General features: G+C 36.9%; 2 long non-coding RNA genes, 1 other non-coding gene and 1 pseudogene across 4 annotated transcripts; 2 read left to right on the top strand and 2 right to left on the bottom strand.

Moving 5' to 3' along the window:
* The first annotated feature begins 39,181 nt into the window (after positions 1-39,181).
* Positions 39,182-39,288, top strand: LOC118148115 (U6 spliceosomal RNA). Its single transcript, XR_004734909.2, has one exon. It is a non-coding gene; the product is annotated as a U6 spliceosomal RNA (small nuclear RNA).
* Positions 39,289-195,910: 156,622 nt separating this feature from the next.
* Positions 195,911-495,996, bottom strand: LOC144579603 (uncharacterized). The gene is made up of 2 exons (XR_013527620.1): positions 495,599-495,996; positions 195,911-224,835 (listed from the first exon to the last, which is right to left on the bottom strand). It is a non-coding gene; the product is annotated as an uncharacterized LOC144579603 (long non-coding RNA).
* Positions 219,341-248,697, top strand: LOC118147799 (uncharacterized). The gene is made up of 4 exons (XR_004734391.3): positions 219,341-219,424; positions 224,950-225,129; positions 246,859-246,973; positions 247,869-248,697. It is a non-coding gene; the product is annotated as an uncharacterized LOC118147799 (long non-coding RNA).
* Positions 282,754-289,931, bottom strand: LOC128929776 (actin, cytoplasmic 1 pseudogene; annotated as a pseudogene). Its single transcript, XR_008476890.2, has one exon. The product of XR_008476890.2 is annotated as an actin, cytoplasmic 1 pseudogene (transcript).
* Positions 495,997-553,262: the final 57,266 nt, after the last annotated feature.

Raw genomic sequence — 553,262 nt, 5'->3', positions numbered from 1 at the left:
CTAGAGTATATGATCAGGGTCCAGAGCATTTATTCATCTGCTCCTAGTTCTTGTTAACTCGAATTCAATGTTTCAGTTTCTTTATCTACAAAACGGGGATTTTAAGTATATTTCCAGGAATGAATTCGTGTTTTATAGTGTCTGAAGATTATGTAATTGGGGAAAGGTGTCTCTTTATTAAAAAATAAAAATTAAAAGAAAGCATACATGCAAAATGGCCATAGGCATACAACTCAGAAACAGCTCAGAAACCTCCCTTCCTGGGGTTTGGAAGAAGGCAGTACAAGCAAGGACTTGGCAGCTTAAGCTTCAAAAGCTTCACTTCTGCTTTCTTCTTCATTTTGTTGTTGTTAATGAGAATTCAATAAAATAAACTATGTAGCACATTCTAACACACAGTAAACACTTCTAAGTATCAGTCTTCATCCTCATTATTACTTTTACTATAACATATAAATGCCTAAAGAGTAAATAATTTCTATTTTCAATGCACAAAATTTTAATTTTATTCTTTTGAGGCTATCTGCTACAGAACTAAAGTTATTAGTGAAAGAGTGATGCATGTTAAGGAATTAGCTTCCTTGTTCATTTGTTTACAAAACCAAGTATATCAAGCAGCTACTATGCTCCAGGCAAGGAGTAGGGAGGGGAGGGACATACAAATGAAAAATGCAAAACAGATTTACAAATGCATAATAACAAATGTGTCTGAGTGCGATGAAGTTAATAAGAGGATGCTAGTATAGAGAGTAACGGGGAGAGACACTAATGGGCCCAGATGGGGAGCAACATTAATTGGCTCAGATAGTAAAGGGAGACCTGGCTGGAGAAGATAATCATTAAGTGGGAATTTGAATATTATAAAAGATCTGGTAATATCTGACCACTGCACAGACAAAATCAGTTCACTGAGACTGTGGTACTATGGTAAAGAAAGAATTTCATTAAAGTGAGGCTTGCTATGCATGAGAACTGGAGTCATCACTCAAATCAGTCTCCCCAAAGGCTGATAACTTAGGGTTTCTCAAGGATACTTAGATGAGCAGGGGTCTGGGGAATGGGTACTGCTGATTGGTTGGGGATGCAATCATAGGTGTGTGGAAAATGGCCCTCATACACTGAGTCTTTCTCTGGTTGAGGGGCCCTAGGGCCAGTTGATTCATGAGTCAGGAGTCCTGCTGGCATCAGTGGTTGCCAGAATATAAAAGCCTAAAAAAAAAATTTCAAAAGGCCAATCTTAGGTTCCACAATAGTGATGTTATCTGTGGGAGCAGTTGGGGAAGTCATAAATTTGTGACCTTTGTGGCCACTTGACTCCAAAGCAGCATTATGCCTACATCTTAGCAGAATTCTGGTCTTTCCAATTATTCTAATCTCATGGCCTTTCGGTAGTTTTCAGTCCCTGAGCAAGGAGGGTTTTCGTTTTAGGCAGGAACTATTATTATCTTTGCTTTCAAGTTACACTGTAAATGAAATTCCTCCCATGGTTAGCTTAGCTTATGCCTAGAAAGGAGGAAAGCCAGCCAGCCTGTAAGGATGGAAGCAATATGGAGTCTGTTGTGTTTGATTTATCTCACTTTTGTTATTTTCGCAAATTCAGTTTCAATCCCATGAAGAGAAGCTGGGAATAGCATTTCAGACAGAACAACAGTCCTGTGTGAAGGCTCTACTAAAAAAAAAAAAACCATGACACATTCTAGGAATCTAGGCACCACAAATAGCTGGCATGTTACAAGAATGATGTGAGAGCAAGTGGCTAAATTGATCGTAAATGAATCAGTGAGATAAATTCCTAAAGGAATAAATAACAGATTTTGATAGAGTCGAGCACCTAAAGCTGGGATTTGCTGCCGGAGAAACATCTTCCTCTATATTACTAGGTGCTCTTAGCATAGACCTGTCTTACTTTACCTTTTCTGCTGGTTTATGGAAGGAAGCTTGCAAAAGTTCTGGGCCTACTGTGCTAATCTCTCTCTGTCTTAAACAGGCATATAAAAATCACATATATTAAGTAATGCCTAAATAGCACTACGTAAGTGTAAAATACTGGTTGCTTTAAAAGAATGTTTTAAAAATAAACCATATTTTCAACATTGAGTTAAGGGCAGAAAAATGTATTAAAGTTCCAAAACTATAGAATGAATAAACTGAAATATTCTAACCTAGAAGAATAAAACTTTGGTGAATATCATTAAGAGAAGATGCACTTAGGAAGAGATGTGGGATACAAATTGCTAGTAAGAAAGGGGAGAGGAGGTATAGAATATACGCATGTTTAAAACCTCCAACATCTTTTTCCTAGCCACCGGTCTATGCAAAAGGAAGTCTTACCAAGTCTCAAAGCAGTATTCTTTGCATTTCATGCACTTCCTTTTTCAATCATTGTTTTTGAGAAAATCCTAAACCAAAGTGAAAAAGAGAATCTGCCAGTGAAGCAGCTGACAGAAAATGACCAAACCATCCCATGCTCACTCCTGAAAGTATTCATGTTGCATGTTGACTCTTTTTTTCCCTTTTATTGATTTATTTATTTGAGACAGGGTATTGCTCTATCACCAAGGCTAGAGTTTGTTGGCATGATCATAGTTCAGTGTAACCTAGAACTTCTGCGCCCAAGTGATCCTCCCTGCGTCAGCCTTCTGAGTAACTAGGGCTATAGGCTCATGCCACTGAACAATTTTTGTTGTTGTTGTTTTTTTAATATGGGGTATTCCTAGATTGTTTACGCTGGCCTCAAACTCCTGGCCTCAAGCGATTCTCCCACCTCAGCCTCAGCCTCTCAAAGTGTTGGGATTACAGGTGTGGGCCACCATGCCTGATCCCTAGGAGCTAATTTCACCTGGACGTGAAGAGTAAAGTTGCTATGTGTGTTTGTGGAGGCAGCCAGTTAATGGTAAACAACAATGACAAAAGACAACACATGCAAGGGGCACATCAGAGAATCTCATTTTAGACATCCCAATCCATGTAAACAGGACCACCATGGCAAGCAAGTGCATTATCTGTGTCCCAGTGTTATTTTGATGATCCATTAAATCGTCATGCATATTTTTGTGCCATATGAAAAATATATATCTTTCCTATTAACACTCGCATTTGATCAATCCTAAGATTTACCCAGAAGAGTCTAACTATCCACAAAATGGTCCCTGCCTTTTCCTATCATTTTTGCTTTCTTTCAGGGTTCATTCTTCCAAGTTGTTGAAGGGTCTCAGACTGCCATAGAGATTGCAACTCTCATTAATCCAGGAATCACATAAAAAGGTTCTCAATTTTTACCATTGCCTCCAGTTTGAAGCCCCAGATGCTTGATTAAGGGGAATTGCTAACCTGGCCGTATCTATCAGGCTAACGAGAAAGGGCATTGGAACTACTTCAATAATGGCATGGTCTGGTTTTAAGGATTAAGGTTACTATTTTTCTAGAAAAAAATTCTCCTCTAATTATATAATTCAAAGTGAAATTCTACTTATTTCTTCATTTAAAATGAGATCAGAGTCTATGTCTTTTCTTCATATCCCTTACTTAGATACATATTTTAGTTCTTCAGTAGGTACTGAGTTAAACTACATGCATTCCTATCTATTATCATTCCTAGGATGAGAACACCAGTGAAATGGATACTTATATCTCTGCATGAGCTGTTTTGACCATGAAAACATGGCCACCTACACAAACCATTTGGTTCTTAATGAGCCATAACATCTGTACTGGGTAAATGAACACAAAAGCAGTGGTTCAGGAAAAGCATTTCAAACAGTTGTGTTTGTATTGCCTAAAAGCCTCACAGGGCCTGTAGAGCTTATTATGAATATGTCGTAGGTCTTATCATAGAATGAGGCTTAGTTATTTTACGTATTTTTTTAGTGCAAGTTTGAACAACAAATGGCATCTTCACAAGTCACAAAAGCATTTCAGGTCCTAACATTTTTACATATTTCGGTTTGACGGCTGTACAGTAATGTCTTATGGTAAATTAGTAAGGTACAGATTTTAATAGATATTTCACATTATCTTTTCTGAAAATTTTAAATTCATAAACATTATTTTCTGAACAACTTTTCTTTTTTCTCCCTGTGGTCATCACCTATCATTTATCTGATTATGACTCAAAAGAAAACACGTGTTTTGATTTAGACTGCTTGAGCATTCCAATTCCAATCTGAAGCCATCTATCTTCCCAAATGGAATGTTCTGCAGACCTCTTGTCCTCCCTCCTGCTTGTTGTGGCAGAGATTTATACTTGTAATCTCCCAGAACATTTGAATTAGAGATGCGAGTCCTGATGGCAAATGTCTACAGGTTGAAATTATAAAGGTAAAAACTTAGCCCAGCAAATCTTCCTCTCCTTTCGCTCCAGGATTCACTTTTCTTAGTACCCAAGTAATATTTATGAGGCTCTTGTTATTTAGCTGTTGTATATTTATGTTAAATACATTTCTAACAAATTCTACTGCATTTACATTTATTATTCAGCAAGATACCACAATATGATAGCAGATAATGATGAATCTCTAGATAACTCTTATAGCTAAGTCTTCAGTCATCTAAAGTCATACACACACACACACACACACACACACACACACACACACGTGTCAAGGTTTGGCTTACCAAATGAGAAGTGATTCCTTAGTGTATGCAGTACTTTTTGCTCTCAACTGTTTCTTTTCTTCACACATACTTATTTGATGCATTCAGCTAAAATCAACATGCATCTTCCTAATTCCGCAAATGTGCATACTATAATTCTTACCTCTTTGAAAGATTAATTAATACAGTCATGGCTAATTATCTGTATCTGGTTATATGAGCAAGGCCATTATACACAGTGAACATTATAAAGATAATCATTTTTTTAGCCTCTCATCATAGGTCAGGATAAAACCATAACGTTCTTCATAAATAGGAACACTGACCATCACTGGAGAGTGAAATGACCACTGGTCCAGTCTGGTAAATATTCTTTCATGGTTATGGTCTCAAAAGTGTTTAGCAAATAAGTTGAGAGAGAAAAAAACAGGAAAAACTTTACAAAAAACTCCAAACATATATAGGTTTAGAGAGTTTCTCTCAGATCAAAATATCCTGCAATAATCAGAAGTAGAAAGATATCATAATGACCTAAGAAGATTAATATAAACATTTCTCACATAGTAGCCCAGAAAGACTGATTTAGAATGTTGCCCATGGATTTCTATTTGCTTGCCTTTGTAAATGCATGTGTAGATGGAGAAATTTGGTTTTAACACATAGCCCTAATGTTCAACTTTAAGGTACATAAGATGTGACTTATGTAACTTAAATTATCTTAAATTTGTATTTCTGAAAAATATGTAGGTCTGGCTCTGAAATCTGAGTTTGAATCCGTACTCTAAAAAATTTGCAAACTGAATGAAGCTTCCTTTTTTTTCACGGAGGCTTAGGCACATCACATTGAAGGGAGCAATTAGGGAAGGCACACAAAACTATAATCAATCAACCAAGGCTACTAAAAGCTGGGGTGAATAAATACTCAACAATCTGTCTATCTCGTGTACATCAACTCTAACTTATTATAAAAGATCATTAAACCTTTGAAAGGTCAATGTGTACACTGCTAGCTATCACAGGTGAGCACCATTCATTATGTCCTATCAGTCACTCGTCCCTGGCAAGCCCTTCAAGGTGGGGCCGTGTCATCTTGAGGGTCCACGCTTCCTCCCCAAATATAGCTTTTTTCCATCCCATTCTATTGCTTTGCTTTTTCCTACTTTGGTTCATCTTCCTGCTCCCTTCAAATTGGAAGTCTCTCATTTCCCCATCAACCATAGACATTCTTCATTAACAAAGTTAAGGGTCATGCCATTTTTGGGGCTATTATTTAGCTATTCATGCCTCTGCTTTGTGAATTACATTTCTACCAATTTTTGTTTTCATTTTTATAAATGGCATCGTTGTTTTGTTTCCTTTCCCCTACAACCCTTCAGCCATGAAGGATGCATTTATAGTTTTGTATTCCCCTCAATACCATATACAGCAAATACTTCATAAAAATTATTATAAAGCAGTTTTTTTTTTTTATTTAGACAGAGTCTCACTCTGTTGCCCAGGCTGGAGTACAATGGTGCAATCTTGGTTCACTGCAACCTCTGTCTCCTGGGTTCAAACAATTCTCAGACCTCACCTTCCTGAGTAGCTGATATTATAGGCATGCACACCACGATGGCCAGCTAATTCTTTTGCATTTTTAGTAGAAACGGTTTCCCTCATGTGGACCAGTCTGGTCTTGAACTCCTGACCTCCAGTGATCGGCCTGCCTTGGCCTCCTAAAGCGCTGGAATTACAGGCCTGAGCCACCGCACCCCACCATAGAACAGGTTTCTTAAAAAGCAATAATCTGTGGACCAGCCTTATAGGGATTATCTGAAGTGCATGTGCAGTATGCTCATTTCTGGGCCACACCCTAGACTTGCTGAACAAGAAATTCCTTTTTAAGCTAGGAGACACATATATCCCTTGCAGTTTGAAATCAATTGACCTAGAAACATATTTTCCCTAAGCAGTCCAAGCATAAGAATCATTTGAGGCATTTGTAAAAACTACACATTCCAGATGTCTGTCAGAGCTTCTGAAGGAGAATCCCCAGAGCAGTAACATGGGAATCCGCCTTCTTTTTTTTTTTATTTTTATAAGAGCCTTTTCCACCCCATGCTGGCTCACTAGATCATTCTAACCATTAGGCAAGGTGATGAAGCTTTCTCTCAGCTATTAGTAGTGTTTTTCCAAATGGATAAAAGCACATTTTACAGAATAATGTAATATAATTATTTTCTCAACATTTTGCCTTAATTATAATCAGTTTCATAATTTAAAGCATTCATAGTTTGAGAAATGTTAACCAAATGTAAACCAAAGTGCATTTGTTTTCTAAGTTATTTTCCCCTGATTGAGTTAATAGCCTTGTAGATAAACTGCAATAGTATAAAAGTAACACATTTGTAGCTGCCAAAATTTGTCCTAACTTTGACATTTATAAACTGGTAGGCATGAGAAAGTTACCTAATCCCTAGGAAATTCAGTTTCCTCTTTTAAAAAAATGGGGACCATGATACCTAACTGGCAAGCAAATATATGTAGCCAACTACAGTGTGAGCCACAATGTTTTATTCGTAACTCTAAAATTCCAGCAAAATGAGGGAAAGTGTGAAACGTGCATGAGGTTGGCTGTCAGAGCCTTCGTGTAGCTCATGGTTCCTATGTGCCAGCAAACAGAAGACTTCTCTTCACAAGACCGCCTGATAGCTTGTGTGGATTGACTCTGTGTTACAGATCTGTGACTTCCACACTGGTTTGCGGCTGCAATGGAGGACTCTTCACCTTTTTCTAACTGTCCTCAATTGTAGAAAAAAAATGGAGCAATAACAATCTTTTTTTTTTTTTAAGAGACGGGTTTTCACCATCTTGGTCAGGTTGGTCTTGAACTCCTGACCTTGTGATCCACCTGCCTTGGCCTCCCAAAGTGCTGGAATTACAGGCATGAGCCACTGCACCCAGCTTGGAGCAATAACATTCTTAAATGCTCACGTACCTTTATTAAAGTATCATATTTGTAGTGATCATTCAATCAGTATATATGCTGAATATTTTATAATCTTTTCTGAGTCAGTTGTGTGTGTGTTTTGCTGAAAATTACCTTTTTAAAACATAGCCATAGAGAATGTTTATAGAGCATAAAATAAGAGAGGGAAAATTAAAAACCACCCAATGAAAATCACTATTGCTGTTTTTAAATACATGTTTTCACTTTTTCCTAGAAATACACATTTTTTTCTCTTTTTTTAACTGGCAGGATGTTATATAGTGATCTTTCCTTAATGTTATATCATGTGCATTCTACATTTGTTCAAATGGTCTCTGAAAAATCATGGCTAATAAATACTTAACATTTCATACTGTAACCGTTGCATTATTTGTTTAAGTGCTCTTCTATAATTGGACATTTCATTTTCTTCTGTTTTACTATTATAAGGAGTTTTAAAATGCTCTCCCAACATAAAATCTTGATTGCATCTTTAATTACTTTCTTAGAAATCATTTCTAGAAGTGATATTACTAGATCAAAGGGAGGAATGTTTCTTAAAGCTCATGATGTATATCTCACAATTGCTTCTCAGAAATGTTGCTAATTTAAACTCTATCACTTTCCCTCCTACCCAAGAAGGAATTTCATTACATCCAATATCAAAGCATTAATAAATTTTTAGGTTTAATGTTTAATAACCCTAAAGAAAATTTCATGTTTTAATTTGTGTGTTTTTCATTATTATTAAGTTTGCTCTTTTGTCATTTACTTTGTCTCTGTTTTCCCTTTGTCCCCTTCTTATAATAAAAAGCCAGTGTTTTCTCAGTGATTTGTAATCAACTGTATATTTAGAAAGCAAATCCCTTGCTATATTAGTTGGACATGTTTTCCCTAGGCTGAAATTTGCCTTTAAATTTGTTTAGTCAAAATATTAACATTTTGACAGACATATTTTTTCTTTTTTTGAACATTTTTTAAACATTTTATTATAAACATTTTCAAACATTCATAAAAGTTGCAAGAATTGTACAATGAACATCTGAGATTTAGGACCCACATTCTTTAATAAATATTTTATCATATTCTCTTTATATCTAATCATCTACTGGAAACTGTTTTTTTTACTTGCTTATAGTCAATTATTTTTATTTAATCCCACTTCTCTGAATGTAATCAAAACAATTATTTGCTAAAGTATAAGTTCTATTTCTATTAAAAGTAAGTCCTTCTTCTGCTTTGCTTTTTGATGTATCCCCAGTATCTGGAATAGAACATATCGCATTTTAACACTTACTAAATAATTGTTAATTGAATGACTTTTCTCAATGAGGGGAAATTTTTCCTGCTCTAAGAGAATAAAGATGACTCTAGTATGCTGAGGCCTCAAGACTTTAAAATCTACTTGGGACAAAGAAGCATAGTATACTCTAGAGCCAGTAAGGTATAACTGGCCTTTTTAATCAGTATGCTCAATTTTTGAAAATGTATGCCTTAAAATTTTAGAGACATCAAGTATCTTTTATCTACAAATAAGCAAAGACCTTGTGGACAAACTCATAATTTCTGGGAAATGGTGTGCATCTTTTAATGGCAGCATCCCATTTCTTGGAGAGAATTAGAATTCAAAACATTTTCAATTCCTTCTAGAAAATGATGAGCTAATGCTGAAAATACCTGTGAAGACAGAAGAACAAAAGAAAATGTTGCAGGCTAAAGTATATGACAAGAATGGAGAAAAGTATGTCATAAATTGTAAAACTTCTCACTTTGAGCAGGGAATAGAAAAATGATGCATGATACTTCAAAAGGGGGAAAAAAGTCTGTCATGAATCTTCTGAGTCCAGATTGTCTGGATGAGCAGAAATATTAGAGACAAACTAATTACTGTCTGTCTTTTACTCTGCTGGTTAAAAACAAAAGGGGAAAAGAAGCCACTCAGTATTTCCTATATGCACTAATGAAAAAAGCTTTTGTTGTTCGTGCCTCAGGAGCTGTGGAGCAAAGGTAACTTTACCAGGTGGTTACAGTCATAATCACTTGTGAAACTTAAAAAAAAAAAAAAAAAGTGATGCCTAGACACTACAGTAGACCAATGAAATCAACATTTCTGAAGACTGGGTAGGGTTGGAGGCACTGATATAAAATTTCTGCAAGTCATACTAATGTATAGGCATGGAGTAGTCAACCATGCAGAGTGTTAAGTTCTGTTCCAGAATTCTGTCCGTATATGACCACTATTCAAATGGGAGCAAAGAGAAGAAAACACTTCCCAAATATTTCTGAATTCAGCTAATTCTCACCCACATGTCAGGTTCATGCGTCATTTTTTTGTGGAAAAGAGTAAGGGAGGTGTTCATCATGAGTCAGATTTTTCCTCTGTATGTAAAGTACGGCATAGGTTAAGCTGATACAAGTTTAAGGAATACTTTCTTTACAGGAAACAAAATAAAGAAAAAATAGGAATAAAGTACCTAGACCAGGCTCTAGAAAGTTTTGGTCCCTAACTTTTCTGCTGTTGATGTTCTGTGGTATAAATGAAATCAAGTGTTTGGAGCTGTCCTGAAAGAACAGATTCTAGTTAAGGGGGCAGTGAAGGAGGGAGGGGACATCCTTCTATAATATGACTTTCTAAATACATCATGTTTTTCAGAAGCACTTCATAAATCTTGGCACATTTCCTTGAAGGTATATTATCACCACTTTAAAGGCAAGGAAATTGTTTTGGAAAACAGAGCTGGGATTTGAATTAGCATTGCTTGAACTTAGTGCTTTATGCTCTTATAATTACTGTTTTCTACATTTACTCAACCTTTTATCAATTTTTGACATTTGAGCATTTCTCATTTCCAACCATTATAAAATTGTTGGATGGTTTCATGTCTGTATTTTCTTCTCATATTTGAACTTATTTCTTTGGAACAGAATTTCAGAAGTTATTTGAGACTGTGACCATGTTTGTAGTTATTTTTAAAATATATATTGTCAAATTGCTTGCAAAGACATGTACAAAATTGCAATGCATCAAGAAAGGCATGATAGATAGGTCTCAAGAATATTTATTTCCAATTTAATAGGCAAAAAATTATATTTTATCTCATTTTATAATTTTCATTTGGTTTATTGGTGAATCACAGCATTTCCGTGTGGTAAGTTGGTTTGCTTTTTCCAATTACCTATTGGAATAGTCATTATTCTTTTACAATCTTTGATATGACTTGATTTGTAGAATTCTTGACAGTTGTAATACGTATTTTTTTGTGGCATTACATTCAATGCCTGTGTCTCCCTACAGACAGCAAGGCCCCTGAGGGCTGATGTTGTACCTTTTTGTTTTATTTTTGCTTTCTGGTACCTCATACTCTGCCTGGCACATAATATGTGATAAAGCTATGCATGATCAGAAACACATACTTCTTTCTACATATATGGGAGAACAGTACATTGGATTTTTTTATAGTGTTGATTTTAAGGTTGTTTTGAGTGGTTTAGGGCAGTACCAAGGCTAATCTTCACAAAGCCATTAATTCATAAATGAAATTGTCACTGAAGAGTGATAAAATTTAAAAGACAATTTGAATGGAACGGGAATAATATAGACAATTTTCATGGAATAGGTGAGATCTCTTTACTGATAAAACCTTTTCAAATGAAGGGTTTTGTGCTATCCTCTCTGTTGGGGTTCTGCTGATAACCTTTTATAGGACCCAAGTGGAACAACTTATATTAGGTAGGCTGCAGTGGACTCCTAATTAGTCCAACTAATGTGATGGCTTTAACCTGTAAGACAGTTAATAGTTTAGAATCTGATTTCATTAAAATCACTCCTCTCTAGAATGTAAAACAACAATGAAAGGCAGCTACAGCAGTCCTGGAGTGGCTAAACACTGTATTTAGTCATTGTATTTCCCACCCCTTCCCTCCTTAAAGACAAAATAAAAGGTATTTTTTTCCTCCATGTTACTCTCCCTGGCATGCTGCCTTTGTTAGGACAAAGGCAGCCAAGAGGAGATTTCAAATGACTCCTCAGCATTGTTAAGATGAGTCCAGTGGAGACTATTCAGTTAGTAGTGCTCATGTGAGCCCAGATCAATGTTCCAAAATACTTAAGTTTCTGCTCTTTTCTGCAGAGATAAACATTTATTAGTATTAGTATTATTAAAATCTAAAAGGAAACTACAATGTCTGAGGCAAACTGCTATTGTCACACCCAGCTATTCCCATTACAATTAACTGCCCATTGTCACAACTCATGAAAAGTTTGATTAGCTCTCTAGAAATCTGATCTCTAGAAATTGCCCTTTCCTTACTCTCTTAGCACCCTCTCATGGAAAACGGCATGCTTGCTGCTCTGTTCAGACTCCATTGTGAGTTTTTTGGGTTTTTTTTGAGACGGAGTTTCACTCTTGTTACCCAGGCTGGAGTGCAATGGCGTGATCTCGTCTCACAGGAACCTCCACCTCCTGGGTTCAAGCAATTTGTGAGTTTTTTTTAAAGCCAATTCCCATAGGATTTTAATGGTTGTTGCCTAAGTAAAAGAACCAAAGATTTTCAATGAGAACTATTGAGCCCGACAGGGGTTTATTGATTAATGTAGTTATCACCTGAAGTAAGAAAGCCACTTTGACATTTAAAAACTATTCTAAATTATGTGGCTGGCCTTCCTTCTTTCCTTTCCTCCTTCCATTGTCTTTAGTATATATTTTGGGCAACTTCATGTAAATAAGATGGAAGCACAATTGGGAACCAGCACTAATAACTTCAGTAATCTGGTGGAAAATTTTCTATATTAGTGATTAACAAGCAATATATTTTTAATGCCCAAAGTTGCATTTGGCACCAGTGTTTGCTCAGTGTTTCTAAAATAATTACTAAAACTAATTTTAATCATTTAGAACTTCGCTGTTTAACATAGTAGCTACTAGTCACATGTGACTATGTAGCATTTGCAATACTCTAAACAAAGTTATGCTGTCAGTATAAAATACACACTGGCGCTTGATGACTTGTTATTAAAAACATGTAAAATATCTCATTAATATTCATGTATATTGCATGTTGAAATACTATCAGTTTATATACATAATTTAAAAATCTTATACAATTCTTTTCACCCATTTTTTTCTTCATTTAAAATGTGGCTTCTAGAAAATTTTAAATTACATATGTGAAATTGTATTATGTTTATACTGAATGGCATAAGAAAGATAAATTTAGGCACTTGCCCTGCTGCTGGACTTCCCCCCTAAGAGGTTGATCACAATTATCTATGAGGCAGCACAATGTGAGTGGAATTATGCAGGTAAACGTGTGCTAGTCAGTTACAGAGCTAGACCTCAAGGGCATGAGACCTTAGGCTAAGGAAGTAGACGCCTGAATTCCCATTACCTGTGTGTCCCAGTCTTATAACATTATCATCCCTACTCCAGCAAGCATTTCAGGCTCCAGATGATCTAGTCAAAGTCTAAACCCCAACCCTTCAATCTTTAATCTCCACTCTGTGACTCACAAAAATTTTAGAATTCTCAAGCAAGAACATAAATACTATTTTTAGCATTTTAAAAACAAAAATTTGTAATAGTTATTAATTGATGTAGGTATGGTTGAATGTACACTTAGTTTCCTTTGAAAATCTTTGCCATTGAGCAAATAAATACTTAAACCAAGTTTCATCAAAGTGCTGTCCTGATGTAGCAGAATCAAATGCAATACTTGTTTAAAATGCAGATTTCAGAGCCCTGCCACCAGTAATGATAATTTAGCAGGTCTAGACCAGGGAACAGAATCCGAGTTTAAGCAGCATCTTTCTAGTTATTCCCATGCAGTCTAAAATATGGAACCACCACTTGAAGCTATAGTTGTTTTTAATTGTTCTATTTTAAATAAGTACATTATATAGCAAATATATTGCCATAGCATTATCTATAAATTTAGAGGTAAGGGAGTATCTCCCCAGAAATATTTGGTTTCTCTATTAATTAATTGGGAGAACCTGAACATAATTTATAGTTTCCCAATAAATCTAAAAGTTTACTGGTGATATTATTTATACTTCTAAAATATTTAATAAAAATATGTTATTAACATCTTATTCTATTGTTTATCTGATTATACATCCACAAATGTAAACTTCCATGATAGTTCATGCAGTTATAAATATCAAGCTTGTAAAGAACAAATTAGAAAGACTGATTTTTGTTGACGGGGAGGGAATCCCAAGAATATGTCCATTCCCTGGACATATACTCAACAGGAATTTCCTAAAATTTATTAAATAATTCCACATAAACTTCCACCCATGTCTACCCATAGGTACACTGAGGAGAGAGAGAAAAATCAGTGATTATTTGGAGATTAAAAATGAGATACTTCAGACTGGCAACATGTCATAGCTATCAAAACAAATCAGAGAGTATTAACCTGGAGTCCTGGCATGTGACACAAAGGAAAGAACAGCATCATTTTTCAAAGTCTGGATTCTTGTTTGGGGTCATCCACTAACAGTGATGTGGGCATCTGCTTCCTCATCTGAAATTTAAGACTGTGAGACAAGATAATACAGAGACATCCTCTCAGTTCTGACAGTCTGTGTTTTTTATCCACACTTGCAGGGCTATAGACCTGTCAGGATGGAGGACTGGAATCCTGACCAGATTGAGTTAGATTTAGAGCATCTCAGAGATAAGCCTACGTGTGGTCTCCTTACGGGATAGCAAAAATATATTGCAGGGCACATATACAGGCAGAAGTGTGAGGTTTCTAGAATGCCATGGCTGCTGTAGCATAAGGTTGATTTGTGGATCCTGGAAAGAGGTGACCAGGGAGATCTGCTGTGACTGAGGATGAGGTGATTAGGGAACAGTTTCTGAGTCAGGCTGCCTATGGTAGGGGAGAGGGCCTGAGGACAGGGTCACTTCCTGGAGCATTACCAGCCATGAGCACCACCAGTTAAACATCAGAGAGAAAGGAAGAAAGGAGGTAGTGAAGTGACACTTCCCCATATCCCCTTGGGAGAATGGCTTTTGCTTTCTTTTCTTCTATTATTTTCAAAAGAAAACATCAGGAAAGCTGGTCAAGCCAGCTGCCTTTTGAGTAAACAAAGAAGCAAGTTCAGGGAGCAAGGGTGGCAGTAAAGATGGATAAGTCAGAGGGTAGATGTTTTTCTCTTAACATGAATTGTGCGAATTTTCTCAAAACTTAGGTTATAAATAAATGATAGTACTAACGTTTTTTCTTTTTTCTTTCTTTTCTATTGACTGACCATGAAACTTCTGTCTCACAATTCCTCACCATTTTGCCATGATGTTTTCTCCTTCCAATTCCCTAGGTTCAGAATAAAAGATGCCTATATATTAGGTCCTGCCAGAAGGAAAGGCAAGAACCCATGTGTTAGAAAAACATTTAATAAACCTCAGCACATGCTTGACCAAATTCCTGAAAGATCAAAGTTGCATCCCTGAAATTTCCTTTGATCTTTATGTAGTTAACTACCTGTTTAGACTAAGTGATGTGCTCCCAAGTTCTTTGTACTGTTCTCACCACATACGCATACAAACAGGAAGATTATCCCTGCTCTCGGGAAGCTTATAATTCAGATGTATTATCCCTTTAGGAAATATTCTCTGGAAAGTTGTTTTCACTAATGTTCAATTTCAACAATAGTATTACTATACTAGCTAAGTTTTATTTAGTGCTTAGTGTGTTCTAAGCACTCTCACAAGTGCTTTGCATACATTTAATCATTAATTCTTACCATAACTCTATGCACTAGGTAATATTATTGTCCCATTTACAAATTAGAAATCAAACACCAAGCAATGTTAAGTGAACTTGCCTAGAGTTACACAAAGAATAAATGACTGAGTTACTCTGTGAAATGCTGCTCTTGCAAAAAAACAAAATCATATGGTGGTGCCACATAACATATACTTGACATGGGCTTTGAAGGCAGAGAAGCCTGGGTTCAAATAAAATGCAGCCCTAGGACAAGTTATATAACTTGAGACCATGAGTTATCATCTGTAAAAATGGAGTGAATACTTATAAAGGTTACATGAGGGTCAAAAATAATGTATAAAAGGATCCTGGTACATAATAGTCATTCAAAGAGAGTTGTTAATGTTATTAACATTAGTTAATTATATAACCTTTACTTAAAACTATTGTTTCCTATCGTCTTCCTACTAGAATGGAGTCTCTGTCATTTCTTCTCTCTGCGTGCAGTTTTTCTTCTTCCTTCATCTGGAGCTGGAATGTTCCTTTCTGTACAAGCCCATTGTCTCATGGTGATACAGCCCATGAGGTAGGGGGCAAGCAATAGGAAGGGCCATACCAGGCCATAGCATATGTCTGAGATTCCCAAGACAAGCTTTGTTCACTGCATGGAAGAATGACTGGTTAACTTAATCCCAGGGTTGCATTCTCAGTAATGATACATCTCAGGCCATCGATCCATGGCTTTATTTTCAAGCTTATTTAAGCAGGAGCTATAAAATGCAGAGCATCAAGCACATGCAATATGGAATTAAGCCTCCCACTCTAACCACTCTAATTCTCTCAGATACCTATCTGTTCGTCTTGATTTTGGAAAGCAGAATTCAATAAAGAAACAGATTGTGGAATATTTCTTAGGGTTATAATTTTCCGCTTAATGATATAAATGATTCTGTGTAGAATTGTTATCTTGCTAGTGAGTTGTTTTCTGAAATAATGTGCCCAAAACAGAAATCAACATTGTTCTTTTGAGGCAATTCACTGTGGCATTATAGCTGCTGTGAATGTTCTAGAAATTGTAAAATGTGCTTTTGCCAACGTAGTTTTCTTATATCAATAAGCAGTAGGATTAAATGTAACAGGCCTATGAGAAATGAGGGAATACTCAATGTATTTTGTGATAAAGAGCAAAGGAAACCCAAAGCTACTTCAGCCAGAATGGCACCCTTGTTTCTTCCTCCCTTTCCTTTCCCAGTGGGTGCATGACAGCCAGGAAACAAGGGGGACTCAAGTGCTGGTTTGGGTGAGATTAAGAGAATCAGGTTCTCTTCACATCTACCTTGGACTTTCAGGAACTTTCCTGCAATTCATTTAAGCTTAAGAAGTTCTATTATCTTCTTTGGTGGATTGTGGGGGGACTATAGTTAAGTAATTATGCCCAGAAAATGTTATCTTATTCCTCAAATGACAAAAAAGTGTATTTCTATAAAAACAACAAGGTTCATAACGTAAAATCTAAGTATATTTGAAAGAAAAATCATTTAAAATATTTGAGTCTCGAGTAAATTCCTTGAGATTAAAACGATATGACTTAGTTCTTGGTAAATTAAAAGTAGGGCTTCCAGTGATTTGCATAAAAACTCTCAAGAGGGGGACCTCAGATGCATAGCTTATCAAACTGGCACTTCACAGAGTCTGGGCCATATCAGATCCTTGAACGCTTGCTTCCTAATAGTAATTCCTATATAGTTTCTAAGGGGTTTTGCTTGTCTATATTATGAGGGGTGCATGTTTTTTAGAGCTTTCCAGGAGTCAGGAGAATTGGCTTCTCTCTCTTCATTTGCATTTAACATTCTAAAAGTTCTTAAGCTGGAAATGATCTGAGAACTCTCTCTGGGACTCTACTTCTTAGTTTCTAAATAATCAAACCTATCATCAGTCAGTGTACTGTTTTATCTTTCTTCAGGCAAGTTTAAAATATGTACATATATGTTATAGAAGCTGTTTTCTTTTTCAAACCTCATGTTATGAGCCAATATGTTTGTTTCCCAAAAGAAAAAAGATGTTTATTTTCATGATTTTGGCAGAAATAAATGTTTTCTTTGGGGCTGTTCAAATAGTCATATTTTCAAGTTAGCTTGTTTCTTTCTATTGGGGGGAGCACCCCCTGGTGGAATACCATGAAAATGTTTGCCACGTGTTTTGACTGTAATATTCAATAGACAGATGTGTTTTGAAAATATTATTTTTACACAAAGCACACTCAGAACCATTTTGCCAATGTTAATGTCTTAGAAAATTCCATGCCTTCTTTCTAATTATCACCACAGTATTTAGAATGTGCTCCATGTTTTGAGTGTTACGTAGTTGTGGTCAGAGATGCTATTGCAGTCCCTGTGGGTCAGAACGGAGTGGGGAAGGGCACCTTGGCATTACGTTCCTACTTGTGGGACAGAAGGGACCCTTTTCTCCTTTACCTCAGTTCTTCATTCCTTCCCTCCATTTTTTCCTGCTACTACAAACAAAATTCTATTTGTTGGAGGCTCTGACCTGGTACGATAATAGCCATGACAGTGCCCAGTTATAGGTAAAGACTAAGGTAGATCTCCTTCCAGTGCAAGGTCCTGGTCACAGCAAGCTGGGGGAGAGTAACAGAAAGGGAGTTTGCAGGGAGATATTCTTAATCTCCCATATCCCCCAAATAGAAATTTAAATTAGTACTAAAAACATATCAGATTAGTCAATAGTTCTATAATTTCTGTACCTTATAGAGAATACAGTATCATTCCCAAGGTAACTGGATGGATGGGACACTATTGTTTATCATTGCTGTTGTGAGTTGAATTGTGTCCCCCCACCTCATAATTCACATGTTGCAGCTCTAACCCTCTGCAACTCTGAATGTACCTTTATTTGGAAATGGGGTTTTGCAGCTATAATTAGTTAAGATGAGGTCACAGTGGGGTAGGGTGGCCAATGTGACTGGTGTCCTTATAAAAAAGCGAAATATGGACACAGACACATGCACAGAGAGAACACCATGTGAACGTGAAGACAGAGATTGCAGTAATACGCCTACAAGCCACACCTCTAAGAGACCACTCCTACCAACACCTTGATTGTGAACTTGCAGCCTCTGGAGTTTTGAGACCATATATTTCCGTTATTTAAGGCACTCAGCTTGTGTGGTACTTGGTTATAACAATCCTAACAAATAAATCTTCCTCTGAACTCAAGTGGTGGTCCCTTCCCACACATAACTTTTTTGAGTAGAGACCGGTTTTTTGTAGCTGCTGTTGTTTTAAAGTAAGGACTAAAACAGATTACTGCCTCCATAAACAATTGCATCATCCTATGCAGCCTGTATTTTCTTAAGAATTGTGATAACGTTTTCTTTATCCAAGCATTTCAAAATGGACTATAAATTATATATGTTTCTTGGTTCATAGAAAACTACAATTCATCTGGAACCAAGTAGGAATGGATCTTCATATTTTTAAATTTTTATATTTTAAATTTTTGTGAGTACATAGTAGGTGTACACACATATATATATATATGGGGATATAACATATGATGATACAGACATACAATGTGTACTATTCACATCAGCATAAATGGGGTATCTATGACCTCAAGCATTTATCCTTTCTTTTTTTACAAACCATTCAGTTATACTTTGTTATTTTTCAATGTACAATAAATTCTTGCTGACTGTCTTCCCCCTGTTGTGGTAACGAATACTAGATATTAGCGATTGTGTCTAACTAGACTTTTGTATACATTAACCATCCCTACTCCCCCATACCTTCACTACCCTTCCCAGCCTCCAGTAACCATCCTTCTACTCTTCATCTCCAGGAGTTTAATTGTTTTAACTTTTAGCTCCCACAGATAAATGAGAATATACAAAGTTTGTCTTTCTGTGCCCTGCTCATTTCACTTAACGTAATGAACTCCAGTTCCATCCATGTTTTTACAAATGACAGGATCTCATTCTTTTTATGGCTGAATAATACTCCCTTGTGTATATGTACTACATTTTTAAAAATCCATCCATCTGTTAATGGATACTTAGATGCTTCAAATTCTTGGTTGCTGTGCATAAACATGGGTTTATGTTGGTTGCTGTAATAAACATGGGATTACAAATACCTCTTTGATACACTGATTTTCTTTCTTTTGGGTATATACCTAGCCATGAGATTGCTGGATCCTATGGTAGTTCTATTGTAAGTTTTTCTGAGAAAACTCCAAACTGTTCTCCATAGTGGCTGCACTAATTTACTTTCCCACCAATAGTGCAGAAAGGTTCCCTTTTCTTCACATCATTGACATTTGTTAATGTTTGTCTTTTGAGTAATACAAATTTTAGCTGGGATAAGATTATGTCTTATTGTGGTATTGATTTGCATTTCCCTGATGATCAATGATATCAAGCACCTTTTCATATATCTGTTTGCCATTTGTATGTCTTCTTTTGAGAAAGTCTATTCAGATATTTTGTCTATTTTTAATTGAATTTTTATATTTTTTCCTAGAGAGTTGCTTGAGCCCCTTATTTATTCTATTTATTAATCCCTTGTCAGATGCATAGTTTGCAAATATATTCTCCCATTCTGTGTCTTGTCTCTTCACCCTGTTGTTTTCTTTGCTGTGCAGAAGCTTTTTTACTTCATGTGATCCCATTTGACTATTTTTGTTTTGGTTGCCTGTGTTTTTTGAATATTAAGAAATTTTTCCCTGGCCGAATATCCTGGAGAGTTTTCCTAAAGTTTTCTTTTCATAGTTTCATACTTTGAGGCCTTAGATTTAAGTCACTAATCTACATTGACTTGGTTTTTGTATATGGTGAGATATAGGGTTCGGGTTTTATTTTTCTGCATAGGGCTATCCAGTTTCCTCAGCACCATTATTGAAGAGACTGTCCTTTCCCCAGTGTATGTTCTTGGCACATTTGTCAAAAATGAGTTCACTCTAGATGTATAAATTTGTTTATTGGTTCTCTATTCTGTTCTATTGGTATATGTGTCTGTTTTTATACCAGTATCATGCTGTTTTGGTTACCATACCTGAGTAAAGACCAGTTTGAATGGTCTCTGTTACTACAGCTGAATAGAGAGAAATTTGAATGGTCTCTACTGAGCTATAGTGACTTCCCATGGTCTCCTGGCCACCCACTTTCAAAAGCACTTAAGACAAAGATGAAAGGTTGATAGCAGATTGGATGCTGGGCAATATGGCCAATCTTCCAAGTTCCAAGTGATTCTTCCCTGATACAAAGTACTAACAATAACACTGACACTGCATAGAACCTAAATATAATGGCAAAACTGCTAAAGAACTCAAACTGCTAAATAATACATGTTCTGTGTTCCCAATAAGCTGAGTGTAGTTATTCTAACAGGCAAACCAAAAACAAAACAGAGAGATGTGTCACCTGAAATACCTGTGTTGGCTGGAGTTTTCTTCAAAACTTTCACCTAAATTTGATATAGCAATTAATTACAGTAAGTCTCATCTTCTACTCCACAAGGTCATGATCCTCTTGCTCAAGGGACTGTCTTCCATGCTGTTCCCCAAATACACCAAAGCTTTTTCCCCATTTGATTTGCTCATGTATAGCCTGCACCTCCCAAAGGCATTCTCTGCTGGATATTTATGGAAATCCACTTCATCTTTCAGATTCAGCTTGAGTCCAGCCTTTTACATGAAGCCTTTCCCAATCACATAAAACCACATCTATGTCTGAATTCCTGTGAGACTTGTTGACTATGCTTTAGCCTCTATGAACTTCTCTCCCACTTTAAATAGCAAAGCCCAATAAAAATAATGGTAACTCATTCTATTTCAAAGGTAAAACTTATAGCATATTTCAGGTTGCTGTGCATATAGTGGGTGAGCAATACAGGCCTACTTGCTAAAATAAAATGAATAATACTAATTATTTTGATGGATATCTGTCTCCAAGTGTGTGTGTGTGTGTGTGTGTGTGTGTGTGTGTGTGAGAGAGAGAGAGAGAGAGAAAGAGAGAGAGAGAGAGAGAGAGAGAGAGAGAGAGAGAGAGAGAATAATGATTTTAGAGTCTAAAAGTGTTTTAATTTTCACCATGTCATACAATCCGTACAGCAACCCTGAGAGATAGATATTCTTACAATAGCACTAATTAGTTAAAAGGTAGTCTAAAACAGCTTCAGACTATTGGGATTCAGGCCTATGAACCTCACAAATTGGCATTTTTTAGAAAAACTCTACTCAAGAAAAAAAAAGAAAACTCAGAAACTTTCAGTCTACAAATTTGCTTTTCCTCCTCTCTATTTTTTTCCTCCTTTCATTTATACTCCTGGTTAATGAAACCCCGCCTCACTAACATCCTTTATACAACTATGCAGAGCACTTGTATTTTTCATCACATGGTCTGTTTTAAGCAGCTCTCCAACATGAAGAAAAAATTATGTGCCATTTACTTAAAAAAAAAAAAACCACAATGAAACAAATAACAAGGAGAAAGAGCCATCTAACAAATCTTCAGTTTCCACCCTAGGAAAATGCTGAGCTGCTTGCAGCTCCCAGCCAGCTTGATTAAGGTGTCATCCCTCCTCTTCATTTATATTTATTATTTTTGGAATATTTTTTTTCCTTTAGTGTTTATCTTTTCCAATTTTTTAAAAGTCATGAATCATAGTTTGATTTACAACCTCACTCAGGGGAGATAGGCAACTCTAATGAAGGAGCAGCCTGCAAGTGTAATTAATACCCGCCAGACATTGTACCACGTTAGTGTGCCAGTATCCTGGGCTGGGCAAGAATGAAGTCAGGAGACATATGCACCGAGCAATGCAGCCACTCACCCAGTGTATCAGCAGAGATTAGTGATATGAAGTGGGAGGGAGCAGAGGATCACCACCCCACTGGTCAGGCTCAGAAGACTGGGAGAACAGGGAGGTGAGAGGAGCAGAGCAGCTGAGAGCCTGGCGAGGAAGATGAGCAAGGTGCATGGAGGAGGGATGTGAAGACAGACACTGCCTGTGGCTGATGGATCACTCCCATTTAGAACACAAAAATAAGGCAGCTTGCCAGAGCACTTTGGGCCAGTTTCATTAAAACTCTTCATTCATCATACTGAAATGAGGCAGTATTTGTTATTGTGTGGGTGCTGTTCTAGCATGAAAGCTATTCCAATACTAAGCAGTGATTCAAGAAAGGCAGAGTAGCAGGTGGGAAAGGAGACTGAAGAAGGGGAGACCAGCATGCATTGGTGTTTGTCCCATTCTCTCCCTCAGCCCTGCATCCAGCGGTACATAGGCAGGTGGAAAAGGCCCAGAACCTCCATCATGGCGAAGAGCCACATTCCACTCTCAAGCCACCCCCATGGGACAAAATAATCAGAATGATCATCATCTGGCTTCTCAGTAGGAATGTTATGGAGGAGCAGCTGCATTTTCATATGTTGCCCTAATGTGATCATGGAAGATCAAGTTTCCATAAATGTACAAAAATGGTTATTAATTTGTGTGTGTGTGTGTGTGTGTGTGCGTGCACGCGCAGAGAAGTATGCCTGTCCATCCTTAAGTAAGTTGAAATACGACCATGAAAATAGTTAATAGCACCCTAAAATTTCCCATTATTTTTGTCTTCTTCATCATAAAAGTCTTTTGTTTGCTTTTAAATGCCTTACTGGGGTGGAGGAAAGACAGAATTAGATTACAATGTAAAAGGCCTGCACTAATAATTGGGTCTGACACTAGTACAGATACTTCCTTATACCTGATTACACAGAGGAAGAGAAAAGAAAAAAAAAAAGCTACACAAGGGAGGCCTGACCATTGCTTCTCATGCATCAATTGCCACGTCCCTGGCCATGCTATGCCAATCTTTCCTAGGTACAATACTCACCCTGAGATATTTCTGACAGTCAGATTATGAAAGCTTATGTAGTAATGTTGTAGGTGCTATAAAATGAACAAAATCCCCCACAGCTGTAAGGACATGACTGGCAGTGATGTTCCAAGATGAGGAGTGAGCTGCATATATCAAACTTGTCTCCAGCCTTTTGATGGATTCTTTGTCTGCTGCCTGATGATGCCAAGACTGTGCATCTGGAGCCAGTGCTTTCGTAGTTGCTAACAGATAGCATGCGTTGTTGAAGTATACAGAGCACTGCTATGGAGGATCGCAATATGGGAGTTTATTTTCCAGGATTGAGGTTTGCATCTTAATAACACAGAGTCCATTTTTCAGCTTGGAATACTGACCAGAAATATGGCATCTGATATGTGATGTGAAGAATAATTTAAATTGTGCTCTAATTTTGTTGCTTAAAATTAATTCATCCCTCATTTATTTACTGATTCAGCAGCAATAGTTTGTTTCTAATGACTATAGGGCAAGTTGTAGACAATGGAGATGCAGAGATGAATAAGATACAACTTCCCTGCTAAAGGTCTGCTTTTGAGTTATGTTTACAAATAACATATTCACAATCAGTGACATTAGAATGATGTAACTTCAATGATAAAAGAATTCTATGAAAGAGAGTAAGTGCTGACAAATATATTTTTAGAGACACACAAATATACATAGTCTGTCAGCATCTATGAATTTGGCTTTAAATACTAACAACAAGAATATAATAATAGTCTGACCTTATCCATGAGGGATAAGACCCCCAGTGGATGCTTAAAACCATAGATGACCACAACCTTTACATCCACTGTCTTGTCCTATATATACCTATTTATGATAAAGTTTAATTTATAAATTAGGCACAGTAAGAGATTAACAATAACTAATAATAAAGTAGAACTATTATAACAACATGCTGTAATAAAAGCTATGTGAATGCAGCCTCTCGCTCCAAAATATCTCATCGTACTGTACTGTGGGTAACTGAAACCACAGAAAGCAAAACTGTGGAAAAGGGGATACTACTATACTGTATATTATTTTCAATATTAAATGAAAAAATAACCTCCTCTGAAAACACAATCTTAACTTTAGCCCTGCATTTGGCTTTTTCACTATTTGACATTTTCAAACTCTGAAGTCCAACTATCTTACAGGAAACTCACCTCAGCTTCCCACCTCCTTTTTGTTCTCTGGGTAGAGCTGTTGATGAATGGCCAATAAAGGGCAAGTTAAGGGGAAAAATTGGAACCAAAGAGCCTGGATAATTATTAGACTGAATAATTGGCTTCTGCAAAAAATGAGTGCTGATTGTATGTATAAATTACTAGTTAACAAAAAATATTAATATGTAGATTCAGAATGAAAATTATAACATTCAAAATAGGTAATTTGATGAGATAGAAATATGCCCTATAAGTGAAATGTTAAAAAGCAAGGTTATCATTCATTTTATGTCAACTGATTAATTATAAACTCTCTGTAGCCTAGAATAGCTCACTAACAGGAAAGCAGTGGCTCCATCAGTTTTCCTTATCACTGTAAAAAAATAACTAAATTACCCTAAAAGAGTGGAGCCTCTATGTGAGGTCTTCATGGCCCATTATCAAGCTGTCCTACAAAATATACCTATCTGTCCTGCTAGACATAACCTCAACCATTTTTATTTATTGTGGTTGGGGAAGGTAAAGATGGTACAAATAAATCTATAGAAAAAAATCCAAGCCTTACATTAGCTAATGGTTGTAACCTTAAAATTTCACTTTGGTCTTTAGAGATACGAATTTTCTATATATCTGAAAAAGTCTACCAAAGAAAAACATATTAAGCTTTCTTTCTTCTCTTGATAGTTTTCAAGGAAATAGCTAATACTCAATGAAATGGACAAGAGACACAGTAAGCAAGGTAGGCTAGGGCTTACAGAAATATGCTGAGTCAGTACACTTTAAATTATTAAATCAGATTGCCTTTTGGAGGAATCTATCTGCTACCTTACATTAATTAAAGATTGAGTAGTTATAGGACCTAGAAGATAAAAGAGAACTAACATAGCATGCATTCGGCCTCTGTAATATGCCAGGAACTATGGGCACGCTACCTCATTGATTCTTTTACGACATATTTTAAAAGGTAGCTATATTCCATTTAATAGGCAAGAAAACCAAGGCTTAGACAGTTTTAGTAATTTAATCAAATTTTTACAACTAGTGAATGATAAAGTTCAAATGAAACCTCTGTCTTACCAACTTCACTCCACAATTTTCCTCCCTAAAACACATTGTTTTAACATTTTAACTGTTCACCTATATTGGGGGCTGGGGACAGCAGCTAAAACACCTGCACAGCCCTGAAGAACAACATAGTTGATACACTGGGTACATACACACACATACACAAATTCACATACAAACGCTCTATCAAAATGCAAGCTGCATAATCAAAAGCACAACAGATTGATTTATTATCAATAGAGATGTATCAGACTTGCTTTAGAAAATCCTTGTTAAGGAGGATTTTTAATCTCATTTTGTGCTACTTTTATTTTGATTGGCAATCTTATCTCAGCACTTTGGAGTTATTTCTCAATTCAATATGCTTTACATCATTCTGCAGTCAACAATGAGGACCCATCTTTTAAATAAGATGAAAAGCAGTGTTCCGTGTTACCATAGGTTCAAATCTCAGTGCTGCTACCTTTTATCTCAGTGACCTTGAAAAAGTTACTGAAACTCTATGTCCCAATTTCCTCATTCATAAAATGAGAATAATATTAACATACTTACCATGAATGACTAATACACATAAAGTGCTTAAAAGAGTGTCCGATACGCAATTAGTGCAATATAATATTTTGCCATGATTATACTGATATCACAGATAAAGCATATAGCCCAGGGCCTGAAAAATGAGCACGAGCTTAACAGTTCATATTTCCCTTTCCTCATATGAAAGCACATAGTTGCTTTCCTTCAGCAAAAAACTGTAGCTGAACTAAGTTCATTCACTCTTCAATGTCCTTTTATTTCTTCTACTCCTCTAATTCTCCTATATACCTACCTTAGATTTTCACTACTCTTGGGAGACATGTAGTGTTATTCACACATGCACTCACATACCACAAGAGTCTAACTACTGCCATTCACAGGCTCACCTTGAAGTTCTGATGGGTTCATTTTATGATAAAAATAAGAAAATATCAGATCAAAACCAACCTGGTCAGCCTCTCCCCAGCCCCGGCCGGGGCGCGGGCGCCGGCGGCTTAACCATTCAGGACATAGGAGCAGGCAAGGACTTCATGACCAAAACATCAAAAGCATTGGCAACAAAAGCCAAAATAGACAAATGGGACCTAATCAAACTCCACAGCTTCTGCACGGCAAATGAAACAGTCATTAGAGTGAATCGGCAACCAACAGAATGGGAAAAAATTTTTGCAGTGTACCCATCTGACAAAGGGCTGATATCCAGAATTTACAAAGAACTCAAACAGATTTACAGGAAAAAACCAAACAAGCCCATTCAAAAATGGCAAAGGATATAAACAGATACTTTTCAAAAGAAGACATACATGAGGCCAACAAACATATGAAAAAATGCTCATCATCACTGGTCATTAGAGAGATGCAAATCAAAACCACATTGAGATACCATCTCACGCCAGTTAGAATGGCGATCATTAAAAAATCTGGAGGCAACAGATGCTGGAAAGGATGTGGAGGAATAGGAATACTTTTACACTGTTGGTGGGAGTGTAAATTAGTTCAACCATTGTGGAATACAGTGTGGCGATTCCTCAAGGCCTTAGAAATAGAAATTCCATTTGACCCAGCAATCCCATTACTGGGTATATATCCAAAAAACTATAAATCATTCTACTATAAGGACACATGCACACGAATGTTCATTGCAGCACTGCTTACAATAGCAAAGACCTGGAACCAACCCAAATGTCCATCCATGATAGACTGGATTGGGAAAATGTGGCACATATACACCATGAAATATTATGCAGCAATCAAAAAGGATGAGTTTGTGTCCTTTGTAGGGACATGGATGAATTTGGAGAACATCATTCTCAGCAAACTGACACAAGAACAGAAAATGAAATACCACATATTCTCACTCATAGGCGGGTGATAAAAAAAGAGAACACATGGACACAGGGAAGGGAGTACTACACACTGGGGTCTACTGGGGGGAATAGGGGAGAGACAGTGGTTGGGGGGAAGGGGGAAGGGATAGCCTGGTGAGAAATGCTAAATGTGGGTGAAGGGGAATACGGCAGCAAAACATACTGCCATGTGTGTACCTATGCAACTATCTTGCACGATCTGCACATGTACCCCAAAACCTAAAATGCAATAAAAAAAAATAAGAAAATATATCAGTATAAATCCCTGCTTAAATTTCATTGAGTTTGAATTACAGTAAAAAAAAAAAAAAAGAAGATGACAAAAAATGTAAAATGACAATCACTGAGCTGGGAATTATCTTAAATCCTATCCTGTGTCTTTGGCATCTGATGCTTAATACTTATGTGATGAAACAAAAAAGACTAGGCCCTGTTTAAATATTTATATTCTAATAATTTTTTAAATGATGAAAATTATTTAAATATAATTCTTTATTTTGAGCTGAAAATGTCCTCTCTCCCATTCCCTGGCTCTGGTTTTGCCTTTTATGGAAATGGTGCCCACAGTTGTTTCTGCTATTTGTAGCGGATGCTGTGATAACTCTCTAGACCCTCACCTGTAGAGCCAGCACTCCCCCACTGCTGAGCCTCTCCCTAAGTTATCAATTGAGTCTTCCTCCAAAGTCACAACATTTCTGGGACAGCCTTTGCCCAATGACTGGTCTGTGCAGGGCCATAAAGTCCTGGCCCCTAGCCTCATGAGTCCTCTGTTGTAAATGAATTGTGGATCAACTCCTCCCTCTGCCCAATCATGCTGTCTTCACTTTCCTACAGGTCTTAAACTCAGTATCACTTTGAGTGAACTCTGGTCTTTGCCTCAGAGTTCACTTCCTATGGAACTTAACCAGCAATACTGTATCCATCATTTTAGGTTTAAATTGCACTATTTCCAAGAGCTAATATGTTACTCATTTGGTTTTTCACTTATTTGTCTGTTCATTCATTCATCCATTTAGTCACTAATTTCTTCATTCAACAAAAGGATTTTGAATAAGGTTAGCATATATGTATATGATAACATGCTAAGTACCACAGGGGCAGAGAATGTCCTTTCCCAACCCTTATCCTCACACAGCTTAATGTCTAACAGGTAGGACTGGGTAACTATAACAGTACACCAACCATAATACTTGGAAGAAAATAGTGCCAAGACAGACAGACAGACAAACAGACAGAGAAGCAAGCAAATTAAATTCAATGAATAAATAAAACTAAAATAAATTACCATCAACACCATCATAGGTGATATGGTTTGGTTCTGTCCCTACCAAAATTTCATCTTGAATTGTAGCTCCCATAATCCCTACGTGTTGTGGGAGAGACCCAGTGGGGTGGAATTTTCCCATGCTGTTCTGTGACAGTGAGTAAGTCTTACAAGATCTAATAGTTTTATAAAGGGCGGTTCCCCTGCACGCTTTCTTGCCTGCAGCCGTGTAAGATGTGCCTTTGCTCCTCTTTTGCCTTCCACTGTGATTACGAGGCATCCCCAGCCATGTGGAACTGCAAGTCCATTAATGCTTTTTATCTTTATACATTACCCAGTCTCTGGTATTTCTTTATAGCATCATGAAAATGGACTGCTACAAGAGGGATCTGTGCACTCATACATGTGTGATACTTCTTAAAGACATAATTTTCTACTGCTTTTCTACTAAATCGTATTATTTAGAGTAGTTTTTTCCCTCCACCCATGCCATTATTTTGTCCCTACTTAAAACTTTTTATGGATACCTTTTCCGTATACAACCTTAGACCCTTATCTACCTTTCTATCCTCTTAGGATTTTCAAGTATTTCAAATTTGATTTTATGCCTGAATAATCTTGACACCTTTCTTTCCCTTAAGCATCCTAGCAATCCACTTTCTCCCTTTGGTTCTTTTTTCTCTATCATCTGGAGTTTGAAGAGAAATGATATCTCTAATGAAAATGCCATGAGGGAGAAACTGGTAACAAGTCAAGCCTTAAATCTCTGCTCAAATCTCCCAGAAAGTTTTGGTAAGATATTGTAGTCTTTCATTAACAGAAGAGTTTAAGATTAAAATCCAGTGCTCATAAAAATATCCCAATTTTAGTAAAACCAACTAACATGACACTAAATTATCCCTGTTGAAAAAAATTCACAAATGCAATGAGTTAAAAGTATAAATTTTAAATTAAAAAAATGAATAAAACAAAATCACTAGCTCACTCTAAGCAGATTTAAAAGTAGATGAACAGCTCTACAGTAAAAATATAATGCATTCATGTTTGGGCTATAAGTATAAATCATAGATGTTGATCAGGCAAATGTCATCTATCTCTACTGAGCACAAGATCCCAGGCTTTTCCCTTGATAGCAAGAGAATCTAAAAAAGCAAGGTGTCTAGAAAATGTCCACTGGCAATAATTTCACAAATCTACCCCTAAAAAAAAAATAAATCATGCAACTAACTTCCACTTAACTGGTCATACAAGAAACATAAACATCTGCATAAAACTTCTGAAATTATGGGCTGTATGTTATTCCTTTTGTTAGATTTTTTTGGTAAATGACAAAAGAAGTTGTTAATATTTGACTGAGATGCAGTCATCTTTGTTCTAGTCAATGATGAATCACAGTTATCTGGAACCATGCCAGGTACCAAGTAGGCACTTACATTTTGTGGAATGAGTGAATAAATTCCATGTTGAATCTGTAGGCATATCCTCTGTCACTTTAAATATACTACTCAACAGACTCAAAGTTCAAAATCATTAAACTTTTCTCCTGATTATTCTCAAAATAAAATAAAACCATTTTATTTTTTCCTAATATTCTCTGTGGTTATAATGCTTCCCTGGGATTTTCCTCATGCTTTCCAATTAGGCATCCAATTGGGTGTCTGAAAACAATCTGAAGTAACTAATATGTATTTTACATTACTTTTATTTCAAATGAGATGATATTTTAACATTCCATCTTGATTTTCATTGTGATAGAGTTATCTTATATTTTATTTGACCAAATGCAAATTAAAGAATCACAAAGACATAATATGATAAGATATCATTAAGGGATGGGGGGAGAGATTAAGTGGACAATAAAATACAATAAAGTACATATTCTCAAATTAAGTAAATAATTAAATAATTTTTCTTGCCACACAAAACATTGGAATTAACTGGATAATTGTGAAGATTCCACTGCAAAAATATTTCTACTTAATAATTTTTGGTTCGTAAGACTAGAGGTAGGTTTTCTTCCTAACAGTAATTCTTCTGAAATATCAACAGCATGTGCCATGTAAACCAGTAGACATTTTAATTGTTTTATGAAAAAAACTTTTTTTATTTTCTAATTTGGCCCCTGATTTCATATCTTCACTGTTTTCTTCTTGCTACCTTTCAGTTTCAAATTCTGTTAATGGGTATTATACTTAATTAGGAATACCTTTCTCTCCTTGAGTGAAATCTGAGTTTAACATCCAAGATCAAATATCGTCCTGCATTGTCATGACGACTCAGTAGATATTTGTTAAATGTTGAATAAGTGACTAGGGATTATGTGAATTGAATTCTAACATCAATTATGGGCAGGTGACTACAAAAGAAATAAAAGATATTTTGGTTGATGCAATCAAGATTATAGCACTAAAATAAAAACCATGCATTTGTAACAGTTTGTATGTCTCTCATATTTCATATCATAGTTTAATATTTACACTTTAGTTGTAAATACTAAGCTATTTCTACTCCCACTTACATATAGCTCTGTCTTCTATGTGTTTTTACATGCAGTTTCCTCTGCCTGGAATGTCCTTCCCATTTGGAATGTCCCTCCCATTTGGAATGTCCCCGGCATTTGGCTGCAATTTCTAGTCCTCCTTCAGATCTCAAGTTAGAAGTCACACCTTGAAAATATTTAGTAGACATATCCTCCCTTTTAGGAGGTTTTCCAATAAGACCTCACTCATACTACTCTATTCATATCCCTACAAAAAGACTTAAACAACATAAGGAAATAAACTTTAATTACATTTCTTTCTCTTGCCCTTAATATTGTGAGTTCCTTGAAAGAAGAATCTGTGTCTTGTTCATCATTGTTTTTCTTACCTATAACAGAAAGTCTGGCGCCAGGTGGGCAAGTCTTTGATAAATATGTGTAGATTGATTAAGTTGTATTTATTCATTAAATGTATGCCAATTTCCTCTGTTTTTGCTACTATCCTAGCATTGCATGTTACTCTCACTAAGCTGATCTAAGAAAGCAAAATGTTAACATTTTATGGCAGGCAATTTTTGCCTTGCTAGCCCGTGATGATACTGACTGCTTGTTAGAAATGTCACTGTCCTGTTCTTGTTAGGCTTACAGTTGACATATTGAAAAATGTATTCAATATATACAAAAGCTCCACAAAGATATTCATTGTAGCATTGTTTATAATCGGGAATTGTTTGGATAGTCAAACAAGTTGTGTTACATCCAAACTATGAAACACGATGCAACAATCAAGAACAAAGTAGATCTAAATCTTATAAAATAAATTGATAGTCTACTGTAAAAAAAAAAGCAAATGACTAAAAGATACTTTCAGGACAATACCATATTTTAAAAATTGCAGTGTATTTTCTATGGTTACCATAGAGGTATAGTTATAATAGAGGTATATGGACATATGGAAAATAATCCGGAGAACTCATATAAAACTCATGTATGTGATCAGTGGCTACATATGGAAAGGTGGAGAGGGGGCCAAGAATAAGGCTTGGAGATCAAAAGAGACTTCTTTGAAATTTGTTTTTTTTTTTTAATCAATAATATTTTAGTTTTTTAATAAAGAGTTCCTAGTCATAAAATTCATCTTAAACATGTTGACATTTGAAAGATGACAAACATATAACCTATGAACAATTATGTAAAAATAAACTGTCCATGTATCAATTTATCTAAAGGTAGAATGCTGAAAATAAAAATTTGGCCAATAATAAACCTCTCTAAATCAAAACATTTTCTTTCATAATAAATAAAAGAGAAGGAATTAGCTATGTTCTATTAGCTCATGATTGTGTAGATAGTAAGATGAAATAAAAGTGACTCCACAAGACAGAAATATAAAAACAGCCACTGACTTAGAATCTGTTGACATGAAGGCCACCCCTGGCTCCACCACACTGTGACCATATGAACTAGATGAGTCATAAACTCCTGAGTATCTATTATGCTAATCTATAAAGTGAAGTTGGAAACCAGAGTAGTGATTCTCAAACCTATAAGTCATGATCCTCTTGTGGGAACACACACAAAAATATTACATTGAAGAATATGCTGTTATATGTTGCCTCCTAATAAATTACTGTGCAGACAAGTGGTAATATGTAGTACATTCATTTGTTTATGGACACAGGGAAGGGAGTACTACACACTGGGGTCTATTGGGGGGAATAGGGGAGGGACAGTGGGGCGGGGAGCTGGGAAGGTATAGCCTGGGGAGAAATGCCAAGTGTGCGTGTAGGGGAGGAAGGCAGCAGAACACACTGCCATGTGTGTACCTATGTGTTTTAAAGTTTTCTCTTCCAGCAGACTGATTTGAACAAAGGCAGAGAACGTGTTTTAGTCAATGCTGTATCCCTCACACTTTTCATACTATGTAGCACATGATAGATACTCAGTAAATTGTTTTTAATAAATAAATGGCAAAAAAATCATAAAAGAAAAATTTTAAGGTGATTAATTCTGTTTATTAGACTGTCTCCTCATTCATGTAGATAACACCACCATTATTTTGTTATAGAAAATCTACAGTTGTTCTACCTTCTAGAATGTAATTAAGAACTCTAGTTATGATAATCTTTAAGGATCATCCTCCTCTAAGATCATATGTCTATACAACTTTTACTGTCCTCCTTTCACTGAAAATCCTCTCTGTCATATCTTCTGAAAAAAACAGTTTCTCACCCAGAAGAATTACACTGAAAAAGAAAAATCATTCATCTGAACATTAAAATCCCTTACCATCACAACCCTGAATTCTTTAGAATAATTCTCATTTATTTGGGTAATTTTCTATTATATTAAGCCTGCATACTTGTTAGTCTCATAAAGTGGATGTGCAATTCTACCTACTATAACATGAACTCTGGAACCAGATTGCTAGTGTTTGAATCCTAAAATTACCAGGTATAACCTCAGACAAGCTCTATAACCTCGGACAAGCCACTTAATATTTCTATGTCTCAGGTTCCTGATCTCCAAATAAATACAGTAAAAATATGTATTTCAAATCATTAATTTAAAGTTTAAATCTGTTACTACATGTAAAAAGCTAAGAATATTGTCTGGCTGGTAGTAGCGGAGACATGGACCCATAGTAACTGCTATGCAAATACTCTTTGAAATAAAAACAAAACAAAACAAAACAAATATGCCAATCTTTTTACCAGATTGCCTGACTAGTCAATCTTAACAAAGTTGGCTAAGATTAGGCCAAAATCATCCAGAAAAATGTCCTCAGTTATAAACAGCAGGGAAATCTTTTTTATTTTTCTTTTTACTGAATATGACTTTTGTTTCTGTTTTTCTTTTTTAAATTTTACTTTAAGTTATGGGGTACATGTACGGATCTTGCAGGATTGTTACATATGTATACACATGCCATGACGGTTTGCTGCCTCCATCTTCCCCATCACCTACATTAGGTATTTTTCCTAATGTTATCCCTCCCCAATCTCCCCATACCCTGCTATCCCTCCCTAGCTCCCCATCCCCCAAGAGACTCCAATGTGTAATGTTCCCTCCATGAAGCCATGGGTTCTCATTGTTTAACACCCACTTATGAGTGAGAACATGCAGTGTTTGGTTTTCTGTTCCACAATAATTGAACTAATTTATACTCCCAACAAGAGTGTAAAAGAATTCCTATTTCTCTACATCCTCTCCAGCATCTGTTGTCTCCAGGTTTTTTAATGATTGCCATTCTAACTGGCGTGAGATGTTATCTCAATGTGGTTTTGATTTGCATTTCTCTAATGACCGGCGATGATGAGCATCTTTTCATGTTTGTTGGCTACATAAATGTCTTCTTTTGAAAAGTGTCTGTTCAGATGACATGATAGTATATCTAGAAGACCCCATTGTCTCAGCCCAAAATCTCCTTAAACTGATAAGCAACTTCAACAAAGTCTCAGGATACAAAATCAATGTGCAGAAATCACAAGCATTCCTATACACCAGTAACAGACTTAAAGAGAGCCAAATCAAGAATGAACTGCCATTTACAATTGCTATAAAGAGAATAAAATACCTAGTAATACAACTAACAAAGGATATAAAGGACCTCTTCAAGGAGAACTACAAACCACTGCTCAAGGAAATAAGAGGGGACGCAGACAGATGGAAAAATATTCCATGCTCATAGTTAGGAAGAATCAATATTGTGAAAATGGCCATACTGCCCAAAGTAATTTTTAGATTCAGTGCTATCCCCATCAAGTTACCAAGGACCTTTTTCACAGAACTGGAAAAAAACACTTTAAAACTTCATATGAAACCACAGAGAGCTCACAAAGCCAAGACGATCCTAAGCAAAAACACAAAGCTGGAGGCATCACACTGCCAGACTTCAAACCATACTACAAGGCTACAGTAATCAAAACAGCATGGTACTGGTACCAAAACAGAGACATAGACCAATGGAACAGAACAGAGGCCTCGGAAGCTACACCACACATCTATAACCATCTGATCTTGGAAAAATCTGACAAAAACAAGCAATGAGGAAAGGACTCTATGTTTAATAAATGGTGTTGGGAAAACTGGCTAGCAAAGTGCAGAAAGCAGAAACTGGACCCCTTCTTGTTACCTTACACTAAAATTAACTCCAGATGGATTAAAGATTTAAACATAAAACCTAACACCATAAAAACTCTAGAAGAGCCAGGCGCGGTGGCTCAAGCCTGTAATCCCAGCACTTTGGGAGGCCGAGGCAGGTGGATCACGAGAGATCGAGACCATCCTGGTCAACATGATGAAACCCCGTCTCTACCAAAAATACAAAAAAAATTAGCTGGGCACGGTGGCGTGTGCCTGTAATCCCAGCTACTCAGGAGGCTGAGGCAGGAGAATTGCCTGAACCCAGGAGGTGGAGGTTGTGCTGAGCCGAGATTGCGCCATTGCACTCCAGCCTGGGTAACAAGAGTGAAACTCTGTTTCAAAAAAAAAAAAAAAAAAAACTCTAGAAGAAAACTTAGGCAAAACCATCCAGGACATAGGCACAGGCAAGGACTTCATGACTAAAACACCAAAAGCGATAACAAAAGCCACGATAGACAAACTGAATCAAATCAAACTTCAGAGCTTCTGTACAGCAAAAGAATCAATCATTAAAGATTCATATGTTTGTTGGCCTCACATAGGTCTTCTTTTGAAAAGTGTCTGTTCATATCCTTTGCCCACTTTTTGATGGGAGTTGTTTGTTTTTTTCTTGTATATTTGTTTTAGTTCTTTGTAGATTCTGGATATTAGCCCTTTGTCAGATGGGTAGCTTGCAAAAATTTTTTCTCATTCTGTTTGTTGCCAGTTCACTCTAATTATTGTTTCTTTTGATGTGCAGAAGCTCTGAAATTTAATTAGGTCCCATTTGTCTACTTTGGCTTTTGTGGCCATTGCTTTTGGTGTTTTAGTCATGAAGCCCTTGCCTATTCCTATGTCCTGAATGGTTTTGCCTAGGTTTTCTTCTAGGCTTTTTATGGTGTTAGGTCTTATGTTTAAGTTTAATCCATCTGAAGTTAATTTTAGTGTAAGGTGTCAGGAAGGGGTCCAGTTTCTGCTTTCTGCACATGACTAGCCAGTTTTCCCAACACCATTTATTGAACAGGGAATCCTTTCCCCATTGCTTGTTTATGTCAGGTTTATCAAAGATCAGATGGTTGTAGGTATGTAGTGTTACTTCTGAGGCCTCTCTTCTGTTACATTGGTCTATGTCTCTGTTTTGGTACCAGTATCACACAAAAAGCAGGGAAATCTTAGAACAATTGAAAGACACAAAGCAAACAACACAGAAAAATTAGTGATATATGTATCTGGGGAAAATTAGAACCAAGTGTTCCTGAGAAAGATGATCAGACATTTCATGTGTATAAAAGATTCCATCCAGGCCTGGTGCAGTGGCTCATGCCTGCAATCCAAGCACTTTGAGAGGCTGGGGTAGGTGGATCCTGAGGTCAGGAGCTTGAGACCATCCTGGCCAACACAGTGAAGCCCCATCTCTAGTAACAATACAAAAATTAGCCAGGTGTGGTGGTGCATGTCTGTAGTCCTAGCTACTCGGGAGGCTGAGGCAAGAGAATCACTTGAACCCAGTAGGTGGAGTTTGCAGTGAGCTGAGATTGTGCCACTGTACTCCAGCCTGGCAGCGGTTCGAGACTCTGTCTCAAAACAAAAAAAATTCCAATGACAAATCTGGAAGACAAGTCAAATGGTAGAGTACCTGACCCTGACAAATACTCATTAAAATTTTGTTTAATTTATTATAAACAAATTTAATCAGATTAATTATTCAGTTAACTGGCAAATAAAATAGTTGTTTGACTATAAGCCAGTCACTTGACATCTCTAGGTTTCTGTTTCCTCAACTGTAAAATAAGGGAAATTATCTAGATTAGCATTTCCTTAATTTTGTTTAGCTAAAGACTGGGTTCTTATAGTTGTTAATCAGCCCTTGAAAACAAAACCATGGTTGAATGATTTTAGGAAAACCCACATGCTATCTTTCCCTTGCATTTACAAACTGGTATAGCAGACATTTTAAGATGTTTCATTGTAAGAAAATATTATTAATCCAACAATTTCCCAAACTTAATTGACCATTGACTCTTTTCCTTTGGTTTCTAGCCTGTTGGTATTTTAAAGAATATTCTATTTTAAACAAAAATTGTAAATACTACTACTCAGTTTTTGGTGTGTAAATCAGTGTCAGTCTTCAACGTACTTACCAGTCTATAACAGAATAAGTACAAAAACTAAGAGCAGGCATTTAACAATTTTTATAGCAATTTGACATAGTAATTTTATGTTTATTTAATCTAATAATGAAAATCAGAGATTGCTTTTGTATGTTTCCCTTCATTGATTTTTTCCTTGTATATTAATTTTTGTTAGATTTTACTTAGTCTCTTATATATTAAAAATTTTTTGAATGTTCGCAGCAGCTTTATTCATAACAGCAAACAGCAATTCTTTTTTTTAATGGGTTCTTTTTTTTTTGAGATGGAGTTTCACTCTTGTTACCCAGGCTGGAGTGCAATGGCGCGATCTCGGCTCACCGCAACCTCCGCCTCCTGGGTTCAGACAATTCTCCTGCCTCAGCCTCCTGAGTAGCTGGGATTACAGGCACGCGCCACCATGCCCAGCTAATTTTTTGTATTTTTAGTAGAGACGTGGTTTCACCATGTTGACCAGGATGGTCTCGATCTCTTGACCTCGTGATCTACCCGCCTCGGCCTCCCAAAGTGCTGGGATTACAGGCTTGAGCCACCACGCCTGGCTAAATGGGTTCTTTACCACAGATAGTTTCAGAACACCAATGCCATTACCAAAAATATTCACATTATAAATTCCACTAATTCCATGTGGAAGTTGGTAAAGATGAAGCTTTCGGTATTCTACTGCAAACTTTTATCAGAATCTTTAGAAAATCATGGGGAATCTACATTTCCACAGCTCCTAAGTAATTCTGACCGTATTTTGAGAAGTAATGCCTTACACTATGAGCAACCAGATGGAAGAAGCTGTATTTTTATTTATCTTTGTTCCATCAGTAATGAACCCACAGTAACTGAATACATTCATAGCATATGTAAATGTGAAAACTCAGGTAACAATATGGAGTCTCTGTGTTCTATGTTCATGCATAGTTTAGAGTTAAGCAAAACTGGAAACGAATTACTACACTAAAAAATCATATCCTGGCCGGGTGCGGTGGCTCACGCCTGTAATCCCAGCACTTTGGAAGGCCGAGGCAGGTGGATCACAAGGTGAAGAGATCGAGACCATCCTGGTCAACATGGTGAAACCAGGTCTCTACTAAAAATACAAAAAATTAGCTGGGCATGGTGGCGCATGCCTGTAATCCCAGCTACTCAGGAGGCTGAGGCAGGAGAATTGCCTGATTCCAGGAGGCGGAGGTTGCGGTGAGCCGAGATCGCGCCATTGCACTCCAGCCTGGGTAACAAGAGCGAAACTCCGTCTCAAAAAAAAAAAAAAAAAAAAAAAAAAATCATATTCTATACATCACTTGTCAGGGAAAACAATCTAATTCTCCAGACACTTCCACTTACAGCCTACTTCATGTTTTAGTTATCTTGAAGTAGGTGGGATTTTTCAGCATGATCCTGCAAAACTGTCAATCATGTCTCTTCTTATCCAAGCATAGCACCATCACAGAAGTGGATTTATTAAACAGCTCTTTAATCCTACAATTAGATATGAAAACACACTCTCAGTCCATGTCATAGCCAACATTACATTCACCAGGTGGAAACAGATAATTTGGACACTTTGTTAAAATATCCTTTTACTACTCCTTGTACAGTGAGGCATCAATCGATCTAATATTACTGTGGAATTTTTGTACATGTTTTCATGTTCATGCCTATAGAAAGCTAAATGTGTAAAGTCCAGCTTGACATGTTTTTCACATTTTTACTCTGTTAATAAGTCAAAATATGTGTGTGAGAGATGAATGCCTCAGAATATTGTGTGTCTGTTTGCTGAAATGACCCTAAACTCTGACTCTGAAGAGTGGTCCTCCACTTGGACCACACTTTGGAACTGTCTGAAGTATTGAAAAATATAGTGCTTGCTTCAGCAGCACACATACTAAAATTGGAACTATACAGAGAAAATTAGCATGGCTCCCGTGCAAAGATGACATACAAAGTTGTGAAGCATTCAATGTTTTTGAGAAAAATGAATACTTTTACACTGTTGGTGGAGATGAAAATTAGTTCAACCATTGTGTAAGACGGTGCGGCGATTCCTGAAAAATCTAGCAGCAAAATACAATTTGACCCAGCAATCCCATTACTAGGTATATAGCCAAAGGAACAGAACTCATTCTATTATAAAGATACATGCACATGTAGGCTCATTACAGCACTGTTCACAATAGCCAAGACATGGAGTCAACCCAAATGCCAATCAATGATAGAATGAATAAAGAAAATGTGGTACATACACACCATGGAATACTATGTAGCCATTAAAAGCGACAAGATCATGTTCTTTGCAGGGACATGGGTGAAGCAAGAAACTGTTATCCTCAGCAAACTGACACAGGAATAGAAAACCAAACACTGCATGTTCTCACTTATAAGTGGGAGGTGAACAATGAGAACACACAGAACAACACACACTGGGATATTTGAAGGTAGTTGGGGAAGGGAGAGTATCAGGACGAATAGCTAATGGATGTTGGGCTAGATACATAGGTGCTGGGTTAATTTGTGCAGCAAACCACCATGGCACTCATTTACCTATGTAACCTGCACGTCCTGCACATGTACCCTGAAACTTAAAAGTTGAAAATAAAAGAAAAATACAAATGCCTGGGTCGCACATCTAGAGATTCTGATTTATTCATTATGGGAGTGGTCTGAAAGTCAGAATTTTTAAGGCTCATAAATAATTCTACTATATATCCTGAATTGAGAACCATAAATACAATCAGGTGCAGTTCTTATTGAAAAAAAAAACCCTGAGGTAATTATGAGACATTCTATATCCAAGGCAAATAGGTGGCTTTAGATTTGAATTGAATTAGAAAAGGGACAGCTGTGAACCCACCATGAAAGGATTTTTTCACTTACTGAGAATTAAGAAGACTATGTTCAGTCTTAGGAGAGAAATGTGCGTCCTTCTCTACACTCCTCATCTGTTTCCTCCTGCACACCTTCAGTAATCATTCTTTGCTCCTCAGATTATGGTTGTTTATGGAAAAAAAACAGTTAAGAGACAGATGATAAGGACTGAAAGAGATGAGAGAGACAGAGTAAGACTGACAGAGTGAGAGAGAATGTCTTTATTAAACCACTATAACAAAACAAAACACTTATCACTCTTTCAGCTTCGGGCCCTCATCTTTAATATGCTCCTGAACTACTGGAATCCTCAAGTCATAAAGTTCTTTTCTCAGGGTCAAATCCTTTCACCTCTAGATACAGCAAGAAGTCCTGGAGGGAGGAAGGGAAAGGAGTAAGGAAGAAAGGAAAAGGATTACTCTGCAGAGCAAGAGAGATTTCTCTCTTCCCTTTGCTTCCTGCATGCCTAGAGGGGCAAGGAAAGAATTACCTTCAGTCAAATAATGGCCTATGGCTTTCTCTTACATACCCAAAGGCCACATTCCTTGATCCAATCTCCTTTCAGCTGCACAAGCTCTGTGCCTTCATTTCATTAGAAGGGTAGTTTCTACCACAAACAAGTCTTTGTTCCTGGTACTAGGGTTAGGCCTGGTAATGCTTAAAAGTCTTAAGAAAAAATTTAAAACCCCAATTTAATTTTATGAGAACCATCTGTTTTGATTAAGAATATTTTATATCATAATCAAATGCTGTCAAAGCCGAGGGGCAATCGGTCCTCTGGAGTATCACTTCTCTGAGTTCAAAAAAAAAAATATTCCTGTTTGTTCTAAACCACCTCTAAATTTACTTTGATTTGCAAAGTCAATGTACTTTATATAAACAAACACTGACAATCATTTAGCAATACTATATGACCACTTCTTTCACTGAATGAATATAAATTTTCATGGTCAGAGGACATTTGTGTCCCCATCACATATTTTCTTCAGATCTTAATGAGTGACCTTGAGTCTTAATAACTTTTCCTTTAAGCCAAGCTCTCTTATTTTCCTTTGATATTTTCATCGACTACTCAGCATCCCCCCTAATAAATGAGAAAAGGAGAGGGTGCCCAGTCACAGTGGTATTCTGTCCAGATAAGAGCATGTTTCTATCCTGTCCACTTCCCACTGGTGAAAGCAAGGCATGCTAATTTGCTGCCGGTACTACTCAACCTTACCCTTTAGACAAATTATGTTATCTACGAAATCTACTCTAAGGGAAATTATTGTTCTCTTTCAATTGATTTCCTCATTTTTCACTATCACCAAACCATATTCTGCTTCAATTGATTTGTATTTAGTGTTCACTCAACAATCCTTAATTGAGAACTACCACGTGCTCCTTCTGCATTTAGGAAACAGTTAAGATTCTTGGTATCAACCCTCAAAGAAATGGACAGCTCGCTTTGGTAGAAGAAATAAGAAAACCAAATATGACAAAGAAGGAAATAGACAGGAAGACATATTTGACAAACAGCCATAGTCTTTCCACAGGCCTGCAGAGAAAGGTTGCATTCTAGTATGACTGTCTGTAGCTCAATTTAAACTCGACCCAACATCAAAAGGGAGTGAAACAGTCCGCTGCTAGGTCTCCCCTGACACTCTTAGATTGTCTTCAGGTCTTGAAAAATGTTGAAGGAAACCACATTTTAAAACAAAGTGCATTGTATATCAGTGGACACGCTTCAGTAGATTGGAGAGTTGCTGCAGGCCTCCCTAGAACGCAAGCACTAAAACTCTGTAGGTTGGTGCACAGGAGAAGCTAGTCTTCTTATATTAATCAATCTTTACATTCAAGTAGATATAAAAGTATGAAAAGCTGTGAAGGTGTTAGGAACAAGGGTTAGGGATTATGAACCTCAGTGGACTTAAGGGCCTAATCTGAAATCAAGAGCACTGGGTAAGCTTCCTTACCACCTCGGAGCCCTGAAGGCAGTGATGGTAAAACAGTGAGATAAGATGCCATGGGGTAAAATGCCTGGCTGAACAATACTGCTCTCCTACTTCGGGACGATGAATTGGTTCAGGTCTCACTGTGCCTCTCACTGTCTCCTAAAATTATATTCAAAGTTCGTTTTTTTTGGAAAACATTCCAGACTAATTCTATTAGGTATCTTCCCATAGGTGTATTAAATTCATAAACATGCAAGAAATATAGACATAAGAGTAGACATATAGTTTCTTCTATGTGTGCTGGTTAAGCTATTATCTTCCTAGTGCATGGATAACACAGGCTTTTTTGCATGTTTGTTCTGCCCTCTGCATTAGGTGGCTAACTTTTATAAGGCAAGGATCACAGCTTCACAATCCATTGTCTCTAGACACCTATCTGAGAAAGTCAGATTATTCTCTTGTACAAATGGTGAACTTTATGGTCAGGAACTCATGGAACTACTACACAAATTTAGTCAGATAATAATCGCTATGTGCCTCAGACTTCCCTGCTGAAAATCAGGATCAGAAATAATTTCTTTGTGGGGGTGGTCTGAGAATTCTCATAACGGAAGGCGGCGGAATGTATAAGGCAAAGGTGGTGTGGAATTTCACAGTGCTATTTTTTACCACTTTAGTCTTCCAGTTTGCAAAGAGATATAATTTTAATCCATTGGCTGTTGCATTGAGGACACTTTATTTCTCCATAAGAGCTAACTCTGCCCCCTTGTGCTGGGTAAAATAATTTTTCTATTTTACTAAGTCTATTTTATTTGCATTTAAGTGTTTATATCTATTTGAAAAATCATACCCAGCTACTCTTTTCAGTAAGTCAAGTTATATATTTTCTTTAATAGGGTTCCCTGGAGTCACTTTTTCCATTTTTTTTTTTTCATATTTCTTCCTTTGTTCAATTCATCTGCAACATTTTATGTTTAAAGTGCAATTCTTCACAAGGTCCCTTTGATGCTATTCATTACAGGCCAGTCCTTGTTGAGTACTGTCTCAATTAGTCTTACTGTCCAATCTTTACCATTTCATAAGGAATAACTAAGAATTAAGGGACAAAAGACCAAAATGTGGTAGCAAGAGCTGAGGGCAGTATTGAAACTTCTTGAGGAGTATGACAAAAAGATCCGTCAATTCAAAATGTGTACGTGGGAGTTCACATGGATTGCCTCGTTTCCTGATTGAAGATGTGTTTTCATTGTTCTGATCAGTAAGTTATATAGGTCCTTTTCTAAAGAGTTGAGGCATAAATTAACGAATAAAAATATTCTACTAGATTCCATGGGAAACAACTTGTCCTGCAGACTAAAAGTCTAATTGCTTTGTTAAACAACAACACAAAAGAGCAGGATACAATTAAGAATTAGCAATCTAAGTCACCAACAAAATGAGCATCTTTGAACTTCTGAGAGAATATATATTCAAGTAGTCTGAAAAAAAGTAAGTGATGAAACTTAAAGTAACCCTTGCAGGGTAAATTCTGGTGATGTATTAAAAATGAATTCAGTAGTGCTCAGAATTAGTGACAGAACTGGAGAACAAGGCTCAAGGTTGCTTGGAAAAGAAAATGACCCAAAACACCTTAGAATTGGTTCTGATGAGGAAAAAATAAAAGTCTGCTTCCAGAGAGAAAAAACTTGCACCACTTGCTTCTCGAAGTATCTTAAGCATAGCCAGTGGCCCTGGGATATTTTCTTCCTGAAGTGCAGGTCCCAAAATGTAGCTTATGCCACAGCTGAAGAGGAGGCTGAGAAAGTCAGTTCCTCTCCAGTAACGGAAGTAATCTCTTCACTGAGACATAAAATGTGGTTAGAAGGGGACTGGCAATCTCTAGACTTACACATGGATGGGCAGATATCGGGTGGCCACTATGAATGACAAACACTCACTATCAGCAACCTCTTTTCAGTCAGCATCAGCTTATGAGACTTTAAAAGATTTAACAGGAAGAGTGTATCCATGTTCTCAAACTCTCAACATTTCGGAGCTAGCAGGGACATTAACACTTCTTCAGCCCAGTCTTTTTAAGGAGTAAACCAAGCCTCAGAGACATAAGAAGCTATATCCAGGGCCACACAGCTGATTACTGGTGCAGCCGTGATTAATGCTCTGGTCTTCTAATCCCTACCCAGTGTAGTGCTTGTGAATCTGTTCCATGGGCAATTATAAGAGAAACACTTATTTTTTGGAAGAATGAAAGCAGCATCATATCGTCTCAGTACTTGAGGAAGGCTTCCTTTTCTGCCAGTCAGATGCTAAGTTCTAGCAAAGTCAGGGCTGCAGCCCTTGAAACAAACCCTTATGCGATTATCCTCTTTCACCAGCCCCAGGTCACGCTCCTTGTTCCCCAAACTCCACCACTGGTTTACATTGTGTTTGACGACAATGGCTTTTATTCTCTTTTCCTTCCTTCCTTCCTTCCTTCCTTCCTTCCTTCCTTCCTTCCTTCCTTCCTTCCTTCCTTCCTTCCCTCCCTCCCTCCCTCCCTCCCTCCCTCCCTCCCTCCCTCCCTCCTTCCTTCCTTCCTTCCTTCCTTCCTTCCTTCCTTCCTTTTTTTTTTTTTGAGATGGAGTTTCGCTGTTGTTACCCAGGCTGGAGTGCAATGGCATGATCTCGGCTCACCGCAATCTCCGCCTCCTGGGTTCAAGCAATTCTCCTGCCTCAGCCTCCAGAGTAGCTGGGACTACAGGCATGCACCATCATGCCCAACTAATTTTTTTTTTTTTTTGTATTTTTAGTAGAGACGGGGTTTCACCTTGTTGACCAGGCTGGTCTCGATCTCTTGACCTCATGATCCACCCGCCTTGGCCTTATTCTCTTTTCTAAATGTGAGTACTTCATCTGGGATAGACTCAGTGGCAATGAACTGCTGTATTAAAGAAAGGCTCTGTCCTTCGCTGACATGTGAACTTGTACTTTTCACTTCTCCTTTCTGGGACTTACTTTCATGATCTGTAATATCAAGGTATATACCTGTCAATTTTTTTAGTTTTGTTTTGTTTAATATGTGTTTGTTCCTCTTAGGATCAAAAGAAACCTACAGTACACTAAATAGGTACATAATATATGCTAAATGAATGAATAAAAGAATAGTGAATGTTTTAAAATATGTATTTATTTGTAGATATAAGAAAATCAAGCTTCTCTCTCATATCCTCATTCTTAGTCATATGTTCTCTCTCTGTCTCTTTAGCTCACATTCTCTTTTCTTCTCTCCTTTCCTCACTGTCTTTTTTTGGCCTCCCTTTATATTCTCTCTCTCTCTTTCTCCCCCAATCTCTCCATAATGCATATATAAATAATATACAGACATCTACAATACGTATGTATGTTGATCACAAAGCAGATACTATCCCTCTACCCATAAACATGTTATTAAGGTACATAAAACTTTGCTAGTCTCTACCAACAAGCCACAACTGTTTAGCCTTTTTATCCTCCAGTGTTTGGTCTCTGCTTCCAGTATCGATTTCAATATCAAGTTACTAATCTTGCCATTTCTTTGGTTTAGTAGTCTCCCATCCCGCAATGCCCCAACCATGTTAGTGAATTGGGTACCACCTATGGCCTGTTGAGCACTGGTCTTAGAACACATATACAACAATATTCATTTTGCCTTTATTCTACAGGAGATACTAATCTTCCTTTGAATTCTTATTTCACATACCCTTTTTAAAAATTTGTTTTCCACATACACTGGCTTGAATTTTAATTTTGTATTTTGGGGTCTATGATCCTGAACATTTTATGTCTATGATTCATTCTGCTTTTCTCAAGCTTCAGCGTAATACCCTGAAACACCTTCTTGCTTAGTGTTCTCCAAATAAATGTGCCATCAATGTTATTTATTTAGTTTCCAGATTTCTAATACAGACTTTAATTTGTGTCCACCACTTGTCACTGAAATAACTTCCTAAGTAAATCTGTAGATGGACCAGTTCTTAGCAGAGAAATTTCAGTCCTTGTATAAGTAGTCACATATTTTATGCTGTATTAAGTGTTTTGCAATCCGATTGCAATTCCTAATATTCGAAAAGTGCTAACCTATAAAAATTTCAGTTGTACATAGTTAAATCCACTGTGTGTACTGTGAAAAGAGTACAAGACTTGAAGCCAGGAGCCATGAGCTAATTTCTGCCACTGAGTGATTGTAGGCATTTACTTTTCTTTGCCTCACTAGGCTTTAGTTCCCACAACTTTAGGATGAAGCTTTAAATTAAGTGATTTCTCACTTTCCCTCTAGCCTTTAAAAAATTCATATATACCTGTCTCGAAGCTTGTTTAAAACTATCTTTAAAAAAAACTTTTAAAACATTGTTTAAAGTGTTCAGAGAGAGAACATATGAAATACCTTGGAAAACAGTTCTGGAAATTTTTGCATAAGAAGCTATTTGTAGAAATTTGGAGATGAGCTCTATCTGCCACGGGCTTTACAGACGTTAAGAAAAAAATTGTTTTCACCTCAAGTAACATCTACCAATCAGCCTGTTGGGAATGCCTGCATGTTTATGATGCCCAATATGCAGTATAGGCCAAAGTGAACCAATTATCTCGCACAGCTTTGCTATGAGAAGTTTGTTACAACTAACAACTCATTACTCAGGGTCATAGACTCTGAGTCATCCTTGACTTCTGCGCTTTGCTTTCCCCACTCAATCAGCTACCACATTTCTACCCTCTTGCATTCCCTCACTAATTCTGTACTCTATACCTATCACCCAAATTCAGGCCTCATGAACCATTACCTAGATTATTTTAATAATCCAACAATTATCATTTCTATTTCCAAGATCTCCCGATTTTTTTGATTTTTTAAAAATTTTATTTTTCACTCAAAGCAAAAATAGTCAATATCCTTTTTTTTTAAAAAAATTTAACCTACATAAGGCTATCAGTTAAAATTCCTTAACTGATAACTCTGATCATATTAATCTCAAACACAGTCATTGGCTTACTAATGTCTAACAAAGTTGAAGATCCTTTGGTCTATTAAAAATTATTCTGAGATTTAATCCCAACCATCTCACTTATCTTGTATTCTGCTGGTTCAAATTAATGGTATTCAAGTTCCAGTCAAAGTCAATCTTTTCTTAAAATACCCTTTAGCCATTACAAGAAATCTTCTGATCCCTCAAATTAACTCCCTCAAAAAACTCATGACTTTGTAGCAGAAATCATAATTTCTTGTATATCCATGAGATCAATTTTTATGAAGGAAGATAGGGACTATATTTTCTTTCAATATTATGGCCTCCATTGTCACTTGGAGAGAGATTATTATAAGAATCTAGCATAAATAGATAGCTTTCCTCTTTCCTATGGTAAAGGAGAAATGTACTTTCTTTTAGGTAAAAGTAGGGATGAAATTATTTTTATATCTTATATTTTAAATAAAAAAGTAAAAGGTATATCACATTTATGTACCTTCTTTTGAAACATCATACATGTTTCATCAGCCATTTCTTTAGAAAGATAGTATCTTTATTTGATAAAGACATTTTAGTTTCAGAAAATATGTTCTACTTATTTATTTAACAAATGTGCTTCAGATCTTCACTAAGTGGTGATATTCCTCAAGTTCAAATCTAATCATAACTCATTGGCTTAGTCATCAAAGCTTATTTTTCCTTTTGAACTATGGACAAGATAATGTCTATTCTATCCATCAGAAAAAGTCACAGGGGTTTCTTTACTTTTCAAGTAAGTATACTTTCCCATCCATCAGGTTGAAGAACAGGATTAAATATGTATCAGGAATAAATAACTCCATTAGTCATAAAATAGACTCATCAATCAGCTTCTGAGGTCAAACATCTGACAGGTGCCAATGAGCTTGTTTCAATATCACCTTTCAGAAATAAAGACATTAAAAGAGTTAACCAAGGTGTATTCAAGGAGACTACCAACCTAACTGAGACAAAAGACACCAGTTGGCTCCGCTCAAGGTTCAGAATGAACTCAGAACCAGAATGTACTTTATGATCTTATTAGTTGACCCAAATAAGTAAAATTGATAAAATATTTAATATTATCATAAAAAGTGATATTAAAGGTATTCTAAGATATCAGAACATAGAGCAATATAAATGTTTACTATTATTATCAATCTAGTCAGGATTTCCCTTGCATCTTTAAAAAGAACTACAACACAGATGCATAAAATTGGATCAATTTTTGGTATATTTGAGGAACATGTTGAGTCTCATTTATCAAAAATGCTCATAGAAACAAACAGATTTTTAGCTGACTATCCTTGACAACACCTCTTTTCATGTAATCCATGGTATGATGAAAAAAAGGAAAAGACAATATTTTATTTGCTTTATTTGAATGCGGGTAAATCACATGGTCAAAATGGCATATTATATAACTAAAAACCAAGATATCTCTCTCTCTGCTCTCTGTCTCAGACAGTCCTCACTAGTCACTGTTCTTGCCAATAAACTGGAAGCCAAGGTCAGGAGTTTGACATTACTGTGTTCTGAATACAGGATAGACCCTTAATTCAGGCAACTGAATGACAAAGCCATAAGTAGATACATGCATACATACAGACGTAAATTAAACAAGCAAACCAAGAAACGATCAATGTAACACAAAGAAGTGAAGAGAAACAGTAAGAAATGACAAAGAGACTTGATATAATTTGGATCTGTGTCCCCACCCAAATCTCATGTTGAATTGTAATCCCCATTGTTAGAGATGGGACCTAGTGGAAGGTGACTGGATCATGAGGGCAGTTTATAAAGTATTGGCACCATTTCCCCAGTGCTAAATTTACGATAGAGTTCTCATGAGATCTGGTTGTTTAGAAATGTGTAGCTCCTCCATCTTTTCTCTCTTCCTCTGGTCTGGCCATGTAAGACGTGCCTGCTTCCCCTTCACCTTGTGCCATGATTGAAAGTTTCCTGAGGCCTCCCCAGAAGCCATCATGCTTCCTGTACAGCCTGCAGAACCATGAGCCAATTAAATTTCTTTTTTTATACATTACCCATTCTCAGGTATTTCTTTATAGCAGTGAGAGAATGGACTAATGCAAGACTCAAAAAAACCACAGAGTATCACTGAAACCTTTTCAAACAAGTGAGGGAAAAAAACACTTAAAGTTTATACACAACACAATTCTTTCCCAAAACTGCCAGGGGATGAAAAATAATCAAAGTTCTTATTTGTTTCTTATAGTTGTCGTCTCCTTGAGGATGACACATTCCCCAGATTTTTGCCCCCTCATTAGACATACTTAGCTGAGTTAGCACTCGACTCATACATTAATAGCAAAAACACACGACAGGTTGCACATTTCTTTCTCTCAGGCTCTTCTTTCCTTCCACAGAAACTCTTTCACTGTCCACTACACTAACAGCAAATAATAAGGGGAGACTACCTCCCCACTAGGAACCTCCTTCTAACCTCTACTTCATCAGATAAGGATCTTATTTTCCAACTCAAGGAAGCATATTCCACTGGCCAAATTTCAAACCAGGGTGGTAATATTAGGAAACTGAGCATTTAGAGTACTGCTTGTATTACTTTTATAGGGTCAACCAATATTCTTAACAAGCAATATAATGTCATCTGCCTCAAAAGATAGAGCACTGAAAATAAAAAGCAAGCATCAGTGAATGAACTCAGCAGCCACAAACAAATTACCAGAGACGTGCACCTTCCTGAGATGCAGAGAATTACAGAGGCAATGTTGCATGATGGGATATGTAAGTACAGCCTTGGAAGATCATGTGTGGATGGAAACCAATTAAGTAAAGCACTTAGGAAAATTGCTTTCTACTGTCTGAATAAGAATTTATCATGAGACACAGTTTTTAAGTGAAAAACCTTATATGTAAACCTGGACTAAGTGTTTTGTCCAAGGTGACACAATAAGGCAGGCAATAGAGATAAAAATAGAATGCATGAAACCAGCCCCCTGATCTAATCACCAAACACTTTGCAAATTTATCTCTGAAGAGGACCTACCTAATGTAAAGTAGAACCTTTAGAGTGAGAGGTCAGCATAAGAATTGCAGCAGCTAACTGGCAGCAATAGAAGTGGAATTGACTGATTCCCTAAAAATGGTAACATTTTATCAATAATGCCACAGCAAAAGAAAAAAATACAACCATATGCATCATGAAGAAGCAAGCATTTTCTCCACTAAAATATATTTTGTTAATCATTTCTAGTCATTAAAGGACCCATGATATAAGACCTTCTTTAATCCAGGCATTTTGGCTGAACTTATAAACAACTAATTCCATTATGTCTTTGTCTATTTTTTAAAAATGTATTTGGGTATGATTTCTCTCACTCATTCAAAGTTTTACAGAGCATCTGCTAAATATCAAGTCCTGTGAAGGGGATATAAAAATGGATGAGGCATGTTTCTACCTCTCAAGAAACTCAGGTTGTGTTGTTCATGGATGTTTAGATAATATTTGTGGACACAAGTGGTAAGTGCTCTAAAAAAAATAAGGTTAAACTCCTGTGGGAATATAACAAAGGGAGAAAGAGAGTAAGATAAAGAAAGATACAAAAGTTCTGCTATGGTGGAGTTAAGTCAGGCCATGGTAGCTGATGACTTTGCAGGTGGATACAGGGGTATAGCCTAGAAGATAATAGAATTCTGGGCAAAGGAAATAACCTGAGCAAAAGCTCTTCTACTTTAAGTATTCAGAGGATTTCCCTTTTCAGAGATTTATTTCTCATCTCAACTTAAGCTTCACTCTCCATTGGGTGTTTTAAATTTCTTAATCTTGATCATTTTCAGTTTCCTGGATTATAGGATGGTGATACCTAGAGTGTCTTTCTAATAAGGTTGTCCATATGATTAAATGAGACATTCCTTTCAAGAACCTCAACAGAAATTTGGTAAATTGTGAGGTCTACAATAATTGTTATAATTATTTACTCAGTGAATACAGAATATGAACTCTCTCTTTCTCCATGCTGTATACGAGTTACATGATACCATCATTAGTCTGACTTCTCAAGGAGAACCCAAAGTCATGTCCAATAAATGATACCACCTCAGTGGTTTCTCACATGCTTTGAATACCACAAACATTAGATGGATTAGGTCATGGTTCCCTGTGAAGGATGCATTCAATTAGTTAGTCATTGCAAAATAGGAAATAAATAAACCAGATTTAACTAGCAAGAGCTTCAACGCGGAAGACCTTAAGGAAATGAAAAGCAAGCAGATATATTTTGATAGGAAGAAAAATTTTCAGTTTCACAGTAGCAAACACTTGGGAGGCAACAGAATATCAGATGAGCAGTAAACTCAGACAAAAAAAAATTGCCTACAACATAGTTCTGATTGGTAGAAGCCCCCAAGAGGTTGTAATTAAGGTATCATCTATTGGCTTAGAAGGAATGCTCCTACAGTCCATCATATAATCAATATGGACAGGATGGTTGGGGCCACAGGGATGGTGATAAAGACTTGAACCATTTCACCCTAGGAACATTCCTCCTTATCCCCACTACCCCTCAAGCTACCCAGAAAAACTTATAAACAATTTATGAATAAGATGGTGGGAGGGGGAGTGCAAATTAAAAATGAACACACACTTGGGTGCTATTAAAAATTCATTTTACTAAAAATGGCATTTTGTTGTTGTTGCTTTTAAGACTGAGTCTTGCTCTGTCACCCAGGCTTGGAGTGCAGTGGTATGATCTTGGCTCACTGCAACCTCTGCTTCATGGGTTCAAGCTGTTCTCCTGCCTCAACCTCTTGAATGACTGGGATTACAGGTACACACCACCATACCCAGCTATTTTTTTGTAGGTTTTTTAGTAGAGATGTTGGCCAGGCTGGTCTTGAACTCCTGAACTCAAATGATCCACCCACCTTAGCCTCCCAAAGTGCTGGTATTACAGGAGTGAGCCATCTCTCTTGGCCTGGAAAAGGCGTATTATATTGTAGTGAGCAGGTACTCTAAGAATTATTCTGAGTGTGAGTGTGTTTGTGGTGAGGAGGGGTTGCACAGGATACATATAAAAGTATCTAAATAAAACCTGTATTTGTCACTTGAGAATCCATGATATAGTTTGAAGAATAATTAAGACTGAATCGCCCATTGGAAAGTAACACAGATGCCCATTCTCTCTTGGGAAGGAAGAGAAATTGGGAAAAAAATTGATTTCTTACTATATGAATTGCTTTATAAAGAGGAGCCTAGAGAAAATGTGGGAAAAGGCTTTTTTCCAAACCCAATCTTCTCTGTGTATTTTATCCTAGTAAAAAAAGATTAATTTTAAACATACAAAAAATGATTCTATTTCTGTATGTCTTATTATATCTAAATTATTCTGGAAGGTTCAGTGCTCTGAAGCAGGGAGAGATTTTGTATTTATTTATATGTTGGTTGGTAGCATGGACTAAGCCTCAATCCTCCACAAAGTTGCAATCATATAATACTTCCCACATATTTAACAAAAACAACATCAACCAAAACCTTAAAACGCAAACAAAAATCTACCGTAATACATAATTGCTATGCTTTGGCTGTGTCCCCACCCAAATATCATCTGAAATTGTAGTTCCTATAATCCCCAGGTGTCCACCTGGTAGGAGTTAATTTAATCTTGGGTTTGGTTACCCTCATGCTTTTCTCATGATAGTGAGTGAGTTCTCATGAGATCTGATGGTTTTAGAAGGGGCTTTTCCCCCTTTTGCTTGGCACTTCTCTTGGTTGCCACCATGTGAAGAAGACTGTGTTTGCTTCTCCTTCCACCATGATTTTAAGTTTTCTGAGGCCTCCCCAGCCCTAGAGAACTTTGTCAATTAAACCTCTCTTCTTTATAAATTACCCAGTCTCAGGTATGTCTTTATTAGCAGTATGAGAATGGACTAATACAATTATCTAAACCAAAAACCTAGCATAAAAAAGTATTACTATCCAAATTTTAAAATTGAATAAGATTAAATGGAGAGCTTAGCACATAAAGAAAAACAAACCATTGGAGTGTTAATATAGGAGAGCAGTTAATAGTGAAGTCTCTGACATCATGTAGAGTTGAGCTCTCCTTTACATTCTGACTCTTACTAGCTATGTGAACTTGTCAAGTTGCTTAATCTAAGATTGTTTCCTCATCCGCAAAATAAAGATAATATATAGAACTCAGAGAGTTGATGAAAGGAAATAAGAAAGTACTTGGCATATGATAAAGCCCTGATAAATGCTATTTATTGTTACTGTCATTTATATTAAATGGCATTTTCAAGCCATAAAGCAAGCATGTGACAGAGCTGGAACTTAAACCAGGACTCTCTGCATCTACATCCATGGCTCTTAACATTTTCTATACTAGTACTGATAATTTTCTCCCAAAAATTTTATCAGTGAAAAGAAAATTCTCTTTATTAATTTGTTAAAGTATCATATTAATAGTAAAGGGAGTCTTGAACCCCATGAAACCCTAGAAAAGATGAGAACGGAGTCTTCATAGAATTTGAGACTAGATCCATATGACATAGGAAAGAATGCCCTCTCTCCGTGTGCAATGACAAAAAAGGCAAACTTGGTAGCATGTGGTGAAGCTGCATGGACCACATCAAGTTCATTTCATTTGTGAATCAACTAAAAGTTAAGAGCTGTGTGTTTGTCAGTCCCTTTGCCGATGGCAGTGCAAGGTCAACAGTGGTGCTCTGACAGCGTCAGTGCCCTGTAATATGAGGCATAAGGGACTGGTTGGCTTGGAGCATGTCTGCACTGACACTACAACAGCTATCTGTGTATTTTGCAGATGTTGTCAATGCAGTGCATTTGATAATCAAACCAATGGATTCTTTCAGCTGCATAAATGAATATTGGGCAAGCACTATGTGAGTGGTCTAAGCCCTATAAATACAGAGGTTGCAAAATGTGAGACTCAGTATCTTTATCCATTTTCCTCTCCCCACTTTAGGCCTCTTAAGTCTGATCTATCCACTCTCCCCCAGCCCCCAAAGTGTAGAACCAGTTGTCACCTGACACAGAAGATAATAAGCACCTTTAGCTCCAAATTTTTAAATAACAGCTTTATTGAGAACCATATTCTTGAGCTCTGCAATAGGTCATGCTTACTAAAATCTATTCAATACCTATTCAATATGTTTCAGATTCTAGTGTATGAAAACAAACCAGGAAAATAGGCAAAAATGCAATGCCACTTTTAAGCCTATCATCTGTTGCGTGGAAAGAGACAATAACGTAAGTAAATCTAGAATATCTTAGTAAAGAATTACCATTAAAAAGAAAGGGTAATCAACAGTGGGTGTCTCCTCAAAGAATTGGTTGGCAATTTTAAATAAGGGTGATTAGGAGAGGTTTTTCTGAGAAACGTTTTGAAGAGTGGAAGAAGCAAACCATGCAGCTATCTGGAGAAGAATGTTCCAAGCAGAGCAAACACAGAGTGTGCAGGACTAAGTGGAATTATGACTGACGGGTTTAAAAGAGCAGGGAGACAGTCTGGCTGGCATGCAGTAGGGAAAGGAGAGCAGTAGATGAGGCCAGAGAGGTAACAGGACAGATCACATACATCATCACTATTTTTATCCTTATTTTTTAGTGGAAGCATAATATGAACTTATTAGCTGTTTAACAGGATCACTCTGCCCTGCTGCCTATTTTTGTACAATCTGTGAACTGAGAACGTTTTCGGTATTTTTAGATGGTTGGAAAAAAAATCAAAGAAGAATATTTTATGACATGTGGAAATCATATGAAATTCAAATTTCTGTATTTCTGTAAAGTTCGATTGAAACAAATCCATGTTCATTCATTTTACCTGTCTATTGCTGCTTTCATGATATGATAGCACAGTTGAGTAGTTGTGACAGAGACTGGACAGCTCCCGAAGCCTAAAATTTTTACTCTAGCCCAATACAGATTGCTAACCCCAGAACTAGACTATGAAGGGCAAATGTGGACACGGAGACCAGTTAAAAGGCATTGTAACCATTGAAGCCAGACAGTGATGGTAACTTGGGCCAGCTGGTCAGAGGTAGAGATGGTGAGAAACAGTCAGGCGCTGGTTCTAGTTTTTTGAAGATGAAGCTAAGTCCATTGGCAAATACATCACAAGTAAGATACAGTAAAATAGAGGGTTTAGGAGGACTTCAAGTTGCAGCTTATCAGTCCTACTTCTAGGCCTCCAAACTCCAGGACCACCCATTCCGGTGTATTATAGTTGTTTTATTTTCTAAAATATGCTTTTGCATTGGTCACTGTTCAAGTTCTTATTCTTGAAAATTCTTTTCTATCTCATTCTTCTCCAGGAGAGGGTTCTTGCACTTTCTTCCAATCTTTTCTCCAGATCAAGGTTATGTCTTTATCTCTTTGTTTTTCTGTCTTCATTTACACACCAGAAAGTGGAGCGAAGAGAAAATAGAGTTAAATAAAAAATATTCAGAAAGTGTCCTTTCCCTTTTCCTCCAGGTTAATACTTAGTAAGAAGCAGGGATACATTAGAGACTCTGGTACTGAGCAATGTTTATATTTTGTCTCTGCAAAAGAGATCTCTAGTTTCAGAAACAGATCTCTAAAATGGCGAGCTGCTCTTCTAGAACAAATCATTGAAAATGGTGTTTTTATAAATAAAATAATTAACTTGCTAGTGTTTTCATATAACGTTGTCTTAGAGAATAGTAAATATACACTGATTCTTCATACAGTTGCCGAAGAGCAGAAACACGAGATTTCACAAAACTTGCTATATGAGTTTGCCAGAACAATTATATGACTTAATTTATAATATTTTACTTCTGATCTACTAAGAAGCTAAAATATGTATTTGTTATTAGGGAACTGATTTTTTTTTCTTTTGGCACAGTCTTGTTAGGCATCATCTTTATCAATAAATGGTAAAAGTGCATCTCACGCCAGTTAGAATGGCAATTATTAAAAAGTCAATAAACAACAGATGCTGGTGAGGCTGAGGAGAAACAGAAACACGTTTACACTGTTGGTTGGAGTGTAAATTAATTCAACCATCGTGGAAGACAGTGTTGTGATTTCTCAAGGATCTAGAACCAAAAATATCATTTGACCCATTATACCTATTACTGGGTATATAACCAAAGGATTATAAATCATTCTACTATAAATACACAGGCACATGTATGCTTATCACAGCACTATTTACAATAGAAAAGACTGGGAACCAACCAAATGCCCATCAATGATAGACTGGATAAAGAAAATGTGGTACATATACACCAAGGAATAAAAACGAATGAGTTATGTCCTTTGTAGGGACATGGATGAAGCTGGAAACCATCATTCTCAACAAACTAAATCAGGAACAGAAAAGCAAACACTGCATGTTCTCACTCATAGGTGAGAGGTGAACAATCAGAACACATGGACACAGGGAGGGGAACATCATAAACCAGGGCCTATCAGGGGAGGGGGGTTAATGGGACAGAGAGCATTAGGACAAATACCTAACATATGCAGGCTTAAAACCTAGATGGTGAGATGGTGAGTTGATCAGTGCAGCAAACCACCATGGCACACGCACACCTATGTAGTAACCTGCACATTCTGTACATGTATCCCAGGACTTAAAGTAAATTTAAAAACAAAAAATGGTAGAAGTGGGTTGGGCAGGGTAACTCATATCTGTAATCCCAGCATTGTGGGAGGCCAAGGTGGGAGGATGGCTTGATGCCAGGAATTTGAGGCTATGATCTATTACTGCACCCCATTCTGGGTGACAGAGCAAAACTCAGTCTCAAAAAAAAAAAAAAAGGCATAGGTGAATTAAGCTAGTTTCAAGGGTTTTTATTTTTTATTTTTAATGTTTTGTGTTTGTGAGTACCCCTTGGGTTTTGTTAATATTCAAGAGATTTAGGGAAGAAGACCCTCCATAAAACACTATATCTTTGAGGCAAAATTCAGTTCCTTGCATTTTAGGCTTTCTACTTCCTTCTAACCTTGTCTCCTATTTCTGTCCCTAGAAGGTTAATGTTTTGCATAGAAACAGTCTCTTTGCCAGGTCTTTTGTTCTTCTCTCGAATCAGAGGTCGGGCTCCTCTGCTTATAATGTCACAACTACCCCAACTGGCTAAAGACCGTAGTGAATGCCAATTACTCTACCTGCAGTTAGAAGCCAATTATTTTCTCTTAAAATAATGTGTGCTCTGCAGTCAAAATGAAGAATTCAGCTTAGCAATGGAGGCCAGTCAAAGCCTGAGCAGTAGGTAAAAGAAAAGGGCAGTGAGGTGAGAGAAAGGTTAGGATACAGTATTCATTGAGTGAATGGTCACAGAACTACAGAATGTTAGAGCTAAACAAGATCTTAGAGATCATGATATCAGAAATACATCCCTGGCCCTGACCCAGTCTTTGGAAATAGGATGTACCCTCAGCTGATGATTCAGTAATTCAGATACCTCAGATAATTTCATTTCAATTTTTCATACATTCTGCAATGTAATGAAAAAGTAAAGTTTCATTGAGACAGATCTACAAATGGATATGAGTCTACCATTTCTAAGCTCTGAATCCTTCAGCAATGTTAAGTACCTTCTCAGAATCCCAAATCTCACATAGAAAAAATGAGGATGATCATAGCTACTTCGAGGAAATTATGAGTTTTATCCATGATGTAGGTACTAAATAGTGCTTTTTACCATATTCTGTGTGCAGTTTTGTGTAAAGTGCCACTCTAATCCATTCATACTTCTAAAGTTTTCTATAGCTCTATTCTCCAACCACCTTGCTCTTTCTTGAATGCTTAATATAACTTCCTCAACCTGAGGAGGACCCCAAGATCCTTGGATGTTCTTTATCTTTCTTATGTTGGATTGAGAATTTAAAAGTTCTCAAGTGCCCTTCTTCACCTGCCACTATTATTCCCTGCTGATGTTTCTTAGAACTGATGTTATATGCAGTCAACTCCATCCTGGCAGTTGTCTTTTGGTGCCTCAAGGTAGAATGAGGTACAAGTGTGTGCGTGTGTTTGTATGCACTCTGCAGATACACCACATGCTAACATATCTGGTGGGGGCAGAGACCCTGGAACTGGAGTTGAATCCTGGTAAGGATTCTTAGGAAGAGCTAAGTCTATATTCAGAAAGATACACAGTCCTAAGAATCCATACTTCAAGCCTCAGTAAGAAGAGGCTGAAGCATTTTTCTCTTGGCTGGTAATAATGAAATAATGATTTTTCCCCTTATTTTCTCTTTTCTCTCTGGGGCAAGTGAAGGAATAGAAAGACAATCGAATAGAGAACACATGGTAGGTTTGATTTAATTTTCCTAAGTATAGCACTCAAATCCTTAGGATACTGTTTCTGGGAGAACATCCAAGGTTAGGAATCCTATACATAACATTTATGTTCTAGAGTCAGCTTAGGAGGGTAGAAAAGAAGAAATTTTATAGCTGCTCGAACACCTCTAGAAAAATTTAAGATCTTTCCCAAATAAGGCAGAAGTGGAGTTCACTGCCCTTAGATGCTGCCTTATAAGTCGGTAATTAACCTAAGGGGAAAGGTGGTTTAAAATTTTTTTCTGCATCTATGCAAATGCCATGAAAATCCATGTGTCACATTTGCATTTGTCATGGGCTCTAGCATTAATAGCATATTTAAAAGTCATGATGTCACTGCCATTAATCAGGCCCCGTGGTGCCAGGCTTCAGTGTCTTCCATTAATCACCAGTGTCTGCAGACACGTGTATTTGGAAAGGCTAAGTTTAAATCTATAAAGCATGATTTACTTTTTTAAGTGGCATGATTAAAGATGTATTGCCAACTTTCTTTGCTTTAGAAGATCTGCACGTGTATCCCAGAACTTAAAGTATAAAAAAAGAAGACGAAGAAGGAAAAAAAAAGAATGTCTTACTATTGTGTCCTTAGGAAAGATCTGGCATTTCTAAGCTGGTATTTAAACAGCTATTCTAAAACAGAATGCAGTTTTGGAGGCCCTGAAAGAGCCACTGCTGAATATCTTGCTTCACCTTTAAAAGAGCTTGGCATTCTGTGCAGGGAGTTTTGTCTTGTTCTTTTTGAGCCACAGCTTGAGGAACAGAGGAGACTTCACAGGAAGGTGAAGAAGCCACACTTGCAAAGCATAGCAATCTTGAGATAGGACACGGGATCAAACCCCAACAGACTTCCGTCTACTGGATCCTATTTCTTATCTGATTTCTGAAAAAAGACGTTTCTGGGGATTTATTTGTTCATAGGTTGTTATGCAATCCTAAGGTTGGCTGCAATACAGAAGAGTTGCAAAGGAGAATTACTCCAGGGGTTGAGAAGAGGAAGTCAAATAATAAAGTGGAGGGCAGGAAGATGACAGACAAATGAAACAAAAGAGAAAACCGAAAAAGGAGGTGGTAGAATTAATGAGAAAATAATTGAAAAGTTAATAAAATGAAACTGACTTTATAAAAGAAAAAAATGAGTAGTGGAGGAGGCAACAGGGAAAGATCTAAGGAAATCCAGGCAGAACCATAAGGATACCAGGTAAAGACTAACATGTCGGCATGGAGAACTTATTTATTTAGTTTCTTCATGGCAGCCTTTTTTTAGATTAATGTGGTCAGTTTACATGTTGTTCTGGATTCAACTTCAGACTGTATGCTTTATGCAGACTTTTGCATGTCTTAGCATAAACAAATAATATCACCAGGCAGGGCATGGAGGCTCATGCCTATACTCCTAGCAGTTTGGGAGAATGAGATGGAAGGATTGCTTGAGGTCAGAAGTTTGAGACCAGCCTGGGCTACACAGTGAGACCCTGTTTCAAAAAAAATGAAAAAAAGGTTGCTTTTTTGTTTTTGTTTTTAATTAGTTGGACTTGGTAGTGCACGCCTGTAGTCCTAGTAACTTAGGAGGCTGAGGCAGGAAAATCAGTTGAGCCCAGGAGTTTGAGGCTGCAGTGAGCTATAATTGTACTTGGGTGACAAAGGGAGATCCTGTCTCAATCAATCAATCAATCAATCAATAAAATAATATCAATTTAGTCAGTCTGACAAGATAGTAGAAATGTAATATGTGAATTGCTCTGTAATGCAATTCCCCCATTATGTCAGCATGATTAGAAAGGCTCAGCATTTTAATTACTCCTATTATATATTTAAAGTCTTCTAGAAAAACGAAAGAATAACCTATAAAACAATCCTTTAGGTTTCAAACTTGGGGTTACAATCTCTAGAATAATGATGAAGATTCAGCAGGAATTTAAGCATTATGTTTTATTCGAAGAAATGGAATCAACCACTTTGAGATCATATCCTTTTTCTCTAGTCCTTTTCCTCACACTCTACACATGTGGTCTTTCACATGCACTCTAGGTATTCATACATCCAGGAAAGCCACGAATGGCCTCTCAGTGGAGACTGCTGAGTTGGAAGTTATTATTGCTAAAAGATCAAGGTGGTATGGAAGAGTTATAAGAGTTATTTATTTTTCCTCATGGCAGCCTTTTTAAAGATTAAGGTGATTTGTTTACATGTTCTGGATTCAACATCACACTGTATGCTTTACACAGACTTTTACATGTCTTAGTAAAAATAAAATATCATTTCCATTCATCATTTCTCAGCCTTAAAATGAGGAATAATATAAAATACTGTTGTAAAAATGGTTTATACATTGGCTTTTGGGACCTGGAGGATTTTTTTGTTTGTTTGTTATTACCTTGCCTCTATTTACACAATTTATTTTACTTAAGCAAATCTTTGCTTAAGACAGATTTTGCATGAAGAGAAAGAAGGAAAAGTAGAGATGAATGAGATCCAACTGTGTTTTCCACTGTGTATCTCTATGACCAATGCAACATAGTCCCTGCCTTCAAATAATTCATACCTTTGGGAAAAGGTTGGAAACAGATTCCTAAACAATAAGGGCAATACATTGTTAGGGTTCCACAATAGAAGCCCATCAAATTAGAAAGCATTACTTCTGCTACTGAAATAAAGTACAACTAAAGCGGAGATTCAGAGGGGAGGGAGGGAAAATGTGGTACAGAGAGCTTATATTTGAGATTAAAGTTCTAGAGAAAATAATTTTGAAGGTTTTTGTTTTGCATGTGGTAATAAAAATTGCTACTGTAAGAATCAATTTCTTTCAGAAATATTCTATCTTAAACAGAAATAATTATCAGATACCTCGTACTTGAAATATCAGCCAATATTAGATAACTAGACATTATGAGACATAGAGCAGAGTCCATGGTTCCCTCTGGAGTTCTAAAATATAAGAAGAATTCTATAGGTAAACATTAGGGTCTACCCCAAAATATGCTCAGTTGAAGTAAATAGAAATTAAGCTTGTGACATTTTCCACTATCCTAGGCAAAGGGGACACTTAAAAGGACAGCACACCAGTAGTCTAAATAAATGGGGAACATAAATTATACCAATGTTAAATATTTTTGATTCTAGACCGAAATTATCATTCTGTCTTCCTGGAAGCAAAGTTTTGTGCATCTCTACAAATTTGAGGCTATATGTATTTTATTTTCTTTTTTTTTAGACGGAGTTTCGCTCTTGTTACCCAGGCTGGAGTGCAATGGCACGATCTCAGCTCACCACAACCTCCGCCTCCTGGGTTCAAGCAATTCTCCTGCCTCAGCCTCCTGAGTAGCTGGCACTACAGGCATGCACCACCATGCCCAGCTAATTTTTGTATTTTTAATAGAGATGGGGTTTCACCATGTTGACCAGAATGGTCTTGATCTCTTGACCTCGTGATTCACCCACCTTGGCCTCCCAAAGTGCTGGGATTACAGGCTTGAGCCAACATGCCCGGCCGGCTATATGTAATTTTAAAAATTCTATATTCGCAGCCTAGGCCACAGAGTGAGACCCCATCTCTAACAAAATAAAAAAATTAGCCAGGTGTAGTGGTGATGCATGCCTGTAGTTGCAGCGACTCCAGAGCCTGAGGCAGGAGAATCCCTTGAGCCTAGAAGTTCAAGTCTCCAGTAAGCCTACCATGCTACTGCACGATAGCCTGGGAAAGAGAGCAAGACCCTGTCTCAAAAAAATCAAATAATAAAATAAGAAGCTGAGCATGGTGGCTCAGGCCTATAACCCCAGTACTTTGGGAGGCTGAGGCAGGAGGATCTCTTGAGGCCAGGAATTTGAGACCAGCCTGGCCAACATGGAGAAAAACTGTCTCTACTAAAAGTACTAAAATTAGCCAGGCATGGTGGTGCATACCGGTAATCTCAGCATCTTCAGAGGGTGAGGCAAAAGAGAATCACTTAAACTGGGAGGCGGAAGTTGCAGTGAGCTGTGATTGCACCACTGTAATTTCACCACTGCACTCTAGCCTGGAAAACAGAAGAAGACTGTCTGAAAAATAAAATAAAATAAAATAAAATAATCTAGTATGCATGAAACTTAGATCCCTTTTTAATTGTGATTAAAGTAGAAAAATGTATAAATAGGTGATATTGCTTTCCTTTTTCCCTCTCAATGTTTTCACGCGAAATACAATTTTTCCTGTAATAAAATCAACATTGGGGTCAAATTCAACCGCTGTGTTTCAACATCCAAGCAAATGGTAGTAAGGAAGTGTTAATGATGAGAGCTAACAAGTCTCTGCACAGCAAAGAATTAGACCTAATTTTTATCAATATTTCCCCTACATACATATATTTTTTACTCAAAAATTCTTGTCATTCAACTGTGACCTAGGGGAATGAATATTTCACAAGAGAATTGATCCCATCCTGCAGGCCAGTTAGTTTTACTCTCAGATGTCTCCAAAGAATTATGTAAGGGCAGCCTCCTAAACCATTATTATTATTTGGTCTCTGCTCTTTCTCTTTTGTTAGGATAGAGAGCCTTTGTCCTTTGCTCAGCATTTTCCCACAGAGACCCAGACTCTTAAAGGCAAAGCAAGCACTGAAAACAAAAGCAGAAGTGGTCCCATTTGGTCCCCAAACTAGAAAAACTTTAAATGGTTTCTTTCTGCATTTGTTAAAATTAGATCCTTCCCTTGACTTCCTATCTTTCTTCTTAATCTGTTTCCCTTAAAGCAGGACAATCCCAGTAGAAATATATCCTGCCTTCTTCTTGCAGTCTTATCCAGTTCCCCAGGTAGTTAGGTCTTCGGTCTTCCTTACTCCAAGAGCAGTATCTTTGTTATTGCACTCATTCCACTAGACTAGAAACTATTGAAACACAAGATAGGGTTATTTATTTATTTTGAGATGAAGTCTCTGCCGCTCAGACTGGAGGGCAGTAGTGTGATCTCAGCTAACTGCAACTTCACCCTCCCAAGTTCAAGCAAATTTCCTGCCTCAGACTCCAAAGTAGCTGAGTATCTAGGATTACAGGTATGCACCACCACGCCTGGCTAATTTTTTTATTTTTAGTGGAGAGGGAGTTTCACTATGTTGGCCAAGGTGGTCTCAAACTTCTGACCTCAAGTGATCCTACTACCTTGGCCTCCCAAAGTGCAGGGGTTACAGGCAGAATGACTTAATTTACAAATGTTGAATGGGTGAATAAATAACAACAGCATTTAGTAAAGAATCTGGAGAGAAGTTTATCAACTTAATCCCTTTATTTAATAAAAGTATTACAATAATCTAATTAAACATGCACATAGATAATAGAGGTACTATAAAAGTGCCGAAGTATTGAGTAAGAAAATAAGCTGGACTCCTAACATATTTCATAAGAAACTTCAAATAAGAGAAATCCAGAAAGCTATTTTTAATGCTTTTCATAACAGTACACAAGATCACATTTTATCTGTGGAATTAGGTGCTGCTATAACCAGGTCTCAAAAAGAAGGCAAGAGCATTAAACTTTTATGATTGTCCAGGAAAACATAATACCACCTCTTTCCAAAGAGCTAGTGAGAAACAGTATTAGGAAATGAGATGAAACAGTTTTATAATAGCACCTGTGAGTGACTTGAGAAACAGTTCAATCTTGTATTTTAGCCATTGGGTAAAGATGGGACAAAAAACATCCTAAAATGAACCTTACATTTATGACTGCTGACAGAGAATTAGACCCGAGGCATAAAAGAAAAGAACAAAGCAACTAATAGGTGGTTGAATTAGAAAGGTCTTAGTATAGAAACCAATCCTAAATTATTAGAAAAAAGATGTCACATATAGACATACTATCTCTTAATGTTCCACTTCAGGTAACTTAAGAAAACTTAAGCCTTCCAGGTTTAGTTATGAAAATAGAGCAATTACTCTGACCTGACAGAGAATAGTAGTGCTTCGGATACACAACATGTTTTTAAAGGTGTGTATGAAGCAAACATTTTAACATTAATTCCATTTTATCATTATTTTCATTGGGATAAGGATTCATGAAACATATTCGAGGCTTACTTAAAGAGAAAAAATAAACTTACGAATTGTAATTGGTTATCTCGAAAGTCTAACTTTTTTCATACATCTGCCTAGAGCTCTTCTCAGTCTCCTCAGCCAGAAGCTAATCAAACTTCCAACTAATCCACATCATTGGATTGAGACTTCTGCTTCCAGCCATGACAAAATACCTTGTAACAGACTAACACTCCCACTGTGAACAACCATAAAACTCCACAAAATATAAAACACATATGAATGGATCAGAAAGCAACCACAGCAGCCCGAATATAATGATCCAAGATTGCAAGAAGGAAAACACATTGAAGTAAATCCTCTACTGTTTTATTCCCCTCAAAGCATTTGCCAGTTTGTAAGCTGTGCAGGATTGAAAGCACACGCAGAAAGTAGGAGCTCAAAACTTTTGACAGGTTCATGAGACTGGAGAGACGAAAATTGAAGTTCAGGATTAGCAAGACAGTCAGGATATGAGGGGGCTGAGATGGAAGAAAAAAGGAAATTTCAGACAAGTGAACCCATCTTTATATGACACTTTCTGTATTTGAAGTTTTCTAAGCAGTAGTAGGCAAGAGACCCAGAGACCAAAAGAAAATAATAATAATAAAAGGCAACTAAGAAAGAACAAAATGAAGCAGAGCCTTCAATAGTCTCCCGGGGCTGAGAAGACAAAAACTGGAGTTTAGGGCCAGCTAAGGAAGGATAAACTTCCCAAGCTTTTTGTTGAGAGCTCTGAAAATCTATGAGAGCTCTGAAAATCTATAGCCTAGAAATAAGAGCACTCACAACGATGGAAAATTAGCCTCAAATCATCTCAGTGCCTTACTGGGTCAAGCTGATCAATTCCTAATTCGTGCATTCTCAATAGGAGTGCTATTGCTTACAACGGAGTGAAGATTGGTCCTTGGATAGCAAGAAAGAAAAAAGAATCTTGAATGTTTACTTTCGTAGCCCACCAAAGCTCAACTCTACGCAACAAGATCATATTCCTTGGCACTTATTTTATTTTATTGGACTTGCTTGAGTATCATATGAGCAACATCGATATTAAGTTCACAGAAGATGCACAATATTTATGCAAGATCAGTCCTACAAATCTCAGCCAAATGGTTATCTGTGATGGGGGACCTTCTCTTGATTGATTGTTAAATCTCAATGTCATATTACCAGAGGTGGCTTGCATGAGCCTAAAACATGACTACTTTATGGATGTTATTTATGTTTGATCCACAGTGTTTTTACACGTGATTTGGACGTTGGAATAAAAAGTGTTTATATTTTATAATTTTGTTCTATGAAAATTATTCAACCTATTATATGTCACAAGCTTAAAAGAACAAGTGTTGATAATATCTGAAGGAGTATTTGGTACTACTTAAATTAAAAATTATTTTTTCATATCATATAAAAATTAAGAAAAATTCACTAAAAATAATTTTAAAGAATTATTTATTCAGTTGTTTTACCTTTGACAGAAACATTAGTTTTAAATGATTTTAATGTCTATTGCTATTATTATTTTGCATTTATGTAAATTACTAATTTTGCATATATAATGTATTAAAAGTTGCTCAGAAAACACAGTTGTAACGTTAAATGTTAATAGCTTTTTAGTTGTTAATTTAACATTTAAAAATATTTTATTTTAGGTTCTTGGATACACGTGCAGATCATTTAGGTTTGTTAAGTAGGTAAACGTGTACCACAGTGGCTTGCTGCACCTAACAACCCATCACCAAGTTATTAGGCCCTGCATGCATTAGCTATTTGTACTGATTAACAACATTTGTCTTGTTTAGTTTTGTTTTGTTTGAGATGGAGTCTTGTTCTGTTGCCTAGGCTGGAGTTCAGTGGTGTGAACACAGCTCGTTACTGCCTTGATCTCATGGGGCTCTAGTGATCCTCCTATCTCAGCCTCCCGAGTAGCAGGGACTACAGGTGCACACCACCAGGCCCAACTAATCTAAAAATATTTTTGTAGAGATGAAGTTTCTTTTTGTTACCCAGGCTGGTCTTGAACTTCTGGTGTCAGGCAATCCTCCCACTTCGACCTCCCAAAATGTTGAGGTTACAGGCAAGAGCCACCGTGCCTAGCCTAAATTAACTTTGCAAACTTATTTTGTTTTAGTCAGTCATTCTTATTCACGTATTAAATTTTTTTAAATAAAGCTTTGTGCTTATTCTTTTTATGTATGAAGCACAAACATAGAGACACTCAAAAACAGATATGCTGTCTATCTGAGGCATGGCATTACAATTTCATAGGAGGGAGTGATTAGAAATAAAATGTCTAAAAAGTCTGATTAGTAAGGTAATAATTTAAAAAGCTTAAGAAACAGTGCCCTAATCAGCCTTCCAGAGGAAAGCAAAACTTTCACTAAAGGAAATAAAATTTTAACCACAGCCTCTAAAATTTACCATGGACAATGGACAAATATCTGGCACCCAGTAAAAAAATTACCAGTCGTAAAAAGAATGTAGGATCAAAACCACAAAGAAAATATATATACATATATATTTATATACATGCACAATAGAATCAGGCTCATAGATAAAATAAATATTGGCACTATTAGACATAGGTTAAAAATTGTTATGCCAAATATATTCAGAAAATAGATAACAAGAGAGAAATTTCACCTGTGAATTGGAATCTATAGGAAACAATGAAATAGGAATTTTAGAGCTAAAAAATGTAATGACTGAAATCCTTAACTCAATGCATGGTTTATCAGCAGATACAGCAGAATGAGAGATAACAGAAACAGTAGTAATACTAGAAGGGACACTGACAAAGAATTCTTTATATCAGATCAAATACATCAAGGCACTGATTTAAGAAGCTATACAAACCCCAATTAGGATAAATACAAAGAAAACAATACCTGGGTTTTGTTAATAACACTAACAAAGGGGCGGGGAGGAGGGGGGAAGAATACTTTGCATTTAAAGAAACAACTATAAAAATAAGAGCTGGAGTTTTGCTGTTTGTTGTTTATTTCAATTTTTCATTGACATATTTGTACATATTTATGAGGTTGATGTGATTTTTTTACATGCATAGAATAAACTGATTAAGTCAAAGTGTTTATGGTATCTATCACCTTGAATATTTACAATTTTTATGTGTTGGGAGCACGTTAAGTCCTCTCTTCCAGCTATTTTGAAATATACAAAACGTTGTTATAGTTACCCTACCCTGCTATTAATCATGAGAATATTTTCCTTCTATCTTACTCTATATTTATACCCATTAACCAACATCTCTTCATCCTCTCTACTCACACACGCTTTTCAGACTCTAGTAACCATCACTCTACTCTACCTCCATGAGATCAACTTTTTTTAGCTCCCACATATGAGTGAGAGAATGAAATATTTGTATCTCTGTGCTTGGCTTATTTCATTTATCATAATGACCTCTAGTTCCATCCATGTTGTTGCAAATGACAACAATATACTCTGTTTATGGCAAAGTAGTATTCCATTTTGTGTGTGTCTCTTTATGCATTTATCTATTGACAGACACTGGGGTGTTTCCAAATTATTGAAACAACTAAAATAACGACAGCTGAAGTATTAACAAAAATAGTGGAAGATGGGTTATGAACATCTTCAAGTGCTAAAGAAAAAGTAAATTTCTGGGAATTCTACATTTCTCAGTTAGAAGTGTCAACCATATGTTACAAGAGGTGTAAACCGATACCATAGGAAGGTTACGGTTGTTCTGTAGAAGCTCTCATGCAGACAGGACTGTCGGTCAACTGAAGGTTTCGATGAGCTCAGTTTATGCAAAGACAAATTTCTCTTCTCATCTCTTTCCATACACACCGATCCAAGCCCATCTTTTTCAGTTCAGAATATAACTTATTCTTGACTTGATTCTTGTATGCATCCCAACAGGTAATTCCTCAAACATCTTAGTTACTTAAAAACAAACAGCATATACCTCTCATCCAATTTATGTAAACATATTTGACATGGTCTGGCTCTGCGTCTCCAACCAAATCTCATCTTGAATTGTAATCCCCACGTGTTGTGGGGAGGACTTCATGGGAGGTGATTAGATCATGGGGGCGGTCTCCCCATGCCGTCTTTGTGACAATGAGTTCTCATGAGATCTGATGTTTTTATAAGGGGCTTTTTCCCACTTTCCTCATTCTTCTCTTTCCTTCTGCCATGTAAAGAATGACATGTTTGCTTTCCCTTCAATCATGATTGTAAGTTTTCTGGAGCCTCCCCCACCCTCAAAACTGTGAATCAATTAAACCTCTTTCCTTTATAAAGTATCCAGTCTTAGGTAGTTCTTCATAACAGTGAGGGAACAGACTAATACATTATTTTAAGAACAATTTTTTATATCATGTAATAAGCCATAAAAGTAATAATAGTAGAATAATTGTCCTTTTGGTGGCACAAAATCTATTACTTCTCTTACTCTGACATCTTCTTAAAAAAATAATAACCTCTTCTCCTGGTCCTTATATCTCAACTCCAGATTACTACATTGGACTATTATTCTGTGTTGTTTTCTTCATATATCTACTCCTCAGAGGCACCTGAATGAAGATTTGACATCACATTATTCATATTTAATTCCTTGTCTTGGGATAAATTCCAAATTCATTAATATAATATAGCATAAAAGCCCTTTTATCATCTAAATCTTGATTAATTCTCCTTTTTTTTTTCCTTTTTAGTCTTTGGAGCTACTTTTAGTTACCCTATAATCCACACCCACCCCCACACACACAAACAAAACTCCATACCCTGTTCATAATATTCTCTCTACTTAGAATAGCTCCTCCTGCTTCCTCACATGGCTAAAACATATGCATCCTTAAAACGTCAGTTTAGGCACTATGCTTGAGAGGCCTATTATGACATTTTACATTAGGATTTAGTACTTTTTCTCCATATTCTTTTTATACACTCTATTGAAATTTATGTATAAATTTATGTATGCATAGCAGTATACATCTGTTCACATTCTACTAGAATATAATAATCTTTAATTCAAGGGTACTAGGGCCTAGCTATCTCAGCAATCAGGAGACTGTAGGTCCTCAAAATTTGTTAAAATGAGAATAATGCGCCAGGGGCGGTGGTTCATGCCTATAATCCCAGCACTTTGGAAGGCTGAGGCGGTGGATCATGAGGTCAAGAGATCGAGACCATCCTGGTCAACATGGTGAAACCCCATCTCTACTAAAATATACAAAAATTAGCTGGGCATGGTAACACATGCCTGTAGTACCAACTACTTGGGAGGTTGAGGCAGGAGAATTGCTTGAACCCAGGAGATGGAGGTTGCAGTGAGCTGAGATCGTACCAATGCACTCCAGCCTGGGTAACAAGAGTGAAACTCCATCTCAAAAAAAAAAAAAAAAAAAAAAAAAAAAGAGAGAGAGAACAATGTAGCTCCGAAGGAAACATAAGCTCTGACAGGTAGGATCATTGGTCATTTTAAACTTAGAATACCCAGTGAAACTTGGAAATTACCAAAATCTGCTCTGGACCTAGAAATCAAATGATTTGTTACATGGGTTCTATTCTCTGCTTGGATTCTACAACTGAAAAGATTAGATGGCACATAAGAGCGTATGGCAAACATCATCTGTTGCCAAATCATACCTGATTCAGATGCAACTATAGGCTTCAAAGAGGATGGCAGGTGAAGGCTCTCATTCATTTGAAGGCAAGCTCTTTGTGCGTTTTTCCTCTTAAAAAAAAATCTGTTCCTTACCTGTCGATCCTATTCCCACAGGGGCATTTGCACTGAATTTGGATTTTATGCTGATTATCTAAAGTTGAAGTTAGCCTTGTTTTAGACTCGGGTTTCCACATGACTCGCAATCCTGCCACTCATACTCCCGGCTTCCTTAAGCAGAACAGCTGCCTTGCTATAAAACAAGTCTTGACTCTTCTTTAACACGGCGGTGTCCGATTTGATTGCCTCAGCATCAGTACTGGATCCTGACCTTGAAGTTCAATAAATAGTTCACGGAAGATTAAAGAAAAAGGCGGGGTCTACTTCCTGAATAAATGTGTCTTTTCTAGATTGAAATCACCCTATTGATGAATACTCACTAAAAGCTGCCTAACGAGAGAAAAAATAATAAAAAGTTTTCTATAATAAAATTGTTTAACTTCTTCAGACACAATGAAGGAAGAAAGACAGATGGAAAGGAACTTCCTAGTGTAATTTCATATAACTATGAGGCGACTTTTAAACCTTCAAAAGACCTGGTTACTTTTCCAGATTTGACCTTCCCCAATTTTGAATACATACTGTACAATAATTCCTACGGTTCAATTCAACAACATTGAGTGTCCCCTGAATACCCAATACTTAAATTGACCTAGAGTTCTGAAATATATTAACCCATTGAAGGTGAGAGAATATAGTTTGAAAGAACTTTCTGGTCAGTTTTGTGATGGAATTTTATAACTATTAATTTTCCAAATTCAAAAATATGGTATTTATTAATTTAATAAACATTTATTAAACATATATTTGATCTAGGCTTTGTGCAGGATACCAGGGATATAAAAAGGAACAAGGTATGCACTCCTCCCTCATAGACCTACAGATAAGGATAACTAAATAACCGGCCTGGTGCGGTGACTCATGTCTGTAATCCTAGCACTTTGGGAGAACAAGACAGGTGGATTGTCTGAGCTTGGGAGTTCAAATCCAGCCTGGACAACATGGCAAAACCCCATCTTTACTAAAAATACAAAAATTTAGCCGGGAGTGATGGTGGGTGCCTATAACCCCAGCTATTCAGGAGGAGGAGACAGGAGAATCCCTTGAACCTGGGAGCCAGAGATTGCAGTGAGCCGAGATTGCATCACTGCAATCCAGCCTGGGTGACAGAGTGAGACTCTGTCTTAAAGAAAGAAAGAAAGAAAAGAAAATAAATAAATAACCAAAAATTATATAAGTGATAAAGGAAAAAATAGTAACAGCATATAGCCTGGCCAAGGGGTTATTTGGAAGGATGTCTTTCCTACGAAAGAATGAAGAATAAGGAGACATGAGTCAAGGAGTAAACATCAAAATCATATCTGGCTAAACAGTGGGATCAATTAATAACAGTGATAAAATTAGAGAAATTTATAGGAAACTTCTGAAAAAGAAACTTCTCTGACAGGTGTTAATTTAGAAAATCACTTTTTCTCATCTATGCTCAGTGTTAGCTTGAATTTTTACCCCAAAAGGAAAGACCAAACTTTAATAATATGAAAGTTATGTTTCTCAGCATTGCTGAAGATAGGAGATTATGTGAGGGGAAATTCCATTATCTCAGCCAACACAAATGTTCAACTATTCTAGCTATAAAAGAACGCTAATCATTCTAATTATCCAGATGTTGTTCCTTTGGATTACAAAAAATAGAAGAAAGAGGTCAGGGTGGCTGAGAGCCGTGATGTCACTGTCATACTGTCTCAATGATGGAAAATAACTAGTCCAGGGAAGTATAAAATGGCCTGTCTTACTGCCAAATGTCCATCGAATGAAATGATAGCTAATAGAAGCGGCTGTCATCTGCTGTACAGAGCGGAGAGGGAGATGAGAGGGACATATCTCAACTTACGTGTGAATCGACACCTTCAGACATGTCCATCCTGGCTCTCAACCCTCTTTTCAACTTGAAATGAAAGTTGATGTATATAAATTTTCCCTAATGGATAGGGTTGTCCACAGTTTGCCATGCAATTCCCTGAAAAGAGACTCAACATTCTGTCTGATATGGAAAACAGAATCAGAACTTTCTGCTTATTCAGCCTGACTCCCTGTCTCCTGATAATTTTTGCTTCCTCTGCTCCAATTCCTACCCACAAACCCAATTATGATCAAATCAACCATTCAGTTCGAAAGAAAACATGGTAAAAAATAATAAAATTTTAAAGGTTCATTTGTCCCTTTCTGGATTACCCAGGGACTTGTGTAAATTAAGCTTAATGACCTGTAACAGTACTTTGAGTTTTCTAAAGCCATTTGACACTTCCTTCATACAAAACTTTTTGAGCAAGTCCATATATAAAACAGATGAAGTAAAGCTGCACTGGTTTAGCTCTAGCGCTTTTCTAGGGACTCTAAGGCCTAAGCAGTTTCATCACACCGAGCTAGGGGCCAGGGAACCACAGTCCTATAAATAACTCATCTCAGATGCACGAGGGCGATCTCACCAGTGTCTCTTATTCTTGCTTGCTTCAGTCACCACTGCTAACCCGGACTTCACTGGATATTTGTTTTCACCCAGACTCATCTCCAGATTTTCCAGTTCATCTCCTATACAGACCAAATCTTTATCCTCTCCTCAATTCCTTAAGCTGCTGTCTACTGTTCATTTCTCAGAACATTTCTTTCACTTCCTTATCTTAGCTGAAACCTAATTTTCCTCTGAGAACAAATATTTTCTATAACCTCAAGCAGTGACTGTGTTTTCTCTTCTATACCCCATTATATCAAGGCCAGAAAGTGAGTCTGGTGTCCTCCCTGCTTCCCCCTGTGGCTTCTAAACTATCGCACCCTCGTCCATTATAAAAACCACTGCTCCTTTAAGATGTCCACCATCTTGATAAATCAGTCTTACCTTACTGGCTACAGTTAGCTCCCTATCTCCTTGTCACTTCCTTTATTTCATGAAAAGCGTTACCACATAACTCCTCTCCACCACAAGTGTTGCCATTATTCGCAGTAAATTCAACATCCACATTAATGAATCATTCAACCTGCTTCTCCTTTCCTCCAAAGCTCTGTTTTCTCCACATTCTCTCACCAATTCAAGTTCATTGTCAATGGCACACTCCATACCTTGTACTCATGAGAAACTCAATTTTAAACATTCTAATATTTAATTACTACTTCTAATCTCCCTCCCTCAACCCCATTTGCTCTGATACCCATATTGCTACAATTCTTTCATTTCCTGGATATACCAATTATCCTCCTTTGTCTCCATTTTTTGCTTATCTGTCATTGTTTACACTTTTCTTTGCAAATGTTCTCACTGCCCTGTTAAGAGACATCTAGCAAAACTCCAACTCTGAGTGTATTATACCAGTAACCTTTTCTGTACTTGTGCCTAAACAGCTAAACATCACCGCCAAACATTTCTGCAAAAATTATACCTCTTATCCTCTAACTCATTTTATTTTATTTTATTTTATTTTATTTTTTTTGAGACAGAGTTTCGCTCGTTACCCAGGCTGGAGCACAATGGCGTGATCTCGGCTTACTGCAACCCCCACCTCCTGGGTTCAAGCAATTCTCCTGCCTCAGCCCCCCGAGTAGCTGGGACTACAGGCATGCGCCACCATGCCCAGCTAATTTTTTGTATTTTTAGTAGAGATGGGGTTTCACCATATTGACCAGGATGGTCTCGATCTCTTGACCTCGTGATCCACCCGCCTCGGCCTCCCAAAGTGCTGGGATTACAGGCGTGAGCCACGGCGCCCGGCCTCCTCTAACTCATTTTAATTGCATAATCATAAACTTTAAATAATAACTCAAAAATGTCCAGCAATCCTACCCTAATGTGCTAGAAAATTAAGTTTTATTCATCAAGAAAATTTTCATATTTTTCCCTTTCTCCTCAAAGTCCCTACAATCCCCTTTTCATTTAGAGTCATCTGAAGACTTTCCCTCAGATTCCGTTAGGAAAGACAAGAGCAAGTCACCAACATGGACTCTATTCGTTCTCTTATCACTTGATCTGCTTATAAACACGCCAACTTCCACACCCCTCTACCTCCTGCTACAACGAAAGCAGCCCTCACATCATCAAAGCCCAGTTCGCAGTTTCGGTAGGTTCTATTCATTCTCACCATCTCAAAAACACTGATTATTCAGTTGTTCTTCTTCCTCCAACCTGAATCCCAGAATTTCAGTCACAAACTCTCAAAAGATCTGTATACACATGTTTCCTCCAGTTCCTTCCTGCATTTCTCTGCCTATTATGGTAAAAATAGGTTATAAATCAAAGTACAGGGTATTATATCTTCTTTAAAAAGAGTGTATCCATATGTATGCATAAATTGAAAGGTTAGACATCAGAAAAGATCTAGTTCACTCTAAGGGATGGAATTACACCAACTAATTTTTTTAATGCTTAAAGAAACTTCCTATGTTTGTGCACACACTCTCCCATAGCACACATTTATGATAATATAGATATTATAACGTTATTAGCTAGAATTCTGATTTGCAAAGCAATTTCCTGCATATTTTGTGAAAGCATGTCATGTCACTAACACCCAAGTGACCTCGGAACAGAGGAAACCACCCAAAGATTCAGAACTACCCACCCTCACAATTCTAGCAGGACTTACTGCTAACGTTTTATTTAGTTATTCCATATTTGATTTCAGTGATCTGCAATCCATATGCTTGCTGCCATGACTGCCATCCTTCTTTGGAAGGAATCTCTTAGCCTCTGCCCTCAGGCTAGATTTGTCATGCCCTGATAGGCCGCTTTAAAGAGTGTGTAAATGAATAATCCTCTTTGAGAATAGTGAATAGCACAAGAGAAACAAGCCAATTACATAACTGAAATATTAAAGAGAAGAAAATTTTGTGATGATAGGAACAAAATATGAATTAGAAAGAGAGAGTGAATTCTTTGGCAGTAGTAGGTAGATAGACGCACAAAAGAAATATGAAGGTTTTCTTTTAATTTCTTGGGTCATTGGTGAAGAGAGAGTAGTGGGGACATTTTCTTGCACTAAATTCATGGCTGAAGCTGTTTGTAGCTCACAGATGATGACTGCTTCAAATGTTTCTTTTGCTGTTTCTCATTCTTTAACACTTTCATTTCTACACACAGGAATGGCAAGGTGCTGTCATTCTTTAATTTGGGTGCCTCTCTGGGATGCCTTTGATTCCTTCCTCACTCTGATTTTAATGCTTCCATGATTGGCCATTTCAGGCAGACAACATGTTGCGAGATTTTTCACATCATAGCTCTATTAAATCAATCCTATTTGAACTCTTCCTTCTCATCACTTCACTGAAAATAACCTCCTGAGAATTGGAGGGTTTGAAAAGGGCAAAAAGCTTTAGCTATTGCCTCGAAGAAAACTTTGTGTGCAAAGGAAATATCAGACAGAACTACTTGTATTCACATATCGTGTTTACATGTCCATTTAGGGCTGCTTTCAGAGGTCATCTGTCATAACGGCTAAACAGGGAACTGGCCTCTGTAATGGAAAATGAGCTGAAATACTTTTTAAGAAAAGAAGAAGATACTACCCATAGTTATTAACAGCAATAAAAATACAAAAATATGTCTGAAAGCCACTAAACTGTTTAGGATTCAAAGAAGCAGATATAAGAGTTCTTACAAATATTTTTCACAGGATATCTACTTTTCAACTAAAGGAATTAATTAATTCTTCCTTTTTTCCCTACCCCTACCCTAACCTTAGATATAAAAATAAAAATGATTAATGCTTCTCAGAATGACCTATTACAGGCAGCCCTCCATTTTCATGGACAAGAACCCCTTAACCAATGAATGTAAACTTTGTTCAACAACTGAGTCTCCTACACATATCACCTGACGATAATATCAATAATACTATGCAATTGTAATGCATGTTTATAGCTTACTGTTTTCAATAATAAGAATAAAATTATTGTCATTGTCCCAATCTCTCTATCAAAATCTACTACTGCAGTATCTGAAAAAGGTTTTTAACATTTTTCTCGGCCATACAGGATTTTCTAAAACTCTAAGTTTTTTTTGTTATTTTTATTTTATTTTATTTATTTTTTGAGACAGGGTCTTACTCTGCCACCCAGGCTGGAGTACAGTAACATGATCAAATCATAGCTCAATGCAACTTTGAACTCCTGAGTTCAAGTGATCCTCCCACCTCAGCCTTCTGAGAAACTGGAACTACCGGTGCACACCACCATGCCCAGCTAATTTTTAAATTTTTTTGTAAAGACAGAGTCTTGCTTTGTTGTAAAGGTTGGTCTCAAATTCCTGATCTGTAGTGATCCTTTTACACTGACCACTCAAAGTGCTGGAATTACAGATATGCGCCAAAACTTTAATTTTTTTATGGAAAGTTAATACTCCCACATCGATGCTGTGTCTTTGAGTCTAACTCATTCTGAGTCCATGGTCTTCTCCATCATTTATTTCTTCATTTCATATCATTATATTTCCCATTCTCTTTCCTCTTATTATTATTTTCAACACCCTATCAGAATGGAGTCCCTAACATAACCTAATGCAATTATTCATGCTTCATAGTTAATATGTTTCATAATACACATGAATATACTATCCCATAGTTAATATGTTTCATAATATACATGAATATACTATCCCATGTCATCCCCATAATAATTACATGATGCAGACAGTCCTTAAATGAACATGGTTTTCCAGACTACAAAACCCAGAGAAGAGACTAGACCAAGAAGAGACAAGTGGAGGCCGGGCGCGGTGGCTCAAGCCTGTAATCCCAGCACTTTGGGAGGCCGAGGCAGGTGGATCACTAGGTCAAGAGATCGAGACCATCCTGGTCAACATGGTGAAACCCCGTCTCTACTAAAAATACAAAAAATTAGCTGGGCACGGTGGCGCATGCCTGTAATCCCAGCTACTCAGGAGGCTGAGGCAGGAGAATTGCCTGAACCCAGCAGGTGGAGGTTGCGGTGAGCCGAGATCATGCCATTGCACTCCAGCCTGGGCAACGAGAGCGAAACTCCATTTCAAAAAAAAAAAAAAGAAGAGACGAGTGGATGCAACATGTTGCACAGCAGCATTAGGAGCCATGATGCCCACCTTTGGTGTGCGCTTTTCCTGACTGAGGCACCATGACTAGGCACACACTACCCTATGTCAATTACTAAAACCAGTGTGTTAAGGCCTCCGCGGGACAATCAACAATCTAGTCATAAGAAGAGGAGGACTTAAGGTGCAGAGAAAAGCACATCTTGATTATCATATGTAAGTTTGAAGTTTATAGGCATGGACATTAAAAAGCAAACTTAAATATTAAATAAATGGCACTTAAAAGTGTTCTAAAGGATGAGAACACATGGACACATAGAAGCAAACAACATGCACTGGGGCCTTTCTGAAGGTGGAGGGCAGGAGGGGGAAGAGGATCAGGAGAACTAACACATGTGTACTACACTTAATACCTGGGTGATGAAATAATGTGTACAACAAACCCCCATGACACAAGTTTACCTGTGTAACAAACCTGCACTTGTACTCTTGAAGTTAAAAGTTTAAAAAAATTGTTTAAAGATGTGCCAATACAGACCATAGTATTTTCTTCAAAATGCACTTTAAATATTCCTATTGTCTGAATTCATAAAATGAAATAATCAGTATTTAGCTTTGAAGGTTGAATAATGTATAAAATAATAAATTTAATTTAAAACATTGATATATGCATATTAATCTCCAAGTCCAGAACACTTACATATGTGACTCAGAATTTAATACTCCTCTTGGAAACTTTACATGGAACTTTATATATACCATTGGACACAGTTACAACAACTGTAGGAAACACCCGTGTCTAGGGTGCCTATCTTACAAACATAGCCCTATTTTATTAGCAGACATTCTGGGTAAAGTAGGAGGGGTGAGTGACTGGACAGCACCTTGTGAATTCAGGAGACATCCACAGATGTAATGGTGTCAGAATAACTACTGTCATTCTAATTTTTATATGAACTGGCCTTTCATTTTTTACTCTAAACTTTGGAGTTGGGAGCTCATACAGAAACAAAATATTCAAGGTATTTTCAGGTCATTTTTAGTGGAAACATATGATTTAGCCGAAAGAAAATTAGATTTGATGGCAGAAGATCTTTTGTTCCAGTTTTGGCTTTGACTCTAAACAATTTCTCAACTGTGAAATAAGGAGACTATTAAATTATTTGCAGCTCCTGTAACTTTTGTGATTTAAGTGATATACCTGTCAGTTCTTTTTGTAAGACTCCTTTAAAGCCAGCAGAAACTGGGGTAAGTGTGACAGCAATGTGGGAGGGGCCCGTGGGAGAGCTTGTTTTAATTAAAGAATAGGAGGAGAAAGAGGCAAAACAAAACTGGATCACTTCCAAATACTAAATAAGAGGCGTGTCCACACTCAGGTGTTGTTTATTGTTTACAGCTTTCAGATCCACAATCAATCCAGCATAGACTAGTCGATAAAAAAACTTTTTGCTTATAATCTTTGGTTCTATTGAGTTATTTTTCACTATGGTAAATGCCTAAAACCAGTAATCATACACTATTTTCAACATAATAACAGAGAAATTAAGAATATTATTATATTACTCAAATAAAATATTTTCAATTAATTTAATCAAAATAAAGTTGTTTATCTGCACAAGTATCTAGCATGTTATTTTTAAATTATTTAAAATAACGAGGCACATAAGGCATTTCAAGAGTAAAAATATTGCCATTACACAAAGAAGTCTCAAGAGATAAGAGAAATTGGCCTGGAAAATATTTGCCACAGCTCTTCAAACTTCAAGACAGGGTGTCTAATTTCCAAACACTATAAACATCCTTAAATAACAATCACCTAGAACTTTTCTTCTTTAAAAAGACATGTAACTTTTACCTACATAACAAACCTGCACATCCTGCACGTGTATCTCAGAACTTAAAAGTTGAAGAAAAATAAAAATATAAGCATATTTAAAAAGTAGATATGTAATCTTTGATTATTTTTCTTTCACATGCTATAATGAATGAAGGCAATATTGTTTGTTTTTAAATTCCAGTTCTAAAGGTGATCATTTTTATTCAAAAAGATGAATACCATCCATAAGAGTGAAGATATGGTCCACCGTAAGAGTGAGATACGCTCGTAGTCCTCCAGACAATGGCAAGTTGGGGGAATGTTTTGGTCTATAATGTACAAGAAATCAGACTTTTTGCTAGGAACAGTTTGCTGGGTAACTCTGAAGGGAGATTAGAGAAAAGCACTGTCCAAAATAAATACAATATGAGATACTTTTAAACTTTCTCGAAATTTCATTTAAAAAATTACAAAGAAATATAATTAAAATTAATTATATTAATTAATTAATTATATTATTTTATATTATAATATATTATTATATTTATAATATATTATTATATTAATTAATTATATTAATTTTTTCTTAGATAAAATATGTCAAAATACTACCATTTTAACATGTCATCAATATAAAATTATGAATATAATATTTTACATTATTTTTTCATAAGTCTTTGAAATCTGGTATGTGGTTTACATGTAGAGCACATCTCAGTTTGGCAATGCCAAATTTTCCTTGGAACTATTTGATGTGTATGTATATTTTATAAAATTTAGAGCTGGGAAAGTAAATTCACACACCTAAATTGTTCTGAGCATGCTCTAAAAGTTTCCAATAACTGAATCAAGTATAAATTTTAAAAATTTAAGTTAATTAAAATTGAATAAAATTAAAAATTCAATTCTTCAAGTCCCAGTAGCTACAGTTTAATTATTCAATAGCCACATGTGGTGAGTGGCTACAGTATTGAACAGTACAGCTGTAGGGGAAGGGGAGGGTGGTCATGCCCAAGAGTCGTGCTGATGAAGATCCTAAAGAATTTCCATAGTTTAGTAAGACTAGGAGGAGTCGTATTTATGAAACAACATTCTACGAGTGTTTGTGTATGTTTGTTTTAGTTTTCTGAGGCTGCTGTAACAAATTACTACAAACCTGGTGGTTTAGAACATAAATGTATTACCTCACAGTTTTGGAAGCTATGAGTCCAGATCCAGCAGGGCCACCCTCCCTGGGGACTTCCAGGAGAATGTTTTCCTTTTCATTCTCAGTTCCTGGTGGCTGCCCTGGTATTCCTAGGTTTGTGGCTGCACCACTCCGATCGCTGCCTCTGCCTTCACGTGGCTTTCTCCTCCTGTGTCTATATTACCACTCGTTGCCTCTCTCTTACAAGGGCACTTATAAAATAGACACTGGAACTTGTGATGGCATGTAGGATTCACTGGATTAATCCAAGGTAATCTCCTCATTCCAAGATCTGTAACTTAATTACATCCAAAAAGACTCCTCTTCTGTATAAGGTAACATGAACAAATTCCAGGGATTAGCACTTGATATCTTTGAGTATCCTTTGTTCTACATACCATTCATAAAATCTGTGAAATCCTATTTTTTCTGTCTGTATCATGAAAGTTCAGTTTGGCAAAGGGGTCTTTTCTACCTGAACAACCCATTCATTATAATATAAACAAATCCAGGTTCACTAGAATCTGCATTCCTACTCTGAAGGGCAGTGACAGAGCAGCCAGAGGTGTCCTGAGCCAGCAGAGCACTAATAAGCTGCAAGAGGCCTAATGGGAACAATCAAAGGGATATGAGTTGATTAACACAATCTTGATTAGGACATAAACACTTCCATTAACACACACACACACACACACACACACACACACACACACACACACCCTATGCCTTCCTTGCAACTGATTTGTTGACAAAACCCTCAATTTTAAATGATCATCTTATCTGAGGTGATACAGCTGCCACTGTAGAATGGTCTAGAGCACAAAATTCTCCAAAATGAAAATTATAAACTATAGAAATGATCAGTCATGAAGAAACACAGATGCTCTAAACCACAAGATATAAGCAAATGGTTTATGCACGTTATTGCACAATTTCTAGTACTCCAGAGATAGAGCAATGATGGTCTGCATATATGTTAATATTATAACTTAAATGATACTGAATATACGAAAAAAGAAATATTTTTACAAATTTTAAGAGGTAAAATTTGAATGTAAACAAAGGTCTGGCAGAAAGAATAAATGGAGAAGTCTCTTCACATGGTGCCTTTCTCACTGTTGAAGCTGATGGATAGGACTAAGGGTTCAGAAGAATTCTAAGCAAAGCTGAGAAGTCAGTCATTTCCTATTTCTATGAATGATAGCTCTTGATTTATGACTAGACAGCTAAAGGTAAGTAAAGCACAGACTCCAAATAACAGCATATTAATAACTATTTAAAAGAAAAAAAACTTACGACTTTATTATGGAAATTAAGCATTTACTAGATATCTATATAATCCTTTTTTCGAATTGATAAGGAGAAACATCCTCAGAGGGAAAATAAATTTTGATTTCTTTTTCCTTCCCTGAAGGTGGGAACTTTTAACAATAGCCTGTACCAGTTTAACAAAGGCTTCCTCAGTTTTCAGTTAAATCTGAATTGGGTCATTATTCCTTAATTGCAAAGCAAGAAAAACCCGTTCAAAGTATTAAACTAGGTAACAGATAAGCACATTTGTTTTCAGCTTTTTTTTAAGCTTTCTAGAATGCTTTGGTATTATCTAACTCATGAGGAGAAAACATAGGGTCTATTACAAAAGCAAAAAAATCAACAAAGTTTTCACAAGTCAATATATAATGGGAAACGTATAATGGACACAAGTTTGCTATGAGATTTCATAGTCTGTGGAAAAGCCATTTCCCCACAATGGGAAGGGTTATTAAAGCCCACATCAGGGCCTCTGGTAGTCACCTCATCTGTTGGAGTTGAGTCACTGATGAAAACAATTGCATTCCCAGAACAGTTTTCTTTTTCCTTTCTTGTCTCACCTACCACCCCTATACCTGTGGCAGCGCATCCTTTTCTGGTTTCAGAGAAAGTTCACAATAAGATTGCAAACAAGTGTTGGTAATTGGACTATTACAGGCTTCCACGGATAATCTGGGTAATTCTCAGCATTGTCACCAAATGTCTGTGCAGTCTGTAAGGAAGCTGAAGGGAAGGCAAGCCCTTGGATTTTGAGATTGTTTCTATTTTGAAAGGCAGCCAACCACCACCACAATTGGCCCTAATTGCTGCTCTTGTTGGCAGTCTCAGGAGAGAGGACAGGGATGAATGAGCTAGGGAGGCTTAAACTGATTCTCATTAGGAGCTCCTCCTGTGTGGGTCAAGGCTGAAGCACCCAGGGAATGGTGCATACAGCCAGAGCCCTTACAGCTCTACCTGTCTTAAGGGTAAACGAGATGCCAGTCTAGGACTTTCAATTTAACATCCTCACTGCAATAATCCGAACTGATTAAATGAGAAGAATAACGAAGAGGACAGGATGAGTGGCATTGGAAATGAGGGGAAGCTATTTTCAGTTAGGAAAACTGAGAGAAATAACTGGCCAGTGTAACTCAGGAATTTGGAGTTTTTCCTCTAACTTGAAATGTGGGATCTAAGGTTTCATCATCTCTAAGCTTGTGACTTTCCTCCTTTTTTCACATTATGAAAATGATAATCATGAATGAGGAAGACATGTTCAATTCTATATCCAAATTATACTTGAAGAAAACTACTTAAAACTCATATAAGCCACTTAAACATAAAAGTCACATATTTATTTTCTATTTTAGATTAAAAAATGAAATTTTAATTTTTAGATAGTTTTATATTTACCAAAACATTGCAAAGATAGTAGAGTTCACTTGTGCCCAATTCCTCCCACTGTGGACATTTTGCATGAGTAAGGCACGTTTTGTCACAATTAATCAATATTGGTTGAATCCATATTTTATTTAGATTTCCTAAGATTTATCTCGTGTCATTCTTCGGTTCCAGGATCTTATCTGGAATACCACCTTACGTTTAGTCATGGCCTCTTAGGCTCTTCATGCTGTAACGGCTTTCTGGACTTCCTTCCTTTCTGTCGACAGTTTTAAGAACACAGGCCAGGTGCTTTATGGAATGCCCTTCAACATAAGTTTCTCTGATGTATTTTATTATGGTTAAACAGAGGTGATCTGGGAGATTTTCTAAGTTTGGGGGAGGAAGACCACAGAGGTAAGGTGCCATTATCATCACATCAAGAATACATATTTCAACATGACCCATGAGGTGATGTTGACCTTCATCACGTGGCTGTTGCAGTGTTTGTCAGCTTCCTCCATTGTGAAGTTACTGCTTTTCCCTCTATCTATACTGTAGCTTTGAAAAAATGTCACAATATGCAGCCGTCTTTAAAAGGTAAAAAATTATGCTTTACCTTCTTGAGACGGGAATATTCTTATAAATAATTTGTAATTCTTCTGCATGGGAGATTTGTGAACGGGTTCTTCTCTCCTGTTTAATTATTTATTTATTTAATCATTTATTTATATCAGTCTGAATTCACAGATACTTATTTTATTCTCTGGGTTGTAATCCAATACTACATTATTCATTTTGTGGCTCAAATCCTTCTAGCTTTGAGTATTAGAAGCTCTTCCACTTGGCTCCTGTATTCATTTGGCATTTCTCCATCATTGTAAAGGGTTTTACACTTTTTTAATTGTTTGTTTTGTTTTGTTTTGTTTATGTGTGTGTCTTTAGGTCTATGCTCATCCTATATATTCCCTGACCCAGTCCTAGAATTAGCCGTTTCTCCAAGGGGCCCTGGCCTCTTTTAGTAGAGAATGGTTAGAAACCAACATCTGGATTCTGCACATTACTACTGGCTTGCCTTTCCTCTAGGCCCACTCAGCTGACAGAGCAACATATGTATATATGCTAACTGATGTGCACACAAGTATCCACAAATATCTCTATGTATATTCATCTCTATTAAAGTAAATAGGAGTTCATATTGATGTTTCCAACTGTCAACCTGTACTACACGGGTCCTTCTGACCTCCCTTATATGTTGCTTATCTGTACTCTACAACTCAACAGTGAAAAACCTAGCTGATGCCATATGCTATATTAATTTATTTAACTGTGCAATTCCAGTACATGTGTAAATGGTTTCAGAATTGCTGGCCTGTACCACCACGGAAAAAAACTTTGCTAACGGGGTTATAGTGCTTACAGTTCCTTTTGCAATTAATCTTATATTGTACACTAATTCCTGAAGTTACTTAGATCGGTCCCTTTCTGCCCATCCACTTAAGTTAGATTTTTCATACATTTTCAATACGGTAAACTCTTGGTCACAGTCTGTATTACTACCTGGAATTACCTGACCTCCTAGATTGTTTTACTGTGTTTACTCTTTGGGTAGCAAAATTTTATGGGTTTGGATAAATGCATATTGTGATGTATCTAACACTACACTATCACACAGAATTGTTTCACCATCTTACAAAACTCCGTTTTCCACCTTCACCTATACAACTGTCCCCCTTCAACAAACCTCAGCTACCACTGATCCACTTATCATCTCTAAAGCTCGGTTTTTTCTAGAATATTATATACATGGAATAAACTAGGATACAGCCTTTTCAGATTGACTTCTTTCACCTAGCAATATGCATTTAAGGCTTTGCTCTGTCTTTTCACGGCTTGATCATTTTGAAAAATCACTGAATAACGGGATGGATCTAAGCACAGTTTGTTTATTCATTCAGTTACTGAAGGACATCTTGGTTGCTTACAGTTCTTGGAGATTATAATAAAGCTGATATAAACATTCACATGAAGGTTTTTGTGTGGACATAAGTTTTCAAATCAGTTAGATAAATACCTACAAGCACAAATGCTGAATTGAATGATGAGATTATGTTTAGCTGGCAGACTATTTGGAACGGGAACAAAGTAAGACACCAATAGCTGACTGCACTCTTGTCCTGCTGAAAACCACACATATACACCTTTTACGCTGTCTTAAAAGGCCCTGAGAGTATTGACGTGAGAAAAAAGTGGAAAGGGATCAGCTTCAAAGAGGTGGTGAACAGAAATGGATTCTTGCTACCCTTCTGGTATGAAGACAAAGGCTGACCTTAAAACACACTTCCTGCAGGGCTTCAGGCTACACAGGTCAGTCTCAAGACACTTTTCAGTTTACAGTCATCTTTCTCACGTGATTCTGACGGTCCAAATTCTATGTGATTTTTAATTTGCTACTTAAATTGCATAAAATTAAACAAAGCGAAAGGAATTCATAGAAGTACATTTCGGGTCATTTAGCAGACCGCTTTACACCACCTCAACTTTGCTAATCAACTCCATGCTCACGTTTTTATCTATTACCAGCCATGAGGTCAAATAACCTTGTGGAACACTGAGCCAAACAGATTTCCCGAGGGTTTACCAGAGTAGTCGTATTCATGTCTTGGACTGTCCCAAAGAAAGAATATTTTTTCTTTCTTTTTATTGTTGAGAAGTGCTCTATATATTCATTCATGAGCAATTCTGTGGTGCAGCATAGGCAGTCACAGGATGCCTTTTGAAGAAGTATCAATGAGAAGGAATCCCTTACTTGCTGAGAGGATGGATCAAAAGATAGAAGCATTCATTACAGAGATAGAATTCACATCTAGCACTAGCTATTTTTTTCCCTCAGATTAGACTCATGCACATTTATGTTCTTTACATACCTAAAATAGTTACCTAGAATTTTTTTCCTGGTAAGATTAGATATGCAACCTTTGAGGCTAGAGGTCTTCCAAAAGCAAAAGTCCCTGTCAAGCTCTCCGTATCTGTTTCTATCTCTGTCCCTCTGCCTCTTTCTCTCTCTGTCTCTCTGTGTGTATGTGCATACAAGTTTGCATATACGTACTCAAAGTTATACCTGCACTATAGAAAAGAGAAAGCAAACAACAAAGGTTGGTGCAGATACTATTTGAGGAAATCCTACTATGTGCTAGAAATTGTGCTATTTCCACATATTAATGCATTTTATCTTATCAGCAACACTGTGGGATAATTTTATAATAATCATTTTACAGATGAAGAAATGGACTCTAAAATGAATTAAGGGGACTGGGTACAGTACTCATGCCTGCAATCCCAGCACTTTGAGAGGCCAAGGTGGGCAGATCACCTGAGGTCAGGAGTTTGAGACCAGGCTGGACAACATGGCGAAACCCCATCTCTACTAAAAATACAAAAATTAGCCAGGCATGGTGGCAGGTGCCTATACCCAGCTACTCAGGAGACTGAGACATGAGAATCACTTGAACCCAAGAGGCAGGAGTTGTAGTGAGCCCAGGCACTCTAGCCTGGGGGAGAGAACCAGACTTTGTCTCCAAAAATAAAAATAAAATAAATAAATAAAATAAAATGAATTAAATGATGCACTAAATGACACATAAAACTACTAGAAGAGATGAAATTTAGTACTCAGTTCTTTCAGACTTCAGCATCTGGTATCCTTTTACATCTGGTTAGATACAGTGTCAAGAATCTCCCGTGAAATTTACCTTAAAGAACATTTCATAGCATCATGGCTCATCTTAAACCCCCTTTGCACTGCCTTTTGAAAAAGAGCAAATTAGCTCAAATACCTGCTGATCTACACAACATCTATGTAATAGGAGAAAATGTTGTGATATTTCACAAAGTGTAATCCAGGTACTACCCATGTCAAAATTACCTGGGGTGATCATTAAAACATTGATTCGTGGGTCAAAACCTACTCTGCAGGTATTTTTATATACACTTAATCTTAAAATTTGTCTATGATGCCCTCACAGCTTACTTTTCCAGTTTTCAAATAAACCAGCATGCTTTTCATTTTAATGGGGATACAAGTTGGGTTAGATACTTTTATTAAGTGGAAAATGAATTCTAATTTTTCCTTTTGTCAGGGGCTTCATAAATAAAGGCAGAAATAATATAAAAACCATAAATGTTCTGAGATGTCAAGAATGGAAGACAGTTGTTTTAAAAATTAATGTCATTTAAAACAAAGTCAAAATGTGCCAGGAAATGCAAAATATGTACCTACTAGTGGTGAAAAAGAGTTGGAAGAACAAGGTTTGTCTTAAAGTTGAGGAAGCAGGAGGGAAGTGAGGGGTGTGTTGAAATACAACTGACACAGAAAGGGGTTCAGGACAAAATCATGATAAGGCAGAAAAAGCTCCAAGTACTGAAAGAAGCTGGTGACAAAAGCCCTTCCACCCTTAGGAAGTCAGAGAACTAGACCTCTGGGGCCTCCGATAAGTCCAGTTTTTAGAGTAGTGTCATTTATGATTTTCTTCCTGGGAACCCTGATGAACTATACTATCAGGTATAGTTCTTCGGGAGGGTGGGGTGGTGGCTGTGTGTTCAGTAGGACTAAATAACTTCTCTGAGGGGGCATCCAGGCCTTTAGTATACAGCATACAGAAAAGGCCAGAGCTTGCCAAAAACACAACGTTGCAAAAAGAGCTGCATTAGGAATGCCTGTGACCAGGAAGGGCTAAAGATGAAAGTTCTGCCTTTAATTTTCTAGGAAATCAATAATTTGACTCAATAATTTGATAAAATTGAGTAAAAGAGAACTCCCTTCCTTGTTCAATTAAAAAAAAAAAAAAAGGCGGGCATGGTGGCTGCTGTGTATAATCCCAGTACTTTGGAAGGCCAAGGCAGGCAGATCATGATTTCAGGAGTTCAAAACCATCCTGGCCAATATGGTAAAACTCCATCTTTACTAACAATACACAAATTAGTCAGGTGTGGTGACATGCACCTGTAACCCTAGCTACTCAGGAGGCTGATGCAGAATTCCTTGAACTCGGAAGGCAGAGTTGCAGTGAGTAGAGATCACACCACTGTACTCCAGCTTGAGCAATAGAGCAAGACTCTGTCTTGTAAAAAAGAAAAGAAAACAAAGAAAGAAAGAAACCTTGCCATCATAACTTGCCACATCACAACCAATCTTCCTGCTCTCCAGTCTGACCTTTAAATATTCCAGAGATTTACCCCTTACAGACCTGCTTGATCTCAGTTCTGATTCAATTCTGACCCAAGCTTGGAAGCTTCTAATTTGCATTTTCCATAATCCTATCTTGAAGGCTGTTACTCAGACTGCTTTGACCCTCAGCTTTGTGCAAATGGAGCCTCTGATGCTTTGGAAATAAAACAAGACCTTTCATTTACTTTAATGTTTCTTGCTGACGATTGATCCACTTTATCACTCAAATGAACTCTCCCTCCCATACCAAGGTCATGCTCTGACTCCTGTGTCTCCACCACTACCCTTCTTGCTAATTATTGCTTTTTTCTAGAAATTCTGCTACTACTTCATTATTCTAATATTTTCAGTAGTGCAGAGAGCACAAGTATTTAGTTGAAAAGATTATAGAAAACAGAGAAACATCCATAACCCAAAGCAGCCAGGGAGTTTTTTTTAATATTTAAAAGAAAACTCAAGATGCTGAAGTGAAACTTTACAGCCTTCACCATTTTGCTGAGGGCCAGATCTATATGTGGCCAACTGTGTTAAATTCCAGAAAAGCTGTGGATGGGATATAATTCACATATACCTGACAAAGAGCCCTTTCTACTTTGTACAGATTACAGATATGGTAGAAATCTTTTATAAAAATGTGTTTTACCTTTGTTTATTATTCAAGATCACTATTGTGAAATTTAAGAGAAGGTTTAAGGAAGCTGACAGTTCCTTTTCCAAAAAGCCCAGAGAAGACTAGCTTCAACAGAAGAAAAGAACTTCATGAATACTTTTAAAATTAAAATGATCAAATGGTCTAGGCAAACTAGGATGTGCTATTAGACCCACCACAAAGTCTGGGAGGGCTTGTCTGTGACAGGTGGGGCAGGAAGTCCCATTGGGGGAAAAAAATTAAACTTGTGACCTGCCTCTGTATGGGGGTGATATGGTCCTTTTAATTTATTTTTTGGAGTGTGATAGCATCTCTTCAGATGGGAGATATGATGAAATCACAGGAGAGGCTGTTCCATGTGACTTCAAGGTTAATAAGAGGGAAACTTGGCAATGACAGGGCCAGCAGACAGGGAGAAAAATCTCTCCTTAAAGCTACAGATCGAAGGGTTGGAGTGATATCTATGTGACATTTCACCACTGATGTTCCTGATTAATTATCAACAATTCAAAAGAATATCAGTGTAGAGAATGGGAAGCTCTTGACAGTTAAAAAGGACATAACCTCATTAAATCTTTGGGATACAGCTTCTCTCAAGTCATTTCAGAGATGGGAAAAATGATCTCAAGTGTTTAAATAGGAAGGAAATTACATTAAATCCTTAGCATCGATGTGATTTTAAGAGCATTTATTACAATAATAGCATTTGCCATACCAATTCTAACACATGTTCTAAAAACATGTGTTAAAATTGATGAAATATTTATTGCAGGATTATTTGCAATAACGCAAAATTAAGAGTCTAGATGTCAATCAATGAGGATATTCCTAAATAAAATATGGTATATTCATGTTACCATTTACTGTAGCAGTTAAAGAATGAACTTGATCTATTTGTAACAAACACTTACATAGCTTTTGCAAGATGTCAGACTCTATTTCAAATGGTTCATGCATCTTAACTAATTATCACAACAAACCTGGGAGTATACACAAAGTAGAATACAAACCTATTGTATCCCAGTTTTACAGATGAAGAACTGGAGAACAGAAATACTAATAATTTGTTTAAGGTTTCACAGACAGTAAATCCAGGCTCTTAACAATATGCTTCATTTTCTTTGGTCTACTTTAAACAGTTTATGTCAAAAAATAATTTGATATAAAAAAGACAAATTTAATCATACTAAAAAGCTACAGAGAAAAATAATATCTTAACACATCGTACTCCCCTTTGGATATATACTGGGCATATATGTATATACATACATATATGAATGTGTGTGTATATATGTACACACACACACACACACACACACACACATACACACACAGAGAGAGAGAGAGGAGAGACAGAGACAGAGAGAAAAAGCCAATCTACAATGCTGGTAAAGGAGGCTTGTCTTTTTCTTCAATATTCTAATTCCTACATTAAGAATGTATCTGTTTATCTCTATAGAGATATACTCTATAGCGTATATACTCTATAATTACAGTAAAACAGAGCTATAGTCTTCTTTCCAAAACAGAGGACAGATGACAAAGCAACTTCCACATCTTTCCAAACTAAGTATACACTACTTAAGGGTGCCCCCACCAGCACCTTCCCCTTAGATCTTGTCTGTCACCACTGCCTGCGGCTAATCAAATCAGACACTGTTTTTCAAACACATGCTGCATTTCCCAAATCCAGGCTTCCACTCAGGCAGGCTCTTCTGTTTATCAAAACTGCTTTCTCTTTCCGACACTCTTAAGCCCACTTTCATGAAAACCAGCCTTTGCTGGGCCCATCATGAATGCTAGCTCTTCAGGAAAGCCCCCAGATGGTGCTAAGCATTCTTCTGTCAAGTCCTCAAGGCTTTCCAAAGCTTCCATGTGGAACTCGAGTTCTGCCTTATGTTTTTGCAATGTCTTATAACCCATGTTGAGATGTAGCATCCCTGAGGACCAGCACTGGGTCTGGTTCCTTTTTGTGTAAACTGTTTAGTTAAGGAATCTCAATGAGTTGATATATACATAGGAAATGATTTCACTTTTTTTTTTTTTCCGTTTTGGCCCTCTAAATATGCTTCATCTCCCTGAAATGAAACTTTGGCGTAATAGCGAGTCCCAATTCTAAGCGCTCAGTCACTTGCATTTATTGAAACAGTCTACTTCTGGCAGATAGGTTGCTACTGATTTCCTTTCAAAATGTCAGTCTCAGACTCAACTCAAAATTGTCCTTCCCAGCTCCTAACACAAGTAGTCCCTGTGGCTCTGGTGGGTGTGTAAAGCAGGGGAAAAGAGGAGACCACATAATTTTTTTACTCCTTTTTCTCCCTTTCTTTTCTGACTTATTCAGAGGTATATGAAAGAGTACATAGATTACATATCTCTTGGGGGTGAGGGCGCCATCCTGTTTCTGGTCATTATTTTACTTATTGATTGATTGGCCAGTGCCACTTGTTGTCAAAACTGTACAGTGTAGCAAGTGACCACAAAGCTGATATTCTCATGGAACACTTGTATCTGCACTTTGGGCAATCCAGGGTGTCTCTCTATTATCTGGTTCTCTGAGATGAGAAATAAAGCTCTGATTCAAATACATTCATTGTCTTTATTTCTCACCACCAGGCATTTGGATACGGCCCCTTTGTGTGGAGTCTTCTCACCAGGACTTTAGGTGGAGTGCCAGTAATAAGCCTGCCTTCTCCACAGTGTCCTGAAAACATATGGGAAACTCACGTATGAAAGCCACACTTTGTTCATCTGTTTGTGCTGCTATAACAAAAATGCATCAAACTAGGTGGCTTAAACACCAAGTTTAAACACCAAACATTTCTTTCTCTCAACTTTCAAAGCTGGGAGTCAGCGATCAGGATGTCATTTGGTTCAGTGTCTGATAAGGCCCCACTTCCTGGTTCATAGACTGCAATCTTGCCACTGTGACTTCGCATGGCAAAAGGAAAGAAGAGATCTCTGAGGTTTCTTATATAAAAGCACTAATCCTATGAGGGCAGAGCCCTCGTGACCTAGTCACCTGCCAAAGGCCCTGCTTCCAAATAGCCATCACCTTGGTAGTTAGGATTTCAACAGATGAATTTGGGAAGGGTGGGGGAGAAAACAAACATTCAATCTATAGCAGGTGCCAAATAGTAGGGGAGCAGGAGCCACTCTGAGCTATCTCACAGTCCTGCTGTCTCCTTCCAAATATTTCTACTTCAGGTTGTAAAGAGTCAGATCACTAGGACAGGTGGCCAAATCTCAACCAACTGCAGAATATATGAATCTATGCTTTCTAAATTCTGATCATTTCCCCTCACCTGTGAGTCTCAATCCGTTTCTTATAGTGATGTGCGTGTGTGTGTGTGTGTGTTTGTCTGTGTCTGTGTGTGTAGGCTGGAGGGATCAGAAGCGAAGTGGGCAATGAATTGATTTTGCTTGTCTCAGAGAGCATCCTTTCAGTAAATTTCTTTGGGAGATGTCTGATGATCATCATTGATGGTGGTTCTTGAAATGTGGAATCTGGTTACTTAGTACTTTTTGACCTGAGCTTCGAATGTTCCTGGGTCTGGGACTGAAATGGCTACATAATAGAGGCTGCTGAACACAATCCCTGAGAGGTTCCAAATGAGATGACACCTGGGAGAAGACAGGGTCCGGAAAATGGATACACTATTCTCTGGAGTGGCATTGGGCGAGTTTCAGTAACAGATTCACTACCTCCCCATTCCTTCCTGCTCACCATGCAAAACAGATCTCTCTACCTACAAGTCTGTGTTCCCATTCAAGGAAACAGAATTTGAAAACAGCTGTATGTCCTAAGGCCCAGCAGCAGCCATGGAGCCCATGGGGCTCTGAAGCCGGGCTCCTCCCACTGTCCCACATTGCCTCCCGTTCCTCTCCAGCCAGCTTCACAGAAGCCTGGCACACCTGCATTTGCCTTATTTGCACCCGCCTCTTGAAGGAATCCCTTTCTTGACTGTTCCCTCCCATACATTAGTTTTCTGTTCTCTGTTCATTTCTCTAGATCTGAACTGCAACTTGGTGGGGAATCTTCTGTTTCCTCAACAGCTGCTTGAGTGACGCCCCAGCCCAACAGGTGTTCACGCACATTTTCAGATCCCCACTGGTTTGCTTTTGCCTTTAGTTTCAACTTCACAGAAGTATCAATAAACTAATCTTAAAAGGTAAAGGCCTCAACAGGAGCCAAAAACCTAAAATATTGACAAATGAGCTAAAAACACCATGAATCCAGTAAGTTAAACCTGATAGTTCTGAAACATATGTCTCTTCTTTGACTATTCTACCTGTAACAGGAAGCACAGAAGAGCTGGGGTAGAGAGAAAAAGACAACATAGCTACATTCACACTTTTCTGTAAAACTTCTCTCCCTCTCAGAGACAAACACTTGGATGTACTAAGAACTATCCATGTGCTTATATCCACAGTCTCACGAGCACAGGCTTCTGTGCTCAATGACTCACAAGACCTGGTTGGAGGTTGGAGTGGGATTGTCAACATTTATTCAGCGCCAATATGCCCCAGAAAGTCTACGTACCACCCTGTAAGATGAATTCAGGCTCAGAGAGGGTACGAAACTTGTCCGAGTCACACCCAGACAAGCAGCAGAGGCAGAATTTAAATTCAGTTCTTCCCTATTCCACAAGCCATGATACTTTCCCATTATATTAGTGCTGCCTTCTGGGATAGCAGGGTCAGCCTCTGAACTGTGTTCCCAAATCCTATGCATATGAGAGTCAGCTGGAGAATTTTTAAAATATACATATATATTGAGGTCTTATTCCTAGATATTTTTTAGTCTTAGTTGGAGCTGTGGAAATCTATGTATAGTTTTAGAGTACCTCCAGGTGAGTCTGATCTGCTGATGGATTTGAAGAACATTATTTTAAATTATCAAGAGCAACAGTTAATAAGCACTGGTAACCATCATCTGGCTTATTTTTGATAACTCATCGTATGATTTTCAGTTGTAATGTTAACAAAACCTGTTTAACTTACCTTGGTTTCTACTACTTAACAGTAGAGAAATGCATAAATATAATCTCTGCAATGAAGCAGCTACCATCTACGAACCTCTCTACCTGCTAGCTTCTGTGGCTTTCCCATGGCTATGGCACTGTAGGGTCTATCCATCCACATTGTGTTTACCTTATCTGTGCCCTTTATATTTTTGTAGAGGTCAGCATGTAGGAAGGTAATCATTTTAATCTGCTCTCACATAGCACCCTTTTAAAAAATCCCTCTGATCATCTTATCTGCCCTTGTTCAGACCTTTCCTAGCTCCATTTCCTCTCTTTTAAGGTTCATCAACCAGAACCACATATAGTGCAGATGAACGAAGGTTTTGTACAAGGGCATTGCCCTTGGTGTTCCTGGGGGATGCAGTGTAGTTATCCTAAAAAAGGTAAATCCCAGGGATTGAAACGTGAAATACAACTAGAAATAAAAAGAAAGAGGAGATAAGCACATGAATAAAGATTCTCTTTTTACATTTTTCTGTCTCGGACTATTTATTTCTTCACTTCCTTTTGCTTCTTAAGTGGAAAATGGGTGGGGATTGCATGACAGGACATTAGAGGAGCTGCAGTGGCTTGGGAAAGCAGAATGCTCATTAATTCCAGCTGGTCCTTGGAGCAGTTGACAGGATTCTAGGCAAAATGGTTTTTGTTAGCATCTATTCCCCTTTTTAAGTCCATGACTCCTGGGTTTCTATTCCCTCCTTTGCCTTTCCCTACATTTCTTTACGAGGTCTATTGGCTGTTCAAAACGTACCCCAAATCACCACCTGCTCCCAAATTTTTGCCTTCCCTACCCCCTCCTAATCTCAAAGCAAAAGTGCAAATTTGCAGAAGAAATTTTGCTGAGCTGGCAGCCCTCAGGAGCTGGTGATCTGATTATCTCATTAAAGCAATTTACTCTGAGTGTGAATGAGCCTTAACCCTTCCAGGAATCACATGAATTTTGAAAAGCATTTGTCAAACCTAAATAATCTATGATTGATCACATTTTTGGGAGCACTGGAATATGTATAAGTGCAGGGGTGGGGAGGAGTCTGTTTTGGAGAGATGGCTTCTTGTTTCTCATTTTTGCACACTTCCAGGCATGAGTGTTGTGTGTCAGGGAGTAGGAGTGGTTACAGCAAGAGAGAAATGCATAGACACTGCATTACAGCCACACAAAATGCATACTTGGTTAAGTAAAAACAGAGAGTCCTTTGGGGAAGAGAGTCAGATTAACTCATGACATCCCAGTTTTTTCAAAATTTAAAATCTCATAACTGTGGAGGGGTATTTATGTTTTAAATGGACTCCCTATCAATGCCTTTTCTTACCCACAGTACTACTTTCCTATGTCTTATTGAGTACTGATCATACCTTCCCAGAGTTCATCAACAGTTCCTTCTGTGTTTCCTTTTGTACACTGCTCCCCACAAACCTTAATGCCAACTGCAAAGGTGAATAGCAGTCTCATAGGATCTTGGCATTGGAAGGAACCTAAGAAATCACCCAGTTACTTTTCTCATTTTAGTTTTTGTAGACATCTGTCACTTTTGTAGCCCATTGTCTAGACCTCCTTTTTCCTGATAGAAGACTAGCCCGCATTATCTTTCAGAAACAACCCATCCACACTGTCATCCAGGCAATTTGCCTGAGTTTACCCTATTTTCAACTGGGGAAGGGTAGGCCCTGGCTGACTTTTGTAATGAAACAAAAGTCATTGGTATGGGGTAGTATATCCAGCTGACCATAGTAATTGGCTCAGGAGTGGGAAGGGGGCCAATTATGAGTAAGGCAAATCAGGTTTGGAATTTTCATTCTACTGTGTAGAAGAGAGGTCTTTCCTTGGACAGGAGACACAGGGTGAGAAGTCTAGAGGGCTGTAGCCACTTGGCTATCATGAAACCAAGCTGCTGTCACGATGAAACCACAAGAAAGGAGGGGAAATGAATTTTGCGGGCATCATCAGAGCCCTGCATGCAGCCTCTGCAAAACTAAAGCTTGATTAAACCCATCACTTCTCAGCCAGTACATCTCCTTTTTGATTTACATAGTTTTGAGCAAGATTTTTAATCACTTACATCAGAGAGGAACCAAAATGACAGGCCTAAGTAAGACGGGGAATGAATTTCCTTCTCCTATAGCCCGCCACACAGTTTTCTAAACATTAGGAAACCCTTCTGAATATTTTACTCTCTGAATCTTATTTCCATTTACTCAAGTGTTTTATTTAAGGTTTTGTTTAGAGATAATCAAAATTTCTTTCATTCCGTTACCCTTCAGGTAGTTGAACATAGTTAGCCTGGCTCCTCGTACCTAGGTCTCCAATTTGTCAATTCTGCGGGAAAAACATCTTGAGTTATTACAACTTTTGTTTATATGCCAAGTTGCCACCTCATGAAAGACACATATGTTGCAGTTGTTATTGAACTGTAGCTCCTGCAATGCGGTGTCACAGGACCATGTGGGTTTACAGCTCTGTGGCATCCCTCCATTCCTCACCCCCATTAAAACGCTATTGTTACTTATGCAACCTAAGTTACAGTCCTTTTTATTACCTACTACATCACGATTTTGTCCTCAAAATAACCAGAAAAATGTTTTCCTTTTAAATGGCAGGCCCCTTCATCTTTTATTATCAGGATAACATTTTTCTCATAAAATTAATACATGTATGTTATGGAAAATTAGAAGACATACAAAAACATAAAGAAGGAAATTTTATTCCTAAAATTATCAACCAGAGAAAGCACAGACACACCCCTGGCTAGCCCTTCACATATTTTCTTTTCAGTTATTTGCATATCTATATAAGTATCACATTTATTTTGTAAAAATAAAGTATATGATATTCTTCCACAGTCTTTTTAGCGGCTTTGTCATTGAGGTAGTCTCATGTGAATAGGGAAATACCATGTATTTTTAATGGATTCATAGTATTCCCTTATGGCCAGGGTATAATTTGACCACCTGACTATTCATGTTATTGTTTTTATTTTTCTATCAATAGATATTTTCTGGATTATTTTCTTCGACTAATTCTCTCTGATAGAATAGCAAGTTTAAAGGTTATGAATATTTTAGAGGTTTAGTTGTTTATTTCCTAATTTCCCTCCAGGAGGATTAAACTAATTTATCAGCTCATTAACACCATGAGGTGTCATTTAAGCAACAACAAAAACTATCATCAGGACTTGCAACTTTATCATCTTGATTTTGGCCAAGAGTTTAGCCTGTCAGGATTGTTTTAAGTCTTCATTCTCTTATTAATGCATTATTCATATTCTCCTCTTGTCACATTATTATTTATAATGGACAAGTTACTTCTAGAACATAGCTAACAACAGATACAAATCTTGAGCAGCGTCATGCTTTGTTAAAGTTAAACACTTTGAGATCTCTTTCCAGATTCAAGATAATTTTCAAGTTAGTATCATTTCATTGTTATACCTCTTTTACTATAACCCAACCCATAGTTGCATCTTCTTCACCAGATTTGGTGGCTTGACAGAAACCTAAAACAAGATATATCTTGTGGATTTCCCTACCACATCTCCAGCCAGCTTTCCTTTGAGCTTAGAATTAAGCCCAAAGTTACAATTCCTCCATAACATCTCCTACCTTAGGAAAGATGAAACTGTCAGCAAAGTAAGTCAGGTCAATCATGTATCAAAGTCTGCTTTTAGTGGATATTTTATGTGAATTTCCTCATCTAGACCATTTATAAAAGTGTCAAAACTGGCCCTGGGAGTGATTCTTCTGAGCCTTAATTATTAGCCTTTCCCTACATATAGATATGTATATGTATTCCTATATATTTCCTCCTTCTGACTTCAAATCCAATCTCCTCTTACAAATTGTATCCTCTACCTCCATAGTGATTCATTTTAATAGTGTATATTACAGGAAGATAGTAATAACTTCTGATGTTCTAAAAATTCTCTGAAAATCCTTAAGAATGTGAGTTTATAAGAGCATATGTTAATACATAATGGAGATTTTCAAAAATAAAAAGCATTAAGTGCTACAGATAAGAATTGTTTGGGGATATTCAAACTGGAATAGGAAAAAGCCAGGCCTTACACAAATAATTTAGTGCCGTAGCCTTAGTTTGTTCTTTTATCTACCAAGTAGATGAATACTTGCCATGTGTACCTCACAGAGGTTCCAAGAATATCAAATAAAAGCACACACACAGGGTGTGTATGTGTCATCATGAAGCACCAAATAATGTATAAACATTAGCATATTTAATAAAAATGTATGAGTAAAAAAGACCTCATTTAATCCTCAGTGATGTCGAGGTCTGTATCTCAGTTTTCAGTAGATGCCAATACTGAGTCTCCAAGAGTTTGCCACAACACCAAGGATTATATGGCAGATTTGTATACCCAGTCCCAGCTTGTAAGGTTCCAAATCAATGGTCATTTGACTTAATGGGTTGTGAGGTATCTGGCTGAAAGTCATTCCCTACTTATCATAAACTATTAAAGTCTGGAAATTTAGAAAACATATATAATTTAGAATTATATCCGATTTTGAATTATATAAAATTGTATCTTTAGTTATGTCACTATCACTCATTGGTATCTCATGCTCTTTCCAGAGTGATAGAAAATGGGGGTGGAGGTACAGCTAGCATGAAATTAATTATTTATGCTTAACATCCAGCCTTTCTGAGGTGCCCACAGGGAGCAACAGATACTGATGCCACTTTAATAATTATGTTGACTATGAATTATTGCAGTGCCTGGCTTTACTATAAACATTGTGGTGTATTTTGGAAATCTGGGTATGCCTTTGGGTATGTTGAGCATATGAGTGTCATCTGTCATATGTGTCACAGCAGAAACAGTGGCTGGTGATGCTGGACAACATCAGTCTGCAACTCCAGAAGAGGTATAAAGGAATTTATATACTTCTTAAAAGAATTTCATCTCCTCATTGAGCTATCTGATGTGTGAGATTATCTAATCCTCCAAGGGCAGGAAATTTCATTATTTTAAGATTTGAACCCATATAACTTGACTTATTCTGTTTTCATAAGGGGGATCCTGTAGTAATCCCTCAGCTACTTAGATCTCTTTTAATTAAGGTCCTTAAAACACAGAAAATACTTTTTATAAAGTGGAACCTTGGTAGTAGAAAAGCAAGTTCAGATGCCGGAAATGTCTGAGATTTCATAGTTACGTTGAACAAAAGCAAACAGGCCAGTGAAAATACAGATGCAGGGAGACCTACAGGTAGAGAAGCAGATGTCAATTCCAGCTTTTGGTGACCTGCTGCACTGAAAATAATTAATTTGAAATGCCACATCTTGTCTTGTGAGATCCCCCTTAAACAATGACTGTTTGTTGAAACAGGCCATGGAGTTCCTTAGGGGTATTTCTGGAAAGGCAATTCTGGTTTCTAATATAAATTTTCAACAATGGGTATAGTTTAATGAATCAACTAAAGGTTACTTTTGCTAAACCACACATAATTTAAAAAATACTACTGATTTCAGGTAACACACTTATTTGATATTACCAGAGAAGGTGGTGTTACACACAGATTAAATTTTCTGTATAATTAGAGCCCGACCATGTTTTGTCAAGATCTACAACAATATGTAAGAGTGGCTAACCCTACCTAAATTGGTTGCAACTGCAATAAACCTTAAGCTCTTGTTTCTGCTCTGACAGTAAGCAATCTGACAGCAAAGAATAACGGCATGGGCTGAAAAACCTGATAACCAAGTCTAAACAAATCATCTCATGTAAGAGCAATAGGTTCTGAAAGAGAGTTTGAAGAAAGAAGTCCTAAAACACTGATATGTGTATTGCCTGCAAGACTGTCAGTGTAGAAAGGAAGATCTTAGTAGTCACAAATAAGAAGGCCACTTCATGTTGTGTCTCAGATATTACACAGTCAATGTCTCTGCCCATGAAAAATCCTGTTGATTCTGTCCCCAACTGAGAACTGACTCTTCCTGCCATAGTCAAGGTGGATAAATTTCACCCCATCTCTCTCTCACCCAAACATGGGGGAGAGTTTCCCAGGCAGATCTAAAAAAGCAATGCTCAATAAAATACTCAGGGCAGCAGTTGCATACATAACTTGAGAGTCTGCTCTTAAATTGCCAAAGAATATGTGCTTCACAAAAACAAAGAGAACTCATCTTTGATCTCTAATCAGTGGAAAACATAACGCGACTTTTCTTAATCTACAGGTGATGAGAAATCTTTAAAAGACCTGAAGCCTGATTAACTACTGAAGCCAAGCTGAGATTTCTCTGCAATTAAAAATAGGGACCCTGACCAAGCACAGTGGCTTAAGCCTGTAATCCCAACACTTTGGGAGGTTGAGGCAGGCAGATTACCTAAGGTCAGGAGTTCAAGACTAGCCAACATGGTGAAACCCCATCTCTACAAAAAAAAAAAAATTAGCCAGAAATGATGGTGGGTGCCTGTAATCCTAGCTCCTCAGGAGGCTGAAGCAGGAGAATCACTTGAACCCAGGAGGTGGAGGTTGCAATGAGCTGGGATCCCACCACTGGACTCCAGACTGGGCAACAGAGACTCTGTCTCAAAACAAAACCAAAACCAAAAAACAGGAACCCTTAATCAAAGTAGTAATCATCTTGGGCATATTCTGGAAGACAGGGAGGAGAATTAGTGGAACTAATACAACACTGGGCGTGGTGGCATGTGCCTGTAGTCCCAGCTACTCTGGAGGCTAAGGCAGGAGAATCACTTGAACCCAGGAGTTGGAGGTTGCAGTGAGCTGAGATGGCGCCACTGGTGACAGAGCGAGATGCTGTCTCAAAATAAATAAATAAATAACCAGGAGCACAGCAGACACAGTGTACTATAGCCATTTCAAGAGAGGGAGAAGAAATTAGAATATCAGAAATGCATTGCATATTTCATATTGCCTATTGCATTTCATTATGCTTAAATTAGTGGTATAATAAAGAGTGTTAAAATTCATTCGATAGTATGCATTTAGTCTTTGTAGGATCCCAAATTGAAGTTTTCCAGCAGGTATTATAATACTACTGTCAATGACTGAACCAGGGGGCACCCTAAATGACAATTGTAGTTAACGTTCTGGCGTGCAAAGAAGGTAGGAGTGCAATCACCTCTTACATATATGTCACACACAAGCTAACACAGCTCATTCATGTCAGTCCAATAGGTAAAATAATTCACTGTTTTCTTACAGGAATTTTATTTTTGCTTCCTTCAGAAATAATTGATGTTGTAAAAGAGCAATTATTACTTGACATTAAAAAAAATCTCTGCTCTAAGTATAAGCACTTGAGTTTTTGAAATTGGGAAATCAGAATGGACCAACTTGATAGATAACAAACAATAATATTTGATAACAATAATGTTACAAAGTATCAGGACCTTGCTCCTTCCTCAATGACTTTATTTCATTTGTTTCAAGTTTCTTCCCTTATTTACATGCATCCATGGTTAAGCTGACTTTTGCCCTTTGCAGAATGTCAAGCAAATTTAGGAAAAACATATGCAATTGGTTTATACCTATTTAAATAATCATCTTTGCATTTAAGTAATCGTTTAATCAATTCTTGAAAAAAAGATTCTAGCTTTTAACAGTACTACAAATTACTTAGGACTTGTTCAAAGCTCAGTCAATACTGAGATACTCAGAGTCACAAAGCCCAAATTGGTACCATCTTCATTGTATTTCATTATGCATTTATCACAGGTTATCCCTCTCTTTCTCATAGCACAGTACACTTATTCATCACAACTCTATATCCACCTAAGATAGCCCCCATTTAATATTTCCTACACCTCTGTACAGCCTTGGCTTCTCTGTCCTAGAAATCACTCAAAAAAATAACATACTCTATATCAAATTAAACTTTTTCATGGGCTAGGGGGTAGGAAGAGGAAGATTGATTGTGACAATCTACTAGTGAATAGTTTTATGATATCCAGAAATTGACAAAATAGCCATAAAATGTGTCAAAGTCACCACATAGAATTAACACCAGTATAATTATTTAGTCATAAAATAATTTAGTGCATAGTACATGCTTTCTGTTTCTCTCTCTCTCCCCTCTTTCTCCCTGTTAGTTGACAACAGGATTATGTAGGGTTCTTTTCTTTCTTTTGTATCCATTTGACAGTGAAAGAAATGGAAAACTTTAGTGTAGCCTAAGATTACTAAATAAGGAACACAAACAAACACATACACATATTCTCAAACACAATCACTAACATTATTTTGCAGGAAGATAGGTTTCCAGATGGTTTTGGCTAACCCAGCTCTTCCTACCCTGACTCTTGCAGCTCTTGAAATAACTGTAGGATATGTCAATAATGAAATCTCTTCAGATAATAAGGAAATATCTGGAATATTCCAAGCTATGTCCTTTTTCTTCCTAGAACTAAATGTCCTACATTGCTTGTCCTCAGTGAGCAAGGCTGTGCCAAGGATATAAAACCCAGGGCAGAGTGTCTCTGGTGTCCCTCAGCTACAGTGTAAAGTGGGCATAAGCAGACAAGACACTTCTTACCCTGGGCAGCCTCCCTGAGACCTGGGGGACAAGCTTGCCACGGACTTACGTTTCTATTTACTCTTGCTGTCTATCTGTGAGTAATACATTTGCTGTGCCTGATGTGTTGTTAGTGTTCTGTCTCACCAGACTTGAGAACCTTTGCATATTTATACACAGTTATTTAAATATTGTTGAAGCATTTAAAGAACACTTAGAATAAATCAAAGTATCAATTAACATGCATTTCATTGGGCAAAAGGTATTACTGGTCAATAGCAAGGTTAACTTGTTTATGAAAATCAAATCTTGTTGAATTAATTTAATTACTGCCTAGAAATGAGAAATTAATGTCACAGATTACAGGGGAGTGACAGAGATGATCCTGCTTGACATCATCAAGACCTGGGCCTGCATGAAATTTCTACAAAAGGAGCTAAATTTTAAATCATGTTGCTTTGTTCTTTCAACAGTGTCCACAAGTTGTAAACTTTCATAACTAAAAGCCAAGCCTCTTTACAGGGAGGATTGCAACAGGCTGCAAAATTGAAAACTGCCAGTTTCATCAGAAAGAAGGTGTATCAATGTTAATTAAGCATTCATTAGAAAGAAAGGCTAAGTGAGCCACGGGAAAAAAAAAAAGAGTACAATCTATCTATTGGTAATTTAGAAAGTCAAAATAACTTGCTTTGATTAGAGTTAAGGGTCAGTTTCAGGAGAAGAATACAGAAAAAACAGCAAACAGAGGTTTTATTTTTCTCTTGCTTTTTATATTTTTCATTTGAGACTTCAAGAGCCATTGTGCAAAAGGACTGAATGGGTATTTTTAAAAGGTCAGTGTGTAGTAAGAAAGGAATCATGATGCCAGTTAAGATCTCCTCACAAGAACTGATTAAGGCTATTGTAAGAAAGCTAATTAAGGCAATTAACTCGCATCAGGTGGAGCAGCTGGTGGCGATTTTCCTAGCAAAGCCTGAACTAGCCTAGGTGTCCCACTGCCAATGGCATAGGCCAGGGGCTCCTAGCTTTCACAAAAAGATAAGAGGAAATTGTAATTCAGGTCTGGGAAGGAATCCAAGGGTTTGATCAAGTTAAGTGATAATTGATAATTGCTGAGGAGAAATCAACACTAAGTGTACTTAAAAGTAACAATATATACAGACAGTGCCTTATAAACTGCAAGGAGCAGCCACATTTGGACTTGTTAATTCATGTCATTTTAGCATTATGTCTAAGATTTATCTAAAATAATCTAAAACTTATCTTGATTTGCAAAATATCCTATGTGATTGGAACTGAGCACCACTTATAGGAACCCTATTTTCAAACCACAGGTCAGTGACTACTGCCTCAAACCTGATGGATGCAATTCAAGTGGCTCTTCTGGTCCGTGGCACTTACCTTTCAAATTTGAATTAATTAATTATTTGTTCATAAACACATAAGAAAACAGCAGGTAAAAATGCTTGGCTGAACTTGGAGGTAAGAAGAGAGGAAAATTAAGAAAAAGCAACTAACAGAGCTAGAGTTCATTATCAGGAATTTCCCACTGATGGAAAAAACAGACCTGAACAAAGAAAAGATATGAAGCAGAGAAAATAGTCGGCGGCGGGGGGGAGAGTCTAGTGATAAATGAGTAGAGCAAAAATAAGATGAAATTGTAAGTTGAAATAGTTTTGAATGAGGAAATAGAAGTTTGTTAACTTAGTTGTAATAAATGTGGTACATATATACCATGGAATACTACACAGCCATAAAACATTTTGAAACATCATATCCTTTACAGCAATGTGGATGCAGCTGGAGACCCTTATCCTAAGTGAACTAACACAGAAAGAAAAGATCATATATCACTTATAAGTAGAAGCTAAACGTTGAGTACACATGGACATAAAGATGAAAACGACAGACACTGGAGAATTTAAGAGGGGGAAGAATGGGCAAAACTACCTACTGGGTACTATGCCCACTCCCTGGGTGACAGATTAACTCATACTTCCAACCACAGCATCCCAAAATATACTTCTATAACAAGCTTGCACATGCACCCCAATTCTTTAAGTAAAAGTTGAGGCTGGGGTGTGGTGGCTCACTCCTGTACTCCCAGCACTTTGGGAGGCTGAGGTGGGTAGATCATGAGGTTAGAAGTTCAAGACCAGTCTGGCCAACATGATTAAACCCTCTCTCTACTAAAAATACAAAAAATATTTAGCTGGATATGGTGGTAGGCACCTGTAAGTGTAGCTACTCAGAGGGTTGAGGCAGGAGAATCGCTTGAACCCAGGAAGTGGAGGTTGCAGTGGCCCAAGTTTGCACCACCGCATTCCAGCCTGGGCAACAAACGGAGACTCCATCTCAAAAAATAAAAAAATAAAAATAAAATAAAAGTGGAAAAAAATAATTATCTACACAGGATTTGAGAGAAAGAGAGTCTTAAATGTGTGACCAGTCATGTGACTGAATTGGAAGTCTATGATAATAATAATTTGAGTCTAATCAACATGTACTTGTTTGGTGTATTTTGTGCAAAAGTGTTGATGAAATAGAGGAAATTTGCATTCTATTGAAAAAAAAAGGCTTAAGAGACAATGTATTTTACTTCTTCAATAATAGCTCATACTGAATAAGCACTTACTGCTTTACTTAATTAATACTTTAAAGGTGTTACCTTACATGAGTTTTTTGCCAAATTTTCATGGTAGGTACCATTTCACCTCCATTTCATACCTTGAGGAAATATAGCCTTAAGAAAACAAGCTACTTCAGTATTACCCAGTTAGTAACCACTTCTGCTACAAGTTTACTTGTATTTTTAAAAAGTAAAATTTGCAAAGAAACAAGTGGTTAGTAAGTGGCAAAATTAAATTTTTGTGTTGTTTAAGAACATGATCATTATATTTAATTTTAAAGTCAATTGGTCAAAGTACAAGAAATACTGTGAATGTTTACTGAAATTATATTACATTTAAAATTTAATTCAGAAGTTTTTTATAACTTAAGACATTAAGATTTCTCAACTATACACATATTTTATTGTATCATTTTAATTGTCTATAGTATGTCCTTTTTAATATTTAAAATTTTCTTCATAAAGGATGTGCTTATTTCTAACATTTATTTCTACTCATCTTACAGTTTGTTTTTATCATGAGTTATATAATTTTCACTGGTTACATTTTGAATTAGTTTTTGTTGTTGTAGTGGAACATATTTGATTTTTTGCATGTTGAATTTCTAAGTTAAAAATCATCTGTCCACTGATGTCCACACTGTTAGGCAAGCTCCAGAGTCATTACTCTTTCATTAATCAAGTAATCTTTGAAGCAAGACTGAAAACCCTTGAAGCATAACTATGCTATGCAGAGTAGTCAGTAAAACTAGTGAAGGAAGGCCCAGTCTTCACCCATCCTTAGTAATTAATGCCTGCATAGTAATTTAGGGGGAAAGTGGGCAAGCATCCTAAGGCTCAGAAAGAACAAAATGCAATCAACACACCACCCACCAAACCCCTCCCCCCCAACACACACACCCCTGCATGCAAGCAAGCACCAACACCTCTAACTTCATGAAATCTTTCTGGAACTCCCCTTCACTTTTTTTTTTTTCAAAGTTTTTAACTTAAGTACATATTAATAAACTGTATGAATCAGAAGTGCAGAACTTGAATCTTTAGAGGGTGACAAGGTCCATGTAACCAATACTCAGATTAATAAGTAGAACTTTCAGAAGTTCTGTTTATTATATATTCTTAAATTCATGACAGTCTATCTAACCAAGACATAAAACCTAGAATCTCTCCTGGACTCTGTCCCGTATGTATCTGCATACAACTGACACCAACTCATGTGGATGGTACCACACGTCCCTCATATCCATCACCTTTTTCCTACTTCCAAGCTCACATCTCTCCTTACTGGAGATATCGTAACAGGCACTTGCCTGGCCTTCCCCGTCTCCATTGCTGTTCCAGTGTTGTTTTTCTCAAATCCATCATGTACACTTACTGCTTGTATGCCATCTCCTGCAAGGAGCCTTCCTTGAACCTTCCAACAGAACTCCACTGCCACTCTCCTGTCAGCCATATCCTTACTCTATCATTCATTTGATCACTGTTTGAAAATACTTGTTTATGTCTGTTTCTTCAAGAAAATTTCATTCATAGTTATACACACAATGTTCAGTAGACTGATATCTAGTCATCTGGTGCTGATAGAACTAAAGGCAAAGGGTTACCTGCCTGTCCTTCATTTAACAGTCAATATTAGCTGTTACGCACCTCTAATCCCAGCAGTAATACTTGAGAGGTTGAGATGGGAGGATCAGTTAAGCCCAGGAGTTCAAGTCTAGCCTAGGCAACATAGCAAGGCCCTGCCTCAAAACCAAACCCCCAAAATTACACAGACAATTCTTCATTACTTTTTCCAGGCCAATTAAATAAACATTGTTTTCAGGTTTTTTTCCCCTCTTTCCAGGACACACTTTTATCTCTATTTCCATTTGCTTTTATCTGGAAAAATTCTAGCTGCTGAAAGGGGTGACATAAGGGTTGTATGCTTTGGTTTATGGCCTCAAATAGTGAGTGCAGATTGATCCTCAACTGGATGAAAGTAAATGCTCTAGCGGGGGTATTTGTGGCTATGAGAAGAACAGGGTATTTGTGGCTATGAGGAGAGGGAGGTCCAGGGACATTCTCATAATTACAGTTTTAAGAATACATGCAAGGGAATTTAGGTTTGCAGTCACGTTTTTAGTTCTGCTTTATACAGAGTCACTATAGGTCCTTATTAAATTAAGAACCACAGAAGGGTCATTCCTGACACAGAAGTCTTTTCTATAGTTCACAGCAAGTCTAACACACAGGTTCACATACTTCTCCCTATTACTACTGCACAGTTACACAACATTCTGTGGGTTTTTCTTTTTCTTTTAATAATCTGTGATGAGGGAAAGAAAGAAACACTTCAGAAATGAAAGATTAGTTTCCTAAATCATAAAGATGAGCTTTGTAATCATTTTCCTTTAAGCAAGGAATTAAAGGATAATAAAAGCCCTAATTAAGGACCTTGTTAGCTTAACTAGATTTTCATATGCAAAACACGGTTATGAAGTGCTGCTATACAATGAATGGAGATGCCTTCTGTCCACAGCAAACCCAAAAGGAAGCTTTCCTGCCAGGACTTTTGTCTTGCTTCTGTCTTTCTGTCCATGAGGGATCATTTTGTTTTTCCATGAGCACCAATTCTCTTCACCCTGACCACCATTCCTTCTTCTCCTTTTAGCTGCCCAGTCTTTCTGCTTCCTTTCATTGTCTTTCAAATTTTGCCATGATTTGCTCATTCATTTATTAATTCCACTAGCATTTACTGAGACTTCCACTTGAGCTGGGGGCAAAGCCAGTAGATGGGGAGGCACAGATTAACATAGCGTGTTCTTTTCTGTCTTCCTTACCTTCTGGCCCATTCATTCATCATTACCTTCCTATGTACTTATTTCTCTGAGTCCTTTCTCTGAGAGCAAAATACCTTTTCTAGGGTGGGATTACAACCTCCCACTTTCTTTCTCAGCTCTCTTCCTCTCATGCAATAACCTAATACTGTGTTGGCCACTTCTGGGTTACCCAAGTCCGTAGCTAATATTACCATATGATATTACTGGGTTATTCTATACCTTCTATAATCACCGCATAGTAAAAGAAGTCTTTCATGAAAACAACAATTGTACTGGCTAGGGCTGAGACAACTACAAACAAAATTATTCTCACTGAGAGTCTGGGAAAATGGGGACAACATATTCTCATCCAATAAAATGAGTACTTCTAGAAATAATGTTTAACCCAATGAGCATTATAGAAATCCCTGGGAGAGGGACCAAACATTCTGAAATTATTTTACATAAAATTCTCTAATGTTTAACATCGAACTTAAAAAAGGAAGAGGTGGTTTCACAGAGTAAGTCCTGAGATTTAATCTAGGCTTATTGAATAAGAATCTCCTGCAGGTGGGGCCTGTGAGTCTGAAATATTTTTTTAAATACCTAGGGAAACTCAAACACTAAACTTTCAGAAACTATTGGATTGAGTTTTGAAGCCAGAAAATTTTGGTGAAAATCCCAGCTCTACTTTGACTCCCTTTTTTGAGCTTTATAAAGCAAGATAAATAATATCTGCTTCATGAAGTTGTTAGAATTAAATAATTTACTTTATGTAAAGTATCTAGTTCATAAAGAACTAGATATGCAGCATTTGCAGTGTATAAAATATATAACAAGTAATCAATTAAGAAATATTTTCTATGCATAAAATCTCTATTTTTGTTATTAAATAACAGTTGGTTCTTATTGATACTTTGTCAACTTTGTGAATCAACATAATACCATATTGAAGTAAAACCAGGAAAACCAAATAGAAAATTTCTTTGAAAACAAGTAAAACTGACTAAACAAATCATTTCACCAAATGTAGTAGAAAAGATGAACTACACAAGGAGTACGGAGTTGCAGTTTTGTTTTCCTTGGCCAGTTTTTTTCTTCCTGCTGTTAATAACAGTTGGGTGCCTATAATGCATTGGCCTTGAAAAAGAGCAGAAGTAGAAAGTGCCTTGGCCCACAGGAGGTACATTATTGATCCAGAAAAGGCCTTATTGAAGATATGAGCCTAACAGAAGAAGAGAGTCAGTGGGAGGTAGTTCTAGAATTCTTGGTTAGTAGAAATGGGACAGTGTTGGAAGTGAGAAAAGGGAGAATATGGAAGTCGGAAAGAATATAGATTCATTCCTTCCAGCACTATAAGTGGCAAAACCAGACAGATGCTGCAGGCATGAGGTAGAAAGTGGCAAATTCAAAAAGGGGCAGAAATATGGACTATTCTAGAATATTTTATTTTAAAGAACGAGAAGGGGTTTACTGAATGTACAATGATAAGAAAGTAAGAGAGTTATTAAGTAAACCTAATGAACATATTCATAAATGCAAAAGATTGTACTGATACCCAATTAGCACTTCAATACATAATATTCAGTGCTCTAATGCGTGTATGTGTGTGTGTGTGCGCACATGTATGTGTTTGGTGAGGCATATACAAGGATAAATAAGACCAAATCTGACCTCAAGTGTTTGGACTATCAAGAGTAATAATAATTCAGACATGCAGCATTTGAGAACCCACTATATTAGATATAAAACAAGTCACAGCAATTCAATATTTATCATATTATTAAGTCCAAGAACAACAGGATGTATTGGTTTTCCAAAGCATACATTTAATATTTTTATGTTTTCAAATAATAACTCTAATTAATATTGAGTTTTATTTCATTTTAATCTGTTTGGATATTTAGTAACATAAGAAAGCTAGTGTAAAATGATTGTCTAAGAAAAATGCCATGTGTTGGCTTGAAGGTCAAATGTATCTTCCTTGCATATTCTGAAACAGCAGCTCTGCTTCTGCTCTTTAACCAGTTCTCTTGGTGAGACCTGGTTTTCCTAAGGTGTCAAGGTCTCATTATATGCCAGCCAAATTTGCTGAGCTCTAATTTTCTTTCTAGTCACTTAGATTTTTTTAAATCAAATTTAGCCAAAGAAAACTTTTAAAAGTTTAAGTTTTGTTTTTTTGCAGAAACAGAAAACCAACTACCTCACACTTTCTCTTATAAGTAGGAGCTAAACACCGAGTACATTTGGACATAAAGACAAGAATAATAGATGCTGGGAATACTAGAGAGGAGAGGGTGGGAGGAGAATAAGGGCTGAAAAACTATTATCCTATGCTGTGCTTATTACCTGGACAATGGGATCATTCACACACCAAACCTCACAGACACACAATTTACTTATATAACAAACATGCACATGAACCTCTTAAGCCTAAAATAAAAGTTAAGAAAATAAAAAAGTGAATTAATTTAAAAAATAATTAATGTTCTCTAAAATTGAAGAGGCTGGGAATAATAGTTCACAACTGTAATCCCAGTGCTTCGGGGGGCTTACGTGACAGAATCACTGAGACTAAGAGTTCCAGCCCAGCCTGGGAAACATAGGAAGACCACTCTCTCTACAAAAATAAAAATAAAAATAAATTAGCCAAGCATGGTAGCCTATGCCTGTAGTTCTAGCTACTTGGGAGGCTGAGGCAGAGGAATGGCTTGAGCCCAGGAGTTTGGGGCTGCAGTGAGCCATAACTGTACCACTGCACTCCAATCTGGTACAATTATACTGTAAGCAGACACTCTATTATTAGAGAATAATATTTACTAATACTCTTTAAAATGATAAATAAAATCTACTGGCAACTTGCAATATGATAGAAACTGTGCTAAGCACTTTATTAATTTCATTTACATCTCCCGACAGTCCTAGGAGATAGATATTGATATGGTTTGGAGCTGTGTCCCCACTCAAATCTCACTTGGAATTGTAATAATCCCATGTGTCAAGGGTAGTACCTGGCGGGAGGTAATTGAATCACGGGGATGGTTTCCCCCATGCTATTCTTGTGATAGTGAGTGAATTCTCACAAGATTTGACAGTTTTAGAGGTATCTGGCATTTCCTCTGCTTGAGCTCATTCTCTCTTCTGCCGCCCTGTGAAGATATGCCTTTCACCATGATTGTAAGTTTCCTGAAACCTCCCCAGACATGCAGAACTGTGACTTAATTAAACCTCTTTTCTTTCTGAATTACCCAGTCTCAGGTATTTCTTCATAGCAGCATGAAAATGAACTAATACAGATATTATCTTGATTTTACAGACGAGAAAAACTGAGGCACAGAGTGGTTAAGTCAATGACCAGGCTGCACAGACAATATTGCTTCTTTTTATCTAATTTATCTAATAAAAAAATAAACGCTTTGTTGAAAATGTTATATTCTAGAGCGAAAAGGGCTGTACTAATTTTTATCCTCTGGATATTCTTTTCAAAATATTCAACCAGATAAAAGAGAGGGATATGATAAAAAGTGACATGTAATTCCTTTTGAAACTCTAAGAGAAATGAGTAATATGTACATTGTGTTTAAGAAATCAGAAATACATTTTATTTTTAACTGTAATTTTTCAGCAAAGCTACAGCCATACCTCTCTTAGGATACCTCTCTCTAACAAAAGCAGAGAGAACTCCTGAGTTTGACATTTTAATTGTCTCAGAGCCAATATACCAAGGAAGAACAGGATGACCAGCAGAGAGCTGCCCAATGAGAGTGCTGGGGGTGACAGCAGCAGATGGAAAGTAAACCATTGGCGTAATAGAAATAATCAGACATCATCCTACAGCTGGGAAATCAGCAAGAAACGAAGACAGAGCTTTCTCCTCATTAAATCTGTAATTAAGGCTTCATTCTGCTTTGTTGAGATCCTGCTGTGTTGGTGGGTAATACCCTCTCTCTACTAGGGTAAGGGAACCCCTACAAATGTCAGAGTGATAAGTTAATCAAAGGGTTATGCTGAGCAAGTCTGGTAAGAGATTTAGATGAAACAACATATCCCAATGAAATAATTCAGTTTCCACATGCCTATCCCAATCTGATGTGGAACTTGAAGGGTATGGAAAAACATTCAGGAGTCTGTGTTTGCCAGTCTGAATTTTGATGGCAGGAATGAAAATCAGAATCTATGTTGCAAACTGAATAGATAAAATTATCTGGAATATATAAAAATAATAAATTATTTAATTTGCATTAGATTATTGACTAAGACTGCAAGAAGTACCACAAGTCAGATCCGTGGCATATTCTGCCAAGAATTTAAATTTGACAGAGGCAATCCAGGATGATTTATAGAAGAGAATTCTTGCTGTGTCACATCAGCATTTGAATGTGAGGCATATATCCAAATATTGCCAGACTTACTTAGAAGTCCAATCATGCTCTGTCATCGATAAGTTACATAAACACATTTAATTGTTACTATCATACCAGCCTATGCAATCTCTTGAGGTTGAGGTAAGAGATTGTGCGGGCTGGTAGGATGGTAACAAGTTACATTTCGGCATAGGTGCCTTTTCTATTTGTAGATCCATACATTTCCTCTTTCAGACTTAAGAAACTTGCCTGGCTCTCTTTTTCCTGAAATTTAATGTATCCACACTGACCTTTCATAAACTGATAACTAGAATTATAGCCTTCTGAGTTTTTCTCAATTGGATAATACTCAAAACAACTTGTTGAATAAAATGCAATTGGTTTCTTGAATAAATTTCAACATTGTTTCTAAAATAACAATATATAATCCTTGTCTTCATAAAAGGGAAAAAAGTGACGTGCAATGGGTTACATTTAAATGAGATATGAAACTCAAATGTCTAAAGCAACTATAATACAGAAGACACTATCTTGAGAGAATAAAGAAAATAGGGGCCTATGGCGTTTTGTCTTGTTTTTATGGCTTAGACATAGACTTAGAATTCTCATATAGAACTAGTTTCTGAATTCCATCAACACAAGAGTCTCAAAGAAACATGGGCTTGTCTCATTTTGCTATAGAGTAGAAAGACCCAAGAAGTAGAAGGTCTGGACTTGGACTATGAATCTGGCAGTCAACTATATTCAGTGGTAAATCCTCTGAAACTGTTTCTTCACACAACAAATGGAGATAAATATAAAACTGAAGATATCATTTATGAAAGTGTTTTGTGAATGGCTAGAGACTATACAAATATTAGTTAGCTGGTGCAGTTTTAGGGTCTAACAAATCCCTGATCTTTTCCCTTACAAATTTCCATTGCCAAATACCAGGCCCCAATGACCACCTAAGGTTTTCATGAGCCCAGAAATCAGGAATGACTCCATTGCATTTTAGGAAAAGTAGTTTATCAGGAGGCAGATAACCAAACAGTTCAGCATTATTCTTGTGCCATTTCATGAAAACTTCTCAGTTTAGCTTTCAACACATGCTCCAGAGCAAGGCTTCTCAAAATGTAGTGTGTATCCAAGTCACTAGAGGGAAATATCCTTAAATACAGAAACTACTACAGAAAGTTTGGAGTGGGGACTGAGATTGTGTGTTGCTGAAAGGTGTCATGTGACGTCAGTGCTGCTGCTGGTCTTTGGGCCACGCTTTGAATGACAAAGCTCTAGACTTTCTAGAGGTACATTTCCAATGTGTTAGCCAAAAGTCACATACGGCTATTTACATTTAAATAAAATTAATAACATTAAAATTTATTTCTTTTGGCCAGGCATGGTGGCTCATGCCTATAATCCCAGCACTTTGGGAGGGCATGGTGGGAGGATTGCATGAGGCCAGGAGTTTAAGACCAGCCTTGGCAACCTAGTGAGACCTCCATCTCTGGAAAAACAAAAAATGTCATTTCTTTTTTTGCTCCAGTCACAGTTTGAGTGTTCACGAGCATATGTGGCTAGTGGCTACCACACTGGACAGCAGACTTTCATCACTGCAGAAAGTTCTATTGGAGCACAGTAGCAATATTGAAAGTGGAAAAATTGCCTTGATCTAATTGGTTTCTTCTCATCTCCATGTGTCTTCTTGGCATCAATGGTTTAATCTACTGTACCTTTACATATAATAATGATGTAAATGACCTCACCATGACACACTCTTGGGTCTGTGACGACAGGAGGAATATGAGTTTTCTGTGAGTCAAAGCTTTTAGAAAAACAAGAGACTGAATGTCAATTCCCTACCAGCAGGAAGAAGAGGGTCCAATGATGCCCAATGAGAGAATGACTAAGAGCCAGCCTTGCTCCTCTCCAGGGAAGAATGAAGTGATATTAATCAGCACACTATTGTGTACAAAGAGTGTTCTCTCAGAAGAAAAGCAGCACATCTGTCCCACTCACACATCAAAGAGGCCTAGCAGCTGAAAATGCTTGTGTCAAATCTCCACTCAGCCTCTTTTTCTCCTTGCTTTCCTTTCCTGGTTCATTTGCTATTCTGTGGGCTGTTTAGCAATAAGCCCTTCATCTGATTAACATTTCAAACCCATTGTTGGTCTGTGCTGGCTTAAATGAACTAATCATCATTAGTACTTCAAAACCTGTCTGGCTATGCCTGCAAGGGGGAAAAAAGGAGGAAGAGAAGAAAAGGAAAAGGAAACAAGCCTGACTCATTAAATAAGTCATCTGTAAGTAGCTGGCCAAGATTGAAACCAAAGCAGAATCCCGAGTATTTTAACCACTAATCAAGTCATGGACGCAAATCAGGGCTAGAGGCATAAGTGATGACAGAACAGCGGCACCTTCCTCAGGAAGTCCAGGAAAGAAAGCCTGGGGCCCCTTCCATCTCCTTTGCTCTGATTCCCGTTCCTCTGGAAAATATCACTTTATAAATCAAAACTTGTTGCAGAAGTCGTTTATTTTCTATTCTTTCTGCTTTATCCATTCTGACAGAATTATATTCCTGAAAGTAGTTGAGGTCATCATCTTTCTGATTTTCAGTGATATTGCCTTCCTTTTAACATATGTTCTACACCGTACTATACAGAATGTGTTTAAACCTGTTACCTTATTGGACCAGGTAATCCATCAGCCCTGCTTAACCTAAAATTACAAGAGGAGCTTTTTTTTCCCCTAGATCAGACTCTTCTGGGAAGCATATCCATTATTTATTTTACATTATACTAAAGTTTTCTTCATGATACCTGTAATCCTGATAACAAGAAAACGAGAGAATACATTCAGTCCAGTCCATTTTGTGTGTGTGTCTCTAAGACACAGTGACATTCTTAAACAAAGTTCTAAATGTAGGAAGATCAATTTCAAGCTTAAACAATAACTTTTTTGGCTTTTCTTGTGAAACTGACATTTCCCGCAGATGACTGATTCCCTGTGATCTAGAAGCGACTAGATAATTTCTAACTGAATATGTGTAAGAGAGATGACTAGAGATGGTGCAGTATTGCAGCCTTACATATTATTAAATTATATAGTGTGCACCATTTCTCTTTTAAATTCTCTTCCAATCCTTTGATCAAGTCAAGAAAAAAAGTCTCTTTTGGTACCTTCTGTGTTGAATACTACTCTGTCAATTCACATTATAACAAGTAAAGAAGCCCTTAAACTCAGGATCTTCTGAGGGAAATTGTATCTAGTTAAAAAGAAGTAATATTTTGTTTTCATTTTATCAATGATTTTTAATGTTTTTCATTTATTTATGGCACGTGAAACTGGTTTTTCTATTCATGGTAGTAATAAAGTGTTTCTTAAGAATACATTTAAGAAACAGTCACTAGAGTGGATCGGCAACCAACAGAATGGGAAAAAATTTTCGCAGTCTACCCATCTGACAAAGGGCTGATATCCAGAATTTACAAAGAACTCAAACAGATTTACGGGAAAAAAACAAACAAGCCCATTCAAAAGTGGGCAAAGGATATGAACAGATACTTTACGAAAGAAGACATATATGAGGCCAACAATCATATGAAAAAATGCTCATCGTCACTGGTCATCAGAGAGATGCAAATCAAAACCACATTGAGATACCATCTCACGCCAGTTAGAATGGCGATCATTAAAAAATCTGGAGACAACAGATGCTGGAGAGGATGTGGAGAAAAAGGAACACTTTTACACTGTTGGTGGGAGTGTAAATTAGTTCAACCATTGTGGAAGACAGTGTGGCGATTCCTCAAGGCCTTAGAAATAGAAATTCCATTTGACCCAGCAATCCCATTACTGGGTATATATCCAAAAGACTATAAATCGTTCTACTATAAGGACACATGTACACGAATGTTCATTGCAGCACTGTTTACAATAGCAAAGACCTGGAATCAACCCAAATGCCCATTGATAATAGACTGGATTGGAAAAATGTGGCACATATACACCATGGAATATTACGCAGCAATCAGAAATGATGAGTTCGTGTTGTTTGTAGGGACATGGATGAATCTGGAAAACATCATCCTCAGCAAACTGACACAAGAACAGAAAATGAAACACCGCATATTCTCACTCATAGGTGGGTGATGAAAAATGAGAACACATGGACACAGAAAGGGGAGTACTAAACACTGGGGTCTATTGGGGGGAAAAAGGGAGGGCCAGTGGGAGGGGGAGATGGGGAGGGATAGCCTGGGGAGAAATGCCAAATGTGGGTGAAGGGGAGAAGAAAAGCAAAGCACACTGCCATGTGTGTACCTACGCAACTGTCTTGCATGCTCTGCTCATGTACCCCAAAACCTATAATCCAATAAAAAATTAAAAAATAAATAAATTTAAAAAAAAAAAAGAATACATTTAAGTAAAAAATAATATTTAAAGAAAATATTAGCATTATAATAAAGCAAGTAGATATGGCACAAATCATGGGATTAGCCCTGATTTGGAGCACTATTTTTATTTGAGGGGTGAGAAAGAAAAGCTGTGTTGTTCCTTTGCTGTTAGCCACCTATATACATAGCGGGTTTAATTTCTTCATCCAAAACTGTATTCATGACACAATCTTCGGGACAATGTTTCATAGAAGCTGAAAGTGGGAATATGAGGGAGGAACTGTATAATATTTTTAAATAATGATTATTTGGAGCTGAAAAAAGTCCCAGGGAACACACAGGTGGCTGAGCGGCAGGAAACAATGAAGTGAAAATGCATCCACAGCAGAAGGGTATGCTTAAGGATCAGCAGGGAAAACTCGAGAAAATAGTTCCCTTCCATTCTAGCTTGTTTGGCTTCAGTATGGTAAGTTGCATAGAGTTTGTTATAAGTTTTCTCCAAGGGTGAATTTTTAAATGTCTTCTTGCTATCTTGAGGAAGGAAGTAGAAATACAAGATTTGTTCATTATGTTTCAAATTAGTGTCACATTGTCATTTTTTGACAGATGGGACCAAATTTATTCCAAGCAGCAAATATTCTGGTGCTTTCTATAATTAATTACCCTATTATGATCTCAAAATATTAGTTTGCACATGTTAATATGTTTTAGATAAAATCCTTTCCCAGTGCTTAATGAATAAACAGTTGTTACACCCCTATTATTCATGAGGCAGTTTATGTGTGTCGTGGCAAGGATATGATAGGGTACCTTGACACTCAAAGTGTGATTTGTGGACAAGCAGCCCCGGTATCACCTGGAAACTGGTTAGAAATGTATAATCTTAGGTTCCACCCCAGACCTACTGAATAAGAATCTAAGATGATTTGTATGTGCATCAATGTTTGGTAAGATCTGTTGTGAAATACAGACTGTCCTCAAATAACTTCATAGTCCAGTTTGGAAATAATACTGATACTAATACAATGAAGCAACGAGTGACAGTAATTAGTATTATGTGGTATAATCCAAATTTAGACAAGATAGTGATATCCAAAAATCATGAAAGAAATAAAAAAGGAGCCACATCTAAAAATCTATCCAGAATTTGAGGATAGACGCAAGCCCCCACCTTGGGATGCAGAGGGTTTTTAGAAAAAGGGAAGATAGAACTAAACATACATTATAAATATGCATAGAGAAACCTGCTTGATTACACTGAAGAATACATTCTGGAGACTTGTGGTAAATCAAACTCAATGAAAAGTATAGGTCAGTTTTGGTAAACAGAGAAGTTCACTTTTTAATAGCACGGGAAATGTATGCCATCTTTGAAGACATGCAGACAAGGAAGTCACAAAAGTAGAATAAACGTCAGTGTTTGCAAAATTGAGTTGGTTAAACTGTATGTGTGGAAAGAGTAGCCCTGCAGTGGATAAGATGAATTGCAGGGGGAAAATCCAGGATTCTAGAGGCTATAAATATCTTTGGTGTGGGATCAGATGCCTTAAATAATGTCTGTTTAGCGGAAGACAATCAAAGGCCCTAAAAACAATAATTACATGTAAAAGACGAATATAATCAAACTACTGTATCACAATGACTATGCTGATTTGAATATGCCTCAATTAGGAAGCTCTTTCATTGAACTAAAGTTTCTAAAAATGTTACTTAATGGCACTACTACACTTCTACTCAATTCATTCAGCTGAAACCCATGTGCTTGTTATGTACCCTTTTATTTCCATGTTCTATTATAGAAGAATAACAACAAAAATGAGTATAAACCACTGCATTTTAAGTCAGAAAGTACCTTTTCTTCAAATGAAGCAGTAGGTTGTGTCTGCAAAACCCTAAGCTCTAGAGCTAAACTTGTACTTGAAACCTCGGCTATCCACTTTCTGGGAGGATCCTGGGACCGCACAACACTAATCAGTGGCTTAACTTCTCTGATCCTCACTTTCTTTATCTAAATTGAAGTGAATATGACTCATTTCACAGGGCTGCTGTCACAAGACCTTACACATAATTGAATCTCTAATATATGTGCTGCTATTAACATCTTCATCATCATCATACTCAAAAGCATCATCACCATCAGAACTGACTTGATGAGAGATTCAAATCCAAGACATACATGTTCTCCTTTTAAGTTTGAGAATATGGCCCTAATTTTACACCAGACCAAATTTTGATATAATGATTCCACAGTTAAGCCAGTGACCTTTCCAAGAAGAAGAAAAATAGACCAGTGTTTTACTGAAGCTGCATAGTGGTTCTCTACAACTATAAAACTGCACTTAGTGACCAGCAATGTGTTGATATGGGAATTCAATGTGAGAAAGGCTAGAGCACCTGAAATTCCTGTCCCTGACTCTTTTTATTCCTGTTAGGTCTGATTCTGTTAGTTCCAGTTCACCTTTTCCCAGCCAGTTTTCTGGCTCATCTCAACCTTCCTCTTCTGCTACCTCCTCTCTAATCCTAAGTGTGTGTGGTTAAAGCTACAAGCAAAGCCTTCCCCATCGCTTCACGTTCCTCCCCTAATACTAATCCAAATTGCCCAGAAAAATATTCTTTCCTCTGAAGAAAGGAGAAAGGCAAGAACCAAAGCACCTGAGTCACAACTGCATAAACTTTGCTTACGCCCCAGGAAGTCTAGCACTTTCTAGTTGTTGCAAACTCCGGGGGTTATTGATGGAGCTTCCCTGGAAGAACTAAAAGAGGCTTTGACTAACAGTGATGATTGCTTTTGGATCAAGTTCCTGTCTGATCCTTTCCCAGCACTCCTGGTAGTTAAAAGCATGCTGTTATGTCTTCATTTGTAAATAAAGAGTATATTACTAATTCATTCAGAATTGGGCTGGTTTTTATTTGAGTGTCATCTGGTGTGGTTCTTACAGTTAGTAGGAAGGACTTGAGTCTTCTTTACTGACATATCCAGGATTTAATCCATAGCATAGACTCTTGTAGTGACAAGAACTGCTCCAGAACCTAGAGGAATCTTCTCCACTGCTTGTGAGTTACCCATTCACACACTGTAGAAAACCAGAGAGCCTAAGATGACAACTACTGGAAAATGTCCAAATTTCTCATTTTCCGGTGGGGGAAAGAAACCCTGAAATCATTTAACCAAATTAAGTCAGGTTCAAAACCATATGTGTCTACATCAGTGGTTCTCAAAGGTTGTTATCAGAAACATGGGAAGAGCTTGTTAAAGCAGACTGCGGTGCGCTACCCGAGAATTTCTGATTCAGTAGATAAGGGGTAGGGTGTGAGAATTTGCAAGTTCTAAGTTGCTGATGTTTTTGGCCTGTGAATCATACTTTGAAAATCACTGCTCTATATTATATTGCCTCTCAACCATGCAGAAAGATAATAAAATGTTCCCTAGATAATTTTTAATACTCATATCAAGTATTGTACTTGCTATTTCTTAGGGGGAAACAATTTTAAATAAATGTCTAGTGTGGTGACTCTGATAAAATTTCAAAAAAAAAAGAAAGAAAACTGGATTACATATGAAGTTTTATTATCATCATCTCTCCTCTCCCCATCCCTCTCACTTGTAATTATTTTAAAAATTTACATCTTCTACATACTTACAGGCATGTTTTTAGCTCCATTTGGGGTTGTAAGAAATATATTTAGTGAAAAATGAAACTAAACTAAAAGGCATTGTTGCTTTCTTTAAAAGAAGATGATTTTTATTAAGAAGCCATAGTTTTCTTGAAAATATTAGTGTAAACTTTCCCACAGTATTTTGAATGAAAAGAAATGTTGTTTAAAGCAAATCTTTTTTGAAAAATTCAAAAGCTTTGATGGGGGATGAGGAAAAAAAAAAAGAAAGACAGCTAGTGTTTTTAGCACCTACTGAGTTTGGCACATGACAGGCACCTCCGTATTATTTCAAAGGAATACCCAGTCAATCTGCAATATTCCTGGTGCAGCTTCTTGGACCTTTCTTTTAGTGCTAAATGACAATTTATATACTCTACCATGCTCTCTCCCCATGTGCATTCATAGTTACACCGTTATGAATGATACTGAAAAATATGTACAATCTATACAATGTCAACTCCATTTTATAAAAAGCCTTTGTTTATGTGCTATATACAAGATTTTTAGAAGCTGGAACCCATCATTCTCGGCTAACTAACACAGGATCAGAAAACCAAACACCGCATGTTCTTATTCATAAGTGGAGTTGAGAAATGAGAACACAGGGACACAGGGAGGGGAACATCACATACCAGGGCCTGTTGGGGGTAAGGGGCAAAGGGAGGGAGAGCATTAGGACAAATACCTAATGCATGTGGGGCTTAAAACCTAAATGACAGGTTGATAGGTACAGCAAACCAATAAAGCCTATGTATACCTATGTAACTAACTGGCATGTTCTGCACATGTATCCCAGAACTTTAAAATAAAAAAATTTTTTTTTAAGATTTTTGCAGATAGATGATCAAAAATAGGCAATTTGGTCTAGGTCACATTGCTGTTGAATGGTGAAGGTGGAACTGTAACACAAATTTGTTTGATTTTAAGTTTACTTAGGGAACTAAAGAAGATTTCATTTTCCTTTTACACTGGACACTACACAAGAGACTTTACTTACCAAAAAAAAAAAAAAAAAAACCTACACGTAAATACAGAACATAAATCAAAGAAAAGGTTTGGGGTATGTAGCTCTGAAATATATTTCTTCCCTCTTCTCTCTCTTTCACCACAGTCCTTTACTCTTTCTGTATGGCCCCAAGATTTTACTTGCTAGGACAGAAGCAAGAGAGGGGCAAAATAAAAGTTCAGGAGGGAAGGCGTGTGTGTGTCCTCGCTTGCTGCCCTGCAAATCCCCCATGAGTGGTTTATGGGCACTGCCACAGCCTCTGGAGAGCTGGTTGTAGTCCCAGATGCATTTCTCTGAATATCATGAGTTTCCTTTTCATTCTCTGAATGGGTCAGCACAAAGAAAAGCAAAGAAACCTAAATTACTGTTATTAAATGGCAGGCTGCCAAAAATCTGAGAAAGCACACAGCAACACAATATCTGGAGTCTAAAGGGAGAATTCCAAGCCAAGATTCTGCATCTCACCCAGCTATCCAGCCAATCAGCCTCAGGGTTTCCACTCTCAGACACGTGATCATTTTACTGGGACATTCAGGAGTCATGTTGCAGATGTTCCAGGTGCAGACTGAAAGCAGTTGCTTGGATTTCTATTTTGGGGCTTAAGGGCAATTTACACAGTTTGTACTATTCCCTCTTCCCCACCGCCACCCCCATATAAGTAGATATAGAGACCTGAACCTGTACTACATGCATTATTAATAAAAGAGTATCCTTCTCTTAGGAACTCAGTGCATTTGTTTTCTCCTTGTTTTTGCAAGAAAAACAAATGCAAGAGATTAAAAAAGTCAATATCAGAAATAACATACAGGCACCCAGGGGAAGAAACCTGCTCAGGTGTTTGATATTAGAGCTCTGTAGAGAAGCAGTGTCTGATCCTGGAGTGGCGTTTCCTCTTCATCCTTATGGAATCTGGTATAACTTTGCTGTTGGCTACTGAATTGGATTCTAAATTGAATTAATTTACTTTTGACACTGCCAGCATGGCACAGCATGAGATCAAGCAGATGCTGAGTTAAGTGAAACATTATGAATTCCTGGGTCTAATATCTTCTTTGCAAGGGATGTTACCGTGGATATAAAGAAAATTTTATTTGCATTTGCTCAGAAATTATGCAGGCCAAAACTAGGTTCAGAATTTATTAAGTTAAATGGTGGACTGAAGATAAACCTAGTTAGGGTTATATGAATATTACCCAGAAATTTTATATCTGTAAGTTCAAAGTACTATAGATCTGAAAAGATGAAGATAAGAGGAAGAAGAGCCCAGCGATTCCATCATACTTGTAACTGGCATAAATGACCATAAACCACAAGGAATAGGGTAACAGCTGAGAGCCAATCAGCTTAGCACTGAAGACTGACAGATTGGCCAGATGGCAAATCTCATTCTAATGGGTGTCATATTTTGATTGGGATTATGTCTCAATACCTTCAATAACTCTTTAAGTTCTATAACAGAGACAAATCATTGCAGGATACCTACAGTCTTTCCCCTCCAGAAATTATATAATAAATCTCCCAGGCAGAAGCATTTTTTTATTGTCAGTAGGGGGTTTATAATCTATGGTCAAAGTAGCATAATAATAGTTAAAAACTACCTTCGAGATGAAATTCTAGCATATTCCCTTATGAAATCTTACTACTGGTTATCTACAATTGTCATTCTATAAATTTTTATCACTTTTCTCCTTAGATTGCAATTATAGGTCACGATTCTGTCTTTTTTTTTCTCATGGTCTTTTAGAAACTAAAATTTCACTACATTTTTCTGTGTCAATTCGATTCTGCCTGTAAATTCAACAAACAAGATATGAGTGAATAGCTACCACATACTAGGGGAAGGAAATGTAAGGAAAAAAATAACACATTATTGGCCATTACTCAACTTGAACTCTTAGTTTCAAATGCAAAATCAGTCTTTCTATTCTTAATTCAACTCTAACTATTAAATTTTATTTGCTGTTATTTTTGAATCAATGCTTTCTCTAAAGCTAGACTGGTCTCCTCATCCCCTCAAAGAACACTGTTAATTATTTAATTCTCATCTCCTGCTCTGCTTTGAACATCTGTTCCTACCTGTTTCAGTCACAGTAGACTAGGTTATATTATAGTAATGAATGACCCCCAAATATCAATTTCTTACCACAACAAATGTTTATTTCTACTTTTGCTACAAGCCTATTATGGGTTGGCTCTGGTTCTGTTTCACAGTGAATCATTTATCTGAATCATTGCCAGTTGTATGTAAGAAAAAAAATAACCATAACTAAGCAAACACTGATCCTCGAGTTCCCTCCTGGAAATGACAGACATTCCATTGGCCCAGAGCCAAATACATGGCCAAGTCTCGGGCTAGTGAAATATAATCTTCTCCAGGGAGGGCAGTGAACGTTTGACAGCCACAATACGGTCTACTCCTCCAAACCAATTTTGCCCACTGGCAGCTCTCAGCCCAAGGTCCACCATTACATTGTCCCATTTCAGTTCTTACTAACTTTTCTAATGTTCTTCAGCAAGGTTTAGCTATACTACACATAAAAGCATTTATATGGACTACAGTATCTCGCAATATTCTAAAATATTTCCACTTTTTTGTAGCATTTGTCTTTTCCACTCAATTGGAAGTTATCTGAAAACAGAAACCATGTTTTAATATTTTTTCTTGCAGATACACAGTTTACAGAACTCACAGACAGTTGTATATTTCATGGACTTTAGTAGCCTTAAGTATTCTCTGTGGATAGGCCCCCAAAATAAAATATCCTATGCATGTACTGGTTTTCAATCCAAGCAAGTAAAAACAAGTCCTTATCATCTGCAAGGACTTTAAAACTGGGTGCTTGTAATATAACTTACTTTTAGAACACACATGGAAACCATGTTATATATGGTATTACCACAAAAGATACAAAAATGTATTTGATATTATATAGAAAAGTAAAGGTTGTTGGCTGGGTGCAGTGGCTCATGCCTGTAATCCTGGCACTTTGGGAGGCAGAGGTGGGCAGATCAAGAGGTCAGGAGATTCCAAACCATCCTGGCCAACATGGTGAAACCCCTTCTCCACTAAAAAAATACAAAAAATAAGCCAGTTGGGGTAGAGCGTGCCAGTATTCACAGCTACTCAGGAGACTGAGGCAGGGGAATCACTTGAACCCGGGAGGCAGAGTTAGCAGTGAGCAGAGATCTACATTATAGCCTGGGCAACACAGAAGATTATGTCAAAAAAGGGAGAGAGAGAGAGAGAGAGAGAGAAGTAAAGAAGGAAGGGAGGGAGAAAGGGAGGCAGGCAGGCAGGAAGGAAGGAAGGAAGGAAGGAAGGAAGGAGAGAAAGAAAGGATGAAAAAGAAAGAGAAAAGAGAAAGAAAGAAAAGGAAGGAGGGAGGAAAGAAGGAAGGAGAAAGAAAGAAAAAGAAAGAGAAAAAGAAAAGTAAAAGTTGTCATCATTTTGAGAAACAGGATCTTTAGGTCAGTTTTCAAAACTACATTAGGATAAGCTAGGAAAAATACAACGTAATCCAAACAATGATCTATATAAAGATTAGTCTGAAGATATGTCATTAAAAAGACTAAAGAAATAGATAGATTTAGCCTACATCTAATATTAGCGAAAAATTGCCTCATGAACATGTGTCTTACATTAGATCCAATGTTGTATTTGCTAAAATACTCGGAGTATTTTCTGCAGTCTTCCTGCTTATAATTATAGAGACACCGGATACATAATTTTTGGTTACATGTACTTTATAGTAAGTGCTCAGAGAATTAATAAAATAATTTGTTTGGAAGTAGTGGTATTGAAGGAGGAATACAATGGAATCTAATATAGATGTGTTAACCATGTATAATGCAGAAAGGATGTACAATTTGGAAATGGAAACATCAGCAGGCAGATATATAACAACATCAGGATTTTAAGAAGCCACTTAATAACAACTAACCAAATACATCATATGTATTTAGCTCGTTGAAATTATTTCATTAGTCTGAAAATTAAGCATATGCTGCTTCTGAGTGGAGGAACAAGGGAGACTGGTTTGCTCAGGAGACTGGTAAATGCATGCAAAGCTATTTATCTTGAGATTATAGGTCTGGCTTCAACCAAGAAGCTAAAGACAGTTATTGCTACTTTATGGCCCATATGAAGTGAACCATCATTATCAGTTTAGATGCTCATTTCAGCAGGCTGTCACCACAATATGGGTTTGGATAACCCTAATGGACATGTGGACAAATGTCTGTTTGGAGAGATAGCGTATTGAAAAGAGCCCTTGGCTGAGAATCAGGGGGACTGGAGTCTAGTTCTAATACTGCCTCTAATAATAAGTAACATGAGAATCTCCTCTTTGGGAGGGGAGCAGAGAGATAGAGAAGGGTCAAATGACCTCCAAAATTTCATCTGGACCTAAAGCTAGATAATATCCTATTATGGAAATCGCCTTTTGGCTCTTCACAATAGAAACTTTCTCCTTATCTTCCCCCAGGTTATTACCCAAATAATTGCTAGCCTTGATTTTGAATTTTAGTCTAGATCTTTTTTCCCCTCTGTTAAAGGGATAGGATGCCATCTTCTTCTCCCTTTCTCCAAATTGCAACATCCAAAATATCCCTCAATCTAGGACAGATTCTTAGCCCTAGTTATAAGGCTTGTTTGCCTCTTTAAGCTCTTTTATCTTCATGATGTGCCACCACCTATCCCATAGTGTCAGAAAATTGCCTAAAGAAAATTAGTTTCGGGTCAGGCGAGGTGGCTCATGCCTGTAATCACAACACTTTGGGAGGCTGAGGCAGGCAGATCATGAGGTCAGGAGTTTGAGACCAGTCTAGCTAAGATGGTGAAACCCCATCTCTATCAAAAATACAAAAAAGTAGCTGGGTGTGGTGGTGTATGCCTGTAATCCTAGCTACTCGGGAGGCTGAGGCTGGAGAATTGTGTGAACCCGGGAGGCGGAGGTTGCCCTAAGCTGAGATCACACCATTGCACTCCAGCCCAAGTGACAACTGAGACTCCATCTCAAAAAAGAGAAAAAAAAAGAGAGAGAAAAGAAAATTAGCTTCAAATACATTTTTAAGCAAATACGCTATATTTTTTAATGTGACACTTCTATTTTTTTATAAAGCAAATAGGCTGAGATGAGTTCTGGGTGCCTGTAATGCTGAGATGTCCACAGTTCTTTCAGAGACTCAAAGCTATTAATAAAGAACAGTTGCCAGGCCAGAATTGCGCATCTGTAGTCTCATTAACCACAACCGACCTGTAGTGTTCCTGTTCCTTGGCAATTTCTTCCTGCTTTCAGTGAAAGCCTGAAGCTGCATGTTTCTTTGTGAGAAAGGATGACATGAATTGCAAATGATGGAAAAGAAGATGGTGTTTACATTTGCCTGGATATGTTTTTATGTTCTAACTTGAAACTTGGGTCTAGGGGCCAAAGAAAAGTGAAATTGATACAAAAGACTTAGATCAAAACTGGCATCATGCCACCTAGTTAGAAGTGTTAAGGCAACAACAATAGCACTCACAGGTGCCAAGTGGAGGGGATGGGAACTAACTCTCAGAGCCAGCCATGGGGGTGGTGCTGTGCTCTCTCTACCTACAGTAGGTCTTCTAGTCTTCATGGCTTGGCAGATGACGAAACTGAGGTCCACAAAGTTTAGGTCACTTGTTCAAGTTACACAGCAGGGATGGGGCCAGATTTGTCCTTCAGCATTCGATCTCTGGAACTCTTTCTATTCATCATTAAGCTCTACTCCTTTATAAAGCTGTGTGTAGGGGCTGGTGGGAGGATCAGCCCTCATTTCTATATCTATCTGGCCCAAAACTCACTAGTTCAAGCTTCCTTTCAATAATGAAGAAATGGCAGTGATAGGGTATGGAATAACATTAATTGCCAGCCGTGCTCCTCCTATACCCAGAACTGTTGAGCTGCCTCTCGTGTTTCTTCATATACTCTGAAGGGGAAAACAGTCCGGCTTAGGAAAACTCTCTGAACATGCAAAATTATTTTCCTAGGGAGATTTAGTGGAGGTGGATGTTTGTTTGTTTGTTTGTTTGTTTGTGAGACAGGATCTCTGTCAGGCAGGCTGGAGTGCAGTGGTACCAATTATAGCTCACTGCAGCCTTGATCTTCAGAGCTCAAGCTATCCTCCCACCTCAGCTACTGGAGTAGCTGGAGCTATAGGGGTTTGCCAACATGCTCAGGTTTCTTTTTTTCCCTCCCTCCCTCCCTCCCTCCCTCCCTTCCTTCCTTCCTTTCTCTCCATTTTGTCTCTTAGTAGAGACAAAGTCACTCTATATTGTCCAGGCTAGTCTTGAACTCCTGAGCTCAAGCAAATTTCTGCCTCAACCTCATGACGTGCTGGGATTAGAGGCAGGAGCTGCCACACCTCGCTGGTAGGTAGAAGTTTGAAAGGATGGGTCTCATTCTAGCTTTGCCAGTTACCAGGTGTTTGGCCTTGTCTATCCCACACAATGCAGATGAGTTTGATTCCACAGTTGTAATATGAAAACACCAAGAATAATTTATTGTTTTTCATATTTTTCTCCGAAGCAATAGAATCCATTGTTTCAATGATATTTTAAGCCCAAACTTAACATATGAAACAAATACAGTGGCTTTCTCTGGGTTTCACTCTAATTCCTCGTTCCACCCCAGGTCAACAAAGAAGCTGGAGACTTCTTAGTGCACAGGAACAAGCACCTAGTTTAGTTCCATTAGGGGGTCACATAGCCCCTTCACAACCTTGATAGCCAATGACAGTTTTAAATTTGCTTTGAATTATATCAGGTAATCTACTTTTCTTTCTTTTGGAGGGTCTCACTTTGTCACCCAGGCTGGAGTGCAGTGGTGGGATCTTGGCTCACTGTACCTCCACTTCCCAGGCTCAAGTGATCCTCCACCTCAGCCTCCCAAGTGGCTGGGACCGCAGGCATATGCCATCATGCACAGCTAAATTTTGCTTTTTTTGTAGAGATGGGGTCTCACTGTGTTGCCCAGGCTGGTCTCCAACTGCTGATCTCAAGTGATCTGCCTGTCTTGGCCTCCCTAAGTGCTGGGGTTACAGGCATAAGCCATCCCACCTGGCCTCATCTGTGATTTTAAACACAACATTTACTGTCTTCTTCAAGCAGATCTAGACATAAACCTTAAAATTAGTCTCCTTCAAATTACAGATGTGACTTATTTAGTTTTAAACACACCAAGACATGCAGCACTTTAGATAGATTTACTCTTCAGTTCAAAGGAAAGAAGAACTGGACTTTGATCCATTACCACTGTGCCAGGAATTGATTTTAGGGAAGGATGTGTGATTATGGGATAGAATGTGAATGGGGGCAGTTTGGGCCGACCTAGACTCTGATTCTCCATTTGTGTGTGGTGCGGCATGAGTGACGCGAGGCGTGAGGAGTGCTTCATAAGATGTAAAAAGAACTGATTGATTTATCGATCTAAGGAAGACAGTCTCCTTGACGGAGACATGCTGTCAAACAGTGGCAGGATGCGCTGCTAAAAGCCCTCCAGATTGATTACCCTACCTGGCACCTGATCCCTCGTCACTGTGGCAGGTGAAGAGTTCTGGAAATGTACTCACAGCTGCATTAATAAGATAGAAGGAGAACAAACAAGGAAACGAGGGTCAGGCAGGTTGTGACAGAGGAAAGGGTTTTCCACGACTCTGAATTCCCTCAAAATGGAAAGTCTCTCAAACCGTGTGAAACACACAGGCTGAAAATGAGACAAAATAGCTAATCGAGCTGAAAATGCGTGTGGCAGCAGTGACACCTCTGGGTTCTGCAGTTCTGTGATTTGGTTTTCCCATCTGTTGCTGCTTCTAAAATTGGACAATTCCTGTTTGAATACTTATGTAATTAGAAAATGCTTTGGAAACAGTGTACTAAGTGACACACCTGGTATAATATGCAAAACACTTCTTTTAACCGTGCTAGAGAATCTCCACACGCAAACATCGTGCATCCCACCAGGAGGATCAATAAGAAAACTTAAAAGGCACACATATATGCACCACAGAAGTGATCTTTATACACACACTCTTAGCAGGTCATTGCCAAAACTCAAACGCCAGGTGATAATTAGGGAAGGCATCTAGCTAATGCTAAGACTGGACCAAAACAGTAGCGGTAAATAAGTCAATTATAATGGTGTTGAAGGAAGATATTGATGTTATCATTTTTTCAGAAGATTGGTGTAGTCTGTGACAGGTGGAGTCACACCCTTTTAAAAGGAGACTGTTCAAAGCCTTGAAGTGTTAAACGAGAAATTAGTCTGCTCCAAATCCTGAAAGAAAATGAGTTTTGGCATAATGTTTATGTTTAAAAGGATGAAAGTTGTAGCTACAGATGTGAAGCATTAAAAATGTTATTTCAGTATTTCTAGAGCTAAAATTTAAATTGTAGAATTGTAGGAAATCAGAGCTAGAGAGACTAGAGAATTCTCTATTCCCCTTATGTTACCTCAGAAGGTTTTCTGATGGATAAGTAAGCCCCAGAGATGCTAAAGAATTTGTCCTAGTTCCACCAAGGACGTGAGATTTGAACCCAGTCTAGTGACTTCTGAGTCCGGTGACCTCTCCACTATATTATGAGTGTATATCCAACTTCATAATATATCTTTCACTTAGATATTCCTATCACTTTTTAAATATACTTGTCTTCCTCATTAATTATAACAATTATGACAGCAGCAGCAGCAACAATACCAACAGACAAAAATCCACTCCGTGGTCACCGTATCACTTTCTTCTTTTGCTTTTTAAAATCTATTTCCATAATTAACTAGCTAGTCAGAACTCAGTTGAAATAGGCCTGTGTCCTTGCCTGGGAGAGGATAACAGCATACATGAACACCCACCATCATCACAGAAAATGTACTCTAACTTTCAATGTCGTACCGCAGATTGAAGGGATGACCTTGGGAAGAGAAAGGCCATTAGAGCAAAATGAATTTCCTAGCTTCACGGAAATAAAATCTGGCAAAAAGAAGCAAACAGTTTATCAACCATAATTTTAGAGAGGGATAGGGACAGCTGAAGTAGATCTTTGAAGATAGTGCTTCATGGCTTTTCAGCCTTTTGGCTAAGATCAAGTGAAGATAACGCTTCAGATGGAGCAACTGTTCCATCAGGCAGTTATATAACCTACTGAATTTTCCTTCTGCACGTGGGGTTTTTAACATGGGATCTGTGGACTGGAAAGGAAAAAAATTACATCAGTGTTTTCAGTAAGCACTAAATAAATTTATTCTTTCCCTCAATTATGAATGTATTCAGCAAACTGTGAGAGTATTAAAATTATGCATGATCTTATCCTTAGCAGAATCACAGATATTTTTGTATTGCACTAATTTAGATGTTGCAGATTTTCAAAATGTAATTTACACTCTTCCCTATTTTGAAGTTATAGTATAATCGAACCTACTTCTAGATCTTGTTACTTGGTGTACCTTCCCTATCAATGGTGTGTGTTCCCTGGTTACAGTTAACCATGGGTAACTGCAGTCCAAAAATAGGTGAGTACAATACAATGAGATATTTGAGAGGTGGGGGGAAGGGGGGGGGAGAGAGAGAGAGAGAGAGAGAGAGACAGAGAGAGAGAGAGAGAGAGAGAGAGCGAGCAAGCGCACACAACCACATTCACACAACTTTTATTTCAGTACATCGCTGTAATTCTTCTATTTTATTATTAGTTGTTAATCTCTTACTGTGCTAAAGTTATAAATTAAACTTTATCATGGGTTTTTATGTGTAGGACAAAACAGTATACATAAGGTTCAGTACTATGCATGGTTTCAGGCATCCACTGGAGTTCTTGGAATGTATTCCCTGTGGCTAAGGGAGTTATAATATTAGTATACTTTCTTAATACTAAGTATAATTATATACTTTCTAAATATAGTATGCCCCATGGATATCTGGTTTGCTTCCAGTTTTTGACTATTATGAATAAAGCTGCTATAAGCATTTTTGTACAGGTTTTTGTGTGAACCTAAGTTTTCATTTCTTTGAGAACAAAATGTCTTAGAGTACAATCACTGGGTCATATGGTAGTTTCATGTTTTGTTTTTGTTGTAAACTAGCAAATTGTTTTCCAAACTTTAGGAAGTTTTTCACTCCCTCCATCACTGTGTGAGTAACCAGTTCCTCTGCATCCTCATTACCAAATTGGTGTTCCCATATTTTAAAAAGTAGTAGTTCTCCTGGACATAAACTAATATTTCATTGTGGTTTTAACTGCATTTCCCTAAATATATTAAACATCTTTCCATGTGATTATTTTCCATCTGTATTGTATATCTTCTTCAGTGAAATGTTTATTCCTGCCTTTTAACCATTCTTTAAAAGGATTTTTCTTTTTTTCTTTCTTTTTTTTTTTTTTTCACTTTTGAAATTTGGGAATTCTTTTTGTGTTCTAGAGGGTAGTCCTCTGTAGAATATGAGGATTACTTCTTCTTTCTCTAAGTCGCTTGTCCTTTCGTTTTCTTGCTAGGGCCATTTGCAAAGATTACAAAATTAATTTAATTGAGGCAAAATTTATCAATTTTTCCTCTCATAGATTCTGCTTTTGGTGTCAATTATAAAAATTATTTGCCCAGCCCTAGATTTCAAAGATTTTATAAGTTTTGTTTCTTAAAAGGTTTATAGCTTTATATTTTATAATTAAGTTCATGATTCATTTTGAACTATTTTGTAAATAAGGTATGAGGTTTAGTTTGAGGTTTGTTTCATTTTGTTTTAAATTTTTGTACTATGAATGTCCAATTGCTCCATGATCCATTTGCTGAAATGCTTATTTTTCCTTAATTTGTAAAATTTTGTAAAAGAGAGTTGAGCACATCTGTGTGTTTATCTCTGGGCTACTTTTTTCTGTCTGATTGACCTATGTGTCTGTCCTTCTGCCAATACCACACAGTCTTGACCGTTATAGCTATCTAATAAGCCTAAAAACATACACACTGATTCCTTCTGTTTTTATTTTTCAAAATTGTTTTAACTACTTTTTTTTTGTCTCTCTAGGCAATGTTTAGAATAATGTTGTCTATAGCTACAAAAAATATTTCTGGGATTTTGATAGGAATTGCATTAAGCATGTCTACCAATTTGGGGAAAATAGACATATTCACTATATTAAGTCTTCCAATTCATGAATACCGCCTTTTTATTCAGATATTGTTACGTTCTTTCATCAGAGATTTGTGGTTTTGAGCATACAAATTATGAACATGTTTGGGTTGATTTACAACTCTACATATTTAATTGTTTGACAATTGTAAATGGTACTTTACTTTTGGTTTTGGGGCCCAAGTACACATTACTAATACGTAAACATTTGATTTTTAAAATGCTGCATTGAAAGTATATTTTCATAGACTTGAATATATATTACATATTTTACAATTACAAGGTTGGATTTTTCTGGAGACAAAAAACTGTAATCAAGAAAAAGGAAAGTTAAGCTTTTTTGGAGACAGAGTTTCGTTCTTGTTGCCCAGACTGGAGTGCAATGGCATAATCTTGGCTCACTGCAACCTCCGCCTCCTGGGTTCAAGCTATTCTCCTGCCTCAGCCTCCCGAGTAGCTGGGATTACAGGCATGTGCCACCAGCACCTGGCTAATTTTGTATTTTTTAGTAGAGATGGGGTTTCTCCACGTTGGTCGGGCTGGTCTTGACCTCCTGACCTCAAGGATCTGTCCGCCTGGTCCTCCCAAAGTGCTGGGATTATAGGCATGAGCCACCACACCCAGATGAAAATTAAGTATTTCTTGCATAAAATTTAATAATGTACAACAGAGGTGAGCTGTGTTAAAAATTATCTCTGATGGATGCTATAATGGAATAATTTAAGGACTCAAATTTGCTTTGCTTTCAAATCTAATTACCTGTTGCAAAGTGAACATGGACTGAACGTGACCTTTAAAACAGGTATTTTCAATACTTTTTTTTTTAAAAAAAGAAATAGTTTTCTTATTTTAAAAACAATGTCAAAATCTGGGGAAGCCAAAAGCACAAAGCAGAAAATTTACATCACCCATAATCCTACCACTTAAAAGTAACTATTATTAATTAACATGTAGATATTTAACCTCCTAGTCTTTGTTCTGTATTTACATAATGTTATTATAAAAATGAGATCATTCTGTGTTTATTGTTTGGTAACAATTTATCAATAAACAATATGCAGTCGCTGGGCACGGTGGCTCAAGCCTGTAATCCCAGCACTTTGGGAGGCCGAGGCGGGTGGATCACTAGGTCAAGAGATGGAGACCATCCTGGTCAACAAGGTGAAACCCCGTCTCTACTAAAAAGACAAAAATTAGCTGGGCATGGTGGTGCACGCCTGTAGTCCCAGCTACTTGGGAGGCTGAGGCAGGAGAATTGCTTGAACCCAGAAGGCAGAGGTTGCAGTGAGCCGAGATCGTGCCATTGCACTCCAGTCTGGGTAACAACAGCGAAACTCCGTCTCAAAAAACAACAACAACAACAAAAAAAAACAATATGCAGGCAAGATTTTCACATCATTAAATATTCTTCTAAAACACAGACTATTTGTAAGCACTACAAAATATTTCATTGTTGACCTTAAGGAAAAATACGCTAAATTGAGGACAGATGAAATCAATAAATTGGTTTTATTAATGCGCCTTATTTTTCATGTAACTTGTGACTTTTTTTTTTTTTTCCACTTATTAGTTTTAGGAGTTTTCCTACAGATTCCTTGTAATTTTCTACATGATTTCTACGTGTAATCATACCATCTGCCAAACCCCATCTCTACTAAAAAATACAAAGTTTTATGTATTTTTTAAATTAATATGCCTTTTTCCTTTTTTTTTTTTTGAGATGGTGTCTTGCTCTGTCACCCAGGTTGAAGTGTAGTGGCACTATCTTGGCTCACTGCAACCTCCGCCTCCCGAGTTCAAGCGATTCTCCTGCCTCAGTCTCCCATCCCGTTTCTTGCTATTGTACTGGGTAGAATTTCTAGCAGTATATTGAGTAAGACTGGCAAGAGCAGACATCCTTGTCTTGCTCCCAACATTAGGGGAAAATCATTCAATCTTTCACCACTAAGTACAATGTTAACCGTATAGTTTTTTAGACGCTTTTTAACAAATTGAGGAAATTCACTCAATTCCTCATTATCTAAGAGTTGTCATGATGAATGAGTTTTGAATCTTGTCAAATGCTTTTTGTTACATCAATTAATATGATTATGTGATTTTTTCCCTTAGCTTGTTAATACGGCACATTACATTGATTTATTTTCAAATACAAAGCCGGTCTTGTATTCCCAAACCCCACTTGATCATGTTGTTTAAATCTTTTCATATACTGTGAAATTCTATTCCTAATATTTTTAAAGGAATTTTGCATCTATATTTATAAGAGACATTTTCCTGTAGTTTTCACTTTTACACTGCTTTTGTTTGGCTTTGGTATATGGAAAACACTAACATCATAAAATAAATCGTATAGCCTCTGTTCCCTCTGTTTTCTGGAAGAGATTTTGTAGAATTGATGTTGATTTCCTGTAAATATTTAGAAGTATTGACTCATGAAATCATCTTGTCTTCAAGATTTATTTTGGGGAGTTTGAAAATTACAAATTTAAATTTAATAATTATAGTAGTATCAAAATTTCTACTTTACATTGGGTGACTTGTGGTTTGTGCTATTTGGGGAATTGGTTCATTTTATCTAAGCTGACAAATTTGTTTGAACAAGAACTGCTCATAGTATATGCTTATCATCTTTTTGACTTCTGCAGCATCTGAAATGATATCTCTTGTTTCATTTCCAGTGTTGATAGTCAGTTCCTTCTATTTTGGGTGGGGGGGCGTGTGGTCATCAGCTTTGCTTGATGTTGGTCAAAAGACCAGTTTTTTGTTTCATGTTTCCCCTTATATTTCTTTTTCAATATCAATGATTTCTGCCCTGATTTGCATTATTCCTTCTTCCTGCTTGCCTTACTTTTATTTTGCTCATTTTTTTTCTGTGTTTGTCAGGGAGGAGCTTAGATTATTAAGATTTTCCCTCTTTTCTAATGTAACAATTTAGGGTAATACGCTTCCTTCACAGCTCTACTGTAGACATGTCCCACAAATTTTGGTATGTTGGATTTTCACTTTAGTTCAGTCCAATGCATTTTTTTTCTAATTCTTCTTGAGACTTCCTCTTTGAACCATGGATTGCTGAGAGCAGTGTTGTTTAGTTTCTAAGTGTTGGGATTTTTAAATGTTATCTTTCCGTTATTGATCTCCAGTTTGATGCCACACTAGTCAGAGAAGACACTTTGTATAAGTTTATTTTAATTTATGAGGTTTGTTTTGTGGCCTAGGATATGGTCTATCTTGGTAGGTATTTTATGGGCACTTGAATGTGTATTTTGATGTTATGAAGTGAAATGTTCTACAAATATTGTTAAGATCCTGTTGGTTGATAGTGTTTTAAGTTCTTCAATATTATTTGTGGTTTCTCACTACTTATATGGAACGTTGAAAGGGATATTTCAGCTCCAACTCTAATTGTGGGTTTGCGATTTCTCCTTTTGCATCCATCAAGTTGACTTCATCTGTTTTGCAGTTCTGTTGTTTGCTGCCTACACACACACGTAGACTTGCTATATCTTCTTGGTGAATTAACCTTTTCATCTTTATATAATATCCCTCTCTATCTCTGGTAATTTTCTTTACTCTGAAGTCTACTTTATTTAATTCTAATACAGACATTTCTGCTTTCTTTTGATTTGGGTTTTTGCTTTATACCTTTTCCATTATTTTACTTTCAATTTGCTTATACTATTAGAAGTGAAGTGTATTTCTTTTAGACAGCATACAGATAGTTCATGTTTTTTTAATACACTGCCAATTTTGCCTTTTAATTGATGTATCAAGCCATTTAATTTAATGTATTATTGAAATGTTAGGGATTAGGCATAGCATTTTATTTTTTGTTTTCTGTTTACTCTGTTTTTTATTTCTTTTTATTTCTTCTTTTTTTTATTTTTTATTTATTTTTTTTTTTTTGAGGGGGTGTCTCGCTCTGTTGCCTAGGCTTGAGAGCAGTGGTGGGATCTCAGCTCACTGCAACCTCTGCCTCATGGGTTCAGGTGATCTTCCCACCTCAGCCTCCTGAGTAGCTGGAATTACAGGCATGCATCACCACACTCAGCTAATATTTCTATTCTTAGAAGAGACTAGGTTTCAGTATGTTGGCCAGGTTGGTCTCAAACTCCTGACCTCAAGTAATCTGCCTGCTTCTGCCTCCTGAAGTGCTGGGATTACAGGAGTGAGCCACCATGCCCAAGCTGCTCTGTTTTTTATTTCTGTCTCTCCCAATCTCTTTACTTTCCTATGGGTTACATGGATATTATTGACTTGGATATCATTTTTGTCTATACTATTTTCAAATGCATCTCTTTGTATATAATTTTTATTGGTAGTTCAAGGTATTTACAATATCAACATAACTTGTCACAATCTATCATTATCAATATTTTACTGTGAGTGAAGTGTAGAAACTTTGCCTTCTTATATGCCCTTTTACCATTTATAATTCAGCTGCCTTAAATATTTCTCCTATACATATTTAGAATCACATCAGCAAGTGTCAAAATATCACATCAACCATCAAATATAATTTTAAAAACTCAAGAAGCAAAGGATGATATATCACTTTCACACATATTTTCATGCTTTATTCCCTTTTCCCTCCTAATGTTCAAAAAGTCCTTTTATAATTTCCTTTCTGTTTAGTGAGATTTCTTCAGCCATTATTTTAGGGTAGATATACAGGTCACAAATCCACTTAGCTTTCCCTCCTCTGAGAATGGCATGATTTTTCCTTCATTTCTAAAGGACAGTTTCCCTGTATATTGAATTCTGGTTTGGGAGTTCTTTTAGCATTTGAAAAATGCGTCGCTTTTTTCTGGTGAGAAATCCACTATCATTCAAATGTTTTTTTTCTTTATAGGTAAGGTGCTATTTCTCTCTCACTGCTTTCAAGATATTTTTTTCCCCTTTAGTTTTCTAAAGTTTCACTGTGATAGACCTACGTATAAATTTCTTTGGGTATATCTCTTTGGGGTTTACATTAGCTTCTTTAATTTTTAGGTTTTTTTGCCAAATTTGGAAAATTACAGTCACTATTTCTTTGAAGGCCTTCTCAGCCTTGCCCTGTTATTTTCGAACCCCAATGTCATTAGTATAAGATCTAGCCCCATAGGTTTCCCAGGCTCTGTGTTTTTTTTTTTTTTTAAGTCATTTTCTCTCTTATTCAAACTGGTTAATTTTTTATTGTTATATCATTGAGATCATTGATTACACTGTCTATTCCTTTCCATTCGGATGTTGAGTTTATTTGCTGAGTTGTGTTTATATTTGTCATTGTATCTTTCAGTTCTAAAATTTCTATTTGTGGTTTTTTTCCAAACTTTTATTTTAAGTTCAAGGGTACAAGTACAGGTTTGTTACACAGGTAAACTTATGCCATGGGGGTTTGTTGTACAAATTATTTCATCACCCAGATATTAAGTCTAGTATCTGTTATTGTTTCCTAATCCTCTCCCTCCTCCCAACCTTCATCCTGTGAAAGGTACCAGTGTGTGTTATTCCCTATTCCCTTCTCTGTCCGTGTGTTCTCATCATTTGGCTCCCACTTACAGGTAAAAACATGCAAAGATCTCATTCTCTTTTTTTTTTTTTGAGACGGAGTTTCGCTCTTGTTACATAGGCTGGAGTGCAATGGCGCGATCTCGACTCACCGCAACCTCCGCCTCCTGGGTTCAAGCAATTTTCCCGCCTCAGCCTCCTGAGTAGCTGGGATTACAGGCACGCGCCACCATGCCCAGCTAATTTTTTGTATTTTTAGTAGAGACGGTGTTTCACCATGTTGACCAGGATGGTCTCAATCTCTTGACCTCGTGATCCACCCGCCTCGGCCTCCCAAAGTGCTGGGATTACAGGCATGAGCCACCGCGCCCAGCCTCTCATTCTCTTTTACGGCTGCATAGTATTCCATGGTGTATATGTACCACATTTTCTTTATCCAGTCTATCATTGATGGGCATTTAGGTTGATTCCATGTTTTTGATATTGGGATTTGATAGCATGCTTTTTGTTTGTTTGTCTGTTTGGTTTTGTTTGTTTGTTTTTGCTAAGGGCTTGTAGGTCTTTGCTGAGAGTTTGTATTTTTTCATTTGTTTCGAGTGTGTTAGTAATTGCTTACTGAAGCAATTTTATACTGTCTGTTTAAAAATCACGTCAGCTAAGTTAACATTTTTGTCATCTCACTATTGATGTTTATTGATCTTTTAAAATTCCAGTTGAGATTTTTCTGGTTCTCTGTGTAAAAACTGACTGGAACATATACATTTTAGGGTTTATGTTTGAAGACTTGGAATCTTATTTAAACCTTCCATTTTAGTTGGCTTCTTCTGACACCGCTTCAGCATGGGAGCAAGGAACAGGCCTCTTTACTGCCAGGTAAGCATAAAAATCTAGGTTCTTTGCTTGGTCTCCACTGACACTAAGAAAAGAATGGGCTCTATTAATGCTGGGCAGGGTTGGCTGTTCCAACTGATAATCCTCTGTCTGGTAGGGCTAGGAGTGCCTCATCGCTGTTCCCCTTCTTGTCTCCCCTGATACTACAGTGGGGTGGCCTTGTTACTGCTGGGTATTTTCTGAGAGTATTGGCTTTCCACTAGTGGGGACACAACCCTAGTGAAGTGCAGCAGGGATACCTTGTTACTGTCAGCACAGGTGGAGGTCCAGTCTCCTTACTCCACCTACCCAACAGGGTAGACCTTCCACTCCCTTTAGACTTTTCTGGCCAGGGTGAAGACCAGGCCACAGTATTTTCTGTGGTGTTTGGCTGGAGTAGAATTGTTACTGGCTAAAAGTTTTCTGTCTTATGGTCTGCTCATTTCCTGGTATTTTGGCTGGAGTGAGCAGACTTTTTCAGACTTCTTTTTTGTTGTTGGTGGTGGTGGTGCTGTTGCTGCTTGTTTTGTTTTTCTCTATACCCGTTGGTGTTTGTATGTATGTATTTATTTTATGGAGTCTTGCCCTGTCAACAAGGCTGGAGTGCAGTGGCACAATCTTGGCTCACTGCAACCTCTACCTCCTGGGTTCAAGCAATTCTCCTGCCTCAGCCTCCCGAGTAGCTGGAATCACAGGCACTCACCACCATGCCTGGCTAACTTCTGGATTTTTAGTATAGATGGGTTTCCCATTTTGGCCTGGCTGGTCTCAAACTCCTGACTTCAGGTGATCCACCCGCCTCAGCCTCCCAAAATGCTATTACGGGTATGAGCCACTATGCCTGGCCACCTGTTGTTTTTAACTTGCTGGCTTCTTCACCTACAAGTATGAGGTGAATGGGAGAAAAAACAAACAAACCCCAGAAATTTACCATTATATCAGTCTTAAGGTTACTAACTTGTCTGTCCTCCTCTCTACAACTTTCAGAGTCTTCTGTTTGTTTTACATGTAATGTTCAAGGTTTTTAGTTAAACTTAGTGGAAAAAGGGGAAAAGCACATCTACTTCACCTTCCCAGAAGTGGAAGTCTAAATTCTGGATTTTTTATTGATGCATTAATTAATTATTCCTGGAATAGGTCCAATGACTTCATCAAACTGACAAAGAAGACTGTGGCACACAATGGGTGAAAGACTCCTTAACTAGGCGTTCCCTTAGAATGAGTCGTCCATACCCCTCTGCGTTTCATTCTGTCCTTATAGCTGAGCAAGCTGACCAGTTATTTTTATGTATGAAACCCATCCACTGTACTGTACCTGTGAGCTGGACATCAGACACCCTCACGATCCCTCATCCAGTTCTTCTAACTGTAGGTCAGGCTCCGTCTCAATCTATATTGTGTCTGATTATGAGTACTATCATATATGTAGTTTCCACCTGCATGAATATGGGAATCAATCATGATATAAATCATAAGTTGGACTCAAGGTCAGTGTACCAATCCTATATCTTATGGAGATCACTGTAACATGTTGGAAAATAAAACTTAAGTAAAAACCTTCAGTTGGTCAAATATATATGTATATATTTTAAATCACAAGTCATCATTTTCAAGATGCTAGGGGAAAAACATTCATTCCTTCCTTTGAAATGGTCATTTGCAAACGAAAATAAGCATACACAAGATTCAAGCTTCAATATCCACTATTGAATCAGTGGAGTTACTCTCAACCCAAGGATATGAGTTTCAGTGTGGGGAAAGAAGGGTTAGCCAGCTGTTGCATATACAGGTAATTCATTTGCATCTTTCTGCAGGAATAAAAGTTCATCAAAGCCTCAAAAAGGCCTCTTTCATGCATGAATTCTCTTAGTGTTAATTAGCATAGTTGCACTAGCAGTGCTAAGAAGGAGAAAGAAAAAAAGAGAAATAATAAAAAGTAGGTGGATTAAAGTGGAGGTGAAACCTTTCTTGACCAGGATGAAGCCTGTCATGTTGACTAATGTTCTTTAACCCCTATGAGGTCTTGGCTGTCAGCTGTAATATTCTAAAGTTTTGAAAATGAGGGTATTATCCTTGGAATATATTTATTGATCTCCTCAAAATGTGGTGGGTATGAGATTTATAATTGAGAAATGGTATTAAGTAATTAATTTATTTACTTATATAAGTGCTGATCTTGGATTCCTTGCAAATTAAATTACCTACAAGGACAGAGTCATGAAAAGGACAAGCATGCATCTCTGTGTAGTTAGTAAGAGAAACTAAGTCAGGAAATATTTTGGGTCTAACAACTGGTTCACCTGACTTGGTTGATGGCCACTCCTCAACCATGTATAATTTTTAATAATTCATTAATCTGGTTAAGATGAAGGTTTGTCCAAGCTAAAAATAAAAGAATGTTGAAAATGGAAAAGTACTAGGCAGATGTGTAATTTTTCTCTATCCCACTCTTTCCCTGGGCATTGGAATTATTTACATTGAGCAATTTGAGATACACTTAAGATTCAAGCAGTAACTTTCCCTGAATGCAGGAAAAATATGGCTCCAATGTTTGACTACAGCTGCAATCTATGGATTTAGATAACAAAGAAACTTAAAATTTAAGGGCAGGATTAACCAAAGGAAAACACGACAAATTTCCAGTTACTTATTTTCCAGAGGGGAGATTTTACATATTCTTACAGTGCTTCTGGATACCAGCTGACTACAGGGGTACCTGCCCTGCTTAATCATGCAGTCATCATTGGAGTAATTTCCACAACATCCTCAGGTTCAAGTGTCTGCAGGGTGAAGGTGACTGGGAACAGATGGTTAGAGAAAAATGGAGTTGCTATGCAGATGAGCATATGAAAATATAATGACCTGCCTCCCTGTTGCCTGTGCCCAGCACTGCTCTCCCAGGCCCCCAGACTGGGTGACTGCAGAGGAAAGTCTGTTCTTTCACATCCTTTTCCTCTCTTGGTCAATATTGCACCTCCAAACAGCTAGGGGATAATGAGGTGAGAGCCAGAAGGACCGCTGAAAAGCATTACCAGAGAAAATGTGGGGTTTTTTTTGCAACAAATAGGCACGAAATGGAATTATGGCTTCATGTTCTCCAATCACACAAAAAGGGGACACTTGTGGAATCTTTCCTTTTTTCTCTGTGTTTGACTGACAGAAGATATTGAAGTGGCTTAATGACAACGAGAGTGTTAAGGCTCAAAATCACAAGTTTTAGTTCATTTTCAGTTATATTCAAAACTAGAGCAATGTGATAGGTAATCTCTACAACATACTCCTTCAGCAAAAGAGAACAGAGGTGACAAAACACAGGTGTAGCACATGGATTCCTTGCTCTATGCTTCTCAGGCAGAGAACCAGCCCTCTCTTTGTTCTTTCTGCACATTTTTTAGGTGATTGAGAGGAAGTCTGAGAGGAACAGGGGTCTTCTCTCTGAGTGACTCTTTCCTACAGCCCCTCCTTTTATTAAAAGCTCTGTAAATATCTCTGCAAAGCAATCATCTTTTCTTTTTACTGGCTTCTAGAGCTCACTCCAACAAACCGTGAAGGAGTATGGTAGAGGGGAGAAGAAAACAAAAGGATGACAGAGCTAAGAAGAACAGAAATGAAAAGAGCATTCAGTCAGTCTGTTCTCTCATTAGTATTGTACCTCAGAACCTTGGAAGATTCCTTTTCGGGTATTCTTTTTATTATGATGCTAGGAAAATGATAGACTGGAAAAGCCAGAAATTCTGAAATTCCATAAAACATGATCTCATCAATAATATATATATTCCCTGCAACTTGGAGAAAACAAAATATTAAAATGTCCAATTTTAAAGAGGAAACAAGGCTGTGTGCTGTAATATTTTTCATCCACTATCAATGCTCTTGCTCATACATAATGTGTTCTAATGATTTCCACGGTTTCTTCGCTGACTGCCTCCCTGACTTGGATACCTATTTTTCTGTAAAAAGAGACGAGTCCTGGGCTTTCAATCTAACTCACAACATGCAGGGGTTTTGGGGCGGGTGTAAATGGGATATCAATATTTTTAGTTTGGGCTTCCTCAAATACTTTCTTTAAGCTACTTTGGGGCTTTTCCTCCCCCTTCATTTTTTCATGCTCCATTGTATAGTCAAGGTATGGGCTTCACATTGCTCATCTGCAGCACTAAAACAGACTCTCCACTTGCCCTGAAATATAAGACTGGTTATGGAAAAGAGATTATAAAAAGCTAAAGAATTCAGGTAGGTTTCACACTATTCCAGCTTACGGGAAATGTTCATGTTTCTTGATGGGACATCATTAAGTCTTTATGATAGCATAAAAGCAATAGTAGGACTGGTAAGTGAGACATAATATCCTTCAGATCAAATCTGGAAAGCTGGTCTTCAGGAACTCTAGTATTTCAGCTGGAAAATATGCACATACACGATCATTTATCATTCTTGTGTATTTCACTGTTTCCCCAAAATATTAAGAAAAACCCCTATTGTAAACACTAATAATGTAATGCTTATTTAGCTGTCTGAAAAAATACAATTAATATAATCTTAAACATACTTATTGACATCAAATAATGTCATATAAGAAATCTAAGATACATGCAAATGACTTTCAGACTTACGGAATACTGGCCCAAAAGAACATCAGACACTATCTAACCCAGTGGTTTCAAACAAATTTTTGAAGAACCATGGAACTATATTGAGGGACCTCAGAAGCTCTGAGATAAGGGCAGAAAAGAGCTAGGTACTGAATAAACAGAGTCTGAATGCTTTAGTTTGCTTCGACTGGAGAAGTTTCATTTTTATCTGTTTTATACTGTCTCATAGTTTGACATTTAAAAAAGTTCTACACATATGGATTGAAACCATCTCCTCCTTACTTTTAAAAGTATAATCTTTTTTTGCCTTTTGGAAAAGATGAAGTAAAATATAATAATGTAAAAATCGTATGTAAAGTATGTATTTTAAAATAATAAAAGTAACAAATTATATATCTTTTATAATTGAGAGGTTATTTTTTGGTAACAGTTATATTGCTTATGTGTATCATTAAATACTACAGACTCCCCACACTGCCAGACTTTTATGTCACAATTTTTCTCAACTTAAAATTGCATTATCATATCTACAAAATTAACATCCTAAATTGCTTAAAATAAATATGCATGAATGTGCACCTGTTATTGGCCATGCAAATTGGCCCCTGCAAATATGCCTATAGATTAAAGTGAATCAGAGTATAGAACTAAGTCAAATCAGTTGGTCAATTTAAATTTTAATAAATCCTACTACTCATGTACCTTTAGGTTAAGTATTCATTGTGATTTGTGAGAACTTTGCACCTCATAAGTTGTACCTTCGGACACCCTGAACTGAGGGAGCAGCCTGTGAGGGGCAATACTAAACCCATTGCTGACTGAGTCACTAAAAAAGCTAATGAAGATGATGTTGTAAAAGGAAATAAGAAAACAAATATGTTCATGGAAAAGCACCTTAAAAAGATGCTGTGAAGCAAGCTGTTGAAAACAAATTAAATGTACACTCTCCTTGCAACCCAGAAGTCAGTCAAACTGACCAGTCCAGGCTTCACAGAACAATTATGAATGAAATTACAAGTAATTACATAGGTGGAAGGATATTTCAGAATCAAAGAGTAACAGATGATAGAACTCAAAGTGATCCTGATAATTTTAAGTGATATTTAAAACCCAAATGCCTACAAAGGCATTTATAACCTGATTCCATGAAGTGGCTTGGGTAGAAAGACAACTGAGCAGGATGGTTATGATGAAGGGTCTAAACAGGTTAAAAGGGACAACTTTCATCAGGTTGAGCCCACTGCAGTCATTCAGAAACTATGTTCCTAGTGATCCAATTTGTCAAGAAAATTTAAATACAAATTCTGATATTTTTAGCTGGGTACTTAATAAATAAAACAAAACTCTAAGGACTAAATAAACATGTATATGACTTGTAATCATTGACACATATGTTCTCAGAGTTTATTGTTGAGAGAACTGAGTTCCAGAGAGGCCAGTGGTACCCAGAGTCTCCTGAGTGGTCATTCACAGCTTCAGTTTCCAGATATTCTTATCTCTAAACGACTTGGAAACAATGAAGGGGAGTAAACCTTCCTCTGTCCCACTTCTCATATAATCTCTTCATTGCTGGAGGCTTAAATGATTGTCAGTTGTGAAGGCTGCCTCCTCAGTTTCAGCCTAATGACATTTTGGCCAGCTCAGTGGTGGCCCTGCCACAAATGAGCCACTCTCTTTGCCCTTTCCAACTTTTGCTTATTCCCTTTCTCTTGATGGCTGTAACATCAGCACTCTTCTTAGGCCAAGACTAATCCATCAAGACCTTAGGGGCAAGAGGTTACTTCCCCATGCCAACTCTTTCTCCTATACAAAATTCCAGAAAATCATGTCCACCCTCCTACTAAAAGAGCTGCAAGTTATTTAAAAGTTTTAGGTTAAAACATATTACAATGGCATTCATTTTTTATTTTTCCTTCACGTGCCCAGTTTTGAAATTGTTCCACTTTAAAAATATTTTTATTTTGCTATTTTGGTTTCTACTTTTCGACCGACATTCATTTCTGTCAAGAGGAAAGAAGCAGAGAAGCAGTGTTGTACGTGTCAGATGGAAGGAATCTGCTAAGTGTCATTGAAATAAAAGACAACGACCTATATTCTGCAGCTGTTATGCATGAGCACGCTATCCTCAAGAACAGGGTTAGGGTTAGAGTAAATTATTCCTGAGAAATAGCTTATGCAAACACTACAATCTCCAAATACTGTCTAATAAAAATTAAGCAAGCTTCTTTTTAAAAAATTAATTTCTAAGTAAATGGGTGTCTTGCCACGGAGCATAACCTCAAGAGAAGTAACCTTGTCATGTCTTGCAAACTGAACAGCATCATAGCTTGTCAACATGGACGGTAAAGTTCTGCAGCAAGTTCCTCTTGCAAAAGAAAAACATTCTGGTTGATGAAGAGAATGAAGCATTGTGTATGTCCTTATTAGGAGAACATCAGCTGGGAACTTACACCTAACCTTAGTAGATGAATGAGGACAATCAGTTATTCTAAAGATATCTATAAAGTTATCCCTTTTACTCTTTGTATGATGTGAAGTTAAGAGAATGGATTCAATTGGACTTTAACCCATCCAAAAAATTTATGCTTTTTACTAACTGGGAGTTCTCCAAGCAGACATCAAGAACTAATATATCTTGGTCATGCTAGGTACCAAGAATCAAAAGCAATGTAATATCATCTGCCACTTTCAGGTGTAGAAGTAAATCACAATCAATCAAATGAGAAGACATGCCACAGACTGGGAGAAAATATTTGCAAGAGACACATTTGATAAAGGAATGTGCTATAAAATACACAAAGAGCACTTGGAACTCAACAGTAAAGGGCCGGGTGTGGTGGCTCACACCTGTAATCCCAGCACTGTGGAAGGCCGAGGTAGGTGAATCACGAGGTCAGGAGTTTGAGACCAGCATGGCTAACATGGTGAAACCTTGTCTCTACTAAAAAAAAAAAAAAAAAAAAAAATACAAAAAATTAGCTGGGCATGGTGGTGGGTGTCTGTAATCCCAGCTACTTAGGAGGCTGAGGTAGGAGAATTGCTTGAACCCGAGGGCGGAGGTTGCGGTGAGCTGGGATTGAGCCACTGTACTCCTGCCTGGGCAACAGCGCAAGACTCTATCTTAAAAAAACAAAACAAAACAAAAAACCTCAACAATAAAAATACAAACAATCAAATTAAAAATGAGCCGAAGGCCTTAACAGGCATCTTACCAAAGAAAATATACAGATGGCAAATAAGCATATGAAAAGATGCTCCACATGATATGTAATCAGGGAAATGTAAGTTAAAATAACTATAAGATACTACTATATACATATTAAAATAGCCAAAGTCCTGAACTGACAACATCAACACTGGTAAGGGTGTAGAGTAGCAGAAACTCATTCATCGCTGGTGGACATGCAGAATGGTGCAGACACACCAGAGGGCAGCGTAGCAATTTCTTAGAAAACAACGTATTCTAAAGACTGGTCCAGGAAATGTGTTGCTTGGTATTTACACAAGGGAATTAAAAACTACTGAGGACACTAAAACCTGTTAGTGAATATTTATAGCAGCTTTATTTAAAATTGTCAAAACTTGGAAGAAATCAAGATGTCCTTCAGTAGGTGAATGGATAAGCAAGCTGTGGTACATCCACACAATGGAATATTATTTAACACTAAGAAGAAAGAAGCTATATAAATCTGTGAAAAGGCAGGAAGAAAGTTTAATTGCATATTACTAAGTGAAAGAAGCAACATAGTATATGATTCCAACTACAATATTCTGGAAAAGCCAAAACTGGGGATAATGAAAAGATGAGTGATTGTCAGAAGTTGGGTGATAAATACGTGAAACCACAGAGGATTTTTAGGCAGTGGAAATATTATGTATCATACCATAATGGCAGACACATGTCATTACACATTTGTCCAAACCTGTAGAATGCACAGCACCAAGAGTGAACTGTAATGTAAACTGCGGGCATTGGATGATTATGAGGTGTCAATGTCGGTTCATCAGTGGTAACAAATGTAGCACTTTGATGGTGGATGCTGACAGGGGAGAAGGCCATGCAGGTGTGTGGGCAGGGGGTGTATGGAGAATCTTTCTACCTTCCTCTCAATTTTTCTGTGAACCTAAGCCTTCTCTTAAAAAAAAAGTCTTTAAAAAATTCAGGCACAACATGTAAGGATGTATTTTGACAAGATGAAAATTATCGAATTATCAATACTTGATATTTCAAGTATGATTTCCTTTGATTGATTTTGCTTGGGGAGATGCTCTTCACTCACATGAAGTCATAAGGGCAGAGGGTGGAATTTGGTGCAGAGGAGAGTCTGGATAGGGCCGGAAAGGAGCCCATAGGCACTGAAAGCATAGAGCCCTGAAAATGCAAGGTTACATCACCTGTGATCACATGCATTCACATGAGGCTGAGTGGAGGAGTGAGATAAACCTTCCCCAAGGACAACTAGTGGGCTCTAGAGTCTAGTGCTATTTTTGCTACAAAGTGGTTATTCTTTAAGGATATTTCATATTGGAAGATTGAATCATACAGAAAAGTAAAATGTGATGTTATATAAAAAGTACTCATTTAGGCAACAGATAAGGTTAAAATATAGATCCTTCCCACACAAACACACACTACCCCACAGTCTAGAGGGTGGCCCTTTGAGATGTTTTAATTTGCCTCTCTTTTCCATTTGATTTCTCCAGAGGTGGGCAATGCAAGCATTAGGAATAATTCTCATTGAGGGTTCAGTAAGAGAGCAGCTCCTTAACTCTATGCCATTCCAAGCAAGGACATGCACACGTAGATGCATCCTCTCAAAGTGAAAGCAGTCTGTTCAAATATTGCAAGAGCAACTGAAGGACAATCAATCACAACTGTGAGAGTTCTGCTCTTGCACAGGATCCCAAAGATTATTCACTCTCGCTGAAATGGGCTTGGTTTGCTTGGTTTACATCTGCAAGGCGGTCTCCTGTTGGACAACTATGTTTCTGGCAAGAGGCGATTGATTTCACCCACACACTTAAAAGACTTAGAGCTTTAAGCAAGACAACATAACTGAATCGATATCTCTGAAATTGCTCTTGAACCAAAAGTAATCCCTCATAAGCTTGACTGACATACACTGAGTTGCCACACTAGAATATAAGCCCCCTGAGAGCAGTGGAGGTGTTCACTTGAGCCATTGTTGTAAATTACACCAAACACAGAGTCAGCATATTTTAAGTGTTCATTACATACTTCTTAAATTAATGCCTTAAATATTCATGATATTTATTTAAATTAAATTAATGCATTAAATATTCAGGATATTTATTTAAACTAAAATTCTCATCCTGGGACACTGAATTTTAATTTAAATATATATTTTTTCATAAGTACTCAGGCTTCTCTCTCCCTCTATCTTATGCACACACAAAAGAACACTATTGTAGATAAATACAGTAATCAAACCCTAGTGTCCTATAGAAATTAAAATGTCCTGAGTATTTTTGCCTTCTGAGCTGTCTGGGAAAGTGGGGGTGTTGATATCTTCAGAATGACATAAATGTTAAACCACTGAATAGATCATCCAATGCTTGCTTCTTGTTTACTCAGAATGGAAAACTTCTCTAGGACACATTTGCTGTAAGAGGCTTGTTGGTATTACAAAACACTAATGAGTATCACAAAAATGTCTATATATCTCTCCATAGTATGAAGAAAAGGCTCACTCAAAGAACATTTTTAATAAACTCACTTCAAAGTCAGTAATCAATAGAAAGTCTATACTCAGTCACATACAACTTAAAACATTTTGAATATACTTAGCTATATAGCTTTAGGTCGATCTCTCTAACATTTAGAAATTATAATAAAATAAATTTTATAGATACTAAAAGTATGGAAATTATCAAAGTTTAAGCTTCTATTCAGACTAGCAAATAAAATTTGGCCTCCTGTTGTCACTAGATTGGGAAATCACAAAAATGATTATTTGTCTCTTTTTTTTTTACCTAAAGTATGTGTAATTGACTGGATATAAGTGCATTAAGTATAAAGTGAATTAAATATTATTAGCAAATTTATCAAGTAATTAAAAGAGATCAGGAGAAGAAATACAATGTCTAATTGAACAATATAAATTGAAAATAAATTTATGTATATATATAAATTAATTTAAAAATTTGAGAACTAACTATAAGCTAAGCATTATAGGTATTACATAGCTAGGTATTACACATGAGGTAGATAGTCAGATACACGGTTTCTGCCTTATGCATCTTACAATCCAGTGGTGGAGACTAAAGTTGATAAAATAATGTCATAAATGTAAAATTTCAAAATGTGATAAGTACTCTGAAGGAAAAGTATATGATGTACAGACAACATGTAACAAGTATCCCGATCTGGGCTGGGGAGATGGAAGAGAGACATTCCTGATACAATAATGCTGGAACTGAGATCTCATGGGTGAGCAGGAAGGAAGTGGAGGTAATTGGGTGGATGGGCTGGATAGGAGGGAGAACACAGGACGGGTAAATCCCTGTAGCAGGAGAATGCTTCTGCTTTCTGCAAAGACTTGAAATTGGCCAGTGCTGCCAGAGCAGAGAGGATGAAGTAGATGGGGTTTTTCATGTGGCTAATAGATTGGAAGGTCACACCGGGCTCTGAGGCCCTGGTATAGATATTGGTCTTTTATTCTCAAAACAATGGGAAGACTTGGAACGTTTGTAAGCATAGGTGATTTCCACTGTGAGAAGAGGACTCTGCTGCTTGCAATATGGAGAGCAAACTGGAGCAGAGCAAAAAAAAATTATAATAATTTAAAAAATAATTGAAGAGAGGTTTTTTTTTTTTTTTCTGAAGTCGAGATAAATTGTTACAATAGTTTGGACTGGAGTGGTAGTGGTGATTGCACAGAGAAAGAGAAGTACAATCATTGAGTATTTAATAAGTAACTGATGTAGGGTTTAGTTGTACACTGGAAATGGGGGACAAAAGAGGAAGGAGCCAAAAGTATCTTCAGAATGAAAAAGGTTAAAGAACTCTGAGGTATAGGCCAGGCGAGGTGGCTCAGGCTTGTAATCCCAACACTTTGGGAGGCCGAAGCGGGCGGATCACAAGGTCAGGAGTTCAAGATCAACCTGGCTAACATGGTAAAACTCTGTCCCTACTAAAAAAATACAAAAGTTAGCTGGGCATGGTGGCCCATGCCTATAATCTCAGCTACTCCTCAGGAGGCTGAGGCAGGAGAATTGTTTGAATCTGGACCTGAGAGGTAGAGGTTGTGGTGAGCCGAGATCGCACCACTGCATTCCAACCTAGGCTAACAGAACCATACTCTGTCTCCGAAAAAATAAAAAAGAACTCTGAGGTACTGCCATGGGTTGAATTGTGTCCTTCCACAAAAATATATATTGGAGTTCTAATGCCCAGTACCTCAGAATATGATTCTACTTGAAGATAGGGTCTTTACAAAGGTGCATATGTTAAAATAAGGCCATTAGGGTAGGCCCTAATCCCTGATATCTGATTGGATTCGGTGACAGGCAGGCCTAGAGGCTAGATCATGAAAAGAGACACAGCAAGGAAAGAAGAGAAGCCTGAAAAGAAGCCAAGGAGAGAAGCCTGGAACAGGTTCTTCCCTCACAGTTCTGAGAATGATAACATTAATCTTGATAACCTAGTCCAGATAGTGTTTGCTAGATTTCTCCATTGTAAAGTTGCTAATCGTTTTTCCTCTCCATACACTAATCCTTTGGAAGCAAGTTTCTATGCTCTGCACACATTCAATGTAAGGGGAAATTTAGAGTATGTTTCACAAGGTGAAAAGAAAATAGTCTTCAGGGCACCTCTATTTTTTGAAATTATATTTGTTTACTACTGGCTTAACCCACCCATTCACAGAACACTAAAATAGGAAACAATACAATCTAGCTGGCTGTCAGGGCAGAGCTTCTGAGTCCTTCTGAGTCCTAAGTGTTGGTTTTAGATTGCAAGAAACTTTCTAATGATCAAAAGGCAATGTAGAAATTGCAAGGCAGAGGAGATCAACTGGGGGCACTGGAAAAGTAACTGCATTGAAAATATTTACAAGTATTGCGTATGACTTAGCAGATTAAGGTCAGCATGTTCTTAGATGACAGCCCCTTCAAAACCAGATCGAAAAATTTGCTAATTCTTGACAGACTTGACTAGGCACAGCATTATTACTAAGGGAAATTCATGGAGTGGTGGTGAAAAAAAGACATGATATCCACGAATTTCGCTGGGTAAGGAGGTGTCCCTCACTGTTCACCTGTCACAAAGGTTGGGCAGTACTTTGTATCCTGTCAAGAGTGATTTGCAACAGTCACATTAACTACGAAAACACCTAGCAGTCCAGGACAGGATGGTGGGGCCTTAGACAGCATTATTACAAGCATCTCCTGGTGTTAACAGGGAACTAAGGCCCTGAAAACTTCACTGGCACTCTCAGGTTTACAGAAAAATGTATTGGTCCAGGCGGGACTAGTGTGAAGGTTCCTAACTTTACTCAAGTGTTTTTCTAACTGTCTCCTATTCTCTCTAATTTTAGGCTTCGGCCTGAAGCCAGCAACAAGATTCAGAGCATTGTCAAGCACCTGGTTCAGAAGAGCTATGCAAGCCAGGCGAATAGAACCTTAGATGAAGACAATAATGTGTACATAAACTCACCTCTGCTTTCAGTTTTAGTAAACTGTTTGTATTCATACACATTGCAGAAATCTGTTACAAGATGGCTCAAATTTACAGAATGTAGTGTCTTAGGTCAAAACTTGTTTCTAAAACTTAACTCAAAAAGTAAGAAGCACCAGAAGCTAGACAACATATAATCTATCCAGCATCCAGCATATATTTTATTCTTATTTTGCAATACCCACAATATAAACAAACACTGTCCATATAAATACTTATATGGAATATCAATTATTCTTCTCTTTTATATTTTAACATTAGTTTTCCATAGAGAATCGCTGATGAAAGTCCCTTCCATCTAAGAACTATTGAAATACCTACCTGAGCTTAGATAGTCATATTTACTTTTTAAAAATGAGAATAGGAGCAAACAGAATAACTAGCTCATTTCAGGAACCAAAAAATGTTTGGATTATGTGTTAAATTATCAAACATGATGACATGAATAAATCCTAGTTAAGAGATTTGAGTGCATATCTTTAAAACCAAGTCAATTCATACTGCATATCTTTTACCCAGGTAAGTAAGGCCATATTCTGAGCTCAAGACACTCCTAAATGTCAGATATTTGCATATGCTTGAACTTCTAACAGTTCACTGACTGAGTTAGAGTTCTGTAACTCTAGGTTTGCTTCTATTCATGACCTTGAAGAAGGGAATTTACACAAGTATGATAATAAATAATTCTTTCTTTCTTTTTGCTAGTTAAATTAGCTGTGTGTGGAACTTACTTTCCTTTCCCTCCCCTTTCTCATCTTCTCTGGCATCTTCCCCATCACCACCACCTGCACCAACACTTTCTTCAGCATCTTCCTCTATTTTCATGCCCTGCTATGATTCCTCCCTCTTTCTTCTGATCCACCTATTTATTTAAGACCAATTCCAAGTAATCCAGTATTGGAGTGGGAGGAGAAATGGAATAATTCTTCTGTACCTGAATGGCGTAAGGAGAGTCTAACATCTGGAAGACTCCACCGAAAGCTCTGGAGCTGTTTTTGCAGTATGCTTTAAATAGAAAATGCCAATCCTTCATGTTCTCATTCAGTGTGCTTTGAGATTATCTTTAGGTTTCATATTTTCTTCTTTTCTTAAAGTTTATTCACCTAGAAGAACACTTTTGAAGTAGAGTGTGATTATAATTCTGAAAATGCTTAAAATCATGTAATGTCTGTTGCCAAGGTAACAAGATAAGGGGCAGATGAAAAGAACAGGGACCATTGATTATTTTGAAATTCTTAAGTCATATGAATGGTGTGCAATAATACATCGCTAATTAAAGTATGCAAGGGCCTTGGCCCACATTTTAGGCTACTCAAATGTTTCCTGAGACATGGTAATATTTAACAATCACTAGTAGATCAGTTTTCAGTACCCTGGCTTAAATCAATTTTGCTTCTTTCCTTTACCAATGTACAACTTGTTATATGACCTCTACAAGCTTTACCTAAGACCTTGTCGACTTTTACTGGTTTTCTCCTTTAGCTACGTTGTAATTGAGCCACTCAGTCCTAAGTATATTATCACAGACAATAACATGATACTCATCTCTACTGCAGAGCATACCAAAAGCTGGCATAGGTATCTATAAACCACAGGTTATAAAAAAGCAAGTAAACCTGAATCTGACATTCCTTTATCTCAGTATGAAGAATGTATGTGAGAGTGCCAAAGTGGCAGCTTTTCTTCCAACACAAAGTTCACACTATGACTGAAAACATTAAGTGATATCATTATATTTTATTATATTCCAATAATTAGACTATACAATGAATATGAAATATATACCTTAGATCTCAGCACATTCCATAAGAATCAATTACATTTGCTAATGCCACTAAATGTGATAGGGATGTTTTGATTTTAACTGTAAATTGTACACTTGACCGACCAGGTTCCACCTGTTCTAATGAATTTATAGCAAATAAATAGGATTATAAAGGGATTATTATCATGATTATCACCACTTTACTGAATACATCATTACCACATAACGTCATGGTATACTCATGAAGAATACAAACTCATGCTTCTTCAATCTCAAAGCATATATAATTATAGATGTGGAAATTTAAGAGATTCATTGAATTTAAGAGTCACATTCAAACTAGTGTATAACGTTTGTGTATATTTGTAGCATAGTTTTCCCAGAGAGTCAACAAAATTAAATATACATGTCCATTTAAAAAAATGATTCAAATTCAAATAAGTGACTGAAATACTAGAAAGCCATAAAGAAAGAATGGCAGTCACTTTATCTGATATAAAAACTATGACTTAAAAATGTGTTTCCATATTTACTAATTAAGGTCAAGGGCTCAAGCATCAGGTGCTCCAGAGTAGAAACGGATTACCCTGGGCAGGTATGATCTAGAAATGCTCCTTGAAGGTGGCACTGAAGTAGTGTTCAACAGGTGCATACTGACTCTCATGGGGTTCATTCGGTCAAGGATCCCTCTGGCACAAGCAAGAAAGGGTTTCTTAAAACTCCCATCAAAGAGTAGAACAGCCAGGGTTTCTTAGAGCAGACTCTGCAACTTCAAGATTTGTTTCAAGGAGACACTATAGTGTGAGCGTGGTGAAATTGGTGTGGAGGACAGAGGTCGTGAAAGAAGGGAATGAATAGCAACAAGGTACGGATAGAAAGAAGTTTTCTCATCTTTGCTAGGTTTGTACCTCAAGAGAAGAGACAAAATATTTCTCTTAAGAATTTAGAGCAAAAAACCTACAAAGAGCTCAGACTTGTGAAGGGAGTGGTAGAGCGAAAAAGAGCAAGGTACAGGGAGTTATGAAGACTGTTGGGTTTTAGCCTTGATTTGGCAACTAACAAGTTTGCTTAAAAAAAAAAAAAAAAGGAGGCCGGGCGTGGTGGCTCAAGCCTGTAATCCCAGCACTTTGGGAGGCCGAGGCAGGTGGACCACGAGGTCAAGAGATTGAGACCATCCTGGTCAACATGGTGAAACTGCGTCTCTACTAAAAATACAAAAAATTATCTGGGCACAGTGGTGCGTGCCTGTAATCCCAGCTACTCGGGAGGCTGAGGCAGGAGAATTGCCTGAACCCAGAAGGTGGAGGTTGCAGTGAGCCGAGATCGAGCCATTGCACTCCAGCCTGGGTAACAAGAGCGAAACTCCGTCTCAAAAAAAAAAAAGGAAAGAAAATGTTTAAATCACATCACCTTCTTATGCCTCCGTTGTCTCATCTGAAAAAATGAAGAGGCTTGTGCTTTCTGCCATGGAATATTGTCATTAGGTCTACCATACTTTGATTCTAAAACAAAGTGCCAGGAAGTCTTTGAGGGCTGCTATCATCTTTGTTCCTTTCATTTCCTCACAAGGCCCACAGTTTCTTGCTCATTGAGAGCTGCAAAATGAATGTGCCAGACTCAGACCTCCTACAAAGCCACATCCCATGGCATTTGCAAGTGCATTTGCTCCACTCTCTTTCTTTTTTCTCTACCTAACTTTGAAGGCCATTTAACTTATTCTCTCATCTCCATTTGTTCCATATCCCTCATCTTTTCCTATAGAAACCTGAATGTCTTAAATAGATTGGCTTTCCCCTTATTAAAATAAAAAGGCCAATGCCTAAGTGCAACAGAATCTCTTTCTTAGTTCCCTTTTTTTGTTTTAGATACTGTCAAGCCTCTCCAGGTGGCCCTGAGACAACTTAACTCTATAAGCCAGAAGCTTGTGGCCTAGAAGGGCAGATTCCCAACACTTGACGTAGCTTGGGTACAAAAGAACAAAAACAAAACGTCAGAGTTAATTGATTTCAGTAATCTCTAGGAGCTTGTATCTATCTGGTTGTGCTCACAAAACTTATCATCAGACAGATATGAGGACTTTAAAAGTATCTCATAATTTGGCTTTGATAAGGGAAGGCAAAAAACAAAAAAGTTAAAATTTCTAATGTGTATGCCTCTATGAGTTAATCCTTAAAATATTCAGTGATTCACATAGGTTAGAAGTTTTCGTCTCTGAATGTGCCTCATTGGTTGGACTCAGAAGACACAGTTTATTGCAAAAAGGGCCCATTATAGTGTTTTCTTGAGTAGATCTCAGAGCTGATTCTCAGTGGTGTCTGACTCTGCCAATTATCCTCCTACTACCTTCTATGTAGGTAGCAGAGGAAAGAGCACAGGTGAGGAGTGGGTGTACATTCCGGTTATATCCTAGAACCAGTGGGATGTCATGAATTTGACATTTATTGAAGGCACCAAAGCTCACTGAGTCTTATCCCAGCCACCCTGCCTCTGGAAGAAAAGGCACTTCAGGCTGTAATCATGAAGAAATAGGAAGAAGATTCAAAATCAGACGCTGCTTTCCTTGTCTGCAATTTTCTACCTTTCTTTTTACTGCGAATGCTGGTAATTAATGCAAGTATTTGTATTTGAGTGAGATTTCTGTTTCTCCCTCTACATTGTTGACATTGGCTTCAAAATCTGACAGTCTCTCCTATTTGTGAGGGGCAAGAATAACACCACAAGGTGCCCTGGCTTAAAAGGAAAGAGAAAGACAAATGAAGACAAGGAAAAAGGCAAAGCGAGAATAAAAATTCCAGCCTCAAGACGGAAAGAAGCTTGTTATGACTAAGGATTATTTAATTAATAATACTACTTTTCATGACTTCTCAGAATTTATAATTTCAGCTCCAAAAGATGTATATAAATTACTTGTCTCTGAAAACATATTTTATCTCCCCTAATTGCAAATTTCCCTCACTATAAAAGGACTTTCAAGGACATGCCATGTGAGTTTTACGAGAACACTTGTGACAAATAGGCTATGATCAAATATAATTATTTATCCTAAATAAATAATTTTATTGCTGTTAACCTTCGTTGGGTGATCCTTATGCATTCTGTATAATGCAGTTTTATTTGATTTTTACAAGAACCCTCTGATGGCATGTTATTATTCCCACCATTTTCCAGGTGATGCCTGAGCCTTTGCAAAGCCACACAATGGTTTGGAACTCACCATTCAGTCTGTACAATGCAGTAGCCAGTGGTACCAATGACTACCTCACACTGTGAAAGACAGGCCTGTGGGTTTTCTATGCAACATAATTTGTACAACATATGGTCATGAGACGAGAACTGGTAGTAAGCCAGAAAATAATAAAGTAAGACTGGGTTCCAGTGTGTGTTCATTATACAACCCTCACTAGATCTTCAGTTTCCCTCTCTGAAATGGGCATAATTATTTGGCCTACCTAATTCCTTAACTGCCATGAAGGCCAAATAAGATTCAGACATATTATCACTTAGGAAACTATAAACGCTATACAAATATAGATGTTATTATAATGTTATAAGGAGTGGAGTTAATATATTAGTTTCTTAAATGATGGACAAGGATGCAAGTATGAGCAGAACTATTTCGCAGATTTAAAGAAAAGTAAAGGATATAATGCAATGAGGTAAACAAGAACCACTGGAGGGAAAAAATAAGAGAAGGCTTTGTGGGCTTCCCGCAACAGATGGAGCGCAGGAGACCAAACATAGCCCAGAAGTGGAGGCTATCTCATAAATCTATGGGAGTCAGGCTTCCTTGGGCAAGAAAGAGAAGCAAGTTGATGGGGGCAGAAAATAATTTGAGACTCTCTGGACTCAGTCTGTTTCCTAGGAGACAGAAAAATATAAATCTGTCTGTCAAATCTCACATCATAATAAGCACAGTTTTATCTCAGTGTCTGCAGGAGATTGGATCCAGGATGAATACCAACATCTGTGAATGTTCAAGTCCTTTATAAAAATGGCATAGTATTTGCATATAATCTATGTACATTTTCCTCTATACTTCTTTTTTTAATGAGACAAAGTTTTGCTTTTGTTGCCCAGGCTGGAACACAATGGTATTATCTCAGCTCATCACAACCTCTGCCTCTTAGGTTCAAGCGATTCTCCTGCCTCAGCCTCCTGAGTAGCTGGGAGTATAGGCACGCACCACCACGTCCAACTAATTTTTGTATTTTTTGTAGAGACGGGGTTTCACCATGTTGGTCAGGCTGGTTTCAAATTCCCGACCTTAGGTGATCTGCCCTCCTTGGCTTCCCAAAGTGCTGGGATTACAGGTGTGAGCCACCATTCCTGGTCCCTCCTATATACTTCTAAATCATGTCTAGATTACTTATAATACTTAATGCAACATAATGCTATGTCAATAGTTGTTATACTGTATTTTACAATTTGTAGTATATTATTTTTATTGTTTTTATTTTTCCAAATATTTTCTATCCATGGTTGGCTGAATTCATGAATACAGTACCCATGAAATCAGAGGACTAACTGTATTGTATGCAAATGAAAAAGTGAAAAAAACATGGGATAGGATTGGAAATAAGACCGCAGTCCAAGTCTCCCTCCTGTGCAAGGTTTTATGTGTATCACTGTGAATGTAATTAATTTTTGGCCATTGAACATTTGTTCATAAGTGTCACTTTCATGTTTACACTTACTTTCTTCTTAATCCTTTGAGATTCAGATTCTGTCCCCAGCAGAATGAAATGTTGCTTTTTTCCCATTTCTTTAACTGTGACATCTCTGAAAACTACTTTCTTTCCCTCCTAACCTTTGAGGGAGGGTGTAACATAGGTTCACTTGTCCCCCTGCTCTTTGTCCTGTACACATTCAACTTTCAATATGAGGTCTCTGCTTCAACCTTGTTACCTTTTCTGAGCACCAGTTCTGTCTTTCCCAGAACCTATCAGTGTTCTGTTATTACCTGAAGTTTGTCTTACACAATTTTCTCCCTTGTCCCATAAAATATTTCTGCTTTTTGGCTTCTCTTCATCTTTTTAGTTATGCAACCATTTTTCCAATCAGCTAAGGTCAAACCATATGAGTTCATCATATCAAAAAAAAATTAGCCCCTTTGACACAACTGGGAGAATTACACTGCAGTCGAATCACTCTCATACCTAACCTGTGCACCATGATTAACCCCTTCTCCTTAGTCCCACAAAATGAATTCATTGCCATAGCCGCTCCATTATTTCTGTGCAGAATTTCTTTCATCCACCTGTCTATTCAACCCTATATTCTCTTCTCATTCCCACCACTCTAATTTAGGTCCTATAATTTTTTTATTATTGAATAACTGACAAAATTTTCTCATAAAACTTGATGTCTCTGACCTCTATATTTCCAATGTATCATTTAAATGCTGCCAGATTAATATTTTTATATGTTTTTCAAACCAAATCATTCCTCTAACAAATAATATTTTCATTGCCTTGTCAATCTAAGAAGACAGACCTCACCCAGCTATTTTAATTCTGCATGTGTGGTTTTTTTTTTTACATTTTCTTGGATTATACCCCTACCCAAATTCTTAGGATCACTCAAAAATTGTTTTCCACTGCATTTCCACATGATTTGTGCTTTCCTGCTTTTGGGCCGTCCATTTCATGGAGGGTCCCGCCATTCATTTTGTGTGCCTACAACCTTTTATTAACTTTAAGGCAATATGCCTCTTATAAACTTTAAGCCCTGTGTTCATTACCTTCCATTTGCTCATCTATAGCTATAATCATTATGTATTTGTGTGTCTAAATTAGTGTGTAATGTACAAAAATCAATGCAAATTATTAAGCAAGAATAATTTGCCTCCATGAATCCTATAATGATACAAATTTAGGTCCATGAACCCTCATCTTGTAGTTCACTCTCGCTTTGGGAAAATGCGTAGACATTTCACATGACCTGAAGGTCAACCTACTCAGGTTCATGGACAATAGTCCTATGTAAACAAATTCAAATGTCTCATCTTATCTTCTTGCCCATCCATCAAGCTAAGAATCCTTAAGCTGTCACAGATGCTCCCTATAGCCACCTCCCATGTTTAGTGTTGGTAACCTTGACAGCATTAGTCTCTCTTCCTTTCACCTGGTGAGAGAAACGCTGGTGCTAGATCATAACCTCGAGGCAGCAGGAAGGCAGTGTTGAACCTCAACCTGCCTCCTTTGAGAAGCAACTACAGAGCTGTTTGTGGAGCAAGGCACCTGCTGTTGGACAGGTGCCCAGTGCCAGGGAGTGTTTGTCAGCACATGAGACAGAGCTCTGCCAGAAATCAGTGAGGCTCCATGTTTCCATCCATAAGTTAAGTTGCAAATATAGCAGAAACAGGAACAAATATAGGACTAACCCTGCATGTGGCTGGGGGTGGTTGTAGGATGAGATGGAGAAAGACAAAAAAGGACATAGCAGACTATGAGGAGGATAGCCCTCCACATGGCAGTGGGAATCAGAAAACATGGGTTTAAATGTGGGCTTTGCAATCACTTCACAATAAGTTCCATTTCTCAGGAATCAAGTTTTAATCTGTTCAAAAAGAGATTGCTTTAGATGATCTTCTGGGTTATTTTCAGCTCGTATATTTCTATGGTTCTAGGAAGGAAAGTTTCAGAGAAAAGAGAGAAGGAGAGAGTGAGCTTACCCATCATTCATTATTATATCTTCCTTTCAGTATATTAAGAAATTAATTAAGAACAGTTGCACACTGGCCAACATGGTGAAACCCCATCTCTACTAAAATACAAAAATTAGCTGGGCGTGGTGGCAGGCATCTGTAATTACAGCTACTCAGGAGGTTGAGGCAGGAGAATCACCTTAACCCAGGAGGCAGAGAGCCAAGATTGCACCACTGCACTCCAGTCTCAGTGATAGAGTGAGATTCTTTCTCAAACAAAACAAAACAAAAAGAATAGTTGCATAAATTTTCACTCTTTTTCTCACCACAGCTCTTTTTCAAAGCAGAACGGATATGATATTTACGGGGTAGCCAGGACCCTGGCACTGGCTAGAATGAGGAGTAACAAGAAATGAAAACACTGAGTCAGATCTCACTCCTTAACCTGAACCCAGTTCTCTTCAGATTTCTCACCGTCCCATGTTATTATTCTATCATCACATGACACTGAGTTCTGCCAGCACAAAACTGGCCACAATGACTTCAGTTTATCAGGAAAACAATGTAGCAGTCAGCCAAGGTGCACCACCTGTGTAGTACCTCCTGATCCTCTCTCCTGCGTTAGAAGTATTCAAGCTGAGATGGGTGACCTCACAAACCCCTGCCTCTCAAAGATCCTCTGATCTCCTTCTCTAGATCAGAGGTGCTTAAACCCTAAACATGACACTTGAAAGAAAAGGAAATCCTAACCTTAGCTCATTAGCAAAACACTGCCTTCTGTTTATGTTTTATCCAGGGTCTGTTTATGTTTTATCCAAGGTAGAGAGACTCTGGATAAAAGAGCATTTAAAGTACATGCTCTTTGAACAAGGTCTTTCAAGATGCTGCTAGGCTAAAGTGAAATTCATAGGAGATTTATATTTTAAGTAGGTTTGTGAATGACAGTTGTGTATAACTGAGGGTTAGTGTTTAGGAAATGAGGGTGATAGCTCCAGAGTTAATGATGGTACTAACCCTCATGACCTAGAGACTGCCCATGAATCCTTCCATCTCCTCCCTCCCCTAGCATGCAGTTTTTCTGGATTTCCAGAGAAGAGGAAGAGGGATATATATATATATACATACATACATACACTTCCTTCACACTTAGCTTCAGTTAGACAGAAGACTGATCAATAGGCCATGTAGAGAGAAATATGAATAGACTCAAATTGCAAATCAATTCAAGATATCTGGTCACTTTAGTCAAGGGAAGCCTAGCTCTTTTCCTACAATATTTCTTTCTTATGAATCTTCAAAATTTCCTTCCACTACTCCAAAAGAAGCAGAAAAATTGTACAGATTAAAATAAATTCACTCATACATTAAATATTAGGTTTAGTGGTATTAGGCACCCATGGATGAATTATTTGCCAACTTACCCTTTCTATAAGACCAAGATAGGGACATTTCAGGATGTCTGTAATCAGTAGTTAAAGAATGAGAAGTGGAGATAGAAATGTACAGAAGGAGATAATGAAGATAATAAAATACGAAGACAATATAACTGATACTAAAAGTCATCAAATACCCTATGCCAGGCGTTGTTCTAAAAGCTTTGCGTATACAGATCTAAATAACTTTAACACAAACACATACCCAGAAAGGGGTGACATTCAAAACTATGCTTACTTGACTCCGGGAAGCCATTCCCTACGTTTCATCTTGTTTCCCACATCACCAGTTTTCAATATAGAATAAGCAGTTGAGATACAGTTCTAGAGTTAGACAACCAACTCTAACGAATTATAGCCCTGGTGTTCACTGTTTGAACTTGGACAATTCTCCAACCATTCTAGTACTCCATTTTTATCTTACAAAAAAATTAATATTTAATTTGCAAGGTTATTGTTAAATTTAGATTTATCACCTAATAGGTTTTGACACAAAATGTCAGGGTTGGGTGCTTAAATTTTTAATTTTCACCTAGTACCTACATCTTGATTTCTAACACTATTCTCCAATAACATGAACTAGAGTTCCTTGAAGAAATGGCTCATTCTAGGACTGAGGAAGGAAATATTCCAGGTCAGCTTGGAACAACTTACAGTGCCGGAAAGAAAGACAGACAGAAACGGACCAAAATCCTACAATGACGGGGAAATGCCAAAGAGAAACAGGACACAATTAAAAGAGCTTCCAGGAGCCAAAGCTGTATAATTTAAGCAGCAAAATGAAGTAGTATTGGATTATAACCCAAAACATAAAATAAGAATCCACGAGTCCATATTGCTATGAATAAATTTTAAGTAAATAAATAAAGAGAAAGACACAATTCTTACTCAGAAAACCTAGAGAAAATTTATGTATACACCCCACTTTCAAGGAAGTAGAGCATTAACTTCTCATTCCCTAAGTGGGGATTGCATATAGTGACTTCTTTAGAGTAAAGAATTGAAAGGGGGGAAAACAGTAACTTTACGGTGGAGAAACCAGATAAGTGCTTCCCCAGTCACATGATCTAGCTCAACATCAACAGTGATAAGTCATATTGATAACAGGTACCCTTGACAAAATGTGATAAAATGGCACCTCACCTCTTTGGTGTTCTTCCCATTCCCAAAGCCAATCTATGAGAAAAATAACACACACATTCCAATTGAGAAACATTCAACAAAATAACTGGGCATTATTCCTCAAAACTGTCAAGGTCATCAGAAACAAGGAAAGTCTGAGAAACTGTCACAGTCTAGAGGAACCGAAGGAGACATGATTATATAATTTGGTATCCAGATGGGATCCTAGAACAAAAAGGTATATTTGGGAAAAAGTAAGGAAACATGAATAAAATATGGACTTTAGTTAATAATAATGTATCAACATTGGTTTATTAATTGTAACAAATGTACGATACTAATGTAAGATGGTAATGGAGGAAGACAGGTGAGTAATACGTGAGGAATTCTCTGCACTGATTTTTTTGTTTTATACAGATCTGAAATGATTCAAAAATAATTGTAAAGTTAAAAACTATTTTTAAAAATGTTGAATGCCTTTTATTCTTTTATAACCATTGCTGGATAACTGTGAATGCAAGGGAAGGGCTGCAGAGATTCTGAATTTAGGCAGCAAGGGTTACTGAGTATGGAAAGCAGCCTTCACTATTAACTTACATTTCCTCTTCACTTCCTCAGATCTTTAACAGGATTGTGTAAAGGAACCTCAGTCAAAACGATGGCCTCTCTTTGACACTGAGCCTGCGAGGCCCATGGTGACAGGCTGGGGTTAAGAATGGTTTCCAAGGAGTAGAAATTGAGAAAAAGTGTTTTTGCTAACTACTCTGTGCTCTGGGTTGCTGTAGTTGACTGCAGAGACGTTATTTTAGTTTTCTCAAACAGGGATGATGGAGCCTCACCTCACACTCATTAAGGTCCTGGGCTACCCATGGACAGCTTCTGTACAGAGGGACTGCCTGACAGAATGGGCAAGGTTAAAAGAGAGACTGCAGGAGAGGTGGAGGGAAAAAGGGGAAATGTGACAGCTGAAGAATGGGGAGGAGACTGATTCTCTACGTTAGCAACAACGACAAGAACAAAAATCTGAGTTCAGGGACAGCTCTGAGCTGGGGTCCCCATAACAGCCTTGTGCATTCCCTCATTTCTAGGTCCTTGTATCAGCGAAAGATAGATTATAGTCTGTGACCGCCGGCAATCAGAAAACTGCCAAGTCAAGAAAACTTGGTGGAGTGAAATGATGTGGTAATTCCAGTTAGCTGAAGGAAAAGACTCGCTCACAGAGTGGGGGAGGAGTGAGCCAGACACATGATAGCTCTTTTCAACTGAAAGGTGTATTTACAAGCCTGAAACGAGCACCTTTCAACCCTGGGCCTCCTCCCACTCCCACTTCTGGAGCTATGAGTAAGGGGAAACCCATATATTATATCTCAGGCATGCGAGCTGACTGTGAAAAGGGCAGGGCTGATTTATTTCCATTGTGTGGAACACAAGCTCTGCTGGCATCTGTCGTTCATTGCAAGAGCTGAGCTTTCAGATGTGAAGCCTGCACCTCGTAGAAGTTATGCTTACTGCTGAGAGATGATTATTTTCTTCAAAGATAGACTAGGTTGTGTGTTCCACCTCTCATCCCCACTCCATCAGCTCGGCTATGACAACAGTCTCCTATGACTCCGCTTGTACCCAGTATAGCCCATTTGCTCAGAAATCTACAGCTTTCCTCTGACATCAAGTTTCTTCCACTTACTCAGCCTCAACTGACTGAGCTCTTTGATCTGCCATCAGGCCCTCTATTTTTTTTTTTTTTAATTTATTTTTTTATTATTTTTGAGACGGAGTCTTTCACTGTCGTCCGGGATGGAGTACAGTGGCAGCAACTTGACTCACTGGAACCTCTGCCTTCTGGGTTCAAGAAATTCTTCTGCCTCAGCCTCCTGAGTAGCTGGGACTACAGCCATCTGCCACCATGCCCAGCTAATTTTTGTATTTCTAGTAGAGATGGGTTTTCGCCATATTGGCCAGGCTGGTCTCAAACTCCTGACCTCGTGATTTGCCTGCCTCAGCCTCCCAAAGTGCTAGAATTATAGGCATGAGCCATCCAGGCCCTCCATTTTCATCTCTCCAATCAATTCACTGTCCCTAAGACATACCAAACATATTCTCACCTCAGTGTTCCTGCTATTCCTGCAGCTTGGAACATCATTCACTTCCTCCCTGTACACTTCTTCAGGCTCAGCTCAATTTCAGCCTTCATGGATTCTCAGCCTGATTCTCATTTTGATGTCTATCAAGGATCATTTGGTCACAATCTTATTATTTTTAATTATTTTGTGAGGGATTTTAATTATTTATAAAATCCCTCACAAAAAAAATCCCTCAATCTCCTCCTAAAACATTGAGGGAGTTTCATGTTTTAGGTTTCTTTTTCAGTTCAATATTAAGTTTCTTGAAGGACACAAACTATGTCTGTGTTTCATTATTACCTTCAAAAACTGACCAGTTGACAGCAAAAGGTATAAGGCCACTTGCGGAAACCTGAGAAGGTTCTGGAGTCAACCTATGTAGGTTCTGAAACTGATTTAGACCTTTCTAAGGACCTATCTCATCATGTTGCTGGGAGGGATACATAAAATGTCACATCAGGCACTTACGACGACGGTGCCAGGTATAAAGCAGGAATTCATTAAGTGGCGGCTGTTGTGGTTTGTGTTGTGTTGTTATTGCCTTATCATTCTCAAGTCCAATAACAGATCTGGTCAAGAATGCATTCTACATCTTCCTTCTCTCGTAGCCATGAATCATGGCTTCCCGTGGCTATTTCCTCTGAGAAACATTTCATCATAGTCATCAGACCACCCTACCTTTTCCCATTCTACTGTTTTGAAAAATAGTTTCTTCTAGCAATTTTGTTGGGGTTTTCTATTATGTTCCAAGGCAAAGAAACATTGGCACCAGAAAGGTGCTCTCTGCAATGGGGTGGAACAATCCATCCAGGCTTTCCCAGGGCCTGGCTAGGTGAAGATTCTTCACTCTTTCCATCTGCTGATTGGGCTTTCCAAACAGCCACCTGATGTCTGGAAAGAGGTAAACTCATGCAACTGGATGGTGGAAAAGACTATTGACACTGCCAGTGAGCATCCTGGCATTCTGGGTCACAAAAACATGCCAGAGGGGATCTCAAACTGCCTGTGGTTATCTCAAACACACCTATTTGGCCACCCAGCCCTCGTCTGGATATACAAATTGCAGTTATTGCTCAGAAACCTTTGGTGGGTCCATTGTAAACCAAAGTCTTAAGTGCCCTCCTGTCAGCTATCCTTTTAATATCTGTCATCTGGCAAGGTAGTGTTTATCTGGTTATTGTGTTACTAAACTGGACACTGGCTATTTCTCCCTAGCTGAGCAAGACTAAACTCTAAAATGTTAAATACCCGTCATTCAGTGTCTGACACAGTCACATATGGGGCCTTATATTATCATCAACACTCTACTGCTCTAATCTTTGCTCATTCCCTGGTTTTTCTTCTCTTTCCCTTTTCATTCCAGCTCTCATTCCCCTGTGAGACAGGTCTGAAAACGTCCAGACCGGAGACTAGCCCTCCAGGAGCATGTGAGCAGCAGCAGGCCATCTGGAAAAACCAGCTCACTCCTTTCTCATTCGCTCTCACTCACCCCTCCCTCGGCCCCTGCTTCACCCCCTAGTGGATCCTGTTGGAATCCTGGCAAGGTCACACTGCTTGATTCTGCTGTCAGTTTAAATTATGTCTCAGCTTTTATATCTAAATCAAAATACAAGAGAATAAGAAATGAGGGAGAGAGAGAGAGAGGAAGAGACAGCAAAGAGACATGGCAATATCCTACAGCAAGTGGAGAAATGACATTTCAATTGGCTAATTGATCTTTTCTCTTGACAGCTGCCCCTCCTCACTCACCCCAAGACATTATTTAACAGACTTTGAGCCCACTCCAAGTCATATGTGGATAGAATGTACACCTCCTTCTTGGAGGTAGAGGAATAAAATATTTACTGCAATGACAAAAAAGGACATTATTTTAAGATGATCAATTTTATTTGCTTATTTATATTAAAATTAATTTCCTTATTCTCAGAACTTATGACTTTAGTGAATATCATTTTCCTACGTTCTCATATAGGGTACACTATAGTGTGCCTATACTTGTTTTCAGTTTAACAATTACCAAGTTTTAAAACTATATTTCACTATTGACAGTGTCTAACATTTTTGTGAAGCCAAGGATAATAAAATGCTGATTTAGTGCCTGTAATAGTTCTCTCTTGGCCCTAACATTTTATATACACCCAACCAAAAAAAGAATGATTATTTTGTATTACAGTGAGTTGATTTTGAGCCTTTATCTGAGAGTGACTATCAAGGGTTCTCCGAGACATCTGTCTTTTAAACTTTTATAACTTCAAAATGTAATTATGAGAAAAGCAGAGAGAACTGGGGGTGAAAACTGTAAAGTACTATATGGTGATGAGATATCACTGCATTTAAACATAGCCTCAACTTGTATTTCATTAATAATATCACCATGTTATTAAAGCTTTTCTTATTAATTCTGGCATTGGTCCCCAGTAGAATAGGTTACATGGTTTATAGACTTTCTTGAGTTTACTTTAGATTGAAAACATTTTTTAGTCCTTATTAGTGGGCTATATTTTTTAAGTGTATTTGTGTTTGGTTTATTCTGATCCAGCCACGACACATACCAGCATTTCTAAAAAAGAATTTACTTTGAGATCAGTAAACAAACATTAAATGACTGAATGGCTGAAAATATTTTATCAGTAAAATTTTTTAGTGAGAAGTCCCAATTCCATTACCACTCCACTGTTATGTGATCATTAATTGACAAGTTTCTAAATTTCTCTGAGCTTGCTGTTGTAGACTTTTTTATTCATATGCAAAATGAAGTTAATACTTGACTCAGATACTTCTCAAAGATTTTATGAAGGTGAAAAGTACAGTAATGCGGCATTTCTATTTAATTGTAGAGCATTATATGATTGTAACATAAGACTCAAATGATGAATTTGATTTTATTAGCACCATGCACTGACCATCTACACTAATAGGCACCTTTGTTCTCAAATTCCACAAAGACAACTCCCTTTATTAAGTAGAGAAAAATAACTGAATATTTTAGTTTATTTAATAAACGCTTGAATTATGTTCAATCAAACGGTCAGTGGTTAGAAACAGCCCAGTGGTACTGTAGAAATGGAACAATTTGGTTGTTACTTTGAAAATCCTCTTTGGGATAATAAGGTTACAAGTGGTTGGTTCTGACAATTCCCCACTAGAGCAGTAACCATAGAAGAATGTTGTTAATCTTGCTTCCCCATGTGCCAACAGCAAGAGAAATGCTGACTTCACATCCACACATCTATTACCCCCATTATGGGCTGTAACAATGAAAAAGTCACTTGCCAGATTGTGTACCAAACCTCTCAGGAGCACTATACTTTAGTCCTCTTTGTCTCACTGAGACCGAACTATATTTACTATTTATAATGATTAGGTGGCAAAATACAGAACTCTTTGACTATATACTATAATACTATTTATTCATTCAAACATAATATTCCCTTTTTTTTTTGTTTATTGCAATCAGTCATTATATTTTGCTGATTCAAATGGTTTAGAGTAAAAGATTGTCTCATAAGTTGCCTGTGTTGTCCAACTCTATGTTGAGGTAGGAGAAAAGAGGAAAGAAACTCCAAGAATTGAATATATTTTACATAGAAACTTACTTGGTGATGTACTCATTTAAGTAATAAAACTACTTTTTTGGGCACATAAAAGAGCAGGACTTTCATGCAATTCCACATTGAAGGGTTGGTAAAGGTGAGAAAAATGAAGTTATGAGCCTTGATTTCTTCCTCTAAGTCCTGGACCAGCAGCTGTCAAAGCCAAGACAGAGCTTTGGTCAGGGAACATGGTCACTGCATGAAGGACACTGGCTTTTTATTTTGTTTCTGTTTTTGTTTTCTTTTGTTTGTGAACCTTCAGTAATATTTTTCTCCACTGTGGCCTTCAGTCAGAGGGCACTACTGAAGATGTACAGTTTTGTGGTTGGCCTTTGAGATTGGAATAAGCCTTTACTAATGGCAGATCCTCTCCAATGCATTGCTAAGGAGTAGAGATGCGTCTCTGATGAGTCACCCTATGGATGATGTCTAGCTCCTTTGTGGATTATGCTCAATCTTATTTTGCCTAGAGACAGGAAAATAACACATTTCCTTTGACCACACCAATGAGACCGTTAGCTATTGCACCACTCTGCACAGCCACTCTGGCACTGTGGATCTTGTCTCTCACCAGGAGATTCTTTGCAGTCTCAGCAGCCAGCCTATTCTAAGGTCAGCAGCTGTGAGACCAATAGTTTTCTCAAGCTTCTTTTTAAAGCCCGTGTTGGTGCTTCTGCTATTCAAACAGATGCCAGCAACTTCCAGTTCTTTTTCAACAATATTTTGGGGTTCTAAGAGTTATCTTTCACTCAGAATAATGAGGACGAAGTTTCAGATAAGGGGTCTGCCTTTCCCATTGTTGATATCCTCTATTAGGAGAATCAGATGCTGGAATTGGTGCCTTTGTTTCCGCTGATGCTGACATGGTAGTCAGATCAGTGAACTCACAAGGTGCCTCCTCCAGGTATAACCCAGTCAAACTGCTGAGATCCATTGACTTATCTATAGATAGAAAAGCCAGCAACCCAATATAAGCATCACCAGTCCTGTCAAATGAAAGCCTCTTGGCCAACCAACAGCACCACATATTGAGATGGTAACTCATGGAGGATTAACAAGGTGAATGTAAACTCTAAAGAACTGTGGCCTCTTTTTGCTGTGGTGAAGTCACTTTAACTCAGATCTAGGCAATCCCAGCTAAGAAGCTGCCCATTGTGATGAGCTCCCAGTTGCCTCCATGGGGGAGGTCTTCCCACACACACACACGCACGAGACAGATTCTGTTCTGTTGGGGCCTAGAGCTTGTATGGTTTCTTGCATAATTTTAGGAGCCCTATTTAAGAAATGAATACAAATAGATACAAAAAACACAGAAGTCTTAACCAACTATAGTTTAATTATTGTGCTTTTGTAAATTTTGCAAAATTATGTAAAGATGAAAACCTATACTAGGGCCGTTTCCAGGGCATTGGCATGGGCACCATTTAGAAGAGGGTATGTGAAGTCTAAGCTTCATTAGCCTTAAGGAAAACTAGCTTCTAAGTGCTCTTTTTGAACTTAAATACTTAAAAAAAAGACTTATCCAAACATAAAAATATGTCAGATAATCAAGTGACTATATAAATCATGTCTTGAACGAAGACTTTCAGTATTTGATTAAACAGTTCAATTTTTTTTGTGTACCTGGGGTATGTGCTGGCTGGGCTCTGCTTTAAGGAAGATTCATAGACGAATAAGAATTACCCTTTACCCACGAAGAGTTCAAAGTCTCAGGGTGGATTCAAGCATACTTATAATTCACAGGATGATCAAGTATAAAGTTCTGTTAAATCTATTCCTTTGACAGGGTTATCTATGAAGATTTCTCTTAAGAGGTGGATGCTGAGGTGGACTTTCAAAGGCAAACAGTTCTTGCAAGCACATGTGGGAAGAATAGCTTTTAGGCAAGGTCTTGAAAAAGCAAAGCTTTGAAACAGGAGATGTGGAACATGTTTGGGAAATAATCTGGTATGGGCAGAGCTTAAGATCCAAGGATGCAAAGCAAAGAGAACACGATAAATGTTTGCAATAGGAAATAAGAAAGGAAAGATTAATTAGCTCTGAACTTTGAAGAACTTGGATATGCAAACATAGCAATGTATTATACTTCTTTTTTCTTTCCTGTGTGCAGTGGGAAATCTGCAGAGTTTGCTTGAACAAGGAGTTGGCATGAACACATGTACAACTTGGGCAGCATTTCTGTGTGAGGGTAGTCGTGATAAGGAAGTTGAAAGTCGTTGCAGTGGTTCTGCTGAGAGGTGTGAGGGGTCTCCGAGGATGTGGCTGTTGGAATAGAAAGAAGACATGTGGGATGCAAAGAACCAAGCTAAACGAAGAGGCTTAGCTAAGTGAGGGGATATAAGCAGAGAGGAGAGGAAAATGTAAAAGAAAATTAGTTTAAAGCTAAAGAATATAGTCATACTCTTAACTGAGAGGAAGATTACTAAAGAAGGAAGACACTTGGGAGGGGAAAGCGAAGGAAAATATGTGGGATTTATATTAGGCCCTCACAAGACAGCCATGTGTGACATCCCTCCCAGGAGACATCTGAAGAAACCATTAACTCTACACTCAGCTACAAAACAAACAAAACAAAAAACAAACGCAGCTCATTCTCTTCAGACTGAACTAGGTTGGTTCCTCTTTTGGACTCTTAGGTCCTTCTCCTAGCATGGTTTCTGACATTCCCCAACTAATGAGAGGGCTTCCTCACTCCTTTGAATAATCCTGCTCAGTGAACATCCACCTTATGGACTCCTCGTGGATTATCTCCAAAGGATTCCAATCACAAATATATTACATTACATTACATTGCTTTGATGTTCATGTCAACTTTGTTACTGCTTTCACTTCTTTGCAGATTACTCTAAAACTCTTATTAGATTAAGATATAAGCTTTTTTTAAGAGCAGGGAGCCAAATTCAATTTCGTAGTATATCTCCACAGTAATCAATTTAGAGTTCTTGGCAAAGAGTGGATGCTTAAACATAACAAAAATAATCAGTCACAAAAGGTAATCTTTATTGAGCACTTAGTTTGTGCCAAGTACTGCAACATACACTAAATCTTATCCAATGAAAAACCTACAAAATAAGTAGGCTTTTCTTCTTATTTAGTTGAGAAAAAGTACTTCGCCAAACTACTTAGTAGTGTTAGGATCCAAACCAAATCCATTTTGCTCCGAAGCTCACCAACTTTTCACAAAGACAAGAATATTATACATGTAATGTTTTCCACTTTATTCTGTGCTGAACACAACTTCATATTTTTCTAAAAATAGGAGGACAAAGATTTTATATATACAATAATGATTTTGTTCTTTGGCTGTGCTGAAATATTTTTTGACATCAATTTAGAAATTAAACTCTGTTTAACAATATATTTTCTCTTTATTTTTTTCTTTTATCTTTTTTTTTTTTTGAAGTCTCATTCTTTCACCCAGGTTAGAGTGTAGTGGCATGATCTCAACTCAGTGCAGCCTCCGCCTCTTGGGTTCAAGCCATTCTCCTGCCTTATCTTCCCAAGTAGCTGGGACTACCAATCTACACTACCACACCCAGCTAATTTTTGTAGTTTTAGTATAGATGGGGTTTCGCCATGTTGACCAGGCTGGTCTCTAACTTCTGACAATAGGTAATCCACCTGCCTTGGCCTTCCACAGTTCTGGGATTACAGGCAACAAAATATTTTCTATGCTGGTTTTGAAATGAATGAACATTATAGAAGGGTTATACCTAAAACATAAATGAACATTTTCCAACTTACATTATGTTGCAAAATGCAGTTTGTAAATCAGGTTTTCAAAACTTGTATATTTTCCCATTAAAATTAATCTGTAAATAACTAATATCTTCTCCCTCTGTATTGCTTGATTTCACATGACTTTTTATCACATAACATTTATGCCCTATATTCTAGTTACAATACCTGTTCTCCTTCTTTCATTCCTGGTTCCAGGTAAACTGTGTGCTTCCTGAAGGCAGAAAATGTGTGTTATATTCATCATTTTGATATATATATAACTAGTCCAGCCCTTAATCATAGTAAACACGCACTCCTTTATTTAACAGTTTATTAAATCTGGAATTTGTAGCATGTGCACTATGTACTAGGGACTGGAACGGAGGTTGAGGGTATAAGGCAAGTAACTGAGACATGGACTATGCCCTTGAGGAGCTTACAGTCCAAAGAGGAAGGCAACAGATATTTATAAAATCATGTAATATAAAACTGTTGTATGTGCTCTAAGGGAAAATTATGAGGAATATTAAAAGCGTAAATAAAGGACACTTTCCCAAGTCTCAAGAGTAAGGATACAGTTAAAATAACAATACTTCAACACGAGAGAGAATATAAATTTCATCCATAGATGTGCCTATTACAAATGACTTTTAAAACTATAATTGGGATTTTAAACAATCTGTGAATCAAATCATTTATAACAATATTTCAGTGGGAAAACACATCCTGAGGCCTTTCTTGAATGGCTCAAAATATATAATGGGCCCTTTCCAATTCTCCATTTTTGGCAGCCTATTCCGGCTGAGACTTCTGTACAAACAAGGTCGATTTCCTCCTGTCACTGAAGATTATACTGCAGTTGTGGGGCCCAAGAGGGGAATGACAACTTCCAGAGCAAAGTGTGAGGTCTAATAGTACTCTAGAACTATTCTGGGACATCTTTAATTTAGGGTCTTTGGAACCTGGCAAGAGAAACGGAGGCATATCACCACACCATTATGAAAATGGGTGACTGCTTTGTTAGTCACTCTCCACCCATCTCAGTGTCATGGTAACTACTTCCATGGTTTTCACATAGGACTGCCCAAAGAAAATTGCTAAGTCTCTCTGTTGTGACCATTATCTCTTTATGAGTCTGTGTGAGAGCTGGTATGGGTCTAAGGCCCCATGTTAGTGCCTTTGCTCATACACAGCCACGTGATTAGATAATCCTCGTGCACTCGGGCATATTGAATGTTTAATAGTCACTGATTTAGACATATTTTAAAAAGCAGAGTAGACATGCCCAGTGAAATAATTAGTGAAATTAACTTTGATCGCTGACTTTCGGATCAAATGAACAAGACTATACTCATAATTTAGTAAATAAAAATCAAAAGTAATAAAAACTGAATAAACACTGGATATGTTTCTAATTTGAATAAGTCAAAATTAAAAACTATTATAATTCACCTATCATCTTCACCCAGTGTTGCTGATTTTATTCAAAATGCATTTTTTTCTCTTATAAAATAGTTGATTACATGTTTTCCTCTGCGGCTTACATGTTCCTTTACCTCCTCTCTCCATTCTACTTTTCAGTGTTTTGAGAAATGACTGCAATTTGATATTGATTTTGAAATCATTCATGACAAAACTTTTCTCACCCAAGCAGCCCTGTATCTAAAATCTTTGTTCTTCTTAATAGAGCATGTCCATCTAACATGCGTGCACGCGCGCGCGCGCGCACACACACACACACACACACACACAGATTTTCAACATGACTGCCAATAAATGGCAATGTCTAGCATAATTTGCTATTCAATGGACCCTTGAATAAATGAAATCATAGAAGTGAACTATGTGTCAGTTTAGAAATTCTAGACCCAGAGAAAAATTCGATACAGTCTATATCTGAAAGAAGTTGGAAACAAGGGCCTTTGGGGAGTGAAGATGGATCACTCCTAGTGGCCCCTCAGTGCTTTGAACATGTTTTCGTTCGTACTTGCTTTAAGGTGATGATATTTTTGGTTTACCTCCTTTTCTCTTCACTGACCTATGAGCTCTCTGAGGACAAGAACGGTTTCCAGTCTTTTTGTATCTCCTGTAATTAGCATGGTGGTGGACTACAGGTGCTTAACAGATATTTGTGAAGGAAAGAAGAAAAAGGTAGGAAAGGAAAAGAGAGGAGAAGACAGAAGAGGAAAGGGATAGAATAAAGGAAGAGAAAGAGAAGGAAGCAAGCTCAGTAGTAAGCAAGGGTTATGGTACCTGAGTTAATAATTAGGGAACTTGGACAATATTTATGGATCATAGATGAATCTACTTTGAAATGGCTGGATTCATCTCAAAATTCCTTCTAGCATTGTATGCTGCATCTGTGAGTGAGAGAATACGTATATGTATTTTGCACGGTATGCATGAAAAGTATAGTTACATAAGAAAAAGCAGTAAGTCCAAGAAAATAGTTGGCTACTTTAACAAATAGCTTCTTACATCATCTTAGCAATTAATTAACATTTCAGATTTTTACTTTGAAAACTTGTAAGCATATAAATCCTAAAGACATTTACTTGTCAGAATTCAGATAATTTAAAATGAAACTATTATAGTTCCAAGCAAGAAGATGAAAAGGGAAAGAAACAAATGTTTATTGCAGAATTTTACTATGAAAGGCACTGAGCAAAGTATCTTACCTAAGTTATCTAATTCAATACTCCTGATGACCTTTTTAAGTTATCACTTTTTTCTAAATGAGGAAACTGAGGCTCTGCAAAATGAAGCAACTTGCCCAGTCTATAAATCCAGTAAATGACAGACTTATTAGTCTGATCTGCTTTGGTCTGACACTAAAGAAAATGCTTTTTCATGATGCAAAGCTACATCTGATATTAAGAGAGAAGCTTCAAATTTTATTTATATTGCAAACTATGTGAATAAATATTTTATATATCCACAACCACTGCTACTCAGTTTTCCTTCTTAGTATCCTAGAGGCAAAAGAGAGAAAACTCACCACTGGAGCTGGCTGTAGTCACCTGAAGCATCTGCTGTAGGGATAGTAATCTCTATTAAGATTCATGTGTTTCTTCACCATTAATAGAGGATTTTTCTTCTTACCTAAGTGATTTATGTTTATGTACTTGTTTTAATATAGAAATAAAAATTCATCTCCTCAAAATCAGTAAGTAAAATTGACACCCCAGGAACATGAAGGGTGTTTTTCAGTGGCTCAGAGGAGGTCCTTCACACTCTTGTACATCACTGCAAATATTCATGCCCCCAGTGAACAGCAACAGCCCAGATCTTTCTTGAGACCTAGGGAATTACAGTATTTCTCAAAGGCAAGCTAACGATGCTACCTGTAGGTTCTACCTTGTTACCAAAATTGTTTATGCAAGTTTATAAAAGCAGCGTTAACTGGTTTCTTGAGCTTTAATAAATAAGGACACTTAAACTTTTCCTTCCTTGTCCTGTCTTTATCTTTCTTTCTAGGAGATTCTTTTGTTTTTAAGAAAAAGCTAAAATATATGATGAAAGACAGAACTTAACATTCTAGAAGTCCTATTTTTTTGAAATATTAGAAATTAGGTTATCCCTCTTGTTGTTAGTCATGTAAAAATAAAAGTCTTGGAAAATGATACCACTGCCTTTTTACCATGTACATAATAGGTTCTTTCTTTCATTAATTCAGATGATTATAGAGTCTTGGACTTAAAGAAATCTTATAGATTGTTTATTTCAAACTATCTTTCCATATATGTAGGAGTTGAGACTCAGGAAATGGAAAGTGTTAACCACAGAACGAACTGGGAGAGGATCCAGCCCTAGAATTCAAACCTCATGCTTACCAGCCCAGTCATGTCTCCAAAGAAGACACTTCCAACATTAATCATAACTTGGCTTGAAGAGAATATCTGGCCCTGCATTTGAATTATACTCAGGCAGACAAAAATTCTGAATTATCACCAAGACTTTAGATTGCCAGCTGGGTAAGATTCAGCAAGACACCCAATTGCCATTTAGATGCTAAGAGATGTAAGAGTCCAAGAAGGCTCAGAAATGCCTACTTTCATCATGATCAATGAGTTGGCATAGTTCACAAGTGGCCAATTCTACTTTCCAGCAGAATTAAATTTCGCAGTTTCACTGCGTAATATGATTGTTTTCTAATTTGGTTTGAAAAAAAAAACACAAAGTAAATTATATAGTACCTATTTTAAACAAGTATCCCATGAAATTCAGCATAGCTAATCTAATCCAAGTAGCTGTCTGCCTTCAGTGAGGAGTTTGTAGTTTTCATGATTGGATGAAAACAAACAGGGAGTAGATGATAGTGAGCTCTTCATTCTGCCTATTACTCTCTATTTAACCTTGGGCAGGCTACTTAATACATATTTGCCTCATTGTTGTAAAGACTAAATGAGTTAATCCATGAAAGCTTTGAAGCAATTCCTGGCACACATCAAGATCCCTATAACAGTAAAGGACGCATTTTCGAGTGAAGTGTTTGAATGAGGTAAGGAAGGAATGGTAGCACTTATAACTAGGCTGGAGACAGTCAGAACTGTTTCAAGGGGCCTGGGGATTTCCTGTTCTTTTTCTATGATTCCTCCTAAGTTTAGCTCAGTTCCTCAAGATCCAGAAAGAATTAAATTTACATAAAACACCCAAATAGCCAAAAGGCTTCTTCCAAGACACCAGGAATTTGTAGACATTTCCTACCTGAACTGCAGTTCTGCTCATTTAGCAAGGTATAATTGCAGAAGATTATCAGAGACTTTTCTACCTACAATACCCACTTCAGCAAAACCCTGAGGTTATACAGTAGTTTTTAAGTAAAGAGTTCAGAATCTCTCCTAAGATGATTTTTGCTAGTCTCCTTTTAATTGAATTAGTGAGTTAATAAAATCAAATCACCATTTTCCGCAATGATTGCAGCTCCAGGAATGTATAATGATTTGTTCTTTATTCCAGACCTTTTGGGTTAGCTAATCAAAACTGATAACATCAAACCAAACTTCCTTTCTACTCTCATGAAAATGAAAGGAGAAGGAAAACACATGACCATTGAATTTTCACACCAACATTTAGATATCTATTCACATACACCAATGGAAAATTTTAAGGGTATTAATTTATCATCATCTTTCTCAGTTTCTCATGGCCTTCATGAGACTATATTTTTTAAATTAAGTTTAATGTTATAAAGGTAATACATGCACATTGTTAAATATCAAAGAGCACAGAAAAGTGGATGTTACATTCTATGACGTTTAAAAATTAAACTGTTTTCTAATTATATTTATATTGCCTACAATATAAAATACACTGTTTTTGGCTGAAGCCAAGATCAGGTATAAACATAATATTGTTTATACCATTGCTTCCCTTTACTTGAGATCTAAAATTTTTTAGCCTATCTATCTATCTATCTATCTATCTATCTATCTATCTATCTATCTATCTTGGAATTCTTGAAAATAAGTATTTCTGCACTCATTACATTCCACTAACTTGTAACCTAACATTCTGTTCCTGTCTCTCTCTCTCTCTGTCTCTCCCTTTTTTTTTTTTTTTTTTTTTTTGAGACAGAGTCTTATTCTGTCACCAGGCTGAAGTGCAGTGGTGCAATCTCGGCTCACTGACCTCCGCCTCCTGGGTTCAAGCGATTCTTCAGCGTCAGCCTCCCGAGTAGCTGGAATCACAGGCGCGTGCCATTATGCCCGGCTAATTTTTGTATTTTTAGTAGAAACAGGTTTCACCATGTTGGCCAGGATGGTCTCGATCTCTTGACCTCATGATCTGCCCGCCTCGGCCTCCCAAAGTGCTGGGATTACAGGCGTGAGCCACCGCACCTGGCCTTGTCCCTGTCTCTTTATAGCAAAAGCCTATTAGCCATTATGAGCAGCTACAGGGGTAAGTGATGTTCCTACATTTTTGAGGGGCCATGTTAGTGTTAAGATAATGATTTAACTGAATCTCAAGAAAAGCCAGGGCAAGAGCCCAGTTAAGGACAGGTGTTCTTGGTGGATAGTAAAGGAGCAGGTTGACAATGTAGCAACGGCATCTGCAAGCAGAGAGAATGACCAGGACAGCCTATGCTAAGGATACAAAACCTCAAGAAGCTCTCTCTCTAGCAGGTCTTGGCATGAAATGGGAGGCTGTGGAGGTTGACTATATAGTTTGTTTATTGAGTTATCTTAGTGGGGGATAGGCAAGTAGATTTTTGAAAACTAAAATTTTCGAATGAAAGGAGAAGTAAGTGCATTATGAATCCAAGAAGTCAGGTAAATTGCCTGCCGAAGAAAGTGAACAGAAGTCCAAACAGGTAACAAGCAGTTTCATACAAAAGGAAGAGAACATGATTGTAACCTCTAACCCAGGGAAGGACCCACATTGTATTGTTAGGCCTCTTGCTATGTATGTGTGTTGGCACAGGGAACTAAACTGAAGGAGAGTAGCATAGGGAAGGGGAAGGGAGGTAAATCTGCAGTATGTGTTTTCAGATTAGAAGCAATGCAGCCTTGGGTTTGCGAGAAGACACTGTGGTCATACCTCAGGTAGAGGCTGAGCTTCGGAATAAGAGTATTATAGAAAGTGCTAGAAAGGAAGTTGGTATTATCTGTTTGCAAGGAGCCACTTGCCTTTTAAGAAGAAAGCTAAAATCTAGATTGATGATGAGGTACTGGGTGATATGTTCCATTGGGAAAAGTATTGAACCATAAATCAAAAGAGAATGAATATCTCTTGATCTGCCAATGACTTTACAAAGTATTATTATTGGGAAAATAATATATATAGAAAAAAATGCACCTCCTTTCTAGTTTACAAAAATATTATGAATATCTGCTTGTTAAAACAGTGCTTTGAACTCCTGGTAAATAGAGAGTCTATTAATACAATATGTAATTATTTATTTCCATGGGCCACTACATCAGACAATGACTTTTAGATGGATTTTAAGCTGAATTTAACTATATTTTCTGAAACTTGGAAACAGTCTGTTTCTATTTGGATAGATGCCAGGGCAGCATATCTAGCTGATACACGCTGATTTATTTCAACCAGGTCTCCCAGGTTAGTGTCAGTTAGTTTATAAATACCAGCTAATAGGCTTTTGTAGGTTTCTCAGAAATTAATTACAGTAGATTTAAATTAATTGCTAAGTTGATAAAAGAATTCCCAAAGAATCCTCAATTTTTAAAACTTACAATGTTGCTGCTGGTAAACATCGGAGAGCTATGGCTCTAGAAGGGTCCTCTGTTGTGGTTGTCATCCTGAGCACTTAAACTGTAACTGAGAATGACATTCCTACACTTTTGAGCTATCTTTATCAAATTTGATAAGTAAAACACATCTATTTGATCAACAAACATTTAGGGAGTATCTATAATCTTTGAGGCACTGTGCTAAATACTGTGGATAGAAATATAAGTTTTCTGTGTAACTTAGTTTATTCAAGTATTGTACAATCATGTCTACTTAGCTTACCTTCTAACAAAATCATAGCTCTTGAAAATTTATAAAAAGGGGCGGGTGGTGGCACAAGTTAGGCTATTTATCATCTAAAATGACACATATAGCTCTGTGGTTGATAATTCCTCAGAAGGTTTCTGTGTGGGTGGGCCTGTTATAACAAGCAGTATATATAAAGAATATAATATAAGCCAAGTCACATTATCGATCAAAAGCATTGAAAAAAAAATCTCTATTGCTCTGCTTGCAATAGCTTAAACAAGTTTTTAGAAAAATGACAATTACAACAACAATAGCTATTTTTTTTGTGAGACGGAGTTTTGCTCTTGTTACCTAGGCTGGAGTGCAATGGCTCACCACAACCTCCGCCTCCTGGGTTCAGGCAATTCTCCTGCCTCAGCCTCCTGAGTAGCTGGGATTACAGGCACGCATCACCATGCCCAGCTAATTTTTTGTATTTTTAGTAGAGACGGGGTTTCACCATGTTGACCAGGATGGTCGCGATCTCTTGACCTCGTGATCCACCCGCTTTGTCCTGCCAAAGTGCTGGGATTACAGGCATGAGCCACCGCGCCTGGCCAACAATAGCTATTTAAAAAATAAAATCAGTATAGGGTTTTCCATTATCGATTTAGGAAAGTAGGACAGGTAGTATTTTATAGATTTTATAAGTGTTAGCCTAATTCGGTTCGATTTTTCCATCACAAGCCAAGTAAGTTAAAAAAAAAAAAGGCGGAGCCCCACACTTAGAAATGCCCTGGAATGTGGCTTTGGAGGAGGTTTGAGTCTGGCTCATTCATTTGGCAGCTCTTAATGAGCAAGGAACTGTGGGCCCTGCAAAGAAACGCAAGATAATAGCAGCCCTCAAAGACTTCCTGGTACTTTTGTTTTAGAATCAAAGTATGGTAGAACCAAAGGCAACATTTGATAGCAGAAAGCCAAGTAAGTAATAGAATAGAGATTATGATACTTTAGATGACACCACCCTGAGACAGTCAGATAAGATACAAATTATAGTAAATTAAACAATGCAAGAAAGATGGGATGATTTTCCAGGTACAACATAGCTTAGGTAGACAACTATTTGATAACTCAAAACAACGGAGGACTTAAAGGTAGAATATATAGAGAAGTTAGGGTATATAGACAGGAAAATATTGAAAATGCTTCAAGACTAAGCATATCAAATAAGAAGCATGCAAAAATCAGAATTTTTGTAAAAGCCCACTATTTGGGGATGCCTGCAAAATGACCAAAATTAGTAAAAGTTGTAAAATATATAATATCTTTAAAGAAATGTTGTTTTAAGTCTTTCAAATAAATGAAGTGACTAACTGCTGACGAAGTTTATCCATGCTTTCTGGACTAGTTTTAAGGAATAGATGAGACTGATTGTAATTAGCAGCACTCATCTGTATAAAATGAGTATCTGATAATTTATTTAAATTGGCTACCCCCCTCTTTAAAATGGTCTGTAGAAGTGTTTTCCTTTAGAGTGAATTAAACCTAATTTTGTTTAGAGGCTTTATGTGGATATTGAGAAGTGTTCAAAATGAAATGTAGGCATTTTGAGCTGTTGTAAAGAAGAGGTTGAAAATCGTTTGTTTTTAACCCTATTTACTGACCTACCAAAGATCAAGATTTTACAATAATGAAAGTAATTATAAACTAGATCATCAAATCTTATGAGATATGCTGAGTATATTTGAATTATAGATTAAGCAAAATGCCAAATACACCAAGAATGAATAATCAGTAAATACAGAAAGATAAGGGCAAGGAGCCTTCCCTTCAGGCTACATAATTCCAGATAAAATGTTGCTAGAATAGAAATGCACAGACATTCATCTCATTTTACTCAAGGTAAACAGTACAGTGATTAAAATTTTTAAAAGAAGGCCGGGCGTGGTGGCTCATGCCTGTAATCCCAGCACTTTGGGAGGCCAAAGCGGGTGGATCACGAGGTCAAGAGATTGAGACTATCCTGGTCAACATGGTGAAACCCGTCTTTACTAAAAATACAAAAAAATTAGCTGGGCATGGTGGCACCTGCCTGTAATCCCAGCTAAGCAGGAGGCTGAGGCAGGAGAATTGCCTGAACCCACGAGGCGGAGGTTGCGGTGAGCTGAGATCGCCCCATTGCACTCCAGCCTGGGTAACGAGCGAAACTCCATCTCCAAAAAAAAAAAAAAAAAAAATTAAAAGAAGTCAAAATTAAAATTCACAAAATACTTTTTATCCTTTGAAGATAACTTTTATTCATTTTATAACAATATACTCTAATAGAAAAAGTCACATAATACCCAAAATGTACAAATGTAAAACAATGTATTACCTCAAATGCTACCACCTAGAAATGATCACTATTGATGTTGTTTGGTAACAATCCTTTTAGGTGTTCATGCATATATGCATGTATTAATATAAATGCATAAGGATATTTAACTAGAAAAATACCTTATATTCTGTTCTGCAACTTCATTTTTCCACTCAAAAATATGTTCTGAGCATGATTTCAAATAAATTAATTCTACATCATTATTTCAGTGGAACTATAAAATCCAATTATAATAAGAACCATTATTCAATTAAATAATATCTTGATGAATATTTAAGTTGTTTTCTTTATTATAATTTCTACTATAAAGCATTCTGCTGTGAATATTTTTATAGCTATGATATTAGCTAGAGTAACTTTCCAGAACTGAGACTGCTGGGTCAAATCTATGCACAATTAACATTAAAATATATTGTATATTAGTTCACAAGAGTGGTCAATTCTTCAAATCTTTTTCCAATTTGTTAAGTGAACAATGGTATAATTCTTTTTTCTTTTCCCCTTCGCTTTGATTTTCCTCTCTTTTTCCCTTATTTTCCCTTTCTTTCCCTTTCATTCCCTCCCCAACCCCATGGAGGCACATGCTAACTATTTGTCCATTTATCTATCCTCTGTGTTTACTAGCCACTCACATTTCCTCTTTTGTCTATTTATAGAAAAAAATTTATAAAAAAAAATAATTTTTATAAAATTTGCCAATTTTTTTCTATTAGGACAACCATTTTTTAATCCTTATTGATTATGAAGAGATTTATATATTAAAATATGAATGTTTTGACAATTTTGCTATTGAAAATAATTTTATTAATTTTCATTTTTTTTCAAATTTACCATATGTTGCTTTTTGTCTTTGAAAAGTTTTATGGGTTTATGTAATTATATTGATAAAATATTTTCCTGCACTGTTTCAAATTTTATGGCATTATTGAAATAAGCTTTGTTACTCAAGTTTTTAAATATTTGCTTAAGCTTGCTTCTACATTTTCCTGTGATTCTATTTAATATGTATATTTCAGTCTTTTACCCATCTGTACTTTGGCGTAATATAAGGTATTTCGTTTAATATAAATGAGGTAGGGATGTAGCTTTTATTTTTTCCTAAGAGTTATCCAACTGACTCACACATTTATAGAATAATTCACTTTTTCCACTAATTTGATATGTCCTTTTTATCATACATGACATTCTTATACTCTTAAGTTCGATCTCTCTTCTACTGATTCATTATATCAATTAAACATATTCTTATTTTAACTACTGAAGTTTTATAATAAATTTAATAATTGATAGAAAACATGTTTTAAAATTTTTCATTTTTGAAATCTTCCTTAGGGTATATACGTATTTAATGTAAGCATAAGATAAACAGTATATGCAACACTGTTAGATTATCTGTGAAGCATATGTATTTCAGTTAAAAACTTTCTGTTAAGAAATTGATCCAATGATTTAACATTCTATTTTTTTTTCTTTTGTGATATCTTGACATAAACAGGTTATCTTTTCTTCTTGGCTGGAACAGAACATTGAATATATAAAAACACAGGCAGTCAAAATTAGGTATATGTGCATTTACTTGCTATTCTTTTCTTTAACCCATCCATTAGAGGACTAGTATCTTTTTAAAGTTGCTACAATTAAGTCACTCTTCTTTACTGTACCATTCTCAAGTTTAAAAGTAAGAATCTGACACGAGTTGTCTCACTTCAGACCTCCGCCCTTCTAATGATCTGTGCTTTGCATTTGATTCTTTTTATCTTCCTCTCCCAAGCTCCCTGAACGAAATAGCAAGAGAGATCTTCTGTAGAAGCATCATTCTCTGAAGTGACAAGGAAGCAGCATCTTTCACAGCTGGCAGTGCATGCCTGCATAATACCTGGATGCCAGAAGTGCTCTTGAAGAACAAATGGCAACCTGTTTCCTCCTCAAGCAGCAGCAAAAGCTGTCAAAACCACAGGTGCACCAGGATCCTCCCCTCCATCAAGCTGTTTACATTCTTCTTTCAGTCTAGCATTTGGCAGCTGAGGTTGATTCTGGCCTTGGCAGCAGAAACAATATATCACTTAGGATTTAGGTCATACAGATGGTGTTAGAATTTAATAGTTTAGTGCCTGCTTCCCAAAATGCTATGGAGTCAAAGACCCTGGGCCAGGTAGTAGAGCATTTTTATTTAGAAAAGGGACAGATAGGGACCTAAGAGTAAATTATGCAGTTTTCACTCCTGTTAGAGGTCTTTGAAATCTTGTGTTGAACTACACAGTCTTTCTATAACTAATGCTTGGTGGCTATGGAGTTTAAAAACTAATATGAGATGCACTTATGCTCTCAAATATTTAGAATTATTAAGCTTACATATTCTCTTCACAGATGACTTGCAGAAACACTGTATGTAACTCAGCCTTTCTTCATTAATTCTTGCAAAAATTCCTGTCCTCAAGTTTCCAATGAATGGCCTCACAAAACCATTAAGTTATTTACTTGGAGTGAAGCGTGTATTTTCTCATGGCTGTAATATTGTCTGTATATTCCAAATGCTGTGCCACAACTTACAATGTAAGAGATTTACTTAAAAAAACTGAACATGATTTTGATTCAAAATGAAATCATTCAACATGGTTTTGAGTCAGAATGAAACATAAATGTATAAAGTTAAACCTCCATGTCTTAGGACTCTATCAAATTTTATTAAAAATAATTTTTATAAAATTTGTCATGAGGCAGAAAATAACGTATATGTGTAACATTCAAAACATGGGGAGAAATGCCAGATGTAAGTGACGGGCGGGTGGAGGCAGCAAACCACACTGCCATGTGTATACTTATGCAACAATCCTGCATTATCTGCACATGTACCCCAGAACCTAAAGTACAATAAAAAAATTAAACAAACAAAAAACTTTATGACATTAACAATAACTTATATGGAAGCCTAAAAAAGAATAAATTTCTTGTTCAAGCAATTTCTTCTTTATGAAATGATAAAACTTAATAGAGTAAGACAGATAGATTCTAGTTACTTTGATTGATCAAAATGTAAACTTCATTCTTTAAGTGATATCCCAACTTAAATTTTGCCTATTTTTCTAAAGACTTTTTAAAGTAAGAGTTTCAATAAAAAAAATACTCAAAAAGGAAATCTTATTTTCATTAACATTAATGAAAATTACTTTTGAAGTCCCTGTTAGGGTATCTGAGTATGTTTTCTATGCAAATTACCTTTAAAAAGATAATACTTCTATTCCTACATCATTTAAACAAACACAAAATGCTCCTTCGTCATCATACTTTATCAATGCACAATTTCTTAAGCTGCTTTTTGAAATGGTGAAATTCCTGTATTATCTATCTCTATTTTAAGCTTTGCTATGTTCAGCTATAAGACACCAGGCTTACTGAAGGTTCAAGGCTTTATGCAATCCATAACCCAAACATAGCATTTGATATTGAATTCATAAAATACAATGTATGGCATTAGGGGCTTAGAAATCCACCAACAATCTTTCTGTCAAGCACATACCTTACGTTATAAGGTTTTTTGCCATCAGGGGACCTTGCATCTGTGTGCTGCGTTCTGCCTGTGAAGTTGTGTTCTCAATTTGAGTGTATTAGCCAAAACCCAATAGAAAGATGATGCTATAGTAAGAAGACGAGTATTGTAACTTTAGAGGCAGAGCCCCAGCCCAGCCTTCTATTGAATCATGGTACATAGACAGCTGTCCATAGCCAGCTTGGCTCATAAGTTTTCTCTATTCTGCCAAAATAAGGCAAAATTTTGTTGAGGATTCCAAGACACTAAAGAGAATAGAAATGCTATATTTATCGCCTCTGGTTTGCAATCTTCTTTTTTCCCTAAAAGTATATTATCTTGGAACTGAAATATGTATTAAATGCTCCTTTGAGGCTGCTTGACCTTTCTGGGACTTGGCCAGTCAGAGGGCTATGGGAAGGCTAATCACAGGGCAATTTTAATTGAGTTGATAAGTTCTCTTGGTCTCACATCAAACTCATGAATTTGTTTTGAGATTCCCACATCAACTCAGGGGACTCATTTATCCCTATCTAGCAAGTGGTTACTTGAGCCAATTCTTGGATTCCTAGGGCAGCTGCCAATAAAAGGCCAATGTGGCCTTAATCATAAAGAGTTGAATCAATTTTAAAGCAAATTGTTTAAAAAACAAAAGTTATCAGGAAATGGGAGGTTGTAATACCAAGATGAGATTATTCTGTGAGCCCTCAACAGTGAGACTTATCAACAGATGTCCATGAAACAACTAACACACAAGTCCTCATTCCTGATACCTGGCTGGAAAACAAGATAGAGAAAAAGGGATACTACTGAAACACAGGCCTGCCCCAGGAGGTCTCTCCAGTCCACTTGAGTGCTAGCCAGAATGTGGAGGATTATTGAAGACATCAGCTATTTTACAGACTTGCACATTTCCTGCAGAGTTGAAGGGAACAACAAATTCAGCTGCTACATTACTGGTACATAGCAATTAGTGCTATGATAAGATAGTTAAGTAGGCCTGGAATGCAGTATCTTTAAAAAACTTATCCTTGTTTTGAAGAAAGGATTGCTGAGGGGGAGAAATGTATATATAAAAATTTTAAAGGTCTAAATCAAAGACCAAGTACTTTCTTGTTTAGAACTTGGCTGATTATGATATCCTCAGGCTCATGTACATTGGGCAAGTGGAATCTAATCCCCTCTGGGGTGGCAATGTCCAAACTTTCCCCAGGATTTCAGTGGAATTTGCTGCTTAGTGTTTTCTTGAATTGAATTCATTACTCAATTGTTAACTGAATTCTGTCTATTTAACCTAGAGATTAAATGGTAGACCTGCATCTTTGAGAAGGCTATCTTTGAAACAAGTAATCAGAGAAAGGCTACTTGGACAGGCCTGGATGAGGTGCTGGTAAGGTAACTAACATTTATGAAGAGCAGTTCCTAACATTAACTGCAGGATTAATTAGTCACACTTCCTGAGACCATTCTGGCTATAATAAATCAATGTTGCTCTCTACAGCTGTGAAGGTTAATTTTGTGTCAACATGACTAGACTAAGAGATGCCCAGAAAGCTGGTAAACGATGATTATTTCTGGGTGTGTCTTGAGAGCATTTCCAGAAGAGATTAGCATTTGAATCAGCAGGCTGCATAAACAAGACCTGTCCTCACATGGGTAGGCATCATTCAGATCCACTCCCTTGAGTGCCCAGACAGAATAAAAAGGCCAAGGAAGGGCAAATTTCCTCCCTCTACTAGGGCTGGGACATCTCCTTTCTCCTTTCCTAAGATATCAGAAGTCCAAGTTCCCAGTCCTCTGGACTCTGAGATTTACACTAGAGGCCCTCCTGGTCTTCAGGCCTTGGGCCTCAGAATGAGAGTTACACTGCAGGCTCCTCTGGTTCTCAGGTCTTCCTACTCAGACTGAATCACATCCTGGCTTCCCTGTTTCTCCAGCTTGCAGACGGCATATCGTGGGATTTCTCAGCCTCCAGAATCGTGTGAGCCAATTCCCATAACACATTCCTTGTTATAGACCTATATATTTCCTTTGGTTCTGTTCCTCCAGTGAACACTGACTAATATATCAGCTTTCCTAAGAAATGTCAAAACTAGCTATACTTTGATGGTGTACATTTGCAACTAAAATCTCTACAAGACATAGACATTCCTGCCATCAACAATTTTCATTTTTACTTAAGGCAGAAGTAGAGAAAATTCCTATTCCAATTAGTTTAAAACTCAGTAGCAATAAAACATCGGTCCCTCTGCCAAATATATGTATATATTTCCCTGAGATTGAAGGAATGGTCTCCATTTTCCCTCCCTTCTGCTTTAGATCCTCCCGCTAAGTCATTCTCATCTTTTTCTCTCGCTTTTCCCCTTCTAAGTAAGCATTTACGTATTTTTAAATTTGTATAGAGTGGATAAGTTTATCCCATGTTCAAAATAAAATACAAAAATTTGTTTAATTTTACTAGTAACTATATTTTTCAAAATTGGAGTGAGGGGAAGGTCTGGATCTGAGGCTATGGCAATTGAAATGGGCGGAGACAATACTGCTATGTTGATTGTCGGCAATGATTTGGCCATTGATCTCCCTGGCTGAATTAAGAACACTAGGTCTGACAAAATGTTGAGCATTGAACACTCGAGGCAAAATCAAAGACTAGGAAAGATATGCATATAGCTCTTGTGTCCTCTTTCTCCATTTTCCTTCCATATTACCCCTTTCTTTGTAGGGAACTATGGTCTTCATAGTCTTTCTCCTAGATCAAAAGCTCTTCTGAAAAAAAGAAACAGTAAATTTTATTTCCACCTCTACATTCCTCTTTAATCTACAACAATCTACTTCTCTTTACTGACAAATAAAAAATAAAAACCTGTTTTCTTTTTTTTTTTTGAGACAGAGTTTCGCTCTTGTTACCCAGGCTGGAGTGCAATGGCGCAATCTTGGCTCACCGCAACCTCCACCTCCTGGGTTCAGGCAATTCTCCTGCCTCAGCCTCCCGAGTAGCTGGGATTACAGGCACGCACCACCATGCCCAGCTAATTTTTTGTATTTTTAGTAGAGACGGGGTTTCACCATGTTGACCAGGATGGTCTCAATCTCTTGACTTCGTGATCCACCCGCCTCGGCCTCCCAAAGTGCTGGGATTACAGTCTTGAGCCACCGTGCCCGGCCAAAAACCTGTTTTCTTTTCAGATTTAATGAATACCTTCCCTGAAAATGTTAAATGTAACTCTTTGGTTTCCTAAGGAATCTTGATTCATTAAAATTTCTCTCTCTCTCCCTCTCTCCCCTTCTCTCATTTTCAAAACAGATAAAACAAGCAACCAAAATACACACACAAACACACACACACCCCACACACAGAACTCCTGTTGGCTCAACCTCATGAAATTACTCCTCTCTCAATTCCTTTATCTTGGGGCTCTTAAATCCATATTCTACAAACACTTCCTCTACTTTCTTTCATTGTTTATTCCTTATGTCTTACATGACCAAATTCTCCACTTGTGCTAAAACTGCTGACCTGAAAAATCTCCACAAAGCTCCTTAAAATCCAGTCCAATTACTTGTGGGGGGGAGGGTTCCCAATCTCTCCTTAGTATTTGTTACGTGCTTTACCTTTGAAGTGACTTTTTTCTCTTGATAATTGCCTTCCCTGTGATTGTTTCACCAAAGCCTTATGTTTATTTATGTGCCCCTTTCCAAATATATGTGCCCCTTAATGTATGTCATATACCCCTATTTTTCACTGTATGTAGTCTTTTCCTTAGTGATTACATCAATTTTCCTATTTAAATATTATTTCTCTTAATCTAGGCATGAAGACTGTATCAGCATACCAACACTAGATCACCTCCATCCATAATTCCTTATGCTTTTCGTAAAATTTAGCTGGGTGCAACATTCATTCATCAAACACCACAAGCTATTTACTCTTTCCTCTCTGCGTGTTCTCTAAATGTCTCTTGCTATTCAGGGATTTGCTCTTGTTGTTTCAGTCCTCAATTCTAAACTGTACAACTCCTATTCTTCTTGGATGCTTTCCTTTCCCTACATTGTCACATTTGGTGTGACAGGATCACCCGTGGAACTAATCTGTAAAACAGAATTCTTTCCACACTAGTATCACTATAATTGAGACACATGTTGCCCCTTACCTGAAATACCCAGTCTTCTTACACACTGCTGACAGATTAATCTTCTTAAAATACAGCTATCATCTTATTATTCTATGCTTAAAAACCATCATTAGCCACTCGCTACTTTCAATTATATCCTAATTACTTTACCTGACACTTAAGACCCTACATGACATAGAATTGAAAGCAGCATGATCAAAATTCCAGCTAAATAAAACTAGAGACTCCTTTCAGAAAATGACCCAGAATTTTCTTAATCTAGATTGCTTTTCTATTATTACTGATTTCTATAAAACACAGATTCCAAATCCACCAGAGGAACTGATTTTCATCATCCATTTACTCCAGTTTCTTAAGGGTGGGCCAAGCTTGACTGCCAACGTCTTCATTCCACACTGAATGGGGTTGCTCCCTCTGAGCCACTGAAGTATTTGCGTGGCTCCTTAGCACAGTTATCTTGAACACGGAAGTGAAAGTGTTTCATAAACCATAATCATACCAACCTAAGGAATTACCATAGTTTGTTTCTGTAAAAAAAAGTACCAGCTTACCTAAAATGTTACCCTAGTGTATTTGGTAGCATATCACACAGATCCAAGTACAAAATAAGTTCCCAGTAAAACATAGTAGACACTCAATACATACTTACTGAATTTTATTTAGTTACCCAGGAAACACATTTGAATGATTGGTTTGAGTCAACATATCTTTAAGTCACATTTGTATTAAAGTTTCCTATTGTGCAGAGCACTAATAGTGTATTTTTTATTAAATAAGTGAGTTTTGTTTGATGGGTTGTGCACTGATTTTTTGTTACTGCCTTGTTCTTCAGGTGCAAAGCTGCTGCCAGTGCTGCTTGTATCACTCAAGCTTCTTTCTTCTTCTGGGCTCAAGGCAAGCCCTGTTTCATAAGTGTAAAGTTGTTTAACACTCTTTGGTAAATGCTTCCCAAAGATGTGCATCTCGAACATGTCCAGCTTGCAGCCGCTATCACAAGTGTGTCACATGTGATACCAGCAGGATACCAATAGGTAGATTGTAACCTGTCGGTTCTGAATGAAATATGTGACTGACTCAAGCTGAGCACAAATACATTGTCAATAAGTCAGCAGTTAATGCTAGGAGAAATGAATAGAGATGAGGGAATCAGCTTCCTACTATTTTATATAATCCACTTCTAGTCCACTCTGTACCAACTAGAAGTGTGTGTGTGTGTGTGTGTGTGTGTGTGTGTGTTTTAGGCCGAAAATAGGTTGGCCAGGTGATATGTGAAATGGGATTAGAAGGTACTGCAATTAATTTGCTCATATAGAAATATGCAAAGAAAGTTGACCCCTTGTAAACAATGCAGTATGAGGGACTAAACATAGGGCTCACTTCTTCTTCTCTCATTAGCACCTCATTAAGCTATCTCAATACTAAAAGTTTTGTTAATGCAGAGGCTGCTTATGAAATCAACAGAGAAATGCCCCTAATGACAGCATTTTCAGAATACTTGCCTCTAAATATACACTCCTTCCATCAATCTTAGTTTCAGAACACAGCCAGAAGCATAGGGCATTCTTTTCTTTCCATCTTGCCCTGCACAAAAGTATTGCATATTTAAATCTGAAATGTACCCAAGTATATGTATTAAACGCAGCATGCTGATTTAATGCAGAAAAAAGAAGAGCCGCAATTCCAAATCTAAGTTTCCCTCTATATTGCTAAGAGCATGAGAAGCAGAGAAAGAGAAATGGGAAAATCTCTATGGGAAGATAAGCTCCTGCACCTTTAGTTCAAGCAATGGGCAAAGCTGCTCTCTCAGGATTCAGTTCTGCATTCATGCGTGAGGAAAGCAGGGGGTTTTAGGCTAAGCCACACTTCATTGCAATAGATTAAAATCAGCAACTGCCATTGTCTGTGGAAAGCTAGAGATAAACAGAGCAGATGACTTTATTTTTTTTTTTTTTAAGCAAATGGGCTGTGACATTTTGTACCGACTCAGTACAGGTCTCTTGATTAAATGTTTTACATTAATCCAACTAAAAGCTCCCTGACAGAGAGGAAGCGACTGCACTTCAGGGAAAGTGAGTACATGGGAGCTGGGGTGGGAACTAAACAGTGAAACAAAGGATGAAGACGGGGAAAATGCAGGATGGACTCGAGCTCTTGAGTGGAGCTGGGTGTTTAGGGTGATTGGTGCGGCACCTGATAAAAAGGCATCTAATGCCTTATTAGCATCTTCTGTTTATTACATGGTGGAGAGTGGTAAATGCGTGCACTAAAGGAACTTAGTGAGATTGAGAGCAAAACATCAACTGACCCCAGTATAAACAGTCATGTTTCCTAGCTAATGTAAAAGTGTTGGTTTGGCAGAAGGGAGGGGACATGGAAAAGTTACCATTTATTGGGTATCTATTGCCATTTATCAAGAGAAAATGTGTTTTTGTGCCAAACATTATTTACCATTTTGCATTCATTTTACTTAATCTTCACAATTCTAAAAGGTCATCAATAAAGGAAGAAGCTAAGCTGTCCAGTCCTAAGCAGTCATATGGCTATGGAATCCAGGAGGAAGATCTACGCTACCTGCTATGCCTGGCAATGCAGGGGCATGTGTGTGGGGATCCCCGTGTTCAGGGGATCCTGCTTCCAAGAGGTCAGAACCAAAAAGCTACTTGTGCTTTCCTGTTCCCCGAGGAAGATATAAGCATCATAACAAATTGTTTAAAATTATAATAAACAATTATAATACACAAGAGATGCAGAAACAAGCCTCATAATACATTGTTTAAAATTATAATAAAAGTTGAAAGTACCAGGATGAGATCTTTTCTCCTTAGAAAATATAATCAGAGTAGTATGCTATCCAGGCCTGTTTTGTTATATATGAGAAATATTACAAGGGGAACCCTATGTACCGTTTTTAAAAATAATATCATTCCATCCTCCTAGAAGACTGAGTATAAATTTAGAATCTTCAATTCCTTGAAGTTCGGTTTATGAGGAAGGTAGGAGTGAAAGAGTTGCCTCTGAATGCCCATGGATTTCTCTCCTCAATCTGTCCCAGCCTCAGTTATACACTGCAAACATTTGTGAGGCCCCTTGCTCGCATGTCCATGGTCTGTGACAGCCCCTGCAAGCTTTCCTTGGCCAGTCTTGGTGAGTACACACAAGTAGCCAATGCAGACCTAGGAAAAATGTGTCTGGGACTTTCTACATCAGGGAATTCTGGGATGCACAGGTGATAGTCTAGAAGAAGGATGGTAGGTGCCGGGTGGGCATCCCTTTAAGATGTTGATTTCATCTATGAGTAGTAATAAGTTTATGGAAGGATCAGACAGAGTAGTATTAATATGAGACCTAGCATAGGGCTCCTTTTCCCTTTGTCTGTGGGGAATTCACAATATTGTTAATCAACCTCAGGTAATTAGGTCGGGTCCACAACCCAGAAACTGCTCTCTACTTCTGCAAACAGGGTTTTGGACAAGCAGAATTTTACATTAATTTTCTAGGTTGAGAAAACAAAGGATCACATATATCATTCTTACACACAGATAGTATAAGACAATCGATATAAAAGGCACTTATTTGTAGATAGAAAAAAAGTTTCTTCAAACAATGAGAGAAAATAGAGATATGTTTTAAAAGTCAATTCATCTGAAATCAAATCTGCTCTTCTCATTTACCAGTGAGATGGACCTTTACAGCTTAAAGGACTTAATTTATATGAGTTCCGATTTCAGTAGCTATGAAAGCAGGGCTAGCACCACTTATTTTTAGAGCTATTGAGAGGATGAAATTAACTATTCTATATGAATGCAGCCAGCTCTGTTTGAATTACATAGTAGATGCTTCAAAAATATTAGCTTCCCTTTCCCTCACTCTTATTTTTTTAAGTTGCATTTCCTAAAAAGTGATACAGAAGTGACAAAAGTATGTTTTTCATCTCAATATTTTTGAGGGATATTTGATAGAACAGATTTTGTATTCATGTAATTAAATTATTCCATTAAGAGGAAATGATTCATCAAGAGGTATATTGTACAGAACTGCGATATACTCTTGAAAAAATACTAAAACAGAGGATATTAAGCAGAATTCACAAAAATGATGATGATGTAAGTGAATTAGCTAAATGTAGCCATTTCACAATGTATGGAGACATTTCAAACATATATTTTAAAACATCATGCTGTATACAATAGAAACATAAATTATTTGGGAGGCTGAGGTGGGTGGATCACAAGGTCAAGAGATCGAGACCATCCTGGTCAACATGATTAAACCCCATCTCTACTAAAAATACAAAAAATTAGCTGGGCATGGTGGCGCGTGCCTGTAGTCCCAGCTACTCGGGAGGCTGAGACAGGAGAATTGCCTGATCCCAGGAGGCGGAGGTTGCGGTGAGCCGAGATCGCGCCATTGCACTCCAGCCTGGGTAACAAGAGCGAAACTCCGTCTCAAAAAAATAAAATAAAATAAAAAATAAAAATAAATAAAAATAAACATAAATTATATCTGTCAATTTAAAATAAATGAATAAAGAAGTGATCTGTGTTTATTGTCATATACTTATTCTTATCTATTTGCTTATCCCTAATATATATATATAAAATATACATATGTGATATATAATACATATAAATATACATAAATAAATGCAAGATAAACATATATGCCAACCCAAATTTGTGCAAATAAATAAAACTTACTAACAGAACAGGTGTGACTAGAGCATCCCAGAATACTATGTTTGGAAAAACACATTTTCCCTCTCCCATTTCTCTGTCTTCTCCCTCACCATGTTTTGTTATCGGTTCTATCTACTGAAAGAGAACACATTAATTGAATGTTTAAAAGAGAAAACAGGAAATGATATGCCCAGAGCTGGAGGCTACCCATGAGAGCCAGATCACGAAGTACAGAGCAAAAGGGGGTCAGATGAGTGGCACTGCCCTTGACCCACATGACATTGCCACCACTTTGAGTTTTGTGGCTTATTTTGCTCTTCCCTCACAACATGCATTGAGAATCTTTCGTCTCATTGCTCAATAAAAAGGCGTGAAATGCTACGGCTTCTATTTGATCCTTTAGAATGTAAATCAACAATTCTTTAAGCTCTCACATAAAGGAAAATTATTAAAAATACAAAATCTTAGCCTCTTTAGACCCTTTAACTTCTTCGCCATACAAATCAATGCTGCATATTCATTTGGGAACCAAAACCACTTCTTTTAATGAGTTGTGCATCGTGCAGCTTTAGGCCGGTAAGCTTTAGCTCAGTTTGAGTAATTCTGCTCATGCATAAAGATACGAAACAAGGCAGTGGAGAGATACAGATACATCTTCTAAACTAAAATGCTCATACCATTCAGCAACTGCCACTCCTTATACCTCTTCCAGAGGAAATGGGAATTGACATATACATGCCACACATGAGGTAAGGAAAGCAAAAGGAAACCATGTTCACAAGTTGACTTGGGTATAAATAAGCAATAATCACATATAGAAAACAAATTGAGGAATAAGTGAAAAATTCAAAATGGAATGTGGATAAAAACCAAGCATATACAGACATTAAAAGGCCAGGGGAAAAGGCTTAGGGTAAGATCTCAGTTGAAAAGCACAACAGGGTCACCAAAGCATTCAAGGGAAGATGGTCTATGTTTAGTTCAGGGACAAGTAATTAAAAACACAGAAATAAGTGAACAAAGGAAAAGAGGAAACAAAATTTCATACTAAGTGGTGACTAGTCAGGAAGGAGGATTCGACTACTGGTAGCGCCAGTGGAGAAATAGAATTACATCTCCCATGTATACAAAAAGGGGAAGGAGGAATAAATAGAGGGAGCAAACTAAAGACAGAGAGAGAAGGCAGCTGCTGATGAAAGCAATAGTTTCTCTTTTACTCGCAGGCAGACACACACATACACGTACATATATACACATTACAGCAATATTCATGGACTAGCTGGTGAAAGTTGCAATCAGCAAGGGTATTTCTGCTTGAATGGCTTGTAGGGTATGATTACTGAATTAAATCTAATGAGAAAGAGAAAAGAGGCAGATCATAGGACAGAGAGTGAATTATAGTGTGGGTCTCCGAAAATTATAGGAGGTGTGCACCTTGGCAGTATTAGAAAACAGAAGTACGTGGTTCTTTCTTCTTCCATTTTTAGTGTTACATGGATATTGTTTGTGGACATTTCCTCCTGAATCACAAAGAATTCCAGGAAGAATGTCTTTGAAGTGACTTCTCGGAATCCATATTTGGAATATGCTTACTGCTCTTCATATCAGCTGAACCATAGGGATGGCAAGAAACTGGATTGGTTGAATTTAAATCAGATTATGGCCAAAAATATTTAAAAACCTAGAAAATGCATTTCTCAGCACTGAGCTTGAATTTCTTCATGTCTTGAGCTCGACACTGACTTAGTGTAACATGTGATATGGGGCTGACAATCTTTTGCAAGCTGGGGTATTTTCTAAACTATCTGCAAAAATAGATTAGGCATTTTCTGGGAGTGGGAAGACATGAGTAGATTAGGAATGCATTTTGTTTCTTCTTTTCATCTCTTCTTTCCTTTTATCATCCAATCACTCTCACTGGCATTTAAACACAATTTATTTCTATCCTTGTAAAGCAAGTTGATGTCATCTAGTTTGATTCAGCCTATTTAGTCCAATAAGTTAATTGGTTAATGGACCATCTGTATGCATCAGGTGACAGCAATGCTAAGATGCATACGATCACACACATGTTAAATAAGACAATTTGGGATGGTATAAAATCAGTTTGGTTCACTTCCTAGGACTGCTAAAGTAAGGTTTTCTCATTTCTGATCTGCATTGCAGCACTGCCCTTGATATTCAAAGTTCTGCTTGGTAGAGTTCACAGGCCACAGCAGTTCAGGAATTAATTTCCATAATTATCTCTCTAACTTCCTCATTATAAAAGGCATCATTCCTGGATGGCAAGAAGCCAACCTGCTGACCCCAACAGGACAATGCTCCGTGAGAGACACCCATATTGGCCTGTGATTCCTTTGTCACCTTTCGGATCACATGAGCCACCTACAGGGATGCTACATTTGCTCTAAAATGGGATTATTGGTAATAATGAGTAATAATCCTCTGTCACTGATACAGCTTAGATGTTTGTCCCCTCCAAATCTCATGTTGAAATGTGATTCCCAATATGGGAGGTAGGGCCTGGTGGGCATTGATTGGATTATGGAAACAGGTCCCTTATGAATGGTTTAGCACCATCCCCTTGGAAATAAGTGAATTTTTGCTCCGTTATCACATGAGATTTGGTTGTTTAAAAGTCTGGGTCCTCTCCCCCACTCTCTTGCTCCTGCTCTCACCATGTGACACATGTTCTTCCACTTCACCTCTGCCATGGCTGTAAGCTTCTTGAGGTTCTCACCAGAAGCTAAGCAGATGTTGGTGCCATGCTTGTACAGCTTGAAAAACCTTGAGCCAATTAAACTTCATTATAAGTTACCCAGGCTCAGATATTACAGCAACACAAAAAATAATACAGTCACAGAGGCATCCTGGTACCATCAACAGGGTCTGGACTTCTGCAGGAAATAACCTTGAATTAACTTCCCAACTCGAAACTGATTAGTCCTGTCACCATGTGAAAGTTGGTTGCCTTGTTTAAACCTCGGTTTATTTGTCTGTTAATGGGGGATAATGGTTTTGACTATTTAGGATTGTTGTAAGGCTTAGAGATAATAAAGTGACTCCATAGACAGTATTTTTGTTAATAAACTAAGGGCTATTTGTTGGGAAGCTTAATTTAGTTGAGATATGGAAAAGAAAATATTCAGAGGCATGGAAACTACAGAGTGAATTAATACAATGATGATGTAAGAAACATTTGCTTCTTTGCCTTTTGCTCTTGGGTCTTAAAAGGGCAGTTACAATCATTAAAAGAACATTTATGAAATACTTTATAGCGGACAAAATTATTTTCAAGATATTTGGCTAAAGTATCTTTTACATAGAGAGGTTCCTTATTATCACAGAAAATGCATGAAGTATCTAGTCATTTTAATTTCCATTTATCAAATGAGTATACTGAGACTCACAGCCAGGTCAAATATTAGAGCTGAAACTGCAATCCTGGTCATTGGACATCTGATGCCAAATACGCTAAATGACATCACACCAACACTGGTGGACTCCCTGGCTTCAAAAAACTCTCATGAAAACAATAGATCCTCATAGATCTTCATCAGTGTACTGGAATCACATGTGAAGAAGGGAATGGTCAGAGGCGGAAGTGGAGATAATTGGGGCAGACGTTCTACAGAAAGAAAATGATGATGTATATGAAAGGATGTTCTAAGAGAAGGGAATGCCTTGAACTGTAAATACAGAAAGGAAACAAATTCTTTGTGAGGAAAACCATATTCCTTAGGCAAACCAGGAACAAGCCAACAGGTATTAGAAACAGACTCAATGGAAAAAGAGACAGAACAGCGGGCTTCTGTGACCATGCTGAGAAATTTAAACTTGGTTTAAAGTAGGCAACTGAAAGCCTGCCAAGTTGGCATTTTTTTTGTTTCATTTATTTATTCATCTGTTCATTTGTTTCCGCATTCAATTGTATATCTAATTAATGAAACTGGTTACTATGTCCCAGACAAACTGCTGAATGCTACCTATAGAAAGAAGAGTATCAGTCCAGGCCACAAGAAATTTAAACTGCAGTGAGGTGATAAACATGTGAATAATTCTATTTCACTGGTCCCAAAAAGGGCATCATGAGGGGTAAGAGACTGTGAAATGGCTGGGAAGACTTCAGAGAGGAGTTAGTGTCTGACCTGGATTACAGATGATGATTAAAAGTGCTTTGGGGGCCAGAGCTTATGATCATGGATAACTGGTTTGGAATGGACTGAAAGTGTGTTAGATGCCAACACTACAATCCAGAGGTGAAGTGATTAGAACCTAGGGTAGAGTTATGGCCGAGGAGATGAATTTTAAAGGGGGAGATTAGTAACATTTAGTAACTGATTAGATTTGGAGGTCAAAGAACAGGGAATAATTGAAAAATTTATGGTGATGAGACTGGTGCATTGAGAGGATCATATGAAATTATTAATGATTAGGAGATGGGGCAGGACTGATGGTGCTGCTCCTCAGTGCTTCCATCACAGCTCTTCTCCCCATCCAGAAAAAAGCCCCTAGACCTTAAAAGCCACTGCGTAATTTTTACTTCAATCTGTCTCTTCTGAATACAATTAACGAGCATGGGGACAAGAACAGACCAGGAAGGAGACCGTGTCCTGGCCCCTATCAGGCACTCAATTGAGGTTTGTTCGGTTGAATCTGGTCTGAGAAGTGGGAGGCAAAGACATAACCGATGATATGGGAATTCTGAGCAGCAGCTCAGAGTGCGGCTGGAAGCAGAGACTCATGGACTTCTAAAATCCTCCAGAATGGAGCCTTAGCTCCCCGCAGTAAGTAGGAAGCTTAGGACAAGTGAGTTTATGTCCTCTTGTCTCAATGTCCTTATCCATAAATTGGAGAGCATAGTACTCTTCACCTGATGGGATATTATGAAAAATCAGTGAGGTAGTTAAGTACTTCAATGACTTAAGTACACATTTTAAGTGTTAGAACAGCATCTGATGCATACTAAGTGTTCAAAAAGTTTTGTTATTATTACTAAAGAACATATTGTTAAAGGCAAAGTAAAGAATTTTTTTAAAAATGAGAGCTGAACACAGGTCCTGGATATGATTTCAGAGTGGAAGCCTAGTTTTGAAGTCAAGAAGGAACAGCTGGTGAACTAAATGAGACATCAAATGGAATATACATAAGTCAAGCCTTGAAGTATAGGGCAAGCTTCATAAAAACAAGGAAAATATATTCTGTACATGGCAAGTATAAGCATAAGAGCTCTTCATTAAGTTGCTCCATTTAATTAAAAAATAGTATTAGAGATCTCAAAATGCCAATAAGATCAATGCTATAGAAAACGAACAATAGCACTCACAAGATAAATTGATAATGTCACAATTCTGGAAGCAAGCATAAGTTTCTGCACTTCAGATAATAATGGGAAAATCCACACATGTGTTGGGCATTCATGTAGTTGAGTCCCAGAGGAGTTACAGCTAAACTAATCTTTAGGTCTGTAGCCCCTTTCCAGGTACTCTCTAAAATCATCTCAAATATTTTCCCTCTATACTGCTGACAAAATCTAAACCATCTAAAAGCATCTCCAATGAGTACAAGAGGAAAGAACACAACTGTTAGCAAATGTGCATTTGAGCTCCACACTCCCAGGGTTTTCGAAGTAATAAAAACCAATTAGATAACACTCAGCAGCTATAGCAAGAGAGAGCAGTGCAATCTTACCACTACTAATAGGGTTTTTAATAATAGATAGGTTTCTCTCAGCAGAGCTGGAGTTGGAAGTAGCAGAAGTATCCATTGCACAGCATTCTGCTGACCAATACTCAATGCAAAAATTAATGCAGTGGGTTTGTCAGTTTAAACTGGTCAGTTAGAGCCAGGGACCATCGGAACCCTGCAGAGGTAAGAAATGCAAGAAACAAGAAATTCAGCATTCTCTCCAGATGTTATAGGTTAGGTTACAATCTACTTCAGGAGGAACTCAAGGAGGTCTGGATCGAAAGAACTTAAAGGTACAACTTTAGGTTAAATTCTTCAAGTCAAGAAATGCTGGCAACTTTGATGCTATGCAATTTTTGACTTTCACTCTAAATAGAACAACTTTTATCTGCAGGCGGAGTGCTAATGTACACATCTTCTTTCATATGAGATGGTAACCAAATAACTATAAGCTTTGTGTGTGTGTGTGTGTGTGTGTGTGTGTGTGTGTGTGTGTGTGTTTACCATATTCACTATTCAGAGAAATTATTTGGCTAAGGCTTATTTGCTTAAAATGCAAAATATGCAGAAAGTATTTGTTCTGGTGTCATAGAAACCATCATTAAAATAATTCACCAATGCTACTTAATTCATCATTCCGGCCTCCCTTCAAAATTGTCAAAGAAGACTCTATGAAGAGAGGGAAATGGTGTCTTAGAGGAGGTAAGGGGTTAGGGAGGGGCTCAGAATAGGTTCCTTTGAGAGGTTCCTGCACACTAACTGGCAATAACTCCACCCCTTCTAGCTCATACACTTTTCTTTCTTTTCATCCACACCATTCTTTTAAATATAATCATTTAGCTTTATGAAAGGAATTTCCTCAGGGTGTGTGGTTATAGTGCAAATTTTGTATGATCAGATCAGGCTTGTGAATAATACATTTGTCTGTGAATTAACTCCCCAGGGCATGTCCTCCTGGCTGAGTCTCTGTAATGAAGCATTTGACTGTAATTCACTTTAGAATGTGGAAGATGTAAATATATGTGGGTGGAGAGAGTGTAGAAAAGACTGGAAACCACTGTGCAACTATTTTCTCCTCAGGATTCAGTGTTGCATTCAAATGCTGCTTAGAGAAAGCAGCTGCTGGTTGTTATGAGGTTACTCATAATAGCATTTCAGTGCAAAGGGGAAAGTGAATTGACCCTGACCAAAAATACTGGGTTGGGTGAAATAAGCACATGGAAGAGTGATGGGTTGCAGTCCAGAGAGCTCACTTCCAGTTCTGCCCCTGCCAAATTCATGACCCAAGATAGCACATTTCACGCCTCTGAGCAGTCCCATCTGCAACGTGAAGCACCAGGGCTGGTTATTCTCAAAGGTCCCTCTTAACTTTAACATTTTTGACTACACATTTTTAATGCCATTTATACTAAAGGTTTCTGCAAGTTCTCGAGATATGTTAGACTGCTCACAAGATTTCAGGGTTGTTCCCAGCTCAGTCAAAAACACAGAAAAGTCTGATTATTTCTGACATTGGTTTTACGTTAAAACTGGCAGAGGGCAGAGGAAGTTAAGGAGAGTTAAGAGGCTCACTAGTCTACTGCTTCCTAGAAGTGCTAGATTATACACAGTAATGGAAGCATTTACTAAAAATAAAGATCCTGAAGACTTTCCACTGGGAGCATTTATTCAGTAGCACCCTAGGGATCGGTGTGTCAACAAGAACTCCATGTGAATTTTGTGCCCGTGTCAAAATTCTCATGTGGAATTCTGGCCTTGACTTGAATTCAGAGAAAGCTCTGATTATTTGACGTCTGTCTCTCTTATTAAATAGAAATGAGGTAGTTCTTAAATGAGATGTAAGGGTAGAGGTAGGTGGTGGCCACAGTTCCCCCCCAACCCCGCCTTGGGTCCCCACCCTGATCCCTCAAGCAGGCTATGAAACTCATGCTTTTCAAGTTCTTATGGAGAAGTCTGACCCCTGCAGACCCCATAGAAGGTTAAGCCAGATCCATTTGTGAAATGAATTTTACTTCTTAGGAAGCCCAAACAAAACATGGAAATTCAAGACCAAAAGAGAAGCTGCAGTACTGAAAGGAAGTTGAGTTCTGGGAAAACTTTAGGGAGTAGGATAATTGCCTTGGGAGGGATGGATTTACCAGTGTGTATGCATCCTTTCCTCACCACCTTTTACATCTGCTATATGTTATGTTCGTCCCAGTGAATACTCTCTTCTACTAGTAGATAGATAGACAAGAAGCCATTATTAATATCTTGTCACTGAATTCATGTAAGTACCATTTTATGCCCAACCACTCTCATGATACAGTACCCCAAGAGTGATGTGTGAAGATAATCTAAATATTTTATGCTTTATTACTTGTCGATCCAATTCCTTTGATCAATCTAAAGGAATAACTGATGCAAATACAAGTGATTGGGTGGGTGGTAACTAGATGCATTGACAAAACTCCAATCATTTGTATTTTAACTTGTAATCCTTTTATGTGACTTTCTGATTTAAGCTAACTTCCTAGTGGGAACTATTGACACAAACACTCCCCCAAATTACTGAGTTTACTGTCTCTTCTTGGGAAAGTAAAAAAAAATCAGTAACCTAAATGTGCCTTCTTATTAGGAAGACTTTGGGAAGAGCAACTGTGGCTCTCACTCTTATTATCCTTTAAGAAATAAATACAGAAAGTGTGTTAACTCAGCTAGGTGTTCAGAACCCTCCCTCAAATGAACAGTTGCCACATTTTTAACGTACAAGTACTTTTAAAGGTCATATAACATGCCATAAGTATAACTAGGATTTTCTCCCATCCTTTTCTTTCAGAAATCTGTGGTATGGGCTGTTGTAAACCAAAAGGTTGTTTGTCATCAGTAGACTACAGACGGAAGTATAAAGTCATAGAAATCAACTTGAACTTAATTTAGTAAACCCAGTTACAGATGAGAATTTGGTATGAAAGCTTATACACCTAAATTAATGAAATTTTTACAGAGTACGCGTGTTTATTTTCTGTTGTGCCATCTGAATACTATTTGAATGACTACTAAAAATAAAACAATCATTACCAAGTTACATATGAAATATAATGTGTTAAAAATATCTAAGTTGAAATATCAGCTGTGAGGTATCCCCCAAAAGTCTGGTGCACTGTTGCCCGTTTGGGAAAGATCAGCACAGGACTAAGCTGTTACTGTTTGCAGGTGTTCCTCCCACCCTTATTTCCTACATTATGATGATGAGAAATATAAACCACTGAAGGTTGAACATTTCCTTATTTTAATGGGAATTAAACTTTACTTCCCGCTGAGGACTACAAACAATGTTTAAAAAAAAAAAAATGAGGAGGCGGGGAGCAGTGGCTCAAGCCTGTAATCCCAGCACTTTGGGAGGCCAAGGCGGGTGGATCACGAGGTCAAGAGATCGAGACCATCCTGGTCAACATGGTGAAACCCCGTCTCTACTAAAAATACAGAAAATTAGCTGGGCATAGTGGCGCATGCCTGTAATCCCAGCTACTCAGGAGGCTGAGGCAGGAGAATTGAACCCAGGAGGCGGAGGTTGCGGTGAGCCGAGATTGCACCATTGCACTCCAGCCTGGGTAACAAGCGGAACTCCGTCTCAAAAAAAAAATTGAGGCAAAGTTTTGTTTGGTTTTACATAGGAAATCATTGTGCTTGCTTTCGCTATGAAGTTACCACCCATGTTATTTTCAAGTTGCATCTATGCACGCTTTGCAGGATGCACCTCTTTCCAAACAGCAGCAGCCCAAAAATCGGGAGAGTTAGACACTTTCCCACGTCTGTAAACCTTTGGACAAGAGATGATTACATTTTACCCAGCTAGTAGCTAAGACATTTGATGACACATATTCTCTTAACTATCAGCTGAGTCACCCCTTTCTTCTTTGCTTTGCTATTGAGACTTTTAAGTAAGCCCTGTAGAGGCTAGGGCTGGGGGAGGGAGGAGAGAGGAAATGGATTTTGGTATCAGACATAGCGGATGTAAATCTCTGTCTTGCTAATTAAAAGGCTGAATGAACTAAGGCAAGTTACATGAATTTTTTTGATTCTCAATCTCCTTGTTGTTATAATTTAAAAAAGTAATATTAGAATAATACCTACCCTGAGTCCTTAGATCCAGTAAACTCTCAAAAAATATAGTAGTAGCTACTACCATGACGACTGCTGTACTCCTACCACTATTTTAATATGAATTATTATTATCACTATATGCAACCTTACCTTTCTTCATAATATTTTTCCCATATGATTTATAACCCAGGCAGAAACTATGTTCCCACACCTGCATAATCACAGTGTCACTAGCCCTTGCATGTTCCAGCAAATGCTTAGCAATGCTGAAAGAGCAATTTCTCTATCACTCAATAATTCTTTGCCTGTTAGAATGGACATAGCTGAAGAGAAATCTGTACTACAGCATTGTATGCAGCAGTTGTTTTTTTGTTTTATATTTTTCAGGCATTTACCAAAAAGCTTTAGAAGTAATTCCTTAACCTAACAAGCTCCTGAGCATGGAGCTGTATGAAAAGCTCAGCAGCTCTCACCTCACCGAACGTGCTGCGCGTCAGGACTTGGAATGAGGCGAGACAGAATGGAGCGCCTGCTTTGGGGTCAGTCTCTTTTCCCCAACACCTCATTAAGTCTGTATCAGAGGGGAAAAGGTTTAAAGACGCTTTTAGAATACTAGCCTTTTTATCTGGCTTTGTGACAAAATAGGCCTCCTGTAGGGAAGAAAAAAAAAGCTTCAGCTATGCAAGATGAGTAAGTCTCAGAGATCTACTACCATGCAGCGTAGTGCCTATAGGTAAGAATACTGCACTGTAGACTTAAAAATTGCTAAAAGGGTGGGTCTTATGCTAAATGCTCTTATCTCCATATATTCATAATCAATAAAGTGGAGTGGGAGAAAACTTTTGGAGAGAATGGATATATTTATAGCATGGATTGTGGTGATGGTTATATATATATATATATATATATATATATATATATATATATATATATATATAGAGAGAGAGAGAGAGAGAGAGAGAGAGAGAGAGTATAGCTACCGCCATATTCACTAAGTCATATACATTAAATGTGTTCAGATTTTCATATGTCAGTCATAACTCAATAAAGTAGTTTAAAAAGAGATGAGTTTAAACTTAAGTTCCTTGTGTGAAATCAGGTAAATAAAACACAAATATAAAAAAAATAAAAAATGTATTAGTTCAACAAGCTCGCTTCTTCTCACACTTTTCTTTCCCTATCACTTTCATTTCCTTAATCTTCTTCCTTTAAGAATTAACCAAACTGTATATTTCAGTGTAAAAATTCTGAAACACGTCTCTGGTAGGAGCAGATGTGAAAACACACTCTCCTTCAGCAAGCTTCATCCTCCCTTCCTCCTCTCCTAGAGTCTTTCCTGAGTCCCTTTCCCTTTCCTACTCTTGGTTTGCTTTTCAGCCCTCTCTTTTCTCGTTCACAGCCTGTCTTAAAGACATTTTATGCTGCTATAACAGAATACCAGAGACTGGGTAAATTATAATGAATGGAATTTATTTGGTTCACATTTCTAGAGGCTGACAAGTTTAGGATGAAGGGGCCTATTCTAGTGATGACCTTCTTGCTGCATCATCCCATAGTGGAAAAGCAAAAAGAGGATGAGAAAGAGCAAGCAGCAGAACTCACAGCCTCAAGCTCTTTTATAATAGGCATCGATCCATTCATGGAGGTGGAGTACTCATGACCAAAATGTCTCTCATTAGGTCTCACACCCCAACACTGTTGCATTGGAGATTAAGTTACCAACACACACTTTTGGGGAGACACATTCAAACCATAGCACAGCCCATGCTGATAGCCTCATACAAATAAATTCAACAGCAGACATCCTATGTGCTCTTACAAAATGCTGGCCACAATTAACTGGCTGTGGCACCAGAGAGAGAGAGAGTGAGACAGAGAGAGAGAGAGAGAGAGAGAGAGAGAGAGAGAGAGAGAGAGAGAGAGAGAGAGAGAGAGAAAGGAAAACAGAGAGAAGAGCAGTTTAGATTAAATGAATGAACCTTGGTTATAGTGGCATGGATGGCACACCCTACCTACCTACAGATCGAGGAATAAAGGAGTGTGCAATGCAAAAGTGTAGTAACCACAGTGAACATTTCTTGCAAATTTTTTGAGCACATGATGGGAAATGTTCAGAAAGACTAGGGATGCAACGAGATGATGTCATTAGAAACTTGAAATTCCAGAATGAACGATGGTATCTGTTTTTTAAATTTTTATTATTTTATTTTTTGAGACCGAGTCTCACTCTATAGCCCAGGCTGGAATGGAGTGGTGCGATCTAGGTTCACTGCAACTTCTGCCTCCCAGGTTCAAGCAAGTCTCATGCCTCAGCTTCCTGAATAGCTGGGATTACAGGTGCCTGCCACCGTGCCTGACTAATTTTTGTACTTTTAGTAGACACAGTGTTTCACCATGTTGGCCAGGCTGGTCTTGAACTCCTGACCTCAAGTGATCTGCTTGCCTCAGCCTCCCACAGTGCCGGGATTACAGGCATGACCCACCATGCCCAGCTGATATCTACTTTTCAACTATGGAAAAGGGCATATTCTTTTTTTTTTTTTTTTTTCCTTCCAAATGGGCTGAGTCATTCCAGATAAAGGTTTAGAGAAATCTGAGTAGGATGGCAGCCTAAATGTCACCAGACTGGCCCTTTATACCCAAAGATCTTATTTATTTCCTCAAGAGCAGAGAAACAAGAAGTGTATGGATTAAGAACAGATAGTGTGAGATTAGACTGCTGAGTCCAATTCAGTTTCAATCTTGGATGAGTTACTTAATCACTGTATGCCTCAGTATCTCATCAGTAGAAACAGTACACACTTTATAAGTTTGTTCTAATACATGAGTCAGTTAATATACAAAATTCTCCCCTCAGTACCTGGCATATAGAAAATGCTTAACTAGCATATCTATATAGTATAAGCTATTATTAGATATGTACAATTTATTTGAATTTTTATAAATGGAACAGATAATTTCTTTGACATTTTCTAACTGCTCATTTTTTCCTGAGGTAGGGAATAGGATTCCTGTTTCCTATCACTAAAACTTTAAAGTGTCATTTTTGGGGGCCCAAGCACCTACCTCTTTCTGACTTTTAATAATAAGCAAACTGTTGTGTACACTGAGGAATCTCTGGCAGCTCATAAATACCTTGAGTTTCATAGTTTAAGAAAAGTAGGAAGATGACATTGACATCTGTTAATGATGGAGATGGGCTAAGGCAGGTACTCATAGAATTTGTACGATTTCATTGTACCAGCAAACCTTAGGTGGCATTTTTCTCTCAAGCAGTAACAAACTTCCTGATATATGACCATACGAAAAGACAAAAGTATGCTCATAAATACTGCATTAAATTTCAAAACTCCTTGATTTAAGAACTCCCTTCTTTTTAACTTTCTGCAATGCTAAACTAGTTCTTCCAATACAAGTAGAACCATGAGCCAAAGCCCAGATATAACAATGTCTGTACTTGAAATAGCCTCCTGTTTTTCTGCACCTAAACCTTCAAATGCACATATAACATGACTAGTGATAATTATAGCCATGTGACAGCCAAAGCTCCCATACTGAAATGAGAGCTTTGTGTTTAATTCTAAGAACAATCTTATAGGGTGAGTACTGCTGTTACCACCACTGTACACGTGAAAGAGGGGTATTGTTATCACTCCCCTACTCATTTGTTGTCTTTTTGTTTTTCTTGAAGATAACTTTATTAATAATTTCTTTCCACATGAAGCAAATTTATGCATGTTTCATTATGTCCTGTGATTGACATGTCTTCCCATTTCACCTTCTGAGAAACAAAATGAAGTCCTTACCATTGCTAGGTAGATATTAAAGGCAGTATAATTTTTTTAAAAGACTTAAAATTATCATTAATTCAGGGTATAAAAACCAAACACTGTTGTTCTCAATTCCGTAAGATGATGGATGTCCATGGGGGAATACTTTTCTATGCACCATATTAAAAGGGGTATGAAAAAAATTTGGAAAGATAGGCCTCAGCCAAATGGAAGATAATTGACATTTTCTTCTAGGAGTTGTTAATTAAAACAACATTAAATATTCTCCTACAATCTTTTTTCAGTCAATAGGATAGGCCACTAGAACTGCCACTGAGGGGCCCATCAAAACCTATAACATTCTCCCAGAGTAGCTAATTACAGCCATTTTAAAAGGTTTCCAATGCACTCACCAACATCTTTTTAAAGAATTCACTTCTATAAAACATTCAAATGTTAACAACCTGCCATAGAGAAGATGCTATGTAGAAGCATTCAGTCAACATTCTGGAGCAATGTCCAGTCCCCATTATTTCATATAGGTCAAATCCTGTTTTTAAAAGGCATATAATGAGATCCAATTATATTTAAGAATATAACATATGACAAAGAAAGCATCATAAAACAATGTGTACAGAAAATGTAATTAAATAAATGATGCTGAGGAAATTGTTTAGTATTTTACTTAAAAAAGAAGATACCTACTTTGTACCATTTATCCGAATAAATTGATTTTTTAGGTAAAGGGAAGCAGAGCAGAATATGCATTTTTTTATCAGATCTATGGAAGAACTGTAGAATTGCTAAAACTTCCAAAGAAAGGAAGAAGTCAAGATATTTTTCTACATAAAATTAAACTTCTAAGAAAAATTAAAGTACAAAATGGAAAAAATATAATTGACACGAGTAAATGATGAATATTTATATTACATACAGGTCTCACCAGTTTAAATAAGAAAAAATCAAGATATCAATAACTATGGGAAAAAAGGTTAATAAGGAAGAATAATTTATATAAGAAGAATTACAATTAAGTTATTGAAAATGGTAAACCAGATACTTCAAACAGAAGTCCGTATTAAACTGACATATAAGCTTATGTCATTCATACTAATGAAAAAATGATAAAGAAAAAACTCAATAATAGAAAGGCAATGTTAAATCTGGCATACTCATCAACTGCTACTGACAAACTGATGCAACCCCTTGGGAAAAAATTTTTCTCTATAATTCAGGTGGCATAAAAGTCTTCAAACCCTTTGGCCATGCCCGGACATTCGTCTTACAGGAAGTATATTAAAACAAATATATACACATTTAGAAGTATATTTTAAAAATTTATGTAATGTTATTTATAAAACAGCAAACAGAAAAAAATGTGTATGTGTAACGTACATTGTTAACATGGGAAATTAATTAAGCAAATTATAAACTCATACATAATTGAAATTGAATTCAAGGAGAATAAGTGGTTATATGAAGAAATGCTTATGATTTAATGTTAATAATAAATGTGGAGTGGAAAAATAGCAATGATCAGTACTGGAAAAGATATAGAAAAAGAGAAGTCTTTTTTTTTAGAAGATAGGATTCTGGTTTTCTCCATTTTAAAGTCTATGTTGTTGCAACAATTGTATATTAGTAAAGTATAATTTAGAAATATCTAATTGTCTTCATTGTTATAGATCAGGGTTTCCCAACCCCTGGGACACAGATCCAATAGTGGCCCATGGCCTGTTAGGAACTAAGCCGCACAGAAGGAGGTGAGTGGAGCAGCAGGTGAGCAAGCATTGCTGCCTGAGCTCCATGTCCTGTAAGATCAGCCATGGCATTAGATTCTCATAGGGGTGCAAACCCTACTGTGAACTGCACCTGAGAGGGATCTTGTTGCACTCTCTGTATGAAAATCTATCTATTACCTAATAATCTGAGATAAAATAGTTTTATCCAGAAACCATCCCCTCTCCCATCCACAGAAAAATTGTCTTTCACATAACTGGTCCCTGATGGCAAAAAGGTTGGAGACTGCTGGTATAGATGGAGTCTTCCTTAGAGGAGATTTTAATATAAATAAAATCTTGCTAAATGCATTGTCTCCAGTGTATTGGTATCCACGATGACAAAAGAGGACTGAATTCTAGGCTTTTACCAACCAAATTGGTAGTGTGGTGGTTGAGATGTTTGATTTTAAAACAATACATTATTTTTTACTGTACCAATCATAGATCTATGTCTTCTGACTATATTTTACTTTGTAGGGAATGAAATACATAAGAAATTCTCTGCAAAAAGCACACAATCAAGTAATTTCATCAGTCAAGGAAAGGAAAGGCAATTGTACTGATCGAACCACATTTATCATTGAAAGTTTATTATAACTCTAAGCTATCCACATAGTTATGAATAGAGACTTAGATATAAACACAGTATATAGCATCTTTAAACAGGAAACACACCATTTATTGTTTGAGTTGGATTTTTATCCATAGAACTTGGAAGACATTTGTCATGCCTTATTTCTGGAACAGAATGAATGAATTACAATAGGTAACCTTTATTATTTAGTGTGTGACAGTCACTGTAAGAAACACTTTATATTTACATTGTTATTAGTTAGTGATAGTTATCACCATTATACACCTAAGTATACGTAGGCACACAGAAACTAAATACATTTTAGCTACATTGTTTATAAGAGGCAGAACTGAGAATCCATTTAGTTTTTCATCCAACAGCTAATACTCTATAAAGTGCCATGTTCTTCTTTCTCTTCACTAGTGTTTTACTTAAAATCATATGGTGCAGCTTATCTAGTATTTATAACATCTAGGATTTTATTATGCTGTCCTGTAAAATGGTTAATTTTGCTTTTATGGACACTTCTGTGGGACTTTACTGAATAATATCTTACCTTATCTACTCACTACACAATATTAACACAGTGAGACCATCCAACCCAAGCCTTCCTTGTGCCTGAATCCCCACCATAACAACTTTCAAGTGCTTCTTGACCTGACAGTGTAAATAGCATGTTGGAAGGTATATAACCTTTGGAGCTACAGAGCCTGAGGACAAAAACTCTCTCCATTATTGACTGGATGTGTACCCTCTGCAAGATGATCTTTCTAAAACTCAATTTCCTTATTTTTAACATGGGAATAATAACAACACAAAATTGTAGACTTAAAGCGAAGATTAGATAAGATAATAAAGTATCTAGCCTATATTCTGACATGTAGTAGCACTCAGTATTTAACAAATGTTTCTGAACTTGATAATTTGTTGAACACATATTTATTGCCCCTAACTTGCTATAAGATACAGTTCTGGGAGATAAAGATATAGCTGTGAACATGGTAAGTAAATCCTCTGCCCTGATGGAGCTTAGATTCTCTTTAGGATAACATGGTAGAAAAGAGAAATTATTCTTGGGAATATATAAGGAAGCACATATTCAATTCACAAGTTTACTTGTTTCAGTAAACAACTGCTCCGATGCGTGAGATAGTACTAATACTCAACAACAACCATTAGATAATCAAGTAAACCATTTATTGAGACTGGAAGTGTGAACACAGGTATAATCTAATGATATGTTAATTGTTGTTGAACATTTGCTGGTTCACAGTAATTCACCTTGTCACCCATACAAATGTCATTTGTGATAGCTTGCAAATTTCCATATAGGCAGGGATTACTTCTAAACCAGTTGTACAATTTCTTGTAAGTAATTAATAAATATTCATGATGCTGATATTGCTGTTAATGATGACAGATCTTGTAGATTAGAATGAGTAAAGATGAGTATGTTAATCTTATAAGACAGGGACATTCTAATATCTTCTAATATTGATTTTAATATTCCAGGAGGCTTATAATCCTTTAACATATACATATATATTCACTTGTACCTTTGAGAAATAGGGAATGATGTCCCTGTAAGTATATGCATCAATTTGTATTTTAATTATTTATCTACAGACCATATATAATTTTAATACCTAACATTATTTATATATAAGCACTTGGAATTACTGTTCTTGTGGACATGGCTAGATTCAATCTAGATTCAATTTTAATTTTTGATTTTGCAAAAAGACTTAATTTGAATCTCTTCACGTTTATTCACATGGTTTCACTTACACACACACTTAACACCAATATTTATCGAGTGCCTACTCTGTTCCAGGCACCATCCTGGGCCCTGAGCACACAGTAGCAGAGAAAACAAATATTCCATCTTCCATACGTATTCACTCCCCTGGGAAAGACAAACAACTCATTTGTCTAAAATGCATAAATAATGACAAATTTTGAGATTCTGTGAAAAACAATCAAGATATTGTGATAAAATTGGTCAGGAAAAGCCACTTTGAGGAATTAAAATAATTATTAATAAGACCCGAGAAAGGAGAATAAGGCTCAGATGATGAAATACGGGGGAAAATCATTTTAAACAGAAGGAAGAGCATTTTAAAAGGCCCTATGGGGAAAAAAAAAAAGAGGCCGATATGAGCTTGCAGTTTAATGAACAAGGGAGAAAGTGATTTAATGAAAGAGTAAGTGAATGAATGAATTTGACAATGCTTTTTCAATTAGCATTGACTGAGTTATTAGTTCTTCACAAGCGAGGAAACCGCTAGTCCTAGCCCATATCCTCTCAAAGATGAACAAGTCTAGGAGACTCCAGCCAGGTGACTTCTCACATCGCTCAAGCTTTCTTTCACAAATTCTTCAGCCCCGCTGCATCCTTTTTCTCTCTGTACATGCATGTTCCTTTTCTATGACAAACTGATTGACCCATTTGATATGTTTTGCCGTATCCCCAACCAAATCTCATCTTGAATTGTAGCTCCCAAAATTCCTATGTGTCATGGGAGTGACCTAATGGGAGATAATTGAATCATGGAGGCAGTTCCCCTATGCTGTTCTCCTGGTAGTGAACAAGTCTCATGAGATATGATGGTTTTATAAATGGCAGTTCCCTTGAACAAGCCCTCTTGCCTGCTGCCATGTGAGACATGCCTGTGCTTCTCCTTTGCCTTCTGCCATGACTGTGAGGCCTCCCAGCCATGTGGAACTGTAAGTCCATTAAACATCTTTCTTTTAGAAATTACCCAGTCTCGTGCATATCTTTATTAGCAGCATGAGAACAGACTAATACACCATTCCTTTCCCATTGGACTCACAACACTCTTTCATGGAGATATCTTCTATTATAAATCAAATCCTACCTTAGCACTATGGTGTTATTTTATTCCTTTCAGCACATATGCATTTTACTCAGTGTCTGAATTTAGCTACATATCATTCTGTAAGTGCTCATGAGGTTTGTGTGTGCTGAAGTTTGTGATGTTTGATAAATTGAGGTTTTGAAGGCAGGATTTTGACCATTCTTACCTAGTTCAATGGTCAGCACAGAAGGAGAAATGTCAATTGTTAGCATTCCTAGGTTTTACTACATAGATAGACAAGTTGATAAAGAGTTAAACTAGGGTAGGCGTGGTAGCTCACACCTGTAGTTCTAGCACTTTAGGAGGCCAAAGTGAGCAAATCATGAGGTCAGGAGTTTGAGACCAGCCTGGCCAACATGGTGAAAACCAACCTCTACTAAAAATACAAAAGTTAGCTGGGCATGGTGGTACATGCCCGTAATTCCAGCTACTCAGGAGGCCAAGGCAGGAATATCCCTTGAACCTTGGAGGTGGAGGTTGCAGTGGGTTGACACTGTACCACCGCACTCCAGACTAGGTGACAGAACGAGACTCCATCTCAAAAAAAAAAAAAAAAGAGAGAGAGATAAAATTAGGGTCATTAAAATATGTATACAAATATTTGCTTTTCTCATATAGTGTGTTCATACATAGTATATATTTACTAAATGTTCATATATATCTATATGTACAGGTAGTATGAATATATTTACTCACATATTGACATCATTAAACTATCTATCCATCCATCCATTCAGCTATTCATCCTGTCATCCATTTTTTTAGATAGATATAGTCAACCGGAGGGATACCACCACCAATCAGCACTTAATTTGGGAGTATTCCTTATCACAAATCTTATGAAAGTGCATGTAAAGATGGGCTTTGGAAATATTAACTTTTCTACTGATTATCTGCAAGGTGGAATTCCTCCTGACAATGGGAGTGAAAACATCGGGCAACTGAAGAAAGGGCTTTAGGGCAATGTGAATAACAAGCAAACATCAGTGAGTACAAGGGAAGAAAACTGCTCTGGAAGAAATGGTCTGCTAGGGAGAATTTTCTCACCTTTTGCTGCAGAATGGAGAGAAAGGGGAAATGCCAACACTGTTGAGAAGTGAGAGGAGGCAGGTAAAAAGGCTGCTGGGACCTCTGCTACCCTCCCTCAAATCAGGATTGCAGCGTTTATGGGCAGACAGGAGGAAGTTCTTGTGCCTGGCAGGCCCTATTGGGACTGAACTAATAGGAGCAGAAAACATTTTTTACAAGGCAAGTACGATCAGCTGCTTCCCAAAACCAGTCAGCCAATAATTTAGAAAGAGTTAGACTGAAGAGTCATAGGCTGGTGTTATACCAATTCTATTAGTTGTGTGCAATTCTGTGCACTTGTTTAAACACAGGAAATATGTTAAGGACCTCAAGTTTGTGGACTCTAGTTGGAAACACAAATCAGGCCTATTTTCACACTGTGTGTTCTGATACTTGTTAAGATATACTTTTCAACTTAGGTAAACACTAAAGAACTGTTATCAATGCACATAAGGGAAAAAAAACATGCATCATTTAGAAACAAGGCACAAAGATTTAACAAAACGCATTTAATAAATTCATTTTGTTTACAACGAAACAAATAAGTCACTAATCTTTAATAGACATTTTCGTGGGTAAAAGGCTTTTTGAGACCCCTGCTGACAGCAGAGGAGAACTACATCCAGGTGTTCATTACTGGAAACTGAATACATAATTTTCCTCATTAGCACAGACATCTTAAATATATGTCAGTTTTGAGATGTGGAAAATACATTACATAGATAAACATATACATGTGAATGACTGAAAGAAGGCTATTTACATAAGGTTTTTTTTTTTGGCTTGAGGTTTATAGGTCTCTTAAAATTGCTACATGTGTTACATACTTTCAAATTTGTATTTTGGTTTATTTTTTAAAAGCATGAAAACTACACAACTCTTTAGAAAAATATCTACTGCGAGAACAAGAATACTTAGAATTTTCAAAGAGGTGGTATTCTAATAAAAAAATAACAATACTAATTTTCCCCCAAAAAATGCAGGTATTTCAACAATATTATCAAGAGCATATTTTGTGCTCGATACTACTCTATGTGTTAGAAATATAAACAACTGTATAAGATGCTTTCAGGTTGCAATAAGTGGTAAAAAATGTAACATGGAAAGGGAATAGAGTAATGAAAAGGTAACTATCAGGGATTGCTTCGCTGAAGTTGTAAAATGTAAACTGAAACTATATCCTGATTTTAAAAATAGCCTTGTAGATGTTTTAGGTAAACAGCAGCAAGCAAACAATACCAAAGTTAAGAGCAGAGGGTAATCATGTAAACACAAAGGTTGTAAATAATATAAATCACGTGTGGCTCAGCTTCCAGTTGGGTCTTTGTGTTCTCCTCTCTTAAAGGAATCTAGATGTGTTAAAAAGAAAATCAGACAAAAAAACCTTGAGAACAGTCCTTAGGCTACCTTTAAACCTGTGACAAGTTTCTGAACTTCTTTTAAATAGCGGTCTCATCAGTAAATTATTGAAGACTGTACCTACTCAAAAGGTTTTTTTGATAATACAAAAAATATACACTGACATTCTACGTGAAAGGCCTACGTATAGCAGATGCTCAGTAATTTTTCATGATTCTTTCCTTTGATTCAAGGGTTTTCTTGTCCTCATCTGGCTAGTAAGTCTCAGCTCAGCTGTGACAGTCAATGGGAGGTAGTGGAGTAATGATGACCAGAGGGCAGGCAGGCAGCTAAGTGTGAAGTTGAGTTAGAAATACCCAAGAACAAAGATGCCACTTAGTCCTCTTTGTAAACCCCAGGCCTAACATAGGGCCTGACATAGAGTAAGGATAAATAAATACTCAGAAATAAAGACTCAGGAATAACTAGCTCTGGGTAATCCACATAAGGTATCATATGGCCCTAAAGTCATGTGACAAAAATGATCACGACTTAAGGATTTCAATGGCTCCCAAACACTAATGATCTGTGAGGCTGTCACTTCATTGCTTTGTGCTGTGGTAACAGTGATATAAGTAAGTCATGTACAACCACAAATCCTTAAGAAATGACTTTTGCTAAGAGGTAGTTTATAATTGGTTATGAAAAGCTGTGCCTGGGCCGGGGTGCAGTGGCTCACACCTGTAATCCCAGCACTTTCGGAGGCCCAGGAGCGGGGATCACCTGAGGTTGGGAGTTTGAAACCAGCCTGGCTAATGTGGTGAAACCCAAACTCTACAAAAAATTGGTGGGGCTGGTGGCGCATGCCTGTAATCCCAGCTACTGAGGAGGTTGAGGCAGAATTGCTTGAGGCTGGGAGGTGGAGGTTGCAGTGAACAGAGAGTGCACCTTTGCACTCTAGTGTTAAACTCTGTCACAAAAAAAAAGAAAGAAAAAAAGATATGCTTACTTGAACATATCTATGCCAAACATTTCCCAGTTGCTAGCCTATAATGATAAAGGAAAACAACCTTGAAATACTTTTGTGATGGCAATTGCTTTCCAATGTAAGGGACCTTCCTTTATGTTAAGATGGTGTTGTTCCTATATTTTGAGAATGAAACTGCCCTTTCATTCATGAAATTATAATAACAATATTATAATTTAACTCCATATAAGTATATATATAAATGAGATATGTGATATGAATGATAGTAAATGGGACATTTTATTAAATTTATTTGGAAAAATAAGAAATTGCCAACTCATGGGGAGAACATCAATTTTATTTAATGTGATATCCATCCCCAAAGAGGTGTGAAAAATTCTGGTACAGCTAATTAAAGCAAGAGTAGATTCAAAGAGGGAGAAGTCTGATGTGAACTTCATAAGGGAAGCAGGAAGCAGAAATTACTTTTTGCACTCAAGCATACAGTGAAGGAGAGGCATAAAAGAAAGCAAGGAGGGCACTGATGCAGAAGTTATATTATGGATGCTGGTCCAGTGCAAAACTGACCAAGTAAAGACTTACATATAGTAAAGTCCCCCTCTCTTGTGGGGGAGTTGGGAGACTGCAAGCTGTTTAGTAACCATGGATTAATGTCAGTCAGGAAAAGCCAGACTGAGGATGAGGGAGACGGGTAGAAGGAAAGACTTGTTATCTAAAACTTCTTCATTATTGTTGATTCTCTGACTACATTTCTCAAAATCTAACTGGGATAAGAATAAAGCCTAAAAATAACAGAATAGGGAAAGGTGCAAGGGGAATCAGGTAAGCACCCTAAAAATGTCTTAATACAGGATTTATTAGGGTTCCTGGCTCTACAGAGATTTATGTTCAACCTCAATTTGCCATTCTGCTCTCCCCAAATTCCAGAACTAGCTCCTTCTTAAGACAACTTGACTAGGCAAATGAAAGCTCTTTAAACCTTTGCTCGCTTCCTTCACTTTTTCAATTACCCGCTGGATATGTCTTCAATCTAGACATTCTAAGACAAAACTTATCCTCCCTCATCAGATAAACTATTCAGTGTCCTGTCTGTGCTTGTGTAATCAGATTGCTCTATGATAATTTTTACTCACTGATATATGGCTAAATATTCATACACCATTTTAGAGTACTGTATATGCTGAGTGCTTATGTGCGTACACTTTTTATCCACAAGACCATATTATCTTGAAGGCCTTGGTGACAATTTCTCTCTCCAGCATAGTGGCAGGGCTGGATATGAATCCCATTGCCACCACTAACTAGATGTGTGAATGTAGGTAAGTGATTTAACATATCAATGCCTCTGTTTCTTTACCAATAGGGAATAATAATACTGACTTGCTCCAGAGAGCTTTTTTTTTTTTTAAGATTAAATATTTAGAAGGGTGGCTGATATTTAGTAATGACCAGTAAGAGTTAGCTGTTATTGGTGGTGGAGGTGTTATTAAAAGTGTAAACTCTGGAAGAATATTTCTTAGGCTCAATTCCCAGCCCCATCATTTCTTAGCTGAGTGATTTTAAGCAAATTACTTGACCTCTCTGCATCTCAGTTGCCTCAATTGCAGAAATGGGGATGATGAAACTTACTTCAGTGGGTTTAGGAAAGACTAGGAAGATTAATATATTTAAAGCCCTTAGAACAATATTTGCCATGTATAAAGGGCTCAGCTTCCTATAATGAATCAAGACTATTTTTGCTTAAATCTTTTTATTCTCTGAGTTATGAATTTAGGTCAGTTCTACATTCAAGATAAATCTCAATTAATTCTTCTTTCTACTTTTCCCACTTCCTCCCATCTCCCCCTCTTCCTCTTTCCTTCTACTTTTTTCTTTACTTTTCTCTCTCTTCTTCTCAGTTTTTATTTTGTAATTTGAAATTAGTGTGCAAGCCAATGCTTCTTCAGGAAAGACCATTCTAAGAGAACAACAGGCAATCACTTTAAGAAAAAAAAAAAAAAAGGATTTTAAAAGAAGTAGAAATACAGTCCTGTGACAGTTTTCTGAAAAAAGGAACATCTGCAGCTATTTGTCCTGGCATAACTTCGTCCAATCAAAATGGACTCAGAACGTTGCTAAGGGAAGCAATGTTTCAGCATGTCTGCCCTCTTCCCTCCATGAAATGCTAAGATTGTGTCTTTCTGGAGAAGTAGGTATGCTGGGTTATCTAGTTAAGTTCTCAAGTAAACTCCTAGTAGTTATGTACGTGATATACTGAGAATTAATGACATTAAAACATTTGATGAATGTGAAACACATCCTAGTAAGAAAGACAGCGAGAAATATATTCAATGTTTAAAAATAGAATTCTAATGTACTTTACTTATTTATTTATTTATTTTGTTTTTGAGACAGAATCTCCCTCTTGTTGCCCAGGCTGAATTGCAACGGCACAGTCTCCACTCACTGCAACCTCCATTTCCCCAGTTCAAGTGATTCTTCTGCCTCAGCCTCCCAATTAGCTGGAATTACAGGCATGTACCACCACACCTGGCTCATTTTGTATTTTTAGTAGAGATGGAGTTTTACCATGTTGGTCAGGCTGGTCTCAAAAGCCTGACCTCATGTAATCCACCTGCCTTGGCCTCCCAAAGCACTGGGATTACAGACATGAGCCACTGCACCCAGCCAAGAATAGAATCTAAAGCTATAACTGATAATCTCACAGAGGAGAGAAAGGACAAAGGCTGGCAAATACCAGAAGTGATAATACAGGTCTAGAGGAGAAAGCATGTTCTAAGAAATTCATCCAAAGAGAGAATGAAGACTATCTTGGATTTGAGGTAAGTATTCAGATATAGGCTAGATCATCACTAGAGGAAGATGACACTTAAAACTTCATAACACTGAAGTTTAGGTTCAGATGACCTGAGATCCTCACAAGTCTAAGACTCCTCATGGTTTAATACGCATTTAAAAAAGTAAATCATTCAGAATAAAACTTAAAACTCAAATAGCCAAATAATTTGAATCAATTCTGAATTGTGGATGCTTTTTTCTCCTTCAGCAATCTAAGCCATTTCTTTATTTTTTTTTTCTACTTTCCTTTACACATATGGCCAAGCCTGTATATGCAAAAGTAATTTACAATTCTAGCCTTCCTAATTTGAAATTCTACAAGTCCAAGAGAGTAACCAGATTATGAAAACACTTGATGAATTGTGCAAACCAGCAGTTAAATATTATAGTTTAAAAACTCGAGTCAAAAATATTTCTTTTCCTTCAGGAAGAAATATGAATGTTAAAAACGTGGTGCCGTGTGGAAGCAAAGCTCCGTAATTAATCTATAGCGCCATCGCCACTGTCAGAAGCAGAAAGGCCCCAGAGGAAATACTTTTCCTAAAGAATGATGGCGGCATTAGTGCCAGCAGTAATGATAAGATGCTGAAAAGTATGTGAAAATTTCCTTTAGAATTCTGTATGGGATTTAATTATAAAAACTAGTATCTTGGGTACCTAACTATTTTTTCAGAGAAAATAAGAGTAAATTAATGTCTTGATCCCTACAACAATGAGGTCATGGTCACCTAGCTGGTAAACTGGAGGAACAGGTTTTGGATGGAAGCTCTCCAATTGCAGTGCACATGTTTGTATCAACTCGACTACTACTCCCTACAGCCTAACTTTAGAGAGGTATAACTGAAAGAACATCCTCGTTGGGGCAACAGCCACAATATCTACTGTATGTTCCTGGAATCATTACCTTTTCCTCTGCAGAAACATCAGTTGCCCTGGCAAGACAATGCTTGACATGCTAAGTTCAATTTTAAGTCCCATCATGAAGGATATGGACCAACTGGAGTACATCCTATATATTTTATCAGTAAAGATTAAATAAAACATACAATTGGTCAAAAATGTCTTAGGTAATAACCACATGAATACTAGAGAAAAAACGAATTTTGTGTATATGTGTTTGTGTGTAAAGAGTTCTTCAAAAATCAATTTAAAAACGTTTAGGTTAGTGTATTATTTACAGACGAAATTTCCATGTATAATCACTTTATCTTATTCTGCTTCATAAGAACACAGAACCCTTGGAGAATTTCCTTCTTTTCCTCTAATCCTTGAAAGTATAACACGTCAAACTTTTTCAGATTTGGTTAGTGCACTTCCTCATGTGATTATACATGGTTTCCATGGACTTCCTTTTAGTCTCTAGTATGAGGGGAAATGATACAACCCATAAAAATAACCACTATGCAGTTTTAAAAGCACTCTTAAATCACATTATTGGTTGGAGGTTTTTGTTTTTTACTCTTAAAGTTATGAAAACACCTACACTCATGTACCTTACTATCTATTTTATTCTATCCTCTGCTCCCACCTTGACCTAAAAGCCAACACACTTGAACAAATAAATCTGGTTTCAAAAAGAGAATGTAATGGGTACCAAGATATGTTCCTAGCTTATCCTACATTTTCCTGAAAACAATCAATATAGATAGCCCGAGGCAGACCATTTCATCATAAATGTAATTTCTGAGAGTAGACAGTTATTACCAGAGACCTTATGCCTTACTCATTAAGAGAGAAAGTGTGACAGAAACCATATTGGCACTAGGAGAAATTGACTGGTAGGCAAAAATGTCTCCTGCTTCATTACACAGTCTTCTCTTCCTGTTCTTCCAGTAGAAGTGTCTGCTATGCTTCCCCAGATACCCAGGACCTTTATGATGTCACTCTCAATGACCTGACCAATGTCCATTTTCAGAAATTATTTTATAAACTCATTCAAACCAATGTGTAAATAATCAACACAAGTTTTAAGGCATAACGAAGCTTTGTACTCAAATGATACAGGTCAGAGGAGCATAGACATTAACTTAATAATAGTATGTTGGGAAGCATATCTCATAAATCCATAGCTAATATCTTTGAGAATACAAGCAAAAGAAAGGAGATGGTAAGGATTTAGAAGTTCTTTTGGGTGATGATAAAAATGGGAGTATTTTTGAAGTAGTGTCTGCTACTCAGATGTTCTGAATTGCTATAGAGGATAGATTATGTGAAGTGAAAACCGGAGATACACCCAAATCACAGATACATTTTTGTATAGACCTGCATTTTTTAGGGAAAAAATAAACAGGGCTATACAGCTGCCCAATGGAGGCTTGCTCAGCAACACTGAGTGGTCAGCAACCATAAGAAATCCAGTGCCTTTTATCATCACTGCCCTAGGCATATGGACCTCAGCTCTGTCACAGAGCTATTCTGTAAAGCGACACCACACTGAGCTGGGAGACCACATAGAGAACACATTCCTTAAACGTACAAGTCCCCACAACTCATATACCACTGAAGTAGCCACACTATGCACCAAGAATATCCTATTTAATGTTGTTTAGGGGTTAGCATGGGATGGTAGATGAGGGCGTAGACTTGGAGTCACACAAGCTGGCTTCAAGTCAGACTCTGCCACTCTCTAACTGCATCACATAGTCTCACAGAGTCACTTACCTGACTGCTATTTCTTCAACTATAAAATAAAAAAGAAAAGATATAGTCTTTGAGTGGTTATTATGGAAATATAATTAGATAATGTATGTACATTACCTGGGATGTAAACCTTAGTAAGACATTAAAAATCATAGTGATAATCATGATATTTATGATAAAAAAGATACTCTCAAAGGAGGTATGCTTAACAGAAAGATAAAGACATTTCACATCTCTTAATCTAAGGCCAATATTCATAGTGGTTTAGAGCACAAGCTTGGAGATCAAACATTTTGGAAAAATCACTCAAATATTTTACAACAACGTTTCCCATCTAAAAAGCAATCAATAACCATGCATGTTCAAACTTTTACTGTGCAGATTAAATAAACACATGTAACCATTTAGAATGACGCCTGGCATAGGGGAAGCAGTACATACAAGTTAGCTATTATTCTTGTTGCTCTTCTTGCCAGTGGTGGAGGTGAGAGCATGGTAGAAATGTGAAGATTAGTCTTGGCAAAAAAATTGTTAATTTTCTAAATCTGATGAGAAGTGAGTGCTGGAAGAGAGGGCTTCATTATTTTCATGCTTGAAATACCCTCTCCTTTGGTCACTCACTGGTTCACTTGCCCAGGTGGCAACACAGGAGCCCAGCTGAGAACCCAGCAGTCACACTCTAAAAGTTGCTCCATTAGGACCCAGCCAGTTTGGCAACACTAAATTACAACTGGATCTTTTCTACTGAGAATCTATAACTAATATCTAATAATACAACCATCTGTTATTTTGTATAATACGGTTGTAAACAAAATCAAGAGTTTGGCAATTAAAGTTCTCTGTTAGGTAGTTGTTCACATTTACGTGAAAATCATAAAGACAAAACAAAAGCAATACCTAAAAACAGCTATGAAGTTGCTATTTCCAGGTTCAGACCACCCTTACCATCACCATTACCACTACCACCATCATCAACATCATTTTACCCCAACTTTCTTTTCCTTTTTCTTCTCTTCTTTTCTGTCAGCTCCATTTATTGATAATCAATAATGTATCAAGAATTTTACACATAATATTTCATTAAATTTTATTCTTGGCATATTCATTATAATTTCAGAAAATAATTATGATTATGTCCATTTTACATATTAAAAAATAACTGAGACTCAGCAAGATTAAGTGCCTGACTCAACATCACAAGATGGTAAAAAATAGAACTTAGATTTGGGCTCTGAATTTATGACTCTAAGGCTAGTGCTCTTTTCCTATTGTGCTATACAAATACTATGATAAAATCCATGGTGCTACTAGAGCTGACACGAATTTGAAACTTCACAGTTGCTTTCTTTAATTACATCAGCACTATCAGGTGTGTGTGCATGTGCGTGTGTGTGTGTAAAAGTGGAGATACTTGGGCCATTTTCACTTCTGAAATTAAAAACTACATTATACACAGCAATACATTCATCCTACATTTTCCCTATATAGCAAGACCCATTTTGACACACAATAGTAAATTATTGAGTGAGGCACTCAATTAACAAGAAACAAAATGAAGTGTTTATAATAATGTATCACAGAGAGCCAATTCCAACAGTGACCTTCAGGTAAAACTGTCCAATCTTTTGCTCTAAGACCATTCCATTGTGCTTTGTAATTAATAATTTCACACATGGATATTGATGACAGACTTCAAACAAGAAATCAGCAGCACCTCAGAAACCTCTGTCCCCATCAGGTGAGCAGAGGGGCTGGCCGGATGGGCTCCATCAGCCAGGATAATTATTATGAATAAGGAGGTGTGTCACCTGTCTGTGAAGGACATCGGTACCTGTACCAAATTACACGCAGTGGCACACAACTCAGATCTCTAGAACATCTGAAACGCCAAGCAAATGCAAATAGCAAAATACAACATGGCTGACGTATTCTAGGCAGAAAACAAAAACTGATTTTGGAAAGCAGGATAAAGAATTGAAGAACTGCTAAGTATGAAAAGTAAAAGAGTAGCCAAACCCAGCTAGAGGCCAAGAGGAGTCACTGTCAATTCTCTGTAAAAGTCACTGTTCTAATATTTTCTTGAGAGTTCCCAAGCATTATTTTCCCTCTTTTTATGATTTTTTCCCATCTTGCCAATTACATTCTACTAAACACTGCACTGCTAAGAACTCATTTTCTATAAGCTTAAAACGCTGACATCAGAGTAGAATTGGATGATGCATATCCTACACTCCAGAGCACACCAAAAACCATGCCAATTCCATACCTTTGAGTCCATGTTTAAAGGGGAAAAAAACCAAAGAGAAGGGCTAACACATACAGAGAGGTGTCCTTCGAACGATCAGAGACACATAGCTTAAGATTCCCCTCAAAATGTGTTTAATGCAAATTAAATAAAGAAAAACACAGTAAAGATTTTTCTCGAATGGTAATTTATCATGGATATTGCTGTAAAGAGAATAATATTCTCTTTAGTTTTTTTTTTTTTTTTTTTTGGTTAAAATCAAGATTTAAATAGGCCCACTTACCTTAAAGAAGATATAACAAAACATCATATAGAGATAAAAACATTAAAATATTTCTTAATCCTAGGTTACTCATTGGTTATTTAGAAATTCTGGATAGACTCACGAGTCAAACAGAAGCGACGGAAGATATTGAAATGTCTCCCCGTGGCATATTCAGTGGAGAAAGTCATTACATGTTGAGAGAGTCCAGTAACCACTGTTGGGTAGTAAAAATTGGTTTCACTTACCTAGAAAAGGGGAAAAAAAAAAAAGGAAAAATTAATGCAATTCTTTGAATTCCAAAAGCTGTGTTTGTTTCTTGCTTCCCTTTTCCTTCCTTTCATACTCTTTTCACTTTCCAGGAAACAGCCTGTCAGTTTCTCAGTATCGGTGACAAAGATCACACATATGCAATAAAGAAGACAGATGTTCTGTCCTTGGCATGGAGAACAGCAAGGTCCACCCCTCCTCATACCTTGTTCTGTAGGTGTCTTAGGTGGGAGAAGCAAGACAAAGTCTTAACTTTTCCTCTGAATGTAAAGGTAGGTACTTGTGCTGTTTGGGTCAGAGCCATGCCTACTCCTTAGGAGAGTCCTCCCAAACCTGCTCTTCCCGCCTTAGCATCGTTGAATATGATCCCTTTTCCCTCAACAACTCCCACCTCACCCATCTTGCCACTCGGTCTGGCTATACACAGAGTAAATATATCTGGCGTTCCTACTGGTAGCATTTTATTTAGAAATGACCTTCTTAAAAAAGAGCTTACACTTTTGAAGCCCAAGTCAGGGCCTGAGCTCTCTGTATTTATTGCTGAAGCAGTAGTTATGACACTGCCCTCTAGTTAAGTATTCATCTCCCCTCCATCCTCTGCCCTCAGGGCTGTATTGTACTTTTTTGTTCTTTTCACAGTTTCCAGGCTTTATTGAAACAGTCTTTCAATAAAGACTGTTTAATAAACAAATGAACTTACCAATAAGTAAAGGGAGTCCAGGTCAGAGCAAAAAGAAAGAAAGAGAATGCTGATTGCTTAAGATGAATCTAGAATCTAGGCTTTAAGAGAGAAACGAAAAGGTGTTATCCTGTTTCCTTCTTGTTCATCTTCTCACTTTAGTGAAACGATTATAAATCAACATACAGGATCTGGGGTACAATGTTGTTTTTCAGGGACAAAACATGGTACTTGTGCTAGGTCCACCTGAAGAGCCAGGGGAAGGAAAATAACTTCTGGGTGGCTTCACTAAAAAATGTCCAGGTCATGTGTCCGTCAATTACTAATTATATGATTTGCATAAATTACTCATCCTCTAAGTCTTGTTTATTAGATAAAAATAGAAATTATCATCTTTGGCCTGTGTACATTACTGTGTTTTAACTTTATATTTAGAAATAACTATAGTCACACAGGAAACTGTAAAACGAGTACATAGAGAACTGTGAATCCTCTCCCCAACTTTCCCCAGTGATATAATACACAATGCTAGCACAGTGTCAAAAGCCAGAAACATTAGAATTTGTTGAGAGAACCAAATGAGGTGATGGAAATGTCTAATTCATTATATTTTTATTAGATTAATTATTCTTTATTTGGCAATTCATTACTAAAAGCTTACTATATGCTAGGTACTGTGCTGGACACTTGCGTTACATTTGTGATCAAAACAAGCCTGTCCTAGGCCTTCGTGAAATTTGTGTGTAGGGGTAGAACACAGAAAGATGAAACAAGTACAATGTTGTGCAGTATGTTCAGTTTTCACATGGGCAAAAAACTGAATTCCTAATTGAATCTAGAAAGGAGGATGATATAGCCAGATAGGGCTTCCAAAAATGAATTTTCAAGTCTGATTCATATCTGAATGATGAGCTGGAATTGCCCAGGTAAAGAACAAAGAAAATATATTCAGGTAGAAGGAGCCACACACATGAAGTCAAGGAGAAAAAAGAAAATATCTAGCCTATTTTAGTTTGAACAATAACAATGAATCATATTTGTTTTGCAAAATGGTTGAGTAGTGACATTTTCATGTGATTCAATCTAATAATTCTTCATGGCTATGTAAGTGTTGTCATGAAGAAGTAAGCTTAAAAAAAAAAAAAGAAAAAGGAAAACTTGGATAAAATAGAGCCTAGTTGGCCAGGTTAAGAAGTTTGGAATTTACTCTAACAGCAAAGAGGACCAGGGATGTGTTTTAAACAGGGGGCATTATAATCAAATTGGCATTTTGGAAGTTTATTCTGGCTGCCTGTAGAGAAATGAATGTGATGGAGCAAATGTGGATATGGAGGAAGGGAGATCAGTTGGAAATTGTAGCATTAAGCCAGGTAAGACATTACAGCAAGTTTAGCTGAGACTGTGGACCAGGGGACAGGTGGAAGTGGGCAGATATTTCAGGGATAAAACTAACTTAATTTGGAGATGGGCTGTATGTATAAAAAGAAAAGCAGTAATAAAGGAGACACCAAGGTTTCTAGCTTAAGCAATACACACATGTACATACATAAATGTGCACAGTGGTACAAATATAAGCGGAGGAAAAGCTATAGGTGAGTCATGATAGTGAAAACATTTTGTAAACAGCAAACTGCTATGAAAATGTAAGTTAGAGATATTTTCCTGCATATGGAGTATGTGTACTGCATGCCTATATAATTGTCGAAAGGATTACAGGAAGAAGTGGCCTGCTTTTTGAGAGCAATGTTAGTGCATGGCTTCTACACAGCGTATCATAATTGGTTTGTGGTGCCATTTAGTAATGCCAAGACAATTCATTAAGAGAATCAAGAACAAGCAGGTGTTTCCATTAGAGCTTGCTCTAATAAACATACTCACACACACATTCACACATAGCATCCAACCAGGGCAGAGTTAAACTTGCTGGTGCACCCAAAGAACTCATTTCAGAAAACTGTAGTAGATAGCATTTATAAATCAAGAATGGAAACTAATCCTAAATGGAAAAGAAAAATCACTCAAGAGATTGATAATTTAAAAGACTATGATGCTTATTACTTCTCACCATAGTCATTTAAATAAATATCATTCAGCAGACCCTATATTCTGCTATTGCTTTGTGATGTAAATGAAATAACTTATGTCATTAGTCTCAAGATGCCAAAGATCAATTAGACTATTACTTTTCATTAAGACGGTCTGTTATTGTTTACTACCGAAGGGCACCCAGCTGATTAGGAGTTACTTGAGATTTGGGGACACATCTTGCTTATCTTTGAGTTCTCCATAGAGAATAGCATGAGGCATTGCACTTAACAGGCTCTCAAGAATATTGTCATAGTTTAGTAACTTTATTAAAAATGAAACACACTGAGTTATATTCAGTATGATTTATTTTCATCCAAATAGTATTGGTGATGATTACTTTAAAAGTGCTATTGTTGGTAAGGTGCTTTGTCAACTTTTCAGGGAAACATCATTTACTTTAAGTTGGCAAAACACAATTTATCGAAGGGAAGTCAGGGGAGAAAGGAAAAGCTTTGAGTAAATTCCAAGAAATGCGTTTCTTGGAAGTAAGAGGCTTATTAGTGTTACTAATTCATAAAACATGCTTAATGCAAAATCTTGAAAACATTCATACAATTGGGTTGTTTTTGGAAGTTTCACTTAAGAATCTATTGCCAATGCCCTCTTTTAACTCATAGCAAACTTCTAATAAGACATTTTTTGGGGGAGGAATGTGTAGAAGAATCCACAACTGTCAAAACCACATTATTATTATTAATTTTTTGAAACATGATCTCAAAAAAACTGATGCCTAGGCTGGAGTGCAGTGATGCAATCACAGCTCACTGCAGCCTTGACTTCCTGGGCTCGTGATTTTCCCATCTCAGCCTCCTAAGTCACTGGGTTTAGATGCACTTGCCACCACACCTGGCTAATTTTTTGTACTTTTTGTAGAGATCGTGTTTCACCATGTTACAGAGGCTGGTCTCGAACCCCTGGGCTCAAGTAATCCACCTGCCTTGGCCTCCTAAATGTTGGGATTGATTACAGGCATGAGCCACTGAATCTGGCCTGTTAGTATTAATTTTAATTTGTGGAGAACCACTTTCTTCCTCACTTGGTGTGACAGGTGGTGCCCATGCTGCCTCCATCTTATCCCAGTGTGATTTTAATGAGATGAGATGAAAGTCTTGCCCTCTCTATGGCTTGTGGCATTCCACATGATTTCATATTAGTAGAGATTGAAAAGTTGATATGACTGTTAGTCTTGTTCCAAGCTCCACCTCACAGCTCACTGGTTGGGTGGCATTACCAGCCTAAGGGCTGAAGAAGCAAGGCAGAACAGCTTCTGCATCATCTCTGCAGCTGATGAAGATGTTTTGCCAACACGGTGGTGCTGAAAAGAAAACAGCAGCAGACAAACACAGACAGTTGGTACTTGGCCTGGATTTCATATTGTTTTGTAAAATGTGTTTTATATCCTGGTGACATCCTACAATTCCTCTGATCTTTGAGAAAATTAGTCTGTTATTATGAATAGATATAGTCAGATATTCAGCACTGAAATTCCTTATGTTTTTTAGGGGAAAACACCTGTAGTGCTCACCTATATTTATCACATCAGGAAGTTAGGAGGCCCTGACCCAGAAAAGACCCTTCAAATATAGATTGGCGAGTGCAACTCAGCTAGGCTTATTAAAAGTCCATATACTGTCTGCATATTTATTAGATTTCACATACTTATCAAAGTAAATAAATAATTTTTAAATGTCCACATACTGTCTGGATAAAATCTTGGAAACAAATACAATTGGACTAGGATAGACAGTTTCTGATAACGGTTAATCTCTTCTATATCTCCTGAGAATGGACCTGCTCCCACTATGGAGCTGGGATTGTTACTATGCTGCTTACTCTCAAGGTGTTGACAGGCATTGCAAGCACAGCACTCCTCCAATTTTATAAGCAAGTTTTGCAATTTTCTAATCAGAGCTAATAGCTCATGCAATAGTCCTCCATTGGTGTGTGGTCAAGGAGTTAGACATAGAGGAAAGATACCAGTGTGACTGGAGTGGAATGGGTAAAGTGGGAAGGAGGTAGTAGGAAATGAGGTCAGAGAGGTAACAGGAATTAGGTCGTATAGATCTGGTTGGTCTCTATAAAGATCCAGTATGGAGGGTTGATATGTGGGTTTGGGTCTCTCTCCCCAACCGGGTGCAAAAGAAGCAAGTTGTTTATGACAGCAGCTGTATCATTTAATTAAGTTGTATCATTTAATTAAGCTGGTGGCTTTAGGGAGGCTACAGCTCTTAGGAATGGGGGAAACATCCAGTTCTAGGAACAATGGATGCCTATCTACATTATTCAAAAGGGCCCTATATAGGAGCTTCCATGATTCAGTAAACTAAAAGAATATACTCTTGTCTTAGGCATTTTATTGGGCACCTGTAATATTTTTCACTTGGAGCAACCAAATAAGAGAGTAAGATTTCAAGGCTGAAGGTTGAAGCTGTGGGATGGTGGGAAGACAGTCATAGCACAATATTCTATGTTATTTGACAAGGTTCTCCAGTAGAAAGAAAAAAATAATCCTTTTTCTAAATTTAGTCTGGAGCCTTTACTACGTGGTCTCATAACCTCAAGGGAGAAGCCAGTTGTACTAAGGAAGAGAAGGAAATTTGGAAGTATCCTCACTCGGTTTTCTATATTTTCCATTATGCAGCTTCCCACCTGAAATCTCATTGAGTGTGAACACTAATTGTTGCATCAAAAAAGTCGGCTGATTCAAGCAGGTGACACATGATTATGTGCTGCTGATTAGTCATCTCAAGAGGTTAAGTGAGAAATGTTACGCTTAAAGATTCTGTCTGAGCAAAGAGGAGCAGCAGACTGGTAAATTTGAAATACTCATCCAAAGAAACCATCATCAACAATTCTGTGAAAAAGGTGGCTATGGTAGGGCTTCCACCTTATTTCTGGAAATATTAATATACCTATTTATGATGAGAAATCATTTTTGTTAAAACGGAGTACAATCAAGCAGCACATATATCTCTGGAATGAATGTACAGAGCTCAGAAATATTTACTAGGATAATGTATTACCTAAATGAAAGAAATGTGCACACGCGTGCACACACACACACTCACACACACACATCCACCCCTGGCCCTCACAGTGAGAAGAGGCTTTGGTTTCTTGCTCAAACTCCTGCTAAGAATGGAAGTTCTGTGGAGTAGTAAGCCAAAGAAGTCCTAAAGATGGCTCTGTTCCACCAATGTGCTCCAGCTTTAGGCTTCTAAAAACTGTCCAAAGAACAGCTCCAATAGGAATAATTCATTACCCTAAACTTGTTTTCTTTCGGTAAAAATAAGAATGGAGATTATGAAACATGCTTGATTATTGACCTCTGCTTATACCATATTGAGTGCTGTCAGGAAAACTTCCCTGTACTTCCTGTTCCACTTCCTAGGTTCATCCAATCTGCCTTCTGGAAATAGCTATCAGCAAAAGTTGTATTTCATAATTATATTATTGGCTGAATTATTAATTGAAATGAAAACAACATTTTAATGGGCTTAAAAGTCGTTTAGAAATGAGATAAAATGTTGTAAGCAGTGCCTGCCTAGATGCAGACCTAAAGGAAAGCACTCTGACAGTTTGATTATTATGCACATTAGCGCAATCTAGTTGGCTCCCAGTTCCTAGAATAACATTCTCCTCTCTGCATAAATGTCTCTTCTTGTTGTTTGCTTTTCATTGCATTTACGTGTAATGCCTCAAGGATAATTCTTTCCTTCTGAGTAATCTCACACATTATGTTACTGCAATACTATCTCTATTGTTGCTGTCATAAACAACTTGCTTCTTTTGCACCCGGTTGGGGAGAGAGACCCAAACCCACGTTTCAACCCTCCATACTGGATCTTTATAGATCAGCCAGATCTATACGACCTAATCCCTGTTACCTCTCTGACCTCATTTCCTACTACCTCCTCCCCACTTTACCCATTCCACTCCAGTCACACTGGTATCTTTCCTCTATGTCTAACTCCTTGACCACACACAAGTGGAGGACTATTGCATGAGCTATTAGCTCTGATTAGGTAAGTCTTCCCTACCCTCTGGCCTCTTTCAAGTCTCTGCTGAAATGTCAACTTCTCAGAGGGACTTACCCGGACACTATTAAATACTGAAATCTGACCCCTGTGACCACTTTGAACTCCTGTTCCCTTAACTGGCTCTACTTTTACTTTTATCCCTAGCACTTTTCAGTTAGTAACCTAGTAGATAATATACCTTTGTATTTTGTTATTTCTGCCTCCTGTCTAGAATTTACATGCACACATACACTAGGTATATGTATATAAGTATTTCAAGTATATGTATATATAAATGATATAGAAAAGGTACATAATACATAGGTATGACATACATATATGGTATATACATATGTGTGTGTGTGTGTGTGTGTACATATGTGTCCATAAACATTTGCTAAAGGATTAATGAAACAGTGGGCCTCATGGTGCATCTGTTGATTCACTTCTTTTCAAAACTTGTATCTCTTCTAAGAAATAGATTATTACTTTTTCTTTCCCTCTTTTAGAATGTGTTTATCTCTGCTGGCACCAAACACTTGTCTTATTTTGCTGATCTTGATTTTTCTCCTCTCCTGTGGTATGGTTAGCTCTGCTTTCTTTATTTATTATTAATCAACTCTTCAAATATCACTGTCAGTAACTATAACAAGAAGGATATATCACTGAAAGAAAACAAGATTAAGTCTTGAATGTGTAGAATTGAAGGAAATCCAGATAACAATCTTTTCTGATCTCATTACCCATCAAGCAATCAATGGAAATCTCTTTTCATGGACCTAGAATTCTAACTCACAAGTCACCCAAACTGGAAAAACTTCAAAGATGTATTCTTTCTTTTGCATGCAAACCATGGAATTTAGTAATAGCTACTCAACTACCATTGACCTGCTAATTAATTCATGGATTTTTGTTGTTGTTGTTGTGCTTTTAATGATTTCCCCTGATAACTGAGTCACTTTCCAAATACTCATTTTCTGCTCAGACTCACCAACTAAATGCTACTAGAGTTCCGTAATAATAAGACAATGAAATATATTGACTCCCTGCCAACTTGTTCTCTTTCTCTTCCTTTCCTATGTGTCAGCTGGTGTTACTATGCAGATGGAATACTGAGAGGGGAAACAAACCGCCAGTAAATGAGCAGTTTGTATCACAGGTGAGGGTGAGAAATGATTCATCATTTGGATTGAGAAACAAGTTGGTTTTGCTCTCAGAATTGAAGACTTTCTATCATTCATTTTGAATTAGCCTGAAAATAACCAGTTTGAGATCTTATGCTCAGAGGCCCCTTTCCTGAGAACACATGGTTGATTTTCCTCTTCCATTACCAAGTAAACAAGTGATACATGTTTTATGATGGGGCCATATAGTACCTACTGAAAATGTTGGTAATGTAGTTACCCTACATAGATTCCATCCTTTGATTTAAAAGATGTCCAATTTCATATACTGCTGAATTATAGCTGAAGTGTTGGCTTCTGTTTCCTGCTCTAAACAGGGTATCTACTGTGTGCCTTTAAACATGTCAGTTCACCTCTCTGAACCTAGTAGGCAGAATGGAAAGAACTGACCACTTACCTGCCTCACAGGATGTTGATGAGTTTATGTTTCATCACATGCAAGGGGAAATTCATACCAACTGTTATGATTTCCTCTGAAATCACATAGAACTTAATTTATTTCTTATTCAATAACTGAGAGAAAAGAAACTGAGTGGCTGAATGATATAGTTACTTGGCCTCTACTTACTGCAATCAAAATGAATAGCTGTAACTTTGTCAAACTAGAATTATGCATCATTAGCAAATAGACTAGAAAAAATTGTGCTTACTATGTAGTTTTCCTTCATAGGAATTACTTTCGTACCAATTCAGGTTTCCCCCTAACTTAGTGAGGCCATTGGAAAGCATAGCCAAGAGTTTGAATCTTGTTTGCACTGAAGCACTACAAGGAAGGAAAGGTCTACTATTGGTTTTCACTGTGAGAACAGAAGAGTTTTCATTAAGAAAAGTTGAGAGGGATTGAATACCTATGACCACAACCAGTGATTTTCTAACAGGCAAAACATTCAATGAGTACTTTCCTTTCCAAGGTAGTCACTTTATGAAATATACATATTTATTTCAAATAATATATTCCATGGTCAAATACATTTTTAGGACACTCTGCTAAGAATTGCCTTTTTGTCCATTTATAGTGCTTTTGACTTTGATACTGATCACTGCCAAATGTTTGCTTAATTCCCTAAAACAAGGTTTTACCATCCCTGAACATGTTTAAAATCAAGGTGTCTGGAGAAGATTCTGAAAAGAGTTCTAGAAATATTTTGAGCCGGGCGCAGTGGCTCAAGCCTGTAATCCCAGCACTTTGGGAGGCCGAGGCAGGTGGATCACGATGTCAAGATATCGAGACATCCTGGTCAACAAGGTGAAACACTGTCTCCACTAAAAATACAAAAATTAGCTGGGCATGGTGGCGCACGCCTGTGGTCCCAGCTACTTGGGAGGCTGAGGCAGGAGAATTGCCTGAACCCAGGAGGCAGAGGTTGTGATGAGCCGAGATCACGTCATTGCACTCCAGCCTGAGTAACAAAAGCAAAACTCCATCTCAAAAAAAAAAAAAAAGAAAGAAATATTTTTAATATGATACCACAGTTGGAATAAGAGCACCTCCTCGTCAGTAAGCTTATGATTTTATATACATATTTTTTTCCATGAGGCAGTGGATTGTAAGGTTGAATGATACTGGATTTGGAGCCAGATTCTTGGTTTAAATCCTTCTGTAGGAACTTGCTAGCCATGCTGAAAAGTTATTTAACCCCTCTGGGATGCAAAATTCTTATTGTTTAAGTATAGAATAAGTATAGAATTCAACTGTTAAGGTTACTGGAAAAAAGAAAAGGATTTTACCTATGTAAAGTATTTTCATAGAGTCTGGCATGAGGTTAAAACAAAACATAGCAAAAAGCAGTGTGATCTAAACTTTCGGTATTGTTACTACTAAAGTTATTATTTTGGAGACACGGAAAATGGTTTGCAAATGGTCAACCCTCAAAAGAGGTAAGGAGATTTATGATGAGCTATTTCTTATGTCTCTAAAAATATTTTACTCTTCACCACAGCCAATCTGCCTATATTTAAACAGCCAAGAACCTCAAGAAAATCACCCAGTGGAGACTCAGATGATAATACTGCTCAAGGGATTTAGTGGGGAAAAAATCTGCCTCTTCAGAAACAGCTATGACACTAAATACAGCTTCAGAGATACTTGATCTTTATTCTTCCTAGAAGCTTAAGATAAGTGACAGACAGGGCTCTGAACCTGCAGTTGGGCTTCAACATTGTCAGGATATGATTTTGTATTAATATGAGTATCCTTCAACAACTCAAGTGGAATAAATTTTTATTTATCCTACCTTCTGACTGCCGGTAGTTGGTGAGCACAATAAGAAGACCCTATGTAAAATTACCCCACTTCATGTTCTCGGGAACAAGTCCAAGGAAAGCAAATATGTTATCAGATCACTATTACCAGATCTCCTGCTAATGAAACAGCAGCTATCATTTATTTTTTCAACTAAATATTTACCAGTCATCATCTATGATCTCCCTAATGTCATTAACAATGGAGGGACTGTAGTAATTTAGAAAGGTATGCAGGAAAGAATTTGTCTTACACTGCTTTATAGAAATGCACTGTCCTTATATTTCTTATTTTGACATTGACTTGTGAAAAAGCTTATCGCCATTGCATTTGGGAACAACTCACCTACATGCTTCTTTTATATAATCCTAGGAGTGAGGTTGGATTAGCTTTGCCTGGGTACTTCCGCTTCCTCACTTATAAAAAGAACATGATTAGCTTCTTACCACATCCAGCAGCTCCCTCATCCTCCTTAAATGTTCTGCTACGTATTTTGACCATCTTCTTCCTTTGGTTTATGCATTACTGCATTAACTTTGTTCTCTCAGTTCATGGATTACCCTTTCTTTCTTATCCTCAGTAACTCCAGTTCTTCTTGACTTCAACATGACCTTTATCTGGGTTAAAATCACTGACTCTCTGCATCCATTTATTGCTCTCTTTGAGAGGGCTCATATTTTTTTTTTTGGTCATATTTTCTTCTTAAGCATATTACCTCCAAATCTTTCTCTCCAGCACTGGCTTTTCACAAGCCCTCCAAAACCTACTGGATGACTCTTCCATGATAACTTCACCTCAATTGCATTATATCCATAATCACTTCAACTTGTTTCCCAAGATCAACCCATTCTAACCAATGGAGAAACTCTTTCAAGTCCACTGGACTTGAAATTTAAGAAAAACCTGTGATACTTTTATCCACCTCAACCCAATACTAAAATAATCTATTTTTTTATTGATATGTAATAGTTGTATATATTTTGGGGGTACATATTTTATGTTAATACATGTATATGACATATAATAATCAAATTAGGGTACTTGGGTATTATCTCTTTCTCTGTATTTCTTTTTAATTAATCTCATATGCCTGTTGTCACTTATCTGATTTAATTATCTTTACTTGTGTTAATTTTATAGCTGTCTCTTCTATGTATCACCTTCACATTACCTACATTAAATAGCACTGACATACTTCAAACATTTTTACTAAGTCACTCTCCTGAACAAGCATTTATAGCACTTTATTCTTGTCTTTCAGACTCAAGTACAAAACTCTCATTCTTACACGTTAAGGCCCCATTGAAATCCTGCAGTCACATTTCCCAAGTCTCTGGGAGAAGACCAACTTGCCTTTACTCAATCTGCTCGTTTGCCAAGCACACTCCTGCCCATGCATCTTCACTCTGCCCTTTTTCCCACCTGGAATGCCTCATTCTTTTTCTATAGAAAACTAACATTCATCATGAATTTTCTATACCTCTATCAATTCAGGCTGCCTTCTCTTTTCAAGAATTTCAACAAATTTTATTACTAGTGTTTAGGACCTAATAACTTTACATTAACTATTGATTTTACAGATATTATTCCTATAGCAATTCTCTATTCAAGAATGGAGCTAAGTCTTCCTCTTGTGTATTATTGTCTACACCACCTTTGAGCTATGTTTCTAGATGACACATCCCCCAGTTTACTTACAGATGAATGAACACTCACTAAAATATTTTTATTTAAAATATTCTTAATTTTAGTGATCTTTTCCATTTAAATGTATCTCTTACAGAGGGATTAAAAATAGTAGAGCAGGCCAGATAGTAAGCAAAAACATGACTGATGTGTATCTCTTCTCAGGTTTCAATTGTTAATGTGTTGTTCTTTATAAATAGGGAAGGACATAAGGAAACTATTTCAAATAATTAGGTATAAACTTACATGCTATTAAGTTGTGAACTAACCGTGTACAGAAACATTTTAGAAAATGTATACTTAGTACCTAACATAGAATCTGTTCAGATTAGGTATAAGAAATTCAAGTCTTCATAGTTAGACAAATTACATTCCAGATTCTAAAGAAACTTGTTCATGTAATTCAATATTTGTATAAATATATTTAGAAAGGTTGTGGAGAACAGAAAAGTTAGTTAACAAAATACGAGAGCCAGGAAAATGTCCCAGATGTCAAAACGATAAAGTGGTAAATTTCAGGCCAAGAATATAGGTAAGTTATAGAAAAAATTCTAGAAAAAATACTGAATAGAAGATTTTTTAGACATTTGCTTATTAATCTATTTGGCAAATATCCATTATGGTGTCTCTATGTTGCTGGATACATGGTGGTGACTACGATACAAGACATCCACTCCAATGGACCTCACATTACAGTAGGGTAACAGACAATTTAGAGAGGAATAAACTCTATTCAGGAAAAAGACAATAAACACCAGGTGTCAACTATTAAGTCAATAAAGTAATGTCAAACCTCAGAAAACAGGCTCTCCAGTAGTAAAAGAGAACACTGCCACTAGCAGTCCCCTGTGCTAGTGATTTTGGCAGATAATTTAAGTTCACATCTTATGATGCCATGAAAATTAAGATGATAAAATGCAATCTTTGTTTCTAATTACACTTGTAAGAGATTCTTTCCCATTCAACATTCAATGACTTGTCAAATTTGCTGGTAATGCAAAGCTAAAAACAATATATAATATAGCATAAGATAGGAGTTAGACTAAAAATAATTTATACAGATTGGAATACTAGGCTGAAACCACCAAAACAAAATATAAAATGAGGCAAATATAAAATCCTAAAATTGAAGCAAGACAAAGTTTGCAGAACGTAGTAATTATAATGAAAAATAAGATGATACATTAGACTTCATCAAGATTAAAATGTATATTTATCAAGATATCATTAAGAAAACAAACAAGGAAGCCATAGCCTGGGAGAAAATATTCATATAGCATATAACTGACAAAGGACTAGTAACCAGGATATATAAAGCACATCTATTACTCAGTAAAAACATTGCAGCTTATTTGAAAATATGTAAGAAAATGCATCAGAAATTGATGCATGGATAAAAATATAGCTAGATACAGAGATGATAAAGCAATTAAACATTTTCCAAAATGCCAGTTACAGAATTAAGGTGATGAGCATATGGTGTTCACTGTACAGTTTTTTAAAACTTTTCAGTATGTTGGAAATTTTCATTAAAAAGTTGAGAAAAAGAGTCATAATTATATGAATTGTTTTAGGAATTCTACTTAGTTTAATACAAATTTTAAGAGTAGAAAAAAGCAGGTGACAAAACTGCAAAATTGTGTGTGTGTGTATGTATGTATGTGTGTGTGTGTGTGTGTGTGTGTGTGTGTGTATCCTGCAGATATAATGGACTGATGGGCAACAAAAGTTTAACAGTGGGTTTTGTGGAGTGGGCAGAGACAGAGGGAGAGAGGAAGTAAGTTTTCTTATTTTTCCATATTTATACTTTCTGGTTGTTCTACAATGAAGGTGCATTGTTTGTGTATTTTCAAATAGTAGCCATTTTTTTTTGGTAACAAAAAGGTCCTATATTTGATCTTTTTAAAAAGAGACTAAATATACAGGATCTATCTATTTATTAACTAGAGTGATGGCAGGGATAATGCACAAGTACAAAAAGAAAGAATTGCTTGGCCTCGGTGATTGGCTATAGGAGATTAAATAGATGAACAAATCATAAATATAAAGGAGAATTGCAACGTCAAGGTTAGGAAAGTAAAATATCTATGGGACACAGCCTAATTTCACTGTTTACTCCTTTCTCATCACAATCCAGAATACTTCTTTTATTTTTTCAATACAACAACTCCTTTCACATTTTCAGTATTCACACATACTTTCCTCCTGCCTGACATGTGTTTTCTCCTCTCTCTCATCAAATTTTACTCATCTTTCAGATCTCATTTCCCCACAGAAGAACTCCATAACTTCCCAAACTAATTTAGGGCTCCCTGTCATACCTTCTCATAGCACATTACATTTTGGTACCATTTATGATAATTAGTAACTGCACATTTATTTTAGGATAATTTATCATCAATACTCTCTCTAGAAAGGGTACTTGCTTGTCATTGTAACATGAGTGAATGAAATAGTATCTGGCACCTTGGAGGGATTCAATAAACATTATTGAGTAAGTAAAGTTACTGGGTTAGTTTCAGACCTGCTACATTTACAGCAACAGAAGAATGCTGAGATGGTAATGGTTAGCAGGACTCTGCACACCTGTACAGCAGAGAGTAAGCAAATGGAAGTAAAAGTACAGTTTTGAAATGCAGTAGTAAGAAGGTATTTGGTGTCATGAGAATGAATGAATCCTCCAAAGGAAGATGTAAAGAAAGAAAAGGGCAGATAACAGAGGATCAAGCCTATCAAGTTAATTTTTTAAATCATTTCCCTTTATCTTCTTTTATCTTATTTTGTTTGAGTATTTCTATCTTATTCTTACTTATACTGGAAACAAGATGTCAGGCTAACTAGCTCTAAATTAACTACAGCCTTAAGCATGTGAAGTGATGATAGTCTCCAGGACAAGCTTGCTGTTTCAAATCGTGGCAGTTTGGATTTGGCTGCTGGCTTCTCTACTTTTCTGCATGGCTGAGAAAGATAGACAGCAAATTTAGGAGCAGACTCTTTGATAGCACTGTTCCAATATCAAAGAAATGCCAGAAACTCATAGGGTTTCCTTCTTTTACAGCCAATAGATTCATTATTCTGTTCACGATTTATTCAGTAAGTATTTATTAAATGCCCAATATGGACCTAATACTAGGCTATGCAATAAAGGTTTCTGCCCTAATGGAGCTCATGATTGGGTAAGGCAAGAGATAATACATATATAACAAAGAAATACTCAATGACCAATTTGAAGATGCCATAAAGTGAAGCAGAAGGAGAGTAGACAGTGAAACAAACAAAAAAAAGACATGGGGTAGTCATGTTGGCACCTATGAGAAGATAACACTTAAGTCAAAACCTTTAAAGATGAGCAGAGTCAGCCTGTGAAGAGAGATGAAAAGAATTTCAGGTAGAGGTAGCAGCATTTAAAAGGCCTGAGGCAGAAAATAAGATCTTCCAGGACCTAAAAGCCTCCCAGTAAAAATGGAGCAGAGCTAGATTTGCCAGGGAGGAAGGGTCCCATCATGCATAGCTTCATGGCTGTGGGCAGGACTTTGGATGTTAGAAGGTTTGTTAGGAAACCACTGATATTTAAGCACAGACGTAACATGATTCCTGGGAGCAACCTCAAATATGTTAATATTAGACTTCCAGGTTGACGGCCAGTACATTTTTTTGCCAGTTGGTTCATTTTCATTTCATTTTGTTTTGTTTGTATTACTTAGACACTCTGAGTCTGCTGCAGGCTTGTGCCTCACATGTACACAAAGCCACAGTCTTAATTACAAGTTAGATCACCAATCAACCAAATCTTTAAAACGTAAAAGAGCTTAACAACATTTGAACCATGTAGTCATAAAATAAAAAGTAACATGTCAGCACTTAGTAGTTGTTTTGAAGAGCCATCTTAAAGAAAAAATAAACAGTGACTTATGACCACTGATGGCAGAAACGCTACAGACTTTGTATGTGCAGGGTGGGAGAGGCATAAGATATTACCTTGGTGTTGACATATTCCCAACAGATAATGCTATTAAATACTAGAATGAGTTTCCTAGAGCTTCTTCCTGAGGCTCTTAGAAATTCAATACTCATTTGTCTAGAATAACTGTGGAGTTTCCATGTCTAAAGTAAAAGAGATGGACTGAATTTTCTTTCAAGATTTTCCCGAGATGAAAAAAGCTGTGAGTTTCAAAAATCTCTCATAAATAACAAACTGTACAGTAAAGAGACATCAGAATTTGGCAATTAGTAGGTGTTTAATAAATATTAACTGGTTTCTTAGTAATGAGTAAAATGTTGAATATAGTATTTCTGGAGAGAGGAATATTGTCTGTTACTATCTGAATAATGGTGAGAATCAGATATTTAACTATTACCATCATACATAAGAAACATTCCAGGTAATACTGTGAAACATTTTCAGCAGCCGTGAGTCAGTCAAATGGAATTTAATGTGTTTTGAAGAACATATCACAGGTGAGAGATGTGGGCATCAGAGTCAGACGGAGCAGCAGTTAGCAGGAGGCAGCCAGTATGAGAGAAGACCAGCCACAATATGAGAGCAATTGAATGCTAAGGGTAAGTCCTGCCAAGTCAAGGCTGATAGCCATGAAAAAGCCAGCAGAAGTCTAAGATAGAGCCCATGGTGGCAGAAGGCCCCTTGGAAGGAATCTGTCCCTCGCACAGACAATACATTGCCAGTCGAGCAGGGGATGGTTCAATGGAAAACATCTAAATCAGATCATGCCAGCCCACTGGCAGCAAGGCAAGCCAGTCAATGGGGTAGTCACAGAGGATCCAAACACAGAATCAGTACATCCAGAGGAACACGAGATGGGCAATATCTGCAGCATGGGTTTAAGTGAAGCTCACCAACTGGCAAGGGCAATGCATTTGAGTAGAACAGGGGAGAAGAGGATGGAAGCCAAGAGATGTGATTTGAACTGTGCCAAGTGAGCAGAATGGTCTCCGAGGAAATATCAGCTTCCTACCAACTAGGAGGCTTCTGGCAGTGTGAGAGCTGCACACACACTGCCAAGTGTGGCAGGGCAAGGATCATGGCAGCAGGCATGTAGGATGCACAGAGGGAACAGCTAAGCTACTACAGTGAGCGCCAACATCCTCCACTGGCACCCTGCAGCCCAATATCCAAGCACAGCCTGAAAAACTGGAAGTGCACTGAATGAGGAGGCAGAAGTTGAAGTGTAAACTCTAGTTCTGCACTAACCCTACCACCTTTTATTAAAAGTCTGCCTTGGTTTTGATAGTACCTTCCTTCTCATCACCCAGAAATGGCAGGTCTCCCTCTTCAAACCAAATTCCAGCCCTGACCTGAGACTGGAGGTGATCCAAATGCTGACAGTCATCCTCATTGATACTATCACACTCTGTATTTCCTGGTTGGATAACAATATAAGAAAATGCTGGTTTTTATTTCATCCAGGCAGGCTTATCCATTTACTTTTCAGTCCATGCTCTCAAGTACTGTGTCTGAAAACCTGGACTGGGCCAGGCGCAATGGCTCATACCTGTAGTCTTAGCACTTTGGGAGGCTGAGGCAGGTGGATCACCTGAAGTCAGGAGTTCAAGACCAGCCTGGCCAACATGGTGAAATCTTGTCTCTACTAAAAATACAAAAAAATTAGTTGGGCGTAGTTGCATGCACTTGTAATACCAGATACTCAGGAGGCTGAGGCAGGAGAATTGTTTGAACCCAGAAGGCGGAGGTTGCAGTGAGCCAAGATTGCACCACTGCACTCCAGCATGGGTGACAGAACAAGACTCCATCTCAAAAACATACAATAAAATAAAATAAAATAAAATAAAAAATGAAAGCCTGGACTACTCTTCATCACCTGCAGCCAGAACATCCATTCCCAGAACTTATATCACTTTCGTGAGCACAAGAAGCTCTGGGTTGTGGTTATTCCAATGTGATCTATTTATTGAATGAAAGCTATTAATGCCACAGGCAAAAGATACAGCTGCTTTCAAATTCTCCACTCAAACTTCCTACTAGGAAGCCTAAAACTAAAACTGAGCACAAGCAAAATAATAGTTGGAAAAGTAAAATTGTTTCCCATTACTTGGGCATATTACAGTTTCAAATGTTCATTTGCCCTTTTGAGGCCAAATGCTGTCAGGACAGAGGTCACTCTTTCCCTTAAATTCCTGATAACATAAGAAATGCTCATGATAAAATGATTATCCTTAGTATACTCACAGAAAAGCTGAAACTACTTTTGATGAATAAAGTTATATGTGATAACCTAAGGAAGAACTTTCTAAGGTAACAACAAGCTCACTCCTACAGCCACTAGAGGAAGCATCTTCTATAATTCTCCCAAGGCAACCCCTTTCTTTCCTGTTCTCCCTTCTTTTCTCATTGTCTTTTTCTCTCTTTCCATATACAATGTACTCTGTTCATATGCCTCAAAAATTATGTTTCATTCAAGATTGTAGCTGGAGAAGGTATTATTTTTGTATTCAGTGACAGTCTATGTCCCCTCTGCTTCATCTGTCAATATTGACAGAACATTAGAGCTAGAGGCTGTATAGGTCTTTGGCAGAGAAACTCTCTGAAGAACCTAGGGAAATTCTAGAATAAAAATGAAATGCCAAATTTACAAATAGATACCCAAGTGGGAACATTGTTTGTGAAATCTTAACATTCAATTGATCCAAACTAATCAAGGCTGTCCTAATGCCATGCAAAATTATTGGATCAGTGTACTACAATTTATTTTATGTGCTGTGATTAGATACATAAGCTACCATGAATCAGACCAACTGCAATTTAAACATTATCTGGCAGGGCAACAGTCATATGGACAAATTTCAGATGTCACAAATTTCAGAAGTGCCACAGTGACTACAGAAATTGATCGTGAGGAGGTCAGAAGATTGCAGCCTAGAACACCAGACACTTGATCACACTTTTCTTCTTTTATCCTCTACACTACTTAGCCCTTATGGCTGACAAAACCATCATTTATGAGACAGAGCTTCAGGTTAGTATTCTTAAGTTCCTCCTTGACATCTCTAAGAACTTACGTAACATGAATTACTATTGAGTTTGCTTCATGATAGTACTAACAACAAACTACAAACCATGAGGCATGATACTGAGTTTCTAGAACATTTACTTTAAGATTCATATGAATACTTTGCATTTCTAATGTTATTGTATTAGTCTGTTCTCACACTGCTAACAAAGACACATCTGAGACTGGGCAACTTATAAAGGAAAGAGGTTTAATGGACTCACAATTCTACCTGGCTGGGGAAGCTTCAGAATCATGGAAGAAAGCAAAGAGGAAGCAAAGGCATGTTTTACATGGCAGCAGGTAAGAGAGCTTGTGCAGGGGAACTCCCAGTTATAAAATGGTCAGATCTCATGAGACTTATTCACTACAATGAGAACAATTTGGGGAACTTCCCCCATGATTCAGTTATCTCCATCTGGTCCTGCCCTTGGCATGTGGAGATTATTACAATTCAAGGTGATATTTTGGTGGGGACACTGCCAAACATACAAGCATGCATACTAAAATACTATTATTCTCTACCTCATCCTTGTGATTTCCCAAAACCATGTCATAACTAATCTCTTATTCTAAGACCAGGCAGAGTCCTGCTCCTACTCTGACTTTATTTCTAATACCATCCATCCCAGCTCTATCTTAGCAAGTATCTGTCTAGCCAGCACCAGAGCAAATAATAATGACAATAATTGCCTGACTATTGGGCTGTCTGGCACAAAATTTGAGGTCAGAGTATCAGGAAACCCCAGGACCTGTCTTCTCTTCTGTACTGACTTGCAAGAGTCAAAATTGCATAGTGTAACTTTGGCTGTTGAGAATATTTGGGAGGGGACAGATGTTGATGTGGCTGAAAGAAAATGAGTGAAGAAGTAAAAGTACTCTGAAAGTACTTAATTGAAGGAAATAATCTGAGCACCTGCTATGAAAAAGTGAAATGTATATCATGTATTTACATACATGCCTTTTGTTTTAAGACAGTATTCTGCTTAAATTCTTTCATGACTTCCACCTCTAAAACATAAAATCAATATTCTTTAAAATGTTTTTCTGATTAGACTTCCCATGATCTGGACCCAGCTATCTTCTCAGAATTACAGTTTTCTCATACCTCCCTCATACTTGAGCCCTACACCTGTCTGCTCTGGCCATGTTGATTTTCATATAGTTTCTCAAATATACCATGCTTTCTTTTCTCTGGGCATTTCTTTCTGGAATATCTGCCCAAAGCTTCTCCTTCTATTGACTACCTCCTACTCATGCTTTTCGGTTCTACTTAAAGGCCATTTACCTGATTTCCCTGTATATTGCAATATTTTCTATCTGCTCAGTACTCCCTTAGCAGTTCTCCATCATAGCACAGCACTAATAGCTGTTGTCAGGTCAATGCCTGTCCCCTTCTTGGGATAAAGGAAAGATGATGTCTGTCTTAATGGACCTCTGTGTCAGCCTGTTATTTTGCAGTCCTCCCATTCATGCTTCAAATGACTCAAAGAAAATATACATTGCCTGTGATATTAAAAATAATCTAGTTTGGAAAAGTAGGATTTGAGCCACCGTGCCTATTGGAGCAGCCAGGAAGTTTGTGTTTATAGAATTTGATACAGACAGACCTTTTTTGGTCCATTTTCCTTGGGATTTGGGTAAAGGTTCTATATTGCTTGAACTTTTGAAACTAAAGAAACTCTATAGTCAGAAAGTTGATAAACCAGTGCAGGAATAATCAGATTATTATTTAATCTTATCTTGAAGAGAGAATAAAAGGCACTTTGTTAAAAATACCCTTGTGATTGAATTCTGCTTCTCATTTCTGAATGTTTGTTCACTGTGATTAAAAATAACTAATTAATGACTTAGAGTGAGGGACAGAAAAGGGTATTCCCCATTCTAACTAATTTCCTAAAACAGCCTAGTATCTAACAGAGTGTTTGGCACATAATAGGCTCAATAAATATTGGCTGATTGAATGAATGTTGAAATGTCATTGGAAAGTATGTCATTCAGAATCAAAATTATCAATAAAGTTAATATACATTTTTTTCTTCTATCATTCTTTTTACCTGATTGGTACTGTCCTGTTATCAGAAAGGATACACAGATTATTCTGATAATGCTTTTCTTCTTTAAATGTTTTTTAACATCTGTATTACTTTCCACCTCAAAGTAATTATCTCAACTGTGGCCATTCATGGTATACAAATCATATGTCTTTTGATTCCTTTTCATTGCAATGTTCCAAAAATTATTTGATATAATAGGAGCTGATACATGAAATTGATATGATTCAAAATGCTCTTATTGGCTCTGGAAAAGTAGAAAAGAGAAACTAAAACAGAAGTGGCAATCATAGAATAGGTCTTAGCCCTAAAATATCTGAAAGTCCCTGCAGTGAAGGACATCTAAACAATACAGCATAATATAATGGAACACACACACACAGGATTAGGAAGGATTAGGGGAGACTCTGACACTGCTTCTCAGAATGCTTCTTTGGCTCAACTTAATCACCTGCAGAATTAAATCTGTACAAATGCAGGCTGGTCTATTTGCAGGGAATGTTTCTTGTCTGTAGAACCTATTGCTATAGGGTCATAAACCTACTCATGAACGCTTCTGGAGCCTTTCACCTCAGGACACACGAATCTCTGACTTGTCCCACCCTCATGGATATAAAAATCCTCATCTTGACACTATCCACAAAGAATCACTTTGCATTCTAATATCTATCTCAGACATATATCATCTGAAGACCCCAAAGAGCTACAGGCCTTCATTTTGAGACTGGAATACATTACAGTGCAGTCTCTCTCTCACCACCATAAACAGTCTGTTTTACATTCAGTCCATACAACGTTACCTTCAGTACAGCAGATTTACAGACATGGAAACCTAGGTTTAGAATATCACCATGCTTTGGATCTTTTGTTGTGAGTGCTGCTGCTCTGTGACATTCAATGTTCCATTCTGCAACATCCTCTTCTTACCAGTGACAACTAGCATTATTTATAAAAGACCATTATGGCATGAAAGAATGGGCATATATTCAAGAAGTTGACAGGCATTGCCATCTTCTGCTTCTAGGATCCAGAGAAGACTGCATGCCCCCACAATCCAAAACAGATTTCCTGCAGCTTCTTCTTGAGGGAGTGAAAGCTGCTTAGAGCAGCGTGTAAATTCATGGCAAGAAGCAATAAAGGTGAGTTTTATACATTCCCATTATTGCTTCTACGTCTTTGCAATAATGTTTATTGACATGTTTGAACGGAGCACAAGCTGCAGTTCGGTTCAACTGCCTGTGAAAATGGGACATTTGTCAAGAAACAAACCTCGCAGTTTTTAGTGGCTCTGACAGTGGGTATTAGAAAGGATATTGATGGTGAAAAAAGAGAGAATAGGCAGGCCTATGGGGAGAGTGTTAAGGAATATACTCAGCACAGATGTCTACAGTGGAGGAAAAGGGGGTAGCTGAGGATGTAAAATGAACACTGACCACATTGAGTGATTGCCAGTTGCCTTGAAGCATGTGTGCTTGTGTAGGGAACATCAACAAAAGCTCCATTTGTCTCCCAAAGAAGGCCTCTACAGTGATGCTTTCACTTGGGATTTGACTCCCACTGCGACAGTCTATCTGCAATGATAACCCAGTTCTCAGAGTGTGTGTATCACTCTGTTCTTTGTGGTTCTCACAAATTAAAAAGTGAGGACAACATCTACTTAGCATATAGCCTGCTTTTAGTTATTAAATCACATAGTCTTTCCTAGGGAACACACGTATTGGGGGTGTAAGGTATTGAGTTAGATTCAAAGGTTGTGCATAGACCTTTCCTACAAGGAATCTGCAGTTTAGCAGCAGCGTATGCTGCATTCATTAATAAAACAGAGCAGCACACACATACTGAGGAACAAGAATCTTCTACAGTGCTGGAGCTATTTTTTCCCCCTCTCACTGGTAACCTAAATGACCAGTAAAATGTTGGGGCCTAAGTAGGCCTTTAACAGATACATACTCATATCCCACATGCAAATGTATTTCAAGTGTTCAAGGTGATAAAATGAAAGCTACTAACAGCTCTTTTCTGCTCCTTGTTCAGATGGGCACTTCCGAATCTCAGCCATTCAAGCAACTGCATCAGGGCCCTCTCTGCAGCAAAACTGCTACATTTCCAAGACAGCTGTCTAAGCCTATAGAGCCTGACCCTGGTGAATGAAATTAGCACCCCGTTTCTCCTAAAGCTCAGAAACAGATAAGACTGTTTTAATCAACAAGTTTAGTTCAGTGGAGAGTTTTACTTTCTCAATATACAAAATAAAAAAGAGAGGAGAGAACAAGACAAATGGCAATTAGTCATTGACAATGGAAGATATGATGTCTATGATGGCCTAGTACAGGGATAAGATTGTTTTGTCCTGGAGGTGTCATTCCTATCTATTAAAAAAGTCTGAGAGATGAGTTGTATCACAACAAATTGAAGTTGAGAGAAAACTCAATTACACTCTGGCATTCGTTTCTGCCATCCATGGGTTAACAAAATTCCAAAGTTATAATTTCACTTACATTCTACAATATACCATTCCAGCTAAATTTTCATCTCTTCTCTTTCTCCTGCCTTTCTAAAAGAGTAGTTAGCATTTCATTTCAGACTTGCAAAAGCCCTGAGATTCTTTCCTATCTTTTCCTTCCCAGAGCTCTCTGTAAGTAAATCAAACCTGTCTTCACTATACCATACCCTGCATTTAGCAGACAAACTCTCAGAGTGTACAAGGGGTGTAAGCTTAACAGACTTGTTCATCCTTATGTGGGCAGAAAGGCACTTATAAAGTATACTGTTTGATGATGACATCCAAGATCGAGTTTCAACAGTTTTTCATGGTCTGCAAAATGCTGCAGTGCTAATAAAATTCTAACCTAGTTTAGATTACTGCAATAGCACTATGTCTTCTTTTTCTTGAGGCCATTTACATTTTGACTGTGGCTCAGAAAATAAAAATGAACTTTTTATTAATATATAGATGTCTCAACTAATGCTTACTTTGGAAGGCATGTATATTGAGGTGTGTGTGCATGTGTGTGTGCATATATGTATGTTGGTACAAATGACAGAAAGAGAACAAAAGGCAGCAAGTGAGTATGTATGTGTGTGAGTCTGTGAGAAAGAAAAAGAGAAAAAAGAAAGAACAAACCAAAGAAAAGCGGGTGAAGGGAGAGAAAAAAGGGTAATGGAGAAAGAGGAGGAGAATGAACATGTTGATCAGAAATTACCCAGCTCACAAAAAGCAATTTACTGATAAACGATTATCCATTTAGAGGTGACCAGTGTCAGCAAAAGCAGCCTTAAATTAATCTATCTACCGATCCTTTCAGATCTCTTACACAGGATAGTAGAAGGCAAGTTGGCTCAGGCATGTCACAGAGTCTCTCATAAACAGTAATAAATTGCCATAGATTTCATTTCACATTTCAGCAATTCTGGCCCTAATGTGATGAGCAGAAAAGGGTGGAAGTTGAGTACCAACATTGAAAACGAACACTGAGATAGAAAAGTACCTGCCCTCACTCTGCAGGGATGCCTTTCAGTCACTGCACAGCTAAACCACTCCTTCTTTGACTGCTTTGTGGGATACACAATAACATATCATTCATCCATGAAGTATTTATTCAATGTCTGTCCCTTGTTAGGTCTTATGCAATAGTCAGTAGGCAATATAAAAAAATGAGTAAAACTTGGAAGTAACCTGTTCTCAAAAAATTCACACTTTCATTGAGAAACAATGGTTCAGATTCTTGGAGAGGGCTTATAAAGTCTTGGGCCGAGTTTTAAAAATTCCAGTAACCTAAAATTCAAAAATTCAGACAACAAAGATTCATAGGGCAAAATTCATCAGAGAAGAGATCTTTTGGGCAAGTCACCTAACTGAGGAAATAGTTACCTAGAAAGTTGTTGAAAATGATGAAATGAAATTTTATGTATGAATGCATACTGCAAAAAGTTAAGAATGTTACATAAATACAAATCTGTAAGTCAATAACTTGCATATCATATACCAGTGGCTATACAAATGCGATGGCTCTCAAAGTGCTTCTGATATAATGGGCATGTGAGAGAACTACAAACATTCTTTCAGGAAACATTTTGGTCACTGCTAGACTTGAATCAAGTGCAAAGTGCTTTAGAAATGCAGAGAAGAATATAGTTTTTGATGCAAGGCAGTATTATTATTGTGGCTCACTGACACGTCGTCAACAGGTGAATCTCCTTCAGGAATTTGTGAAACCACTTTCACCTCAACACTGAAAACGTATCTGCCTTTGGGCTTCCTTAATGAAAATAATGTGCACCTGCAATTAATAATAAAAAAACACTATCGTAATTTTAATATCTGGGGCTGTGACATATTTCAACATGTTATTACTCTAAGAACTTGGTGTAAGCATGTAATTATAATTATTATTTGGCACTTAGATGAACTCTCCTTTAGGGAACTGCTTTTAAAATATAAACTAATATTGTTTGTCAGTTAAGTAGACCAAAGAGAGATGAAAAAGCTTTAACTCACTCACATGATTTAAATATACATAAATATGATGAATATCGATATTATCATATTGTACATAATATGTTAATATTATTATTCTTTATTAGTAAATTTGCTTAAGTTTGAAAATACCTTAATATTTTTCATTCTTCATTTATTGCATTACCTTATTGATCTGATTCCTCAAGAAGCAACACATGTTATTATTTCCATTTTTCAAGACCAGGAAACTGAAGTTTGGGAGTAATCAATTTGGAAACAGTTCCGGAATCCAACTCCTAGGACTCATGTGGCTGGTATTTGCCCTGAGTACCATGGCTGAAGTAAAGCTATAATTTTAAAGCTCCTAGAACAGTATTTAAAATGTCTTTGATAGTTAATATGAGTGACTGAAGTTAAAAGATTTGGTTCTTGCAATGACTTTTTTTAGTGAAGAAACTTTCTTTATACAATCGTTATCATTAGAAAGTCTGAAAATTTTTCAATAAACTGGGAACAAAATCTAAAGAATACCAAATTAATATACAATTAAAATTTAATTGTCCATACATTAATAAAATTAATCATATCTAAAACACAAGTATAAAACAACCTGGATTTAGAATATATATATATATATATAATTTTGTTGGGGGTGGCACAGGACGTTATCTTTAGCATATCAAATAATTAGAGTTTCCATTATAAAACTAAAATTCAGAAAATATTATAAAAATGTTATTTATAAGGTGCCAAACTACAGTGATATTTGCAACCATTTACATGGTTCAAAATATATTAGAATTTTCCTCTGGATATTTTGAATTTTGTGTATATGTGTGTATGTGTGTGTGTCTATATATATATATATATATATCTCCAATGTCTAGCACATATAGCCTTTAGTACCTACATACACAGAAAACAACTCTCATCCATATGCTTTACTATTTATCACATAATCAGACAAAAACTACACTTATAGTGAGTCAAGCAGGACAAAAAGAGTGCTTGGTGAAAAGTTAAGATGGGGAATGTTCTCTAGGAGTCTAAAGAGCACAACACATGCTGCATGTCCATAACCCCCTGTGTCATCTGCCTATTCTATACCTTAAGCAGTCAGGAGGCTTGCCTGTAAGTATCTAATTTTGGTTATTATTTGCCACTAATATGGGATATGCCTTTACAGAACAACAAAGGACTTTTAAAGTATTGATTGAAACTTCTTACCAGTTCACACTAAGAACAAATGTGACTTTCTATACCATGGTTGACTCTTGGTAGTCATCAAATACATTTTAAATATATTTTAAATATACAGCATTTACTTCACTTAAGGTCTGGTCCCATCCTTCCTCTTCAGCTCAAGTTCTGCCACTCACCAATAAACTTGATGATTCCTGGACCATATACTCACACCGACATTGCCTGACCACTCATGGCACTAAATAAAGCCTTACTTGGTAGAAAAAGCCTCAACAGAAAAAGCTTGGTATGTTTTCAGACTGTTCACTTTTATCTAGTTACTAAGTTAACCAAAAGAAAGAATGATCTAAAAATAATTACCTTTTTCTTCTGTTTTTGAGTACATATAGTTGGGACTCAAAAAAATAGAATTGGATGTGTTGATTAAAATTTGGGGGATGATCAATTATAAGCCGCCTACGCTTATACCAGAAGATCCCAGATATGTTTGTAAGGCTGTATAAAAACATCTATAAGTTCAGCTTCAAGCTCTCTTGGAGGAGGCCTGAGAAATGCTGGAAAGGGCTAAAAGAAGTGAGATCTACTACACTTACTTTTCCAAGATAACCACAACACATCAGTACCCAACAGTCGCTGACAAAGATGCATTGCTGCTTCTGAAAATATCACCTGGTGGTTAAGGAAAAAGCCAGGCACTTCATTCTACTCCATCATTTGGTTTACAGTGTTTGGATTTGTAGCCACAGCTTTATCCTTTGCCAAAGACTCCATGCTGCACGCTGTCATTCACACTGCCAGACTGCAACGTCTGCCAGGATTTATGGCTACCACGCTGCTCCCTCACTGCTAAGAGCAGATGGCTAGGCTGAGGGACAGCAGACTGCCTAAGGACAGAGACAAGGGTGTGGGGAAGAGAGAATGTGGTAGCCACAGGGACATTCTTCATTCCCTAGTAAGCCTGGGAAAGTTGACTTCCATGAAGTCTGCCTCTCCTTTTTTTAAAGGATTGTATTAGGTAAACTAAGATTAATAGCAAGCATCAGGAAGTTTGGGGAACACTTAAAATTGATTGCAAAATGTTTGTTAATATTTATAGATTTGTCTTTTTGGAGGAGATCTAGCTTTGTAGCTATCATAAGATAGTCCTGACCTTCTTCCACCTATCTTAAAGTATGGCATGTCTCTGTATATTACTAAATGATATGGACAAGTCTGTGGAAACATTTTTAATTCTCGCAATTGTTAGGATAGACTGTTTAGGATAGATAGACTTAAAAAAATGGTTTTTGATTCAAGAACAAGTGACAGTAAAATCTGAATCAAAGACCTCATAACAAAAAATTCTATAACAGATTTAATATAAATTCCAGTAAGAAAACTTACAGGCAATATCCAGACTGGATACTGCAGGTGGTGTCATCTTTGTTTAGCAAAAGGTAGTGAGGGATCTTCATAGCAGTGGGGAAAAAGAAAAAAGAAAGCTACTAACATCTATTCCCACCACTTCATAGTCCATCACTGAGCAGAAAGTATACTGAGGGAAGAGGGAGGAAATAAAACGGAGATTTCAAAGAGAAGGTGTGAGTCAGGTTCAAGCAAATTAAAGCCCTTGTGTATCCTCATTCACGTGCTACCTCTTCTGTCTAGCGTTCTCACTTCAACATCCACAGATATGTGGAACACCTTCCTTGCTACTGCCATGACGCTCAAATCCCACCTAGTACTGCACCTATCAGGCACTGTGTATCCCTCTCTTTACATGTCTATCCCTTTCTCTAGTTGTGTGCTCTCAAAATATACGTATTTTGCCTTAACCATTTTTAAAATTCATGGTGCTTAGTAATAACAGATTTAATACATGCCATTAAACAAATGTGCAAAATAGGACATTTCTGACAGCTTCACTGATATTTAATGATGGGGCAGAACTAGGAGTATGACTTTGCTTGGTGTACAATACACAACCACAACTGTATTCTCTGCATACACATCTACATAAAACTTACCTTGAGATTCAGCCCACACAGTCTATTATAACTATACTGCCATTTTGGTTAAGTAAGGAAAAAGTAAAAAGATAGTCAATTTATGTTAGTGGCTTAAAATTCCCTCCCTCCCTTTCTTCTTCTCTCCTTTTCTTCCTCCCTTTCTTCCTCCCTCCCTCCCTTCCTTCCTTCCTCTTTCTCTCTCTTTTTTATTTTCCCTAATCCATCAAAATTCCATATATTTTAAACTTCAAAAGTCAAAGGACGACTTGAATTTCTAAAAGTCTAGCCCCATAGTTTTTTTATATGAGGAAATTAAAGCCCAGAGAAAGGGAAGTGACTTGGCCAATGTCACCTAACCCATTTGTAGCAGGACCCAGAGGCAGAGACTCAGGTCTTCTGATCTTAATTTTTCCACAGTATCAAGCTGCTACAATGTTTAATATACATCCCAATAAAATAAATAGCAATGCTATGATGATACTAATATTGTCAAGCCTTTTAAAATATTCTAAACTGTGTCAGTTAATTGTACAAATCTCTCTGGTTCTGCATCTTCCCATGGGAGTTTAGAGGTTTTAATATGTCCAGGAATAGAATAAATCCAGGATAATAAAGATGTGGCAGAAAAACAAACTCTGCACATAGGGGGTTAGGAAATCAGATTGAAAACAGTAAAGGGTAAGCTGAAGACAATGTGTAATTGGTAAATCAGTATGACAAGGTTGGCGTTCCTCCCCATCTGTGTCTCTTGGCATGGCTCCCCACACTTGCCTCTCTGAATTGTCTGAGAAGGTCTACAATGTGCTTGAAATGTCCCATTACTCTTTGTACCTGTAAATGCAAAGCTACTATATGGTGCGTCTTATGAGTGGGAATTCTACCACCCATATTAGCAACTGGAAAGAATGGAGGCATTGTTCAGTCATTTCAGTCTCAGTCACTCCAACAAGTCTATACCAGTGTTTTAAACAAGGGGTGGTACCACTTGCTGGGAGTGTTTGGAAATGTGTGGGGACTTTTTAATTATCACAGTAACCAGGGCTTCTCCTGGCACTCAACGACAAGGAATACCAGATGCCCTGCAATGCGAGGGGGCAGTCCGGAACAACATGAGTTGGCCTACCATAAATGCCACAAGCAGCCCCCACCTTGAGAATCACTGAGAGTATTCTGAGCATCTGTGCCCTCTAGTCACTCAATCAAGGAAAACCAAAAAGCCTTTGTCAAGCTTCAAGTATAGGAGAGCTCCAGAGCTTGCCTTTTGCTTGAATAGAGATGAAAGGTCTCTTGAATGAGAGATACCAAAACAACAACAACAACAACAACAACAACAACAACAAATAGGCAAAGATTCTATTCTGGTTTGCCTGAGGGCATTATGAGTGTTTGGGTAAAGACAGTCTTGACAACCTCACTCCTTAAGAATCAAAAGACTATTAAAAGCATAAAAGTTTCCCAATGATTAACCTGGAAATTCTAGTGAGACAGTATCTTGAAGAAAAGGAAATCAGGGGGCCATTTCTGAAGAAAAGTGGGAGAGTGTAAGCCTGGACCTTCCTAGATATATAATGTAGGACAACTCCCAGTTACTATGGACCAGCCATGTGAAAATGAAAACACCAGCATATCTGAAAATAGAACCCAGCACATCGCCAACTTCACCCAGGATATACTCCTGAAATATAAGCCACCTGTGTGACCTTCACAGCTTTGCTCAGGAAGTGTGCAGTACCACTCTAACCTCAACCATTTCCTAGTTTCTCTTGAATTTATGAGGATCATCTTCTGTTCTCAGACACAGCCCACTAGACTCCTCCTTTCAGTCACCAGATTCATGGTTCAAGGAAGAAATCATGATTTTTTTTTTATTCTACTTGGAATATTAAACAACCACTCCTTCTTTGACTGCTTTGTGGGATACACAATAACATACTATTCATCCATGAAGTATTTATTGAATGTCTGTCCCTTGTTAGGTTGCATGCAATAGTAAGTAGGTAATACAAAAAATGAGTAAAACTAGGAAATAACCTATCCTCAAAAAATTCACACTTTCACTGAGAAACAATGGTTCGGATTCTTGGAGGGGCTTTATAAAGTCTTGGGCTGAGTTTTAAAAGTTCCAGTGACCTAGATTTAAAACCGTGGAAAATGGAAGAAATGATTTCATGAAGAAACAGTGAGTTAAGTGTATACCTTCCATACGCCTTCTTCCGCATTACTCATCCTGTACAGTTCCATTCATAATTCTTCTATGGCTGAAAACCTCTACATTTAAAGATCTTCATCTTCTAAGCATCAAATTCACTCTAGACTGTACCATACATTTTAGAATTTAATTAATGCTGTCTGGAACCACTTCTTAGTTTTGTTATGTAACTATCTCTGTCTCCTGAGACACATGGTAGTCACTCTGAGTATAGACTCCACATTGTCTCTATTTTTTGTAGCTCACACAGGGACATGCAAAGCTGATCAAACATATACTGCCTGATGACTTGTTGGCTTGAATAGAGAAAAGATGAAAAATAAGAGATGAAGATGAGGATTTGGGAGTTGTCAACAAAGACTGCAAGTGGAATTGTATCTGAAAGTCACTGCGGCAACCATAATGCTTCAGCATCCAACATAGGACCTTGCATAAATCAGGCACTCAAGAAAGTTTCAGAGTTTAATTGATAAGAGACTTAGTATTTCTATGGTGATTTCCGGGAAGCTAGACTGCTTCTGGGAAACATGTCATTTGCAGGGGGGAGAGATCTGTAATTTTCTGTTCAAAGTTTGGCTACTAATAATGGAGGTCACAGAACCTCCATTATCTTGCCCTAAATTGACCCCTTTTAATGCCATGACAAAGGATTAATCAGGGTTGTCCTTTCTAGAATCACTGAATTGCTAAGAGAATGTGTATCTTTGTTTCTTTTCTTAGAGTTTTAAAGTAGCCGACATGGTCTGCCTGGTTTGTCTGCCCTGTTCTCGCTGATTCCATTTCCAGTGGAGGCCAGGATATGGCTCTCTTCACTTACGATTCACATTTTTTGGCTACTGCTCCTTATGATTGCTGCACCCCCATCTCATATCTCATTACCCCCTCTCCAATTATAACTCATTTATCCAGGTGTAGTTTTTATTTTTCCAATATAACCACAGTGCCTAGCACAGTAACAGAAACATAGTAGGGACTCAAGAATCATTTGTTAAGTAAATGACATGCTTTTTAATGACACTGCCTTTTTAAGATTCTCGTGCTTATTCACTCCCGATTCAGCTTATGCGCTTTAGAAATGTGGATTCTTAATCTTCTCTTAGGCTCTTCTACACAGAAGCACCAATCTTAGCATTAATTGGTCTTGGACCTTTTAACATCCTGTATTTCAAATTCTGTTCACTGTCTGCATAGCTAAACCTACCCATGCTCTCGTTGATCCACTATCAGTAAAGTGGGAGTCTGATTACAAATGAGGTCGACTGTTTTTTATATCTGTCATATCTTTAACCAGAATTCAGGAAAGTGGGGAGAGGACCTTATTTACTTGCTTCTATTTAGTGAAGTGTGTGTGTGTATCTGTATGGGAGAGAGGAACACAGAGGATATTTACATTTGTACATACATAAAGCTCAAGTCTTTCTCCCTGTCTGTCATTTCCAGCCTGTCTGGGGCATCCCAGAGATGATAGGTAAAAAAAGCCAGTACACTCAGGTTAGGATCTTGGAAGCAATGAGGGCAAAACTGCTATTCATGGAGATCAGAGTTCATACTCTTTCTAACCTACCCTTTCTTCAAACCAAGTTTCTGTTGGCAGTCAGTTTAAGAGAAAGGCCTAGAGCGTAAGAGAGATGAAGCAGTGATTGTGCCATCTGCAATTCATCCTGAGGAACTGTTATGTGAGCACACATACATTTAAATATTTGAAAAGCATCCTTTAAAATGAGTATCAAAATGACAAATAATCTAAGTCAGAGAAAAATGCCCCAGCGTTTCCCTATCTCCCTTCCCTCATTATGGAGATAAATCCCAGATGAATTTTTAGACAGCAGAGGGAGTGGAAAAAAAATACTAGTAATCACAACCACAATGGCAAGAGAAATGTCTGCAGAAACCTGCCGGCCTGGAAAAGCAGGGTCTTCCGTCTTGCCTGACGCTTTCAAGTGTAAAAGCAGAACCTGGGAGACTTTCCCAGCCCTGGGGAGGAGCCTGGTACTGAGTCAGGAGGTGGCAGGGGTGGGCAGGGGCAGTGAGAAGCTTGTTTATTTCAAGTCTTCTCTACTGATAGCCTGAACTTCAAGAGATTTGGAAGTTTGATTCAGATTAGTGTTCCAAAGCAAGGCCTTTTCTCACAATCTCATCCAGTCCACTTATGTATGTAAAACTACAAGGGGAATTTCAGGAAAATAGGCTCTCTAGGGAGACTCCCAGCCTCACTGCCAGAAAACACTGCAGAAGCCAGCCAGCCAGAAGAAATGCCAGCCCTGGTTATGACCAGAATCTCAAAGCATAGAGGGCTATAAAAAAAGAGGGGCAAGGGCCAATCAGACTCTGAGGAGTTTCTGAGACCAGGCTTATGAGGAGGAAGAGTGTGTGAACTTGAGTTCACAGATAATCATGAACCTACCTCTTCTTCAGGCTTCCAGAGCGCAGAAGTTGTGGATTTGGATATTCCAGAATCCGACTCAGCTGTGTGAGCTGCCTGTTTGCCTTTCTGTTGGGTTTTCTGGTAGTTAGTACCAGGGTAGCCCAGCTCTGGGCAGTGTCCAGTCACCCAGCTGCTGTGTTATTTTAAATGCAAGTTGGTGTGTTGCCTCTAAGAAGGGCTGTGAGAAGTACAGATGAAATGAATGCCATCACTTTGAGTACAGCATCTGCATAAATCACTGTCCATTGCATTCATTCCTAGTGACAGATTAATTCCTTTCTCAGGTTTTGCTCAAGAGTGTACCCTGGAATACTAATATTCTTCCACAGAGAGGGGGAGAGAGAGACAGAGAAGGGGAAGGACTGAGGGAGAAAGAAGGGGAAAGGTAGGGAAAGAGAGAGAAGGAATAGAAAGGGAGGGAAGGAGAGACAGGAAAGAGGGGGAGAAAGAGGAGAGGAGAGAGAGGAGAAAGGGGAAACAGAGAGAGAGAGAGAGAGAGAGACAGAGAGACAGAGAGAGAGAGAGACTCAGATGTCTCTTTTAGCACAGTGAACACTAGGATGACAGTGTGTTAAATGAAGAGGGGTTTCCAAGCTCATGTGAAAATTGTGCTGTAGGGTGTAGATTGTGCGGAAAATCCGAGCCACTCATGGTTTGTCTCTGCACTCTGAAAAGCTACGGGATGTGGTCTGACACTGATAGCTATTCTAGGATCTCAGCATTCGTCCATTCTCAGCCTCTCCTTTTAGGCAGGGGAGGAGTATCATCCACGGAAGGAAAATAGAGCATATGATTTAATGTCACTCAATTTTAAAGATGTAAAAGAAAATATTCCCCAGAAGTATTCTATTGAAAACAGCTCTGAGAAACATGCCAAGTCCATAGAAGTGTAAGACAGGAGAAGGGAAGCAGGAAGGGAGGGGGAGCATTTTACCTCCCAGGACTGGTTCCTCCCTGGGCATGTTTCTGAGCCGGCACCTGAAAAATGACTGTGATGGTATTTGCAGTTTATCAAGTCTTCTGGCAGAAGTGTCAGGCACAGAGAACTCACTTGTCACTCCAACGTTTCCTGGCATTTGCTAACCACAACGAGGAATGGAGGGCAAAAGGATTACAGAATTAAGCGGCACTGGTACAGCAGCCAGTGAGGGGCTGAGATTTAGCTGTCACTTTGAAGAAAACTCCATTTCATTTTGTGATTTGGAAGAAGTGAAAGTTAAAATAGAGGGGCTGGGCTGGACCAGCCTTCCGCAGGGTCTGCAGGGAAACATCAGAGATACTCTCAGCACTTCAAGGAGTTTCGGCTGCCAGTTTGCTCCATCAGCTCATTTCTCCTCTGGATACCAAGAGAAACCCGCCACATTCCAGTGAGGTCCCATTTCCCAGCTGCCGTGAAATTGTGAAATGAGGCACTTAACTCTATCAGAAACGTTCTCCAGGCCCTTTGCCAAGCCCTTGCCTATGCCTGTGCCTATGCCTTCCTTTACCTGGAGCACCGCTCCTTGCTCAGCATGCCTGAACCATGTGTTTCTGCATCTCTATTAAAATCCAGCTTAAGCATCCCCTCATATCACCCACCTGCTGCCCCCAAGAAGTCTTGAACCCTCCATCAGCCATGTTCCCACTGTAGCTACCAAACTGCCATTTTGTTTGAAATTGCCTGCTGTTTGCTTTTCTGCAGGACTCTAAGTTCCTATGAGTTGTATTAAGTATTCAACAAACTTTACTGATAATCACCTGTGTGCTGTGCAAGGCTGTGTTCCAAAGCAAGGCTGTTTCTCACAGTCTCATCCAGTCCACTTGTGTATGTAAAACTACAAGGGGAATTTCAGGAAAATAGGCTCTCTAGGGTGGGAGCCTATACAAGAATGGATAGAACATTGCCCTAATGCCCAGAAGAGAGCCTACCCATTGTGTTTACAGAATGCATATTTTTAAACATAAAAATAAAAGTTTTTAAAATGCTCTTTCCTCACAATTTGATTGAAATATGTCTTAGGATGTGTGGTTGCTGAAATCTATTTGCATATCAATAGGGAAGAGAACTTTTCTTCTGTGTGTATGTGTATATTAATTTGGCTCTTTGATTACAGTGAAATAGGCTATGTAAGACAAAACTAGACAATATTTGGATTGTGCATTCTTCCATTCAATGAGGCTTTCAATGGGTGCTCAGAAAAAGCCTGTGAGAGAAAAATGAGTAATCGATTTCATTTTTAAGTTCCAGGGTACATGTGCAGGATGTGCAGGTTTGTCACATAGGTAAACATGTGCCATTGTGGTTGGTTGCAACTATCAACCCATCACCTAGTATTAAGCCCAACAGGGATCAGCTATTTTTCCTAAACTCTACCCTTCTGCATCCCATACCCAGACAGGCCCCAGTGTGTGTTGTTCCCCTCCCTGTGTCCATGTATTCCAAAAGGAGTCAGTTTCTAAGGAACACACACAGGGGTCTGAGGGAAAAAGGGTGATGATAAATAGCACACTCCTCCTTATTTTAAAAGGAGGAGTTCCTTTAGCTAATGATGAGTACAAGATTAACCTTTTATATTCTTCTCTCTAGAATTTCTGGAAAGAGAAGTGAATGACCTTAGGCAACTCGTTGATAGTGCTTTCAACACAGGACTAATAAGCCTGGTGTTAGAAAGTGAGTGCACTCAGCGGACCCTTTATCCTTCTCTGCTTATCAACTTGTTATTCACTCTATTGTCATTCCTGTAACAGCAACATTCTGATTTTAAATTTTTCATTAAAATTTTTTCACATATGCAGTTTTTAGGAAAAAACAGATAAATCATAATAAAAAAGCTTGTGTCAGGGATATATTCAGAAGATTAACTTTTTAATGTGGGTTATATTGGTAAATATTCAGCTCAATCTTTTTAAATTTTCTTCATGAAAACCCAAAGTAAGAGAATTTCTCAAAATAAAACAAATCAACATATTAGAGGCTTAAAAAAATGAGTCATTGTATTGTGTACCATGCAGTTAGGCAGGAAAATCAATAAACCCTTTATTGAAAACATTTTTATGCCTATGGTTAGAATTACAACAAAACTTTATTTAGTGTTCAGTTAATTAGCAATCCTGATTCATGATTCACCAGGCCATTTCAATTTCTTCTTTTTTTTTACATCCGTACACTCAGTCACTCTTTAAACCAACATTCTGTGACATTCTATACCAAGAATGGAAAGACCAACCATGTAGATCCTGCTACTACGTCACTCATCAACTAATAAGAAATCATTATGACAAATAATATTGATATGGTTTGGCTCTGTGTCCCACCCAAATCTCACCTAAAACTGTAATCCCCATGTGTTGAGGGAGGGACATGGTGAGAGGTTATTAGATCATGGAGGCGGTTTCCCCACACTGTTCTTAAGATAGTGAGTGAGTTCTCAGGAGATCCAATGGTTTATAAGTGTGGCACTTCTCCCACCCCACCTCCTGCTTTTCCATGGTAAGATTTGCTTGCTTCCCCTTCCCCTTCCACCATGATTGTAAGTTTCCTGAGGCCTCTGCAGCCATGCAGAACTGTGAGTCACTTTAACCTTTTTTCTTCATAAATTATCCAGTTGCAGGTAGTCCTTTATAGCAGTGTGAGAATGGACTAACACAAATATCAAGATATCATCTGTGAAACAAGACAATTTTGTGCCAAGTTCAGTCTTAAGAACTAAATGTTTCTGTCCTCTCCAAATTCATTTGTTGAAGGCTAAATCCCCAATGAGATGGTATGTGGAGATGGAACTTTGGAAGGTGTTTAGGTCATAAGGTCATGTAATCACAGAAGAATGGCAATAGTGACCGTATAAGAAGAGGCATGAAAGAGATGTTCATTCTTTGCTCTCTGCCACGCAAGGATCCAAGGAGAAGACGGCCATCTACAGACCATAAGGCGGGCCCTCACCAGATGCCGGATCTGCAAGTACCCTGATCTTGGACTTCTCAATCTCCAGAACTGTGATAAATAAAGGATTCTTGTTTATGCCACTCAGAGTTTGACATTCTGGTATAGTAGCCCAAAGTGACTAAGAGGTTCAGTGGTAACATAACACACAGAAAATATCCAGGACAAGAAAACTTAAGAGAACTTTACCAAAGAAGTAGTATTTCTGATGAACTTTAAGATGAGAAAGGACTTCTCAATTGAATTAGAGAAACAAAGAGTAGGCTTTTTAGTTAAAGGACTCAGATCATGTGACTGCAGACAACTTCTGGGACTAAAAGTCATTTTACCTTTCTGGAGGATAGGGCACAAAGCAGGTGGAGGTGGGAGCTGAGGTTGCAGAGGTGATAAAAGATCATGAAGAACCTTGTAGGTTATGAAAAGGTTTTATAATTGTGATTCTAGGTCCCAGCAATGACATTAATCAAGGATTTAATCAGTAGGTAATATTTTCCATTTCTATCATCAGCTCTTTCTTTTGCCTTTTCCTGATTATTTCATTTTTTAAATCCTGTTTCACTGAGTGTCTGTAGAACTGAGTTTATACACTGTATCCTTTAATCACAGATTGCTCTTATTGCTTTCTAATTGAGTCAAGTATTCTGATCTTTTTCCTATAAAGAGGATAAATATGCCAGGACACAGGCTAAGGTCTTAAACTTTCTCTGTATCCTAACAGTATTTCACACAGACTAGCCGCTTTGAAAATTCTTACTGAATAATACTTTAATAATAATAATAATCCTTCTTCTCTTTCAATATCCTCCAATTGCTGGGATAGATGTTCAGAAGAAAAATAGAACACTGAATACTGCTTCAAGTTTTGAAGTATATAATCAACTCAAAATACTCACACCTTTTCCAAATTCTTTACGGTGACACGTTAACCTTGTCTATCTGTCTTCCCAGAGCAAACCCCCAAAGTCCTCACCTTTAAATTCTCTTTCTCCTATTGGCTTCTTTAGAAGGCTATCTAAGTTGCTTTTTTAAAAGAGTAATCTGGATGATATATTGACTAAACTGCATATATAACTGAAATATAAAAGTCAACACTAGTTGGTACAATTTAAATATTGAAACATGTATTTTTATTAGCTATAAAATTTGTCTTAAAAATATCTGGGTTAGTTTCTCTATGCTGAGCTGTGGCACTGAATATCCCCTGTTCAGTCCTGAACAGAACAGGCTGAATGTCACCCTAAGCAGACTTGTGAGATGTGTGTCTCTAAAGAAAATTGCCACAAGTTGCTGCTTCAGATTATGATGCAGTGACCCCACACCTTTCAAAGCCCATTAAGTTCCTGGTCAACTGAAGAAACATAGAAAGTTATATTCCCAGTTCCTTCCTTCACATCCAATTGGACTTAAAGCGGGTGTCAGGTGGATGATGGAAATGGTGCCTTCATGAAATGAAAATGGGTAAGCCAATTATGCAATCAGTAACGCTGAGCCAAATCCCCCAAATGGAAACTTAGGAGCCGAAACATATCTCCATAAACATACCCATTTCATTTAGTGGTTGCAGCCTTCAGTACAGCATAATGCCAACCTGGTTACACTCTGGAATACAAGGAGGTACCAGAAGAGTGGAAGCTTTTTTTTTTTTTTTTTTTTTTTTTGCCTTACAGTCCTCCTTAAGACAGTTTATTTCAGCTTACTAGGCTTTATTCTAATTGGTCATTTTTGACAGATCTAAGTTCTGTGTGCTGTATCTGCCTCCTCTGCTGGTCCTTGTCAATGCCAAACCATATATCCTTTTTCTCCCTTAAATCTCTATTCTTTCCTTCTAACCATACTTCTCCTCTTCTTCAAATACTCTTTGAAGCTTACATTCCCTGTGCAAATGACCAACCTTACTTCTGTAGTTCTGTAACATGTGAGGTATATGGTTTTTTCCATTGAGATCCTAAGCTTCTGTGAAACCCAATTTCAGAGAAATACAAAGTGAAACACTTTAAATATGACAAAATTTGTGATATGAAACAGAATGACTCAGAGACCTTTACTTGTTCAGAATTAAACACTAAATCTCTGAAGGAAATCTGCTGCTTTAATATCTAAATCAAGAAGTAATAAAGGTAGACATCTTATCTGACATCCTCAGGGGTGGCAGAAATTGGCTACTGTGACTAATGAAGACCCCAGGAGAATAACATAAATTACACAAAATAAAATTACAAATGAAACTTTTGTCATAAGAAGTCTGGGTCATTTTTTGAGGTAGATGTATTTTGAAGATTTTCTCAATTTATACCAATGACTTACTACTCCTGAGTATGTTAAGATGGACTGATTTCCTCAATAGGATTAAAAAAAAAGAACTGGGTCCAGAGAGATAGAAATTTTGGTAATATTTTTTATTCCCCCTATGGGTCCAGGCCCTCCTACCCATTCCATCCCCACAGAGATGTCTTGTGTAGATATGCCCATCTTTCCTATAAAGAGACATATGAAAGTGGCATCACAAAATTGCCACAATATCTCTAGTATACACCTAAAAGCCCCAGGTATTTCTTTTTTTATTCAGTTAACAAATATATATAAAGCATTTTCTATCTTCTAGGGAATACAAATACAGAAATAAGATAGACAGAATGGTTTTCATTTTAATGACACTTACTACTAATGCTTTTCCATCCCGAAATTATATGAACAAGTCTTCTTCCTCCTGACTTAATATATAAGCAACTGAGAGGAAAAATAAACATTAACCTGGCCAGAGGCTGAAAAACTGAATGCATGGTTTTGAATATATATCCCAAGGAAAACACTACTGTCATGCCAACTGTAACATTTCCCCAAAATTTCAAAAGGTCTTGAAGCATGGCTACTGTGGTCGGGATCATCAAAATATCAGAATTGACAAATAGTCCATTAGCAAGGCCTTGAGAATTTTTTTCTTTCTACACAAAGTCAATGCATCTACTATTTTGGGGCTAAGTTAGTTCTCTGAAGTTATATTAACAACTAGATTCTGTGCAATCAATGGAAACACATTGGCAGGTGTTTATTCACTGGGTACAAACTGACGTGCTAAAACAAAGGTCAAGATGAAGACTGAGGTGAAGTGACTTGAGGAAAAAAATGGGTGTAGCCATACATTCCAGGAAGTAGAGGGAGACCTACTAGGTCCCTGGCACAGCCAAGCCATTTGCCCTTGGCTATGTCTTGAGCTGTCTGCATTCGGATACAAACTGTTGGATGTTCTTGTGCCAGCTCTTTGGTCATCACAGAGCCTTAATTTACAGGATGTGAAACCACATTATTAATTCTCAAATTACAGAATTAACATTAAGAGTCTTCCTGTTTCATAAAATGGGTGATAATGCAATGTGGAAGCTGTTTAGTGGTTCCTGCAGATCAGCTTCCCACAAATGCCAGAGCTGGTTCCTTCTTGGTCAGAAGCAAGTATGCCACGTCATTTCTATTCAAGGTCATATTGCGGCTTCACTCAGAGGATTGTTCTGAACCCAAAGGGTCAGAATTTCCCCATTAAGGTGGCAAAAAGTAATTGGATCTACCCACTGCATAATGTTTATATTCTCCTCTCGACTTGCCTGTAAATCACACAAAGGAAGAGGATGTGTATTCTGTTGTTTTGAAGCCTCCCTGGTGTCTAGAAAACTATTGTCCCAGCAGCATTTATTCATCTGCCTATTTATTCATGTCAAACATTTATTGAAATCTTTAAAAATACATGGGGGTTAGTAGGTGATGGTATAAGCTCTTCGAGAGGTGGGACAATATCTTACCAAACTTTACACCCTAAGTAGCATCAAGTACAGAGTTTTCAATGCAATAGGAACTCTATAAGTACTTATTAATTTATACATACATTTATGTTCCTATACCTACGGAATTCTCAGTGTAGTTCAGGAGCCAGGTTGTTAAGCAAAACAGCCAATAATCTAGTTTTAGGCAAGAAAAATCTATATTCAGGGAAAAGAAAGAGCATGTGGCTTGAAGGCCCACAGAGAAGGTAGCGCCTGAGATGTGCCTTGACATTCAGAAAGTCATAAAGAGGAGAAAGAATATTTTCCCTTCCCACACAGTGCCGGGGAAGGCTTGAAGGCTTTATATAATACATGTTTAGTATCAATGTCGAGCCAAAATATGGTAAGTACTGAAGAACAATTTTTCTAAGTCTCAGTTTCCTCATTTGTAAGGTGGAAATACTAGTACCTGTTGTGACAACTGACCATTGTCTTGTAAGCAAAGGAAGTTTTTAGAAGTATTTGATCGGATAATGGCACTGGTTTGTATTTCAGTGCTAGCATTTATGACCATTTTCTGGCTATGTATCCCAGGAAAGCTTTTTTTTTTTTTTTTTTTTTTTTTTTTTTTTAATGACACAGATCCTTAGTTTCTTGTTTGGTTTTTTTTTCTGTTTTTTTTTTTTTTTAATTGCATTTTAGGTTTTGGGGTACATGTGAAGAACATGCAAGACTGTTGCATAGGTACACAAGTGGCAGTGTGATTTGCTGCCTTCCTCCCCATCACCTATATCTGGCATTTCTCCCCATGTTATCTTTTCCCAACTCCCCACCCACAGCTGTCCCTCCCTTATTTCCCCCCAACAGACCCCAGTGTGTGATGCTCCCCTCCCTGTGTCCATGTGTTCTCACTGTTCAACACTCACCTATGAATGAGAACATGTGGTGTTTGATTTTCTGTTCTTGTGTCAGTTTGCTGAGAATAATGGTTTCCGGGTTTATCCTTGTCCCTACAAAGGACACGAACTCACTGTTTTTTATGGCTGCATAGTATTCCATGGTGTATATGTGCCATATTTTCCCTGTCCAGTCTATCATCGATGGGCATTTGGGTTGGTTCCAGGTCTTTGCTATTGTAAACAGTGCTGCAATGAACATTCATGTGCATGTATCCTTACAGTAGAACAATTTGTAACCCTTTGGATATATAGCTAGTAATGGGATTGCTGGATCAAATGGAATTTCTATTTCTAGGTCCTTGAGGAATCGCCACACTGTCTTCCACAATGGTTGAACTAATTTATACTCCCACCAACAGTGTAAAAGTGTTCCTGTTTCTCCACATCCTCTCCAGCATCTGTTGTCTCCAGATTTTTTATTGATCGCCATTCTAACTGGCGTGAGATGGTACCTCAATGTAGTTTTGATTTGCATTTCTCTAATGACCAGTGATGATGAGCATTTTTTCATATGTTTGTTGGCCTCATGTATGTCTTCTTTTGTAAGGTGTCTGTTCATATCCTTCGCCCACTTTTGAATGGGCTTATTTGTTTTTTTCTTGTAAATCTGTTTTAGTTCTTTGTGGATCCTGTTTTGTTTTTAAGATTAATCTAGGCAATGTGTGTAAAGCATTTAGCATCAGAAATACCTATATAAAAACACATTGAAAATGATGCCAAGTACATAATTTACAAGGCTGTTGATGTATTTAGCTGTAATATCTATGCTTTTTCTTAAGCAGCTCACAACCCTGTGTGTGCTCAGGGTGGTAGAAATCAATCTCCAGAAGATGAGTTATTTTCAAACTAAACAGTCATGGACATTTATTCTGTGAGAGACGTTGAGAAGCCCCTGGCCCAAGATTTGATTTTCTTTCTTGTCCCTGTTTTTATTTTTCTGTCTTTCATTATCCTTTCTTCATTTTTTTCTCTTATTTTCCACTTCTATTGAATGTTTCTTTCCTCATGACTTTAAATAAATAAAAACAAAAATGTATAGATAATTTTGTTTATGAATAAAAAGAAAGGCCCATATTCAAATATTTTTAACATCAAAAGAAGGTATTATAAAACATCAATTTAGAGTAACCAGCCTCAACATGTTTACAAATGATCACCACTTTCTACTCTCCTATGAAATTAGACCAGGACTGCCTCTGTAGAAAAATCATGGCCCAAATCAGTCCATCAACCAGCTACTTAATGAACATGGCAACAAACAAATGCTTTGACTATTAGAAATAAAATTACCTGAGCTCTCTTGATAATGTAACATTTTAGACAGACGCTCTGACTCTCAGGGTTTCTAAATCACCAAGGAGGGTATAAATCCTGGAACTGAACAATCCTAGGCTCAAGCCCTGGTTTGTCACTTGCTTGGTATGTAACTTTCAGCAAGTTATTGAACCTTTATGCCCTCATCCTCACCTGCAGGCTGGTGCCCATAACTGCCATTCACTGTTATATTCAGCAACCCTGTGACTACCTTGAGCCAGGTACATATGGAGACAAAACAACTGTACCTGTCCTCTGTGTGGGAAGAAGATATTGAACAATTTCAAAAATACAAATATGCGTACAAACAATAAAAGGCAATAAATGACCTAAAGTTGGGGTGGAATGGAATTTGAGACCCCGAACCTGCCAGGTTTAGTACTCACTCAGTAAACTGAGGAACACAGAGATTATTTCACTTAAGATACAATTATAAAACATATGTATATGTGCTTGTGTGTACATAAATGTATGTACACATACAGGTGTATATGTGTGTGTGTATAAAATGAGGAAAGTAATTTGGGTTTCAGTAACTCGTTTGGCATCCTTAAAACATTAATTTCCTCACCTATAAAATCATGAAATAAAAAAATATGGTTAGTACTTAATCCTGGGTCTGGCATAGTATACACCTCAATAAATATCAGCTATTATGAATTAGGTGTGACAAAATTATAAACGCAATCTCCAAGATCACAGGAAGGGGCTCTTCTACTCTGGCAGCTGATTAAAGGATCCCAGTGTGTCCTCACTTCCAGGCTGTAGAAAAGATGACAAGGTGTTTAGAGGGTATCAAAATAAGTGTTTGTGAAATCAGGCTGCTCTATGTGGTTTATTTGGCTAACACCATACTTCTTGTTTCGTATTCTTTGAATAACTTGAAGATCTTTAGACAGAATATACAAACTCTAGTTAGATACTGTGTCTATTATCCACTATAACCTCATACTCTTGTTGCTTCAATTACATTTCCTTTCTTCCTTATGAAGGTCTCATGATTACACATATAATGCCCTCGATATAGGTTGCTAAGTTCTCTCCAAGGGTCTGAATATCCATATTTCCTTCCCCAGACCAGAAACTCAGGGTTATATGAACCCCATATCATATCTGGGAAAGGCTTCTTCAAATTTGCTTTGATTATTCAGTAGGCTTGCAAGCAAATCGGAATTGTTCAACTAAAATCCCAGTTCTAAGTGAAATAAATCCTTTAGTATACACTCCCAATATATCAGCTCTCTGGACAAAACCACATCTGTTCCTCTTCAGTAACATTCTCATACATATTTCAGGAGGATTTTGATTTTGGAAATCAAGCCAGCCTATATGCTCCAGGCCATTTTCCCCTCCCTTTAGTCCATTTCCACAAAACTAGGTAGAAGGCATAATACCATCCTATTCAATGGCATATCCTCCATGATACTTTGCTTGGATCCATTTAGATTGCTAGTTAAATTAAGCTCCTCACAGATATGAAAGACATTCCTTCTTTTTTATACATTTTCTGAGAAAACACTGCCTTATGGGATTTTAATGGGAATGCTGGAAATAACTCTGAGTGAGAAAATGTCATATTAGGAATGATGATATGAGGACAGTTTACAGTTTCCTTGGATGACACATTAAAGACAGATCTGCATATGGTTTTCCTGCTGTCAAGAGTGCATGGTTGGGAATGCCCAGGGAAGGAGTCACTGCATGCCTGTTAGCAAGCTCTGTGCTCCCTGTGGATTCTGGTCTCAGCTGATAGGAGTCCCTAAGGAACACCATGCTGCATGCGGGTTGCAATTCAGCTTTGAAAATTACTTGCTCCTGGAGTATGAGATATGTGTGTTGATAAAGACACCAGTAAGTACAGCTGCAAACATACATAAGTGGATTTGACGTTGAATTTCATGTTTGAATAATGTTTAAAACGCCCACAGTGCCTTTTTCTGATGTCTGGATTTCTGATGTCACCAAAACAGGCATTAATGTAGGAACGAACAAGCAGGATTAAAAGATTACAGGGCTGATGACCTGAACTAGCTAAAAAAAACAGAATACCTTGAATACACATCCCATTAGATCAATGGTGAAGAAATGGATTGTTAGAAAAGCCAAAAAGATATAGGTGTCAAAAGCAAACAGTTCAGTGGTGACATGAAAACAAAACTCATAACATAAAAGTCAGAAAGGAACGAGATTAAATTTGAGCCTGAAATCAGGCTGGAAATATGTAACCAGAAGAACAGTTCTGTGGTATGAAAAGAAAGTCCTTGGCTATAATCTTATTTATTCTGAAGTTATAAATACATTATTTTCTCTACCTCAGTTTTATCATCTGTAAAATTGGAATAATGGCACCTGGGGGACAACGCTGAGGATTAGCTACTTAAGTTTCACTGCATTGTTTATTGTAATAAGTTCTTCAGAGACTAGCATAAGTATGCGGTGAATACAGAATGAGGTGAATAAATAAATATAAATAAAACCTTTGCATATGTAGTATATGTACGCATAGAAAATAAATGACATGAAACAGAGCAATAAAATATTTTCTTAAGTATAAGAAAAAAAAGAGTGCTGGGAAGTATAAAATGGGTCACTGTAAACGGGTAAAAATATTCCACATATCATATTGCCCATCAGCAAACATCTGATTTATACCAGCCAGATGCATTTTGAGTAAGCCTTTAATGTGTTTTTATATTTTTAAACATCAAGAAGATGATAGTCTGAAAAAAGAAGCATTTTGCAGTTGCCCAAGCTTTAGAATTATTTCCCAAAGAAGCATCTGGGCTTGCCTAGAGTTTGAAAAATATGTTGTCTTCCTTTCAGTGGTGATTATTCTAATATGTCTCATGACCATGTGATGTTATGTTGCCTGGAGTAGATGTCCCTGAGAATCCAAAGAGCCAAACTGCCTGTCTTAATTTCTTCCATGCCAATGCCCATGTATAGTTGGTGATATTATACACTGTTAGCTGGAAAATTCAACCCTGTCTGGGAGGAAAGTTTAGAAGAAAAGAAATATGAGCCATCTGATAAACCAGAGGGCATGCTGAAATTTTATTAGTGTTCCTAAGGCTTATTTAGTGTACTAGTACCTGTCCTGAACACTTTATTTTGCGCCTGGTACAACACATGATGGGTCATTGAACAGTGGGCAAACTTGGTACTCTCAACCATTGGGTCCTTGGATGTCTCAGACATTGGCTGGAAAGGTTTTATTTGGGACCACCAAGACAGTATGAGAATACTGTGTTCCAAACAGTTCCAATCAATTTTACTCTTAAAAGTTTATAGTTGAGTTGTTTTCTGGATGTTGTAAGTCAAAATAAAACCTGTTGAAATAGGGTATTTTAGGCATAATTGCTTGGCATCATGCTCTGAAAATTTGCAGACTCATGTCTATGAGCAAAACTGTGGGAACCTAGAAGGTTTACTGGGATAGGAGGGAAAAGGTGGGTTCCTTCAACTCTGGCAATAGATTTCTTGAATTATACAGTTACAGATCCATGCTTTATCAAATGAACATTTTTATAAATTGACTGGATTAATTTTCTGACTATTATATAGCCACAGTAACCAAAATTGCAGAACTAACAATTGATACACATGACTGACAATATGCTAAAATAATTATTTGGTGAACTTCTATGCACAAGTTGTTACTGTTCTTTTTTTTTTTTTTTTTTTTTCTAAAATTCCTGAACAGTTTTTTTCTTGTTTTGTCAGAACCAATTTCTAACTACTGAGTCTTGACACTTCTTGAGTCTTTCATTTCAACTTGAACAGTTTAATCAATTCTTTGGAGCTTCTTTTGTCTTCTTTGGCAAAAACAAAACACTTCTATTTTTCATTCTGTAACCATTGACTAAAAGATCCAGCATTTCCACTTGGATGGACTTAAGTTAGCTTCTCAAAACATTAGATTATTGTTGTTAAGTGTGAAATTAACTAGTTAATAAACTTAAGTTCAGAAGTTTCAATGGACTGAATAAAGGTTATCCCTCTAACAATGTTACATTAACTCATTTGGTTCTAATATACTTTCTTTAAGGGGAAAGACAGAGAAAAAGTATATTTCTCCTACTTAACATTGAGGCCCGCCCATAAGCCTGGTTACTTTTACAGAATCTCTTAGAAGCCTGTTAGGGAACAAAGCAAACAAAATGAACAAAACAAAAAACAAAACAAAACAGGGATTTCCAGCCCCTATCAAATGTAACGCCCATTCCCAGAGGGCTGTTTTAGGTGTGGGCTTCACTGTGGAGCTTGAGCGGCAGGCTTTAGTGTGAGTTGTCCCCAGAGAGTATGACACCAAATTGGTTCAGAGAGAGATTTCTAAGGGTTAGTTAAAGAACATAATATGGGTTTATAATTGTAAAGCTTGGTGTGACTCTTGTTTCTCATTCTTCTTCAACTATTTCTGAAACAATTAATATGTAAAACAGCAACACTGGAAAAATTCATTCAAAATGATCACTAAGGCATACAACTAATAGGTTAATAAGTAAGTGTGCAGTAACTATAAATAGGTGTCTGCGTATGACTCCATGATAAAGGGAATAAAAAATGATAATGCATACAAATACAGTTTACAACATGCATCATGGTTGCAAACATTACAATAAGCATTGCCTCTGGTGCTGCCATTGATGAACAATAATTAATGACCTTTTCAGCAGAACCACTCAGGCTATAAGACTCACTTTGTACCATCTTGAAAATCTTACAAGGTCCTTCAAAGTCAGGGCTCATGATCTACCTTGAAAATTCCCAAAGCACCCAGAAAAAATATTTTGACTGGAACAAAATCCCCACTAAATATATTTTGGATTAATAACAAAATTATGTGTGGCAACAAACAGATACACTAGCCTACTGATTCAAACAAGGGGCAAGGTGAGGAAGAGAGGGTGAGATAAAGCCCATAAAATGACATCACAGCAAAAAATGTTAAGATCCCTGTTAGGAGAAAAAGGACAAGGAAATGAGATTTCTACTATGGAGCAGAGAGATTGAAATGCTGAAATTTGACAGAAAGAAAACTGAACAATTTAAATTTGATTTTTCATAGCTTCTGTGTTAAAGGGCATAAATGTTCTTGAGAATGAAAAGAGTAGAATAAACATCTGTCAGAAGGATATGCAGCTCAATACAGGTGAAAAAATTGGGGAAAAAACTTGCTTTAAATGCTGTTGAATTTTGCTGCTGAGACAAATTACAACCTTGGTATACTGATAAACTTTACTATTAAAGAAAATTAATTATAGAGAATGTTTTTAAAGAAACAATGGAAAAGTACAAGTGGGATGTAGACCAAAAATAAGCAAATACTTAATTTTCTGAAGAGAAAATGTGAATTTTATGCACTAAATAATTTTGATATTAATTCTTAGAAAATAATGCAATGGTCATTAAGAGATATCATGAATTCACTATGAACAATTCAGAATCTTCACAGCTCCTTTTTCTCCATATAATTATTAATATTTTTAATTAGTGAGAAATATAGCAGGTATTTATTTAATCTAGATTTTAGCAAGGCACTTCCTATTATCCTCATCACCACTTTCTTGTTAAAAATCAAGATATGTGGACTGGATTGTAATAGTAGCTGTATTTGTAACTGATTGATCAATGGCAACCATAGCATACAAACGATAGGCAAATCAGTATTAACTAAGCATGATCTAGAAGCTTTGAATTGAGTTATGTTCTTCACCTTAACCTGTTCAATATTTTACAATAAATTCAGGCCAGGTGCAGTGGCTCATGCCTGTAATCCAAGTGCTTTGGGAGGCTGAGTAAGGAGGATTGCTTGAGTCCAGGAATGCAAGGCTGCAGTGATCCATGATTGTGTCACTCTACTCTAGCCTGGGCAACAGTGTAAGGCCCTTTCTCAAAAATAAATGAATAAAGAAACAATTCAACTAAGTGAATGTCATATTTGTACATAACACAAATATGGGAGCAGGAATCATCAATTGGCTGAGTAATTGAATAGGGTTTAAAATAACTTAAAATGTTAGAAAACTGAGACAAATCTAAATCAATAAAATATATTTAGATATGACGTTAGGCTTTGTTGGCAAATAAAAACAAAATTACACGTACAACTATGAAGTGAGAGCATACAAGAATAATAGCTGTGGGCCGGGCGCAGTGGCTCAAGCCTGTAATCCTAGCACTTTGGGAGGCCGAGGCGGCTGGATCACGAGGTCAAGAGATCGAGACCATCCTGGTCAACATGGTGAAACCCTGTCTCTACTAAAAATACAGAAAATTAGCTGCGCATGGTGGCGCGTGCCTGTAATCCCAGCTACTCGGGAGGCTGAGGCAGGAGAATTGCCTGATACCAGGAGGCGGAGGTTGTGGTGAGCTGAGATGGCGCCATTGCACTCCAGCCTGGGTAACAAGAGTGAAACTCCGTCACAAAAAAAAAAAAAAAAAAAAAAGAATAATAGCTGTGCCTAAGGGGGAAACCTGTGAACTTGACTCCTAATTTGATAATATGAGTTGCCAAAAAATCTGATACAAACTTAAGCAGCAGTAAACATCTAGGAATTATCCAGAAAGTGGGAGAACATAATTCTACTTTACTCTGCATCATTTATAGAATTTCTAGAGAATTATGCACAGTACTGAGTGTTGCAGAGATATAAATAAACTGAATTACATTCTAAAGAGAAAACTTCAAACCCATCACTTGAGACACTATGGAAGAATTGAGGCAATATGGCCTGTAGAGAAGGTGAACATTGATATTAGCACCCATTGCAAAGCAAAATAAATTTAGAAAACAATCCTTTCGGTACTGAGAAATCGTTTTCTCCTTTTAAGTTTTATTTTGTGCTTTAAAAGTAATTTTATTCCGATTATTAAAGTGAAATAGGTACACTGTAGACAACTGAGAAAATGTCACACTACATAAAATAATTGTGTTATTAATGCTAGTATTTGGTCTATTTCATTGCAGTTTTTGCATATATACTTCTAATTATACTGTATAATTTTATACACTATCATTTAGCATTGCATCATTAATGCTTTATTTCAAAAATTAATATTTACTTTCCCACTCAAGTCTGAAGATTTTGTGAACATGCGCAGAGAGATTGTGATTTTAAGTTCACTTTCAAAACTAAGTACAATGTAGAAGACTCTCAGATGCTGACCTAGATGCTAGGGACACAACAGAAAACAAAAGACAAAGAATTTTTGTGTGGTTTATATTTGAAGGTGTAATTGTTGAGAACAGGTATACAATGGACATGTAAGCAAATAAATGAAAACAATGTCTGATACAGTATATAATAAGGAAATTTGATTTGACAAATGTACCCCTATAAACGTATGACATTTGAACTGAGACCTCCATTACAAGAAGGAGCAAGCAATGTACAAATCTCACAGCAGACAGTTTCAGGCAGAAGAAACAGCAAATAAGAGAATCTATATAGGTAAGAATAAAAGGGTCAGTGTGGCTTGAGTTTGTTAGATTGGAGGAGGGCAGGACAAGGTGAGGTCACATAGACAGTCACGGTGAGGTCATGACAAGGGGTTTTATAGTATTCTGCATGCAACAGGAATCTTTCAGAATATTTTTGAGCATGAGAATTACTTTACCTGGTTTACTTTTGGAAAGTATCTTTCTGGCTACTGCAGGTAGAATGAATTACAGTGGGAACAAAGATAGCATTACGGAGAAAAAATACTTTAGTATTATAGTGAATAGAGACACCAAATACATGTTAGAGTTAAGATCTAGTTCCATCTGCTAAACATGAAAGAGTGACTTAACCTCTCTGAGCTTTGATTTCCTCCTGTTGGAAATGGGAAATATAATATCTACCTTTTGTAAATCCACCTTTGCAGATGTCTTATTTGCTATTTTGTTATATGGGTTGAAAATCTCAAATGACTAAGTAAACGTATGTTATCTTCTTTGGCATATAAAGTAAGCTGAAAATTAAAGGTGCCTCTAAAACCATTTCAGATAATCATGGGGTAATTTAAACTGTCACGTGATCTGTAGTTGAGGTATCTTGCATTCCATTCTCATACCTTTTAAGATCTTCAGTGAAAATAAAGTACTGGTAATTTTTAAGAATGATGACTAAATATAGGAACATGGGAGGAGAAGAGGAGAAATCTATTTTAGGGGATTAGACAATGGAATAATTAAAAACAATCCTTTAGTAAGCACAAATCACAGAAATAAATTATAGAGGTTAAATCCCTAAAAGTGAGCTCTAAGAAACCACCTTCCCTATTTAATTAACACTGAATAGTGCTGTTTAAAGTTGGCCACTTCATATTTTGTTGTATTGTGATTGATAACTGTTGCCACTGGAATACTACCCCCAACTCAGTTCTAAGGCTTTCTTGGGTAAGCCTGAGGAAAGACTCTGAAATACATATTTGACCATTAGGTAGCCATCTAATTCTCAGGTGGCCTGGCCTGTTCTTTGGCGCTTTCTTTTAGGGGCCGTGCAGCATCACTTCAACCCTTCTTTAGCGATTTGTTGGTTGGGCACATCTTGCCCGGCTAATAATGTGACTTCTTTCTCCTGACTACTTCAAATCCTTTTTTTGGAAAGTCAGGGAACAAATAAACAAACAAATCTATTTTCTACTTTCAGAAAGCCTGTTCCAAGGGTAGATTTAAGAGGTTCAATTGAAAACGCCTCGCCTATTAGCCAGTGATCTTAGAGATGACCAAACGTTTCTAAATAGCTTTGGAGGTCATTAAGAACATTATAGTAATAAGATTCAAGCTTTTATGTTAGACTATCTATGAAAATGAGGGGAAAATCCTATGTCTTTCAGTCTTTACCACTGTAATCCTGAGAAGTTTCATTCTGACACGAGGGTACTGCAATTTTCCACCAAAAGACCTGATTATATTTTCTCTAGACTTCTTCATATTTGTCTGCATGTTCGTATTGCAGAGTCAATAATGCCAGTGTACCTGTGTATGCTGCTGTGTGTAAACATGGGCATATTCATCTTATCACACCTCAATTTAGGGATATTTGACCCTATTTTTAAAAGAAGGAAATTATAATTATTTAAACATGACAATACCCAGAAATTGTACTTACTTTGTGTTCTTGGCCTAAGAACTAATAACGCAGCTAGAAATCTGTTAGGACAATTAGAAACCAGCCTGCTGTAATCTAAGTTGTAAACTGGCTAGAACGTGGCTGTGTCACATTCTTAACTCTGAAAAATGAAAAAAAATGTGTATAATAAACCTGTTCTCAGAATTTAAAATAACTTGCTAGCACACACATTTTAAAGGCTATGTATATGTAGATATACATATATTCTTTAGGTAAAAAGGAAAAATTAAAATCTGTTCACCGAAAAACAGATTAGAGGCCATAAAAGAATTTGGCACACGATAATGAGATTTCAGTGTAAATGACATGCAGTGATATTCTAATGTATCATGGCATCAGAGAAGACCCACAGCCTTTCCATGCAGACAAAAAGAAGCTTTCCATGCTGTCTTCTAAATGCTGAAGCCAAGAGTGACGTGGCCTTTTTGGGAGCTGAGGTTCAACCTTGGAGTTTGCTTTGGCTCAAATCCCAGGAATTGGACTACTGAGAGCTAAGGGCAAGATGCTGTGCCTAAGAAGCCACAGGAACGAACCAAGCCTCTCTCAGAGGCAGCAAGGCTACACAACCTGAAGGACTTAGGGGAAGGTTTTATTGTCCCCGGTGGAATTAGCATCACAGAAGGAAATGTATTAAGTACATGCTGTTAAAGAGCAGTATGTGATGTGCTTGACAGAGCATAAGATCCAGAGGCAGAAATGTAGGCTTAAGTCTTGGGTCTGTTACAAAGAATCCTAGCCAAATCACACATTGCCATTGGACATACAGCTTCTTTATTTTTATAATGGAAATAATAATAGTTAAGTTATTTCAAATGCTTACTACATTCCAGGCACCTGTGCTGTGAGGGTCATGGACATGCACCACTCCACAATGGTCTCCCTTCAAGAAATGAGAGCCTCCAGCTGCTACCCTTTGGGATCCATGGGTGCTTGTCCTAGGGCCATGCTTCCTCCAGGCTGTTCTCAGATGATGACTCACTAGGGATATTAGAATTGAGCTATTTCTTCCCATTGCAGAACACCACTAGCAGGTAACTTTTTATTTGGATTGCGTCTTTTTCAGAATTGTACTCTGAAGCTTTTCCAAACCAATCCTTTATCTGTGTGGTCCTTTGCTCACACGTGTCAGACCTACATTGCAATCTGAAGCCTCCTTTCACCTTCTCTGCTGTCTCCTCCTCTATTCTTCACATGTATTTTTCCCAATAAATCTCTTGAACAGTTCATTCCATCTCAGTGTCTGCTTCTTGAGTGCCCCAAACTGAAACACACAGTAAAGGACTGATATAATCTCATTTCCTTTTCATAACAAGCCTATAAAATTCCTATTATGATCTCCGCTTTACAAACATGGAAAGGAACAGAGAGGAATTAAATTAAAAATGAAACAGTTATTTCACAAGGTTGTGTGAATATCTAATGACGTAGTATCTGTGGAAGGGCTTTATACCTAATTTTTTTTTGTTTTGTTTTGTCTTCAGTGATGGGCAAAAACACAGAGTATCCATAACAGTTTTTTCCCCCTTAGGTTTCTACCAGTTTTAGGCACTTATGTTTGAAAACTTTTCTTAGCTTCCAAAGGTGTCGTGAGAAAGCAATACTGAATCTTTGTCCCACTCTTTGTATCACATCTTTTTCTATCCTTTGGGGACAAGGTAGAGTGCCATTTGCACATGTAAGTCAGGGTAATATGACATCCTTGACACAGCATTCTAATCTGCAAAACCAGAGTTCTATTCTCCTAAGCTCTCTAATCAATTTAATAATCAACAATTTACTAGTCACTAAGGAGGACAAAGCTGCAGGAAATAAGAGACTTTTGCTTCCGTTAATGTCCTTCCTAAGCATTCAGGCTTCCTGACAAAAGTCCTGGTATGCAAGTATGTAGTGGCCAGTGTGGATGGTCAACATATTCTGTTTTCCCCCTGCTAATTAAGCTTGAAAAAAGGCTAATTTTATGTTCTTTGGTGAAACAGAGGCTATCACTTTTTTCATAAACCAGTTTTCATAGAGCAGAATAATTTATTCATTTTTGCCACTTTGATACATCAATTTGATGCACCATTTTGCACTCTGGATACAACCTACGCTTCCTTGATCTCCATCTTGTTCTGGAGTACAGTTACAAGCTTGTTGAAACAATAGTTTGGACTACAAAACCAACCCCATTTCTAGAGACAAGCGAGCAATGTCCACAGAGTATGCATAGATGGGAAGTTGTGAGGCAGGCATCATTCTCAAACCCCTAGATGTTAAGAAAAAAAATTATTCAGACAATCTGTAGTATTGCTTTTACTGAGATACGGGAAGGAAGGGCCACAAAAAGCTATGGGAAAAGAGGACAACCACGGTGGGCCTGAGCTGAGAGTAGCACTGAGAGCTATAGGGTAGAAGAAAGTGCCAGTGAACAGTGCCTGAACATAACCAGCAGTTGTATGCATTCTCTGCAGATTCTCCTTGAATGTGAATAGTCAGAGAAAGCAACAAGGATGGAACTGTTGCATCTGTGGAGTTCCCAGTGGTGTTTCCAAGGAGATACACTGAGTAGACCAATTGATGAGTTTGGAATCTTGTGGGAGTCAAAAAGCCCATCTCCTCAAGCTGACTGAATATTGGCCTCTAACAGATTCAGCAATGTCAGAGAATTCCAGGGAGCTTAGAAAGCTATCAGGGAAAAGTACCTCCTCCTCCCTACTAATTCTGACAGCTCCTGCCTCTGACTGAGATGCATTCTTCTGAATAAAAGTGCCAGCTTGCCTCTCCCACAGGGGCGGTAGGCAGAAGGAAACCAAGACCCCTGTGTGGGTCTTACAGACTTCTCCATTTGTTTTCATTTTGCCAACAGACACTTCTATTTAAACTTCTTGGAAGGATATCTCAATAACATCCCTTTGCTGAGGCCCGGAAGACAGAAGATAAGAATCATCTGCCCTCTTCTCTTCACTCAGTCTTCCATCCTGTTTGATGACACAGGGGCTACAAGGCCTTTGACAGAAAGAACTTGTCTTAGGTTCTAATCAGTTTAACAAATAGGAGAGACAGCTGCTGAGCACTGTCTAAGTGACACTGGTAAGTATGCATTGAAGCGATTAGCTCACATCCATTTATCAAAGTAAGGCTTGATAACAGACCAAAAATTATATACACACTCCAAAAAATAAATCTCTGGCCCATCGTCATTTTGATTCAAATCAGTCTTCTGCAAATCCGAATACTGCATACCCTTATGAAACAGATCTTGTTTAATATCTACCAAGATTTCTTTTAAATGAGGCTTTGCCATACTTTTTTGGCCCAATTCTTACAAGTCATTTTGTGATTACATGATCAGTTAGGTAAACATATTGCCTTTTCTCTGCTACTCATTTCCATATGGGAACATTTTCCCTAAGTACGCTCCTGGTTTCTATTCATTCCTTCATTTACTTCCTCTGGGAGGTGGTATAGCATACCTGATGGTTAAATTTGAGAAGAATAATGCTGTTGGCCCAGATTCACTCTTCCTTTTTATGGGAAGGGGCCTGTCAACTGAGACCACAGGAGACGCTTCCTCAACGTCTCCTTGCTATGAGTCCTGCAGGAACCCACCTTTGCAGGCTGCTCAGGGATAAGACTACCTTACCCAGAAGGGGTGAGTCTCCTAAGTCAAGGGTTCAGTATTTGCAAAGCCACGTGGCCAACAGACCCCAAAATACAACAAATAAGTTAGTAATTATCAGTACTAAGATGACATTTTGGCTTCTGTTTTTCCTTCTTTTTCTTTTCAACTTGTTCAGAACCAGGCTGAGAAAAAGAGATACTATTGACTGTGAGCTTCTTGAAGAGATAGATAATTATAGTATCAGTAGTCTTACTATTAAGTGACTCAAATGTCTGTTATATTCTTTAGTAATGAACTCTCTAATGAGGAAAACTGTAACTCACAAACATGAAGATAGTGGGGTAGGTACAAGGAGATATTGATCCCTGGGTCAGTGTGTTCCAAAAATGGAAAATCAGGTGATACACAGGAGTGTTTTTCAAAGAAACAAATAGAAGAATAAGATATTTAAACCATACACCATTGTTTTTTAGGAACTTTAGGTGAACTTGTCGTGAAGCCCGGTAAATAAAGTCGCATCTTTCATATATAGTCTCACACATACACACTGTCTTACTCATTAGTCAGATAAGATTGCTGAAAAATAGATAATATATGTGAAAAAAACTCTTTGTAAATTAAGGTGCTACAGACTATCCATATATAATTATTATTACTATTGCTTTTATGAATGCTCATATTCAGAAGAAACCAAGAAAAATTGGTGGAAGAAAACCAAATAGAGAATGTAGCAAAATGATGAATCAAGATTGGAAGGGTTGTTTTTAGTACTTCAAAGATGTTTATTCTTTGGCAAATAAAAATTCCACATAAGTTTTCTGATAATAAAGGTATATAGTATTATAATTTGGTATTTTGTATTTACAGTAATTTGTAGGGATTTTAAATCACACTGCCATACATATGTTTGTTGTGCAATGTATATTTGGTTATGAGGAAACATGTTCATTTTTGGCACATTTCACCACAGATGTGCCTATTAGCAGTCTTCTGATCTGTCAGTTTGTGCCAGACATATGCAAAGAGTGCCAGTGACCCTCCCAGATATGATACTTCTATGCTTATGAGACACAGACAAAATGAGCCTGCACCTTACCTCTCTATGCAAAAAGAACTGGACAGACACACAACACAGTGTTAAGAGGAGAGAGCCCTGGCCCCACATGTGAACCAATGTGGGTACTCAGATGTCATACCCTCATAAAAGGGTCACTTCTTTGTGTCATTCAATTATTTCAAATAGACAAAACACAAACACCAGTTGAAGTTATCTCAACCAAAGAGTTTCATAGCCCACCCGAGGCTGAGTTCTCAGCAAGTACCTGCAGGAAGTATATACACCCTTAAAGTCAATTCTTCCAAGCTCTGGAAGCAGTCAGACTCCTGAGTGCTTATGGAATGGAAGCCACCTAAGTCTCTAATCAATAAAAAGTAGTTCTAGGAGTTTATTCCTCCCCATAGAATACTTACTTCATTAAATACGTCTTCATTTATTTATAATTTATACTGCCCTGCTTTCAAAAAGGATTCCAGAGACCAATATGTCCACAAAACTGACTTATGTCCAGTTCCTGGTTCATTTTGACCCCTATATAATTTTCTCTAATTGAAAGCTTTTACTGAAATGGATAATATTGATCACTTGCTTTTGCATAAACAGAAATTTCATATAATAATAATTTTATGTGTTTTGTCAGAATCTTAACTATAATTCCATAATTGTTTATCTGGTTACATTTCTTGATGTATATGAAGGAAAATGATAACCCATTAATTAAGCACTGTACATAAAGTAATTGTGTCTGGTAACCTCTCTACTTTAGAAATATAAATACATGTGTATGCATTTGTGTGTGTGTGTGTGTGTGTGTACCTATAACACTTTTGTATTCTGAAAAGCTTAAATGTTCTAAGAAATCAAGATTTATAGGAAAAGAAAATTTCGTCTCCCAAGTGAATTTAATGGCTGAATTTTTATTTATTTTTACTTTAGATTTACATATAAATGAACTACCAAGCCCCCTTCTATCAACCCAGAATAAAATCTGGTTTTAGCATACGCAGTCCTATGAGACATGGTTAAAGGATATCAGAAATAGATAGAGATAAAAGAAATCAAGGACCATTCCTCCACGATTCTCCAAAGACAAAAACAACAATCGAAGAAAAAAGAGTGAGAGAACAGATGGGCTGGCAGAGTTTTGCTTTCTATGTGACATTGTGTACTTATTATTCACATGAGGACTAATTTATAAACCCAGATAGTGTTTATAAACTACACTGTCCTAATGGAAATGAAAGCATTAATACAACTAGAAGATTCTTTACTTTCCAGGTTTTAATTAAAATCACAGGCGTTAAGAAGCAAAAGTGTCTTCATGGAATACAAGTCTAATGAAGTATTTCCTTGCCTAGCACAGAGCTCTGTGTGCAGTCCCAGCTTGCTGGCAACCAACCACTGGAAAATCCAACCCGCTTGTAACTAGAAGAGCTCTCTGAAAATTAGAAAAGCAAATCATAGCACTTTTTTTTTCAAATAAATATAGTTGCCAAGTCAGAGCTAGGAAAAACAATAGCAAGTCATAAATTAAAAACGCACACACTCACAACCTTAGAACATGTTACGTTAATTAGCTACCTAGAGCACTAGAGGCAAATGTGTTTGTTCTATGTGCTGAAGAGAGGGAAAAGTCTCAGCTCAGGAAAGAGGAACGTGGAAACATGGTAAAAACGATCTAAGTAAGAGGGGAGAGAGAAAGGAAACAAGAGGAAAGGGCTGAACGAGTTTTGCTACCAGATGATGGTGAAAAAGACACAGAAGCCTAGGAAGAGACTTTGATTAAAATGCCCACCATGTGACATACTCTTTCTTTTTGCCTCTTAAAGGTATCATCTCGTTTATGCATAGGCAAACTAAGGTTGTGGTAGAATTAAACTGTCTTCCCTATAAATCAGACAGCAAAAGGGAACAGTGAGCTACACACACACACACACACACACACACACACACACACGTGTGTGTGTATATATGTGCAGTTACCAGCTGCTTTGTTTAGTGATAATGATAATGATTGTTAATGATGACATAAATGATGACGGTATATGCAATATATTAAGTACCAATGATAGGTAATATGCTAGGTGTTTTACAAGGATCATTTCTAATTCATAGAACAACTCTGGGAAGTAGGTGTTATTTACCCCTTAATAGTATGTACATATACATTACTGTGGATGATACGACTATTGAGTGACAGCCTGTATTTGAAAAGAGCTCTTTAAAATAACAGGATTTTTATTTTATTTCATTATTTATTTTGATACAGGGTTTCACTCTGTTGCCCAGGCTAGAGTGCAGTGGCGTGATCTCCACTCACTGCAACCTCTGCCTCCTGAGCTCAGTGATTCTCCCACCTCAGCTTCCTGAGTATCTAGGACTACAAGTGCACACCACCACGCCCAGCTAATTTTTGTATCATTTGATACAGACGGGTTTTACCATGTTGGTCAGGCTGGTCTTGAACTCCTGACCTCAAGTGATCCACCCGCCTTGGCCTCCCTAAGTGCTCGGATTACAGACCTGAGGTACCACACCCGGCCAAGAACTGGGTTTTTAAAAACAGTATTCTGGTTGTCCTTAAAGACTAAGATACACACACACATAATATATATATTCTTATCCATATTCATATATGTATGTATGAAGGGGATGGATGTGAGAAGGAGCTAACATTTATTGAATGTTGTCTTTTTCCCAGGCACCTGCTGGGTTCATATTTTATTTTAACTCAATTCTCCAAATGTCTTACAAGATATGAATTTATCCTTCTTTTTTGTGGTATGTTGGAAACTGATGCCTTGATTTTTAAGAATTTTTGTCTAAATTCACTAGTAAATCGCACAAGCTGTATTTGAATCTAAGTTGGTCTGACTCTGAATAGTACTGACCAAAATAAGTATAATTCAGGCCATACATGAGTCACATATGTGATTTTAAAGTTTCTAGTGGTCCTGGTATACAGCTATGCACACCACAACCGTAGTCAATTGTCACCTTCTCCTGGTTCCTGGGTTGACCCAGAATCAAGGATTTTATTTTCTAGTGATTATCGGTATGATTCCTCTTGACAACCTTATGATAGCTCCATGTAAGTAGGCAAAGTTGAGTAAGGAGTGAGTTCTCAGCGCCCATCACTACTGCACTTTCTAAGAATGCACACAACAGCTCCAAAGACTAGCACGGTTTCAGACAGGGAAACTAAGCCCGCAGGGACAGATGTCCTCTTTACTGGCCTTTGTCTGTGAAAGGCATTTTTCTGTTAGTTTATTTTGCCCCTCCAATCAGAGAGATTAAATTCATATGAGAAACCAAGTATACACCTATATATGCCAACTACATTGATTTAAAAATATATCCTTTCATAATAGAGGAGTGAATAAAATTACAGTGTGTGAGATTGGGAGTTAGTGCCACAGAGATGTGTAACACTGGCTGCTATCACGATGCAGTTTAATAACACAAGCATTTCTCACTTCAACACTGCTACCATATTCCTAGAAGCATTCATTCTAAACACCACATAGACATCCTTTAAGAAAATAAAGACTGGCCCTTGATTTGCTTGCAAATTTAAGGTGTTTTATATTGGGGTTCCTTAAAGCAGCATGCATTTTCTAAGAAATATGTGGGCAAAGGTTAGATTTACCCTAATTTCTTATGACTATAGGCAAGAAGAGTGTACATTAATTAATTACTTGTCCATTAATCTAGTGTGGTTGTTGAAAGGATTAATATATCCAGACATCTTTAAAGATAACCATAGAAAGACATTGATTCAGATGAGTGGCCAGAATAGAAGTCTTATTCAAATATAGCCACAGTGTGTTCTATGCAAGACACACCAAGCATAGAAATAAATGTTACTTGTCTTCAAGGATTTTTCATTTAAAAATGGATACACCGATTATAAAAGCATTAGTAAATAATAATTACATACACTTTTCATTCTCATGTTCTTTGTATATATGTTTCAAATTTCCTAGTCAATCTTACTTTAAATGTATTGACAGACCATAACTTCAGTGCACCATTCTTTATTACCCACCCAACATATGCTTTGTGAGCCTAACTGGCTATAAATAATAGAACCGAATTTTTTAACAAGGCACGTATCTCCCTAACCAAATCATAATCCTTTATAATATGCTCGTGTTATATCATTATAAAAGTAATTAGACCATTTTACATTTCTCTTTTGATATTGATTTAAATAATTTAGTAGACAGTCTTTGGAATTTTTAGTGATTTTTTAAAATCATATTTTTAAAGTAAATAAACTATCATGCCTTTACTTAACCCCTAAATATAGTAGGTATTATGCTAAATGCTTAATAGATATTAAATCATAATTTAACATTTTCTTTTTCTTTTTTTTGGTGTGCACTTCTATTCAACTGATCTCAAGTCAGTGTACAGGTAACTGCTGGCTGCCTCTACCACTCCCAGGGAGACCAAAAGCCTTCATACATCTCAAGTTGGGGGACAAAAATGGGGCAGCCACAAAGGCTAAAATTTTCAAAATAAAACAAAATGAAAAAGTATTAAGGCAAAGATTAAAAAATTTTTGCATTACATAATTTACATGAAAGCAATGCTATTACCTCCCCTGTATGGACACGGGAGAGTACTAGGTCATTCTCTTTAGAGAGAAGTGGGGTGGCTTTTGGGAGGGTAAGGGACTTCCTGTAACAATGTATCTCACGATATTTGGAATGACTATTAAAAAAAGAACAATATCCAATCAAAGTCCTTGGCCACATTGTAGAACTTTGGGGAATGCTCCATCCAACTAACTACTGTCACCTTCACCATTTCAGTTTTTAAAATCCTGAGTCAAGCCAAAAAAACAAAACAAAACAAAACCAAAAAACAAATAAAGCCATGCCAAACTCATCTTGTATTCTGCGCAAGTTAGGTTTTGTCAAGAAAGGGTGTAATGCCGCTAAGTCACAGCCCACTTAGAAGCCTTTGTAGTGGATGACGGAGGGGCCAGACTCGTTGCACTCCTGCTTCCTTATCCACATCTGCTGGAAGATGGACAGTGAGGCCAGGATGGAGCTGCCGATCCACATGGAGCACTTGCACTTGGGAGGAGCAATGATCTTGATCTTCATCGTGCTGCACGCCAGGGTGGTGATCTCCTTCTACACCCTGTTGGTGATGCCAGGGTAAATGGTGGTGCAACCAGACAGCACTGTGTTGATAAACAGGTCTTTGCATATGTCCATGTCACACTTAATGATAGAGTTGAAGGTAGTTTCATGGATGTCACAGGATTCCATGCCCAGGAAGGAAGGCTGGAAGCATGCCTTGGAGCAACAGAACTGCTCATTGCCAGTGGTGATGATCTGGCCATCCAGCAGATCATAGCTCTTCTCTAGGGAGGAGCTGGAGGCCTCTGTGGCCATTTCCTGCTCAAAGTCCAGGGTGATGTAGCAAAGCTTCTCCTTGATGTCACACAGGATTTCCTACTCAGCCACGGTGGTAAAGCTGGAGCCACGCTAGGTGAGGCTCTTCATGAGGTAATCAGTCAGGTTCCAGCCAGATGTCCAGATGCAGAATGGTGTGGGGGAGGGCATAACCCTCATAGATGGGCACAGTGTGGGTGACCCTATCACTGGAGTCCATCTACTAGGGTCCAGTGGTAGGGCCAGAGGTGCACAGGGACAGCACAGTCTGGATGGCCATGTACATGGCTGGTGTGTTGAAGGTCTCAAACATGATCTGGGTCATCTTCTCAAAGTTGGCCTTGGGGTTCAGGGGGGCCTTGGTCAGCAGCACAGGGTGCTCCTCGGAAGCCACACGCAGCTTGTGGTAGAAGGTGTGGTATCAGATCTTCTCCATGTCCTCCCAGTTGGTTATGATGCCATGCTCACTGGGGTATTTCAGAATCAGGATCCCTATCTTACTCCAGGCCTTGTCACCCACATAGGAGTCCCTCTGACTCAGGCCCAACATCATGCCCTGGTGCCTGGGGTGCCCCACGATGGAGGGGAAGATGCCTGGGGGCATCATCACCCATGAACCCGGCCTTGCACATGCTGGAGCTGTTGTCCACAATGAGTGTGGCGATATCCTCATCCATGGTGAGCTGGTGGCGGGTGTCGACAGGTGGTGGAGTGGTGAGTGTGAGGCTCTGTGCTGGCAGAGTGGACGTGGTCTGGGTGGTCAACAGTTTAATTTTCATAGAACCCTATATATCACTATCTCCACTTTACAGCTGAGAAAACTGGGAATCAGAGATATTAACCAAAAGGTACAAGAATACACAACTGGTAAATGGCTGAACCAGGCTATGTACCCCAGAACTCCTGAACTTTCATATCCAGAATGTTCTTACAATGAGAAAAATGTGATTTTGAATCAAGTCGTGAAAAAACCAAGAGTGGCCAACTTGGGTAACACTATTTGGATCTAAAAATAAAGGATGATTTTAAAATAATAAGTTTTCGTTGTGATTCTTAAAATAATTCTATTCCCCTGAAAAATTTTCATATGAGCAATATTATTATTAGAATAATGACATAAGAATCTATAATAATCAGTTCTATGTATATATTCTGGTTTACTCATTTAAGCTGTATTCTTGCTGTTTTATAGTCTTATCTTTTAATTACTTGAGCTGAGAGGAGGTTGAGGGTTAAATCTGAAGTTCCTGAAGGTGCATCCAAAGACATGGGCCACCGACTGTCTTCCAAAGGGATACCTGAGCATTAATATGGGCAGATCACGCTTGAGGAGCCCAAGGGAGTAGCAGACTATCAAGGCATCATTGTATAGCAGAAGAGTCAGTAGAAAAACTAGGAAGAGACCATTTGCAGTCTCTTTAGTTCATGTCCAGGATTCACTTTCTATATGCATAAGATAGACTAAAGATGCCCAATTCACACTGGTCCTGCAAGGATCAAAAGAAAATAAGTGGAAATCCTATGAGTCACTGTCTGACTAATAGGAGCACAGAGTGTTTGTACCTCTCCTTCCTCTTCACTGAAGCTCATCCGAGTCTTGAGTAGGAAAAACTCTCGGTAAGGACAAATGCAAAATACACAAACGGCTAATCAACACTCAAGAGTTAACCTGTGCAGATTGAGAACTCATATGAATCTGTGAGATTAAGGTTTCTGTTGTCTATAATTTAGAGAAAAATGGAAACTGAACCAAGGATCAGGGTGAAGAAAATGAACGGTGTCTTTTCAGAGTGGTATAAAGTGCTCTGATTTTCTTTCATAGCAAACACAGCCAGGATAGAACAGTAGCACACATGTTCTCTCTCACACACATTTCAGAAGACAAATCATGTGATTCGGTAACCACTCACATGTTCATGCAAATGAATGCCAAGCCAGTAAATTCCTCAGAGAGTGTACAATGTCAACAGAACACTTGGCTACAAAAGTTTTTGTTGTACACAAAGATGTCACTCTCTTTACAACTGTGCCTCTCCAGATATGTTTTCCCAGAGGAAGACAAACCCTAAGTAGCAAAGGTGGGAGGAAGGGACTGAACAGGAGACACATTACTAGTGAGACCCAGAACAGATGACAGATATAAATGGCTTTGGGAAAACACTTTCTTCATCTTCCCATTTCACACTTGGATGGCTTCAACAGTTTTATGGACCCTCCCAACCCCTACCCCACCTCCTGTAAATGTTTTATGTAATGCCGGCCTATCATTGTGCTTGCACGATAAACATGACAAGCATGCTGCCAACATCCACCCCAAGAAGGGACTGGCAAGGCCACAGCCCGAGCAAATGGATGGGAATCACGTTAACACACGCTTCTAAGGTAAATCAGAATAGAAACATCAGACAATAAGACACCGATTCTCAGACATTTTGTGCAGGAGCTGAATCTACTATTGCTACTGAAAGGACTGTGGACAGGGGAATGCCTGTCACAGTTACAGATTTTCTGGTGGGTGGGATGGAGGTAGGAGTGACAGAGCCACCTATCAGCCATACCGGAGATGATTGATGAGCCAGAAAAAACAGGCAGCGAATTCCAGCCTCTCTCCAGAATCCATTTGTTATTTCCGATCTCTCTCTGTCTCTGTCTCTGCCTCTCTCACACTGCAGCTAATCACTGGTGATAGATGAGGGTAGATATTCACTCCTTCCTTCAGGCACCCAATTGCATTTTCTCTTGCTTGTCACCAGGTCTATCATCCATTTCTCAATGAGTCCTTTACACAAATAAGAAAAGAGCCATTCTCTCCCTAGAACTGTTAATGCTAGTCCTGAAGTGTTGAGAAAAAGGCAGGAGAAAAAAGATCAAAGTATTTTTTTGTTTTGTTTTACTCATAAAGGGACAGAAGAAAAGCATTTCCAGGAGAAATGCACTGAGTAATCAGTGTCGAGTGCTGAAGGGGAAGTACAAATAAAAATGCAACAAAATTGGAGAGCTGGGAGTAACATGATTTGGCAAGAGTCTAGCCCTCATCCCTGTGTCCCCATTTGAATTGGACATAGTTATTCCAAATGGCTCATTAAGGCAGCCCAGGCACCAGTGTAGCTGGTGTTTACAGGACCTTGTCATTTGCATATTTCTACTGATGACCCACTCAAATAAAAATGGACAAATTTTGGTCATATCTCATTTTCATATCTTCAAGAAGTATAAGCCAGTGAGTAGAGTTGTAAAATTAAGGCTGTAAGTGATGTGTGTGTTAACATGATGGGGCTAGAACATTCAGTACTTCACATTGGCTGGGATTCATTTAGAACCAAGCACATGGTGGATGCTCAAAATATTGGATCCAGCATCTGCATGTGAGGCCAAACAGCTTCACAAGAAACAGCCAAACTGAATATTTTGGTCCTAATATATTTGGCTATGCACATGAGGAACATTTTGGATCAGGAGCTCTATGATGTGAAGACAGGGACATTGCTGAACATGATAATGGTGATGTAAACAAAAATAGCCATGATCACAGTGATAGCCACAATAAATACAGACTTGAGTAATGTGACCCATCAGGGCAATCTCTTCTTAAACAAACTCCTTTAAATTGACTTAAAAGATTAAGTGACCACCTTTCTCAAAAGGAACTCTGTTTTATACCTTGGAGCCTTACTAATGGGAACTCCTATTAACTAAATTAAAATCTGTCACCTTTGCCAAACTATCTTGTTAATAGATATGTCGGGACCAGGTACTGCTATTTGAAGAAATCTGTTATACATTAAAAGAAGGTATTCTTATATTTACATACAAGTTTCTTGGTCAGAAATGCATTGTTGAAAGAAACAGGGAAAAAAGATTTGGCCATCCTACCATGTCATGAAGATAACCTCATAAAAGGAGGAGAGTATATTGTTACTTATGCATAGGGAGGAATGGATATTTTTATCAAACTGTCAAAAATAAATTTCTAAATGTTTACATTTAAAAATATGCAAACTAAAAAATATGTAATATGTAAATAAAAAATATGTAAACTAAAAAAGCTTCCTACATATGTTGCTGCCTTAAACCAAAGTATACATTTCCATGTTCTAGAATTTATATATATCTACATATAGTTTATATTTCTGTAATCATAGTATATGTCTATGATGATAAATACGAAGCCTAAAGTGTCATGAGTGCACCGATAATGCTGGGCATGAGAGGGCACTTCACCATATTTCTAAACCATAGTTGTATGATTATCGTGTTTACAATAAAAAATATTATCGTGCATTAAAAATGATACTTTAAAAATACACTTATTAGGAAAATAATGCTGAGAAACAATCAGTGCAGCACCATAAATTAGAGAAATGAATGAAGCCCTCTGGGGATGAAAATTACCCCCAAAGGGCTTCATTTCCTTTTGGCCCAAAGTCAACATCATCACTATCTAGTTACAAAATCGGTGCTGCAAACACTACCCTGACCATAGGCACCAGTGTGCAGTGGAAATGACTCGACGATGTTCCTTCGATACAGTTACTCAAATGGCCTTAGCAGACACATTTTTAGCCGAAATTATTTTGTGGCAATCAACATTTCTAAGAGAAAAAAAATGAAGCAACTATGGAGAAATTAGATTACCACCTTATATTCTAATCATGTTCATGAGTGACTTGGAACTCTCATAGGAATTGACTCTCTAGATTAAGAAGCCTATTTGGTATTATTGGAGCTGTAAATATATAAACAAATAATTTAACATTCAGGCCCTTGATTATCAAATGATTTGCCAATCCTTAATGCAATGCATTATTGTTCAACCCTAAACTTTGCTTTAATTATATAAAGCACATTCTGCAAATTACTTATGTGAATGAGGTTTCAGGAATTGCTGCCACACGGTGATGGTCTCTCTTTGTTCTATCAGAGTGGCCCCCTTATTTGAGAAGAGCATATAACCTACCCAAGGAGCATGAGTCTATGAAGGCATCATCCTTCAGTTTTCGTACCCTGAAGGCACAACTGTTTGGATAAGTATCGACATTTCACCCTTCATCAATGCTAAAATTTAGCGCTGAGTTCCTACAATAAAGGCTTATGTCTTCGGCCTTTTTCTTATTAATCCTATTACATTTGTCTTTATGAGCTCTCCTAGTTCCTTTCACTCCCTCTGGGGCTTAGCTGCAAATGAGATTTCACATCTCAGTGTAAAATAGCCCGAACATTTTTCTATAAAATTAAATAAAAGTCCTCCATCCTGGCACTACATGCCTAGAATCCAATTTCTGGAACCAATGTCTTTCCCAACGCCTCATTGTCTTCTTGCCATCTCACTTTTCTTAGCACTAGGAGCATTTTTTTTTTGCTTTTTCTTTTGCATTCAAATGATTTATTGGTGTGGGAAGTAAGAACAGTATCTGATGGTCAGAATGAATAGTGGACAGCAGAATCCTATGCCCACTTTTCTGAAGACATTGTATGACTAGGACTGAAAACTAGTCTCTCCTGTGGCTCAGGCCATCTCTGTTTCTCTCTTCTAGTCCCTGCCTGTGCTTCTAGAGTGAACAAGCTACAATCACACACACAAACAAAATCCTTCGATGCTTCTCCTTGAAAATGAATTAGAGTTTTTCAAAAATAAAGCTCAGAGGATAAACAAGTCCTAGGCATACTGCAAAAGGTTTAGTCCTTTGAAGGCATTTCAAGTATCAGAAGCATCCCATCCTAATGGACCTACGTCCAAACACACAAGCCAAACAAATGTCAGGCATCTCAGGAATCCCTTAGAGCATTCCATTCAGTACATCCAGGTGTGATTACAGGTGAGTAGAATTTTTCACTTAAACAAATTCCAGGTAGTATTGAGGTTTTATAAATAGTAACATTTTTTAAATAACAAAAAGAAATTATTCATTCAAACATTTTGCATCCTCCTCAAGATCTTGCTTAAATTTAGATCACAGGTGCAATGTTAATAAAATTCCACTTTCTGAAGTTTTCTCTCTATATAAATTGGCAATGGATGGCAATGAATTATGCACACAGAAAATACCAAGTAAATCTAGTTTAGTGAAAAGTATGTTAAATTGTCATCCTAGTTATTTTCTGATCCAAGAAGAGTCTCCATATTTTTAAATTGCAGAAATTACTTTGGAGATCTTTCACGCACTCTTAGCCCAAAAATTTTTTAATCGCTTAAACAAAGAGGAAAATCTATACAGAGATACAGACAAAAATACCTTCAGAAGGTGACATCAAGGTGTGAAACAGCTAGGTAAGTGTAGCAGGAAGTGCTCAGGACAGAGGTAAAATCATCACATCATTACATCTATCCTAAAGATACTTACATGCTTCAATAGAAATAAATAAAATGTACATCAAACATTTTGTGGTGCTCCCATCTGTCAGAGAAACCTGAAAGAAATGAGGCCTAATGCTGCTTCTAACTCTCTATGGTTCTACTATTAATTTAAGCAATTATTTTGAAACCGAGCTATAGCAATGGGATAGCCACTAAATGATATAAATGTTTCACATCACTAAAAAGTTTCAATGAGATTAAAATAACCCTACTAATATTAGCTGGGTTTACTATGTTATTTTGCCTTGGGAATTTAATCTGAAATTGTATAGGCTTCTGATTGAATAAAAATTAATTCTTATTGAAAGTAATTCTTCTATAGGAAACAGAATCTCATTGGGAAAGGTACCATCATTTATGAGGGGTAGAATTCTAGCCATGAAAATATCACATGAAGAAGACTGAATGTGAATTTGTATACAAGTTATAAAAGAAGGATTGACAGACTGCATGTATCAAAGGCTTAGAAATACCACTTGAAAATGTGAATATGTATGTTATGGATATTATTTTTTATATCATCACTACAAGCGAAGTGAAGTACATTGAGAATATATTATAAAGAAGATAATCCAATTGCTTTCTAACTGACATAAAATATACCATATTAAATAGCAAATGTATTTTGCTGACATAACTTCCAGAGAGAGATTTCACTTTTGCTTATGCTAATTCATAAAGAATGCATCAGGTCTATGAGGCAAGTCCAATCAGTAGTGATCATGTAAAAAATATGGCCAAGGTTTTGTAGGTTTCATTGACAGGAGGGCATAACTATATGACTTTTTGGAGTTTCAGAGATAAATTTTGAAAAGATTCAAATAAAAAAATATTGTTTTCCTCCTGACAGATTTGCAAATACTCAGTGATTATTGCTTGTACTAACCTATCATGATTCTACATCTTTTTTACAGAATATAAGAAGTTCTTAACCATGTTAATGGCTGCTGTATATAAGAGAGGTACTTTAAAAAGGAATGTTTCAGGCTGTTAGGCCTAGAATTCACGTGTCAAGTGGATGCGAACATGAGTTTATGTCTCAAAATTGACTCCTTAGACTGCTGCTGGGTGAATACCTACTTACAACATGTCAACTTTCTGGAAGCAAACAGAATTTAGAAGAGTTCCAAATCAATTGGTATATAAAATCTAACTTTGTCTACACTTTTCAAAAGTCTTCTGTCATCTGACCTAATCCTATCTACCTAAGGCCATTTCCTTCTAAACAAATCAAGTTAACAGTCTCATGTTGTGAAAATACACCACACTTATAACCAAAAGCCTTTCAACATATTGTTCTTCTTACTTAGTATTCTCCTTCTTGACCCCGCATCCATTTAAATCCCAGCCATCGTCCTCCTGTCCAAGCTCAAATTCAAACTCTTTCACAAGGGCTTAGCCAACATTCTCAGCCTTCGCCCATCTCCTCCAAATTTCTAAAGAACATAGTATGAACATGTCCCAAACTATAAGTTTATTCCATCTGGATATTTTAATCTTTTCAAGTACATTGTGATCTCTCCACAGCCCTGGCTCTCATTTGAGAATTCTAAATATCTCACTGTACCTAGTAGGACTCTAATTGCATAATGAGTTTTCAATACGAATTGAGGGGAAAAAAATAGTCATGAACATATACTAACGAATATCTTAGAAACTGATTTTGCCAAATAATTTTATGAGAATACAACTGTTCATGACAATATATGTAAGAATTCAGTTTTCAAGAGATATGAAAAGTATAAAACTGGTCTGCTTAAAATGGGTTGGAGTTTGAAAGTTAAATTCTAAGTGATTATTGGACTGACTGATCACTAGGATCCTTCTTAGATAGAAATGGCCACCTCTTTAGAATGGATTGAAGCAAGCAGTTGGAATAGGAGGTCATATTTGACTCACAAATATGAGGCAGCAACTATTGCCTCAATTAAGTTTGTATTATCTTGAGATAAGCTTTTCTCTCTTTTATTGGAATAAACACCTGAGGAATCAACCAAGTGGGTGTTAATAATAAACATACAAGACTGAAGCCCTTTCTTGACTGAGGAGAAACAGAGAAGACCTGATCTCCATATACTCCTCAAAGTAAACAGTTGCTATTTTGTAGACACTAACATGTAGACAATAACATGTAGACATGAACAGGACTCCTATTTGCTTTGTAATTATATCTAGTTCTAAAGCAGCTATCAAAGTTTGTTCTCTATGTTTAAAGATATAACTGTATGTTTACTGAATTTAGAAAAAGAGTACAAGTGCCAAAATAAATACATGTTAGCATTTGCAAATAAAATGCATTAAAAATAAATATATTGTGAAAGACAGTGTGGAGATTCCTCAAACACCTAGAAATAGAAATTCCATTTGACCCAGCAATCCCATTACTGGGTGTATACCCAAAGGATTATAAATCATTCTATTATAAAGGCATATGCACATATATGTTCATAGCGGCACTGCTCACAATAGCAAAGACCTAGAACCATCCCAAATGCCCATTGGTGAGAGATTGGACAAGGAAAATGTGGCACATATACACCATGGAATACTATGCGGCCATATAAAAAAACAATGAGTTCAAGTCCTTTGTAGGGACATGGATGAATCTGGAAACCATCATTCTCAGCAAACTGACACAAGAACAGAAAATCAAACACCACATGTTCTTACTGACAGGTGGGTGTTGGACAATGAGAACACATGGACACAGGGAGGGGAGCATCACACACTGGGGCCTGTTCGGGGGGCCAAGGGAGGGACATTGGGGGATGGTGGGGAGATCAGGGAGGGATAACATGGGGAGAAATGCCAGATCTAGGTGATGGGGGGATGGAGGCAGCAAACCACATTGCCATGTGTGTACCTATGCAACAATCCTGCATGATCTGCACATGTACCCCAGAACCTAAAGTACAATACAAAAAATTAAAAAAATATAAAAATAAAAGAAGGAGAGGAGAAAGGGGCAAGGAATTATTCTACCCAAATCTCAAAAAAAACACGGTCCCATTGACACCTTAAAAATAAACAAATAAATAAAATAAAATAAATGTATCTCTGAACTTTCATCTTGCTTTGGAAAAAAAAGAACTACACCTTTCTAGATGATATGACCTGTTGGGTCTCCATGTTAATGAAGTCTGAAACATTTGCCTCTCAATGGGGTGACTGTTTGCCCTCCTGCTGAATAAAGATTTCCTGAACTTAATTATCCTATGAGGGCATCCTGATACTAAAATGGAAAGGATATGGCAAGATGGGTTAAACCACCCCTTTGAGCATTATTTCATAGTTGCTACTGCTAACACACAACTTGCTTGAACAGAAGCCAGACCCAGTTTAACTAATTTTATATTTAAGTATTAATAATGCATGATAAGCCATGTCTGATGTGATGAATTGTAGTAACTATTAAACCATTTGCCCATTCAATGTATCTAATTAATCATGACAGACACACCCTGTGACAAAGATAATTTTTTTTAAATTTTTTTTAAAAAAGAAAGCTAAATGAATTGAAAAATAGACTAAACCCAATATTTCTCATTGGTATTAATGAACCTGATTCTAGTTGCATGTATTGCCTTGGTTGGAAGAGCTGAAAGCCTGGTACATCCTCCTTTCAACTTTCCCATGTGCCCAGCCAAGTCCTGATTGAAAGGCAATGATATTTACTATCAGGTTTGTGTTAGAGGCAGGTTCATCCACAAATGCAGAGAGCCAGAAAGATTGAGCCTAAAAAAGCCCGGAGGAAAAGCAAGTGTAGATTATCAGTGGTTCCACACTTAATAACATCTCCTGTACCAGGCCTCATTGTAAAGTTCTGCAAGAGCAAATGGAGACCAAATCCTCAAGCATGCAAAAGAGGTGTCTGACGTGGTACCCAGAGTTGTTAAAAACAAATTGTCCAGGCCGGGCGCGGTGGCTCAATCCCAGCACTTTGGGAGGCCGAGGCAGGCAGATCACAAGGTCAAGAGATCAAGACCATCCTGGCCAACATGGTGAAACCCCGTCTCCACTAAAAATACAAAAATTAGCTGGGCATGGTGGCATGTGCCTATAGTCCCAGCTACTCAGGAGGCTGAGGCAGAATTGCCAGAACCCAGGAGGCGGAGGTTGCAGTGAGCCAAGATTGCACCATTGCACTCCAGCCTGGTGCCTGGTGACAAAGTGAGACTCTGTCTCAAAAAAAAATTGTCCAAATGTTCATTGTGTACCAGAGATAAATAGCTCCAACAGACAATATCATGAGTTTTTGCCTTCTCACTCTATATTCTGCTGCAACGGTACTAAAATTTATCATCGGAACACTTACACAGAGCAGCATGTGAGCTCTCAAGCCCCCTCGCACCTTCCCAATGTCAGCATGCCCCTCATATCTATATGTATAAAAGATACTTTGATAATTTAAAAAGATATATGCTACTTTCTTGTCTATCTAATATTTCTAGTAGAGCTTAGCTATTTAGACAATGAAGGAATAATCAAAGTATAGTTGACTGCTTAAGTGTTGGCTTCCTTAACTGTATATGAAATAGCTAGGAGAAATATGCAGTTTCCATGAAAGTGTTGAAAACCCAAACATAGAAATATAAAAAAGAATTCTTATTCTGGGTTACTTTGGGAGAGATACTGATCCGCTTTGAGATGATTTCTGCATAGATAAAATGAAGATATTAATAGTACCACATATATGTTTGTCAAGATTAAATTAGCAATGATTATAAAGACTTAGAAAGTGCTATAACAAGGTGAAGGTTCAGACATATTATCTATTATTAATACTATCGTGGTAAATAGAACCAAAGTGACCCCAATGATTTTTGCCTGTTGGTATTCATACCTTTGTGCAATCCTCTTCCCTTGAGTGTGGGCAGGAGTTTTGATTTGCTTCTAGCCAATATCATATAGCAAATGTGATGGGATGTCACTCCTCTAATTATGGTAAGTTATGTGGCAAAGGTGATGACAGATGTCACTGTCAATATTATGTTACACTTTAGAAGATTTCATTTTAGGAGACTGGCACTGGGTACTCTCTTCGTGGGCTTGATGAAGTAAGTGGTTGTCTTATTCATTTTCTGTACTTATAACAGAATACCTTAAGCTGGTAATTTATAAAGAATAGGCATTTATTTTACATTTAAGAAGACTGAGAATCCCAAGGTCAAGGGGATGCACCTGGCGAGAGCCTTCTTGCTGGGTGGGACTCTCTGTAGGGTCAGTTGGCAGCGCAGGACATTTCATGGCAATGGGGCTGAGCACCCTAGTTCAGGTCTCTTTTTATCTTCTTATAAAGCCACTAGTTCAATTCCCATGACATCCAATTAATCCATTAATCCATTCATGAGGATAGAGTCCTAAGCCACAATCCTCTCTTTAAAGACCCCACCTTCAATGCTGCCACACTGAAGATTCTTTCAACATGAATTTTAGAAGGTATAAACGTTCAAGCCATGGTAGTGGTCATGTTAGAAAAGCCTACATGGCAGAAACTACAGTTCCTCTAAGATCTGAGGGCAACCTCCAGCCAATAGTCAGAAAAAAGCTGAGACCTTCAGTCACACTCTGTAATGAAATAAATACTGCCAAAAACCTGAATAAGCTTGAATGTTGATTATTTCCAAGTTGACCCTCCAGAGGAAAGCACAGCCCATATGGTACCACAATTGCAAGCTTGTGAAACCCAGAACAGGAACTGAGCTAAGCCATGCCCAGGCTTGTGACCTACAGAAACTGTGAAATAATAAGTATGTGTTGTTTAAAGCTGCTGCTCTATGGTGATTTGTTACACAAAAAATAGACGACTATTACAATTATGTATAGTAACACGGTATGCAACATGATGAACATGCACCCTTTATGAAGGAAGCACTTTTGAACTTTGGACTTTTTGATAGATAAAGAGAGCTGAGGAATCTTGAATTCTCATGGACTTTCAAGGTAGAAGAGATGGTAGAAGCCATCTGGTCCAACTCCGCTTGTCCATCATTTTTCAAATGAAACAACCAAGTTTTCCAAAAAAAGAAAAATAATTAACTGGATCAAGGTCATGTGACAAGCTCATTGTAAAGCTACGACTTGAACACATTATGACTTCAGACCTAATGTTTCATATCACTACACTGAATGCAAAGCTGTGATTCTGAGTTAATAGCATTTAAATCAAATATAGGGTAAATACCAATGATGACTAGATCTTGAATGATCACCCAGCTTAATTATTATTAACCAAGTTTATCTGAAAGACATTTACTGACATTCTGATTTAATTTATTTTCAAGGTAACACTGGGTTGATGTGTTATTTGTCAATCCCCAATTGTATAAGACACAGGAAAAACCTAGTAAATACGGAGCAACCAAAGCTGTGTCTGAGAGTATAAAAGCATTGAGATAAAGGGTAAAAGGTTCAGTTAATCCATGAAAATGTCACCATCCACTAGGGATCTCTATCTGAAGGTTAAGTGTCACAGACTAAGTGTCAGATGGTACAAGCAGCCAGAATGGCTAAATCGACTCTGGTAAGAGATGCTACATTCACACTGCCTATATGTCCAAGACAGAAGGTGGGACCACATATATTTCCAAATATATCTATCCATATCTATTAATCATCCCCCCGTCTCTTAAAAACATGTTTTCCTTCCATTTGTACAGTGGTGGATTAATCAGCTTTTTCCTATTACAACTAAAAAGGATCAAGAAATGTGATGCTCAGGCTATAAATTTAATTTTCTCATAGAACATATTTTTAAACTCCTTGAACATATATTCTGACAATGGGACAGAATTTTTGAAACAGGATGATCCTGGCCAACAGTGCTATGCCTCTGCTTTTCGTTTTCTCCTATCTATTCCTTCCACTATCTTGAATCCAGCTCTAATACTTACTATCTGAGTAATTTTGAGTTATTTAAACACAACTTTGAATCTCTTAGTGTACCTCTTGCTTGATAGAAGATTGTCTTGAAATATAAATGAGGTCATATACACATAAAATATTTAGCACAAATACTGCATAAATCGTTATCTTTGCCTTTTCTTCACATTTTCCTCATGGGAAGCAACTATATTCCAAAGGTCTTTGGGACCTTTGAGTGAGAAGAAGACAGTGATTCCAAATTTATCAAGACATCTTCCCATCTTTTAGGTTGCCATAGCATAGAGAAGCATTTGTTATTGGTGCAAAGCTTTCAATTCCATGCAGCCATGTCTTAAGGCTTACATAGTGTCGGTATGGAAAGTCCTGAGTCAAATCTGTTCTGTCCAAGCACAGAAAAGGGCAAAGATCCATTCCATGCTTTAAGACAGCAAACCTTTTAGCAAATGAAGGGGAAAATTGAACTTAAATCAGAAAGGGAAAACAAATCCTCTTGTCCAGTAAATTTCTTTAATCAACAGAGTGGTTTTCCAAGACTTTCATTCAATGTCACAAAACTTACTAGGATTTTTGCCCAAGTACAGGAGGTCACAGCAAGTTCTTATTTCAGAAAAATCCAGAATAGACTCTCTTCGGAAGAATCATAGAAAATTGTACTGGCAAAAGAAATTGCTGAGCTGACACAAAAGGTGTTTAGAAATATTTAATGTACTCTCATTTATCTTTAGATCAGGTGTAGAACAGAAACAGAACCAATAGGAAAAAATATTATTAGTAGACCTGTCAACTCTTAAGAACCGCATATGCTGTAATTCTCTAGCTTTTTCCCATAGTCCAAATACATGAATGTACAAAAAAAAAAAAAGGATAAAACACATGTAATTTTCCCAGTGATATATCACAGCTTGCTCTGCCAGGAAAGGTAAGTAAATGAGCAATCTGTCAGTAAGCCCAGCATGAAATGAGGGTGGAGCTGGGATCACAAAGCAGATATGTCACATTTCAAATTCTTTAGGAAAAATACTGGTAATATCCAAATTTAAATCTAAAAAATAAAAAGCTCCTATTCATACATGTTTTTTTCTTGTACTTTTTTTATACTTTATACCTTTCCTAGTATTCTTCTTCGGCATTCTTCTGCTCTTTGTGCAGTGCCCAGACATTTAAATGAATGTTAAACAAAATGTAAATATCTGAATGTATTACCTATACATTCTAATTCTAATTCTTAGAATTCTAAACATGTAGATATTTTGAATTTCTTTGATTTGAATTTCTGATTCAATTCTTTTTTTTAATGTTTAAGTCCAGGGTATGTGTGCAGGTTTGTTATTTAGGTAAATTTGAGTCACAGGGCTTTGGTGTCCAGACCATTTTGACACCCAGGTATTAAGTATTAAGCCTAGTGCCCATTAACAACATTACCTGATCTTCTCCCTCCTCCCACCCTCCACCCTCTAGTAGGACCCAGTGTCTGTTGTTCCCTTCTATATATCCATGTATTCTCATCATTCAGCTCCCACTTACAAGCAAAAATATGGAGTATTCAGTTTTCTGTTTCTATTTTAGTTTGCTAAGGATAATGGCCTTCAGATCCATCCATGTTCCTAGGGGACATGATACACTCTTTTTAATGACTGCATACTATTTCATAGTGTATATGTATGACGTTTTCTTTATCCAGTCTACCACTAATGGACATTTAAGTTGATTCCACGTCTCTGCTATTGTGAATAATGCTATAATGAACACATGGGTGCATGTATCTTTATGATAGAATGATTCATATTCTTTTGGATATATACCAAACAGTGGGATTGCTGGGTTGAATGGTAGTTCTGATTTTAGGATTTTGAGGAATCACCACACTGTTTTTCACAATGGCTGAACTAATTTACACTCCCACTAACAATATATAAGTGTTCCTAGTTTTTACAACCTTGCCAGCATCTGTTTTTTTTTTTTTTTTAACTTTTTACTGACAGCAGTTCTGACTGGTGTGAGATGATATTTCATTTTAGTTTTGATTTGCATTTGAAATATCTTAGTATCTGAAAAGCAGATACTTCATGATAGTTGGAAAGAATGGTCATATACTGAAGTAAATTTTTACACGAGTATCATTACCTTAAATAAATGTTTAAACTTATATTTACTTTTGAGTTTTTTAATCATTGTGCTAGTGGTCAATTTCCTACTTAGAATTTAGCTTTTTATTATCAATTTTCTGGATTAAAAACTGTCTTCTCTACCATTATATTTATTAACTATTTTGACACCTTTTCCTTCTCTTCTTTCCCTATCCCTTTTTATACATATATCCCATTTCTAGATCTTATTTTCTACATTTCCACTGGGTATATTATTTAATCTCTTTCTCTTCTGGGAAATTCTCAGAAAGCTTTTTTTTTTTTCTTTCTGTAACTGCTGTTGTGAGAGTGAGATGGAGAAAATGGCAAAAGGGCATACCTTGCTGCTCTCAGAATCACTGAGATAGTCACAGAATTTTCTCCCATTTCCTTAGCTGAAAGTGAGACTAGGGTAAGTGTGGCCAATGGAGACAACATTTTTGTCCATCCATAGAACTCTACATTTGGTGTTTTGTTTAAATGTGGGTGTAAGGATGGCTATAGATGGCAGAAGAAATTACCTACTCCATACGGGAAAAGTAATGACACTGCATTACCTATGTGGCATTTAAATAAATTGGTATTTGTTGATAGACTATATAAACAGACATAAATCTATATTTTCTAATATATTAAGTAATTAAACACAATTCATGTGTAAATGACTATTTCATATGCAGTGCGACTTCTGCTAACTTAATTTTTCAGAGTGTATGACTTTCTCACATTAAACTCTCTCAAATAGATTTTCACGATCTCCAGACTCTGAAGCATAAATCAGAAATCTGTTCTTCTAGCCCAGTGCTTCACGAACACTCTGTGACTGTCAGATTTCTCTGCTAGCAGCTTTAGTTACCATAGCTTCTCAAGCCATTCATTTTTTTTCATGTTCCTCTGCAGAGCAATCCACAATAGGCCTTCTGTTCTCCTTTCTGTTCTATCACTTAGTTAAGGTTGACCTATAAAATGTTAAAAGTTTAATTCTGAGTCAGGTACTCAGTGGATATCTCAGGAAGTGTTAGGTACACTTGAAATATATGTTGGTTGAATCTACACATATAAAATGAAATAGAGGAATGAGACTACATCTAGATATATTAAGGCAAAACATATGTCTGAAATATCTTGAGAAATGAGGCTAGACTTTTTAAATGTTACTTTTTGGTAGTACTAAATGCAACCATAGAAATTGAGCAGAGGAAACGTGTGATAATAATTTGGTGTTTATCTAGTACTTTTTATTCACAGAGCTCAAAGGATTTAACAAACTGTTTAATCTTCTCAGGTATGCTCTTTTTTTAATTTTACATTTCTCTCTCCTGTCATGCAAACTTAAAAAAATTAATTTTTCATTAAATTGATTGGGAAACTAGAATTAAATAGTAAAATTCTATAATAGTAAAAAGATGGAAGTCATTAGTAGAAGTTACATGCTTTAATCAAGGCCAGTCCTATGGGCACACTGGTGACCTAAATGTAAGAAGGCCTATGGCTCCTTTTCGACTTTTTACTTGATGACTTCTCTTAATCCTCAACACACACACACACACACACACACACACACACTCTCTCTCTCTCTCTCTCTCTCTCTCACACACACACACTCTCTCTCTCTCTCTCTCACACACACACACACACACACACACACACACCCCTTTCTGGTCCCCATGATTTAGAATCTCTGAATTTATGGATCTCAATCAAAATAAAGTTCAGTAAAGGTTTTGATAAATCTAATTACATTAAAGCTGAGTGGCTGGTAAAGCTTAACTTGCTTTACTATGGAAGACTCCAGGGCATATCTAAATTTTGTGTTGAAGTTGTTATTTTAGTTGTTTTTTTAGGTAAAGCGTTTTTCTCAGGTCCTTAAATAATACTATATCTTTTCCATCATAGACCCAATGTGGTTGCTCAGGATTTAATTTGTTTTAAACAATGTAAAAGTCCTTATATGGTACCTATATAAAAGACATTAAGATAATATATGAGACCCTGGCTCAAAAAAAAAAAAAAAAAAAGAAAAAGACAACAAGACTATATAATCTCTAAGCAAGTAATCATATATGCTGGTTTCAATCTATCATTTTAAATTATTAATTATTTATTGATAACACCTTGTTTCACTGTCAAAAGTACCCTATATTGGACAATAAATTAAATGTCAAACTGTGAATAAGTTAAAAGTTTAATTGCTATGTGTGTGGCCATCAGATGCGTTCTCTTTAACCCTCTTGCTCTCCCCTGCATGAAAATGGAAGATTCTTAGAGGAAGTGTCTCACAGTTCTCATACCACTGCTTATAAGCATAGAATCCCCTTCCTGGTTTTTTTCACTAGTTACTATACTTTCTCATCTCACCCTAGACCTTCATACCTCTCAGTTCCTGTACAATGCCCAAGCAACCAGGGGAAATAAAAGACAAAGAAGAGGTTCACAGGGAAGAATTGGTATTAGATGAAACTGAAGTAACTGAAAATATAACAGCCATTTTATTCTTCTGTTACCCTATTTGGTGCCTGATTCTCTAACCACAACAAATCTGCTTCCAAAAAAATATCCATAAAGTGATCAATATTTCAAATGACCTGATTTGATTATATGAATTTATCAAATTATCACATGTACCCCCAATCATGTACATATCTAATTGACATGTATTAATACAAATTTTAAAGATCTATTTAAAGACGACCTAATGTAATCAATTTCTCATATTTCTATTCAGTTCTTTCTATATATAGTATATACATACATTACATGTAAAATGTATATATAAAATTAAGAAACGCCAGATGGTGATAAGTTACCTGAAAATAATAAATCAGGAGAGTAAGATAAAATCCTTTTGATTTGTTGGATAGAAAAGGCCTCTTTGGAAAAGGGATATTTGAGTAGCACCCAAATGATGAAAAAGCATCAGTCATGAAAAGATCCAAGTAGAGATTTAGGGCAGAAAAAAATTACAGAAAAGAAAGAGAATTCAGAAAACATAGAGATCCAAGTACAGGGCTCCTTTGTAGCGTTGACCATTCTTGGCATATAGATGGAGCCAGCTAGGCTGAGGGCCCCCATAGGTCTGTAGGCTAAGGTAGAAGAAATTCAGTTGCATGAACACAACTCTGTATCACAACTCTGTATCACCAATTTCGGGAGAAACAAAACCAAAAACAAACAAAAAAGTATTTTCTTGAGGAGGAGAGGAGTTCAGATTTACCTTGAAAAGACAGACTTCGAGACGATTGATTCAAAGAGATCTGGCAAAGGGAAGCACATGGACCAGCTCTGAGGTCACAGCCAACACAGACATCTCATCTTTGAGTGCAGCAGGAGGCAGCCTTTGGACTGCTTTGTAGACAGAAACCATCCTTTGGATGACCCTTGGGCTTGCCATGTGTGTCCTAACTGAACATGTCTCCTCAGGCACTTTTCTGGTTCTTTAACTCTCCAGCACTCTTCTTTCCAGTACTTCTCCTGCCCCTTCCAAACTTGTCTGTCATAAAGGCTTACTAGTTCCATGTTGAGAAACTTTGGAATACATTTGTTTTATAGTATTGTTTTCTTTTCAAAAGACTGTTTTTATCCACATCAGCAAACTAGAATATTTAAGGGCTGTCAGGAGGATTTGGAAAAAGTCTTGTTATACAGAACTAGATTTTAAAATGACATTTGTGAAAACTGAATTCTACCTGTGTAGAATTTATTATGCATTTTCTATTCATGTAATATTACTTATCATTTTGTATGTTAAAATGTTCTCTTACTGGCTGGATACATTCAAATGCAGCCAAATATAGACTACCAAAATATTTGTTTAATCTATCTGTTCCTTTCAAGTCATATTGCTGCGTAAGAAGCAATGCATTTCTTTTTTTTTTTATTGCATTTTAGGTTTTGGGGTACGTGTGCAGAGCATGCAATACAGTTGCATAGGTACACACAGGGCAGTGTGTTTTGTTTGCTTTCTCCCCTTCACCCACATTTTGTATTTCTCAGAAGCAATGCACTTCTAATTGTGGAATACTTACACATGATCATTTACTAGCCAAAACAGATTTTTATAACCCACCTTTTGGTCTTGACCTATGTGACTACATCCATTTGGAGAGCCTTCTTCTCAACTCATGTGAAGAGCAAGGGATGAAATAAATATGCTAGCTTTTCGTGATTGCCCAAGATGTATTACTTCTAAATGACATAAATATCAATACTTCCTGTAAATGAAATAGAAAGCCAAGTAGAGAACTGAAGTGATCTGACTCATTAAATGGAAAACAGGTTCTCTTAAAGGCATATGGAAAGAAACAGGGCTTGTACTCTAGGAGCTCCTCAACCTACCAAGCTCATCAGAGATACAATCTTACATCTGGTGGTTAATTAGAGTCAAACAGTTGAAATAGGAAGATATTACTGTTGATACTACACTGCAGATTCATATTTGTATAAGAATCATTTTGTGAACAGGCCTGGGAACTTAATATGAAATATTATTCCTATGGGAAAACGTATTCCAAGTTCTAAACTGCCTTCCAAATTAATTTGTGCTATGAACGAGATTTGCAAATTAGAGGCTTATAAGGACAGAATGTGTCTTAACTCTTCCTCCTCTCATTGCAAATGACTTGTTTTCTTATCCTCTGTTTGTGAAATAACCATTCACTTACTGCAATTAGTTCATAATTTCTTCTGTGTACATTTGGATGAGTGCTTTGGAATAGTTTACTTTTTCTATATCTAGTCATTTTACTAGTATATGTTTCTCAATGTCTACGGTTTTGAAAGGTCTTCTAATGAATGACATATACTCCAGTGTTTTATTTACACATTCTACATAACAGTGGAGCTACGGTTATATAATTGCACTTTACTTTGGCACTCTCTCTCCTTCTCTGTCTTCCCACGTCCACTCCAATCTTCCTCTCTCCTATGTAGCACCACCCATGAATGTGAAATAATAAGATCATGTTTTTGTGGATGTACTTATCTTTCCTTAATGATCACATATGGACTTTTGGACTCATTTTGAGTACTTTTGTTTTTTACGCCCTAGGATAGTAGTGAGAAATTTGAGTGTTTTCTTCTGCCTTTCTCTTTTTTGCCTGGTATTCTTTTTCGTTTATTTCCTTGTCCAATAAATATCCTGACTTTTCTAACATCCCATCATTTGAATAATATGTTCCTTCTCTCTTTATCACCAACAAAATTTAATAAATTATTCATTTATATGTGCAGGAAAATATGTCTACCTGGCTACAAACTTTCCTTTAGAAGACACAGTTTGCTTTACCAAATACAACACTATATATATTTATGTGTGTGTGTGTATATATATATACAAAAATATATTTTTCCTTCAATTTAGCCTGTGAAAATCAACTTTGTTACTACTTTTTTCTAGATCATTTTGCTAAAACCAGATATTCAATAGCCTAATGTTCTTGGACTTTTCTGATTTCCTGGTTACCAGACAGAGGCACGACTGATCATTCATATCTCTGATGCCGTTATAATCTCTCTATTAACCTCATTAGCTAAAATTTTCTGTAGTTGAATCTCTCCTTCTCCCTAGAAACTGCAAAGTCTTTAAGTGTCTTACCACCTTTCCGTCTATTCATTACATATCACATACTCTTTTTCTATGTTTGAAATATCTACAAACAGCATGTTCATACTTTGCTTTTCTAATATATTCAGTTAACCATACCAACCGTTTTCTCCTCCTGCCATTCTGTCAGATGGAGAAACAGTAGAAGAAAAATTTTACTCACACCCACCTACACACACTCCTTAAGAGTTCTGTGTGTGCTTACTCTGTGCTCTGTTGTGAACAAGATTCTATAAGGAGTCAATAACAAAAGCTACCATAGCTCCTGTCCTTAAAAAATGCCAATTCTGGAAAACAGTACATACAGATTTAAAACAACTGAAGGACAATAAAATGCTATACATAATTAAATTCAAAATTATTGTCCATTCTTAAAAGAACTACCTAAAAATCTGCCTTTATCTGATGGTAGCAAGTGGGTGAACATACCAGTTTGAAACTATCATTCACAGTCAACTCATGTGATTATAAGTTTGGCCAATTTCAGCTTGTCTGATTATCTATAGTTGCCTATACAGTTACACTGCAGATTTGAAAATACGTCAGGAGACTCAATGAAGCATTTTGTGCATCCTTAGGTATGATTCCTCCATATGGCTAGGTAGATCCACCTAAATTTAGCCAGTTAGGATGGGATGCCTTGAGAATTGTTTAATGCAAAGCTGAGGAGCCTAAAAACAAGAATTCTCAAGGCATCAAAGAGACAGAAAAGCAAAGTTGGTCACTAGCATTGCTTAGGGAGTAGGTGCAGACCTACTGTGTCTAATTGTCACATCTTCTCTTCTACACTTCTGGCAGAGCATAAAGAAAGTTCTATGCTCTCTTCCTTTCCATATCTTGGAAGGTTCCTGCTGAATGATGCTCCACCCTGCAGCTGTGCAATGGGGCAGCCTAGCTAGCAGCCACTCTTCACTCAAGAATGAGAAGCAGATCAAGATCAGCTTCTCTGTATTAAATTTGGAGGATCATTTTCTTCTCTTTGCTCAAAACATTGGCCTGCTTTCAGTGACATGTGCCCTGTGGATCATTTTGGCATCAGTGATAAGGTGTGACAGTGAGTCAATGGCACCACTACAAGGAGACCACAACTTTGTTGTTATGCACATTAAGAAGCATTTGGTGGGAATTCAATATAGAACTGGACCTAGAGAAAAGAGTCTTTCTGTTAGATAACTAAATCTTATTTTCAAGAAGAGCCTCTGTTTTCTTGGACAATACTCAGAACAACTAAGACACTGAGAATAGTACCTAAGGAAAATAAATCAGTGGCACAGATAAAAGCAACCTCAGCTGTTAATACTATTTTTACTCATACGCAGTAATGAATCAGTCTGTTTATATACATATTTAAGGGTGTGGCTTTTTCTGTAAGTTTATCAAGTGCAACATTAACACGTCATACATTATGTTCAAGTTTATCTCACTCTTTAAAATTTCTAAGTTTACTAAAGCACAACAGAGAATTGAAACTTTGAGATGATTCATGTCTGTTTCTCAGACATCCACTTCTACCTCTCACACATCCACGTCTGTTTCTCTGGTATGTCAGCATTCACAGAATGCATGAAGGTTTTCTAATCTTCAGAACTTACGAACTACATCCAACTCCCTCTGCTACTCACCCCTCTACAAGTTTGACCAGCTTCCACAAAATTACAATTACAAACTACAGGCCTGATGTGCTTCACCAGAACCCAGAGTTGACGTGCAACCAGTCATCTTAGGTGGAGTCCATCAAACAGACGGCAAACAGGTTTCATTTAGCATACTGTTAGATGATGAGTGCCTAAACAGCTGAGTTGAGAAAAAGTCAGAGACGAAGTCCAAGTGCAGAGGAAATCAGTGCCAGTGTTAGTTCCCAGGAATAAGTTTTAAGGTTCTTCTTTTTAGGAAGAACTGGAGTTTATCCCCATATGTTGAGGGAAAAACAATATTACAGGAGAATGTGAAGAAAACCAAATTATTAAAGATTGTTATTAAAGACACCAAAAACTCAGGGAGACACATTGCCTCAGCCTCTATTTGCCTAATGGCAGGACATAAATATTTTCCTGTTGATGAGAGCACTTGCTTATGTGCTGAGAAAAGGCACCATCAGCAACCAAAGAAATCTGGGAATAGATTTTTCTAGCTTTCCACATATTCCTACCTAAAAGAGACTTCACTCCTAAAAAGGACTCAAGTTTTTCTCTTCTTTATCTGGTAATTATGGAATGTATTGCTTTTTGTTAAAATGCTATTTAAGCAAGGCCCCTAAACCCCTGCCTTGAGAAGGGGGTACTTTTGAGCTGAGTCTCTCACTGCATGATAGACTTATCTATCTCTCTGACTTTTATTTTCAGGAGAGTGGAGCAACTAAGAATTTATGAGGGTTAAAAAAATTATAATTTTTTTTCCTTCACTGTAAAAACATAAATGTGGAAAGATTGATAAAGCTGGAAAATCTCCATTCAGTAACAATGAATAAATAAGTGCTTCAGAAAGTAAGGATCATCAACGGGTATTTAAACCTCTAGGTCAAAATTTGTTGGGGATCAGCACATGAAGATTGTGATAAAATATCACCCTAAAGTTTGCTTTACCAATATTGATGGCTGAAGACCTTTGTATGATGGAAAGATCTAGCAGTCATGACTTTAACCAAATGAGCAAATTAAACATCACTAAGAGTGGGATAACGTGCAGTGATGATCCTCTTATTTGGATTTAGTATAAAGGATTCAGCACCTTCCAGGAAGTATTCTTGCCCCCCTCCAAAAAAAGTTTAACATGAATTCAATTAAGCTTTGAGGCAAGACATTCCATTTACAGGAAATACCAAAGGATAGAGAAACAAGTAAAAAGACACCACCAGAAAATAGATCAATGAAGGAAGTGGTATGTCACAAGATAATTCATCTACTCAGAGTTCAGGCTAAAAAATATGAAAAGTCAATGCTTTTTTAAAAAGAAAGGATTGAGAATTTACCTAGATTAAAAGAGACAGACAAATATAACTTGAAAAACTGCCAGTTGGAGAAAAATAGTTATAAAGATATTAATAGGACAATTGCAAGAGTTGAATAAATATACAGTACAGATGCTTTAAGGAATTATTATTTACTTATTTGCTGTGGTTACATATGAATTTGCCATTATTAAGAGATGCTTGGTAAACATGTAGTGCTATCTATCTATAAGAAAAGCAGCATTGGTGGTAATTTATGTCAAAATATTAATTACTGAATTTTGGTGGTAAGTACAGAAGTGATCATGATTTGATTCTTTCAACTTTTTGTGTTTTTGAAAAAAAATAAAATGAAAAGTAAAAAATGAACAGAGAAATGTGACATTAGCTTCTTAAGCTGAATACAAAAGCCTTGAGCAGAAAGAAAAACATTTCGATTCATGGTGGCCTGTTATCTTCTCTGGAGAACACATTGCTCCATATATGGTGCTAGATTTCTTTGACCATTCTCTGTCCCTGATGACTACTTCCAGCCTTTTGCCAGTGATAAAATATTAGGGGCTTTGATCCTTGCCTCATTAAATAGAGAATATTCTCACTCCACTTTGGCCTGTGCTAGGGCCAGTTTAAGGAGTAATCTGTCATAAAATCATTAATACAGCAACTGGCTAAGAAGGTGAAGATACTCATCCAAAATTAATTTCTGACCTTTTCCACAAGGACCTAGGAAGACATATTTTAATGTTCATAACTGGGGGAACAGCTCCACTTATATACTGTGTTTCCCAAATGTGGTAATTACAGAAACAGAGCCAAGAGGAAGGGATACAAGGACAATCCATGTTTCAGGAATCCTCTCACTAAGGGAATGCCTGAGGTTACACGGGAAGGACTGGTTCGGAGAGGAGCAAAGGCGGCTACTCCTCAACAGCTCATGCATAGCTTCAGACAACTTAAAGCCTCAAAAATCCTACAGAAACAGATTCTGGCTGCAAAGTATATTGGAAGACTTCCTGACTGCAAAGTATATCAGAAGATTTCAAGCTGCTGTTGGGGACAATGTCAAAGATTCAACCTTAATTCAGCACAGCACATGCTATCTAGTAAATGAGACAATGCCTTAATCATGGTCAAAGGCAAAGATGAAGACAAAGCCAAACATTTAGCAAATGCCAGTAAACTCTGAGTCAGAAAGGCCAATCCTCAGGTTCATGAGCAACCTTTACTGGGAACTCAGTGATGCCATTTTGAAGGTGAAATAGATATGATAAGAAATCCTCTGATCCTCAGAAAAACGCATTTAAAAAAGAAAAACAATACTTATCTGCTCCCCCCCCGGCCCCCGCTTTGCAATCTCCAAGGTGTAGAGAGCTCTGGGAGTACATTTAGGGGCCAGTAATGGTTCACGTTAATTTCCTTTTTAATTTCTCTCATTGTTTTTAAAATTTAACCTTTCCAATTATTGCTAATATGGAATAAAATTATGACTTCGCAACATCTTTGCCACATAGCCAGTGCAGCACATTTTGAGAGGGGACAAGAAGTCACAAAAATAATGGTTTGATTTATCTAAAATGTTTTCTTGAATAGTGCCATGGCCCTATCATCACTCTGTCCTTCTGTAGATCAAACGTAATATATTGATTTCCAGCTACGGGTTAATCACTAGACAAAATATAATCTATAGAAAGTGAACATATGTAAATTTAACCTAGTATATAAGAACTGTTCTATAAATGTTAATTTAAATTAAGTTCATTTAAATTAAACTTGAATTGGATGAGAGTGGGTAAACAGGTCTTTGCTAATTCATGAGCTAGGGCTGGGCTGCAATTATGCAATATCCTCTACCTTATCAATTTGTTTTCAGGAATAAGAGATACTGTCTAAATAGTTCATTTAGTTCATATGAACTGTACCTACTAATCCTTCAAAGTAAACTGATGAAATACGTACTACATTCCCCACTGCAATTAGGAGAAAATTGAGGCATGGGAAAAAAATGGTTAGGCGACTTCCACAAGATTATACAGGTATGAACCGATAGAAGTAGAATTCAGATCCCAATCTTAGTGAACTCACATTAAGTTTAAAATTCTCCATTTATCAAAAAATATTTCCTCAGAGATATTTTATAGTGTCTGAATCCTACCATGATAAAAGGGCACTACAATATCATCCATTAATATTAGCTTATCACACTAGCTGCAAATGCCTAGTGAAAGCAGGTGTGGGAGAGCTAAGTGTGGCTCCTGAGTAGAGATTTCAGAAGGATCTAGATATGCATAGGGTGGAAACATTAGAAAGTTTCTTTCAGAATAAAGTCTTGGAAGTTTTTGAATTGACTATTGGGGGAAAGGGAGTGAGGAAGGTGGTGGTAATGAGGATGAAAGGCAGAAATTCATGGGAAAAATGCAATGTATCCTAAAGACAGAGCTTACATTTTTGCTCATTTTCATATTTTTTAGCCTGAACTCTGATTAGACTCATGGATCATCAACCATCGCTACTGTCACCAAATTGTGTCTTTTTATATTACAAAACTTGGCCAAACTCATTTAAAATTTTAGAAAATGCAGCACTTAGAAAAATATGAAGAAAAAATATATATTCTCTGCCAAAATATGACAACTGTTAACATTTTGCTTTATTTCCTTCCAGCTTTCTTCCCCTATGCTTATAATTTGGAAATTTTGAAAAACAGTTGAAATGATAAAACATGCCCACATTTGAATCTTGTTTTATGTTACATTATAAGCATTCCCCATGTTATTTCTCTATAGGATTTAACAGTGTAAAATCATTGCCAAGTTACATACACACACACAGACACACACACAAACTTGCTACTTTTTTTTTTACTCATTCTCTGTTGGTTTTTGTTTTTGTTTTCTTCTCTCCCAAACCAGAAGTTGGGACATTATAAAGTATTGAGAAAACAGTCTATATCACGAGGGCCCTGGGAAGAGGGTCACAATCTCAAGACCTAAGGCTCTTTTGTGAAAGAGATCACTTTCACGACCACCCATTTTTCTTTACCTCACTCTTCTATAGGCTAACCCAGGAAAAAAACAAAAGGAAGAATAACATAAAATTAAAATTTCTGAGATCATAACTCTGGCATATTGCATTTAGCTTCCTCTAGGGGAAGAATACATTATTCATTCTACTAAAACCACAAGGGATGTCTGGGTCATAATCCCCTGGAATATAAACAGCAGGTCAAAATATTATAACTCAATCAGTGTTCACTCTTTGAAATAAGAGAGGATTATAAATCCATTCTGATATTAGTACTGTATTGCAAAAGTCACCTCCGATTATCTATTTACCAATCCAATTGTTTCTCATTATAGGTGAATACTGAATAAATAAATAGGCACAATACAACAATAAGACTTATGTTGCTTCAGTCACACTAGAAAAGGTGATTTCAATATTGAAAAAGAGCAAAAATTCATTGATTGGAATAAAACATTTACCTTAAATGTAGCATAGGTCTTGCAACAGAAATCAACATTATTGACATGTTTTATTGCCACTGTTTGCTTTTTGTTTCTTTTTGTTTTTGCCTTTTGGTAATGACACAAAGTTAATGCAAAATATTCAGATTTTACACTTGCCTCTTTAGAATATATGAGAGATCTTTAACTCTTTTAATTATACAACAAAACTAAGAGATGAAAAATTATCAGCATTTTCTACAAATTAACATTGGAACGTTCATCCCCATAAACATAAATGTGGAAGAAGAGAATATCATTACATATATCCAAATGCATTATATGAACATGTAGATTTACAGAACAGTTTAGAAATCCTCACTTATTTTGGGAAGGTGTACATTTTCTAAAAAGATAATATTTCTTTAGATATTTATTTCCATTAGAAAATGTAAAATATAATACAATACATAAAAGTGTTCAGTATGAATTTCAAGAATATGCCTATGGAAAAAAAGAAGGATACATATGTAGTGTATTTACCGTTTTGCAGCCTGGATCAACTTCTAGAATTCTGTTCATATAACCCAGTGACTCCACTAGAAAACACTAATTTTAACCCTTTATTATGCCTGTAAATTCCAATGTATGATATTAATGGCCAAAATATGGTCCATATAATGCAGCCCTATGAAAGAAATGCTAGGTGCCCACTCAGAATATACTGAGGGCATGGTCTAGTCCAGAATATTGTTTTGTTCACATCTACTTATAGCATACTTCTGTGATCCATTAATATCCATAGTGAATCAGTAACCTAAGAACACTAACTGTAAACCCAGCGGTTGTCACCATTCAAGTATGAGCAGTAGTGTTTAATGGTGTAACAGGGGAAAAGGGAAGTATCAAATTCAGGTATGGACATTAAAAAGTTCTCTAGCCCTTGCTCCCTTGCTTTCCTTTGGCAGGTAAGGTAGAAGGGGTCATGAGTACCGATTGCACTGATATTGTTAAAAGCCTCATAGATAATTATGATTAATTTCCTAAAAGTATGACTGCCTTAAACATATAATAAAATGCATGTGAACTACTCTTTAGTAATTGAGTGTTAGATAATGCGCTTGTATTTCAAACTCTGTCTTACTAGTTGTGAAACCTTGACCATATTTCTTAATATCTTTATGCCTTGGTTTCTTATCTGTAAAATAAAGTGCTTTTTACTTTCGAGATTTTTAGAATTAAATATATGTATGTTTGGAAATACAGAACAAGGCTTAGCACACAGTTTGTATAACATTTATATACTTTTTTATATTATTATTTTTAATTTTACAAAATGTTCATTAGGTAGTGAAGAAAGAAAAAGGTTCAGGTTCCTTTCAAAATTGGCCATCTGTCAAATGTAAATCTCTAGTTGAAACTGCTTTAACGGGTGTGAGATGCAAAATCCTCCCAAGCACCTTGTCCTAGATGTCTCATTCACACCACAGACTGAACTCTGATTCCACCTAAAATTCCCCTAGTTTTCCAAGCCAGTGACCCATAAATTTCCTGCACTCTTCCTTCTCTTCCAAATTACAATATTTAATGTTATCAGGCTCTCTTGATTCTGGATTCTAAATATCTCCTGAATTTATTATACCCTCTTTACTTTTTCTGCTACCACAGTGTTAGGTCATCATTTTTCTCATTTGAATTTCAGTCTTGTCTTTTCACCTAGTCTTTTGTCCATGCCTGCACGAACTCTTGTTTAATCAGTGTTTGTCAGGGGCCGTGGAAAAGAGGAAGAGTTATCTACAAAGGGATAACAGAAGGAAATGCTAGGAAGGTGTAAGGACTCATCAGTATCTTGACTGTGGGTATGGTTAGCATGACTGCATGCATTCATCAAACAGTACACCAAATAGAACAAATTTTACTGTAGGCAAAATTTAGAAAGCAGAAAAAAAAATAAAAATAAAAACCCCAAATTACTTATCTTATTTCCAATGCTTATGCAACAAAGAGCAGCATCTGAGTGTGGCCTAGCAGGGCTTTTATCATCTAGCTTCTCCTGGTACATCTTGTGCCAGTCTCTCTGCATAGAATTTTCTCTGCACAGAATTGCACTGGTCTTCATTCTAGACCTTCAATGCAAATCTTTTCATCCTAGAATTTTCATGTCTGTCCAGAATGTTCTTCCACCTTTTACCTAGTTAACTGTGACATAACCATTAGACTGCAGTTCAAATGTCACATCCTTGAGGACACCATGCAAATAAATCTCAAGCAATATAACATGAAGCATAATTTTTGGCCCCAATGGGGAAAAGCAATAAACAAAAGTAAAATGAGGGGCAGGTGAAGAGGTGTTACAGAAAGAATGGACTATCTAGAATATTTTATGTGAGATATATACCGGTGGGCAACATGGTTAGAACTTTCTTTATCCTAAAAAAATGTGCTGGTTTTTTCTGTATTTTTATCAATCCTAATGGCACTTTGTGTTGCTCTTCACAGGAATTATCACAGTGTGTAATCATATAATCTATTTGTGCACATGTGTGCACACACGTGTGTGGGTTTAACGGCCCATTTCCACCATGATATCACAAGCTCTATAAAAGCAGGGATAATAAATAGACATTGTCCCACCATTAATTATTACAGTTTCTAGCACAGAGCTTAATCAAATACATAATAAATAATGGAATGAATGAATTGTGAGTGATAGTTCTAGAAAATTAGTACAAAGCCAAAATACTGTTCAATGACTTCCCTTGGCCTTCTTCAGCTTCTCAGTCAGAACCTCCCCAATGCTTAGTGCCCTAACAACCTCCAGACATCTACTTTGTTTTTCCTCTTCATGCTATTTTTCTTTAGCTGAAATATGATCTAATCTCTAGTATCTGTAAATGCTACTTAATACAGGAAAGAGAGAGAGAGAGAGAGAGATGAAAAAGAAAGAAAGAGACAGAGAGAAGGCAGGAGAGAAGAAGACAAAGAAGGAGGAAGGGAGAAAGGGAGGAAGGAATGAAGGAAAGGAAGGAGGGAATGGAGGGAGGAAAGGACAGAGGGAGGGATGGAAGATGGAGGGAGGAAAGAAGGAAGGAGGGGAGGAAGGGAGGGAGGGAGGAAGAAAAAAGGAAGGAAGGAAAAAAGGAAGGAAGGAAGGAGGGAGGGAGGGAGGGAGGGAGGGAGGGAGGGAGGGAAGGAAGGAAGGAAGGAAGGAAGGAAGGAAGGAAGGAAGGAAGGAAGGAAGGAGGGAAGTCTTTGCAGCCCTAAGTTAAAGGTTTTGAGATGAAACTATTCTCATTTATCCCAGTGGGCCCTAAATGAAGCTGCGCTCACTCTTACAAGAGGGAGGAAGAGGGAAATTTCACATGCCCAGAGAAGGCCATGTGAAGACAGAGGTAGGAAATGAAGTGATGCAGCTGTAAGTCAAGTAATCCTGCAGCCACATAAGGCCAGAAGAAGCAAAAAAAGATTTTCCAGAACTGCCTGAGAGGCTGTGCAGCCCTGCCACCATCTCGATTTTAGCACAGTCATTCTGATTTTGGACTTCTAGCTCCCAGAACTGGGAAAAAATAGATTTATGTTGTTTTAAGCTACCCAGTTCATAGTAAATTTTTTAAGCAGCCATCAGAAACTAATAACGCTCCAAGTCCCTTACTTCCCCAAACTTCGTACTGCTGGCTGTTTCAAGACCCAGATAATTGTTACTTCTACTAGTTGTACACTCCCCTGCTTTCCTCTTTTCCACCTTTAAGATGCAGTTCTCATCTCTTCTCACAGTATCCCATGTTAGCCTGCATCCCAGTACCTTGAAAGTGTCCCCCTTCCTCAATATGAGAGTGCCTTGAGTGTAGCAACTCCATGTTATCTTTCTCCAGTGTCCAGCAATTTCTAATGCACAGGAGGAAATTTCATAGACACCGAGAGATAGAATTCTAGTATAGCTTCTCTAAACAGACTGGGAACAATTGTCTAGAAAATTTCATTCTCCACAAAACCACCTTTGAGAGAAAAAAAATCAGCATTAAAGGATGAATTTATTTCATCTATGAGACACCTCAGTATAATGGAAAGAACATGGTTTCTAAATTTAAGCAGATCTGAGTTTTAAACTTGACTCAGTAAGAAACTGCATGATCTTGGAAAAATTAGTCCGTCTTTGTGTATATCATATTCCCCAGCTTATATGAGTACACTAATTCTTATATTGCTGTGTTACAGTAAATATCGTTTGAAACAGCTCATAAGAACAATTTTAAAAATTGCTTGGTGTCTAGTAAGTTATTCTTAATAAGCCCAATAACGTATTTCTGTCCTCTTACTTCTTGTTAGCTTTCAAAATAAGTCTTGCTTAAAAGTGATTTATTCAGAGAGACAACTTTGACTATCTAAATTAGCATTCCTCTGGCTCCCTACTATCCTGGCACTTTATCATCATTCAGCCCATTTTATAGCTCTTACCTAATTCGAATTACTCTGTGTGTGTGTGTGTGTGTGTGTGTGTGTGTGTGTGTGTGTATTGTCTGCCCTCCCTCGCTAGATATAAGTTCCATGAGGACAGAGACTTTTCTGCCTGTTTTCATGTGTGCATCCTCAGATTCTAGGAGTACCAAATAAATATGCTTGGATCAATACGTGATTTGGAATGGGCAGATGAATTTTTCTCAGTTGTTCATAACTCTACTTCAGTTTACTGTGAAAAACCAACTTAATGATTTGAAAGGTTCTAACTGAAGTCTACCATTGTATTATTACAGCACTACGCCCAGAAATGAAGAATGGAAATGAAAAGTTTATTTTATAAAAATAAGAAAATGAAACCAATGGGTATTATAAAGGTAATTTAAAAGTTATGCCTGCATCCCCATCATACACAATCTTAACTATCAACCTCACAAGCAGACATTTATGATCATATCTATGCAAAAACCAGATTATACTAATCTTTGATAAATGCCAGATGTTAGCTGATACTTCAAACACATGATCATCAGTATAATAAAATACACAACTTCATTTTGCCTTTCTAACAAATGGGCTCCATGTTTTATGAAATCCTCTCATTTTTTCAAATAGCCGGCTCTACTCCTCCCTAAAATTAAAAATATATATAATAATGTTTCTGCAAAAGCAGTTAAATTCCATTTTATTCCTAAATCATTAAAAAATTTTAAACTTCCTAAAGTTTTTTTTAACGACTATTATTCCCATAACTCCTATATATGTTGCATGGGATGTTTTGTAAACAGTAGCTCAATCATTAGGAACCAGAGTATTCTAAGTTAATGGAAATGTAATTTCCCTTGGCTAAATTCTAGAAATTTAAGCTATAATGCATTTATTTTTCCAAACAAACGCTGACATTTTACCTTCATTATTGTGATTTGCTCTCAGATGCTTTCCTTTATGCACAGAAAATACCATCTAAATACCCTGATGATTCTGAAAAGTAGTTTACCTTATATTCGTTTTAGCTTTGTTAACTATTCCCTTCAAACTAAGGGAAAGGAGAAAAAAACATGTCTCAGAGTAGCTTTTTAAAAACTTTTAGACTATTTCACATTTAGGACAATGAGAGTATGTCCAAAAGAGAAAGAAAGAAAATGAGGAAGAGTTGAAGATGTGGCACCCAGGGGGCAAAGGTGGGGAGAGGCACAATCTTGTACAATAAATATGGGACTTGAAGCCACAGAGAACCACGTTTTAATCCTGCCTATGCTGATTATGCATTATGTAACTCTGGGCATTTAGCCCTCTGACGATCAGATTTCTCTTCTGAAAAACTGAACAATAATCACAGAAAGGTTCTCATCAAATGCTGGATCTCCTCTTCCAGTCCTACGTTTGGAGTAGTTTTGCCTACTTTACCACTGGGAGCTTGGTGCCCCTCTGCAAGAATTCTCAGGGACTTAAAAGGTACATCTTAATTTCTTTTCTGGACTCTGTCTCACACCTCCTAGATTTATTGAAATTCAATGACCTGTTACTTAAAGGCCACCTGAGCTCAGCCCTCATGATTTCTCCCTTAGCTCACGTCAAAGATCTAGCTCTCTGATGCTCAACTCTAATTCTGAAGGTACTTCTGCCCTTTTACCTAGCTTATACCCTTCTTGTTAGTGATTTTTTTTTTAACCATTGCCTATTGTCAGAATTGAGCTCTTCCCAGTCTTACAGGAAGGTATGCTAGGATTGTTTACTTCTCAGCTTAGAATAAATACTTTCATTTACCAAATGTTTAATGGGTCCTATTACCCACCAGTCATTGATCTGAGCACAAGAAATGCAGAGATGAACAAAACTGGTCAAGGCCCTGCCCTCAGGAAACTCTGCTTCTATTTTTTGGTGAAAGATAAAAATATAACTAAATATATTGTTAAACAGTAATTTAAAAAAATAAGTTGCATAGGGGAATAGAGAATGTAAGGGTGGCGCTGTTTTAGACTGAGTTACCTGCAAAAGCCCCTCTACGAGGAGACATGATGGAAAGAACACCATGCAAATGTCTGGAGGAGAAGCATCCAGGATGAGGAAAGGCCACTTCCATCATACACACTCCCCACTGTGGAATGCATTGTTTTCTCATTCTCCCGCATATCCTATCTTGGGTAACGTTGCAGTTGCCTTTTTCTATAAATGGGATTCTGAGTTCTGCTTGAGAAAAATCACAAAGCTGGATTGACTGGCTCTACTTCAAATTATTACGGAGGGTGTCTGGAAAGTCTGGCAAGCCTGGGACAGAGTAGGCACACAACACAGTTTTTGCTGAATGAATGAATTTTATGGAATTCTATGCCTGAACATACATTTTTCCAAAACAACTGTTATCATAAATCTTTTTATAAAATCAAACTAAGAGCATTCACTGAGGATTCAGATCTCCGAATTTCCATTTTACCTCTACATTTTTTTAATATTATAGAAGTTAAGTATCTCTATACACATTAAAGAAGAAGAGAGAGGAAACTTTGAGAGGCACTTTTCCAAAACCAGAGATTATTATTGAAAATTATTCAAGTTAAGTTTTGAATAAAATCCCCTGAGGTTCCTGTAAAATCTCTGCTGAATAAGTTCACGATTCTGAGAGTCCCATTTTTAGTATAATCTTCTCTTGGCTTACTTGATAATTCAGCACTCTGAAATAGGAGGGTGTGAAGATTAAGCAAAAAAGTCCTACTTGAGCAAAGTCCCTAATGTGGATTTCAAGAATAAAAAGTCTGGGGAAAAAAGTTACTCTTTGTTACCAGTTAAGTTTGGAAAAAATACTTCCCTGTCCCTGTGTTTACGGCAGTGAAGTCTGGAACTGCTGAGCAGTTCAGGATAATCAACCGCATGATTAAACCAAATTGCCTCCAAACTAATGCAGCCACTAACACTTCTTCAGCAAAGTGCTTTCTAATTATTTAGAAAACTGACGGGATCACTGTAAACCAAAGTGATTCCAGAGCAAAAGAAATTCAGAAGTAATAGGCTTCAGTCTTTCTTCCTCATTAAGGTCCTCAAGGATAAAATCTGATGCTAGGAAAAATAATTTAAGAGCCTTTTGTTTTCTCTCTGGTCATTTTTACTGATATTTACAATGGAATATTCACGTTCACGGCACATCATGGGTCAACTTCATACAGAAAATGAACCTTTCATGAATAGGATGTATGCTTGAAACTATTTTCCTAGCCCTGTACTAGAAGGAATCAGAGGCACTATAGTCTATGGCACTATGACATTTCTTGGGATAAAATTTTTGGTCCAAATGTTTCAGCAGGAAGCTAAGACAAGTGGAGAAGATATCTCTGATGTCTCGCTCCTCCTTACCCCAAAACCTGTCATAGACTTCAAGTCATCCCTGCCAAGATTCATGGTTAACAATGTGACAAAGGCATGCATTTTCAGGATAAACAGTATTCAGAGGTATATCTTTGAGACCTGGAACGAAGCTTTATTAATTCATCCATTTATTCATTTACTCCATAAGCATTTCCTGTGTACCTACTCTAGGCACCATACTAAGCACTGAAGAATTTAAGCAGAAAGCAATTTTATGCCTTCCTTTAAGAACCCATAATCTGAAGGTAAGATGGAACTATGAATAATGGAACTACTATGATGTTAAATTCTATTTTAGAAATTTTAACACGGTGTTGGGAGAACACAGAGGAAAAACTAATTTCCTTAGAAACAACTTAATAGTTTTGCTGGGAGCTAACATTTGATTCAGACACAGAAGCTCTGGGCTAGATATACACATGAGGCAGTGTGCTTATATGGCCAAAATATTAGCCCATTCCTCTCATGTTGGGCTAATGCATACAATTAGACATCTGCTTTGGCTTTCTGGGGAACTGAAAATATACTTGGAGCCCAGCTAAAATATATGGCTTCCCAATACTTTCTAACCTCCTTAGATTCACTCTACTCTCCTATCTGTTTATAGCTAGGTTCCTCCATAGAGATCACAAACCTCTTAAACGTTGACACATTGTAAAGCTGTTATCAATATGACCACAATGCATGTAGTGTTTCTCCTTGCCCCACTAACCATATCAGCCTTTCCTAGATATACATATAGGTGCCGTCTCAAAGGCACACAAACTAGCTGAAACCTAGCTTAGGTTCATTATCCCCTTTTGTATGCTCTATACATTGTATTGTGAAGTAGTCAAACATCCACTCTTATATTCACTTTGGGAACCATCCCTATATTCCATTTAAGTCCTTATACTGTTTCCTATGAACTCAGCCCCTTCCTTCCTGTGTACCAGCTGTACTCAGAAATCCAACAACTCTGACAGTAGATTTACACATGATATGATATACATTTAGAATATCATAAAAAGTCACCATGCTATTTTCAACAAATGGCATTAATAAAGGGAACCCACACATAAGATTTTGAGGTGGGTCATAGGCTTACAGAACAAAGAGGCTCTGAAATATTATGCTTTGTCCAAGGTTGTGCATGTATTAGGACTTAAAATCAACCCTCTAACTCATCTCTTCTAACTCAAAATACAGTTGACTTTCACCTCAACACAGTTGCCACACAATGTGGGAGAAGAGAAGTCTGGTCCATCTTTCCCAGGATGTGTAGTAGAGTTCAACTTGTTCAGGTTATAGCCTTAGAATTAAAAAAATTAAAACGGAAAAATGAAAAAATTTATAATCAAAAGCTAAATTAAAAGCAAAGGCAAAAAGTAAAGATTGGGGCCAGATGATTAACATAGGCAGGGCTAAAACTTAGAAGTAAAGAACATAGAATGTGAAGAGGAACACAGTACCAAGGCTTGCATGTTTGAGGCAGTCCTGAAAGGACATGTAATAGCGCCACCTGAAGGTATGAAATACTAAAGTCATGCTTACCCATCCCTCCAAAAGCAACAGTTTTTTAAAATCAAATATAGCTGGGGTGAAATATTATATTTTTACTTGCTATCCATAAATGAAGGTATACCAGAAAGCAAGGCAAGAAATACATATTTGTTAGAACTTTTGGCTAGGCCGGGCGCGGTGGCTCAAGCCTGTAATCCCAGCACTTTGGGAGGCCGAGGCGGGTGGATCACGAGGTCAACAGATCGAGACCATCCTGGTCTACATGGTGAAACCCCGTCTCTACTAAAAATACGAAAAATTAGCTGGGCATGGTGGCGCATGCCTGTAATCCCAGCTACTCAGGAGGCTGAGACAGGAGAATTGCCTGAACCCAGGAGGCGGAGGTTGCGGTGAGCCGACATTGCGCCATTGCACTCCAGCCTGGGTAACAAGAGCGAAACACCGTCTCAAAAAAAAAAAAGAACTTTTAGCTATAACATAAGATGACAGAACTTATGACTGCTTTGAATTATTATTGTAATTTGAATAAGCAGGGAGAATAGCATTTCATATGTAAGGAATCACGTGGGTAAAGACTGTTTTAGAATAGTTACATAAAACAGAATATAAATTTACACATTCAGGCCTGTTTTAATTTGGGTTAATATCCACTAACTTCAAAATAATTATTAGCATACTTGTGAATTGTATCTCCATCGTCAATTTAAAACATCTGTTTATTTAAAATTAGATCATTTTGTTTATTAGTTATTACTGACTATCAAAAAAGAGATAGTGCACTTGAATATCCTCGAGTATGTATAAATTGTACATGTATTACCTAGCAGGGGTCCATCCTCAATCAATATTTTCTCAGAATGACATTCCTCAGGAAGGAAGAAGATTTTAGTTAAGCTAACAAATTATTATGTTTCACAGGAGAACTTCAGACAGGACCCTCATTAATGAATTGGCTGATAGCAGTTCCTTGTTTACAAGTCATGGCATATACTCACTTATTATAACAGTGGGAAGCAGGCACGCAAAGAGCAGCTTAAGAAAAAGGGTGTAAAGAGAAAAGAGTGCGGTGTAAAAGATGAAACCAGACAAAGGAGAATAGTTGTGTCAAAGTTACGGCTGGAAGCAACCTAAGAGGCTCTATGTCATACAATAGGACTCTGCCTGCATCGCATAAAAGGAGAACGATTCAAAGAGAAGAAAATCTTTTTTCTTGTAATCATGAAAGCCATTTACAGCTACTTTGATTCATTTCATGGTCTTAGGGACAATTATTTGGCTTTCATTGCTAAAGGTTCTCTTTAAAACAAAAGACTTAAGATTAAAGAATTCATTTATTTCCTAGCAGCACTATACATTAATTTGGAGTGTGCTTTGTTCTATTAGGTGTAATTTCAAATTACTTCCAATCCACTGTAATGCCGCTTTTGCATTGATAATGTACATTTCATTCATTTTTTGCCACTCTGTCAGATAAATACAGAAAAGTTATTTCTTGGTCATATATAATGATAGTAGTGTTTAGGAAAATAATTAAATGATACCATAGCTGCTATTTAATTATACTGGCTCTGGTAGGCTTAATAAGATTAAGTTACTTTCCTTTTTCACAATTCACTTTGTATTTCTGTCACTAATTCTATCAATTCATTTCAGGTTCTTTCCTAGGTGTTTCTCAATATTTTGTGTTCTCTGCTCATATCCCTTAGAAAAGCATGTGACGACAATGGAAATCCATTTTTCAAGTGTTACAGATTAGAAAAATAATGAGAAATACATGCTGAGTTGGGTCATTTGCATTTAGCTCTAATATCAATATTGATAGATTCTGGAATAATAATACTCATTTACCAAATTAGGAAAGAGAAAAAAATAGTCTCTACATGGACTTGGCCAGTTGTCTCATATATAACCCTGCGCTTGCCAACATTTAAATCATTTTGAGGAACTCAGTTGGAAGGGAAGGTCCTCCCAACCTCCAGGAAGGCCAGGTCGCAGAACCACAATCTTAAATGTAAATGCCAAGTTTCGCTCTCCACACAAACCTATTTAATTAGTTTCCTAAGGGGATTTATAGTTTTTCTCTAAGATTTGAAGTTGAGAGACATCTACATATTATCCCACATCTTTAAGAAATTAGATTATGCAACATTAGGCAATTGTATTGTTCACCAAACCCAGCTTCTAATCCAGATCATCCATTCAGTATTTTGGAGAAGATGCTTTTTCTCTGTATTGCTTTTTCTTTTTTTTAAGAATGGCTCAACACTGTTAAGTTTAGATTGGGTCACCATAATTAATGATTTCAGTTTACATTGAAAACCAGTCTTCAAATGAATGTCTGGAATATACTTAGCACAAACAGTATACAAGCACAAACTGTGAATTACATAATATATACGAACATTATGAAGTCACTAAATGTATATGTATATATGACTCATTGGAAGGCTCTGTAGATTCAACTTTTTGTTCCACTAGCCCCACAGAAAGTATTCTTTCAGGATAACCTCATACAAGACAGAACTAAATTGTAGTCAAGAAAATCCTTTTACTGAAAGAAATTCTGAGAAGTTGTGTGTATGTATGTGTTGAGGCATGGGAAGGAAGTAGAAAGAAGTTACTTTGTTCTTCCTCACAATACTAATAAACAATTTGTGTTTCTTTCTGGGAACAACATCCTTTTAAAGCCCTATGATAAAAATATTGGTGATCAAGGATGCTGAATTTATAGAATTGCTAAGGTGAAGTAGTTCTTTTGTGTTTTGCAATGTTTCTCTGAGACCCGTAAAAAGAGTATAGTACCCTTAGATACACAGAGAGTTCCTTGAAAATGATTCATCTTCTTAATTTCTGCTTAAATAAAATTCATTATCAAATTTTGAAAATGATTCTAGTGCAAGAGTATTAGTTTCAGCAAGGCTGCTCAACCCTATTTCAAGCTTCTCTGGACTTAAACTATAAGAGATTCCTTATCAGAGTCCTTTCTAATTCAGATGAGCTCTCTGGCAGATTATTGCCAAATATTACTCCAGTTCATTCACTGTAGCTCTTCTTTCATCTTCATATAACTGTGAAGTTCCTTTTGGAAATAAAAGTTTATCTTCCCATGAAACTCAGGAAATTTTTTATAGATGTGAAACAAAGAGCTTGAGATTGGAGTCATTTATTTTAGAATCTCTAAACCTTCTATTCATAAAGCTATCCTTAAATTTTTAATAGGAATAAGGTTGTACCTTGAATATAGTAAATGATAAATGGTTATTGAATAAACGAAGAAATGATTCAATAAAAAAATACAAAACGTAAACAGTAAATTGTCAGCATTTTTCTCTTTTGGTTTGCTAAGCTCCTTGTCTGAGAAGGCCAGTCATATCATTTATTTCAAATGCACTGAAGTTTCATATATGTTACAGAGCAGTGTTTCCCAAATAAGATTTTTCCAAAGGTGGTAATAGGTATGTAAAACAGATATGTAAGATGAGAATAGGTATATTAAAAAACTTCTAGTTAAATAATACTTGAGAAATTACAGAATATATTCCTCCACCCCACTTTAACATCAAAGGCCATGATAATTTATGTGATAGAGAAGCCTGCTTAATTTCCTTTAACACAGCATTTCTCAAAAATATTTTACCATAGAACCCTGTGAATATCTCCTAGTACATAGTCACTCATGGAGTATTGTTTTGAAAAGAATGCTACATGGGATTTCTTCCAGTTTTCACCACTGAGCTTCCTAAATACCATATCTTAAGCCAATTATTTTAAGAATTTTTTTCAAAAAGTATTTTTAAAATTTCTGACAGCATAAAGCATCTTCTTGTATCTGGGACATCAGTAGGAACTGTCAAATGATTTCATTAAAGCAGCAAAAAGTGACATCCAAAAAAAGTAGTAAAATATTAAGTGATGAGGTTAGAGATAATCATTATACTCATAGGCCATAGTCATTCCTTAATTTCTTGACTGATTGATTCACTTAATGCATTTATTCAAAGTTATCTATGTGGCAGATACTGTGTTGGGTGATGTTTTATATTTAAATTATGAGCATTGCCAACATGCCAGCCATTGCCCAAGATCATGGGATGGTTAACTATGGCCAACAGAGCAAATGTGGGCCATTGTCTATTGTAAATAAAGCTTTATTGGAACACAGTCATGGCGGTTTATTTACATGTTGCTCATGATTGCTTTTGCACTAAAACAGCAGGTGTTGAGTAGTTACAACAGAAACCACCTGATCTGCAAAGCCTAAGATATTTACTATCCAGCCTTATGCAGAAAAAGTTCACCAACACTTGTCTTAGAAAATCTGCATGTTAAGTCAAATGATCCTTGCAACAAGACTTTGAATAATGTACTGGTCTCCTTGTGTCAGACATTAAGAAGTTACATTTCAGAATAGAGGGAGTGATTTGCCTTGTTTGACTTAGGCAGTAGGTAATATATCTGGGATTTAGATCCACCCGATAGAGCAAGGCATGGTGGTGCACTCCTGTAGTTTTAGGTACTCAGCAGGAGAAGATTTCCAACCTGGGCAACACAGCAAAACTGGCTCAAACAAAACAAAGCTAAACAAAATCCACCTGGCCAACAATAAATTCCCTTAGCTTTCTTCTGTACTTTAGGTATCATAATGGGATACTCAACACATTAATTTTGGGGGAGTGGAAGAATCAAACATTTCTAAAATATCTTTTTATTTATCTGAGTAAACAAAGTAAATTGTATTTTATAAATTAGTCTACTATTTGCATGGATCTCATTAGCATATTTCAAAACAGTTCACTTGTGTTCACTTTTGAGTATCTGCCTCTTCATCACAGGAATTACTGTGACTAAATCGCTCCTCTGTTTCAAGGCCTAATAGTTCTCCCTCCCTGGACTATTCCTCATGCAGACCACATTTTGTGAAACATTGCTCTGTTATACAAAAATAAAACAGTCCTATTTTTGACATATGATTCATTTTTTATTCTTATTAAAAACTGAAAAACTACTTTTCTTTGAAAGCCTTTAATTTAACTTAGCATTTGATTTATTTGTTTGATTAAATATCTTGATCTTTAGAGTATTGTTTTGATTGATTCATCTAAAAAGGGGTATTTTGATATTTAATCTTCATAGATACGGTTCATTTTCTTTTGATTTTGTTTTTTCATATTGAAGGTGGAAAAAAAAGCTTTTGTTTTGATCCACTGGGTGTATGTTTTGGTCTCTGGAGAACACAATAGATTTAGCCATTTCTAAAATGAAACAAAGAGGAAAGTCAATACCAAGACGTTCAGAGAAACTTCTCAATTCTAATCAAGTCACTTTAACAAAATCTATGGAACATCTAAGAGCTGTGGTGCTATATATGGAACACAAGACAGTGCCTGCCTGAAGGAACCAATACTTTCCCATGGGGCAGACCTGATATACACACTGGAGAAGAAAATAGAGGTGGTAGAAGGAGCTTATTCATAAATGTTATGGGATATCACCTATTTTTCCTTCAGTCTGAAGATGTCTTTTATTTAAGACAAAAGAGAAACTAACACAAAGATCAATCACCACAATGGTGCCAACAAAAATGTCCCTGACTCTGATCTCAATACAATCTAACGGCCTGCACTCTTTGGTCAGTAGTGTTTATTTATTGCTTTTAAGTCAGTATTTATTCAACTAGCTATATCATGTCATACTTATTAATAATTAGTAGATATTTTTGTTTAGTTTAGAATAAACTATTCAGAGAAATAGAAAAATATAGAAACTTACACCTCAGTATCAGAAGAAACACTTAAGATACTGAGGTGTAAGTTTCTATATTTACTTACTCAGAAGAAACACTCAGTATCAATGATTCACTCACTCAACAGATACTTATTCCATGCCTATTATATATCAGGCACTGTGCTCGACTCCATGAAACACATCAATATGATCCTATCTCTACTTGCTGGAAAACTTGCTGCCTTGTGAGAGACATAAAAGGGTGACAAAGATGTATCAAGGTGAAAAATAAACTCTTAACAGCTGACACTTAATACTTACTTTTGGGAAGAGAACTATTCTTTAAAATATGCTTTAATAGGCCACTTTGTATAGAGGATGAGCCCTAAATCATAGGTGTTTTAGAAGCCTGGGTAACTAAGCCTAAAGTTAAATTGCATTTAAAAGGGCAAGAACCAAAGGAAGTGGCTCACTCAGAAGAAAGTAGAAATGTGGTTGCTAGATATAGAGGAAATTCATCAGGAACTTTTAGTTGTGGAATAGCCAAAACAATAAGCATAGGATGTCTAATATGTAATCTTAAATTGAGTCTGTGTCTTGGGGAAGTTAGAACCCTCCTTATGACCTGCCACATCTTTAATGAGTTCTTGTTGCTGCTGTTTGGTTTACTTTTTGCTATTGTTTTGATTGATTGATCAATTGATTAATTTCTGTGGAAAATGAGGGCCAAGGTACACATTTAAATTAAATGTTATTTAGAAAAAAGACAGCTTTCATGACTCCAGTGCTAGAAATGACCAAAAAATAGAAGCTTCCTGGAAATACATAAAAATCTGGGGGAGTTTGGAAGGGGACTTTCATTTTGTAAAGGGCTATAGGACCCAGAAAGTTCAAGAAAGAAGAGCTTATTTAATTGTTTTCTGAGTAATACAAAACCTAAAATAACACTGGAAAGTAGTGTTACCCCCACAGATATACACACATACACATATATACATATCACATACAAACATACAAATATTAACAGACTGCTAGAAAATATTATGTACATTATGAAAAAATAATACATTCTGTTCTCCTGGAGAATTCTGGAAGGTTTACAAAAAGAGTAGACAGAGATATAAAGGCCATTTCATGAAGAACAATGAATAGCATTATAGAAATAAAGTGTGCACATGAAACTAATTCAGTCTTGCTGGACCAAGAGATGATCAAACGTAAGTCAGAAAATAATACTAGAAAGAAATGGTTGTGACTTAATAACCAAGTGGCTTGGATTCTGGACTATGGAGTTTGCACTTTAGATAGTGAGAAGAAAGTGCAGAGTTTCTAATAGGAAGTGATATGATAAAAATGTGATAAAATGGGCCAGGCGTGGTGGCTCACGCCTGTAATCCCAGCACTTTGGGAGGCCGAGGTGGGTGGATCACAAGGTCAAGAGATCGAGACCATCCTGGTCAACATGGTGAAACCCCGTCTCTACTAAATATACAGAACATCAGCTGGGCATGGTGGCATGTGCCTGTAATCCCAGCTACTCAGGAGGCTGAGGCAGGAGAATTGCCTGAACCCAGGAGGCGGAGATTGCGGTGAGCTGAGATTGTGCCATTGCACTCCAGCCTGGGTAATGAGACCGAAACTCCAACTCAAATAAAATAAAAAAAAAAAAAAAAAAGCAGATGAGAAAAGAACTGTGATAGCAACAACAACAGCATCTGGAACCAGTGTTTTAAAATATTTCCTGAAATAATTGAATGTACTTAGTGTTTTCACATTTTCATCTCCTATTATCTCCTCAATTCTCCTCAAATGTGTTCTCATCAGTAGCCCTCGACTGAAAGTGATAAAACTAACAGTAATAGTTTATGACAGTTAGAGGCTGGAGGAGGGAAAAATCGTAGACAGATGAGAAAGAATGATGATCATAATGGATACAAGAGACACAATGGAGAGAAGAGTGGACTCTGTTAATTTGGGGAGATATACATCTGAATACTCTGCTTTAATTTTGATAATACCTATTGTATGAATTTTGTTGTGAACTAAGATTTCACCGGCCCCCATAGAACTTCACCTTTGTTTTTTGTACCTGGTTCAGAGCAAAGACATTGACCAAGATTCAACTAATATAATATTTTCTCTGAGGACTTCCAGTAGGTGACCATATAACCCAAAGACAGATGAGAAAAGAATTGTGATAGCAACAACAGCATCTGGAACCAGTGTTTTAAAATATTTCCTAAAATAATTGAATGTACTTAGTGTTTTCACATTCTCATCTCCTATTATCTCCTCAATTCTTCTCAAATGTGTTCTCATCAATAGCCCTTGACTGAAACAATGCCTGCCAAAGACAACATCCATTTGGTAAGTTTGAGTCCCTTTCTTCCTAAATTTTCACATTACCACCTGTACCATGGGAGACTCATTTATTTAACTAGTTTCCCTTACAACAAATCTCCAAATGTTAGAGTACTCCAGCATTAGGTCTTCAGCCCTCTTCTCTTCTAAATTTGGTCCCACATCTTGAATGAACTAATTCAATTTTATAACTTTAAAGGCCACATAATATCTTTATAAAACTCAATATTATATTTTTAGTCTTTTTCTTTCCTCTGACATTACTATGTGGTTGCTTGTCATTTCAAACTTAGTATATACAAAATAGAATTATTGATTCTCACTGTTTCTAATTCTCCCTTTAGCCCAACAATAGACTGGACACAGCTCGCTAAATAGACTAGATAATTATTAGTTTATCTATAATATGCATTATCCCATCAGTGTGTATTTAATCACCCTGTACTTGCTAGATAGGTACTAGTCTGTCTAGTGAGATATAAGAAGCAGGAACCTCTTTCCGCTTGCTCTTCACTGTTACCTGCTGCCTGGAATGCTGACTAGCATGGAGAATGTACAAAATAAACATTTGATAGATATATGAATACTTAAATGAGGAACTCTAACAGGCAGTTGGAAATATCCCCTACATTTCATCAGTGAAGAAATTGAGGATGATGAAAATGAAGTGAATTTTCCCAGGTCACAGTTCCATCAGTGGCAGACTTGGCTGACCCACTGACAGACCACATCAAGCAGTTTCATCACCACTTGTCCCCATACTTCAAGTCTTTCAGAAGTGCTTTGAGAGTTACTGAGTCTGTTAAAATCTAATCTGTTTCGTACTGAATGTCGGATTTCTCAGCAGCTTCTGAGATGGTCCAACATACAGGAGAGAAAAACATTTCAGATTTCAGGAAGAACAAAAGTCTTCTCAACTGAAGTAGATGTCTACGGTGGTGTTTCTGACTGACTAGTAGCTGAATTCTCATTATTTTTTAGGTTATGCCTTGATGCACACATTTTGGACAAGACAAGACTCTTTCTCTTGCTAGAAAAGCCGAAGTCTTCAAGCATCCCCTCCTCTTTCTTCCTGGTAGCCAGGTTAACTCCATCAACCAGAGACCCCTGCTCAGGACCTTGAATCTGACAGTAGGAACCCAGAGACATGGGGCTCTCAAAGAGCAATAATTCATGGTACTGGTGGTGATGCTGACATAGTGAAAGGGCAGTTACACACACTGTCCTATGGTCAGTTATCAATGGTGGCATTCTAAGCAGAGATCTTGTGGTAGGACGTTAGCTGTTAACACAGCTTCCATTCCTTACTACCTGGGGCTACTTGTCTACCGATTCTGCTTAAATTAGCCAGAGTTGTTTTATTTTGTTTGCAACTTAAAACACTGACTGGTTCATCAATAGCTTTTACACCATTTTTTAGTGTCATCCACTGACTGAATGGCACTAATGTGAGCCCACTTCCAACATTTAAAGCTAACTTATTTATGTCCCGTTACCTCAGAAACAAGTTTGTTGATTGGCTTCTTAATCCAATAACAATATTCAAACTGAAGGACTAACAGCTCAAAAAATAAGTCATCTATGGATCTCATCTTGTTTTGGTATTAAAACTGCCTTCTACGGATTAAGGTATACAGGGGTAATAATTTTAGACACTCCTTGAAGAAGAGTTATTTTGTAACAGAATAACTTGTACCACTAGCCTTTCTTTAAAACACTATATGCCACTATTTCTTTCATCAACAATTATCTAGTGGTTTAAGTTTCAGCTTGTTCAAATATTTCCTGAGCACCACTCTCTTGCTTCACAGTCTATCACCAACAGTGTCTCTTACCACCGCCCATGTAAATCTTCTCTCTCTTAGTAAGGGAGGAGGAGTGGATAATCTGATGTAACAGGATTTGGGACACTGGCCACGTTTATTCATGGGGTGGCAGGTGGTATGATGGGGCCTTATGAGGGAGAGAGTCCTGGCTTGAATTTTGTCCTAAGTCGGGTATGCAGCAGGCAGTTTTATCAGAAAGCTCTGCATTAGTTAGGCATTAGGGCCCACAGGCAATTTTGTCTTGCCAACTTCATGAGAGAGAAGCTATTGGGACAAGGCAGTACGTGTAAATTTCTCAGCCTCTTCCCATGGGCTTCCTTAACACTTCATCCTGATTTCTATGGTATCTTATACTGCTAATGTTTGGACTTTCTCTCAACAAGAAAAAGAGTATATAGACACAAAACATATATTTGTGTTCATAAACACATATGTCTTTACATAGAATGTTACAAAATTCACACATTAACCCCTAAGTACATCCATTACAAGGCAACACTGCCCTGCTTATACAGTCATTTATCACAACACCTGGAGCACTGTGCTGTCCTTGGTGGCTTTCATGATTCCTACTATTAGTCTTTGAGCTCCACAGGGTAGGGGTATCTTATTATCTTACTTACCTTTTAATTCATATCACCTTGAATAGTATCTGGCATATATTGGAATCACAAAATGTATATTCAATGAAAGAGGGACTCGATCCTTCAAATTGTTCCCAATAGATGAGACTAGCCAGGTGCCTCATTATCCCATCTATGCATATTTAATCACCCTGTACTTCAAAGATCTTACCTGTGAAGAGGATGTACAAACTCCTCTTGTTTACTGGAGAGTTATGAGCATTGCATCTAATAACAACTACTAAAAGGCACTCACAAATGTCAAGAGGAACAACTGTGTTGATGAAATAATAACGTTTTATATAATTTGGGTAAATACTATTCACTTTTCTCCCTGGGCATTTCAAGGAAGAGAAAAATAGGCATGGAGGCATTTCGGAATAATCCCATTCCTCCAGCAAAGCAAGAACATTGTCAGTGAGAACAAGCACCATAACCAATATCTTTTCTATTAGCATTTCCCTCTGCTTGTTCTCCATATATTGGGAAATCCACTTAATCTGCTATGTAAAGGCTGAGACAAACGAGGCAGACAGGAGTAATGCCCCCACTTCACTGGGACATGAGAATAACTCTGAACAAAGAAAGTCACCCTCTGACTCCTATACTGAGCTTATGAAGATAATGTATTTCATAAAATCAGATCTCATATTTCACATCTGTTTGAGATACTTTCAAAACCAGAGAGTACTTCCTCATCGAACAAGATCTCACAGTTGGTCTAGTGCACTTAGGCAATATACCACTTAAAATGAGGCTAATGCCAGCCCTCGAGGCGGGACAGTGCATTCCCAGAATGACTAGGCTGATGAACCATGGGACTCGAATCTTTTGTTCCAAGAACAAAACAAGTGACTGCTTTGCCTCCCTGCTTTCTAGCCAAATGAGACTTGCCCGGCATTTCTGCAGCATCCACAGGTTGCCAATTTTCTAATCTCAAGAAGGTGCAACCAGGAATTGGGAAGGGCTCCCAGAATGTACCTGCCCTCTGTGCCTATACAACACACCTGGGAGCAGTAGTTTTAGGTTCTCATCAGCTGTGACAGCAAAGCTGTAGCAACAGTTAATTCATAATCAGTGAAGGGTAAGTGTGTTTACAGACGGCATGTTAGGAAGTCAAGAGGAATCTTGTATAGCTTTTCACTTAAGTGTCATGATCAGCTGGGGGATGCTTTCAGGGGGAAGTTGTGTTTGGTATACAATTGTTACAGGAGAAAACTGAGTATCTTCACAAGTCCCAGAAGAAATAAAGTGCCATCCTGGTGTATATCTAGGGATTTCTGTTATAAACATGTAAAAGTGCCATGACATTTCCATTTATAAAACAATAAAATTCAGATATATCTGAAAAAATAAGTATAAATATATTTAAATTATAGAACATGAAGAACAAAAGGAAAATGTATTGAACACCTTCCTGTTCTCACTTTTATAAACTTAGGAAAATTACTTGGCACCTAATGCCTCATCTTTTAAAACGAAGATGGAAAATACTTTACAGGATTATTTTGCCTAACACATAGTAGGCATACAAAAACATGTTCACTTCTCTACTAACAAGTCTAATAAAGTGTTCATTTAATCTAAAACCCACTGCCTTCAGTTCACAACTCATAACTTTCAATAGTGTGTTTGACTTTTATAAATTCACATACAATTCACATAATTTACATTTCAACGACTGGATCTGAGAAGCAGTGAAGGTATTCAATACTGAACACTGCAATCAAGGCATGGCACCTTACTTAAGCTAACAAATGATTATCCTTCACCGCAGACCTATGATTCATCAATTTCTTCCTTACAGAAGCAGAAAGGCTTAAACTAAAGCAATTGAGAGCATCAGGACTCAGAAAATTCTCCTTAGATGCTTCCCTAGATGCTCTCAAGAATACATTGCCTGACTATCTTTCTAACTCAATAATAATAAATGGATTTGGGATTCATGGAAGTGTTTCATGCCTACCCATATTTGCTGTCTGTTTAAGGCACCACATGAGTGAGTTCTTCCTACCAGTCAGATGAGTCACTGCTTCATCAAAGTTCTTGAAGATGTCAGAACTTATGCTCTAAAGTGGGGCAAAAAGAAAGATAACAAGTGGGCACCCACACATTCTTCACTCTCTCTCTTGAAAAGGAAACCAAAAAAATGGCTTTCAGCAGCATAAAGAAGAGGCTAACAGGACAATTAGTTAAGAAACTCTTTACATAGTCCAGGGAAATTAAACAAGAACCACATTTCTAGGTTAATTTATGGTAGTTGAGATCAGAAATCTTGTTGATCCTTTCCAAGTTACAATTAGCTTGTCTTCGTCTTTAAGCTTTTACTTAGAGCCAGACAAAGTCAGAAGCTGGGAAGTGATGAATTTTAATTCACACTTTTTACAAGGACAGATGATACACAGAGAAAAAATTACCATGAAAACAATATTGAGCGTGAGTAAGGTACGAGGCTACACTTTTTTCCTTTGGGTTTTCAGGGTTTTTTTATTCTTGTTATCTTGCCTGTGTATGCATGTGAATGTGTGTGGTTAACTATTTTGTACTTATTTCCCAGTAAAAGAATGTGGCTGACCCTGTTCATCAGTGAACTCACTCATAATTCTCAAGCTCCTTCCATGTCACCTCCTCTGTAAAGCTTGGGAAAGCTAAACAATTCTTTTGTATCACTACTGCAGGTAGGGGTAATAATGAGATGCAGAAGTGATCAATGATGTGGTCAGTGAGATACAAACCAAAGTTTGCTGAGGGTTCCTGGGAAGGGTTTTAGGTTTTCCTAGACTAATGGGTAGCAAAACCCCTTTTCCTTTTCCTTATGCCTTGCTGCCTTTAATATGAACATTATGCCTGGAGCTAAGGCAACTATCTTAAACTAGCAGTAACAGTCACTAGCAAATGGAATACCAGAAATACTTATTGACTTTGACATAATTAAGCAGCTGACCAATGACAAAAGATGTAAATCACTAATCTTAGTATGCAAGAAAAATAAATATCTATTTAATACTTTTAACATATTTTGTTAATTATTATAAATACATTATTATTCATACAAGGTAGTTTTGAGTGCCTTTTCTATGATTTTCTGTGTATACTCTAGTATATTTTTACTAAAATAGATAGTTCTTGTAACCTGGACTAGTCGGAGCTACACAAGATCATTTAGTATGTTTCACTGGGCCATACTGTGAAAGCTATAATAATTTTTAATGAGGAAAGAGTTCCACAGATCGAGGAGTGTTAGTAACTAGGGGTGATCTGTTAAATCTAGGTATCATAGACAGAACATAGGAAGAAATAACAATGAAATTCCAAATCAATTAGAACACAGCATAAGCAAAAAAGAGAGACAAACAGAAAAAAAAAAAAACCCTAGGATTAAAAAGCCAAAATAAAAACCTAATGAGAAAAGTGATTGGGAAGCAGGACCCTGAAATTAAACTTCTAACTTCCAACCTAGACATATTATTAGAAAGGCTGACTGAGGCAACTGCCATGGATTCCATTTCCATGCTACTTTTTTCCTTTCATTTTTGATTCCTGACAAGCAGCTCCAATCTTGTGTCCCACTCTCTACTTCCCCGCAAGTTTCCTTTCTGCCTTGTCTTTCTAACAACTCCAGATTGGTTGGACTGACTGATAATATCTCACCATGCCTACAGGAAGCAGCAATGATACAGTAAAGATGACATGAAAAAATGTCAATTGCAACATTAAAATGAAAGCTATTTTCTCTACCAAGAGGATGAAATAAAAAGCATAGAACTGAGCACAGTTCAAATTCTGTTTTTTGGAGAGAAAACATGTAGAACTCCCCACTTGGCGTAAGCTGTGAGGAAACAGGGTCTTAATTATAGGTTGTGAGGAGTAGATAGCTATTACATTCTTAGCCTTGAAAGAAAAGTAGAACAGAACAGAGAACTAATTACCCAAATAAAACAAACATATACTCAAATCTATGGCATTGTGCATCGCTCAACTAAAATTGCTAAAAACAAAGGTAGCATATTCAAACTCTGTATTAAAATTAATTATAACGATTGTGTTTAAGTACTCAATATAAAAGTGTTTGCAGTGTTTCTAATTCACAGACTCTCCTTCATTTAAAATCTGGTGATAAAAAATGATACATAGTAAATGATAAAAAATAAAAGCCCTGGATTAATTTTTTAATAAAGTTTTAAGGGAAAAAGACATAGAAAAATGTTATTATATGTTTGATAGTATTATAGGCAAACAGAAAATAAAAGGTATACAGAAACAAGAAAAAAAGCAATTAGATAGAAACATGCAGAGGTGTTTTTTGTGTCTGTATTTTAAGAGTGTTATGCATTATCTTTCTAGTCTCATCCCCTTCTGTTTTTTTTAAAAGCTCAAAACAATTGAGGGAAACATAAAGTGAATTTCTATAACTCATATGGATTCATCCTACAAGTTAACCTTGAAGATAAGTAAGAACAATATTTAGAAACCTAATTAATACATTGCTTTTCGGTGGCAGAACAGGACAATAAGGCACAGCTTACTAAGTCCCTGTTCTTTGATGTGTGAAGCACAAGTTGTACAGTCTGAAACTGTCATATCATCATATGCCATCTCCACATCCCATAGGGACTAGGGAAGGAGCATGAAAAAAATAAACCTTAGCAGAAATTGTGTAGAAGAGGAAACGAGAAGAATTAATTTACAGAAGTTTTGTATCGCATATTGTACAGAAAGGAGAAATATTCAGTAAGCTTTTAAAGAAAATATATTAATCTTTACACAACATTTAGAGAGAGAGCGAGAATAATAAAAGAATGTTTCTGCTGTACTTAATAGGTAGGATGAAACAGGAACAGAGAAAAGAACACAGGTTTAAAAGCCAGGTTAACAGGACTGTAGTTATCTAGGCTAATACCTGTTACCTAGGATAGAGATTATTAACATGATTTCTATACAAACAATGCTTATTTTTCTATATCCATTTTCTAGGAGAGATGGGCCATAGTTGGAATCAAATTCCTAAAAAAGTCTATGATCCAGAAAACATACTACTCCATAATGCAAATCCATTATTCTATCTGTGTCTTGCTTTTCTCATCTTTATAATGGGAATAGCAATATCTATCCACCTTTAATTGTTCAGAGGATTTAGAAAGTATACTAAGGAAAAAAAACCTTTGAAAAGTTGATACGATATTTAAATATGTTAGTCTTATCCTTTCCATTTCTTTTTAGGAAATTACTTTTAATATGAACATGGAGTTTTGTATGAATTCATCAAACAACACAGTTCAAAATTTGGCTCCTTTTTGACCCTGTGTGAGATACATATAAGATTCTTCAGGTAACATATCAGTGAAGAAAGAAATATCTTCTTATGGTAATATATCTTGCTTCTTTAAGGTATCATTATTAAAGGTTAACAACATTATTGTCAACACAGTGGAAATAGAATGATAAAAACGAATCTCTTATTTGGGATAATACAGATCAGTATGCATTGTTTTCACAGAATGTGACAAATATAAGCCAAGAAACAAGATCTTTTTCATGATGATATCAGGCAATACAATGCAGCTAATTAGTCGGAACAAAAGTTATGGTCAAAGGTGATTCTCAGAGTCCTTCAGGCACCACTGTGCATATCGACGCATTCAAAATCTGATGAGCAAGCCTGAGCTTTTAGCGGGTATGATTTACTGACAATTGACAAGGGAAACATTTGATAAAACTCTTCATTAATAGATTTTGTTTCCTCCTCTTTCTTAGAGAAACTCCTAGAAATTTGCCATAAACATCTCATTAATAGGAATAGAACAAGGAAGGATAATTAGTTTTAATCATCAATCAAGTTTTCAACTTCTATACCCCAGTCAATGTTCTCAGCAGTCTCAGTATTTTAAGCAAAGAAAAGTAAAAGAAACTCAGTGTTGTGAAACCTCACAAGAATCAGTTGTAAATCAACTTACTTGAAACCAACCAACTCTGAAAACACGCCTTGGGCATCAGTAAATTTTGCACAAATCCTATGGTAATTGGGAAGACACTATTTCTTCAGAATTTCTAATTATGGTCATATGAAAATATAGCCATAAAATAGCATCTTGGAAGTAAGTAAGCTTTATATCTAAAAGAAAAATGGTATATAGAGTAGCTAATTCATTGTCTTATCACTAAATGTCTTCTTTATAAATTGGATGTTTCCAGTTACTGGCCTATTAAAGTTACACATTTGTACAGCAAATTTGGACTCCAAAGGCAAGGTACAAGACAGATGAGAGTACAGGGAAAGTGTACAGCAAAAATCTCACAGAAGTATCATGCCATGGGTGTACACAAGAGGTGTGGGTTAGCGCAGAAAATGAAAATGCGTGTTGCCAGGATCTATTTCACAGCATATTAGAGGCAAATATGAGTTTTTAATTAAAGGGTAGGATATTGAAACTCAGCACAAAGCAGTAAAAGATAATAAGCCATTCTCACTGGATGTAAGAAATGTTAGTTAGTTATCAAATACATTTTGGGGAGAAAGAAATTCTGAAATTAACTAGGAATGAAATGGCTGTCCCTTTCCCCTTGGATTCGTATACACTGTAATGTGGTAGGGAAAATTTCATGAAGGAAAGTTGGAAAATTTGGAAATTATGTCACCACTTGAAAATCAGAGGTAATTTTCCCAAGCAGCTGTAAAGCCTTCATTTCTAAGGATGTGTCTTGAACATCACTCTTAACAGCTGCCCGAAGGAGATGTGCAATGGCTGGGTACCTAGGCATTAGCTTTGCAAGTTGGTGACCCAGGTACAGAAAACACTGAGCCAGATCTGTCAGAAGCTGATTCAAGACTCCTCTATCTAAGGTAAAATGCACATGAGATTGAAGCACATAATTGTTTGAAGAGAAATGGTGTGTATAACTGGGTGTTCATCTATGTCATTGGCTTTGTTCAACAATTTTGCTGATTTTCTGTGTTTTTTTACTTAACATAATTAAGCTTGGATTCTACCATAGACTTGAAGATGATAAATTCTTCACTGGTAGCATAAGAAATTATCTAATATATGTTCTATCAAGTTGTTGATATGTTATATCAAGTTCTATCAAACTCTTATGGCTGCAAAGAGACATGCATTTAGGAAAGAAAGAACTCAGAACCTATCCCATTTACACATTGAAACAAGAATGTGCATCATGATTTCAAGAACAAGGTTAAATAGTAAAAAGAGATATACAGGAAATGAAAGTTCTGAGTTCAATATGCATGATTTCATCTTATAAAAACCCTATGAAAATTTACAGTTGATCAAAATGTAATTTTCTACAATTCTAGAAGTCATGGACTGGTTTAGCAGATATTTTGACTCGATGTTCTCAGCCGTAAACATATCACCTACCAATATGCACTAATATTTCAAGTTACAAGCCCTCAAGGAAACTGTAATATCATTTCTTGACCCCCCCCCAAAAAAAGGAGAAAAGAAAAAACAGAAATTGCTACTGTTAAATTGGGTGTGTTCAAACATTAAACTGAAGAACAAACCATCTCTGTTTTAGTTTTGTTAGGAATAACTTCAATGGGGGACCAGCACTTGGTTGGGCTTCCAATAAAAAACAGCAGCCTCACATTTTAGAGACAACTAAAATTGGATGAAAATCTATGTTTTTTTGCCAGGGCCTGGAACAAGATTAAGAAAAATAGATGGAAGCCTATCCTTGTTTTGCATTAAACCACGCTTCCTACCTACAGGGGGGAAAAAAAAGAAAAAAAAAATCTTAGTTCATTACTCCTTCACTTCCTAGTTGCTGGCTCAGAGATTTAAGCTCTTTCACAAATAGAAAATTGGGCAACCATTCTTCCATGTATGGCACAGATTCTTTCCTTTTTTTTTTTCTTTAAGCAGCCAAAGAGCACTGACTGATGAAAATGATGTTTTTAACTAGCTTTGCCAATTTTTTCTAATTTCAAAAATACAATGTTTAAAAACTTAGAAAAATAAAAATTTTATAATTTTGACTTTTTCCTTTTGTTAGTTTCTTTTTTGAGAGTCAGAAAATAGGCATAAATAACAAAAATGAAATCACAGGACAAAGATATTACTGATAGATACATTTTTAAAAATTTGACCCTATTAAATATCAAATAAATAAAAGTCATGAAATAAGATTGAAAAACTGACCAAGTAAAAATCCTTAGGGTGAGTTTAAATTGTTGTATTTTCTTCATGTGAATATAAATTAAAATAAACTTTTCTGGAAAGAAGCTCGTTTGCCAATAATATTTATATTAAGATCCATTAGAATGTTGCTGTTAGAAACAGTATTTTCACACCTGAGATTCTACCTTAAGAATAGAATCAAAGACACGAAAAACGTATTACAAGTATATTTATTACAAGATGACTGATATAGGAAAATTAGGACTAAAACTGTCAAGGGACAGAGTACTACTTTCATAAATTAAGCACAGTAGAATATTACTAAATCAGTAAAAAATTTAAAAATAATTATGATGAGGGAAAAGTGACTACCATATACATAAAAAGGCACAACAATTTATATAGTATGACCTATATTTTCTAAGAACATTCGTGCATAATTGAAGAAAATATACCCAAAGGCTAAAAAGAGGTTTGCAGTGGTTATCTGTTTTTTGAGATTATAAAGACCATTTTTAGTAGTTCTTTATACTTTCCTGTGCTTTCCAAGTATTATCATATTTTTAAAAGCCTGATTCAGACATGCACATTAGAATTGAAAAGAAATTCCAGGATAACAGAAGCACTTAAGCAAAGGTGAATAGGTGTGGATGTGCCTGATATAACTGACGAGAATGTAGACAGCACATGTGCCGGGGAAGGAGCCGGAAAAGGGGTTGGAAAGCTAAAGTGTGAACACATATTAGAAAACCTTGAAAATCAGGATGAGCCAATGATATTCTTGAACCAAGTAATGATTTGATGAATGTGAAGTTCTCTTTAGATTAATATAAGTCAGTGTAGCAGATGGCCTGGGTGGAGTAAAGGAATGGAAGTATATAAAAGAGTTATTAATTCAAATCTACTAAGTGCTTCTGGGAATGACATGATGATCAAAAATATTCTGAGTTCTTCCTCTTGACAAAAGACATCATCAGAGAACCTGCACAAATTCCCAAAGGAGGGCTTGGAGAGATTTAATCAAAAACCAATCAAGGCTGGGCTCAGTGGCTCGCGCCTGTAATCCCAGCACTTAGGGAGGCCCAGGCAGGCAGACCATGAGATCAGGAGATCAAGACAAGCCTGGCCAATATGGTGAAATCCTGTCTCTACTAAAAATACAAAAATTAACTGGGTGTGGTGGTGCATGCCTGTAATCCCAGCTACTTGGGAGGCTGAGGCATAAGAATTGTTTGAACCCAGGCAGCAGACGTTGCAGTGAGCTGAGATCACACCACTGCATTCCAGTCTGGAGACAGAGTGAGACACCATCTCAAACAACAACAACCACAACAGCAAAAACCTACCAGTCAAGATGGCAAAACCTTAGAAAGGTGTCATCACCTGCAAGAGAAATTTAGAAGGCACTTCCTCTATCAGAGAACTAGTGCTATTCTTTGTTGTATATGTTGCTCTGGTCGTCCCTGATCTTTCCTATTTGTCTCTGTATTAGTCCATTTTCAAACTGCTATGAAGAAATACCTGAGACTGGGTAATTTACAGAGAAAAAGAGGTTTAATGGATTCACAGTCCTACGGAAGGCCTCACAATCATGGCAGAAGGCCAAGGAGGAACAAGGGAACATTTCACATGGCAGTAGGCAAGAGAGGATGTGTAGGGGAACTGGCCTTAATAAAATCATCAGATCTTATGAGACTTATTCACTATCATGAAAATAGCATGAGAAAGACTTGCCCCCATGATTCAATTACCTCCCACTGGGTGCCCCCCACAAAACCTGGGGATTATGGGAGCTACAATATAAGATGAGATTTGAGTGGGGACACAACCAAACCATATCAGTTTCCCCATGTGACTGACATCCTTTTTTCTCCTTTGGACATGTTTCTACCTTTCTTTTTTTTAAAAAAAATCTCTGCCTAACTAGACTTAGAATGTCTATGAGGCATCACCTAAATTTCAAACAGACCTGATAGAAGTCTGGTTCACCCTCACTAATTATATGTCTTTAAGCACATTGCGTTGCCTTAGTTTCTTTACTGGTAAAATATGAATAATTCTACCCTTTTTGAGAGTTGGTCATAAGGATTAAACTAAATCAGATTATAAGATGTGTCTAATACTATCATGGGCACACCAATTAGTATCTTCATCCCTCATGTTATCTTCTGACATCAGAAGTGTGAGAGTTTCTGATAAAGGCAAGAGGAAAAGTAGGTAGAGTTGATACAGCTGGGGACAAAGTTGCCACTGTGGTTATTAATGTTGTTCTTGTTTGTTTGGTTGGTTTCATTTTAATAGTTATTATGGCATCTTATAATCCCAGGGAATATAACTTAATTATTCAATTGTAAAAATAGCTTTATTATTAGAAAACCAATTCTTCTAACTCTGCCCACTGGTTAAATTATTTTTAAAGAATAAATTTGAATCTGTCAAATTTAAATGTGCATATTATTCCATCAGTTCCTAGAAATAAGGTTTAATGACCTACCCGGTGAGTCAGTGTCCTTGCTTGCATTTGTTTGCTTTACCTTCCGTAAGAATGAGTAAACATTAATCCATCCACCTCTGCCTTGCTCCCTACTGTGATGACTAACTGTCCTTGTTGCTTGCTATATCAGACCAAGAAATCTGTGGCCTCAGAATAGAGTGAATCAAATGATATGTGAGGAAATAAAATGCAGCCTCTTGGCCTCAATGGCACCATGTGTTAACTGAGTTCAACTGGCCACAGTGAGACCAAATGAGGGGAAATGCTCTACCTGCTTCACTGCCATAGAGAGTTTAAACATGATGAAACCTGAAAGACCGCTGCAGGACAGCATAGTGTATTCTAACGTATTTATTTTTCATGAGTTTTCTTCTTGCTGGCTTTGTAAAACATTCATCCCAATAAATGATTCACCATGACAGGAAAGATGCAGGAAATTGATCTGAGCTCACCTTCGAACATTATGAAGACCCTGAAGTCTAATCAGGTTCCAGGGAGGACTCTGAGGTGGCAGACATTTATGAACAGAAGTGGGAAAAACACACTAGGAAAGCATTGCAAAGACTAATCTGTCTTTCATTTCATCTAACAATATTCATTCTGAGTGTTTCTTCTTTGAAGGAAGGCCATCTGCTGTAAATTTATTTTTCATTAATGACGGTAACCTTTTAAACTCCATTAGCAGCTTCTTTTTCAGCTTAAGTGTAGGGATGCCTGTGGGATATGAGAGATATACAACTTTTCTCTGGAGAGTGTGTTTTTAGAGTGACCCAGGGCTCTGTTTCCACAAAAGCAAGATGCAGAATATACTAGAGAGCCAGCACTGAACTCCCCAGAAGCAAAAGTCTTTCGTGGCAAAATATAGTAAAAGGAGTTATGGGTTTGAAAGTGAGACAGAGATTGGAATCACAGTTTTTTCTACTTACTAAATAAATTAATATTTGATATTTACTTGTAACTCTGGCTTAAGTCCTATGCAGAAATTCCTGGAGTTTGGGGAAGAGTAAAGGGTTGAGATAAGGATAGTGAAGTCACTATAATTGAAAAAAAAATCACTCTCGATATTCTTACTATTTACTTTTGAGAACTTGCTTAATATCCAAACTCTTTAATGTTAACTTATTTCCCCATAAGATGTAAAGCGACCCTTTCAAATCCTCACTGAGAGCCTTAGAGTCCATGGAAATAAATGGAAAATGTTGAACTCCTGTCGAACCACAGTTGCTGGCTGTGTTTGACTTTTAAATACCTAGCTTCTACCATGTGCTCCATATCCTAGATTTGGTAATATCATAAATTATCACTTGAAATACCTTTGGGTTGTTCACAAATCTTTAAAACTTGGACTGTGAAATCCTAAAATTCTAAGAATTTCCTGTACTTTAGAAGACATATGCAGTGTTATAAGTTATTTTTTGATATTTAGAATTTGTCCCTGAATTGCATTCCATTGGAATTTGGGCAACAAATATTTAATGCCTTTTGGGTAAAATAATTTTGGGGAAGGGATAAATGAGTTCTTATGGAGGGGTAAACCACTCACCATTCATTTTGCTGACAGACATTTGGGATTTTTCAAATGTGAATCTGAAGGGTTAATTTAGATTATATCAGCAAATGTGGTAATCCCAATAGTAGATGCGTTATACTTGTAAGTGAATCATAATGTCATCATTAGCATATTCCTCCTCAGTATCTACCAGGGTGTGAAATTATAGTGAAGAAATTAGAGTCTTTATAAAGTTACCTGATTAATTCGTTTACTTAAAGGCTAAAGGCAGAAAAAGAAAAAAAACTATACTTCCCAAATAAATATTCATTAAAAATAATACCTGACACCCATTCATTTTGTAATTTTAGGAAACTCTGGACAAATTTACCCAATAGTTACCTGAAACTAAAATCCAGTTTCTTTCCAAATTTACTGTTAAGTGATTTAGCTTTAATAGAAGGGACTAAAATACATGAGTCAAAAACAGGGAAAAGTCATTCTCTTATACATCTGTGTCTCAGCTACACAGCTAATTACAGGTGAATTTCCCCTATCTCTCTGAAATAAATTCTCTCACATATGGGCAGTGAATTCAGTTAAACATTCTTTTCTTTTCTTTATACCTACATATAAAAATGAACGTATCTGAGTAGCCAAATACTTCCTTTAAGAATTATCCAAATTGGCCTGGCACGGTGGCTCAAGCCTGTAATCCCAGCACCTTGGGAGTCTGAGGTGGGTGGATCACAAGGACAAGAGATCGAGACCATCCTGGTCAACATGGTGAAACCCCGTCTCTACTAAAAATACAAAAACTTAGCTGGGCATGGTGGCGTGTGCCTGTCATCCCAGCTACTCAGGAGGCTGGGGCAGGAGAATTGCCTGAACCCAGGAGGCAGAGGTTGTGGTGAGCCAAGATCATGCCATTGCACTCCAGCCTGGGTAACAAGAGCAAAACTCCGTCTCAAAAAAAAAAATTACCCAAATTCCATTGCCTTTTTCCCTTAAATGCAATAGTTCAGCTTCTAGTGACCATAGATATGTCTCTTTCCAGGGGCATATAAATATAGCAGTAGAACAATGTGGTAATGGTAGGCACCTTTTGCCAGCTGCTTTGGAGGTTTTTGGTGATGACACAATTGGCTGAGTGTGTGTTGTTGGAAGAGTTATGGCCATGGGACATGTGTGGTCCACAGAGATAACAGCTTTGAGTCTGTTGTAGTTAGCCAGAAAGAGCTTTTGGGAAAGTAAGGGGTCATTCATTTTGCTATGGCATGAGCTTTGGGAACCTGCTTTATCAAGGACAGACCTTAGTAGTTCCTTGGAACAGAAATAACTAAAATGTCGGCAGCACAACAGTCCAAGTGGATTGGAGTTGCTAAAAGTAAACATTCCCCTTTGTTTTGCCTAATGTTTCCTATCCTGCCTCTTTATTATCTTCCCTTTCATGCAACCATATTTGGTATTTTGGTAACGCTGCAGCTTTTCTTTCTCTCACTCTTCTGCATTGTCTTCCCGTGATGCCTGTGACTCCAAGCTCTCATTTCTCACTTCTTTTCACTTAGCACACTATGCCTCATGTTCTTTCTATGTATATTTTAAAGTAGTATTCTAAACTTTTCGTTGATTCATAACTATCCCAAAGTTCACACATAATGCTTCCTCAACTTTGATGTGCTTTCTCTTACTCTCATGATTCAGATGCTTACAACAAACCTATGATGTTGGTATCAAGAGCTGTCTTCTTTTCATAGATGAGGACACAGCTTCAGACATTAATTCTGCCCAGGTCTTCTCAGTGTGTAATGCTCTGGTTAGAACCCCAGTCCATTTACGTTTCTACCTTATCACAGTTGCCTACCTCTCGCCATCTCCAACTGCTATGGCAGTACATCAAATTTCCTGAAATATAAAAAATGTACACTTTCTTAATGGAAGCAGGCTGTCTTTAAGACAGTTTGCTCTGCTAATCACAGAGCTGCAGAAAACTATCGACTAATCCTTTGAGCCTTGGAATCTGTGGGCTGTGCTGTAAAATATATCTTAATTAACCACAGAATCAAGAGATCAATGTGAGCCACTACAAGCACAGCAGTGCACCAAGTGCAGCACATGTGGGAAAGCAGGCAAATCCACAGGGCTTATGCAAAAATGGGGAGTGTGCATCACTATGCTTATTCAGCCTGTGGATCACACCCGTGATGAGCTGAGGCAGTCACACTTCAACATTAGGATGACCACAACACCAAGTTAAAAAAAATATCAAAAACACATCACTGTCTATATTTATTTGACACAAATGTATATAGTATGGCAATGACCTGTTTGATTTTCTATATCATATTTAACTTTTGGGGTACATATGCAGATCATGCAGGATTGTTACATAGGTATACACATGCGACGGTGGTTTGCTGCATCCATCCCCCCATCATCTACATTAGGTATTTCTCCAACATTCCCATCTGAGAGTTACTCTTTCATTTTTAAGGTTTAGCTGATCTCTAAAGTGCTCTCCATTTATAACTAATATACATATAAAATGAACTACATAATCCACTTATTTTTCATATAAAAACTGCATTCACACACTAGTGATTCTTTTCAATATTTATAATTTGTTTTGCAAATGCGGGTTTGATTAGTGATTCTTCAAAATAATTCCCTAAATTCCTTACATATATTAACTTATTTAATCTTCACAATGACTTGTAAAGTAGTTGCTAATTTTCTCATTTCCTATACTTGAGAAGATGAGAAGAAAATTCATCATCAAGGCAAAATCTAATGTCCAGATCAGTCCAGAATGAAGTACAATACTGTAATCAATTTCACACAGAAGATATGATGTTCTAACAAAAATCAGACTGCCTTATTTCCTAGTCCTTTCTGAAAATGTATTTACCTTTCTCGAATGGTCTAACCTGCATCTGTGCCAACTGCTCCATTTTATGACTGTAGTATCTCATTTCAGAAAATTCATCTTTTCCATTGGAATAAAAAATGTAAACAAATTTTCATCCGGCTATAACCACTTAGGAAAACATGGACATTAGATTAGATACTAAAGCCGAGCTTTAGTTCACATAATTTTTTTTTTTTTTTTGAGACGGAGTTTCGCTCTTGTTACCCAGGCTGGAGTGCAATGGCGCGATCTCGGCTCACTGCAACCTCTGCCTCCTGAGTTCAGGCAATTCTCCTGCCTCAGCCTCCCAAGTAGCTGGGATTACAGGCACGTGCCACCATGCCCAGCTAATTTTTTGTATTTTTAGTAGAGACAGGGTTTCACCATGTTGACCAGGATGGTCTCTATCTCTTGACCTCGTGATCCACCCGCCTCGGCCTCCCAAAGTGCTGGGATTACAGGCTTGAGCCACCGCGCACGGCAGTTCACATAATTCTTATACTTTGTCCAGTTTTCCAGAACTTTCTGGTGGATTGAAAAACAATTTTAAAACAGAATTCTAGTGAACATTGAATTGATGTATATATTATATATTTATGCTTAATTTCAGAATGCTAAACCTCCTGAAATTAACAGACAGATCTCTATAAATAAAAGTAATTTTTTTTTTTGAGATGACATCTTACTCTGTCACGAGGCAGGAGTGCAGTGGCACAATCTTGGCTCACTGCAATGTCCCCCTCCCAGTTCCAGCAATTTTCCTGCCGCAGCCACCCAAGTAGCTGGGATTACAGGCATGTGACACCACACCCAGCTAATTTTTGTATATTTAGTAGAGACAGGTTTTCACCACGTTGGCCAGGATGGCCTCAATCTCTTGACCTTGTGATCTGCCTGCCTCAGCCTCCCAAAGTGCTAGGATTATAGCACTGCCCTTGGCCAATTTTTTAAATAGTAATTTTAACAGGCTTCAAAAAAAAATGAGGAGGTACGGGATAGTAGTCATAATGATATGGGGTCTAGACTCTACCTACACAAAGCATTGCACAAAGCAGGGGCAGGTAACAAGGCAGACAGGAGTGCTGTTATTGGTTATCCACACTGTCTTGTATAATGTTTAGTTGTTGACTTATTGATCAGTCATTTTTTTTCAGCACTTAAATGAAACTCCTTAATCTATAAAGTCAGGTTAGAAATCATCCAAGAAAATTTATTGTTTTCTTTCTTTGTTTTTAAAACTTGTTTCTAAAAATGCTTAAAAATAAACTATACTCTTTATTTAAAAAACAGAAAGAAATATTTGAAAGTAAACCTTTTTATACCCTTGTTATAACAACTACTTTTTATTGAATGTTCACCATATACCATCTTTTTATAAATGTTTCTTATATATAACTTATTTAACCCCACAGCAACTCTGTAAGGCAGACACTATTATGACCCCCTCTCAGCAGATGAGGAAACAGCCTAACAGGTTAATTTGCCTTTGATTGCACAGCTTTACGGCAGAAATGCATTTAAACTCAGGCAACCCAGTTCCAGAGTTGGTTTAACACACCAAACAACATGACCTCTTTTTCCTAGTTTTCTGAACTCCACATTTTTAAGGTCAGAAGTACCCATTAGTGCCACCATAAATATACGACTTTCAATCTCAGTGGAGCCCCTAAGACACTTGGCCATCCTGGGGTGGTCACCCCTTTCCATTCTTCACAGCCTCTTCTCAACTACCCCATTTTAGGTCCTCAACTCTACTGCTCTAAATCACATTGTCACAAGAACTCTTATACTTTTCAGAGAAAATTGATTCTCCCCAGCATGAACAATCTCAATTTCCCACTAATAATGCCCATAACCTATTTCATGTCTTTTCAGAAACTCACCTCAAAGGAAGAAGAAACTTTTATCCAAATTTAGAGTGAGCCCTCTACCTGGACTCCTGCTATGAAAATCTGTGTCCCCCAGGGTCTTCCTCCTCCAGTCACCTTTCTATTTCCTAAATGCTTTGTCGTCCTCTCCCTACACCCTCTGTTTCCTCTCATCACACCCACGACCCTATCCCCTGTTACTGGCATTACCTCCTTCTTCTCTTTTAGCCAAGACTCTGAAAATATGATTACTATTTACTACCGCGAATTCTTCAATTTCTTTTCATAGTCTGCGCCCCTGGTTTTCTATTCTTCTCCTAGTTCACTGGTAGTAGTCATTAGTTATCTCACAATTACCAAATACAATGTACTTTTTCTTTATTTGGACCATGTGAAACTCGCCACTTTTGGTTTCAGGGCGACAACTTTTCTTGCGGCTACTGTCCTCACTCCCCAATCCCTTCCTCCTCAGATTTTCAAAGATAATGTTTCCCTTTGACAAGCTTTTGAATGCAGACATTTTCAAATGTTTTTGACTTTAACTGCCGTCTTTTAAAACATTCTTTTCTCAAAACAGAACTCTCTTGCTGTGTTCCAGACCCATATATCCAACTGTTTCCTACTTACTGAGCTTGCCACTTCCAGTCACTTAAACTTATACTCCTCGTGGTGGCCAGCCTGCAAGACAGCCCTAATGATCCAGGCCTCCTGGTATTTACGTCCTTTTGAGATCCTCTCCCACATTACATTGTGCTGAAGTATACTGGTCAGCAGTATTGCAGAACTGACATGTCACTCATGAGGCTGAGTCATGAAAGACATTGTAACTTCCTTGATTCTCTTGGATCACTTGTTCTGGGAAAGGCCATGTCATGAGCACACACAACAGATCTATGGAGAAACACATGTGACCAAAAAAACTAGCCTCTTGCCACCAGCCATGTGAGCAGACCATTTTGGAAACTGATCCTCAGTTAAGACTTCAAATGCCTGCAACTCTGGCCAGCATCTTAAATGCAACACCATGAAAGACCGTGAACCATAACCAATATTCTAAGCTGCTCCCAATTTTCTTACTCAAACAAAAAATGAGGGAATATATGCTTGTTAACTGGCAAACTTGAAGATGATTTTTTGATGCCACCAACTTAACTTTTCTCAAAACCCTGCTCTTTAAATTATTCCCTTTCGCAGTTATTGACAACGCCATCCACTAAGTGACCCAAAACCACACTGCCTATGGCCATTAGCAACTCATCCATTCCTGCCCTATCCCTCGTCCCTTACCTCCAATCAAAGTCCAAGTTTTTGCTGATCTCTCTCCATTACAAAGCTCCTGAACAGATACCTCTATTGTCAATAACACTTACTTGCTGGCATCTACATCTCTCTTCTAGATTACAACAGGAGACTAATTATTTTCATACTATCTTGAATTTACCCTTTACGCTCTTTAAGATCTTCAGATACAACTATCAGATCATATTCTCCAAAGTCAGATAAAAGTGTATATGGCCTAAGGATGCTTGTTTCATAGCCTTATCTCTTGCCACAGTCTACTAAACTTGATTTGCCAAGTCCCATACTGATTTATGCTTTTAAAACTTTTTCTGCTAGAATGATTTTCTTTTTTTTCTTTCCTTGCTTCTCCTTATTGGGAATCTTGATTTTGACAACTAAATTTAAGAATCATTCCTTTAAACAATACTTTCTTATATAACTGGCAGCTCCTTCCTTAAAGCCACTACTGTACCCTCTATATAATTATGCCAGGGCACTTAAAAATGTTTTGACATTTACTTTAGATTATATGTCTGCCTTCCAGTATATCAAAAGCTCATGAAAGATGTAGATTATGTCTTTTTCATTTCTATCTCCATGGTATGGGAGAGAGCTTAGTATACGTTGAATCCTCAAAAACTGCTTGAATAAATACCTAAATCTTGACTAGTTTGTTTCAGCTCAAATTCAATGATTAGAATACAGGCAGATATAAAAATTAAATGTAATAAATGTAAAAGAATATCTCCTCACAAAGTAGAGTCATTGACTTACTCTGAGAAAAAAAGTTTTCAGTTAAGTAATATAAGTAGAAAAAGACGCATATTTTCATTTTATTTCCTGTGACTGTGCAGAAGCTATCTGTAAGTGCTAGTCTCTCCATGTTCATGCTATGAGATGCCCTAGTAAAAATAAAATTTTCCAAGTAGTTCAGTTGTGTTAGGCTGTGTGAATTGTGCAAAGCTGAGAGAAAATGGCAACTATGGAAATAACAGAGCAGTCTGGAGTCTTTTTCAGACAATTATAATGTGGCCCCACATATTCATGCTCAATCATTCATGTTCTTTCAAAAAGCAGATTACTGCCAACTAGAGCTATTTTAAATTCTTGACCGCTAAAAGTACAGTCATGTTTTAACAATATTTCTACCAAAGTCTCTATCTGGGGCCTCCTACAAACTTAATTAATGCTAAAATTGTACCTTATTAAATTATAAGAATAACGTTAACCAAATTAATCAACAACAGTGGAAATTTATTTTTTACCACCATTTGTAAAACTGTGTTTATAGGATAATACTTGTTATATTTATATATTGAAAGTAAAACCATTATAGTAATTATTATACAAAATACATATTTTTCACAAGGGAATGGGAGATAGCATGCTGTACTTTTTTTTCCTTAAGAGAAAAAAAGTATTTGCAATACTTTGGCAAGTGCTTAAGTTACCAAAGGAAACAAGAGATGTATATAACTCTTAATTGAATTTTTTCTTATTTAAATATGTTGATAATGAATAATATAAAATTAATAAAAAGGGCAAATTAAGCTCTGAAGAATTGATGATGGTGCTAAAGTCACAAGGCTTGTCAAAATTAAAAACTAGAAAAATGGAATAAGCTCATTAAGGAAAAAAAAGTAAAGAGTATTGAGTAGGAAAAAACATCTAGATGGTAAAGGAAGGAAAACAGTACAACTAGCTAACCCTGATTGAGGGCTTCCTCATTTAATCCTCAGTAAGACGCAGGAACAAATGGTATCCCTAGTTTATAGGTGAGGAAATTGAGGTATAGCTCTCACAAGCAGCGCAGACAGGACCAAACAAGCATCCATAGATTTCAACAGTTTTCAAGGGCTACTGGCAGTCTTGGGTTATACATAAGGATCAATGCTGAAAGCAGACATGTATTTATTATTGGGTCCTGATGTTGCACTGGTAATGTAAGGAAGGACACATTAAAGTCCATAGTTTCTGAGAACATCAGAATAAACAGAACAATCTTTTAAAAATTCTCATTTCTTCTATGAAAAGAGCTTTTCAGAAGATTATAAATATATATTTAATAACATCTTGCTGGTCTTTTGATACATTCTTCAACATTGCTGTTTGTAAATTACTGTCTCAGCAGAGCAACAGTGTGTTTTTACAGGGCAAGCCAAGAGAGGTCAACTGAAAAACGGAGCGTACAGGTGCCCAAAGTCCAGGTAGATAAGAAGAGCCAAGAATCCTGGAGTCACCTAAAGAAGGGATGAACAGGAAGGCTAGGAATTTGTTCCTAGGGAACAGAGGAGTTGCCTGAGTTGAGGCTGTCTGCTGTTATTCTCTGGCCCCATGCGAGTAGCTTTGTATGCTTATGTGTTAACGATTGCTCAAAGGGCAGGGCTTACTTCACAGTGACAGAGTGAACATAACCTATAAGGGGCCAAACCAAGTCCAATCTGCTTAGTACCTATCAGAAAATAAGTGGTATATATCTAATCTCTTATAATACATGTGCATTGTTAAGTCTCATATATGGCTTCTAGTTCTTTGAGAGCTGTATGCTACAGAATCACTAATTTAACTTCATTCTTTCCACAAATATTTTAGAATTTCCCTTGTTAGTGCTGCCAGCATGCAGTTCTACCCAAAGATAGGGGACATTTCTAGTTAAGGGTTTACTGCTGGAAGAGTCTTGTATGGCCAGGACCAAAAGTAATTTGAGTCTGGGTAAAGACTAGGGAGTTATTAACAGACCATTAACCTGAAATTAAGAAGCCCCAAGTCCTACAGGTAACCTGGAATATGCATTCTAAGGTACAGATTTCATTTCTTTTCCTCCCCACTCCCTAAGATTCCAAATTGATTCTGAGAACTACTGAATTCAATAGTTTTGTAGGGCAACGCGTGAGGGGTAGAGAGTCGAGAACCCTTATAGATATTCCCTCATGGACAATCCTTAGTGTTGCATTTCTGCTGCAATCTTCTTAATCTGATTTTTAAGGACTCAGTTGCTGTTTGAGAGACAAGACAGCTGCTAAGGCTAATGATGCCAAGAAAAGTTAAAATCTCATATAACCTCTTCTTGTGAAAAAGATTCAGGGGAGTGCCTAGGGATGGGTGTTTTTCCCTTCAGGCCCTGGGAAGCCATGTTACTAGAATCCTCTCAGATGTGAAGGCAGAATGAGAACTGTATTAAGGACCTGAGCATATCCCACAGCAGGGCAGCAATACCTTGGGAAGGAAATGATGGGAGGCTTATACCTCATTAAAATATAACTTATGCAGTGATTACTCCATGGGGCATTCAAAAAAGACTGCATAGAATATACGATATGGATATAGGATATAGACATAGGATCTGTGCTCAGAAAACTTACAGTCTAGTTAAGAGGTAGCACAGAGAACTTCTGTAGAGGCAGAATGTCAATATGTTAGGAAAGTTACGTTGGGGGTGTCTGCACTTGGAAAATGGGATAAATGCCATCTAAATTTCCTTCTAACAAAATGTATTGTCTTCCTCAAAATTTGATTAAATACTTTATTATTATCAAATTATAAAATAATGTTCTTAAAGCAATAAAAGAGGAAAAAAGGTAACAACATTTTGGTAAGTCTTCTTCCATATTTCTTCCATAATAACAAGATATAATAATAAAAATTATTTGCATGCTTACTCCAAACCAGACATTAGAGTAAATACTTTTATACATATGATCTCTTTCAATGTTTATTATAACTCTGTGATGTACATTCTATTTTTACCCAATTTTACAGTCAGAAAACCGAGGCACAGAATTATTGAGTGATTTACTCAAAGTTACTCAGCTGAAGCAAAATCATGAAGGTTATTCACCTGAAGTAAAATCATGAAGGGTATCATGATTTTAAATCCTTGGAGTCTGATTCCAAAGCCAACATACTGAACCACTATACTATGTGGCCTCAAGACTGTTCAGTTATATATATATATATATATATATATATATATATATATATATATATATATATATATATATTTATATATATGCTGTATATATATATATATACAGTATTCTAGCTAGGTAACATAAATTAATCTTAGTATATGTTATATTTTGGAATGTTCCATTTTTTCAGCCAACAATAAACTGTGAACATAACTCCAAGTCAATAAATATGGATCTAAATCAACATTTTAAATTTATACTAGTAAGAGTCTATAATTTTACACATATTATATAAAATATTGTACTGCTTCTCTGTTAATTACATTTAATTCAATAAACACTAATAGAGAATCTGTTTTTTTAAGGCATGGCACTAGAAGAAATGATCTGATCACAGTTCCCAGTAGCTCTCAAGTGGCTTACAATCTAGGGATTTCAAATCTTCCAACCTTATTGTACACACCTCTCATTTCCTGGGTCTTGTAATCAATTAGGCTTGGTAGATATTGGGTCCACTTAGGATAGTATAGACAAACAAGATAATTTTAGGAAAAGTTTGTGGATTATCTGCAACCTAGTTCATCTCACCTGAGTGATGGACATGGACAGTGTATCATAGTAGCTTCTAATATCAAGACTATTCGATATCCTGCAGGCCATTACAATCAAGCTACATCAGAAAGAAAGGCAGTAGGCTGTCAGTGAAAGACTGGGTGGTTAGGAAATCCATCACATTTTATTGTGCCATTGAATGATGACGTGTCATCCGTCATCTCTTTGTAATACTGGCACATTGGTTCACATTATTCTGTCAGTGTTTACTCACTCTATTGTTTAAACCATTCTACCCATTTTTGCTAAATATAGAAAATTAATACTCTCTGCCAAGAAGAAGGTGCCACAGTCACAGGGAACGTTTGATAGTTGTAGGAGAGGTTTAATATTAAAAAAAACACATTAATATAGTGAAGCAAAATAGCATAGTGGTTAGAAACTTTGGTTAGGTTCCAGTTCTAGCTCCATTACTACATTTCTGGGCAAATGTAGGCTGATTTATTTACCTTTATTGCATCCCATGGATTAGAGACAACACTGATACATGCCTAACAACAATACCTTTGTGAGGATTACATGAATTGCCTTTAAACTTCTTCAATCCCTGCCTGACACATAGTAATTGCTCATAAAATTCTATCTTTAATATCTTAATTTTAAATTCGTCTCCAATGTTGACTCATTGTTTGCTTTGTCATAGTGCCCATTTCTTTTGCAAGATATTTAAAATAGAAAAGAAAGTAATCAAAATGATATATATTATAAAATATTTGAAATAACTGCATTCATTTATTTCATCTACTCACTGAATATTTCCACTTGGATACTTAGCAATTGTAGCAAAATACATATCTGTATATTTCCCATTTCCCCTTGCAGCATCTTCTCTAATTTCTATTATTACTTTCAGGTTTTCTTTATATTTCCTGGATTTTCAACCAATCTTATTCAGATCATTTTCATTCCTCCCAGGCTCTTTCTTCCAGGACTGGCTCTATGTGTTCCTATTTCATGTGGATTATCTACTTTCTTCCAAACAAATTCTCATATTTTCATTAGGACCATGTGTTTATCTTGCTAAATAGCTTTTACCAAAATTACCATGCAACATCCAGTCTTTTCTAAGTTTGTTATGTGCCCCTCCCCACTATCCCACCACTCCACCTAGGGATTAGGATGAGTGATCTTCTTATTCCTTGGTTTTCAGTGGCCTTTAAACTTACTTTCTGCATTGTTATATTTGAGGTTTCCATTCTCCTTTATTGGTGATGAATTCATCTCCTAAAAGCAATACTCTGACTTTGCAATCGTTCAATGTCCACGAGATGCTCTGGTGTCCTGTCTCCTCAATCATGGCATCCACTAGTAGCACCGGCTCTTTACTTTTATCATCAGTTAAAATTATTCCACTGCAAAAATCCCAAATCTGATATTCTCTCTCACATTGTCACTAAGCAGATTTTGTTATATGCCCACTATTTCAAGTTACTGTGTTAGGCACTGAACACACAATAAAAAACACAGCATGGTGTCTACCCTATGGCACCAGTCCCATCCTTCGATCTGTCTTGCTTTCCCCTCTTATAGGATGTTCTTTTTATCCTCTTGTCCTCTAGTTGCTTAACCCTCATTGTTTATTCAGTCCATTGGCACAATTATGCCTGAATTGACTTAATAGTAAACATGATTAAGCATTTCAGAAATAAAAATACCGTAAATGGAGGCTCTGGGCCTTCCAACACATTCATCTTCTAATCTACTACCCTGGCTTATCCTCCTAAGGGGGTTTACGTTATCATCTCTAACCTACATGTTGTTCACAAATTCTGCAAAAACATGCTTACCTAAAATATAATTCAGTCTTTACTTTGGCAATTACATTATACATCATTTATTTGAATATCAAAGATACAAAATACAGAACAAGTTTAAATAATTGGCCTTATTTAAACTATGGCTTTATCCCAGATGCAACACAAGGACCTAAGCCTTAGACCTCGGGCACAGGATATAGCAGGACCTGTTGCCAGACCGACATGCTTCAGAGTCACCTGGATGGATGGATGAATGGACTGAGGCTTCACAAGTTCTCTTCGCTAAAAAGAGAACTGTCTTAGAATCTGGCCCAGGGGAAGCTCACAGTTCTAGGTGGGTGAATCTGAAGGCTTCCTTATTATCTAATCCACTCAGACCACAGAAGCTCTTATTCCCTTTCTTTAATGCTAATTTTGGCACAAATACACACCAGCTCTTATTACTATGGACTGTTTCATAAAAATATGACTTGTATTCCTATGTAATCAGTATACTTCTAGAAGGCAGACTCTGTATGCAATGTTTCCTTTTTTCCCGTCCACGTGCAGTGGTACAAAATATGAAATTAATAAATACCTACTGAGTGACGGAATAAACTGGACTAACAGAATGAACAAAGCTCTAAATATTGCTCCACTGGGCTCCCCTTATATGAATCCTTACATTATATCTCCCTTATCAGCAAGTTTATGCATTCCTGCTCTTAACATAATTGGAAATAAGTCATTCCTAGAGAAGAAAAAGAACTATGTACAAGATATATGTTGAAGGATATATATAATATACATAAATAAAAACTATAAACAGCCAAGATTCCTTTAGAGAAATTTGGAGAAGTTATTGAGAGCTAATTAACAAACTTCTCCATCATATGCGGAGATTATCTACACTGTGCCATTTCTGAATTATTACTCCTTCAATGCTTAGGATCCACAAAGTACTGCTTTCTCCCAATGACCCTCTCCCCACTGTCCACCCCAGTCCAGGGACCATTAACTATCTGTAATAACATTACACAGCAGAAGACTGTGTTTGATTTCCTTCGTATCTTTTCATTTTCATCTTGTACATTTTATCCTGAAAGCAGGTGAAGGACTAAAATAACATTTTCAAACTAGGAGAAGATTTTATGCTCTGTATTTTTTCATTACAGATGTCACCGTCACCTGGTCTGCAGTATAACTATGGAACACAATGGAATATTGCACCTATGGAACACAATCAAGTGTTCCACCTAACCACACTTGTGTCCAAGAGCTCAGTTGATATGTACAGCTGGTACCTGCAGTGTGCTAGATAACCTCACAATAACATTTAAATGAGCTAAATATGGCCAAATGTGATACTCTATAAAAGGAACAAGAAACAACCTAAATTCAATTTTGTCTCCAGTATATCAGCTGAAAACCAAATGGCAGCCAATGCATTTTCCATATGGGCATAACTTTTTGTAATCCTTAACGTATTTCAATGAATTTTGTTAGGTGTGAAACTGCCACAGGAATTCCATATACTGAAGAGTATCAAGATAACAGAACTACTAGCTTGCTGCATGATATAGTCACAGCTGGCTGTAGACGTATGCTTAAAACCCATCAATTGATATTAATACCTTGAAAACACTGAACAACTTGCGCTTGGGATATTAGCCTTGAAAATAAGACTATTTCATTGATTATCTGAATAATGGAATACAGATGATTATTAATATTTCAGATTATATAAACTTCAGTAGTAATAAAACGATCAGATTAGAATTCAAAGTTATCCTGAGAAATTGGAGTATTAGTCACATACAAATGAAAATTTCTAGGAATAAACATGAGCAATTCCGTTGTTACAAAGGAAAAACAAACTAAAGAAAAAAGGAAGAAAAAAAAACAGACAAAGTGAACATTTATTAACCAAGTAGCAATGCAGTCAAGAGTGTCTACTGAAGCAGTATATACTTTGTAGCTATATAATTTAAGTTAGGGCTATTTTTAAAAGCTGGGATGTGTGATTGGAAGGTGAGGAACTTGGACACTCACAGTCATGCCATAGACTGGCTACCATACTGGCTAGATTTCTGGACTCTATAATATAAAAGAGGAAATTAAAATAATTTAAAAGACATGCAACTATAAAGGTAATACTTGTTGAAAATATTCAAGGAATAACTTAAGAAGTTGGTATTATTCATCCTGCAATTAAATGCATAAATATGTAGGGTTTCAAATTGTTTTTGCTTTTGCAAATGTGGTGAGAAACTGTTGTTTTCCATTACCACAGAGAGAAAATAAGAAAATATTTTTAAATTTAAGTAAAAATGATTTAAGAAAGAAGCAAAATCTTTCAGAAAAAATATTTCTGTATATTATGATGGCCTGAGGTTTATTCTTCCATAGAAATCATTAAAGGCAGGAGAGATTTTATTTTTTCTCTAGGACTAGTAAGAGTAATCTTGTTTAAAGATCTCACTGTTTGTGACCTCCGAAGGTAATGAGGACCCTAGAGAGATTTGTTTTCAGTCTATAAAAGTAATGTGGTCAGATTAATGGTCAGAGCCGAATGAGAAGTCTAAACACTTTGGACAGGAGGCTGCCAGAGAAACAAGATGTCCTTTGGCATTTTCACCTTTAGTTCACCAAGACATGAAGCAAGTGGTATGCTTACTGCTAGCAGATGATTTGAAGATGGCAAGTGTTCATACAGACAAGATTAAAAAGCTATTAGATAATGGGACGGTCTTGGTCCATTCAGGCTGCTATAACAAAATACCATAGACTGGGTGGCTTAGAAACAACAGAAAGTTATTTCATACATTTCTAGACCTAGGGAAGTTCAACAACAAGGTGCCATAGACTCAGGGTCTGGTGAAGTCCTACTTTCTCATTGAGAAAGGGCCATCTCTCCCTGTTAACCTCTCATGGTGGAAGGAACAAGGGAGCTCCCATATGCCTCTTTTATAAGAATGCCAATTTCATGCATGAGGACTCTGCCCTGATGCCTAATCACATCCCAAGGCCCCACTTCCTAATACTATCAGTTTCAGGGGTAGTATTTCTACATATTAATTTTAAGGGAACACAAATAACGAGTCTACAACAGGGCAATAAATCATCCCCTAGCTGCAGGGCCAAATGTGTCATACTGAGTTTTCTCCATCCTGTAAAGTAATGGATTACACAGGGAAATGATGGCTACTAAGCCAATGACATCTTGCCTCGTGCTACTGACGGCTGACTTTCTCTCGAAGAATCCTAACCAAGGTTGGTAATTCAAACTAATGAAAAGCAATGAAAGTTGGGAGACCCTGTCCCCTAACTCCTCTTTCTTCTCTTTCCTTTGTGGGCAGACAATAGGGGTTAAAAATATCCTTACATTGTCCGGGTGCGGTGGCTGAAGCCTGTAATCCCAGCACTTTGGGAGGCCAAGGCAGGTGGATCACGAGGTCAAAAGATCGAGACCATCCTGGTCAACATGGTGAAACCCCATCTCTACTAAAAATACAAAAAAATTAGCTGGGCATGGTGGCGCATGCCTATAATCCCAGCTACTCAGGAGGCTGAGGCAGGAGTATTGCCTGAACCCAGGAGGCAGAGGTTGCGGTGAGCCGAGATCGCGCCATTGCACTCCAGCCTGGGTAACAAGAGCGAAACTCCGTCTCAAAAAAAAAGATCCTTACATTATTTTAGGATGTAGACTGTGAACACACATAGTGTACTCATCAAGATCAAAGCTTGTAACACACTGGTTTTCTGAACTTCAATGGAAGGTTATATACTATTAAGTCATATCCATACTAGCCTATAAGGGTGAAACCCAAAGTTCAGGTACAAGCTAATAAAAAGTTTTCCAAATAGGAGTTGCAACTTGTGATGGAATTAACACAGGGAGTTATTCAGTTTTCAAATGATGGAATAAAATGAAGTAGAATACAATATAATGAAAAGAATAAAATAGAATAGAGTATAATGGAAATCCCACATAGAAAGACTATGTATTATTCTGTAAAATTGTTGTTTCAGTTACTTATTTTTATTGGGAGGGATGTGGATGTAGGTGTGAATATGCACAAATACAGTGGGTTACAATATGAAATACATTTCTTGCTATGAAGTCTGCTATGCAATTTGAAATCCACTGTTATATTATCAGAGTCTCCAAATTAACAGGATGTCTTTGAACCTATGCAACACTAACCAGCCATGGCAATAAAGAAAATCATCAAATATCAGATGTTTATAAGACATTTGGACACTTAACAGCTTGTTCACAAAATATCTGAATGTTGAATTGTGTACCCCTCTTCTCTTCTAGATGTTTACTTTAATAAAACATAGCCATGAGCCATGAGCTCAGAGGTGTCAATCCTAACAACAATTTCCTTTACATTCAAATTACAAAGTGTGTTCATCAAATCTCCTAAACTATTAAATGATTTTCTTCCTGCAAATAAAAGAGGATAAAATGGGAGTTAAAAGAAAAATTTTAGCAAATGAATTTGTTGAAGTCAAAGAGAATTTCAATGCACATATAACCATAAATTAAACTAATATGTGCAATGGAATATCATTTATAAATGAAGATAATACTCTGATGTTCAAGATATAGAAACTGAGCAGAAATTATCTGACTTCTCTCAGTATCTGTTACATTTTTATCACAGCAGTGTCTAGTTGTAGTCTTTCCCATATTAAGTTATATGAAATTATGCTGATCTATAACTTAAGATCAGCCTGAGTTATAAAGAAGTACATACTGAGAAGTAGGTTTATTGCTAATGATTTGACAAATCACTAGTGGAGAACTGTTTTTCTGCCTGAGAATTTCTTTAGGTATGCAATAATTTCAACAAAGAAGCAGCCTATTAAAGGAAAAAATAAATATTCTCAAAAAGCCATTGTCTACGTTTAAATTGTGCTTTTCTTCAAAATTCCTGATAAAATTTGGAAAAACAATAAAACAACTTCTTTTCCTCCCAATTCTCATGCATTTAGCATGTAATCTATTGAAATCGCAATTTATTAAATTAGGTGCCATAAGTAATTTGTGAATATTGAATCAATAAGAGAATAACTTTTCTGCTCAGGCCTTGATATCCAGATTGTATGCAATTATTTTTCCTAGTGGCTCAAGGTGGTTTTGAGATGAAGTTGCATTGTCCTAGAAATTCTCATTGGCACTCTAGAACAAATAGGTGAAGCAAGCATGATGCTCAGCAAAAAATGAATTTGACTAATTTACAAGTTTCATCTCAGAGACTCTTGTTAAGCTATGTCTCTTGATAAGCTGTGAAATGCCAGACCTGAATAAATACAAAAACAAGAACAAAAGGAAAATTGAAGTAGTCACTACTGCTGTCTACGCCTGATTTTTAGACCTAGATACAAAAACAAAACTGAAGAATGTAGGGTGAATCATAAAACTTCTGCCTAAATTTGTTTGAGTGAATAATAAGGCTACTCTACAATAGTTTAAGTTATCAGGTATTTGTGAAATTTTGCACGGTCATCTTGTCAAGATCCAGCTCAGTAGTTCTTGGAACACAGCATATTGCCCAGTTGAGAGTAGATGTTCTATATGAGTTGACCTACCAGTTTTCGTATACAAACTATTCTAGATTTTCTGGTTGGTCGTACTAGTTACCACTATGAAAGAAATGTGTGATTCACCTGGGAAAACCTCCTGAAACCTCACTATTCAACACCAAGAGAAATATTTGTGTGCTTTTGAAAAATAACCCGTGGGCTGGGTATGGTGGCTCACACCTGTAATCCCAGCCCTTTGGGAGTCCAAGAAAGGCGGATCACCAGGTCAGGAGTTCCAGGCCAGCCTGACCAATATGCAAAACCCCATCACTACTAAAAATACACAAAAAATTAGCCAGGCATGGTGGTGCACACCTGTGATCCCAACTACTCAGGAGGCTGAGGCAGGAGAATTGCTTGAACCCCAGAGGTGGAGGTTACAGTGAGCCAAGGTAGCATCACCGCACTCCAGCCTGGGCAAAAGAACGAGACTCTGTCTCAATAATAATAATAATAATAGTAACAACAACAACAACCTGTAAGTAGAATTTCTACTAAGATGGGAAAACAAATACAAACAAAAGAAGAGTTCCTGGCTGAGGCAAAGCAGACATTGGGTAAGTATTTTCAAGAAAAAAAAAAAAAAATGCAGAGAAACTGCTACTAATGGAGCTCATGCACTTCTTCATCCATTTGCCTGGGAGTTCTCTCGATGGTCCAGCCCCTTAGTTTATCCATGCCCCAGGGCTATTGTACAAGGAAGGTTTATTGTGATTTTAGTGCAAATGGAATAAATTTTAAGAGGGACTAGTAAGCTTGTGTTCTAATGAGCATTTAGGACAATTTTTATTCAGTTTGGACTGGTTCTTCTATTTCTTTAACAAAAATGAAAAAGAGAGAAGAGAAAAAAATTTAAGGAGTAGAAAATCACTTGGTATAGATAAAGCTTGGCAGTATCCCAAGTGGCAGTATTTTCTATAGAACAATTCTATCTCATGTGATACTCTCCAAGCTATTTTATTATCTGTACTAAAAAGCCAGCAAAGGCAGCTGCTGCTCCTCAGACCTTGGCATTCTCTGTGCAGCCTCCCAGCTTCACGCCACCCTGCTGCAGGCCACAGGCAGAACTGAGCATGTCCAGCAATATTCCACTGACCTGGAACATATTCTGAGTCTCAGAAGGCAGCTCAGTCTCTATGCACAACTGTGCCGTAGTCCCTAGGTGTACACCACTCTCCTCATCCATGAATATACAAGAAATGAGTACAAACTTCTCAGTTTGTTTTGTCAAATCTGCTCCTAGACTAATCTCAAAATACTTACATTGTAAGTATTCCCTCTAACTTTTATCGCTGATATTTTAATAAACAAGCAACCTCAGACATCTACAGGGAAAATAAAAAGTCTGACAACTAAAAAATTCACATGCACAGTGCCATGCAAAGGGATATCTACTCAGACCTTGCATATTGATAATGTTTTATTTCATTGTCGAAATAGAACTTGACTTGCTTGATTCAGCATGGCAGGCAAAGCTATCCCAATAGGTATTGCTTCAGAGGAGATTTGTAATTTGTATTAGTTTTCTAAACACAGGTCCTAGAGACTTATCTTGTAAACCACTGTCACGTACTTAGGCTGAATTCTATGGAAAACTGGCCCTGACATGCTTTAAGCAAAAGTTAATTCTTCATAATACAAAGAGATAAAGGCGAGTCCTAGTCAATAGAATGGGACTGGCTACAAACACCAGCAGACCTCTGGGTTTCTATGAAAGGTAGCAGCTTCCACTTGCCCTTCTTCTTCCCACTCTCCTTCCTCACTTCCACCAAAACGTGCAGCTGTTGAAGCCCAGAGTCAATTGTGACAAGGGCAGATGCCAAGAACAACAACAGCAAAAATATGTTAATGATGCTCTCAACACTGCCAGTTCTTCAATTCCATTCAATTATCTGTACTTTTCCTCCTGATTTCCATGACTCCAGGACATTATCAAGTGCTCCATAATTAATCAGGCACCAAGCTAGACTGTGGTAATGAGACTCTATTTACAGCACCCCTCCCCCAAGCTGTTCTCCACCCCTAATTCTCACTCCTACTGTATAATGCCTCTTTCTCTTTTTCCTTCCTGCAGAGGCCATGGGGCTTTTGAAATGATTCCAACAGAAAGAAGAACTCATCCTGATAGATTTAAGGAGAATTAACATATAAGCAATGCCAGTTTCCCACTAGTTATCCATCATGACTCACCTAAAGATAAGAACTTGCTCTGTTCATAGCAAGTGAGCAACTCATAAATCCATTGCCTTTCTCTCTTCTCCTTCCCATATTCTCAGTGCCACCCTGCCTCACTTTAAGTTCTGTCTGTAATTCACAGTCCCATAACTATTCCCCTTATTTTTATTCAGCCTTGGGCTATTTTTCTTTTCTTTGCCAGTTCCTCATGCTCACACATTTGTGATTATTCATTCCACTTTCCCCTTCCTTTTAATCCATCTCTACAGTATTTTCTATTTTACCTAGGTGAAAATTCTTGAGGATTTGTAGTCCCTCTTTGTAGAAGTTTTCCTATATTCAGTCTTTTGGTAATGTTCTCTCTTTCTTTACAATAACAATTCTCTTTATTTTTAAAAAGTCTGCCTGTTAGGGTCCTTATTTCTAATTCCTTTTCTTCTGGCAACAGTAGCCAGGAAGAGAGGCTACTATTTAAAAGAAAGCTGTCTTCTACATCATTCCTGGACTCTGATACTTAGTCATTGCTTCTGCCTTCTGTCTCCTGTCTCTGATGATGGAATACCTTTACTGAACACATAACCCCCAATAAGTAGCCTGATCATAATTTAAGTAGAATCTTGCTTTCTCATTCCTTTTTTCAGATGCTCTCAGAACTGAAACAACAAACTCTTACAGATATAGAACAGATTATTCAAATACTGCATTTTCACTATCTCTTTATTGTCAATTTTTTTAAAAAGTCATTATCTCTTACTATAATATAAAAATAAATAATTCAAAATAAAGCTGTCGGAATTTTAAATTATTTTGTGCCTTAAAGAAAATGTGATTGTGGGGACCAAGTCATATAGTAAGTAGCAGCAACTGTTGCTTCTTTGATTATACATTAACCTTCTTTCTGGTATTTCTTGGTTTGTAAAAACGTGAGATTGAATTGCACCAGGGAGCAGACCCCCTTCTTCTTAGTTCCTGATATTTCACTATACGTTAACTTCCTTCATTTATTTCTTGCATCTGACTTAGACCAGATGGCATAATAGTTCCCATGACTATTAAATCATTTGGGATGCAATATTAAATATACCTTTCCCCAAAAGGAACAGACTATAACCAATCAATTTGCTGTAATTCATGAAGCAGCCTTGTATAGACAATGTTGCAACTCTGCTAAACTTCTTTGTTTCTGCCCATGTCAGTGAGACCTTTACTTTGCTTTAGAGCACTGATCCCATTTATTTGGAATTGGTGTTCCTGGAGTGGCTGGTCTCAAACTTTGTGCTTGAATAAACTCTTTAAAATTGGATTCCAATAACTTCACGTATTTCAGCTGGACAATAATAAGGTATCTAAAATTCATAAAGTTACCCTTAGTACAGTCTTCTCATTAAAAAGATAAGGAAGTAGATCAAACAACAACAACAAAGTGATGAGCCAAATCTAAAGTCGCTTGGTTAAGTGATGTAGTTAAGATTTCAACCGTATCTTCTTGAATCACATTCTCAAGCTTTTTAATTACATTCTGGAATGCCACTGTCTGTACAGAATAAACTGACCCCAAAGTCTCATGTTAACTATTATCTTTCTCTCTTCCATATGAGTTATTAAATGGAACCTCATTTAAGAGATTTAGAACAAAAAAGAAATTCAGTTCTCTCTACCAATACACCTAGTTTTTTTAAAGTGGCCAAAAATATGGTCACTGGTCTGCTAATCAAATCATGTCCCTCAACAATCTAATATGAACAATCTAACATATTCCTGTCTTTCAGAGTCTATGTAACTCTGATATGAAAACAATCTTTAAAATTACATAAAAAGAAAAAGCAGAGAAACCATTCCAAAATCACCAGTTTTTATATTCTGATTAGAATATAGCTTAGTTGTAAGTGTTGGGAGGGTTTGAATATTGATGTTTTTCTTGAGTTCATTAAGTAATTTTCTTAAGATTTGAACTTCCCCCAGTAAACCCTAAAGAAAACTGAAAATAAAACGTAACCCCTAATAATTGTATGTTTTTTTTTTCTGGATACAGTAGGGTACCTCCATAGGCAGATAACTGAGTTGTCTTGGGAAGAGGAAGACACAAATCAAATATCCTAGATAAAAATAAATATTGATTGTTGAACAGAAATTCTTTATTTTAATGTAGTAATCCAATTTTTCAATTATTTATGACTAGCACTTTTTTGTTCTATTTAAAGAATCTTTGCTTTAAAGGTATCCTACTATTTTGCCATACACACTTGATATATCATCCATCTGAAACTGATGTTAGTGTATAATGTACAGTATATTACTGAAGAACTCATAGCCACAACATGTAAAAGTTTTCTAGAAATAAATAGGAAAATGCAGACAATATATAATCAGACATGAAACTTCAGCAGTTACTTTATAAAAGGGGATATTCAAATGCTGATAACACATAAAGTGCTCAATTCTCTAGTTTCAGAAAAATTCAAATTAGAACCACAAGGTGACACCAACAAGCACCCACGAAAATGTTAAAACAAAATACAAATACTTCAAATGTTGGCAAGGACAGGGACATCCTGATAGTCTTATACATACTGGAGGGAGTATAAATTTGAATCATCTCACTAAAAAACTGGCAATAGCTAATAAATTTCAATATATGAACCCTGCAATGTTGCTCTTTTACCAATAGTCATATATATACAAATTCAATAAAATACATGCATAAGAATGTATGGAGAAAATATATGCACAACATATAACTGGAAATAACCCAAATGTATGTCTACATTAAAATGAGCAAATATAGTATATTTCTACAATGAAATAATATTGGACAATGATACATACAACTGGATGAATTATTCCTACAAATGAAATATTGAGCAAAATAATCCACAAATAAACAGTTTATATCATATAATCTCATGTATATAAATTTCAGAAGCAGACAAAACAAATCTGTGCCGCTAGAGAGCGCTTATTCTTGGTGTTTGTGGGGGTCCAGTGGTATAGCGTAACTTCTGGAAACTGATATTGTTCCATTTGTTGATCTAGGTGACAGGTACTTATATACTAGTAACTTAAGAACTCTTCATACCCACTTTATACTGAAACTAAAAATAATAATAAAATGTAGAGTCTACTCTGGCCTTAGTGAAATCTGTACAAAAGGAAAAACATATTTCATCTGAAAGTGGTTCTAATATTATTATCTGAAGCCTAAAGAAAAAAAACGTGAAGAGGTAACGTTGAGATTTATGAGAAAATATGCATAATTGGTCTTCATCTCTGCTTTCTGGCACACAGCTCTTAAAACCACTAGAATCTCCAAACTAAAATGTGCCTTTTTATAGGCCAATAAGAAGACTGATGGCTGGGGGCTTCTGGACAGCCTCAGGATGGTAACTGGTTACCAGGAGAACCAATCCTGTAATTAAAGGGTTGAAACTTTCAGCCACACTCCCAAACAACTAAGAGGGGAAGAAAGGCTAAAGATTGAGTTAATCATCAATGGTCAATGATTTAAAAAATCATGCCTACATATTAAAACCTCCATAGAAGCCCAAAACAGCATGTTTTGGACAGTTTTGGGGATAGTTGAATGCATAGAGGTGCCTGGAGGGTAGTATTCCTGGAGAGGGCATGGAAGTTTTGTGCCTCTGCCCACATCCCTTGCCCTATGCATCTCTCCATCTGACTGGTCATCTGTATCCTTTGTAAAATCCTTTATAATAAATGGGTAAATGTAGGTAACGTGTTCCCCTGAGATCTGTGAGACACGCTAGCAAATTAAATAAACCCAAGTAGGAGGTCATGGGAACCCCAATTTATAGCAAGTCAGTCAGAAGCAGGTCAGCCAGGACTTGCAATTGGCATCTGAAGTGGAGATAGTCCTATGGGACTGATAACTTAATCTACCAGATCTGACGCTATCTCTGGGTAGATAGTGCCAGAAGTAGGTCAAATTGTAAAACGCCCATCAGGTATCTGCAACAGAATTGGTGGTTTGGTATATCGGGGGTGAGGGGGACACATTTTGGTGACTGGAGGTGGGTGCCTGTGTATGAGTAAAGGGTTTCCTTTAGAGAAGGAAAAATTAGAAAAATAAAATCACCAAATGATATTTTTAGAATACCTACTAGGTATATATCCATGAATAATGAAGTAAAAACAGATGCCTTACCTCAAGAAAAACAGGATCTAGATGGGCTTCTGAGGCTCTGAGACAGAGTCTCCCAGACAAGGAAATAACAAAAATAGGAAATGTAAGGGAAAGTCAGTTTTTGAATACTGTTTTGGATACTCTCCAACTAAGATGACAGCAAAACATGCAAGTGGAACCATTCAAGATACATTTAGTGCCATGGGACAAGATAAAGACGTTAAGTCAGGACAAGGATCATGAACCTGGAGATCACCTAAAGGGATGCGAGAGTACTCTGGGAAGAAATTGATGAATACCAGGCTGAGAACCAAATTGGGCACATACAGGCACTTAGTAGGTAAAAGAGGTTAAGGTTGGAGGAAGCAGAAAGGTTGTATGAGAACCTGAATGTTAACGTACATTTACAGTATCACAGATACTGAAGTAAAGATAATCATTTGACTGCTCCCAAATATCCTGACTCTCCTGTTGCATATAAAATAGTACTGCATTTTGCTGAAACTTTCCAATTAGAAATGACCAAGTGATTTAATTTGGCCAATTAAATATGAACAGCATTAATGTGTGTCACATTTGGGTGGAAGCTCTAAGAAACAGTATAGGACTTGCCAAAATCCTTTCCTACTACCATAGTGATTGTGGAGATTCTGGAAGTTTGTGGTGATTGCAGATGGATTCTCCAACAACCTGAGCTCTGCTATGTTTATTATGTGCACAGTGCCTCAATCCCTAACCTATACTGACCATGCAGCATGAATGCAAAATAACATTTTCATTGTGCTAAGCCACAGTGAACTTTCAGATTTGTTTGCTTCCATAATTTAACTTAGGCTATCCTGACTAATGTAAGGATTTTTTCCAGAAACGAGGGACAGTCAATGCTGGCATATGTGGCAGAGAGTTCTAAAAGGCTATAAGGATGGGGAAAATGTACATTGGCTTAGATGAGTAACATGTTAGTATTGATCTGAAAGGAAGAAGTTATAGATGAATATAAAAGACAAAATACAGATTTTAGGATTTGAGGAGAAGGTATTAAGGAAGCAAAGGAAACAATGTAGATCACTCATATAATAAATTTTGCAATTAAAAGAACACTAAGAGAAAAAGTAAGGGTCCTTTGCACCCCTTCCTTGTGGATCTCACCGGCTCTATAAAGCAGAGACAAGTATTACAATTCAAGCTTTTCTGTCCTTAAACTCAAGTGACTGAGCACTGCTGAGAAAAATCAGGTAATCACATTACTACAAATTCTTCTTCTTCTTTTTTTTTTTTTTTTGACAGAGTCTCATTCTGTCACCCAGGCTGGAGTACAGTGGCATGATCTTCACTCACTGCAGCCTCTGCCTCCTGGGTTCAAGCAATTCTCCTGCCTCATCCTCCCAAGTACTTGTGATTACAGGCACGCACCATTATGTTTGGCTAATTTTTGAATTTTTAGTAGAGATGGTGTTTTGCCATGTTGCCCAGGCTGGTCTCAAACTCCTGAGCTCAAATGATCCACCCGCCTCAGTTTCCCAATGCGTTGGGATTATAGGGGTGAGCCACTATTCCTGGCTGTTACAAATGTTTAATCTGTAAAATCAGCAGGCCCTCAACAATCATTTTATCTGAACTCAGACAGATTCCTCTCCAATTTCCACAACAACTCTTGAAAACCTTAGACATTCTTCTCTAGCCTAGCCTCATACTGAACTCTGCTCCATGAAGTCTCAGCAAAGCATCTGCCCTCTTAAATTTTCAAGAACACTAAGGCTATAAGGTATACACTTCTATATATTCACACTTGCCCCCTTCTGCTAACTTAAATTTACCCACACTCCTCCTTATTTCCTTTCTCCCTGTCTCAGGTGTTGAGGTTACCATACTTCTGGTCAGCCATTCCCTTCACCTAAACCATTTGTACTGCCTCTTCTGGGATGTTGCCCTGCTAGGCAATTCTCTTCCCATTGCATTCAATTGCTTGCTCTCTACTGTTTCCTTCTTCCTGTAGTTTATAAATATGCCATAAAGCCTACCTTGAAATTAAATCACCCTAAAGCTACCATCTAATCTCCATCTCATCCACAGAAGAGAAGTAGGCTCACTACTAAACCCAGTATAATCTTACATTTATCATTCTACTATGAACTATTCTTACTAGGATCACTAAAGACCAAATAAATATCTATTGGATGTATATTATTAAACCTCTATGTTATTCTTAACTGCAGTTTAAACTGCTGACTTCTTCCTTTTTGAAACTCTCCAGTCTCTTGGTGTCTGTGACTGTACACTTTCCTTATCTCACACTGTCTCCATTGTATTTCTCTCTTCCCAACACCCTTGAAATGTTCATGATCTCTAGGGCTCTCTCCTTGGTCCACTCTCTTTTTCTCACTGCACAGTGTGCCAGGGTTATCTCATTTGTCTGCATTATTTCAACGTAACCTATATACTGATGACTTCCAAATTTAAATCTCCTGTGCAATCTTCCTTGGGCTTGAAATTCATAGACACCTGTAGAGAATATCCTGTAGTGACCTTAAAGACAGTATGTCCAGATTTAATTCTTTTTTTATCCTAATCTCATCATTTTCCTATAATCTCTCAATTGATGGAATTACCATCTAGTGATGGACACAAAGACACAAATCTGGGAGTGATCCCAGTTTTTTTCCAACTTTGGTAGAATATACTGTTGTCTGGCTTTTATTCTACTGCCTTACCATTTCAGTGTATACTAGCTTTACTTGCTAATGCCATTATCTGCATCTCTCTACATAGCAGAGCAAGCAGTGCCAGGGAATTAACCGCCCTTCTCTTTGACTCATGACCGAGAGTTGGTTTGTAAATATCCTACCTCCATTCTCCTTAGCTGGGATGTGTTTACATATTTTATAAGACATGTTTTTTAATAATTTCAACATTTATTTTAGATTCTGGAGGTATACATGCAAGTTTGTTACATGAGCATATTGTGTGATGCTGAGGTTTGGCATGTAAATGATCCCATCATCTATAGAGTGAGTATAGTGTTCTATAGTGTCTTACCAAGTTCTTCAGCAGGATTAAGTGCCAATTGCCCACACTGGTGATTTGCTTGAAAATATGTCGTTTGCTGAATTTCCTCCTCTGTTTCACTTTCTTATTTTCTGTGTTGGCATTTTCCTCCTTTCCAAACTAAATTACTTAAATTCTGATCTCAGGTTCTGCTTCTAAAAAAACCCAAAGGCACCAGCTTTTATGTGAATATGTAATCAAACACTTGAGTTAGTAAGTGTGTCCCGATTCTATTTTTCCTCATTTATTGCCTGGGCTATTCTAAAAGCCTCCTATTCATGTCTCTGTTTCTAAGCCTGACTACCTCAAATCCATCCTCTTAACTGCTGAAAGAGAAAGGTCTTTATAAGCAGTCCTTCTGTGTCTCTGTTGGCTGAAACCTTTCAATATCTCCCATCACCTACAAGATACAGCCCAAACACTGATGATGGAATTAATATTTATTAAGATTTAGTCCTACCTACCTTTTTGCATTGTTTATCCTAATTTTCCATGTTTTATTCCCGCAACACCAATTGAATTGATATCTCCCTCTCTCTCAACTCAGTGTTACCCATCTCTCTAGATAACCAGATCTCACCTCTCTCCTATCCTATCCTATCCTATGTAGAAAGTTCCCCTAACCTATACCTCAGGTCACTATCCTAAAAATATTAGATCAATATATCCTCATGCAAAAATCATTTTCTAACCTTCCAAGAAAAGGCTAAACACCACATGCTCTCACATTATTGCCTATATATAGCTATTATTTACATATCAGATTATAATTTTCTATTTACACCTGAATTATTACAACTGTCTCCATGTAGATTTCCATGCCTTGAATGTCTTCCTCTTTTGAATCCATATGACACACTTTTATCAATGCTAAATTTGCAAAAGAAAACTGATAGGAAGCCCCAGGCAAACTCATTATATAACTAAACCCTTCTCCAGTCACTCCATTTTGATCTTTGGTTCAGGACAGAGCAAATTAAATTACTTTTCTCACTGCATGCCATAGTGCAAGGCTCTTTTATGCTTCTGTGCATTTGTACATGCTTCTGACTGGAATGGATATACCCAGCTACTAATTCATCAAGTTTATCTAAAGCATTACTGCTCTATGGCACGTTCTATCATCTTTCCCTATCCCTACCTGTTAACAATCTCTTCTAATGGCATCTCTTGGCACTTGGCAAATATTCCCCTTATAACACTGACTATATTGCCTTGTAATGATTCATAAGTGCCTTACAGGCTGTTCGTTCTCATCTCAGCTCTGTATCTAATACACAGTAAATGCTCAGTAAAGAACTGTTGAGAATGAATAAATGAATGAACAAATTAATGGGAAGAATAACTAGTTTTTAATCAAACTAAAGACAATCACGGAGGCAATTATTTGCTTACAATGTGGCTAAATATTAGAAGCATTTTTGTCCTTTGTTGGGACAGCACAATTTTCATATCCAAAACTTGAGATTAAGTTTGAAAAGATAGAAAAGGAAAAAAAAGAGGCTAGAAATGAAGAAACACAGAAAGAAACAGAGAGGGGAAGGCAGATAAAACTGTCAACGGGGAAGACTGATGACACAAACTACTTCCACATAGTGTCCTCATATGTGGCTTCAGCTCAGGATACACAAGATTATCATAACTCAAGCAAGGGGGGATTAAGCCTCAATTCCCCTGAGAAGCGCCTTGCCATCACACATGCCTTTCCTACTGCCACTAGGGATTTAAATTGCCAGACATAAGAAGCTATACATTGTATTAACTCACAGAAAGAGAAAGAAGCAAAGGCAATAACAGAATTATGCCTTCAGAATCCCAGGTGGAAGAAGTATTCTCCAATATAAAGCTAATTATTTAATCGATGGCAGTCACTGGCTGGTCATTTCAGTGGCCATATGTATGGTAATGTATTATAGCCCCTCTTTTGGATGAAGTTTTGTGCTTTGAACACCTGCCTACTGCAAGCAAGAACATGTTCTGGTTCTACTTAGTCTGAGAAGAGTATTATATACACAGGATTAACCAGATCTAGAAATTCAGTAACGCAAGCCAATCATTAAGGCTTTGCAACAACGGGGTGTTGGGGTTTCGAAAGATCACTCAGATGATAAAAACAAGATACAGATTTAACTCAAATACTGATGTGTGGGTCAAATCTGAAGTCCAAGGGTAGATAGCTGTGAAACTATCTAGTGTGCTAATAATCAGGCCACAGTGAAATGGTGTCCTTACTCCTTCTCATTATCTTCCCCTGTCCCTTCACTACATTCTTCGGTCTCTCAATGAGAATGTCAATAAACCTCGCAGGAGTTAAACACTGAAAGTATCTAATTTTTCCCCAGCAAGTTCTCAGGTTATCTTTTCTCACAGATTTTTCATTAAAAATAGGGTAATAAATGAAAGTCTTGGAAGACAAAAGGAAATCTGTCTAGTAACTTTCATTAATCAAAAAGCAAGAACATAATTTACTCATTCCCCTGAGTGACATGTTTTTGCTCCATCCCATGGCTCACTTCCTCTTCTCCCTCCCCCTGCTGGTTTCCCGTTTCTCTTATGCTCCTATTATAAGGACAACGATTTCCTCAGAGCCATCCAACACATCAAACCTTGGTAACAGCCTGTACAAGGATGTTTCTTAAAAGGCAATGTCTGAATATGACAAATGACATTAGCCCAGTGTTTGGCAGGGTCACAGCCAGAGCCAAGACTGATATTTACAGCATACTTTATACAACCACAAACATCTTCCTAAGTCCTATGGGATGTCATGTCACACAGAACATATACAATTAATCTCTTATTGTGACATTTACCACCTTTCTCAGGCAGGCCTCTCCCAGAGATGGCTAAGTAGCCACTGCCAGAGCTGCCACTTACCAGCAATAGTCATGTGGGTGTTTTAGGGTCTGGCACCAATGAAGCATCAGACCTGTGCAGCAAGCACATGAAGTAGCCAGCCTTGAAAAAAGGCTCAAACTTAACAGGTGACGCAGTAAAATCTTTCCCTAGTGGTATAAAACTTTAAATGCTTGGAAGAGATACTGGCCTTGGAAAAGTGGCTGCTATCAGTTTTTGGCATTGTATAAATTTGCCTTAATTTAGCTCTAACATAGCAGTATATTTCCAGGCTTGAATACACTGATATCACAGAAGGGGAAGTTTCAAAACTGGATACTATTAGTTTCAATCTTTACAATACCTGAATCAAGGCAGGGCCAGTAAAATGATTTGAAAGGCTAAATAATAAAGTTCATTGAAAATTGTTAAAAGCTAGATTTCCTTTTTTTTTTTTGATGGAGTTTCACTCTTTGGCTCTGGCTGGAGTGCAGTGGGCCTCCAGCTCACGGCAACCTCTGCCTTCCGGTTTCAAGCAATTCTCCTGCCTCAGCCTCTTCCCGATTAGCTGGCATGACAGGTTCCTGCCACCACACCTGACTGATTTTTGTATTTTTAGTAGAGAAGGGGTTTCACCATATTGGCCAGGCTGGTTTCAAACTCCTGACCTCATGACCCACGTGTGTATGTATGTGAGGGTACGTGTGTATATAGAGACATATATGTATATGTGTGTATATGTGTATGAAACGTGTATATGTTTCATATATACATACACATACACATACACACATACACATGTCACTGTGTATATACATATATATAATATATATAAACTCACACTATAGAGTCCACACACACACACACAACACAGGAGTGTATGTGTGTGTGGGGGTGTGTGTATACATATATACACATTTATACTTATCTATTATCCAAGATTCCAGTTCTAAGTCCTATTGTTCCTCGATTGCTAGTGCCCAAGTAGCAGCCCAAGGACAGACATCTACATGTCCCAAGCTTCTCTGTCCATCTGCAGGAAGACCCCATAGCTGAGGGCAGATTTCCAAGTTCCAACATCATCACGGCACTGAAAACTGCTACACTTGGTCACCTAGGCAAATGCAGTTGTTAATCCCAGACTGAGCAATTGCCAAGGTAGCAAGTCCGACATGCGTTCAGATTGGCATTTTCTTATGACCCCCCTCCACGACTACACGCAGAAGTCTAAATTTTCATATGCTGGCTTTAACTCCATCTTTTACTCTAATAGTCAAGAAAGCAAATCAGTGAGCTGGAGTGTTTATTAGAAATATGGTTGTTCCTTTCTACTGAATATAAAATTAAATAATTCACATGTGCTAGTATTTCATTATGAATAAGAAGATATTTACAACGCAATTCTCAACTCATAAACAGACTTTAGGGTCAAGACCTATGGTTGATGCATGCTTCACATGATAATTACACCACATGCTTTGTATGCTAAGCATAGTGCTAAGAAATTTACATATTACATTTAATCATGATCATAGTCAGAAATATTAATCTACCCAAGATCACACAACAGTGAAATTTTGGATCCAGGATTTAAAACCAGATTTTTCCTACTACAAAGTTCATGATCAACCACTATCCTATTTATAATGACTATGACTCTCTACCTCAATCTTCACCTCAAAATGTGGGGTGTTTCCCAGTGGCAAGATCAAGGTCCTGCTAACTATGACTATGTCCTGTATTTCTAGTCTTACTTACTCCCTATATTTTAAGACTCAGGTCAAATGAATCCTCTTGGCATCCTCTTTGTAAACTTGACACAAGTTATTGTTCTCCTCTAGTGCAGTGATAGCTTCTGCCCTCCTCTATTGCACTGCTCCTGTTTCTCCCCAGGGAGTAACTGTCAATGTTTACTGACATCTTGGGTTGTCATAACTGGGGGAATCCTACTAATATCTAGTAGGAAGAGACTCTAGTTGCTGCTAAACGTGCTTAATGCACAGGAAAGCCTCCCACAACAAATAATTACCCATCCTGTCTCAATAGTGTGAGGCTGAGAAACCCTGTGGTACATGATAATCATCTTTGTAACTTGCCAAAGGAATTTAACACTTTTCCCCCTGGATTACACAATATATAGAATATTCTCAGAGGTAAGAGGCTATGTCTTACACAATTTTATATTATGTATCCTTTTCCTTTTCAAGAGTGACTAACTGTTCCAAATAACGAATAGGTGTTCAATAAGGTTTGGGGGCTGTATGATTGATGAACATTCTACAGACATTTGACTTTTTAGAGTAAATTCTGAAAGGCGCATTGGAAGAGCTATGAGAAACAGTGACTGCATTATAGAATTCCATAGATTTGAGGTGGACGACATATCAGATGAACAACAATCTCATTTTAAAGGCATGGATGATGAGGATCAAGGAAGTAAAATGAATTGACTAAGGTCACAGAGCAAGTGCCATTTTCTTAGTCCTGAGACTGGGCTACATATTAAACAAAGCTAACATTATATAAGACAAGATCAAAAACAGAAAGTATCTCTTAAATAAGTAAAATTTCTCTTTTCTCAGGAGAATGAGAGCCTCCTCATGACACGTGTTATGTACATGAGTTGTTTTTGCTTTTTTTAATCATAAACATGCTATGCATCAGTGCTTCCTCTAATCATACTGTCGGTGGCGATCAATGCCTTTTACAGAGATTTGTGGAAACCACAAAGAGTCAAACGTTGCTACTATGGAGATAAATGTCCTTGAAGGCTCTCAGCCTTAGCTCACCACTAAATGCCTCCTTGGAGGATGCTTTATTTTATCCCCACGTTATTACTGAAACAGGGAAGTGGTGCAGTTCTGACTCAGAAAAGTGTCCAAGGTACTATGTCAAGACCTTAGTTTATGACTCAGGAAAGACAGCTCCATCCTGAATTTTCTTTCTTGTCATCTCTTGCCCCAGTCCTGGTGATTCCTCATTCAATCAGTTGATGAGTTATCTGAGGTAACCCAATGGAAAGCTCTTTATTTAAAAATAACAGCAACAACAAAACACCATAATTTAAAATTTGAGACAGAGGTTGTGTTCTCTGTAAAAATCACATGCCTTGCACTTAGGGCTGACCCAGTTCAACCACTGCTGTTAATGACTAGCTCACAACTGCTCACAAAATCACTTCATAATAGTATGAAACTCTCACAAGTGGCTGGGTGTGTGCTCCAGCAAAAGACACCAAAATGCTTAAAATGTCTGACTTCAAAAATAATAGTGCGGAGCTGCATCCTCAATAGGGTGTACTCAGGTGAGAGAAACCAAGCAGAAGGTAATGTCACACAGGTCCAAGATTAAGGCAAAGTGCACTGTGTGCCAATAAGTAAGCACAGTCACAATAATGGAGCAAGAATAAACCTGCCACTTGGACACGATTATCCTGAGTCTCCAAATCTTTCTTCAGATAGCACACCAGAGGACTCATGAGTTATACGAAGAGAGCTTTTACTAGTGGAATCCCTCCTTCTGGGGCACACACACAAAATAGAAATGTTACCTTTTCTTATTCAAGACAGAACTGTTTCCTCTTCTCATCCTGGCTACTAATCCGCACGTCAGCATCTGTGCTGCATAACACATTTCCACATGTTGTACCCATCACAGAGTCTTCTATTTAACCCCATCCTCTCCTATATGAAAGAAAATCTTCACATAAATATTAATGAGTGTTAGACCCATGAGCAGAAAGGTATGACTCTCAGCATTTCATAATGATTGCACTTCTCTCCTTCTTCAAACGCCACGATTAAATCCCAGAGGGAAAATTATCTTCTGTGTATAATGCAAATAGTGTTGTTTTAATATATGCACAGATTCGTAATGATATTACTATTATTAATAGCAACAATAATGAATAAATTTGCTACTAGAAAATAAGTAGGTAGCCCAGATTTTATAACCCCATTAAATATCTCTGTATTTTATATGTTGCCTATTACTTTTTTATGAGATGACCTGAGTCACATATGCACTTTTATAGCTTCCTAGAGATACAAGAAAATGGAGCTATAACTTTTCATTTTCTTTCTATCATGTCTGATATGTATAAGAATATGTACATAAATCAAAGAAAGAAAGGTTTCTTTTACTTCAGCTCTTTAATCTGGGGATAGAGATTATTTTCCATATGATTCTATCTATTCAAAAAGTCATATTTTTTCCATACGTACTTAAATAAGAAGGAAATAAATTTGACATGAAAATCACCCACAGAAAAATCATCCACCAAAATAGAGCTCTCCACTTACAATGTAATATTTAAGTGACTTTTGTCATTGGATGCTCCAAATAGGGGAGTTCAAAAATAACAGCATATAATATTACAGGGGTTCAGAGATCTGAAATCATAGTCCAAGACAACTTTTCTTAGGGTATTCAGAAGCTTTGAGTGGCACTGAGTTTGATATGATCCCTAAATATTACCTTAATAATCTATTAAACTTCCTTGAAGAGATCATCAGAGAGATCAGAACAAGAAGAAAACAGAATAACAAAACAGTATAAGGACGAGAATAAAATGGAAAAGGAACACAGTTGTATACATACTTGGCATTTTTAAAAAGGCAGGTATTCATTGTCTCAAAGGCACTAAAGAATCAAAACCATTGTCTGATTGATATTATATCAAAACACATAAATTTGCCAACAATCCAGGTATCTGATAATGTTATATGCAATAATACAGCATAAAAGAATGGAAAATGCATTTATGATCATTCTCAACTGGATGAGCAACTTACTGTCAAGTTGTCTATTCTTAGTTATTCTAACACTTGCTAAGTCACAAAGGTCAGGTAGGATTTGGCCTTTTTCCCATCTATTATAAACAGTTCTTGATGTTTTCTAATGGCATGAATGTACAGACTGTGGTTTCTGGCCATCAGGTCAAGTCTTGGACCAGCATTTGAAGGGAGCACTGAAATATGTTTCAGTGTTAGGAAAAGCCCATTTTCCAGAGAATGCTCAAGGCCAGAAAATCCTGAGGTCTATAAGTGCTGCATGGTCCTCTTTGAACTTCCTAGTGGTGCTCTGAAAGGCTTATCCCAATGGGCTTCAGAGTTTATACTGCCTTGGAATCATCTGGAAGGTTTGTTAAAGCACAGATTGCTAGGCCTCATCCCCAGAGATTCTGAGCTGGTTAAGTCTGTGGGAGCCTGAGAATTTGCATTTCCGACAAGGTGTTAGAATGCCCAAGCCTCTGGTCCAAGAACTAGGTTTTGCAAATCATTATTCTATTCAATTACCTGCAGATTTCCAGGACAGTCTTGTCCTGGGTTCCACAGTAATCAATTTCCATCTTCATGTTTAAAATATAATGCCACCACTAATTGGAACTAAAAATTAAACATTTAATGAGTTAAGTTTTCTCTGCTTGACATCAAACATTCATATTTTTAGAAGTATTTAAATTCATTGATATGGATACACACAACTACAGATGGCCTTTTGTTAAAGAACATTTAATTCTACTGACAGATAAAAGGAAATATGGGGGATAGCCTCATCTTTTATAATGTCAGTTTCTTTATACGTTGAAGAAATATTATGACTGGTGTGTAGAAAAAATAGATTATAGCTTTGACTTAGTTTGGTTTTTAACAATTTTGCAAAGCCTTTCTTCTAATCTTATTTCATCCAATAAATATTTTATTAAATGTAAGCCTATAAAAGGCCTACCGTATGCATGGCACTCTGTCAGGCCCTTTGTAATATTTTTTAAATAAATAAATAGTAAGTTTCTGACTTCGAGAAAAGTTACACACACACACATCAAAGGATATAATAAAGTGGAAGATGAAACTTTATACAGGAAGATTACCCTTTTTAGGAAAGCACTGACTTTTTCAGTTTATAGGACAGTGCTCTTCACCAATCAATCAGATAATGAATTTGCAAATACTCTCAGGCTATGTCTTTCATTCTATTCAGTGCTGTTATTTATACTTTCAGTTTTCCCTCTGTGTTAGCCCATTTGGAATGCCATAATAAAATACCACAAACTAGGTGGCTTGTAAATAGTAAACATTTATTTTTCACAGTTTTAGAAGCTGAGAAGCTCAAGATGAAGGCACTGGCAGGTTCAATGTCTGTTGAAAGCCTGTTCCTTATAGACAGTAACTTCTAGCTATAATGGAAGGGCACTAATCCTATTTATAAGAGATCTGCCCCACTTTGGGAAGCCAAGGCGGGTGGATCACGAGGTCAAGAGATCAAGATCATCCTGGTCAACATGGTGAAACCCCATCTCTACTAAAAATATAGAAAATTAGCTGGGCATGGTGGCACATGCCTGTAATCCCAGCTACTCAGGAGGCTGAGGCAGGAGTATTGCCTGAACCCAGGAGGCGGAGGTTGCGGTGAGCCGAGATCGCACCATTGCACTCCAGCCTGGGTAACAAGAGCGAAACTCCGTCTCAAAAAAAAAAGAGATCTGCCCTTATGATGTAATCACCCCCCAAAGTTCCCACTTCCTAATATCATTACATTGGGATTAGGTTTCAACACACAAATTTTAGGGGTACACAATCATAACAGCACTTTCTAACATAATTATCCTAATTTATCCTATTCCTTTGACATTGCACTCAACTGACACTTAATATGCATTCTTAGATGACAGCAATTCTATCTGGCAATGGAAAGAAAAAGTGGATTGGACTACATGGTATCTTCCTAAAACTACTTACAGTCTAATGGGAGAGAGGAACAAATAAGAAGGCATTCATGCTATGGGGGGTAAGCACGAAGACTAGGGAGAGGCCGCTGGACCACACATGGTAAGGTTTTCTGAGTTTCCTAACACTTGAGGCTGATCTTGAATTTAGAGTAGGAGGGGCCAGACAACAAGGTGGTAATGAAGCAGAGGGACCAGCATGCCAAATGGTCTCAAATCATAGTGGAACATATTGTGCTTGTTAAGAAAATCTAAATTGTTCAGTAATGATTGAAAGCAAAAGGTGTGAAGAAACAATAAAAATAACCATCTGAAACGTCAAGTCCCAAAAGAGCGCTTTCCAAATCAACTTAAGAAGCTTGGGTTTTACACTGAGCGCTGAAATCCGCTCACGTAGTTTAAGAAGACAATGGCAGGATAAGTTTTCTTGTAGCAGAAACAGTCTTGCATTTTCTAAACTGTAACCATCATTTCAGCTTTCTGAATGTTCTGTCCCTTTTTGGATGCCTACCTGAAGCAAGCAAACTAAAACTGATGAGAATAATTGAAACCTTTAACTAGCCATTCACATGATATGATTTACAAAGTCAAATGTGTAGATGTTCAACAGCCGCCAGCTGATTCTGTTTTTCCATTTCTACTGTGGTGTTTGGTGAGGCATAGCTTCCAGTTGAGTCCCACGACCGAACCTATCAATCCAGCCAAGACCTGAGTCATGTTGACTATTTCAAAAGGGCTGCTCTCATTCATTTCTCACAATTACAGATTTGCTTTTTATCAGTCCTCCAGAGGGGAAAAAAATGCTGACTGGTAGCCTACTTGTTACCTGCTGAGTCCTTCTAAATTTTTGTAACCCACACTGCACAAAGCTCTAATAGTCTTGCCTTTTCTTACTGTATCACACTCAGAATTCCCTCCACGGGACAGTGCTCTTCGTTGTTTCTGCCCAGTATTTGGCTGATGTCTGATTGCTGTCCAAATACTCAATCATATCAAAACTTCATTTTGCTTTAGGATGTAGCTCACCCAGGCCTTACTGTGCTGGCTCCTCACATTATTTTCATTTGATGGGTGTTCTGCACTCTTTATTTCCTACCTCTAATTTTCACCAAATTAAATTCAATAAATGTATTTTCCTAATGTTTGAAACTTTGTACTAAAAATGTGATCAGGGTGAGTTTTGAGTATAGACTGTAAAAGTTAAGCAAAAAAAGTAACTAAAATCATCTGAACTTTAATGCCTTTCCCCCTCCCTTTTTAAAGAAAATTTAAAAATGAATACCTGGAATGTTCTATAATATCTTTGAAAGAAGCAATTTAATAAAAAATCAGAGTGCTTCTAGTTAATTTAATCCCTCCAGACCCACATTCCTTCCAAATTGCACACTTCAAAACTACAGAGCCAAAGAACTTTAGATGCCCCCTGAGAATGCCTGAGGAGAAGGGGGAAAAAGGTCCATGGAAGAAAATGAAAGTAAAAGCCAATTTATGGAGAGAAAAGGGAAAATGGTGAGGAAGTTTCAATTAATCTGTGATTGATTTAATGCTTAAGAACAATTGTTAAGAAAAAAGGCAATATTAGCATTGAATTAATTATTTAGAAGATATTGAAAGGAACACACTGTATCGTGGATAAAACCTACAGCCCATATGAAGAACAGATTGAAACTCAATAGGAGATGACTAGCTTGAAAAATCAATTGATGATGTACCATAGAGACAATCCAATTCCAAGCTTAAAAGCATGGGAATAAAACACATAAAGGAGAAATGGTTACAGATTGTTAAATTGGACAAAATTTTAGATGCCTGGACAGCCCGAAGTCATTGACATCTAGACTTTGTGTTATTCAAGGGTCTAAAGTGCTCAGCTGCTTACCTCTGAAATAATAAACCTTCCAGAGTTTTGTTCCTAGACAAAAGGGTGACTCTACTTTATATAGACATTGTAATATTTAAACAAATCTAACCCAGGCTGTGGTTTCACAGGAACCAGAGTAATTAGAGAAACTATTTGTCAAAGAGTAACTGACAGGCCAGATGATGAACGGAACCTAAGGCAGGATGACAAAACTCTCCTGTAACTCTACTGAGCATGATTCCAACAATAGTTGCTGCTGTCACTTTTGCTTCTTGTTGGAAAGCTTGTTCTGTATTATGTCCATGTCAAGGTGTTAAAGCCATCAAAACCCCCCTCCGATATTTTGTTGTTGTTTTCACTTATATTCAGAATGAGGCAAGGAGGAAAAAAATTATCTTTGCAAATTAGCATTAGTGTTAGGTACAAGCCTGTGCATGTACATGTACACCTGTTCCTCACCCTCCACACACCCGTACCTACACTCTGCCTGCTAGACTCTGTTGCTCCCTATGACTTCGAGGAAATACTACATATGTGCACAGTACTTCAAATATGGGAAAGTCCATTCTGCAGCTTGTTCTAATCCCACCTCATGTCTCTCCATTTGGAAGGCACCGCGGTGGCTCTGAAAGAGTATAGGGACCTTTCTCTCTCCCGCTATGCTAAATTCACTACCCATCTCATCATCTTTGCTCGTAATAGCAGCATCAGTCTCTAACCACAGGCTCTGTTTTAAACATTTCATATGTAATCTCATTGATCATAATTACACATATAAATTGAGACTGCTATTATTTCTGTTTTTCAGATGAGGAAACAAAGGCTGAAGTATGTTAAGAAGCTTGCCCAAGGTCTCAGAATTAAAAAGTTGTAAAGCCAGGACTGTAATGTAGGTCTCTGTTTCTAGAATCTGAATTCTAAACACTGCTAATCAACATCTGCTTTGCCTCAAGGAGTAGAGAAACTGCTAATGTCAGCATTGTTGCATTTTAGCATTAATCCACCTTATCACTGGTTCAGAATTAGACTAAATCCAAACCCATATTCCCCTGTTGCTGACATGAAACAGTCACTACTATTTTTTTTCTTACCCATCAATGGACATTTTGTACTATAAAGTATATGCCATGCAAATTAGGTAGAGAAGCAGAAACAGGCTATTAGACCCTAGGGTTATCATTTTGGGAAATAATTGAGGAAAATATGCAAAGGGACATGAAATGCCTTCTTCCTTTACATGACTTTATATAGAGGCTTGGATGAATTTTAGACACATATATTAAGATTTAAGGATTAAACACTTGGTGATGGAAGTTCTTTTAAACTCCAAACCCCAAAGTTAAAAGGCTTCAACTTTGCAAGATAAGGGTTAAGGAAAATTAAAAGGACATTTTGCTGAAGGCTGGTGGAAAGAAGGATCTAACCACAGCTGCTGGTGGTTCTCTTTTTAGGCTGACCTTCTTCTGCCTCCTGGAGGGATACATTAGCATGTCCAGAAACTGCATTAACTTAGGCATTCCCATGTCCATGAAATATTTGAAAATTTGCAAACTGTAGAAAGCTTACCCAAAGGTACACAATGCTACCCCTGTTGCCGTCAGTTAAAATGTAATCAATAACAGGGAAAGTCTTTCCCCAAAGCAAAAATTCACTGATAAAGTACCATCTCCTAAATGTCTTACTCACTTCTGATAGCACTATGGCTATCCTCATGCTTTGGGGTTTTATACTTTACCATCGATGTCTATTTAAGGTCAAGCCATGGCAATCTCTTTTAGGTTCATGTCTTACAACTTGTTGCATGCGTGAATCACATACAATGTACTACAATGGAAGAATGGTAATCTTGGAGTCTGGTTCAAATGCAACTCTCATGCTTATCAGTTATATATAATTAACCTCCCTGATGCTTGGTTTGCTAGCTATAAAATGGTCATCATAACAAAACCTCCTAGGTTTATCATGAAGATTGTAAATGAGATAAGTTAAAATACATTTAATACATTGCCTAGTACATTGTGAACTCTTAACAAATGATGGTGGCCATTATTATCACAAGTAGAGCCCATTTATAGTAAGCATTCAATCAATTCTCATCTTGTCATTATTAAAAGGGCTAGATTCACCTTACCCACAAATGACACAAGCACATCTAATTTACATCAGTTTCTTCTCTCTGTCGTTAGTAGTATAATCTATTCCCTAGTCAACAAATTTATTCTATACACTGCTACATGAACTTTTTCTCAAGAATATCCTACTTAAGATCCCTAAGTGACTCAAGAACATCTTATAATTCCCTATGGCTTTCAAACTAAATATAAATTGATCTGCTCTTCACTAATTCATCTGTTCTACCTGTCCTACCAAACTCTTTTCTTATCTCTCATAGACATTCTATAATAGGAGAGCCAAGTTATCCCACTATCCTTGGCATGCTTTACCTATCACACCTGCAAGTTTATGAAGTTTTTATTCGTTCTCATCCTACCCAGAAAAATCATATTATGCTACTGTCAATTCATGTTTCTCTCCTTTTACAAAACCATTCATGCTTTCCTTGATGGCTTCAAATTAACACCCCTCAGTGCTGATGAGATTTTTCAATCTACAGCCATTCAAAACATTTGCTTTCGGTTTGCTTTTTACTTGTGTGTTGTATATTCCTTTCCCTAGAAAATTTATTCATTATCTGTTTACTCTTGGTGCTAATACATTCTATGAATCAAGGTAACAAACATTCTATATGCCTTTGCCAAAGCTGGTGAAGGTATCAGGATGCCAGAATAAACATTCATAGATTACTACACTACAGGCATAACTCCTTTTATTGTTTTCTGTATTGCACATCATAGATAACTATGTTTTTTGTTTTTTACAAATTGAAGGTCTGTAGCTGCCTTGCATGCAGCAAGTCTATGGACACTGTTTTTCCAATAGAATGAGCTCACTCTGTGTCTCTGCATTGCATTTTTGTAATTCTCACATTATTTCAGACTTTTAAAATATTATTATATCTGTTACTGTGATCTGTGACCATTGATCTCTGATATTACTATTGCAATTGATTTGGGGTGCCACGATCTGCACCCATACAGAATTGGAAATTAATTCATAAATGTGTGTGTTCTCACGGATGAATGGATTGGCTGTTCTCCCATCTCTCTCCCTCTCTTCAGGCTTCCCTATTCCCTGAGACACAACAATATTGAAACTAGGTGAATAATAAGGACCCTACAATGGCCTTTAAGTATTCAAGTGAAGGAGAGAATCACATGTATCTCACTTTAAATCAAAAGCTATAAATGATTAAGCTTAGTGAGGAAGGCATGTCAAAAGCAGAGACAGGATGAAAGCTAGGCCTCTGATGCCACACAGTCAAGTTATGAATGTAAAAGTAAAGTCCTTGAAGGAAACTAAAAGTGCATTTCTATACTCCAGTAAGCAAACAAATAACAAGAAGGCAAAACAGCCTTATTCGCCTTATCACTGATACAGGGAAAGTTTAGGTGGTCTGGGTAGAATCAAAGCAGCCACAACATTCTCTTAAGCCAACACCTAATCCAGAGCAAGGCCCTAACTCTATTCAATTATATGAGGGCTGGGAGAAGTGGGAAAATTTCAGAAGAAAAGTTTGCAGCTAACAGAGATTGGTTCATGAGGTTTAAGGATGGAATTTATTTCTATAACATAAAAGTGCAAGGTAATACAGCAAGTGCTGATGTAGACACTGCAAAAAATTACCTACAAGATACAGTAAGATCATTGATGAAGGTGGCCACACTCAACAACAGATTTTGAATGTAGACAAAAGAGCCTTTTATCGGAAGAAGATGCCATCTAGAACTTTCACAGTCAGAGTCTGGCTTCAAAGGACAGGCTGAGTCTCTTCTTAGAGGCAAATGCAGCTGGTAACATTTAGTTAAAGCCAATGCTCATTTACCATTCCAAAAATCCTCAGACCCTTAAGAATTATGCTAAATTTACTCTGCCTATGCTCTAGAAATTGAACTACAAAGCCTCAACAATAGCAGCACATCTGTTTACAGCATGGTTTACTAAATATTGTATACCCACTGTTAAGACCTACTGCTCAGAAATGATTCCTTCCAAAAGATTACTGCTCATTAACAATACATCTGTTCATTTTAGAGCTCTAATGGAGACGTACAAGGAAACTGATGTTGTTTTATTCCATGCTAGCACAACAGTCGTTCTACAGCTCATGGACCAATGAGCAATTTCAACTTTCAGGTCTTACAATTTCAGAAATACTTTTAGTAAAGCTATAGCTGCCATAGATAGTGATTCCTCTATTAGAACTTCGCAAAGTAAATTTGAAACCTTCTGGAAAAGATTCACCATTCCAGATGCCATTAGGAACATTTGTAATTCGTGGTCAGAGGTCAAAATATCAACATTAACAGGTGTTTGGAAGAAGTTGATTCCAACCCTTTTGGATAACTTTGAGTGGTCCAAGACTTCAGTGGAGGGAGTGTATCCGTATCTGATGGAAACAGCAAAAGAACTGGAATTAGAAGTGGAATCTGAAGGTGTGGCTGAATTACTGCAATCTAATGATAAAACTTGAACAGAATAGATGAGAAGTTGCATCTTATGAACGAATAAAGAAAGTGGTTTCTTGAGATGGATCTACTCTAGGTGAAGGTGCCATGAACATTTTTAAAATGATAACAAAGCATTTGAAATACTACATCATCTTAGTTGATAAAATGGAATCAGGGATTGTGAGTACTGACTCTAATTTTAAAGAATGTTCTACTGTGGGTAAAATGCTATCAAATAGCATTTTAAGCTCTAGATAAACATTTCATGAAAGGAAGGGTTGATTCATGTGGCAAACTTTTTTGATGTCTTATTTTAAGAAATTGCAATAGCTACCCCAACCATCAGCACCCACCACCCTGATCAATCAGCAGCCATCAATATAGAGGCAACAAAATCTCCTTAACCTGATAAGAAACTTCAGCAAAGTCTCAGGATATAAAGTAAATGTGTGGAAATCACAAGCATTTCTATATACCAATAACAGACTAACAGAGAGCCAGATGATAAGCGAACTCCCATTTACAATTGCTACAAAGAGAATAAAATACCTAGGAATACAACTATCAAAGGATGTAAAGGACCTCTTCAAAGAGAACTACAACCAACTGCTCAAGAAAATAAGAGAGGACACAAACAGATGTAGAAACATCCCATGCTCATGGTTAGGAAGAATTAATTTCATGAAAATGGCCATACCGCCCAAAGTAATTTATACATTCAATGCTATTCCCATCAAGCTACAATGACCTTCTTCACAGATGGAAAAAACCACCTTAAACTTCATAAGGAACCAAAAGAGAGCCTGCATAGCCAAGACAATCCTAAGCAACAAGAACAAAGCTGGAGGCATCATGCTACCTGATTTCAAACTATACTACAAGTCTACAGTAATCAAAACAGCAGGGTACTGGCAACAAAACAGAGATACAGACCAACAGAACAGAATAGAGGCCTTGAAGGCAACACCACACTTCTACAACCAACTGATCTTTGACAAACCTGACAAAAACAAGCAATGGGGAAAGGATTCCCTGTTCAATAAAAGGTGTTGGGAAAACTAGCTAGCCATGTGCAGAAAGCAGACACTGGACCCCTTCCTGACACCTTACACTAAAACTAACTCCAGATGGATTAAAGACTTAAACATAAGACCTAACGCCATAAAAACCCTAAATGAAAACCTAGACAAAACCATTCAGGACATAGGCATAGGCAAGGACTTCATGACTAAAACACCAAAAGCATTGGCAACAAAAGCCAAAATAGACAATGGGACCTAATCAAACTCCACAGCTTCTGCACGGCAAAAGAAACAGTCATTAGAGTGAATCGGCAACCAACAGAATGGGAAAAAATTTTTGCAATCTACCCATCTGACAAAGGGCTAATATCCAGAATCTACAAAAAATAAAAACAGATTTACTAGAAAAAAAACAAACAAACCCATCCAAAAGTGGGTGAAGGATATGAATAGACACTTTTCAAAACAAGACATAAATGAAGCCAACAAACATTTGAAAAAATGCTCATCATCACTGATTATTAGAGAAATGCAAATTAAAACCACATTGAGATGCCACCTCATGCCAGTTAGAATGGTGATCATTAAAAAATCTGGAGACAACAGATGCTGGAGAGGATGTGGAGAAACAGGAACATTTTTACAGTGTTGGTGGGAGTGTAAGTTAGTTCAACCACTGTGGAAGACAGTGTGGCAATTCCTCAAGGACCTGGAAATAGATATTCCATTTCACCCGGCAACCCCACTACTGGGTATATGTCCAAAGGATTATAAATTGTTCTATTATAAAGACACATGCACACGAACGTTCATTGCAGCACTGTTTACAATAGCAAAGACCTGGAACCAACCCAAATGCCCATCGATGAAAGACTGGACAGGGAAAATGTGGCATATATACACCATGGAATACTATGCAGCCATAAGAAATGATGAGGTCGTGTTCTTTGTAAGGATACGGATATATCTGGAAACCATCATTCTCAGCAAACTGACACAAGAACAGAAAATTAAACACTGCATGTTCTCACTCATAGGTGGGTTTTGAACAATGAGAACACAGGGACACAGAGAGGGGAGCATTACACACTGGGGTCTGTTGTGGGGGGGTGCAAGGGAGGGAGAGTGGGGTAATGGGGAGGTCAGAGAGGGATAACATGGAGAGAAATGCCAGATGTAGGTGATGGGGGCATGGAGGCAGCAAACCACTTTGCCTTGTATGTATCTATGCAACAATCCTGCATGATCCACACATGTACCCCAGAACCTAAAGTACAATAAGAAAAAAAATGTATATACATATGTGTGTGTGTGTGTGTGTGTGTGTGTGTGTGTATGGGGGGGTGGCAAGACTCTCCACTAGCAAAAAGATTATGATTTGCTGAAGACTCATATAAATGCTAGCATATTTTAGGAATTTTTTTCAATAAATTATTTTTAAATTTAGACATGTATATTATTTTTTGGACATAATGCTATTGCACACTTAATACACCACATTATCATATAACTTTTATATACCCTTAGAAACAAAAAATTTCACATGACTCACTTTATTGTGATATTTTCTTTAATGCAGTGGTCTGAAACCTAACCTACAATATCTCTACGATATGCCTGTATTTAATAGTGCGACCAACATCAGAGAAAGAATATACCTATATGACTGTGTTTTTCTTCATCTAAGCCTCATGCTATTAATGTTTTCACCCCCTACTGGAAAAAGCTGGAATTGAAGGGATTCTGATCCTGTTTCTCAGGTTCTTAGAGAAATAAACCCTGGCACTGACTGCCTGAAAGGCAGCTCATTCACTGATGTTCAGGACTTAAATCATAGTAGAGTTTCTTTTTTTCCTCTCTCTCTCATTCCTTTCTTTCTGAAAATGTTGCTATGGTAACCACACTGGGTTTTTATTCTCTGTCTTCATCATGCTTCTGCTCAGAAGCCCTGGAGAGAGAGACATTGATCAGTGATGCAATGAGACAGCCTCTGGGGAGAGAGGGAGGCCATAAAGGGGAGTATGTATTCTCAGGACACTGGATCACAACTACTCTTTCAGCAAAGACAGGTCGATTTGACCATCCTTTAGGGGGATTTAATTAAAAACCAGTCTAGGCCAGCCCTTATGCAGCACAGTAGCAACATGGATCACCAGCATCCAATAGTGGCATGTCAAAGAAGGCAAGGGTTACTCAGAAATGGCCCCACACATATTAAAGGTTTCTGCTGTGCGCTGCTGTCAAGCAAAAAATTCATTTAGTGCTCATCCTTTTAGCCAGGGAGATTTACTGCCCATGGTCTGAATTCACTTTTCATGTTATTAGGTCACTGGGGACCAGAAAGGTCTCTCTCCCCTCCTTCCTATGGTTTTCCCAGTGGAAGGAACTTGTACATAGTCTCACCCACATATTAAAGGAAGCACGCAGGCTGAGGAAATTGTAAGTTGTACTTTCAAGGTACTGTCATTCCAGTTGAAGCTCAGACTACTGATAGTATTTGCAGTGATATCTTTTTACATGTGACTTTACAGATATCAGTTTATTTTTAGTTGTCCCCCACATTTTCATTTTCTCATATATTATGGGGACATACAGAGATTTGAGTGCCTGAAGGCATTCTGAAAAGCTCCCTGTGAATACCTCATACATGTCAGCAGTGGGCTTCTGGTTTCCACTTGGAAAACACTCCTGCCCACTTACCAGGCTTCTGATGTTTTATGAGAGTGAACTGTGCCAGCTTTTAAGATGTCTGGCAAGTGATGAAGATATCCTGAGAATACAGGATGTGATGGCCATATACAGTTCTCTCGTCTACATTGTCAAATTTCTTCTAGTCTACTCTCTTCTGATTCTCTCACTTCTGCCAGTCGCATTTTCTTTTACCTTCATCCTTGCCCCTCCCTTTCTTCTTTTACCTCCTATTTAATTCCTCCATTCAGTGAAGTTCTTCAGGTTTCAGACCCTGCAGTTACACAGCCTCACTGCACCCCATCCTTGCCAGATTCTGCATATGTTAACTTATACAGGTTATTGAACAGCCATGGGCTTTGAGCTTTCTCATATTTACCATATTGTTGTAAAGATTACTATAATAATGTACATAAAATGTGCGTCTGGAACTATTCAGTATGCAATAGCTTTTAATTCATTTAGATCCACATATATTTCCTTATTTTTTCCATCTCTTATTTTTCTTTATCTCTTTAGTCTATGATCACATTCCTCAACAAGATTTGTTAAAATCTCATTTAATATGAGAGTTAGTTAACAACATCTTCACATATCAGTGCAAATGCCATAGAATCTGTAATCATTCAGAGTTACTCCAAGATTCTGTCAACTGATGGACCAACTTTTTAATCCTACCCCTTCTCAGAGAGATAAACTTTCCATACTCTGAGTGCTCCAATAAGGTATTGTTTATCTCAAAGCAACTACAAGATAGGATGTTGAATGGTCTCACCACAGAGAAACAATATGCTTTCAAGGCGACAGTTATGTTAATTACTCTGATTTGATCATTACACAATGCAAACATACATGGAAACATCACATTGTATCCCATAAATATGTACAATTATTATGTATCAATTAAAAGGTAAATGAAAAATGTTAGATCCTCAAAACTTGAATTTCTACTCTTCTGTTCCTTGCCTCATTTTCAAATAGCCCTCCACCATGCCAATTTAAAATTACATACTTAACAAGCCACCATCGATCAATTGGACAATATGGAGTATTTTATTACACCTACTGTGAATAAAGTTAGCACTTGGAGATCTGTGCCTTCTCCCTCAAGAAACACTCACTCCAGGATTTCACAACCGCCCCACAAACGATGAAAGGATTCCCAAATGCGCAGCTCCACCCTGATTTCTGTCTCAGCATTCACTCTTAATTCAATAACTTCTGAAAGTTTCTATCGATATGTATACAATTTATTACAAGTCCTTTGTAGCTCACTTGCAAAAAGTATTTTACTCTAAATAATTTCCAGAGACCCTGTGAGCAAGTCAGTCTATGATTTCTGTATTACTCTAAGACCATCTGTATTACTCCTGTCATTCCCTCTGTACTCTAATATCCCAATATTTGTCAACTGTTCATTAGTTTCGTATTTTCTGAGAAAATTATTTTATTCACTATTACCTAATTAGGCACTGAACTCATCTTCCAAGTCAAGTGGAATCTTATGTCATATTTCTTTACAACCTTTTCATTCCCACCCCTCTAATAAGAATCAGAACCGTCATTATACTGAGTGTGTCCTCCCTTCTCTCTCCATAGTCCAACAGACACACAACTGCCAATTCAATATTCTCAAAACATTGTGCTCAGATTTCACTCTCTTGCTCAATAATCACTGGCATTAAATGGAATTCCAACGCCTACAGAGGAGCATTTAGGCTCTAGAGCCCAGCACTCACATCCTTTCATAATCTCACTTTTCCTTTTCAATCTTCTTACCTGCTTCTTCTCAACATAGTTTTTCCTACCCAATCCATATACAAAGTCAGTTTGGATTGCATTTAATTATGATTTGTTTATCACATCACAAATGTACATGCAACTGTGTGGAATGGCCCACTATCTTCTTTTACCTATTAAATTCTCTCTTTTGTTCACGATACTATTCAACTTCCTCCTCATCCAGGCAAGTCTTTTATGATTTCACGGAGATTTATTTTGGCCTATAATATTTATAACACTTGCTGTGAATCTACCACTTAATCATATATACTTTTACCTGGTATGTAATCTATTAATGTGTATGGTATATGGAGCATTGATAGTGTATACAAGGGATCCTGAATGGTATTACAGGTTTATTAATACAACAATTTAATTAAAATGTTCCAAGCTTTAAATGTAGTATAACAGGTACTCTGTTACATAATGTGGATACAATGGAAAACAAGATAGACGCTGTAGCTGGCTTGTGAAAAGTTTAACCTAATAGAGGCACATGCAAGGAAACAAGGAGCATGATTAATGGTATGAAGAGGGTAGTACAAGGTGTCATAGAGCACAAAGAAGAGGCACCAAATATGGTCTGCAGATGGGAGAGGTACATGAGCACATAGGAAAATATTACTGCTTAAAGTTACATGTAACATAGTGGCTCACACCTACAATCCCAGCACTTTGGGAGGCCAAGGCAGGCAAATCACAAGATCAGGAGTTTGAGATCAGCCTGGCCAACATAGTGAAACCCTGTCTCTACTAAAAATATATAAATTAGCAGGGTGGGGTGGTGTGCACCTGTAATCCCAGCTACTAGGGAGCCTGAGGCAGGAGAACTCCTTGAGCCTGGGAGGTGGATGGTGCAGTGAGCCAAGAGGATGCCATTGCACTCCAGCCTGGGTGATAAAGGGAGACCCCTTCTCAAAAAAATATTATCTAATTTAAGACCCAAGTAATAAATAGTACTTTGGTAGGTAAATAGGCGAGGAAGTTATGAATGTGAAGTGGGTAATTTCTTAGAAGAAATGGCATACAAAATCACCTGCACATTCAAAGAACTAAGTCCAAGATGGCTAGAATTTGGAGAAGCAGGATACTTTATCTCAGTTTTAACTGGGTTCAGAATCATATAAGGCCATATAGTCCATAATAAGGATTTAGGAAGTTGGTCCGACAATGAATGTTTTTAAGCATAACAATAATTTTGTCAAATTCTTAACATGCAGTAATGCAGTTTACATACCCAGTATATAAGCTATTATGCAGTAAGCAAGAGCGCTATGCATTAAGCATAATGGTTGCTTGAATTAGGACTCTCACAATTAGGCTGGACAAAAGAGATGGACAAAGGAAATACAGGAGAGGCAAAATTAACAGGATTTAGTGGTAGACTAAACTCCTAAGGGTAGAAACTGTACTTATGCATCTCTATATCCCACACAGTGTCTGCCATGGTATTTTAGTGCAGAAGGGACCCTATAAATATTTGTTGAATGAATGAATAAATGAAGCCTCTAAAACTTCTCTCCCTAGAAGAAATATGAATTACATTCATGTTTCATTTATAAGGAATGTAATGAATGCTGAAAGCAGCAGCAAAACCCTTTCAGCATCAGTCTTGTTGAAGGAGCTAGTAAGTAGGAATTTCAGAGTACTGCTGTGTGCAGCCCCAGGGGAGCATGGCTGGTTTAAGGCCAAGGATTCAGGACTGCCATCACAAAGCTGGCTGCAGTAGTACCAGGCAGTTGAGGAGGTGAAAGGGCAGCAGTAAATCTAATTCCAGAGTTTTGCAACAAAAAAATAGATTTTTTTTCAATAGGCCAGCTTCTAAAATGTTACAATTACCCATATCAGAAGAGGGAATATGTTACACATACACTCACATGCTTATGTAAAACAGTCGAGTTGTGTTTGGGATAAGGAAATGATATGGGTAGCAAACTGAATGCCATATTCTGAAAGCATAATTCCATCCTGGTCACCTTGGCAAGGTATGGAGAAATAACTGGCAAAATATTTCATATATTCTCTAGCATCTTCCTTTCTTTCCCTCTACTTGACTCCATTCTTTCCCTACTGCCTCTCTCTCCTCCTTTACACTTTTCTTATTTCTCATTTTTCCTCAAGCTCTATCTCTTCTTAGCTCCATTCAGCCCCTCCCTCATAGCTTAGTATCAGGGTTCATGTCAGAGAGTTAGCCAAGGATTAATTTAACACTGATTTAAATTGAGAAAGGAGGAGATATAGCATATTTTCCTTAGCTTAAACCTTCTACCAACAACTGCCACACACATGCACACACACGTGCGCGTGCGCGCACACACACACACACACACACACGGCCAACAGTAATTGTTGGTTGGCCCCAGAATATTTATATCTGATGTCTCATCATTATTGTTCAATAAAAGAGAAAATGTTAAGAAAATGATAGTTCTTCTAGACACACCACCATGCAGCCATCAAAATGCTATTTGTTGAGGGATTTAAAAAGATGGAAAATGCTTTTGTTATCGTGATAACATGGAAGAAAGTCAGAAAAAAATATATTTTAATACAATTTCAAATAGGTAAAATAAGCATTTGAATACTAGAAAGTCATATAAAAATTGTTAGCAGTGATTAATTTTTTTACAAAGCTTTCATTTCCTTTATTATAAAGTCCTGTAGTTTAAATTTGCAATGAACATAGGTTCATTCCATTTGGAGGGAAATACTTCAATAGAAAGGTACAAACAAGATACCATGTGGTGTGTACATGCAGTAAGGAGAAGTATTATAAATGAATTCATTAAACTTGATAATAAGATGCAGCTCTGAGTATAAGATTTTTAGGTGCTTGGGTGGAGCATACAATAAGTGCTAAATTGCCCTGATGATGACTAGGTCAAAAGAAATGTTTTAAGCACCGAATATCCAAGCCTAAGAATCACACATGGGGCCACATGCTCATGCTTAGAAAATTCTCCAGCCATCTTGTGAATCTAGTCAGTTCTATAATCCAGGTGTTAAGAGTGCTGTTCTCTACTCAAATTTTTACTTCCTAGTACTTTATTGGAAGCTATCCTACCAAATAAGGAAACTTGGTTTCAGCTTATTTAGGTATTTGTTAATCTGTTTATCTATTTATTTGTTAAGCTATATTTTGTCAGTAGATACAACAGTATCTCTTTCATGTTCTCACATGAATTATTTTCAGTTTTCAAATGAACAGTACTACATAAGCCCTTTTGCAGTTCTCACTCTAGTCCTTTTGTGTGGAATGTTATATTTCACAGCTTGTCACATCTTTTAAAATAGTTTGAGTAATGTGGTAACATCCTGAACATCTTTTAAAATAGTTTGAGTATACTTCTCTAATAAAGCTTTCCATAACTCCCCTTACATTGTGGTAGGTAGAAACGCTCTCACAACCTTTTGTGATTCCACTATAACCAACACATATTCCCATCATAGCACCTATAATTTACTGACCTTTTCCATTGTTAGCATACTTGTATGTATGCATTTATTTTTATTGTGGTAAAAACCTCTCATATGCAATCTACTCTTTTAACAAAAGACTAAGTGTACAATACAGTATTAGTAGCTATAGACGTATTATTTTAGAGTAGATCCCTAGAACTTAATCATTTGGCATAACTGAAAGTGTATACTTAATAAATAGCAGGTCTCCCATTTCCCCCGGCCCCTGGAAATCACCATCTTTCATGACCAGTATGTCTTTAGCGCTCAGTTCAAACTTGCTTAAGAAGGCAATGTGGCGTGGTTTTTGACAATATGTGATTTGGAATTAGACATGTTTAAAATCAAGTCTTGCTTTGCCAACTAGTAAGTATAAAATTTGTGGCAAATCACTTAATATGAATAAACTAAATAAAATTTGAATAAGAGTTGCATTATTGGTATGATAAGCTGTCGAGTCTATTATAACAAGGCCGTTGGGAAGACCAGAAAACATTTATTCTGGTTTTGATTATCTGGGTACCTACAGTGGACTCTTGCTAAGATATTGTTAATAGTCAAGAAGCGTGAATAACTCATAATAAATGTTAATTCTTCATGATGGTGAGAATAAAGTCATGCTTTAACTGCTCTCAGTTCTTCAGGATGCCACATACTGAAGAAATAGAAACTGAAACTGTTCCATCCTTTCCCACCCTGTTTGAAAACACCAACAGATAGGGCCATAACAGTCGTCATTACCTCTTCACAATTATGTGCAAAATTGGTATGTTTTTGTCTCAACATAGCTACTGTTCCATGCCTCATCTGAACTCATCTGCTTCAGTGTAAAAATATATATGGTGGATGTTGTGAACGTATTGCTTTCATCTTCATGGGATTCTTACCTGGCCTAATCATTGTAACATGAGGAAAATTTCTGCCTAAAACTTATAAGAGGTAAATGGTTCATCACATTTGTATCCTCTTCAGAAACCAGATTCCTCCAAATGATGCTAATAGTATCACTGACTCTAAGACATCAGCGTTCAATCCTTTCCAAGAGGGTTAGACCCTTTCACAGAGGTAACAGGCTAACATTACCTGAAAAGAAATGCTTCTGGAAATGAAATTTGAGGCATATTGATACATAACATAGAAATCAATCAGAGTAAAATAGTTTTCTTATTATCTCTCAAATCATATCATATAGGTTATCACCTTTTTCCCTTATCTGAGAGGCTGACTTAGATCATCTCAGCTATCACACAGAAAGGAAAGACAGGATCATCATCTATAAGTCCTGGAAAATCTACTGGCACAGAAGTGATTCCCACCACAACACAGCTCCAACACAGCTATTCTCTGCGCCTGTCCAGATGAGCTGTCGGGATGAGCTGGACAAGCACAGAGAATAGATGGCAGCCATGGGGCAGGCTGACTATAGACTGGGTCCGAGAAAGAAAGTGTGGTTCCATATTAAAACACAACTTCAATAACATCCCCTCCACACAAAACGTTGGGAAACTGTAGTAACGTACAGGAAGGGTTGGTTTAAATCAATCTCAGAGAGAATGTATCTGTTTATGCAGCCTGTAATGCAAGCAGAGAGGTCAAACAATAACAATCAAAATTGTCCCGGTAGGAGTTACCATCCAAGACCAAACAGCAATCTAGCAGCCTACCCATGTATCGTATATAATCAAGTGTCACACAACGACCTTTCCATCAACATTCAACCACCTGTATCATGGTAGTTCCATAAAATTTTAATAGAGCTGGAGAATTCCTATTGCCTGGTGAGATCACTGCCATCCTAACCCTATATTGCAATGCATTACTCATGTGTTTGTGGTGATGCTGGTGTAAACAAACCCACTGCATTCCAGTTATACAAAAGTACATAATATTGATACTGATAATAACTATGTTACTGGTTTATGTATTTACTAGAATATATTTTTATCATTATTTCAGAACGTTCTCCTTCTACCTATTTTTTTAAGTTAACTGCAAAGCAGCCTCAGGCAGGTTCTTCAGGAGGTATTCAGAAGAAGTCACTGTAACCATAGGAAATAACAGCTCCATCCACGTTATTGCCCCTGAAGACTTTCCACTGGGACAAGATGTGGACATAGAAAGAGAGTGATAGCGATGTCCTGACCCTGTGTGGGTCTAGGCTAATTTGTGTGTGTGTTTGTCTTAGTTGTTAACAAAAATGTTTAAAAGTTAAAAAAATTAAAAACTCAAAAACGGAAAATGCTTATAGAATAATGATATAAAGAAAGCAAATATATTTTCACAGCTGTATAATGTTTGTGTTTTAAGCTGTTATTACAAAGGAGTCAAAAAATTTTTTTAATTTAAAAGTTTATAAAGTAAAAAGGGATGTAGGAAGCTAAGGTTAATTTATTATTGAAGAAAGACTTTTAAATAACTTGAGTGTAGCCTACACATGCAGTGTTTATAAAGTTTACGGTAGTGTGCGGTAATGTCTTTCACATTCACTCAACACTCACCCACTGACTCACCCAGAACAACTTCCACTACTGCAAGCTCCTTTCGTGGTAAGTGCCCTATACAGGAGTTTCATTTTTTATCTTTTAAAGTATGTTTTTACTGTGCCTTTTGTATGTTTAGATATGTTTAGTCACAGAAATTCTTGCCATATCATTGTGTTAACAATAGCCTGGAGTATTCACTATGATAACATGTTTTCCAGGTTTTTAGCCTAGGAGCAATAAGCTAGCCTACAGGCCGAGGCTACATTGTATCTAGACTAGATCATCTGGGTTTGTGTACTTCACGTATCCTGTTTGCATAATGATGAAATCACCTAACGGTGTATTTCTCAGAATGTGCCTTCATTGTTAAGTGAAACATGAATATAATAACAAAGTCACAAACCGACATTCCTGGGTTCAGTTATACATACTAAGAAATAAGCATGCATGCATGCACGCACGTGCGCGCGCATGCACACACACACATGCACACACACACACACACACACACATACACACACACACATACACACACACACATACACACACACACGCACATACACAGAGTAAACAGGCACTTTTAAAAATATATAAAGTGTTGAAGAATAAAGTTGACATTTCTTTTTCTCCCTCTTAGGTGCCAGTGCATTTACAAACATGATTCTTTAAAACAGAGTTCATATTTTTCTCTCAGTTCATGGCATTTTTAATGTTTTTAAACATCTCCTTTTTGCATTTAATACTGTGTACTATCCCAAGCAGCCTCAGTAAACCTGCTCAAAGACACCCCAGTGGCATATCTTGAGTAGTCTGGGGATAAGTGAATCTGAAGGATGAGTCTATCTTTTAGTACCTGCTGTCTAGCAAAATGTCATGCCACTCAGTACAGACAGATCTGAAGAATAAAGTTGTCCTAGTTAAGAATCTATAAACTGATCTGTGGAGTTTGAATAGGCCATCAAGTCCTGGCTTCACATACCTTCCCCCAAAAACTTTACCTTCAAAGGTAGTTTTAAAATTAATTTTCTCCTTAATGATCACATTGAATTAGATTCTCCAAGCACACCTATACAGGCATATGTCAACAGTTTTCAAATCCCTAATTTGCCCTGGGAAGGATAGGAGAGTAAAAACTAAAAGTTTTAGGCTTTCTAGTTAACTATCTTCATGTTAATATCACTGAAAAATAAAGGTGGGAAAAGGTAGAAAATAGTACAAAAATGAGAATCATTTTTAAAAAGACAGTACAATCTTATAGTTCTACTCATGTACACTGTGATATTATTGGGACATTGTAACAGGTCCTCCCAAAGTCAGATGAGAGCAAACACTGCAGTTTCTCACTTACAGCATAAGGTGATGAGATTAGTGATAAAAGAGGTGGTAGTAAGAAGGCCTGACAGCCAGAGCAGGAGATCAGCTGTTGGAGGATGGAGAGACATGAGTGCAATAATTGCTTGTTGAGTGTTTGAAGTGCCTCTTCAACATTTTATCATTCATGAGAACAAATGCCAAAAAGTATTGATGACTACTTGAAGGATGATATAAAAGAGATCACTTAATAGTGAGGAAATGTAAAGATAAGTAAGTTGCAAAAGAAACGGGAAGGGCAGAATTAAATAACAATTCATGGAAGCTGCTTGACAGTAAATAATATTTGGATACTCAGCCTTGAATGAGCTTCTGGGCAGGTCTGACCATTACCCTGGCTTCCTTTGATGTAACCATGATAAAATATCATGGAAATGCAAAGTTAGCACCAATACAACATTCTAGGCAAGCTGTTGACACAACATGAAAAATAAGAAAATCTGATTATCACCAAAGTATTACCAGGTTCATTCTTTCATTCAAAAACCTATCTAAGTGCCCAGTATTCACCAGCTCGTGAACAGCACAAACAATCCTCTGCCTCTTGAGATACCTCCTGTTCGGAAATGCAAATAATGCACATAGTATATCAGGAAGTGATGGCTGCAAAGAAGAAAAACAAAGCAGAATAACGGAATAAAGTGTGAGAGGATGCTATGCTGGATAGGATGGCCAGAAGATTTCTTTGAGAAGGTCAGTTTTGAACAGTATTGAATAGGGATAGTAATGAACTTGATTTGGTTGCCTAGAGGGAGAGCCATCCAGGGAGAGGAAGAGCAAGGATGTGATGGGGTGATACACTTGGCATATTCCAAAACCATCAAGGCATCTGTCTGAGAGAAAGAGAAGTGGGAGAAAGTAAATTCAGAGAGGCAGGCAGGGAAAGATCATGCAGGTTCTTCTTGACCATCCAGGATATTTGATTTTATTCTAGACGTGATGGGAAGCAAGAAGAGGATCAAAAAACAGTGCTATGATCTTACTAACATAGTGATGATTAATGTGGTCTCATAATGAATTAGAATAATTCTGTAAGTTTTTTATCAATAAATTGTCAAGTTTATGTAATACATATTAAGCTACTGTTTAAATATATTGAAGAAGACTAGTAACAACTTATGGGGCATTGGTAACACTGGCATTTGTCATAAATTCTTAGTGTGTTTTATTAGAGAGAAGGAGATTCATTGATTCATTTAGTAGGAATTGACATGGATAGTGAGAATACTATCAGATAATGATGATGCTGTAGTGACATTGGACAGAGTGTGCATTGTGTATGTAGTTTAAGAAGCACCCACAAGAATGTGAAAAGATTAACAATCAAGATGGCCTCTAAATGTTAAACTATTAAATAAGCAGAAATCATGCCACATTACCATTAAGAGGCAGGGCGGCTTCTGGACCCTAACAAGCTTTCCTGTGGTAACTAATATGCCTAAATAAAGACAATAACAATCTGAAGCCCAGATTGGTCAGCCATAGTACCATAGGAACAGGAAAGCACAAAGGTCCATTCTGCTCCTGTCCAGGGAAGGGACATCTCAGCATTATTGGGATTCTCAGAATGTCTGTTCTTTCTGGCAGGTAGATGGAGATGGATGCATGCTGCCATTAGAACCTGATGAGACTAAGCATTTGAAACATGCATCCTGCTCACCAAGCAACCTTCTGTTAATGTGACTCCCTCTGTAGCTTGTGTATAGGGCAGGAATTCACTAGCCAGACTGACGCAAATGTCTGGTCCAGTTAACAGTAATATTTTTCATTGTAAATTAATACAGTGGCTTTCTAATTTATATGCTTCAGTCTTTTGTGAGTTGGTACAAGTCATCCCCCCAAATAATCAGCTCCGGGCATTAACCAGACCAAGTGCTCGGACCTGCAATGCTGAGGTCTGGACTCCAGCTGTGATGAATTCACCCTGGAAATGCTGCCCTGCTGCACGGTCTCTTGGCAGCTGGCCTTCTCCTGGGACACACTGACCTTGCAGTACCTTACATTTGAAATGTCGACATGTGCATTCCAACACTGGCTCTCCTGGGAACAGTCACTGCCGGGGCATATGTGCAGGGAGCTGTAAGATGTGATTAATTGAATATTGAAGAAATGTCTCTACTAGTAGGAAAAGAATTCTAATTATGTATACTATGTATGTACTCTTTAAATATGATAACAATAGCTAACATTTTTTATTTATTTAGTACTTTCTAAGCCCTATTCTAGAAGTTTTAAATACTGCTTGATTTAAGTACTATGATTATTCTTATTCTCATTTTAGAGACTGGAAAAACAGAAGATGAGAAAGATTATGTCATTAGCCAGGGTTATGTTATTACTATATGATAGAATAATGATTTGAACTCAGACCTATTATCCCCAAAGTTAAGAGAACACGCTGGGGCAAGGCTTGCCCCTGGCTGGAAACCCAGCTCCATCACTTGTTAGATTATTGATCTCAGATGAAACATAGAACTCTTTTGAATCTGTTTTGTCACTAAGTGCATAACACATAGAATTGCAAAGAAGTGCAAATGAAATTATGAAAATAAAGTACTTAGCAATATAATGTGCTTAATACTGCATCTTATACATAGTAAAAGTCAAAGTTAATATAATAGTTAAAATGTGTAATATATGAGAGCCAGTATCACATAATCAGATCAATACTCAGGTATACCTTCTCATGAGTATCCTTATTCCCTCCTTATACTTTAATATTTAGTGATTTAACTTGATTTACTTATATAAGCCTCATTCCAAAAATTTGTGTCAGGTTTCAAATATATATACAAATATATAAAAGAAATAGATCAAATATGACAAAAATAGTTGAAAAAAATGGCAATATGTCATATATTTCTATACATTTGAATTAGGCAGCACATTTGGCTTTGAATTCCCCAGACTCCCAGGTTAGTGGGAGAATGTAGTTAATTTTAAGTTTCACACTGGTGACAAGCCTAAAACAAACCTCTTTTCCATACATAGTTCTGAAGACTGAGAAACTGACCCACATGGGTCCTCCTAAAGGCAGTACTGTGTGATTCTGCAGCAGCATCAACAAAGGCCCTACCATACTTGCAATAATGAACCTCAGTAGTTTGAAAATAGCAATATTACATTTCAAGAATGTGAAATGTCAGCTTGCATCTGAGTGTTTCTCACTGGTTTGAAACTGGACTGCCTGACCATTTTTTATTTTTACCCACAGACTCCTGGTGCATTCTGTTGGCCCCAAGCCTATTGTATTGTCCTGTCTTTGCAGAGATCTCCTTCTGCAAAATGCCAGGCTATACTCGCCCTCTTATCTGCATTTATTCCAAATATCCTGTGGTTTTTTTTTCTTTTTCATTTCATTTTGTGTTATATTTCCTAATTCTTTGGCAATGTAGAGAGGAGGTCAAAGTCATTCATCTGGAACTGGAAAAAAAAATCACAAAACACTGAGTTTACTATTCCAAACAGTTAATGGCCAGGAGAGAGCAAGTGCCTCTGGAACTTGAAAACCTGGCTTCAGACAATAAATCAAAAGCAACTTAAGTTAGTGCCAAGGCACCTTGGGCTTTCACATCTGACTGGCAAGAAGAAAAAAAAATGAAAGAAAAAATTAAAAGAATAGTGAAGAAGAAGAGAAAGTGGCATCCTTCCTAACAGAGCTATAAAAACGATGGAAGTGCAATCTCAGTTGTGCTTGGTGTCTGCTTACATATGCTGTCCAAGCACACCCCACATCAGCATCCAGGCTACACCTCACTTGACTTTCCCTTCTCAAGTCCATGACTTTTTATTTCTTCTCCTGGATTTATCTCATCTCTTTTTCAGACTGGCACCAGGTCTACCTTCAGAGTTTATGGATACACTCTCGCTTTTAAAAACACTCAATCTCCACCTTACTTTTTTTTCTTTTTGCACTGCAAAACTGTGCCTGTTCACAGCCCTGGAATGACTGGAAGGCCAGGACCACACTGTCACAGAAAGGCCATTTTGTTGTTCTTGTTTTGTGTTTTGTTGTTGTTGCTGTTTTGCAGAGTCTCAAGTGGAAAATCCCATGGTTCTCATACAGGGAACCTGTCCTTTTCCATGACATTTCCGGATTTACCTTCAATAAAATAACTGAAGCCCTGCACTGGACATTTGAGAACAGCACGTTGTCTGATTTTGATTGCAAATCATATGTTCTGCTCAGCACTCAGCATGTGGTTGATAATCCTTAAGTTGTGGTTTCTCTTTCTGTCACAGAATAGCTAACTGAACTACAGCTTGCTTTGCCTTCCTACTGCTCTCTCCCTTTGTCCTCTTCTCCTTCCTCATGGCACTCTATTCTTGGGAGAATACTTAACAACTGAGTTTTTTTTTTATTGCATTTTAGGTTTTGGGGTACATGTGCAGAACTTGCAAGACAGTTGCATAGGTACACACATGGCAGTGTGTTTTGCTTCCTTTCTCCCCTTCACCCACATTTGTCATTTTTCCCCAGGCTATCCTCCCCAGCTCCCCGGGGAGTACTAAACACTGGGGTCTATTGGGGGGAAAAACAGCTGAGTTTTGATGTTCACTTTGCATGACATGTATGGGGATCTGAGAGAAAAAAAAAAACTGTCCACTAATTGAATGCACCACTTCTTGCTCCTAGAAGCAAAGTAGAGGAGAGTCACCACCATCACCACCATGGATGACTACAGGTCATCATCTCACCTCCTTTAGAAGCTCATTAGACCCTACAACTTTCTTTCTACTCCCAAGGTGTCACTTCACATCTAACAGGAAATAGGTACTGAAGTGTCCTGGCCAAAGTCCTCTCTCAAAATCTCAGTGATTCTATTTTTAGGCTACCAATGAGCCTTGTTCAAGAATAGCAATATTGAGGGTGATATTTTTTCCTTTGACAGATGAACTTATATCCCCTAGTGACTGCAGAAGAATGAGGCTGTATAATTTCCCTAGTGCTCCTGTAGAACAAAGTAAATATGCTATACCTTGTCCCCCTGATGATAAAACGGCAGAGAATTAAGGTAAAATGGCTTGATCAAGGTCATAGAGGTGTGTCAAAAGTTTACATCAAGGCCAACAAAACAAAACAAACAGACAAAAACCAGTCAGAAACCCAGTCAGGCATAGGATCAGATCACTGGCAATATTATCTCAGATGCAGCAGCCTCTGTCAAAGCTCTGGTGAGGAACATGTGTCTGAGATAAAGTTGGAACCCTGGTAGACATGAAGTCCTGGCATTATGAACTCAGGCCCTCAGTGCCTCCATCTGCCTGTGATTTAATGTGGACGACAGTATCTCTCCACTGACAGGAACAGCATTTCTTGTCGTTCCGTGTACTGAGCTATTTCTGCCATGACATATATCAACGGGATCGGGATCTTGAGGATTTATTGGGAGTGTTAATAATTGCATGTGAGTAAGGTCTCAGCTCTTCATCTGCAGCTGGGGGTGGGGGTGGGGGGTGCTGCGAAGCAGTCAGTGTATATTCTGGTTTGGACAGGGAGCTCATATTTAACACACAGCTTTGTCTTCCCTGACTGCTCTCTGAAAAATTATGTTTTTAGTAAATAAATATTTAACAGATTTTCCAGTGTCTCTTTTTTTCTATTAGTTTAGTTGGATTCAAAACCCAATACTGTGAAAGTAAAGCATAAGACTTTTGTAAAAATAAGCAGGGTTATTTTTAAGGGTTTTATTTTTGTCTGTTTTGTCTGTGGATTTTGTTTTACATTCACATCCCACTTTTGTTTTCAATGTATAGATACCCACATTTTCTGTTTTTTAAATACGTTTAAACATGTGTATATTTGAAGAGAGAGAAAACATACTGATACTGTCTGCTGATATTAGGAAACCTAACATCACCTGAATTCTATCTCCATTTAGTATTTTCACCTTTTGTTTCCCTGACTACTTCCCCAAAGCTAGTTTTCGAAACTGTTAAGAAAACATAGAAAAATTGGATTTGCTCCATCTTATCCAAAGTAAAATTGACTACAACTAAATCTATTATGTATCAATTAAATATACATTAAGAGCATCCATCCACTTGGTCCCCAAACCATCGAATATATCAGATTTAAGTGCCTCTGGGTTTTGTTGTAAGAATTTGAAGAAGAGGCTAGAAGCCAACTGTGGTTAAAATTCACAACCTATAGATACTCTTTACATCAGATATTGCAATTGCCTGGAGATATTATTTTTATGGGCATTCATTTATTTCTAATTTCCATAACATTCTGAGAAACTTCCATAAGAAAGGCAAAATGTAAAAACGAAATACATAGTGCCAGGTTATAGTCTGATATGTATAAATAGATCTCCATCAGTGACATTTATTTCCTTCCCCTTAATGTTTATAAATGGTAATATGTTCTTTGTGCTCTGAATTTTTTGGTATGTATAATGATATTAGTCTTGCAACACAGGTATTTTTCTGCTTCTCGGCATATTATATTTGTTTATATGATCTCTTATTAATTAGGTACAGCTAAGAAAAGTGAGCCTATAACAAACATTACTAAACTGTGTTTTATTGTGGCTGAGAGAGAAATGAGATGAATAAAAGGGAGAATATGAATTGAAGGTAAGAAAAATATAAATATGCCTGCATTTAAAAAGCAGGTGGCCTCATATTAGCATAGACCTGGAAGAAACTGGAATCTACACATTTCCTTTCACAGATGAGGAGATTGAGGCTTGGAGGGGTTTATCTATTGTCTCAAAGAGACACATATCTGGACCCAGAACCAACAGACCAGTGTCCTTCATGTTTCTGACCCTGGGCTCCTGCATCAGAAGGCAGCTATTTTTTTTTTAACAGAAGATTTTTTAGGTTGTGGCTTTGCCACTCTGTTTTGCATTTAAAATCTAAGTTCATCTCCTACTTACTCTTCTTTTCACCCCTACAGGACACCTATAAGACTTCCAGGACCCTGTCAACATTTTTCTTTTACATTTTTCCCTCTTGTATTTTCCTGCTTAATTACCGGAGGACAGACACATATAGCAACTAAGGTAGGTATTAAGTGTCCAGAGAACACAGATAACTTATGCCTAACACAGTATATAATCAAATATGTCTTGAATTATGCATAAATGAGCAAAGCAAACAATTCATGGAAACCTGAGATCTAAAAATGTCATTACATCAAGAGAAAAGGGATAACAAGCTATTCTTTATATCTTATCCAAACATGGTCATACTTAGATAAACCTAACAAATAATTCTGAGGCCTTTGCTACACCAGTTAGGAAGACTATTAGAGGCTCAAAAGATAAGACTCTGTCCATACCACACCAGCCTCCCCTTGTCCAACACATTTGTCTTGTATTCTAAGCACAACACACAAGCATAAAATGAATTTATATAGACCATTAGAAAGCAGTTAAAGACAGACCACATAGAGATCACAAAGCCGTCATTTGGTAGTGTCAGAAGGCCTGGGTATCTTTGGTGAATGCATTTGCAAATACTGCTATGAAGTAATTTCCTTCCATTTCTAGAGTGCTCCAGATAAATTAGATTTTCTTCTAATCACATCTGCTGCCTGCGTATGAGAAAAGATGGTTTTATCGTATATACAAGATATGTACTTAGAGGGTAAAGGGCAAAGAAATTTAGTGGAAAGTTACCATATATAATTATAATAGGTTGTCATGGTACCAAAGAAAAGCCACAGGATGCTTTTTAGGCAGAGGCTATGCAAAATGAACTATGAATACAGTTGTGAGATACTGCATATTACAGGGCATGTGCAAGTCACCTGTCAGATGTAACCAAGACCTTAACTGTGTCTTCCACATATAGGGCACTCTGTTGAGAACTGGCTAGCTCATATCAAATACTTTCAATAAACAAATCAGGTTTATGATGCTATTCATCTAATATATCCACATTAAAATCAGAAAGGAAATAAATTATTATGATACTAGAAGAAAAGTTAAGCTGAAATGTTATTAATAAAGTGGCCACACGCAGCTCTAGCCTTTGTCAGAATCACAGGTTGTTCTGACAAATTTAAATAATATCTAGTCATAAAGAGTTTGAAATTCAAAAAAGATGTAGTAAATAAATACAGTGGGCTACCATGTAGTCAAAGGTTCCCCACTGGTGACCTCCTTGTTGCAGATGCTATTGATAAACTACTCACATTCGTTTGGGACATGTCATGTCAGAAATTGCTGGTCATGCCCACCTGCAAGCTCCTATGATTCTCCACCTGGGGCTTTCTTTTCTTTTGGCCTTCATGTAGCAGGTTAAAAGGGCTGAGCAGCAAATGCCTTCGGGAAGAGCTCCCATCCAATGACAGAAAGAAGCTGGAGATAAAGACCCTGCTCCCTCACTTCCTCATCTTTATGTAGGAAGATTCTGACACTGGTTTTCTCACAGAGTTCCAGTGGTTTCCATTGGGTCACATCACTAAAGGTACACAAGACACCCTTTATAGGTTTCCCTCCATGCCTGGTCACACTTCCCCACTTCATTGCTCATTTTTTCTGAGATTATCTCCCAAATAAACTACCTGCAAATTGTTGTTCCAAGGGGGAACCAAACTTAAGTCATTGTCAGTTCAAAACTGGCATGAACAGAAAATTAGGCCACCAAAAAGTGGGGAAGGGCAAGGAACCCATGTAATAAAGCCCATGTATTTTACTTACAATGAAAATCCTAAGAAGCAGTAGGAACATTGCGAAAAGAGGCAGAGAAATCTCCAAAACAAATGGAATAACTTATGAAGCACTTAGAGTAGGAACAATCAGGCTTTCGTAACCTGTAAGATATTATACATAATACAAGGTTTCAGTAACCTATAATACATTATATATCTACTCTTCTATAAATGTTCACAATATAAAATCTGAGTTACTGTTGATAGGTCCAAATATAATACTTACTACCCATAACTATTCAAGAAATGCCACATTACATAAAGTGCCACTACTGAATATAAATCTCTGAATGGATTGGTGTGAATGCCTTTAAATGGTCAGCATTATGTTAATCCACGCAGGTGATTAACTGCATCACTAAATTTAGTGCACAGTCACTAAATGGCCACCTGGAAACACATTCAAATAATGTAAGACCTGAAATCACTTGTACAGTATCTCCGAGTACAATTCCTATTTACACTGATGGTGTAGGTCATTAGTCATTAAACATCGAATAGCATTATTATAATCTAGAATGCAGGGGGGGCACTGTATAGTTTGCAAAATTAACATTAAAATTGTTACAATGAATGGTTATTTACAAATTGAACTTAAATTTGTTGGAAAACATATTAATGTAAGACATACCCCTTTCCTGTAACTGAAGATAAAGTAGATGACACAATACAGGTCTAGTATAACTTAACAGAATTAATATTTTCTGTGATTATAACTTGGGTGAATACTGTACCTACAGAGACATCACTGAAGTGGTAAAGTTGAAACAGAGAGGAAGTAACTGAGAGTTAAGCATAATATTCAGCTAATATTTGAATCAAACATATATTGAGCTGATGTTTAATGGTTTTCTTAAAATTCATATCCCTGACATTTTAGCATAAATACATGCTTGTATCTTTTGCTTTATGTATGGGCTAAGCTATTCTTCTATGTTAGTAAGATAAACTTAAGCAGTGAGAACTGATGAGTATCATGAAAGGATCCAGGCTATAAAAATATCTCCCTATTGATCAATAGTTGACACTTTGCATTCTGCCACTCGCAGCCTATATCTTTGGTTTAATCATTGTTGTGTTTCATCTCATGAGATGAAAATATACCTAAGGGAAGTATCACTTTGGGTCAATCACATCTTAATCTGCATAAACAATGCTGAAAGCTTTGTTAGAGAAATTAGGGTTGCCGCAAAGATGATACGGTGATGGAAATTTTTGTAAAATAATTTTTACAATGAGTTTCCTTAGAAAAGAACAGTCTAAAATCATACTAGACTATAGGATTCTGGCTAAAAATAAGAAGTATGGATGCAGGGGCATATTTTATTGAAGGAAAACACCAATGATTCAAATAACTATGGAGCCTGGAAAGAGTCTAACAAAGTAGTGTCTGCCTACTTATGTGGGCTAAAATACTGTGAACTCTTTCTCCTATGTGTCTAGCTGTGTGTTTATCTTTATTTTGTCCAATTTCTATGTCTTTGTCCAATCTCCCATTCCCCAGACCTGTATTCTGCAGACTGTTCTACACAGATCTACTTTTAGCAGTTGCTCAGAGCTTGTCCTACAATAGCTGACCTTATTCCTTCTGTGACTATGACCTCTATGCACAGGAAAAATCTCTGGTGCTGATATAAAACTGGCCTAGGCAGACAGATGGCCTGGAATACTACCAACGGCCAGGCACAGGGGAAGAAAACACCAAAAAAGAAAACCAGCTTAGTAACATCAAATTGTTTTCTAGCAGTACTGAGATCAAGATGGAAAGTAAATGTCAGGTACCCTTCCTTATCTTTATTTTTGCAATGTTAAGATACATGTTCCTCATGCAATTTACATTTTCTGCAGATAGATTACTAAAATAAATCAACCGAATTCAAGTATTTTTGACATATCTTCTCTGTGCCAATCACTACATCAGGCAAAGAGAATAGAGCAGTGCACAGGTTACAAATCTTTGACTCTAAAATGTAGGGGATCCCTTTATGCAATACTATAATACACAAGTGAGCAGCTGGTCCCCATGACTCTAAGAGGTGTTACCTGAGTAACAGCATTTCCTTTAGGGTTCCCAACGCGGCCTTTTGATTACCATAGTAGTGACTGGATCTGCCAGTCAGTCAGAATGTTTTCTGACTTGTTTTTACAAACTCTGACCTGAAAGACTGGAACTCCTGCCAATAACTTCCTTAGGAGGATAAAATGCAAGACCTGTCTGTGCTCTTTTTAATTAGCTCAGCAATCTGGCAACCAGAGACCCTGACACAGAAAAGACAAAATAAAGTCTTATTTAAAATACTGTGGGATGCTGATGCAGGAACACTGACCAGTCCCCTGTTGAGACAGGGGAGTAGTCTGGAGGACACTATAGCAAGAAGCAGCTCAGAGTATGGGTTCTATTTAAATTCCTGTGTGCATTTCCCATCAACATGCACTAATTTGCATTGGGGCCAAAGGCCCAAGAATGGCAGTCTGACAGCAGTCTCACCACTGCTGCATTTTCTGGTTATCTTGGCAGTTCTTTCTTCTTCAGGTGTGACAAACGACACCCCTGAGAGGCTTTGGCAGGCTTCCAGGTTGTGTTCAATGCATGTGTTGAAGGGAATGACAGAGATTCCAGTAATACACCATGAGAACACACTTCTATAACACTTTGATTTTTTATCTGTAATTTTTTTTTTTTTTTTAGTTTTTTATTGGATTATAGGTTTTGGGGTACATGAGCAGAGCATGCAAGACAGTTGCGTAGGTACACACATGGCAGTGTGTTTCTTTTCTTCTCCCCTTCACCCACATTTGGCTTTTCTCCCCAGGCTATCCCTCCCCACCTCCCCCTCCCACTGGCCCTCCCCTTTTCCCCACAATAGACCCCAGTGTTTAGTACTCCCCTCTCTGTGTCCATGTGTTCTCATTTTTCATCACCCGCCTATGAGTGAGAATATGCGGTGTTTCATTTTCTGTTCTTGTGTCAGTTTGCTGAGGATGACGTTCTCCAGATTCATCCATGTCCCTACAAACGACACGAACTCATCATTTCTGATTGCTGCATAATATTCCATGGTGTATATGTGCCACATTTTTCCAATCCAGTCTATTATCAATGGGCATTTGGGTTGATTCCAGGTCTTTGCTATTGTAAACAGTGCTGCAATGAACATTCGTGTACATGTGTCCTTGTAGTAGAACGATTTATAGTCTTTTGGATATATACCCAGTAATGGGATTGCTGGGTCAAATTTCTATTTCTAAGGCCTTGAGGAATCGCCACACTGTCTTCCACAATGGTTGAACTAATTTACACTCCCACCAACAGTGTAAAAGTGTTCCTTTTTCTCCACATCCTCTCCAGCATCTGTTGTCTCCAGATTTTTTAATGATCGCCATTCTAACTGGTGTGAGATGGTATCTCAATGTGGTTTTGATTTGCATCTCTCTGATGATCAGTGACAATGAGCATTTTTTCATATGATTGTTGGCCTCATATATGTCTTCTTTCGTAAAGTATCTGTTCATATCCTTTGCCCACTTTTGAATGGGCTTGTTTTTTTCCTGTAAATCTGTTTGAGTTCTTTGTAAATTCTGGATATCAGCCCTTTGTCAGATGGGTAAACTGCAAATATTTTTCCCATTCTGTTGGTTGCCGATCCACTCTAGTGACTGTTTCTTTTGCTGTGCAGAAGCTGTGGAGTTTCATTAGGTCCCATTTGTCTATTTTGGCTTTTGTTGCCAATGCTTTTGGTGTTTTGTTCATGAAGTCCTTGCCTACTCCTATGTCCTGGATAGTTTTGCCTAGATTTTCTTCTAGGGTTTTTATGGTGCCAGGTCTTATGTTTAAGTCTTTAATCCATCTGGAGTTAATTTTAGTGTAAGGTGTCAGGAAGGGGTCCAGTTTCTGCTTTCTGCACATGGCTAGCCAGTTTTCCCAACACCATTTGTTAAACATGGAATCCTTTCCCCATTGCTTGTTTTTGTCAGGTTTATCAAAGATTGTATAGTTGTATGTATGTTGTGTTGCCTCCGGTGCCTCTGTTTTGTTCCATTGGTCTATATCTCTGTTTTGGTACCAGTACCATGCTGTTTTGATTACTATAGCCTTGTAGTATAGTTTGAAATCCGGTAGTGTGATGCCCTCCGCTGTGTTCTTTTTGCTTAGAATTGACTTGGCTATGCGGGCTCTCTTTTGGTTCCATATGAAGTTCATGGTGGTTTTTTCCAGTTCTGTGAAGAAAGTCAGTGGTAGCTTGATGGGGATAGCGTTGATTCTGTAAATTACTTTGGGCAGTATAGCCATTTTCACGATATTAATTCTTCCTAACCATGAACATGGAATGTTTCTCCATCTGTTTGTGTCCTCTCTGATTTCGTTGAGCAGTGGTTTGCAGTTCTCCTTGAAGAGGTCTCTTACGTTCCTTGTGAGTTGTATTCCAAGGTATTTTATTCTTTTTGTAGCAATTGCGAATGGCAGTTCGCTCTTGATTTGGCTTTCTTTAAGTCTGTTATTGGTGTAGACGAATGCTTGTGATTTTTGCACATTGATTTTATATCCTGAGACTTTGCTGAAGTTGCTTATCAGTTTCAGGAGTTTTTGGGCTGAGGCAATGGGGTCTTCTAGGTATACTATCATGTCGTCTGCAAATAGAGACAATTTGGCTTCCACCTTTCCTATTTGAATACCCTTTATTTCTTTTTCTTGCCTGATTGCTCTGGCTAGAACTTCCAGTACTATATTGAATAGGAGTGGTGAAAGAGGGCATCCTTGTCTAGTACCAGATTTCAAAGGGAATGCTTCCAGTTTTTGCCCATTCAGTATGATATTGGCTGTTGGTTTGTCATAAATAGCTTTTATTACTTTGAGATACGTTCCATCGATACCGAGTTTATTGAGGGTTTTTAGCATAAAGGGCTGTTGAATTTTGTCAAATGCCTTCTCTGCGTCAATTGAGATAATCATGTGGCTTTTGTTTTTGGTTCTGTTTATGTGGTGAATTACATTGATATACTTGCTTATGTTGAACCAGCCTTGCATCCCCGGGATGAATCCTACTTGATCATGATGAATAAGTTTTTTGATTTGCTGTTGCAATCGGCTTGCCAATATTTTATTGAAGATTTTTGCATCTATGTTCATCATGGATATTGGCCTGAAGTTTTCTTCTCTTGTTGGGTCTCTGCCGGGTTTTGGTATCAGAATGATGTTGGTCTCATAAAATGATTTGGGAAGGATTCCCTCTTTTTGTATTGTTTGAAATAGTTTTAGAAGAAATGGTGCCAGCTCTTCCTTGTGTGTCTGGTAGAATTCGGCTGTGAACCCGTCTGGACCTGGGCTTTTTTTGTGTGGTAGGCTCTTAATTGCTGCCTCAACTTCAGACCTTATTATTGGTCTATTCATAGTTTCAGCTTCCTCCTGGTTTAGGCTTGGGAGGACACAGGAATCCAGGAATTTGTCCATTTCTTCCAGGTTTACTAGTTTATGTGCATAGAGTTGTTTGTAATATTCTCTGATGATGGTTTGAATTTCTGTGGAATCTGTGGTGATTTCCCCTTTATCATTTTTTTATTGCATCTATTTGGTTGTTCTCTCTTTTCTTTTTAATCAATCTGGCTAGTGGTCTGTCTATTTTGTTGATCTTTTCAAAAAACCAGCTCTTGGATTTATTGATTTTTTGAAGGGTTTTTCGTGTCTCAATCTCCTTCAGCTCAGCTCTGATCTTAGTTATTTCTTGTCTTCTGCTGGGTTTTGAGTTTTTTTGGTCTTGGTCCTCTAGCTCTTTCAATTTTGACGATAGGATGTCAATTTTGGATCTCTCCATTCTCCTCATATGGGCACTTATTGCTATATACTTTCCTCTAGAGACTGCTTTAAATGTGTCCAGAGGTTCTGGCATGTTGTGTCTTCGTTCTCATTGGTTTCGAAGAACTTCTTTATTTCTTCCTTCATTTCGTTGTTTACCCAGTCAACATTCAAGAGCCAGTTGTTCAGTTTCCATGAAGCTGTGCGGTTCTGGGTTGGTTTCTGTATTCTGAGTTCTAACTTGATTGCACTATGGTCTGAGAGGCTGTTTGTTATGATTTCAGTTGTTTTGCATTTGTTGAGCAGTGCTTTACTTCCAATTATGTGGTCAATTTTAGAGTAGGTGTGATGTGGTGCTGAGAAGAATGTGTATTCTGTGGATTTGGGGTTATCTGTAATTTTTATCAATCTCAAATTCTCTCATTTGTCAAAGAATGAATGAATTGGATACTGCAGAATGTTCCTCTACAGTTTCAAACTATACTTTTCCTGATCTACTTACCTGTCACCAACCTTAAGACTACATAAAAGCCTTCTCTCAAGGCTCAAACATGGAATACGATAGGTGGCATCCACCCTTTTCTCCCTCACACCTATAACTGAAAAGACTCAGGAGGAAAAGATGTGTCGTTGATATTTTGTGCCAGATGCAATTCAGACTATACATAAGTATAGGACATATTTTACCTCAAATAAAATATTTTAAGACAAAATACAGGAAGGCAAAATACAAATATTTACAAAATTAGTGATGCAAGATTTCAATACCAAGTTAAAGAAAGCACTACACACACACACAGACACACACACACAAACACACACACAATGTAAACAGTATGGTAGCTGTTCATGAGGACAGTGAAATACCTTGAAGGGTTTATGGCACTGAGCTGGACTTTCAGGAAGACAAAAGAATAGACTGAGCAATGAAGAAGGAAAGGGCATTTCGGGGGGGTTGAAAATAGTGAATAAAATCCAGTCATTCACTGGAGGCCATTCACAAAATAAGTTGAGGACATTCACAAAATAAGCTGGGAATTTTAGATAGGTTTATTTGCTGCTTTTAAAAATAATTCTTAAAATCTCCTCACTCTTCCCTAGAAAGTACAGTCATTGCAGAGTCCTTTCCACCAGAGCTTTCAGGCAGAGCTGGCACTGACTCCTCCCATCCACACTGCCTCCTCCACATCGGACAGAATTACCTGCATCTTCCCAGGTGACACAAAGATGGCTGAGATGTCGCCCACGACGAGCTTAAGTGGACAGTTTTGGACATCAGTCACTAATACTAATTCCAGTGCCCTATGATTTGATTGCTTGGATGATTAATGGGATTCTCATGACACTTCTGAAGTACACTTCTTCGTTTTCTCTTAACTTTAATAAAATGGGATTACCCATTCTTGTCATGCTGAGTCTGAAGAGGTAGTGAAGCAGACAAAAAGAAAAAAAAAGTGAAATGTATCTTGAGAAGGGGGAAAGCAGAATATCCTAAATCAACTTTGTATTTTTTTTTAAGATCTCAAATTACAGGGGGCTCCTGTTGCTTTGTCTGACTAAGGGCCTTGGTTTTCTGCATATATGTATTTACTGAATGCCACTGTGCATCAGTCTCTTGTCTATGAAGTGAAGCTAATAATACAGATGTAGCCCAGAGCAAAGCTGTAAGGATTAATTAATAAAACATGATTGTTAAGCCTACTGCAAACACGAAGCATAGCATGCTGCTACTTGGTTAGAAAGTAATAAAGTGGGGCCTCCAAAGCACTGGGCAGCTGTGCTGCAAACGCAGAGTCCCACCCCTCCTCCCTTTGAGTATTCAGGTCAATGCAGCCTTCTTTGTGCCATCAGCATGGAAATCTTTCCCAAATACCAGACCCAGGAGTGCTTCCCCTCAGAGGCTCAACACGTCACATGCTTCTCAATGCTTCTACCTGCACCTTCTCTGCCTCTGTATTTTGGCTCATCTCAGTTGCTAGCTTTTGATTTCATCTTCCTCACACTGATATTTCTTTTTCAAATTATCTCAGCAGAGAAAAATGTTCTTCCTACAGTAGGAAGAATTCTCCAATCACACTCCTTACCCAGTAAGTGACAGGCCTTGCTGACACTTTTTTACCAGTCTTTCTCCACCTCTCTCTCCCTCCCTCTCTCTTTCTCTCTCTCTCTCTCTCTCTCACACACACACACACACACACACACGCACACACACACACACACGTGTGTACATAGTGAGATTACAATAATTTACTTGGTACTGTGAGAGAGGAGAAAATATCATCCCCAACCATATGAATCTTACAATTGAATCTTACAACAAATGAGTATGAAATACTCATTAATTTGGCTGAATTCAAAAATTTAATGTAATCAAAACAAATATCTAGCATGTAAATTTTTCCAAAAGGCACCGTGCTAGCCATTGTGCAGTGCAGGGTAACAAGCTCAGTCCCTTGCTCTCAAGGTTTAGAGAGATATGTACATGAAATACTACAAAATAAGCAGTCATGTGCATTGAAAGAACTACAAGCAAAAAGAAGAGATAGATTTCTGTTGGAAGAAAGGAAGGAAAGATGGATGCAAAGAAAAGACAGAAGGAAAAAGTCTTACATCTATAGAGGGGTTGGTATATTCTCACTGGGATGTTAAATGCTTCTATATGAATTATCTAATTTTAATTTTACATTTCCTCTATAGGATAGTATTATTATCCCATTTATATAGATGTTAAAACTGCAACTCCAGAAGGTACATAACTTTCCCAAGTTGTTGATGTCAATGGTATAGCATGAGTTCATGAAGCCTCCAGGATGAGGCGATTAAATTGAACTTTGAAATAAATATTATATATCTACTCTTCTAAAAATGTTCACAATATAAAATCTGAGTTCGTGTTGGTAGTTCCAAACATAATACTTATTACCTATAACTAACTAGGCAAGAAATGCCACATTATACAAACTACTGTGGTGAGTATAAATCTTTAAGTGGGTTGGTATGAATACATTCAAATAGCCACCAGTATGTTAATCCACCAAGGTAGTTGTACAGTCACTAGATGGGCACCTGGAAACATATTCAAATAATAGTGTGACATAAAGCAGGGTCACTACTTTTCTAAGACATATCAGAACAAGTAGTAGAGTACAGCAGCAACCCATGGTCCACCAAGAAGAGCAAGCAGCAATGGCTCAATGAACAACCTTGACCTTGACCCATCACTGAAAACCACTGTTAACATCTAAAAGTCATAGAACACAATTTTAATAGGATATAAAACTAGAATATATTACAGAAATCAGTAAAAAATAGACAATTTAGAAGGTAAGATTCAATGTTAAGGACAATCTGTTTTAGCTAAGGCTTAAAGACCGGGTCAAAAATGTCTGCTTTTAAATATTATTTAGTTGGCTTAATTTTCCATTAAATATCAAATAAGCAGCCTACTCTCTATTTCTGAGCAGACAGGGCATCTGACATTCTTACCAGCTGGGATTTTCCCTATGGGTTTAATGGGTTTATATAATATTTGTACAAAGCAATATTATCATTATCATAAATGTTTTCTAATTATTTCTTGGGATTAATGAAAGCATGTTGTATTATTGATGGATTAAGTACAATATTTATGAAACGGTGATAGAATTAAAGAGAAATAAATATGTATTTCTTTCCACATGTGTAAATAATAAATATTAATTTCCATCATCAATTTTGTGCAAAGTGGTCTAGATATATAATATTTTTAGTACATACTAATAACTTCCTAAATACTTCAGTAATCTGTTGTGGACTTAGGGGTATGAAAATAGTGTTTGTTTATCTGTAAAGTGAAGTCCTTGGTAAAGTCCTCAGGGACTACAGGAAGATCAAAGATCTGGAAAATGGACCAAAGAAATAATTTAAAATGTGTTGGATTTTTAGAAAATATGCAAAATGTACACAATAAACTTTCAAAGGGAAGGAACATAAACTTCCATCAAAGCCAGAAATAAATTAAGCTTCATAAGGTGTCATAAATCCCTAGAGCACTCCTCTGCATACAGTTGCTGGCTCATATTCGTGGATATTATAGCACCATTCTTTTGATTTTTGACTTGTGTGTACATAATTGTTTTCCCTCTGTCCCATTTGGTTGTGTAAGCTCTCTGCAGACAAGGATAAAGTATCTACATGACTGACTGTAAAACACCTCAGATTTGAAGACAGAAGATCTCGCTTGGCATTTGGACTCTACCACTGACTGGCTGAGAGACGAGAGGGAATGGTAATGGCATGTATTGTCAGCTTGTTCTCTTGCCATCGTTTTCAATAATAAGGTCAATCCTTTACTGCAACCAAGGAATTGATTTTGATACAAATGCAAAGCGATTTCTCCTCCAAAGCTACAAACTACAATTCATTTTAAGGCTAAGATATGAACCATTCAAGAAACATATGTTTGCTGATGAGGTTTTAAAGAAATTACATCAGTGAACTGATGGGAGTCACTTAAGCAAATAGATTCATAAGAGACTAGTGAAGTGATGATACAATTTTAAATTGCAATACTGTCTTCAGTAGGCATGCAAAGTTGTTTTTATTTTGGATTAATGTCTTCCAAGTTAAGAGATAACGGTTAAGGAATTGAAAAGACAAGAAAGCTCTTGTCTTTCTATTCTAGACTATGAATAAATAGGAGTCTGAGTAGCACAACCTACTGAATTTCTCATTTGATTAACCAGACCAATTTAATTTCTGTTTTCAAATAAGCTCGTTTCTTACTATCCCCTTTTCCTATGGGCAAAGTTGTTGTCAATAACCCTCATGGTTCATTATCCTAGTCCTAATGGATTTGTTGAAAATGGAGTAACATCAAATAAAGAGAAATCACTTACAAATGAGAATGGAAAGTCTCAGCCTTAGTAGCCAGGCTATTTTTTTCCACAAAGTAAGCCAGACAATGTGGAGTTTTCAGAAGTTTTCCAAGGTGACAGGTGGCTGTGCAGGTGTTGTGTGTATAGGAGGCACCTCTGGGTCACCCCAGAAGCCTGTGTCTTTACCCCAGGCATCCCAAACGTAGGAGCAGCCTTTTCAAAACTTTACTCATCTCAAAGGATCCTGAGTGCCCCAAGTTTGCCGAGGCATCTGCTCTTACCGTATTGCACCAGAGCAAACTTTATGAAAATGGCTATGTTCCCAGAACAACATGAAAATAAATACTGTGTGTTAATGTAAGTGATTTGTAAAAACTTGCCCAAAAATAAATGACAGTGTAGTATATTTTTTAAATCACTTATGCTTTCTGCTGTTTCTGGGAAATATGGTTAAGGTCAGTGCCATATTTCTCTAAGCAATTTTAGGTCCTGTATTTCTGATCTAATCCAGTCTGTAAAAGTTATTTCTAATCAGCTTATTTCTGTTCCATAGCCACTAAAATTCAGAATGAAGGCATTATCCAATCACATGAAATCCCTGGTTAACTGGTACCCAGGCAACAGGAATGATGAAAATGGGCACAAATCAAGTTCAAGAGGAAGAGAATAGAGCAGTCTGGCTGCAGAGGATAGTCAAATGATATGTGTGTTGATCTGTGTGTAACCTGCCTTTTGGAAACTTTATCCATCACTAGAGTCATTATGTAAACTTATTATTATTGGCGAAATGTAGAAAATTAGAGGCCTTTATCGCAATAGCCAAGACACAGAATCAACCTAAGTGTCCATGGACAGATGAATAGATTTTTAAAAAGTAACACACACACACACACACACACACACACACCATGGAATATTATTAATCCTTAAAAAGGAAGGGCATCTTGTTATTCTTGACAATATGAATGAATGTGGAGGACATATTATGCTAAGTGAAATAAACCAAGCAAAGAGATACATATTTGGTATTATCTCTCTTATACGTGGAATCTAAAAAAGTAGAACTTATAAAAGCAGTGAGTAGAATGGTGGTTTCCAGGATTGTGATTGGGGGAAGGAAAAAGGGAAAATGAAAGATGTCAAAGAGTACAAACTTTCAGTTATAAGATGAATAAATTCTGGAGATCCAATAAACAGCACGGTGACTACTATTGATAATATTCTATTGTACACTTGCAATTTGCTAAGAGAATAAATCTTAAATGTTCTTGCCACAAAAAAAAAAGTAACTACATGAAGTGATGGATAGGTTAGTGAGGTTTATTGTGGTCATAATTTCTCAGTGTATGTGTAGGTCTAATATCACATTGAACACTGTATATATATATAATTTTAATTTGTTAATGATATCTCAATAAAACTGTAAAAATACTTAAAAGACACTTAGCTGAATATTAAGCCAAAGAGTTAAGACTTCCCAATGATAAGCCAGGCCATTTGCTCCCCAAATTAAATGAAATATTATTTGCTTGAAAGTGTAAGTTAGCTTAACTGAGACCATTAGTAAAAACAAAATATCATTCAACAAATAAATTACTTTTTAAAAATTTGTAAACGACTTCATAAATACACTATTACAGTAAAATAACACCTACTGGAAAACATTACAGCATATATACCTATAGAACAGTGGTTCTCTCAGTGTGGTCTACACATCAGTAGCATCAGCAGCATCTGGAAATTTTTAGAAACGCTAATTCTTTAATTCTACTTCATAGCTAATCCAAAACACTAGGGATGGAGCCCAGCAACCTGCATTTTAAGGAGAAGTGTTACAGAAGAACTTATGTCTCTAAATGCTATTCAGAGGCATATTTATTCCAGGCTATTTCCATATAGAAATTAACTTAAATTGTCACTGGAAAATTGAGTTAACGTTACATTCCAGTCCTTGGCCATACCCTGTTGATTAAAATATTGTAGTTATTTTGTCTAGTAGAATACTTAGAAATGTATTGATATTTAGGTTATTGTTAGAGTTAGTGTTTTAATTTCCATTGCAATGCTAACAAAATATTTTAAATAACAAGGACATAAGCCAGATGTTTTAATGTTTCTATCTAGTTAAGCCACAGCCAGCATGTTAGTTTTTACATATCTATCAGGTTTTATATCAAAGAAAGAATAGAAGATAATGTCAAGATTTTGCAACATAAGATTATGCAGGAATATGGAAGTTCTGGTGTGACCTGAAAATGAAATAGGAAGTCATTGTTTTTACAAGTCTCCAGTGAAGTTTAGGTGAAGAACTGTAAGGCAGAATAATATTCTCACTTCTCTTGGGGGTTTTAATTCTTCTGAGCAGCTAAAAAGTAGTATAGAGACCTCCTGACCCTTTCACTTTCCTGCCATCTTTCTCTTCTAGTTGCCCTTAGGCAGATGAATGACCACTCTTGGAGAGGGCATAAAAATACCACCCCCACCAAGAATGATCTTCAAGTCACAGATATCTGCATGCTGAATTTTATAGTGCTGGAGCAGAAAATGGCAGAAGGTGGAAAGTGCAAAATGAAACAGGCTCATTCAGAGGCTGAGAGCCAGCAAGGAGTAGAGATGAGGCAATCAGGGATAAGCCAGTTAGATTTGGGAGCGAAGAAAGTAGAGAATGACAAGCAATAACAAGGAAGTCAGAACTGGTGAGGTGAGAAGCCAAGGGAAATTTAAAAATGGGAAGAACTAGGATTTATTAGGGAGGGAGAATACCATGTCACTTCCTCTAAATCCCACTGCAAGCTCTGTTATCAAGATTTTAAGTTGAGATCATTTCCAAGACACTGGCAAGTTAATTAATAAATACTTTTACTCATGTTCTGAACTTTATGATTCACTATACTACTTTGTATGAAGTGCTTGGCAAATTTATACCCTTGACTTTTAGAATACTGGTGTTTATCTTGAAGTAGCTTATTTTGCTCCAATTACCTCTTCCTCCACCTACCCAGGCAGGACATACAAGACATTAGCTTTCAACTTTTGACCTGGAGAAAAAGCCACAGAAAGATCTGCTTTCTGTCAGGTTGTAAGTTAGAAACTGACGGATACCAAAGGAATCAGTCTCACCTTCCTCTGCCCATCTTGAACATCATGGCAAAGAACCGTTAGGGCTAAGTCTGCTTAACCCTCAGTAAAAGTAGGCAAATCAAAAGCAACAGATTAAATATCTAGTAGTCAATCTTACTCCATTATCTTAATGACTAAAACAATGGGCATTTATTTAGTCATTGAGATCACAAAATCAGATAATCTATTCTGGAAGTGAAAGATGGTCTCTGTGATTCCCTGTATCAATTTAAAATAGAAATAGTAAAAAACACGTAACATAAAATTAATATCCCTCCCCATTTTTAAGCATACAATTTAACTAAAAATTATAAAAATAATTATTAAAAAAGTTACAGCATGTAGAACTAATTCAGTTCTGTAACATTAAAGTTGTTTTTTTTTTGAGACGGAGTTTCGCTCTTGTTACCCAGGCTGGAGTGCAATGGCGCGATCTCGGCTCACGGCAACCTCCGCCTCCTGGGTTCAGGCAATTCTCCTGCCTCAGCCTCCTGACTAGCTGGGATTCAGGCACGCGCCACCATGCCCAGCTAATTTTTTGTATATTTAGTAGAGACGGGGTTTTACCATGTTGACCAGGATGGTCTCGATATCTTGACCTCATGATCCACCCGCCTCAGCCTCCCAATAAAGTTGAACACAAATCTCAGACATGGTAAGGCCCTTACACGTCCAAATCCAGAAAGAGACAAAGATCCAGAGATGTTCAGCAATTTGCCCAAAGGTCACATGAAAACTTAGTGACAAAATCAAAACTGAACCCAAGGCTCATTCTCCAGACATCTTTTTTTCCATTTTACCCTAGGTGAGTCAGGAGAGCACAAAATGAAGCTACATGGCAATTATCTGATAAATGTGATGGATGTGTATAGACAAACAGGAATAATTATGACCAGAAAATCCAATTTAGGTCCCCAATTACCTAGACAGACGTCTACACTGACCAAATAAATTGGACATTGGTCAAAAATGCACTCTACATTGTGTGGTTCTCCCACAGCCTGAGAAACACTTCATCATGCTTTTGTGATTAATAGTAACATCCACACCGCTAAAATGATGACAAAGTACAAATTTAAAATAGAAATGGAAGCATTTCCCATCAATGAAACAGATTTGAAAGTTATCCAAAATCTCTTTTGTTCATTAGTAAGTCAAGTGAAAATGTCATATGAACGAAACGCATACATGTTATAGAATTTCTCTGAAGATAGCAATCACATTGACTCTGCCTGGTCCTTTGTTTCATCAAGACTATTATTTGTCCAAATGAATCAACCATAATTAGGCCCAAGTTGTAAGTTGAAAAGATTTTCAAGCCCTTGCACCAAAACCTTTGGCAAATCTGGGTCATTCTTTATTTCATTCTAAAAATGATGTAGGTCTTAGTTATGACTTAAGATAAACATCATACTTAGTCCACCTCACTGACTGAAAATTAAATAAAATTTGTTAATAAAAATAACTAACATCATACTTAAGATGTTTGATCATGGATAGGAAACATAGAGGGAAGGAGTTTTCAAGTGGTATCTCCAAATCTTTCCTAAAAGACTTCATATTTTATGTTATAAAGTAAAAATTCTGCCACTCTAATTTAGAGAGGTTTTCCTGCTCAAAGTTTCAACATGAAAAATATATTTCAAAAATAAATATATACTTAAAAAAACCTTTGTACCTCTAACCTTAAAAGTAATACAGGTTTAGAACTTTGTCAGTATCAGCAATATAATTGACTGCACATCATGATTGGAAGCTGCAAAGACAGTCCTGGGGAAAGATGAATTGAAGAGTACAATATGATTTGGTAAGGTGGAGACCTTGTTGGTCCAGGAATTATAAAGCTGGGTTTTAGTTCTCCATTTGGCGTGAACAAGCTTGGTTACATTAGACAATTCATCTTTTCTCTGGACTTTGGTTCTCTTACCTCTGAAATGAGAAGCCTGAATTGGATGAGTTTTTGGTTTTACCTCTCTACGACATTAAGCCAGGGATCAGCAAATTAAGGCTTGTGGGCCAAATATAGATCACCACCTGTTTTTGTAAATGAAGTCTGATTGGAACACAGCCATGCTCATTCATTTACATATTGTCTTTGGCTGCTCTCACACTACAACAGCAGAGTTGTTTAATTGTAACAGGGGTGTATGTTCCACAAAGCCAGTAAAATATTTACTATCTGGCCCTTTACAGAAAAGGTTTGCTGACCCCTGCTCTGAGTCACTGATAGTATTTATAACAAAAGAGAGCACCATGGTAACACTGCCAACCCAAAGTTCATATTTTAATGGATTATAACAATTCTGTAGGGCAAATTTTCATGCATCTTATGCCCAAGGCCATGCTAAGTAATGTGTCTTGTCTGATTATATGTCATGGTCCTCTAACAGGCATGCTGGCAGTTGTGGAGGTACTGGTCCTTCACTGTAACCTCAACACATATGTGATGGTAATTAATAAGAGTGTTGTCTGGGTGTTTTGCTGGATGTTGGTAAAGTTGGTGAAGGTGACTAAAACTCTGTTAAAAACTGGTCAGTTCCTCAGGTTCAGGGTCATTGAGAAGCCTTTTTGCACCTGTGAAAGGAAAGTGAGTTAAGACATTGAAAACAGATAAGAAAGAGAAAAAGTTGTTAAACCTCCATAAAAGTGTAGAGAAAAAGAGAAGGCCTATGTAAGACAAGAGTAATGTAACTCACATAACTTTAATCTGCTTGAGGAGCACAATTTATGTTGAAGCTGAAAATCTATATCCAAATTAGTAGGTATAGAACTGGCTCAGACTGAAATTATGAATGTGCTTTAAAATTCAAGTGACACAAGGGAAGGAAACTCATATATGCTCCTTATTATCCAATCTAATGTCTCACAGAACCTCACTATTAAGGGGGAAGGCCTTGCATACTTGCATAAAGAGAGGACTTCAGTGCAAGCTTATCTGAAAGCCACACTTTTTTGCATCCAAAGACTCACCAGGCTCATCACGCATAGAACCATATCAGAATTCACGTTCTCGATAATCTTTCTTATCTGTACCCTGCCATGAAAGACCCTCAACCCTAGAAAATGTTTTACCCAGAAAACTCAAAAAGCTGACAAGGTGTCCACAAGCCAAATCTCTACTAAACATCGTTACTTGTGGATTTTATTAAGAAATTATGTAAAAACCACATGCAACCTTAAAATACATCTCATTTCTGATGCTTCCAGAAACTATATTTACTTATTTTTAAATATAGTTTAATAAAATTCAGATTTGAGGTTGATTTACAATTGCAGCTCTGCCATTTCCTTATTGTATGGCATTAATAAGTTACACTTAGAGCCTCTGGACCTCAGTTTGAATCAATTAAATGATGTCTCCCTTCAAAGACTATTTAAATCTCTTAGAAGCATATGCAGTTGAATGAAAAAAAGAAAGTTATTCTCTTTTGAGTCATTACTAGTCACCGGAGGCAAACATATTAGTTTATTTAATATTTTGAGGTGGAAATTATTAATTGTACATTATAGAAAAGCAAGAAAAAGCTGGATGTTAAGAGATTTGACAACTGTCATACAGTTATTAAAGGCTGGAAGAGGCATTTGAATCCAGACCTTTCAGATCCCAGTGCCTCTGCTCCTTCATCATATCCATATTGCCTCCCACTAATGGCTTCCTCTGTATACCAAGATACACTCTAGTTCCTAAGCTGTAATACTAACTAGGGCATAGAGGTATGCAACGCCTCAGCTTCATGATTCAGAAATTATTTAACCAGATTAGATCCAAAATACTTTTTTCCAGGGCTGGCCTTTAGTTACTGATCTAGCACTTCTTATCTGCTACAAGTTTTGGCCAAGGGACTAGGACACTTGATTTAACTCATTACTTGCTTTGGATACATTTCCCTGCATCCTATTCCACTCATCTGAGGTCTATAAAATCTACTTAGGTCCTGTTATTTGGAATTGCACCTCCCCATGCTCAGAACAAACCACAAGGAATATGTTAACATCTCTCAGCCCATTGGTAGAGTCTGGCCATAACTAAGAGAATGTCCAAAAACACAGTGATGCCATTTCCATGGATAAGCTGCTTCTGGAGCCTCCTATGCTGGTCAAATTTAATGCTCAGATGACAGTAGCTACAGAAACCATGTCTCTTCTCTCTGAGATTTAAGTTTGGCATGCCCATTGAATGCCTTGGATGATGCCAGCCTTGGTAGGCAATCACCTCACTGCCTTTATCCTCTCTATCTGGCTATGCTGTTCATGTGCCCGGCATGACTCTCTTCAGTGTCTTCTTAAGGTCTGCCATGAGCAGTCAGGAGCTAGGTGATCTGCAGAAGGTGAAGGCAAAGAGAACAAGAAATTAAATGTGTGGTTTTAGTGACCCAAGAGATATGAGTAACAATGCCATGGCCAAAAGCTTCCCTACATTTGGTCAGGGCAGTCACTTACTCCAAGATCAGTCTCTTCTGGGACTGTAGGTCCAGGCTGCTGAATGCATCTGACTAAAGCAAGAATTGAGAAACAAAGAGAGGAAGAACTGCTGAGTTTGGACCTTTTGCAGAACTTGATTTTACATAAATGCTCTGTTATTTGTCAAAGGGTCTGTTTTCTCTGGTTACATTGAAATGGGATGTGAAAAATCTTTGCTTAGAAAATGTGCATGTTTCCTCTAAAAAGCATATTTCAAAACTTCATTCCAGGAAGTTCCTTTATAACTTGGTGTAATTTGCTGCAGCTCAACATAAATGCTGCTAAACTCCCACAGGAAGCATGCAAAGAAGATGTTGGAAATCAGGGAAGGATTGTGAAGGAAGAGGATGAAGGGATTCTATGTTTCAATATAGTAATTCTCTTATACTCCTTATCACATTCCACCCTGCTGTTGGAGCAATTTGTGTTCATCTCTCACTTATTAAACTGTTAGCTCTTAAAGAGTATAGAGTCACTGTCAGATATATTTTTTCCCCAGCACCTAGTGCGATGATATATGGTAGGTTTGAAAGACAAGGAACATTATGAATATGGCAGAGATTGTCAGTGATCATTAGATTTCCGTTAACACTTCATGGTAAGAAGACATGGATAGGGAGTGGCTGGCCATCCAGGTGCTACATTCCATTGTGTTCCCAGTGAATTTGTCCTGTGTTAAAACCTTGAAATGTGAGTGTCTATTTGCTACAGGAGGTAAAGTAATTCTAATACAATGAGTACATAATTCTATTGATTAACTGCTTAACTAATTGATGGCTGAATCACAGTAATATGAGATATTACTGGTTGATTTCTAATTATTTAAGTAAGAGAATGAAGACAGAATCAGATTTATCAAGAAGCTAATGAAGGTTAAGTTTCAATGAAGGCACTGGCAGAACTCTCTCTTTGTGGAAAATTCCCTAGCAAATATGTTCAGTTTTTGTAAATTTTTCAAAAGTATTTTTTGTATTATTTTTCTTATGAATAGGTCCCCCAATTATGGAAGCCACAAAAAACTGACTCTGTTTCTGGGTCAAGATAATAGAGCATGGTCGTTATATAATGCATAAATAGTGAAATTTGTATTCGCAACGCACAGAAAGTCAATCTCTTCCATTGAAGTTGGCTTTTTATTAATAAAAATGTCATACAATCTAAAGTAGCCTGCAATTTATTGTCACATTTTCTCTCATTACTTTTTCTATGATGCCTTATGCAGAAAGAATTGCCTCATTAATAACTTTGACCAATTGCTTTTGCAAGGCGTTGATTACTTTTCCCTTTTGCATTTGACAAAGCTTACAAATAGATTTTAAAAATGCCTTTCTTGTAATAGCGTTGGGTTAGTTTTAATAATAAGTCAACTGTGAGTGTTTTAAACATTTCCAGTAAATTTATCTTTGGGTACAGGTATATCTTGTATGGTAACCAAATTAAATACACAAACCACAAATGGGTTTAAGGAATGCTCAGGAAAGTAAGATAAAAATAATGTCTACACTTTGGGAGGCCGAGGCGGGTGGATCACGAAGTCAAGATATCGAGACCATCCTGGTCAACATGGTGAAACTCCGTCTCTACTAAAGATACAAAAAATTAGCTGGGCATGGTTGCACGTGCCTGTAATCCCAGCTACTCAGGAGGCTGAGGCAGGAGAACTGCCTGAACCCAGGAGGCAGAGGTTGCGGTGAGCCGAGATCACGCCATTGCACTCCAGCCTGGGTGACAAGAGCGAAACTCCATCTCAAAATAATAATAATAATAATAATAATGTCTAACAACTTGTTTGATGAAATTCAGTTCTCTCACATTTAATATTTTGTTAAGTGATATTCTGACTAGAGGGGAGATATAACTTAGAAAAGTAATAACTTATGACTTTGGAAACGAATTTGAGTTTGAAGGTAAAAATATATGATGGACAATTTTACCTGTATCTTCAGTTGTAAAATTTGTAACGGCTCTATTGATTAGCTTTTCTTACCAAAACTCTTGAATTTGCTATTATTCAATTTGATTTACCTCTTCCTTTCTCTTTAACTAGCTTCTTACAATCTATAAAAGAACAAAATATTTTTCCTTATTTAGACATATGCCTTAGTTATCTGTTACTGTTTCATTGTATACTCTTCCCTTATATGAGAATAGGAGAAAAATACTAAATTTCTCTCTAGGAAAGAAATCATTATTAAAATAATAAGATTCCCAATATAGTTAATATTCTAACAGAAAAACAAATCAAGGAACTAAAGATAAGAACAATGCATGGTGTCCAGAAGACATCATTCATGCAACTAGTTAAATGCACATAACAAAAGTTGAAGATATCTCTACAGTTTCTGAACCAAAAGAGTTTTCATAAAAACCCAAAAGTATTCACAGAGACAGAGTTGACATTTTCATGAAAGAGGTTTTCTTCAGGAATCGTAGAGTAGTGTTGTGTTGTCCATACATATGCAACATGGCAGCAGCGATAGCTTGTTTCTATCCCAAAGCACTCACTTTAACAGCTGAGCATTAAAACGTTGATCTTGATATTGAGAAAAACACATTTACTAAGTTCCATGTCCAAAATATTTCAAGTAAGCTATTATGGAATAAATAATTTAAATCTCTATATATGTATTTCATAAGAGCAAAGGTTTTTATGCTCAGAAAAACTGCATGTTTAGTGTAACAGCAGAACCACTATCCAAACAAATGAAGAATATTTTCCCTACATCTAATTTAGAACCCCTTCCTTTAGCATAGGGCTTTGTAAAACTGTTTGATTATTCAATAATCAACTTTCTACCCAAGTTATTGCTTCTTTAACTATTTGAAAGATAGCTTTAAGAGACTGTCTTCCTAATTTAATTGGCAGCTATCAGTTAAATAAACCATTTGATTGAGACCTTAAATGTAATTTAAGAAGCTTCCCTAACCAGCTGTTAACAGAAGACAGTTGACGAATGTTAACTGTAACATCCATAAGTGCTGGTGACCTTTCATTGCCCATATCTTCCGCATATCCCTATAGTCCAGAGATATGTCAATAGAAATAGCTGAATAGTGGTCAAGACTTCTTCATAAGCCTTCTTGTTTGTAGTAGGCATTTGTTGTGTTCATGAGCCTGATATATGGCTGTAGAATCATAAAAAAACACATTCATCATAAAGGAAGTTAGTTTTTTATCTAGGAGCTATAAGTTTGCTAGTAAGTTCAAAAGGAAAAGAACAGCCCCCAAGAGAGAAAATGAAGGAAGAAAGATGGGGAGCTAGCAGTAGGTGAACTAAACAAAGCATTATAAAGTACTACACAGGAGCAATTCATCCAGCATCTAGGCCACAGCCATGTTATCTTTTCATTTTCAAATCCGTCTTATCCCTCCTTAAGGGCCTACTACATGACCTTACAGACAGTAGATGCTCAGTCAACATTCTCCAACAACTGGCCATGCTAACCACCTGCACATTTCATGCTTGAGGCATGTGGTGAGAAAAAGGACTGGATGAGAGCTACACACAAAAGAGGCTCTTCCTCCCATCACACTTCTGATTGTCTTTCTTGGAGCCTCCATTTTTCCTGTGTCCAGACTTTGGTATTCAGTGTGGGTCCACTGCAGTGTCTGGAAAAACATTATTTCTTTTACAGCTCCTGAACAGAACCAGCATTCATTTTCCAAGCTGGAATCACAAGAGAAATATGAAAGCTAACTGCACATAGTATAAATAAACATGGTATGGGAACAGGAGAGCAGAACACAGCAGCCTGACATAGACGAGAGAGACAATCCAGCATAACAAATAGTAAGTTGTGCTTTGCCCGTGGCATTTTCTGGCTCCATCAATAATTATATAATACAACAGTCACTGATTTCTCAGCCCTGGATCAATAATGGGTTTCACATCCCCTCCAGAGCTGGTTGTTGACCAAGGTGCTTGCTCACACCCCCACCTCATCTATGGCAAAAATCGATTCTTGCATAACTGCTTGTATGCTTGGAATGTCAGCATCAGAACAATGGAGAAATGCGGAGTTTAATAGCACTGCAAAACTCATAAAGATTTCATATCTCTTCCACCAGCCCATAGAGCTCAACCAGTAGCTTCAAAGGAAAGTCCCCAACCCAAAAGATACAATACAATGAGACTTTCCAAAGGGGTGAATAAAAAAACCCAACAGCAGCAACCAAAAATATGTAGCACACCCACAGGTTAAGAGCAGACTATGGCAGGAAATCTGTTTCATGTGATTAACATATGAAATCTGTGATTAACATATCCCATATTCTCACATGTCAGTTGAGCTGACATGCTTAGTACAATGGCATGGTAATGTCACAATAATATTTGGGATGGACTTTCTCACTTATAGCCCAAAAATATCCCATCACAACTAAGGCTACATCAAAGGGAAATCATATTACATCATAAAATATATTTTTCAAAACGTAAAGAGGCTGTATGTCTTTACACAAAGTAGCAAACTTTCAAGTCAGGTATTCTTTGATAAACAACACTAGTTACGTGTGCTCAACACACACACAAAGAGGATATCTAGCAATCATTGTTTTAATCTGATCAAGGCAGATAGCATAAAATAGATACCAGATAATATAGATACCAAAGTAGGTTATAAATACTGAATTATCCTGTTTGCTTGTCTGCCTTGATTTTGGTAACTAGACAATGGTCCTAATTCCTCTTCACTAGTAAAGTTCTATACTGGTAGTATATAAATGAGGACAAAATTGTGAAATAATATTTTTAAGCTTCTATTGCCATCTCCTTTATAGGGTCACTCTAACTGGTGGCCATAAAAATGTCAGAAGAATGTATCATAGACATTAAGAACCTTAATGGTGCAGTTAAAAAAAAACTGGAATGCAGGGAGACAGAGTATGTTACCCAAGATGAGCAACAGCCCCAGCATCTCATGGATCCAGGAACCACATGTTATCCACTGTGTTAGATCTTCTGCTAAGATGGTAAATATGTTTTTGGGGTTCTAGAGATTATGACCGTAAATTATCCTCACAGAAATGGAGTAAATGTTTGTGCCTCTTTCAAATTCACATGTTAAAATCCGGCATTAAGAGGTAGGACCTTTGAGAAATCAGATCATGAGGATGAAACCCCTTATGAATGGGATTCGTTCCCTTTTACAAAGAACCCCAGAAAGCTGTTTAACCCTGTTTTTGCTATGTTAGGACACAGCAACAAAGAGGGTTGATTATGAACTCGGTGACAGGTTGTCATCAGACCTCAAATCATCTGGCTCCTAGCTTTGGGACTCCTCAGTCTCTAGAACTGTGAGAACTGTTTGTTGTTTAAGCCATCAGTCTATGCTATTCTGTTACTTCCGCTCCTCACATCATTTTTTTGGAACATTTCCCAATCATCATTAGGAAATACAATGAAGCAACACTGAGCCTGATTTCACAAAACAGTGTTTTTGATGGTCAAAGTAGTATCTTCTGATCCTTTCCCTGTCACCTTCCCACGCTATACCACTTTTCTACCTGTAGATTTAACTGAACGTAGCCACTCCATTCTTTTGAGTTATTTGGAACAAAATATTCAGATTCGTACTTAATGCCTCTCTTTCTTGTTTTCCCCTCATCCCAGCCATCATTAAGTACTAACAACTCTACCTTCAACCTCTGACCATTTCTCATCACTTTCAGTGTTACCACTTTGGTCCCTGTTGTCATCATATTCACCTGAGTTAACTGCAATAGTTTTATAACTATATCTACTAAAAGGTGTCACTCCTTCGACTTTTGCCACACATTTGATTACATCCAAGTTATTCTCATCCAATAGCCAAAGTTACCATTTTAAACCCTAAATCTGAATATGATACATTTCTACTTAAAAACTTCCAATTGCTCTCCATCTCACTGAAAAAGATTAAGACCTGACAATTGTCTGTAAGGCCATACACAATCCTATTGCTCTAACCTCATCATCTATTCACTATGAGCCGGCTATGTAGACTTCTTGCTGTTCTGCAAATACACTAAGCATGCTCTGGCCTCAATGCTTTTATAATAGCTGTCCTTCTTCTTGGATCACTTTTCCCTTAGATACAAACATAGCTGGTACCCATAACTTTCTCAAGATGTTGTCCAAATGTCATCTTCCCTTACTTTCCCTTTAAAAACAAAACTGGTGGGTCAGGCACAGTGGCTCATGCCTATAACCCCAGCACTTTGGGAGACTGAGGCGGGTGGATCACGAGGTCAAGAGATCAAGACCATCCTGGTCAACATGGTGAAAACCCATCTCTATTAAAAATACAAAAATTAGCTGGGCATGGTGGCACATGCCTCTAGTCCCAGCTACTCGGGAGGCTGGGGCAGGAGAATTGCTTGAACCCAGGAGGCAGAGGTTGCAGTGAGCCAAGATCGTGCCATTGTACTCCAGCCTGGGTAACAAGAGTGAAACTCCATCTCAATAAATAAATAAATAAATAAATAAATAAATAAATAAAACTGGCCTTCTAACCCCTACCTCAGCATTTCCTACTGAATTTTCTTCATTACAGTTAACATCTAATATGCCATATAACTTGGTTTTTCTTTTATATAGTTTGTCCTCCTCATCTATATGTGAGCTCTGAGTGGTGGGGAGAGAGGATGGGAGGCAGAGAGGTTTACTTTGTCTACTGCTACAACCCCAGTACCTACTATGGCAACATGTAGTAAACATTTAATTAAAGTCGACTGGATAAATTAATGAATAATAAGACAAAAGTCAGATTTCAAGTAGAGAGGTGCAGGGGTCAACCTGGGGCAAAGGAAGCCTTCTTTGTATCTTGTTCATCATCTCCAGATGCATATTTTTCACAAACAAGGCATGAGGTTGGTTGAAGCTATTCAGGTTGTCTTGGTAAATCAAGTTTCTGGTCCCAAATAAAAGTTGGAGATCATCTGATGCTAAATAATGTTCTTAGACAGGTTAAAATTTAGAGAATGGACATGGCTGCTGTTTTTTTCTGAAGTGGCTGGAAATCCATCTGTCACTCCTTCCTGTGCTCTCACCACCCAGAAAGCTTGAATTATAAGCAAGCATTTCCTCTCTGTGAGCACTCCCTGCTCTTGAGACATGAGTTTACAAAATCATGGAATGAAGGACTGAGGGAATGAGAAGAAAGTCAGAGGGAGAAGCTATGTGATACTCTTGACTTCCTACCCTCTCCTTATGATTCCCTCAAGATCTGATAATACCTTTACTTCCCTCCCTTCTTTGCTCCTTGTCATCTGCTATCCCTGTGTCTAAGTGAGGTCAGAAATGGCTGAACTGGATAAAATGATACATTGCATTGGGAATCAGAATTAGATACAGCAATTCAATGCCTTACCAAAGTGTCCAGAGAACTTGAATATTTGAAAAAAATTCCGAACAGGTACTGATACTTCAAAGAAGTTATGATACGAATGCAGCATCTGAGCCACACACTTATACAGCTGGGATGATTATGTAGTCTAGAGAGCAGGAACTGATCACCATTGGCTGGCCAACTGGGCAAAGAACAAATGATGAATGTGATCTTAACACTGTCCAACTGTCTGACCTCAAGGCCTCCCTTTCTGAATATACCCTTGGTCTGTTTGCACAAAAGTAGACTGCAATAACAACTAGTTTTTCTTTTAGTTTCTTCTTTAGGCATGCACTATGGAAGAATAACAACAAAAACGAGCACCAGCAGGAAGAAACTAATGTACAGTCAGCAAAAAAGTCCAGATTTTAGTGCACTTTCAGTTAAACCCTCAGAGAAAGAGAATACAAGCTGTATTTGACCCAAGAACCTCCCCACAAACTTTAATTACAGCACTTGGAAAACCCAACATGTAAAAGTAATTAAAAATAGATTGTTCCCTGGGAAGAAATAGGCAAGTTTGAACTGTGGAACTTATTTTGGCCAAGAAATTTCAAAAGTGATGTCATTGTCAGGTAACTTGCCAGATAATAGTGCTAAGAAAAGAATTCCAAATATCTTCAGAGTTGATAGGTGAAATTAAAAAAAAAAAAAGGTCACCAGGGAATCCATCTCATTGACAAAATAAAGGAAAAGCATGGTTAGCTGAATTTTAAAAAGTCAAACAGCAACTGTTGATTCACTGGGAATTATCTAGAGAAGGGAAAGACACAATCTTAAAACTAAATAGAAGGGTCATTATTCTATTTTAACAGCCTCTCAGGCCACTGGGCGTGACTTATATTGTCAGTTCTTCTGTTTTAAAGACCCACATGCTCATATACAAACAGATATGTATATCTAATCTTGAAAATATTTAAGTACCAATAATCTAGCCTCATTCCCATGTTTATCTGTACAGAATTCATCAAAGGTAGGGCAGATCAGCAAAAATAAAAATAAAATTGTAGAGAATGTGAGAAGGTGCTGCCACTCTGGATGATTTGGGGTAAAACGTGGGCCTGGAGTTCAGAATCCTTCCTCTGCTACTTGGCTTAAATGTGAATAGGTTCTTCACTCTAAACTTTATGGAACCTTGACTCTAGCTTAAGAAGGAAGGTGTACTGAAACAGATTTCTCTGCCTTTGAGATGGATCAAAGACTGTCTGGCACTAGAACAGTCTGAAGAATTACACAGTTTTGTTCAAATTTACCTATCTGGGTTCTAAGGAATGTTCTATTTTCAGGTAGAAATAGATATGGCAAACAAGGAGAACTAGCCAATGGTCACCTGGTCCACATATGGCATCACTTTATGTACTTTGATGTTTGAAAGGCTGAATCACACCACATTGATGTGTCCCATCCTCATATATCATAGCCTTCATTTCAATTATAACCATAATTGAATAACTGTGTGACTAAAACTCTTTTTGTTGAGTACCACTTCCGAGATACTTAGAAAAATGCCTGGCAATTAACATTCATTATAAAAATAATACCTGGATAGATGGAGTCATGAATGGAAGATGAAGACAGTTTATCCTCATTTATTCCCAGGGACAACTGAGTTATCATTTTAGGGGTCTCCAATAAAATAAGAGCTCAGTTTTAAAGTAGGAAGACTGTCATCTAAGTCTTTAAGTGTGGAGGTAAAAGTCCTTTCCTCTGTCTGTGCTTTCTCTATGGTTACCTGTGTCATATGTAAATTTATGGCCATAGTTATAATGGTGCATACCTTTTTGCACTGAGAATGCTCACAAGAAGTCCCTGCTGTTCACATGCAAGAAACTCCATTATTTTCTACAAAAATCATCTGAGTGGTATAGTGAAATGAAACAAATGTGTACTATGCTGCTCCTGAAATCAGAGATTTGATGCCAAGTTGGTCTCCAACACTTTGTAATAAGTGGGAAACACTACTTACTATTTCTTAGTTTTCATTGCTCCATGTACAAATGAGAAGACCTCATTGCAGGGGGATTGGGAAGATCAACTGAGATTATTAAAGAAAGACTTAGCAAGTATTACTGATGGTCAATATTTAAACAAGTATTATCAGCAAATATTAGTAGGTTCATGTACTCTACCTGGACACAGGAGAGATAGCATGAACTAGTGTATGGGTTTCATTTCCCACATTTATAATTGTCTATGCTATCTCTTTTGGAAATCGTATCATTTCTGGAGCTCAAACGTCACTGGAAACAAAGTTTCAAGGAAGTAAATCAACTTTAGAGGTTCATGATGTTGGAGTCCAAGATCAGAGACTTGGAAAGATGGACTCAGATTAAGGGCTGACTGTAGTGTACTTACACATGTGTTGAGACACTTTGCCAGCATGCTCTTCTGCCTTTACAATCCAAGATATCAGATCCCAAGACTAGGCCTCCAATTACTTCACCGCCAATAAGGAAAGGTGTGCTTTGGCAAAACAAAATTCAGAGTCCCACAAACCACACAGGCACAAAATTCAATCAAATGATGCAATGCTATTTACAATCCTTCACAGAGGAGTCATTCGTGCAGGGACCACTGGCTCAAAAATGGTGGTGCTGTACAACAAATATGGAGTAGCCAAATATTCTGCCTTTAAAAAGTACAGGCTGTGAAGTTCTGTCATTTACTAATGGTGTAATGTTGCGCAAGTCACATAACTAATCTGAGTGTAATTTCTTCATCTGAAAGATCTTAGGGAGAAATCATACCCATTTTGCAGTGTCTCATGAGGAATAAATAATAGGCAAAATATCTACTCTAAACATTCAATAAAAATCTCCAGTTACATTTATCCTTATCCTATCCTTGTTATGATACAAAAAAAAGTTTTTGTCCTCACAAAATTCATATGCTACAATCCTAACTCCCATGGTGATGGTGTTAGAAAGTGGACAGTGTGGGAGGTGGTTAAATCATGAAGGTAAAACCCTCACAAGTCAAATTAGCCCCAGAGAACTGCTTTGCTCCTTCTACCATGTGAGGACACAGAGACAAGGCATCATCTATTAGAAAGAGGGCCCTCACCAGGCTCTGAACCTGCTGCCACCGTAATCTTTGACTTCCCAGTCTCCAGAACTATGAGAAATAAATTTCTGTTGTTTATAAGATGCCCAGTCTAAAGTATTTTTTTAGAACAATCCACAGGTACTATGACAGAAATTGGTACTGATAATTGGTAGAGCTGCTATAACAAATACCTGAAAATGTGGAGGTGACTTTGGAAGTGGGTAATGAGTAGAAGTGAAAGAGTTTTGAAGTGCATGCTAGACAAGCATATGTGACAGAGAAAGGCCTGAAAAGGGCAATTCTGACGCAGGTTATGAGAAGAAGAGAGCTAAGGAGAAAGCGTCAGTCTTCTAAGGAAATACCTAAGTGGTCATGAACAGATTATTGGTAGCAGTATGGATAGTAAAGGTCATTGTGATGAGATCTCAGATGGAAGTGAAGAACATGCTATTGGAAACTAGAAGAACAGTTATGTTTGTTACAAAGTGGGAAAGAACTTCATTGAATTGTGTCTGTGTTTTAGTGTTTTGTGGATGGTAAAACTTGAGAGCAATGAAATAAAATATTTAGTGCAGGATATTTCTGAGCAAAAATGTTAAGGGTGCAGAATAATTTTTCCTAACTTTTACAGTAAAATGCCAGAAGAGGAAAATGATTTAAAGATGGAGTCTAAGTCAAAAGGAAAGGTTCCTGTTTGGTTAAAGGTTTGAAAAATTATTAGCCTGACCATATTATAAGAAATGAGAAAGCTTGTTAGGTAGAGAACACTAAAGGTGTTTCCAAGCCATTATTTAGTATGGATCTGTGGAATAGCATTTAGTATTCATCAAAACAGTGGAAGAATGACCCAAAGACACATCAGAGATCCCCAGGGCTGTACCTCTCAACACAGGCCCATTATAAAATGGCCTTGGGAAAAAAAGGTATTTGTGGGTCTTGCTCTTCAGAATTCTAACTGTTCCCTGCAGCTTATCTTAACTTTCCTTCTACAGGGCAAGTAGGTAAAGTTTGGTAGCATCCATGCAGTGTCATTTGCACCAGAGCACTGAATGCAGGGGCTGTGAAGGAATGTTCACCTTCGCCCAGATTCCAAAGGATGGAGCCACCCAAAGACTCTGGTTCTCCATTCAGGCAGAGAACCAGTGAGAGGGTGGGGCCACTATAGACAGTTCACACTAGGACAATGCCTAATAAAGCTATGGGAAAGAGGCTTCTCCCACAACCTCAGACCAGTAGAGCTCCCAGCATGCCATTTCTGCCTGAGAGAGTGCAGGCACAGGCCCGCAATCCTTGAGAGCTACAGTGTGGGTTGTACCCAGCAAAGTTACAGAGGTGGAGTCACCCAAGCCTTGGGTGCAATGCTGCCTGAAGCCTCAGATCCCCCACCCCTGCCAGGCAAAGCTGCAAAGACAGGATTTCTGCCCCAGTAGATTTGGAGGGTAAAATCTTGAGTCAAAGATCATTCTGAAGCTTTAACATTTAATGTCATTTTCTCTGTTGGGTTTTGAACTTACTCAGGACTGAGAAGTCATTTCATCATTCTTTCCTGTTTATTCCTTTTGAAATTGGAATGTCTTTCCTATCTCATCACTGTATTTTGGAAGAACATAAAGCATACAATTTCATAGGTTCACAGATGAAAACCAATTTGCCTCAGAATAAATCATATATTGAACTTCATCTATATCTGGTTTAGATGATATTTAGTTGATACTCTGGACTTCATACTTTTGAGTTTATACTAGAACACATTAAGAGTTTTGGAGTAACTGGGATAGAATGAACATATTTTGCAAGTGAGAAAGACATGAACTTGGGAATCTAGGGGAAAAATGGGGTGGCCTTTTTTGTCCCCATTACTTGCCCCCTGAACCCCCTCAAAATTCATATGATGGAATCTTAACATACAAAGTGATGGTGATTAGGAGGTAGAGTCTTTGGGAGCTGATTAGATCATGAGAATGGATCTTTTGTGAATGGATTTGCTGCCCTTAGAAAATAGGCTCTGGAAAGATGTGTTGCTCTTTCCATCAAGTAAAAGACACAGATAAAAGTTACCCGCTATAAGAAATGGCTGCTCAACAGACCCTGAATCTGCCACTTCCCTGATCTGAAATTCCTAGCCTCCGGAACTATAAAAAATAATTTATATTTTTATAAGCCACCCAGTTTATGATTTTTTGCTATAGTAACCTGAATGACTAAGATAACTCTGTGAATGCTTGACCTAAAGTGCATCTTAAAGCATACAGTTGATCAGTATATCTGTTTGTATTTTTAAAAATTATCTTCATTTGTGTAAACCTATTTTTAAAAATGAAGGTTTGGACTTTGCAGCACAAAACTGGTATCCACAACAATGACAACATGACTGAGAAAACATGTGCTGTTGTTCATGAAACAGATGCCTCCATGAGTGGTCATAATAGCTGGTGCCAAGAGGGCACCAGAATCACCCATCAATATCAGTGTGCTCTCTTTAGAGGTATGCTTAGCAGCCTCTTTTCTGAAGGATTTTTTTGTGGGGCGTGGTAGGACCCAAGAAATTATGTTTAACATCTAAGCAAGATAATGTTACTATGACAGTTTAATACAACTATAAAATTGCAAAATCAAATGTAAAATATTTGGTAATAACACAGTATTTATTTGTCATAATAAGGATTGACCCACAGTTGATATTTTTCTTAAATTATACTTGTTTATATAGATATTAGCCTAAGATTCAATAACTTTTGCAGCATCTTTTAGAAGACAGTAAAAGAGAGAATTTGTAAATCAAAATAAGAAACAAAAATAATGGTAAAAAAGCTTGATAACCACTTGATGGAAAAAAGGTCTATCATAGAATAATTGAAAATCAATTTATACTTGATTTTCTAAGGGCTGTATTATGCTTAAAATATATTTATATTTATATACTTATATTTACGATTTTATATGTCAAATATCATAAATTAATATAAAATATGCAATATTTAATCATATGTAATATATTAAAGATAACATCCATCATATTGGAAATATATGTTCTAAATTTGTGATATTACAATATATTTTAATGTTATGTTGTAAAATATTGAACTAATTACATTTACTCTCGAGAACTCACAGCCCTTCACTTATAACATAAATGTCTAGTTGTCTTCTTTTTCCCTCAATGTTCTTCACTTTTATTTCCTTGTTCTACAAATGTCTGAAGAATGTATTTCCTAGGCGTTTATAAAGAGCCATCTTACAGCCACACTTGTTTTTAAACATGCTGCTTCACACTTTCTATGGGACAGGTTAATGATTATTTTTGGTTTTAGATGCCATCTGTTAGAGCTTTTGCTGGACCAAAGATCCTGTTTATGTCAACAAGTTACTTAATTAAGCAAAATAGGTGACAAGGATGAGTTTTTGAAAATAATGTGGATGTTCATGAACACTATAGAATCCAATATTATTCTTTATTTGAATGAAGATAGAAGAGCCTGAGGTAGAGATGAAAGGATACGAGCAAGTTTCCCCCACAAAAGTGGGAAGGAAAGTGCGCTAGTCCCAGGTTGAAGGACTAGCTGTAGCTGAAAGGATGGACACCCTTTCCTCTGCCATTAGAAGAAAAGAGATTCCTTTGTAGATAAACCAAAGTCTAAGTGCCTGAGCAAGCACTAACTGAGTCTTTCCTGTGCACTAAATACAGCATTGCCTATTACATGATGGGCCACTGAGATAAAAGGTGCCCCAATGTCCCTCTGCAGCTACCTCATGGCTTCTCCAAATCTACATTCATTGGATTCTTCACTTGACTTAAGGCCACCCTGTCTTACTTCTGGGACACGGTTTCTCATGTAATACATGACTCCTTGGTATCTTTGCATATTCAATAAGGACAAGATTCCAAGTTAGAGCATTTTTTTGCACACCTCCTTAAAACCTCATTTTAGTAAAATGATGCTCACAAAAAACAATTTAATCTCAATTGAGAAAATTTTCTAATTCTGAGCTTTCAAATAATATTTATTGTTTGTAAATTTATATGTTCTTTGGAATTTTTATACTTCCTATAGTATTCTATAATGTTATTGTAGAAAATGTATGGATTTACTAAAATTTATCTCAATAGATGCAAAGAAGGCCTTTGACAAAATTCAGCAGCCCTTTAAGCTGAAAACGCCCAATAAACTAGGTATCGACAGAACGTATCTCAAAATAAAGCTATTTATGACAAACCCACAGCCAGTATCATACTGAATGGGCAAAAACTGGAAGCATTCGCTTTGAAATCTGGCACCAGACAAGGATGCCCTCTCACCACTTCTATTCAATAGTATTGGAAGTTCTAGCCAGAGCAAACAAGAAAGAAAAAGAAATAAAGAGTATTCAGTTAGGAAAGAAGGAAATCAAATTGTTTCTATTTACAACGACATGATGGTATATTTAGAAGACCCCATCGTTTCAGCCCAAAATCTCCTGAAACTGATAAGCAACTTCAGCAAAGTCTCAGGACACAAAATCAATGTGCAGAAATCACAAGCATTCCTATATACCAATAACAGCCAAATCAAGAACAAACTGCCATTCACAACTGCTACAAAGAGAATAAAATACCTAGGAATACAACTAACAAAGGATGTAAAAGATCTCATCAAGGGAAACTACAAAGCACTGCTCAAGGAAATAAGAGAGGACAGAAACAGAAGGAAAAACATTCCATACTCATGGTTAGAAAGAATCAATAGTGTGGAAATGGCCATTCCACCCAAAGTAATTTATAGATTCAATGCTATCCCTATCAAGCTACCTATGATCCTCTTCACAGAACTGGAAAAAAACACTTTAAACTTCATATGGAACCAAAAGAGAGCCCACAAGTCAAGTCAATTCTAAGCAAAAAGAACAAAGCTGGAGGCATTATGCTACCTGACTTCAAACTATACTACAAGGCTACAGTAATCAAAGCAGCATGAAATTGGTACTGAAACAGAGATACAGACCAAGGGAATAGAACAGAGGCCTCAGAGGCAACACCACACATCTACAAGCATCTGATCTTTGACAAACCTCACCAAAATGAACAATGGGGAAAGGATTCCCTGTTTAATAAACAGTGTTGGGAAAACTGGCTAGCCATGTGCAGAAAGCAGAAACTGGACTCCTTCCTAACATCTTACACTAAAATTACCTCCAGATGGATTAAAGACTTAAACATAAGACCCAACAGCATAAAAACCCTAGAAGAAAACCTAGGCAAAACCATTCAGGACATAGGCATAGGCAAGAACTTCAAAAATAAAACACCAAGAGCATTGGCAACAAAAGCCAAAACAGACAAATGGGATCTAATTAAACTCCAGAGATTCTGTACAGCAAAAGAAACAATCATTAGAGTGAATCAGCAACCACAGAATGGGAAACCAATTCTGCAATCTATCCACCTGACAAAGGGCTAATATCCAGAAATCTACAAAGAACTAAAACAGATTTACAAGAAAAAAACAAACCCATCCAAAAGTGGGCAAAGGATATGAATAGACACTTTACAAAAGAAGACATATATGAGGCCAACAAACATGAAAAATATGCTCATCATCGCTGATTATTAGAGAAATGCAAATCAAAACCACATTGAGATACCATCTCATGCCAGTTAGAATGGCAATCATTAAAAAATCTGGAGACAACAGATGCTGGAGAGGATGTGGAGAAATAGGAACACTTCTACACTGCTGGTGGGAGTGTAAATTAGTTCAAGCATTGTGGAAGACAGTGTGGTGATTCCTCAAAGACCTAGAAATAGAAATTCCATTTCACCCAGCAAACCCATTATGAGTATATATCCAAAGGATTATAAATCATTCTATTATAAAGACACATGCACACGTATGCTTGCTGCAGCACTGTTTACAATAGCAAAGACGTGAAACCAACCCAACTGCCCATTGATGATAGACTGGACAGGGAAAACGTGGCACATATACATCATGGAATACTATGCAGCCAAAAGAAATGATGAGTTCGTGTCCTTTGTAGGGACATGGATGAACCTAGAAACCATCATTCTCAGCAAACTGACACAAGAACAGAAAATCAACCACCACATGTTGTCACTCATAGGCGGGTGTTGACCAATGAGAACAAAGGGACACAGGGAAGGTAGCATCACACACTGGAGTCTGTAGTGGGGGACTAGGGGAAGGACAGCGGTGGGTAGGGAGTTGGGGAGGGATAACATGGGGAGAAATGCCAGATACAGGTGATGGGGATGGAGGCAGTAAACCACATTGCCATGTATGTACCTATGCAACAATCCTGCATGTTCTTCGAATGTACCCCAGAACCTAAAGTGCTCTAATATATATTACATAAAATTATAACATTGAAAGAATAGAATTGAACATCATTATTAAGTGTTAAACCTACTGTTCATAAAAATCATGCATTCTGTTTAAGACAGGACTCCTCTTGGTTCAAAACTGGCTTCTTGGTTAGCTGTATTCCTAGGTATTTCATTCTCTTTTTAGCTACTGTAAGTAGAATTGTGTTAAGTTCAGCCTGGATGTTGTTGGTGTGTAGAAATGCTACTGATATTCGTACATTGATTTGTGTCTTGAAACTTTACTAATGTAGTCTATCAATTATAGGAGCCTTTTGGCAGTCTTTCAATTTTCTAGGCATAGAATCATATTGTCAGCAAAGAGAAATAGTTTGACGTCTTCCTTTCTTATTTAGATGCTTTTTTATTTCTTTCTTTTGACTGATTGCTCTGCCCAGGACCTCTGGTATTATGTCGAATAGGAGTGGTGAGAGTGAGCATCTGTATTAGCCTGTTCTCATGCTGCTATGAAGAAATATTTGTGACTGGGTAATTTATAAAGGAAATAGGTTTAGATGACTACAGTTCTGCATGGCTGGGGAGGCCTCAGGAAACTTACAATCATGATGGAAGGCATTTTTTCACAAGGTGGCAGGAGAAAGATTAAGTGCAAGGAGGAAAAATGCCAGATGCTTATAAAACCATCATATTTCATGAGAACTCACTATTACAAGAAGAGCATGGGGGAAACTGCCCCCACGATTCAATTACCTCTACTTGGTCTTGCCCTTGACATGTGGGGATTATTACAATTCAAGGTGAGATTTGGGTGAGATTTGGAATTTCTATAATTCCTAAAGTACTCCATAATGTTATTATAGAAGACTCTTAGATTTACTATAATTCTAATAATATTGAAAGAATGGACTTGAACTACATTATTTTCAAGTGATAATATCTGTTTCCTCTGTGAGGACACAGAGCCAAACCTCATCAGCATCCTAATCTTGCTCCAGTTCTCAATAGGAATAGTTTGAGGCTCTGCCTATTTGGTATGCTGCTGGCTGTGGGTTTGTTCATAAATGTCTATTATTTTGAGGTAGGTTCCTTTGATGGTTTTATCATGAAGGAATGTTGCATTTTATCAAAAGCTTTTTCTACATATATTGAGATGATCATATGGTTTTAACTTTTGATTCTGTTTATGTGATGAATCACATTTATTGATTTGTATATCTTAAAACAGCTTTACATCAGAGGAATACAGTCTCCTTGATTGTGATTGATTAACATTTTGATGTGCTGCTGGACTCCATTTGCTAGGATTTTTACAATCATGTTCATGAAGGATATTAGCCTGAAGTTTTCTTTCTTCATTTTGCCTCTACCAGATTTGGAATCAGACTAATACTGGCTTTATAAAATGAGTTAGTGAGAAACTGTTCCTCCTAAATTTTTTGAGTAGTTTCAGTAGGATTAACAGTTCTTTATGCATCTGGTAGAATTCAGGTGTGAATCCATCTGGTCCAGGGCTATTTTTGATTGGTGGATTCATTATTATTGATTCAATATCCAAAGTTGATATTGGTCTATTCGGGGTTTCAATATCTTCCTGATTCAATCTTGGGAGATTGTGACCTTCTATGAATTTCTGTATTTCCTCTAGATTTTCTAATTTGTGTTCACAGAGTTGATCATAGTAGTTTCTGAGGATCTTTTGTATTTCTGTGGGATCAGCTGTAATATTACCTTTTTCATTTCTGATTGTGCTCATTTGGATCTTCTGTTTCTTTTTATTTGTTAAGCTAGCTAGGGGTCCATCAATCTTATTTATGTTTTCAAAAACCAACTCTTGATTTAATTGATTTTTGTATGATTTTTTGCATGTCATTTTCATTAAGTTCCTCTCTAATTTTAGTTATTACTTTTCTTCTGCTACTTTTGGGGTTGATTTGTTCATCTTTTTCCTAGTTCCTTTAGGTGCAAAGTTAGATTATCAATTTGAGGCCTTTCTAATGTGCTAATTAAGGCATTTAGGACTATAAATTTTCCTCTTAACATTGCTTTGGCTGTATTTCAGAGATTTCAGCAAGTTGTGCCCTATTTTCATTAACTGCAAAGAATTATTTTTATTCAGGAATAAATTTTAAAATTTATGCATTTGTGCAGTTTGGAGAGATCTTGATATTGGTTTCTGTTTTCATTGCACTATTGTCTGAAAATATGCTCATTATAATTTCAATATTTTAAAATTTCTTGAGTCCTGCTTTAAGGCTGAGCATGTGGTCAATCTCAGAATATGTTCTGTGTGTAGATGAGAAGAATATTTATTCTGTGGTTGTTGGCTGTAATGTTCTGTAGATGTCTATTAGGCCCCTTTGGTCAAATGTCGAGTTTAGGTCTAGAGTTTCTTTGTTATATTTTTGCATTGATGATCTGTCTAACAGTCAGTTGGGTATGAAGTCTCCCACTACTATTGTGTAATTGTCTAGTCTCTTCATAGGCCAAAAAAAGTTGTTTTATGAATCTGGGTGTTCCAATTTTGGTACATATATACTTGGGATAGTTAGGGCTTCTTGTTGGATTATATCCTTTATCATTATGTAATGGACTTCATTGTCCGTAATTTCTATTGGTTTAAAGTCTGTTTTATCTGGTATAAGAATAGCAACACTTGCTCCTTTTATTTTTCCATTTGCATGGTAGATCTTATTCCACCCTTTTTACTTGGAGCCTATGGGTGTTGTTAGCTATGAGATGGGTCTCTTGAAGAAAACAGATGTTTGTGTCTTGTCTTTTTATCTAGCTGCCACTCTGTGTCTTTTAAGTGGGACATGAAGTGTATTTACATTCATGATTACTATTAACATGTGCAATTCTGCTCTGTCATCATGTTATTAGCTGGGTGTTATGTAGACTTGATTGTGTAGTTTCTTCACTGTGCCTGTGGGCTATGTATTAATTATAATTTCTACAAGGAGAAAAACAAAACACTGCTGAAGAAATTGGGGATGAAACAAGTAAATGGAAAAAAGCATTCATGCTCATGGATTGAAAGAATCAATATTGTAAAAATGGCCATACTGTCCAAAGCAATGTAAAGGTTCAATGTTATTGCTATCAAACTATCAATATCATTCTTCACATTTAGCAAAAAAAGTATCCGAAAACATATATGGAACCAAAAAAGAACCCAAATACCCAAAACAATTCTAAGCAAAAAGAACAAAGCTGGAGGTATCATGCTACCTGACTTTAAACTACACTACAAAGCCGCAGCAAACAAACAGCTTGGTCCTGGTACAAAAACAGACATATAGATCAATGGAACAGGATAGAAAACTGAGAAACAAAGCTGCACACCTAAAACTATCTCGTCTTCAACAAGCCCAGCAAAATCAAGCAGTGGGGAAAGAATTTACTATTCAATATGTCATGCTGGGATACGTAACTAGCCATGTGTAGAACACTGACGCTGGACCCCATACTTTCATCAAATACAAAAATTAGCTCAAAATGGATTAAAGATTTCAATGAAAGATTTCAAACTATAAAAATTCAGTAAAACAAATTAGGAAATACTCTTCTTGACATTGGTCTTGGCAAATGATTTTTGGATAAGTCCCCAAATGCAATTATAGCAAAAACAAAAACAGACAATTGAACCTAATTAAACTAAAGAGCTTATGCACAGCAAAATAAACTATCAACAGAGCAAACAGATAAGCTACATAATAAGAGAAGATATTTGCAAACTATGCATCTGACAAAGATCTAATATGTAGAATCTACAGGGAACTTAAACCAACCAGCTAAAAACAAATAACCTCATTAAAAATGGGCAAATAACAGACACAGACACTTCTCAAAAGACAACGTATAAGCAGTCAACAAATATCTGGAAATATATAATGATTTATAACATAAAAAATGCAAATCAAAACTAAATGAGATACCATCTCACAACAGTCATTAAGGTTATTATTAAAAACTCAAAAACCAACATGTGCTGGCCAGGCTGCACAAAAAAGGGAACATTTATACACTGTTATGAGAATGTAAATTGTAAATTAGTCCAGCTACTTACTGTGTAAAGCAGTTTGGAGATTTCTCAAAGAATTTAGAACTCATCCACCATTCAACCCAGCAATCCCACTACTGGGTATATCTCCAAAAGAAAATGAAATGTTTTACCTAAAAGGCACACACACTTGTATGTTCATTGCTGCACTGTTCGCAATAGCAAAGACATGGAATTAACTCGGGTGCCTACCAATGGTAGACTGAATAAAAAAAATCTGGTACATATACACCATGGAATACAATGCAGTCACAAAAAATAATAAAATCATTTCCTTTGCAACAATATTGATGGAGCTGGAGGCTATTTTCCTAAGCAAACCAACATGGGAACTGAAAATCAAATACTCCATGTTGTCCCTTGTAAGTGAGAGCTAAACACAGAGCCCACTTGAACATAAATATGAGAAAAATAGACACTGTAGGCTACTAGAGGGTGGGGCAATGGGTTAAAAAAACTACCTCTTGGTTATCATGCTGGCTACTTGGGTGATGGGATCCATACTCCAAATACCAGCATCACACAATATTCCTATGTATCAAATCTGCACATGTATTCCCTGTATCTAAAATAAAGTTGAAAGTAAAAAAAAAAAATATAAAAAGCTTCTAAGTGTGACTTCTTCAAAAGGTTGACTGTGTTAAGTAATGCCTAATTTAGCAAAATTTTCTGGTATGGACACATTTATGGCAATAAACCTCATTATAATAATTCCAGGGATACTTAAAGTTCTGTAGATACACTATGGGACCACTGGCCAAAGTAAATCCAGATAGTAATACATCATGGGCTTCAACACTAGGTAATTGCAAAAACCAAATGTTGAGGTCCTGAATTATGAACAGTGAGACGCCATTATTGAAAAGAGTTTAATGAAAATGGATTGTATGTAAAGTTTGTAATAGAAAAGAGGAAAGTTGTCTTGTACATAAAGATTATAAACCACTATTTTTATGAGCTAAACAATATAGAATGATAGCCCATACTGCTGCCATTCTACCATGTGGATTTTTTTTTTCCTTTTTTGATAGATGGTTATATGGTTTGGCTCTCTATCCCTATCCAAAGCTCATGTGGACTTGCTGGAGGTGGGGCCTGGTGGGAGGTGAAAGAATCATAAGGGTGGACTTGTTCCATGCTGCTCTCCTGATAGAGTTCTCAGGAGATATGTTTGTTTGAAAGTGTATAGCACCTCCCCCTTCCCACTCTCTTCCTCTTGCTCCAGTCATGTAGATGTGCCAGCTTTCCTTTCGCCTTCCAACATGCTTATAAGATTCCTAAGCTCTCCCCAGCCAGGCTTCCTGTACAGCCTGTAGAACTGTGAGCCAATTAAACCTGGTTTCTTTGTAAGTTACCTAGTCTGAGGTAGTTATTAATAGCAATGTGAGAATGAACTAGTACAGATGGGGTTTCACTCTGTCACCACTGGAGTACTGTGGCATGATCATAGCTCACTGCCGCCTTGAACTTCTGGCTTCAGTTGATCCTCTTGGCCCAGCCTTCAGAGTAGCTAGTTAGCTAGTAGGTAGGAATACAGGCGCAAATAACCATGGCTCTTTTTTTTTTTTTTTTTTTTGGTAGTGAGAGGGTCTCACTATGTTGTCCAGGCTGCTCTTGAACTCTTGAACTCAAGCAATCCTCTTGCCTCAGCCTCTCAAAGCACTGAGATTACAGGGTTGAGCCATGGTTCCTGGCCTGGGTAGAATTCTTAATGCATGAATTCCTAATGACAACCCTTAAGATACTAAGAAATAGATTATGAGATAAGAAGAAAGATAAAATAAATAGCTCTATCCCATCCTAATCACTTTTTCTTATTACTCCACAGCAAATTCCAGTACTTTAATATATAGGATGATCATAGGTTTAAGTGTGTTTTAGACATTCCTGGTTTATGTATATGATCCTATTGTAATTATTAATAAAGTTTATTTTCCTTGTCAGAGTATCTCAGTTGGAATAATAAATTATATGGTCACACTCCCAATAAGCCACTGAAATTACTGAACTCCCTTCAGAGTATTCTGACATTAAAAAGAATAAATCACTTTGTTATATGTTGCTGTCATTGTTATTATTTAATACCAAGTAAACAGCATTGGGTTGTTGCAGACAGAAATCAATAAAAAACAATGCTATAAGCCTTCAAAAGAGGGAATAGAACCTCGTTGTGGGAAGAGGACTTAGAAGTAAGTAGCATTTTATGTTCATGAAGACATCGTTGACTGTCTAGACTCAATGGAAATACTGTGGTTTTGTTTTAATGTTTAACGAGTAAGTAAAATGCATATCTACAGAATCCATAAGGAAAAGAGGCTCAAGCTGCTGCTTTAACTCCTTTTGTCCCCAAAACACAAAGGAATTATTATTTTTCAACTATTCAGTCAACAAACTTTCATTAGAACTCTGTTATATTTCATACCTCTGCTTGTCTCTGTGGGATACAGAGGAAGCCATGTTACTTACCTATAAAAGTTCATATTTTAATTTGCAATTCAAGACCAAAACAATCACATGTACAAAGTGTATAACTATATGGCAGTAACTCTTAGAAGTAATTTCAAGAAAATAGTTAGAATATTAAGAGAAAGACTTTTGAAGAATGAGGTTTGAATTTTGGCCTAACGGCCCAGATTTAGCCTTCAAAAGATAAAGAGGAATAGTTTAAGGGAAAGAATGTCTGGCAATAAGCATAGTTTCAGGAGTGGCTAAAATGAATTTAGTATTGAAAGGAAATTAAAAATCCATTGTATAGACATGAGGAAGCCACGTTCTAGATACTTTAGATAACTTAGGTAAGTGTTTTGGCTTGATATAATACATGGTGTCAGTATTAAATATCATGGAACAACTAACATCTCCACAGCAGTAAAGATTTCTAGGTTTCTCTATACTGAACTCCAAGTCCTTGTCAAGATGATGAAAGACAGTAGATAGGAACAATATCCAACACCTTCTACTTTTAGTTCCAAACAAAGCTGTAGTGAAAAAAAATAAATGTAATCTAATAAACCATGCATTAATTTGTGATTAAAATATTTCAAAATATGCCACTGGTTTCTTTGAATAACCAAAGAAATATGTATCCTGAGTTCTGGGCTCACTTTCATTTTTCTTACTCCAAGCATCACATATCTAGCAGCATTCAGGTGCTTAGACATTTTCAAATACGCAAATGTTATCACACTAATCCTTTGTCTTAAACCACACTCACAGTTGCTTTCGTCAAGACTCACTTGTTCCATGAAGATACTCCCAAATAAACTTATCTGCCTCCAGTCATTAAAATCACTCAACTAAAATAGCCACCAACTCTCCTCCCCAGATCTCTGAATAGTTAGTGTTTTCTAGATAGTAATTAATTGATGTTAGGCATGTTTTAGTCATGTGAGTCGGAGCCTGTGTTCTCTTTCCTCTTTTAGACTGTGATCACTGCAAGGGCAGGAAACTATCTTCTATTTTCTTTCACTACCGTCATTATGTATTATTATTTAGCATTTAATAAGAAACAATAGTTTATTGTAGAAGAGTACGAATCAGTTTCTCACAGCTGAAAGCAAATAATGGCCACAAACAAAAAAATAGATGCATTAGTACTAGCCAAAGAGATTAAAAATAATAAGAAAACTAAATATATGTAAAATTTTTGAATCAAAAAGATAGTAAGAGAAAACAGACTCTAAATAAATGGGGCAGGCATTAAATCAATGACTACTCAACAATGGCTAAAATACTGAATTCAGGTTTTTTTTTTTTTTTTTTTTTTTTTTTTAGTGATACAGCAAAGAAAGTAGACAATTAGGAAGTAATGAAGACTGCTAAAATAGCTATTGATGAAAGGCTTGTAAGAAAACACTTGGAACTGAACATTTACAAATTAGGAGTCCCCTGCTGGAATTATTGAACACTCCACAATGGGATAAACTAGGGAGAATAATTGGATGGATTTTTTGAAAGTGAAATTTGAGGGAAAAGGGAAAGCAGAATGCAATAGCATTTTTGAAACAAAATTCTGGAGCTAGTCTAACAGATATTGTCAATGAGTTCTGGCGCTATGCAGAATTATTTCATCAGCAAAAATCATGTCCAAGGCCCTCTATTCCTTCTTTCCATGGCCATCCTTTGTCCACTGCTGCTTTTTCCTGACGCAGCACCTGACCAGTGCTTTTCTGCTGTCCTGGCTCACTGGGCTATCAAGTCTATCTTCTCTTTCAGACTTAGAATTCTTTTCCCTTATCCCTGCTTTCTGCTAAGATAATAGGTAGGTATTCTGTTACATTAATCCATGAAAGTTAACCTAGTTTAATTCAATTATTTTTATTTCATAGCTACCACGTTGAGGCATAGTAGAAATGTGGAGCTAAATATGACAGAAACACAGTCACCTTGGCATGTACAGCTGGACAGAAGATGTGCTTACACTTAGCTCAGACCCTTGAGAAAGTGCTTTACATTCTTCTCTGGCCACAACTCAAACCTTTTGTTACAGATCATCCATACTTTCCCAAGTGCTTACTTTTAAATAGGCTGGACTAGTGAGTGCAGTGGGGTTTTGTCTTTGTTTTGCATTTGTTTGTTTTGTGTGGCAAGATGTGGTAGTCACATCCCAGCTGTCATCTATTGTCCCTTCTTTACGTTTTGCTGCTCACAATCTCCCGAAATGCTCCCTTGTATACTTATCTTTGCATGGCACTCCCACTGTCTATTTTGTTGTGGTTGTCATTGTCATTTTTTTTTATAATTGGTAATTATGTTGTGATTCTGGGTAAAGGCGTAATGACAGTTACACGAGATTTTTGGATATACATTTTAAATGACCAACACCAGGTGCTATGACACCCACTTGTCACAACAGTATTTTTCTAGGAAAAAGTCCAAGACTATTCCTATATGACAAAAACAAGTTTAGAATATGAAAGATGAATATGATATCAAAGTCAATATTTAAGAAGGAAGCTTTGCAGGACAAAGTTATGAAAACAGCTAAAATTGAATGACAGTTTTAAGTGGGAAAAAACTGAATAGAAGTGTAATACATATAAAACTCTTCTAAAACTAGAAACAGCATCATGAGGCTGTTTGAAGACTTTTAAGGGGTACACTTTGAATTTGGGTACTCTTATCAGCAAAGTGAAAGATAATTCTTCAGAAAATAAAAACAAAATGCTTAATTATTTTCTACTTCAAAGGAGCTGATACATATGTATTCTCTTTCAAAGGGCAATTCCAATCTATAAGGCAATCAACCAAGCAAAAGGCTTTACTACATTTCAGCTCTATGGGCAAGACAGATATAAAAAATGTTCAAAAACTATGGTCCCTTCTCTCCAGTAATATACCTATATTTGACAATCTTTTGCTGTGGCAAGGCCAATACACAAATAATTCAGAGTAAAATGGTATAGGACTATATATGCTACAGATGCATGAGATTAGTTAAGCCAAGTTTCATTAATACAGATTTTTACTAAATATTTATAAAATGGGTAAATGAAGAAATGAATAAATAAGCAGATTAGGGTGATTGGATCCCATATTGAGGGATGGTTAGAGTCTGATGAAGTAGAGGTGGGGGGGATTGTATTACATGTATAAGAATTTACCAGAGCAGAGGCCATGGGCAGGGACAAGAATGTGGGAAAGAGATTGTACTTTAAAGAGTCCTACATAATAGAACAAGCTCAAATGGAGAAAAAGGTCTAAAGGCATGAAGAACACATGTACATTTCTTATAATTATATAATCTTTAAAAAAGAAATCCTGAGTATAAATTTCTATTATTACAGTAACAATTGAATTATCCCAGGGTAATATTTCACAAGCTCAATGATTTGAGTACCCAGAATAATACAGTAGGAAAAGTAATATGACTATGACTAACTTTATCCCATATTTTATCTGATTTTAATTTTTATTCCTTCACTTTTTGATCCCACATTCTCTGCTATCACTCCTTTCCCCTCCTTTTTTCTCCTTTTAGCCTCAGTAACCTTTATCTCTTGGGTATTGCCTGGCTCACCTCTAAGTTTGTCTCTGAAATCTAGGCTATTCACCACCACATACCTTATCTGCTAAGGTTTTCTGGACTCATTCTTCTCTGATCTTCACGTCCTTCACTCATTCATGGGCAAAACGTACTGCTTCAATAGTACTACCACATAACATGCATTCAGAATGCTAGCCTAGGAGGTGGGCAGGTATCCCACCTTTATTAGGTACCCTGATCTGTATTTTTCTTGGTTCTTTCCTTCCACCATTATAATGAAGTCTGAAAGCCCTACTTGACTTACATGTTGTTGGCAATAGCCTAGAAACTATCCATGATTCTTCAAAGCCATAGACTGTTAATAAAAGGGATGAACATTGAAAGAGGTAGTGCAGGGTTGTGTGTATCTTCATTAACATCTGCTTCATCCACAGCTTACATAACAATCCCTTACTCATCCATCCAGAACCTGTTTACATGCCCAATCTTTCCATTTTTGAATGTAACAAAATTACTTCAATTTCCTTCTTAATAAGTAAAGGTGTCTCGTACTTTAGAAAAGGAACAGAAGTTGGCATCAGAAAACCCATGCTTATATTTTACCCTCCACTATTTTATGAACTGAGGTATGTCATTTAAACCACCTTACCTTCTACGTTAACATATGTATACCTATTAAAAAAAGAATTCCTACACTTCTACTTCATAGGTAATTGTAATACCAAATGAAATAAGGGAAAATGCTCAGAACATTCAATGTTTTTAAATACGTTATTTGTATTTATTTCAAGGTTTCAGAATTGCTACCTAATTTTTAGTCTATCCTCAGCCTTATTTTGTAGATGATCTTTTAAAAAAACAAAAAAAAAGTATGACCAAACATATTTTAATGCCCAGAACACACACTAGATATTCAATTAGTACTATTTGACAAATGGATTAAATATTCCATACTATGGTATACCATTTAATTCAGGATAATGTTTATGCACATTTAGTTTCAATTCCCATCTTGATTTGTCAATATATACAAAGGTGATCTCAAAGACTCATCTATAAAAATGTCTGTATTTTTAATGGTACTAATAGATAACTCTATTTATTTATTGATAAGTATAGCCTGTATTTTTTTTCCTAAGTGAATTACCTTTCATTGCCCGAATTGAATATCATCTACCACTTTTCTGCCCACTCACACAGGCTGGCAAGTTCTCCCTGCAGTTTATCTCCATCTGCTTGGCATTTCACTACCTGGAAGAGCTTGGCGTCATCTGCAAACTTGCATAATTCACCATGCACTCCCTCTTCCAAATCATTTATGAAAATGTTAAATAAGACAGGTTCCAGGGCCAGTCTCTAAGAAACCAAACTGTTTTCACTCCTCCCTTCAGAGGCACTCTCATTTCTCTCTATATTGTGTTTTTCCTATACTCTGTTAAAATAAGTTTTGTATAATCACTATATATGTGTATACCTTTCTTCTGGGAACTAAAGCTACTGGAGGTTTGGGGACACAAACTTACCCAAAATGTGTTTCTTTCATAAAACTCAGGTATCTTGGATGCCAGACAACTTGAGTAGCAATCAGGAAGTTGAACACAGAAATTCTGGCCCTTCAGACTCAATTTTCAAAAAAAAAAAAAAAACATGTTTTTTTCTGTTTTATACATCAAAACATCAATTTCTGGGCAAAAGTCATCTCTAAAAAAATTATAGCTTTAAAGCCACTAGTCTGGAGAAAACCTGTGGAATCAAGATCCCAAGATTTGTGCTTTGCTGTATACTCATCTATGTACCACAAGTGTATTCTCAAGACAAGTGACCCAGTCCTGCTGAGAATCTGGTTCCTGAACTGTAAAGCAGAAAAAATAGCCTCTGCCATATCTCTCTGTCTCTTTTGCAGGAGTTGTGAGGTTGAAGTGATATAATGTTTTTCAAAGCTGATTGGAGCATTTATTAAGAGTAAGGATATATAGATGAACACAGTAGAAGGAATAGGGGAACCAGCAGTATCAGAGAAAGCTTAGTTCCCATATTCAAAGGGCCTGAGCTGGGAAGGGGAAATAAAAATGTCAGTAGGCACTTGATATAATGAGAAAGCGAGCAGAGCAAGGACCTTTGTCTATGAGATCAAATATGAGAGATAATGGGAGTGAGAGTTTGAAAGAGAAGGGAGGAGATTGTGGTTGAAGAGTGTAATATTGGAGTTTAATATTCCTCAGTAAGGGACCTAGGAGCGGGTACCTGTAGTGAAGTTGAAATGAAAGATGTAGAATTGAGGGAAAAAAGGTGTTATAAACGAGGGTATTGTAAGAATTGTCTAAACATGCATTTTTCCTCTCAACAGGGGTAGAGAAGGAAAGTGAGTTTGGTCCCAAGGTCTGCAAAACTAGGGGAGAACCATAGGGAGATCTGTGAATGGCAGAGTGCGGAGAGTAGAAATAAACATAGACAGCAGGAACTTCAAAGGAAGACTTCAAACAGGAGGATAAAGACAACGGTCTGCAGTCAGAAGATCATTCACCTATGTTTCATGGCCTACTGAGGAAGGGGGTACCAGGTAAGTTCTGTAATCAAAGAAGTGCCTCAGTTCAAGCATGGTATGCAGGTATACAAAGAGTTCTGTGAAAGGCTGACAACATGGGAGATTTGGTTTGCAAGAGCACAGGGTTTCCAGAGCGCCTAATCAGAAAAGTTAAAAGGAGTTATCCTGAGACAATGCAGAGAGCCATGTAAAATCAAAAGGAAATGGTAGATATGGGATGAGAAGGAACTCTGTGACCAAGCTCTAAGGGGGTACAAATCATGTTTTGGTATAGCATAGAAATATCTTCAGAGAGTAGAGACAGTTGCTACAAAGTTTAAAAGGGGTATCAAGGGCTTTCTTGTTCTAGAAAGAAGTCATCTAAATCTAACCCAGATATAGCAAAGAAATTCTGTTAGATCACACCGGTGTCCAGTTGATAAATGCTTTCTGCTATGGGTAATCCATACATTCCAATTCAATTTAAATACATACAAATCACCCAAAATTTGCTGGCTACCAAGTATACACTAAGTATCACTGTACCTATAAACAAATCAGCCGTATGTATTCTGGATTTGTTCTAAGATTATTGTAAAATCCCTTATTTTAATTTTGGAGGACTTAAGCTTGGTACGGGGAAGGGTGAACTAAGTTCCTCTTACATTATAAAGGTGTCTTTCATTTTTCCAGGCTAAACTGTGTCCCCTCCTTCCCCAAAACTCATATATTGATGCCCTAATCCCAAATGTGACTGTATTTGGAGACAAGGCCTTTAAAGTTTAAATGAGGTCAAAACAATGGGACCCTGATTGAACAGGACTGGTGTTCTTATATGAAGAAGCAGAAGAGACACTAGGGACGTGTAAACACAGAGAAAAAATCATGTGAAGACAGAGTGAGAGACAGCCATCTGCAAACCAAAAAGAGAGGATGTGGAAGAACCCAAACCTGCTGGAACCTTAATCAGGGACTTCTGGCCTCCAAAACTGTGAGAAAATCATTTTCTGTTGTTTAAGCCACTCAGTTCATGGTATTTTGTTACAGTGTATCAGCAAACTGATACACTCATGTTACCAGTTAGCACAATTTCTTCTTAATGTTCAAAACTGATAAGGCAACTGAGTCTGAGAGAGATTAAATGTGTTTCCCAAGGCCACACTGCTAGAAAGGCATGGGTCTGGAATTAAAATCCCAGTCCATCTGACTGTGAAGTCAATGAGCTCTTTGCTACCATTGGCTTCATTTGTGTGTGTGTGTGTGTGTGTGTGTGTGTGTGCGCGCGCTAAGTGAACATACAGCAACCCCCACTTTCTACTAACAATAATAACAATAATGGACCAAGCTCTATATGCATTTTTTAAAGGTGATTCCAAAGAATAATATTTGAGAGCTGAATACACTTAGGAAAAAGCTATCAGCTGACCACCTCTAGTCCCAAACAACCACAAAAATAGATATTTGAAAAATAAAATATATAAAGAAATCGATCTCTAAAACTACTTTACAATGCTTTCATTTTGACTTTGATGTTTTGTTTTATTGTAAATATAAGTCATGTGCACTATAAAAATGGAAGCAAAATAGAAATGGATAAAATGTTAATGGACATCCACTTTAGGTGTTTTTGGTTTTTCATTATTATGAAACAAGAGGGTCACATATCATTTTATGTATTATTTGTAATTTTGTGTAACTATAGATATTTTAAAATAAACTTGTAAAATAAAACTGCTGAGTCAAAGGGTATATGCATTTTGATTCTGGTAGATATTTTCAAAATGACTTCTAAATCCTCTGAAGTGAACTGTCACTTTATTACCTTCCCTAGTACCACCAGGGCCCTAGTACCAACACACAGAGTCCACCCAGAACAAAATGCTCTACAAATAAGAAATGCTGTTGCTTACATTATTTTATAAGGCAGTATTGACGTATCCTGAAGATATATCCCGGACATTTCACTTTCTTGTAACAGAAAACACAATTCAATTTGAATGTTAGATCTGTGTCTAGAATTCTATTTAAAATGAACATTAAAGCAAATACCCACCGTCCTACTGTACTTAGAATGAACCTATCTCCATGAAATAAGGCTGATGAATCACAACCAATCAGTGAACTTAATAAAGTAGGACAGAAATTTGGATTGAAGCTGATAAGGCAGTATGCGACCTATTGTATAAGCCACTATTAGTGACCTAGACAACATCTATCCCCTCTTCCTTCTTAGCCCTGTTGAGGGCAGCTGTTTGTCTGCCAAGGTAAGGTCTCACTTTCTGCATTTCTTATATGGTCACGTGTCACAATTTTCGGCACAAAGAAGTAAACAGATGTCTGACATGGACTCTGGAAACGCTTTTGCTTTTGTTGATAGAGGGATGGAAATTACTTACACTGAAATCTCCCACCCCACTCCTCCTGCCACCGTCACCTTCATCTGTTTTGAACGTGGATATGATATGAAGTCCTATAGCCATTTTTGTGAACTTTAAGTCAAATAGCATCAAAAGATCATGAAGAAAATGACAGGAGAATAGTGGAGATGTCAGCCCCACTATTCTCCAGCATAAGTTTCTGGATGCATCTTTCTGTTTAAGCTCCTATATTGTCTTGCTATTTGATGCTAAAGACATCCCTAACCATGCAGATATTACATTAATAAGGAAAGCAATGTGATTAAAAGAAAAGGCTGAACTTTAGAATCTGACATACCTAAACATTCAATTTTTGCCATTTTCTAGCTTTTGTGGTGGGAAGGGAACCAGGTTTCTTTATTTATAATTAAACATACTCAGAAGAATCATATAGGCTTGTTCTGAGAATTATATGTGATGACAACATAGTAGATAATCAATACATGTTGGTTCTTCTTCACTTTCATTCAAAATTTATACTTTTCATGGAAAAGGCAGCCTTGGTCCACCTCCTAGAAAACAATAACAATTTCACATTCTTCACTCTGTTTTATGGCAAAAAGGAAAATAAACTAATAAAGAACTTTCAATATCTGAACTACAGATTTTAGGATGTGGAATACGAAGAACATTCAACTCAGCCCTAAAACTTTCTAGAGATACAGCCTCACAAACTGAAACTGATGCTTATCGGGAAGACTCATGAGATTCTGTAAGATCCTGGCCTAGAGGCACAGCTAGGTTCACTCTCTTATACTTACCAATGCCAATGCAGAAAGAAAGAAAGAAAAAAAAAAAACTCAGGAGAAACAGTAACTAACTGCCAGTTTGAACTCCATGGCAATGACTATTAACCAAGATATATTAAACAATAACATAGAATTTGTTTTTTGTAAAATACAGGAATAATCATTCACATTACTAACTCCAGAGTTATTTAACATTGGCAGGTGCTCTGGTTTATTCAAATATTTTAAAATGCAGGAATAATCATTCACATTACTAACTCCAGAGTTATTTAAGGTTGGCAGTTGCTCTGGTTTATTCAAAATAAAAGTATGTATTTTCTAATTGCTTTGCATTTAAGAACCATGTTTGTTGAATCTGTTTGTTTGTGTATTAATATGGTTACACTTACCAAAATATAATTGGAAAGATATAATCAGAAAAGATGCTATTAAAATATTTCTTCAAGTGTGTTCTAAGAAACATCAATCCCTCAGTGTGCTTTGGAAAATTTTCTTGTGATTAAATGAGCTTGAGAAATCACTTTATAATATATGGTTCTCTTGAAGACTTTAAATAATACATTAATATGTTATAGGCTTTGAGAAGTTTCACATTTATAGAAACTGTTTAACATTTAGCTTAGCCCAAAGCCTAGAATTGTTCCAAAGGTCTTTGACCATGAAAGGTTGTTCTCCTAGTAATACTTATTAACCTCCTACATTAAAACACTCTTTGGAAAGTGCTGGTCTCTGGTATAGGTATGGAGTTTGGTGGCCATATATTGTAATGGTGGTGATACCTGTAAAAGCAGAGTAATGTGAGACACATTCAGGTGTCCATTCAGTCTGTTTATGAAGTCAAATGGACAATCAGCTGACATAAATGGCTTACGTGCAACCACAGTAAAAGCAGACTGCCATTAAGATGATTTTCTTTTCAATCCTAGATTTGTACACTATTGTCTTTACTATGTGACTTGGGACAAAATGTGAGCATACACATATAAATATATACATCTACACAAGCAATTGAAGTATACAGAAAATAGTCAACACTTTTTTTAAACATTCCATGTATGTACCTATGCAACAATCCCGCATGTTCTGCACATGTACCCCAGAACCTAAAGTGCAATATATATATATATATATATACATGATATATATATACACACATTATATATATATACACACACACACACACATTATATATATAAACATTCTCTCTGCAAGGCATGCTGTTGATAAAAGAATAGAACATCTGGCTTCTGTGATATAAAGTCCAGTGTGGAAGAAGGGAGTAAAAAAGATTTCCCAAAAGTGTAACACCCAGATACCGTTTGGCTCTGTGTCCTCATCCACACCTTATCTCAAATTGTAATTCCCATATGTCCAGGGAAAGACCTGGTGGGAGGTGACTAGATCATGGGAACAGTTTTTCCCATGCTTTTCTCATAATAGTGAGGGAATTCTCATGAGATCTGTTGGTTTAAAAACTGTTAGCTTCCCCTGGGCTCCTTCTCTCCTTCTGCCTTGTGAAGAAGACACCTGCTTCCCCTTCACCTTCTGCCATGATTGTAAGTTTCCTAAGGCCAGCCAAGCAGAACTGTGAGTCAATTAAACTTTTTGTTTAATAATTACCCATGCTCAAGTAGTATCTTTACAGCAGTGTGAAAACAAACTAATGCACACCCTCCTCTCAAATGGATAAACCTCACAAAGATGGAAACTTTAGTGTAATCTGAAGTTACTATTTGTGAAGAGGTGATGTCAATTTTTTTTATTTATATTTTCATATGGTATTTGAAGTATGAGACTTGGTAAGGGAAGATGGTGCATATGAAGATTTTACCCAAATGGAAAATTTGAAATTAATTTTGATATGGAAAGCCAGTGGTAATACTGTTCAACATAATATTTTTATTTTGCTATTTTATATTCTATAACAATCACAGGTGGATAAGACAATATGAGTCAAAAACAGGCTAAACAGTGAGAAGAACTTCTCTTTTGAGGAAAAGATAATCATTATTTCATGGGAGCTTGTAATCTAATTAGAAAGACAAGATATATGCTCATAGAACAGGTAAGAACACAAGGGAGAGAAGATTAAGTACCATGAAAAATGATGAATGACAAAAGTAGCAGGTGCTATAAGAGGATTAGAGAAGAAGAAATCAAGTTTCACTATTTTCATGGATATAAAATATCCTAAATTTTAAAATCAACTTAAGTGGATTTACCTTGTCATTTCAATTTTGCATGTTCGAGCCTTCATGTAATTGGGACTGTTCTCATTGTTTTCCCAGCTTGCTCACCAGGTAGCCAGTGAGAGAACAGAACAGGCAGTACTGTCCCTGCCATCTGCCATGACTCCCACTGCAAATCAGGTGACTGTGTGTGTGTGTGTGTGTGTGTGTGGTGTGTATACACACATACACATATGCTACCTGATATGTATTTGCATTTGGGACTGAATATTTTGAGGTTTCCAGATTCACAAAATTGTGAAAATATAGGGTATCATTATCTAAACATTCAGTCTGAGGTTTAGCCATCCCTGAACAATCACTGCTCAGCACTGAAAGTAAAGATGTATCTACATAAGCACAAATTGCAACAATAACATTTTGCATTTCTATAACATCTTCCATTGAAATAGCTCATTCTCAGCACTGTTTACAAGCATTAATTTAGCCTCACAAGGGAAAGATAATTTGCAAGAAATAGGTTAACTGTCTGATTTGAGACAGCAGAGTTCCTAAAGTCAGTATAAAATACAGGCATTCTCACTCCTAGTTTAGTGACATAGTACAAGCAAACCCTTCTTCAATTCCTTTTAAAATTTTGTTCTCAAATACCAATAAACATACCACAAAAATAAATTAGAACATGTCATTGGCATAGATACAAAAATAATCTAGAGAATCTTTTTGTATATGACTCTATGTTATTGCTATCATTTACAAGATTTTCTCAATCCCAGTAAAGTTTTTTTCTTTGTGCCTAGAACCATTGATAATGAAAATCATTATAATGAAGAGAATAATATTCAAATGTGAGAAAATGTTCTAAGAGAAGATGAAAGAAAACATGAGGAAGTACTGAGCCCCTCACAGGTAGATTTGCTGCATGCAAGTCTGTCCTCCAGTTTCTTAATGAAAGTAGTAGCTCATCAGCAACTGGTAGAATAGAATAGGAGAAACAATTCTGCGTCAGTCCAACAAAAATTGGGTCCTCCACCAATACCACTGTCCCTATCGGAGGCCATGGGAATTAAACATTAAAATGTGCCGGGGCAAACAAAATGTATAGGTTGAGAAGGAGGAACAGCACAGAGGAACTATGACGATTATCCTTAGCACTTGCAAAACTTCATTATCCACTTTTTGCTCAATGAAATATAAATAATATATTAAGTATTTTCCATATCAAGTTGCAATGCTAAATGTACAGATAAAAATCCTCAAAAAGGCAAAACATAAATAATTAAGTCAGAAAGAAACAATAAGAATGGTGTAAGGTGACTGTTTCCTTCAATACATCTGGAGCATCTATAATAGGCATGGCCAGAAATTCTCAAAAGTGGTGATGCTTTGGAAGGCCAATGGGGAACTCTAGAATTTAGCTGGGATGGCTTTAGATTGTCTCATTAACTGAGGCAACCCTTGGCATTTATTGGGCAGTATCCAGGGACACTAGATATACTGCAATATTCAGGACAGTCTCACCAATGATACTCTCCCAAATCTTACATGACTTTCAAAGATGTCATTGCCTGTTTATTCATGGGGGTGAGAAGCCAATTTATAATTGCTTGAGGTTAGAAACTCTCTCCATGTGTTATATATTATACAAAGAATCATTTACACAGTTTTAATACACACTGAGTTCTCTGAGTACAAGTGTCATGTTAATCAGAGAATATTTCACATAGATTCAAAAGTTTCCAACATGCAGTCACAATTTTGGAAAAATCACATCGTAAGTGGCTAAGCCATGGCAATGTGAAACACCATAAAAACATACTGTACCCTTCTGCATGTGTAGTGACCGTGTCCAGGTGATGCCATGCATACTTGTATGCATCTTCCTACTTTATCACATCATTCTCTGAAGCTATGCCTGAGCATTTACATATTTAATAGGTAATATTATAATTTTACAATTTCTTCTATTCTAGTGAACAATGACACTGACTTTTAAAAAATTATGTGTTATGGTAAGTTGTCATATATTAATTTCAATGCAGAATACTGAAGGTGAATTACATATTAGTTGTTATAAATAATATCACACACTGTTATAAATAGTATTGTGCATTATTTGTTATAAACAATATAGTATATGTTATGGTTAATACTGTCAACTTTATTGGATTGAAAGATGCCTTGATTTCTAGTAAAGTATCATTTCTTGCTGTGTCTGTGAAGGTGTTGCCAGAGGGGAGATTAACATTTGAGTCAATGGACTAAGAGAGGAAGACCTACCCTCAACGTGTGTGGGCACCATCCAATCGGCTGCCAGTGAGGCTAGACAAGGCAGGTGGAAGAAGGTGGGATAAGCTGGCTTACTGAGTCTTCTGGCTTTCATTTTTTTCCTGTGCTAATGCTTCCTGTCCTTCGACATCATACTCCAGGTTCTTGGCTTGGACTTACACCAGCGATTTGCCAGTCGGTTCTAGGGCCTTTGTCCACAGACTGAAGTCTATACTGTCAGCTTTTTACTTTTGAAGCTTCTGGACTTGGATTGAGTCACTACTGGCTTCTTCTTAGCTTGTAGACAGCCTATCATGGGACTTCATCTTGAGATCACTGTGAGTCAATCTGCCTTAAAAAATTCCCTTTCACACACACACACACACACACACACACACATATAGCACAGGAAAAAAAATGAAAGCCAGAAGACTCAGTAAGCCAGCTTATCCCACCTTCTTCCACCTGCCTTGTTCCAGCCTCACTGGCAGCCGATTGGATGGTGCCCACACACGTTGAGGGTAGGTCTTCCTCTCTTAGTCCATTGACTCAAATGTTAATCTCTCCTAAGTACATATGTGTGTGTGTGTGTGTGTGTGTGTGTGTGTGTGCATCCTATTAGTTCTATCCCTCTGGAGAACCTGACTAATGCAGAACACTATTATTAAAAAGGAAATGTGTCTGTGCTAGATAGTACAGATAGCAGTAGTGGTGAAGACAGGAAATTGAGTGGTTAAACAACAAGTGTCAAGTCAATGGGTACAGAAATAAGTCTAAAATAACAAAGAGTAGTAAGCCTTACAGAGGAAAAGAAGACCATGAAATGAAAAGGGAATAGTAGGAGAGAACATAAATTGAACAGTACAGGTTCAGAAAAGGCTTCTCCACACAAAGATAAAGACCCACAAGATGTCTAGATGTTGTCAAAGGAAGAAAAGGGGGCTGCACTGTAAGTAGAAGGAAGAGCATGTACAGAGAAATACATGGTCACAATGGGCTACACGAGGAGAGGGGTTAAATCAGAAAACACAGGAAGAAGCAGCTTTTCCACATCACACATTCTTTTGTGCATAATTCCTCCACTCTCCTAAGTATATTTTGCTTTAAAAGCAATTCAGATCTCTCCTCAGAATCTAGTCAATGGACGCAAAATTTCTCCTGAGAGAAGAAGAAATATAAAGCGTCACTAGAGTGTACATTACCTTGCTTAAATGCCTTGAGATAGATTAAAGTATTCCAATATTTTCTCTAGGTAAATGCTATCTGAATTGGCAAATTGGGATTTCTACTCTGTACTCTGCATTTAGCATGGTCTTGCCTAAATGTTGAAGCAAATGGCTTCTTGCCTAAGGGTTTGAAAATAACAAAGCCAAGCAATATGCATCCATGGCTCCCCTTGGATCATTCGATCAAGAACAGTATTAAGTAGTGCTGTTTTCATAACTACCATTGTGGGGACACTTCAGTGTTGTGAGACCAAGAAACTAATTCCTAGTCTCCTAATGTGATGCAGTGGAGAAAATTCAGAGGAGGATTTGTCTCATAAACTGCACATATGCAAGGGGTGACTCCAATCAAATACCGGGAGACTTCTTTATAAGTGTTTACGTGAAAGGAAACCAACTGTTTCTTGAGGCCATTTATCTCTCCCTTATGCAGTCTCTCACCCTCTTAGGGTAGACACATGGGAAAGGTGCAGTTGATTGAAAACCTGTCCAAGAATCTCCTTCCTAACTGTAGTTTACTCCAGAAAACTGGGAGGTGCGCAAACTTGCAAGCTCTCATCTGATAGCTTTTCCCCCTCTTGCTACACTTTTTAACAAAACAAGGAGGAATGCATTCTTAATTGAGTCTGGGGTGAACAGAATCTTTCACCTAAGATTTGACTAGCTATGACATCACTGACATATGGACTAATTGGGATGGGAGGAGGCTGTGTCCTATATCTTCCTTTCCTTAATGAGTGGATAACATTAATTTTCTTCTAATATATCAGAAAAACAAGAATTCGAACTCTTATTTATTTGGAAAGTCTGGAAATATTTGCTTAAAAAATTAATCCTATAAGACATGGAATTGCTATCATACTTTCTAATTTGGGAAGTAGCTTCACAGTTAACTTTAAAATGTAATGGTTTTGAGTTGATAGGTCTTGGGAAATTTTTAACTTGACTGAAATTCCAAGTAATGAATGTGCTTTAAAAATATTCAAGAATTAAAAAATAATTAAAATGCTTCTGTTTTAATAAAATCTCCATAAGATGTAGTCTCTTTATTTCAGAAATTGTATTGCTGCATATTTAGTATTTGTGAAATAAGAAATATAAACTTCAAAGTTCTAGTGTATAATCCCAACATGGGATGCAATCATATTGATAAAATAATACCCAGATGCCTGCAGACTAGAAAAACAAATTATGCTAAACTTTACGAGGTTCTATAATATCCCTTAGGCTGAATGTAAATATAGGTGTCCGAGTCTTTGTGACAGATCGGGGTCAAGCTGCTGCTGCTTGGAAAGCCCCTTGGCTGCAAAGCTTCTATTCCCTATGCAGAACCTTGATATCGTTTGTAAATCCCAAACTGAAATGTTCTTAGGCTCTATGGCTTAGTTAGAAATTCTGCATTTGTATCCCAAATATTGTACATGGCAACATGAAAGTTAGAGTCTGTGATTAAGATGTGGATTATGTGGCCCACAGGCTAGATACTGAATAAAGAAGAGTGATGAAAGACAACCCATTCTTCCCTTTAGTAGGATCCCCCAATCACACTGGCCTCCTATAACCACCCACCTAGAACATTATTTGGGAGAGACAAAGAAGAAATTAGGTCCTCTATCTATCTACATAGATTTATGTTTTACCATCTATGAATCTGTTATTAGAGAAACCTTGCTAATACCATTACCATGAGTCCAGTGCTTCATATCTATTATTTCATTAACCTATAGGGGTCTTGGTGTCTCACATTGTAAATGTGCATTTTTCTACAGAGATAGTCCTAATGTTCAGATAATAGGGTTTGGTTCATCACCCAAGACAGGTTAAACTAAAATGCTCTATAATATGCAGATTCATTTGACCATTCCATTCCAGGCCTCAGAATAGGAAACCTCCTAACACTGTCTAAGTGGAGATCAACCTCTACCCCAGTGCATTCCGCTAACCACATAATCACGATTATGCACTCACACATACACCTGGTCAATTCAAATATTTGAGGTGGTGCCCACATTCTAGGCTCATCAATACACCTGACTGTATCCTTTGAGATATCCTATTAAGTCACATTTTCACACTTTGTTCTTCATTTTATGATCCCAGGAACTTTCTACACTAGCTCTAGGCAGTTACGTCTGAGTTGCCTGCAATGCACTCATATCCTCAAGGCTAAATAGAATTGAAAAGCAGCTGCTTAAAATTATCCGAAATGTCATGAAAATGCCTATATAATTCACTTTTGAAAATGAATATGGTAAAATCCATTGTTAATGTGTACAGCAATCCACTGAAGCACCATCTCTTTGGTCACATGATACTCTGAATTTTAACACAAAGCACACACATTGGCTTTAGATTGACATATTTGTACAATCTTCAGATCAATCTGATACATAGGAAAGACATTAATAGTGCTCCGAGACGCCTCCTACAAGCATAACCTTACGGACTCTGGACAATGATAGTACACAGTTTTAAAGTAAAAATCTTGCTCAGTGCCTCAAATTTGCCAAAGTCTATTGAGATCAGTCAAAAAGACTGATGAAATTTCTCTATTTGCTGGGATGCTTCAGCTAGAATATGTAGCATTTACTAATATTCCAACATGCATTTTTCTTTAGTATTTAATGTTTCAAAAAGAAAGCAAAAAAGCCTCAGTATGTTCCCGTGGCCTTTGCTTAAACCGACATATATGCAGTTGTGGCTAATATATTTTTAACAAAATAGAAATCATCAGTTAACCACTTTTATAGTACAAAGTATTATTTGATTACTCAGCCATTTCAATAAGTGAGAAAATATTTGATGACCCTCATTTTCATGTTAAAATAAGATTAATCAACTCCTAAATAAGTATCATAAGTTTCTAGAGGATGTCCATTTCAGAGGATAGCATGGCTTGTTGTTGTAGGATTGATGGATCCCTATCTAGGGACCAATTTTATTTAATATTTTCAGTGATCACCATGGGAAATCAAGAAAGAACCTTGAAGAAGTTATTAAATACATTCCGATGTCCTGAAATACTATCTCTGTTCAACAGATGGTAAATGCATTCAGAGGTCCTAGTTGCAGTCATTGAGGAATTGCTGTATGCCAATCATTCTGCTCCAGGAGCAACCGTACTGTTAAGATATGCAGCAGATCATGAGCCTCCACACAACCTACACAAACATCTGGACTGAAGTCAGCCTAGAGGCACCTAGATCTGTAGGAAATCTAGCAAAAGAGAAACCTTGTGAGAGGCACCACATTAAAAACAATTCTGAATTCAGCTTGAGTCTAAAGACAGCATTATTAGAAACATCAAATAAAGTATTCATACATTTTAAGAATACAGTTGGGCACCATGGATCATTAATTTACAAATATGCAGTTTGGCAACATTTTGCAATTTATGTTATAATCGTGCTACCTTAATTAACCGTATAACAACTAGATCACATCTCAATTCTGAAACATGTCTATTAGCATCACTTTTCAGAGAACTGAAATTAATAGTAATGAGTTCTCACCATAGAAATTCCAAAAAAAAATCAAAGCTCTCAATCCTGAACTTTAACCTAGTGTCTAAGTAAAGGAGAAAGAGTGTGGTGGTGATAGTGGTCTGTCAGAGGCAGGAGAATCAAACATTAGCAATGAGAAGTGGGAAATTCTGTAAAGCAAGAATGAAGCTGAGTAACATGGCTCTTGAAAAGAAACAGTAACAAAGTGTAACTCCTTTAGAAACAATAAATTGGTGGACTTTTTGCTTGCCTTTGTTAGCTTGTTTAGCAATAGCAGGAAAGAAGTAAGAAATCAAAGAAAAAAGAACCCAGGTCAAAGGAACGTATATTAATCTACTCCTCTTTCCAGCTATTGTATAGCACTTTATCCATACAAAGCCTGGTGGAAGGTACTACAGGGAAGATGTGAATAATACCTTCTTGTGAAAGAAGATCTTACAATTTATGTGATTTAGTTAAAGACCACACCTTGTGAAGAGTTTACAGGAGGAGACAGACTTTGAATAAACTTTTACACATGTGATGCCATGCTATGCTTCCTCTTGATAGCCCTGGGAATAGCAGCAACTGTTAATAGAATTAATCACTGGCAGATCAAAACAAGTGTTGAGGGCTGGAATTCCTTTTCAAGGATTTCTCCTTGAGTCCACTCATACCCTTTGCAGGAGCCATCAAGTCATCACCAATAAATACCTGGGATCTTCAGAAATGTGTTTAAAAATCATTGATCTAATCTAGTCCAATTCAATGTCACCTATTCCAAACAAGAAGGTGATGTGATCTGCTCATATACTTAAGTAGTAAGTAGAGGGCTAGGATTTAGTCAGATCTTCAAATGATTAGTGCAATGTTCTTTCACACACCTCAAATTAGATGGGATTAGAACCAAGAACAGGTAGATGCTGCCTTCGAATAGAATATGTGGTAGCACTGAGAACTGAAGCAAAGAGATGGCTTTATTTATTCTCCACGTTCAGAGATCAATGAGTAGGAAAATATTAAAAATTGGCCTAAGTTGATGCAGTGAATAAGCTGATGGCAGATTGGCTCTGAATTTCATACTTGAAACACTATACTATGCTCTAGAGTGCTAAATATTCCGTTTAATTCTTAATTTGGTAAATTTACTTAATATTTTGAGAGCAAAATTTAAATTTTAAACATTGCTATTATCCACCTATATTTTGTAAACTGCCTATTCATCTTTTACTGCTTTTCTTATTATGGGGTTTCAAACTCTATATTAACATTCAAATGTTTTATTTTTATTCTGAAGGATTTGCTAGCTTTATGAATGTGTATTTTTTTCCATTAGGACATTTTTGTAAATTAAAAATTTAATACTTTGGAAATATTTTCATTTCAGGAAAGCCAATACTTTGTCATAATCTTTTAATTCCTATTTTATTTGAAATTTATTTGTTATAAAATAGAGAACTAACTTATTTCAAATGATCACTGAACAATCCTTGAATAACTTGCTCAATTTCAATAATTTTTTCTTATTCATTTATAATGCCACCTGTATCAAATAATTCATTCTTAAACACCACAGTTAATAGATGAGCTATATTTCTTTCTCAATGGCCTATCTATAGATTTTTGTGCCTTCTACAGTGCTATTACATATGTTATTATTACTACTACTACTGCTAACAATATATTTATTTTTGCTGTTGCTATTTTGTAAGGAAGTATAGAATAATGAGGTTAAGAATATGAACTCTGGAGTCAAGAATGCCTGTGTTCATACTGGCTTCAACATATAGGAATTTATTGGTTATGTAATTTTGGGCAAATCATAGAATGCCCACTTTCCTTAACTGCAAATAGGGATTGATGAGAGTACAGTTGCCTCTGCATATCAGTAGTTCCACATCCACAGATTCAGACAACTGCAACTGAAAATACTTAGGAAAAAAAACACAATAAAAATAATATTAATAAACAATACAGTTTAATGACAATTTATAAAAGATTGACATTGTATTGGGTATCATAAGTGATCTAGAGATGTTTTAAAGTATATGGAAGGATGTACATAGGTTTTATGCTAATATGACACCATTTTTTATAAGGAATTTGAGTGCCCACAGATTTTAGACTTGGGGTGAGAAGTTCTGGAATCAATCTTCCAAGGATACTGAGGGACAGAACAACTGATTCTATCTCACAGAATTTTGGTGAGGAATGAGTGAGTTAATATACCTTAAGTGTAGGAGGTTGCCTATGACATGTTAAGTACTATGTGAATGCTAGTTATCATTTTATTTCATTATTCCAAATCATTAGTTTACTTTAGAAAAATTATGAAAAGTCCTAGAAATTATTATTTGTAAATTTGGTTGGAAAAGGCATATTTGTAAATTAACTTGGAAATAATTGATATATTTATAATAATTATGAAATAATAGCATGTCAACAGTTATAAAGATGAAAAGACAGGTCATCCTCTATGTGTTGTAACTTTTTTTATAGAAATTATGAAATTCTACTTAAAATCCATTGCCATATTCAAAGAGACATTTTTATTTTTCTTTATATTTTTATCTGCTTTTTTGTTATGTGGAAATTATTGATTTTTTTCCAACTTTTTTTGTGATAAAATACACATATAAAGTTTACCATCTTAACCATTTTTAAGTGTACTGTTCAGTAGCAGTAAATATATATTCATAATGTTGTACAATCATCACCACCATCTATCTCCATAACTTTTCATCTTATAAAACTGAAAGTGTTGATTTTTAAATATTTAATTGATGTTAAGCCAAATATCTATACATTTTTATTATTAGTTCAAGTGATGCCTTGGTGATACTGTTATTGTTGTAGATTTTTTCAGGATTTCCATGTAGTCAGCTTTTAAATAAATAAAAATAATTTTTGTCTCTTTCTTTACACTTCACTAAACTTCATGCTTTATTTCCTGAAATACACCAAACAAAAAGTTTCTGATAGTAGCCATCTGCAGCTTGTTTCTCATTTAATAAAATTGCTCCTAGGTTCTCATTTTACAGAGCAATGTTATCTATTGATTTTCTTTAACTCATAAAAAAGAATTTAACAATAATATATTTTAAATGGCATCAAACATCCTTTTGGAGATTTGTTGAGGTGAGCATACAGTTTTATTCTTTGACTGAATAATTATATAAGACGATTATCTGTATTAAATTACACATACCTAGAATAAGCTTGTCTTCATAATGAAATACATTATATTTATATATTGATTACATTGAATTGTTTTATTTAGGAGTTTTGTATCTCTGTGGTATTTTTTGTTTATTTGTTTGCTATGTTGCTTATTTATTTACTTAAGTTGACAAATACAAATTGCATATATTTGTCATGCAAAACAAGATGCTTTGAAATATTTATATATGCTAGAATGGCTAAATCAAGTTAATAAACATAAGCCTATTTTACGTACTGGTCAGTTTTTATAGTGAGAACATTTAAAATGCACTCTCTTAGTAATTTTAAAACCACAAGTCATCATATTGTACAATAAACTTGAAATTATTCCTCTTATCTGACTGACATCCTGTATCTTTTGATGCACATCTCCCCAGCTCTCCCACTCCTAACCGCAGCCTCGGTAATCACCATTCTTCTCTCTGCAGCCTAACGTTTTAAGATTCCACATATAAGTGAAATCATGCAGTAGTTTGTTATTTCTGTTAAGTTTTCATATTATGTTTATAGAGCTTCATAAGAGTAGGTTAGCGGGACTTTGTTTTTCCTAAAATTTCATTTTTCTGGGCTTTAAAAAAGTGAATATGAGAATTAACTGCACCTTTGCATTTTGAAGTAATCTGCCTATAAAACCATGCAGGGCAAGAGCCTTTTAAGGGATAATTCTTCAGTACTTTATTTTCTGTTTGTTTTTCAATATTTATTAACTTAATCTTTAAGTGAATTTTTATCATTATATTTTTCTAAGAAACTCATCCAATTTGTTAAGATTTTCAAATGCATCAAAATGGGCTTCACAGGTAAATTTCACGTAGTTTTTAATCTTCATATCAATAATTATAGTACCTTTATCATTCATGATTTTGCATATTTTATTTTCTATTTTTTACTGAAATTACCAGACATGTGTCTATTATTGCTGATTTTATCCAAGGATTCTCTATACTCCTTCTGTTTTCAGTTAATTAATTTCTGCTTCCATTTTACTATCTCTTTCCTTCTATTTCTCTCTTTGTATTGAAAATGTATAAATGATTTTAATGAAAATATGATTTAATGCATTTTTATAAAAAAATAACCAGTTATTTAATTGAATTTGGTTTTTTAATGATTACAAAATGTTTTTTAAATATATTAAATTCTAATATTTCTGTCAAATATAAATTATAATTTCTAGTTCATTTCGCTTTTTTTTACATATGGTCACATAGCATTCGAAATGCTTCACGAATAGGTTTCAGAAGAGTTACATAGGTACTACCAGTAACTCTGAAGAAGTCAACTCTGCAAGATCGCCAAAAGTAGTCTTCTGATACTTTTTAAATCCAAGATGACAGCTGGAAAAGTATTTTAAAGATCCTATGAACTCTACTTGTGACTTAGTACTCTATATAATAAACATCAAAATAATATTCATGTATTTTATATATTAGACTATAATTGAATAAAATAGCAGAAAATTAGAATACTCACATCTAAAATCCCAGAAGGCATGAGACTTTAGTACTCACTTCAATTCCTTAACTTTTTAGATGAAGAAATCATGGCATAAAGAACTAAAGAGATTAACCATCCAGACGTATTCAGTGAGGCCAGTGTATCACACACCATGTTGAAATTGGGGCAGAAAGAATGTAGGAACAATGATGAAGAGCACATGACTGCTGAATTTCAGGAGAGCTCAAGGTGGTGAGTCTCATATAACAGTATGCACTCATCATTCTGTTTTATTTTCTTCATGGCTGCAAATAATCTTGTTTGCTTGCTTTTCTATCCCACTACCTTTTATGGCGAGATGCAGAGAAAATAAGACCCTTGTTCACTACCCAATGTACAGAACAGCTCCTAGTGTATGGCAAGAGCTCAATGAATGTTTGCTGACTTAATGAGCAGAGGGACTGATTGGGCTTGGAAGCTACATGGAAGTCAGTGGTACTACTGAAGTGCATCTTAGACAACAAATTTACAACCAGAACAGGCAGCAAACATAAGGACCTCAAAACTTAGATAAGGACCGCTGGTCCTGCCAGAGGAATGGGATGTCTTCATAACTGCTATAGTTTAAAGGGTGTAGGAAAGAGTGGAGAGAAAAGACACAAGAAAGAGAAGGGGCCTCAGATATCAAACCTCAGAATGTTGACTTTATCCTCCCATCTTTTCAGAGTTTTTTTTTTTTTTAAGAGAAGGCAGGATAGATGGATGTAGGTTTTAGAAAGTCACTTTGGCAGCTATTTGGGGAATAAATTGGGGGGAGATTATAAGATCACATTGACAGTTACCAGCGGAGTTGCAGCTGAAATATTTTTTCCACTGTATATCATCTCATCTCCTAGGAGCAAACTCCTTTTTGATTTAGACTGAAAAAGAGAGACAGACATTCGTTTGGTCAATTAAGGGTCTAATTTTGTAGGATTCCTGGAGGTCTATCTATCATATAGTTTAGAAAGCTAAAAGGAAACCACTGTAACTAATAGGTGTCAGTGCTTAGATCCCAGATGTTTAGTGTCTTCAAAGATAAAAGGCTTGTTAATAGTAATGATGGAGGTTGCAGATAACAGACGCATCAGTCCTGTTGACTCTGCACGGTACTTCCTTCCTGAGGTTTTTTTTTTTAATCTTTCTTTGTTAAAATAGTTGTTGTATTTATTTTTCAGAAAAAGAAAGTATTTACTTTTGAAAAATATAAACAGGCTATTAGCAATGAAATAAATTTTTGTGTGTAGGCTTTTGTTCATTTGGAGGGAGATCAAGATATCTTCCTAATACACAACAAAAATATGTAACCCAGTGAAGGGGAGACAGTGTCTTTATAAACATCTGCTTTAATTCATTTTTAATTTACACCCATCCTCATTTTAAAAGATTTACAAAGCTTTATATGACAATTAGTTTGGGTAACTAAAAAATAATCAATAGTCATTCCATTTTCTATTGCTGTTATAAATTTATTCTGATAACATATCAGCATCCATATAAAGCAGAAAATATGACACAAAATGAACCTCTATTAATCCTATTTGAGTATCTTCCAATTTTTCTTTTTTCATATTGCCAGTTAGAATTAAGCCAAATGGAGTACCTGGGCTTCACTGAAATAAGATAATAGAATTTATTGAAGAATCATTATTTAACAAACAGGTATTTTAAGAAAAAAAACAACACTGGATTTCCGTCTCACATACACTGGTGACTTATGTGAGTCAATCACATTTAGTAAGTAAAAGATATTTTACTTTTACTTACTAAATGTGAAAGTAAAGTAAAAGATAGTAAGTGAAAGTAAGTGAAAGATAAGAACAAAATAACTTTAATATTTTAATTAATGGACATCGTTAATTTCCTCAATATTCTGATTTTTTTTAATTTCACTATATCAGTTTTGTTAAACTCATAAATCAACTTATATATTGCACTGCTTAATACTTATGTGCTATTATATTTATCTCCTTCACAAATAGACCATGAGCTTCTTGAAGGCAGTTTTGTCCAGTGTTTTGCCTAGCACTTAAGGTAACATCTTGGACATAGCTGGTATTCAGTAAAGTTTATTGAAAAATAATTTCAGGTACATCATATGTAAACAATTTCATTCTATTATAGCATCTTAGCGCCAGAAGAAACCATCAAAATTATCTCATCTAACTCCACCATTTCACAGAACAATGCATTCCTGTTCAGAGAGGCAAGGTACCTATTCGATGAGCACAGAGCTCCCCAGGTCTCTCAACTCTTATTCCAATTTTTATAGTTTAGAAAACTTGAGATTTCCGAGTATTATATCTCGAATAACAGGAAAGGAGCTTTAAGGTGTGCTATGACACATATAAATTCAATTAAATGTTCAGATGTCAGAAACTAGGTATCAGGATTCCAAATGTTCTGCTTTTGAAAGTCTCCACTGCCTTTCTGTAGGGGAATATCTTGGCTTCTATGTCACATAGAAACTGTATCCATATTGGGGAGTATAACAGAATAATAACTATTTTTTCTAGATTTCTGATACAAAAATGTCTATAATTTGTAAGTAAAATTCTCTAATGAGAACATCAAATGAGTCATGTGGAAAACAGGTGTTATTTGTGGCAGAGACTGCTATTTACCAATCTGTTTTCTCTTCTTCCTGTACACAGCTGGGCCACATTTCCCAGTGTTCATGGCTTTGGGGCTTAACCATGTGATTTAGTTTAACCAGTTGAATGCAACCAGAGATGAGGTACAGCACTACCAGGATTTACCATTAAGTAGCACTCTGTTTATTCACTCTAATATACAGATTCCTAGGACAAATTTATAAGTCACGTGTTAAAGTTACCAGGAACATCAGTAGCCTGACTCATGAGTCACTGTGAGAATCAAGGGCGGCCTGTTGACCTGAAACTCCGTTGAACCACGGAGGAGACAAACGCTGTCATTGTTTTCAGCCTCTGGTATATTGCAGGGACATTTGTTCTAGCAATTAGTGTTACTTTTCTCTCAAATTTCTGTGATAGAGAAAAATACATCATTCCTATCACCTAGAAAACATTCAACATCTGGACTATGGAGTGACAAAATGAGTATACGGTTCCACAATGACTTTCTTCATATTTGCTCTTAGATACATTAATATCTAGCATAGGGAGTATTCATTTAACATCAACACCATAAAGTAATTAAGGTTTGGTTGTACCTCATCCCATAGGGCAATGGTTCCCTAATGTTGGTGTTTATCAGAATCACCTTGAAGGCCTATTAAGCCAGATTACTGTTCCTCTTCTCCAAAGTTTCTGATTTACTAGCCTTTGATACAGTCTGATGATTTGAATTTGTAACAGATTCCAGATGATGCCCTTGCAGCTAGGAATACCCTTCAAGAAGCACAGCTATAGGGCTTCTAGATTGCTCCAAAAAATGTTACCCAATATTTTCACACAGTGGCCATCTATAACAAGGTAGCATCCTCTGGAAGTGGGACTATCTGTGGAGCAATATACCTAATGCAATTCTGAAAGGGAGACAAATGCAGGGTCTACCTGCAGCTGCTTAGCTAATAAGGAGGTGTTTCTCACCGTCAAAACTGTCAAAAACAGCACCTGTGTTCGGATGGAGTGCAGCCTATTTGGAGTTGGAAATATTAGCTTACAGGTAAGTCAAGTCTTCCTTATGAAATGAAAGGTTAAGATTAAAGCTTATCTGAAGATGAGAAGAGGAAATAAGATGTTGAGGGAAAAAAATATATCTGAAGGCCACAGACCTGAAGAAATAAGACATTATTGTTAAAGATTTATCAGAGGGAAAAACAGAATCTCACCCTGGCATGAGGGGAGGCAGCCAGCCAGTTCAGCAGCAGAAATCTATCAGAAGTTGTTGCGGAAAAAAGAAAAAAGAAATCAACTCCAGCCCAAAGAGAAAGGCATCTCTCTGCCATAGCACAACTTTACCTTCCAGGTGTTACCAAGATCATTTACTTGGTGGAATTTCTGACTGCTCCAATTTATTGATATTTTGTCCACAAGACAGTGGTATCAGCCTGGAAGGTATGCTTTCAGCCATGCAGCTTGGCCAGACAGGGCATGTGCAGAGACACACTGGCAGCAAGACTCCTGTGCAGCAGCTATGTGATGAGGTGGAGAGGGACCTATGCAAGCAGGGAAGATGAAGTCAGTCTTCAAAGATTCACTGAAGCCAAACTTCAAATATAGTGGCAGAGCTGTGGATTGCTGGGGGGAAAAACACTGCCTGACAGCAAGTCTTGTTTACAAGGCTCTAAGAAAGAAAAGCCTTTAAAGCAGAGGCTTGGAGAGACATGGAATCTAAGAAGTAGACTTGAATAAACATTGACAGTGCTGTAAACAACCAATCACATCTTTATTTGGAAAAGCAAGTAAAGGTTACACATTGGTCTCTTTAGATAAATTAAAGGATAATAATTATTGTTAGCAAGATCCTCAAGGTAAAGGATCAAAAACTGAAAGTTTTAAAGGAAAATACTACCAAATGAATATTGTATCAAAATGATACATATATTTAATGATAATGAGAGTCTATATTTATATAGTGCTCTGAAGTTTTTCAAATGATGTTATCTCAACTCATCTTCAAAAGGACCCTATAAGGTAGGCACATTAGCCCTATTTTACAAATGAGACTGTTCTGGCATTAATATAATTTCCAACTTCACTAATTCCTTCTCACTTCACAAGTAAGTTTTTATATCCTAACCCAAATAATATATCAAATCTAATCTGCAGTAAATAGTGTCTGAAAAAATCACATTTTGCAATTACCCTCTGTAGTACAGCAAATACATTAAATAGATGCTTTTTTTTCCACAATGGCATTTGAAACTGCCTTCTTAATATAATTGGAAAATTTTAGACAACTACTGAGATTTATCAAAGGAAAGAGTATCTGCTGGGCTGAATGCTGCCTGGAAGACTCACCTTACTTATTCAAAAGATTATATGTGTATATATATGTAAATATACATATAACATATATATATATTTACTCAAAAGAGAGTTATATGTATACACAGTATATATTAGATATACACACATATATACATATACATATATATATACTGTGCATACATATACACACATATATACATATATACACAGACACACATGTATGTGTGTGTATAAGTTTTCTCTCTCTCACAATGTTAAACAGTCCCTCTCCTACAGTAGCTAGTATTAAAAGGTAAACCCTTGTCTTAAAAGCTGCCTCTCTCCAGAGTTTTGCTCTGTAAATGTTGGGGGCTACACAACTACACTGCACCAGCGGCAGTGGCACCATAGCCATCACTTTCATCATTGTCATTATCATCAGCATTCCTTCCCACCTATCTCTGCAAACGCTTTTATATCTAATGGAGCTCACTTAGACCCAAGTAAATACCAGAGAAGGTATGTTAGTTAACTCAGTACATAAAGGCTATTTAGAGCCGTGAATAAAATCCAGAAATACTAAAAATGTCTTAGAACCTTCATTAGCAGATAATGATTATATAGAGAGAGCTACTTGGAAAGATGAATAGGCAGTCCTTATATCTTTACAAAATTATGTTCATATTAATACTGTTTTTTTTATGCAGAAGCAGTGTAGCATAACGGGTAAGCCTGTTGACTCTGGAGCCAGACTACCTAGGTTGAAAACCCAGCTCTGCCACCTTGCTTGTGTTGCAATAGACAGTTTAAACTGCCAGTACTTCAGTTTCCTCACCTGTAACATACTGACAAGAATAGTATAAGAATTACTAAGTTGGTCAGTTTAACCCACTGTGTAAGAATTTGTATTAGTATTATTTTAAAACTGCTACAGCCATGGCTTAGAGAATCTTTCAATGGAGATTAGCCTCCATGACTTTTGAATACCATGAAGCCTCTGTGTACAATCTGTTACTCCACATCCAGCAACAGTTTGCCAAGTAGACTAGTGTCCTGCTATTAGAATTCTGTCCTGGTTTCGAAAGGCCAATACTATGAGACCATTCCTAAACCTTTTTTCACATGGGGATGAAGACTGAATTTCTAAATAGAAATCAAAAGTGAGAGAAAAATGGTACTATCTGCTTTCATCTATGAAAAGACAAATTCTGGGGTCTCAGTTTGTGTCAGAAATCATTTTTAAGATATCCCACTATGTTACTATACACTACAAAAGGGGCTGGTACTCTGTTATAGGACTTTTGGAGGAGCCAATTTGCATGAGTAATTGAAAAGCTATATGGGAATAAAATCTACCTCTTAAAAAAAGATTCAAGTTGAAAAAGCTGTTTATAAAAAAAAAATGAAGATTTGGGAAGGGCATTGTTGGGGGAACAGTTGTAATTTTGATGATGGAGGAAATGCCTTCTGACCCAACTCCATAAAATCATATTTGAATCTCTTGGGTGCTTGAAAGTTGTTGGCAATTTGGGAAGGGAGCATAAGAAGAAGAAACAAATTTTAAAAAATGAAACAGAAAATACTGAAAGGTCAAAATAGCACTGGTATAATCACAAAACATAGCTCAAATTGCAGTAGAAGGTACTTAGCCTATTTCAACAAGGTGATGGGAACATGTATGGTTTCAACACGACTCAAAAGGAGCAACTGAAGAGCTCTAAACAGGGAAGACTTGGAAACCATTGACAGAAACAAAGCCTAGGACAACATAGGATAGTTAGGAAGACTATGGGACGGAGTACACACTCCTTCCCGTAGTCTTCCTACGGGATATTACAGAGATCCTAAATTTGGGTATAGAACCCAAGAAAATACTATTTCTTATTATTATGGCTAACTTTTGAAAAAGCCATAAAGGTATAATGTATTCCATTAAAGCATTCATAGTGTCACCTGCTCACTCCTTTTTTGGATAGCTATATACATTGCGGGGTGTTTAACTCAAAGGAGCATACGAGTACGTGGTAATTGGACTAGATATTTCTGTAGATAATTGTGTTACCATCGTGTGATTTTGATGCTATTGTTTAGTGACATACTTTAGTGTACCTTAGCAAGTGATGACATCTTTTAAATTACGATACTCTGGGTTATAAATTAAAATTTACAATGCTTTCAATGTATACAAGCATTATATATAGAATATAGGCAAGCCTTGGATATATTTGAAACACACTAAAAAAAATGGAGCATTGGAAAGTGCTTACAATCTCCTCCAATCCCTTCATTGCACATGATGAAATTAAATCCAGGAGATATTAAGTGACTTTCCTAAACAACCTGTGTTTGATTCAAACAAGCCCATGTTTGAATCTGGCTATTCAGTTTTTCCCCAAACATGATACTGACTTACATGTTGGTGAAAAAATATTAAGGGTCACTCTGTCCCGATCTAGAAAAGCAATTTCTATGAGCCTCGTTATAGTTCAGTAGCAATTGCTAAAAACTGGACAAAATAGTATCTACATTTAGAGTGGTGGCAGTGGGAATGAAGAAACTCGTTCAAAAATTTTCATAATTTCTTGGGGAAGAGGACGTAATGGATAGAAGGAGATATAGCATTTAATATAAGATAAAGTATACTAGTGTTAAAAGTATGGACACATTAATTTCATGGGATGCTTATGGCTGAAATTTGATACCTAAATTAACATGTTGCAACTGAGCGATACAATAATCCCTTTTATTAAGATATGAAACTAGTTTTCCTTAAAACTGACACCAAAACCAGATGTTAACAATGAGGCTTTATTATTTACTGAAAACTAGAATGAAAAAACAAACACTAGAACTTTTTTCAAATCATTGATTAAAAAGGTGTTTGTAACTGCTCCCTATGATAGATAGTTGTAGCATGAATAAGAAAGTGGGGGCTTCGGGAAAAGGAGTCTGAAAGTAGCTGAAGAAATTAGCTGAGGCTGAGCCATGTGTAACAAAATTCAACTACACATCCTGGTGGTAGTGGGAAATCCAAAGAAATCAATCAAATGTTATTTAATTTCAGAAAAGGAAACAGTGACAAAATGACATCATTAGTAAAGAAAAACTACAGATAAATATATATAATGCACAAAATACCTTAAAGGTCTTAAAAACTTAAAGCCTTGAATAAATGTGGATCTCAAAAAAAAATAAAGACAAAGCTTAAAAGATGTCATTTATTACCAATAAGTAAAGTATAAGAGGTATTCAAAGGCAAAGGGAAAGCATAACAAATACAGAATATACGTATTTCAAAACCAAAAACAAGGAGGGGCACAAAAACTTCAAATATAATTTGAGTCCCAAAAGAAATGTGGAACTGGTACGCATGACAGTTTGAAGAGCCTAATAAAAGTTCTTCTTTAAAAACTTTTATTTTAGGTTCAGGGGTACAGGTGGAGGTTTGTTCTGTAGGCAAACTCATGCCATGGGGGTTTGTTGTACAGATTATTTTATCACCTAAGTACTCAGCCTAGTATCCAAGAGTTATTTTTTCCTTAAGTGCAGCAAAGGGAGGGGATCAGGTGAGAATTCCCCAAACTACCTGGCCACAAGGATGAGAATGCATACTCAGGGTACAAAGGTACAACTTACGAAACTCTATTTTGTTGCCTCAGTCTTTTTCAAAGTCATTACCACTTTCATATTTTAAAGGGAAAGTCAGATCAAAAGACGCTAGATACTTAAAATCTTTGAAAACAAACTGACAAACCAAATGTAGATGAGTCATCCTTGCTGGATAACTTCCATCTACAAATTCTAAAAGTAGCACCAAGGTGGGACCTCGAGATTGTAGATCAATGTAGATGTGCTTTTAAAATGCCAAATTCTAGACAATTTCAGATTTGTCAGAATGATTTTCCCATAACCAGTCATCAAAGAGAAGCCAAGTGAAACTCTCTCATAATGAAGTCAAATCCCAGTGAAAAGCCTTAAACACATGATGCTCAGCCACAGTCAGAGGCAGCACAGTGAAGAAGAAACACTGGGCTGAGAAGGAAAAGATCCTATCTTGCTATTCCACTGTCTACTATTGTATCTCACTTAAATGATTGAAACTTCTAAAGTCTCAGTTTTCTCATTAATAAAGGGGCATGGTAACCCATAACCAAAACAAAATAAATAAAAATAGGAATTCAAGGAAATAACAATTATGACTGTCAAATAGCAATACCTGATATTTTTAGAGCTTTCTTTATGTTGCCAGGCATTGTACTAGATGTTTTACATGTAATTCTCATATTGCAGCTGTGCAATACTTTTAGCTCACTTTCTTCTGCAGAGAATATTCTTGGGGTCCAAATGAGTTAGTGTATCTAAAATCCTTCATAAAGTATAAATTGTTGTGAGCATATAGGTAGTTATGAAACGATCATGGGCTCTATTAACAAGGACGTATCACTGAACTGGCAACCACACAGACTATTAGAGAAAAACCAACATGGATTCTGTAAGATGAAATAACACTGGATTAATTTGCTAGCCAATATCCTAAGGTTGCTTAAAGCCACTATGATCATGAAGCAAGAACAAATTGACTGTCTATGCCATCATGTTTATTTTTAAAATTAAAAAAATGTATATGTGTATGCCATCATGAAGCAAGAACAAATTAATTGTGTATGCCATCATATTTATTATTAAAATCCTATTATAAAAATAAAAGCACTCACTAAAAATTATATTCAAGAATAGGTCACTGATAAATACATTATGATATGAGACACTAGGCAACCATAAACAGAAATGCTTGAATATTTAATAATAGAGAAAAAAATTTCATAATATGCTCTTGAAAGAAAAAAGTATACCATAAGGATATGTAAACCATAATCCTAATTTTGTAACTTATGAATATATATTTTGCAGGGGAGAATCTGAAATGGTATACAACAAAGAAATGTAATAGGAACTTTTGCGGTATTGAGAAACTGATTAATTTTTCATTTTCTTCCTTGTGCTTTTCTGTGTTTTCTCATTTTGCTATAATGAACACATTAATTTGTAGTGAGAAATATTTAAAAATACAAGCGATTTTTTAAACCAAACCACGGAAAAGCCTAGCTTCTTCACTCATTCTAAGAATATAAAAAAAGCAAGCTTTGCTTCAGAATGCAATGGGAAGTACTTCAACGTTCCTTCAGTGTTGCCAAGGTTTATTTAACAATATTTTCTCACCATATATTATACAAGAACAGAACTAAACAGATGGTCTACATCGAAAACTCAGCAATCTAGGAAAAGCTATCCTCACTCTACCTATTCATCATGTACTACATTGTATATATCACATATATGCCCACATATGCATAAGTCCTTACCGCATTCTTAATACATGCCTAAATCTTCCATAGATCCCACATGTCAAAGTCAGCCGACAAGCCACGCCCACATCTGTGTGTGTGTGTGTGTGTTTTTGAAATATGACATGACAGAAATACACTCATCACATGATCCTACTGACTTTAAAAATTACATTCTTCATACTTGTCGATTTTATACACACAAAAATATCTATATAACTTGGAATTTCCAAGGAACAAAGGCAAGGCTTGAATCTGACTCTCTATTATGTATGCCAATGGTATCTTGGCATCAAATTAGTCTTCCAGAAGCAACATTTCCTTTATGTCACTTACTTCCTGGGCCAATCAATAGCCCTTTATTTCTTTCAGGATGAAATACAAATGGCTCAGCCTGGCATCCAAGGTTCACCCTGTGTCTCCAGGCTTCCTTGGCAATACTTCCCAGTATGAACCCTTAACTCCACTCAGGCCAGAGTCTACACTATAACTCAACACAAGATGAACATTCCTTTCTCTGTTCCCTTGTTTGTGTTATTCTCCCCAATGGAAATATATTTCATCATTTTATTCCCCCTACAAATTCTCCTATCCTTCAATACCAGGCCTAAGTCCATGTCCATATTACATTCCCATCCTCTGATTTCTCTTAATTCATTCTCTGAAAATTCTGCTTTACACTTTATTACACTTCACCTATAGATCTTAGGAAGCTATTTCTTAAGAATACTAGACACTCAAAAAGTTCATATTGAATTAAGCTCAAATATCCAGTGGACATTTTTATAGAAATAAGGTTTAATATGTACCAAAAAAGAGCTGATTATATGATTTTAGTGACTTAATTATAAACAAATGGTGCTGCTACCAATTATTTTTTAAAGATTTTTTTTAAATCTAGCCATAAAATTAGGTCAGCAAGATCTTCTACTTGAAAAGATTTTGTTGGGACTTAGTCTTTCTGTATGTATTTGAATGTAATAAATGGTATTTCTTTAAAAGTCATATTTAATTCAGCCGTTTTGCTAATTAAGACTAGAATTCTCCCCAATCAGAATAAAATCATAGACTCATCTAATTTTTTGAGCTCAAAGACACCTTAGAGATTATTTCCAGAATCAGAGAGTAACTTGCCCAAGGCCACATAGGTGGTTAGTCAAATGTGACTTTTCTTTTAATTCTGTAAGTCATTCTCTTTTATACTGTTGCTTAGGGTAAGCAGCATGGTACAAAGAAAATAACCTGCATTTAGAGACAGAAGCCCAGGATTCAAAGCCAAGCCCAGTTTCACTTGCTTCAAGCCTCTTTCCTCAACGGAAGAGTGGAAATCACAGAAAATGACCTCACAGAGTTGTTGATAATAGGTAGGTAATAGGTGATAGGAGTATCTATGCACAGCCACTTTAAACTGAAACTTTGCATCCCCTGCCTAGCCTGCAATGGTTGTTTACACACCTGCATGCAAGAGATCCTCTCTGAACTAAGTCCTGTGGATTCCATCCCTGAATCTCTCTTCAGTTTATCCACCTCATCTCCAATGCCACAATCTTAGTCTAAACCACGATTTTCTTTCCTGTTACATAGTGAAAGCCTCTGAACTGGCTTATTCCCAATCACTCATCCTTTTCTCACACTGCAGCCAGAGTCCTATTCTAAAAGCTCATACTTCAAGTGTCACTTTCCTGCTTTAAAATTCATCAGTGTTTTCCCTCAACTTCCCCTTTGGACTAAATCCCATATTCTTGCAATGTCCCTAAAGGCCCTGCAGTGTTGGGCTTACTTCATTCCCCCAGACTTACCTTCTGTCACTTTCCTCTTTGGTCCTTGCACTTTTTCTATTCCTTCAGTTCCTGGATTATGTTGGTCTCTTTTACACCTTAAAGCCTTGGCAAGACTCCTCTTTGCTGTTAAAGCTCTCTCCACCCGCCTCTGCACGTAGTTAACTCCTACTCATCATTTAAACTCCAATTACATGTTAATTCCTTAAGCAAAGCCTTTCTTAACTCCCCAGACTAAACTGAGTCTCCCTAAAATATAACCTCATAGTACCCTGAACTCTACTTCTTTATGTATTATTACAACGGCAATTAATTTATAACCTTTTATGTGTCTATCTCCCTTGCTATAGGTTTATGAATGTGTTTGCTTAAGGCTTAATATATATTTATGGAAAGAAGAAAGAACAAAAATAAACAATAAACAGAAGTATATGCATTGTTCTTCTTGCATATCCATCAACTTTCCTATATTCTGTACCTTGTATATACCCTAGCTAGCTGAAACAACTACCCATTCGTCACACTACACACATTATACAAACAAAAATACTTTAAACCCACAGAATACCCACTCTTCGCCTTCCTCCTCATCACAAACCACATTATTGCCTAATGGAGAAGATAGGAAATTAAAATTTCAGTAACAAAACCATAGCTGTTACTAGGAGCAGTTTCAAGCCTGCATCTGATATGCCCACACAGGTTTGGATCAGGTCAGTAGAATTGTCTTATCTCTGTTACTTGAGGCAGAAATCACCAGGCAGTTTCTTTCCAGTCCTGTGTAGACAGAGGATTCCCAGTGGAAATCTGGCCTGGTCATGTGGGCTGTCTGGACTCAACTGACCCAGCCAGAATACCCCTGAGAATTTGTCAGAGACAGCTAATCTCAGTTTTCCCCTAGCAGCTTGCTGTTCTCTTCTTAGGAGATAGAATCACAAATTTCCCCTCCTGAGAGTAGGATATGCCTTCTAGGGCTGCCAGGTTGGAGGAAGGAGAGATCACAGGAGGTAGAAAAATAAACCTCTCTTCCTGCCTACTCTTGGAAGTACACAATTGCCTTTGGAAAGAGAGAAAAGAGGGCAGGTCCCTGAATCAGGGAAGATGTTCGTATAAATTCTTCTTGTTTCCTCATCAAACACTTGGCTTTCATTCAATTTAAAAACTAAGTTGTATTGTTGGTTTAAATGTGCCCAATTCTACACTTGAAATAAGGCCCTATAAATGGTTCCTCAAGAGAAGACCTTAATATCATTGATATTCAATGGAAGGCAAATACTAATTATACATGTCAACAATGCCAGAATATTTTCTTGCATAACTTCCCATTTTTTTCTGACTTTTTTCACACTAAAATAAGAAAGAATAAATGTAGAAGAAGAGAAGGTATGAAGGTTATTTGAGCAGCAGAGTTCTGGTCTGCTGACACCCTTAGTGAGATTCATTAATCTTGGAGATTCTCACTCTCATTTACTAAACAACAGTGATTCACACAGAGTTACACAGCCACAGTGGCAAAGTTAATTGGAATCTAGCTCCCCTAACATTTCTTCCTTCCTTCAGCAATTCCTCAATACTGCAAGCTAAAATATTAAGTGAGACTGTCACACGCTTATGAAAAAGGGAAAACAAACAAAGGGTGTTAGCATAGAATTGAAGGTGGACATGTTTCGTTTTGTTTTATTGTGTGTTTTGGCTTTATCCCTTTGAGCAAAACAAGAAGGCAGAGGTAGTTCATGTAACCCCATATCAATACTGGTATCTCCTTTTAGCATTAAATTAGCACTGGGAGCTCAATATGGCTCTTACCCAAGTCCAGAGAAAGAATGCAGGAAGAGAGAAAGAGACAGCTATGAACACTGGCAAATTCTGTTCAGTTGGTGGCATGCAGCCAGATAATCCCTTTTAATTTAACTCTTTATTTTATCTGGCAGAAGCAAATAATGCATTTTCTTAAAGCTTTATAACTTTTAAAGCACGCATAATGACATGTGACAGGCACTATTACCGCAATCCAGTAAATGAGGAAACTGAGACTCCCATGAGAATACTATGTATGTTTTATCAGGAATTATTAGTGAATTTAAGACCAGTATCTAAGTTGTCTAATGTATAACTCAGTGTTCCCTCCACATGACAATCCTCCCTACTAAGTGTCCAGACTAGCACTGCTTATGCTGGCAGCTTAGATGCTTTTAAGTAAAGAAGATAAAGAATCCAAGAAAATCATGAGCGGTAAAGAGGTAGTGGTACACAATGAAGATTCGCTTAAGAAAAATATTTCTTTATTCCTCATGTCAAATATGCCAAGCAGGGTAGACAGGTATACAGTGGCAAAAAATGTACTATGTAGGCAACCATGATTTTAAAAGATCTTCATGGTACAAATACTGTTATGTGCTACAAGGCACTGTGGCTTCAGGATCTGACCCGAATTGTGTAAAAGGAGTCACAGTCTTCTGGGTTGACAGTTATCAGATGAAATAAGAAAAGAAATCCAAAGACTTCTCATCAATTGCTTTACTTCTAGGCTGTACTGTGCCTTTCTAATTAATAAACTGTACTAAATAACTTCCACAAAAATATATATCTTTTTCGTAGTCATGGTAATTTGAGCTGGGGATTTATGTTATGAGTAATAACCATCAGTGAAAGCTTGTGACAAAGTCTGTTCAACCATCAATAAAATCTAGAAGACCACACTCAATAAAGAGTAAAGTCTATATTTTTCAGAATGTTAATGTTAGTATTATTGTTGTTATTATTACTTTGAGAAAGGTTCCCCCTCTTGTCACCCAGGCTAGAGTGCAATGGTGTGATAACAGTTCACTGCAGTCTCAATTACCCAGGCTCCTACCTCAGCCTCCCAAATAGCTAAGACTTCAGGCGCACACAATCATGCCAGGCTAATTTTTTCTATTTTGTAGAAACAGGTTCTTTTCACGTGGCCAAGGCTCATCTTGAACTCCTGGGCTCAAGCAATCCTTTTGCCTTGGCCTACCAAAGTGCTGAGATTACAGGCATGAGATATCATGCCTAACCTAGTATTATTTTTAAGTAAGTAGGGTCAGACACTTATTTGGAATTCAATTTTTTTTTTGAGATAGAGTTTCATTCTTGCTGCCCAGGCTGGAATGCAGTGGTGCAATCTAGGCTCATGGCAACCTCCACCCTCTGGTTTCAAGTGATTCTCCTGCTTTAGCCTCCCAAGTAGCTGGGATTACAGGCACCCGCCACCATGCCTGCCTAATTTTTGTATTTTTAGTAGAGACGAGGTTTCATCATATTGGCCAGGCTGGTCTCGAACTTCTCACCTCATGATCTGACCACTTTGGCCTCCCAAAGTGCTGGGATTACAAATATGAGCCGCCATGCATGGCCTTTTTCTTTTCTTTCCTTTAAGGAGCTAAGTTACAGGGAGGCTTCATAGTGTAGTCAATGTTCATTGAATCAGTTCTAGGTTACCAATGTTGCTGGAAACAATGGAGATAACATGAAAAATCTTACCTAACAGAAAACTAGACCTTATGGATAGTGCTTTAAGTCTTTTAAAATTACTTAGGTAAGTCAAATTAGAAACAGGTCAGGGATAGTGGCTCACACCTATAATCCCAGTGCTTTGAGACGCAAAGTCCAGAGCATTGCTTGAGGCCATAAAGTCAAGATCACCCTGGGCAGCATAATGAGATCCCATTTCTACAAAATATTTTTTTTAATTAGCTGGGAATGGTGGTGTATGCCAGTAGTCTAAGTTACTTGGAAAGCTGAGGTGGCAGCATCCTTTGAGCTCGGGAGCTTGAGGTTACAGTGAGCTATGATCACACCAGCCTGGGTGACAGAGACAGTACCTCTTCAAAACAATCTTTTAATTTCTTACTATTGCACTTAGTTTTAAAACAACATGCATCTTGGACTCAAAAATGTATTTCCTGAAGGGTATCATTTTTATTGTTTGACAGAAGGACCTGTCAAATACCTCTAGAGAGACTTCACCAACTTGTGTTCACTCAAACTATTGGGAGGAGCCTGGAGAGTGACCCTGTGAGCAGTTTAGACAGAACTCTTAAGGGAAGCCTCATAGTAGTTGGACAGAACGTTCCCATCCTAGGCATTTCCACTGCTCCCTCACTAATCAGCTGCAGCACCTCTCCTCTCTGGGGTTGGGGTGGGGGAACAGCATAACTACATTCTTCTCTTCTCCTGGCCACTAAGCACCCTAAATATGGCTGCAGGCAGAGACCAAGGCAACCTTCATGGTCAGATGAACCAGAAATGGGGGTGGGATGGGCCAAGTGGAATTCATCTCTTCTACAGTCCCTGAAGGGCCCAGGGCTAGTGCCATCCCAGATGCCAAAGAGAGAAAACAGAGCCAACCTCAGAGCAAAGCAGTGGCTGCTCTCTGGCTCTGGATCTGGAGCATGAGAAAGAAGAGACAGACTCCAGATGACAAAGAGACCTGGCCAGATCTAAGCCAATGGAGCAGGGCCTCAAAGTAAGCTGAGAACAAATGGAGAGTCCCAAGAAGAGTGTTTTGTTTTGTTTTGTTTTGTTTTGTTTGTGTGTGAGTGTGTGTGTGTGTGTTTGCTTTCTTTGCTTAATCAAAGTTACAGATAAATGTGATGATATAAGTACCATCATAAATATCTAAAAAACTTTCTTCTAGAAACCTCAGACCCTTTATCAACAGAGTTGCCATTAATAAAAACTATGGTTGCCAGGGTATCAAAGATAAACCCTGGCTGGGCCACTACCTATGTAACCTTCTCGCCACTTTGTCATCACACAAAAGGCTAGAAATTCTTCTACCAACATCACAAGGACATTTCATGGATGAATATACTCAACTATATCAAAAGACTCTAGGATATTTGGGAAAAGAACACCAGGAAAAAAAAAAACTATGGTTTTTATTCACATGTAAATATATCTTGACTAACATCTCTTTTATGATCTATTTCAAAAATAATTATTATCATATAATTCATGAAAAACAGAACATAATTATTACTGAACCTCACAAACATATGCCCGACTTGCCCACGGTCACAAAATAATGACTTAGACTAAATAGCCTTTTTCTCATGAGGCCAGCCCAATCATTCGGTAAATATCCCTCCACCTCAGCACAACACAGCCCCAAATACTTACAATTAAACATCCTTGAACAAATGGAATCTAATTAAAATGAACACCAAGAACAGCATTCATCTGTGAATCCATGAACATAATAATTAGAAACAGCAGAAGCAACTGTGCTGAAGAATAGAGATAGTAACCAAGGGATGGGGCCAGTTCAAAAGGACCACATACTCTGACACTGAAGACTGTGTATGTGTGTCCACATGTGCGTATGTGCAAGGGAGAGGAGAGCATGTTGTCAGGAAACCGACTCAAGCCCTGCCATGATGATGGCAGAAGGAGGTATGTGTATGGCAACTGTTTGTAAGTGATCCCTATGTTTCTTAGCCTCATCCGGCTGCACTGCCATCTTCTCCTATCCCATTACTCAATGTTACTGCTGCCTGGTCTGTGCCACACATGGGGGGATCCCAGAGCTCGAGAACTGAGGCCACTTCCCACAATATGCTAAATTCTATTTAGCAAAACCTTGAAAACTGCTCTTTATAAAGAAAAATATTCCCTAGGATGGAAAAGCTATCTACTTTGCCCAAATGAGACCAGAAAATTCAGAGTATTGTTAGTATAGTTTACTGTGGCATTACTGAAAAAGACTGTAGGGCTTTATTAATGTTTTAATAGAAGATCTCCTGAAATATAATTATCTGGTTTGGCGCTCCATTAGAGCTTCCTCAATTTTTGGAGACAACTCTCATTCCTGAGACCCCATGACTGAGTAATGAGTATCCCATAGTTGTACTCAAACTTAAGAGAAGCATGTATTCATGACATCATTCTTAGCATTTTATCAGAAGAGCTAAATTCCTAGAGTTAAATGGAATAGGAAAGAAAGGGATTAACCTCTGCTGCTGGCATAGTACAGTCACGAGGCTAATGGTCTCAGTATGAAAAAGCTGAATTGCAGCAATATCTGAAATCACAGAGAAAGTCCTGAGAGCTTTGGAAGAAAAAAAAAGTGAAGAAATAAAATGTAAAAAACCAAAGCTAGGTTGGGATTCGATTTTCTCATGCAGACATGCTTAGTAGAAGAATCATGTATTGCAAGAGCTCACAAATTAGATAGAAGAGGAATGGGTCAGTGAGTTCTGAGATGAGGAAGTTCGTAGAACCTGTAACTTGTAATTTGATTACGGTGCGTTTCAGCTGTTCCCCTAAGCATATTTTAAAATATAACTTCAACATAGTATTTATTCACTTGTAATGCTCCAACTAGTAAACAGCGAGCGAGTCTATTCTCTTTTCATATAGCAAGAGGTCTTTATAGCTACACAAAATATCCCCCAGCAATGAAAAATGAAACCCAGAAATGTAACATTAGCAACCAGCTGTCAGAAAAAAATCAGGAGTAGGATTGCCACTCTGGTCATTTCATGCCAACTGTTCATGAGAGGAATGTGTGTGTGCGCGTGCATATGTGTGTTTGTGTGTGTATACACTGTGTGTAAATGGAGAGACTCCTGTGTTCCGTAGCATGAGAGATGTGAGCGGGTGTATGTCCTGATGAAGGCAGAATGCCCGAATATGAAGATGTAGTAGAACCGTCAGTGGTAGAGCAATATAGCAGAGACTCTCCATGGCTAATTGTGCAAGGCTTCTGTTAATGGGCAGGAAGAGTGAGAAAAGAGGATTAAAAAGAGACAACATTTTTTTATGTTGGAATTACTTCACGTATTATAGGTATGTTTAACATACGTGAGGGCTCTAGATGCCAGCTTGTAAGTGAAATGTACACACTATGTATGTATTTTCATTTTTAACCTTCATGAATTCATTTTACAACCTCCCCAAAACACAGACCTATAATCCCTCCAAAGTAAACACCCAGCGCTAGCAATTTTGTCCTGCAAGCATGAAACACATTGACCATTATGAGCCAGCACAGCTATTAACCCGTGAATTCTCATTCATTCTCTCTCTCTTTCTCTCTCTTTCTCTCTCTCCCCCCAGGTCCCCCATCTCCCCCTCCCCCCACCAGATTCCCCATTCACTTCCCTCCCGCATCCCTCCTCCATCTCGGGGCCGAAGAATCTGTTGGGGCTCTTTTGCACAGAGATGCAAGTACCAGATGCCAAGCGGATACCTAGCCTCCTCCTAAACTTAACGCCAATTCCCTCCTGAAAGAGGAGGAATGCAGTGATATCAGCACTGGGGACGTGGGGACAGCGAACACCACCGCGGCGCTCGGAGTTTACGGAGGAGCAACCCCAGCTCCGTCGCCACCACCTCTCGCACCAGCCCCCACCCAAGACACACACACACACACACACACACACACACACACACACCACGCTGCTCTATCCGCCACCCCCCCCCCCACACACACACACACGCACGCCCTGGTTTCGGATTTCCCCACCAACACAACGTTGCAGCAAGTCTGCCCGCACGCTCCCGCACGCCCCAGGACCCAGCCTGGGCGCAGAGCCGGCAGGGCAGGAGCGCACCGCAGGACTTGTAAATAAGCCCCCGTTCCGTCAGGAACCGGAGCGCGTCTTACTCCACCGACCACCGCGGAGCCCGGCGGAGGGGAGGAGGGGGCGCGAGGGGGTCAGGGAATCCTCCTCCTACCTTGCAGTGAGAAGAGGGACAGGAAAAAGCCCAGCACCCAGACGCTGTGCAGCCAGTAGGTCCTCATGTCTCCGCCGCGCTCGACGCTCCCTCGCGCGCTCCTGCTCTCGCCGCTTCCGCTCGCGCTCTCTCTAGTAAAACGCGCCGCTCGTTTCCCTCGGTTTCCCTCTGGGCTCTCCCGGCTCCGGCAACCCGGACAGACGAGCCTCCTGCCGCACGACGGCCGGATCCCAGGACAGCCTTGTTCTCCTCTTCGGGAGCGCGAGCCAGGGGCCGGGATGGACGCTCGTAGCCCGTGCCTGGTGTAAACACACCGAGCCCCCTCGTCCCTCGAGCTCTCCCGCTTTCCTCCTTCCTCTCCTCCTCTCCCTCACTCCCCTGCAGCTTCAACTAAATGCGATGTACTTAAACAAGCAGCGCCTTATAGGACCGCGAACCGAGCCGAAAGGGCCCCGCTGCTGCCATCTAGTGCGCACAGCCCGGCATCGTCGCGGCCCTGCTTTGCTTGTGTGTCTGTGCCAAGTCTATCCAACGCCGCCAAAGTCCCCTCTGCTCTCAGCAAACACAGGTGAAGCTCTTGCCTTCTTAAATCCTTGATTTGACCTTGCTGTACCAGAGGTCCTGATTTTTTCCTTTTCACAAGGAAACTCTTGGAACATGCTAGCCGCAAGTCCTCATCACGTCATTGCTGCTCCTCTCCCTCTCTTTGAAATCGCCCGTGCTTTCCTAACAACTCTATGGAAAATTTTCTCCAAATGTCACCATAACCTCCACCAAAAAGTCCGGTGGCCTTTCGAAGCCTCATTCTATGTGATTTTGATGCTGCACTTCACAGTGTGTGCCATTCCTTTTTATTTGATTTCAAAGTCACTGGGTCAAAACAATTCTGGTGCTTCTGACCTTCCCTCCAAGAGCCCTCTGGGTTCCCCTGCTCTTCTTGGTTTGTATCTTTTTTTTTTTTTTTTTTTTTTTTAACGTTACTTGGAAATAAAAGGTCTATTGCAGCTACTGCAGGAGGGAAACCTCCACCACTAACCTCGCACTTAGTCCTCAGCTCAGACTTCGCAGCTGGGTACCAAGCATCTCAAACTGAGTGACTCAGGGCCAGGGCTGAGTTGGGTGGGTAGGCAGATGGGGCCACTCTAAAGAGCACTGACTGGAAGTTAGGAAAACTGGATTTCAGTTCTGTCACTGTGGCCTCCACTTGTTGGGGACCTTAACCAAGTCATTCAATCTCTGAACTTCATTTTATTCATCCATGTATTTACATGATAATGAATATTGGTCCCTTCCAACTGCATGTAATATCTATGCTAGGTTTCTCCACCTTGGCACTACCGATGTATTGGACCAGATAATTCTTTACGGTGTGGGGCTGTCTTGTGCACTATAGGATGTTTAGCAGCATCCCTATCTTCTATCCACCAGATGACAGGAGCACAACCCTCATCCCCCTAGTTATAACAACCAAAAACATCTCCAGGCATTGCCAAATGCCCCTGGTGGGTAAAATTGCCCCAGTTGAGAATGTCTTGTGTATACCAATGTTACTTCCTTCAGGAATTATTCCCCTTCTCCAAATTCCCTGTTTCACAGGCCTTAAGAACTCTTAGAAGTATATTTCTCTCTTCTCCAATCTCAGTTGGTCATCAGCCTCACCATGAGAATGTATAAATGTGTCTAAGATGTCTCTATGTTTTTTTTTTCAGTTTTACTGCCACCTTTTTCATAATAAACACGTATTGTGCATTATACTCTGAAATACTTTTAATTATCTGGTAATGCTGTGATATGTTCAAGGGTAATGTTAGCTCTTCTAGCGTTAGTGGGAAATGCAGACAAGGACGAGTTAAGTGACTTTTTTTAAGACATACCATAGGCCAGTGAAAGCAACATCAGCCGAGCTGAGAGAGATCTCCCAACTCTAGCACCATTTCTGAGCCATTTCTCTATCATACGTCTTTATCTCCATACTCCTAGATTTCTAAGATAGCCTCCTACCTGGTCCCTTTCCTCCATTCACTGCTAATCTATTTTCTACATGACCACCAGGTTAATCTTTTTAACAGTTTCTTTAAGACTCTCACCTGCTTATGAGTTACAGCTGCTCCTTATGGTCTTCTAGTGCCATTATTAGAACCACTTGATGACTTTTGCTGATGCATTATCCCAGCCCAGACCAATTGGATCACATTTTTTGAGTTGCAGCCCTAGCCTCGGTAGTATTTTAAAGATGCCAGGTCATTCCAATCTACAACCAGGGCTTAAAAACACTAACCTACCAGACCGAATTCAGATTCTTCATTTTTAAAATGTGAAGTCCTCTGAAATTTCTTTTCTTACCTTTAACAATTCATTTTATTTTACAATCCCCAATGGAGACACTTTCTTCTAGATTACCCCATCTCCTTTTTTCCCCACGCCCTTCCTTTATCTGCTGCTTGTGTGTCATGCCAAGACTGCCCCACTCTCAGGAGTCAATTTGCAAGTGGCCAGAGCATGGACTTTGAAGCTAGAACTAGGTGGATTCAAGTCTTACCATGCTTTAACAGAGAGCCCTTGTGTAAGGACTCACAAAGGACTTTTGTGAGTATGACTCATGAGGTAATAAATAATGTCTAGTGGTATTGTTTTTCAAGGATCAACCTAGATTTCTTCAGTGTTAATGTATGTCTTAGTAACATTTCTCAAAATACAATTTAATAACTCAGATCTAATAGAATCACAGAGTACATGTTAAAATTCCAGATTATTTAGTCATACACACAACCTAGTCTATTAATAAATTTTGATTTTGGAGTCTAGGAATCTGCATTTTACAGGAATCTGCATTTTACTAGTTTATGTACATGATTCTTGTGCCCTCTAATGATTGAAAATCATTATCTAAGAACCACAAAATGTTAAGAGTTGTGAGAAATTGTTTGCTTATCTAGTCCAGTTTCTCAGCCTCAGCACCACTGACATTTTGGGCCAGATAATTCTTTATTGTATGGGGCTGTCCTTTGTATTGCAAGATGTTTAGCAGCATTCTTGAACTCTACCACCTAAATCCACTTAGCAGACCCCTCCCCTCTAGGTATGACAAATAAAAATATCTCTGGAAATCACTTATGTTGCCTGGGAAACTAATTTCCCCCACCCCAGCCACCCCATGGAGTACCACTTGCCTAGTCCAAACCCCATTATAAGATAAGAAAACTGAGTTCAAGGAAATCACATGACTTGCTAAATCAGGTAGTTTATATCTGGATTTGCCAGAGCCACAAAATGTGTTGCATCTGCCTTTGTGATGCAACACATTTCGTCATTCATTATGCTTAGAATGCCTTCCCACAATTTTTTAGAAACTCTTTCAAAATTGTTCTTGATGCCGAAATTTGACATTTTCTTGCAACATATACTTACTGGCTCTAATATCTTTCTGTTTGTTTCTGTATTACTTTAAATAATCAATGTCTAATTAATTTATATGTCTGTGTCATGATTTTCCAAATTGATTTGTAAACACTCCTGCCAATTACTATGTATTCCTCACAGAGCCTAGCAGAGTGCTAGGTGGGCAGACATTTCTTGAGTATAGCTAGCAGCTGAATAATTACTTGTGTTGTGTGTGGTCAGGGGAGCTTATGCATTCATATATCAATTGTCCAAATATCAATGGTTTCGTAGATGTAATATAGGCTTAGAGCCTCTTTTCATAAATATTCATTTTTTTGGCAAACGAATGTATCTCATACTCTTTCTGGCCACACCCTTCACTGGAGTTCAGGTACACTGTTTACAACATAGAAAAGTGGTTCTCAGATTGGCTGGGTAAAGAACTTGTAGAAATTTCATAAATAGCAAACATTCAGGCCCTACCCTCAGAGGCTGTAATTTGCATGTGGATGGGGCTATAGGTCAGTCCGATACCTTGCCAGAGTTCAGGAAATCTAAATTTGAAGACTTGGATGTGTGTGTTTCATTGGAAATTTTTGAATGCCAAACTTTGCCCACATTCTTTGAGGTTCGGTTTATGTATTCCTGTGGATGACATTTTTCTTAATATCACAGTAGAAGACAAGCCTGTATATATGGGCATATTTGTATAAAAAGATAGAAATTATGTAACTCTGAATCATCATTATTGTTCTAGAAAGCTAATTGGGTTACAAATTCACACATAGCATAAGAAAAATAAATCATAGAAACCCTTTCTAGCTTTTTACCTGAGGGCATTTTATTCCCCTCCCTGCAGCTGCCTTCCACTCCAACAAAATCTTAAAGTTTATAAAGCCTGTCAACTTCCATTGCTAATTCTCAGTGATGGGATTGTAATTTGCTCTGGGAAGCTTCCCTGTATCACTGTTAAGTCATTTGCATTCTATAGAATGATTTGTGTTCTGATGAGTCCAGGAATTCCTAGAAATCTCTCTCCTACCCTGCCCCCTCTTTCATTTGGATTCTCCTTTTCTGAGTAGCAGAAGCAAAAAGAAAGAAAGAAAAAAACCTTGCATTGCAAGTACAATTAGATTTATGTCTGTAGAAGTGCCTTTTGTCCAGAGACCCCTTAGGATGCTATACTGAGGCACTGAGCTGAAAGAGGAAAGATGATTTTTTTAACAGATGGATTGCCTATTTTTGCCTTTCCCACATTATATCTTTTTTTTCTCCATCTCTAAACTAGAGAACTATCATCCTGTAGTGGTATACAGCTGTCATTCATTCCTGCCTGTATTATACTGTGACTACTTTTTAGGCAACTGAAGGTGATATGCACAATATCTCCCATAATAGACTCTGCAATCTGGCCTGTGGATTTTTTTTAACTGCCCCCATGCCTGCCAGAGCAGTTTTCACAGATCTAGGAAATGGCTACATAATTTATATGGAATCAGAAAATGAAAAACAAGAATGCAGATTTTTGCGGGTTCCTGAAATAAAACAAGTCCAACTCCAGACTGAAAGGCCTAGAATAATTGTGCTCATCTAATAATAATAATATTTTGTGGTTATACAGCGACTTCACATGCATGGTCTCATTAATTTAGCAATGGAGACAATTTCAGAAGGTAGAAATTTATCTTCTTGCCTTTGAATTATTTTACCCTGGAAGTTTACAGCTAAAAAAGGAAACACTGTAATTTGATGTGTCAAGAAACCAAGCAGTGGAGCTTCAAGTGAAAGAACTTCAGTGCTTCCAGGGACTTTAGATGAGGCACCGTGATGTAGAAGAAACAATATAGCTGTAACATCAGACAGATATGGGGCTTTCTGCTCACCAATTGTGTGGCCCTGGGTAAATAACCTAACTTTTCAAAGCTCTAGTGCTTTCCCTAAAGTTAAGAGAATCTACTGATATAAGATATATAAAGTTCCTAACATAGATTAAGTACTCAGTGAGGGCTGGCCATGCTTATCTCGAACAATACCACCCATCCTCTGCGTTTCCCTAATCTCATTCCCTACCCCAGTTTTGCAAGAAGGACTAAGGCCTCTGAAACTCAACTAATGTATCCAAAGTCATACAGCTCAACAAAAATATAGAACTCAGTCTTTCTGATTCCTAACATAGTGCTGTACCTTAGTATACAACTAAAGGTAAGATTTTCCACCAACTATTTTCCATAAAATAACACTTTCTCTCCCTTAGATATTATAATTTTTGAACTATTCACATAAACCTAATGAAAAACTCCAGAATTTAAAATATGTAAAGATTGGTTAATTTTAATATAGCCTCGGGTCATCTGAGTCAACACATTAAATCTTGGCCTTTTACTGAGTTGGGAGGTTTACAGGTGTCAGAAATCAGGAGCGATAATATTTCCTGCTGAACCAAAACAAATTTTTACCCTTAAAATATTCCCATTTGCAACTGAAAAGAAAATAAACTATTCTGTCTAAAGAAATTGCTTTTGCCATTAGGATGCAAATGACCAAGCAAATTTGTTGCCCAATAAATCTTTTGGGGCATTATATAGACGTAGCCCTAGAATTTGTAAAGCCTAAGCTATAAAAGCAAATAACGAAAAAGAAGAAGCTATAAACTCCAAATCTAGATGACACCTTTGTATGTAAGGCTCAGGAGGGCAAAACACACTCTTAAGAACAAGGAATTATAGAACCGAAATAGAGTTCGGAATGCTTCTGGTGTTTCCCCTCTTGCTTTTTCTGTTTCTCATGTACTTTTAGCAATAAATGAACCACCATGGCAGGACCTGACATCCTGCATCGAACAATACAAATTGGAAGTTCCATTTGTTCTTCCTCGGTCCTGTGTTGATTCCAGCCCGAGATGAGAGCCTAAGAACGAGCCAAACTTACAAGTTTTTAGCTGTTAACTATGTCCCAAAGACTACAAAGGGAAATGTGAATTCAGAATAGATGGAAAAAATTGATCGTGCAGAAACTTGGGATCATGAAGCCTGAGCACCCTCCACTGTAGGTTCAAAAATCACAGTACCAAGTTTCAAAAGATCTTCCTTACACCATAAAGAGATTGCATACTTTTTCAACTTCATCTCCCACTACACTTTCACAGGTACCTCATCCCCTAGTAGCCAAACTATTCATTAATCCCTCAATCAATCTTGAACTTTTAAAAAATTTTGCTCAAGGCACTCACCTGTCTCTCCATTTGTTTTCTTCACTCTATTTCCACCTATCAGAATCCTTTCTACCTTACATTCCAAGAGCACCTTAAATACATTCATGTAGAAAGATTTTGTTTGCTGTATTCACTACCATGTCCTTGGGAGTAAGTATCATTCCTGGTACTTAACAGGTATTTCTAAATATATCTGTTGAATAAAAAATGTCTTTCATCTTCCTTTGTGGATGTGAACACCTGCTATGCTTTGTACAATTCATGCGATGAGTCCTTGACTAGAGTTGCATGTATGGGTAACACCTTTCCTACTCAATTCCAGGTTCATTGAAGGCAATGACCAGGCCACTGAACATAGCGACTGCATCCTTATGTATTATTTTAAGCATATGGTCACAATAAAATGAATAAATTAATAAATTAATACATGAAAAATCAACTCAACCTGAGGTTTTGAGAGGACCATCTTAACTATCTGAACCAGAAATAAGAGCTATGTGAAATTGAACAAATTCAAGAGCAAATAAAAAGTAGAAGTCCTATATCTAGTCACCTGAGAGTAAGTCAATGTTTAAAAGCCTATGAAAGAGGGTCATTATTTTTCGAAAAATATATACACACCATCAACACTTTAACTTAAAGCTTACAAATGGACATGTATGTACTACTATTCTGATGTAAGCCCAAGGTAATTTCTTTGAATAGGCCCATTATTTAAACACATAGTCAAAAAATACTTAAAATACCTGTGAAAAATCTGAGGATGGGATTTTTCAGATATTACAACTTACACTGATTCTTTTACAATTGTCTCACCTCCCACCAAATTTAGCGGCATATTTTACAGCTCACCATTAACAAATATTTTCAAAGTATTCAACATAGTTTTTATTAAAATGCCTTTTTCTTTTTTTTCATTATTATTTGTATTGAATTATAATTTGTTGAAATATATAATTACAATAGAATGTAAAGCTGACATAAGTATGTTTGGAAAAATACTCAACACCTAATAAATATATAATTTAGCTAATGAGAGAAGAACATGGGATGCTGATGAGGCCTACTGATCAGTGGGCCTCAGTCAACAAGATGGAACAGAGTGATGGCTAATTCATCAACTGGCTAAAAGATCTCCCGTAATACAAATAAATCAAGAGATAATGGCCATTGTATATCTTTAATCCCAAAATGCTTAAAGAACATTGATATCTCGGAATAAATAATGTTTATAACAACATAAAAGGAATCCATGTACAGGCCTCAGATGTATTCCCAAACATACATTTTGTTTGTACATGTACTCCAAAACATGTATTTTGTTAATAACCAGATATCTATATTTACTCATTTATAAAATATACCTAAGCTTACTGTTATTGTATAAATAATTCTTGTTCTCTATCACATACATATTTATTACATTTTTATTATTTTAGGAATGAAAGAGGTCCATGGATAATTCAAGACAACAGCAGTCATTGATCATGCATCACAGACAGAGAAGGGAGTGAGAAAAAATTGTAATACATGCATGAGAAACAGAGATAAGTGAAATAGGGGTTTATGATTTAGTAAAAGGAACAAAATACAGTAAATAACAATAATATAAGAAGAGAGAAAATATAATTATACTTGTTTAGACTAAAAAATACATCCACAAATGAAATCCCAGCACATCCCATATTCCTTGGCCAGGAGTTCTGGTCGGTCCACCATAGCTCTGCATATAACACATCCACAATGCCAGGCATTGTTTGTAATAAGGATTCCCATTCTTGTCTTTTTGGCAAGGACTCTCTGGTATACATTATTGTTAGACAGCCAAGATTTATCTGGGCACTTTTTTTTTTTTAAATTATACTTTAAGTTCTGGGAAACATGTGCAGAACATGCAGGTTTGTTATACAGGTATACATGTGCCATGGTGGTTTGCTGCACACATCAGCCCATGATCCACATTAGGTATTTCTCCTAATCTTATTCCTCCCCTAGCCCCCTAACCCCCAACAGGCCCCAGTATGTGATGTGCCCTTCCCTGTGTCCATGTGTTCTCACTGTTCAACTCCCACTTATGAGTGAGAACATGCAGTGTTTGGTTTTCTGTTCTGGTGTTAGTTTGCTGAGAATGATGGTTTCCAGCTTTAACCATGTCCCTGCAAAGGACATGAACTCATCCTTTTTATAGCTGTATAGTATTCTATGGTGTATATGTGCCACATTTTCCTTATTCAGTCTATCACTGATAGGCATTGGGTTGGTTCCAAGTCTTTGCTATTGTGAACAGTGCTGCAGTAAACATACGTGTGCATGTGCCTTTATAGCAGAATGTTTTATAATTCTTTGGGTATATACCTAGTAATGGGATTGCTGGATCAAATGGTATTTCTGGTTCTAGATCCTTGAGGAATCACCACACATTGTCTTCCACAATGGTTGAACGAATTTATACTCCCTACAAGTGTAAACGTGTTTTATTTCTCCACATCCTCTCCAGTGTCTGTTGTTTCCCGACACTTTAATAATTGCCATTCTAACTGGGCTAAGATGGTATCTCCTTATGGTTTTGATTCATATTTTGGTAATGACGACTGATGATGAGCTTTTTTTCATATGTTTGTTGGCCACATAAATGTCTTCTTTTGAGAAGTGTCTGTTCATTTACTTCACCAACTTTATGATGGGGTGTTTGTTTTTTCTTGTAAATTTGTTACTTGTAGATTCTGGATATTAGCCCTTTGTCAGATGGATAGATTACAAAAATTTTAGGCTGGGCGCGGTGGCTCAAGCCTGTAATCCCAGCACTTTGGGAGGCCGAGACCGGTGGATCACGAGGTCAAGAGATCGAGACCATCCTGGTCAACATGGTGAAACCCCGTCTCTACTAAAAATACAAAAAATTAGCTGGGCACAGTGGCGCGTGCCTGTAATCCCAGCTACTCGGGAGGCTGAGGCAGGAGAATTGCCTGAACACAGGAGGCGGAGGTTGCGATGAGCTGAGATCGCGCCATTGCACTCCAGCCTAGGTAACAAGAGCAAAACTCTGTCTCAAAAAAAAAAAATTCTCGCATTCTGTAAGTTGGCTATTCACACTGATGATAGTTTCTTTTGCTTACAGAAGCTCTTTAGTTTAATTAGATCCCATTTGTCCATTCTGGCTTTTGTTACCATGCTTTTGGTGTTTTAGTCATGAAGTCTTTACCCACACCTGTGTCCTCATTGGTATTGCCTAAGTTTTCTTCTAGAGTTTTTGTAGTTTTAGGTCTTATGTTTAAATCTTTAATCTATCTTTTTTGTTTGTTTGTTTGTTTGTTTTGATTTTTTTTGTTTGTTTGTTTTGTTTTTTTGAGACGGAGTTTTGCTCTTGTTACCCAGGCTGGAGTGCAATGGCGCGATCTCGGCTCACCGCAACCTCCGCCTCCTGGGTTCAGGCAATTCTCCTGCCTCAGCCTCCCAAGTAGCTGGGATTACAGGCACACACCACCGTGCCCAGCTAATTTTTTGTATTTTTAGTAGAGACGGGGTTTCACCATGTTGACCAGGATGGTCTCGATCTCTCGACCTCGTGATCCACCCGTCTCGGCCTCCCAAAAATCTTTAATCTATCTTGAGTTAATTTTTGTATAAGGTGTAAGGAAGGGGTCCAGTTTCAATTTTCTGCACATGGCTAGTCAGTTTTCCCAACACCATTTATTAAACAGGAAAACCTTTCCCCTTTGCTTGTTTTAGTCAGGTTTGTCAAAGTTCAGGTGGTTGTAGATGTGTGGTGTTATTTATCAGGCCTCTGTTCTGTTCCCTTGGTCTATATATCTGTTTTGCCACCAGACTATGCTGTTTTGGTTACTGTAGCCTTGAAATATAATTTGAAGTCAGGTAGAGTGATGTCTCCAGCTTTGTTCTTTTTGCTAAGGATTATCTTGGTCATATGGGCTGGTTGTTTGTTTGTCTGTTTGTTTGGTTCCATATAAAATTTAAAGTAGTTTTTTTCTAATTCTGTGAAGCAAGTCAATGGTAGCTTGATGGGGATAGCATCAAATCTATACATTTCTTTGGGCAGCATAGCCATTTTTACAATATTAATGCTTTCTATCATGAGCATGGAATGTTTTTCCACCTGTTTGCATCTTATTTCCTTGAGCAGTGGTTTGTAGTTTTCCTTGAAGAGGTCCTTCGCATGCCTTGTAAGTTGTATTCCTAGGTATTTTATTCTCTTTGTAGCAATTGTGAATGGGAGTTCACTCATGATCTGGCTCTCTGTTTGACTATTATTGGTGTATAGGAATGTTTTTGATTTTTGCACATTGATTTTGTATCCTGGGACTTTGCTGAAGTTGCTTATCAGCTTAAGGAGATTTTGGGCTGAGATGATGGGGTTTTCTAAACATACAGTCATGTCATCTACAAACCACAACAATTTGACTTCCTCTCTTCCTATTTGAACACCCTTTCTTTCTTTCTCTTGCCTGATGGCCCTGGCCAGAACTTCCAATACTATGTTGAAAAGAGTGAGGAGAGACGGCATCCTTGTCTTGCACCGGTTTTCAAAGGGAATGCTTCGTGCTTTTGCCCATTCAGTATGATACTGGCTGTGGCTTTGTCATAAATAGCTCTTATTATTTTGAGGTATGTTCCATCAATACCTAGTTTATTGAGAGTTTTTAACATGAAAGCATCCTGAATTTTATCAAAGGCCTTTTCTGCATCTATTGAGATAATCATGTGTTTTTTGTCATTGGTTCTGTTTATGTGATGGATTACGTTTATTGATTTGCATATGTTGAACCAGCCTTGCATTCCAGGGATGAAGCTGACTTGATTGTGGTGGATATGCTATTTGATGTGCTGCTGGATTTGGTTCACCAGTGTTTTATTGACGATTTTTGCACTGATGTTCATCAGGGTTATTGGCCTGAAATTTTCTTTTTTTCCTGTGTCTCTTCCAGTTTGGGTATCAGGATAATGCTGGCCTCATAAAATAAGTTAGGGAGGACTCCCTCTTTTTCTATTGTTTGAAATAGTTTTAGAAGGAATGTTCCCAGCTCCAATGTGTACCTCTGATAGAATTTGCCTGTGAATCCATGTGGTCCTAGGCCTTTTTGGTTGGTAGGCTATGAATTACTGCCTCAATTTCAGAACTTGTTATTGGTCTATTCAGGGATTTGACTTCTTCCTTGTTTAGTCTTGGGAGGGTGTAGGTGTCCAGGAATTTATTCATTTCATCTAGATTTTCTAGTTTATTTGTGTAGAGGTGTTTATAATGTTCTCTAATGGTAGTTTGTATTTCTGTGAGATCAGTGGTGATATCCCCTTTATTATATTTTACTGTGTTCATTTGATTCTTCTCTCTTTTCTTCTTTAATAGTCTGGCTAGGGGTCTATCTATTTTGTTCATATTTTCAAAAAAACAGCTCCTGGATTCACCGATTTTTTTAAAAGGGTTTTTCGTGTCTCTATCTCCTTCAGTTCTTCTCTGATCTTAGTTATTTCTTGTTATTTCTTCTGCTGGCTTTTGAATTTGTTTACTCTTGCTCCCCTAGTTATCTTAATTGTGATGTTAGGATGTCGATTTTAGATCTTTCCTGCTTTCTCCTGTGGGCATTTAGTACTATAAATTTTCCTCTAAATACTGCTTTAGTTGTGTTCTCTGGGCACTTTCAGAGCAGGACAGACACAGGCATTGGTATCTTTGATGATGCTGAATGCCTCAAGTGCACCGTTGTTATCAGTGACTTGCTGGTAGAATAAGTATGTCACACATTCATGAGTCTTTCCATGTACATAACTACACCTTTTTATGCCATGTGTATGTGTACACATCTGTGTGTTTGGTGTGAAGTGTGATAATTGCATTTTTCTTTGAGAAATCATCATTTATCAGTCTGGAACTATTTGCAAGGTCAACGACTACTGAATGTCCAAATATGAGATTTCTCATGAATGGGCACCATAGTCTATCAAGAGCCTGAGGAGTGTTTACACCTGACCAGGTTCAGATACACTGAGCAAATCAGATTCAGAATCCTTATTCACCTGTTGCTTGGTTACCAGCATATCCTATCTAATTCTGTTCTCTGAACTTTGTGTAGCAATCTTTTCCAAATTTTTGGTTTAGAAACATCATTATCTTCCTGATCCATTTCACCAGAGTCTTTCAGTCTCCTTTTCCCCACCCTCAGGTTTTTCACTATTCTCTTGTTAAATAGCTCCTTCTGGCTCTTGTTCACTCTCTTTGCTGATTCTTGTGTGTGTATAGGAGTGTGGTCACTAATAATTAGAAGCCAATTTTATTTTAAATACATATGTGGTACAAAATGATTCAATTCTTCATTTATTCTCCTTTGGTATTCTTTATCTGTTTTAAATGGTTTATTTTCCATACATGTACATATTTCTTTCTAGGTTAGTTTTTTCTTTCCGTTAAAGAATGCCAAAAACATGACATATTAGAACATGCTGACATATAACAGCTTATAGGGAAAGAAGATGCCACATGACAGAGTTGTTACCTGCCCCAGACTTTTTTCTCGTCACTGTAGATCAATCATTCAAAGCCAAGCATACATCCATAAATTATTTTTCTTACTTCTAACTACACTTATAATGACTCTTTCTTCTTGCCAATTCATATTATCTACATCATTAATTGTCTCATAATCATATATTGCCTCACACTATTTTTTGTTATAATAATACATTATTTTAATTAAAATTTTTTATTGCTTGAGTAAGACATCTCAAATTATGTATCTAATATCACTGTAGCTATAACTGACAGAAACACAAACAAGTTATACTTTGCCCCACCATGCTCTTTTGCTGTTATTTTTCATGTGGATAAAACACTTTTATCCCTATGTGAACTAAAAGTTCCATTATGAACAAAAGTTAAGCACTGTATATCACATTGCTGTAGTGATTTGGCATGGTGTTATTCCTGAACAAGTTCTTACCTTAAAAAGGTACTTATGAAATAAAGAAACCATAAAAGGGGACCAGGGAACTTGAAAGGACAGATAATATAGATAGGAATCGCAAAGTTTAGTGCCCTGGTCTGCAAAATGAGCTAACTATACACTCATATGCTGACTTCACAGAGTGGGCAAGAGTCAAGTGGGCTATTTAACTATAAATATCCTAATTACTTCTGCACCTTCAAAAGTTTCTTTTATCATCCCTCACTTTCATAGTGCAAAGAGCTTCTCTACCAATCATCTATATATATTAATTAATGTTTTTCTTACTTGTATTAATCAGATAATATATGTTATGCTTTATAATAATCAAGAGATACAATATTATTCTTATTAGATTGTTTTAAAATGTTGTAAACAATAACAATTACCAAAGTAATGAACTTCCAGTGGGTCTGGGACCTCAAATTGGTAATATATGTTTTATTAACACTTAAAGTTATTGTTATTTCATTATTTATAATTTTTAACAATATTAATGGTAATAAGCCAAATTACTGGTTCAGGAAGCTAATTTTAGTCATTCTATTGGCTCTCATTGGTTTTTAATTTTTTTTCTAGGATGATCAATTTTTTTAAAGTGCCAAGTAAATGACTACGAGGCAAGAAAGTACCATAAAGTCCAATCCTATTTCATGTACCTGTAATGTGTTGTTGAGAGGTCTTCCTTCTTACACTTCTCATTGCAAATTTGCAAACCAATTGTGAAACTGTGTTCATTGAATTGCTACTGGACCAATACACAGGGAAGCATATGAGATAGTGAGCATTTAAAAACTATTTTCTCAACATTATAGGTTACCTTCACTTTTAAACCAGACACATTTATTGTATTTATTAGAAAATCATGAGCAAATGTTTGTCAACTAAGGTTTAGAGAGCTGTGACCCCTCCTTTATAAAGCAAAAAACTTCAGCCTTCAGGAGAAATTGAAGAGGACTATATGTCTAACTGAAGAAAAGTTTTAAATGGGAAAATGTTTACTTTGTAAGATAACCTGTTGCTTTTTGCTAGGGCAAAACTTCCTTTAAATAATCCATGCACACAGCATGAGCAAACTTGGCGTAAAAGTACAAGATAATTATGATTTCATGGCTGTCCACTTCTACACTAATAACATTCAGTCAGGGTCTTCTGAAGGGACCCTGGTTAAGGAAAAGAAGTTGGTCATAATAAGAGCAAACATGAATTAATGGCTCCCCACAGAGTGTAGAAACTAGTGGCATTAGTTATCCAGATTTTGTCATCTAATTCACCCCAACAGTTTCAGAAGACAATGGAGGAAAAATAATAATGTAAGGCCTAGGCAAGGAGGTATAATACACAAACACAGGTCAGAAAAGTAATTAACTTGAAAGCAGCTTATATAAATTAGCATTTTAAACATGTTCTTACATTAGACAAAAATGGTCAGTCTTGCTCTCAAGGAGGTTATAGCAACCTTAGACCAGAGGAAGCGAGATGTAGACCATTTTTAGTGTTCGTTAATGCCACATCTCTTTTTGCTTCATTCATTCTCCAGTGTTTATTTATATCTGTGGCAAGGATGCAGGTCAAGAAGCTATTTATATGGTTGTATAAGAACCAGCTATTTAAACATATCTCACTCCCACTTAATCAAAGTGCCTTAGTAGAGTTGGAATTCAAGGATAGTTTTGAAGGAGAGAAGAAAGATGATTTAACTGAATCATTCCAATAGCTGAAATAGACTACTTAGCCATCTGTTCTTAACTGAAGGTATCAAGCTTGAGTTGGCATGAATGGCTACAATTGTGGATATGAGTGCACTAGAGAGTCATGCTACTATGGCAACGATATCCTTGAGCTTACATTTCACCTTGTAGAGGTCTTGGCACAGAGTGATCGCCTAAAGCAAGAAAATAATGTGAGGAATTACAGAATACTGTCTAATAACATCTAATCGCTTCAAAGGGAAGTCACTAATTGTGAGGGCAGATTTTTGGCATATACTCTGATGTTAAAAGGAAGTCATTGTACACGTTAAATGCATCCAAGTAAGGATGTATTTAGTACTCTGCTATTGCAGAAAGGAGTTTTGTGAAATATGTATTCCAGTCACTTGCCTTCTTCCTAGAAATAAACTCTGAGCAGATCAAAAAGAAAGCTAATCTATTATCAGAATTTTTTTTTGAAATTCATCTAGGACCAACTATATAAAAAAATTACAGAATGTGTTTCTTCACATTGGAGGCAAGAAAATTCAACATGAACATGATTAAGCTCAAGACTAAGTCTGAAAGAGATATAGAACCTTCACAGCAGGCTCCCTGACCTCTAAATGTAAAAGTTGGATTGTTACAGAAAATATTTCAGCTGTTCTTCACTACGGTAGAGACAGACAGAAAGAGAGACAGAAAATATCAGTATAATTTTTCTTATAATAATTGTAGTTAAAAATATATTTTTAAAATTTTACATTGAATAAATATAAAACTAGAAAATATTTAGTAATCATGCATAAGATTCTTCCAAAGACCTGACTGTCAAGTACAACACTCATGCCATTTTGGTATTTTTGTCTCTCTCTCTTTTAACCCTTTGAATATATTTAAGCAGCATCATTTTGTATTTCTGAGGATTTGATGCACCTTTAATTCAATCTTGAAGAGAATATGTACTCAGAATGGAACACCGACTCCAGATGCAGGACATTTAAATTTTCCTCACCCTTATAAACCATACCTTACCAGATTCTGTTTATAGCACTGGAAACTATCACAACCAGAAGGGATCCCAGAGATTATCATTTCCAATTGCCTCATTTTATAAATGAAGAAATCAATCTCCAATGAAGTACAGTAACTGACAGAAGTCATACAACTATTGAGTGGTTCATTTAGACTCAGTGCTATTTTGAAAGTAATAGCACGCCACCTACTTGTTGTTTTCTTTATATGTTAAAACAACCTTCAAACTAACTAATATGAATATATTATATCAGGTGGTTTTTCTCCCCAGTATTTCTATAAATCTGTTTCCCTCCTCATAAGATAGGGATTATGATATGCACTGTGTCCTTTGCTACCCTGACCAGATAGGAATTTCCAACTGTTCTGTTTCATCTTGGTTAGCAGACATGGCTCTTCCTTGTGCTTCTCCCTCCAGAAAAGACACCCAAGTCCAGGTTGGAGAATTACATGTGTTCAGGACTGTTGAATGGCAGACTTCCAGAGAGGACAGGTGCACTAATAGGAGGAGAAGGGAGCCCACACTGGAAGGCATCCCAAACTTAAGAGCTCCTTTAGCTCCATTTCTTAGGCCAACATGGGAAATTTTCCATTACCTCCTACGGCAATGCCCCCAATGTTGCGTTGCATTACTCTCATTAGTCCTTTTTTTCATGTAATTTGCAATTCTTTTATCCTCTTTCCCTTACCCAAACTCTGTCTTACCTGGTTTCTTGGAAAGAGAAGGCCCAACTGGAAACCTCTAAACCCTTCTTCTTGTATCCCTTTGGTGTAGGATGAGAGAGAAAAAATGACATAACGTTCTTAGAGTAAAGGAGGAGGGAGGAAAAACACAGGAAAAATCAGATATTTGAAATGTAAGCCTGCCAGAACAATCTATTTGACCCTACAACAGAAGGCAACAGTGGAAAAGGATTAACTGGAGCACTTGGGTTAATTACTTTTACAGATGAGGAAACTGAGGCTTAGCAATGTCAAGTTATTTGTGTTTGTGCATGATTATCAAGAAAGGTAGTTCTGGATTCAAGAAAAGAATCCAGGGAATTTGACACTACATCTCACTTCATCTACTATTAAGGCTCTGAGTACCTCAGTGACACTCTGTGTCACTTGCTTATGACATAATGTAATCTGAAATGCTAATGATATTTGGGAGCATTCTTGTGTAGAAGTTCTCAGAGCTCTGAAATGCTCAGAGCCATGGGAGGAGCAAACCACCACAATTTCCTATAGAATACGTGGCCTCTCTTTATATTTGGCCAAAGACTTGCATTTCCTAATCTTTCGGCATATCCATCTGTATATTTGCCCGCTTTTGGGAAACATGTCTTATATAATGTAATAGTACACAAGAGTTTCCTGAATACCAGTGTCTGCTGGGGAGCTGCAATGCAAATGCAAGTAAGAATCACCTGTGAACCTACAGGCCACAGTCCAGCAAAAGAACATGTCCAAAATGGACAAAGGAATAGAGAGATTTCAGAGATAAGTACTAGAAGTAGGCAAGACTACATTTACCCTTCTTCTCAGCAATACCTATTGACCTCCCATGTTGATTTTATTCTTATTATAGTAAAATTATGCATATAATAAAGTGTGTGACCATTATAGTTGAGTTAAGGTATCTTTGACCATACCACTGTCCTCATTCTCAAAAGATCATTTTGTAGTTGTCAGTTTTTCTGAGATATACTAAAGACCTGTTTACAGTGTTCCCCAAACCTGACTCCAGTAGACTTCCTCACTCAGAACATCATGTTCTTATTTTTCACAGCTTCAGTTTAGAATGTACTTTTGAAAAGTCATTTCCAAGGTCTCTTGGTCACAACCTCTCCCTTGTGGATTACTGCAATAGCTTCCTGAACACTTTTTTCTACTACTGCCCCAGCAGCTATTTTTTGCACAGTAGCCAGAGTGATCCTTTTAAAACATTAATCTGATCATGTTACACCCTTGCTGGAAGCACTGTAATGACTTTCCATCACTTTAGTATCAAATCAAAGTCCTCCACCTGATCTGGTTCTCTCTTACCTCTCTGACCTTCTTTCTTCACACGCTTCCTGTTTCTCTGAGCATGTGCTTGCCTCGGGGTCTTTTCTGATACGGCTTCTCTGTAGGAAATGCTCTTCCCTAGAGAACCACATGACTTGCTCCTTCAACTGTTTGTAGTCTGTGCTCACCTATTACTAAATCACAGAGATCTGTTCTCAAGACCTTATCGGAAATAGCAACGCTCTACTCTCACCCTTTATTATTTTCTCTGCTTTTTATTTTTTCTAAGCCAATGTCTTTCTAATGTTATATTATGTATCTGTTTTCTTCGTTACTCTCTGAAACTTCCTGCTCCATAAGGGCAAGTACTTTTTTCTGTTGGCCCACAAATATTTGTAAAATGACTGGATAAAGTGTATTGTTTCTTCTGAGGCAGCACAGACCATTTTATGAAGATGTGCATTTGTTATCTCTTATTTTGAACCTGTGTATTTGTGATAGATTTTAATGAAAGTAGTTTGGAATGTTTAATAATGTGACAAATTTATTTTATAAACATAGGTAGATTTTTAAAAAATCACATTGGTACTTGAAACTTTTTATGTCCCTATATGTTTTACTGCATAGGATTTTTAAAAAGGTGAAGTTAAGGGAGACACACTGAAAATACAATTTAATGTACTACTTATATTTACCAAAGTGTACTCCTTGGAAGGGTCATATAACCATCCATCAAATGTGTTATGATGGAAAAAATAAAAATAAAAAATTGAAAAACTCTTTTTTAAACGGGTGATTCCTTGACTTTCTGGTTGGTATGAATATTGATATAAGGACTCTTTAAATCCACAGGCCATTCAAAATTCCTGGCTCATAAATATAGAAAAGATTACACTTAACATTTCTAGAAGTCACACTTCCTTTAAGTAACATAATCTGTGAAAATCACTGAATATTATTCTTAATACATAGTAGGTATACACAAATGTTATTCCTCCTTCCCCTACACTTACTATGATTTTCTCAGCTGTGATAGAGATAAAAGAAATGTTAGCAAGTTATGGCTGGGCATGGAGGCTCATGCCTGTAATCCTAGTATTTTGGGAGGCTGAGGCAAGAGAATTATTTGAGGTCAGGAGTTTAAGACCAGCCTGGGCAGCATAGAAAGACCCTATCTCTACAAAAAATAAAAATAAAAAAGGCCAGGCATGGTGACATATAGCTATAGTCTTAGCTACTCAGAAGGCTGAGGCAGGGGGATCACGCGAGCCTAGGAGTCCAAGGCTGCAGTGAGCCATGATTGCACTACTGTACCACAACCTGGGCAACAGAGTGAGACCCTGTCTCTCAAACAACCAAACAAAAACAACAGAAATGTTAGTACGTTATAAGTATTTGACATCTATCCTCCTCCTTGTGTCTTCATTATGCCAGATAAGATCTTCCTTTATTGAAAAGAATGCAAGTAACTATATAGTGGAAAAAATATTAAGAAAGTAACTGATGTTATCTACATAATAAATTGGACATAGTAATAAAGGCCAAAGTACAGCAGGAATAAGGAGGGCATAAATGAATTTATAGAGGCTGACTGAAAGGAGATATTTACAGAGTTGGGAGATAAAGAGATGGCACTTGGGACAATGAGGGAGTAGACAGTTGCCAGACAAATGAAATAAATAGCAAGAGACAGAAAAAAATGACTTTCCAAAATTCCGAGAAGCACTGTAATTGTAATACCCTTCGTGAAATTTTTAAGAAAGATTATAGCCAGGATTCAAAATGCTTAAAGTTGTTTTTGTCAAATTCTATTTTTTGTTTGTTTTAATATAATTCTTTGGTGGGGTGGGGGTGGGGATGGCTAGCTTAATTTTCTCTGGCCCCTTCTTGTGAGAAATTAAAAATTCCTTAAGTTCCTAGAATTTCTAGATGGTTCCTGAGCGGGCAATATAAAGCTGAATTTGGAAGGATTTCTGCAATTATCCTACATAAATCCCACTCAAACAAGAAAGAAAAAACTTTGTAAAGAGAAAAAGGTATTATAAAAACACAGCTTCAGACTCTTTGTACAAAAATGTGTGTAGTATCTAACCATTCAATCCAACATCCAATAAATAAGATGCCAGAGTAACTAATGTGATCCATGCAATAAAGAAGGCAGTGAGGGAGGAAAACAGTGTTCAGAACCTGTATATAGAGAGTGAAGAGAGTGTTTGTTTTTTAAGAGGCCACAGAATGAAAGGAAATACACATGAACATTTTGACCTAGAGAGCCCAGGAATGTAGAATTTATAAATTTCTGTTGAAATTGAGGTCTGACTGTTAAAATATTTTGGAAGAGCCTATTAAATGATTAAATTGCCATGATGAGTTTTTCTTAAATGAGTCTGTTCAGGCTGGCTTGCAGGCAAGATAGAACTTCCCTCACTTTATGCATGTTACAAATAAATAGCATTATTTTACATTTTCTTTATTATCCACTTTGGAATGAATTAGTTTGAGGTAAGTTTTTGGAGGGTCAAGTTTACTTCTCTATCCATAGAACCTATGACAATATCTAGCATAAAATAAATGTTTATGAATTAACTAATAGGTGATTAAGTTAACAAACTAATTTTTAAATAGGGGAATCTTGTGCCAATTGATGGCTATTGTCCATATTGATAGGGCTCATTTATTTTAGACGCTTAGAAGTATAGATGTAGAATATTTTTATTTTAATGTTCTGATGAGAAGGGATACATTGAAAAAGAATCAGGAATTATGAATGATGTTCATGTCAGAGTGGTCAGCAAAGTAGCTACTCATATATTTATTAGAAATTTGGTTTCTTGCCATTTTATTTCCACCCAGACACTAGTGGAAACAATACTTATAAATATTTTATTGAATAGCTTTCATTTTAACATAAGTAGTAAATAGAAGAGCAGATGCTTCTGTGTCTACGGGAGTGCCTTTGTGAAGAAGCCAAAAGCCAGGCTGCTTTGGCAAGAACTTTAATATTGGCTAGGTCTCTGGATCAACTGTCCTCATCAAGATTTATTATATTTTTCAAATTATCATATAATAACTTTTAAATATTTTATTAACTAGTTTGAGGAAAGCCCATTTGCTTCAAATTTCTCAACTGAAAACAGCGTAATTTGGGGATTGTAACTATGCAGCCCATGTTCTGAACATGACTGAGCTGTGCATTGTGTCTTCAGCCTTACTCTTAAGAGGCCACTTCCTCACCATCACTCTGGCTCACACCACACATCCTGGCATTTAATGATTCCAGGTGATTGATGTGGGGAACTTTGGTCCAAGATAAATTCGACACTACCTCCTTTTTCTCTCCTCAGGGTCTCTACTTTTCTTCTTCCTTTAACCTGACATACCTCAATCAGTTCTGCCTTAGCCAAGATTTATTATATACTTGTTAAAGGTATGATTTATCTCTGCTGGTAGTGTACTCTATTTGGTCACACAGGTTCCTGAGGGAGGTCACATGGGACATTCAAGCTGAATTAAATTATTCATACTCTATCTTAGGTTTTTGCCACAAATTTCTGGTCTTACTGCGGTAAGTTGGACATTGTATCACAAATTAAATAAAGTGGCTGGCTCAAACAGGACAAACAGATTTCTTCCAGAAGTGGTTAATTTCAGTGTTGGTTTAGTAACTCAGTGATTGAGATGGTTTCCCTTCATCTTCCCAACATGTTTGCAATATGGTTCATGAGACTATTGCAGTCATATCATAACCAGTCAAGACAAGTACAAAAGAAAGAAAAAGCAACACTACCACCTGCATCTCCTTAGCCAGGGGCCTGTCACACGGTCAGTCCTAACAGGATGTTGTTTGGGCCAATCTTCAATGTCTGTCACATTTTCCTTTACCACTTGCCATTAGGGTACAAGCTTAAAGTTTCTACACTAGTATTTTACTTAGCCCTCCAAAACAGAGGACATCTCTAAAACAGAAGAACATCTCCATTTTGTCAATCCAGTCACAGTAAAAAGAACTCAAACACAAAAAAGAAGGATATTTATATCACACTTCATTTCTCCCACCACATCCACAACTGCCCAGCACCATAGAAGCATTGTTTATCCATGATGACCTCATTTGGTTCTTGATATATTGGCATTTCTCTTCACTGAGGAAAAGGATCAATTTTTCGATATAGGAAAATTTCATCTCAAAACTACATTCTGAATGTAGGATTTGCAACTTGGAGAATGTTAGTTCCAAGCACCAGTGCATTGTTTAGGATTGTTCACATCAAATCTATTTTTTGGTTTTATCCTAGTTCTCAGTAACATTGAGGAGCCAGTGTGTTACAAGATCAATTCAATTCTCTAGATTTCAAGGGAGGGTTAATATTTTACCTGACTTTTGAAACAAAGTATGTTCAATATAAGAATTTGTGTGGCTTTTGTAGTATTCTTTTCCTCCACCATTTTTTATTTTAGAAAATTTGCATAAAATGAACAATATATAACCTTATGTCCTTCACTTACATTCACCAATTGTTAACATTTTCCCAATCCAAGTATTTAACATACAGCTTAACAGCATGTAGCTGTTAACAACTGAAATGTCTTTACATAACTATAATAGAATGTTCATATTGAAAAATTAACGTTGATTTATTATATATAGCCCATATTTAATTTGCATAATTTTCCCAAGTGTTCCATTTCCCCTTCTTTCTAGAACCCAAACAATGCATTTAATTGTCATCATTCTGTAGTCTACTTTAATTAAAAAATAGTTACTTATCTTTTTTCTTTCATGGCACTGATATTTTTGAAGAAAGCAAGTCATTTGTATTGCAGAATCATTTGTTTCCTCATGATTAGATTAAGTTTAAGCATTTTTAATAAGAATGCTAGAGAGATGGTTTTATATCATTATCAGTGCGTAATAGCAGGAGACCATGATGTTAATTTGTTCTACTATTACTGATACTACATTTGATCATTGGTAAAGGTAGTATTTAACAAACTTCTCATCTGTGATGTCTTTTCCCCTTTATAATTAATAACTGACCTATGAGGTCATATGTTGAGACTGTGTTCCCAAACAATCTTTAACCCAATGGTTTTAGCATCCATTGATAATTTGTGTCTGAATTGATACCTAAAATGTTGATTTAAAAAGATGATTTTCTAACTTGACCATTGCTCCTACATCATCAATTGGCATTTTTCCATAAAAAAGAGATTTCACTCCCTCCTCTGCCTTTTGAAAATTAGTATTACTATGGCTCATAAATTCGTTTATTAGTCAATCTGTTATAAACCATTTCATCATAATATAAACCATATTTCTTTTTAATGCTCAAATTATCCCAAATTCGGCCAAAGAGAACATCTTCAAATTTTCATGTCTTCTTTATATGTCCCTATCCATTTTTGAGAACTTCTTACTCTGATGTGACAGTATGTCCCAGGCTTACCTTGTTTCTCTGGCACAGACCTAGAGGCAGCCATTTTCCAGGGAGCTCTAGCTTCCTTTGGAGGAAAATAGTACTTAATAGTACTTACAGTATCAAGTGATCTACGTGCTCATTGTTACTGAGTGCTATTGCTACTACCTTGAACAGGGAACAGAACTAATACCTATTTTAAAAATAATTAACTTGTATATATAACTCCATTTCAAATTCAACATTATAGTATTTTTTTCTCTCTTCCCAATATACATTTGTAAATTTCTTCTTCCACAATTGAAAACCAATGTGGTTGCATCGATATCAATATGTGTACTTGTACACCCAATCATTCAGGACACGCGAAACAGTTTCAGACTTTTGACACCAATACAACTAGCACTAAAAAAATTAATTAAATGTCAAGATTTCCTTTTGTTCTTAGAATATATACCACTGGGAATATAGTCAGAGTATTTTATACAAAAGCTGCTTAGATTAATTCCTTGCTTCTTTTTAGTTATTATGAATGCAGTCAGGTATTAGCTTGTATTTGTATTTTTTGTAGCACTTTCTTGAATTAGTTTTTCTTGAATATAAAAATATTAACATCATTCAAAAGTCAAATAAAAAAATGATACAGTCAAAGCAAGTAGAAATACCACGTAAAGTTTCTTTCCTTTTCTTCCTTTTCTAATGTTTCCGTATATCTTTGGTAGGTAACAAATGTAATCATTTTTCAGTTTTACCCTTCCTGTGTTAATTCTGCAAAAATAAGCATATATAGATAAGTCCATGAACACAAACACTTGTAAACATTTTCCCTTCTTATATTTTATTCATGTTTCTTGCTCTTTAAAAATCTTTTACATTTTTCTATAGTTAACTCTTAGAATAAATGTTCTACAAATTTTCCTCCTAGTTTGTAATTTATGTTTTAGTTTTATTTATGATTTTGTTTTCTAGGCAAATGTTGTTCTTTTTATGTTGTTGTATTTACCAGTATTTTCTTTTATTACGTCAGGACAAGACACAAGTAGAAAGCCTTGGCCCCTTTGTCTACATCCAGATTACATGGGAATTAATTCATCTTTTCTCCCATTTGTGTATGCTTTTGTTTTGTACAATTAGATTTCTGATCCGTTGAGAGTTCATTTTTGTGTAATCTATGGAATATAAATTCAATATCATTTTTCCCAGATTACAATATAGTTGACCTATCATATTTACTAATAAGCCCACACTATGCACAATGATCAAGGTGTCACTTTTACACTACACTAAATTTTTATACATACTTGGGTTCTTTTCTAAACTTTCTATTCTGTTCTACTGCTCCTTCTGTTCAATCATATGCCAATAAACAGTTGTTTTGATTACAGAAGCTTTGTAGTATGATTGCATGCCTGATAAATATGTGCACTCTGTTACACTTCTTCAGGATTTCAGACCTTCTTGCATGTTTATTTTTCTATAATAACTTTAGAATTAACTTATATAGCAACAAAATTAAATTACGGCAATTTGTATTGGATTTGCACTCAACTTATCTATTAACTTAAAGAAATTTGTTGTGCATATTATACTGAATCCAAAACCAAAAAAGATTTGTCATTTGGTCCAAACCTATTTTTGTGCTTTTTATGAGAGTTTTAAAGTTTTCCACTTAGAGGTTTCCATATTTCTCGTTTTTTAGTTCTAAATATTTTGGTATTTTGTTGCTATTTAAATAAAAAAAAGTTATGTTTATACAGTTAAGATTTTTTTGTGTTCATTGAAGGTTATTGGGTTTTATGTTCATTTTTATATTTTATTATGCTATAGGATATTATTATATGCATTAGGTTTATAATTTTTTCTCTCACCCTTCAAAAAATAGTCATATTATTTGTATATAAATACCTTTTTACTTCTTTTCTAATTGACCAATATTCCTTTACAATGTTAAACAGTAATAGTGAATTAGACACCTTTGCTTTGTTCCTGACCTGAGTATAAAGCCTTCTGTTATGTGCATCTGTATGTGTTTGTATATATATATATACTTATTCATTTAAGTATTATCAGAAGAATTATGTATCAAATTTTGTCAAAGGACTCCTGGAAAACTAGGATTTTCTCCCTGACAGTATTAATATAAAGGGATATATTAATAAATTTCCAAACTTCACTTGGTCATGATATATTACTTTCCTGTGGGCCTATTCAGTTCCATTCATTTATATTTTATTTAGAATTTTTACGTTGGTATTTAAAAGTAATATTTGTTTTTGTTTGTTTGCTTTGTTTTCTGCTACCATCACTCACCAGTAAGTGATATATCTGTCTCATAAGACGTAATTTGGAAGTTTTCCTTTACTTTTAAGTAACTAAACATTAGGCATTTATAGAATGCCCCTGTAGAACCACCTGACTGGTGCTAATTTTGGTGGGAGGTTTTTTATTCTTTATCTTTCACTATTCTCTATTGAAACCAATCTATTTCATCTCTGTGTCTCAGGATTGTTTTTACTTATTGCAGGTTACTAGAAAAATTTTCTCCTTACCTAAACTTACAACGTATCTGTGTATAGACATACAAAGTATTCTGTCATGATTTTTGTTACATATTTGCATCAGTAGTTATTTCTTCTTCTTAATTGTTTTGTATATTTTTGCTTTCTTGCTTTCCATGTCTCTTTTTGATTAATGTTTTTAAAGAACTAGTATTTATATTTAACTTTAGTTTTTTTAATTTTTGGCCTGATTTATTTTCATTTTTTTTAAATCCTTAGGTTTCTTTTTATTTTTTCTGTATTTTTTTTTTTGATGTTTTGAGTTGGGAACTTTTTAATAGTTGGGAACTTTCTTTTGATTTTACATTTTCACTGATGTAGATTTAAAGCTTTGAAGATTCTTCAGAAAACCACTATAAATGCAAGTCATATATTCTAATACATAGGAGCTTTGTTTTTATTCAAAAAATTTTCAATTATGGTTTTCATTTTCCCTTTTGACACTTTACTGGCCAAAGTAATTTTCTCCTTATTTCTTATAATTTGCAATGGGTAAAGCCTTTCTGTTTTATTCTATCATTTTATGTATATTATTAAATCAACAGCAAAAGGTAAAAGAATTATACAGTAAATATCCATATATCCACCATTGACACTTAATTATCCTCCATATTTTGTAATTTATATTTACCACATATCTATCCATCTATTAACATGCCTATTAATTTAGAATTCCATCATACTTTTTGAATTATCTCAAAGTAAATTTTATATATATCACTACATCAGAACACGTCAGCATTAAACTGTTCAGAATTTATTTCACTAACCAGAATTCAGTATTTATTTCTAGTTATTATTTTTTTGTTTGAAAAAAGTTAATCTACAGTGAAATGTACAAAACAATCAATGAGTTTTCATAAGTGGATAGATACATGTTACTTAAATACCTATCAGGATAAAAAATATTCACATCTTCCTCCAGAAAGTTTGTTTTGCAGTTTTACAGTTTTCTTACAGCCAGTTTTCATTTCCAACACTCCAGAGACAAACGTTATTTGTGTTTGTTTTTACCATTTATTAATTTTTGCTTGTTATTGAATTGTATGTAAATTGAATCATATAGTATGTACTCTTTTGAATAAGCCTTCATTCCCTGAGCATAACTTTGGTTTTGATTCAGTACAATTTTAAATATTTATCCCTGTTGTTGGGTGTATCAGTATTTTTTTTTTATTTGAGACAGTCTTGCTCTGTTGCCAGGATGGAGATCAGTGGCATGATTCCGGCTCACTGCAACTTCTGCCCCCCAGGTTCAAGCCATTCTCCTGCCTCAGTCTCTTGAGTGGCTGGGATCCACACCCGGCTAATTTTTTTTTTATTATTATTAGCGATGGGGTTTAACCATGTTGGTCAGGCTGGTCTCGAACTCCTGACCTCGTGATCAGCCCACCTTGGCCTCCCAAAGTGCTGGGATACAGACATGAGCCACTGTGCCCTTCTCTCTCTCTCTCCTCTCTCTCTCTCCTTTCTTTCTTTCACACTGTGGTAGTTCATTGTGTGAATATACCACAGTTTATTTATTATCCTGTTGATATATATTTGGATTTTTTTTTTAAACTTGGACCATTATGAAAAAGCAGCTATGAATATTTTTGGACACGTTTTAACTGCTATTAGATAAATATCTAGGAGTACAACTTTTGGGTCATAGAGTAGTGCATTTCATTGTATAAAAAACTATGAAGACAGAGAAAGAAATTATAATAATTTTTGTTTTCTGGATGCTTTTGGGATCTTAATCATAATTTTTTTTGACTAGGCAAATGTCCAGAAGAGGTTTTCCTAGGTTTTCTTCTAGATTTGTAGTGGTTTCAAGTCTTAGATTTAAGACTTTAATCCATCTTTAGTTTTTGTATATGGCGAGAGATAGGGATCCAGGTTTATTCTTCTACATGTGGCTAGTCAATTTTCTTAGCACTATTTATGGAATAAGGTATCCTTTCTCAGCTTATGTTTTTGGTTCTTTACTCTATTACATTGGTCTAGCTACTTTTATAGGCCATACTATTTTGTCTATTAGAGCCTCATAGTGTAATTCAGAAGTTGGATATGTGAATCTATAGTTTTGCTTTTTTTTTTTTTTTTTTTTTTTTTGAGACGGAGTTTCGCTGTTGTTACCCAGACTGGAGTGCAATGGCACGATCTCGGCTCACCGCAACCTCCACCTTCTGGGTTCAAGCAATTCTCCTGTCTCAGCCTCCCGAATAGCTAGGACTACAGGCGCGCACCACCATGCCCAGCTAATTTTTGTATTTTTAGTAGAGACGGGGTTTCACCTTGTTGACCAGGATGGTCTTGATCTCTTGACCTCGTGATCCACCCGCCTCAGCCTCCCAAAGTGCTGGGATTATAGGCGTGAGCCACCGCGCCCGGCCCAGTTTTGCTTTTTCACGTAGGATTACTTTGGCTACCCAGGCTCTTATTTGGTTTCATGTAAATTTTAGAATTTTTTCTAATTCTAGGAAAATTAAGTTCATATTTTGATAGGAATTTTATTGGATCTTTAGATAGCTTTGGGCAGTTTGGTTATTTGACTTTCTCTTTTCCAATTAGGAGACTTCCTCTTTCTATTTCATTCTCTTGCCTGATTTCTCTGGCTAGAACATCCAATATTATGCTGAATAACAGTGGTGAAAATGGGCGTTCTAGTCATGTTTCATTTCATAGTGGGGATGCTTTCAACTTTTCCCCTTTCAGAATGATGTTGGCTGGGGGTTTGTCTTATATGTCTTTTTAAATTTTTAGAATGTTCTTTCTCTGCAGTGTTTTTATCATAAAAATACATGATTAATTTCAGCAAATGCTTTTACTGCATCTACTGAGATGATCTTATGTTTTTAAATTCTGTTTATGTGATGTATCACATTTATTGACTTACATATGTTGAAACATCCCTGCATCCCAGAGATGAAACCCACTTGATCATGGTGAATTGTTTGACATGTTTTTGGATTCAGTTAGTGTTTTGTTGAGACTTTTTCCATCTTTGTTCACCAGAGATATTGTTCTATCGTTTTTTATTTGCATCATTTCCTGTAGTTAGTATCAGGGTGATACTGGTTTCATAGAATGAGTTAGAGAGAACTCCATTCTTCTCAATCTTTAGGAATAGTTTCAGTAGGATTGGAATCTGTTATTTATTTTTTTAATTACTATTTTTTTAATTTTTGTGGGTAAATAATAGGTGTATATATTTATCAGGTATATGAGATATTTTGATACAGGCACTCAGTGTGAAATAAGCACATCATAGAGAAGGGAATATCCATCTTCTCAAGCATTTATCATTTGAGCTGCAAACCAATCTGATTACATTATTTATTTTGAAAAATAGAATGAAGTTATTATTGACTATAGTCACCCTATTGTGCTATCAAACAATAGTTCTTATTCATTCTTTCTATTTTCTTTGTACCCATAAATCATCTCCGCCTCTCCTCCAACCCCCAACTACCCATCCCAGCCTCCGATAATTCACCTTCTATTATACATGACCATGAGTTCAGTTGTTTTGATTTTTAGATTCCACAAATTAAGTGAGAACATGCAATGTTTGTCTTTGTGTTCCTGGCTTATTTAACTTAATATAACAATCACCAGTTCCGTGCATGTTGTTGCAAATTACTAGATCTGATTTATTTTTATGGCTGAATAGTACTCCATGGTGTGTATGCATCACATTTTATTTATCCATTTATCTGTTGATGGACACCAAGTTTGTTTCCAAATCTTAGCTATTGTAAACAGTGTGGCAACAAACATAGGAGTGCAGATATCTCTTCAATATTCTGATTTCCTTACTTTTGACTATATACCCAGCAGTGGAATTGATGGATCATACAGTTGCTCAATTTTTAGATTTTGAGAAACCTCCAAACTGTTCTCCACCGTGGTTGTACTAATTTAGATTCCCATCAACAGTGTACAAGGGTCCCATTTTCTTCACATCTTCATCATATTTTTTTTTGCCTGTCTTTTGGATATAAACCATTTTAACTGTAGTGAAATTATATCCCATGGTAGTTTTGTTTGCATTTATCTGATGATCAGTGATGCTGAGCACCTTTTAATATGCCTGCTTGCCATTTCTATGTCTTCTTTTGAGAAATGTCTGTTTAAATCCTTTGCTCACTTTTGATGAAATTGTTAGATTTTTTCTCTAGAGTTGTTTGAGCTCCTTATATATTGTGGTTATTAATCACTTGGAGGGGTCGTGTGAAAATATTTTCTCTCATTCTGTGGGTTGTTTACTTTACTTATTGTATTTCTTTGCTGTGCAGAAGCTTTTTAACCTGATGTGATTCCATTGTCCATGGTTGCTTTGGTTGCCTGTGCTTGTGAGATATTGCTCAATAAATCTCTGCCCAGACCAATATCCTGGAGAGTTTCCCAATGTTTTCTTATAGTAGTTTCATAATTTGAGGTCTTGGATTTAAGTCTTTAATTCAATTTAATTTTATTTTTCTATATGGCAAGAGATAGGGTGCTCCCAGAATGATTTATTGAAGAGAGTATCTTTTCCTCAGTGTATGCTCTTCTAACCTTTGTTGACAATGAATTCACTGAAGGTGTGTAGATTTATTTCTGGGTTCCATATTCTCTTCTGTTGGTCTATGTGTCTGTTTTATGCAATTACCATGCTGTTTTGGTTACTATAACTCTGTAGTATAATTTGTAGTCAGGGTAATTGAATCTCTCCTTTTTTTTTTTTTTGCTTAGGATAGCATTGACTATTTCAGGTCTTTTATCACTCCATATAAATTTTAGGGTTTTTGTTTTCTATTTCTGTGAAGAACATCTTTGGTATTTTGATAGAAATTTGATGGACTTTGTAGATTGCTGTGGGTACTATGGATGATTTAATAATATTGATTCTTTAAGTCCATGAACATTGACTAATTCTTCCATTTTGTGGTGTCCTCTTCAACTTCACTTACCAACATTTTGTAGTTTCATTATAGAGATCTTTCACTTCTTTGGATAATTCCTAGGTATTTAATTTTGTGCGGCTATTGTAAATAGGATTACTTTTAAAATTTCATTTTCACATTGTTCACTGTTGGCATATAATACGGTTTGGCCGTCTCCCAACCCAAATCTCAACTTGAATTATATCTCCCAGAATTCCCATGTGTTGTGGGAGGGACCCAAGGGGAGGTAATTGAATCATGGGGCCAGTCTTTCCTGTGCTAGTTTCATATTAGTGAATATGTCTCAAAAGATCTGCTGGGTTTATCAGGTGTTTTCCCTTTTGCTTCTTCTTCATTTTCTCTTGCCATTGCCAAGAAAGAAGTGCCTTTTGCCTCCTGCCATGATTCTGAGGTCTCCTGAGCCATGTGGAAGTAGGAGTCCAATAAACCTCTTTTTCTTCCCAGTCTCAGGTTTGTCTTTATCAGCAGCATGAAAACAGACTAATACAGCATACAAAAATGTATGCTGTATTTTTATATGTTGATTTCATATCCTGCAACTTTACTGCATTTGTTTATCCATCCTAATAGTTTTCTTATAGAGTCTAGGTTTTTCCAAATGTAAGATTATATCATCAACAAATGAGAATAATTTTACTTCTTCCTTTCCAATTTGGATGCCCTTTATTTCTTTCTATTGTCTGACTGCTCTAGCTAGGACTTCCAGTAATACAATGAATAAGGGTGGTAATAGTAGGTATCCTTGTTATTATGTTCCAGGGTATCAGTTCTTTGAAGATCTGGTAGAATTTGGCTATGAATCTGTCTGGTTCTGGGCTTTCCTTTTGTTGGCAGAATTATTTTTATGACTGATTAAATATCACTGCTTCTTATTGGTTTGTTTAGGATTTCTATTCCTTCCTGATTCAAGGTAGGAAGTTGTATGTTTTCAGGAACATATCCATTTCCTCTGGTTCTCTAGTTTGTTTGCATTAAGGTGTTTAATAGTAGTCTTAAATAATTTTTTTGTATTTTTGTGGTGTCAGTTATGTCTCCATTTTCATTTCTAATTGAGCTTATTTGTATCTTTTCTCCTCTTTTCTTGGTTAATCTAGCTAGTGGTCTATCAATGTTGTTTGTCTTTCAAAGAACAAAATTTTCATTTCTTTGATCTTTTGTATTGTTTTTGTTTTTAGTTTTATTTAGTACTGTTCTGATCTTTGTTATTTGTTTTATTCTGTTAGCTTTAGGTTTGTTTGCTCTTGTTCTTTAGTTCCTTGAGGTGTGACATTAGTTTGCTAATAGGTGATCTTTCTGACTTTTCGATATAGGTATTTAGCAATATAAGCTTTCTTCTTTGCACTGCTCCTGCTGTATCCCAGAGGTTTGGGATCACTTGGGTCACTGTTATTGGTCATTTCTAAAAAATTTGTTACTAACTTCCAAATAATGCAAGAACAGATTGTTTAATTTCCATGTATTTGTATAGTTTTGAGGGTTTCTTTAGAAATTGACTTTTAGTTTTATTCTGCTATGGTTTGAGAAGATGCTTTATATAACTTTGATTTTTAAAAAATTTATGAGACTTGCTTTGTGGACTAACATATGGTCTCTTGTCAAGAATTTTCCATGTACTGAGGAGAAGAAGGTATACTTTGTAGCTCTTGGATAGGGTGTTCTGTAAACATCCGTTAAGTACACTTCTTCTAGAGTTCAGTTTAAGTCCACTTTTTCTTTTTTAATTTTCTGCCTCAATGATGTGTGTAGTGTTGTCAGTGAAGTGTTGAAATCATCCACTATTGTGTTACTGTCTCTTTTCTTAGGTATAGTGGTAATTATTTTATGGAATCTGGGAGCTCTAAAATGAGCTGGACATATATTTAGGATTGTTATATCTTCTTGGTGACTTGATCCTTTTTCATTACACAATTACCTACTTTGTCTTTTTCTACTGTTGCTGCTTTAATATCTGTTTTATTTGTTATGATAACAGCTACTGTTGCTCTCTTTTGGTTTCCATATGTGTGGACTTTTTTTCTCCCTTTTTACCTTGAGTCTATAAGAATCTTTACATGTCAGATGTTTCTCTTAGAGACAGCAGATATTTGGCTGGTAATTTTTTAATCCATTTTACCAATCTATATCTGATAAATCAGGCATTTATACTATTTACATTAAATGTCAATATTGAGATGTGATATACAAACATGATGTTGGTTTTTACTTAGTTTTCTGCATTGTGTTATTGTTTTCTATGCCCTGTGAATTTCATTATTTTAAGTGTGTCTATTCTGGTGTATATGAACCTTGGTTCACACTTCCTTTTCTTGAGTTTCTTCATAATAGTCCTTAATACCTGCCTATTATTTTCTTTCCTCTTTTTACTGGCAAGTCTCAAAATCATGGCTACCTTTTCAAGTTTCTTCATTTTCATGAGAAGCAATGCCTTCCGAGCCTCCCACTTTGAGTCCTCCCCTCAGAGTTGCTTTGAATTCTGCAGTATTGAGTGCTTTGAACTACTGGTAACAAATCTTTCTCAAATATGTTTATACTAAGTATAAGACTTTCTCTTTCAGCGGGTACTTTTGTCTGTGTTTCATTACTCTTTTTCTTTTGTTTCTGCATCTTATTCCTACCTCTTTTACCTCAAAAGCATGGACTTAGGAACTATATCTGTGGAATTTGGATGTTTATTTTCCTACTTAAGTAAAACTTAATATTTGTAGTGTTCTTTATGTCCTAAACATGCCATAGACATGAGTCATGTGTGGTTTATTTGCTTCTCTTTTTATTTGCAATTTTTTGAGAAGGTGTGTAAGTCTTGACTTAAGCTATTGTTATCATCCTTTGAGATCTTAAACTCCAAAAATTTATTTTAAACTTGTTTTGATGAACTCTCATTAGAAACAGAAAAACTACAAACAGTGATATAATAAGTCACAACAGTAAGTGATAACATATGAAAATTTGTATAACTTGAACACAAAATATTTAAAAGTGTCCCTATTAGTGGCCTCTATTTTTAAAAATGTTTACTATAAACCGTTTCTGATAAATATACATCAGAAGGAAAATATTAGAATTTTAGAAGCTGTCTGCTGAGATCCTCAAAATCTGTCTATGTAGATTGAATAAAGCTCTAAATTTTTCATGCCCCTCTAATACAGATATATATCTATATAATTGTCATGGCTTCATGGTGAGTAGAGTATAATTTTTGAAATATACAATTAATTAGTTATTAAGATATAGCCTCTTTGCTTTAAGCCTGGCTGGTTGATTTATTCTGACAATATGATGTTAGCATATTTGAATTAGCCAAATCTCTCTAGTCTGGACTGAAGGCAACTAAAAGTGCTCAAGATGGAAAAGCTTTTACATATTTGGGTTTGTTCTTTTGAATTACTGTGTTAGCCATAAGAAAATTATGACTAAAATAGCTGTGGTTCTAGTGAGAATAAAAGTGTCATTGTGCAGACATGCATCTAACCTAAAACTTGAAGCCAAATTTAGTCTAGATTAACTGAGTTGCAGATAACCAACACTGCATGCTATTGTTGTAAGAAACTGAAGTTTGGGATGGTTAGTTATGCAGCATCATTGTCACAGTTGTCAACAAACAAAAAACTAAAATTGATGGCAGTAATTTTGGAACTGGGAAGCAGGTGGCAAGGGAACTATAATAGGATGTTAGAAAAATGGTGAGAAAAGTCATAAAAAGTGGGGAAAATGTCAATCTGTGCTATACAGTGACTAAATATTTGGTAAAACTGTCGTCCATGATAACAGACAGGACAGAAAATATATCTAATGAACTTGTAATGTTGATTGAGGAGATTTTGAGGTCGACTACTGTAATCCCAAGGTGGCTTCTGAAAGCTGGATTTGATTCTATAAGACAGGAAAGTTCTATAAGACAGGAAAGAAATGGCCAGGGTCAGAGTAGAATTGAGAGAATATGAAGAGCCCAGAAATGCAAGAATTTGTAAAGCTGTCAAGTTAAATTGTTTTTTACCTTATTAAATACATTGTTATTATGATATAACTTTAGGGGAAAGTATTATTCTTTGGTACTTCCAAAAAGATATGGTCCTAGAGTATGACAAATAAGCATGTAATTCTAATACCATTTTTAAGAACTTTGAAAGGATTAGATGAACATCCTGTAGATCTTTTCAGCTAGAAAAAAGGGAAGGACTTCTAGGAGATTGAAAGGTGTGATCCTTTAGACATCTGATAAACTCAGGGAACCTATAGTTTCAGTTAAAATAAGAGATATGTTTCAGAAGTAATTGTGGTTGTAGCTTTTGGAATGTCTTTAAATATAATCAAATATATAGAAAATTTACAGTGTTTGAGAGTGTTGTGTTAGCTAAATCTCTCTAGTCTGGACTGAAGCCACCTGAAAGTATTCAAGATGTAAAAAAATCTTTGAGCTTGCTACGCTCTTCAGGCAGAAAGCAGGCTTAGAGTTTTTCGCCCTGAAGTAAAGTACATTCTTCAATGTGTTTTCACAATGTGAGATTCTTAGGGGGGAAAAGAAAGAAGACTTAGGTGACAGAAAGGAGCTGTGGAGAGCAATGGACCAGAGAACCATTCCCAGAAATCAGACACATAGCCTAATCAAAAGAAAACAAAAACAAAAACAAAATATTGCCTGTCTCCAGAATAGGAGGATTTGGCAATATTTGTCTAGGAGGTTGTATATACTGTTGACTGATATGTGCATTCTGTTATTACTCTTTATGAATGGGAATGTTTATTATGTTCTACCCTGTTCTGCCATTATACTTTGTATTCTGGTGGACTTTGAATCAGTTCATAGTTTTCTAGATCACACACACACACACACACAAAACTGCACGTAGATATGTTGTAGTTCCCCTGGTCCTAGACCTTGAGTCTGCTGCCATTATTGAATGAGACTTTTAGGGGTCTTTGGATAAGAATGAGTACATTTTTCACATGGGTAATTTTGACCAACAAAAAGAAATGTGAAAAATGGAATTATTATTCTTAATTGTTAACTCTTCTGCAGTAATGGTATATATCCACATTCCTGTCATGGTGGAAGCACTGTATTACCCAGCACTTGCTTTGGGTTTGATCTCATGACTGCATTTGACCATAAAATGTTAATTAATGTGATACCAGAAACCTAGAAAAAATGAATAAATTCTTAGAGACATACAACCTACAAAAAATGAATCAAAACAAAATTGAAAGCTTGAAAAGAACAACAAAAAATAAGGAGATTGAATAAGTAATCAAAATCTTTAACAAAGAAAAGTCCAAGACTTAAAGAATTCAGAGGTGAATTCCACCAAACATTTAAAGAATAATTATTGTTAATTCTTCTTAAACTCGTCTAAAGTAATAGAATGAGGGAGAACACTTCCAAACTTTTTTTATGAAGAAAATATCACCATGATACAAAAACATTGCAAAGACACCACAAAGAAAAAAAAAAACTATAAGCCAATATCCTTGATGAATATGGATGCAATATTTTCAACAAAATACTAACAAACTGAATTCAATAGCATACTACAAGAATCCTTCACTATGATGAACTAGTATTTATCCCTGGGATGGAAGGATGATAGCTCATAAACAAATTAATAAATGATTAATTATTTTAACAGAATGAAAGATAAATACCATATAATCATCTCAATATATGCTGAACAAGCATTTTACGAAATTCAGTATTTTTTCAAGACAAAAATTCTCAATATACTACATAGAGAAGAAATACATTTCAACACAATAAAGACCATATATGACAAACCCACCGCTAGCATCATACTCAATAGTGAAAAACTGAAAACTTTTGTCCAAGATTTGGAAAAAGACATCTTTGTGGTATCTTGCCTGGTTTCACTCTCATCACGTCTATGTTATATACTACTGGAAAACTTACCTAGAACAATTAGGTAAGAAAAATGAATAAATGGGGAAGGAAGAAGCACAGTTGTCTCTGTTTACAACTGACAAATCTTACGTGAAGACAATCCTAAAGACATCATCAGAAAAATGTTAGTACTAAAAGCATTCAGTAAAGTTGCAGGATACAAAATCAGGAAGCATACACAAATCTGTAGTGTTTTTATACAATAAGAAAGAAACTATATGAAAAAGAAATTTGAAAAATCCCATTTATAATATAAAAATAAGACACATTTAGGAGTTAGTACAACAAAAAGTGATGAAAGATCTATGTACTGAAACTATAAAACAGTGATGCAAGCAGTGGGAGAAGACACATACTAATGAAAAGATAACACATGTTTATGAATTGGAAGTATTACTATTGTTACAATGTCCATACCCCCTAAATTGACCTATGTATTCACAGCAATTCTTACAAAAATTCCAGTGACATTGTTCACAGTATTAGAAAACACAATCATAAAATATGTATGGAGCCAAAACTCTGAGTAGCCAAAGCAATTTTGAGCAAAAGAATAAAACTAGAGACATCACTCTACCTGATATCAAAGGATGTTACAAAGTTATAGTAATCATAACAGCATGATGCTAGCATAAAAACAGACATAGAGACCAATGAAGCATAATAGAGAGCTAAGAAAAAAATCCACAAATTTATGGCCAATTGATTTACAGTGATGCCAAGAACATATCTCAGGAAAAGACAATCTCTTCAATAAACAGTGTTGGACAACCGGATATACATATGTAGAATAATGAAATTATACTCTTATTCCAAGCCATACATAAAAATCCATGTCAAATGTAAAAAAACTTAAGTATAAAACTCCAAACTGTGAAACTATTAGAAAGAAATATAAGGCAAAGATCAATAAAGCCATACATAAAAGTCCATGTCAAATGTATAAAAAACTTAAGTATAAAACTAAAAACTGTAAAACTATTAGAAAGAAATAAAAGGCAAAGATTGATATTGATTTGGGTAATAAATTTTGGTTATGACTCCAAAAACACAAGTGTCAGAAGCAACAACAGACAAATAGGATTGCATCAAACTAAAGAGCTTCTGCACAGCAAAGGAAACAATAAACAGAATGAAGAGACGATCTATAGAATGGTAGAAAATATTTGCAAATCATGTATTCAATAAGGGGTTAATATCCAAAAATATAAGAACCTTAATCAGCTCAATGAATATAAAATAATGAAACTATAATATGGACAATGGACCAGAATAGACATTTTTCAAAACAAAACCTACAAATGTCCAACAGATACGTGAAAAAAATGTTCAGCATCACTAATCATCAGGGAAATGCAAATCAAAACCGCAATGAACTACCACTTTACCCCTGTTAAAATGGCTTTTAATAAAAATACAAATGGTACCTAGTATTAGAAAGGATATAGAGAAAAGGAAACCCTTGTATACTGTTGGTGGGAATGTAAATTGGTAGCCACTATGAAAAGTAGTATGGAGAATCCTGAAAAACATAAAACTAGAATGACTTTATGATCAGCAAGTCCACTTCTGGGTATATATCCAAAGAAAATGAAATTATTATCTTCAAGTGATATCTCTATCCCTATGTTCATGACAGGGTTATTTACAATAATCAAGATGTGGCATCAATATATGTGTCCATCAATGGATCAATGGATAAAAAAGATGTGGTATATGTGTATATAAATACCTGTATGTGTGCACAGCCTGGGTGTGTACATGATGGAATATACTTCAGCCTTTAAAAAGAAATAAATCCTATCATTTGCAACATGGATGAAGGAGGACATTATGCTAAGTAACACAAGTCAGGCATAGATAAATACGATATTCTCTTCTATGAAGAATCACAAAAGTCAAACCATAGAAGCAGAGAGTAGAATGGTAGTTGCCAGGAGGTAGGGGGTGGGGAATAAGGGGTTGTTGGACAGATTATATAAAGATTCAGTGAGACAGGATGAATATATTCTGAAGATGTGTTGTACAGCCCAGTGACTATTGTTAACTATAAGATATTGTATTTTTGAAAACTGTTGAGAGTAAATGTTAAATGTTCTTACCACAAAAAATAACAAGTATGTGAGGTGATGAATAGGTTAACTAACTTGATTTAATTATTTCACAATATATGCCTACCTGTATCAAAACATCACATCGTATGCTGTAAATATATACAATTTTATTTGTCAATTATAACTTAGTATAGCTGGGGGGAAGTAAAAACAAGTTGAAAAATAAATGAAGCCAACCAGAAAGAAAAAAGGAGATTTTTTTCAAGAAAGCTGAAAAATATATTTATATTATAGTTAATAAGCAGGATGGATAAGGAGATGAGATTATCTATTTTATTATTTGAATTCTTTTTCTATAAATCTGCATTTCTTTCAAGAGGCAATAGAGGGTGAAGCACAGTGGCTCACACCTGTAATCCCAGAACTTTGGGAGGCCTAAACCAGGAGTTTGAGCCTGACCCAGTAGTGAAAACCTGTCTCTACTAAAAATATAAAAATTAGCCTGATGTGTTGCAGTGAGCCGAGATCATGTCACTGCACTCCAGCCTGGGTGACAGAGTCCAGAGGTAGATGATCATCTGGGTCCAGTTTGTGATTTCATAATTTAATATTTGTATAGCTTTGAACAAATCATTTAATCTCTTTGATCCTCAGTTTGATTATCAGTAAAATAGTAATAATAAATAATCATAATATAAACCTCAGATGGTTTATATTATATTATATTGAGATTAGAATTATATTATCCAATGCCAGGCATAGTGGCTCATTCTTGTAATCCTAGCACTTTGGGATGCTGAGGCAGGTGAATCACCTGAGGTCAGGGGTTCAAAACCAGCTTGGCCAACATGCTGAAAGCCCCTCTCTACTAAAAAACAAAAAATAGCTGGGCATGGTGGCACATGCCTATAATCCCAGCTACCTGGGAGGGTGAGGTGGGAGAATTGCTTGAACCCAGGAAGTAGAGGCTGCAGTGATCTGAAATCACGCCATCCATTGCACTCCACCCTTGGTAACAAGAATGAAACTCCATCTCCAAAAAGAAACCCCCCTCCCCACAAAAAAGAAATACATTATCCAAAAATGAAAGGGTACATTGAGATTCAATAAATGTTTATTGCTATTATTATTTATATAATTATTTTCACTGTTTTAAAAAATATTTATGAAGTTTATATATATCCAGATTTAAGAGCACCATTTTTGTGTTTTGATAAATGTATACAAATCTACCACAATTAAAAACAAAATATTTGCATTACCACCAAGAAATTCACTCCTACCCTTTTCTGTCAATCCCTATGGGGAAATACAATTCTAATACACAATATTCTATTACAGGCGTATGTTTTCTAAATTCTACTATTGAAGGGTTTGCCGATTCTTCAACTTTGTATAATGTATTCTTTTGTTTCTGACTTTTCTCTCAATATATATTTCAGATCCATATATATATATGTTTGCAAGTAATTGTAGTTTTGCTATTTTTCTTTTTACATAATTATCACCCAATGTATTCATTATTTTATTAATAAACATTTGTGTTATTTCCATTTTGGAGCCATTATGAAGAAAGACACTATAAGCATATTATATATACAGCTTTTGTGGACATGCGTTTTCATTTCCTTTTCATTACTTAGGAGTGGAGTGGAATTGCTGCATATTTTATAGGAATGTTTCAAAAATTGCTTAGACCATTGCTTGGTTCCTGATCTTAGATTGAGATATTTGAGCCTTCAAGGATTGAGTATAATGTTGTAAGTCTTTCAGATGACTTTCATCAGATTGTGGAAGTTTTCTTTAAATTTTGTTTCCCGAGACTTTCAATTCTAAAAAAAATTAAATGAGTATTAATTTTTTGAAATGCATTTTCTGTATCTATTAAATTTATCATATATTTTACTGCTTTATTTTATTAATATGCTGAAATAGAATTGATTTCTGGATGTTTAGTCAGCCTTGCATTTTCATTAAAATTCTGTTCCGTCATGATATGTTATCCTTTTTATATATTGATGGTTATAATTTACTAAAATTTTGTTAGGGATTTTCACATCTGAATTCATTGGGGATATCTGTAGTGTCTTTGGTTGTGGTATTTTTAGGTTTGGTATCAGCATAAAACTGTCCTCATGATGAGAGTTGAGAAATACTGCCTCCCCTTCTGCTTTCTGTAAAAATTTCTATATTGTTATTATGATTGTTTTCTTAAATGCTAATATAATTCACCAATAAATTGACCTAATGATCTAGGTTTTATTTTAGGATGCCTCTTAATTACGAATTTAATTACTTCAATAGATGTAGAACTATTCAGATTTTTCTATATTTTCTCATGCCAAATTCAGAAATTTGAATCCTTCCAGAAACTTTAATTTTACCTACATTATCAAAAAAATTTGGCATAAGTTGATCATGATGGTCCTTTATTATCATTTTATATCTATAACATTTCTAATTATATACCCTATTTATTCAAAATTTTAGTAATTTATATCTTTCTGCTTATTTTCTTGATTGTGTAAACTAAATATTCATCAACTATATTGCTCTTTTTAATGGAAAAGCTTTTGGTTTCATTGAATTTTCCACTATTTTTCTAGATTTATTTTGTTGTTTGTTTCTGCTCTTAATTATATTGCTTTCTCATTTCTGCTTACATTTGCTCTGGTTTTTAATAGTGAAACATAATGTATAAGTGCATATTTTTTATTTTAGACATTCCATCTAGCATATACATTTTAGAAAGAAAGAAAATTTAGAAACATTGCATTAGCTGTATTTCACAAATTTAATATACAGCATTTTCATTATCGATCTGTTCAAAAAACTTTATTAATTTCCTTTGTAATTTTGACCTATCATTTGTTTTCAAAGTATATTGCTTTTTTTTAAAATATTGGTGGATTTTTATAGGCAGTCTATTCTTATTAAATTCTAATTTAATTTCACTGTGGTCAATGAATATATCATATAGTAAGATTTTATTCTTTTGAAATATATTAAGACTTTTTGATGACCCAGCATACAGTTTATCTTTGTGAATCATATCTTTTTGGACAAAATATTTATCATAGAATTTCTGTGTGCAATGGTCTCAAACTGTCAACTAATTCAAGTTATTTTCATTTTCTGTATTTTTAAGGGTTTCAGTATACTCCTATTCATTACTGAGAAAGAAATGTAGAAATCTCAAATTATATTTATAAATTTATTTATGTTTCCTCTTAGACTTGACAGGTTTGATCTATTTTTTCTATTTTAAGTTCTGTAATTAGGTGCATAAACATTTTAGATTATTAACTCTTTATGAATTTATTTTTTAATCCGCTTATCAAGTTTTGTATTGAACTCTGTTGATATTTCTCATCCTAAAGCCAACTTTCTCTAATATGTATATATGCATTCCAACTTTCTCTAAAAAATAATTCTTTTTATACAGTTGAGGTGTCACCATGTTGCCCAGGCTGGTCTCGATCTGGGCTCAAGCAATCCTCCCACCTTGGCCTCCCAAAGTGCTGGTATTATAGGTCTGAGTCACCCGGCTTGGCACACTCCAACTTTCTTATGACTATTATTTTTATGGTATATATTTCTTTATATTTTTCTGTCAATTCATCTGTATTTTTATTAATATGCATTTTCTATAGAAAATATGTATTTAGGTCTTCTCATTTCCTCTAACGATTTCTTCTTTTGATTGGAATGTTCACACTATTGACAATTAATAAAACTGAAATAATGTAACTGGTTTACACTACTGACAGTTAATATAACTGATAATGTAACTGGTTTCTTTTTATTCAATCTCTCCTTTCTTCTTTTCTCTTTCCTCACCATTTTAAAATGAAATAGGTGATTTTTAAAATTCCATTCTATTTCCAGTATTAACTTATAAGCTATACCTCTTTGCTACTTTTTACAGTGCTAAGTTCTTAAAGTGGCATATAGAGAGATCCTTGTGACGATAGATATGTGTATTCTTCTCAGAGTTGAGAACCTTACTCAAGCTCAGGGAATTTAAAGCTAAAGGAAGGTATAATATTTAATGAGGAGCAAGTTTTGATTTTCACTGGCTTAGGAGGACCTCTTAATGACATATATTAAAGGTATTGGCTACCAAGTAAAATAAATACAGGTAAGAAATTTAGGACCTGACAGGGAAACAAACAAACAATAATAGCAACAACAACAGTAACAGCAAAACTGGACAGGGTGCTGATTATTCTTTTAAGTTCCGTAACAGCATATATTAAATACTTGAAAGGTGCTCCCAGGGATCTGTCCATGGCCAAATAATTCTCAAAAAACGTCAGTGATGTGTCCTTGTCATATCTTACAACTTGTGACTCATCAAAACTTTTCATTGTGCCCAGCAACTGTTTCCCCAGCTAAGGAGCCACAGCATGAAGGCAACGGACACTTGAACATTAGGGTTCCACCAGACAGAAATAGGGAAGAGTGAGAAGGTAAAACTGCTAAACATTGAAGACTTGAATTATATTTCGAATGTCCATCTTTCTCTCTCTGTCTCGCTCTCTCTCTCTCTCCTTGGTCAAATCTCACATGCAATTCCAAATTGCAGCATTAGGAAATTGAAGAGTGGCACAAGTGTCATTTCTGGTATTAGACATTTTTATGATTATTTAACTCTTTCTGGTGAGAATTGGTTTTGGTTAATTATGTCCTAGATGAAGGACTATTGAAAAAAAAATACCCTGAAGATAAATATTTATCCCCACTGACATAAAACACATTAACTATGATCCTTTTTCCAGGATATAAGCCTTATTCTTTAATTTGATCTTCAAATAGAGAAAGAAAAAGGCCTGTAGTTTTCTTTTTTAGTTGTGTCTCTGCCAGGTTTTGGTATCAGGATGATGTTGGTCTCACAGAAAGAGTTAGGGAGGATTCCCTCTTTTTGTATTGTTTAGAACAGTTTCAATAGGAATGGAACCAGCTCCTCTGTATACATCTGGTAGATTTGGGCTGTGAACCCAGCTGGCCCTGGACTTTTTTTGGTTGGTAGGCTATTAATTGCTGCTTCGACTTCAGACCTTGTTTTTGGTCTATTCAGGGTTTCAACTTCTTCCTGGCTTAGTCTTGGGAGCATGCAAGTGACCAGGAATTTATCCATTTCTTCCAGATTTACTGGTTTATGTGCATAGAGCTATTTGTAGTAATCTCTGATGATAGTTTGTATTTCCGAGGATTCAGTGGTGATCTCCCCTTTACCATTTTTATTGCATCTATTTGATTCTTCTCTCTTTTCTTATTAGTCTAGCTAACAGTCTATCTATTTTGTGGATCTTTTCAAAAAACCAGCTCCTGGATTTACTGATTTTTTGAAGGTTTTTTTTTGTGTCTCTATCTCCTTCAGTTCTGCTTTGATCTTAGTTATTTCTTGTCTTCTGCTTGCTTTTGAGTTTTTTTGATCTTTTTCCTCTAGCTCATTGAATTTTGATGATAGTCTGTTGATTTTAGATCTTTCCTTGTTTCTCATAAACTGGCCAATATTCATGATGAACACTGATGCAAAAATCTTTAGTAAAATACTGGCAAACTGAATCCAACACTACATCAAAAAAGCTTATCCACCACAATCAAGTAGCCTTCATACTGGGAATGTAAAGCTGTTTCAACATACACAAATCTATAAACATAATCCACCACATCAACAGAACCAAAGACAAAAACCACATGATTATCTCAAAAGATGCAAAGAAGAACTTTGACAAAATTCAACAGCCCTTTATGCTAAAAACTCTCAATAAACTAGGTATCGATGGGCCTTATCTCAAAATAATAAAAGCTATTTATGACAAACCCACAGCCAATATCATACTGAATGGGCAAAAACTAGAAGGAGTCCCTTTAAAAACTGGCTCTAGATAACAATGCCGTCTCTCACCAATCCTATTCAACATAGTAATGGAAGTCCTAGCCAGAGCAATTAGGCAAGAGAAAGAAATAAAGGGCATTCAATTAGGAAAAGAAGAAGTCATATTGTCCCTATCTGCAGATGACATGATTGTATATTTGGAAGACCCCATCGTCTCAGCCCAAAACATCCTTAAGCTAATAAGCAATTTCAACAAAGTCTCAGGATACAAAATCATTGTACAGAAATCACAAGCATTTCTATACACCAATAACAGACAAACAGAGAGCCAAATCATGAGTGAACTCCCATTTACAATTGCTATAAAGAGAATAAAATATCTAGGAATACAACTAACAAAGGATGTAAAAGACCTCTTCAAGGAGAACTACAAACCACTGCAAGGAAATAAGAGAGGATGAAAACAGATGGAAAAACATTCCATGCTCATGGTTAGGAAGAATCAATATTGTGAAATTTATAGATTCAATGCTGTCCCCATCAGACTACCATTCACCTTCTTCACAGAACTTGAAAAAACCACTTTGAACTTCATATGGAATGAAAAGAAAGCCCACATTGCCAAGACAGTCCTAAGCAAAAAGAACAAAGCTGGAGGCATCACACTACCTGACTTCAAACTATTCTACAAAGCTACAGTAATCAAAACAGAATGGTACTGGTACCAAACAGAGATCTAGACCAATGGAACAGAACAGAGGCCTCAGAAGCAATATCACGCATCTACAACTATCTGATCTTTGACAAACCTGGCAAAAACAAGCAATGGGGAAAGGATTTCCCCATTAATAAATGGTGATGGGAAAACTAGCTAGCCATATGCAGGAAGCTGAAACTGGACCCATTCCTTACACCTTATAGATAAATTAACTCCAGATGGATTAAAGATTTAAACATAAGAACCAACACCATAAAAAACTAGAAGAAAACCTAGGCAAAACCATTCAGGACATAGGCATAAGCAAGGACTTCATGACTAAAACACCAAAAGCAATGTCAACAAAAGCCAAAATAGACACATGGGATATAATTAAACTTAAAAGCTTCTGTACAGCAAAAGAAACAATCGTTAGAGTGAACCAGCAGCCAACGGAATGGGAAAATATTGTTGCAGTCTACTCATAAGACAAGGGACTAATATCCAGAATCTACAAAAAACTAAAGAAAATTTACAAGAAAAAAACAAAAAACATATTCAAAAGTGAGTGAAGGAGATGAACAGACACTTTTCAAATGAAGACATATATGAGGCAAACAAACATATAAAAAAATGCTCATCATCACTGGTCATTAGAGAAATGCCAATCAAAACTACATTGAGATACCATCTCACACGGATTAGAATGGCAATCATTAAAAAATCTGGAGACAACAGATGCTGGAGAGGATGTGGAGAAATAGGAACACTTTTACACTGTTGGTGGGAGTGTAAACTAGTTCAACAATTATGAAAGCCAGTGTGGCGATTCCTCAAGGACCTAGAAATAGAAATTCCATTTGACCCAGCAATCCCATTACTGGGTATATACCCAAAGGATTATAAATCATCCTACTATAAGGACACATGCACAAGAATGTTCACTGCAGCACTGTTTACAATAGCAAAGACCTGGAACCAACCCAAATGCCCATCAATGATAGACTGGACAAAGAAAATGTGGCACACATACACCATGGAATACTATGTCTCCATAAAAAACAATGAATTCGTGTCCTTAGTAGAGACATGGATAAATCTAGAAACCATCATTCTCAGCAAACTGACACAAGAACAGAAAACCAAACACCACATGTTTTCACTTATAGGTGGGTGACAAACAATGAGAACACTTGGGCACAGGGAGGGGAACAACACTCACTGGGGCAGGTGGGGGCATGGAGGGGAGGGGAGGAGGAGGATGGGGAAGAATAACTCAGGAGAAATGCCTGATGTAGGCGACTGGGGGGATGGAGACAGCAAACCACCATGGCATGTATGTACCTGTGCAATAATCCTGCAGGATGCAGGATGTGCACATGTACCCCAGAGCCAATTCTGCTTTTTGAAGTCCTCCACTGCCCCTATGTGCCAATGTATTCCATCACATTTCTTTTAATTTTCCACCCCGTATACATACAAAGTTACAATCTTTTCTGTTCAACCTATATTCCACTCACATGCTGCCTTGCTTACTTTCATGGCAGATGTAACATTTGACATATGGCCATGGAATTCATACTCTTTAGTCCTGATTTGTTCTTCTGCTGAAAACCTTGACTATTTCCTAATTCCCTAGACTAGCTGAAAGAAAAGGCCTAAGAATTTCGTGCGTGTTTTCTTCTTAGAGCCGTATAGAACACATACTTCTGTTCCATTACTTTATCCCTACCTGGCTTTCATTTAACCCTCTCAGACTTACTGCAACTCCTCAATAGAGAGCATTTCTATGTTAGTATGGGTCCTCTGAGAAGCAGATGCCAAGTGGATAAAATACACAAAACTTTATTAGAGGAAACACTGTGAGAGAAAAATGAGAAAGCAGCTGGGAAGATCAAGAGAGCTGTCACACTGCAATGCAAGTCTGAGCCTGAGTGAACAAGAGAGGGAGGGAATGTTGGGTGAAAGTTTCTACTCTGTCTGTCCTGTAGTTTAGAGCAGCTTCAGCAATGCCATCAGGGAATTCTATAGCCAGTTAGTCAGTAGAGTGGAGGTATCCCTTGTCTTACAGGACCATCAGTATCTCAGTAGAGCATAGTCATTGACTAGAAGGAACCTATAGGACCCATGACTTCATCATAAGTTTGCTGATATATTTCTGATCTCAATGCTGAAACCCTTAGTCAATGAGACGTTTTGTAGTTGGAAGGCTTAGAGGCACAATTCCCAATGCCATCTTCTACATCCTTTTTCCAAAAAAGGAAAGAGATTTTGAATAAGGAGGTATTCAATGTTGATACTGTTCTCTTCACTAAAGTCTCTGCTTGAACCATGTAAGTGATCATAAATGGCAGAATAATACAGGCCTAGGATTAGTGATCAATCTATATCAGGTTAAAAGAAGTGACAGTATTTTCAGAGTAAAATTAGAAAAATAAAGGAAAACATCATCCAAAGTATTTTAAAATGCTCCTAAAGTCTTTTCAAACCCCAAATAAATTAATGTCATATATCTGCTCTAATTAAACCTAGCTTTCTAAAATATCAACATTAAGATAAATAGGAACAATTATTCATTTTGTTTTGCTTTGCTTAATTATGTATTGTAGGTTTGAACCCATTTTTCATTATAAATGTTCTGTGTTTCAGACATATTCTGCTTAATATAGGCTTATATGAGTAACATGGGATCCTAACCATCATTTATGACATTTATGATATTGCTTCTATAGGAAATTAACTCAAAGTTCCAAGTGATGAATTTATAAATGAGCTTTTGGGACACAACCTGTGTGCAAATTGGTGATGTCTTATATCTTTCACAAGCATGCTATGTGATCTTTGCAAAATGTCTCCACCTCTGTTAATTGAGCTCTAACACTCTGGAGTGGGGAAGTAAGCAATGATTGTCCTTTATTTCTATTTTCTTTGCCTGAAATTCACATCTTGGCACCCAGAAACCCCTCCCAAAGCTTTCCTCATTTGTTTTAGCCACCACCCCCAGTTTAAACTTAAACATACATGTTCTGGAGCAAAAGTTATTTTTATTGATTGAAATCAGAAGAGTAATTAACTTTGAAGAAGGGGTACTGACTGGGAGGAGACATGAGAGGGCTTCCTGGGATGTTGGCAATGTTCTGTATCTGTATCAGTTCATGGTTACATAGGAGCATATCAATGTAATAATCAGTTGAGGTCTCCATTTGTGTGGTTTATGTAATTATACTTAAATTAATTTTTAAAAAAAATGACTGTTCTAAACTTAATTAGGAACTCTATAGAATGATCAAAGAAAATAATTATAGTTAGTTAATTTTATTCCACCTAAAACATACCTATATTTTAATCAACACAACTGTCAATGTTACCCCAAGACATTCATGTAGAGTGATGCTAATGTTGACAATTTTAAGTGCTGGTGATTGGTCGAAGGATTTATGTTTTAAAATGATTATTTTCGCATGTTTTAAATCAGCTGACTGTCCTTTCCAGAGCACTTATCCGGACTGAGGTTGTTGCAATACTAAAGTTGTTGAAGTTTACATTGCCAGCAAAGGAAATGATAGTGAGTAGATTTAAAAAGAGGGAGGGGCCCGGGTGCCGTGGCTCAAGCCTGTAATCCCAGCACTTTGGGAGGCCGAGGTGGGTGGATCACGAGATCAAGAGATCAAGACCATCCTGGTCAACATGGTGAAACCCCATCTCTATAAAAATACAAAAAATTAGCTGGGCATGGTGGCGCACGCCTGTAATCCCAGCTACTCGGGAGGCCGAGGCAGGAGAATTGCCTGAACCCAGGGGGCGGAGGTTGCGGTGAGCCGAGATCGTGCCATTGTACTCCAGCCTGGGTAACAAGAGCAAAACTCCGTCTCAAAAAAAAAAAAAAGAAAAGAAAGCAGGAGGGAGGGAGGGAGGGAGGGAGAAAGGGAGGGAGGGAGGGAGGGAAGGAAGGAAGGAAGGAAGGAAGGAAGGAAGGAAGGAAGGAAGGAAGGAAGGAGGGGAGGGAGGGAGGGAGGGAGGGAGGGAGGGAGGGAAGGAAGAAAAGCTGTTAAGAGTTTTAGGAGAAAAATATAGTTGAAGGAAGTTAACATTGCCTCAAATTGAAAGGATTAGACAAAGAGGCATTAGATAAGATCTTATCACTTTTAAGGTAGATGTTGATTTCAGAAGCTGGTGAAACTATTGACTTTTAACTTTCTCTCTTCAAAAAGGCACACATACAGAGGCATCATTTTACATACAATTACAAGGACATTCATAGAGCACTTATAGCCCATCAATGAGCCACCGAAGCTTTTGTGGAAATCATACAAAAACTTCTCTTCTAGAAAGACCCTTTGATATCCAAAATGTGTTGGATACAGTGTTGTACAAACCAGAAGATCATGCCCACATGAAGTTTACCAGTAATCTTAGGGATAAGACACACACACCCATGAAACTATGGTAAATGATTGGCACAGACCACAAGAGATTATTCTGTTTTTAGGCTGAAAACAAAAAGTATAGAAGACTTTTTCAATAGTTAACCTGTGTTTTGTATGGTATTCTTCTTAAATGATTTCATCAGAGGTTATTTTTTCAGTGTTTATATAGATTCGAATTTACCTACAATGGGTACATGAGAAACAGATTCACAGAATGCAAAGTTCTTGGTTTATAGTTAAAAAATGTTTACAATGTGGGCTTGCAATATCTCAAAGACTGTTTCTTTTTCTCCTCATTTTCAAGTAGAATAAAAAGTGAATAGACTATTATATCTTCTTAAAGGCACTACAAGTGAGCAAGATGAGCATAAGAACATTAGAACTCTAATTCAAAAGACTTTGAATAATTGAATGCTTTTCAGGTTGGTAGTCATGTAAAGGAGATTGTACAGAGTGAAATAGCTAGAAAGGAGGGTAGAAGAATGTTCACAATCACCTCTCTCTTACCTCCACAATCATTAATTACCATTATTTTTTCTTTTCCTGTCCTCCTCTACCCAAAATATTTGTAATTAATCTGTGAGTCCTTCTTCCCTAGGATAAAATTAAGGGCAGAATTTATACTTCTTTCTGATAGCATAGAAACTACCTTATTTCTTTTGTTTTTTCATTTGGAGTGGTGGAGGAAGTAGAAATAAGAATAGAAATTATCTGACTTTTGTCTCTGTTAGAGAAAAATTTCAATAAAAAATAAAAATTTCTAGAAGTATTAAATGTGTAAACATGTATACATACACACCTACTCAGATATAAATTTTATCTAGAAAAAAAATTATTGGCACACATTTCATTGCAGCACAGTTTACAATAGCAAAGACCTGGAACCAACCCAAATGCCCATTGATGATAGACTGGACAGGGAAAATGTGGCACATATACACCATGGATTACTATGCAGCCATCAAAAATGGTGAGTTTGTGTCCTTTGTAGGGACATGGATGAACCTGGAAAGCATCATTCACAGCAAACTGACACAAGAACAGAAAATCAAACACTGAATGTTCTCACTCATAGTGGGGTGTTGAACAATGAGAACACAGGGACACATGGAAGGGAGCATCACACACTGGGGTCTGTCAGGGGGAAATAGGAGAGGGACAGTGTGGGGTGAGGAGTTGGGGAAAGATAGCATGGGGAGAAATGCTAGATATAAGTGATGGGGAGGAAGGTAGCAAATCACGCTTCCATGTGTGTACATATGCAACAATCTTGCATGTTCTTCACATGTACCCCAAAACCTAAAATGCAATTAAAAAATTGAAAAATTTTAAAAAATGATTTTTGACTTGGTTTATTACAGAAATTAAAGGATCGAATATTACTGGCTGAAAATAATTCAGAACAAGCAGCTTAAGTATGACTCAAATGCCCTGAAGACAGCAACATTCAGCATTTTAATACTCTATTTGACATGAGAGCCTCAGTGTGGCATGAAGTAAAAAAGAGCTTACCATCTTCTGATCCATAATAAACACTTTAAAAGATGTGCAGAGGTTTACAAAGTTAATTAAAATGCCTTAGAAATAACAATCACATCATTACAAGTATCATATGTTTTGGACAAAAGCACAAACTATATATGGCACTCTCCAAGAACCCAGACTAGCCATTCATGAAAGACAGTAACTGAAGTCATTCTGTTTGATATCTACTTCTCTTCTTATACTCACCAAACACATCCTCCCTATCTAATATAAATGTATGTGTCTATGAACATACATATATGTAGTCCTTCCCACTAAAATAAAAGCACAGGAAGGGCAAATATTATCTTTGTCTTTTGTTACCCTATCCTTATAGTAGCCAGCACAGATTACTTGGACATAATAAATGCTCAGTTAAAATGTTCTGTATGCCAACTCATCCCATTCTATCTTTCTGTTATAACAAATGACCACAAACATAATTAAACAGCATGACTTTATTATTCCACAATTTTTCTTTTTTTTTTTTTTTGAGACAGAGTCTCATTCTGTCACCTAGGCTGGATTGCAGTGGCACAATCTTGGCTCACTGCAATCCCTGCCTCCCAGGTTCAAGCAATTCTCTGCCTCAGCCTCCTGAGTTGCTGGGATTACAGACACCCATTACAATGCCCAGATAATTTTTGTATTTTTAGTAGAGGCAGGGTTTCACCATCTTGGCCAGGTTGGTCTTGAACTCCTGACCTCATGATCTACCCAGCTTGGCCTCCCAAAGTGCTGGGATCCACTGTTTCACAATTTCTATAAGTCAGGAGTTCAGGCACAATGTGTCATAGCTGGCTCCCTGCTCTAGATTTCATAGGTCAAAATCAAGATGTTATTTTCCAAGAGTGCTGAGGAAGAATCCCCTTATAAGCTCATTCATATTCTTCATAGAATTCAGTTACTTGTGGCTGTAAGAAGGAAGTTCCCATATCCTTGCTGTCTCTAGGTCAGGGTTTATTTGCAGCTTCCAGAAGCCACCTGTATTCTTTAGTACTTGGCCCCTTTACCCAGTCTTCAAATCTAGCAACAGTAAGTGAAATCTTTTTCAAATTTTGAACCTCCATGATATTACCCTCTACCTTGCATCCTCTCTGTTTTTCTATTCTTCCACTCCTCCCTGGCGAAACTCCTACATTTCTCTTCTGCTTTTAAGTCGTTTGCATTGGATCTAGCAGAATAATCCAGGATAATTTTCCTTTTTGTAAGGTCAGCTAATTAGTAATCTTAATTCTATTTCCAAAGCCCCTTTTTTATTTTTTTGTAGTACCTAGATTCACATTTGTTCAAATCACTAGGGAATGGCAATCTTCAAAACATATCTTTAGAATTCTATCACAGTCTTAAAAAAACAGAATGTGCATGAATTACTGAAGGTTTTTGTCTCATTGGAGAAAAGACACAATATAAACATTAGTGATAATTACCATCACACATAAACTTTGTGTTGTGGTAGGCATGAAAATGAGAGTGGGCAGGTAGTTATTTCCATATGCATTTTTAATTCAAACATTTTAAGGTAAGTTTCCTGTAAGTTGCCTCAAGTAGGTTGATGTGAGGAAAATGTTATGGGAATGGTTACCATATTTTATAGCAGGTGCAACTAAGATCCCAGTGAAAACAGAAGAATATCAAGTAAAGCCAATTAACATGGAAAAAATATATAGCCCTGGAATTGCATTTTCACTGTTAACTTTTTCTGTGTGTTTTTACTGATATTCTCAAGTAAAACAAACATTTGTTTGGAAAGGAAGTTTCAATGAGAAAAAGAAAGAAGAAAGGCAGAGAGATAAGAACACTTGGAGGTTAGATGGAATAGAAACTCCAAGAAAGAATTAAAGTAAATAGATGTGAACATGGGAACAAAAACAAGAAAAACAAATGTTGAGAAAAGAAAGTTAGATAAACATAAGGTTAAACTAGGCAGAGACTTAAGAGAAAGTACAAATTGAAAATATTGAGGCTTTTCCCTATAGCTAAAGAATTATTTTTCTCTGTTATAGTTTGTCCATTAAAAATGTTCAAATGGACTAGAAAAATGGTAACCATATTTATTCATTAGTTAATAGGCTTATTTCCCTCTAGCTTTATCCTCCTTTATGCAGTTAACATTCTCATAAATCAAAGGAAACATTAGTGTGGATGCTTGTAATTTGGAACTATTCTCCAAATACTGTGACTGGCACAGGGTTATGAGTCTCCTAGATAAGAAACTTGATTTAGGTATTGAGAGAAAGGAAAGTGTTTTACAGAGACTGCATCATACGAGGTACAATATATTGCATTGCTAACTTTTAATTTCAAGACTGCATGTGCATCTTCTCAACCTCTGGATTACCTACAGCAGTATCTTTCCAATAGCAGTCTCCTAATTTCCCTTGGTAACTCCCCAATGCCCTACATATTGCCCCACATCTGAAGCTAATATCAGACTTACGCATTCTTAGAATTTGAATTGCCACACAGACATTCTTTGGAGACATTCCTAATGAGTTTATTATCAATGTTCTTCCTTCATATTCCCCTTGTGGGTATTTACAGACTTTACCCATAAATCTGATTCTTACAACAAATTCATCTTCAAGATAATCTCATATCTATCCTTTTCTCTGATTTTACACTACCTTTCTTCTCTTCCTTTTTGTTTGGTGGATTTTATATTCCCTTTATCTTCAGTCACCTTTAAAGCAACAGAGCAAGAATGAGCACTTGGAGCTGCAGTGAACATTGCTGCTTTTTGGCACTGGGTTGTCACTGAAAAATTCAATGTAGTCTGTACAGGTGTGGCCAAGTGAATTGATGCCTGTGTGAAAGTCATCCTACTTCTCCTGGCAGTCTCAGAAGAGCCCCTGCTTACTCAGTAGTCACCAAAGTAAAGGTTTAATGACAGCTTCCAACACTTGTAGACAGAAAACTGTTCAGAATCACAACGTAAAATCCTTGTAAGTGGTAGTTTTTTCATATTCCTCTTTAAAAAGAAAGTTTAGTTTTCAGTAGAGGAAATATGTTAACCAGTCTATATAGCTTAAGACTAACAAATTCCTAGCAAAGACTTGGAACCAACCGAAATGCCCATCAATGATAGACTGGATAAAGAAAATGTGGCATATATACACCATGGAATGCTATGCAGCTATAAAAAGGATGAGTTTGTGTTTTTCACAGGGACATGGATAAAACTGGAAACCATCATTCTCAGCAAACTGACACAGAACAGAAAACCAAACACCGCATGTTCTCACTCATAAGTGGGTGTTGAACAATGAGAACACACGGACACAGGGAGGGGAACATCACACACAAAGTCCTGTCAGGGGGTGAGTGACTAGAGGAGGGATAGCAGGGGATGGGGAACTAGGGGAGGAATAGCATTAGGAGAAATACATAATGCAGATGATGGGGTGATGGACGCAGCAAACCACTATGGCACATGTATATTTATGTAACAAACCTGAATGTTCTGCACGTGTACACCAGAACTTAAAGTATCATAATAATAAAAGCCTAATAAACTCCATTCTTCTTTCTTGTTTGAATGATTACAATGACTCCTGAGTCATTCCTCAGTCACAAAATTAAAGACTTATGATCCAGACACATTTAAACATGTTTCAAAACCCATTCATTTCTTTGCTGAGTATATTTTTCCTATTAGTTTTTACACACCAAATGTAATAACCATTTTAAAATTGATTTACAACTTTGCATTTGATTTTAGCAGTATTTTATTTTTGTTTGTTTATTGTTGGCACTTAAAGATTATTCTCTGGCTAAAAATATTTGACTTCCCACTTATAACAACAACAAAAACTATTTCCATCTTGGTCCAGCTTTCACAGGCTCACAAAATTTGTATCCATCCTGCTTGTCCAAACATGAGGGCACCATCTTTCCCCAAAATATTCTGCTACAACTGAAAATTCTATCTATTAAAGATTGTGTGTTTTTGTTGTTGTTGTTGTTTTTGAGACAGTCTTGATCTGTTGCCCAGGCTGAAGTGCTCTGGTGTGATCTTGGCTCACTACAGCCTTCTCCTCCCAGGTTCAAGCAATTCTCCTGCCTCAGCCTCCCACATAGATGGGACTACAGTTACATGCCACCATGCCCAGCTAATTTTTGTATTTTTAGTAGATATGGAGTTTCACCATCTTCTCCAGGCTGGTCTTGCTCTCCAGGCTGATCTCAGGTGATCCACCAGCCTTGACCTCCCAAAGTACTTAGATTACATACATGAGCCACCATGCCAGGCCTATTGAAGGTTTAAATGTAAGATATTAGCCAAAGTTGAAGTTGTGGTTTTATAGAAGAAACAGTTCTAGAGGTTCTGCTGTACGGCACAGTACCTATAGTTAATGCTACTGTTTCATATATTAAAAATTCTGCTGAGGTTAAATCTTATGTTGAAAGTCTTATTATCATAAAACAATAATAATGAAAACTAAAAAGGATGGGAGAATACAGATGATGGATATATTTATGACATAGATTGTGGTGATAGCTTCATTGTTACACTTATCTTGAAAGTTGAGCTGTATACATTAAATATGTATAGCTTTTTGTAAGTCAATCACACCTCAAAAGTGCTTTTAAAAGTGATGATACTTAATGCTTTGTGAAAAACTTATTAAAAGATAACACACTTTGGATTTTCTCCTTAACATTTTGAATGTAGTGCTACAGCAGTTCTTGCCTTGATAGGCCTAAATGCTATACTGTTTTTAGGTGAAGTTAATGGAATGTAAGCAGTTAAAAGAAAGAATCATCCAATAATACTGCTTTTATGGGAGTATTTTTTAATTTTGAAAATTTTGATCTTTATTAACATAACTGTGCTATTTCCTGTGTTCTGAGGTGCAGAAAATGGGCACCAAGAATGAACTAGGCAAACAAGAGATTTATTAGATGTGACTGAATATCTTTAAAGGATAAAGGAGGAGGGAAGCAGGCTTGGAAAGAGCCCAGACAATAATACAAGTCTGACATCTGTGAGTACAGGAGAGACAAGAAAGAATTGTAAAGAAATGCCACTGAACCACAATGTTAGGGTGCCAGGGAATCCTCAACCTAAAGTTGCTTGCTAAAGAAATTCCACAGGGAGCAGAGTAGCCCTATTTCTGCTCTTTAGTCATTGGCTACAAGCACCTCAGAGGAAATTTCCACTGAGGACTTGAAAGTCTAGCAGCTAAAGGCTGGTAATCAGCTTTGCAACCCACAGCAGGTTTATTTAAAGGGACAATACAGTGAAAAACCCTCAAGGTTACCATAGTAGCTCAGCAAAAAAATCTCAAATAGCATATTTATGCAAAGGACATATAAAGCAAAACAAATATATAGTATTTTAGGTATTACTATGTGACTTCTCCATAATCTTTAGTTTTCCTTTTTACTCTTTAACTCCACCCTACTTTTCTGCCAGGCTTTATTAGAACTGAGCCATCTTTCCTGAAGTTTCTTAATCACTATTAGGTTTATTACATTCATATGGTAAAATCAAATGTAACATATCTCAGAAGTGGTAGTAATAAGAAAATGTATACTGATTTATGCAAGCAACAAACTGTATATATGGAAAAGTTATGTATAAAAACAGTTTAAATTAAAATACTTTGCCTCAGAATTTTATTTTATTTTAAATTTTGATGGGTACATAGTAGATATAGGAGGTATTTTGATACAGGCATACAATGCATAATAATTATGTCAGGGTAAATGGAACATCCCTCCTTCAAGAATTTATCCTTTCTTTGTGTTTCAAACAATTCAATTATACTCTTTTAATTACTTTAAAATGTACAATAAATTATTGCTGACTGTAGTCATCCTGTTTTGCTATCAAATATTATATTTTATTCACTCTATATTTTTGTAACTATTAACCACCCCATGTCCTCACTAATCCCCACTACCCTTCCCAGCCTCTGGTAACCATCATTCTACTCTCTATCTCCATGAGTTCAATTGTTTTAATTTGCAGCAAACACAAATAAGTGAGAATATACAAAGCATTTCTTTCTCTGCCGGGCTTATTTCACTTAACATAATTACCTTC

The sequence above is a fragment of the Callithrix jacchus genome, chromosome 15, assembly GCF_049354715.1.
Source record: "Callithrix jacchus isolate 240 chromosome 15, calJac240_pri, whole genome shotgun sequence".
In the NCBI taxonomy this organism is placed as follows: domain Eukaryota; kingdom Metazoa; phylum Chordata; class Mammalia; order Primates; family Cebidae; genus Callithrix; species Callithrix jacchus.
Note: the sequence above shows the minus strand (reverse complement) of the source record. Positions and strands in the feature narration are given on the sequence as shown.